The 434,624-nt window shown below is 50.9% G+C and overlaps 1 protein-coding gene across 2 annotated transcripts; it reads right to left on the bottom strand.

Moving 5' to 3' along the window:
• Window positions 1-36,978: 36,978 nt before the first annotated feature.
• Window positions 36,979-421,102, bottom strand: necab2 (N-terminal EF-hand calcium binding protein 2). 2 transcript variants are annotated; one of them, XM_072518658.1, is made up of 13 exons: window positions 420,820-421,100; window positions 419,811-419,835; window positions 342,333-342,441; window positions 285,938-285,963; window positions 214,035-214,132; window positions 153,177-153,313; window positions 145,848-145,966; window positions 142,785-142,864; window positions 110,795-110,851; window positions 48,718-48,830; window positions 46,658-46,735; window positions 44,847-44,938; window positions 36,979-39,619 (listed from the first exon to the last, which is right to left on the bottom strand). In XM_072518658.1, the coding sequence occupies exons 1-13, from the start codon at window positions 421,051-421,053 to the stop codon at window positions 39,591-39,593; spliced, it is 1,197 nt and encodes a 398-aa protein (XP_072374759.1). In that variant the 5' UTR covers window positions 421,054-421,100; the 3' UTR covers window positions 36,979-39,590. The 2 variants fall into 2 exon arrangements, with proteins under 2 accessions (XP_072374759.1, XP_072374760.1); XM_072518659.1 differs by lacking the exon at window positions 110,795-110,851 and having other exon boundaries at window positions 420,820-421,102.
• Window positions 421,103-434,624: the final 13,522 nt, after the last annotated feature.

Below are 434,624 nucleotides of genomic sequence, written 5' to 3'. Positions count from 1 at the left end.
GGAGATGAACTTAGAGCATGGATCGTACTTGGAACTACGATGTTGTGGCCGACGGAGACATGGATTTCACAGGGGCAGGAATGGTTGTTAGATGTTCAGGGATTTAGATGTTCTCAGAAGAATAGGGGGGGATATAAAAGAGGAGGGGGTCTGGCACTGATAATTAGGGGGTGCATCATAGCTACATAGCTTAGAAAAGGAGGTAGTTGAGGAGGGTTTGTCGACTGAGTCAGTATGGGTGGATGTCAGAAACAAGAAAGGAGAAGTCACTTTATTGGGAGTTTTCTATAGATCCCCAATAGCACCAGAGAGATGGAGGAACAGATTGGGTGGCAGATCTTGGAAAGGTGTAGAAGTAACAGAGTTGTTGTCATGGGTGACTTCAACTTCCCTAATATTGACTGGAACCTCCTTACTGCAAATGGTTTGGATGGTGCAGATTTTGTCAGGTGTGTACAGGAAGGTTTCCTGACTCAATATGTAGATAGGCCGACTAGGGGGGAGGCCATATTGGACTTGGTGCTTGGCAACGAACCAGGCCAGGTGTCAGATGTCTCGGTGGGAAAGCATTTCGGTGACAGTGACCACAACTTCTTGACCTTTATCATCGTCATGGAGAGGGATAGGAACAGACAGTATGGGAAGGTATTTAATTGGGGGAGGGGAAATCATACTGCTATTAGACAGGAGCTGAGGAGCATAAAGTGGGAACAATTGTTCTTGGGGAAGTGTACAACAGTAATATGGGGTTGTTTAAGGAGCACTTGCTGCGAGTGCTGGTTAGTTTTGTCCCACTGAGACAAGGAAGGAATGGTAAGGTGAAGGAGCCTTGGATGACAAGAGAAGTTGAGTTTCTAGTCAAGAGGAAGAAGGAAGCTTACGTAAGGTTGAGCAAGCAAGGATATGGCATGGCTCTAGAGGGTTACAAGGTAGCCAGGAAGGAACTCCAAAATGGACTTAGGGGAGCTAGAAGGGGGCATGAAAAAGCCCTGGTGGGAAGGATTAGGGAAAACCCCAAGGCGTTCTACACTTATGTGAGAAATAATAGGATGATCAGAGTGAGAGTAGGGCCTATCAGGGATAGCGGAGGGAACTTGTGCCTAGAGTTTGAGGACATAGGGGAGGCCCTAAATGAATATTTTGCTTCAGTATTCACTGGAGAGAGGGACCTTGTTACTCATGAGAACAGTGAGAACCAGTTTAATATACTCAAACAGATTGATATTAAGAAGGAGGATGTGCTGGAAATTTTGAAAAGCATCAGGATAGATAAGTCCCCTGGGCCTGATGGGATATACACAAGGTTACTACGGGAAGCGAGGGAGGAGATTGCTGCGCTGCGATGATCTTTGTGTCCTCACTCTCCACTGGAGTAGTACTATTGGGGGGAGGCGAATGTTGTTCCCCTGTTCAAGAAAGGGAATAGAGAAATCCCTGGGAATTACAGACCCATCAGTCTTACGTCTGTGGTGAGCAAAATATTGGAAAGGATTCTGAGAGATAGGATTTATGATTATTTAGAAAAACATAGTTTGATTAAAGATAGTCAGCATGGCTTTGTGAGGAGCAGGTCATGCCTCACAAGCCTCATTGAATTCTTTGAGGATGTGACGAAACACATTGATGAAGGTCGGGCAGTGGCTGTGGTGTATATGCATTTCAGTAAGACATTTGTTGAGTTTCCCCATGGTAGGCTCATTCAGAAAGTTAGGGGGCATGGAATACAGGGAAATTTGCCTGTCTGGATACAGAATTGGCTGGCCGAAAGAAGACAACGAGTGGTAGTGGATGGAAAGTATTCCACCTGGAGGTCGGTGACCAGTGGTGTCCCGCAGGGATCGGTTCTGGGACCTCTGCCTTTGTGGTTTTTCTAAATGACTTGGATGAGAAAGTGGAAGGGTGGGTTAGTAAGTTTGCCGAGGACACGAAGGTTGGGGGAGTTGCAGATAGTGTTGGGGTTTGTTGCAGATTACAACAGGACATTGACAGGATGCAGAGCTGGGCTGAGAAGTGGCAGGTGGAGTTCAACCTCGATAAATGTGAAGTGATTCATTTTGGAATTTGAATGCTGAATACAGGGTTAAAGGCAGGATTCTTGGAAGTGTGGAGGAACAGAGGGATCTTGGGGTCCACATACATAGATCCCTCAAAGTTGCCACCCAGGTTGATAGGGTTGTTAAGAAGGCGCATGGTGTGTTGGCTTTCATTAACAGAGGGATTGATTTTAAGAGCCGTGAGGTTTTGCTGCAGCTTTATAAAACCCTTGTTAGACCATACTTGGAATATTGTATCCAGTTCTGTTCGTCTCATTATAGGAAGGATGTGGATGTTTTGGAGAGGGTACAGAGGAGATTTACCAGGATGCTGCCTGGAATGGAGGGCATGTCTTATGAAGAAAGATTGAGGGAACTAGGGCTTTTCTCACTGGAGCGAAGAAGGCAGAGAGGTGATTTGATAGAGGAGTACAAGGTGATGAGAGGCATGGATAGAATGGATAGCCAGAGACTTTTCCCCAGGGTGGAAATGGCTGTCATGAGGGGACATCGTTTTAAGGTGATTGGAGGAAGGTATAGGGGAGATGTCAGATGTAAGTTCTTTACACAGAGAGTGGTGGGTGCGTGGAATGCACTGCCAGCAGAGGTGGTGGAATCTGAGTCATTAGGGACATTTAAGCGACTCTTGGACAGGCACATGGACAGCAGTAAATTGAAGGGGTATAGGTTAGGTTGACCTTAGATTAGGATAAGTGGTTGGCACAACATCGTGGGCCGAAGGGCCTGTACTGTGCTGTACTGTTCTATGTTCTATGTACCTTTAAGTCAAGCAAAGGAAGTGTGGAACTCAAAAGTTGCAAAATAGTACACTGTTCTCTCAAGAATTAGATTTTGAACAAAAGAACTCAGGCTTTATGGCACCTGAGAGAAGGAAGGACTTCAGTTTGATTGGTTGGGTGGTGGCCAATGGATTGGCCAAGGACCGTATTCTGCCCGGCAGTAAAAATTGATTGGGTCCTGCCAAAAGTCTTTCAGAGAAGCTGGAAGAAAGCTCCTGGACGCTGGTGGCCAATGGATTGGCCAAGGACCGTATTCTGCCCGGCAGTAGACATCGATTCGGTCCCGCCAGGGGTCTTTCAGAGAAGCCGGGAGAAAGCTCCTGGACGCAAAGTGCAGAAGTTGTGTGTTGTTCGCTCTCTCTTTCTTTCTCCCAAATGTTTCCTGCCTGCTGGTTCTGAATTTGCAGAGAAGTCTTGAGACCCTGATGAATCTACAGTCCAAACCATTACAAACTTTTTATTTCTTACTTTTAGAATTCTTTTACACCCCTCTTTCTCCTCTGCTTTTGCCTGTCTTGTGTATGTGTAGAGGGTGGGGCGGATTAATGAGGGGGAGGGTTAGAAATTAGATAATAGTCAACCAATTGTATTTGCTGCCTATTTAATTTTAGTTATTGTTATTAATAAAAGTTAATTGTGTTTAAATTTACAAACCTGTGACTGCAGTTATTGGGCAGCCAAAGACCAAAGACTTTGGGTATTTTTTAAATGAATTGTTAATTTTACTCCGGGTCAAGTGGGGCTGGAATTGACCGCACACTATCCCAGGGTACCGTAACAGTGTGTGCATGTATCTGTGAGTTATTGCATATCTATGTGCATATGTATGTGAGTACATGTGTATATGTGGGTGTGTATGCATGTGTACATCTGTGTGTGTGTATGCATATCTTGTGTGTATGTGTATGTCTTTGTATGTGTTTGTATGCATGCATGTGTGGGTGTGCCTGCATGTGTATGCATACCTGTGCGCATGTGTGTGTGTACATGCATGTGTGTGTGAATCTGTGTGTATATTTCTGTGTGTGTATGCATATCTGTGTATCTATGTGTGACGGAGCGAGGCGACTTCTTGCAAGCTGTGCCAGCATAGAACATTACAACGCAGTACAGGCCCTTCGGCCCTCGATTTTGCGCCGACCTGTGAAACCACTCTAAAGCCCATCTACACTATTCCCTTATCGTCCATATGTCTAGCCAATGACCATTTGAATGCCCTTAGTGTTGGCGAGTCCACTACTGTTGCAGGCAGGGCATTCCACACCCTTACTACTCTCTGAGTAAAGAACCTACCTCTGACATCTGTCTTATATCTATCTCCCCTCAATTTAAAGCTATGTCCCCTTGCACTAGACATCACCATCTGAGGAAAAAGGCTCTCACTGTCCACCCTATCTAATCCTCTGATCATCTTGTATGCCTCAATTAAGTCACCTCTTAACCTTCTTCTCTCTAACGAAAACAGCCTCAAGTCCCTCAGCATTTCCTCATAAGATCTTCCCTCCATACCAGGCAACATTCTGGTAAATCTCCTGTGCACCCTTTCCAATGCTTCCACATCCTTCCTATAATGCGGCGACCAGAATGGCACGCAATACTCCAAATGCGGCCGCACAAGAGTTTTGTACAGCTGCAACATGACCTCATGGCTCCGAAACTCAATCCCTCCACCAATAAAAGCTAACACATCGTACGCCTTCTTAACAACCCTCTCAACCTGGGTGGCAACTTTCAGGGATCTATGTACATGGACACCAAGATCTTTCTGCTCATCCACACTGCCAAGAATCTTACCATTAGCCCAGTACTCTGTCTTCCTGTTATTCCTTCCAAAATGAATCACCTCACACTTTTTTACATTAAACTCCATTTGCCACCTCTCAGCCCAGCACTGCAGCTGTCCCTATGTAACTTGTAACATTCTTCCGCACTGTCCACAACTCCACCGGCTTTAGTGTCATCTGAAAATTTACTCACCCATCCTTCTACGTCCTCCTCCAGGTCATTTATAAAAATGACAAACAGCAGTGGCCCCAAAACAGATCCTTGTGGTACACCACTAGTAATTGGACTCCAGTCTGAACATTTCCCATCAACCACCACCTTTTGTCTTCTTCTAGCTAGCCAATTTCAGATCCAAACTGCTAAATCACCCTGAATCCCATGCCTCTGTATTTTCTGCAGTAGCCTACCGTGGGGAACCTTATCAAATGCTTTACTGAAATCCATATACACCACATTAACTGCTTTACCCTCATCCACCTGTTTGGTCACCTACTCAAAGAACTCAATAAGGTTTGTGAGGCACGACGTACCCTTCACAAAACCGTGTTGACTATCTCTAATCAAATTATTCCTTTCCAGATGATTATACATCCAATCTCTTATAAACCTTTCCAAGATTTTGCCCACAACAGAAGCAAGGCTCACTGGTCTATAGTTACCGGGGTTGTCTCTACTCCCCTTCTTGAACAAGGGGACAACATTTGCTATCCTCCAGTCTTCTGGCACTATTCCTGTAGATAAAGATGACTTAAAGATCAAAGCCAAAGGCTCAGAAATCTCCTCCCTAGATTCCCAGAGAATCCTAGGATAAATCCCATCCAGCCCAGGGGACTTATCTATTTTCACACTTTCCAGAATTGCTAACACCTCCTCCTTATGAACCTCAAGCCCTTCTAGTCTAGTAGCCTGAATCTCAGTATTCTCCTCGACAAAATTGTCTTTTTCCTTTGTGAATACTGACGAAAAATATTCATTTAGCACCTCTCCTATCTCCTCAGACTCCAAGCACAACTTCCCACTACTGCCCTTGACTGGCCCTACTCTTACCCTAGTCATTCGTTTATTCCTGACATATCTATAGAAAGCTTTAGGGTTATCCTTGATCCTACCTGCCAAAGACTTCTCATGTCCCCTCCTGGCGCTTTTAGCTCTCTCTTTAGGTCCTTCCTAGCTAACTTGTAACTCTCAAGCGCCCTAACTGAACCTTCATGTCTCATCTTTACATAAGCCTCCTTCTTCCTCTTGACAAGTGTTTTGACTGCTTTAGTAAACCATGGTTCCTTTCCTCGACCACTTCCTCCCTGCCTGGCAGGTACATACTTATCAAGGACACGCAGTAGCTGTTCCTTGAACAAGCTCCACATTTCCATTGTGCCCATCCCCTGCAGTTTTCCTCTCCATCCGATGCATCCTGAGTCTTGCCTCATTGCATCATAATTGCCTTTCCCCCAGATATAACTCTTGCCCTGCGGTATAATCCTATCCCTTTCCATCACTAAAGTAAACGTAATGGAATTGTGGTCACTATCACCAAAGTGCTCATCTACCTCCAAATCTAACACCTGTCCTGGTTCACTACCCAGCACCAAATCCAATATGGCCTCGCCTCTCATTGGCCTATCTACATACTGTGTCAAGAAACCCTCCTGCACACATTGGACAAAAACAGATCCATCTAAAGTACTCGAACTATAACGTTTCCAGTCAATATTTGGAAAGTTAAAGTCCCTCATAACAACTACCCTGTTTCACAGATTTCATAGAATTTACAGTGCAGAAGGAGGCCATTCGGCCCATCGAGTCTGCACCGGCTCTTGGAAAGAGTACCCTACCCAAGCCCACACCATCCTATCCCCATAACCCAGTACCCCACTCAACCAACACTAAGGGCAATTTTGGACACTAAGGGCAACTTAGCATGGCCAATCTACCTAACCTGCACATCTTTGGACTGTGGGAGGAAACCGGAGCACCCGGAGGAAACCCACGCACACACGGGGAGAACGTGCAGACTCCGCACAGACAGTGACCCTGCCGGGAATCGAACCTGGGACCCTGGAGCTGTGAAGCAATTGCGCTAATCACTATGCTACCATGCTGCCCACAAAGCAGCACTGTTGCTTTCGCTCCTATCCGGAATCAACTTTGCAATCCTTTCCTCTACATCTCTGGAACTTTTCGGAGGCCTACAGAAAACCCCTAACAGGGTGACCTCTCCTTTCCTGTTTCTAACCTCAGCCTATACTACCTCAGTGGATGAGTCCTCATCAAGCGTGCCACCGTAATACTGTCCTTGACTAACAATGCCACCCCTCCCCCTCTTTTACCACCTTCCCTGAGCTTATTGAAATATCTAAACACCGGCACCTGCAACAACCATTCATTTCCCTGCTTTATCCATGTCTCCGAAATGGCCACAACATCGAAGTCCCAGGTACCAATCCATGCCGCAAGTTCACCCACCTTATTCCGGATGCTCCTGGCATTGAAGAAGACACACTTTAAACCACCTTCCTGCCTGCCGGTACACTCCTGCAACTTTGAAACCTTACTCATGACCTCACTACTCTCAACCTCCTGTACACTGGAGCTACAATTCAGGTTCCCAAGCCCCTGCTGAACTAGTTTAAACCCTCCCGAAGAGCATTAGCAAATTTTCCCCCCAGGATATTGGTACCCCTCTGGTCCAGGTGTCGGCCATCCTGTTTGTAGAGGTCCCACTGACCCCAGAATGAGCCCCAATTATCCAGAAATCTGAAACCCTCCCTCCTGCACCATCCCTGTAGCCACGTGTTCAACTCCTGTCTCTCCCGATTCCTCATCTCGCTATCACATGGCACGGGTAACAGCTCAGAGATAATAACTGTTTGTCCTAGATCTAAGTTTCCACCCTAGCTCCCTGAATTCCTGCCTTACATCCCTATCCCTTTTCTGCCTTGCTGAGCACACGGACGTATGCAAATTTCCCCAAAACAGCCAATCAGCAGCTCGGCTCTACTGCCCTCTGCTGGATGCTTGTCTTCACATACCCTCTAAATCTATCTTTTACTCTCGTTCTATGCTTCTAACTTTTTTTTCCATGCGGCCATCAGACGTTTGAATGGATCTACCTCGTATTAAGTTGATCTTTTCTCGACACCCTAGCTATGATTGTAACATTTCATTCTGCAGTCTCGCCTTCCTTCGTTATGTACGGTATGCCTTGACTGTTTCGCATGCAAGAAACAATACTTTTCACCATATACTAATGCATGTGACAATAATAAATCAAATCAAACTAAATCAAAGTATGAATGTGTGCATGCATGTGTGTGTGTATCTGCGTGTGTATGCATATCTGTGTGTGTTAGTGTGTATGCATGTCAGCATTTCTGTCACCCTCAATCTTTTATATTAAAGGGAATATTAGTCATGTCTATGCAACCTGACGCCCAGCTTTCATTCTGTTGAATCTGAGCTCTGATCCCTGTAGAGCCAACATAACCTTCCCGAGATGCAGTGTCCAAGACTGAACCCAGCTATTCAGACGTATTTCATATGACCAAAGCTTCCACCTCATTGCGTTCCAGCTCATGTGAGATAAAGACCAACATTCCATTCGCCAGTTATGATCCCTTTTTGTACCTGTCCACTAGTTTTTAATGATTTGTGTACTTGGATTGATAAATCTCCTTGCTCATTCGTTTATTTTAATTTCATTTTAATGACTCCAATGTGGATGAACTCCCCTTTCTCCGCAAAGAGCTTTATTTAGATCATGGAATTTACAGTGCAGAAGGAGGCCATTCGGCCCATCGAGTCTGCACCGGCTCTTGGAAAGAGCACCCTACCCAAGCCCACACCCCAGTAACCCCACCCAACACTAAGGGCAATTTTGTACACTAAGGACAATTTAGCGTGGCCAATTCATCTAACCTGCACATCTTTGGAATGTTGGAGGAAACCGGAGCACCCGAAGGAAATCCACGCACACACGGGGAGAACGTGCAGACTCCACACAGACAGTGACCCAAGCCGGGAATCGAACCTGGGACCCTGGAGCTGTGAAGCAATTGTGCTAACACTACCGTGCTGCAGTTAATCTCACCAAGGTCCCTTTGCACCTTCCTCCTCTCAACTGCACTGCTTTACTGTCCCTGTCATCTTCGTGTTAACAGCAAACGTGGATGAACAACTATTCATACCATCAAGTCATTAATAAATATGGTGAAAAGTTAAGGTTGAGCCACAGATTCTTGGGAAACGCCTCTTGTCACGTCCCCCCAATCTGTGTACTGTCTCCGAACCAATTCCCAGCGCTATTCAGAAGGCTACTTCCAAATCCACACCGATTTCGCTGATAATCGTTGAGTACAATTACATAGAACATAGAACGATACAGCGCAGTACAGGCCCTTCGGCCCACGATGTTGCACCGAAACAAAAGCCGTCTAACCTACACTATGCCATTATCATCCATATGCTTATCCAATAAACTTTTAAATGCCCTCAATGTTGGCATTATGTTCACTACTGTTGCAGGTAGGGAATTCCACGGCCTCACCACTCTTTGCGTAAAGAACCTACCTCTGACCTCTGTCCTATATCGATTACCCCTCAGTTTAAAGCTATGTCCCCTCGTGCCAGCCATTTCCATCCGCGGGAGAAGGCTCTCACTGTCCACCCTATCTAACCCCCTGATCATTTTGTATGCCTCTATTAAGTCTCCTCTTAACCTTCTTCTCTCCAACGAAAACAACCTCAAGTCCATCAGCCTTTCCTCATAAGATTTTCCCTCCATACCAGGCAACATCCTGGTAAATCTCCTCTGCACCCGCTCCAAAGCCTCCACGTCCTTCCTATAATGCGGTGACCAGAACTGTACGCAATACTCCAAATGCGGCCGTACCAGAGTTTTGTACAGCTGCAACATGACATCATGACTCCGGAACTCAATCCCTCTACCAATAAAGGCCAACACTCCGTAGGCCTTCTTCACAACCCTATCAACCTGGGTGGCAACTTTCAGGGATCTATGTACATGGACACCTAGATCCCTCTGCTCATCCACACTTCCAAGAACTTCACCATTAGCCAAATATTCCGCATTCCTGTTATTCCTTCCAAAGTGAATCACCTCACACTTCTCTACATTAAACTCCATTTGCCACCTCTCAGCCCAGCTCTGCAGCTTATCTATGTCCCTCTGTAACTTGCTACTTCCTTCCACACTGTCGACAACACCACCGACTTTAGTGTCGTCTGCAAATTTACTCACCCACCCTTCTGCGCCCTCCTCTAGGTCATTGATAAAAATGACAAACAGCAACGGCCCCAGAACAGATCCTTGTGGTACGCCACTCGTAACTGAACTCCATTCTGAACATTTCCCATCAACCACCACCCTCTGTCTTCTTTCAGCTAGCCAATTTCTGATCCACATCTCTAAATCACCCTCAATCCCCAGCCTCCGTATTTTCTGCAATAGCCTACCGTGGGGAACCTTATCAAACGCTTTACTGAAATCCATATACACCACATCAACTGCTCTACCCTCGTCTACCTGTTCAGTCACCTTCTCAAAGAACTCGATAAGGTTTGTGAGGCATGACCTACCCTTCACAAAGCCATGCTGACTATCCCTGATCATATTATTCCTATCTAGATGATTATAAATCTTGTCTCTTATAATCCCCTCCAAGACTTTACCCACTACAGACGTGAGGCTCACCGGTCTATAGTTGCCGGGGTTGTCTCTACTCCCCTTTTTGAACAAAGGGACCACATTTGCTATCCTCTGGCACTATTCCTGTAGCCAATGATGACATAACAATCAAAGCCAAAGGTCCAGCAATCTCTTCCCTGGCCTCCCAGAGAATCCTAGGATAAATCCCATCAGGCCCCGGGGACTTATCTATTTTCAGCCTGTCCAGAATTGCCAACACCTCTTCCCTACGTACCTCAATGCCATCTATTCTAATAGCCTGGGTCTCAGCATTCTCCTCCACAACATTATCTTTTTCCTGAGTGAATACTGACGAAAAATATTCATTTAGTATCTCGCCTATCTCTTCAGACTCCACACACAACTTCCCATCCCTGTCCTGGACTGGCCCTACTCTTACCCTAGTCATTCGCTTATTCCTGACATACCTATAGAAAGCTTTTGGGTTTTCCTTGATCCTACCTGCCAAATACTTCTCATGTCCCCTCCTTGCTCATCTTCGCTCTCTCTTTAGATCCTTCCTCGCTACCTTGTAACTATCCATCGCCCCAACTGAAACTTCACACCTCATCTTCACATAGGCCTCCTTCTTCCTCTTAACAAGAGATTCCACTTCTTTGGTAAACCACGGTTAGAATCATAGAATCATAGAAGTTTACAGCATGCAAACAGGCCCTTCGGCCCAACCAGTCCATGCCGCCCAGTTTTTTTACCATTAAGCTAGTCCCAATTGCCCGCACTTGGCCCATAACCCTCTATACCCATCTTACCCATGTAACCATCTAAATGCTTTTTAAAAGACACAATTGTACCCGCTTCTACTACTACCTCTGGCAGCCCATTCCAGACACTCACTACCCTCTGAGTGAAGAAATTGCCCCTCTGGGCCCTTCTGAATCTCTCCCCTCTCACCTTAAACCTATGCCCTCTAGTTTTAGACTCCCCTACCTTCGGGAAAAGATGTTGACTATCTACCTTATCTATGCCCCTCATTATTTTATAGACCTCTATAAGATCACCCCTAAGCCTCCTACGCTCCAGGGAAAAAAGTCCCAGTCTATCCAGCCTCTCCTTATAACTCAAACCATCAAGTCCCGGCAACATCCTAGTAAATCTTTTCTGCACTCTTTCTAGTTTAATAATATCCTTTCTATAATAGGGTGACCAGAACTGCACACAGTATTCCAAGTGTGGCCGTACCAATGTCTTGTACAACTTCAACAAGACGTCCCAACTCCTATATTCAATGTTCTGACCAATGAAACCAAGCATGCCGAATGCCTTCTTCACCACCCTGTCCACCTGCGACTCCACCTTCAAGGAGCTATGAACCTGTACTCCTAGATCTCTTTATTCTATAACTCTCCCCAACGCCATACCATTAACTGAGTAGGTCCTGGCCTGATTCGATCTGCCAAAATGCATCACCTCACATTTATCTAAATTAAACTCCATCTGCCATTCGTCGGCCCACTGGCCTAATTGATCAAGATCCCGTTGCAATCCTAGATAACCTTCTTCACTATCCACTATGCCACCAATCTTGGTGTCATCTGCAAACTTACTAACCATGCCTCCTAAATTCTCATCCAAATCATTAATATAAATCACAAATAACAGTGGACCCAGCACCGATCCCTGAGGCACACCACTGGTCACAGGCCTCCAGTTTGAAAAACAACCCTCTACCACCACCCTCTGCCTTCTGTCGTCCAGCCAATTTTGAATCCAATTGGCAACCTCACCCTGGATCCCGTGAGCTTTAACCTTCTGCAACAACCTACCATGCGGTACCTTGTCAAAGGCTTTGCTAAAGTCCATGTAGACAACGTCTACTGCACTACCCTCATCTACCTTCTTGGTCACTCCCTCAAAAAACTCAATCAAATTTGTGAGACATGATTTTCCACGCACAAAGCCATGCTGACTGCCCCGAATCAGTCCTTGCCTCTCTAAATGCTTGTAGATCCTGTCTCTCAGAATACCTTCTAGCAACTTACCTACTACAAACGTTAGGCTCACCGGTCTGTAGTTCCCAGGCTTTTCCCTGCTGCCCTTCTTAAACAAGGGCACAACATTCGCCACTCTCCAATCTTCAGGCACCTCACCTGTGGCTGCAGATGATTCAAATATCTCGGTTAGGGGACCCGCAATTTCCTCCCTAGCCTCCCACAACATCCTGGGATACATTTCATCAGGTCCCGGGGATTTATCTACCTTGATGCGCTTTAAGACTTCCAGCACCTCCTCCTCTGTAATATGCACACTTCTCAAGACATCACTATTTATTTCCCTTAGTTTCCTAACATCCATGCCTTTCTCCACCGTGAATACCGATGAGAAATATTCATTCAGGATCTCACCCAACTCTTGTGGCTCTGCACATAGATGCCCTTGTTGATCCTTAAGAGGCCCTACTCTGTCCCTAGTTACTCTTTTCCCCTTTATGTATCTGTAGAATCTCTTTGGATTCTCCCTTGCATTATTTGCCAAAGCAATTTCATGTCCCCTTTTTGCCCTCCTGATTTCCCTCTTAACTCTATTTCGACAATCTCTATACTCTTCAAGGGATCTACTTGATCCCAGTTGCTTATGTACGTCATATGCCTCCTTCTTCTTTTTGACCAGAGTCTCAATATCTCGAGTCATCCAGGGTTCCCTACTTCTACCAGCCTTGCCCTTCACTCTAAAGGGAATGTGCTTACCCTGCACCCTGGTTAACACATTTTTAAAAGCCTCCCATTTACCAGCCGTCCCTTTGTCTGCCAATAGTCTCCCCCAATCTACCTCTGCAAGTTCCTGTCTGATACCATCAAAATTGGCCTTGCCCCAATTAAGAATTTTAACTCTTGGGCCAGACCTATCATTCTCCATAGCTATCTTAAAACTAATGGAATTATGGTCACTTGTCCCAAAGTGATCCCTCACTAGCACTTCTATCACTTGCCCTTCCTTATTTCCCAAGACGAGGTCAAGTTTTGCCCCCTCTCTAGTCGGTCCATCCACATACTGAATGAGAAATTCCTCCTGAATACACTCAACAAATTTCCCTCCATCCAAGCCCCTAATGCTATGGCTGTCCCAGTCAATGTTGGGAAAATTAAAGTCCCCTACTACTACCACCCTATTATTCTTGCAGCTATCTGTAATCTCCTTACATATTTGCTCCTCAAATTTCGCGCTGACTATTTGGGGGCCTGTAGTACAGTCCTACCAAGGTGATCTCTCCCTTCTTATTTTTCAGTTCCACCCATATAGACTCAGTGGGCGAACCCTCGGATATATCCCCTCTAAGTACTGCCGTGATGTTCTCCCTAATCAAAAACGCCACTCCCCCTCCTCTCTTACCTCCTGTTCTATCCTTTCTATAGCATCTGTAGCCCGGAACATTGAGCTGCCAGTCCTGCCCCTCCCTTAGCCATGTTTCAGTCATAGCTATAATATCCCAGTCCCATGTGCCCGTCCATGCCCTGAGTTCATCCGCTTTGCCCGTCAGGCCCCTTGCATTGAAATAAATGCAGTTTAATGTAGCCCTTCCTTGCTCTCTGCCCTGCTTTCTCTGGTCATGCTTTACACACTCTCCCTTCCTGCCTTTTGTTTCTGTCCCCACTGACTTCTTACATCGGTTCCCATCCCCCTGGCACATTAGTTTAAACCCTCCCCAACTGCACTAGCAAACACCCCCCCCGAGAACATTGGTTCCGGTCCCACCCAGATGCAGACCGTCCGATTTGTACAGGTCCCACCTCCCCCAGAATCGGTCCCAATGTCCCAGGAATTTGAAACCCTCCCTCTTGCACCATCTCTCAAGCCACGTATTCATCCTAGCTATCCTGTCATTCCTACTCTGACTATCACGTGGCACTGGTAGCAATCCTGAGATTACTACCTTTGAGGTCCTACTTTTTAGTTTAACTCCTAACTCCCTAAATTCAGCTTGTAGGACCTCATCCCGTTTTTTACCTATATCGTTGGTGCCTATATGCACCACGACAGCTGGCTGTTCACCCTCCCCCTCCAGAATGCCCTGCAGCCGCTCCGAGACATCCTTGACCCTTGCACCAGGGAGGCAACATACCAACCTGGATTCTCGTTTGCGTCCGCAGAAACGCCTGTCTATTCCCCTTACGATTGAATCCCCTATCACTATAGCTCTGCCACTCTTTTTCCCGCCCTTCTGTGCAGCAGAGCCAGCCACGGTGCCATGAACCTGGCTGCTGCCACCTTCCCCTGGTGAGCCATCTCCCCCAACAGTTTCCAAAACGGTAAATCTGTTTTGGAGGGAAATGACCGCAGGGGATCCCTGCACTGCCTTCCTACTCTTCCTCTGTCTGTTGGTCACCCTTTCCCTATCTGCCTCAGTAATTTTAATCTGCGGTGTGACCAACTCACTGAATGTGCTTTCCACAACTTCCTCAGCATCGCGGATGCTCCAAAGTGAGTCCATCCGCAGCTCCAGAGCCGTCAAGCGGTCTAACAGGAGCTGCAGTTGGACACACTTCTTGCAGATGAAGGAGTCAGGGACACCAGAAGGGTCCCTGACTTGCCACATCTCACAAGAGGAGCATGACACGGGTCTGAGCTCTCCTGCCATGACTTAAACCTGAAGTTAAATTTGAACTACACTACACAACTAGGAGAAAGTCAAAGAGAGAGAAATCACTTACCAGTTACAAGCCAAACACTTACCTGCTGGCTGTGATGTAATTGCTCCAGAGACTCCCTCACAGGTCTGCTTCTCTGCACCTCCTTCAGGTGAGCACCAAATTCCCTTAACTAGTTAATTACTTTACTTAATTAACTTGATTTTTTTTTTTTTTTTGTCACTCACCTCTTAACCGAACTCAGCCTTACCCAAACTCAGATACACTCTGTTTGCCTTCAGCACTCTGTTTCTATAGGCACTTCAGCCACACCCTTTGTATCCTTCCTGATTTACAGTCAGCCAATAGGCCTGCTCCCAAAACTGATCTCTCTCCCAAACAGCTGACCTGCAAGGTAAGGAAGTTGTTAAGCAGTACTTACCTCACCCACAGCGCGCCCTTTTAAACTGTCCCCTCTGCCTCGCAGCTCCCGCGCTTTTTGAAACTCCCGCGCTGTTTCCAAGGTCCTGGCTCCCTCTCTCTCCCGAACAGCTGACCTGCAAGGTAAGGAAGTTGTTAGGCAGTACTTACCTCACCCACAGCGCGCCCTTTTAAACTGTCCCCTCTGCCTCGCAGCTCCCGCGCTTTTTGAAACTCCCGCGCTGTTTCCAAGGTCCTGGCTCCCTCTCTCTCCCGAACAGCTGACCTGCAAGGTAAGGAAGTTGTTAAGCAGTACTTACCTCACCCACAGCGCGCCCTTTTAAACTGTCCCCTCTGCCTCGCAGCTCCCGCGCTTTTTGAAACTCCCGCGCTGTTTCCAAGGTCCTGGCTCCCTCTCTCTCCCGAACAGCTGACCTGCAAGGTAAGGAAGTTGTTAGGCAGTACTTACCTCAACCACAGCGCGCCCTTTTAAACTGTCCCCTCTGCCTCGCAGCTCCCGCGCTTTTTGAAACTCCCGCGCTGTTTCCAAGGTCCTGGCTCCCTCTCTCTCCCGAACAGCTGACCTGCAAGGTAAGGAAGTTGTTAAGCAGTACTTACCTCACCCACAGCGCGCCCTTTTAAACTGTCCCCTCTGCCTCGCAGCTCCCGCGCTTTTTGAAACTCCCGCGCTGTTTCCAAGGTCCTGGCTCCCTCTCTCTCCCGAACAGCTGACCTGCAAGGTAAGGAAGTTGTTAGGCAGTACTTACCTCACCCACAGCGCGCCCTTTTAAACTGTCCCCTCTGCCTCGCAGCTCCCGCGCTTTTTGAAACTCCCGCGCTGTTTCCAAGGTCCTGGCTCCCTCTCTCTCCCGAACAGCTGACCTGCAAGGTAAGGAAGTTGTTAGGCAGTACTTACCTCAACCACAGCGCGCCCTTTTAAACTGTCCCCTCTGCCTCGCAGCTCCCGCGCTTTTTGAAACTCCCGCGCTGTTTCCAAGGTCCTGGCTCCCTCTCTCTCCCGAACAGCTGACCTGCAAGGTAAGGAAGTTGTTAAGCAGTACTTACCTCACCCACAGCGCGCCCTTTTAAACTGTCCCCTCTGCCTCGCAGCTCCCGCGCTTTTTGAAACTCCCGCGCTGTTTCCAAGGTCCTGGCTCCCTCTCTCTCCCGAACAGCTGACCTGCAAGGTAAGGAAGTTGTTAGGCAGTACTTACCTCACCCACAGCGCGCCCTTTTAAACTGTCCCCTCTGCCTCGCAGCTCCCGCGCTTTTTGAAACTCCCGCGCTGTTTCCAAGGTCCTGGCTCCCTCTCTCTCCCGAACAGCTGACCTGCAAGGTAAGGAAGTTGTTAGGCAGTACTTACCTCAACCACAGCGCGCCCTTTTAAACTGTCCCCTCTGCCTCGCAGCTCCCGCGCTTTTTGAAACTCCCGCGCTGTTTCCAAGGTCCTGGCTCCCTCTCTCTCCCGAACAGCTGACCTGCAAGGTAAGGAAGTTGTTAAGCAGTACTTACCTCACCCACAGCGCGCCCTTTTAAACTGTCCCCTCTGCCTCGCAGCTCCCGCGCTTTTTGAAACTCCCGCGCTGTTTCCAAGGTCCTGGCTCCCTCTCTCTCCCGAACAGCTGACCTGCAAGGTAAGGAAGTTGTTAGGCAGTTCCCTCGCTCTACGCCTTCCTCCCTGCCTGACCAGTACGTACTTATCAAGAACATGCAGTAGCTGTTCCTTGAACAAGCTCCACTTATCCAGTGTGCCCAACACTTGCAGCCTACTTCTCCAACCTATCCCCCCCAAGTCACGTCTAATGGCATCATAATTGCCCTTCCCCCAGCTATAACTCTTGCCCTGCGGTGTATACTTATCCCTTTCCATCACTAACGTAAACGTCACCGAATTGTGGTCACTGTCCCCAAAGTGCTCTCCTACCTCCAAATCTAACACCTGGCCTGGTTCATTACCCCAAACCAAATCCAACGTAGCCTCGCCTCTTGTTGGCCTGTCAACATATTGTTTCAGGAAACCCTCCTGCACACATTGTACAAAAAACGACCCATCTAATGTACTCGAACTATATCTTTTCCAGTCAATATTTGGAAAGTTAAAGTCTCCCATAATAACTACCCTGTTACTTTTGCTCTTATCCAGGATCATCCTCGCCATCCTTTCCTCTACATCCCTCGAACTATTTGGAGGCCTATAGAAAACTCCCAACAGGGTGACCTCTCCTTTCCTGTTTCTAACCTCAGCCCATACTATCTCGGAAGATGAGTCCCCATCTAGCATCCTCTCCGCCACCCTAATACTGCTCTTGACTAGCAGCGCCACACCTCCCCCTCTTTTGCCTCCTTCTCTGAGCTTACTAAAACACTAAACCCCGGAACCTGCAACATCCATTCCTGTTCCTGCTCTATCCATGTCTCCGAAATGGCCACAACATCGAAGTCCCAGGTACCAACCCATGCTGCCAGTTCCCCTACCTTATTTCGTATACTCCTGGCATTGAAGTAGACACACTTCAAACCGCCTACCTGAACACTGGCCCCCTCCTGCGACGTCAAATCTGTGCTCCTGATCTCTATACTCTCATTCTCCCGTACCCTAAAACTACAATCCAGGTTCCCATGCCCTTGCTGCATTAGTTTAAACCCCCCCAAAGAGCACTAACAAATCTCCCCCCCAGGATATTTGTGCCCCTCACGTTCAGATGTAGACCATCCTGTCTGTAGAGGTCCCACCTTCCCCAGAAAGAGCCCCAGTTATCCAGAAATCTGAATCCCTCCCGCCTGCACCACCCCTGTCGCCAGATTTTAGCAGATGTCTTCTGGAAGTCCATGCAAATATTCAGCAATGCAAACTGGATGCTAGCTTATTAGAAACTTCCTCAAACATTCCAATTACATTAATCAGATTTGACATATCCTCATCTGGGACTCAGCCCATTTCCCAGGTCCATTCAGATTCAGCATCAATAGGATTATTGAACTGCAGTAGATCCTTTAGCCCTTGAGCATGTTCCACCATTTCATGAGATCATGTCTGATCTGTGATCTCACTCCATATCTGCCTTTACATCAGATCCCTTAATATGATTAACTAACAAAATATTGATCATCCTCCCTCAGATTTAAACTTACCAATTGATTGAATATAAACTGGCACTTGTGGAAGTAAATGTGTGTGTAGAAGTGTTTCCTAATATAATTCCTGAAACGCCTTGGTCTACTTTTTTGACTCTGCTCCCACAACAATCCTTCCTAAAATGTGGTGCCTCAAACTGCTCACAATACTCCAGGTGTGGTCAAACCAGAACTTTGTATAGCTGAAGCATGATATCTGTTCTCTGGAACTCATTCCTCTTGGGATAAAAGCCAGCATTTCATTCATCTTTTTTGATTATTTTATGTATCTACTTTAAAAAACAATTAATTTATGGGATGTACGTGTCACTGGCTAGGCTAGGCCCAACACTAAATGCCCCAAGAGAGGGAGGTGGTGAGCTGACTTCTTGAACCACTGCAGTCCGTGAGGTGTAGGCACACCCACTGTGCTGTTAGGGAGGGAGTTCCAGGAGTTTGTCCCAGCGACAGTGAAGGAATGGCGATATATTTCCAAGTCAGGGTGGTGAGTGACATAGAGGGGAACCTCCAGGTGGTGGGGTTCCCAGGTGTCTGCGGCTCTTGTCCTTCTAAATGGCAGGGATCATTGGTTTGAAAGCTGCTGTCGCGGGAGCCTTGGTGAGTTCCTGCAGTGCATCTTGTAGATGGTACACACTGTTGCTACTGTGCGTCAATGGTGGAGAGAGTGAATGTTTGTGGAAGAGGTGCCAATCAAGTGGGCTGCTCTGGCCTGGGTGGTGTGGAGTTTCTTGAGTGTTGTTGGAGCTGCACTCATCCAGGCATGTGGAGAGTATTCCATTAAACTCCTGACTTGTGCCTTGTGGACAGGCTTTGGGGAGTCAGGAGGTGAGTTACTTGCCACAGGATTCCTAGCTCCTGACCTGCTCTTGTAGCCACAGTATTTATATGGATAGTCCCGTTCAGTTTCTGATCAATGGTAACTCCCAGGAAGCTAGTAGTGGGAGATTCAGCGGTGATTAAGCCATTGATTGTCAAGCGGAGAATGTTAGTTTCTCTCTTGTTGGAGATGGTCACTGCCTGGCACTTATATAGCTTGAATGATACTTTCCACTTGTCAACCAAAGCCCAGATATTGTCCAGACCATGCATTTGGATGTGGACCCATTCAGCGTCTGAGGAGTTGTTAATGGTGCTGTACATTCTGTAATCATAAGCGAACATCCCCACATCTGACCTTATGTTGGAAGGAACGTCATTGATGAAGCAACTGAAGTTGGTTGGTCATGAGGAACACCTGCAGTGATGTCCTGGAATTGTTCTGGCCTCTAGCCACCACAATCATCTTCTTTTGTGCCAGATTTGATTCCAACCAGCAGAGGGTTTCCCTCCTGATTCCCATAGACTCTTGTTTTGTTTGGGCTCCTTGATGTTGTACTCGGTCAAATGCTGCCTTGATGTCAAGGGTAGTCACTCTCAGTTCACCTCTGAAATTCTCTTTTGTCTATGTTTGAACCAACTTATTCATATTATAATGATTTATGTACCCGTACACCCAGGTCTTTTGAATCTCCACTGTTACTTGCGTTCACCACTTAGAAAGTACCCTGGGCCGTATTCTCTGCTTGCCGACTGCAATTTCGTAATCGAAGATCGGGCGGAGAATCCCTTTTTACGACCAAATCGGGGGTGGTGCCTGTTTTCGGATGCTCCATGTGGTAGTAGTCTGTGTCGAAGTATTACGGTACCTGGTAATGCTGGAACACCATTGGTAGATATTGTATGTTTCCTATTGGTCAAGCTGTTTGGCAGCTCCGCCCTGCAAGGCGGGGTATAAGAGACCGTGCTGTCCCAGCAGCCTTCTTTCTGTCCCTGAGCTGCTGGGGGAAACATCTAGCTTATTAAAGCCTTCAGTTGGACTACAACCTCGCTTTAGTGGCTATTGATCGTGCATCAATTTAATAAGCTAGATTTAAAAGGATGGAGCACCGAATCAAGTCGGAGTGACTACAACTCAGCCCTCACGCGGCGAACTCAGCGGCAACCTTCAAGCACTGGCTGGCGTGTTTTAAAGGATATCTCGGAATGGCCGAAAACACACCCATGGTAGAACAGAAATTGCAAGTCCTGCACTCGAGGGTGAGCCCGGAAATTTACACCCTCATCGAGGACGCGGACGACTTTGATGCAGCAATGGAGCTGCTAAAAGGACATTATATTCGCCCGGTAAACCAGGTCTACGCCCGACATCTGCTAGCAACGAGGCGACGAATCCCTGGGGAATAGATGGAAGAATTCTACCGTGCGCTCCTGGTGTTGGGGAGAAATTGCAGCTGCCCGCAAGTTTCGGCGAGCGACCACACAGAACTCTTGATCCGGGACTCTTTCGTGGCAGGTATGCTGTCCTCCCAAATCCACCAGCGATTGCTGGAAAAAGACACGCTAGGCCTCAAAGAGGCACGGGCCCTTGCATGCTCCCTGGATGTGGCCTCCCGAAACGCCTGCGCTTACGTCCCCGACCACGCAGCAGCTCCCTGGGCAGCGTGGAACCCCTCCGCATCCGACACCCGAGACATCCCCCATCCCCCCACAAGCTTGTGCTGCAAGGCGGCCTGGCAACCCCGTGGGGCCCCACTGCTACTTTTGCAGGCAGGCCAAACATCTCCGGCAGCGCTGCCCAGCCACCTGCAAGGGATGCAGTAAAAAGGGCCACTTCGTGGTGGCATGCCAGGCCTGTTTGGTTGCCGCGGTCTCCGGTAGCGAATGCGGACTGTCACCACAAACCCCTCCACGGTCCCCGTGTGGCCAGCGGGCACCACCATCTTCCTCTTCCAGGGCCACGTGCGGCCCCCGGGCGCCGCCATCTAGTCCCGCGGACGCCACGTTCGATGGATGAGCGGCGCCATTTTGTGCAACCCCAGCCATGTGCGACAAATGGGAGCCGCCATCTTGGATGGACGCCCAGCACCCCAGCTCGGCTGACCGCACACTGCCCGAAGAGAACAGTCAACTGCTGCGATTAGCCTCGGTGACCCTGGACCAGTCCTGGCCTTGAACACTCTCAACTGCTACAACAAAAGTACTAATCAACGGGCACGAGACGTCCTGCTTAATCGACTCTGGGAGCAAGGAGAGCTTCATACATCCCGACACGGTAAGGCGCTCTTCTCTCCTTGTCCACCCCGTTAATCAAAAAACCTCCCTGGCCTCCGGTTCCTACTCAGTAGAGATAAAGGGGTTTTGTGTAGCAAACCTCACGGTCCAGGGGAGTTTAAAAATTACCGACTCTACGTCCTTCCCCACCTCGGCGTGGCCACACTCCTAGGTTTAGACTTCCAGTGTAATCTCCAAAGTCTAACTTTCAAATTTGGTGGCCCTATACCCCCCCCTCACTGTCTGCGGCCTCGCGACCCTCAAGGTCGATCCGCCTTCCCTGTTTGCAAACTTCATCCCGGATTGCAAACCCGTCGACACCAGGAGCAGACGATACAGTTCTCAGGATCGGATCTTTATTATGTCAGAGGTTTAAAGGCTACTGAGGGAAGGAGTTATTGAAGCTAACAACAGTCCCTGGAGAGCTCAAGTGGTGGTGGTAAAGACCGGGGAGAAGCCTAGGATGGTCATCGACTACAGTCAGACCATCAACAGGTTTGCGCAGCTGGACACGTAGCCTCTCCCCCGAATTTCCGACCTGGTAAACAGGATCGCGCAATACAAGGTCTTCTTCATGGTAGATCTTAAGTCCGCCTACCACCTGCTCCCCATCTGCACTAGTGACCACAAATACACTGCCTTCGAGGCAGATGGGCGTCTCTACCACTTCTTAAGGGTTCCCTTCGGTGTCACTAACGGGGTCTCGGTCTTCCAGCGCGAGATGGACCGAATGGTTGACCGGTACGGTTTACGGGCTACATTCCCGTATCTCGATAATGTCACCATCTGCGGGCATGACCAGCAGCACAACGACACCAACCTCCAAAAATCCCTCCAGACCGCAAAGATCCTTAACCTTACGTATAACAAGGATAAATGCGTGTTTAGCACCGATCGCCTAGCCATCCTTGGCTACGTAGTGCGAAATGGAGTAAAAAGGTCCCGACCCTGAACGCATGCACTCCCTTATGGAGTTCCCCCTCCCTCACTGCTCCAAGGCCCTGAAGCGCTGCCTAGGGTTTTTCTCTTACTATACCCAGTGGGTCCCCAACGATGCGGACAAGGCCCGTCCCCTGATTCAATCAACAGTTTTTCCCCTGTCGATAGAGGCCCGCCAGGCCTTCAGCCGCATAAAAGCAGACATTGCAAAGGCCTTGATGCACGCCATCGACGAGTCCCTCCCCTTCCAGGTCGAGAGCGACGCGTCTGACATAGCTCTGGCGGTCACCCTCAACCAAGCGGGCAGACCCGTGGACTTCTTCTCACGTACCCTCCATGCTTCCGAAATCTGCCACTCCTCAGTTGAAAAGGAGGCCCAGGCCATAGTAGAAGCTGTGCGACATTGGAGGCATTACCTGGCCGGCAGGAGATTCACTCTCCTCACTGACCAATGGTCGGTTGCTTTCATGTTCGATAATGCACAGCGGGGCAAGATGAAAAACGATAAGATCTTGCGGTGGAGGATCGAACTCTCCACCTACAACTACGAGATCTTGTATCGGCTCGGGAAGCTAAATGAGCCTCCTGATGCCCTGTCCCGCGGCACATGTGCCAACGCACAAGTGGACCGCCTCCGAGCCCTCCACGAGGACCTCCGCCACCCGGAGGTCACTCGCTTTTTCCACTTTATCAAGACCCACAACCTGCCCTACTCCATCGAGGAGGTCAGGACTGCCACCACGGACTGCCAAATCTGCGCGGAGTGCAAACCGCACTTCTACCGGCCAGAGAAAGCGCACCTGATAAATGCTTCCCGTCCCTTTGAATGCAACACCGACCGGCAACACGTACTTACTGAACGTGATTGATGAGTACTCGCGGTTCCCATTCGCCATCTCCTGCCCCGACGTGACCGCAACCACCGTCATCAAGGCCCTCCAGAGCATCTTTGCGCTGTTCGGGTTCCACGCTTACATACACAGTGATAGGGGGTCCTCCTTTATGAGCGACGAACTGCATAAATTCCTGCTCAGTAAGGGCATTGCCTCAAGCAGGACGACCAGTTACAACCCACGGGGTAACGGACAGGTAGAGAGGGAGAACGGAACATCTGGAAGACCGTCCTACTGGCCCTACGGTTAATAGAACATAGAACATAGAAAAATACAGCACAGAACAGGCCCTTCGGCCCACGATGTTGTGCCAAACCTTTGTCCTAGATTTATCATAGATTATCATTGAATTTACAGTGCAGAAGGAGGCCATTCGGCCCTTTGAGTCTGCACCGGCTCTTGGAAAGAGCACCCTACCCAAACTCAACACTTCCACCCAATACCAAGGGCAATTTGGACATTAAGGGCAATTTATCATTGGCCAATTCACCTAACCCGCACATCTTTGGACTGTGGGAGGAAACCGGAGCACCCGGAGGAAACCCACGCAGACACGGGGAGGACGTGCAGACTCCGCACAGACAGTGACCCAAGCCGGAATCGAACCTGGGACCCTGGAACTGTGAAGCAATTGTGCTATCCACAATGCTACCGTGCTGCCCTTGAGAACAAATAAATCTACACTATCATTTTACTGTAACCCATGTAATCCAATAGCTGCTTGAAGGTCCCTAATGTTTCCGACTCAACTACTTCCACAGGCAGTGCATTCCATGCCCCCACTACTCTCTGGGCAAAGAACCTACCTCTGATATCCCTCCTATATCTTCCACCTATCACCTTAAATTTATGTCCCCTTGTAATGGTTTGTTCCACCCGGGGAAAAAGTCTCTGACTGTCTACTCTATCTATTCCCCTGATCATCTTATAAACCTCTATCGAATCGCCCCTCATCCTTCTCCGTTCTAATGAGAAAAGGCCTAGCACCCTCAACCTTTCCTCGTAAGACCTACTCTCCATTCCAGGCAACATCCTGGTAAATCTTCTTTGCACCTTTTCCAAAGCTTCCACATCCTTCCTAAAATGAGGCGACCAGAACTGTACACAGTACTCCAAATGTGGCCTTACCAAAGTTTTGTACAGCTGCATCATCACATCACGGCTCTTAAAAATTCAATCCCTCTGTTAATGAACGCGAGCACACCATAGGCCTTCTTCACAGCTCTATTCACTTGAGTGGCAACTTTCAAAGATGTATGAACATAGACCCCAAGATCTCTCTGCTCCTCCACATTGCCAAGAACTCTACCGTTAACCCTGTATTCCGCATTCATATTTGTCCTTCCAAAATGGACAACCTCACACTTTTCAGGGTTAAACTCCATCTGCCACTTCTCAGCCCAGCTCTGCATCCTATCTATGTTTCTTTGCAGCCGACAACAGCCCTCCTTACTATCCACAACTCCACCAATCTTCGTATCGTCTGCAAACTCCCTCATCCAAGTCATTAATGAAAATCACAAACAGCAGAGGACCCAGAACTGATCCCTGCGGTACGCCACTGGTAACTGGGATCCAGGCTGAATATTTGCCATCCACCACCACTCTCTGACTTCTATCGGTTAGCCAGTTCGTTATCCAACTGGCCAAATTTCCCACTATCCCATGCCTCCTTACTTTCTGCATAAGCCTACCATGGGGAACTTTATCAAATGCCTTACTAAAATCCATGTACACTACATCCACTGCTTTACCTTCATCCACATGCTTGGTCACCTCCTCAAAGAATTCAATAAGATTTGTAAGGCAATGCCTAGCCCTCACAAATCCGTGCTGACTATCCCTAATCAAGCAGTGTCTTTCCAGATGCTCAGAAATCCTATCCTTCAGTACCCTTTCCATTACTTTGCCTACCACCGAAGTAAGACTAACTGGCCTGTAATTCCCAGGGTTATCCTTAGTCCCTTTTTTGAACAGGGGCACGACATTCGCCACTCTCCAATCCCCTGGTACCACCCCTGTTGACAGTGAGGACGAAAAGATCATTGGCAACGGCTCTGCAATTTCATCTCTTGCTTCCCATAGAATCCTTGGATATATCCCGTCAGGCCCGGGGGACTTGTCTATCCTCAAGTTTTTCAAAATGCCCAACACATCTTCCTTCCTAACAAGTATTTCCTCGAGCTTACCAATCTGTTTCACACTGTCCTCTCCAACAATATCGCCCCTCTCATTTGTAAATACAGAAGAAAAGTACTCGTTCAAGACCTCTCCTATCTCTTCAGACTCAATACACAATCTCCCGCTACTGTCCTTGATCGGACCTACCCTTGCTCTAGTCATTCTCATATTTCTCACATATGTGTAAAAGGCCTTGGGGTTTTCCTTGATCCTACCCGCCAAAGATTGTTCATGCCCTCTCTTAGCTCTCCTAATCCCTTTCTTCAGTTCCCTCCTGGCTATCTTGTATCCCTCCAATGCCCTGTCTGAACCTTGTTTCCTCAGCCTTACATAAGTCACCTTTTTCCTCTTAACAAGACATTCAACCTCTCTTGTCAACCATGGTTCCCTCACTCGACCATCTCTTCCCGTCCTGACAGGGACATACATATCAAGGACACGTAGCACCTGTTCCTTGAACAAGTTCCACATTTCACTTGTGTCCTTCCCTGCCAGCCTATGTTCCCAACTTATGCACTTCAATTCTTGTCTGACAACATCGTATTTACCCTTCCCCCAATTGTAAACCTTGCCCTGTTGCACGTACCTATCCCTCTCCATTATTAAAGTGAAAGTCACAGAATTGTGGTCACTATCTCCAAAATGCTCCCCCACTAACAAATCTATCACTTGCCCTCGCTCATTACCCAGTACTAAATCCAATATTGCCCCTCCTCTGGTCGGACAATCTACATACTGTGTTAGAAAAGCTTCCTGGACACACTGCACAAACACCACCCCATCCAAACTATTTGATCTAAAGAGTTTCCACTCAATGTTTAGGATGTTAAAGTCGCCCATGACTACTACCCTATGACTTCTGCACCTTTCCAAAATCTGTTTCCCAATCTGTTCCTCCACATCTCTGCTACTATTGGGGGGCCTATAGAAAACTCCTAACAAGGTGACTGCTCCTTTCCTATTTCTGACTTCAACCCATACTACCTCAATAGGGTGATACTCCTCGAACTGCCTTTCTGCAGCTGTTATACTATCTCTAATTAATAATGCCACCCCCCCCCACCTCTTTTACCACCCTCCCTAATCTTATTGAAACATCTATAACCAGGGGCCTCCAACAACCATTTCTGCCCCTCTTCTATCCAAGTTTCCGTGATGGCCACCACATCGTAGTCCCAAGTACCGATCCATGCCTTAAGTTCACCCACCTTATTCCTGATGCTTCTTGCGTTGAAGTATACACACTTCAACCCATCTCCGTGCCTGCAAGTACTCTCCTTTGTCAGTGTTCCCTTCCCCACTGCCTCATTACACGCTTTGGCGTCCTGAATATCGGCTACCTTAGTTGCTGGACTACAAATCTGGTTCCCATTCCCCTGCCAAATTAGTTTAAACCCTCCCGAAGAGTACTAGAAAACCTCCCTCCCAGGATATTGGTGCCCCTCTGGTTCAGATGCAACCCGTCCTGCTTGTACAGGTCCCACCTTCCCCAGAATGCGCTCCAATTATCTAAATACCTGAAGCCCTCCCTCCTACACCATTCCTGCAGCCACGTGTTCAACTGCACTCTCTCCCTATTCCTAGCCTCGCTATCACGTGGCACCGGCAACAAACCAGAGATGACAACTCTGTCTGTCCTGGCTTTTAACTTCCAGCCTAACTCCCTGAACTTGTTTATTACCTCCACACCCCTTTTCCTACCTATGTCGTTGGTACCAATGTGCACCACGACTTCTGGCTGCTCCCCCTCCCCCTTAAGGATCCTGAAGACACGATCCGAGACATCCCTGGCCCTGGCACCCGGGAGGCAACATACCTTCTCGCTCGCGACCACAGAATCTCCTATCTATTCCCCTAACCATTGAATCTCCTACAACTATTGCTTTTCTATTCTCCCCCCTTCCCTTCTGAGCCCCAGAGCCAGACTCAGTGCCAGAGACCCGGCCGCTAGGGCCTTCCCCCCCGGTAGGTCATCCCCCCCAACAGCATCCAAAATGGTATACTTGTTTTGAAGGGGAACGGCCACGAGGGATCCCTGCACTTTCTGCCTGTTTGTTTTTTTCCCCCTGACTGTAACCCAGCTATTCTTGTCCTGTACCTTGGGTGTGGTTACCTCCTTGTAACTCTTCTCAATCACCCCCTCTGCCTCCCGGATGATCCGAAGTTCATCCAGCTTCAGCTCCAGTTCCCTAACACGGTCTTTGAGGAGCTGAAGTTGGGTGCACTTCCCGCAGGTATAGTCAGTGGGGACACCGGTGGTATCCCTCACCACCCACACATCCTACAGGAGGAGCATGTAACTGGCCTAGCCTCCATCCCCTCTTACCTGACAGAATATAGCTGCCCTGTGGACTAACTAGATCTCCGCCCTCCGACCCTGCTCCCAGTCAGCTACACTTTCTGTAATCTCCTGGCTCTCTTCGCACTCTTTGCGGAAATGTCGGAAACAAAATGAAAGGAGCACCTTACTCCCTCCTCACCTAACTCCCTCGGTCACCAAACTCTCACTATCGCACTCAAATGCACTAAATTCAGCACTCAGTGCAAACCTGAGGAATCTCCCAGTCTCCCACTGGCACGAAGTCCTCCCGGATGCACTCCACTCCATCCGGTCACTGCTTTGTACCCCGACCAACCAAACACCTCACGAACGTCTCCTAGTCTCCGCCAGGAAGTTCTCCTCTGGGACCTTGCTCCCGACCTGGCTGGCAGCTCCCCGACCCATCCTGCTCTGAAAACACGTGCGGGCGCACAAGTCAGACCTGTTGGTCAAGAGGGTCCATCTGCTCCACGCCAACTCCCAGTACGCCTACGTGGCGTACCCTGGCGACCGACAAGATACACTCTCCCTACGAGACCTGGCGCCCGCTGGATCCCCACGCACACCCCAGCCACCGGTTCCACCCTCCCTCCCACCGGTGCACCTGACAGGAGGTTTGGTGCTTCCGCCGGCCACCTCTAGGCCCCCCCACCCACCGACGCACCCCGCAGATGCTCCCTTCCCAGGTCAACCGTTTTCCCCACCAGCGCCGTCTAGGGGTGTTGAAGCTGCCACAGAGATCGAGGCCACGCTCCCGGAGTCACAGACGCCCGAGCCTCCACCGGCGTCACCACCAAAGCTTCGACAATCACAGAGGATGACCAGGGCCCCCGATCAACTGATTGCTTCATTTTAAAGTATATAGTTAATTGTGAATCTGTAAATAGTTACAAAACGCTGTACGGAGGTATTACGGTACCTCCATAACTATAATTTCTACCACGTTACCAGGTTGTAATATCAAGCCACCACCCCCGCCTAACCCTTTTTTAACAGGGGGTGAATGTGGTAGTAGTCTGTGTAGAGGTATTACGGTACCTGGTAATGCTGGAACACCATTGGTAGACATTGTATGTTTCCTATTGGTCAAGCTGTATGGTAGCTCCGCCCTGCAAGGCGGGGTAAAAGAGCCCGTGCCGCCCCAGCAGCCTTCTTTCTGCATCTGGGCTGCTGGGGGAAACATCTAGCTTATTAAAGCCTTCAGTTGGACTACAACCTCGCTTTAGTGGTCATTGATCGTGCATCACTCCGCCCCCTCCAAAACCACGTCACCGGGGAGTACGCCGCACACTGTTGGTATTGGCTCAGGACGTTACCTGAAGGCCCTCCCCCGATGCTCCTCCCCTAATGGACCGAGTTCATGACTGTCTCCAGCGCTGCCACAGTCGCTGGGGTAGCTATGCTGCTGGCCATGGGGGGGGGGGGGGGGGACTTTGGTGAGGGCTGGGGGGACTGGTGAGGAGTGGTCCGGGGGTGGTGAAGCAGCATCCAGGATGGCACTATCTGGCAGGTCGTGTCCGTGCGCGCCCGGCACCATGTTGTACGGCGCGACCGCTGCAGGTCATTGCCATGCGCATGGGCGGCCACGGACCTGGCCATTCTCCGACCGTTTTTGCCGCGGGAGCTGGGTGTTCTACCCGGTGTCACTGCTAGCCCCTCACCGGTTCCGGAATCGGTGAGGATTCGACTCCGATTTTGCCGTCGTAAAATGCCACAATTCCCACACTAGCGGCGGCACTTAGCCGCAGAATCGGAGAATCCAGCCCCCTGTCTCTACAGACTCAAAGTGAATCACCTCACATTTACTTATATTGAAAGAGAATTTCCACAGTTTTGCCTATTCATTTAATCAATTGTTGCATCCGTCTACATTGCTTGAAATTATGCTACCTAACTTTGTGCATTATCCTTTAAGTCATTAATAAACATGGTAAATAGTTGAGGGCCCAACACAGCTCCTTGTCTAATGAAAACATGCCACATGCTGCCAAATAAAGAATTATCGCATTTATCCCTATTCTCTGTCTCCTGCCATCCAACCAATTTTCTTACCCTTCTGAGGGCATTATTTTCTCTTTAATTCTTTTTTCTGTATGTTTCTGAACTTCTGACTGCACCGGCCAATCCATGTCTGCTCTATGTCTGTCTGTTAGGGTCTCAGCATCTCTAATGGGTCTATTGACCCAAAGACAGACATTCAAGTGCGTATTTGTTTTTCAGACTTCGACAAAAACAGGATACTCACAGGTGTTGGACCACTGGCTGTGTCATATAAATCCATCCCATCCTCATCGGCAATATAATGATGCACGCTGACTGACGTTTTAGAAACATGGAAGATATTTACCAATAAGAAAAACTGTACAGAAGTTGCCCCAGTCTTCTACATTACTTCTAGCTGTCTACTACATGCCTTCTGCCTAAGAGAGGACTCCATCCCTTGGGGTGATTACACACTCTCAGTCCCACCTGGTCCCCCAAGCCAGGTGACCCTCTTCTGCTGTGTTGCCCTTAAAGGGACAATCACCACAAATCATCAAACAGGCCAATTATTTACATTGGATTCCATGAGCTTTTTGCCCCTCATGAGGGACTTTATCAAGCACTGTCTGGAAGGCCATATAAATAATTCCCACAAACATTCCCCTGTCCTCTACTTAATTTACTGCTTCCAAAAATGTAATTAGATTTATCAAGCTGTCATTAACTATACACTCCTGTAATTTTCTAACATCAAATGTTAGACTAACTGGTTTATAAATTCCTGATTTCCTTTTTTCATCCTTTTCTCATCATTTTCTCTAGTGGAGTGACAAGTAACTCTCATCGAATATCTGCAGGCCCAAAGGAGGCCATTCGGCCCATCGGGTCTGCACTGACCCACTAAAAGAGCACCCTATCTAGCCCCATTCCCCCGCCCTATCTACATACTCCCGTAACTCCACCTAACCTGTGCATCCCTGGACACTGATGGGTAATTTAGAATGACCAATCCACCTAATCTGCACATGTTTGGACTGTGGGAGGAAACTGGAACACCTTTCCAATCTAACGGAATGCTCCCTGTATCGAGAAAAATGTTCATAATTAGAGTTAGGGTGTCGGCAATGTTCTCACCTGCTTCTTTTAAACCTATGGGATAATAACCATCTGGTCTTGGGTAATTATCACTCTTTGGCAATGTTATTTTCTCCACTACTTGAATATTGCCAAAAAAAGATATATGCTGTTGAAACTTTTCTCTTAGCACTCATCAGGACAATTCACAAGATTATCAATAGTAAAGCAAACAGCACTTTATATTGTATGAGAAGAGAGTGCTGATTAGTTGGCAAATGAATCCTTATTGGTAGAGGTTTTGCCACGGTGAATGCAGCAGGGAATTGGCACTATCTGGCAGGTCGTGCCAAGCTATTGTTCAAATCAAACAAGGTAATTCGACTCTGATTGGTCAAGGCATTGACATGGGGAATGAACCTTGTTGGTTCTGGAAGATTCTACTGCAGAAAACTCTCAAGAAAACACATTCAAGCAATTCATTGCATTTTTGACAAATGCCAGCCTGTTTATCCCAATCTGGTGAAAGTTAAATTCTCCCATTAATATCATTTCATTTAATTCATGCTGATCTAATCTTTGCATTTATACAATCTACCAGTTCACAGCTACTGCCAGGCAAACTATGAACTAGGTGAACTATGAACTACTCTCACTGCAGTTTCAAATCCCTTTCTCTTCCTTATCAAGTGATATTATCCTGGATTTCTCCGACCCCGGTACTTTCATTATCTTTCCTGTAGATACTATAACCGGGTGGATTTTGTTTCCAGTCCTGAGCAGCTTGCAACCATGTCTCAGGAATGGCTGTCCCCTAAACTTCTGTTTAGTTCAAAAAGACGCAACACATGGATCTAAACCTTCTGTTTGCAAAAGACAGGCCCTGAGTGAACAAATGTGGCTTCTAGCATGTGTGCTGTTTTCCATGTCAATGTCTCTACCAATCAAATTCCACATGACAACCAATCAGCACTCTTTTCTCATGCAGTATAAATTGTTGTTCCCTTAACTGTTGGTTATCTTGTCACCTGCCCTGATGAGTACAAGATGAAAAGCTTGAACAGCATGTCTCTTTTTTCAGCAATACATAAGTATTTCTTTATTAAATGGCTATTTATCAATTACTGTTATTTTGTTTGTGTTATTTTTGGTGAGTATTGTCCCTGACTCAATATTTGTTTCCTCAGAATATCTGGCATGTTGACCACTTGCTTCAATGTAAACACCGATATCAAGGTTCTACTTTTTCTGATTAAGCGTTATCGCTTACCTCATTAGTTGATTATGGGCTGTCTTTGTTGCTAAGCAGAGCTTTGTCCCATGGGGTCTAAACTGGTGTCTGTACAGTTGAACACCTCACATCAGTCTTCTGTCAATTTACCCATTTAAAAGATTGACCAAGTTTATTGTGGACAGTCTCTGTTTCATCACCAAATCTAGATTCCTAATAGCTGTTTTGTATTTCTACTTTTCACAAACTATGTTGAACACTGTCTTATATTGATTCTATTAGATAAATGTTCACAAACCCTCGAGCTAACCCCAGATCATTTTTTTACTAGATCTCATATAGCATGTTGGTTCTGGAAGATTCTGCTGCAGAAAACTCTCAAGAAAACACACTCAAAAAATTCACTGCATTTCTGACAAATGCCAGCGATTGATCCCAATCTAGATGAAAGTAATTTCAACAGGGTAATTCATGCCTCTTGGGTGTGTGGGTTGGGGAGAAGCCCTCCTTGAGCAACAGTGTACTTGATCAGGAGGTCATCCATCCCCAACTTCCTTAATCTGAGCCTGCAGAGAGGCAGATAGCATTCACAAGGAGGTATCGCTTAGTGGCCTGCAGCCCCTCCAAACCCATATCAGCGCGCCCTCTCACCGCATGTATACACCAGCCCGCCCCCTCACACCAATTCCCCCAGCTCGCCCCCTCACCCCACCTTCACATCACCCGCCCCTTAACCCATCCACACACCAGCCCACCCCCTCACATCAACCCCACACAAACTCGCCCTCTCACCCCATCCACATACCAGCCCATCCCCTCACACCAATCCCAAACCAGCCCGCCACCTCACACCAACTGCACACCAGCCCACCCCTTCGCCCACATCAGCTCCCCCCTCACCCCACTCCCGCATCAGCTTGCCCCCTGATCCCACTCCCGCAATAGCCTCCCCCTCACCTCACTCCTGCACCATCCAGCCGCCTCACCCCATCCCACTCGCACATCAGCTCGCCTTCTCACCCCACTCCCACATCATCCAGCTACCTTACCCCACCCCCATACCAACCCCCCCTTGCCCCATCCTCACACCAGCCCGCCCCTCAACTCATACCATCTCCAACCTGCCCCCTCACCCCACCCCCACACCAGCACATCCCACACCATTCGCCCCTCACCCTACTCTCACACCAGCTCGCCCTTTCAGCCCATCCCCACACCACCCCACTCCTCACCCTATCCTCATACCATCCCCACACCATCCCGTGCCTCAGCCCATTCCCACACCATCCTAGCCCTCGCTCCATCCCCACATTATCCCACCCCTCACCCCATTCCCAACCATCCTGTCCCTCACCCCACTCCCACACCATCCCACCCCTCGCATCATGTCACACCAGCTGATAGAATACCAGTGCAGACATTTTAAGCCTTAAGTGAGCATTAATTGACCTCAATTAGCCTCCAGGTGGGAACACCATCCTCTATCCCCCTTCCATGACATTTTGTTTTCATAAATATTTTTATTGAATTATCAAATATAAACAATAACATACATATTAACAAAGAAATACCCATATTATATGTTATATAAATACAGAATCAAAAAAAGTGATTAATGAATACAATGGATCAAGAAACCCTGATATCTAAACTAACCCCTTATAACTCAACCCCCCAACTCTCGAACGCGTCCAGGTATTTATGGAATGAAATTAACCTCGCCATCGACCCCCTAACAGTATACTTAATCTTTCCCAGAATCTAAGAAAGATATCATGTCTTCACTCATGTGGATGCTTTGGGTGGCGAGGGAGACCTTCAGTTGAGCAGTATTCTCCTGACAATGAAGGAGACGAAAGCAAGAACTTCCGCTTTCATTCCCCAATGGAATGACTGGAAATCCGAGACTCAAAATATTGCTACCAGTGGGCAAGATTCGACGGCTACCCTCCTAGCTCACTTGGCTGCACAGCTGGTTCGTGATACAGAGCAAGACCAGCAGCGCAGGTTCAATTCCCATATCGGTTGAGGTTATTTATGAAGGCTCCGCCTTCTCAACCTTTCCCCTCGCCTGAGGTGCAGTGATCCTCAGGTTAAATCACCACCAGTCCGCTCTCCTCCACAAAGCGGAAGGCCTGTGGTCATCTGAAGGATGGGTAGGAAACCCTCAAGCTCACTAAGAGATCAGAGCACCCTTTCACAATTGTGGCCCGATCACTGAGCTGGTCTGGCCAGTGGGTTCAGCTCCCCAGTGATGGTGAATATTTTAAGTGCGGGATTTACCGACCAATCCGCCGCACGTTTTTCGGCAGTGGAGGCAGCCCGCCAGTGAGATTTAACGATAACCGCCATTGTCACCGAGATTTCCAGATTTCCCGGTGACTGCACCCCTCGTCGCCGGGAAATCCATCTCATTGTGGACAGGATCACTTTCAGCAAATCTGCACATTGAAGCGAGACAGCTCATCTCACTTTAATGTGCAGACTTCCGAGTTACCCAAGGCGAGGGATCTATCTCTTTCGCTTGGGGAGACCTCCGGTGAGTGCGGTTCAGAAATGGGTACTAGACAAAACGGCACTAATGGGGGTCTCCCAGGGGTTTGTAGGCCCCCAGGTGCATGCCATCGGAGCAGGGTGGTACGCTGGCACCTCTGGTGTTAGCCTGGCACTGCGAGTGCCCAGAAACACGCAGCAACACTTCTTCTGGGACTTTGTTCTCATTTAGTTACATTATGCCCTAAGTGTGGTTAGATAGGGTGAGGAAATTGCTGACACCGTCTCAGGACACCCCAACAAGTCCAACCACCCAGCTTTTCGAGGAAAACATGGAAGTCACTGCATGCATAGCAAGATCCCACAAACAGCATGAAACAATGAGATAATCTGCTTTCTTAGCAAAGTTTCTTGAAGGAAAAATGTTGGCTGGAACAGCAAGAAGAAATGGCGTACCAGATTGGCTGACGGGCTCAGGTCTCTGTACTGTGACTTGAATGCACAACCTAAAGTTTGGATTTCACGAGCACAGCAATGATATCAATCAGAACGAAGGAGTCAGGAGAAGCAACTGGGTTTAATGTGTGTTTTATTCAGATAACTTCATGTACATAATAATGTATAATAATGAATTCAACACAGTCAGTAATGCAGCACAGGTTACCATATCCATCCTGTGTTAACAGTGAAAATCAATTCAGTTTCTAAATCTAGATATTAACAGCTGTGAGTTGCTATTCTAATTTTCTAACAAAAGTGAAACATTAGCAGCTGAACATTGGAGAGATTGGAGCTACGGAACTAAATGATGCACAGACTCAGCTAAATTAACACACTGAAGTAGCAGGCTGCCTGACAGTCGCCAAGCGGGAACACTGAAACCAACTAAAACATCCCTTTCCCCCACACACCTTTCACCCAACATACCCCTACTGTCTCCTCAACACTCCCCCACACACCCCTCCCCCACATTGGTCCCCCACACCCCTACCACACAACTCCCCACCACATCACCCACACCCCCACACACCACTCCCCCATCACACATACCCCTCCCCTACTCCCACACCACTCCCCCACCCCCATCACCCACACCCCCCTCCCCAGCACCATCACTCATCCCCCACCCCCATCACCCACACCCCTCCCCAACTACTCCCCCACACCACTCCCCCACTCCATCACCCACACCCCCCTCCCCAGCACCATCACTCATCCCCCACCCCCATCACCCACACCCCTCCCCAACTACTCCCCCACACCACTCCCCCACCCCATCACCCACACCCCCCTCCCCAGCACCATCACTCATCCCCCACTCCCATCACCCACACCCCTCCCCCACACTGGTCACCACACCGCTCCCCACACCACTCTCCACCACACCCCTCCCCACAACATCACTCACACCCATACGGTCTCCTCAACTCTCCCCACATACCCCTCCCCCACACTGATCCCACACACCCCTACCCACACAACTCCCCACCACATCACCCACACCCCTCGCCTACCTCCACACCCCTCCCCTACCCCCATCACCCACACCCCTCCCGAACTACTCCCCCACACCACTGCCCCACCCCATCACCCACCCACCCCTTCCCATCACCATCACTCATCCCCCACCCCCATCACCCACACCTCCCCTCCCGAATACCATCACCCATTACCCACCCCATTAACCATACCCGTCCACCACACCACTCCCACACCCCAAGCCCTTCCCCACTCCATCACTCGCACCCACCCCATCACCCATACCCCTCCCCACTACATTACCCCCTCTTCCCCACCCCCATCCCCTACCCCCTCCCTCACCCCTATCCCCAACCCTCCCTCACCCCCATTACCAACACTCCTTCCCCACACCCTGCCGCCCAAAACCCTACCCAACCCCCTCCCCAAACCCTATCCGCTACATCTGTTCCCCACATCCCTCCCCCACACCACTCTCCCACCACCACCCCACCCCCTATCACATTAGCCACACCCCTCCCTAACCCCAGCACCCACCCCTATCATCCATATCCCTCCCCCCATGCCTTCCCACACACCGCCCCACATCCTCGCCCGAGACCCTTCCACCCCATCTTCATCCTTGGCCCTCTTCCCTCCACACACCCCACCACCCACACACCCCTCCCCCACTTCCCCCACACACCCCTCCCCCACACACTCCTCCCTCATACACCATCCTGCACGCCCTTCCCCCCCCCCCCACACCCCTTCCCACACACACTCCCTCTCACCCACAGACCTCATCCTTGCACACCCCTGCTACCCCTACCCCCCCCCCCCCCCGACATATCCCTTTCTGCCCACACCCCTCCCGAGGACGGAATCCGCTTAGACCAAGGGGCTGACACAAAATGTGGGGAGATGTTGCTTTTCCAAATGGAGTTAGCAGTACTATTGTGCAACTAAAGGGCAGAGAACCCAACACGGCCCAAATCTGTGTTCTGATTGATGTGTGTAACTGTCACTTGCCATATTGCTGAGCCCTCACCTCACAGCAGCACAATCAAGGTTAAACAACAGCCTAGCTGGGATTTGGGGATATGGTCATGTGACATGTGTATTCTCTCCTCCTTTATCCTATTTCATGTTCTCTCTACAGCCCAAGTGCTTTTGGCCACGTCTCTGTTTATAGATTAGAGCAGAAGTGAGTGACAGTGATAGGGAAGGCAAATGGAGAGAGATACTGGAGGGACAGAGATACACTGGAGAGACATGAGGAGGAGAGATATGGTAGGAGTTATATGAGGGAAAGATACAAGGGAGTTATAAATGGGGGCAGAGATACGAGTGGGAGGGATAGGAAAGAGGGATACAGGGGGAAAGATACCGGGGAGAGATGCACGGGGAGGGTTATAGGGGAGAGATACAGGGACAGAGCTACAGAAGAGAGAGAAATAGGGGTGAGCTATATAGGAGTGAGATGGGTACAGATACAGGGGAGAAAAGTACATGGGGAGAGAGACAAGGGAAACAGAAATGTTGCTCACAGAGTTGTGAGCAACATACAAAGTGAAGACACAGGGAGCAGACATATTGGGAGAGATGTGGGAGGCAGAAATATGGGGGGAAAGATATGGGGAGAGATATTGGGGTAGAAATATAAGGGAGGGGCGGCAATGTGGTTAATACTGCTGTCTCAGGGCACCGAGGACCCGGGTTCGATCCCTGTCCGTGACATGTACATACTCCCCGTGTTTGCGCGAGTCTCATCCCCACAACCCAAAGAACTCACACAACCCAGGGTAGGTGGATTGGCCACTCTAAATTGCCTCTTAATTGGAAAAAACAGAATTGGGTACTCTGAATTTATTAAAAGAGAGAAATGGGGAGATGTATAGGCAGAGAGGAACAGGAGGGAGAGATGGGGAGAGAGTTACACGGTGAGAGATATGAGAGAGAAGATATGGGGGGAGAGATAGAGGGGAGGAATTGCAGAGATAGGGGGGTGAGGCACAGGAGGAGAGATAGAGCATGAGAGATACGGGGAATATGGTGGGGGTGGGGCAGACTGATATGGAAGGAGACGTATAGGAGGGAGAGATATACAGAGGGTGGGATACAGGAGGGACAAGTACTGGAAGATAATGAATGAATGGCTTAGATAGGGTGGATGTAGGGAAGTTGTTTCCATTAGCAGGGGAGACTAGGACCCGGGGGCACAGCATTAGAATAAAAGGGAGTCACTTTAGAACAGAGATGAGGAGAAATTTCTTCAGCCAGAGAGAGGTGGGTCTGTGGAATTCATTGCCACAGAGGGCGGTGGAGGCCGGGACGTTGAGTGTCTTTAAGACAGAAGTTGATAAATTCTTGATTTCTCGAGGAATGAAGGGCTATGGAGAGAGAGCGGGTAAATGGAGTTGAAATCAGCCATGATTGAATGGTGGAGTGGACTCGATGGGCCGAATGGCCTTACTTCCGCTCCTATGTCTTATGGTCTTATGGTAAGAGGTACTGGGGGTAGTACAGGGGGGAGAGAGTGAGAATTGGGTGTAGATTGGGAGGTGATGGGTGGGGGAGAGACAATGCTGAGATGCAGGAGGGACACATGAATGGTAAATGTGGGAGAAATAAAGTGGTAAATAAGGATGGGAACTCGAGAAGGGAGCTGCAGAAGCTTCTATTGAAGAAGCAAGTCTGCAGACGGAAATGTGCAGTTTTTGATGCTGACGAAGGAACCTCAGTTGTGTGATTACATCTTTGTGTTAAAGGCTCAGAAGTGAATCTGGCTGAATCTGGACATTGGCTGAACTTTCCAAACAATCAATCCCCACCATCGACCTCTTTCTGTGAATCTGAATATGCTCCCAGCCAGTGTTGTTCGTATTAGAGGGAGTGAAAGCAGGCGGGCGGAATGGTGGGCAAGGGGGAGCCGTGGGTGGGTGGGGTGTGTGGAATGTCCCTTCTTACCACCCCAAGAAAGTGAAAGAATAATAGAGGAAGAAGAGTATAGAGTGCCTCCACCCCATCACACCACACAGCGAAGCCAGGTCAGCTCCCAGCTATTCTGCAACCAGGTCATCTTCAGGCCGTAACTTGTTTGCGGTGAATAGGATTGAGAGGAATGTTGGTGGAGGGCCAGGTTTGTGTCAAGCTTTGGGGCCAAGTGGGTGATAATCTCCCAGCTCTCTGTTAAATAAAATAGGCTGTTGAATAAACTAGGATCTATCAGGCGTTTCCACCCTTTCTTTGGTTCAAGTTTATCAGATTCTCGCAGCTCTACTACTCCACTTCTCCTTAATAATTAACGTGCTTAAAATAGTCAACAAATATTCCTGGAAGTAACTGATTACAAAATACGCAAAGGGCTTTCTGTTTGTGGATACTGGCTTCTTGTGGGGAAGGGGCACTGCTTGTCCAATCAAACTCCGCAGCTCCTTCTTTCTATCTCGCCCCAAAGCCTCCAAATTATTTCCCATCCAAAGTACACCAGGCAGCTTCAGGAAGAAAGAAAGAATATCAATCAAGCTGGTTGCACTCCGCAGACAGGACTTCAGATCAGAAATGCTGCACCGCTATCAAGACCGGACCTATTGTGTTATTCATTTTTAAAAAATAAATTTAGAGTACCCAATTATTTTTTTCTCCAGTTAAAGGGCAATTTTAACGTGGCCAATCCACCTAACCTGCATACATCTTTGGGTTTTGGGGGTGAAACCCACGCAAACATGGGGAGAATGTGCAAACTCCACATGGACAGGGCCCGGATTCGAACCCGGGCACTCAGTGCCGCAGTCCCAGTGCTAACCATTGCACCACATGCCGCCCTCTATTGTGTCATTCATAAATATTACCAAACAGTGTTGACATCAGCTTAGCTCAATTGGCTGGATGGCTGGCTCGTATTGCAGAGTGAAGCCAACAGCGCATGTTCAATTCCTGTAAAGGCTGAAGTTAGTCATGAAGGCTCCACGTTCTCAACCTTGCCCCTTGCCTGAGGTGTGGTGATCCTCAGGTTAAATCATAGATTATCATAGAATTTGCAGTGCAGAAGGAGGCCATTCGGCCCATCGAGTCTGCACCGGCTCTTGGAAAGAGCACCCTACCCAAGGTCAACACCTCCACCCTATCCCCATAACCCAGTAAACCCACCCAACACTAAGGGCAATTTTGGACACTAAGGGCAACTTAGCATGGCCAATCCACCTAACCTGCATATCTTTGGACTGCGGGAGGAAACCGGAGCACCCGAAGGAAACCCACGCACACACGGGGAGGATGTGCAGACTCCGCACAGACAGTGACCCAAGCCGGAATCAAACCTGGGACCCTGAAGCTGTGAAGCAATTGTGCTATCCACAATGCTACCGTGCTGCCCCAAAATCACCACCAGTTAACTTTGTCCCTTAAAGGGGAAAGCAGCCTGTGGTTGTTTGGGACAATGGTGACTTTACTTTTACTTTATACAAATTAGAAACATTCCTGGGTCTGCCCCACTGTCTATGTAAGTTAGACAACCTCTCAGACATTGTGAAAGGTGCTATCATTAGTTTCAGTGGCCCTGACCTCCATAATGGGAAAAGATCAACCAGGATTCTCACACAGTGTACACTGATGCTTCCTGCAAGTGGAGTGCTTCTGCCTAGTTTCGTGGTTTGCCTGCCTGCACTTATTAGGTGTAAGCTACCAGCCATGTCATGCTCAAACAGGAGCAAGACGCGGCCGGTAGATACCGGGAGAAGTCTCACATAGGCTGCCCAGCAGCCAGTATGCTTCACGAGGTCTACCCAGCCCTCGCTCGATGGCGCAATCAGGGTCCCGCCCACAATGGACATAACCAAGTTACGTGCGCCTATGTACGTTTTAAACCTATTTAGGTGTACTCACCTGGGATCTACTGGCCTCCCGGTGTCTAACAGCCACCATAGGGAATCCCCAGCTGGACGCCATTCAGTACCACTCCATACAAACATGGACCAGGCAGGACGGGATGTGGGAAAGGGCCCTGGGTGGTGAGGAACATGCAAGGTGACCCCCTGGCACTTCCCCTGGAACGCAGGCATCTTGGCAATGTCAGGCAGTGACCCAGGCACTGCAAGGTTGCCTGGGTGGCACAGCAAAGCTGGCAGGAGCACTGCCTGGGTGCCAAGGTGGCACTGCCAAGTGTCGGGGCCTGAGGAGCACCTTGTCCATGAAAGGAGGTTGGGGGTGGTATGAAGGGTGGGGGGTGCAGGGTGTATATGAAGGGACTTCAGGAAGGTTGGAGGGATTAAGGGTGGGAGTCCTGGAAAGGGGAGGGGAGCCGAAAGGGGGCATGGGAAGGCCTGAAAAGGGGAGGACCTCAACAAGCCCATAGACGCGTGTCTTCACTTGGGGGGGGGGGGGGGGGTGAGGTCATGCCCATATGTGTGGGAAGTTACATTGCCCATGGGTGGGATGCTCACTTAGTGATCGGGGACCCATTCAAAATGGTGGCCCAACCTCTGTGGAGCTGGTCTGGCTAGCGAGTTCAGCTCCCCAGTGATGAAAATAATTGGGTTTGACTGGGGAGAAACTGCCCAGGGCTCAAAAGTATGGTTGGATAGCGATGGGGAATTCGGTGACAGAGCCAGAGGAAACTCCCAGCAAAACCCGCCACAAATGAAACTTCAAAATATTTCCGTTAGATCGTGCCCGTTGTCCATATTTCATTTATGCCGAATTTGTAATAGACACTAGTTAGAGCTCTGCTGGATACAGGGCGTGATTCTCTCAGCCCGGGGCCGGGAGAATCCCCGCGACTGGGCCATGCCGCCCTGAAGCCGGCACGCGATTCTCCGCAGGTTCTCGGCCCGGAATGGGCCGAGCGGCCGCAGTTAAAACACTGAGTCCCGCCGGTGCCACCCACACCTGCTCGCAGCCGGCAGGAACTCTGCGGGCAACGGTCGGGTGGCGACACAGTTCATGCCGGGATCAGCCGACCTGTAGGGTCGATCAGGTGACCTGTAGGGGCCAGAATTACTCCTGGCAGCGGCCGTTCACGCCGTTGTAAAATGCGACGGCGTTTCAAGCTGCTGTACCAGGCCCCTGTAGCGAGTGTGTCCACATACCGGCTAAGGTCAGAATATTTCAGGCTGCACCGGGGGACTAGTCAGGGGTGTCCCCTGTCCCTGTTACTGTTTGTCCTGGCAATTGCGCTCAGGACTTCGAGGGATTGGAGGGGGCTGGAGCGTGGAGGGGAGGAACACTGGGTCTCCCTCTTCGCGGATGACCTGCTGTTGTTTATTTCGGACCCGTTAGAGGGGATGGGGGAGGTCATGCGGATCCTTGGGGACTTTGGGAGGTTCTCGGGGTATAAGTTGAATGTGGGGAAGAGTGAGCAGCTGTTCGTGGTCCACGGTAGGGGCCAGGAGGAGAGACTGAGGGAGCTCCCGCTTAGGATAGTGGAGAGCAGCTTTCAGTACTTGGGGATACAGGTGGCCAGGAACTGGGATGCCCTGCACAGGCTCAACTTAATCCGGCTAGTGGAGCAGATGGAGGGAGTTTAAAAGGTGGGACATGCTCCCGCTTTCCCTGGCGGGACAGTACAGACTGTGAAGATGACGGTTCTCCCAGGTTCCTCTTTGCATTTCAGTGCCTCCCCATTTTCATCCCCAAGTCCTTCTTTAAGCGGGTGAATCGGATTGTTACGGGATTTGTGTGGGCGAATAAAACCCCGCGAGTCAAAAGGATATTCTTGGAGTGTAACCGGGGGGCGGTGGAGGGAGGACTGGCTCTGCCGAACTTCTGCAGTTATTACTGGGCGGCCAATGAGGCCATGATTAGGAAATGGATGATGGAGGAGGGGGCGGCGTGGGGGCGGCTGGTGGTGGCGTCGTGTAGAGGCACCAGCCTAGGGGCACTTGTCACGGCTCCGCTGCCGTTCTCGCCAGCGCAATACACCACAAGTCCGGTGATGACGGCGGCACTGAGGATCTGGGGGCAGTGGAGGAGACACAGGGGAGAGGAGGGGGCCTCTGTGTGGACCCCGATACAGAATAACCACAGATTTGCTCCGGGTAGGATGGATGGGGGGGTACCAAGGCTGGTACGGGGCAGGTATTAGGAGGATGGGGGACCTGTTTATAGACGGGGCTTTCCCCAGCATGCAGGTGCTGGAGGAGAAGTTTGGCTTGCCCCCGGGGAATGCGTTCAGGTACCTTCAGGTTCGGGACTTCCTTAGAAAACAGGTGGGGACATTCCTGCTGCTGCCCCCACATAGGATCCAGGATAGGGTGGTGTCTGGCGTCTGGGTCGGGGAGGGGAAGGTGTTGAACATTTATCAGGAGCTGAAGGAGGTAGAGGAAGCCTCAGTGGGGGAGTTGAAGAATAAGTGGGAGGAGGAGCTGGGCGAGGAGCTGGATGAGGGCCTGTGGGCTGATGCCCTGGGCAGGGTGAACTCTTCCTCATCATGTGCCAGGCTCGGCTTAATCCAGTTTAAGGTGGTGCATCGGGCGCATATAACGGCGGCAAGAATGAGTAGGTTTTTTGGGGTTGAGGACAGGTGCCCGAGGTGTGCAGGGAGTCCGGCGAATCATGCCCATATGTTTTGGGCATGCCCGGCGCTTAAAGGATTCTGGCAGGGGTTTGCAAGGGTGATGTCTAGGGTTTTGGACGCCCGGGTGAAGGCGAGTCCAACGGTAGCGATATTTGGTGTAGCGGAGGATCTGAGAGTGCAGGAAGCGAAAGAGGCCGAGGTACTGGCCTTTGCCTCCTTCGTAGCCCGGAGACGGATTTTGTTAATGTGGAGGGACTCGAAACCCCCGAGTGTGGAGACCTGGGTTAGCGATATGGCGGGGTTCCTCAGCCTGGAGCGAATAAAGTTCACCTTGAGAGGGTCGTTGATGGGGTTCTCCCAGCAGTGGCAACCTTTCCTTGACTTTCTAGGGGAGTAGTAAGTGTCAGCAGCAGCATCCTGGGGGAGAGGGGGTTGGGGTTCAGGTGGGGGGTACAGTTGATATAATGTGAGTTGGGCATGGAGACAAAACCCACCTTGTTCTGTTGAAAATTTTTTTTTTTTTTCTGTTTTGTAATTAGTTTTATTGTAAGTTTTGGGCAATGCTTATTGTTATTTCTTATTACCATCTGTATTTCTATTTTTGTTATGTAAAAACGCTAATTGGAAAAACTTTAATAAAACATTTTTTTTAAACGCGACGGCGTTTACGACGGAGTGGACACTCTGCCGCGGGATTGTGCACTGTTCTGGACACCAAACTCTAGAAAGGATGTGAATGCATTGGAGAGAGTTCAGAAGAGGTTTGCAAGAATGGTTCCAGGGCTGAGAAACTTGAGTTATGCGGATTGGACAGGTTGGGACTGTTCTCCTTGAAGAGAAGAAAGCTAAGAGGTGTTTTGATAGAGATCTTCAAAATCATGAGGAGGATGGACAGAGTAGATAGGGAGAAACTGTTCCTGCTTGTAAAAGGATCAAGAACGAGAGATTTAAAACGATTTGCAAAATGTGATGTAAGAAAAACAAATTTTGCACAGAACGTGGTGGCGGCCTAGAAATCTGGTGGAGATAAAAGACATTTAAGAGGTATTGTATAATAATTTGAACAGAAACAATGTGCAGGGGTACAGGGAAAAGGTAGGGGAGCGGCACTAAGTCATGATGTTCACCCCCCCCCCCCCCTCCTCACCCTCCCCCTCCCACTCGTATGACACATTTCTGCTCATGCCATGAATGGAGTTTCCCCATACCTGGTATAAACAATGTGGAGACAGTCTCAGGCTGGGTCAGTGTGTCCACTTTAACATGTTGAAAAGCTTTAGATCTTGCACTTTGAAGGTGGCTGGAGGGAAGAAAGAACTGGGTGTGAGAACAAAAGAAGCCAGATACAGCTGCTTTAAAAAGAGCTCTCATGGAGTGGACAAAGACTTCAATTCAGTCAATCGAGCAGCATATAAACTAAAATGGTCAGCACTGGAAATGGCCAGCACTGGAAATGGCCAGCACTGGAAATGGTCAGCACTGGAAATGGTCAGCACTGGAATTGAACAGTACCAGGAATGGTCAGCACTGGGGAATGGTCAACACTGGGGAATGGTCAACACTGGAAATAGCCAGCACTGGAAATGGCCAGCATTGGAATTGAATAGCACTGGGGAATGGTCAGCAATGGAAATGAGCAGCACTGGAAATGTACAACACTGGGATATGGCCAGCACTGGGAGTCAACGGCAATGGGAATAGTCACCATTGGGAATGAACAGCACTGAGAATGAACAGCACTGGGAATAAATGGCACTGGGGAATGGACAGCACTGAAGTGGTCAGCACTGAAAATGAACGGCACTGGGGAATGGTCAACACTGGGGAATAGTAAGCATTGGGAACAGTCAATACTGGGAATGAACAGCACTGGTAATGAACAACACTGGGGAATGGTCAGTATTGGGGAATAGTCAGTACTGGAAATGAACAGCACTGGAAATGAATAGCACTGGGGAATGGTCAGTACTGGGAATGGTCGGCACTGGCAATGGTCGGCACTGGCAATGGTCGGCACTGGGAATGAACGATATTGGAAACAAACAGCACTGGAAGCAAACAGCACTGGAAACAAACAGCACTGGAAACAAACAGCATTGGGAACCAACAGCACTGGAACAAACAGCACTGGAAACAAACAGCACTGGGAACAAACAGCACTGTGAACATACAGCACTGGGAACAAACAACACTGGGAACAAACAGCACTAGGAACCAACAGCACTGGAAACAAACAGCACTGGGAACCAACAGCACTGGGAACCAACAACACTGGAAACAAACAGCTCTGGAAACAAACAGCACTGGGAACCAACAGCACTGGAAACAAACAGCTCTGGGAACAAACAGCACTAGAAACAAACAGCACTGGGAATGAACGGCTCTGAGAATGAACGCCTCTGGGTATGAATGGCACTGGAATGGTCACCACTGAGAACAAACAACATTGCGAATGAACAGAACTGGGAACGAACAGCACGGGGAATGAACAAAACTGTCAGGGACAGGCAATGGTCATTATTGGGAATGATCTAGACAGGGAATGGTCTTGGGGAACAGTCAGTCCTGGGAATGGTCAGTACAGAGTACAGTATGAGTTTGCTGCTATTAGTTAACAATCAGGCTATTCTGATGAATACTTTTTCTGCATAGCCTGTGCTGACTTTTAGCATTCTGGTTTTTATTCCATAATGAGCCCATTATCACACAGGAGAGGTTGTGAATGACAGTGTGATGTAGGACGTTGTGTGTGAGTGAGGAATCTCACCAACACCTGTCTGTGCTCCATGACTGTGAGAGTGTGATTGCTGAGAATGATCAGAGCAGTGGGTGTGTGTAGAGAGCTCGGTGTGTGATTGGGCTGAGATACCCACGGTCCAAAAAAGCCTCCTCTTTCAACCAATATGAAACAGGAATGAAGATGCAGAATATTTGGATCTCTCAAATCCATTCGGAAATCCATTCAGAATTCGTAGATCAGGAGGACAAGTTCCCAGAATGTGAGCGACATATCACTTACCTCTTCCATTGTTCCTCACTCTCCCAAAACTCATACACAACGAAGGTCAGTCCATCTGGTAATCTCACGGCTGTAACACTGAGGAGGAGGGGAAAGATTAGAGAACATAATATCCAAATATCCACCTCACACCATTAAACACCCTCCGGCCAAACACAGAGAACTGGGAATGGTAGTCTTGGGAATGGTCAGGTTTGGGAATGGTCAGGTTTGGGAATGGTCAGCATTGGGAATGGTTAGTGTTGGGGATGGTCAGCATTGGGAATGATCAGTGTTGGGAATGATCAGTATTGGGAATGCTCAGTGTTGGGAATGGTTAGTATTGAGAATGGTCAGCATTGCGAACGGTTAGTGTTGGAAATGGTCAGCATTGGGAATGGTTAGTGTTAGGAATGGTAATTATTGGGAATGGTCAGTATTGGGAATGGTCAGTGTTAGTAATGGTCAGTGTTGGGAATGGTGAGTATTGGGAATCAGTATTGGGAATGGTTAATATTGGGAGTGGTCAGTACTTGGAACAGTGGGTGCATGGAATATTAAATATTAAGAATGGCAGGACTGGAAATAGTCACTATTAGGAATAATCAGTAAGGAGAATGGCGAGGGGATTTGAGTACTTGAAGAAGGAAGTCTTGCTGCAGTTATAATAATAATAATCTTTATTGTCACAAGTAGGCTTACATTAACACTGCAATGAAGTTACTGTGAAAAGCCCCTAGTCGCCACATTCTGGTACCTGTTTGGGTACACTGAGGGAGAATTCAGAATGTCCAATTCACCTAACAAGCACGTCTCGGAATTTGTGGGAGGAAACCGGAGCACCCTGAGGAAACCCACGCAGACACGAGGAGAATGAGCAGACTCCACACAGACAGTGATCCAAGCCAGGAATCGAACCTGGGACCCTGGAGCTGTGAAGCAACAGTGCTAACTACTGTGCTATGTTGTACAGAGCCTTGGTGAGACCGCACCTGCAGTATTATGCACAGTTTTGGTCACCTTATCTAAGGAAGATTACACTCGCCAAAGATGGATTGCAATGGAACTTCACCAAACTGTTTCCTGGGATGAAGGATTGTCTAATGAGGAGAGATAAAAGAGACTGGGTCTGGATTTTCTAGAGCTTTGAAGAATGAGAGGTGATCTCATTAAAACTTACAAAGTTCCTACAGGGCGGGACAGAATGGATGTGGGTAGGATGTTTCCCCTGCTGGATAATCTAAAACCAGGAGACACAGTCTCAGAATAAGGGCCAGGCCATTTAGGACTGAGATGAGAAGAAATTTCTTCACTCAGGGGGTGGGTGAATTTTTGGAATTCTCCATCCTAGAGGGATGTATAAGGTCTCAGACATTGAGCATGTTCAAGACAGAAATCAATAGATTTCCGGATACTAATGGCATCCAAGGATATGGGAATAGCAGCAAAAAGTGGCATTGAGGTTGATGGTCAGCCATGATCTAATTGAGTGGAGCAGCAGGCTTGATGGGTTGAATAGCCTAATTCTCTTCCTCTGTTCTTGTGGACCCTACTGGTGCAATGAATATTGAATATGGTCAATACAGGGAATAGTCCACAGGTCTTCTATCTGGGAGTGTGAGATTCTTCAGGGTGTTGGACAGCTCGAACTAAGAGAGGCAGACATCCTGTTGAATAATTTGGTACAATGATTTATGTATCTCCCTAAAATTTGTCTCTTAATTGAGTTCCCCTCTGATATCGCACCCAACACTTAGTCTAAGTGATCGAGCCAGGAGAGAAAGTGCTCATGGTTGTGAAACATCAGAGCAAGGCCCAAACCAGCAACCTTCCAGCAGGAGTTGATAGGTGGTGTTCGAAAGCATGTGCTCTTGACAGATGAGGCCCCAGGTGAAGGACAGGATCTGTGACTATCGGTATCCCGAATGGGCAACTGGTTCACCTCAAGTGAACAGCAGCTCCTCTCACACAAAATCAAACCGACTTCCCACAGTCCCTTCGGTTTACCTCACATCTTCCTTCTGCTGCTAGGGAAAGAGTCAACACTTCAACACGGATAAGCCTTAAATATTTGGACTCACTGGAAGCAGTCTTGTTGTACTGACACATCCTTCAGATATTGCTTCACGGAGCAGCCAAACTCTCCCAGCTGCTTCTGTCCGACGGTCATGTGTTGACGGACAAGGAAAAGATGCTGGAGAGAAAGAGCAGAAAAGTGGAACAAGGATGAGCCAGGGCTTTCGGCATTGATGGACCAAGACGAGCGAGAGAGGGAAGGAACAGGCGGGATGTTAGGGGGGTCAGCAGGGAGGAGAGGACCACCACCCGACTAAGGATTCATGACACAGACATTGATGGGAGACAGAGAACCTAGTGGCATGTTGTAACAACAACAATCTCTCACGCAATGTCAGCAAAACTAAAGAGTTGGTCATTGATTTCAAGAAGCGAAGTATCATACACATCCTTGTCTGGGTCATTGGGGCCGAGGTGATGGTTGACAGCTTCAAATTCCGAGGTGTGCACATCACCAACAACCTCTCCTGGCCCACCCACATCGATGCTACGACCAAGAAACAGAACATTTCCTATACTTCCTCAGGAAACTACGGAAATTCAGCATGATTACATTGATTAGAATCATCATACAATCATAAAACTTACAGTGTCGAAGGAGGCCATTAGGTCTGCACCAGCCCCTGGAAAGAGCACCCTACTTAAGCCCATGCCTCCACCCTACACCGTAACCCAGTAACCCCAACTAACCTTTGTTGGATACGAAGGCCGATTTAGCATGGCCAATCCATGAGTCGCGTTTGATAAGGTTCCCCACGGTAGGCTACTGCAGAAAATACGGAGGCATGGGATTCAGGGTGATTTAGCTGGAAGAAGACAAAGGGTGGTGGTTGATGGGAAATGTTCAGACTGGAGTCCAGTTACTAGTGGTGTACCACAAGGATCTGTTTTGGGGCCACTGCTGTTTGTCATTTTTATAAATGACCTGGAGGAGGGCGTAGAAGGATGGGTGAGTAAATTTGCAGATGACACTAAAGTTGGTGGAGTTGTGGACAGTGCGGAAGGATGTTACAAGTTATAGAGGGACATAGATAAGCTGCAGCGCTGGGCTGAGAGGTGGCAAATGGAGTTTAATGCAGAAAAGTGTGAGGTGATTCATTTTGGAAGGAATAACAGGAAGACAGAGTACTGGGCTAATGGTAAGATTCTTGGCAGTGTGGATGAGCAGAGAGATCTCGGTGTCCATGTACATAGATCCCTGAAAGTTGCCACCCAGGTTGAGAGGGTTGTTAAGAAGGCGTACGGTGTGTTAGCTTTTATTGGTAGAGGGATTGAGTTTCGGCGCCATGAGGTCATGTTGCAGCTGTACAAAACTCTGGTGTGGCCGCATTTGGAGTATTGCGTGCAATTCTGGTCACCACATTATAGGAAGGATGTGGAAGCATTGGAAAGGGTGCAGAGGAGATTTACCAGAATGTTGCCTGGTATGGAGGGAAGATCTTATGAGGAAAGGCTGAGGGACTTGAGGCTGTTTTCGTTAGAGAGAAGAAGGTTAAGAGGTGACTTAATTGAGGCATACAAGATTATCAGAGGATGGATAGGGTGGACAGTGAGAGTCTTTTTCCTTGGATGGAGATGTCTAGCACGAGGGCACATAGCTTTAAATTGAGGGGAGATAGATATAGGACAGATGTCAGAGGTAGGTTCTTTACTCAGAGAGTAGTAAGGGCGTGGAATGCCCCGCCTGCAACAGTAGTGGACTCGCCAACACTAAGGGCATTCAAATGGTCATTGGATAGACATATGGACGATAAGGGAATAGTGTAGACGGGCTTTAGAGTGGTTTCACAGGTCGGCGCAACATTGAGGGTCGAAGGGCCTGTACTGCATTGTAATGTTATATGTTCTATGTTCTAATCCACCTAACCTGCAATTCTTTGGACTGTGGGAGGAAACCGGAGCATCTGGAGGAAACCCACGCAGACACGGGGAGAATGTGCAGACTCCCCACAGACAATGACCCAGCGGGGAAATCGAACCTGGGACCTGGAGCTGTGAAGCAACTGTGCTACCCACTGTGCTACTGTGCTGCTCCGATTCTTATCAATTTTTACAGATGCACCACAGAAAGCATTCTATATAGTGGCATCACAGCCTGGAACGGCAACTGCCCATCCCAACACCACAAGAAACACAGCCCAGTCCATCACGCAAAACCACCGACCATCCTTTGACTCTGCCTGCATCTCTCGCTGTCTTGGGAAAGTGGGCAGCATAATCAAGGACCCCTCCCACCTGGGTTATTCTCTCTTCCAACTTATTCCATCGGGCGGGAGATACAAAAGTCTGAGAACACGCACGAACAGGTTCGAAAACAGCTTCTTCCTCATTGTTACCAGACTCCTGAATGACCCTCTTATGGACTGAACTGATCTTTTCACACATCTTCTCGACTGAGTAATACTACATTTTGTATGCCTGCACTTAAGTATTTACATTGCGTATTTATGCTTGTCCTATATTTTTTCATGTCTGGAACCATCTGGCTGGACTGTACACAGAACAATATTCCTCATAGTAACTCTGTGCACATTACAATAAATCAAATTCAATTTAATTTCAGAACAGGTGATAGGATAGTTCCCACCCCTGTCACCCAGTTGTCAATTCACTGGAGACTTTGATTGGAACCCTCAGTAACCATTCAGCAGTGAAACACTTCTCCTTCCTTTGAATTTTCTTGCAGGTCTCAGCTGAGAATTTTCTGCCCATCGTCCTCCCCCCCGCTTTGATGTTTGATGGACCGTGTAGTGGAGTTTTAATCCAGCACAAAAGCAAAATACGAAAGACGCTGGAAATCAGAAATAAAAGCAGAACATGCTGGAAATGTTCAGCAGGCCTGGCAGCCTGCACAGAGAGAGAAAGAGACTTAACATTTCACCTTGTTGACCTTTCATCAGAAATTGGAAACATTTGAAATGTAATAGGTTTTCAGCAATTTAATGGCAAAAAGAACAAAGGCTGTGATAGGGTGAAAGACAGGAGAGAGTAAATGTCAGACGGATGGACATTGCAAGGCCAAAGGGAATGGTAATGAGTCAAGTAATGAACCAAAATGATGTGTTGAAAGTATTCTAATCCAGAAAGCCAGCTGATGAAGGGTAGAACTGGAGCCAATCTTGACACATTTTAGTTTTAATTTACGGAGCACACATTACAAGCATACACTTCCTAGCCCTACCACAGTTTTAGTCTTCTACTATTTATAGGTCAAGTGAATCTTCAGTTTATGTTCACCACCTGCATACAATTAAACAAAATTAATATAGAATGAACAGATCCCCTCCTTGCTCTGGAATTAAAAATGAGTTAGTGTGCACAATCAAAATCTCAAAACAAATTAAATCCATATTCTGGACAAAACATTTTATTGTGAGACACTGCTTCTCATGGATCCCAAAGAGAGTCTTTGTACACATGTTTCTTTCTGCAAAATAATCAGTTGATGTCTTAGACCTATCCATTTAAGTTGAGCGATTTCCTACCTTTCCAGCATTTGTTTCAAGCCAGCAATCTTGAAATTCTGTCATCTTTTCCACTCAAACCATTCAGACAGATAATATGATCCCACGATGAATGATTATCTAAAAATATTAAATGGATCTACTATCTTCAGTGCAACCCTTGTACAGAATCTCACTTAAACCATTTGATAAATACAAGCCTAGATCCACTGCCAACTCAAGACCCAGTGTTTCAGCAGCCAGATTAATTTTAACAACCTTTTTCATTCTTTTAGCTTCCGAAGACGAAACACAATGGACAGGATACTCTGACCCCGGGCCGGGTCGGAGAATCGCCGGGGGGGGGGCGCCGATTCTCCGGTGACCAGAAAATCGGTGCGCCATTGGCGTCGGCGCAACGCTGGTTGGGGGCCGCTCCACGCGCCCCCGCCCCCCCCCCCCCGGCAATTCTCTGCTCGGGATGGCACGAGTAGCCGCTGAGATAGGCCGAGTCCCACTGGCGGCGTTCACATGTGGTCCTACCCGGCGGGACCTCGGCCTCCATCCTGGGGTGGGGGGAAGGGGGGCTCCGACCGTGGGCTGGCCCGCGATCGGGGCCTACCGATCAGCGGGCCAGCTTCTCCTGGTGGGGCCTCTTTTACTCCGCGCCGGGCCCCTGCAGCTCTACGCCATGTTGCGCCAGGGCTGGGTCGGAGAAGGCAACTGGCGCGCATGCACGAGTTTGTGCCGGTCACAGCGCACATGTGTGTTTGTGCCGGTCGCAACGCGCATGCGCAGACTCGCACGCCCGTTTGACGCCGGTATCGGCAGCTGGAACTGCGTGAGTCGCTCCAGTGCTGGCCCCTGTAGGGCGCAGGATCGCTGATCCTGGGGGCCTGTTGATGCCGTTGTAAAACGCGACAGGTCACATGAAGATGGAAACATAAGCATGTAGTTCTCCAGATTTTTCAAAATATATGTTTTACTTGGCACAAAACATTCTTGATGTTAGGCTTTATCACCTAAAAGCTCAGAGGCAGCAAACACATGGGAACACCATCTCTCTTCCGAGTTACACACCATCCTACGTTGGAAATATATCACCGTTCCTTCAGTGTCGCCGTATCAAAATCCTGAAACTCCCTCCCTAACAGCACTGTGGGTGTACCTACCCACCATTGACTGCATCAGTTCAAGAAGGTAGCTCACCACCACCTTCTCAAGGACAATGAACGATGGGCAACAAATTCTGGCCTAGCCAGTGATGCCCTCATTCCATGAAATGAGGAAATTTCATCATAGTATTTACCTGCAAAATATCAAAACTAACATCTGGGCCGTGATTCTCCCCTACCCAGCGGGGAGGGGGGTCCCGGTGGGGTGGAGTGGTGAGAACCACTCCAGCGTCGGGCCGCCCCAAAGGTGCGGATTTCTCCGCACCTTTAGGGGCCAAGCCCTCACCTTGAGGGGCTAGGCCCGCGACGGAGTGGTTGGCGCGCCGCCGGCCGGCGGGAAAGGGCTTTGGCGCCACGCCAGCCGGGGCCGAAAGGACTTCGCCGGCCGGCGGAAGTCCGCGCATGCGCGGGAGCGTCAGCGGTTGCTGACGTCATCCCCGCGCATGCACGGGGGGGGTGTCTCTTACGTGTCAGCCATGGTGAAGGCTGTGGCCGAGGCGGAGGGAAAAGAGTGCCCCCACGGCAAGGCCTGCTCGCGGATCGTTGGGCCACGATCGCGGGCCAGCCCATCGTGGTGGCACCACCCGGGGCCAGATCGCCCCGTGCCCCCCCCCCCCCAGGACCCCGGAGCCCGCCCGCGCTGCCTAGTCCTGCCGGTAAGAGAGGTGGTTTGATTCTCGCCGGCAGCACAGGCATTCCCGCAGCGAGACTTCGGCCCATCGTTGGCCGGAGAATCGCCGGGGGGGGGGGCCCGCCAACCGGCGCGCCGTGATTCCCATCCCCGCCGAATATCCGGTGCCAGAGCATTTGGCAACCGGCGGGGGCGGGATTCATGCCAGCCCCAGGCGATTCTCCCACCCGGCGGGGGGTCTGAGAATCCCACCCCTGGTCTCATCTAGGTTCCCATCCAACTAAATGACCCACCAAACTTCACAATTGTTCTGTCTTTCTTTAGATACAGCACCATCTTGCGGCAAAGAGCTAGTAAGCAGGGTGAGGGGAGCATGCACTGATTAGGGTTGTTGATCTAAAATTATCCCAGACCGACACATCTCGATGTCTAAACTAATATATTTCAAATCCCCACAAGTCTGACTCCTAATTTTAAATTCTGCTCCATTCCTATTGATAACACATTTCTCAAATTCCACCATATCACTGCTGTGAATGCGTCACAAGGTGGTTACGTTATAAGAACATAAGAACTAGGAGCAGGAGTAGGCCATCTGGCCCCTCGAGCCTGCTCCGCCATTCAATGAGATCATGGCTGATCTTTTGTGGACTCAGCTCCACTTTCCGGCCCGAACACCATAACCCTTAATCCCTTTATTCTTCAGAAAACTATCTTAAACTATCTTATTTTTATCTTAAAAACATTTAATGAAGGAGCCTCTACTGCTTCACTGGGCAAGGAATTCCATAGATTCACAACCCTTTGGGTGAAGAAGTTCCTCCTAAACTCAGTCCTAAATCTACTTCCCCTTATTTTGAGGCTATGCCCCCTAGTTCTGCTTTCACCCGCCAGTGGAAACAACCTGCCCGCATCTATCCTATCTATTCCCTTCATAATCTTATATGTTTCTATAAGATCCCCCCTCATCCTTCTAAATTCCAACGAGTACAGTCCCAGTCTACTCAACCTCTCCTCGTAATCCAACCCCTTCAGCTCTGGGATTAACCTAGTGAATCTCCTCTGCACACCCTCCAGTGCCAGTACGTCCTTTCTCAAGTAAGGAGACCAAAACTGAACACAATACTCCAGGTGTGGCCTCACTAACACCTTACACAATTGCAGCATAACCTCCCTAGTCTTAAACTCCATCCCTCTAGCAATGAAGGACAAAATTCCATTTGCCTTCTTAATCACCTGTTGCACCTGAAAACCAACTTTCTGCGACTCATGCACTAGCACACCCAGATCTCTCTGCACAGCAGCATGTTTTAATTTTTTATCATTTAAATAATAATCCCTTTTGCCGTTATTCTTACCAAAATGGATAACCTCACATTTGTCAACATTGTATTCCATCTGCCAGACCCTAGCCCATTCACTTAGCCTGTCCAAATCCCTCTGCAGACTTCCAGTATCCACTGCACTTTTTGCTTTACCACTTATCTTGGTGTCGTCTGCAAACTTGGACACATTGCCCTTGGTCCCCAACTCCAAATCATCTATGTAAATTGTGAACAGTTGTGGGCCCAACACTGATCCCTGAGGGACACCACTAGCTACTGATTGCCAACCAGAGAAACACCCATTAATCCCCACTCTTTGCTTTCTATTAATTAACCAATCCTCTATCCATGCTCCTACTTTCCCCTTAATGCCATGCATCTTTATCTTATGCAACAACCTTTTGTGTGGCACCTTGTCAAAGGCTTTCTGGAAATCCAGATATACCACATCCATTGGCTCCCCATTATCTACCGCACTGTTAATGTCCTCAAAACATTCCACTAAATTAGTTAGGCACGACCTGCCCTTTATGAACCCATGCTGCGTCTGTCCAATGGGACAATTTCCATCCAGATGCCTCGCTATTTCTTCCTTGATGATAGATTCCAGCATCTTCCCTACTACCGAAGTTAAGCTCACTGGCCTATAATTACCCACTTTCTGCCTACCTCCTTTTTTAAACAGTGGTGTCACGTTTGCTAATTTCCAATCCGCCGGGACCACCCCAGAGCCTAGTGAATTTTGGTAAATTATCACTAGTGCATTTGCAATTTCCCTAGCCATCTCTTTTAGCACTCTGGGATGCATTCCATCAGGGCCAGGAGACTTGTCTACCTTTAGCCCCATTAGCTTGCCCATCACTACCTCCTTGGTGATATCAATCCTCTCAAGGTCCTCACCTGTCATAGCCTCATTTCCATCAGTCACTGGCATGTTATTTGTGTCTTCCACTGTGAAGACCGACCCAAAAAACCTGTTCAGTTCCTCAGCCATTTCCTCATCTCCCATTATTAAATCTCCCTTCTCATCCTCTAAAGGACCAATATTTACCTTAGCCACTCTTTTTTGTTTTATGTATCTGTTGAAACTTTTACTGTCTGTTTTTATATTCTGAGCAAGTTTACTCTCATAATCTATCTTACTCTTCTTTATAGCTTTTTTAGTAGCTTTCTGTTGCCCCCTAAAGATTTCCCAGTCCTCCAGTCTCCCACTAATTTTTGCTACTTTGTATTTTGTTCGTATAAACCTTTGCTGAGCACTGTGAAAAATCGCTTGGAAGGTTCTCCACTGTTCCTCAACTGTTTCACCACAAAGTCTTTGCTCCCAGTCTACCTTAGCTAGCTCTTCTCTCATCCCATTGTAATCTCCTTTGTTTAAGCACAAAACACTAGTGTTTGATTTCACCTTCTCACCCTCCATAAATTCCACCACATTGTGATCGCTCCTTCCAAGGGGATCCCTAACTATGAGATCGTGAATCAATCCTGAGATCATTAGTCAATCCTGTCTCATTACACAGGACCAGATCTAGGACCGCTTGTTCCCTCGTAGGTTCCATTACTTAATGTTCTAGGAAACTATCGCGGATACATTCTATAAACTCCTCCTCAAGGCTGGGCAGCACGGTAGCCTTGTGGATAGCACAATTGCATCACAGCTCCAGGGTCCCAGGTTCGATTCCGGCTTGGGTCACTGTCTGTGCGGAGTCTGCACATCCTCCCCGTGTGTGCGTGGGTTTCCTCCGGGTGCTCCGGTTTCCTCCCACAGTCCAAAGATGTGCGGGTTAGGTGGATTGGCCATGATAAATTGCCCTTAGTGTCCACAATTGCCCTTAGTGTTGGGTGGGGTTACTGGGTTATGGGGATAGGGCGTAGGTGTTGACCTTGGGTAGGGTGCTCTTTCCAAGAGCCGGTGCAGACGCGATGGGCCGAATGGCCTCCTTCTGCACTGTAAATTCTATGAAAGGCTGCTTTGACCGACCTGGTTAAACCAATCAATATGTAGATTAAAATCCCCCATGATAACTGCTGTACGAGTTCTACATGCATCAGTTATTTCTTTGTTTATGGCCTGCCCCACCATAATGTTACTATTTGGTGGCCTCTAGACTACTCCCATCAGTGACTTTTTCGCCTTACTATTCCTGATTTCCACCCAAATGGATTCAACTTATCCTCCATAGTACCGGAGTCATCCCTTACTATTGCCTGGATGTCATCCTTAAATAACAGAGCTACACCACCTCCCTTACCATCCACTCTGTCCTTCCGAATAGTTTGATACCCTCGGATATTTAACTCCCATCCTTTAACCATGTTTCAGTAATGGCCACTAAATCATAGTCATTCACGATGATTTGCGCCATCAACTCATTTACCTTATTCCGAATACTACGAGCATTCAGGTAAAGTACACTTATGTTGGCTTTTTTACCTCTGTTCTGAATCTTAACACCTCGATTAGTAACCTCTCCTAAGTTATATTTCCTCTTAACGTTTCTCCTAATTTTCCTTGTCGTTGAACCCATATCTTGATGCAACAACCTGCCGCGTCGCTTACCATTAATGTTTTTACTTCCAGTTTTGTTCCTTTTAGTATTCCTGGTCCTATTCACTGAGCTCCCCTCAGTCACTGTACCTTGTACTGTCACCCTTTTTGATTTTTGACTATGGCTTCTCTGCCTTAGACTTTCCCCCTTACTGCCTTTTGTTTCTGTCCCTGTTTTACTACCTTCCAACTTCCTGCATCGGCTCCCATCCCCCTGCCACATTAGCAAACACCCCTCCTAGATCATCGGTTCCAGTCCTGCCCAGGTGCAGACCATCCGATTTGTACTGGTCCCATCTCCCCCAGAACCGGTTCCAATGCCCCAGGAATTTGAATCCCTCCCTCTTGCACCATCTCTCGAGCCACGCATTCATCCTATCTATCCTTGGGTTACAGGAAGATTTAATCACAAAATCGCAGAATAATACAGGGCAGGAGAGGAGTCTGCACCGACGCATGAAATACACCTGTCCTGCCTTCCTAATCCTATTTGCCAGCTTTTGGCCCATAGCCTTGAATGTTATGGCGTGTCAAGTGCTCATCCAGGTACTTGTTAAAGCATGTGAGGCAACCCGCCTGCACCAACCTCCCAAGAAGTGCGTTCCAGGCCGTCACCACCCTCTGGGTAAAAATGTTTTTCCTCAAGTCCCCCCTCCTGCCCCTCACCTTGAATTTGTGTCGCCTTGTAACTGACTCTTCAACTAAGGGGAACAGGAGCACTGGCAATAATTTACAAATCCTCTCTGGCCATAGGGGAGGAGCCGGAGGACTGGAGACTAGCCAATGTGGTTCCTGGCCACCGCACCTTTGATCGTTCCTGAGCCATCCTGAAAGACTCCAGGGAACTTTGCCAAAACCCCTTCTGGGTCATTTGGGTACATCTGACAGACTCTCTGCCAGTCCAGTTTTAGATGTCGCAGCCAGTCACAGCCCAGCAAACCTGGTCCACCCCCGCAAACCACTACCAGCGGCAGACTCGGCAATTGTTGTCCGTACGCCACCTGGACCATAGCGGTGCCCTTAATGGTCAACAGCTCCACAGTATATGTGACCAGCCGGGCATCGGTGTCATGGAGAGCCAGCGTTCGGAGGCCGGACTGGATTTTGTCAAATGTACAGCGGCTGACTATGGAGACCGCCACACTGGTGTCACCTGGATTGGGGCCACCCTTGGTGCAGTCATGCAGTGCAACTGGTGTTGGATTGGATTTGTTTATTGTCACGTGTACCGAGGTACAGTGAAAAGTATTTTTCTGTGAGAAGCTCAACAGATCATTAAGTACATGAAAAGAAAAGGGAATAAAAGAAAATACATAATAGGGCAACACAAGATACACAATGTAACTACATAAACACCGGCATCGGGTGAAGCATACAGCGGTATAGTGAGTTTTTTTTTAAAAATTGTTATTCTCCTCCATTTTCACATTTTCTCCCAAATATACACTCAACAATAAACAATAATCAGCAACAAATGTAATGTCAATCCCCATATCAACACCAATGATCCCATCCTCCCACCAAACCCCAGACATTAGCCCGCATGTTAACATAAACAAATGACAAAAAGGAATCAGGAATCATCCATACTCACCATGAACACATCCAGACCCTCTCCCCCCAACCCTCCCGGTGCCCCCCCCTCCCCTAGTGTTCGATGTGATCCAATTTTTGAAAGTGCATAATGAATAACGCCCATGAATTGTAGAATCCCTCCATCCTTCCCCTCAGTTCAAATTTGACCTTTTCAAGCGTCAAGAATTCCAGTAGGTCCCCCCGCCTCAATACCAGGCGGGGGGACAGGGTGGAGAGGTTGATCTCCACCTTAACAGGATCAGGGGTGTAGTGTTAATGAGGTCAATCTTTAAGAGGAGTCTGGTGACAGTGGGGAAGAAGCTGTTTTTGAGTCTGTCCGTGCGTGTTCTCAGACTTTTGTATCTCCTGCCCGATGGAAGTAGTTGGAAGAGTGAGTAGGCCGGGTGGGAGGGGTCTTTGATTATACTGCCCGCTTTCCCCAGGCAACGGGAGGTGCAGATGGAGTTAATGGATGGGTGGCAGGTTCGTGTGATGGACTGGGCGGTGTTCACGACTCTCTGAAGTTTCTTGTGGTCTTGGGCCAAGCAGTTGCCATACCAGGCTGTGATGCAGCCCGATAGGATGCTTTCTATGGTGCATCTGTAAAAGTTGGTAAGGGTTAATGTGGACATGCCGAATTTCCTTAGTTTCCTGAGGAAGTATAGACGCTGTTGTGCTTTCTTGGTGGTAGCGCCAACGTGGGTGGACCAGGACAGATTTTTGGAGATGTGCACCCCTAGGAATTTGAAACTGCTAACCATCTCCACCTCAGCCTTGTTGATGCTGACAGGGGTTTGTACAGTACTTTGCTTTCTGAAGTCAATGACCAGCTCTTTAGTTTTGCTGGCATTGAGGGACAGATTGTTGTCGCTGCACCACTCCACTAGGTTCTCTATCTCCCTCCCGTATTCTGACTCGTCATTATTCGAGATCCAGCCCACTATAGTCATATCATCAGCAAACTTGTAGATGGAGTTGGAACCAAATTTTGCCACACAGTCGTGTGTGTACAGGGAGTATAGTAGGGGGCTAAGTATGCAGTCTTGCAGGCCCTGGTATTGAGGACTATTGTGGAGGAGGTGTTGTTGTTTATTCTTACTGATTGTGGTCTATGGGTCAGAAAGTCGAGGATCCAGTTGCAGAGTGAGGAGCCAAGTCCTCGGTTTTGGAGCTTTGATCTGAGCTTGGCTGGGATTATGGTGTTGAAGGCGGAGCTGTAGTCAATAAATAGGAGTCAGATGTAGGAGTACTTGTTGTCGAGATGCTCTCGGGCGACTGTAGGGCCAGGGAGATGGCATCTGCTGTGGAAAGGTTACGGCGGTATGTGAATTGCAGTGGAACAAGGCATTCTGGGAGAATGGAGGTGATGCGCTTCATGACCAACCTCTCGAAGCACTTCATTATGACTGAAGTCAGGGCCACCGATCGGTAGTCATTGAGGCACGTTGCCTGGTTCTTCTTTGGCACCGGTATGATGATGGGCTTCTTGAAGCAGGTGGGGACCTCGGAGCGGAGTAGGGACAGGTTAAAGATGTCCACGAAAACATCTGATCGCTGGTCCGCGCAGGCTCTGAGTGCACGACCAGGGATCCTGTCCGGACCAATCGCCTTCTGAGGGTTCACTTTTAGAAAGGCCGATCTGGCTTTGGAAGCTGTGAAGGTGGGTATGGGTGTGTTATGGGCTCCTGGGGCACTCAACAGCGGATCGCTGGTCCCCTGCTTGAACCGATCATAGAATGCATTGAGTTCATCAGGGGGGGTGCGCTGCTGCTGGAGATACTGCTCGGCTTCGCTTTGTAGCCCGTTATGTTGTTTAGGCGTTGCCACAACTGCCGAGTCTGTATCGCTAGTTTGTGATTCTAGCTTGGTCCGATATTCTCTCTTGCCATCTCGGATGGCTTTGCAGAGGTCATACCTGGATTTCTTGGATAGGTCATGGTCACCTGACTTGAACGCCTCAGACCTGTCTTTCAGTAGGGAGTTAATCTCGAGATTGGTTTCCGGTTGGGGAACTTACGTATTGCTTTCTTCGGCACGCAGTCATCCACACATTTGCTGATGAAGTCTGAAGGTGGTGACATACTCATTTAAGTTGGTTGCTGAGTTCTTAAATATGTACCAGTCCACTGTCTCTAATAGGAGTCATCCAAATCCTCCACATAGTATGCCCGATCATGAGGGGGGTGGTTGAGTCAGGAGGGTCAGTGGGGGTTGGGGCCCTGGCTTCTGGCACCCCTTCGACTGCCTTTGACCGTCGGCTGCGAATCCCTGGTTGGAAGAGTCGTCTCACCTGCCATCAGGCGCTCTGGCGGTGCCCTCCGTGTCTGTGGCAAGCACCCAACTGCCCGGGTCCCATTCCTCAAGACTTTGGTAAGCCGCCTGGCACTCTTTCAGACGTCCCAGACTAAGGATCACCAAGCCTTGGAGCTCTTTCACCCACCGCTCCACACTCTCGTGGGAGTTGGCTATCTCTACAGCCTGCAGCAAGGTTAGATGAACTTTGGTCAAATGTTTTCACTGGATCTCCATGTCGAGGATGCCGCAAGCAAATCGGTCTCGCAGAGATTCATTCATGTAAGGTAGGCCCGAACTCATAGCTCTCGACAAGCTTTCGCAATCGCGCCAAAAAAATCACTGCTGGATTCCCCGTGGGCCTGGATGGTCGTACAAAATCAGAAACAGTGAACAATAATCAGGAGTTTTGGGTTCAAGTGCTCCCCAACCAAGGCCACCAATTTGGCGAAAGACGGCGAATCCATAGAATCATAGAATTTACAGTGCAAAAGGAGGCCATTCGGCCCATCAAGTCTGCACTGGCCATGGAAAGAGCACCCGACCCAAGCCCACACCTCCACCCTATCCCCACACCTCCATCCTATCCCCACACCTCCACCCTATCCCCATCACCCCCAACTAATCTTTCTTGGACACTAAGGGAATTTAGCGTGGCCAATCCACCTAACCTGCACATCTTTGAACTGTGGGAGGAAACCGGAGCACCCAGAGGAAACCCACACAGACACGGGGAGAACGTGCAGACTCCGCACAGACAGTGACCCAAGCCGGGAATCGAACCTGGGATCCTGGAGCTGTGAAACAATTGTGCTAACCACTGTGCTAACCCTAATCCAGTGCATCCAGGTGAGTGAGGCTCTTTATGATCGTGTAGGTCGTCCCACCGACAGCTGTCAGTCAGGCTGCAGTTTGCCACTCGTCTCCGACAATCACATACGTCCTGAAAATGTACTGCGTACGTTCGATATACTGGGTACAGTCATTGGTACTCACATTGAACAACTCCAACTTCCCAATATCCGGCATCTCAGCTGTTAGAATAGGTGCCTCTGGAGGCCTAAACAAGGGGATCCGGGCATGAAGTATGCAGTGCTTGCCACAACTCCAGTTTAACCTCATCGCCAATGTTGAACCCGACGGAATAGACACATGGCAACGAATGATTGGGTACAAACGAACACAGATTTTGTTCTTTCACAACTCTATTCTCCAATCCCCGTGGGATCTCCCTCCTCGATCTGCACCAAGGTCGGGGTTTATATACTCAAAGGCTCCCCCTGTTAAGAGGGAAACCCTGTCCCATTTACCGGGGAAGTTCGTATTCCGTGGAGGTCACAGAGAACCGGATAGTGCACACCCTGGGACTTCTGAGGGGGTCAGAACATAAGCAAAATTATGCGAGGCATTGATAGGTTAGATCATGAGAATCCTTTCCCCATGGAGAGGTGCCTGAGACCAGAGGGCATAGGTTTAAGGTGAGGAGTAAGTGGTTTAGAGGGGACCTGAGGAAACATTTTTTCACCCAGAGGGTGGTGGAGGCAGGCACTTTCACAACATTTCAGAAGCTTTTGGACAAGCACTTAAATCGCCACGGCAGAGTAGGCTATGAATCAAGTGCTGGTAAAATGAGATTAGTACAGGTTGGTAATCGACAGTTGGCATACACATCGTGGGCCGGCGGGCCTGTTACTGTGCTGCATGACTCCATGAACTTGAATAAAAGGTCCAAAGCTTCATTATTATTCAAGTGTCAGTTGTTCTTCTCACAAAAAACTTCTTATTTTACCTCTTGCAGGAAGCAATAACACCAAGGCCACACCTTGTTTGCTTATGGGGGTGTAACTCATGTCCACAAACGCCGACTCTGAGAACATCAGAGCGTAAACATGCACTGACAATTTATACTTGTTGCCTGCCATTTTCCACAATGGCTACTTTGGCTTTTTCAATCTGTTTTCTTCTGGTTAGCTTCAAAAGTTCAGCATTAGGCAGCCATTCAGGTTCCCTTTAAGCTGGGTGCTGGCATGGCCATACAATAGGTCATCAGATGCTGCACACTTAATTAATACCATTGCATCTATTCTGATGGTCAAATGAGGTTTATTGCGGACAGGTCCATGAGCAAAGAACTGATAAATGCCGTCAGGAAACAAATGAATGAGATCAAAGCCGAACATGATTAATTAGGCGGAATTAACACTTAAAATTCACTTGCGTTTGTTCAAGAAGCCTGGAGCTACCACTCAGCACGTGTCTGTCCTACTGCCCATCCCACTCCCCAACCTTCCCAATCAATGCCTATTCCACGCCCTGATCTTCCTGTTCACCACTTCCTTCCTCTGCCTCCCACACGTCACTTCCCTCCCTAACCCTGCTGCTCACTGCCACTCTCGCTTTCTCACTCGCTTTCTCCGCCTTGTTGTCTCGCTCCCGAGCTCACAGCGAGGGTTCAGGTGAGGGAAAAGACAAACAAGTGGAAGGCTGCGAGAGGTGGTGGTAGCAATTGGGGAGGAGGTGGTGTGTGGGAGGGTCGAGGAGGGAAGAGGTGAGTGGCAGTCAGTGAGAGAGGCGGTGAGTGGATGGGAGGTGGTGAGTGGGAGGGATAGCGAAGGGGGTGGTGAGTGGAAGGGTCAGGGAGGGAGGTGGTGATTGGGAGGGTCAAGGAGGGGGTTAGTGAGAAGGAGGGTCATGGAAGAGGTGGTGAGTGGGAGGGTCCGAGAGGAAAGAGGTGAGTGGCAGTCAGTGAGAGAGGTAGTGGGTGGATGGGAGGTGGTGAGTGAATGGGTTCGGGATTATGGGTAATGAGAAGGAGGGTCAGTGAGGGTGCTGGTGAATGGGATGGTCAGGGTTGGAGGTGGTGAATGGGATGGTCAGGGAGGGAGGTAGTGAGTGTGAGGATCAGGGTGGGGGTGGTGAATGGGAGAGTCAGGGAGGGAGGTGGTGAGTGGGAGGTGTGGTAGTCACCACTAGTAGTATATTACATGTATTACGGCACTGCCCGTATAGTAGAGGTACATGGGTAAACCCCTGCCTGCTGGCTCCGCCCAGTAGGCGGTGTATAAATGTGTGTGCTCGTCGGTGCTGCAGCCATTCTGGTTCCAGCTACAGGAGGCACCACATCTTGCACAATAAAGCCTCAATTATTCCACTACTCTCGTCTTTGTGGTAATTGATAGTGCATCAATTTATTGAACAAGATTTTTTAAACGATGGATCTCCGCATCAAGCATGATCGCCTGCAGCTGAGCCCTCAAGCAGCCACGCTACGTCCGCCTTTGACCACTGGCTAGCCTGCTTCGAAAGCTACCTCGGAACAGCCGCTGAGGAACCCTTGGACTCGCAAAACCTCCAAGTCCTCTATTCACGGGTGAGCCCTGACATTTTTCCTCTCATCCGGGATGCGCCCACCTACTCCGAAGCGATGGAGCTCCTGAAAGGACATTACGTTCGACTAGTCAATCAAGTATATCCCAGGCATCTCCTGGCCACGAGACAGCAACTCCCCGGGGAGCCTCTGGACGATTTCTGGCATGCCCTGCACATCCTAGGTAAGAACTGTGACTGCCAGTCAATTTTGGCAGTCCAGCACACCAAACTTTTAATTCGAGGCGCTTACGTTACGGGCATGAAGTCTGTGTACGTCCGCCAGCGGCTACTGGAAGGGGGTACGCTTGATCTTGCAGGAACTAGGCAGCTCGCTAATTCATTAGAAGTGGCCTCCCGTAACGTCCAGTCCTACGCCCCCGACCACACGGCACCCTCGTGGGCATCGTGGGCCCCACCAGCTGCCGACGCCAGCTCACCGCAAGCCTGTGCCGTGTGGCAGCCAGTCAACACTTAGGGGCCCAAGTGCTATTTTTGCGGGCAAAACAAACACCCCAGGCAGCACTACCCGGCGCAGAGGTGTGGGAAGAAGGGACACTTTGTTTCTGTTTGCCAGGCCCAGTCGGTCGTTGGGAAGAAGGGACACTTTGCTTCTGTTTGCCAGGCCCGGTCGGTCGCCGCTGTTTCCAGGCCCGGCGTTCCTACACCCCCCACGTGCGACCCAGGGGCACCGCCATTTTCCCCTTCGCAAGCCACGCATGACCCGTGGGCGCCACCATCTTCTTCACCACAAGCCACGTGCGACCCGTGGGCTCCGCCAGCTTTGACGCCGCCCACCATGTGTGCCATCTTTGGCGCCATTTTGGATGGCGCCTCAGGACCCCTGCTCATCTGGCCGTTCATCGCCTGCCGCTACCTCCATCACCGCCGACCAGCCCGGGACCACCCAGCATCTGCCGCAGCTCGCCTCTATCACCCTGGATCAGTCCCGGCCCCGCAACCTCACGGCCGCGACGATGACGGTGAAGATCGACCTGCCTTTTTGACTCTGGGAGCACAGAGAGCTTCAGCCACCCCACTACGGAAGTCCACCTCCGGGGTCTCGCTCCCAACATGGCTGACAGTTCCTGCACCCGTCCTCCTTGCGGACCCGTAAGTCGGACCTCATGGTCGAAAATGTCCACCTCCTACATGCAAACCCGCAGTCGCCTACGTGACACACCCCAACGGGTGCCAGGGCACAGTCTCCCTACAGGACCTGGCACCCACTGGATTCCCACCCACGACCCCCGACCTGACACCCCCCCCCCCGGTTGCCTCATTCATCTCTGCGCCACTCACCCTCCCTCCAGCGAACCTCACCGTCGCCCCCGCCCCAGGAGGATCCGTCCTCCCACTGGTTCCACTCAGGGGTGACGAAGACGAGGACAACCCGCTCCCGGAGTCACAGGTGACCAAGTCGGTGCCCACATCACCTCCAGGACTGAGGCGATCGCAGAGGAGGGTCAAGGTCCCCGACAGACTTAACTTGTAATGTTTTTCACCACCCCCACCGGACTCGTTTTTAACAGGGGGTGAATGTGGTAGTCACGACGAGTAATATATTACATGTATTATGGCACTGCCCATATAGTAGAGATACATGGATAAATCCCTGCCTGCTGGCTCCGCCCAGTAGGCGGTGTATAAATGTGTGTGCTCGCCGGTGCTGCAGCCATTCTGGTGGCAGCTACAGGAGGCACAATATCTTTGCTCAATAAAGCCTCGATTATTCCACTACTCTCATCTTTGTGGTAATTGATAGTGCATCAGGAGGGTCAGGGAGGCAGATGGTGAGTGGGAGGGTCAGGGAGGGAGGTGGTGAGTGGGAGGGTCAGAGTGGAAGGTGGTGAGTGGGAGGGTCAGAGAGGGAGGTGGTGAGTGGAAGAGTGGTGAATGGGAGGGAGATGGTGAGTGGGAGGGTCAGGGAGGGGGTGCTTTGTGGGAGGGTCAGGGAGGAGGTGGTGAGTGGGAGGGTCAGAGAGGGAGGTGGTGAGTGGGAGGGTGGTGAATGGGAGGGAGATGGTGAGTGGGAGGGTCAGGGAGGGAGTGCTGTGTGGGAGGGTCAGGGAGGCGGGTGGTGAGTGGGAGGGTAAGGAAGGGAGATGGTGAGTGGGAGGGTCAGGGTGGGGGGTGGTGAATGGGAGGGTCAGGGAGGGAGGTGGTGAGTGGGAGGGTCAGGGAGTGGGGTGGTGAGTGGGAGGGTGGTGAATGGGAGGGAGATGGTGAGTGGGAGGGTCAGGGAGGGAGTGCTGTGTGGGAGGGTCAGGGAGGAGGTGGTGAGTGGAAGGGTCAGAGAGGGGGGTGGTGAATGGGAGGGTCAGGGAGGGGGTGGTGAGTGGGAGGGTCAGGGAGGCGGGTGGTGAGTGGGAGGGTAAGGAAGGGAGATGGTGAGTGGGAGGGTCAGGGTGGGGGGGTGGTGAATGGGAGGGTCAGGGAGGGAGGTGGTGAGTGGGAGGGTCAGAGAGTGGGGTGGTGAGTGGGAGGGTCAAGGAGGGGGGTGGTGAGTGGGAGGGGCAGAGAGGGGGGTGGTGAGTGGGAGGGTCAGGGAGGGGGGTTGAATGGGAGGGTCAGGGAGGGGGGGGTGAGTGGGAGGGTCAGGGAGGGGGGTGGTGAGTGGGAGGGGCAGAGAGGGGGGTGGTGAGTGGGAGGGGCAGAGAGGGGGATGGTGAGTGGGAGGGTCAGGGAGGGGGGGTGGTGAGTGGGAGGGTCGGGGAGGGGGCTGTTGAGTGGGAGGGTCAGGGGGGGAGGTGGTGAATGGGAGGGTCAGGGAGGGGGGTGGTGAGTGGGAGGGTCAGGGAGTGGGGTGGTGAGTGGGAGGGTCAGGGAGGGGGGGTGGTGAGTGGGAGGGTAAGGGAGGGAGATGGTGAGTGGGAGGGTCAGGGAGGGGGGTGGTGAGTGGGAGGGTCAGGGTGGGGGGTGGTGAATGGGAGGGTCGGGGGGGTGAGTGGGAGTGTCAGGGAGTGGGGTGGTGAGTGGGAGGGTCAGGGAGTGGGGTGGTGAGTGGGAGGGTCAGGGAGGGAGGTGGTGAGTGGGAGGGTCAGGGTGGGGGGTGGTGAATGGGAGGGTCAGGGAGGGAGATGGTGAGTGGAAGGGTCAGGGAGGGGGGTGGTGAGTGGGAGGGTAAGGGAGGGAGATGGTGAGTGGGAGGGTCAGGGAGGGGGGTGGTGAGTGGGAGGGTCAGGGTGTGGGGTGGTGAATGGGAGGGTCGGGGGGGTGAGTGGGAGTGTCAGGGAGTGGGGTGGTGAGTGGGAGGGTCAGGGAGTGGGGTGGTGAGTGGGAGGGTCAGGGAGGCAGATGGTGAGTGGGAGGGTCAGGGAGGGAGGTGGTGAGTGGGAGGGTCAGGGTGGGGGGTGGTGAATGGGAGGGTCAGGGAGGGAGATGGTGAGTGGAAGGGTCAGGGAGGGGGGTGGTGAGTGGGAGGGTCACGGTGGGGGGTGGTGAATGGGAGGGTCAGGGAGGGGGGTGGTGAGTGGGAGGGTCAGGGAAGGGGCGTGGTGAGTGGGAGGGTAAGGGAGGGAGATGGTGAGTGGGAGGGTCAGGGAGGGGGGTGGTGAGTGGGAGGGTCAGGGTGGGGGGTGGTGAATGGGAGGGTCGGGGGGGTGAGTGGGAGTGTCAGGGAGTGGGGTGGTGAGTGGGAGGGTCAGGGAGTGGGGTGGTGAGTGGGAGGGTCAGGGAGGGGGGTGGTGAATGGGAGGGTCAGGGAGGGGGGTGGTGAGTGGGAGGGGCAGAGAGGGGGGTGGTGAGTGGGAGGGTCAGGGAGGGGGGTGGTGAGTGGGAGGGTCAGGGAGGGGGGTGAGTGGGAGGGTCAGGGAGGGGGGTGGTGAATGGGAGGGTCAGGGAGGGGGGTGGTGAGTGGGAGGGTCGGGGAGGTTGGTGGTGAGTGGGAGGGTCAGGGAGGAGGTGGTGAGTGGGAGGGTCAGGGAGGAGGTGGGGGGTGGTGAGTGGGAGGGTCGGGGAGGTTAGTGGTGAGTGGGAGGGTCAGGGAGTGGGGTGGTGAGTGGGAGGGTCAGGGAGGGGGGGTGGTGAGTGGGAGGGTAAGGGAGGGAGATGGTGAGTGGGAGGGTCAGGGAGGGGGGTGGTGAGTGGGAGGGGCAGAGAGGGGGGTGGTGAGTGGGAGGGTCAGGGAGGAGGTGGTGAGTGGGAGGGTCAGGGAGGGGGATGGTGAGTGGGAGGGTCAGGGAGGGGGGGTGAGTGGGAGGGTCAGGGAGGATGGTGGTGAATGGGAGGGTCAGGGAGGGGGTGGTGAGTGGGAGGGTCGGGGAGGTTGGTGGTGAGTGGGAGGGTCAGGGAGGAGGTGGGGGGTGGTGAGTGGGAGGGTCGGGAAGGTTGGTGGTGAGTAGGAGGGTCAGGGAGGTTGGTGGTGAGTGGGAGGGTCAGGGAGGAGGTGGTGAGTGGAAGGGTCAGGGAGGAGGTGGTGAGTGGAAGGGTCGGGGAGGTTGGTGGTGAGTAGGAGGGTCGGGGAGGTTGGTGGTGAGTAGGAGGGTCAGGGAGGAGGTGGTGAGTGGAAGGGTCAGGGAGGAGGTGGTGAGTGGAAGGGTCAGGGAGGAGGTGGTGAGTGGGAGGGTCAGGGAGGTTGGTGGTGAGTGGGAGGGGCAGGGAGGGGGACAGTGAATGGTAGGGAGATTGTGAGTGGGAGGGTCGGGGAGGGTGGTGGTGAGTGGGAGGGTCAGGGAGGTTGGTGGTGAGTGGGTCAGGGAGGGGGGATGTTGAGTCGGAGGGTCAGGGAGGAGGTGGTGAGAGGGAGGGTCAGGGAGGGTGGTGGTGAGTGGGAGGGTCAGGGAGGTTGGTGGTGAGTGGGTCAGGGAGGGGGGATGTTGAGTCGGAGGGTCAGGGAGGAGGTGGTGAGAGGGAGGGTCAGGGAGGGTGGTGGTGAGTGGGAGGGTCAGGGAGGTTGGTGGTGAGTGGGAGGGGCAGGGAGGGTGGTGGTGAGTGGGAGGGATAGGGAGGGGGGTGGTGAGTGCGAGGGTCAGGGAGGGAGGTGGTGAGTGAAACCCCACCGGTCAGCTGCCGGGACGGAGGGTCCCACTGCCAGTGGAGGGGGAACCGCACCAGAAGAAAGTCGCGGAGGGACGTTGAATCCCACCTAATAAATCCAAGGACATTTCTTCGGAGTTTGTGAAAAGTTTTTAATTCTTCACTCAGGACTATAAATAGTAATGTAAAGGTTCTTGTAAGGGTCTGCATGGCACATTTTAAACTGTGCATACTTTCAAATACTCACTCTCCAATTCACTTTTCTATTCATTTGTAGAATGCATAGAATCCCGACAGTGCAGAAGGAAGCCAGTCGGCCCATTGTGTCTGCACTGGATGTCTGAAAGAGCATTCTACCTAAGCCCACACCCCCACCCTATCCCTATGACCCTGCACATTGATCCTGGCCAATACACCTAACCTGGATATCCTTGCACTGTGGGAGGAAACCGGAGCACCCGGAGGAAATCCACGCAGACACAGGGGGAGACAGCTTATTTGAAGAATGGTGAACTAGTTTATTATTTCATAAATCATAGATTTTTAATCTGAAAAAGCTGTAGGTGAAATAAATGTCACTAATTCCCAAAAATGACCTCAATAGATATTTCCCTGTCCTCAGACCCCATCCTCTCCTCACCATAACACTCTCTTCCCCAGCTTCCAGACGCAGTTTCCTCCTTCAATACCCACTTCATTTATAGAGACACCAGAGTGCGATTCAGTGGACTCAAGTTAAAGTCCGGTTTTGGGTGCGTTGGCGATATCGCGGCCTGTATTTAACGGCAGGCCACTACAGGACCCAGAAAGTGTAGAAATTAAAATGAAATGAAAAATGAAATGAAAATGGAATGAAATCGCTTATTGTCACAAGTAGGCTTCAAATGAAGTTACTGTGAAAGAAGATTTTAGTTTAGACGGGCAGCATGGTCGGCACGGGCTTAGAGGGCCGAAGGGCCTGTTCTTGTGCTGTACTTTTCTTTGTTCTTTGTTCTTTGGCAGTTAGTGCTAAAAATGAGGCCCCACATGAATCTTGCCGTTCCTGGCTCCCCTGCTGTCTGATTCGCCCAACCCGCGCCTCAGCTTCTCGCCACGAACAAGGGAGAGCTGTTTTTAAACGCTCCCTCACCACTCACTCCCAGTCAACACATAAGCATGGCAGCGTTCAGACCTGCTCCTTGCTTTGGCGATGCCTGCCTGACCAGGCTTTTCGACACTGGGTGAGAGATGGGCCATACTGTTCCCTCAAGGGGTTCGGAGGACCAGCAGCAGGGTGAGCAATGCCATCTGGGAGGCAGTGGCAGCAGCTGTCACTGTGGGCAGCATGACAAGTAGGACCACCATCCAATGACGGAAGACCAACAACCTCCAATGAGCTGCAACCACCTCTCTCCTGGCATTAGTTCCACCTGCCAGGCCTCACATTCTCAAGGCCCCCCTCCTACCCCCAAACAAGTGCTTGTTCCTCAGAACCCCCTGACACCCACCAGCACAACCCCTTCATGTAAAGGTGCGGTGCCCACACATGTCTCCTGCTATAGACGGGGGGGGTCAGGCAGGGACCCATCAAACGTGCAACTCACAAAACCCTCTCTTTGTCCTGCAAGAGAGGATAGCGCATCATAAACGGGAAAGAACCAAGATGGGGGGGGGAATCCCAGAGATTCGAGTCCTCACCCACTATGAAGAACGGGCCCTGGAAATCACGGCGTTGCCCGAGGAGAGAGCAGTCACTGCCTGCTCTGCATCGCAGAAGTGAGGATCCACCTTCACCCAGATGACCTGTCCCAAGTCAGTTGTTCCTGTCAGACAAAATGATCCTTCCCTCTCACTGACCACATGTCCTTTGTCTCGCAGGATCACCATTGATGAGGCTGGATCATCCAGAGTCGTCCTCCCCAATGCCATCAAAGAGACCACTTCAGAGGAGAGCTCCAAGCAGACCACCACCGAGGCATCACAGCTATTATCCGAACCACCCACCTGCGCAGAGACACACACCTCGGAGGGCAACATTTGTGGTCAGGCTTCTGGAGCACAATCTGGTGAACACAGTTGCTGATGCACATCAGGTGGAGGCAGGAACATCCAAGGGACATAGCAGTCGGAGATCTCAGGACACAGCTGGGTCCTAGCCAGATGCCAAGCCTCAGGACAACGTTCTCCCAGGGCTGATGCAGATGATAGAACACACTGCAGAGCATGGTCCAGTCACCATGGAGGGTGTTGACACCATGGTGTCAATGAGGGGCCTCCTGGCCTGACAGTGGCAGATAAATCACGATCTCTGGACTTCATTCAATGGAGTTCCCCAGGGTTCTACAGGCGCCGCCAGGGAGGAGGGAATGCTGGAGGCCAACCTGGGGCCTGCCACCAAGGAAACTTGGCAGTCTCCATTTCTTGCGAATCCCTCCTCCTGACACATCTCAAGGGCAGCGGGCAGAACAGGGTGGAACAGTGACGTCAGTAAGTCAGCTGGGGGCCCCCAGCTCCAGGCTCCCTAGAGGACGTCTGCCAAGGGCATCAAAGGCACAGGGCATGGAAAGCAGCAGACTGCCTCCACCTCTGATGTGCATCTTGGGGACACACCTGGACATTGTAGCCATCTGGGATGGCCACCTCCCGATTACAAAATGGACACTTTGCAAAGATTGCAGGGAAAATGGACAATACTGAGAAAGCAAACAGGGTGTATCTGTTGATTGGAGCCGTAGCTCCCAGACAACCATTACCATACTAATGGGACATCTCCGGGGACAAAGAGTAACATTTAAGTAAACGATATCAAGGCAGACACCCCGGCACCAGAGGAGACCAGAACAAAGCAGGCCAACGGCCACCTAGGACACGCCCAGCAATCAGGGCACCCACCCCCTATTGGAGGAAATCGATAGGAACGATTGGGAAACGGCCCAATTAATTGGGGCCAAGATCAAGGCCCGCCTAAAAGCGTGTGGGCACTGCACCTTTACATGAAGGTGTTGTGCTGGGTATAAGAAGGATCCCCCAGGAGATAATCGCTCTCTTATGGCTCCGGCTCTCACCAAGGAGAGACCTGCCCAACAGCAACATCAGAACAAGTAAGTCCAAGGTCAACGCACGCTACGAGAAAGATGCTCTTAGCTGTTATTCCATACCAGTTCGACCCCGGCAGCCTCAGAACCGAACAACGGCCATTGTTCCTCTGACTGAGTGGGCGCCCGAAGGTAAGTATAGGCTTAAGCAGTAGTGATAGCTTAGTTTGTAGAGTTTTATGCATGAGTATATTTGACTGTGTGTGTAAATAAATGAGCATTGAGTTTGAACTTATTAACTGGTGTATCGAGTCTTTGATCAGTGTTCGACTTTGAACCTTGTGGCGGTATCGCAAGATACCTGGCGACTCTAGAGCAAAACGTAATTAGAATTAAGGAAAGCGACCATATTAGCGTCCATCTTCAGAGCCAAATTAAGAGAAATACAATCAGCAACATTTACTGGTGACTCTGGTGGGACAATTCGTTCAGGCTCATCCGGAATGATGAGATGGACCCCAATTCACCCCAAGCAGCTTCAGCCAAACTACTCCAGTCAAGAGTATGGCAGCCGGGAGAAGATGATGACATAGAGTCTGACTCCCACCAAACAAATCCCTTTGCGACTCTGTTCACTCCTGAGCAATGAGGTGTCCAGATGATTGAAAAAAGGAACCAATGAAGAGATACGGTGTCCTTTCTGATTGAACCTGCACCATGTTTGTTCTATGTTTGTTCGTTTAATGTACATTTGTTGTTTGTAAATTTGAAAGTTTTTCATGGCCCCACGCCATCACCCTTTTGACTCCCAATGATTGTTAATGGAACAAGTTTGGCCCCAGACAACTGTTCAGAGGAACTAGTTTGTTGACAGTCACCACTCATAGCTACTCTCCTGATTCGATCACTAGAGCCCCCCATGACGACCACATTCTTACCCGTTCTTGTCGGTCGCTCAGGCAGTGGAGAAACGGCACTGTTCCCCGCCCTGCCTGAGGACCCCCCTCTGGTCAGCTATGCTCGGGTAGAGCAGAAATGGCACTGATCACCGTCCTACCTGGGGATTCCACCCATTTCTTACCCGCAGCCCATTTTGGCACTTTCAGTTCGAAATTCTTTTGTTTGTTTTTGGCGACCCTTAGGTTGCTTCCGTATGCTATTTACATCCTCAAACACTAGGATGGTAGATCGCACAGGCTGCGAGACAGCTCGCACTATGTCAGTATTTTTCTCAGATGTCTTGTCCCAAAAATTTGGTTTAAAAATAAAAATGAGGGAGTCACAGATGGTGACCAACCATAATGGGTAATTGGCAACAAAGGACAGTCAGTCAGGCATACGAGATCTTAAGCAAGATAATAACAGATATTATGCTTGTGTCCATTGAACTCCGGAACCTCAGGAACCCCAGAGAAAGAAAAAGAAGAAGACAGAAAGACGGAAAGATGAAGACAACCTTCATGTTCACCTGGATCTTAGCGGGATCCCTTCAGTTGCGCGCGGACGCTACCCCCCTGACCCCTACCACACAGGCTGTGAATGATTCCCACCCCTGCACACACAGAACCCCGATATAGTTAGTCCTAAAACAGTTAACGATACCCCGACCTGGTGTGATAAGTTTATCACCTGGTATTCACAATCCTGCATAGTAGAAACCCTCTTAGTACTGGCGATACTTTGTAGTGTCGTGCAGACACTTAGAATCAGAAAATGGCGAAGGAGAGCCTATCACTCTCGCACCCCGGTATACACGTTTAGGTCCCCTATTTTGGGACTTCACCAAACTCCCGAATCCCTTGACATGAATTAAAGTGCATCCGCTTCTCTTTATGTGTGTTTTGTTCAATAAAGAAATGTATACCTCTGTGCCTGACTGCTAGGGCAGAGAAACTTGTGTCGCTGCTATTTTGTACATTTAAAGTGTTGTAGATTATTTTTGAGTGTTTGAGTGAGGATAGTTTATTGAGGATAGATAGAGGTTCCAGTTTTTTATTTTGTAATGCATGCCTGAATGTCATAGCGCCCTGTAGAGTTTTATACTGATGTATGTAAGTAAAATGATTTTAGGTAAAGAATTGCGTTTCATAGGATAGGGCAGTGTAGAGCCCATGAACTGCTTATGGGTGTCCCGCTTGGTCAGAGAACAAAGACAACGCAGTAATGTGATCCTTCATGCTTCGCGTTGAGGATCACAAGGAGGGTGTGTAGCCATTTGGGATGGCCACCTCCCAATTACAAAATGGACACTTTGCAGAGATTGCAGGGAGAATGGACAATACTGAGAAAGCAAGCAGGTGCAGGGTTTGTCTGTTGATTGGAGCCGTAGCTCCCAGACAAGACCAATACTGCAAAACCATTACCATACTAATGAGTCATCCCCGAGGACAAAGAGTAACATTTAAGTAAACGATACCAAGGCAGACACCTCGGCGCCAGAGGAGACCAGAACAAAGCAGGCCAACGGCCACCTAGGACACGCTCAGCAATCAGGGCACCCACCCCTCTATTGGAGGAAATCATTAGGAACGATTGTGAAACGGCCCAATTAATTGGGGCCAAGTTCAAGACCCACCCAAAAGCGCGCAAAGCCCCTTTTGGGTATAAGAAGGATCCCCCAGAGGAGGATTGTTCTCTTGTGGCTCCGGCTCTCACCAAGGAGAGACCTGACCAACAGCACCATCAGGACAAGTAAGTCCAAGGTCAACGCACGCTACGAGACAGACGCTCTTAGCTGTTATTCCGTACCAGTTCGACCCCAGCACCCTCAGAACCGAACAACGACCATTGTTCCTCTGACTGAGTGGGTGCCCGAAGCTAAGTGTAGGCTTCAGCAGTAGTGATAGTTTAGTTGGTAGAGTTTTATGCATGAGTATATTTGACTGTGTGTGTAGATAAATGAGCATTGAGTTTGAACTGACTAACTGGTGTATCGAGTCTTTGATCAGTATTCGGTTTTGAACCTTGTGGCGGTATCGAAAGATACCTGCCGACTCTAGAGCAAAACGTAATTAGAATTAAGATGGCGACCATATTGGCCGCCAACTTCAGAGCCAAATTAAGAGAAACACAATTAGCAACAACATAGCACTAACAATGGAAGATCAAGAAGAGCATTGGGTGGGCGGGATCATTATCTGCAGCCTGGGGAAATGGAAATCTATGTTCACTATTAAAACATGCCACACCTCATTTGTGAGATCTCTGTCATCTTACTCTTCACAACGGGCCTGACCACACTCCCCCAGGCACAGTGGTCCAAGATCAAAAGCCCCCATGCAGACTCCGTTAAGAGGATGGGTGTGGGCACGCTGTCAGCAGAAAGACAGGTGTCAGGCGTTGGCATAAACTGAGGAGCACCAGAGCTAACCTCACAGTAAGTTCTCTCTCCTGATTTGGATACTGACCCACTGACGATGTCGATACAGGCCCATCACCCTGGAGTGATGTTACACAGACCCTGGGAGAAAGGGTGGTCAGGGAGGGGGTGGTGCGATGGTGGGGAAGGGGGATAAATTGGGGGGTAGGGAATGAGAGGGGAGGGAGGGAACTAGAGGGGGGGGGGGTTGTGCTGATGGACGCAGCCTCGCCCTAGGAGAATCTGATGATGAGGGCCTCCCTGGTCCCCCTCGCATGTCGGACCCTTGCTGTCACTCTTCTGGCTCCTCCTCGGTCTCCTCCTCCAGCCCCTCCTGGACTGCCTCATCCTTCCCCTCAGACGAGGCTGCATGGTCCTCCACCTCCTGCTCCAGCATGTCACTCCACTGCTGTGTCAGGTTGTGGAGGGCACAGTAGACCACCATAAAGTGGGAGACCCTCTGGGGGGTGCACTGTGGGGCACCAGCAGAGCGGTCCAGGCATTGGAACCGCATCATGAACAGCCCATTGCACCGCTCAACGAGAGCACGGTGGCAACATGGGCTTCATTGTATTGGGTCTCTGCCTCAGTCTCAAACCTCGGCACTGGCATCATCGGCCATGACCTCAGCAGGTTTCCCTTGACCCCCATGAGCTAACCCGTCATCCTGGGGTGGTCCTCGAAGACACCGCGATCTCCGAATGCCCAGGATGTAGCTGTCTTGCATGCTCCCAGGTTAGCGGGCACACGTGCATGATACGGAGGCGATGGCCACACACAATCTGAACATTCAGGGAGTGAAACACCTTCCTGCTCATATAGGGCACTCCCTGATGCCCCCGTGCTTGCAGGGTGACATGCATGCCATCGATCGTCTCCTGGACTTGGGTATTCCGGCAAATTATGCAGCCTGGGCATCTTGGTGGGCCTGGTCCAGCTCCAAGGTGATATAGTTTGATGCCCGGGCAGACAGAGCATCCGTCACTTCCTAGATACAGTTGTGGGCTGCAGATTGGGATATGCCACACAGGTCCCCGCTCGAGCCCTAGAATGACCCGGTGGCATTAAAGTCTGTGGCTGCAGTGACATTCACGGCCAATGGGAGCAGGTGTCCTCCTTTTCCACGTGGCACAGGTGCTGCACTATCTCTCTGCTGAGACTCAGTCTCAAGTAGTCCGCTTGATTGGATGGTCATCCACCACCTTAAACATTCATTCCCTCCACCACCGATGCACAGTGGCATCAGTCCGTACCATCTACAACTTGAACTCACCAAGGTCCTTTACAACATTTTCCAAACCGACAATCTTTGCCAGCTAGAAGGACAAGAGCAGCAGATACCTGGGAACACTACCACCTGCCGTTTACCATCCAGGTTGCTCACCACATGGATTGCAGCAGTTCAAGAAGGCAGCCCACCTCCACCTTCTCAAGGGAAACTAGGGATGGGTAATAAACGCTGGCCTCGCCAGTGACACACACACCCCATGAATTTATATATTTTTTAACCATTTAAAATATAGAGCTACAGAGTAAGAGAGTGAGGCGGTGAGAAGGAGAGAGGGGGATGGATGTATTGAGGTCATGTCACTGGGCTAGTAATCCAGAGGGTCAAACTAATGCTCTGGGGACATAGGTTCAAATCCCACCACAGCAGCTGGTCGAATTTAAATTTGATTAATAAATCTGGAATTGAAAAGCTAGCCTCAGTAATTGTGACCATAAGAACTATCATCGGTTGTCTGAAAAACCCATCTGGTTCATGACTGTCCTTTAGGGAAGGAAATCTGCTGTCCTTACACGGTCTGGCCTACATGAATGGGGCTGATTTAGCACAGTGGGCTAAACAGCTGGCTTGTAATGCAGAACAAGGCCAGCAGCTGTATTAAATTCTTGAACTGCTGCAATCCATGTGGTGTAGGTACACTCACTATGCTGTTAGGAAGGGAGTTCCAGGATTTTGACCCAGTGACAATGAAGGAACGGTGATATATTTGCAAGGCAGGATGGTGAGCAACCTGGATGGTAAACGGCAGGTGGTAGTGTTCCCAGGTATCTGCTGCTCTTGTCCTTCTAGCTGGCAAAGATTGTCGGTTTGGAAAATGTTGTAAAGGACCTTGGTGAGTCCAATTCCTGTACCAGCCTCCCTGAACAGGCGCTGGAATGTGGCGACTAGAGGCTTTTCGCAGTAACTTCATTGAAGCCTACTTGTGACAATAAACAATTATTATTATTACATGTGACGCCAGAACAGCAGCAACATGTGACACTTTTTTTTACAAACAATTTTAATGAGGTATTTTTGGCATTAAACACCGACTCCCATCTCTCCAAGACCCGCCTCTTTAACCCCCTATTCTACGCTACCCAAGCCCCCCCGCCCCCCGCTGACGATAATTCTCCGCAAAGAAGTCAATGAATGGTTGCCACCTCCAGGCGAACCCTCACAAAGACCCTCTCAAGGCGAACTGAATCTTCTCTAGGCCGAGAAAGCTCACCAAGTCAGTTAACCAGGTCTCCGACTTAGGTGACTTTGAGTCCCTCCAAGTTAATAATATCCGTCTCCAGGCTACCAGGGAGGCAAAGGCCAGAACATCTGCCTCTTTCTCCTTCTGCACTCCCGAATCTTCTGACACCCCAAAATTAGCCACCTCTGGACTCATTGCCACCCTTGTTTTCAATACTCTGGACATGACGTCCGCAAACCCCTGCCAATATCCCCTAAGTTTTGGACATGCCCAGAACATGTGGACATGGTTAGCTGGTCCTCCCGCGCATTTTACACACATGTCCTCTACTCCAAAGAATCTACTCATCCGGGCCACTGTCATGTGGGCCCGATGGACCACCTTGAATTGGATCAAGCTGAGCCTTGCGCATGTAGTGGTCGCGTTGACCCTGCTCAACCCGTCCACCCATAAGCCATCCTCCATCTCACCCCCAAACTCCTCCTCCCACTTAAGCCTCAGCTCCTCGGTCTGCGTCTCCTCCGCCCCCATAAGTTCTTTATAAATGTCCGAGACACTCCCCTCTCCCGCCCATCCCCTAGATACTACCCTATCTTGGATCCCCCTCAGTGGCAGGAGTGGGAAGGATGATACGTGCCTGCGCAGAAAGTCCCGCACCTGCAAATATCTGAATTGATTCCCTCTTACCAAACCAAACTTCTCCTCCAGCACCCTCAAGCTAGGGAAGCTCCCTTCCAGGAACAGGTCCCCCATCCTCTCAATTCCCGCCCTTCGCCATACTCGAAACCCCCCATCCAAGCTCCCCGGAGCAAACCAGTGGTTGTCGCATATTGGGGACCAAGTCGATGCTCCCACTGCTCTAACGTACCTCCTCCACTGACCCCAGATCCTCAAGGTCGCCGCCACCATGGGGCTGGTGGAGTATCTCGCTGGTGGGAATGGCAGAGGTGCTGTTATCAGCCCCCAAGCTGGTGCCCCTGCATGAAGCTGCCTCCATCCACTCCCAAACTGACCCTGCCCCCACCACCCATTTCCTAATCATAGCAATGTTGGCTGCCCAGTAGTAATTACTGAAATTTGGCAGGGCAAGCCCCCCTCCCCCCGATTCCTCTTGAGCATCACCTTCTTCACTCGCGGGGACTTACCTGCCCAGACAAAGCCCAGAATGATTTTGTTAACCCTCTTAAAAAAGGACCGCGAGATGAAAGTTGGGAGGCATTAGAATACAAATAAAAATCTCGGTAGGATCGTCATCTTAACCGTCTGCACCCTCCCAGCCAGCGACAGCGGTAGCGCATCCCATCTCCAAAACCCGCCCCTCAGCTGCTCAGCCAACCGGGACAAGTTCAACTTGTGTAACCGGCCCCAGTCGTGCACCACCTGTATCGCTAAGTACCTAAAATTGTCCCCCACTAACCTAAACGGTAACTCCCCCAGCCAATCCTCCTGTCCCCTTACCTGGACTACAAACATCTTGCTCTGTGACAATATTCAGTTTATATCCCGAAAACCGGCCAAATTCCCCTAAAGTCGCCATGGTTTCACCCATCCCTGCCCCTGGATCTGCTACATATAAGAGCAGGTTGTCCGCGTACAGCGAGACCCTATGCTCCCCACCGCCCCCCCCGAACCATCCCTTTCCAGCCCCTTGAAGCTCTCAGAGCAATCGTCAGTGGCTCTATAGCCAATGCAAACAGCAGTGGGGAGAGGGGGCATCCCTGTCTTGTCACCCGGTACAGTCTAAAATAGTCCGAGGTCGGCCTATTCGTCCTTACACTAGCCTCCGGGGCCTGGTACCACAGCCTAACCCAGTCGATAAAGCCACTACCGAACCAAAATCGTCCCAAAACCTCCCATAAATAGTCCCATTCCACCCGGTCGAACGCCTTCTCCGCATCCATGGCCACAACTACCTCAACCTTCCTACTCTCCGGGGGCACCATAATCACGTTGAGCAGCCTTCTTATATTGGCCACCAATTGCCTGCCCTTGACAAAGTCCTCCATAATCACCTCCGGCACACAATCTTCAATCCTGGAGCCCAAAACCTTGGCCAGCAGCTTGGCGTCCACATTAAGCAGTGAGATCGGCCTATATGACCCGCATAGTTCCGGGTTCTTGTCCCGCTTCAATATTAACGAAATAGTGGCCTGTGACATCGTCGGGGGCAGCACCCTTCAATCCCTCGCCTCATTAAAAACCTTGAACAGCACCGCCCTAATATCCCCGAGAGTCTCTTGTAAAATTCCACCGGGTACCCGTCCGGCCCGACTGCATTGCCTTCAAGCCCTCCCCTATTTCATCGGCCCTAATCAGGGCCTCCAGCCCATCCACCAGCTCCCTGTCCACCCTTGGAAAGGTCAGTCCGTCCAAAAAGTGTCTCATCCCCTCGGACCCGTGGGGGTTTCCGAGCGATAGAGTCTACTGTAAAAGTCCCTAAACGCCGTTTTTAGCCCCGCCGAGTCCCCTACCAAATTCCCATCCCCATCAACCACTCCTCTCTATTTCCCTGGCCGCCTCCCTCTTCCTAAGCTGCTGTGCCAACATTCTGCTGGCCTTCTCCCCATGTTCGTAAAACACACCCATCGCCTTTCAAAGCTGCTCCACTGTCTTGCCTGTAGACAACACCCTGAACTCAGCCTGCAGCCTCCGATGTTCCCTTAAAAGCTCTACCCCCGGGGTCGCCGCATACCTCCTATCTATCTGTAGGATCTCCTTAACCAGCCGGTTCGTCTCTGCCCTATCCGTCCTGTCCCTATGAGCCCGGATAGAAATCAGCTCCCCTCTCACCACTGCTTTCAGCGCCTCCCAGACCACCGCTGCTGAGACTTCCCCCATGTTGTTGACCTGCAGGTAGTTCTACATGCGCTTCCTCAGCCTCTTGCACACTGCCTTGTCCGCCAACAAGCCCCCGTCCAATCTCCATCGCGGGCGCTGGAAGCTCTCCGCACCAACCTGCAGTTCCACCCAGTGTGGGGCATGATCCAAAATAGTGAATGTCGAGTACCCCGTGTCCACCAACCCCGCCAACAAATCCCTGCTCAAAATGAAAAAAAATCAATCCGGGAATAAACCTTATGCACATGCGAATAAAAAGAAAATTCCCTCCCCGTCGGCTGCCTAAACCTCCATGGGTCGACCCCCCCATCTGCTCCATGAACCCTAACAGCTCCTTTGCCATTGCTGGCACCTCCCTGTTTTTGAACACGACCGGTCCAGCCGGGGTCGATGACCAATCCCCTCCCATCACCAGCTTATGCGAGTCCAGATCAGGTATCTTCCCCAGTACCCTCTTTATGAAGTCTACATCGTCCCAGTTTGGCGCGAACACGTTAACCAAGACTACCTTCCTCCCCTCCAGCTTGCCACTCACCATGACATAAAGGCCCCCCCCGTATACAGCCCACCTGAAATTGCACCCGCTATTGATTAAAATCGCCACACCTGTAGTCTTGGTGTCCAGTCCCGAAGGAAAGACCTGACTGACCCAGCCCTTCCTGAGCCTAACTTGATCCACCACTTTCAGGTGTGTCTCCTGCAACATCACCACGTCCGCCTTCAGAACCCTCAGATGCGCGAACACCCATGCCCTCTTGACCGGCCCATTCAACTCTAACATTCCAGATGATCAGCCTAGTTGGGGGGCACCGCACCCCCCCCCCCCCCCCCCCCCCGCTGATCAGCCATCCCCTTTCCTGGGCCCGCCTCCAGCCCATGTGCTGCGCCTCCATCGGCCCACCTCCTGACAGCCCCCACCCCGACCTCCTCTCTGTCCCGAAACCTAAATCCCTCCCTTGTCAGCAGAATAACCCCCCCCTAGCAACACCACTCCGTAACTTAACCCCTGCCACATATTGAACATATACATCCCCTCCCCGCCCCCACTGTGCTTCCGTTGACCAGCTCACCCAGCTAGCCTGGTGGCCCTCGCCTCCAGCGCCAAGAAGTCTCCCACCTATTGTTCCCTACTCTCCCCCCCCCCCCCAGCGAAACCACTTCCCTCATCAAACCAACCCCAGACAATCTGCCAAGTACCGTAGGAGACAACCCAAAACGAAAAGCCCACAAAGAACGTCCCCCCAAATAGTGCAAAACAAAGTAATAAAAAATAAAAAGCCCCCGCCAGCCACCCCACCAAAACACCGAAAGCCCATAGAACCGAATAACTTTTACTTCCCCCACCTTCACTCAAACTTAAAAGCAGAAGAAAAACAACCTTCAAAACATATAAACATCACTCAGAAAAGTTACAACTTAAAACCAAAAAGTTCTCAGTTCAGCACCAGCCCCTTCTTCTTGGCAAAGTCCATCCTTTCTTTGGGCGACTCAAAATAATAGTGCTGGTCCTCGTGCGTAACCCAAAGACGCGCCGGGTATAGCAGCCCAAATTTCACCTTCTTATACAGGATCACGTTCACTTGATTAAAGCCTGCCCTCCTTCTGGCCACCTCCACACGCAGGTCCTGATTGACACACAAAATGCTGTTGTCCTATTTGCAGCTCCGCGAACGCTTGGCCCACTGGAGAACACACTCCTTGTCCAAAAATCTATTGAACCGGACCACCATCGCCCATGGGGGGTCCCCCGGCAGCAGCTTTCTCACGTTCGCCCTGTACGCCCTGTCCACCTCCAACGGTCAGGGAAAAGCCCCCTCCCCCAGAAGCTTCTGAAACATACTCCCCACAAACGTGCCAGCATCAGCCCCCTCAGGGAGACCAACAATTCTCAAGTTCTGCTGGCGAGTTCTGTTCTCGAGATCCTCCACCTTCTCCAGCAGCCTCTTTTGCTGATCCTTCAGCATCCCCACCTCCAGCTCGACCATTGTTTGGTACTCCTCCTGGTCCGCCAGCGCCTTCCCCAGCTTCTGAATCGTCCGATCCTGGGCATCCAGCCTGCGCTCCAGCCGATCGACCGACTCCTTTATCGGGTCAAGACAGTCCCGTTTCTGTCTGGCAAAGCTCTCTTGGATGACCTGCATCAGCTCCTCAGTCGATGGCTGGGCCGTCGCAGCAGGGATCCGGACATCAGCCATGTTGTCTTCAGCCACAGCCTCCACCCAGCCCTTGCTTATCTTTTTATTTCTTCCTTTTCAGTCCCTTGGGGTTCTCCGTTCCATCCACCAATGTGTGGATCCAGAGCCAAATCATCTACGCCTTCAAAGCCAAAACTCAAAACCACAAAAAAGTTGGTGAGAAAGGTCCAAAAGTCCAGCCAGAGCACGAGACACCAAGTATGCGACTTACTCCCTATGAGAGATGAGCAGTTCGTGTTGTTTTCACGTGAATAACTCTGGCTCACTAATAAGATGTCAACAATAGTGCTTGATGGGAAATAAGATGTCAAGTGGAGTTTTGTGTAAGCTGCAGTGCTAAAGCTTTTGTAACTGTGTACGTGACTGACCTTCGGGGATGAACAGAACTTACAATAACAAGATGCAGGTGGAGATGGGGGCCTCATTCTAAATCATTTTAGCTGACGGTTCAAGGATGTACCAGGAACTCACAGAAATCACTGCCAGCCGAAGCAAAGCGGAAGCCAAAATGAACATAACAAGTCCAAATAAGGAATCACTGATAAGGAAACTGCCAGCAAGGCAGAGAGTGTTTCTCAGAGATTGTATATCAGAAATAATGCTGTGTTGATTTGGTGTGTCTGCTAATGTTGACAGGCGGCACCCGTTCTTGCAAGATCGATTTTTGAACACTTCTTCAGAATTTGGCTAAGTGTAAATTATTATCAAGTGAGCGGTGTTTCTCACACTCCCTCACAGCCACCACCGGAAGTCCAGCAACATTTGACTCTTAACTTCCCCTCCGGAATGGTCTCGCGCGTCACTCAGTTCAAGCGCAATTAGGGATGAGCAACAAAATACTGGCCTTGTTCGCAACATCTCATGAATGGTGGTGGTGGTGGTGGTGGTGGGGGGGGGGGGGTGGGGGGGGGGGGGGGGGGGGAGTGAGACAGAGAAAGGGAACATGAGGACAAGAGAGAGAGAGAATGAGAGAGTGAGAGAGGAGAATGAGGCAGGGAGTCGGAGGCAGAAAGTCTGTGAGAGAAAAGCAAAATAAAGAGATGAAAAGTGATTTCTTTTTCTTCTGTGAGAGTCACATTTAAATAGCAATCTGAGGTGTGTGAGCACAGTCTGTTAGTCCAAATCACATTACCATCCCGGTATTTACTGGGCTAAATCTGACAGAGTTTAACTGTGAGCAGAGATATGTTAAACACTGTGCGAGCAGAGTGTGAAACTCAGTCAGTGTGGGAGACTAGCACTGACAGCTCATCAGCTCCAAGTAAATTGCACGGCTTCTCCGCTTACTAACTGCTAATTAGATCAACCAAACACTAACAATCTGTCAAACACAAAGAGCCACATTCAATTAAAAACCTGATGCATAGGCCCAGAGCCAACATTATTAACATCGCTGTGATACAAGAACCTGCCTAGAAAAGCCTTGACTGCAGGGGTACAGGCACTGAAGTATTTAAAGCAATGAAGGGACCAGATTGTATCAGTGTGATCAGATATGTCAGGGGAGGCCAGGAGCCATTTGCATTGGATATTGAGCATGGAACCTGGCTCGATGTCAGGAGCTGTTTGTTTACACAGGCTGTTATTGTTTCAGACAAGTTGGCAACCCATGTGGTGAGTGAAGATTCACTGCGGTGGTTCAAAAAGTAGCTGGCTGGACAAATTCCTTGTTGTGGGTGACATACACCGAACAGTGTAGAAGAGAAGGAAATCCCATTTGAAAGAATTATCCCATTAGTCCCACTGCGCTGCTGTCTCCTCATAAACCCTGCAAATCATAGAATTTACAGTGCAGAAGGAGGCCATTGGACCCATCGAGTCTGCACCGGCTCTTGGAAAGAGCACCCTTACCCAAGCCAACACCTCCACCCTATCCCCGTAACCCCACTCAACCTTTTTGGCAACTAAGGGCAATTTATCATGGCCAATGCACCTAACCTGCACATCTTTGGACTGTGGGAGAAAACCGGAGCACCCGGAGGAAACCCACGCAGACACGGGGAGAACGTGCAGACTCCGCACTGACAGTGACTCAAATCAAACCTGGAATCAAACCTGGACCCTGGAGCTGTGAAGCAACTGTGCTAACCACTGTGCTACCCTACTGCCCAAAATCTATCCTTTGCTACAAGGCTTTTTTCAGTAGCTCTCAGTAACAGGATCAGAGGCTTGTAAGGTTGAACTAAACATTAGTTTATTGGTCTCACGTAACTGTATACATATGTACAAAGTGTCGCCCAAACTTGGGAGCTAACTCCATGTTGACTTCTACTAGAATCTCTCCTTACTCAGCATCCCTGCTATCGTGTGACTCTCTACACCATAGTGTGGGCATTACTGTTCTCCAATTCCACAGTAGCCCTTGCCAGGCCCAACACCCACATCCTTTTCAAAAATTGATCCAATTCACTTTTGAAAATTGCGACCGAATCTGTTTCCTATATCCTTTCATGCAGCACCCTCCAGATTCTCACACATCACTGAGTAAAACGGGGGCGCAGACTCGATGGGCCGAAGAGCCTTTTTTGCACTGTATTTTTCTGTGATTCTGTGAAAACAACTCTTCTCCTCTTATCCCTGCTTTAAATCTGTGTCTGCTGGTCAGAGGCTGCAGTGGGGGGGGCGGCCGAGAGATCCGGGTGGCATTTAAAAATGGAGGCAAGTGCGGCCTCAGCAGGGCGTTCCTCGCATAGGCCCCAGTAACAAAGTCCCATTTAATAGCGGGGTCGTTCAGTGTTGCAAGCTCCGAGAAACAACCCACTAGCCGTGCCAAAACGGGACTCTATATTTTTGTTAAATTGCACCCCTAGTTTTCAAGGAATGTGATAAAGAAGGTCAGATAGGCGTAGATGTTTACAAAGGGAATTCCATAGCTTTAGACCAAGACAGCCAACCATGCAGTCCTCAGGATAGGCTAAGAGGGATAAACTAGGTAAGTGAGGGCTAAGAGCGTGGTGAGCGAGATAAGTGAGGTGTAAGAGAGGGGTGAGCGAGGTAAGTGAGGGCTAAGAGAGAAGTGAGCAAGGATAATAAGGGCTAAGAGAGGAATAAGCAAGGTAAGTGAAGGATAAGCGAGATAAATGAGAGATAAGGAAGGAGTAAGCATGGTAACTGAGGGGTATGCGAAGTGAGTAAGGGCTAAAAGTGGGGTAAGTGAGGTAAGTGAGGGGTATGCACAGTAAGTAAGGGTGAAGAGAGGAGTAAGAGAGGTAAATGTGGGGTAAGTGAAATAAGTGGGGGCTAAGAGAGGAGCAAGCGAGGTAAGTGAGGGCTAAAAGAACATAGAACATAGAACATAGAACAATACAGCGCAGTACAGGCCCTTCGGCCCACGATGTTGCACCGAAACAAAAGCCATCTAACCTACACTATGCCATTATCATCCATATGTTTATCCAATAAACTTTTAAATGCCCTCAATGTTGGCGAGTTCACTACTGTAGCAGGTAGGGCATTCCACGGCCTCACTACTCTTTGCGTAAAGAACCTACCTCTGACCTCTGTCCTATATCTATTACCCCTCAGTTTAAAGTTATGTCCCCTCGTGCCAGCCATATCCATCCGCGGGAGAAGGCTCTCACTGTCCACCCTATCCAACCCCCTGATCATTTTGTATGCCTCTATTAAGTCTCCTCTTAACCTTCTTCTCTCCAACGAAAACAACCTCAAGTCCATCAGCCTTTCCTCATAAGATTTTCCCTCCATACCAGGCAACATCCTGGTAAATCTCCTCTGCACCCGCTCCAAAGCCTCCACGTCCTTCCTATAATGCGGTGACCAGAACTGTACGCAATACTCCAAATGCGGCCGGACCAGAGTTCTGTACAGCTGCAACATGACCTCCCGACTCCGGAACTCAATCCCTCTACCAATAAAGGCCAACACTCCATAGGCCTTCTTCACAACCCTATCAACCTGGGTGGCAACTTTCAGGGATCTATGTACATGGACACCTAGATCCCTCTGCTCAGCCACACTTTCAAGAACTTTACCATTAGCCAAATATTCCGCATTCCTGTTATTCCTTCCAAAGTGAATCACCTCACACTTCTCTACATTAAACTCCATTTGCCACCTCTCAGCCCAGCTCTGCAGCTTATCTATATCCCTCTGTAACCTGCTACATCCTTCCACACTATCGACAACACCACCGACTTTAGTATCATCTGCAAATTTACTCACCCACCCTTCTGTGCCTTCCTCTAGGTCATTGATAAAAATGACAAACAGCAACGGCCCCAGAACAGATCCTTGTGGTACTCCACTTGTGACTGTACTCCATTCTGAACATTTCCCATCAACCACCACCCTCTGTCTTCTTTCAGCTAGCCAATTTCTGATCCACATCTCTAAATCACCCTTAATCCCCAGCCTCCGTATTTTTTGCAATAGCCTACCGTGGGGAACCTTATCAAACGCTTTGCTGAAATCCATATACACCACATCAACTGCTCTACCCTCGTCTACCTGTTCAGTCACCTTCTCAAAGAACTCAATAAGGTTTGTGAGGCATGACCTACCCTTCACAAAGCCATGCTGACTATCCCTGATCATATCATTCCTATCTAGATGATTATAAATCTTGTCCCTTATAATCCCCTCCAAGACTTTACCCACTACAGACGTGAGGCTCACCGGTCTATAGTTGCCGGGGTTGTCTCTGCTCCCCTTTTTGAACAAAGGGACCACATTTGCTGTCCTCCAGTCCTCTGGTACTATTCCTGTAGCCAATGATGACATAAAAATCAAAGCCAAAGGTCCAGCAATCTCTTCCCTGGCCTCCCATAGAATCCTAGGATAAATCCCATCAGGTCCCGGGGACTTATCTATTTTCAGCCTGTCCAGAATTGCCAACACCTCTTCCCTACGTACCTCAATGCCATCTATTCTATTAGCCTGGGGCTCAGCATTCTCCTCCACAACATTATCTTTTTCCTGAGTGAATACTGACGAAAAATATTCATTTAGTATCTCGCCTATCTCTTCAGACTCCACACACAATTTCCCATCCCTGTCCTTGACTGGTCCTACTCTTTCCCTAGTCATTCGCTTATTCCTGACATACCTATAGAAAGCTTTTGGGTTTTCCTTGATCCTTCCTGCCAAATACTTCTCATGTCCCCTCCTTGCTCGTCTTAGCTCTCTCTTTAGATCCTTCCTCGCTACCTTGTAACTATCCATCGCCCCAACCGAAACTTCACACTTCATCTTCACATAGGCCTCCTTCTTCCTCTTAACAAGAGATTCCACTTCCCTGGTAAACCACGGTTCCCTCACTCGACGCCTTCCTCCCTGTCTGACCGGTACATACTTATCAAGAACACGCAGTAGCTGATCCTTGAACAAGCCCCACTTATCCAGTGTGCCCAACACTTGCAGCCTACTTCTCCACCTTATGCCCCCCAAGTCACGTCTAATGGCATCATAATTGCCCTTCCCCCAGCTATAACTCTTGCCCTGCGGTGTATACTTATCCCTTTCCATCATTAACGTAAAGAGAGGTAGGTGTGGGTTAAGAGAGTGCTAAGAGAAGGGTAAGCGAGGTAAGTGAGTGTTAAGAGGGGTAAGCGATGTAAGTGAGGGTTAAGAGAGGGGCAAGTGAGGTAAGTAAGGGCTAAGAGGAGTAAGTGAGATGAGCGAAGGGTAAGCGAGGTAAGTGAGTGCTAAGAGAGAGGTAAGCGAGGTCAGTGAGGGCTAAGATGGAGTAAGCGATGTAAGAGAGGAATAAACAAGGTAAATGAGGCATAAGAGAGGAGTAAGTGAGGGCTAAGAGAGGGGTAAGCGGAGTAAGTGAGGGGTAAGCCAGGTAAGTGAGAGCTAAATGAGAGGTAAGTGAGGGCTAAGAGAGGAGTAAGCAAGGGATGTGAGGGATAAAAGAGATGTAGGTGAGGGCTAGGGAGTGCTAGGAGAGGGGTAAGCAATGTAAGTGAGGGTTAAGAGGGGTAAGTGAGGGCTAAGGGAGAGGTAAGTGAGGTAAATGAGTGCGAAGAGAGGGGTAAGTGAGGCAAATAAGGGCTAAGAGGGGTAAGCAAGATTAAGTGAGGGCTATGAGAGGGGTAGGCGAGGTCAGTGAGTGCGAAGAGAGGGGTAAGTGAGGCAAATAAGGGCTAAGAGGGGTAAGCAAGATTAAGTGAGGGCTATGAGAGGGGTAGGCGAGGTCAGTGACGACTACAAGGGAGTAAGAAGGTAAGAGAAGAGCAAATGAGGCATAAGTGAGGGCTATGAGAGGGGCAAGTGAGGTAAATCAGGGCTAAGAGGAGTATGTAAGGTAAACGAGGGCTAACAGGGGTAAGTGAGGGCTAAGAGAGGGGTAAATGAGGTAAGCAAGGACTATGAGAGGAGTAAGCGAGATAAATCAGGGCTAAGGTGGAGTAGGCGAGGTAGGTGATGGATAAGAAAGGGGTAAGTGAGGTAGGTGAGGGCTAAGAGAGGGGTAAGCGAGGTCAGTGAGGGCTAAGATAGAGTAAGTGAGGTAAGAGAGAGATAAGTGTGGTAAGTGAGGGGTAAGTGAAGTAAGTGAAGGCTAAAAGAGGGCTATTAGAGGGGTAAATGAGATAAATGAGGGCTAAGAGAGGATAAGTGAGGTAAATGAGGGCTAAGTGAGGTATCAGTGAGATAAGTAAGGGATAAAAGGGGTAAGCGAGTTAAGTGAAGGCTAAGAGAAGGGTAAGCAAGATCAGTGAAGGCTAAGATGGAGTAAGTGAGGCAAGAAAGGAGTAAACGAGGTAAATGAGGCATAAGAGAAGCTAGGTAAGTGAGGGATAAGCGAGGTAAGTCAGGGTTAAGAGAGAGAGTATGCGAGGTGCGTGAGGGGCAAGAGGGGAGTAAATGAGGTAACTGAAGGGTAAGTGAGGGGTAACCGATGTAAGTGGGGGCTAAGAGAGGAGTAAGTAAGGTAAATGAGCGGTAAGAGAGGGGTGAGTGAGGACTTACCGGTAAGTGTGAGGTGATACACTTGGGCAGGATAAAGAAGGCAAGGGAACAGCACGGCCCTGCGAAGCACCGAGGATCAGAGGGCCCATTGTGTGCATGTAGACTGGTCCCTTAAGGTATCAAGGCAGCTGGATAGTGTGGTTAAGAAGGCATATTAGCCAAGGCATAGAGTTTAAGAGCAGGGAGATTAAGAGCTGGAACTGTATAAAATGTTGGTTAGGCCACAATTAGAGTATTGTGTGCAGTTCTGGTATCCACATTATAGAAGGATGTGATAGCTCTGGAAAGGGTGCAGAGGAAATTTACCAGGATGTTGCCTGGGCTGGAGAGATTTAGTTATGAAGAGAGATTGGCTAGACTGACATTGTTTTCCGCAGAGGAGACTGAGGGGGGACATGATTGAGATGTATAAAATTATGAGGGACATAGATAGAGTAGACAGGAAGAAACTTTTCCCACTTGTGGGGGGATACATGACTAGAGGGCATAGATTTAAGCTAAGGGGCATGAGGGTTAGAGGATATGTGAGGAAAAACCTTTTCACCTAGAGGGTGTTGGGAGTGTGGAACACGCTGTCTGAAAGGGTGGTGGAGGCAAAGACTCTCAGTATTTAGATGTGCACTTGCAATCCCAGGGCATACAAGGCTGTGGGCCAAGTTCTGGAAAAAGGGTTTACGTGGTTGTTTTTTGTCCAGCACAGACATGATGGGCCGAAGGGCCTTTTTTGTGCTATAGCCGTCTATGGTTATGACTAAAAGAAGGATAAGTGAGGGGATACAGTGGACACCTTTACTCAACTTACTGAGTCATCACCGCTATAAAAGCTGAAGTATATAATGTGTGTTTTATCTGCTGAATGCACCAAATCTTCACACAGACATTGAGCGGGACTTTCCTCTTCCTCCGCAGTGTGTTCCAGCGGAGGGCAGTTCATCATTGGTTGGCTGCGGGGTCTTCTGGTTTCCCGTTGAATGCACCCCTTGCCGCTGCAGGGTGCGCCGTCGGCGAGACCAGACAATACCGCCAGAGTGAACAGCTAGAAAACTCCGCCTTTGGAAGCTCGATTCAGTGCTGCTAAGCAGCGAGGGTAATGGATTCTTCCATTAGTGTCAGAGTGTTCAGGCTGCACCTTGGGCTGAGTTCTCGTAAAGTAAATGACAATCAATTACAATTGTCTCAAGCCAGGACAGTTGGTAGGATTTCGCAAGCCCAGGCCAGATGGTGGGAGATGAATGTAATGCGGCATGAATCCAAGGTCCCGGTTGAGGCCGTATTCATGTGTGCGGAACTTGGCTATAAGCTTCTGCTCGGCGATTCTGTGTTGTTGCACGTCCTGAAGGCTGCCTTGGAGAACGCTTACCCGGAGATCAGAGGCTGAAGTGTTCCCCGACTGGAAGGGAACGTTCCTGCCTGGTGATTGTTGCGCGATGTCCGTTCATCTGCTGTCGCAGGGTCTGCGTGGTCTCGCCAATGTACCACGCTTCGGGACATCCTTTCCTGCAGCGTACGAGGTAGACAACGCTGGCCAAGTCGCACAAGCATGTACCGCGTACCTGGTGGTTGGTGTTCTCACGTGTAATGGTGGTATCCATGTCGATGCAAAATCCTACCACCTGTCCTGGCTTGAGACAATTCACACCTCTTTAACCTGGGGTTACCCCTATCTCTGGATCTGTAAAGACTTAATTACCTGCAAATGCTCACATTCCAAGCATTGTCTTGCATCTTTGAATTTGTCTAGGTATGTTTCTGGAACATACCTCTTCATTCACCTGAGGAAGGAGCAGTGCTCCGAAAGTTAGTGTTTGAAACAAACCTGTTGGACATTAACCTGGTGTTGTCAGACTTCTTACTGTGGAAATAAGGAGGAAGACAATACCAGATAAATGAGGCAGTAAAGAGCTGAAAAAAAAGACATTGCATTTATATAGCAGCATTCATAGTCTCACGAGGCCCCAGTGATTTTGCCTTGAATGTAAGCTAATCTCTGTCCTAATGAATGGAAACACAGCAGCCAACTTGTGCACAGCAAGCTCCCACAGACTGCAGTATGATGATCAGCCGATGACCCATTTCAGGGATATTAATTGAGGTGATAGATATTGGTCAAGAACTCACGGGATAACACCACTCCTCTTCAGAATGATATTGCTGACTGAAAGAGGAGAAGGGTCTTGGCTGAATATCTCATATGGAAGAGCAGCCCTTTGACAGTGCAGTGCTCTCTCAACTGCAATGCATGCAAGAGCCTCGATTATGTGCTCAGGGTTCCTTGAGCGGGACTCAAACCCACAACCCACTATCCCTGAACCAAGAACGCACTGACTGAGTCACGACACCCACTAATGACTGAATGATGCCAGACTTGGATTTTTAAATCCCATAACAGTCCAAAGATGTGCAGATTAGGTGGATTGGCCATGGCTAAATTGCCTCTTGGTGTCCATAGGTTAGCTGGGGTTATGGGGATAGGGCAGGGAGTGGGCCTGGGTGTGATGCTCTTTCAGAGGGTTGGTGCAGGTTCAATGGGCCAAATGGTCTCCTGTACTGTAGGGATTCTGTGAACATACAGGACAAAAGGATGGTATGTTGCCTCCCTGGTGCTAGGGTCAAGGATGTCTCGGAGCAGGTACAGGACATTTTGGAGGGGGAGGGTGAACAGCCAGTGGTCGTGGTACACATTGGTACAAACGACAAAGGTAAAAAAAAGGGGCGAGGTCCTAAAAGCAGAATACAGGAAACTAGGAAGGAATTTAAGAAATCGGACCTCGAAGGTAGTGATCTCAGGATTACTACCGGTGCCACGTGCTAGTCAGAGTCGGAATGACAGGATACATAGTCTGAATACGTGGCTGAAGGGATGGTGTCAGGGGCAGGGTCTCAGATTCCTAGGGCATTGGGACCGGTTCAGGGGGAGGTGAGACCTGTACAAACTGGACGGGTTCCACCTGGGCAGGACTGGAACTGATGTCCTAGTGGGGCTATTTGCTAGAGCGGTTGGGGAGTGTTTAAACTAATGTGGCAGGGGGATGGGAAACAATGCAGGAAGTCAGAAGGTAGTAAAACAAGGGCAGGAACAAAAGGCAGTAAGGGGGAAAGTGTAAGGCAGAGAAGCCATAGTCAAAAATCAAAAAGGGCGACAGGACAAGGTACATGACTGAGAGGAGCTCAGTGAATAGGCCCAGTAATATTAAAAGGAAAAAAACGGGAAGTAAAAACATAAATGGAAAGAGACGCGGCAGGTTGTTACGTGAAGATATGGGTTCAACGACAAGGAAAATTAGGAGAAACGTTAAGAGGAAAAATAACTTAGGAGATATTACTGATCAAGGAGTTAAGATTCAAAAGAGAGGTATAAAAGCCAACATAAGTGTACTTTACCTGAATGCTCGTAGTATTCGGAATAAGGTAAATGAGTTGATGGCGCAAATCATGGTGAATGACTATGATTTAGTGGCCATTACTGAAACATGGTTAAATGATGGTCAGGACTGAGAGTTATATATCCAAGGGTATCAAACTATTCGGAAGGACAGTGTGGATGGTAAAGGAGGTGGTGTAGCTCTGTTATCTAAGGATGACATCCGGGCAACAGTAAGGGATGCCATCGGTGCTATGGAGGATAAGGTTGAATCCATTTGGGTGGAAATCAGGGACAGTAAGGCAAAAAAGTCACTGACAGGAGTAGTCTATAGGCCACCAAATAGTACCATTATGGTGGGGCAGGCAATAAACAAAGAAATAACTGATGCATGTAGAACTCGTACAGCAGTTATCATGGGGGATTTTAATCTACATGTCGATTGGTTTAACCAGGTCGGTCAAAGCAGCCTTGAGGAGGGGTTTATAGAATGTATCCGCGATAGTTTCCTAGAACAGTAAGTAATGGAACCTACGAGGGAACAAGCGGTCCTAGATCTGGTCCTGTGTAATGAGATAGGATTGACTAATGATCTCATAATTAGGGATCCTCTCGGAAGGAGCGATTATAATATGGTGGAATTTAAAATACAGATGGAGAGTGAGAAGGTGAAATCAAACACTAGTGTTTTGTGCTTAAACAAAGGAGATTACAATGGGATGAGAGAAGAGCTAGCTAAGGTAGGCTGGGAGCAAAGACTTTATGGTGAAACAGTTGAGGAACAGTGGAGAACCTTCCAAGCGATTTTTCACAGTGCTCAGCAAAGGTTTATACCAACAAAAAGGAAGGATGATAGAAAGAGGGACAATCGACCGTGGGTATCGAAGGAAATAAGGGAGAGTAACAAATTGAAGGAAAACGCACACAAAGTGTCAACGATTAGTAGGAGACTAGAGGATTGGGAAATCTTTAGGGGCAACAGAAAGCTACTAAAAAAGCTATAAAGAAGAGTAAAATAGATTCTGAGAGTAAACTTGCTCAGATTATAAAAACAGACAGTAAAAGTTTCTACAAATATATAAAATAAAAAAGAGTGGCTAAGGTAAATATTGGTCCTTCAGAGGATGAGAAGGGAGATTTAATAATGGGAGATGAGGAAATGGCTGAGGAACTGAACCGGTTTTTTGGGTCGGTCTTCATAGAATTTACAGTGCAGAAGGAGGCCATTCGGCCCATCGAGTCTGCACCGGCTCTTGGAAAGAGCACCCTACTCAAACCCACACTTCCACCCTATCCCCATAACCCAGTAACCCTACCCAACACTAAGGGTAATTTTGGACACTAAGGGCAACTTAACATGGTCAATCCACCTAACCTGCACATCTTTGGACTGTGGGAGGAATCCGGAACACCCGGAGGAAACCCACGCACACACGGGGAGAACGTGCAGACTCCGCACAGACAGTGACCTAAGCCGGGAATCGAACCTGGGACCCTGGAGCTGTGAAGCAATTGTGCTAACCACTATGCTACCGTGCTTTCCTGTCTTCACAGTGGAAGACACAAAAAACATGCCAGTGACTGATGGAAATGAGGCTACGACAGCTGAGGACCATGAGATGATTATTATCACTAAGGAAGTAGTGATGGGCAAGCTAATGGGGCTAAAGGTAGACAAGTCTCCTGGACCCGATGGAATGCATCCCAGAGTGCTTTAAGAGATGGCTAGGGAAATTCCAAATGCACTATTGATAAATTACCAAAATTCACTAGACTCTGGGGTGGTCCTGGTGGATTGGAAATTAGCAAATGTGATACCACTGTTTAAAAAAGGAGGTAGGCCGAAAGCGGGTAATTATATGCCAGTTAGCTTAACTTCGGTAGTAGGGAAGATGCTGGAATCTATCATCAAGGAAGAAATAGCGAGGCATCAGGATGGATATTGTCCCATTGGGCAGACGCAGCATGGGTTCATAAAGGGCAGGTCGTGCCTAACTAATTTAGTGGAATCTTTTGAGGGCATTACCAGTGTGGTAGATAATGGGGAGCCAATGGATGTGGTATATCTGGATTTCCAGAAAGCTTTTGACAAGGTGCCACACAAAAGATTGCTGCATAAGATAAAGATGCATGGCATTAAGGGTAAATCAGTAGCATGGATAGAGGATTGGTTAATTAACAGAAAGCAAAAAGTGGGGATTAATGGGTGTTTCTCTGGTTGGCAATCAGTAGCTAGTGGTGTCCCTCAGGGTTCAGTGTGGGGCCCACAATTGTTCACAATTTACATAGATCATTTGGACTTGGGGACCAAGTGCAATATGTCCAAGTGTACAGACGACACTAAGATGAGTGGTGAAGCAAAAAGTGCAGAGGATACCGGAAGTCTGCAGAGGGATTTGGATAGGTTAAGTGAATGGGCTAGGGTCTGGCAGATGGAATACAATGTTGGCAAATGTGAGGTTATCCATTTTGGTAGGAATAGTAGCTAAAGAGGATTATTATTTAAATGATAAAATATTAAAACATGCCGCTGTGCAGAGAGGCCTGGGTGTGCTAGTGCATGAATCGCAAAAAGTTGGTTTACAGGTGCAACAGGTGATTAAGAAGGCGAATGGGAGACTGTACCTAGAGCGCAGTGGGGGGGGGGGCTGGCGCTGCCGAACTATTGCATCTACTATTGGGCGGCTAACATAGCCATGATTAGGAAATGGATATTGGGGGAGGGGTCGACGTGGGAGTGGTTAGAGACGGCCTCATGCAAAGGTACCAGCCTAGGGGCACTTGTAACGGCACCACTGCCGTTCTCGCCGGCCCGCTACTCCTCCAGTCCGGTGGTGGTGGCAGCATTAAAGATCTGGGGTCAGTGGAGAAGACACAGGGGGGTGGAGGGAGCCTCAGTTTGGACCCCGATACGCAACAATCACAGATTTGTCCCGGGCAAGATAGATGGAGGGTTTCAAAGCAGGGATAGCAGGCATTAAAAGGATGGGGGACCTGTTCGTAGACGGGGCCTTTCCCAGCCTGAAAGCGCTTGAAGAGAAATTCAGTTTGCCCCCTGGAAACGCTTTCAGATACCTTCGTAGACGGGGCCTTTCTCAAAAAACAGGTGGTGTCATTTCCACTGCTACCCCCACGCAGGATACAGGATAGGGTGGTCTCCGGCACCTGGGTAGGGGAGGGGAAGGTGTCAGACATCTACCAGGAACTTCAGGAGGCGGAGGAAGCCCCAGTGGAGGAACCTAAGGGCAAATGGGAGGAGGAGCTAGGCGGGGAGCTGGATGCGGGCCTGTGGGCGGATGCCCTAAACAGGGTCAATTCCTCTTCTTCATGTGCCAGGCTTAACTTAATCCAGTTTAAGGTGGTCCACCGGGCACACACGACGGCAACCAGGATGAGCAAGTTCTTTGGGGTTGAGGATAAATGTGCGAGGTGTGCGGGAAGCCCTGCAGATCATGTCCATATGTTCTGGGCATGCCCGGCTCTTAAGCGATTCTGGCAGGGATTTGCTAAGGCAATGTCCAAGATCTTGGCCACGTGGGTGGTGCCGAGTCCAGAGATAGCGATCTTTGGTGTGTCTGACGATCCGGGAGTTCAGGAAGCGAAAGTGGCCGACCTATTGGCCTTTGCCTCCCTGGCAGCCCGGAGATCCTTATAATGTGGAGGGATTCGAAGCCCCCGAGTGTAGAGACCTGGATTGGTGACATGGCTGGGTTTCTCAGTCTCGAGAAAATAAAGTTTGCCTTGAGAGGGTCCATGACGGGTTTCTCTCGGTGGCAGCCGTTCCTCGACTTTCTAGGACAGCAGTAAAGGTCAGCAGCAACATCCCGGGGGGAGGGGGGGGGGGGGCGGAATTGTTCCGTAATATTGTTCTTTTCTCTGTATATATGCTTAACATTTATTTTTTTATGTTAAATGTTGCAAACGGTCATGCAAAAATTATGTTTTGATAAAAATATTTTTTTTTAAAAGAAGGCAAATGGAATTTTGTCCTTCATTGCAAGAGGGATGGAGTTTAAGACTAGGGAGGTTATGCTGCAATTTTATAAGGTGTTAGTGAGGCCACACCTGGAGTATTGTGTTCAGTTTTGGTCTCCTTACTTGAGAAAGGACGTACTGGCACTGGAGGGTGTGCAGGGGAGATTCACGAGGTTGATCCCAGAGCTGAAGGGGTTGGATTACGAGGAGAGGTTGAGTAGACTGGGACTGTACTCGTTGGAATTTAGAAAGATGCGGGGGGATCTTATAGGAACGTATAAAATTATGAAGGGAATAGATAGGATAGATGCGGGCAGGTTGTTTCCACTGGCGGGTGAAAGCAGAACTAGGGGGCATAGCCTCAAAATAAGGGGAAGTAGATTTAGGACTGAGTTTAGGAGGAATTTCTTCACCCAAAGGGTTGTGAATCTATGGAATTCCTTGCCCAGTGAAGCAGTAGAGGCTCCTTCATTAAATGTTTTTAAGATAAAGATAGATAGTTTTCTGAAGAATAAAGGGATTAAGGGTTATGGTGTTCGGGCCGGAAAGTGGAGCTGAGTCCAAAAAAGATCAACCCTGATCTCATTGAATGGTGGAGCAGGCTCGATGGGCCAGATGGCCTACTCCTGCTCCTAGTTCTTATGTTCTTATGTATTAGTTCATGTATATGCGCCAAATTGGGACGATGTGGAGTTTATAAGGAGGATGCTGGGAAAGATACCGGACCTGGACTCGCACAGGTTGGTCATGGGAGGGGATTTCAATACAGTTATGGACCCTGGCTTAGACCGGTCAAGCTCGAAAACGGACAGGGTGCCAGCAATGGCAAAGGAACTAAGTGGGTTCATGGAGCTGATGGCGGGGGGGGGGGGTGGGGGCCTGGATCCATGGAGAATTGGGCAGCTGAGAGTGAAGGAGTTCTCCTTCTACTCACACGTGCATAAAGTGTACTCCCGGATTGATTTCTTTATTTTGAGCAGGGCCTTTCTGGCTGGGGTGCTGGACACGCGGTATTCGGCGATTACAATCTCAGCCCATGCTCCGCGCTGGGTTGACCTGCAGGTTCGCAAAGACGTTAACCAGCGCCCGCAATGGAGGTTGGATGTGGGATTTTTGGCAGATGAAGGGGTGTGCGAGCGATTGAGGAAATGCATTCAGAGCGACCTGCAGGTCAATGACACGGGGGAAATTTCAGCAGCGGTGGTTTGGGAAGCACCGAAGGCGGTGGTAAGGTGGGAGCTGATCTCGATCCGGGCTCATAGGGAGAAGATTGACAGGGCAGAGACGGACCGACTGGGAAAGGAGATATTACAGATTGATAGGAGGTATGCGGAGGCCCCAGAGACAGGGCTTCTGAGGGAACGGCGGAGGTTGCAGGCGGAGTTTAACTTGCTGACCACAGGGAGGGCGGTGGAGCAGCTGAGAAAGGCGAGGGGGGGCGATTTACGAACATGGAGACAAGGCCAGCAGAATGCTTGCACAGCAGCTTAGGAAGAGGGAGGCAGCTAGGAAGATAGGGAAAGTAAAGGACGGTGAGGGGAACCTGGTTGGTGATTTGGTAGGGGTGAATAAGGCGTTTAGGGATTTCTATAGCAGGCTGTACAGGTCGGAACCCCCTACAGGGTACCCAGTGGAGTTTTATAAAACGTTCTCGGGGATATTGGGGCCAGTGCTGATGAGGATGTTCAATGAGGCAAGGGAGAGAGGGGTGCTGCCCCCGACGATGTCACAGGCAATGATTTTGCTGATTCTTAAGCGGGACAAGAACCCGGAGCTGTGTGGGTCCTACAGGACAATCTCCCTGTTGAATGTGGATGCCAAGTTGCTGGCCAAAATCTTGTCCTTCAGGATTGAGGATTGTGCCCCGGACGTTGTTGGGGAGGACCAGACGGGGTTTGTTAAGGGTAGGCAGTTGGTGGTCAATGTAAGAAGGCTGTTAAATGTGATCATGATACCCCCGGAAGGTAGGGAGGTGGGGGTAGTGATCGCAATGGATGCAGAAAAGGCTTTTGATCGGGTAGCATGGGATTATCTGTGGGAGGTACTGGGATGGTTCAGATTCGGGCGGGGCTTTATTGACTGGGTCAGGTGACTGTATCAGGCTCCTGTGGCAAGTGTACGGACGAACAGGACAATTTTGGACTATTTTAGACTGCACCGGGGGACGAAGCAGGGATGCCCCCTCTCCCCACTGTTGTTTGCGTTAGCTATAGAGCCGTTGGCAATTGCTCTGAGAGCTTCAAGGGGCTGGAAGGGGCTGGTCCGGGGGGGGGGGCGGGGGGGTGGAGCACAGGGGACAGGAGGGGCGACTGGGAGAGCTGCCGTTTAGGTCAGTAGAGGGTTGTTTTAGGTACCTGGGCATCCACGTGGCGCGGGAATGGGACCGGCTGCATAAATTGAATCTGGCCCGGCTAGTGGACCAAATGAAGGACGGTTTCCGGAGATGGGGCACGCTGCCATTGTTTCTGGCCGGAAGGGTGCAAACGGTGAAAATGACGGTCCTCCCAAGATTCCTATTTGTATTTCAGTGTCTCCCCATCTTTATTCCGCGGCCCTTTTTTAGGCGGGTAAACAGAGTGATCACAGGCTTCGTCTGGGCGGGCAAGACCCCACGGGTATGGAAGGTAATGCTTGAGCGGAGTCGGGGAGAGGGCGGGCTGGCGCTGCCAGATTTTAGCGACTGTTACTGGGCGGCTAATATAGCCATGATCAGGAAGTGGGTGGTGGGCATGGGGGGGGGGGTTTCGGCATGGGCGCGCATGGAGGCGGCTTCTTGTAAGGGCACCAGTCTGGGGGCGTTGGCCACTGCGCCTCTGCTGCTCCTGCCGGCACGGTACTCCACCAGCCCCGTGCTGGTGGCGGCCCTGAGAGTTTGGGGCCAGTGGAGGCGGCATGTGGGAGCAGTGGGAGCATCGGTCTGGGCCCCAATTTGTGATAATCACCGGTTTGCCCCGGGGGATATGGATGGGGGGTTCCAGTTATGGCGGAGAGCGGGGATTAAGAGGATGGGGAATGTGTTCATAGAGGGAAGCCTTCTGAGTATGAGGGTGTTGGAGGAAACGTTGGGGCTGGCCAAGGGAAACGAATTCAGGCATCTGCAGGTGCGAGACGTCCTTCATAAACAGGTGGCAACCTTCCCGCTCCTACCGCTGAGGGGGATTCAGGACAGGGTAATTTCCAGAGGGTGGGTACGTCAGGGGAGCGTCTCGGACATCTATAAGGAGCTAATGGGGTCGGAGGAGACGCAGACTGAGGAGCTGAAGAGCAAGTGGGAGGAGGAGCTGGGAGGTGAGCTAGAGGATGGTTTATGGGCAGACACGTTGAGTAGAGTCAACACGTCCGCCACATGTGCCAGGCTCAGCCTGTTACAATTTAAGGTTGTTCACCGGGCTCACATGATAGTGGCCCGGATGAGCAGATTCTTTGCGGTGGAGGACAGGTGCACAAAATGCGTGGGAGGACCAGCGAACCATGTCCACATGTTTTGGGCATGTCGAAAGCTTAGGGGATTTTGGCAGGGGTTTGCAGACGTCATGTCCACGGTGTTAAAAACAAGAGTGGCGCTGAGTCCAGAGGTGGCAATTTTCGGGGTGTTGGAAGATCCGGGAATCCAGGAGGAGAAAGAGGCAGACGTTGTGGCCTTTGCTTCCCTGGTAGCCCGGAGACGGATACTATTGGCATGGAGGGACTCAAAGCCCCCGAAGCTGGAGGCCTGGCTATCGGACATGGCTAGCTTTCTCTGTATGTTCGCCTTGAGAGGTTCACTGTTAGGGTTCACCCGGAGGTGGCAACCGTTCGTCGACTTCTTTGCGGGAAATTAATCATCAGCAGACGGCGGGGGGGTGGGGCGGGGGGGGGGAGGGGGAGTAGTTTAGGTTAGAGTAGGGGGTTAATAAGGGGGGGACCTGTACGAAAGGTAAACGGCTTTTGCACTATGTTTATGGTTTCATGTATTTTGTTTATTTTGTTGTTGTTACTCTACCAAAAATACCTCAATAAAATGTTTATTAAAAAAAATATTGAATATACAAGTCTAACAACACTTCACTGCTTTCCAATTTGATCTCTGGGCCGACAGATGGAGCAGAAGTTCTTTCATCCCAGCGGGAAACAGCCGGATCCCTGCAAGGCATCAGATGCTCCCTGTTCCCTAAGTCTCTCCACAGATGTTGCTGTTCCTGCCACACACCCTGTGTCAAATAGCGGACACAGACCAGGCTGCAGTGAGACCTGTGTCACAGAGAGGCTGCATCCTCCTGTACAACGTAAAAGTCCGAAAACCAACAGACTGCTTCCTGCCTTGGCAGCTCAAAGCCTTCCCTCAACCAGTAACATGCAGCGTAAACCTAAGAACTGCGTAGAATCCATAGAATCACTATGGTGCAGAAGGAGGTCATTCAGCCCATCGGATTTGCACCGACCCTCCGACCGAGCACTCTTTCTCCTTGGTTTCTGTGGCCATTAGCACCCGGTTTCCTTGGGTTTCTGTGGCTATGACTCATCTTTCAATCTCACTCCACAGTATAAATATTTCCCACTTTCTCTGTCTGTTAGCTTTGACAAAGAGTCACTGGACTCGAAACGTTAGTTCTTTTCTCTCCCTGCAGATGCTGCCAGACCTGCTGAGATTTTCCAGCATTTTCTCTTTTGTTTCAGATTCCAGCATCCGCAGTAATTTGTTTTTATCCTACCCAGACCCACTCCGCCACCCTATCCGGTACCCCCGCACATTGATAATGACCAATCCACCTAACCTGCACATCTTTGGACTGTGGGAAGAAACAGCAGCACCTGGAGGAAACCCACGCAGACGCAGGGAGAACGTGCAGACTCCGCACAGACAGGCAGCCAAGGCCAGAATCAAACCCGAGTACCTGGTAATGTGACATAGCAGAGCAATTCACTGTGCCACCAAGCTAATCCTTTAATAAACTGAGTGTCACAGATATATAGAAAATAGGAAAAGGAGGAGGCCATTTAGTCCTTTTCTGCCTGCTTCACCATTCATTATGATCATGGCTGATCGTCCAACTCAATAGCCTAATCTCAATTTTCCTTCATATCCTGTGATCCCCTTCACCTAAAGTGCTACATCTAACTGCTTCTTGAAATGCTTTGGCAATGTTTTGGCCTCAACTATTTCCTGTGACAACAAATTCCACAGGCTTGCTATTCTCTGGGTGAAAACATTTCTTGTCATTTCTGTCCTAAATGTTCTACCCCGTATCCTCAGACTGTGACTCCTAGTTCTGGACACACCCACCATCAAGAATATCCTTCCTGCATCTACCCTGTCTAGTCCTGTTAGAATTTTATGGGTTTCTATGAGCTCCTCCCTCATTCTTCTGAACTCCTGCGAATACAATCCTAACCAATTCAATCTCTCCTCATACGTCCCGCCATCTCAGGCTGGTAGACCTTCGCTGCACTCCCTCTAGAGCAAGAGCATCCTTCCTCAGATAAGGAGACCAAAACTACACACAATATTCCAGGTGTGGCCTCACCAAGGCCCTGTATAATTGCAGCAAGACATCCCTGCTCCAGTCCTCGAGTCCTCTTGCTATGAAGGCCAACACACCATTTGCCTTTTTTACTGCCTGCTGTTGCATGCTTATTTTCAATGACTGGTGTACGAGGACACCCAGGTCTCATTGCACATTCCCCTTTCCTAATTTATGGCCATTCAGATAATAGTCTGCTTTCTCATTTTTGCTACCAAAGTGGATAACCTCGCAATTATCCAAATTCATTTGCCCACTCACTCAACTTGTCCAAATCACAGCAAAGGATCTCTGCATCCACCTCACAGCTCACCCTTCCTCCCCAATTTGGTGTCATCTGTAAATTTGGAGATATTAAATTTTGTTCCCTCATCTAAATCATTAATATATATTGTGAATAGCTGGGGTCCTAGCACCGATCCCTGCAGTAACCCACCAGTACTGCCTGGCAATTTGAAAAGACCTGTTAATTCCTACTCTTTGTTTCCTGTCTGCCAACCAGTTTTCTATCCATCTCAATACACACCCCTAATCCCATGTGCTTTAATTTTTCACACTAATCTCTTATGCGGGACTTTGTCAAGACTTCTAAAAGTCCAAATATACCACATCCACTGGCTCCCCCTGCAAGTTTTCCGGGCAACTCAGGCTTTTCTATGAGCTGGGAGAGGATTGAAATCAAGGAACTGTGAAAGTTGGCCATGTTTGGTTGCAAAACCTGACCAAATCTCCCAGTAGGCTCAGCATGCCAGTGGGTGTGTGTGTGTGTGAGAAACCCCAGCCTTTGAATGGATAAACTGCAAGATGCCAGATAGCCACTGATTAGTTCAACCAACAGAACAATGGAGTGAATGATGTCACCAGACTCAACCAGCAGGAGGTCAGAGCACAGAAACTGGACTTCAATACAGGTGATAATGGCCCTGGGCCCAACCAGCAGGAGGTCAGAGCACAGAAACTGGACTTCAATACAGGTGCTAACGGCCTTATCTCAGGGCGAGATATCCATTACCATGATGGGGAAGTAAGTTCAGAATCTCCGGAGAAACAAGGAACGGCTGTTAAGAAGTCCTTTTATCTTGCAGATAAAGAGATAGTGGCTTTTGTCATAGGAACTTTGCCTGTTGGAGAGTGGGCGGAGACTGCGGGAGCTTTGAAATCATATTATAAAGTAAGGGGCAGGACAGGCATTGGGAGGTTCAATCAAGTGGTTCCAGTGACTCAAGTTCAGCAGTTCAGCTAAGTAACTCAAGGTCAGTTGAGCTAACAGTCCAGTTCAAAATGCTCCTGATTCTACTACGCTCCTGCCGTTTTTGTGTCTACAGTCTGCTGAGAAATTGGACCCTTTAAACTTTGAGTACCTCAAGCAGCTTGCGAAGTTTCCCGAGAGATTCATAGGTGTTGAGGCTTTGGGACAGGGGGCTTGTTTTGTGTGTTCTTTTACTCCAGTACCATTGTTAAAGTGTGTAACAATAAGATTTTACGTTGTGTCCGTTATAGCAATTTCTTGATAGACATAGTTTTGGTAGAGTTTAAGGTTTTTATTGTATTTTCTTCTGTTTAGTGATCTTGACCTGGGTTTTTCAATAAACCTCGATTTGTTTGTAATTGGAGTCCGTTTCAATTCTTCAAGCTCTCACCAGCGATCTCTGACCAAGTCACATTTAAAATACTCTTCACCCTAATTCCGGGGTCGAGAACCTAGGGTAATCTTGGAAATATTCGAACCCGTTCACTCAGGACAGGCTGCTGGTTAGGTAATAAACAGCAGTGTCCTATTCTCTCTCTTGGGAAAGCTACTCCAGCGAAGTAGGAACCGGGTGGGTGTTTCACCACCCGCAAGAGAGAGAATCACCTGGGCATTGGTGGGGGTCTAGATATCTGTGCAATATAAGTTTCAGGCTTCCGGTTAGGGATAAACGGCAGGCTTGATTCAGTGCTCTCTCCCGCGGAGGTGTCCCAGTGCGGCATCCCCTGGTCTCTGAAGTTTCAGTGCCAGCTGGAGAGAGACACACACAGATATACAAACCCCAGATATCAGCCCAGTAGTGGAGTAAAGTGTGGAATAGCCTCAATTTCTTTTTGAGAATGTGCAGAAAAATTGACAGAAATCTTTGGATCCTTTGACAGAAATCTTTGGATCCTCACTGTCTTCAGGTGATGTCTTGGGGGACTGGAGAATAGCCAATGTTGTTCCTTTGTTTAAGAAGGGTAGCAAGGATAATCCAGGGAACTACAGGCTGGTGAGCCTTACGTCAGTGGTAGGGAAATTACTGGAGAGAATTCTTCGAGACAAGATCTGCTCCCATTTGGAAGCAAATAGACATTTTAGCGAGAGGCAGCGTGGTTTTGTGAAGGGGAGGTCGTGTTTCACTAACTTGATAGAGTTTTTTGAGGAGGTCACAAAGATGATTGATGCAGGTAGGGCAGTGGATGTTGTTTATAGAGACTTCAGTAAGGCCTTTGACAAGGTCTCTCATGGCAGACTGGTACAAAAGGTGAAGTCACACGGGATCAGGGATGAGCTGGCAAGATGGATACAGAACTGGCTCGGTCATAGAAGGCAGAGAGTAGCAATGGAAGGGTGCTTTTCTGATTGGAGGGCTGTGACTAGTGGTATTCCGCAGGGATCAGTGCTGGGACCTTTGCTTTTCGTAGTATATATAAATGATTTGGAGGAAAATGTAACTGGTCTGATTAGTAAGTTTGCAGATGACACAAAGGTTGGTGGAATTGCGGATAGCGATGAGGACTGTCAGAGGATACAGCAGGATTTAGATCTTTTAGAGATTTGGGCGGAGAGATGGCAGATGGCGCTTAATCCGGACAAATGTGAGGTAATGCATTTTGGAAGGTCTAATGCAGGTAGGGAATATACAGTGAATGGTTGAACCCAAAAGACAGTCAGAGAGATCTAGGTGTACAGGTCACTGAAAGGGGCAACACAGGTGGAGAAGGCAGTCAAGAAGGCATACGGCATGCTTGCCTTCATTGGCCGGGACATTGGAGTATAAAAATTGGCTAGTCATGTTGCAGCTGTATAGAACCTTAGTTAGGCCACAGATGGAGTATAGTGTTCAATTCTGGTCGCCACACTACCAGAAGGATGTGGAGACTTTAGAGAGGGTGCAGAAGACATTTACCAGGATGTTGCCTGGTATGGAGGGCAGTAGCTATGAGGAGATGTAGAATAAACTCGGTTTGTTCTCAACTGAGTGACAGAGGTTGAGGGGCGACCTGATAGAGGTCTACAAAATTATGAGGGGCATAGACAGAGTGGATAGCCAGAGGCTTTTTCCCAGGGTAGAGGGGTCAATTACTTGGGGGCACAGGTTTTTGGTGTGAGGGGCAAGGTTTAGAGGAGATGTACGAGGCAAGTCTTTTACAGAGGGTAGTGGGTGCCTGGAACTCGCTGCTGGAGGAGGTGGTGGAAGCAGGGACGATAGTGACGTTTAAGGGGCATCTTGACAAATACATGAATAGGATGGGAATAGAGGGATACGGACCCCGGAGGTGCAGAAGATTTTAGTTTTGTCGGGCAGCATGGTCGGCACAAGCTTGCAGGGCCAAAGGGCCTGTTCCTGTGCTGTACTTTTCTTTGTTCTTTGTTCTTTGTGCGGGCGATCTGCTTGACCCCTTTCATTTTTAATGTGCGCTAGGCACAGAGGATAATTGAAAGGGACCGACGTGTGCATTGGGAGCTTTTAAGTTGCTGTCACTTGACATATTTTTGCACAGTTGCACCTCTCCTGTGTCTCAGGTGATGCATCACAGTGCTGGCTGAACCCAAACCTCAGCTGACATCCCGGGACAGTGACCGGGAATCGGATCTCAGGATAGAAACATAGAAAACAGGAGCAGGACGGGGCCATTCGTTATGACCATGTATGATCATCCAATTCAATCGTCTAAAAGCATGGATTTGCTGTCCCAGTATCTCTGGATGGAGGAGGTGGGTGGGGGGGGGGGGGGGTGGGGGGGGGGGTGAAATCAGTGCGTGTGAAGATTGTGTGGACAGGCTGTGGAGCAGAGTTCAAAAGGAGCCCAATGCTCATTGTTAAGGTTTTGGGGAAATGTGGCTCAGCAGGACTCAATGTTTTCATGGTTATGGGAGAGGTGAGGTTTGAGGCACGGGGATGCGATGATGGCTGGAGGAGAGGATACATCGTTTTCTTATGATAAATCAGACTTTACAGAAAATGTTAATGCAATGTAACACATTTACAATCCCAGGTTTCAGAATCTTATTTCACCCTATTCCTTTCACACAGAGGCAATGCCGATCCTATCCTCTAGATGTTGTAATCGTGGCTGGGATGCAGTACTAAATCTCAACAGTTTCACTCATTCCCAACACACACTTTGCTTCTTACAATTTTCGGAATTTTCCAATCATTACGGTAGGAATGCTCGTGCTCAGAAATCAGAGAATCTCAAAGTTTTTAAGCATTCAGTATCAATATTAAACACATTGAATTCTAAATACAACATTGGTTCGAGACAGAGTAAAGCTCCCTCTACACTGCCCCCATCAAACACTCCCAAGACAAATTCAGCCCAGGGTTAGATACAGAGTAAACATCCCTCTACACTGTCCCCTTCAAACACTCCCAAGACAGATAAGATACAGCACAGGGTTAGACACAGAGTAGAGCTCCCTCTACACTGTCCATATCAAACACTCCCAGGACAGGTACAGCACAGGGTTAGACACAGAGTAGAGCTCCCTCTACACTGTCAACACCAAACACTCCCAGGACAGGTACAGCACGGGGTTCGATACACAGTAAAGCTCCCTCTACACTGTCAACACCAAACACTCCCAGGACAGATGCAGCAAAGATGAGGCATCCAATGCACTGCCAAATGTAGCACTCAATACACTCGACGGTGCATCATTTAACATGCCACTTAGTTCAGTAGACATTGCATCATTCAATATATTCCTCAATAGACTACCCAATGTACTCACCAAAACATTTCCATACAACCCCTCTAATGCCCAGTTCATGCCCTAGTCCACACTTCTCATCTGCGCAAGATATGTTCCAGAAACACAGTGGGACAGAATCCTACTTGGATCCAAAATAAGAAACAGAAAATGCTGGAAAATCTCAGCAGGCCTGGCAGGATCTGTGGAGAAACAGAATGAATGTTCCCAGTCCAATACAATTCTTGCTTATAACTGTGTTGTGTTAGTCACCCTGGGGTAACACCGACTGCAACTGGATGCAGTTGTACTGGAAAGCAGACACCAAACTTAGATGTTGGTTCAATACGATTTATTGAACTTCTGTAACAGTGCACACAGCTTGCTGTGGGTTGACACTACTACTCTAAGTGTGCTAACCATAACTAACTAGACCAGACTAGCTCTGAGCCACATGTAGAAGGTGCTAACTGATATATACACCCTGACTGTCTCTACAGTTGTCACCAGAGGAAAGAGGCAGAGTGCTGATGCCCCGTGTGTCTTTTAGTGGGAAACCACCCTCTAGTGTTCTGTCTGGTGATTGGTTGTGTTCTGTCGTGTGTGTTGATTGGCTGTACTGTGTGTCTGTCACTACCTGTCTGTATCTCATTATGTACATGAGTGCATACCATGACACACACCTCTCATGTGCGCAAGATATGGTCCAGAAACAAAATGGGACAGAATCCTACGTGGATCCGAAATAAGAAACAGAAAGTGCGGGAAAATCTCAGCAGGCCTGGCAGGATCTCTGGACAAACAGAGTGAATGTTCCCACTCCAATATAATTCTTGCTCATAACTGAAGGAAGTGAAAATGTGACAGATTTTATACAGTTCAAAGAAGGGGAAGGAAGATTGAAGCAAACTGAAGGTTTGGGAATAGGGTAGAGAACAGGTGAAATTAAATAACATAAATGCCATGGCACAAAAGGCAAGGAGACTGGTAAGGATTGCAGTAAATAAACAAAGCATTAGTCCAGAGTGAGTGTGAGTGGCTGAATAATGAACTGCTCTGCTAGAAAGCAAAAAACATAAAAACATGATACGGACTGGAACTTGGCAACAAAAATTAAAATGGAGGACAGAGTTCAAGGTCCGAAACTTTTGAGGTCCAGAAGGCTGTAAACTATCTAATCAGAAGACAAAGTGCTGTTCCTGAAGCTTGCATTGAGCACTACTAGGCCGAGGCTGTGAAAGGCAGCTGGAGAATGAAAATGACAAACGACTTGAAGGTCAGGATCGTGCTTCAAGAGTGAGCGGTCAAGCCATCTCTGTTTGTTCCCACTCAGATCTGTTTTATTGGCCCATAGCCTTTTATAATCCATGCATATTGAAGATCCTAAACACACATGATCTTAGAGTGGCCACGTACCTCAGTATGTAGCACCAATCACCTCATCGTTGCTCATAGAATTCAACAGGATAGAAAGCACGCTGATCATTTACATTTAAAATAGACTGTGTCAAACTACCCACCCTGTGTTTGAATCAGAGGGAGTGAGTGCCGAGCTGAGTCAGATCTTGTCAACCCTGCTCACACTTTCCACTTTGGGCCATGTCACAGGGATCAGGATCAGGAACAAAGCCTGCTGTCTCTGCTCCTTGTGTTATTCCAGAATGCCGAAACTGATTCTAGTGCTGAATCAATGGCCTGGCTGAGGAATTTTTTCACTCAGAGGTGGTGAACCTTTAGAACTCTTTATCCCAGGGTGTTGTGGAAGCTCAGTCATAGAGCATGTTCAAGGCAGGAATCGATGCAAAGATGTCCAGGCAAGCACCGGTGCCATGACCCAGGGAATTGGGGAGCAGTGGCCAGCAGGAACAGGGCTACTCAACCAGAACCAGACAAGCAGTCTCTCGATCAGAGACTAAGGACATTAAAGGATACGGGGATAGCACAGGGAGAGTTGGGCTGAGGTAGGTGACCAGCCATGATCAAACTGAATAGAGGAGCCAGCTTGATGGGCTGAATGGTCGACTCCTGCCCATATGTTCTACGTTCCAGTTCTACGTTCCAGTTGCCCCCCTTCCCCTTTCCGGGTTAACCACCCGCTGTGAAATAGCCATTCCTTCCTCCCACCCCCAGAGGCTGATGGGAGAGCAAGGAATGCTGGGAGGGCGGTGTGTACTCACCGAACAGGTCAAGTTCTCATTGTCCATCACCTTCTTCTGCAGATCCAGCCACATCGTCTGAAAGTAGAGACACAGGAGTCAGAGGGAGCAGCATGGGAGAGCTTGTCAATGCGCTCCACCCCTCTCACCCCATGCCCAGCCCCCGAGCAGGCAGAATTTCACAGCCAATGTTTAGTCCATGACTTAGTTCCGCTGGCAATAACATGGGGAAAAGAAGCATCATTACTGCAACAGTTCAATGGATCAAATGTCCAAATGTTGTTGCGAACCACAGTCATTGAGGGTTCTGGACAGATCAGTGACTAAAACTGGATCACCTCAATGTCAATGTGGAGTGTGTTGTTGAATAGTTTAAACACAGTCTGCTGGCTGACACCCCCACCCACCCCAATCCCATCGCTCCCCCAACATCTGCTCCTTGAAACTCTCACGTATGGCTCAGTGGCAGAACCCTCACCTGTTAATCCAAAGATTGTATTGCAAGATCCACTCCAAAAACGGCAACACAAAACCAAATCCAGGTTGATGCTCCAGTATCACACCATCAAAGATGTAACCCTTCTGTGAAATGTTAAACTGAGGCGCTGGGCTGGATTTTCCAGTCATTTCCGCCGGCAGGCACAGGTGGACTTACAATGAAACACACAGGGTGGGATTCTCCGAAATGGAAGCAGAGCGAAACGGCCCCTATCCCGACCGATTCAGGGCCCGATAATGGGCTAGGAGCGGCGATGCGTCATTTACGCGCGCCAGGCCTTGGCGCCGCGTAAAGGCGGCGCCGCATACATGACGTGGCCGGCGCCGCATAACTGGCCTCACCCGCACATGCATGGTTGCCGTCCTCTCCGAGTCCGCCCCGCAGGAAGATGTCTGACGGATCTTGCGGGGCTGCGGAAGAAAGGAGGTCCTCCTTCAGAGAAGCCGGCCTGACGATCGGTGGGCACCGATCGCGGGCCAGAGCCCATTTGAGGCCCCCCCGGTGCAGGATCCCCCCTCGCCCCCCCACAGGCCGCCCCCCCCCCACAGTGTTCCCGCGCTGTTTCCGCCGGCAGCGACCAGATGCGGACGGCGCCGGGGGGAACCCGCCGTTTTGGGCAGGTCGCTCGGCCCATCCGGGCCGGAGAATCGTGGGGGTACCGGTGAATCGCCATTTTGGCTGTCTCGGGCGATTCATTGTACCGCGCCGCGCAAAACGCGATTGTGCCGATCTGGCCGCTTCCGTGAATCACGGGAGGGCGTCGGACCGGCGTCGCGGGAAAATTTGGCGACCCAGGCGATTTTCCCAACCGGCGCGGGAGCGGAGAATCGCGCCCACAGTGCTGCAGCACGTGGCCCTGGCCAATGGGGGACGGACGGCATACTGAGAGGTGGCTGTGTGTGCCCCCAAAAGTGTATGTCTGCCTCTGCTGTGAAGCAAGGCGAGGTGCGGCACTGGCCTTGGTCATCGAGCGGAGCAACAGGGCAACTCTCAACACAAGGCCAGATTTGAGGCGGGTGGGCAACCAATCAAAAAGAACAGAAACCACCAGACCAGGTAGTCAGCAGACAGGCAGCCGGCCAGGAACGCACGCGGTCGTTGAGGGACAAGGCTTGAGGGTCAAGGTTGGACACCCAAACGAGAGCCGACAGGTGAGCAGAGCAACAGTCGGGAGGTACGAAAAAGCCCAGGCAAGCGCCAGTGCCATGACCCAGAGAATTGGGGAGCAGCGGAGAGCAGGAGCAGGGCTACGCAAGCAGAACCAGTGGCCAGACAAGCAGCAGGGCTGAGAGTGTGAGGGTTGGGCTGGATAGCAAACGGAATGGGCGGCGAGGATGAGACTTAGGGTTTCTGTGCCTTGCATTATGTGAGCTGAGGGTGGGCTGGGTCAGGCGGGCATTGCCATCATTTGGGGTGGGCTTTGACATCATTGTGGGTGGAATTCAGCGTCATTAGGGCAGGGCCCACAAAAAAGGGAGAGCGTGCGGCCCCCTAGAAGTGTATGTCCGTGTCTGCCAGCAGGATCGTCCGATCCCACTGATGGTGGCGCCCCGCCATTGGTTTCCCAGTGTTGGAGGGTGCAAACAACAGGAAACCCTGTTGACAGCAGCAGGACCAGAAGATTCTGTTATAGAACAAAGAACAAAGAAAAATTACAGCACAGGAACAGGCCCTTCGGCCCTCCAAGTCGAAGATTTATAAGAACATAAGAACTAGGAGCAGGAGTAGGCCATCTGGCTCCTCGAGCCTGCTCCACCATTCAGTGAGATCATGGCTGATCTTTTTTGGACTCAGCTCCACTTTCTGGCCTGAACACCATAACCCTTAATCCCTTTATTCTTCAAAAAACTATCTATCTTTATCTTAAAAACATTTAATGAAGGAGCCTTAACTGCTTCACTGGGCAAGGAATTCCATAGATTCACAACCCTTTGGGTGAAGAAGTTCCTCCTAAACTCAGTCCTAAATCTACTTCCCCTTATTTTGACACCATACCCTCTAGTTCTGCTTTCACCCGCCAGTGGAAACAACCTGCCCGCATCTATCCTATCTATTCCCTTCATAATTTTATACGTTTCTATAAGATCCCCCGCATCCTTCTAAATTCCAATGAATACAGTCCCAATCTACTCAACCTCTCCTCATAATCCAACCCCTTCAGCTCTGGGATTAACCTTGTGAATTTCCTCTGCACACCCTCCAGCGCCAGTATGTCCTTTCTCAGGTAAGGAGACCAAAACTGAACACAATACTCCAGGTGTGGCCTCACTAACACCTTATACAATTGCAGCATAACCTCCCTAGTCTTAAACTCCATCCCTCTGGCAATGAAGGACAAAATTCCATTTGCCTTCTTAATCACCTGTTGCACCTGTAAACCAACTTTTTGCGTCTCATGCACGAGCACACCCAGGTCTCTCTGCACAGCGACATGTTTTAATATTTTATCATTCAAATAATAACCCCTTTTGCTGTTATTCCTACCAAAATGGATAACCTCACATTTGTCAACATTGTATTCCATCTGCCAGTTCCGAGCCCATTCACTTAACCAATCCAAATCCCTCTGCAGACTTCCAGTATCCTCTGCACTTTTTGCTTTACCACTCATCTTAGTGTCGTCTGCAAACTTGGACACATTACCCTTGGTCCCCAACTCCAAATCATCTATGTAAATTGTGAACAATTGTGGGCCCAACACTGAACCCTGAGGGACACCACTAGCTACTGATTGCCAACCAGAGAAACACCCATTAATCCCCACTCTTTGCTTTCTATTAATTAACCAATCCTCTATCCATGCTACTACTTTACCCTTAATGCAATGCATCTTTATCTTATGCAGCAATCTTTTGTGTGGCACCTTGTCAAAAGCTTTCTGGAAATCCAGATATACCACATCCATTGCCTCCCGCATTGGTAATGCCCTCAAACAATTCCACTAAATTAGTTAGACACAACCTGCCCTTTATGAACCCATGCTGCGTCTGCCCAATGGGACAATTTCCATCCAGGTGCCTCGCTATTTCTTCCTTGATGATAGATTTCAGCATCTTCCCTACTACCGAAGTTCAGCTAACTGGCCTATAATTACCCGCTTTCTGCCTACCTCCTTTTTTTCAGATGTTCTGACTTACTTACCTGGATAGTCACCCAGGAAATGTTGCACAGAAAATTCTAGTGCATCTCTAGGATAACTGTACAACACAACCCCATTTACTCACACTGAAACCCCCAACTCCCCTCCCAAGTTGATCAATCTCCCCAACCCAACCAACACCCCCCCCCAGCTCCCCCAACTACCCCCCCCCCCTGCCTCCCCCCCCGACCCAACCCAACCCCACCATCTGACTCTCCCTGACCATCCGATTCCTCCATGACCTGAATAGCCCCCGATCCAATCTAATTAAACCCTGACCTGACACCCTGCCCCACCCTAATCACACCCAAACCCACCCAGTCACCCCCCTGCCACCTTACCTGCCTGACCTACCTCACCACCTCACCCACATATCAAGCCACCAAGCTAGCACCCTACCCACCTACTCAGTTACCCATCTGCCACATAACCCACCTACAAACATCACCCACCTATCCACCTCACCCACTTGCCATCCTCTCCACCTTCCACCCTACACACCTGGCACCATATCCACATAGAACCCTACCTCTTTATTCCCTCCAACCCCTTACGCACTTACCTTATCTCTGTGGCTTTTTAAAGAAACATTGGTACATTTAAACTCTTTACTTACCAGAACACGACAGCTAGCAATGTAAAAAGCTTGACGATCTAGTGCTATGAAGAAGTAGCTCCAGTTCAGGTATGCTCCGCATTCCTGGAGAGGTCGGGATTGGAAAACCCGACCAGAAATGTGGAGCTCTTGTGTGTCAGAGAAAAGCAAGAGTGGAGTGGAAATCCAATGGCGATTCCGATCACAAAAAAAAGGGTACCATTTTAAAAGGAATGCAGGGGCAGAGAGTGTATGATGTATAACTCACTGATGGTAGCTGGGAAGCCGAGAAAGCTGTTACACAATACATGCTGGATCCTTGCAAAATAATACAGTACAATAGTAAGGGAGTTATGCTAAACATTAACATATCACTGGTTAGACCCAAGCTGGATTCTGGTGTCCAATTCCAGGCACGACACTTTCAGAAGAATGGCAAAGTCTGAAGGAGGCTGCTGAGGAGATTTACAAAAATGGTTCCAATGGGCGGCACGGTGGCACAGTGGTTAGCACTTCTGCCTCACAGCGGCAGGGGCCCAGCTTCAATTCCAGCCTTGGGTGACTGTCTGTGTGGGGTTTGCACTTTCTCTCCATGTCCGGATGGGTTTCCTCTGGGTGTGCCAGTTTCTTGCTCCAAAGATGCACAGGCTAGGTGGAGTGGCCATTTAATTGCCCTTTAATGTCCAAAAATGTGCACATTAGGTGGGGTTTGTGTAATAGGGTAGGGGAGGGGTCTAGGTAGCATGCTCTTTCAGAGGGTTGGTGCAGACTCAATGGACTGAATGGCCTCCTTCTGCACTGCAATGGTTCTGTGATACTTCTATGATGAGGGACGTCAGTTAATGTTGAGAGACTGGAGAAGCTGGGATTTCCCTCTCCTGCAGGGAAAGTTAAAGGAGATTTAATGGAGATGTTCAGAATTGGAAATACTTTCAATTGAGTAAATAAAGAGCAAGACTTTGCTCTGGGAAGAGGGCAGTTACCAGAGGGCAAAGATTTAAGCTTGGCAAAAATAAAGGACAGAATGGTGGGTTGGGGGGGTTGGCAATGCTAATTTTTTATGCAGTGAGTTGTTATGATCTTGAATATACAGCAGTGGAAACAGATAACAAATTGCCCGTCGAGGGGCAATTCTTTGCAAAACTGAAAATAAAAAATTTGGAGAGCTTTGGGCAAAGAGCACAGGATTGGAACTAATGGAATTCATTAAAGAGCCAGGACAATAGGCCTAATGGCCGCCAAGCAGTGCTGTATGATTCGATAATCTTCTGATTATTATTCTTGCTTCGCACTGTTGGAGAAAGTACACAAGTATACTGTACTTTCAAACAACATTATGAAAGAAAGGGAGGTCAGAACAAAGACACCAGTCATCAAGCCTTAAGAGAGGGAATGGGTGTAACAAAAAAAATTAGCTGTTTCCGTAGCAGCAAATAACAGTTTAATAACAACCAACTTTTTGGTTTTGAGGGTGACTGAATTGGAAGAATTCAATGGAGATGTCACTGAAGATTTCACCCCAAGTCTCCAAAAGTTGAAGAGTCAATCATTTGAAGCTTTGAATTGTGTTCCCGATGTATGGCCACAATTTGATGGGAATGAAACAGAGTCCCAGTTCAAACCCATTTGCCGGTTGTTGCTCGGCACTCGCAACGCCGCTTTCCAAAGGGATTTGGTTTCATTTTGGGGCCTCAACGGGGAATTCCCCACCGAAGCTGCACTTAGTCCCATTTCCTGCTCTGAGGAGCACTCTGATCTCAAGGCGCCCTAAAACAACCCCTGGAAACCCCCATGGCCCAACTCACCTATAAGGGGGTCATCTAACCCCCCCACACCCCACCTAACAAGGGCAGGGCACACCCAGGCTCCATCTTTGACATGGGCAAAATTCCACCTGGACATTTTGGCAGTGCCAACCTGGCACCCTGGCAGTGCCCTTGCCAGCCTGGCCGTGCCTTCTCAGCACCCTGGCAGTGCCACCTGGATGCCAGGCTGGCAGTGCCAAGGTGGCATCAGGGGCGTCAGGGTTCCACGCTTCCCAGAGTCCAGCCACCCAGGGCTGCCGATCCCCTGGGTGACCCCCCTAAGTGCCGGTATCCCTGTTATCTGTTTGTGGAGACCAGTGTTAACCGGCGCTGGCTCGGGTTCTCTGAGACACCAGGGTTAGATCCTGTGCCCTGGGTAACTCTGGTGAATGCATATCAAAGTGCTGCCTTACTGCGGCAGATCTTGACGTCTGGCAAGATCCCGTGAGATCTTACGAGGCATGGCGAGCCAGGTAAGTCCACGAGAGACCACTCGCTCGATCTACAGGTTGCAGTATGGCCCAGTTCAGGGACGGCTGTAAGATTTCTCCCAAAATCTTTACAACTGTGCTGTTTTACCAATGAAGACAATTCTTTAGAAATCTTTTTATCAGACTCAGCTAATATTTACCTCATAACAAACGAGTGGAGAGAATTGAAGACAAACCACAAATAATTGCATGTCACCATAATCCCTCCCCTTACTGCAGATTCTGTACAAACACTTCAGCATTTTGTAAGATTCATAGCAATGCAGATGCCTTAGAGATCTTCCTGGTGTCCAAGTGGATAAATGCACCACCTGGGAAGTAATTAAACCAGCGCCAGCACCAAGTCCCAGTTTGTGCTGGACTTGGGTGATCTTGATGAAGTTGGCAGACAAGGCATGACAGCACCTCTAGACTGGGGAAAGGAAACTCCCTTCTCTCAAGACATACTGTAACCCAGCTTGTCGGAGTTGATTTTTAAAAATCTTATAACATTACTGCCATTTTAAATTCGAGAAAAACAATTCACTCCAGCTAGTAGCTTGGATCCAATAGCAATTAGATCATAATGAGAGTCACAATGAACAATCATGAATAATTAGAATTTCTATTCGGGTTCTCCCACTTCCACTTGAAAATGAGGAGATCTGCCGGGTTACACATTTCTCTAGTTTTGGCAGGTGATCAGAGACCCCCTGGAAATTCCTAGTACTCCCCTTTTGAGACGGCATGTCCTTGTGGCACTTGAGGGTTTGGGACATGTTCCTTTCAAATAGCACACGGGACTGCCAGTGAATCTGTTAACTTCCACGTTAATGTTCCCGTAACAGCCTCCCCGAACAGGTGCTGGAATGTGGTGACTATGGGCTTTTCACAGTAACTTCATTTGAAGCCTACTTGTGACAATAAGCGATTTTCATTTCATTTCATTTTCATTTTTCATTCCATTTAATGAACATGTTACTTTTTTGGCGATTAATGTTAACACATTAATCACAGATGTTGCTCAAAATTATATCAGGCATCAAGCATCTGCCTTCGTTCTAAACTTATATTAAATACCGCTCAGAAATAATGGAGAATCAAGGGACTATTCTAAACAAGGAACTGTAAGAAGTTAATATCAGTTTAAAAAAAGGCCTAAGAAATGAATGGGACTGAATGTTGATAAGTCTCTAAGACCTGATGATCTACATCCCAGAGAGTTGATAGAGATGATAGTAGAAATAGTAGATGAATGGTGGTCATTTTTAAAGGTTCTACAGACTCTGGAATGGTTCCTGCAGATCTGAAGATGGCAAATGTGGCCCACTATTTAAGAAAGGAGGGAGAATGAAAACAGGGAACTACAGACCTGTTGGCCTGATATCAGTCGTGGGGAAAATGCTAGAATCTATAATAAAGGATGTGACAACAGACCAGTTTGAAAATAACAGTAGGATTGTGCACAGTCAGCATGGATATAAAAAAAAGGGAAATCATGTTTTCCAAACTTGCTAGAGTTTCTAAGGATGTAACTAACACATAGGTAGATAAGAGGATACTTATGGATGGGGCATATTTTGATTTTCAGAAGCCAAAAAGCTTTTGATGAACTTCCACACAAGAGGTCAGTGAGAAAAATTAGAGCACATGGGATTGGGGGAATATAGTGACAGGCATTGAGAAGTGGTTAATAGCCAGAATCCAGTGAGTAGGAATAAATGGGTCATTTTCAGGTTGGTAAACTTTGAATAGTGGGGTACAGCAAGGATCAGTGCTTAGACCTAAGTTATTCACAATCTGTATCAGTGATTTGGATGTTGGGATGAAAGATAATTTTGCAAGTTTGCACATGACACAAAAGTGGGTGGAAGTGTGAATTGTGAGGAGGATGCAAAGATGCTTTAAGGGGAGTTGGAGAGGCTAAGTGAGCAGACAGGATCTTGCTAGTTGGAATACATTGGGGAGAAATGTGACGCTACCCACTTTGGTTGGAAAAACAGAAATACAATTATTTCTTAAATAGTGAGAGGTTGGGAAGTATTCAACTTCAGTGGACTTGGGTGTCCTTGTTCATGAGTCCTGAAAGCTGGCATGCCGGTGCAGCAAGCAATTAAGAAGAAAAATGGTATGTTGGCCTTTATTACAAGAGAATTTGCGACTCGGAGCAAAGATGTCTTACTGCAATTACACAGAGCCCTGGTAAGACTGTCCCTGCAATGTGTGCAGTTTTGCTCTCCTTATCTAGGGAAAGATACACTTGCTGCATAGATGGAGTACACGAAAGGTTCACAAAACTAATTCCTGGGATGGACAGATTGTTCTATGAGGAAAGATTAAGTAGACTGGGGCTTTATGCACTGGAGTTTAGAAGAATGAGAGGTGATCGTATTCAAATGTACAAAATTCTTCCGGTGTAGGGTAGATGTAGTCAGGGTGGCATGGGGGTGGGGAGGGGTGGGGGTTCTAGAACCAGGGACCAGAATCTCAGAATAAGGGGCTGGCCATTTAGGACTGAGATAAGGAGGAATTTCTTTATTCAGAGGGTAGGTGAATCTTTGACATCTCTAGGCCAGAGGGCTGTGGAAGCTCAGTCATTGAGTGTGTCCAAGACATAACAGTTTTGGGGACAGTGCAGGAAAATAATGTTGCAGTAGAAGATCAGCCATCATCTCATTGAATGACGGAGCGGGCTCAAAGTCCTGAATGGCCTACTCCTATTTCTTATGTTCCTATGTTTCAGTCTGCTCCTTGGGTTTGTGCCCGTCCTCCTAGTGGGAGGGAAGCGTAAGTACAGTCACAAAAAATAGATAAGGGAGGCCTTTCAGCGAACTTAAAACTAAGTCGGGTGCATTTAACAGGATGTTTCTCTGCGGCTGCAATGCCAAGAAACACTGAGAGACACCCTGCTATTTTTTTGGTCTCGGGGAGTTCCTTTCTGCCGAGGCTGCACTGAGAGTGATTTCCTGCTGTCGAGCTGATCTCACTTTATGAACCCTATGAAAAGCTTCTACAGGCCACTGGCACTCCCCACTCTCAAGTGGCAAGGCCCTCCCCAGGCCAACCTTTGGCAGCCAACATGCCATGTAAGCACCTTGGTACTGCCATCCTGACACTATGGCACTGTCCCTGGCACCACATCCTGGACACCCTTGCACTGCCAGGGTCCCAGGCTGGCAATGCCAAAGTGCCCAGCTTTTAGGGGGAGTCCCAGGATACAATCTTGCCCTATCCCCAACCATCCTACGGTTTCCAGTGGCCTGAGAGACCCACCCGAGGTGCCGTTATGCCTGATCCAGGTTTCTGTGGACCAGCACTAAACAGTGCCCTGGCGAGGTCTCCCAGGCACGGCCGGTGAGTTCAGGGCGCCGGGTAAATCCAGCATCTGGGTATTTAAATGAAACATTAGGCTAATTTAAATATGCAGATCTGGACCTCGTCCAGTGAGCGCGAGATCCAGATCAGACCAGGTGCAGCAAGTGACTCGTGATCGGTCCGGCTCCTAGCGTGAAGCCCGATTTGGGTCTCTCAAACAATTCACCCATTGTGCCCGGCTCTGCGTCGGGTGCAACATGGCCGCTGATTCACGCCCAAAGTCGCTGGCCAATGGAGCTGAATGAGTCATGGTGGTAAAGGGTGAATGAAGTGATCAGGGAGAAAGAAGCCAGGTTATGTTATACGAGGCAAAGAGGGGCAAAAGAGCTATCCTGAAGTAAAGGCAACAGAGCTAAAAAGCTGGAATAAAAATACAAATCTTGTTAACATGGGCCAATATTCAAAAGAAGGTAAACGACAAGATTAAAAACAAATTAAATTAAAGTATTCTGGAGTGAGGCAGCGAGTACAAAGGGTGTGTGAATGTGGTGTTTGTTTATTTTTAAAACTGTCTGATGGTTAGTTGAACGGAAAGTTGATTAATTATATTTAATAGCAAACCGACATCAGAGGAATATTTTTCACAATAAGTTGTTCAGCTTCTGTTTTTATATAATTCTATGTTTTAATAATAGCATCAGCAATAAAACAAACTGGAAAGAGATTGATGTGTTAATTGTACAAATTAACTATGTAATTAAAACCAAGATTAACTGATATTAAAATTTTTAATTGTGATATTAATGACAATTATTTATTTTCAGTGGTTTGACAGCTGTAATCCACACAGCAGGTGGCTTAGCTTGGCTGAGACTATGTTGCTCACTTAGGTAGGAGTCCAGCCCAGCCAGTAACTTTGATTATTGGATTGGTAGGTCAAAGAGGCCCATCACATGGGAAATTCATAGAGAGGAAGAGGGCTCTCATCCAATCACAGTAGGCTGGTTTTAACCTCGGCCAGGTCAGGTTCAGATGAAGTGTACTGACGCAATGAGATGTACAATTGGACGTGGTTTACAAACGGTTCATCAACCCAAGCCAGCCCCATTCCCATCGGGTTTGTTAGATAGGATTTGGGACCTGGGTGTTTGCAGGGAGAAGGGTACCTGGGTTGCAAAGCCTGAACCTGCTTATGTTTGAAGGTCGCATCCAGAGGAGCAAATCTCTCTTAGAGCCCATACACAACACTGAATGACAAAATTGCATTTCTGAAGCGTTTTCCATTGGATTACAGGGATAGGATGGAAGTGAGGGCTTAAATGGGTCGGTGCAGACTTGATGGGCCAAATGGCCTCCTTCTGCACAGTATGTTCTATGTTCTATGTATTACATCAGGGTGTCTTGAGATCATCGCACCCAATGAAGTATTTTTGAAGCATAGTCATCGGTGTGTGGTAGAAAATGGGACAGCCAATTCTGACAAAGGAAGATCGTACAAACATGAAAATGATGATTGTAGTATAAGGACCTGGTACATGAGGGTTAATGTGGGACTGGGTACAATACCATCCTCACAGTGATGTAAGAGGTGCAAGAGCCAGACCCAAAGGTCAGTGTGGTATTGAGCAGAGGTGTGTAAAGACCTAAACATGGAGATAGCTCCTAACCTGAACTGTACATGCGTAAAGTTGTGATGAATATAAGAAACTATTATATAAACATATGGAGATAAGTTTTATATCTGCTGCAATAATATCAAAAGCATGGGTTAAGGAAGCTGTAATTAAGGTGTTGTAAGAGTGAGGTAATCATTCATTCCAACCACTGACCAGATTACAGATAAGGGGCTAATAAGAACATAAGAACATAAGAATTAGGAACAGGCGTAGGCCATCCGGCCCCTCGAGCCTGCTCCGCCATTTAATAAGATCATGGTTGATCTTTGTGGACTCAGCTCCACTCTCCGGCCCGTACACCATATCCCCGAATCCCTTTATTCTTTAGAAAGGCATCTATCTTTTTCTTAAAAATGTTGAAAGAAGGAGCCTCAACTGCTTCACTGGGCAAGGAATTCCAGAGATTCACAACCCTTTGGGTGAAGAAGTTCCTCCTACACTCCGTCCTAAATCTACCTCCCCTTATTTTGATGCTATGCCCCCTAGTTCTGCTTTCCCCGACCAGTGGAAACAACCTGCCCGCATCTATCCTATCTATTCCCTTCATAATTTTATATGTCTCAATAAGATCCCCCCACGTCCTTCTAAACTCCAATGAGTACAGTCCCAGTCTACTCAACGTCTCGTCATAATCTAATCCCCTCAACTCTGGGATCAACCTAGTGAATCTCCTCTGCACTCCCTCCAGTGCCAATACGTCCTTTCTCAGGTAAGGAGACCAAAACTGAACACAATACTCCAGTTGCGGCCTCACCAACACCTTATACAATTGCAGCATAACCTCACTAGTCTTGAACTCCATCCCTCTAGCAATGAAAGACAATGAAAGACTAATGGAACATTATTACTATTTTGGAAGGTTTGCTGGGGTATTCCCTAGCTCAACAGGTCATGGGACATCTTAGTGGCAATGTAATTAATGGGAGGAGCCAGGTCTGTCTGTAATTTGCAATTTCGTCAAGTGTTATTACGTTGAGCAGAGGTCTCTGACAAGACAGAATTGTACTGGATCTGTTCTGGAAAGAGCCGCTCTCCAAAAGTCTCTACACAGAGGACAGCAAGCAAACTTTATTAACTTTATTTACAACTGATATTTGAACTGTATTGGGGTTTTTAAAAATAAATTTAGAGTACCCAATTCATTTTTTCCAATTAAGGGGCAATTTAGCATGACCAATTCACCTAGCCTGCACATCTTTGGGTTGTGGGGGCGAAACCCATGCAAACTCCACACAGACAGTGACCCAGAGCCGGGATCGAACCTGGGACCTCGCCGCCTTGAGACAGCAGTGCTACTCACTGCGCCACCGTGCTGCCCATGAACTGTATTGGGGTTGCTTGGTTGGAATATTTACAGTGAAGGTACAGGGCATAAGTTAAAGTTTTACCTTTTATTTTAAGAACTGTTTAACTGTGAATTGTAGAGCTATTTCTGTGATGTTAATGTGGTTAATCTGTGTTAGAAATAGTGTTTGATTTAACCTAAAAGATCCCCATTTGTCAGTGGAATCAAATTGAAAATTGTTCGGGTTTCCAGTCCAATGTCATAACAGAAACATGGGTTTGGTACCCTAACACAGTTAACCTATTGAAGAGAATGAACACCTCTAAGCGACAATACGATCTGTAACCAATACCTTCCCAACAATAATGACTGGATCATCATGTGTTCAAGATGGTTGGTTGGGGGATATGTATTGACCACGGTAGCACAGTAGTTAGCGCTGTTACCTCACAGTGCCAGGGACCCTGGTTCAATTCCCGGCTTGCATCACTGTCTGTGTGGAGTCTACACGTTCTCCCTATGTCCGCATGGGATTCCTCCAGGTGCTCTGGTTTCTTCCCACAAGTCCCGAAAGACATGCTTGTTAGGTGAATTGGATATTCTGAATTCTCCCTCAATATACCGGAACAGGCGCCGGAGTGTGGCGACTAGACTTCATCGCAGTGTAAATGTAAGCCTACTTGCGACACTGGTAGTCGGTATTAGGGGTATTACGGTACCTAGGTTGAGGCTGTAAGATCATTGGTGTGGGAGGTACCCGAGACAGGAAGATCATTGGTGAAGCCTGCCTGCTGGTTCCGCCCAGTAAGGTGGAGTTTAAGAGTCTGTGTCTCCCTAGCAGCTGCATTCTGTGCCTGCGCTGCTGGGAGAAACATCTAGTCCAATAAAGCCTTCAATTGTCTCCCAATCTCGCTTCTGGAGTCATTGATCGAGCATCAATTTATTGGACTAGATTTTAAAGAATGGAGCTCTGCATCAAGCCGGAGAGTCAGCAACTCAGCTCACATGCGGCAAACCTTCAAACACTGGCTGGCATGCTTCAACGGGCACCTCAGGATGGCCACGACTGCACCCACGGAGGACCAGAAGATGCAAGTTCTCCACTCAAATGTGAGTCCAGAGATCTACACCCTCATCGAGATGCGGATGATTTTGAGGCCGCGATGGCCCTGTTGAAAGGACACTACATTCGCCCAGCAAATCAGGTTTACGCCCGACATCTGCTAGCGACAAGGCGACAAATCCTGGTGGAATCGCTGGATGAATTCTACCGCGCGCTCCTGGTACTAGGAAGGAACTGTGACTGCCCGCAAGTTTCAGCCAGCGACCACACAGAACCTTTAATCGGGGACGCATTCGTTGTAGGTATGCTGTCCTCCCAAATCTGTCAGCGGCTGCTGGAGAAAGAGACACTAGGCCTCAAGGAGGCACGGGCCCTTGCTAGCTCCCTGGATGTGACCGCCCGAAACGCCCGTGCGTACGTCCCGGACCGCGCGGCAGCCCCTTGGGCAATGAGGAACCCACCTGCGGCCGACCCCGATGCATCCCCCATCCCCGCACAGGCTTGTGCCGCGCGGCTACCAGGAAACCCCGGGGGGCCCCGCTGTAAATTTTGCGGGCAAGCCAAGCACCCCCGGCAGCGCTGCCGGGCCCGCTCCTCCACCTGCAAAGGTTGTGGCAAAAAGGGCCATTGTGTGGTGATATGCTAGGCCCGGGCGGTTGCCGCTGTCTCCGGGAGCGAACCGGGGCCGCCACCACAACTCTCTCCACGGGCCACGTGCGGGCCGCGGGCACCGCCATCTTCATTTTCCCGGGCCCTGGGCGCCGCCATCTTGTTCCCCAGGGATCACGTGCGATGCATGGGCACCACCATCTTGCCCACCCCCAGCTATGTGCAACCCGTGGGTGCCGCCATCTTGGCTGGAGTCTCAGGACCCCGATTCGGATGACCACACACCGCCCGAGGAAAATATTCAACTTTTACCACGACTCGCCTCGGTGACCCTGGACCAGTCTCGGCCCCGAACGCTCTCGACCGCGACGACGACCGTGCTCATCAACGGGCGCAAAACATTCTGCCTGATCGACTCTGGGAGCAGAGAGCTTCTTACACCCCAACATGGTAAGGCGCTGTTCTCTTCCCATCCACCCAGTTAATCAAAAAATCTCCCTGGCCTCCGGGTCTCACCCTGTAGAGATCAAGGGGTTCTGCATCGCGAACCTCACGGTCCAGGGAAGAGAATTAAAACATTTCCGACTCTACGTCCTCCCTCACCTCGGCACTGCCACGCTCCTTGGATTGGACTTCCAATGCAACCTCCAGAGCTTAACCTTAAAATTTGGCGGCCCGATACCTCCCCTCACTGTCTTCAGCCTCACGATCCTCAAGGTCGACCCGCCTTCCATTTTTGCGAACCTCACCACGGATTGCAAACCCGTTGCCACCAGGAGCAGACGGTACAGTGCCCAGGACTGGACCTTCATTAGGTCGGAAGTCCAGCGGCTACTGAAGGACGATATTATCGAGGCTAGCAACAGCCCCTGGAAAGCTCAAGTAGTGGTTGTAAAGATCGGGGATAAGCACAGGATGGTCATCGATTATAGTCAGGCCATCAACAGGTAGACGCAGCTCAACGCGCACCCTCTCCCCCGCATATCTGATTTGGCAATCAGATCGCACAATACAAGGTCTTTTCCACGGTGGACCTCAAATACACCTACCACCAGCTCCCCCTCCGCCCAGGCAACCATAAGTACACTGCATTCGAAGCAGATGGGCGGCTCTACCACTTCCTAAGGGTTCCCTTCAGTGTCACAAATGGAGTCTCGGTCTTCCAACGGGAGATGGGCCGAACGGTTGACTGGTACGGTTTGCGGGTCACGTTTGCGTACCTCGACAACGTCACCATCTGCGGCCACGACCAGCAGGACCATGACACCAACCTCCTCAAATTCCTCCATACCGCAAAAACCCTCAACTTAACCTACAACAAGGACAAATGCGTGTTCAGCACCGACCGTCGAGCCATCCTCGGCTACGTAGTGCATGATGGCGTCATAGGCCCAGATCCCGAACGCATTCGCTCCCTCCGAGTTTCCCCTCCCCCACTGCTCCAAGGCCCTGAAACGCTGCCTGGGATTTTTTTCATATTACGCCCAGTGGGTCCCCAATTATGCAGACAAGGCCCGCCCACTAATCCAATCCTCGGTTTTCCCCCTGTCGGTAAAGGCCAGCCAGGCCTTCAGCCGCATAAAGGCGGACATTGCAAAGGCCACGATGCACACAATCGATGAATCCCTTCCCTTCCAAGTCGAGAGCGACGCGTCCGACGTAGCTCTGGTGGCCATCCTCAACCAAGCGGGCAGGCCCGTGGACTTCTTCTCACGCACCCTCCATGCTTCAGAAATCCGTCATTTCTCCGTTGAAAAGGAAGCCCAGGCCATAGTAGAAGCTGTGCGGCACTGGAGGCATTACCTGGCCGGCAGGAGATTCACTCTCCTCACTGACCAACGGTCGGTAGCTTTCATGTTCGATAATGCACAACGGGGCAAGATAAAGAATGATAAGATCTTACGGTGGAGGATCGAGCTCTCCACCTACAACTATGAGGTCTTGTATCGTCCCGGGAAGCTAAACGAGCCTCCTGATGCCCTATCCCGCGCAAACGCACAAGTGGACCGACTCTGGGCCCTCCATGAGGACCTCTGACACCCGGGGGTCACTCGATTCTTCCATTTTATCAAGACCCGCAACCTGCCCTACTCCATCGAGGAGGTCAGGACAGTCACCAGGGACTGCCAAATCTGCACGGAGTGCAAACCGCACTTCTACAGGCCAGAGAAAGCGCACCTGATAAAGGCTTCCCGTCCCTTTGAACGCCTCAGTATGGACTTGGGCCCCTCCCCTCCACCGACCACAACACGTACTTCCTGAACGTGATTGACGAGTACTCCCGCTTCCCATTTGCCATCCCCTGCCCCGACATGACCGCAGCCACTGTCATAAAATCCCTCCACAGTATCTTTACCCTGTTCGGTTTCACCGCCTACATACACAGCGATAGGGGTCCTCCTTCATGAGCGACGAACTGCGTCAATTCCTGCTCAGCACGGGCATCGCCTCGAGCAGGATGACCAGTTATAACCCCCGGGGAAATGGACAGGTAGAGAGGGAGAACGGAACAGTCTGGAAGACCGTCCTACTGGCCCTACGGACCAGGAATCTCCCAGTCTCCCACTGGCAGGAGGTCCTTCCCGATGCACTCCACTCCATCCGATCACTGCTGTGTACCACGACAAACGAAACATCTCATGAACATCTCCTCATCTTCCCTAGGAGGTCCTCATCCAGGACCTCGCTCCCAGCCTGGCTGGCAGCTCCTGGACCCATTCTGCTCCGCAAACATGTGCGGGCGCACAAGTCGGACCCATTGGTAGAGAGGGTCCACCTCCTTCACGCTAACTCTCAGTACGCCTGGCACCAGCTGGATCCCCACCCACAGCCCCCCCACCAACCCCACCCTCCCTCCCACCAGCGCACCCCACGGCTACCCCCTTCCTAGGTGGATCGGTTCTTCCACTGGTCCCACCCAGGGGTGATGAAGCTACCGAAGAAGCTGAAGTCACACTCCCGGAGTCACGGATGCCCGAGCTGGCGCCTGCATCACCGCCGAAACTGCGACGATCACAGAGGACGACCAGGGCCCCCGATCGACTAATTGTTTCATTCTGATATGTACATGTAAAATGAATACTGTAAATAGTTGTAATATGTAATAAGGCAAAACACTGTACCACCGACGGGTACCACCATAACCTCTACCACTGTATGACGTGAGACCACCACCCCCGCCGGACTCTTTTTTTAACAGGGGTGAATGTGATAGTGGTTATTAGGGGTATTACGGTACCTAGGTTGAGGCTGTAAGATCATTTGTGTGGGAGGTACCCGAGACAGGAAGATCATTGGTGAAGCCTGCCTGCTGGTTCCGCCCAGTAAGGCGGAGTATAAGAGCCTGTGTCTCCCTAGCAGCTGCATTCTGTGCCTGCGCTGCTGGGGGAAACATCTAGTCCAATAAAGCCTTCAATTGTCATCCAATCTCGCTTCTGGAGTCATTGATCGAGCATCAGACACTAGTAAAGATTATTTTAATTATTAGAAATCTGCCTTTCTTTAAAACATTTCAATGAGACCTTTTGTGTCTCTGTGAGGGAACAGACAGGTTAACATGCCACCAGATAGTTGTTTGTTTATAGTTGTTCACAGGGTAGGGAATAGGAAACTTGGTAACAGTCAGTGTAAACTTTAGTGTTAATCGTATGCAAATAAACTACCCACAAGGTGGAAGGCGGTGCATTGTCTCCGCAGGGCACATTTCTGAAAAATCCAACATGCATCATTAGTTATATTTTAGTAGTAAGTGCCCAGGAAAGAGTGTCTGTTCCAGTCCCTGCACCATGTTGCCATCCAATCGAATACTGAGCAAGGAGAGGTGCATCCCCTTTACTGAGGTACATGAGGTCCACTCCTGGGTGTTATCAGTGAATTTGGACAGTGCAAAAACTCAAATATTGTCAGGGATTTCTGATGTGTGCGCGACATTAGAGCTCGGCATGGCTGTGTGATGTTCCCTCCAATTGGATAGACTACCATATCTCACTCTCCATATTCACACAGAGCAATGATGATGCGGGGGACCGTATCGGAGCAGATAAATTGCAATTAAACGGTCAAACTGAGTGGACGTTGTGCACACAAGGAGTTAATGGTTATGGCGTTTGATGAATGTTACTATCTGCCCCAGGGATAGTTCAGAGAGCAATCACTGACTTAAAAAATGAAATGTATTTTTCAAACGGCAGTGATTCAGATTCCACCAGATAGTTTCACGTCATTAAATATGGGGCACATCAGAAAAGGCTCGATTCCATTTCTTTGATGATTTTCAATGTTAAACATTATGAAATTCCTCAGATCATGAGTGGTACCTGATAACTGCAAGCTCTTCCTTTTCAATTCCTTAACCACCTCAGTATTTTGAAGTCACATGCCTTAAGTTTTATGGCAAACCTTGTCAAATGTCTTGTGAAAGTCAATGCATATTATTATAACCCCCACGAGACCCACGGGGATCACCCAATTGAACTCTTGTGGGGTTTGTGGAGTACGAGCTCCCTTGCTGAGGGGAGGAGGACCAACAGCACGTTTGTTAATTGCCCAAAATAGAAGCTAACCCAGGAAAGAGCCGGCATCAGGATGGTCCTGGTTGGGACTTGGACTGTTTTTTGTTATTTGATATCCTAGCGTGAGTCGGAAAGAAACTACTTTTTACTCTCCATTTTGGGACTCCTCATTGACTACAATGCATGTAAATTCGATCACTTATGCCCGCATGCTGAGATATCCTGAAACATTTCATTCACAGCACACAAGGTGAGTGGCCTTTCCCAATGATGAGTCTTCCTGATTAACCCAGACTCTTCCGAGAGTTCACTTATTTCATCTAGCATTAGGGTCTGTAGACCATTAGGTACATCTGGGACCTAAGATTTTCCAGCATGCCCTTGCTCATGTTTAGCCAGTATAGTGGAGTTCTTTGAAGGAGTGACATGTGCAGTAGATAATGGGAAGCCTGTGAATGTACAGTAATCAGATTTCCAGAAGGTATTTGATAAAGTGCCACAAGAAAGGTTATTGCGGAAAATAAAAGCTCATGGATTGAAGATTGGCTGGCTGGCAGAAAACAGGGAGTGTGCATAAATGGGTCTTTTTCTGATTGGCAGGATATGATGAGTGGCGCCCTGCAGGAGTCTGTTCTCGGGTGTCAACTTTGTACAATTTATATCAAAGACATCAATGAGGGGAGCGAAGGCATGGTAGCTAAATTTGTAGATGACACAAAGATAGGCAGGAATGTACGTTGTGAAAAAAACATGAGGGTGTTTCAGATGGATATAGATATGTTAAATGAGTGGGCAAAAATCTGGCAGATGGAGTATAATGTGGAAAAAGTACTTAAATTGAGAATGACTGTAGAATTAGTACTGTTCTATGTTCTATTTGATCTTAGATTAGGATAAATGGTCGGCACAACATCATGGGCTGAAGGGCCTGTACTGTGCTGTACTGTTCTATGTTCTATGTTCTAATTCTGAGGCGCAGAAGAGTCTAGGTGTTCTAGTGCACAAGTCGCAAAAGGCTACAATGCAGGTCCAGCAAGTGATCAAGAAGGTAAATGGAATGCTCTCCTTCATTACAACGGGAATTGAAAATAAAAATAAGGATGTTATGTTTCAGTTAAACAGGGCATTAGTGAGACCACATCTCAAATATTGTGTGCAGTTTTGATCTCCTTATCTAAGCAACGATGTAGACATGTTAGAGGTGGTTCAGAGGAGATTTACTGGATTGATACCAGGAATGAGGGGTTGTCTTATGAGGAAAGGATCGACACACAGGGCTTGTTTCCTCTGGTGTTTAGAAGAATGAGGGGAGACATGATTGAGGTATATAATGGAAAATATGGGTGGGATTTACTGGCTGTTCACACCGGCAGGAAATTCAGGTCCCACGCTGGCGCACGGATTTCCCAGCGATGAGGGGTGCTGTCAACAGGAAATCCCGTTGACAATGGCGGGACCGGTAGATCAAGCTGGCAGGCCACCTCCCTACCGAAAAACAGGTCGGTAAATCCCACCCTTTGTTTTCTCTTGTGGGTGAATCCAGAACTAGGGGGCATTGTTTTAAATTAGAACAGAGATGAGGAGACGGTTTCTCTCAGAGGGTTGTGCAACGTTGGAACCCTGCCTCAGGAGGCAGGAGAAGCGGGATCACTGAATATTTTTAAGGCTGAGGTGGATAGATTCTTATTCAGCAAGAGAATCAAAGGGTATCAGGGGTGGATGGGAATATTCGAAACACAAACAGATCAGTCTTGATCCCAATGTGAAGTTGGCTTGACGGGCCAAATGGCCTACCCTGCTCCTGTTCCATATGTTTGCATGCTCACGTTCCAAAACAAGACCAAATTTTTATTACATCCCATCATTGAGACGATTCCTCCCAAAAACCTTTGGACAAATCAGATGAATACATCCTGCTGCCTCCTCTCCACGGCCCAAACCCTTTGCTCCCACAGCACTCTGGGATGTACCATCTGGTGCCTGCGGTGATTTCTCTTCCAATTTGGATAATATAATATAATAATCTTTATTGTCACAAGTAGGCCTACATTGACACTGCAATGAGGTTACTGTGGAAAGCCCCTAGTCGCCACATTCCAGCACCTGTTCGGGCACAGAGGGAGAATTCAGAATGTCTAAATCACCTAACAGCACGTCTTTCATGGGCAGCACAGTGGCACAGCGGTAGCACTGCAGTCTCACGGTTCGATCCCGGCTCTGGGTCACTGCGTGAAGTTTGCACATTCTCCCCATGTTTGCGTGGGTTTCGCCCCCACAACCCAAAGATGTGCAGGCTAGGTGGATTGAACACGCTAAATTTCCCCTTAATTGGAAAAAATGAATTGGGTACTCTAAATTTATATATTTTTAAAAAGCACGTCTTTCGGGACTTGTGGGAGGAAATCGGAACACCCGGAGGAAACCCATGCAGACACGGGGAGAACGTGCAGACTCCGCACAGACGGTGTCCCAAGTGCGAATCGAAACTGGGAACCTTGCGCTGTGAAGCAACAGTGCTAACCACTGTGCTACCATGCTGCCCATAATATTTCTCATGAACCCAGGTCACCAAAGACTTTGGCACGGCCAGTGAAATTGCTGTGGGAATTGCAAAAGAAATTAGTTCTGGATGATCTTCTGAGCATAGAGGTGAAGTTATCAGTAGAATCATATGAGGATTTAACTCTTATCTCTAGCCTGTGCTTTCCCTGTCCAGGAGTGTTTGATGGGGATAGTATGGAGGGAGGTTTACTCTGTACCTAAACCTGCGCTGCATCTGTTCTGGGAGTGTTTGATAGGGGGACGCTATAGAGGGACGCAGAATCGCCGAGCAGAAACTTATAGCCAAGTTCCGCACACATGAGTGCGGCCTCAACCGGGACCTAGGATTCATGTCGCATTATATTCACCCACCCACCATCTGGCCTGGGCTTGCAAAATCCTACCAACTGTCCTGGCCTGAGACAATTGTCACCTCTTTAACCTGGGGTTACCCTGGGCGTCATTCTCCGACCCCCCGCCGGGTCGGAGAATGGCCGTTGGCCGCCGTGAATCCCGCCCCCGCCGAAGTCTCCGAAGGGAGAAAAGTCGGCGGGGCGTTAATGGCGCCGCTGCCGTGGAGAATGTCACGGGCCTGCGCAAGGCAGCCGATTTTCGGCCTGCCGATATTCTCCCTTCCGGATGGGCCGAAGTCCCGTCGACGTGATGACCGTTCACGTCGACGTCAATCAAACCTCCTTTTCATCGGCGTGACCCGGTGCTCCAGGCTCACGCCGACCAGCGAGGAGGTGAGTGACGGCCTGGGGGGTTGGCTCTGGGCAGGAAATGGCGTGGCCGCAGACTGATTGCCTGAGGAGAGGTGTGTCTCGGCTTGTGTGTGTGTGCGGCGGGGGGGGGGGGGGGGGGGGGGGGGGGTGTGGTTAGAGTAGGCTGGGCTCCGGGGGAGTGCCGGGAGGGGGTCCGTGTCGGGGTGGAGGTTGGGGAGGGGGTCCGTGCCGGGGTGGAGGTTGGGGAGTGGGTCCGTGCCGGGGTGGAGGTTGGGGAGGGGGTCCGTGCCGGGGTGGAGGTTGGGGGTTGTGGAGGGGGTCCGTGCCGGGGTGGAGGTTGGGGGGGGGGAGTCCGTGCTGGGGTGGAGGTTGGGGGTTGGGGAGGGGTTCCGTGCCGGGGTGGAGGTTGGGGGTTGGGGAGGGGGTCCGTGCCGGGGTGGAGGTTGGGGAGGGGGTCCGTGCCGGGGTGGAGGTTGGGGGTTGTGGAGGGGGTCCGTGCCGGGGTGGAGGTTGGGGGGGGGGGGTCCGTGCTGGGATGGAGGTTGGGGGTTGGGGAGGGGTTCCGTGCCGGGGTGGAGGTTGGGGGTTGGGGAGGGGGTCCGTGCCGGGGTGGAGGTTGGGGGTTGTGGAGGGGGGTCCGTGCCGGGGTGGAGGTTGGGGGTTGTGGAGGGGGTCCGTGCCGGGGTGGAGGTTGGGGGGGGGGGGTCCGTGCTGGGGTGGAGGTTGGGGGTTGGGGAGGGGTTCCGTGCCGGGGTGGAGGTTGGGGGGGGGGTTCCGTGCCGGGGTGGAGGTTGGGGTGGTCCGTGCTGGGGTGGAGGTTGGGGGTTGGGGAGGGGGTCCGTGCCGGGGTGGAGGTTGGGGGTTGTGGAGGGGGTCCGTGCCGGGGTGGAGGTTGGGGGTTGGGGAGGGGGTCCGTGCCGGGGTGGAGGTTGGGGGTTGGGGAGGGGGTCCGTGCCGGGGTGGAGGTTGTGGGTTGGGGAGGGGGTCCGTGCCGGGGTGGAGGTTGGGGGGGGGGGGGGTCCGTGCTGGGGTGGAGGTTGGGGGTTGGGGAGGGGTTCCGTGCCGGGGTGGAGGTTGGGGGGGGGGTTCCGTGCCGGGGTGGAGGTTGGGGGGGGTCCATGCTGGGGTGGAGGTTGGGGGTTGGGGAGGGGGTCCGTGCCGGGGTGGAGGTTGGGGGTTGTGGAGGGGGTCCGTGCCGGGGTGGAGGTTGGGGGTTGGGGAGGGGGTCCGTGCCGGGGTGGAGGTTGGGGAGGGGGTCCGTGCCGGGGTGGAGGTTGGGGAGGGGGTCCGTGCCGGGGTGGAGGTTGGGGGTTGTGGAGGGGGTCCGTGCCGGGGTGGAGGTTGGGGGGGGGGGTCCGTGCTGGGGTGGAGGTTGGGGAGGGGTTCCGTGCCGGGGTGGAGGTTGGGGGGGGTCCGTGCTGGGGTGGAGGTTGGGGGTTGGGGAGGGGGTCCGTGCCGGGGTGGAGGTTGGGGGTTGTGGAGGGGGTCCGTGCCGGGGTGGAGGTTGGGGGGGGGGGTCCGTGCTGGGGTGGAGGTTGGGGCGGGGGGGGGTCCGTGCCGGGGTGGGTGATGGGAGGGCAAATGAGTTGGTCCACCAGGCCAGGTGCCAGCCTCCAACAGTTGGACCCATGCGGTCCATGCCACCTGGCTGGGGGGAGGAGGGGATATGGGCAATGATGACATGTCGTCGTTCCCCTCCCCCCCACCAGGTCGTCATGTTTTCAGATCATCCAGCGATGTTGGCCGCCGTGGTGGCAGCCGCTCATGTCTATGTTGCCCTGGATGAGGAGGAGGAGGAGGAGGAGGAGGAGGAGGAGCGTGCCAGAGAGGCGGCGCAGGCTGCCGCAGAGGGGCAGGCGGCAGCCGCCCAGGCTGGAGGGACACCTGACCGACAGGACGAGGAGGGGGAGGAGGACGTCGCAGCGCCACGGCAACGGAGGCACCCGAGGGCGCCCCGTGTGTACCGGCCCCGGCAGTCATACCAGGACCTCACGGACCGGGAATGCAGGAGGAGACTCCGGATGAGCCGGGAAACCGTGGCACACATCTGCCACCTGCTGGCACACCTGTCACCGCGTGGCACTGGCGGGGGACACCCTCTCCCCGTGTCCGTCAAGGTTACGGTGGCCCTGAACTTTTATGCAACGGGGTCATTCCAGGCACCGAGTGGGGACCTGTCCGGCATATCGCAGACATCGGTGCATCGGTGCATCCGGGCAGTGACAGATGCCCTTTATGCCATGGCGCACCGCTACATCCGCTTCCCCGTGGACCGGGCCAGCCAAGATGCCCGGGCCGTGGGCTTCTCTGCCATTGCCGGGTTCCCCATGGTCCAGGGCGCGATCGATGGGATGCACGTCGCCGTGCGGCCCACCTGCAGATAACAGGGCCGTGTTCACTAATAGGAAGGGGACCTATTCGATGAACGTACAGGTGGTCTGCGACCACCGCATGATGATCCTGCACGTCTGCGCCCGTTACCCAGGCAGTGTACACGACTCATTCGTGTTGTCGCGGTCATCCATCCCCGGCATGTACGAGGGACGCCATCCCCGGCTGAGGGGCTGGTTGCTGGGCGACAGGGGCTACCCATTGCGATCGTGGCTGATGACGCCTATACGGAGGCCACGCAATGAGGCGGAGAACCGCTACAATGCTGCCCATGTAGCGACAAGGGGAGTGATCGAGAGGTGCTTTGGCGTGCTGAAGATGCGTTTCAGGTGCCTGGACCTCTCTGGGGGCGCCCTCCCAGTATCGGTCAGATAGGGTCGGCCGCATCATTGTGGTGTGCTGCGTCCTGCACAACATAGCCCAGCAGAGGGGCGATGTGCCGCAGGCAGAGGAGGGCGGAGTGGAGGAGCAGCAGGAAGAGGCCCAGTCCTCCCCAGATGAGGGGGATGGGGGCAATGGTCAGGGCAGACGGGGTAGACACAGACGGGTGGGCTGTCCACCGTTACCGGCTGGCCCAGCGGGCACGGGACAGACTGATAGACGCCCGCTTCACTGACTAGATGGGCGTGGGAATCGGGTAGCATGGCCACAGACCGCACACCATGACAACAGCCGACCACCCACACCCCCCACCCATCCATCCACCCAGCACCATCACCCCCCTCCCCAACCCCACACACCCCACCCGCATGCACACCACCCCCCCACTCCCAATTGCCGATCCACCGGCGGCACAACGGGCCGGGCTCACCCAGTTGCGGGTGGACGCGTGTCTATCGCAGGCCATGGAGAATGATGACAGCCCGCCTCCGATGAGCTCCTGGCTCTACATCGTTGGACTATGTCTGACCCATGGCCACAGTACCACCATCCACCCGGACCATCCCTGCATGCGGCTGTGACACTGCAGCGCACGGTCCCGTCCTCTGCCCGGGGGATGTTGATGGCGGCCCAGGGGGAAGGGGGCAGACTCACCTGGGGCTGAGGTAAGACCACCCCTCACACACACACTTGCGCTCAACGTACATGACACCCCCGCACACTTTGGACAGAGCACAAAGGCAGCTTCGGTAGGTGTAACATTGACTTTAATAACCAAAGGAGTTCATGCACGTGCCCTAGCGGCTAAAACTCATCTGTGCCCTGCACCCGTGCCAACTTACTCAGTGTCTAATTGTTTGGCCTTACGGGCCCTTTGACTACATCTACGTGGTTCCCCAGACGGTACAGCAGAACTGGAGGTGGACTCCTGTGATTCCTGCCCTCTGACACTGGATCCCTTTGGCGGCCGTTTCCTGGGGCGTCCTGGCCTAGATGGGCCAGGCTGCGGCCCGGGCGACTGGGATGGCGAGCTGCCAGCCTGTCCTGCCCGTTGCCCACCCGATGCACCTGGGACGGAAGGGGGGGAGTCCGAGGTGTCGCGGTGTACCGGGACCTCCCCTACAGAGGGAGCCGGGACGGACCACACCACCTCCTCCTCCCTCGGGGTGCCCGATGGCCCCCAGGCCTCTACATGGGTGGGGGATGCGAACGGACTGGCCATCCGACGCGCCCCCGACATCTGGCGCTGCCAGTCCTGGAGGCCCGTGCTGGTATCGACAGGGGTCTGCAGGTTTGCAGCCATGGAGACCAGGGGGTTGTCGAACCCTGTCTGCGACAGTGCGACGCCAGCTCGCACATGGCCACTGGCGCCGATGCCCTCAGCGATGGCCTGCTGAGACTGGGCCATGGCCTGCAGAGACTGGGCCATGGCCTGCAGAGACTGGGCTATGGCCTGCTGAGACTGGGCCATGGCCTGCTGAGACTGGGCTATGGCGTTGAGCGCCTCTGCCATCTGGCGCTGGCACTGGCTCATGGCCTCCTGTGAGAGGGCAGCCATTTCCTGGGCCACAGACGCCGCCTGCACGGAAGGCCCCAGGCCTCGCAAACCGTTCCCCATGTCTGACACCGTCGCACCCATTGCCTCCACCGCGGACGCCACCCGTGCGGTGTCAGCCTGGGTGGCACGCATGACCGGGACCACTCCCAGCTCCTGGACGCGGGTGGACTCCTCCACCTGCGACCGCAGCCGCCGCAAGCCACCCGTCACCCTATTCGCTCGTCTCCGTGTCGGTGGTTGCATCGGATCTATGTGTGGGTGTGGTAACTGCAGGAACCCGGGATCCATCTGGGCGGCAGATGTTCGCTTGGCCTGGGCTGCCCTCCGACCGCCCGGTCCCCTCTGCTGCTCCTACCTCCACCTGTTGTACCGGGACGGCTGTGTTGTGCGCACCAGTGAGTGTACCAGACGCCTCATCACTAAAGTGCCCAACCGTGGTGAGTGTTTCTGCGATGGTGGAGGGTGTTGGGGGACAGCAGTGGCGTTGTGTCGTGCTCTTCGTCCCACTCTGAGTCCATGGCACTTTGGGGTGGGGGTTCGTCTCCACCCATCCACTCTGAGTCACTGTCCGGTATTTCGTCTTCCCGGGTAGGGGTGTCCTGGGTAGTGCTGTCCCGGGTAGTGCTGTCCCGGGTAGGGGTGTCCTGGGTAGTGGTGTCCCGGGTAGGGGTGTCCTGGATAGTGGTGTCCTGGGTAGTGGTGTCCTGGCTCGGATGTGACGGGGGCCTGTGGCTGCCCCCCTCATCGCTGGGTGGTCGCTCCCGCACGTGACGGGGGTGTCGTCTCCCTGTTGCTCCAGGTCTCTCCGTCTCCCGTGGTCTCCGAGGGGCATCCTGCGGGCGTCGCATGCTGGAGGGTTCGGGTCTCTCCGTCTCCCGTGGTCTCCGAGGGGCATCCTGCGGGCGTCGCATGCTGGAGGGTTCGGGTCTCTCCGTCTCCCGTGGTCTCCGAGGGGCATCCTGCGGGCGTCGCATGCTGGAGGGTTCGGGTCTCTCCGTCTCCCGTGGTTTCCGAGGGGCATCCTGCGGGCGTCGCATGCTGGAGGGTTCGGGTCTCTCCGTCTCCCGTGGTCTCCGAGGGGCATCCTGCGGGCGTCGCATGCTGGAGGGTGCGGGTCTCTCCGTCTCCCGTGGTCTCCGAGGGGCATCCTGCGGGCGTCGCATGCTGGAGGGTGCGGGTCTCTCCGTCTCCCGTGGTCTCCGAGGGGCATCCTGCGGGCGGTCTGCATCTGCGGGGATGGGTGCCTGGACGTTTGGTCCTGCGATACACAATGAAGCATGCATGGTTAGACATCAGGCAGTGATCAGGTGATACGGGAGAGGGGGGATATAGGGGAGGGGGGATATGGGGACGGGCTGTTGGTGGCTCACTTGCTCGTGGGGCCCCGACCTCTGCATCAGCAACCTCCCGGTCGTCAGGTCCGCCAGCCAGTTCCAGGGCCCTTTCCTCGTGTACGGTCAGTGGCCTCTCATCAGCGGGGCCTCCTCCAGTCCTCACATGCTCCCTATTGTTGTGTGCGTGCTTCTCCTGGGGGGGGGGGGGTGGTGGCAGGGGTAAAAGGCAACAGTGTTAGGCAGGTATATGAATGCACGCCATCGGTTGCGCGTGCATTGCAGAGGTTAAGGTTAGGGCTGGATTCACTTGGGGATATGGGGGATATGGGGGAGGGGGGGATATGGGGGAGGGGGGATATGGGGGATATGGGGGAGGGGGGATATGGGGGATATGGGGGAGGGGGGATATGGGGGAGGGGGGATATGGGGGATATGGGGGAGGGGGGAATATGGGGGATATGTGGGAGGGGGGGATATGGGGGAGGGGGGATATGGGGGAGGGGGGATATGGGGGATATGGGGGAGGGGGGATATGGGGGAGGGGGGATATGGGGAATATGGGGGAGGGTGGATATGGGGGATATGGGGGAGGGGGATATGGGGGAGGGGGGATATGGGGGAGGGGGGATATGGGGGAGGGGGGATATGGGGGATATGGGGGAGGGGGGATATGTGGGAGGGGGGATATGGGGGAGGGGGGATATGGGGAGGGGGGGATATGGGGGATATGGGGGATATGGGGGAGGGGGGAATATGGGGGATATGGGGAGGGGGGATATGGGGGAGGGGGGGATATGGGGGAGGGGGGATATGGGGGATATGGGGGAGGGGGGATATGGGGGATATGGGGGAGGGGGGATATGTGGGATGGGGGGATATGGGGGAGGGGGGGATATGGGGGAGGGGGGATATGGGGGATATGGGGGAGGGGGGAATATGGGGGATATGGGGGAGGGGGGATATTGGGGATATGGGGGAGGGGGGGGATATGGGGGAGGGGGGATATGGGGGATATGGGGGAGGGGGGTATGGGGGAGGGGGGGATATGGGGGAGGGGGGATATGGGGGAGGGGGGATATGGGGGATATGGGGGATATGGGGGAGGGGGGGATATGGGGGAGGGGGGGATATGGGGGAGGGGGGGATTTGGGGGAGAGGGGATATGGGGGATATGGGGGACGCTCACCCTGCCTGCTCTGACGAGGTCGTTCACCTTCTTGTGGCACTGGGTGCCTGTCCGTGGTGTCAGGGCCACAGCGGTGACGGCCTCTGCCACCTCCCTCCACAGACGCCGGCTGTGGCGTGGGGCAACTCTGCGGCCGTGCCCGGGATACAGGGCGTCCCTCCTCTGCTCCACCGCATCCAGGAGCGCCTCCACATCGCGTGACTCGAACCTCGGGGCTGAGCGACGGCCAGCCATCAAGTCGGGTGTTGCGGTCGGCTGTTCCGGTCGGGTGGGGGGAGCTGCGCGGCCTTATGAGCCGTCACGCCGTGCAGCGCGTATGACGCTGCACGGCGTGAACCACTGCGCAAGCGCGGATCCCGTTACGTCGCTGCTAGCCCATTTCGGGCCGCAGACTATCGGCCCATTTTTATGACGTGACGCAAGTGGGATTTGCGCCGTTTTTTGCGCCGATCGGCGGAGTTTCCGCCGATAACGGAGAATTTCGCCCCCTATCTCTGGATCTGTAAAGATTTAATTAACTGCAAATGCTCGCATTCTAAGCATTGTCTTGCAACTTTGAATTTGTCTATAGATATGTTTCTGGAAAAACTCTTCATTCACCTGAGGAAGGAGCAGTGCTCCGAAAGCTAGTGTTTGATACAAACCTGTTGGACTTTAACCTGGTGTTGCAAGACTCCTTACGGTGCTCACCCCAGTCCAACGCCGGCATCTCCACATCATGGCTACCATCGACACCTGATTACATATACCTTTTGAAGTATAGGGCACGATTCAGCAGATTTCAAACAAAGTCCGCTGTCGGGAGCATTTAGCGGGATGTTTCTCGGTGGCTGCAGTGCCGAGACATTCCCCGCTATTCAAAGGCATTTTGCCTCTTTCTTTGGTCTTGGGCGTTTCTCTCCGCGAAGGCTAATGCTCGCCAGCAAGAAAGTCTGTCTGCAGACTGGGTGCCCCGATATTTCCACGCCCCCCCCCACTTTACTGACCCTCCCTCACTTCCACAACGTCGAGGAAGCCCCTGGGAAACCCCCCTGTATTTCCCTCCAAGTGGTAAGGCCTCCCCCAAGCCTGAATGCAGTGCCAACCTGTTACTCAGGCACCATGGCAGTGAAAGCCTGCCACTCTGGCAGTGCCAAGGAGCCAGGGTATCACCTGTCCCCGACTGCCCGGAGGTCTTCAATGGCTCGCGAGACCTCCCTGATGCTGTTACACCTTGTCCACTTTTGTGTGGACCAGTACTAATTGGTGCCCTGGCGAGGTCTCCCAGGCGTAGCCTTTGCGTTTTGGATGCTGGGTGAATCCAGCATCCGGATATTTAAATGAGCCATTAGTCTAATGAGGGTGTGATTAGATCACGGCGAGTCAGTGCGAGCATGGAGCCCGATTTGGGACTCTCGTGTGATCCACCCATTACACCCCGTCGCACCCATAGGCTCTATTGTATTGCAGTCTATGATGTAGCCTATTTGTGCACAGTAAGATCCCACTAACACTGATAAACTAAATGAACAGATAACCTGGGTTTTTTTCAGTGTTGGTTGAAAGATAAATATTTGGCCTCACTATCGGAGAGAACTCGGAGGCTCCTTCCAAATAGAGCAAACAGTGGGATCTTTTGCAACCACCTGTGAGGGCAGACTGGGCCTCGGTATAAAAGGGAAGACCATTAGTTTCCTATCCATTCTGCTGGCAATTCAGTGAAAGAAAGCGGGAATTCAACAGCTGTAGCCCCCCAACCCTTGGAAAGCCTGTCCCTGGAAATTGGTGTTTCCTGTGGTTTGAACAGAGTGAGTGAGTAATTGTGTGTGTGGTGAACCACATTCTCTATTGAGTTTGATGGTGCCCCAACCTCTACAGGTTGAGCATCACTTATCCGAATTCTGAAAACCGAAAAATTCCGAAATCTGCACTATTTGTTTGAACGCCAATGTGACATCATGAATGGGAAATCTCACAAGGCTCTGGGAAGGTTCTTGGGCGATGTGCAAGTCACAACACGCCACATGTGCGCAGGACCCAATACGCCTCACATGCGTAGGTTCCAACACGCCACACATGCGCAGTTCCCAACGCGCGCCACACATGTGCAGTCCCCAATGTGCGCAGTTCTCAATACGCGCCGCAGATGATCATTATATTCAAAAAATTGAAAAATTCGAAAACCCGATACACATTCGGCCCCAAGCATTTCTGATCAGGGATGCGCAGCCTGTAGTGATATCAGGAAATGAGGGGCCACATTTATTTCTGGGCACATCTTTACCTGAATACAACTTGGAAGTGTTTTTGATTAAAAGTAAGCTCCACTGCTCCCTCAGACTTTCCATGCCCGCTCTTCAAATAGAAAGATCCCAACACTGCAATGAGCATGATTTGAAAGACGAAAGCAAAGTCTCACATTTAGATAGCGCCTGTCACAAGCAACAATGCTCAGTGATGCTCATACACTTACAAAGCATTTTATAGCTAATAAAACGCTTTTATAGAACAATAGAACATTACAGCGCAGTACAGGCTCTCGATGTTGCGCCGACCTGTGAAACCAATCTAAAACCCATCTACACTATTCCATTATCTCTTTTGAAGAGTAGTCACTGCTGTAATGTGGGTGGGCATCAGCTAATTTGTGCACAGCAATCTCACACAAACAATAATCCGCACAGATAATTTTAGGGATGAGTATTGGCCAAGACACTGGGGAATACTCCCTGCTCCTCAAACTAATACCATGGGATTTTCTTCATCCAGCTCAGACAGCAGACAGGACCTTGGGTTTATCATCTCATTCCAGAGTGAGACTTTAACTTTCGATCCAGGCATGAGGGTGTTACTGACAGAGTCATAGACATTCCCACAAGGCCCAGCATCAATGATGCCAGGTGGTGTAGATCAGAATAGACACCAGGATCTTAGTTCGCTGCTCCTTACCTTATTCTCCAGGCGGCCAATCAATTCAGCCAATCTGTTGATCTGCGATTCAAGCCCTTCTTCCCTGTTGGCAGGTAGAGCTGAAGGGGAACACACACATACACACAATACACAAGTCATGGTTACAAATAGACCTAAACCACACACAAAGTAGCTGCACTACATCCTCAGTGGAGAATGCAGCACCTGATATCATATGGCCCTGCTTCTCTGATTGAATTCCTCATTTGTACCAGGTTAACTGGCTTTTCTATTTAAACCTGTGTTGTCCCTGCCCTGGAAGTGTTTGATAGGACCACACAGATACAGTGGATTTGGATTTTGTTTATTGTCATGTGTACCAAGGTACAGTGAAAAGTATTTTTCTATGAGCAGCTCAACAAATCATTAAGTACATGAAAATAAAATAAAATAAAGGAAATACATAATAGGGCAAGACAAGGTACATAATGTAACTACACAAACACCGCCATCGGGTGAAGCAGACAGGGGCGTAGTGTTAATCAGGTCAGTCCATAGTGTAAAGCTTCCTCCACACTGTCCCCATCGAACACTCCCAAGAAAAGTACAGCACGAGGTTAGATACAGAGTAAAGCTCCCTCTACACTGTCCCCATCAAACACTCCCAGGACAGGTACAGCACAGGGTTAGGTACAGAGTAAAGCTCCCTCTACACTGTTCCCATCTAACACTCCCAGGACAGGTACAGCACGGGGTTAGATACAGAGTAAAGCTCCCTCTACACTGTCCCTATCAGTCGCTCCTAGGGTGGGCACAGTTGGGTTCGAGCCCTGATTAACGTCTGCAATACAATGTTTCCAAATCGGCAGTTTAGTAAGTTTGTTATTTGGTGTCATACTGAGCCACACAGACCAATATCCCACAAGGTCCAAAATACTTATCCTCATGTTTAAATCTTCCCATGACCTCACCCTGTTCTAGTTTTAGAATCCTCCAAAAACTCTGCTTTCCTCCAGCCCTAGTATCTTGTACACCCCCAAGTTGCTTCACTCCTTATTTGGTGTCTGTGGCAATGTATAAAGGTACATTGCTGATATGAGATGATACTATCATCAGTAGGTGGTGTTAATTATAATATCTCATAAAGGAATATTACATTCAAGAGAAAGTAATCACCCATCATTGTGATGAAATGACAACTCGAATCATTATCAAAGACTAGCACTTAATAAATATCGGCAGCCCACATTATTGACCCTCCTCCACCTTCATATCACAATCTAACAATGAGTATGGTGAAACCCTATTTAAAAACATATCTGAGTCAGAGATTGTGTGGTATGAAATATTACTACATACAAAATATCAGAGTGTTCCACTGATTTAAATATATCAAGATTATAAGTGTCATCACTAAACAATTATGCCTTCTGAATCTGATGCCTATAAAATCCTCTTCCCCCTCCTCACAGACCTACCAATATTCTGCAGACAGAAAACACATCAATCCATCCCACTAACCATAATCACACTTTGTTAAACCTGGGATTCATGTCGCATTATATTCATCCCCCACCATCTGGCCTGCGAAATCCTACCAACTGTCCTGGCTTGGTACAATTCACACCTCTTTAACCTGGGGTTACCCCATCTCTGGATCTGTAAAGATTTAATCGCACAGGACTAAATCGCTGGCTTTGAAAGCAGACCAGGCCAGCAGCACGGTTCAATTCCCGTACCAGCCTCCCCGAACAGGCGCCGGAATGTGGCGACTAGGGGCTTTTCACAGTAACTTCATTTGAAGCCTACTTGTGACAATAAGCGATTTTCATTTCATTTCATTTTTCACCTGCTAATGCTCGCATTTCAAGCATTGTCTGGCATCTTTGAATCTGTCTATATATATATGTTTCTGGAACATACCTCTTCATTCACCTGAGGAAGGAGCAGCTCTCCGAAAGCGAGTGACATCGAAACAAACCTGTTGGACTTTAACCTGGTGTTGTAAGACTTCTTACTGTGCTCACCCCAGTCCAACACCGGCATCTCCACATCTTCGTTAAATGCAATCACATCAATTCTCGCTTTAATTTAAAGTCCAGGTAGATTCATCCTACTCTGAATTATAAATATATTAAGTTTGTCAACTGTAACATTTTGAAGTTGATGGCCATTTATCAAGGAAGGCAGGGTAACGCATTAGCACTGCTGCCTCACAGTGCCAGGGACCTGGGTTCAATTGTGGCCTGGGTGACTGTGAGGAGTTTGCACGTTCTCCTAGTGTCTGCATAGGGTTCCTTCAGGTGCTCCAGATCCCTCCCACAGTCCAAAGATGTGCAAGGTAGGTGGATTGACCATAAATAATGAATGGGGTTATGGGGATAGGGCAGGGCCTGGGTGAGGTGGTCTTTCAGAAGGTCGGTGCAGACTCGATGGGTCGAATAGCCTCCTTCTGCACTGTAGGGACTCTGTGTTGTTTAAATTCAATGGGAAGTGTGTTTTGATTTCAAGTGAACCCTGCCTCTACTCCTGAAGATGCTGACTCTCACTGGAGTACAGTTCCTTGGGGCATGGAGTTCAAATCACAGGTATGTGTGTCAATGTGTCGACAGCAGGGGGGCAGCACAATGGTTAGCACTGCAGCCTCACAGAACTGGGGACCCGGGTTCAATTCCGACCTTGGGTGACAGTCTGTGTGGAATTAGCATATTCCCACATTGTCTGCTTGGTTTCCTACAGATCCTCCGGTTTCCTCTCACAGTCCAATGATGTGCAGGTTAGGTGGATTGGCCATGCCAAAATTGTACCATTCGTGTGCAAAGATATGCAGATTAGGTGGGGTTATGGGAATAAGGCACATGGATGGGCTTAGCTGTGGTGCACTTTCAGAGGGTCGGGGGAGCCTCGATGGGCTGAATGATCTCCTTCTGTACTGTAGGGATTCTATGGACAGTACACAAAGAGTATTGGTAGCTCCAACACACAGTCGTCCTAATCGTGGTGACGCACGTGGCCCAGGAACTGTAAACTAATCTCTTCCTGGGTAACTTACACTTACCTGAGTGACTGTAACCCATACCCAGCCTGCTGACACACACATACCTAAATCGGTTTTCAGCTTTTTATCCCTTGCTGTCATTCTGTTGTTGGTTAAGTTGCATGAGGCTTGCTGGTTGTACCAACTCTCCACCACTCCATGGCTGGTCTTGCTGTCATAGAACCTGTTACAATGGAGATGGCGTCACTCCATTTATCAAAACTGGTCAACATTCACGTTACTCTCGGACTCTCCCTGATTTCTCATCATGACTCATTTCCCAATCACCGGAAATTACCTGCGGAGACCCAGAAATCAATCCCAGTGGAACGACGCTGTGCTTAAATTTCCAGCTGAAAATTTCCTGCCTCGGAATATGCGAGCATTTCATTCTCATGTGAAAGTTCAAAGTTTTATAGGTTAATGGAACCTGGGAGAAGAGGTTTTCTGGGGCGAGATTCTCCGACCCCCCGCCGGGTCGGAGAATCGCCGGGGGCTGGCGTGAATCCCGCCCCCGCCGGTTGCCGAAGTCTCCGGCACCGGATATTCGGCCGGGGCGGGAATCGCGCCGCGCCGGTTGGTGGGCTCCCCTGCTCGATTCTCCGGCCCGGATGGGCCAAAGTCCCGCAGCTAAAATGCCTGTCCCGCCGGTGTAAATTAAACCACCTACCTTACCGGCGGGACAAGGCGGCGCGGGCGGTCTCCGGGGTCCTGGGGAGGGTGTGGGCGATCTGGTCCCGGGGGTGCCCCCACGGTGGCCTGGCCCGTGATCGGGGCCCACCGATCCGCAGGCGGGCCTGTGCCATGGGGGCACTCTTTCCCTTCCGCCTCCGCCACGGTCTCCACCATGGCGGAGGCGGAAGAGACTCCCTCTACTGCGCATGCGCGGGAATGCCGTCAGCGGCCGCTGACGCTCCCGCGCATGCGCCGCCCGGAGATTTCATTTCCACGCCAGCTGGCGGGGGTACCAAAGGCCTTTTCCGCCAGCTGGCGGGGCGGAAATTCATCCGGCGCCGACCTAGCCCCTCAATGTTGGGGCTCGGCCCCCAAAGATGCGGAGCATTCCGCACCTTTGGGGCGGCGCGATGCCCGTCTGATTTGCGCCGTTTTGGGCGCCAGTCGGCGGACATCGCGCCGTTTCCAGAGAATTCCGCCCCTGGTCTTTATTTTTATATATTTTGCTCCCTTTATTGAAAAATAAGAGTTGGATTTTCAGGGCCCGATTTGTGCCGATACAGAGGAGGGGAAATCAGAAGATTGGATGAGTGCAGCCTACACAGTTTGCTCTCACTCCCTTCTGCCCCCAGTTTTCAACCTGGCTGCATTTTCTGTGCGGCCCGACAAGGCCAATCTCCCTTTTCAATGACAGAGTCTGAGAACTCATGCAATTGAACCCCAGTCAAGCTCTCAATGCCCTGGCGCCAAAGGCAGCGATCACTCTAATCGATCAAAGTTTCAAGAAGCTCCTAGAAATTCCCAAAGCGGGAATGGTGCAGGGAAGGAAGACAAGTCGAATTCCTGGCTATGGCTGGATCGCGAGGGCAGTCGACATCATCTGAACAATGGATAAGAGGCATTGGAAGAGGACACAACAGGAGACCAGATCATGGACCAGCAGAAAATCTAGTCGCTGGAGAAAGGGTCACAGGAATTCCAGGAGATGGGAAGTTGTTGAAGTTGAGAAGGCAGAGACAGTGTGTCACCCTCCATTTGCAGCCAGAAAAGATGTGGTTGGAGGTACAAGATGTTGCTGACTTGCTGCTTTCCCTAGTTCGAGTTCAGCTATAACAAGATCGAGTGCAGAATCAGCGTCATTCAACAGATTTTTTTTTTTTTAAGTTGAACTTTCAGGATTGCTCATAATTTGAAGCCTTCAGGGATCTTCTCACCTTGAATACTCCAGCCTAAAGGTCTGGAATTTCCTGCTTTTCAGCTCAGATTTACTCTGTCCCATGTCAGTGTGGACATAAATGTACTCTTTATTAATAGTCAGGTTGATACAGCAGACTATTATCAGTAATAATAAAAATAAAAGGGAATCACAGTGGTTAGCTCTGCTGCCTCACAGTGCCAGGGACGCAGGTTCGACCCTGACCTTGGGTGACTGTCTGTGTCGAGTTTGCATATTCTCCCGGTGTCTTTATAGGTTTCCTCCGAGTGCTCCTGTTTCCTCCCACGGTGCAAAGATCTGCAGGTGGATTGGCCATGCTAACTTGCCGCTTAATGTTCAAAGGCTAGATGGGTTTACGGGGAGAGGGCCTCGATGGAGTGTTGTTTCAGAGGATCGGTGCAGACTCGATGGGCTGAATGGCCTCCTTCTGCACTCCTTCTATGTTCTATGGTCAGTAACTTCATTCAGTGCAGGAGACTAGCTGTTGGCCGATCCTCCTGTTAGAGGAAAGAAGCTAGTAATATTGCTGAGGGGAGAGGGATTGACCCCAATGAAGGTCCTCCCTGTTTCTGAAAGTAACAAAATGAAAATGGAGATCAAAACTGGGACCTACATATTCAGGATTCTGTAACTTTTTGTGAGGACAGGTAGGAAGGAAAGGATGGTGGAGTAGCATTGTTAATATGAGATGTAATAGGTACGAAAGCAAGAAATGATTTTGGATCGGAAGATGTAGAAGCCATATGGGTGGAGGTAAGAAATAATAAGGGCTATTTTGGATCTGCTAATGTGTAATGAGGCAGGTTTAATAAACAATCTCAGGCTCAAAGATCCCCTAGGACACAGAGATCTTAACATGGTAGAATTTAGCATTCTGTTTGAGAATGAGAAACTTGGGTCAAAAACAATTATGCTAAACTTAAATGAGGGTAATGACGAAGGAATGAGGACCCAGAGTTGGCTTGAGTGAACTGGGAAAGGTGTTCAGCAAGAAAGACGCTTAATCAGCAATGGCAGAGGTTTATGAAAATAGTGTGTGATTCACAACAAAGATTGATCCCAGTGAGGAAGACGGATTCTAGGAAGGGGATAAATCAGTCATGGTTAATCAAGGAAGTTAAGGATAGTATTAAATTGAAATTAAAAATAAACAGTGTGGCAAAGATTAGTGTTAAACCAGAGGATTGGGAAAGTTTAAAAAAACAACAAAAGCTGACCAAAAATAAATAAAGAGGGAGACGATAAACTATGAGGGTAAACTAGCACGTAATATAAAAATGGACATTAAGAGCTTCTTTAAATAAATAAAAAGGAAGAGAGAGGCCAAAGTGAACAATGGCCCCTTAGAGAATGAGACTGGGGAAATAACAATGGGGAGCCAGGAAATAACAGAAGAGTTAAATAAATACTTTGTATCAATTTTCATAGTAGAAGACACCAAAAGCATTCTAAAAATACTAAATAACCATGGGACAAAAGTATGGGGGAGGAAATAAATATATTAACTATCACAAGAGTAAAAGCACTAAGAAACTAATACGATTAAAGGCTGCCAAGTCCTCTAGACCTGATGAAATTAAATTAAATGATTGGGTTGCATCCTGGGATATTAAGGAAGTCGTTACAGACATAGCCGATGTAGTAATCTTCCAAGATACTTTAAATTCTGGAAAGGCCCAAAAGGTTGAAAAGTTGGCAATGGAGCAACCTTATTCAAAAAGGGAGGGAGACAAAAAACAGATAACTATAGGCCAGGTAAATTGACATCTGTCATTGGAAAATGTTGTCCATTATAAATGATGCAATAGCAGAGCATTTAGAAATGGGCAGTATAATCAAGCAGAGTCGGCTGGCTTCAGAAAAGGAAAATTGTGCCTGCCAAATGTATTATAATTCTTTGAGGTGGTAACAAGCAAAATAGATAAAGGGGAAAGCAGTAGATGTAATATATTTGGATTTCCCAGAAAACCTTTCGATAAAACACCACACAAAAGATTGCTAATAAGATAAGAGCCCAGGTGTTGGGAGTAGTATATCAGCATGAATAGAAGATTGGCTAACTTACAGAAGCCAGCGAGTTGGGATAAGAGGGGCATTTATGGTGTGGCAACCTGTAAATAGCGGAGTGCCACAGGGATCAGTGTTGAGGCCTCAAGTATCCACAATATATATTAATGACTTGGACGAGGAAAGTGAATGCACTATTGCCAAGTTTGCGGATTACACAAAAATGTGCGGGAAGGCATGTGGTGAGAATGACACAAAGAGTCTCCAGAGTGATGTAGCCAGGTTAAATGAGTGGGGAAAAAACCTGGCAGATGGAATATAATGTAGGGAATGTGAAGTGATGCACTTTGGTAGAAAGAATATAGGAGCTGAATATTATTTAAATGGAGAAAGACAGCAGAAAACTGCAGCATAGAGGAATCTGGTGGTCCTCGTGCATAAATCACAAAAGCTGGCAAGCAAGATCAGCAGGTAATTGGGAAGGCAAATGAAATGTTAGCCATTATTTCATAGGGAATAGGTATAAAAATCGGGAGGTCCTGCTAAAACTATACAAGGCAATGTATACAACTGTGAACATTTCTGGTCCCCTTATCTAAGGAAAGATATGCTGGCATTGGAGGCAGTCCAGATAAGGTTCACTAGGTTGATCCCAGGTAAGGAGGGATTTTCTTATGAGGAGAGGTTGAGTAATAGTAATAATAATTTTTATTATTGTCACAAGTAGGCTTACATTAACACTGCAATGAAGTTACTGTAAAAGTCCCCTAGTCGCCACACTCCGGCGCCTGTTCGGGTACACAGAGGGAGAATTCAAAATGTCCAATTCACCTAACTAGCGCGTCTTTCGGGACTTGTGGGAGGAAACCAGAGCACCCAGAGGAAACCCACACAGACACAGGGAGAACGTGCAGACTCACACAAACAGTGACCCAATCAGGAATCGAATCCGGGACCCTGGCACTGTGAAGCAACAGTGCTAACAACTGTGATACCGTGCTACCCTAAACAACTGGCTGACCACACAAATGAAATTGTGACCATGGCAGGATTTGAACCCAAGCTTCCATAGAGACTGAAGCCTAAATCTAGCACCACTAGGTCACACTACCACAGTGTAGATTGTTCATGTACTCATTGGAGTTTAGAACAAGAGGCGTCCTTATTGAGACATCTTGCATTCTCAGAGGGCTTGACAGGGTAGATATTGTTTCCACTGTTGGAAAGACTCAGACCAGACGGCATGACCGCAGAATAAGGGATCACCCATTTAAGACAGGGATGAGGAGGAATTTCTTCTCTCAGAGGGTAGTGAATCTGTGGAATTCTTTACTGCAGAGAACTGTGGAGGCTGGGTTTTTAAATATATCAAGGCTGAGATAGACAGATTTTTCATCATATGAGGATCAAAGGTTATGGTGAATAGGGCGGGTGATGTAAACGGCAAATCGGGTGTCCGAAGAGTTCATAAGAAAGATGTTTATTCATCTCAGGGGTCTTCCTTTCTGAGACAGACGCTAACCTGTTATACTAGTGTTGGTTAACTCTTAGTCCAATCGGCACTAGGCAACAATCATCCTCAGCTGGATAAGTACCATGCGGCTTATAACAACAGGAAAGTGGAGTTGAGGATTATCAGATTAGTCGTGACTTTATTGAATGGTGGATCAGACCCGATGGGCCGAATGGCCTCTTCTGCCCCTGCAACTTATTGTCTCATAGAGGACATTAGACCTATCTTGCAGCCTGGATGAATGAATAGTGACTGACAGACATCGGAGCTTCTGTGTCCTTCGTGTTCAAACCTGGTTACTGCCAAGAGGGAGGGAATACAGATTCCCTGTATTCCCTTCAGCTGCTTACTGCTGCTTACTATTGCTAACATCCCAAAATGGTGGGCTGTGAAGGAATGATATCCTGCTGCGAATTGGTTCATTTATGCCCATCTTTCCTAACGCTAGCTGCAGGTCCAAGGTGACTGGTGCCCCTGCTATCTCAAGCAAGAGGCCTCTCCTTACATTTGAGCCTAAGCTGTGAGTCATATGGGTTTACCAATGGTGGGGTGCATCACAATTGACCCATTTGTGGGCAGAAGTGATTTTTAAATAGCATCCAGCTAACACCAGCTGTCAATCACACACTAGGCACAATCCCAGTTTATTCTGGTCTTGACCAACTCACTCCCACACAACGTGTCGCCGTTGTACATGAGGCCACCTGGCAACAAAGCTCCATGGAACGGCAAGCTATTCAGCTTCTTAATTGCTGCTGATTGTTTTTCAAAATCCTTCCCACTCTTGCAGAACAAAGGAAGAGTCGTGAATTCCCATGCCTGAGCCAAGAGAAGGAACAAACAATCTATCTTCACGACCAAATATCCATGTGAAGCAGCAGTCTGATAAATCAAGAGTGAAATCTGCACTGAACTACCTGGCTGTTGCTGAGCAACAAACATCCACAAACCCGCCCCCCCCCCCCCCCCCCCCGATCCAGAATGTTGTGAATAATAATGAAGATTGCTTGTACAAGATTGTTATTTGCTTTGCCCACTCCTGTTCACATATTCATGAATTGTCATCTAGAAATAATTTACATTAATTAGGGCTCAGGAGAAGTTAAAAAATACCGCAGGAAAAAAAAACTATTTATACGAGAACATTTGGAACAAGAATAGGCCATTCAACCCCTCCAGCCTGTCCAGTCATTCAGTTGGATCATGGCTGAAATGTACCCCAATCCTGCCGTTGCTCCTTAATTCCAATTGCAATCCTCTTCCCTCACCTAGCCGTGCACTAAGACAGACTTTTGTTTGTCTCTATAGTTAGCCATTCCCAGAACAGGTCAGCTTATAACTCAAAGGGGTGCAATTCCACATGAAGCGTGGCTGACCAGGAGTGTCCCCCGCTCTTACCACCAGCCATTGGAAGGATTTGCAGGTTGACACAAAGCCTGTTTGACCGTGTTATGAATGCACCTTCCTTGGCCATCAAGTCCTGGGGTGGGACTTGAATCCATAGCTTGTGGCTCAGAGGCAGGGATGCTACCCACTGCGCAACATGGGTATGCCCATGCCTAACCCATATCCATCAGCCCCAAGGCCCATAGTGCAGGCTCAGTGGCTAAGATGCAGGGAGTGGGAGAGAAGTTAAGGTAAAAGAAGAACAGTAATGTTTTGATATGTAGATTGAGAGCCCCTGAGAGTTGTGCAGCTAGATTATAATTTTGGCCGCCAAATGCGAGAGCAGGAAGGAAAACTCTTGCGTGAATGACACAGCTGGTTGACATTTGGCCAGTAGGTAGTTTAAAAAATCACTTACCCACCCCCACCCCGGAGCCACCAAATCCAGTCAACCATGATTTTGCACTACAATTCTGGTCAGGCAACAAGGGCACCCACCTCAAGCCAGAGGGGATTTTTACATAGGCATGCTGGGACACGCTAACTGATATTATAACGCAGGTGAATAGATTTATAATTCAGAAGGAATCGACCTACCCTGTCTGAGTGGTCTGATCATCTATGGCATCAACTGCACTTTCCACAGAGGTCAGCAGGGACTGAATCTGGCTGGCTGTCTCCTTCAACAGGAATCGAGTTACAAACTGGTCCAGCTTTGTCCCACTCTCATACACCTGATGAGCAAAAGGGATTAAGGTCAATCAAAACTCGTTAAAGGCACACAGTGAGAAAGAAGCTGAAGTTCAGGATCTCCTTTCTGTTTTCATTTTTGTAATATTTATTAATTAATTCTCAATTAGATCATTCTTAAATTTCATTCGAAGCATCACTTGTGGAACTTCATCAAATACCTTCCGAAGGTTCAGGTAATTCTACCCAGTTAGACTCTATGGGTGCACATCTCCGGAAAGATTTCTAACTGATAGCGAGCGGGTATTGCTGCGAGCTTCCTGAAACTTGGCCCGGCGAGGCCTGGAAGCTATTCAATGTTTATTGGTCCACTTAACGAGGCCCCACGGGCTTGATGCCGCAATTGAAGGCTCGCCAGCCGATTCGCCGGGACAGCGCTCACCAGCCCCCTGCTAACAAGATCGAGCAGCACGTAAACAGTACATGCACAGCCAACCCCACTCTGCTCACGGCGATGGCACCAAGAATACAAGCCCCAAGGTTTGGAGATGCAGACCTGGTCAAACTCCTGGATGCGGTGGAGACCAGGAGGGATGTCCAGTTCCCCCAAAGGTCCTGGAGGGTGGCAGTGGCCGTCAGCTCGGGAAATGTGACCAGGAGGATGGCCTCCAGTGCCGAAAGAACGTCAATGACCTGTACCGGCAGCACGGGTGAGTTGACACCAATGTCAGCCCCCACGCCCCCAAGACCTTTCTGCCCCCATACAAGCATCCAATCCTACATGCAGCCCCCACCACACCCTTCACCCCCTCCCAATTCTTCCTTCACCAGCCTCCCAACCACTGTGAATCACGCGTGCGGCTGACGATGGACTGTCAGTGTCTCTGCAGGAGAAGCTCTCCCACAATCGCCTGGAGTGGGCCAGATTGGCAGAGGGGTGTCAGACATAAGGGGCGTCATTCTCCGCCGGCGGGAGTCTCCGTTCTGCCGGCACCGGGGGGTTTCCCAATGGCGTGGGGCTGCCCCACAATGGGAAACCCCATTGACCGGTTGGTGTTATGGAGACTCCCACCGGCCGGTCGACGCAGAAATGTGGCGGGGCGGGTAGGAGAATTTCGCCCCAGAATCCTCATGACCCTCGTGGAATGGGCCCTGGAAATGATGGGGTGGCCGAGGGCAGAGCGGTCACCAATGTGGAGGTTGACGCACTCCGCAGTGGTGAGGATTCACAAGGCTCCACCCGGAGGACCTGTCAAACGTGAGTCGTTATTGCCAAACTGACTGACCCATCCCCCCCCAGTGACCACATGTCCATTCTCCCGCAGGTCCCCCAGCTGACAGTGCCGGCCCATCAGGGGTGGCCTCCTCCCTTGCCTCCCATGAGACCACCTCAGAGGAGAGCATAACAGCTGTCATCCCCACCGCCCGCCAGCGAAGAGACACCCACCTCGGTGGGCAATGTTAATGGTCAGGCTTCTGGGGCACAATCTGGTGAGCACAACACAATTGCTGATGTACATCAGGTGGAGGCAGTAACGACCAGGTGAGACAGCAGTCGGAGGTCAGCTGGATCCCAGGACCCAGCTGGGTCCCAGCCAGATGCTGAGCCCATGGAACATGCGATACCGAAGCTGATGGAAATGATAGAGAGCGGCCGGGACATTCAGACGGAGAGGTTAGCAACACCCCAGCAGGCCCATAGCCGATTGGAGGAGTCCCAGGGTCTATGGGTACAGGAGAGGTAGCTGGCAATGCGTGGCACCGAGGCCAACACTGCTCGGGTGGTGAACGCAGTGGAGAGCGTGGGGCATGTTGTCAGCAGCAAAAGTGAAGGTGTGCAAGGCGTCGCGCAGTCGGTAACGGCCACGGCTTAGGGTCTTGGTAGGCTGTCTGACTCACTGGGGGATATGACTCAATATCAGACAGACCTCGATGCGATTCAATGGGACCTGTCCCGCTCTCAGATGGGAATGGCCGAGGCGCTGCGGAGCTTGTTCCACTCGCAGGTGGGCATTGCCGAGGTGCTGCAGAGAATGCCCAGTCACCGAGGAGCTCGAACCAGCTGCCCCTCCGTCCCGAGGTGAACCCCAGGGCAACATGGGACACTGAGCGGGAGGAGAGGGCGCTGTGTGCCAACACCCGTCTCATGGAGTGGGGATGGTGGCCACCAGCTCCCCTGAGTTCCACTCTTCTGATTAGGCTGCATCTCACAGCCAGCACACGGGACAGGGCGGCACGGCTGTGCATGTGGCGCTGACAAGTGAGCCGGGGCCCTCCGGCCACAGAGCCCCTCGAGTACACCCGCCAGGGGCATCGAAGGCCATGAGACGTGGTAAGCAGCTGGCTGTCTCCAACTCTGATGTGCATCCTGGAGACACACCTAGACGTAGAGGTAGTGCAAGGAAGGTAAAAGCGCGTTGAGGATCACTGAGGGTACGGGGGGAGGGTATGGTAGGTAGGGGTGAGGTGGGGGGCGAGCAGGTTGGAGGGAGAGTGGGGTGACACCATCGGGTGAGTGGGGCATTGTTGGACACTTCTGACACATTAGAAATCCTTCACCACAACTAGTGTGACACCTCTGTCACTTTCTTCCACAATGCGGGCAAGCCCAGTGCCCTTGGGCTCTTTGTCTGTGACTAGAGATGGCTACTCACCTCGGCTTCCGCAGAAGCCCTTCCACCAGGTTCATGGTTTGAAAAAGGAGTATTAATCGGCGCCAGCATGAGCACTTGCTGGGGAGGCCGCTGAATGACAGGAGGCCGTTGGATATGGGTCGCTCCCGTTAATTGTATGACTACGGCGGGATCCCGATTTTGCCTACAGGAGCTGGCCAGTTGTATCGCACATGGTTTGGCGCCTGGCATCCTCTCCTGCTTTTCACTGGCCTCGGTTCACTCGAGTGAGAGCGCAACTAGGCCGGAGAATAGCGCCCAGTATTAGTTTGAGCTCCAGTAGATTGGTGAGGTGCAACCTGCAACTCGGAAATGTGTACTGGCTACTCATTATGACACGTGTGCTTGGCAAGAAATCTAAATATTAATGACATCCCATCTATTTATTGATTAATTTCCATGCTCTGAGTTTAGCTTTGTGGATATGTAATTCTAGACTATCTCCTCTTTGAATAACATTTCCCACAGCAGGCATTCTGCTTCTGAAACAGACGAAGCTAAAAACTATCACAGAATCTATTTAATATCGACTCTGACACCTTCTCTGCCCATTATTTATAATGAATCAATATTGGCAACGACATGAGTTGTGATTTAGTCCAACATAACCCGATACAACAGTAATGAATGGAAAAGGGTTTGATCCAATACAATTCTATTCAGTGAGTATGAGAAGCAGTTTGATCCATTATGCATGGCAGTGAATGGGAAGGAGTTACTCTGTTAGGCTGTTAGATAATCGGTGTGAAATTGTTTCTTTAAAAATCTCTCCCATGTTCCCTTCCTCAACTGCAGCAAATCACAGAATTGTTACAGTGCAGAAGGAGGCCATTCGGCCCATCGTGTCTGCACCGACACCGACTCTCCAAACGAGCATCATGCCATAGTGCCATTCCTCTGCCTTTTCCGTATATCCGCGCACAATATGGGTGGCATGGTAGCACAGTGGTTAGCACTGTTGCTTCACATCGCCAGGGTCCCAGGTTCGATTCCTGCTTGGCTCACTGCCTGTGCAGAGTCTGCACGTTTTCCCTGTGTCTGCGTGGGTTTCCTCCGGGTGCTCCGGTTTCCTCCCAAAAGTCCCGAAAGATGTGCTTATTCGGTGAATTGGACATTCTGAATTGTCCCCCTGTGTACCCGAACAGGCGCCGGAGTGTGGCGGCGAGGGGATTTTCACAGTAACTTCATTTCAGCGTATTGCCAGCAACATCATCGGGGTTGCTGCCCTGGTGCTCAGGGAGTGGGGGAACCCAACCCCGAGGGGGCCAGCCTCGTTTGGGGTGGGCTGCCATTGGTTAGGAAGAGTTGCCCATGGGTTGGGTCTCTCAGTGCAGCAGAACTGCAATTCCACCCCTGGATCATGTACCGTCGTTATGAGTGTAGTGTGTCGTGTTTCTTCTCTTTTACTGTCTCTGTCCTTGTCTATGATTGGTTGTCGTGTTGTGTGTGTGCTGATTTGTCTGTTGGTGTGTCTATCATGATGTGTGTGTTTGAATATCATGACAATGAGGGCAACCCCATCCCCTGCCTGTCTGCCCCACCGATCACCCATAACTCCCTCCTGACCATGGAGGCCTCTGATCGTGCGGCTGAAGGCTGTTGCTAATCGGGAATTGGCAGTCATAGTTAAATGAGCACCTCCCAGCTCCCAAGTAGATTCCGTTGAACAGGTGTGCTGTGTAGCATGAGAAAGTTATTGCCCAGCATCCAATCAAACCGTGATGTCTGGACGCTGTGCCTGAACACTGCAAGAACAACACCACGGATGCAGCGGCCAACATCCGATCACTCAGGGGCTGGGCCCCAGCACTGGGGATAGTTCCGCCACCAGAGGGTGGGCCTGGGTTGGTGGGGTTGCTGGACGACATCCAGGACCGACTTCCATTCAATTCCCAGGGGGGTACAGGGGCAGGGGATTTGTGGTCAGTCCGAATTGTGGAAGAAAGTGCCAGAGGCATCATATCTCTCAGTGTTTTTTTAATGAAGTACATATGTATCACCAACTGTCCCTGGTCCCCGATAGTGCCGCCCCACCTTCCCCAATCCCTTTCCCCCCACTAAACCCACCCTCCCCATTCCCCGCTACCCCCAGTGCCCTCTCAGTGATCCTCCAAGTGCTTAGTCTTCCGTGCTATACCGCTGTGTCTAGGTGTGTCCCCAGGGTACACATCAGAGTGCAGGCAGCTTGCTGCCTAGTGTGTCCCATGGCCTTCGATGCCCCTGGTGGGCGTCCTCTGGGGTCACTGAGGCGGGAGGGCCCTGGCACTTGTTGGCAGCACATGCCCCGCCATGCTACTCTGTTCCGGGTGCGGACTCCGAGCCGTGCCGTTGTCAGGGGGGCGGTGAATCAGGGGAGGTGGTGGCCGCTGTCTCCACTCTGTAGGATGGCTCCGGATTGGCACCTAGCACCCCTTCTCCTGGTCGGTGCCATAGGGCCCTTGGGCTAACCTCGGGTCGGAGGGGAGCTGGATCGAACCCGGGTCCTCAGTGCCGTAGGCGGCAGTAAGCACCTATCTATTCCATTCTAATTTTCCAGCATATGGTCCGCAGCCTTGTATGCTCTGGCAATTTAAGCACTCATCTAGATACTTCTTAAATGCTGTGAGGGTTCTGAAGGGCAGAACAGTGGCGGAGTGGTTAGCACTGCTGTCCTATGACACCGAGGACCCTGGTTCAATCCCGGCCTTGGATCACTGTCCATGTGGCATTTATACATTCTCGCCATGTCTGCGTGGGTCCCACCGCCAAAGATGTGCAGGGTAGGTGGCTTGGCCACGCTAAATTGGGCCTTAATTGGGAAAGAAAAATATAATGTGAGAACATAAGAACATAAGAACTAAGAGCAGGAGTAGGCCATCTGGCCCCTCGAGCCTGCTCCGCCAACCAATGAGGTCATGGCTGATCTTTTGTGGACTCAGCTCCAATTTCCCGCCCAAACATCATAACCCTTTATTCCTTTATTCTTCAAAAAACTATTTATCTTTATCTTGAAAACATTTAATGAAGGAGCCTCAACTGCGACACTGGGCAGGGAATTCCATAGATTCACAACTCTTTGGGTGAAGAAGTTTCTCCTAAGCTAAGTCCTAAATCTACTTCCCCTTATTTTGAGCCTATGCCCCCGAGTTCTGCTTTCACCCGCCAGTGGAAACAACCTGCCTGCACCTATCCTATCTATTCCCTTCTTAACTTTATATGTTTCTATAAGATCCCCCCGCATCCTTCTAAATTCCAACAAGTACAGTCCCAGTCTATATAAGGTTCCCCATGGTCGGCTCATGAAGAAAGTAAGGAGTTGTGGGATAGAGGGAAATTTGGCCAATTGGATAAGTAACTGGCTATCATAGAGAAGACAGAGGGTGGTGGTGGATGGAAAATTTTCAGACTGGAGACCAGTTACCAGCAGTGTACTACAGGGATCAGTGCTGGGTCCTCTGCTATTTGTGATTTTTATCAATGACTTGGAGGAGGGGGCTGAAGGGTGGGTCAGTAAATTTGCTGATGACACCAAGATTGGTGGAGTAGTGGATGAGGTGGAGGGCTGTTGTAGACTGCAAAGAAACATTGATAGGATGCAGAGCTGGGCCGAAAAATGGCAGATGGAGTTTAACCCTGATAAGTGCGAGGTGATTCATTTTGGTAGGACAAATCTGAATGCGGATTACAGGGTCAATGGCAGGGTTCTGAAGAATGTGGAGGAACAGAGAGATCTTGGGGTTCATGTCCACAGATCTCTGAAGGTTGCCACTCAAGTGGATAGAGCCGTGAAGAAGGCCTGTAGTGTGTTAGCGTTTATTAACAGGAGGCTTGAGTTTAAGAGCCGTGGGGTTATGCGGCAACTGGACAGGACCCTGGTGAGACCACATTTGGAGTATTGTCTGCAGTTCTGGTCACCTCATTAGAGGAAGGATGTGGAAGCATTGGAAAGGGTGCAAAGGAGATTTATCAGGATGCTGCCTGGATTGGAGGGTAGGTCTTATGAGGAAAGGTTGAGGGAGCAAGGGCTTTTCTCATTGGAGCGAAGGAGGATGAGAGGTGACTTAATGGAGGTTTATAAGATGATGAGGGGGATAGACAGAGTGGATGTTCAGAGACTATTTCCTTGGGTGGATGTAGCTGTTTCAAGGGGGCATAACTATAAAGTTTGGGGTGGGAGATATAGAAGGGATTTCCGCGGTAGGTTCTTTACTCAGAGATTGTTTAGGGTGTGGAGTGGACTGCATGCTGTAATAGTGGAGTCGGACACTTTAGGAACTTTCAAACGGTTATTGGATAGGCACATGGAGCACACCAGAATGACAGGGAGTGGGATAGCTTGATCTTGGTTTCGGACAAAGCTCGGCACAACATCGAGGGCCAAAGGGCCTGTTCTGTGCTGTACTGTTCTATGTTCTACACAACCTCTGCTCGTAATCCAACCCCCTCAACTCTGGGATTAACCTAGTGAAACTCCTCTGCACACCCTCCAGCGCAGGTATGTTCTTTCTCAGGTAAGGAGACCAAAACTGAACACAATACTCCAGGTGTGGCCTCACTAACACCTTATACAATTGCAGCATAACCTTCCTAGTCTTAAACTCCATTCCTTTCGCAATGAAGGACAAAACTCCACTCGCCTTCTTAATCACCTGTTGCGCCTGTAAACCACTTTTTTGCAACTCATGCACTGGGACACCCAGGTCCCTCTGCACAACAGCATGTTTTAAGATTTTATCATTTAAATAATTGTTATCACCTGCCTGCTTACCATTGGCTGGGGACTCATGACAATCCCACAATTCTGTGGGAGTATGAGCTTCCCCAATGATGGGGGCGGAGAAATCATTAGCAGACTCCCTGTATAAATAAAGCTGGCCAGTTTGGAACCAGCAGGAAGCAGTGAGCAGCAAGCGAAGTTATAGAACATAGAACATAGAACAATACAGCGCAGTACAGGCCCTTCGGCCCACGATGTTGCACCGAAACAAAAGCCATCTAACCTACACTATGCCATTATCATCCATATGTTTATCCAATAAACTTTTAAATGCCCTCAATGTTGGCGAGTTCACTACTGTAGCAGGTAGGGCATTCCACGGCCTCACTACTCTTTGCGTAAAGAACCTACCTCTGTCCTATATCTATTACCCCTCAGTTTAAAGCTATGTCCCCTCGTGCCAGCCATTTCCATCCGCGGGAGAAGGCTCTCACTGTCCACCCTATCCAACCCCCTGATCATTTTGTATGCCTCTATAAAGTCTCCTCTTAACCTTCTTTTCTCCAACGAAAACAACCTCAAGTCCATCAGCCTTTCCTCATAAGATTTTCCCTCCATACCAGGCAACATCCTGGTAAATCTCCTCTGCACCCGCTCCAAAGCCTCCACGTCCTTCCTATAATGCGGTGATCAGAACTGTACGCAATACTCCAAATGCGGCCGTACCAGAGTTCTGTACAGCTGCAACATGACCTCCCGACTCCGGAACTCAATCCCTCTACCAATAAAGGCCAACACTCCATAGGCCTTCTTCACAACCCTATCAACCTGGGTGGCAACTTTCAGGGATCTATGTACATGGACACCTCGATCCCTCTACTCATCCGCACTTTCAAGAACTTTACCATTCGCCAAATATTCCGCATTCCTGTTATTCCTTCCAAAGTGAATCACCTCACACTTCTCTACATTAAACTCCATTTGCCACCTCTCAGCCCAGCTCTGCAGCTTATCTATATCCCTCTGTAACCTGCTACATCCTTCCACACTATCGACAACACCACCGACTTTAGTATCGTCTGCAAATTTACTCACCCACCCTTCTGCGCCTTCCTCTAGGTCATTGATAAAAATGACAAACAGCAACGGCCCCAGAACAGATCCTTGTGGTACTCCACTTGTGACTGTACTCCATTCTGAACATTTCCCATCAACCACCACCCTCTCTCTGTCTTCTTTCAGCCAGCCAATTTCTGATCCACATCTCTAAATCACCCTCAATTCCCAGCCTCCGTATTTTCTGCAATAGCCTACCGTGGGGAACCTTATCAAACGCTTTACTGAAATCCATATACGCCACATCAACTGCTCTACCCTCGTCTACCTGTTCAGTCACCTTCTCAAAGAACTCGATAAGGTTTGTGAGGCATGACCTACCCTTCACAAAGCCATGCTGACTATCCCTGATCATATTATTCCTATCTAGATGATTATAAATCTTGTCTCTTATAATCCCCTCCAAGACTTTACCCACTACAGACGTGAGGCTAACCGGTCTATAGTTGCCGGGGTTGTCTCTGCTCCCCTTTTTGAACAAAGGGACCACATTTGCTGTCCTCCAGTCCTCTGGCACTATTCCTGTAGCCAATGATGACATAAAAATCAAAGCCAAAGGTCCAGCAATCTCTTCCCTGGCCTCCCAGAGAATCCTAGGATAAATCCCATCAGGTCCCGGGGACTTATCTATTTTCAGCCTGTCCAAAATTGCCAACACCTCTTCCCTACGTACCTCAATGCCATCTATTCTATTAGCCTGGGGCTCAGCATTCTCCTCCACAACATTATCTTTTTCCTGAGTGAATACTGACGAAAAATATTCATTTAGTCTCTCGCCTATCTCTTCAGACTCCACACACAATTTCCCATCCCTGTCCTTGACTGGTCCTACTCTTTCCCTAGTCATTCGCTTATTCCTGACATACCTATAGAAAGCTTTTGGGTTTTCCTTGATCCTTCCTGCCAAATACTTCTCATGTCCCCTCCTTGCTCGTCTTAGCTCTCTCTTTAGATCCTTCCTCGCTACCTTGTAACTCTCCATCGCCCCAACCGAAACTTAACACCTCATCTTCACATAGGCCTCCTTCTTCCTCTTAACAAGAGATTCCACTTCCTTGGTAAACCACGGTTCCCTCGCTCGACGCCTTCCTCCCTGCCTGACCGGTACATACTTATCAAGAACACGCAGTAGCTGATCCTTGAACAAGCCCCACTTATCCAGTGTGCCCAACACTTGCAGCCTACTTGTTGTTGCTGCTGCTGTTGTATATATATGTTACTGGAAATAAATGTTATTTCTTTGTATCCTTAAAACTCGTGCTGGATTCTTCGTGGCCCTCACAAAACTGGCGACGAGGGTTATAGTGAATAGCTGCCTACACTGCGGAAGCCACCTCCCTGGATTCTTGTTGGATACAGGTTGCAAGTTGTTTTCTATTACACCATGCCTCTGTACGGACGTTTGGAAAGCTGGAACCAGTACGCACAACGCATGTGTTACTATTTCCGGGCAAACAATATCACCGAAAACGAGCGCCAGGTGGTCATATTGCTCACCGCCTGCAGCCCGTATACGTTTGGGGTGATTAGTAGCCTTACATACCCAGCTGCGCCGGACACCACAACGTTTGATGAACTTGTGAACTTAGTGGGGCAACATTTTGACCCAACCCCGTCCACGATAGTCCAACGTTACCGATTTAATACCGCTGAGAGGACCCCAGGAGAATCCCTTGCCGACTTTCTATCCAGGCTACGCAGGATTGCGGAGTACTGTGACTATGGTGAGACCTTGTCAGAAATGTTACGCGACCGTTTGGTTTGCGATATCAACAATGCGGCCACCCAAAGAAAGTTGTTAGCTGAGCCAACATTGACTTTTCAACAGGCCATTCAAATAGTATTGTCCGAGAGAGCACAGAACAAGAAGTGCAGGAGCTACAGGGAATGGAGGTGCATGCCTTGGGGCGCAACCCCTTCCATCCGAACATGTCCCCCCGCACTCCTGCGGTACCTTGGGCGAGGCAACGTCCGGATCGACACCAATGGCCGTCGGACATTCCTCCCCGAAGGGAGCCTTCTCCAGAACCAATGGATGAGGAGCCATGTCCATGTCAGACTTGTAGGCGCCGACCCCATTGCGGACGCCGGTCCTGGGGGCGCCAGTGGCGCCGTCGTTCTGACCGAAACTGGGACCAGCCCAGGGGCCGTACCTTCCATGTGGATGAACCTGCGGCGACTACTCCTGAGGACGTGGAGACGGAGGATGACTGCCTGCAGCTGCATTGTGTGGCAGCTCCCCGTGTGGCCCCCATTAAGGTGACAGTACAGGTCAATAGTCACACACTTGAGATGGAGTTGGACATTGGCGCAGGGGTCTCCGTGATCGCCCAGAGGACATTCGATCGCATTAAGCAGGGTATACAGACCCTTACATTAACCGACACACAGGCCAGGTTGGCCACCTACACGGGGGAACCATTGGACATTGCAGGAACTACGATGACCCCTGTTGTTTATGGACGCCAGGAGGGGTGTTTCCCACTTATCGTGGTGCGCGGCCATGGGCCCAGCCTGTTGGGTCGGGACTGGTTGTGCCATTTGCACTTGCAGTGGCAGCACATCCTCCAAACAGTTTCTGGAGGGTTGACAGAAGTGCTAGGACGATACCCAGATGTATTCAAGCCCGGTTTGGGAAAATAAAAGGTGCTGTAGCCTGTATCCGAGTTGAACTAGGAGCCACGCCGCGCTATTTCCGGGCGCGCCCGGTGCCTTACGCCTTGCTCGAGAAGGTAGAAGGGGAGCTCACTCATTTGGAGACTTTAGGTATTATCAGGCCCGTCCGTTTTGCTGACTGGGCAGCACCAATTGTACCTGTAATGAAGCCAGATGCCACAGTTCGCTTGTGCGGCGACTATAAACTTACAGTGAATACGGCTTCCCGACTCGACTGATAACCAATGCCTCGCATAGAGGATCTCTACGCGAAGCTTGCAGGCGGACTCTTGTTCACAAAATTAGGTATGAGTCACGCCTACCTTCAGTTGGAGCTGGACCCTGCCTCCCGACCATATATAACAATACACACCGTGGCCTGTATGAATATACACGTTTGCCCTTTGGAGTATCCTCTGCCTGCTCTATTTTTCAACGCGTTATGGAGGGCATTTTGAGAGGTTTACCGCGTGTCGCTGTCTACTTAGATGATGTTTTGATCACAGGGACATCGGAGCAGGAACATTTGGAAAATCTGGAGGCTGTCCTTCGACGCTTTTCAGAGGCTGGAGTCCGTTTACGTCGCACAAAGTGCGTCTTTCAGGTGAAGGAAGTAGTCTACCTAGGTTATCGGGTGGACCGCGAAGGTTTGCACCCCGTCGCAGAGAAGGTGCGCGCGATTCAACAGGCCCCCGCCCCGACTGACACTTCGCTTCTTCGTTCTTTTCTCGGCCTCGTAAACTATTACGGGAAGTTCCTCCCCAATCTGGCAACTATGCTGGCCCCGTTTCACCTTCTGCGAAAGAAAAATCACACCTGGGTTTGGGGTCAGCCGCAAGAAACCGCTTTCCGGCGGGTAAAACAACAATTGTCGTTGTCTGGGTTACTAACCCACTATGATCCTGGGAGCCTTTGCTCGTCACATGTGATGCATCCCCGTATGCAATTGGGGCCGTCCTCTCCCTCAAGATGGAGAACGGGGCCGAGTGGCCGATAGCTTTCGCCTCCCGCACATTGGCTGCAGCGGAAAAAAAGTACGCGCAGATCGTGAAATGGGCATGGCAGTGGTCTTTGCGGTGAAATGTTTTCACCAGTACGTGTATGGCCGCCACTTCACTATCGAGACTGATCATAAGCCTCTGCTGGGACTTTTCAGAGAGGATAAGCCAATACCGCCCATTGCTTCTGCACGGATCCAGCGCTGGGCTTTGTTGCTCGCTGCATACGAGTATTCTCTGGAGCACAAACCAGGAACGCAGATAGCGAATGCCGACGCACTGAGCTGATTGCCTTTATCGACCGGCCCCATGTCAACCCCCACGACCGGTGAGGTGGTTGCAACCCTAAATTTTATGGACACCTTGCCTGTCACGGCATCACAGATCCGTGAGTGGACCCAGACGGAGCCAGTCCTGTCAAAGGTTCGGCACATAGTCCTGTATGGTGGGGAGCATAGACAGCTCCCAGGCGAGTTGCGGGCATTTTCCTCCAAGCTGTCAGAATTCAGCGTGGATGACGGCATCCTCTTGTGGGGGACGCATGTGATTGTCCCGGAAAAAGGCCAGGAGCTGATACTAGGGGACTTGCACAATGGGCATCCAGGTGTGACCAAAATGAAAATGTTGGCCCGGAGTTATGTCTGGTGGCCAGGCCTCGACACCGACATTGAGAAGGTGGCCCAAAACTGCTCCATTTGCCAGGAGCATCAGAAGCTTCCGCCGGCCGCGCCCCTACATCACTGGGAATGGCCAGGGCGGCCTTGGGTGCGCTTGCATGCAGATTTCGCCGGCCCTTTTCAAGGATCCATGTTCCTTCTATTAATCGACGCCCAGTCTAAATGGCTGGAGGTGCATAAGTTGCTAGGCACAATGTCTTGCGCAACAATTGAGAAGATGCGTTTGTCTTTTAGTACGCATGGTGCTGGTCACGGATAACGGCACTCCATTCACAAGTGAGGAGTTTGCGAGGTTTATGAAGATGAATGGCGTACGCCATATCCGCACTGCCCCTTACCACCCAGCTTCAAATGGGTTGGCAGAGCGCGCAGTGCAGACATTCAAACGAGGCCTGAAGAAGCAGTCTCCCGGGTCAATGGACACGAGACTGGCTCGTTCTTTGTTTTCGCATAGGGCCACCCCCCATGCGGTGACTGGGGTAGCTCCCGCAGAACTCCTAATGGGCTGGAGACTTTGCACCCGCCTTAGTATGGTTTTCCTGGACATTGGCGTAAATGTACGCCGCACACAAGAACGGCAGGGACATGGTTTTTCTCGGCATTGGCCGATTCGGCAGTTTGCGCCCGGTGACCCAGTGTTCGTTCGGAATTTTGCTGGTGGTGCCCAGTGGGTCCCTGGCGTAATCTTTCGCCAAACGGGCCCTATATCTTACTAGGTGCAAGCCCAGGGTCGTCTCCAGCGCAAACATGTAGACCACGTTCGATCCAGAAGACTATCCCTTCCAAAGGTTCCCCGCCCCCGGAGCTCATTTCCACAGCCACAGAGACCAGAGACAATGGAAAGTCGTCCTCACAATCTTCCTCTGGTGCCTCACTCAAAGCCTGCGCAGGTCGTTACAGAACCGCGTGGAGATAGAGACGCCGAGATGACGGAGGCAGCAGACTCTGACTCTGAGATGGAGACACAGGATGTATCAGAGGGGGAATCCTCTGGCCCACGGGCCGTGGATGTACAACCGTTGCGCCGTTCATCACGGAAGCACTGGTCTCCATCTCGTTACACGTGGCCCGATCCAGCGCCTTGTGCAAATGGTGTCCGACCTGTGGCAAAACGAGTCCGACGCCCTCCTTCGTCAGGGTCTTCGGTGGATTCCTTGGACTTTGGGGGAGTAATGTTATAGCCTGGCTGCTTACCATTGGCTGGGGGCTAATGACAATCCCACAATCCTGTGGGAGTATGAGCTTCCCTCATGAGGGGGGCGGAAAAATCATTAGCAGACTCTCTGTATAAATAAAGCTGGCCAGTTTGGAACCAGCAGGAAGGAGTGAGCAGCAAGCGAAGTTGCTTCAGCTGTTGTGTATATATGTGGAGATGCCGGCGTTGGACTGGGGTGAGCACAGTAAGAAGTTTTACAACACCAGGGTAAAATCCAACGGGTTTGTTTCGATATCACTAGCTTTCGGAGCGCTGCTCCTTCCTCAGGTGAATGACTTTAACCTGGTGTTGTAAGACTTCTTAATGTATATATATGTAATGGTTAATAAATGTTATTTCTTTGTATCCTTAAAACTCGTGCTGGATTCTTTGTGGCCCTCACAAAAATAATAATCCCTTTTGCTGTTATTCCGACCAAAATGGATAACCTCATATTTGTCAACATTGTATTCCATCTGCCAGACCCTAGCCCATTCACTTAACCTATCCAAATCCCTCTGCAGACTTCCTGTATCCTCTGTACTTTTTGCTTTACTACTCATCTTAGTGTTGTCTGCAAACTTGGACCCATTGCATTTGGTCCCCAACTCCAAATCATCTGTGTAAATTGTGAACAATTGTGGGCCCAACACTGATCCCCGAGGGACACCACTAGCTACTGATTGTCAACCAGAGAAACACCCATTAATTCCCACTCTTTGCTTTCTATTAATTAACCAATCCTCTATCCATGCTACTACTTTATCCTTAACACCATGCATCTTTATCTTATGCAGACACCTTGTCAAAAGCTTTCTGGAAATCCAGATATACCACATCCATTGGCTCCCCATATGGGGCGGGTTCCAGAAACACATATATAGACAAAGTCAATGATGCATTCAAAGTATTGTCTGGCATCATTCACTTTGTCTGTATAATTCACCTGAGGAAGGAGCTATGCTCCGAAAGCTAGTGATTAGAAACAAACCTTACAACCTGGTGTTGTAAGACTTCTTACTTGATCAATCAATTCTAGGCTCTTGTATATCTCTGGTTTTCAGCACTCTGCCATTGATGGTCATACCGTGAGCTGTCTGGGTGGTAAGCACTCAAATTCCCTCCCAAACCTCTGTTCCTCACACCGCTCTCCCCTGCTTTAAGACTCACCATAAACCCTCCCTCTTTGACCAGGTTTTGGTCACCTGTTTGACTATCTTCCAATGTGGCTCAGTGTCAACTTCTGTTTGATAATCCTTCCTGATATTTTACAATGGTGTAGGTGTGGTAGTCACCACTAACTCTGTATTAGATGTAGTACGGTAAGACTCCTGTCCTAGAGGCACATGGGTAAATCCCAGCCTGCTGGCTCCCCCAGTAGGCGGCATATAAATGTGTGTGCTCGCCAGTGCTGCTCCTATTCTGCTAGTTGCTACAGGAGGCCACACATCTTTGCTCAACAAAGCCACGATTATTCACTACTCTCGTCTTTGTAGTAATTGATAGTGCATCAATTTATTGAGCAAAGATTTTTAAATGATGCAACTTCGCATCAAGCCTGATCGCGTACAGCTGAGCCCTCAAGCAGCCAACACCACATCCGCTTTTGACCACTGGCTAGCCTGCTTCGAAAGCTACCTCTGAACATCCGCTGAAGAACCCTCGGACGCACAGAAGCTCCAGGTCCTTTATTCACGGGCGAGCCCTGACATTTTTCCTCTCATCCGAGATGCGGCCACTTGCTCTGAAGCAATGGAGCTCCTGAAAGGACATTACATTCGGCCGGTCAACAACTATACGCCAGGCACCTCCTGTCCACGAGACAGCAGCTCCGGGAGTCCCTAGACAATTTCTGGCGTGCCCTGCACATCCTGGCGAGGAACTGTGACTGCCAGGCAGTTTCGGCAGTCGAGCATCCAGAACTTTTAATCAGAGACGCTTTTGTTATGGGCATGGGGTCGGCGTACAACCGCCAGCGCCTATTGGAGGGGGGTACGCTTGATCTTGCGGGAACCAGGCAGCTCACAAACTCATTAACAGTGGCCTCCAGTAACATCCAGTCGTACGTCCCCAACCGCATGGCACCTTCATGGGCATCGTGGCCCCCACCAGCTACCGACCCCAGCCCACCGCAAGCCTGAGACGCGCAGCAGCCAGCCAATCCCGGGGGGCCCAAATGCTACTTCTGCAGGCAAAACAAACACCCGCGGCAGCGTTGCCCGGAGCGGAGCGCAACCTGCAACGGCTGCGGAAAGAAGGGACATTTTGCTGCTGTGTGCCAGGCCCGGTTGGTCACCGCTGTTTCCAGGCCCAGCGTTCCTACAACCTCCATGTGAGGCCCGTGGGCGCCGCCATCTTTTCTCCGCAGGCCACGTGAGGCACGTGGGCGCTGCCATCTTCTTCTCTGCAGGCCACGTGCGTCCTGTGGGCGGCGCCACCTTTAATGCTGCCCGCCATGTGCGCCCCATGGGCGCCGCCATCTTCAGCGCCATTTTGGACAGCGCCTTCGGACCCCTGCCCGTCGGGAAGCTCGTCTGGCCGCTCATCACCTGCCACCACCGTTGACCAGCCCGGGGCCTCCCAGCATCAGCCGCAGCTCACCTCGATTACCCTCGACCAGTCCCGGCCCCACAACCTCGCAACCGCGACGACAACGCTGAAAATCGATGGGCACAAGACTTCCTGCCTTTTTGACTTCGGGAGCGCGGAAAGCTTCATCCACCCCACTACGGTAAGGTGCTGCTCCCTCGCGGTACACCCCGTTACCCAGAAAATCTCCCTGGCCTCCGGATCCCATTCCATGGAAATCCAGGGGTACTGCATCGGGACCCTCACCGTCCAGGGTGTCGAGTTTAGCAACTTCCGGCTCTACATCCTTCCCCACCTCTGCACTGCCCTGTTACTCGGCCTGGACTTCCAGTGCCACCTCCAAAGCTTAACTTTAAAATTCGGCGGATCCCTACGCCCCCTCACTATATGCGGCCTCACGACCCTTAAGGTCGATCCACCTTCCTTGTTTGCAAACCTCACCCCGGATTGCAAACCCGTCGCCACCAGGAACAGACGGTACAGTGCCCAGGACAGGACCTTCATCAGGTCGGAGGTCCAGCGGCTTCTGCGGGAAGGCATCATTGAGGCCAGCAACAGCCCCTGGAGAGCACAAGTGGTAGTAGTAAAGACTGGGGAGAAACACAGATGGTCATTGACTACAGCCAGACCATCAATAGGTACACGCAGCTCGACGCGTACCCCCTCCCACACATATCTGATATGGTCAATCAGATTGCACAGTACCGGGTCTTTTCCACAGGGGACGTGAAGTCCGCCTAGCTCCAGCTCCCCATCCACAAGGAGGACTGCCAGTACACTACGTTCGAAGCAGATGGCCGCCTCTCTCACTTCCTTAGGGTTGCCTTCGGCGTCACTGATACTAATCAATCCAGTCAAAACGGTAGTTAACAAGAACTGTGGTTTCAATCAGCGAGAATGTGCCCCCCAGTAGCTCCTCCCGCACTGAGAGGCTGTCCCGGATCGATTGGTTATATACCTTCTCAGAGGGGCGGAGCCACAGGCAGAGCCAACAACAACATCAACACAATAACAGTAACAGTCAGTAAAGACAATAATATATACAACAGCCATACGTGGCTCACCACATTCACCCCGTTTAAAAAAAAGTCGGGCGGGGGTGAAGTGGACTCACAGGTTCGGTCTCACAGGAGGGTGTACTGTCCGCTGTGAACGTCGCAGTGTAGGCGCTGGCATCGAGACCTTTGACCCCGGGAGCATGTCGTCCTCACAACAAGGTCCCAGACAGGGTGACGGCGCTGGGGCGGTGCTAATGGACCCCGGATGAGTTGATGGGGTAGATGGGGAGGTGGAAGGAAGCGGTGAGGTGATGTTGTGCGCAGGGGTACCCGCGGGGGCCAGGTCCCTGAGGGAGACTGTGTCCTGCCGCCCGTCGCGGTGTGTCACGTATGCATACTGAGGGTTTACATGGAGGAGGCGAACCCTCTCGACCAAGGCTTTATGGCTCCTCATGTGCTTCTGGAGGAGTACCGGCCCAGGGGCCATGAGCCAGGTCAGAAGCGAGACCCCGGAGATCGACGTCCTAGGAAAGACGGTCGTGAGGGGTCTCGTTAGTGGCAGTACACAATAGTGACCGGATGGAGTGGAGCATGTCAGGGAGGACTTCCTGCCAGCGGGCGACTGGGAGACTTCTAGACCATAGGGCCAGAAGGACGGCCTTCCAGACCGTAGCATTCTCCCTCTCCACCTGCCCGTTTCCCCTGGGGTAGCAGGTAGTCCTGCTCGAGGCGATGCCCTTACTGAGCAGGTATTGACGCAGCTCATCACTCATGAATGAGGATCCCCAATCGCTGTGAATATAAGTGGTGAAACCGAAAAGGGTGAAGAAGCTGCGCAGGGCCTTGATGACTGTGGCAGAGTGGTCAACTCCGCTGCGTGGTGTTGAACATGAAGGCAACCAAACGTTGGTCTGTGAGGCGAGTAAATCTCCTGCCGGCCAAGTAATGCCTCCAGTGCCGCACAGCTTCCACAATGGCTTGCACCTCCTTTTCAACAGAGGAGTGTCGAATTTCGGAGGCATGGAGGGTACGGGAAAAAAAGGCAACAGGCCGCCGTGCCTGGTTAAGAGTGGCTGCCAGGGCAAAGTCAGACGCATCGCTTTCCACCTGGAACGGGATAGATTTGTCCACGGCGTGCATTGTGGCCTTGGCAATTTTGGATCTGATACGGTTGAAGGCCAGGCGGGCCTCAGCCATCAGGGGAAAAGTGGTGGACTTAATGAGTGGGCGGGCATTGTCCGCGTAGTTGGGGACCCACTGGGCACAGTAGGAGAAGAACCCCAAGCACCTTTTCAGGGCCTTGGGGCAGTGGGAAAGGGAGAGTTGCAGGAGGGGGCGCATGCATTCAGGGTCAGGCCCTAAGACTCCGTTTTCCACGACATAGCCGAGGATGGCTAGCCGGGTTGTGAGAAAACGCATTTCTCCTTATATGTCAAATTAAGGAGTCGGGCGGTGCGGAGACATTTTTGAAGGTTGGCGTCGTGGTCCTGCAGGTCATGGCCGCAGATGGTAACATTATCCAAGTACGGAATGTGGCCCACAGCCCGTACTGGTCGACCATTCGGTCCATCGTTCGTTGGAAGACCAAAATCCCGTTGGTGACGCCGAAGGGGACCCTGAGGAAATGGAAGAGACGGCCATCGGCCTCGAAGGCAGTGTATGGGCTGTCCTCCCGCCGGATAGGGAGCTGGTGGTCCGCGGACTTCAAGTCCACCGTAGAGAAGACTCGATACTGCGCAATCTGATTGACCATATCAGATATGCGCGAGAGGGAGTACGCATCGAGCTGCATGTACCGGTTGATCGTCTGACTGTAGTCAATGACCATCCGGTGTTTCTCCCCGATCCTGACGACCACCACTTGTGCTATCCAGGGGCTATTACTGGCCTCAATGATCCTTTCCCTCAGGAGTTGCTGGACCTCTGACCTGATGAAGGCTTTGTCATGAGCACTGTACCTATGTACAGTATTAGTATGTATTAGGGGTAGTACGGTACCTGTGAAGCCGAGAGGCTATTGGCAGACAGGCACCGGGTCCTGGTTGGATCTGCCGCCTGCTGGCTCCGCCCAGAAAGGCGGAGAAAAGAGCCCGGGTTCTCCCAGCAGCCGCATTCTGTAACTGAGCTGCTGGGGAACAAGTCTTGCTTAATAAAGCCTCGATTGACTTCATCACTTCTCGACTTGAGTGAGTAATTGTTGCGCTACAATTTATTAAGCAAGACTTGTTCCCCAGCAGACTTTAAAAAACTATGGAACTCCGGATCGCCCCAATGTGTCTGCGAATCAGCCCCCATGCAGCGAACTCGGCGGCCGTGTTTAAACACTGGATAGCATGCTTCGAAGGTTACCTTCGAACGGCCCCTGGCCGGACCACGGAAGATCAGAAAATGCAGGCCCTGCATTCCAGGGTGAGCCCGGAGACCTACACGCTCATCGAAGACGCGGAGGATTTCCCGACGGCGCTCACCATGCTGAAAGGAGTCTACATTCGGCCCATAAACCAGGTGTACGCACGCCACCAACTCACGACGAGACGGCAAATCCCCGGAGAATCGCTAGACGAGTTCTACAGCGCACTGTTGATATTGGGAAGGAACTGCAACTGCCCATCGGTGAGCAAAAACGAGCACACGGAGCTCCTAATCAGGGATGCTTTTGTGGCAGGTATGACTTCTTCTCAAATTCGCCAAAGACTTTTAGAGAGAGACTCGTTAGGACTCGCAGAGGCACGGGCCCTTACGGCCTCCCTCGACGTGGCCTCACAAAATGCCCGCGCCTACGGCCCCGACCGTGCGGCAGCCCCTTGGGCTCCATGGACCCCCGTTGCGACCGACTCCCCGGCATCCCATCCCCCCCCGCAAGCCTGCACGGCTAGAGCACCAGACCATCCCGGTGGGCCCCGCTGCTATTTTTGCGGGCAGGCGAAACACCCCCGGCAGCGCTGCCCGGCCCGCTCAGCTATTTGTAAGAGCTGCGGCAAAAAGGGGCATTACTCAGCGGTGTGCCAGTCCCGGGGGGTCGCCGCAATCTCCGGGGGAGAACGGGGACAGCAGACTCAACCCCCCCAACGATCCATGTGCGGCCCGCGGGCGCCACCATTTTGGGTCCCGGACACCACGCGGGGAGGATGGGCGCCGTCATCTTGTGACCCCCCCCCCGGCCACGTGCAATCCATGGGGGCGGCCATTTTGTCCGCCCCCGACCGCGTGCGATCCATGGACGCCGCCATCTTGGCTGATAGCCAAGGACCCCAGCATAGACGGCTCCAGGGGGTCTGAAGAAAGCGCCGCGATGCAACAACCACGAATGGCTTCGGGGACCCTGGACCAATCGCGGCCCCGGACGCTCCAAACGGCAACAACAACGGTGCTGGTCAACGGGTATGAGACGTCATGCCTGACCGACTCTGGGAGCACGGAAAGTTTTATCCACCCGGATACGGTAAGACGCTGTTTTCTTTCCATTCGTCCGAGCACCCAAAAGATTTTCCTGGCAGCGGGATCCCATTCCGTAGAGATCAAAGGTTCTGCATCGCGAACCTAACGGTGCAAGGGAGGGAGTTTACGAATTATAGGCTTTATGTCCTTCCCCAACTCTGCGCTCCCACTCTCTTAGGGTTAGATTTCCAGTGTAACCTCCAGAGCCTAACGTTCCAATTCAGCGGCCCAATACCCCCACTTACTAGCTGCAGCCTCGCGACCCTAAAGGTTGAACTGCCTTCCTTGTTTGCGAACCTCACCCCGGATTGCAAACCCGTCGCCGCTAGGAGCAGACGATACAGTGCCCAGGATTGGACGTTTATCCGGTCTGAAGTCCAGCGGCTGCTGAAGGAAGGCATAATCCAGGCCAGCAATAGTCCCTGGAGAGCCCAGGTGGTAGTTGTGAAGACCGGGGAGAAGCAGAGGATGGTCGTAGACTATAGTCAGACCATCAATAGGGACACGTAGCTCGATGCGTACCCTCTCCCCCGCATATCTGACATGGTGTCAATCGGATTGCACAGTACAAAGTCTTTTCCACCGTGGACCTCAAGTCCGCATACCACCAGCTCCCCATCCGCCCGAGTGACCGCAAGTACGCGGCCTTCGAGGCAGACGGGCGGCTCTACCATTTTTTAAGGGTCCCATTTTGCGTCACGAATGGAGTCTCGGTCTTCCAACGGGAGGTGGGCCGAATAGTTGACCAGCACGGTTTGCGGGCCACGTTCCCATACCTCGACAATGTAACCATCTGTGGCCATGACCAGCAGGACCACGACGCCAACCTCCGTAAATTCCTCCAGACCGCTAACGCGTACGTAGTGCGTAATGGAGTGATAGGCCCCGACCCTGAACGCATGCGCCCCCTTATGGAATTTCCCCTCCCCCACTGCTCCAAAGCCCTGAAACGCTGCCTAGGCTTATTCTCGTACTACGCCCAGTGGGTTCCCCAGTACGCAGGCAAGGCCCGCCCGTTAATCCAGTCCACTACCTTCCCCCTGTCGACAGAGGCCGGCCAGGCCTTCAGCCGCATCAAAGCGGATATCGCAAAGGCCACGATGGACGCAATCGACGAGTCCCTCCCCTTCCAAGTCGACAGCGACGCATCCGATGTAGCTCTGGCGGCCACTCTCAACCAAGCAGGCAGACCCGTGGCCTTTTTCTCCCGGACCCTCCACGCCTCAGAAATCCGCCACTCCTCAGTGGAAAAGGAAGCCCAAGCCATAGTGGAAGCTGTGCGACATTGGAGGCATTACCTGGCCGGCAGGAGATTCACTCTCCTCACTGACCAACGGTCGGTAGTCTTTATGTTCGATAATGCACAGCGGGGCAAAATCAAGGATGACAAGATCTTGAGGTGGAGGATGGAGCTCTCCACCTATAACTATGAGATCTTGTATCGTCCCGGAAAGCTGAACGCGCCGTCCGATGCCCTATCCCACGGCACATGTGCCAACGCACAAGTAGACCGCTTCCAAGCCCCCAAGCCCTCCACGAGGACCTCTGCCGCCCGGGGGGGCACTCGATTCGACCATTTTGGAACCTCCCCTACTCTGTTGAGGAGGTCCGTCCAGCCACCAGGAACTGCCAAATCTGCGCAGAGTGCAAACCGCACTTTCAGGACAGATAGAGCGCACCTGATAAAGGCTTCCCGTCCCTTTGAACGCCTCAGTTTGGATTTCAAAGGCCCCCTCCCCTCCACCGACCGCAACGCATACTTCCTAAACGTGGTGGACGAGTATTCCTGTTTCCCCTTCGCCATCCCCTGCCCCGACATGACAGCGGCCACAGTCATTAAAGCCCTCGGCACCATCTTTACACTGGTCGGTTTCTCCGCGTACATCCATAGCGACAAGGGGTCCTCCTTCATGAGCGACGAACTGCGTCAGTTCCTGCTCAGCAAGGGCATTGCCTCGAGCAGGATGACCAGTTACAACTCCCGGGGGAACGGTCAGGTAGAGAGGGAGAACGGTACGGTCTGGAAGACCGTCCTACTGGCCCTACGGTCCAGAAATCTCCCAGTCTCCCGTTGGCAGCAAGTCCTCCCGGATGCCCTCCACTCCATCCGGTCGCTGCTGTGTACCACCACTAATCAAATGCCTCACGAGCGCCTCCTTGTCTTCCCTAGGAAGTCCTCCTCTGGAACGTCGCTGCCGACCTGGCTGGCAGCCCCAGGACCCATCTTGCTCCGAAAGCATGTGCGGGCGCACAAATCGGACTGTTGGTCGAGAGGGTTTACCTTCTCCACGCATACCCTCAGTACGCCTACGTGGCATACCCTGACGGCCGACAGGACACGGTCTCCCTGCGGGACCTGGCGCCCGCCGGAAACACACACACACCCCCAACACCAATCACCCCCTCCCTCCCACCGGTGCACCCCATGACCGCTCCCTTCTCGGGTGGATCGGTCCTCCTCCCGTGCCCGCCCAGGAGTAAAGAAACAGGGACGAACAGCGCAATGCTCCCAGAGACGACAGTGCCTGAGCCAGCACCTGCACCACCATCGGGGCTGAGGCGATCGACAAGGACGGCCAGGGCACCCACTCGGCTCGTGAAATCCGCGTGACAAAATCTGTAAATAATTCTGACAAAACCTGTACATAGTTAACTGTTGGGCTAAATGCATAGCCACTGTACGAAAATAGTTCCAGGACCAGCCTTGTAAACCCCTACCACCATGCGACCCACCACCCCGCCAGGTTCTTTTTTAACAAGGGGTGAATGTGGTGGTATGTATTAGGGTTAGTATGGTACCTGTGAAGCTGAGAGGCGATTGGCAGACAGGCACCGGGTCCTGGTTAGATCTGCCGCCTGCTGGCTCCGCCCAGAAAGGGGGAGAAGAAGAGCCCGGGTTCTCCCAGCAGCCGCATTCTGTAACTGAACTGCTGGGGAACAAGTCTTGCTTAATAAAGCGTCGATTGACTTCATCATTTCTCCACTTGAGTGAGTAATTGTTGCGCTACAGTACCGTCTGCTCCGGGTGGCGACGGGCTTACAGTCTGGGATGAGGTTCGAGAAGAGCGAGGGAGCGGCGATCTTCAGGGTCGCGAGGCTACAGACGGTGAGAGGGGGCAGGGGTCCCCCGAACTTCAGGGTTAGACTACGGAGGTTGCACTGAAAGTCTAAACCCAGTAGGAGAGGGGCGCAGAGATGGGGGAGGAAGTAGAGTTTGAAATTGGCGTATTCGACGCCCTGTACCGCCAGGTTGGCGGTGCAGCACCCCTGGATCTGCATGGAGTGTGATCCAGAAGCTAGGGATATGACTTGTGAGACGGGGAGAACCCGGAGGGATCAGCGTCTTACCATGTCCGGGTGGACGAAGCTATCCGTGCTCCTGGAGTCGAAGAGGCAGGACGTCTCCTGCCCGTTGAGGCTGATGACCATCATCGAGCTTTGAAGATGGCAAGGCCGGGAATGGTCAAGTTGAATGGAGTTGAGTTGATGAGTGTCGTTCTGGTCGCAAAACGGCGGCGTCGACAAAGTCTGACAAAATGGCTGCCCCCATGGATTACACATGGCGTTCGACATTGATGGCGTCAGACAAGATGGCTACCCCCACGGATTGCACACGGCGAGTGATGCGTCAGCAGAGGGCGCTCCGGGCAGGCACGATGCCACGCTGCGGCGTCTGTGAGCCTCAGACTGGGCTTGACTGGCTTTTGGTTTTTGATTTTGATTTTTAGGCTTAGCTAGGCATACTTTAGCGTAGTGCCCCTTCTTGCCACATTCGTTACACGTGGAGTTGCGAGCCGGGCAACGTGCCTGGGCTGCTGGCCCTGACCGCAGAAGTAACAGCATGGTCCTCCGGAGCTGGATGGCTGCCGCGCGGCGCAGGAATGAGGCACGCCTGGGTCGGGTGATAGCTGCGCCTCCGACGTCCCCGAGGATGCCGCGTGGTCGGATGGGAAGGCATCCAGGCTCTGGATGGCCACTTCTAGCGAGGTAGCCAGCTTCACAGTCTCCTCGAGGTCAAGGGTCCCCTTTTCTAGAAGCTGCTGCCGGATGTAGCTGGACCGGACACCTGCCACAGAGGTGTCCTGGACCATCAGCTCCGCGTGCTCGACCGCTGTGACAGTCCTGCAGTTACAATTGCGGACGAGTACTCTCAGTTCACGTAGGTATTCAGCCAGTGACTCACCCTGGCGCTGACGCCGCGTGGTCAGGAGGTGTCAAGCGAGTACCTCGTTCACCGGCCTCACGTACTGTCGTTTGAGCAGCTCCACTGCCTCTGTGTATGAGGCCACGTCTCTGATGAGCTGGAAAATCCTGTGGCTCACCCGGGCGTTGAGGAGACGCTGTTTAATTTCCGGGGAGACCTCGGCAGCGAAGGAGCTGAGGTAGGCCTCAAAGCAATTGAACCAATGCTCAAATATTGCCGTAGTCTCCGACGCCTGCGGGTCAAGATCGAGGCGTCTGGTTTTAAAACTGCTTCCATGTTAAAAAAAATTCTAGCTGATTAAATTGAGACCAATCAATCCAGTCAAAACGGTAGTTAACAGGACCTGTGGTTTTAATCAGCTAGAATGTGCCCACCAGTAGCTTCTCCCTCACTGAGAGGCTGTCCTGGATCGATGGGTTATATACCTTCTCAGAGGGGCGGAGCCACATGCGGAGCCAACAGCAACATCAACACAACAACAGTAACAGTCAGTAAGTACAATAATATATACAACAGCCGTACGTGGCTCACCACAGTCACTAACGGGGTCTCTGTCTTCCAACGTGAGATGGACCGAATGGTTGGCCGGTACGGACTGCGGGCCACCTTCCCGTATGTAGACAACATCACCATCTGCGGCCACGACCAGCTGGACCACGACGCTAACCTTTGCACATTTCTCCACACCGCCAAACTCCTTAATCTCACGTACAATAAGGAGAAGTGCGTGTTCCGCATCAACCGCTTAGCCATCCTTGGCTATGTTGTGGAAAATGGAGTTCGAGGACCCGACCCCGCCCGCATGCGCCCCCTCATAGAACTCCCCCTCGCCCACTGCCCCAAGGCCCTGAAACGATGCCTGGGGTTCTTCACCTATTATGCCCAGTGGGTCCCTAACTATGCGGACAAGGCCCGCGCACTCATTCAGTCCACAGATGGGTCCCTCCCCTTTCAGGTCGAGAGCGATGCATCGGACGTAGCTCTGGCCGCCACCCTCAACCAGGCAGGCAGGCCCGTGGCATTCTTTTCCCGCACCCTCCATGCCTCAGAAATTCGGCACTCCTCTGTCGAAAAGGAGGCCCAAGGCATTGTGGAAGCTGTGCGGCATTGGAGGCCTCGCCGGCAGGAGATTCACTCTCCTCACTGACCAACGGTCGGTTGCCTTCATGTTTGTGGTGGTATGTATTAGGGGTAATACGGTACACCACGTGTCGACAGGCTATTGGTGGAGGGATGCCAGGTCCTGATAGGATCTGCCACCTACTGGACTCCACCCAGAAATGCCGGTATAAGAACCCAGTTTTTCCCTCCATTTCCCTCAGCAGCTGCATTCTGTAGCCACGCTGCTGGGGATAAAGTTCTGCTTAATAAAGCCTTCAATTGACATTACCTCAACCTGCCTCGCGTCATATTGACGGTGCTACAATGTTCAATAATACACAGCGGGGCAAGATCAAAAACGATAAGATCTTGAGGTGGAGGATCGAGCTCTCCACTTATAATTACGAGATTTTGCTTCGCCCCGGGAAGCTCAACGCGGCCCCCGATGCCCTATCCCGAGGTACATGTGCCAGCGCACAAGTGGACTGACTCCGGGCTCTACGCAATGGCCTCTATCACCCTGGGGTCACCTGGTTCTTCCACTTCATCAAAGCCCGCAACCTGCCCAACTCAATTCAGGACTGTCACCAGAGACTGCCAGGTCTGCGCGGAGTGCAAACCGCACTTCTACCAGCCAGATCGAATGCACCTAGTGAAGGCCTCCCGCCCCTTTGAGCGCCTCAGCATGGACTTCAAAGGGCCCCTCCCCTTCACCGACTGAAACACGTTCTTTCTCAACGTGGTCGACGAGTACTCCCGGTTTCCCTTCGCCATCCCGTGCCCCGAAATGACTTCTGCCACAGTTATTAAAGCACTCCACAGCATCTTCACCCTGTTCGGTTTCCCCGCTTACGTCCACAGCGATCGGGGATCCTCCGTTATGAGCGATGAGCTGCGTCAGTTCCTGCTCAGCAAGGGCATTGCCTCGAGCAGGACGACCAGCTACAACCCCCGGGGAAACGGGCAGGTGGAGAGGGAGAAGGGGACGGTCTGGAAGGCCGTCCTGCTAGCCCTACGGTTTAAGAATCTCCCGGTCTCCTGCAGGCACTCTACTCCATCCGATCGCTCCTCTGCACTGCAACTAACGAAACCCCCCGTGAACATCTTTTCGCCTTCCCCAGGAAGTCCACCTCCGGGGTCTCGCTCCCAACATGGCTGGCAGCTTCTGGACCCGTCCTCCTTCGCAAACACGTATAGAATTTACAGTGCAAAAGGAGGCCATTCGGCCCGTCGAGTCTGCACCGGCTCTTGGAAAGAGCACCCTACCCAAGGTCAACACCCTCACCCTATCCCCATATCCCAGTAACCCCACCCAACACTAAGGGCAATTTTGGACACTAAGGGCAATTTAACATGGCCAATCCACCTAACCTGCACATCTTTGGACTGTGGGAGGAAACCAGAGCACCCAGAGGAAACCCACGCACACACGGGGAGGATGTGCAGACTCCGCACAGACAGTGACCCAAGCCGGAATCGAACCTGGGACCCTGGAGCTGTGAAGCAATTGTGCTATCCACAATGCTACAGTGCTGCCCTCTGGGTATGGACTCATAAGGCGGACCGGTTGGTCGAAAGAGTCCAACTACTGCACGCGAACCCGCAGTATGCCTACGTGGCGCTCCCCGACGGGCGCCAGGACACAGTCTCCCTCCGGGACCTGGCACCTGCTGGATCCCCATCCACGGCCCACCACCTGACACTCCCCCCTCCAGTCGCCCCTGCGCCACTCCCCCTCCCCCCAGCACTCCTCCCTGCAGCCCCCGCCCCAGGAGGATCTGTCCTCCCACTGGTTCCACTCAGGGGCAATGAAGACGAGGACAACACGCTCGCGGAGTCACAGGTGACCGAGTCGGTGCCCGCATCACCACCAGGACCAAGGCGATCACAGCGGAGGATCAAGATCCCCGACAGACTGAACTTGTAAATTTTTGCACCACTCCCACAGGGGGTGAATGTGGTAGTCACCACTAACTGTATTAGATGTATACTAGATGTAGTATGGTAAGACTCCTATACTAGAGGTACATGGGTAAATCCTGGCCTGCTGGCTCTGCCCAGTAGGCGGCGTAGAAATGTATGTGCTCGCCGGTGCTGCTCCCATTCTGGTAGCAGCTACAGGAGGCCACAAATCTTTGCTCAATAAAGCCTCGATGATTCACTACTCTTGTCTTTGTAGTAATTTACAGTGAATCAGTAGGTTGCATAGAAACACACTGTTATAACCTCAATGGAGGTCCTGGGATCAAGACCTTACGGTTTCTGATGACCACCCTGCATTATGAACTTCCCCTTTAAGGGGCCAGGGCTTCCCCTTCACAAGGAGAACTCCAACCTGTATAAAACCCCGGCCTAGGTGCAGGTTTGGGAAGGAGACCATTAGGGGAGTGGAGGAGGTTTGGGTTTGTATTGCAATAAACCTTGTTCATTTCGTCTATGCATCCTTCTTACCGCAGATTCAACACACAGAATAGTTAGAACTGAATAACAGTAGAGAATATATGGGCCTCCATAATGGGACTGAATGGGAAGAGGTTTGTTCCATTGGAATTTTGTACAATGACATGAATGAAAACTATTATGTCCTCATATTGGATTACGAGGTATAAAACTGGGTTCATTGTAATGGGGCCAGAGTTGGTCCTTTGCGATTTTGTCACCTAGTCTGTCTTCACACTTATGCTAAAGGTGACCTCGGTGTGAGACAGACTAACAGGGATGATCATTCTGCATTCTCAATGGATTTTGCTCAGCTTGGCGATGTTCAGTTTCAATTTGTGTAAAGCCTTTACCTCGACAACTGAGTAAACTAAACCCAGCTTGATAGCTTCATTACTAATTATTACATTGTTAATTATCACATCAGAGGTAAGCACACAGGGAGATTTTCTTTACTTAACACTTACAGCAAGATGGAATTACACTGGGGATTTGGGGAATTAATCAGGGGAAATCATTTGGATTTCAATGTGAGGGACTGAAGGGACAATACAACAGGAAACTGGTTTATGGCTGAGATCAGGAAGGGAGGGAATGAGAAAAAAGTAAAGCAGGAAGAAAGGTAAGGTGGGATGGAAGAAGAGAGGGAGGCGGGAAGAGGGAAACGAGAAAGGAAGTGAGGGAGGACGAGAGAGAGGAAGGGAGAGAGGGTAGGATGGATGAAGGGAGGGAGGAAGGAAGAAAGAGGGGGGGGTGGGATGGATGAAGGGAGTGAGGAAGGAAGGGAAGTTAGGAGGGAGTGAGGGAAAGTTAGAGGGAGGAAAGGAGGATAAATGCTGCTCACAAACCCAGGACATCCCAAAGCGATTCACAGCTAATCAAATACTTGCAAAGTGTATCGCTGTTTTAGTGCAAGAAATACCGGTCAATTTGATACTCTTTGGGCCATTATTCTCCGTTAACGGCGCGATGTCCGCCGACCGGCCAAAAACGGCGCAAATCAGTCCGGCATCGCGCCACCCCAAAGGTGCGGAATCCTCCGCATCTTGACCGACCGAGCCCTAACCTTGAGGGGCTAGGCCCGCGCCGGACTGATTTCCGCCCCGCCAGCTGGCGGGAAAGGCCTTTGGTGTCCCGCCAGCTGGCGCGAAAATGACATTGCCGGGCGGCGCACGCGCGGGAACGTCAGCGGCCGCTCACGACATCCCCGCGCATGCGCAGTGGAGGGGGTCTCTTCTGCCTCCGCCATGGTGGAGACCGTGACGAAGGCGGAAGGAAAAGAGTGCCCCCACGGCACAGGCCCGCCCGCAGATCGGTGGGCCCCGCGGGCCAGATCGCCCTGTGCCCCCCCCCAGGATCCCGGAGCCCGCCCGCGCCGCCTTGTCCCGCCGGTAAGAGAGGTGGTTTAATCCACGCCGGCGGACAGTCATTCTAGCAGCGGGACTTCGGCCCATTCGGGCCGGAGAATCGCTGGGGGGGGCCGCCAACCGGCGCGGCGCTATTCCCGCACCCGTCGAATCTCCGGTGCCAGAGAATACGGCAACCGGCGGGGGCGGGATTCACGCTAGCCCCCGGAGATTCTCCGACCCGGCGGGGGGTCGGAGAATCTCGCCCTTTGGGTGGGATTCTTCGTTTCTGAGACTAAATGTTGACGCCGGGACAGAATTCGTGGACATTCATGACAACAAACCTACGCCGAACCTGGATTGTTTCAGCACTGTGGAGGGGCACCACGGAGAACACAATCGATTCCAATGAAAACGGTGCGGGATTCGCCGGATCCGTGATTGACACTTGGGAGGCTGACAAACTGCAGCCGCACATACACATTACAATCCCCCCCCCCACACACTCATCCCAACCAACAAGATGGCACTGGTTGTGCTGGAGTGCGCCCATACAGTTAATGGGTTGGCTGGGGCCAGAGAGCAACTAGGCGGTGGCCTGGGGGGAAACGCATACGACCTATGGCCCTAAGTTCACAGAGGGCAGTCAGCGGCGTGCGTAGCTGCATGGCTGCCTTGCCGGTTGCGGCAATGGTGTTCTGTGCCCTTCCACACCAATCCCACAGCTCACCTGCTGGCCATCCCCCGCTACTCCCCCCGGCTCTGGCAGAAGCCCCCTGGCTAGCGGCACAACTGTCAGAAAACTATGGCGATGTTGGACACTTTCCCTACCCCCTCTCTCTCCCTCAGCAGCCGCGGCACCAGTTTCACGATTTGTAAACGTACAAGTGAATCTCGCCTTTGGGAACTCGGCACATTAGAGACGGAGCATCAGGGAGGTCCCGGAGAATACCGGGTCGGGCCTGCTAATGACATGCAAATAGTATGTGCATTCCGCATCGCATTGACGTCGCTGTCGAAATGACGGACAATTACGATTTGGCGTCAAATCGGCAGCAGCTGCGATTTTGGCGTCAGACCCTATTCTCTGCTCAATTGCATTTCTCGATTTCAGCATTAGGCAACAGAGAATTCCCACCCTTTGTTTTTCAGTGAAGGTGACCTTTATGACGACCACAAAGGCCACGGGGGAACATTGGTTGATCTCCCAATTGAGGCTGGCCCAATAAGAATCATTCAGCGGGAGTTTAAAACCCGCAGCCCAGACCTGGACCGGCATTTCTGATGGTCCCTGGGCTAGATTGCAAGCACTGCACACCACGGCAGTGATTCTTTTTGCTGTTTAAATAAACAAGAGTTTTGTATGAAGCGCGACTTGGCGTAGTTATGACATTGGCGACGAGGAGTAAAAAGGAAATTCCCAGCAGCCTTCATGGTGAAACAAACACTCGCAGTAAGCAATAATGAAAATGCCTCTTTTCAGTAAAGTCAGGCCTTACGATATTAATCGAGAAGACTGGGCCCAATATGCAGAGTGCAAGCGCTGTTTCTTCCTGGCAAACAACATAGTGGGGAATGAGAGGCAGAAGATAATTCTACTGACAGATTGTAGGGCCCTGATATTTGATAAAAAGCCTGACTTTCCCAGATTCCCCTTACTCAAATGTTTTTGATGACTCATAGGCCTCGTGTGAAACCACTATGACTCGAAGACTTCAATCATCCTCCAGAGGTACTGTCTCAATAGAGCAGGGAGGACCCCGGGGGGAATTCATCACTGAATTCCTCAGCAGGCTCTGGAAACTGGTGGAATACTGTGAATCCAGCCCATCTCTGACCAAGATGCTGCCTGGTCGATTGTTGTGCGGTATAAACAATGTCACAGCTCAAAAGAAGTGGCAGAGCCTGAAAAAAGGCTATAGAGATAGCCCTATCCCTGGAGAACGTAGCGAAAGGGGCTCAGAAACTACAAGGGACACCAAACAGCAGTGTCCTCTTGTTTGGGGGAGAGGCCTTGTATAAGAAAGTCCATTCTTTAGGTGAAGACACCTATGTGAATTGCCCATGGCTTGATTGGAACTCCACAGAGCTCCCTGGCAGTAAAGGAAACCTCATGACAGCCTGAAATATACCAGGGAACCCTCTCCAGAGGTATGTGTCAGCTAAGAGACTACTGTAAACACTGCAGAAGGGCACAACCAAGGCAAGGCTGCTGGAATCGCTATTATCCAGGTCAAGACTGCTTGGACCATGCAGGTATACCCACTTCCAGATGAAAGAGATGATGGAATTGAACTGTAGCGTCACGACTAATATTGCCCCAATAATGATAAGGCTGCTCATGAATGGCCATCCGTTAGAGATGGTGGTTGACACAGGGCTGCCATCTCCATCAATGGAGAACAGACATTTGATCGTCTACAGACTGGCATCCTACCTCTGAGTCTAGAAGACACTAGGACTAAATTACAGAAAGTAGGAGCTGAGCTTGGGCATCTGGAAAGCCTAGGGATAATAAGACCCGTGCAATTCACAGAATGGATAGCATCTGTTGTACCCATTGTCAAACCCAACAAATCAGTCTGCCTTTACGGGATTATAAATTCAGGTCTAGAATTGGCTCTGCCACTTCTTTTGAGCCATGACATTGTTTATGCCGCACAACAATCTACCGAGTTTCAAAATTAGGCAGTTACCCCATGTCACATGTAGAGAACCTACGTGCCAAAAACTGACAGAAGGGCCAGTCTAGACATGAGCCATGCCTACCCCCAACTCAAACTGAATGAACCCTCCCATAAATATGTCACAATTAACACACCTAAGGACCTGTACAAGTATACCTGCCTGCCCTTCGGGGTCTTGTCGGTGCGTGCCATATTTCAGCAAGACATGGAGAATAAACTCCAAGGGTTACGCAAGGTGGTGGACTATCTGGATGGCATTCTGATTACAGGAACTATTGAACAGGAGTACCTAGTGAACCTATACAAGGTCCTCTGGCACTTTTCAAAAGCAGGAGCAAAACTTAAAGAGAAAAGTGCATTTTCCAATTGAGTGAAGGAACCTATCTAGGCTACAGAGTGGACAAAAAAGGCCTACACTCCATACAGGACAAGGTCAAAACCGCACCTATCCCCCGAAACGCCATGGAATTGAAACCCTTCCTGGGACTAGTCAATTATTATGGTAAATTCATCTCGAACTTGGTTTCCTTGTTGTCATCATTGCATCTATTATTGAGGAAACACCAGAAATGATCCTGAGAGGTGCCACAAGAAGAGGCCTTTGAAAGGGTCAAACAGCAGCAATTATCGTCTGATTTATTGGCCCATTACGATTCCAAGAAGAAGCTCTTAATGACGTGTGGTGTCTCTCCTTATAGAGTCGGGGTGGTCCTACACGTCCAGGACTCTTCCGATGCAGAGCGGTGCTACTCGCAAATCGAGAAGGAAGGTTTGGTGGTTATTTTTTGTATAAAGAGGGCAGCACGGTGGTGCAGTGGTTAGCATTGCTGCCTCACGGCGTTGAGGTCCTGGCTCTGGGGCACTGTCCGTGTGTGGTTTGCACATTCTCTCCGCGTTTGCGTGGGTTTCGCCCCCACAACCCAAAGATGTGCAGGGTATGTTGATTGGTCACGCTAAAATTGCCCCTTAATTGGGAAAAATGAATTGGATACACTAAATTTATACAAAATAAATAAATTTAGAGTGCCCAATTCTTTATATAAAAAAATATATATTTGGCATAAAGAAAATTCACCAGCACATCCTTGTGATAGAGACAGACCACAAGCCCTTTTTAAAGAAGATATGGCAATCCCTCCGATTGCCTCTGCCCGGATACAGCATTGGGCCTTGTTACTAGCAGCCAATGAATATTCCTCAGAGAATCGTTCCGGAACGCGAACAGCTAATGCTGATTATTTGAGCCGTCACCCGCTGCCCACAAGTCTAGCTCACTTGCATGCATTAGAAGAGGTCACAAGGCCTTGAATTTCTCAGAAACCCTCCTGGTATTGGCAAAGCAAATCAAGGCCTGGACACACTTTATCAAAGCTAAAACATGATCCTGAATGGCAGGATCCGAGGAAAACCCTCTGATGGCATGAAAACATACTCAGTGTCGAGGACGGTATAATCCTGCAGAGATCCCAGCTAGTTGTTCCCTGCCAGGGTGGCATCCAATCCTAATGCAATTGCATTAACAGCCACCCTGGGGTTTCCAAAATGAAGATGCTCGCCAGGAGCTATGTTTGGTGGCCCTGGCTCAACACAGACATCACAGATCTGGTTAAACAATGTAAACTAATGGCAGGAAAACCAGAAACTCTCACCCTTTGGCCTCCCTACACCCATGGGGGTGACCAGGCAGGCCATGGTGCATGTAGATGCATGTAGACTTCGCCGGGTCTTTCTTGGGGCCTATATGCCTGATCTTGACGGGTGCGCATTCCAAGTGGGTAGAGGCACATTGCACGGCCTCCACGACCTTCCACACCACAATTGAGAAACTTCAACAATGTAGCCCATGGCATACCGGAGGTCTTAGACTCCATAAATGGCACAGCCTTCACTGGTGGGGGTGATTCAGGCCTTCATGATATCAAATAGCATCAAACACATTCGGAAGGCATCATATCACCCATCGTTCAGCGGCACAGTGAGCAGTGCAGACCTTCAAGAATGGTATGAATAAGCAGTCAGCCACTTCTATAGGTTGGCACTGTTTTATTTGATTACAGGACCACTCTTCATACCACAACAGGAGTTGCCTCGGCAGAACTATTGATGGGCTGATTGCTTCACACTAGGTTGAGTTTGTTATTTCCAAACTTTTTAAAAATAAATTTAGAGTATCCAATTCATTTTCTTACAATTAAGGGACAATTTAGCATAGCCAATTCATCCACCCTGCACATCTTTTTAGATTGTGGGGGCAAGACCCACACAGACATGGGAAGAATATGCAAATTCTACACAGACAGTAACCTGTGCCCAGGATCGAACCCGGGTCCTTGGCGCCATGAGGCAGCAGTGCTAATCATTGCATGACCGTGCTGCCCCCAGTTATTTCCAAAATTGGCAGGGAGTGTAGAGTCCCAACAGAAAAATCAGAAAATAAATCACAATGTCATAAGATCTGAGAAAGTGTTTAAGACGGGTGACCCAGTCTATGTACAGAATTCCAGAGATGGTTCCAGTTGGGTCCCTGGCGTCAGAGTAGAAAATAACGGGGCCTGTATCCTGCAAGGTCAAGGACGAATTCTTTGAGGAGGTAACGAAGTGTGTAGATAAAGGTAGAGCAGTTGATGTCGTATACATGGATTTTAGTAAAGCGTTTGATAAGGTCCCCCATGGTCGGCTCATGAAAAAAGTAAGGAGGCGTGGGATAGAGGGAAATTTGGCCAAATGGATAAGTAACTGGCTATCACATAGAAGACAGAGGGTGGTGGTGGATGGAAAATTTTCAGACTGGAGACCAGTTATCAGCGGTGTACCACAGAGATCAGTGCTGGGTCCTCTGCTATTTGTGATTTTTATCAATGACTTGGAGGAGGGGGCTGAAGGGTGGGTCAGTAAATTTGCTGATGACACCAAGATTGGTGGAGTAGTGGATGAGGTGGAGGGCTGTTGTAGACTGCAAAGAGACATTGATAGGATGCAGAGCTGGGACGAAAAATGGCAGATGGAGTTTAATCCTGATAAGCGCGAGGTGATTCATTTTGGTAGAAAAAACTTGAATGTGGATTACAGGGTCAACGGCAGGATTCTGAGGAATGTGGAGGAACAGAGAGATCTTGGGGTTCATGTCCACAGATCTCTGAAGGTTGCCACTCAAGTGGGTAGAGCTGTGAAGAAGGCCTACAGTGTGTTAGCGTTTATTAACAGGGGGCTTGAGTTTAAGAGCCGCGGGGTTATGCTACAACTATACATGACCCTGGTGAGACCACATTTGGAGTATTGTGTGCAGTTCTGGTCACCTCATTATAGGAAGGATGTGGAAGCATTGGAAAGGGTGCAAAGGAGATTTACCAGGATGCTGCTTGGTTTGCAGGATAGGTCTTATGAGGAAAGGTTGAGGGAGCTAGGGCTTTTCTCTTTGGAGCAGAGGAGGATGAGAGGCGACTTAATAAAGGTTTATAAGATAATGAGGGGGATAGATAGAGTGGACGTTCAGAGACTATTTCCTCGGGTGGATGTAGCTGTTTCAAGGGGGCATAACTATAAGATGCAGGGTGGGAGATATAGGAGGGATGTCCGAGGTAGGTTCTTTACTCAGACAGTGGTTAGGGTGTGGAATGGACTGCCTGCTGTGTTAGTGGAGTTGGATACTTTAGGAACTTTCAAGCGGTTATTGGATAGGCACATGGAGCACACCAGAATGACAGGGAGTGGGATAGCTTGATCTTGGTTTCGTACAATGCTTGGCAAAACATCGAGGGCCGAAGGGCCTCTTCTGTGCTGTAGTGTTCTATGTTCTAAGACAAAGCTTTGAGGAAGCACCTGGACCATCTCAGAAGTAGTTGAAGCCTCGTCTCCTACTCCAGTGGTGGTCTTCGCTTGAGCATGGCTGCCCGTAGAATGTCCATATCCCCCAATGGTGAGGACTCTGGTTCTGACATGGAGATCGAGGAATCGGGTGTTCCCCCGATAGCCAATGCTGAAGTAGACCCCATGTCGTTGACCCTGAGGCGCTCCCTGCAGAAGTGAAGATTGTCGATCCATTTCACACCTCCCAATCCGGCTCCATCTACTACAGACCCGAGACCGATTACGAAGAGGTGCAAGAGGTCTCTTCATCATGGAAGCAGCATCGAGAGTGAAACTGATTTGAGGTGGGAGGGATGTTATGACGACCACAAAGGGCACCAGGGATCATCGATTGATCTCCCAATGGGGTTCGTGGAATGAGTTCCCCAATTGAGTGGGTGGAGGCTCATCCGATAGGAACCATTCAGCAGGAGTTTAAAACCCATAGCCCAGACCTGGACCGGCGTTCCTAATGGTCCCAGGCTAGGAATCAAGCGCTGTACATCACGGCAGAAATTCTTTTTGTTGTTGGATTAAAGAAGTCTTTTGATTGCCTTGATGACGTGATTACAGTACTGAATGATAAGAATTGGTGGGCAGCACGGTAGCAGGGTGTCTAGCACAGTTGCTTCACAGCTCCAGGGTCCCAGGTTCGATTCCCAGCTTGGGTCACTGTCTGCGCGGAGTCTGCACGTTTTCCCCGTGTCTGCGTGGGTTTCCTCCGGGTGCTCCGGTTTCCTCCCACAGTCCAAAGATGTGCAGGCTTGGTGGATTGGCCATGTTAAATTGCACTTAGGTTAGGTGGGGTTACTGGTTTGCGGGGATAGGGTGGAGGTGAGGGCTTAAGTGGGGTGCTCTTTCCAAGAGCCGGTGCAGACCCGATGGGCCAAATGACCTCCTTCTGCACTGTAAATTCTATGATCTATGACATTGGGGAGAACTCCCCTGCTATTTGAAAGTTACCATGTGATCTATTATGCCCACCTGAGGAGGCAAGAGTTTAACATCTCATCTGGAAAGCAACAAGGGATCACTCTCCTCGTACTGCTGATCACCAAAGGTGGCTCAATTGTACCAGTACAGACTGATTCCTGATGGGTACATTTGCCAGACTAGTAGTGTGGTGCTAGAATGAACAGAGGGGAAAAACCTATTTTACCTTAATTCAACTTAGTTGATTGAAGTATGACAGGGAACGAGCCTTACTATAATTTTACAGGCAAAGTTACACTTGGAGTACTGGATGCAGTTTTCATCTCCTTATTATAGGAAGGACACACTTGCCCTAGAGAGACTGCAGAAGCTCAGCAGACTGATTCCTGGGGGATGGGGACTGATTGTCCTCTTAAGGGGAGATTGATAACTCCTGAAGTTTCGAAGAATCTAATTGAAACATCTGAAATCCTTAAGGGGTTTGACAGGATATGGACTGAGAGATTGTTTTGCCTCCTGGCTGGGGAATCTTGAACACAGTCTCAGAATAAAGAGTAGGCCAATTCTGACTGAGCTGAGGAAGAATTTTTCATTCCAAGGTTGCGATTCTTTGGAGTTCTCTACCCTATTGTCATGGGGATGCTCAGTCATTGAATATATTTAAGAAAGATACTGATAGATTTTTGGGTACGAAAGGAATTAAAGGGATTTGGGGTCAGTCCAATTTGAAGAATAATAGGCCAGCCGTTTTCTTGTTGAATGGGAGAGAAAGGCTCAATGGCCTACATCTGCTCCTATTGCTCACCAATCTACCTTTTGGAAATCATCTATCCACACAGTAATGGCAGAGTGAGCACTGCACAGCCCTCATGGAGACAAAGTCTCATCTTCAAACTGATAGCAGCCGCAATCACGTTATGTGACATGATGACTGTGCTAAATGGGATAGATGCAGAACAAATCATGCAAAACGGGGTCCAAAAAACATTGTGCATCAGCAACAGCAGAATTATATGCAACCGCAATATGTAACTTCCTGGCCTGGCACATGCCAAACCCTTCATCAACATTGAGCCGGGGAATCAAACATAGTTCAGTGAGGTGTGCAGAAGAGCATTCCAGGAGCAGCACCAGGCATACTGAATAAAAACCAAGTGCCTATCTGGGGCTACTTGCTTGATAAGCGGCAGTAGCTGCACACAATCAACAGAGCCAAGTCATTCCATAACCGTGGGATCTGCAGTCCTGCCGCATCCAGTCGTGAATGATGACGTACTATTAAAACAACCAATTGGAGTAGGAGATTCAACAAATGTTCTCATCTGGAATGATGGGTTAGCACAGCGTAACAGTGTGAAACACATGTCTGAAGCATTTGCAACCATCTTCAGTGGAAGCGTTGAGTCAATGATCCATCTCAGCCACCTTCTGAGCTTCGCAATATCGCAGATGCCAGTCTTCAGCCAATTCAGTTCACTTTAGAAACAGTTGAACGCACGGAATACAGAAAGCCTATGATATCGACAACCTGCTGAAGACATGAATAAGCTGTGTCCCAAGTGTAACTGTTCCAGTACAGCTACAATACCGGCATCTTTCCAGCAATGTGGAAAATTGTCCAGTCCACAAACAGCAGAAGACATCCAAGCCAGCCAATTACTGCTCTATCAGTGTACTCTCAAAATCATCAACAGATGGAAAGTGTCATTAACAGTGCTGTCAAGTGGCACTTCCACAGTAAATCCTGCTCACCGACGCTCAGTTTGGGTTCCACCAAGGTTGTTCATGGGAAATAATTGCAATTCCCAATCCCCATCATGAATGGGGTTCAATGGGTTACCCACACTTGGCGGCATAGGGTAGATGCACACTGATCCATTCAGTGTAGCGCACATGCAACCTTGGACATTGTGATGAACGGTTACTGCCTTATCATCATGTAAGGTGGTGTCCCCTTTAAGACCAGGCTTGGAACCCTGGGGACTCCGCCTCTGGCTCCACCCATCTGGGAGCCATACATAAAGCCTGCCTCATGGTCTGTATAGCAGTCAGCTCTCGTCCAAATCTGTAGCATAGTTATTAGCCTAATAAAGCCTTCTTTACAGTTTAATCTCTAAGCATCATTATTGAGGGTACCTCAATTTATTAGGCTAAACTAGATTCAGGATGGACGCAGGCCTAAAACCAGAGAAGCTCAATCTGGAAGCACGAACGCCGGAGGCAAAGGAAATTTTTTAATACTGGCTGCTGTGCTTCGAGGCCTACCTGGACTCCGCAGAGACTCCCATCCTGGGGCCACGCAAGCTGCGTCTACTCCACGCCCGGGTGAGTCACAGAATCTCCGCCACGCTCGAAAAGGCGACGAGTTATGAGGAAGCGATTGAGTTGCTCCGCAAGCGATTTGTCAAACCCGTCAATGAGGTGCACGCCCAGCATCTGCTCTCTACCTGCCGGCAGCGCTCGGGGGAATCGCTCGACGAGTTTGTTGAGAAACTCACCGCGCTGGCCAGGGACTGTGACCATCAGGATGTGACAGGGGAAGTCCATATGAACCTGCACATCAGAGATTCTTTCGTGTCCAGCATCCGCTCGACCTACATCCGGCAGCGACTGCTCGAAAACGGGGCAAAAGACCTCCAGGAGACGCTAACGCTCGCCTCCTCGCTGGAGGTGGCCCGACATAACTTGGGTACGTACCCCGCGGACTCTGCCAGCCCCCCTCGGACTTCCTCAGACTCGCCCGTAGTACAGGCCTGCGCCACGCGGCGACCCGCTCACCATGGGGGCACACCTTGCTTCTTCTGCGGGCAGGGCCAGCACCCACGCCCACGCTGCCCAGCCCGCTCCACGATCTGCAGCGACTGCGGGAAGAAAGGTCACTTTGCGAGGGTCTGCCTGGCCAGACCCAGGGGCCAGAAAAACAAAGAACAGCCGGCCCGAAAATCAGGCTCTCAGGCCCGTAGGACTCGCAATGCTGCTGCGCACCGACCCGACACGTCCTCTTCTGACGCGTCATCAGCCTCGTGCGAATCATGGGAGCGGCCATCTGGTCGGCGGCCATCTTCTCGACCCGACACGTGCGACCAACGGCAGCGGCCATTTTACGACTCCGACTACTGGGTGCGATCACCCTCGATCAAACTTGGCCAAAACACCTGCAGAACTCCATGATGCAGGTCCAGGTCAACGGGCACGACACTGCATGCCTCTTCGACGCCGGGAGCACGGAGAGCTTTATCCACCCTGAAACGGTAAGGCGCTGCTCCCTACGCACCCATCCCACATCCCAAACCATAGCCCTCGCATCTGGGTCCCACTCGGTACAAATCATGGGGTACTGTATTGCGGATCTCTCAATCCAGGGTGCCAAATACACCCGTTTCAAATTTTATATCCTCCCTCACCTCTGTGCCCCCCTGCTGCTCGGACTGGATTTCCAGTGCAGCCACCGAAGCCTGACACTGAAGTTCGGCGGACCCTTGCCCCCCCTCACGGTGTGCTGCCTTGCGACACTGAAAGTCGCACCCCTCTCGCTATTCGCTAACCTCACTCCCGACTGTAAGCCCGTTGCCACCAGGAGCCGGCGCTACAGTGCCCAAGATATGGCTTTTATCAAGTCAGAGGTCCAGCGTTTACTGGGAGAGGGGGTCATCGAGGCTAGCAACAGCCCTTGGAGAGCGCAAGTGGTGGTAGTCCGGTCCGGGGAGAAGAAACGGATGGTCGTGGATTATAGCCAGACCATAAACCGATTCACGCAGCTTGATGCGTACCCCCATCCTCGCATCGCGGAAATGGTAAATCGGATCGCCCAATACCGAGTCTTTTCCACGGTCGACCTCAAATCTGCTGACCACCAGCCGACCAAAAGACCGCCTCTATACTGCCTTTGAAGCAGCCGGCCGGCTCTTCCACTTCCTCAGGGTCCCCTTTGGTGTCACAAATGGGGTCTCCGTCTTTCAAAGGGCGATGGACCAAATGGTGGGCCAGTACGGTTTGCGGGCTACATACCCGTACTTGGACAATGTCACCATCTGCGGCCATGATCAGCAGGACCATGACGCTAACCTCAAAAAGTTCCTCCAGACCGCCCGAGCCCTTAACCTGACCTATAACGAGGGCAAATGCGTTTTCCACACCACCCGGCTGGCCATCCTCGGCTATGTCGTGGAAGACGGGGTCCTAGGTCCCGACCCCGACCGCATGCGGGGAGTTAAGGAACTCCCTCTCCCCCGCAGCCTCAAGGCCCTCAAACGGTGCTTGGGGCTTTTCTCCTATTACGCCCAGTGGGTCCCCAAGTATGCGGACAAAGCCCGCCCACTCCTAAAGACCACCACTTTTCCCCTCTCGGCTGAGGCTCAATTGGCCTTCAACCGCATCAAGGCCGACATCATCAAGGCCGCCATGCACGCGGTGGACGAAACCATCCCTTTCCAGGTAGAGAGCGATGCATCAGACATTGCCCTGGCTGCTACCCTAAATCAAGGAGGCAGACCAGTAGTGTTCTTCTCCTGAACCCTCACCGCCTCCGAGATTCGACACTCTGCAGTCGAAAAGGAGGCACAAGCCATTGTGGAGGCTGTGCGGTGCTGGAGACACTACCTCGCCGGTAGGAGGTTTACCCTCGTCACCGACCAACAGTCGGTCGCCTATATGTTCGATAACACGCAACGGGGCAAAATAAAAAACGATAAAATTTTGAGGTGGAGGATCGAACTCTCCACCTCCTCGTACGATATCAAGTATCGTCCAGGGGAGCTCAACGAGCCCCCAGATGCCCTGTCCCGCGGCACATGCGCCAACGCGCAGGAGGACCGTCTGCAAGCCATCCACAATGACCTCTGCCACCCGGGGGTTACCCGGCTCGTCCATTTCATCAAGTCCCGCAACCTACCTTACTCAACCAAGGAGGTCAAGGCCATGGTCAGGGCCTGCCAGGTCTGTGCGGAGTGCAAACCGCACTTCTATCGGCCAGACAAGGTTCGGCTCGTGAAGGCCTCGGGCCCCTTTGAGCGACTGAGCGTGGACTTCAAGGGGCCCCTCCCGTCCACCAACCGTTATGCCTATTTCCTCACCGTGATCGATGAGTTCTCCCGTTTCCCATTCGCCATTCCCTGCACCGACATGACCTCAGCCACGGTGATTAAGGCACTGCACAGCATCTTCACCCTGTTCGGTTTCCCTGCTTATATCCACAGCGACCGGGGTACATCGTTCATGAGCGATGAACTGCGTCAGTATCTGCTCAGCAAAGGCATCGCCTCGAGCAGAACGACCAGCTATAACCCACGGGGAAACGGGCAGGTGGAGAGGGAGAACGCGACCGTGTGGAAGGCTGTCCTTCTGGCCCTGCGGTCGAGAAATCTCCCAACCACCCGCTGGCAGGAGGTCCTACCCGATGCCCTACACTCCATTAGGTCACTCCTCTGCACGGCCACAAATGTGACCCCTCATGAGCGATTGTTTCTCTTCCCCAGGAAGTCTACCTCCGGGGTCTCGCTTCCACCTTGGCTGACGGCTCCGGGACCTGTTCTTCTCCGGAGGCACGCGAGGAGCCATAAAACGGACCCCCGAGTTGAAAAGGTCCGATTGCTCCACGCCAACCCCAGTTACGCCTACGTGGAGTACTCCGACGGCAGGCAAGATACGGTTTCCCTCCGGGATCTGGCGCCCGCTGGATCCTCCACCACAGACGCCCCTTCCCGTGCCGCTCCCCTGCAGGACCCGTCGCCCCCTACAACACACCCCCTTCCGGCCCTACCACCTGTTGGTGAGCTCCTACCGTGCGCCCCCCCTTGCGCCCCCTTTACACACCCCACCGGCGCCGGCTCCGCTACCCCCGGCCCTGCCTAGTTCCTCTGCCCCGACCCGGACCGAAGCTCCGACCGCCGTGCTCCCGGATGTGCCGGGACGTCCGTGCCCGCCGCACCACCGCCCGAACTGAGGAGATCGAGGAGGACGATCCGGCCGCCGAGACAGATGGACCTATGATGGCACTTCACCCCAGCCGGACTCCTTTTTAAACAGGGGGTGAATGTGATGAACGGTTACTGCCTTATCATCATGTAAGGTGATGTCCCCTTTAAGACCAGGCTTGGAACCCTGGGGACTCCGCCTCTGGCTCCGCCCATCTGGGAGCCATACATAAAGGCCTGCCTCATGGTCTGTATAGCAGTCAGCTCTCGTCCAAATCTGTAGCATAGTTATTAGCCTAATAAAGCCTTCTTTACAGTTTAATCTCTAAGCATCATTATTGAGGGTACCTCAGACATCTAAGAGCATCACTGACCGTGGGGCTGTACGGGGCAACGGGGGGTGGGCAATAAAACAGAAACACCCACATCCCATAAATTAATTTTCAAAACATTTTTTAAAAGGGTCAATCGGCTCCTGACAACATTACAATCTCAGTCCAAACATGGACAAGAGAGCTGAACTCCAGTGATGACATCAAGGTCACATTTGACTGAGTGTGGCATCAAGCAGCCATATTAGAATTGAGTTAATTTGAATCAGAGGGAAAGCAGTCCACCATTTTAGATTTAGATCTATGGTTATGTGTACCGAGGTACAGTGAAACGTACTGTTCTGTGTACAGTTCAGACAGATCGTTCCATACATGGAAAACATAGGACATATGATAAATACACGATGTAAATACATAGACATAGATATCAGGTGAAGCATACAGAGTGTAGTACTACTCAGTAGAGAAGATGCAGAGAGATATCTGTTCAGTCCATAAGAGGGCCATTCAGGAGTCTGGTAACAGCGGGGAAGATGATTTTGCTTTCTTGGCCGTAGCGTTGACATGGTTAGACCAGGACAGATTGTTGGTGATGAGTACACCAACCACCTCGGCACCAGTGATGCAGACAGGGGTGTGTATGAAACCTTGCTTCCTGAAGTCAATGACCAGCTTCTTAGTTTTTCTGGCATTGAGGGAGAGATTGTTGCCGTTACAACACACCGCTAGTTTCTCTATCTCCCTCCTGTACTCCAACTCATCATTGTTTGAGATCCGACCCACTATGGTCGTGTCATCAGCATACTTGTAGCTGAAGTTGGAGCCGCATTCTGCCACACAGTCGTCTGTGTATAGGGAGTATAGTAGGGAGCTAAGTACGCAGCCTTGCAGGGCCCCGGTGTTGAGGACTATCGTGGAGGAGGTGTCATTATTTATTCTTATTGATTGTGGTCTGTGTGCTAGGAAGTTGAGGATCTCGTTGTAGAGGAAAGAGCCAAGTCCTAGGTTTTGGAGTTTGGATATGAGCTTGGCTGGGTTATGGTGTTGAAGGTAGAGCTGTAGTTAATGAATAGGAGTCTGACGTAAGAGTCCTTGTTGTCGAGATGCTCCAGGGATGAGTGTAGGGCCAGGGAGATAGCGACTGCCGTGGACCAGTTGTGGCAGTATGCAAATTGCAGTGGATCAAGGCAATGTTGGAGGTTGGAGTTGATGTGTCTCATGACCAACTTCTCGAAGCAGTTCATAATGATAGATGTCAAGGCCACCGGACGGTAGACATTAAGGCAGGTTTTTGTTTCCTCTTTGGCACCGGTATGATAGTGGTCGTCTTGAAGCAGGTGGGAACCTCGGATCGGAGTAGGGAGAGGTTGAAGATATCCGCAAACACACCCGCCAGCTAGTCTACGCAGGATCTGGGTGCACGACCAGGGACTCCATCAGGACCCATTGCTTTCTGTGGGTTTACTTTCAAAAAGGCCGATTTGACTTCTGAGGCTGTGACGGTAGGTCTGGGTGTATCCAAGGCTGTTGGGGCAGTTGGCAACGGTTTGTTTGCTTCCTGCTCAAAACAAGCATAGAATGCATTGAGTTCATCTGGGAGGGGTGAGCTGCTGCCGGAGATTCTACTTGGCTTTGCTTTGTAGCCTGTTATATTGCTTAAGCCTTGCCACAACTGACGAGAGTTTGTGTTGTTAGTCTGTGACTCTAGCTTAGTCTGGTATTGTCTCTTGGTGTCCCTGATAGCTTTGCAGATGTCGTAGCTAGATTGCTTGTGTAGGTCAGGGTCATCCGTCTTGAACGCCTCAGACCTGGACTTCAGTAGAGAGTGGGTCTCCAGATTAAACCATGGTTGGGGAACGAAACTGCTGCTGATGAAGAGTAGCATTTATAGCCATCCGTAAATGTCCTTGAGAAGTGTGGTGGTGAGCTGCCATTGTGAACCACTGACGTCTGTAGAGTGGGAGCTCCAGGACATCACTGCAGGAGTTCCTCAGGATAGTGTCCTAGACCTAACCATATTCAGCTGCTTCATCAATGACCTTCCTTCCATCATAAGGTCAGAGTGGGGATGTTCTCTGATGATTGCACAATGTTCAACACCATTCGTGACTCCTCAGAGTCCATGTCCAAATGCAACAAGACTTAAACAATGTCCAGGCTTGGGCTAACATTTGCACTACACAAGTGCAAGGCATGACCATCTCCAACAGGGGTCCATCATCCCTTAACAGTCAATTGCATTACCATCGTGGAATCACCCACTGTCATCATCCTGGGAAATACCATTGACCAGAAACTGGACTGGTCTAGCCATATAAGTACTCTGGCTACCAGAGCAGGTCAGAGGATGGGAATTCTGCGGTGGGTAACTCACATGCTGACACTTAAGGCCTGGATTTTTGCAGAGCCATGACAAATCTGGAGGGCTTTGGAAATAATTGGTGGGATCCGATTCATGGGTAGCGAGCCCACATCCAGTACTCGTAATCTCTCCGGCTCTATTTTGAGGACAGACAAATTGTTCCTATGCCCTCCCACCACCCTCAGCAATTTTCAATGTGTTTGGCCGGCTTATCGAGGGCTCAGAATTCACAAGCTCTTAAAGCTTGGACCAAAGTCTGGATTTGTGAATCTTTTGAAAGGTAAGTTAAAAACCTGTTACCCATTCCTTCATAACATCATTCTTCCTTCAAACCCCCCATCCATAAAACCTCCAAGCCCACTCATCCAGTGTGCACAATGGAATGAATGAGCCATTTAATAACTACGGTAAGTCTTAAAATGCTCATGAAAAGAAAAACAGCCGTCAATAATGAAGCCACCTGGCAAATGTATCAACAGGGTCTGTTGCAGAAATCAAAATATTGTCCTAATCTTGCTTTGCAAGGTATGCCCACTTTGTTTTCTGAGGAATTGCTAATGGAGCAATCACCAGCAAACATCCCGACTTCTGACTTTATAATGGAGGGAAGGTCATTCATGAAAGAACTGAAGATGGTTGGGCTTCAGACACTGCCCTGAGGAACTTCTGTTACTGGGACTGAGATGATTGACCCCCAACAACCAGTCATCTCCCTTTGTGCTAAGTATGACTCATATCTTCCCAGGCCCACCTATGATGGCGACTTGGCCCACCCAAGTGGTGGATCAAAGAAAGATTCCTGGTCACTATCAGTTCCTCTATCCCCTCCCCAAGTCAACAAGCAGCCTGCCGCCCCGTCTACACCCCCCCCCCCCCCACTGCTAACCTAGATCCATCGAGCCTAACCTAACTGGCCCAACAAGTCGCAGCCCCATCACTCACTTGATTTTCGTTAATTAGCCTACTTCCTAGCGCTAGATCACTCCCTCCCCCCAGGTCCCACCTAATCCTTAACCACCGCCTCCACTCCTACCCCAAGCTCATCCCTTCCCCCTGGTCCCATCCCAATCCATATTTAAACAAGCTCAGGGAAGAAACACCCCATAACCCCACCATCCCAACATACTAAACCCATCAGAAGAGTAAACATGAAACAGAGCAGAGGAAACAACCCCTATCTAACCATCTCTACCATTACCCCAACCCAGCTCGTATCAACATAAACCTGAACAGTACAACCCCAACCACCCTGCAGCTAATCCGCATCCTTCAAACCGTGTCCAGTCTATGATCTCTGATGAAGTCCTCAGTCTGCTCTGGAGTTTAGAAATAAAAGTCCTTTGAGTCAAACGCAACTCACAGCTTTGCAGGGTACACCACCCCAAACCTCATTCCTCGATTGTACAAGACCGTCTTCACCTTATTGAAAGCTGCCCGACACCTCAATTCCAACCTTGGGTGACTGTGTAAAGTATGCACTCTTTTCAGTGTCTGCGTATGTTTCCTCCGAGTGCTCCGGTTTCCTCCCACAGTCCAAAGATGTGCGGGTTAGGTGGATTGGCCATGCTAAATTGCCCTTAAGTGTCCAAATGTCAGGTTATGGGATTGGGAGAGAATGGGGTCTAGGTGGGCTGTTCTTTCAGAGGGTCAGTGCAGACTTAATGGGCCGAATGGCCTCCTTCTGCCTGTTGGGATTCTATTCTATTATCGAAAAGCAGCAGGTTTTAGAGGATGAGTTGAAAGCCAGGTGGGACAAGGAGCTGGGATCCATTTTAGAGGAGGAGTTGTGGAGTGAGTCCCTCTGCAGGGTAAATGCTACATCATCCTGCACGAGGCTAAGCTTAAGACAACTAAAAGTGTGTTTTAGCTCACACCTCACCATGGCCAGAATGAGTTGCTTTTTTGAGTGGGTCAAGGATACGTGTGAGCAGTGCTCGAAAGGACCTGCTCACCATACAGACATGTTCTGGTCCTGACCCAAATTGATGGGCTATTGGAGGTTCTTTTTCCGCACCATATCGGCAATCCTGAATATTGACAGAGCCCTGCCCGTTAGTCACTATATTTGGAGTGTTGGACCAACCAGAGCTGAGGACGGGAGTGGGGGGCGGATGCTTTGGCATTCGCATCGCTGGTAGCACGGTGACGCCACCCAATGTCGAAGCATGGCTGGGTGATTTAATGGAATTCTTGTACCTTTAGACGGTCAAGTTCACGATAAGGGGGTTGATTGACGGGTTCTATCACAGATGGTGGCCATTCATTTTGCACTTTAAAGAGTTGCTCATTGTTAGCTGTTAGTGGATGGGTACGGAAGAGGGGGGTCAGTGAGGGGTGATTATTCTGGGCTGTATTATGGTCATTGGGGTTCATGTTACTATTGTTGTTTGTTCTTTCTGATATATGTGTTGGTATTGTTGTATTGTGTAATTCTTTTCTCCTTCAAAAAAATGTTAAATGTTCAATAAAAATATTGTTTAAAATTCAAAACAAAAAGAGAACAGCAACAATACTTCCCTTCCCCCTGGTCCCATCCCAATCCATGGTGCTCCATTACCTCTTCACTGCCCTGCTTGCCATCTCTTTATTAATCATTTCCCATTCTACTTTCTGTCAGCCAACTTACTTTCAGCAGAAGAACTTCATCAAAGGCATCACTTGATCCCCTCTTGGAGATGTTGCTACTTCAAACAAGTCAGGAGGTCATCAGGCATTATTGTCCTCAGAATTTTTCATGACTCTGGCTGTGATTCAGTGATTGCACTGTTATTTCTTGAAACAGCAGATTGTGGGTTCCAGTCTCACACGTGGAAGCCAGGCTGACTCTCCAGTGTAGTACTGAGTGAGCATTGCATTGTCAGAGCTACTGGCTCCGACAGATTAAACCAAGTTCACCCTCGTAGGTTGAAATCAATGATTCCACGGTGCCATCTGTAGAGACCCCAGTGTCCTGTTTGTGGGATCCTGCTGTGCACAAACATGCTGCTATATAAACTATATAACTGCAAGACTTTCCATTTTGACTAATATTTATTTGATAATTCAGACACAGACATTCCTTTGCTGCATTTCAGCCAGCTCCGAATGATCGACACTCACTCAAATCTCCTCCTGTTTAGTGCAGGGGACCCCCTTGATCTGAAATGAGACTTCTGACCTTCCTCAGGCATCATTTCCACATAGGAAATACTCAGAAATTGGTAACTTGGGGAGAATGTCGAAGTTCGAGTAGGTTCTTATCCATCAGCCATTCATATCATCCTTCCTGGATATCTGCCAAAGGAACTTTTCTTTAAAAGCAACCACTCGATTATTATAGAATGATAGAATTTACAGTGCAGAAGGAGGCCATTCGACCCATCGAGTCAGCACCTGCCCTTGGATGGAGCACCCCACTTAAGCCCACATTTCGAACCTATTCCCGTTACCCAGTAACCTACCTAACCTTTTTGGACACTAAGGGCAATTTAGCATAGCAAATCCACCTAACCTGCACACCTTTGGACTGTGGGAGGAAACCTGAGCACCTGGAGGAAATCCACGGGGAGAACGTACAGACTCCAGACAGACAGTGACCCAAGCCGGGAAGCGAACCTGGGACCCTGGAGCTGTGAAGCAACTAAGTTAACCACTGTGCTACCGTGCTGCCCAAAATCATTCCTCCCACAGTCCAAAGATGTGCAGGTTAGGTGAATTGGCCATGATCAATGCGTTTGGTTACGGGGACAGGGTGGGGGTGTGGGCCTAGGTAGGGTGTTCTTTCAGAGGGTCGGTGCAGACTATATGGGCTGAATGACTCCTTCTGCTCTGTTGGGATTATATGGACATTTCTCACCACCCCTTCTCTATACAAATTTTCCAAAGGTAATATTCGGCAGGGAGAGGGTTACTTATTGTGTAAAGATGTGGGGCGGGATTCTCCGACCTCCCGGCGGGTCGGAGAATCGCTGCGGCACCGCGCGAAATGCGTGATACCTCTCCTTCGCCGGATCGCCATTCTCCGATGCATGCCAAAACGGGCGCACGCTCATGGCACCCAGCTGCACGGAGGATCGCCAAAAACGGCCGTAGCGGCGATTCTCCAATGGAGCTGGGATTCTCCGGGCCGAAGTCCCGACGCCGGCAGCGTTCTAACATGCTATAAAACGACAACCAGTGCTGGCTGACGCTGCGGGAGGAGGTGGGTGACGGCGTGAAGCGGCCCCCGGGCGGGGTTTGGGGATGGTTGACGGCATTGGGGGTGGGGAGCCCGGGAGGGGGAGCGGCACGGCCATGTCTGCAGGCAGTGTGGGGGAGGCTGCCGGGTGTGGGGGCTGGGTGGTCCCACACATCCGCTGCAGCGGGTGGGGGGTGGGGCCGCATATCCGGTGGGTGGAGGGCTGGTCCCACACACCCGCTGCCGGGGGTAGGGGGGGCACATATCCGGGGGTGAGGGGGATGGTCCCACACATCCCCTGCCGGGGGTGGGATGGTGAAGGAGCGGTGGGGGCGACAAAGGCTGCAGGCGGCCATGGCCCGACATGGCAAGGTGGATCCAACGGCCAGACCCCATGACGGCGGACACACAGCTGTCCACCCAACCTGTTTGCTGTCGCGGCACAGGCGTCCTGGCCGTCCTGACATGTGCCAGACCCCCCACCAAACTGGCGGCACCCACCAGCGGGTAGGTCCAGGGCGGCGCACACGGCAGCCCCCCCGGTGAGGGCAGTGCCAGACGGTGGCCCTGGCAGGGGGAATGGCCGACAGGTCTCAGGGCACCGAGGGGGCAGGGGTGGTGCGCGTGCTGACAACCGGGCTGGCCATGTAGCCCATGGTGCCTGGTTGTGGAAGGGGGTACACCAATTCTAAAACCCTGTCTACCCGCACCCCGTACAGATCGTACAATGTTTAGCCATCTCCGAGCGTTGTTGGCTGCTGTGGTGGAACTGCTGCCCTGCATGAGGCCCAGTGGGAGCTGGAGCACGGGCGTGACAGGGAGGTGGCGGAGCCTGTTGTAGAGCAGCGGGCTGCAGTGGGGCACGTGCAAGCTGCCCAGGTGGCAGGGCCACACGCCCGAGAGGTGCAGGAGGAGCACCACACTGTGCGGGAGCCACAGCACGAGGATAACGAGGAGGAGGGTGTGCCACGGCCACGGAGGCGTCCGATGCGACAACGTGTGTACCGGCCCGCATATCCTTCATGGACCTCCTGGACAGGTCGTGCAGGAGGAGACTCCGGGTGACCGTCGCCCACATCTGGCACCTGATGACACACCTGGCACCATGTGGGACCTGGGGTGGACATGCCCTCCCGGTGGCCGTCAAGGTGACGGTCGCCCTCAACATCTTCGCGACGGGATTGTTCCAGTCGCCGAGTGGGGACCTGTCCGGCATCTCCCAGCCATTGGTGCACAGGTGCATCCGGGCCGTCTCCGACGCCCTGTACGCCATCGCAGACCGGTACATACAGTTCCCTGTGGACCGCGACAACCAGCATGCCCGCGCAGAAGGTTTCACCGCTGTTGCCCGGATACCAATGGTGCAGGGGGCAATGGATGGAGTGCACATCGCCATGCGGAGGAGGACGGCCTGGATGAGGGGAACTCTTCTCCAGAAGAGGGGGATGGCGAGGGTGAAGCAGGTACACAGGACATGGGGGGTGGATGACGCCTATATGGAGCCTCCTGTTGCAGGAGGCTGCCCTGTGCCGCCGGTTGGGCCAGCAGGCACGGGTGTCGCTGGTAGCTGCACATTTCAGCGACCACAGTGGGGGTCAGTAGTCATTGGCATGGGCACAGACAGCAGAGTTCGGCGCCTCCCTCACCACCAACCACCCTCACCTCCCCCACCACCACATCACCCTCACCTTCCCCACCACCACATCACCCACGTGCATGCCACCCCTTCATGACTCATTCACCTGCGGCACAACGGGATGGGGGCACACGGTTGATGGTGTAAGCGGGTCTGGTACAAGGCATGGAGGATGACAGCCCGCCCTGCGATGGGCTCCGAGCCATACATCGTTCGACAATGTCTGACTCATGGCCACATCAAGACCCTCAACCTGGGTGGACCCTGCACGCGGCCCAAACACTGCATTCCATGGCCCTGTCGCATGGCTGGGGGCAGGTTGGCATGGGAGAACTGTGTGGGGTGTTGCGCATGGCCGCACGTCACACACACTGGAGCTCACCTTCTATTGCAACATCCCTCACACACACTGGCACACAGGCCCCACTCCACCCCCGCATGCATCGGACAGAGCACAGAGGCAGCTCACATAGGTGTGGATTGTGTTTTATAACAGACGTTCTGTACATGTGCCCTAGCCCATTTAGCTATTCTGTGCCCTGCACCCATGCCAACTTACTCATCAATGTCTACCTTTCTGGCCTTAGGGGCCCTATGACTGCATCTCGGTGTTCCCCCAGACGGTACAGCACAACTGGAGGTGGACGCCTGCGATTCCTGCACTGTGACTAGGGTCCCCTTTGGCGGCCATTTCCTGGGGCGGCCCGGCCTGGATGGGCCAGGCTGCACCTCGGGCAATTGGGATGGCATGGTGCCACCCTGTTCTGCCCTCTGCCCACCAGGTGCACCAGGGACGGTAGGGTGGGGGAGTCCGAGATGGTGTGGGGTTCCGGCACCCCCTCTGCATAGGGAGCCGGAATGGGCCACAGCACCTCCTCCTCCCTCAGGGTGCCCAGTGGCCACCAGAGCTCTCCATGGGATGGGTGTGTGAGCGGATCCAGCACCCGGGCACCACCATCACCTGGCACTGCCAGTCCTGGAGGCCCGCGCTGGTATCGACCATGTTCTGGACGTTCGCAGCCATGGAGCTCAGGGAGTTCGCCATCCCTGTCTGGCTCTGTACAACGCCGTCTATCATCTGGGCAATGGCGCTGATGCTCTCAGCGATGGCCTGCTGGGACTGGGCCATGGCCTGCTGAGACCGCGCCAGGTTGTTGAGCGCCTCTGCGATGTTCAGCTGGCTCTGGCTCATGGCTGCCTGTGAGACGGCAGCCCTGTCCTGGGCCGCAGAAGCCTCACAACTAAATTGGCCAACCGAGGTGAGAGTATCTGTGGTGGTGGAGGGTGCAGGGGACAGCTGTGACGCAACCTCAGTGTCTTCATCAGACCTGCGGTCGGGGGTCCCCTGGAGTGCCATGTCCTGTATGTCCATCCCCTCCGTGGTTGTGTCGTGTCGTGTTCTTTCATATCTGTCTGTGCCCTATGTGCTAGTGTCCTGTGTCGTCATGTCACGCCTGTCTGTCCCCTGTGTGCTAATGTCCTGTGTCGTCGTGTCGTGTCTGTCTGTTCCCTGTGTGCTGGTGTCCTGTGTCATCGTGTCGTCGCTGGACTGGGCCGGAGGGCTGTTGTTGGAGCTGCCCTCCCCACCGCTGCTAGAGTCCCTGTGGGCTGGCCACCCAGGCACTGGCCGGGGGCGGTGTCTGCCAGATGCTCCGGGTCGGTCACCGCGTGGCCCTGTGACACACAATACACCATCATGGTTAGGCAGGTGGAGGGGGTTGGGTCGCGGTATGGGGTGAGGGGGGAGTGCTGAGGGGAAAGGGCTGAGGGGAAAGAAAATAGAACATAGAACATACAGTGCAGAAGGAGGCCATTCGGCCCATCGTGTCTGCAGCAACCCACTTAAGCCCTCACTTCCCCCCTATCCCCATAACCCAATAACCCCTCCTAATCTTTTTGGCCACTATGGGCAATTTATCATGGCCAATCCACCTAACCTGCACGTCTTTGGACTGTGAGAGGAAAGCGGAGCACCCGGAGGAAACCCACGCAGTCACGGGGAGAACATGCAGACTCTGCACTGATGTGATGCAGCGGGGTATCGAACCTGGGACCTTGGCGCTGTGAAGCCACAGTGCTAGCCACTTGTGCTACCGTGCTGCCGTAAGAGCTGAGGGGAGAGTGCTGAGGGGAAAGGGCTGAGGGGAGAGTGCTGAGGGGAGAGTGCTGAGGGGAGAGTGCTGAGGGGAGAGTGATGAGCGGAGAGTGCTGAGGGGAGAGGGCTGAGGGGAAAGGGCTGAGGGGAAAGGGCTGAGGGGAGAGTGCTGAGGGGAGAGTGCTGAGGGGAGAGTGCTGAGGGGAGAGTGCTGGGGGGAGAGGGCTGGGGAGAGAGGGCTGAGGGGAAAGGGCTGAGGGGAGAGGGCTGAGGGGAGAGGGCTGAGGGGAGAGTGCTGAGGGGAGAGTGCTGAGGGGAAAGGGCTGGGGGGAGAGGGCTGGGGAGAGAGGGCTGAGGGGGAAGGGTTGAGGGGAGAGTGCTGAGGGGAAAGGTACACTTGGTGGTGTGCCCCCGATCTCGGCATGGGCAATCTCCCGGTCCTCGGGCACACCAGCTATGTCTAGTGCCCTCTGCTCGTGCACGGTGAGGGGCCACAAGTCAGGTTGACTCCTTCCAGATCGGGACGCTATCGTTAGTTATGGGCGCTGTTCTCCTGGGGGGGGGGGGGAAATGACAGCATTGTTAGGCGGTCCGATGCTTGCGGTTGGATCTATGTTGGCATTGGTGCACAAGGCACACAGCCAACGCGGCTTGCATGGGTGGTTGCAGCCATGCGGGTCACGGCTGTGGTTGTACCGTCCCCCTGGGGTGGGGGCGGGGGTGGTGCCAGGGGCTGATTGCTGAGTACTCACCCTGGCTGCCTTCAGTTGGTCGTTGAGCTTTTTGCGACACTGTTTGCCAGTCCTGGGTGTCAACGCGATGGCACTGACATCCGCACCCACCTCCCTCCACAGATACCGGGCCATGTTGGGTGGGACCCTCTGGCCGGGTCCAGGGTACAGACACTCCCTCCTCTCCTCGACGGCATCCAGGTCGTGGTCGGTGAACCGGGGCGTTGCTCGGTGTGGCGCCATGCTGCTCCATCGGCGGCCTGTGCGTTCGCGTCACCTTATATGCGACGCAGTGCCACGTTGATTGCGTGTCGCCGCGTCTCCGATGCTGCTCTGTGGCTGCGCCGTCGCCACGCCCCTGCTAGCCCCTTTGTACGGCGCAGAATGGTGTCCCGGGACAGGTGCCGACGGCGGAGTGAAACACTCCCATTTTCATGCCGGCACCGACAGTCTGCCTTCGGAGCAAAGAATTGTGCCCGTGGAGTTGAAAATCTGGGCGGGATCCTCTCAGCCCGGGGCTGGGCCGGAGAAACCTGTGACCGGCGCAAATCGCGCCACGCCGCCCCGACTCCGCAGAGTGGAGAATCGGAGTCACTGGCGCCGGCGTGGTTGGCGCAGCGCCGGTCGGGGGCCGCTCTACGGGGCCGGCCCACCGGTTCTCGGCCTTCGTAAAAACGCTGCATCCCGCCGGCGCCATCCACACTTGCTCTCAGCCGGCGAGAACTCACCGTTGAAGAGTTGGGGGGCGGTTAGTGGGGGGGGGGAGGGGCGAGTCCGACCCCGGGGGGGTCTTCGATGTGGCCTAACCCGTGATCGAGGCCCACTGATCGGCGGGCCGGCCTCTCTGGCTGGGGGCCTCATTTCATCCTCGCCGGCCCCTGCAGTCCTGCGTCATGTTGCGTCGGGGCCGGCGCGTTGAAGGAAGCCACTACGCATGAGAGCGTTGGCGCCAGTGCCACTGCGCATGCGTGGATACCGCGGTGCCCAGTTCACGCCGGGATCAGCAGCTTTCCGACGGCGTCAACACTTAGGCTCAGGATCACAGAATCCCGCCCTCTATTCATCGTATGTTAAAAGATTGGTGCCTATAGCTTCCCTTCCTCCTCCTCTCTTCCACACGCTAGCTGCTCTTGGGAAATTTCTCGCGCACTAAAAGGTTTCAATGATTCCTCGGCAGATTTTTGTTTCAAACAGAACATCTGTCGTAATGAATGGGCTGTTTCAGCTTGAAATGCTGTGGCCACACAGATGCTAATATGAATCAAATGATTGAAAGCTGAGTTGACTGTGTTTGTTATTTGCGACAGTCCCTCAATGCAAGTAATCAAATCTGACAGTATTATGTGAAGGAAGCAACTTACATGTGAACAAAAAGAATATTTAAATGCAGAGAGCCCGACCTCCATCACAGGCCGAGCGACAGCTCACGGAATCAGAAAGGCTGTCCCATTAATCGATCTGTCACAGGAGATTGGTTTTTGTTCCTCTCCACCCCTTCCCTGAAGGTTTGACTCTTGCCAGGGCACAGCTCCAGGTGCACTGTATATCCTCCACCACCATCCCCAACAGCAATTCTTCATGTCACTGAAGAGATCCATAGAATCCTGACAGTGAAAGAGGCCTTTCGGTCCATAAGGTCTGCACCAACTCTCTGAAAGAGCACTCTACCTGCCCTATCCACATAACCCCACCTATCCTGTACATCTTTGGACACTAAGGGGCAATTTAGCATGGCCTTAACCTGCACCTCTTTGGACAGTGGGAGGGAACCGGAGCATCCAGAAGAAACCCACACATGGGGAGAACATGCAAGCTCCACACAGACAGCACCCAAGGCCAGAATTGAACCCAGATTCCTGGCGCTGTGAGGCAGCAGTGCTAACCACTGTGCCGCAGGCTATTGAGCCATTGGGGGAATCGGAGTAGAGTCCTCTCCTGCCTTCCCTCCCCCGAGTAAAGAATCAATGAATGACAATCAGGATCAGAAATCCCAGCTGAATCTAGTTCCTAGTCAAGGGATATTAAGAGTTGGGGTGGCACATTAAATGCTGCTCAGATGAAGCTTGCAGACTGATCTTGGACACTGACACCTTCCAATTGACGATGAGTTCACTGTCACCATGAGGCAAACAGCAGCAGCATCACAGAAATGTCACCATCACATCCAGGTTCTCCTCCAAGTCATGCACCATCCCAAAATACATCACCGGCCCTCATCGATGCTGGGTCCTGGAATTCTGAACAGCATTTTCTACATGGATTGCAATGATTCAAAAAGGAGCCACCTTGTTATGCACAATAAAAGCTGTTTTTTCTTTTATGTAAATGAAGCCCTGTGCTTCGTTGGCTGTTTTTAGGCCCTTTTAACCTGGGTCACTCCTGTCTCTGATTTGATGTGTTTGTACATGTTGATGCCCTCTCCTCCTCTACCCCATTTAACTCTCAATTTTGGAAATAAAATTAGTGTGCATAGGATTGGGGGAAATATACTGGTATGGATTTAGAATTGGTTAACAGACAGAAAGCAGAGAGTAGGAATAAATGGATCATTCTCAGGATGGCAGGCTGTTACTAGTGGAGTACAGCAAGGGTCAGTGCTAGGGCCCGAGCTGTTCACAAACAAACTAAATGATTTGGATGTGCCAATGGCAGAAAACTGGGTGGGAATGTAACAAAATCAGAAAATACTGGACAATCTCAGCAGGTCTGATGGCATCTGTGGAGAGAGAAAGGTGGTCATGTTTCGTGTCTGGATGACCCTTTGTAAGGGGTTGTCTGGGAATGTCGGGGGGTGGGGTACCCTTGTCTGATGTCAGGTAGGGCTGGAGTCGGGACAGGTTGCTGGGGAGGTGAATGGTTGGGGAGCTGATGTGAGCAGTTCTATATGGAGCTTGGTCTGGGCGTTTAAACAGTTACTCTGGAGTTAGAAATGTTTTTTTCCCATCTAACTCTTTCAGAGTAACTATCAGGATAATACTGGCAGAACCATCCGAAGTTAACGATTTCAATTCCTTCTGTCAATGGTGAGCCTTTCTGGACAATTGCCAGGAAAACCTTTAACCTGGGAACTTCAGAGAGGGGATCCCCAGTGCATCAGTGGGATAACCCCCCAAAATGTGATGCTGGGGCCAGGAAATCATCTCAGGTAAGGGGCAGGCCATTTAAGACTGAGGCGAGGAGGAATTTTTTCACCCAGATGGTGGCGAATCTTTGCAATTCTCCACCTGGAATCACAAATCCAAAATACCCAAATGCTCCACTTGGCAGCCCAATTTAATCTGGGGTCCTTCCACACTTCAAGTGCACTGACAGGACCTACAGTCGCTCAGTGAAATGTTAATCGTTAATAGTTGCATTTTCAATGTGGAGAAAGAAGGATGAATAACTGACTGCACCTCAGGAAGTGCTAAAGCCCGTTCCAGACGGGAAATACTTCTGAAGTGTTCTGTATAGGGGACACAGTGATAATTTTGCTTCCCACAGACAGCAACATTATAATGAGAATAAAATATGTTGTAATGATATTATGTGAGGGATAAATGTTGGCTTGGATATTGAGAAGGACCCCCTGCTCTTCTTCAAAATATTGCCATGAGAGGGCAGGGGGGACTCAATTAATGTCTAGTCTGAAAGACGGATAATAAGGTCCAAATAATATTATAGGTGCGGTGCCCCTTTAAGGGAGGGCAGTGAGGCGCTGTATTCAGGTCAACTCAGAATTAGCTGGGGGGCACTGGGATTAATTTACTCAGTGGTGCCCATTTATAAAATTGTGAGTGATTAACTTGTTCTAATGAATTTACTTTCTCTCTGGTATCTTATTAACACATTAATCAGATGCTGAATATGATGGCGGGAACTAAAATTGAATGAGTACCCCTTCAGGGTATCCTTGTCCTGGAAATGATGACATATGAACATCATTGTTCTTTTTCTGATTTCCCCATAACCCAAGCTCACAGTGTGAATGAAATATCCTACGTCAAACACACTCACCTTCACTCAGCACTACTCAATCACTCAACCCAACCGCCCTCGCTCAGCAGCTCTCCTGCCAATGCCCAGGTCTACTCTAATTATAAGTTACAACGAAGGCTCAGGGATTCAGCAATCGAGCAAGTTCAAGTTCCTTTTGCTTGGCCTCGCTCTAATTGGCAAGGCATTCAGACATTAATCAGCGGAGCGCACGCAAGAAACCTTGCCAGCATTTGAAGTCATCCGTTGTTCCCGGGGGATTTATCTTCTTTTCCTCGGCAGCTGATTAATGCGCAGATTCTGAGCTGAGGCTTGTGCATGTTCACTGACATTAACACAGAACAACGAGGAAGGCAGACTGAGAGACTGAGCCTCATCATTAACCCATCCATCTCCCATTGCAGTTCGTCACTAAACTGCTGCAGATCTTACTCTCGGCTCTCATTTTTGGGATAAATTAGGATGTCTCCAATGCATCCCAGTGGAGTTAAGCTGAATTATTGTCTAGCAACCAGCAAAAGGCTCTTTAGCAGGGAGCATTCACCCTCCCAGCCACCATGGGAGGCTGAAATGGCAATCTCCTCCCTGGCACCAGTGCCCTCCCATCCTGTCCACACAAGGATGGCGACAAGAAGAGAAATCACAGCTGCCAGCGATGCACTTGGGGAGTCTGATCATCTGCTCCCACCCACCCCCGTCCACTCCAACCAATAAAACGTTGTGGAGACTGGGTGTGCAATGCAGACAGTCAATACCAGCCTCTTGGGAAGACAAATTTCTATTTGAGAGTCGGCTCTCTCTGTGGGTTCCAGTGTACAGTTGAAACACTCGGCTTTACTGAGACACCAGCGGCGCTTCAATAGGAATGATAATTTTTCAGGCATAAATTAAGGTATATTCAAAACATCAAAATACGACAGGGTAAGGACCTGATTAGCTGGCATCAGATAAACTCTTTGGTTAAACTGAGAATGTGTATTATTGATCAATCTCTGGCTCTATCTGATGACAGGTTTATAGCATTTTTTTGAGTAAAAAAGTCACATCGGCCATCAGCCTTTCAGAAAGACAATACTGAGACAGGCAGTCACTTCCATAAATTAACTTTAAAGTCACATCTTTGAAAACCCAAGCAGAAAGCCCCATTGCGCTTCAGGACACAAGTGTGGCCAAGCTGCTTGGTTCAGAGAGACCCCCATATCCAAGAGTACTACCTACAGTTTCCAGGCGATTGAGTCAGAATGACTACATGAGCTACACAGTGTGAGGTCTGAAGACAAGAACTACATTAAACAAGAGAGAGAAAGAGAATGAGAACGAGTGAGAGAGAGAGGGAACGAGAGAGAGAGAGAGAACCAGAGTGAGTGAGAATTACTGAGCGAGAGAGGTAATGAGAGTGAAAACAAGAGAGAATGAGAAAGAGTGTGAGAGAGAGATCAGAGAGAGGAAACAAGAGAGAGCATGAATGAGAGAGAGAACGAGAGAGAGAGAAAATGAGAAAGAGGATAAGAGAGAGACAACAAGAGAGAGAGAAAACTAGAGAGAACAAGAAAGGGAGGGAATGAGAAGGAAAGTGAGAGAACGAGCGAGAAAGAACAAGAACAGAAAGAACAGAGTGAGAAAACAAGAGAAAAGCCAGCATCTCCACCCTAAATACCCAGACTGGGATTTGCCAGACCCACCGAGGGAGAGGCGTTGTGCCAGCCAAAAATCCAGTGACTTTTGGCGGAATTGGATGGTCCCTATGGTGGGCGGGACCAGAACACCCCCCCCCCCCCCCTCACCCCACACCCCTGTTTAATTTCTCATTTTTCTGGGGGGGTCTGGTTCAATCAGGAGGAGGTGGTCCAGACTGATGGCCGTGTTCTCAAATGTGTTATAGCAAGACTAGATTATAAATTCAATCACACACTGATCATCTGGCATCTCAGGTATGGGACCATTCTCCTGTAAGAGAACCCCTCTGGGAGTCTCACCTTCTTGGTGTAGTCCATAGCTTTCAGAATCGAAAGGTTCAAGGTCTCCAAGCAGGCAAGAACATCCTCATAATCTCCCATGTGAGAGGCAAAGTAATCTGGAGAGAGGGAAAACAGAACAAGAGTTAGTATTGATCTGATCTTCAGTCCAGTAATGAAAATAGCTCTGACCACCCCCCCACTTTAACCTCCCCGCCACCCCACCACCTCCCCCCCACAGTCCACTCCCCGATCAGACCTTCAGACGGAGAGAGTTCTTGGGCTGGATTCTCCGTTGCGCCGGCAGCACACCCACGCCCGGGAATTTCCCGACGGCGTGGGGCTGCCCACAATGGGAAATCCTGATTGGTCGGCTGGTGAGACAGAGAATCCCGTCGCCGGCAGTGGCGCGCCACACAGAAAAACTAGTGTGGCGGGGTGAAGAATCCAGCCCCTTATATTCTTCACCATTCCTAAAGGAGGCTGACTCCCATTGGGACACACTTCCACCAATGCCAACCCCCATGACACATCATCCATAGGATCACAACTATGGCAGTCTGGGAAATGAGAGATTTGACAATGTGGAATTCTAGGCTGGGAATCTCCGCCTCTTCACGATGGTGGAATTCTCCAGTCGCGCTGCAATGAATGGGAGTTTTGGCAGAGCCCCAAAATCCCCGTACATGTGGGAAGCGATAGCGGGACACACAGGGGGCGGGATTCTCCACTCCCACGCCGAAGTGGCCGCGCCGTCGTGAACGCCGTCGAGGTTCACGACGGCGCGGAACGGCCCCGGTCCCGACCGATTCAGGCCCTGACAATGGGCCAGTATCGGGGCCGCGTCATCTACCGACGCCAGGCCTTGTCGCCCGCGTAAAAGCGGCGCCGCATAGATGACGCGGCCGGCGCAGCATAACGGACGTCATCCGCGCATGCGCGGGTTGGCCAGCGCCAACCCGCGCATGCGTGGTTGCCGTCCTCTCTACGCCCGCCCCGCAAGAAGATGGCGGACGGATCTTGCGGGGCGGCGGAAGGAAGGAGGTCCTCCTTCAGAGAGGACGGCCCAACGATCGGTGGGCACCGATCGCGGGCCACCCCACATTCCAGGTAAAGCCCGGTGCAGGTTCCCCCCTCGCCCCCCCACAGGCCGCCCCCCCCAGCGTTCACGCACCGCCCACGACTGCAGCGACCAGGTGTGGACGGCGCCGGGGGGAACCCGCCGTTTTGGCCTGGCCGCTCGGCCCATCCGGGCCTCAGAATAGCGGGGGTGCCGGAGAATCCCCATTTTGGGTGTCTCCGGCGATTCTCCGGCCTGTGGCCCGCGAAACTCGACCGGGCCGTTCCCGCCGCTTGGGAGAATCGCGGGAGGGTGTCGGACCGGCGTCCCCGGAAATTTTGGCAGCCCAGGCGATTCTCCCAACCGGCGTGGGAGTGGAGAATCGCGCCCAGGGAACGGCGAATCCTGGCTCAGATCTCTGTTTTTCTCTCTCCACAGACGCCACTAGGCCGACTGAAACTTTCCAGAATTTTCTGTCTGTATGCTCACATGGGTAACTGGAGCCAGAAATCTCAATTTAATCTACCTCGATCCAACTCTCGACCATTGCCACTCCATGGGCGAAATTCTCCGTTAAAGGCGCAAAGTCCGCCGATCGGCGCAAAAAACGGCGCAAATCCGACTTGCGTCACGTCGGAAAAATGGGTCGAAAGTCTCTGGCCCGAAATGGGCTAGCAGCGACGTAACGGGATCCGCGCTTGCACACGTGGTTCACGCCGTGCAGCGTCATACGCGCCGCACGGCGTGACGGCTCATAAGGCCGTGGTGCTCCCCCCCACCCGACCAGAACACCCGACCGGAACACCCGACTGGATGGTTGGCCGCCGCTCAGCCCCGAGGTTCGAGTCACGGGATGTGGAGGCGCTCCTGGACGCAGTGGAGCAGAGGAGGGACGCCCTGTATCCCTGGCATGGCCGCAGACTTGCCCCACGCCACAGCCGGTGTCTGTGGAGGGAAGTGGCAGAGGCCGTCACCGCTGCGGCCCTGACACCACGGACAGGCACCCAGTGCCACAAGAAGGTGAACGACCTCGTCAGAGCAGGCAGGGTGAGCCTCCCCCATATCCCCTCTCCCCCATATCCCCCTCCCCATATCCCCCATATACCCCCTCCCCCATATCCCCCCTCCCCATATCCCCCTCCCCCATATCGCCCCCTCCCACATATCCCCCATATTCCCCCATATCCCCCCTCCCCCATATCCGCCCTCCCCATATCCCCATATCCCCCCTCCCCCATGTCCCCCATATCCCCCCTCCCGCATATCCCCCACCCCATATCCCCCCTCCCCCATATCCCCATATCCCCCCTCCCCATATCCCCCTCCCCATATCCCCCCTCCCCCATATCCCCCCTCCCCATATCCCCCCTCCCCCATATCCCCCCTCCCCCATATCCCCCATATCCCCCCTCCCCCATATCCCCCCTCCCCCATATCCCCCCTACCCCATATCCCCCCTCCCCCATATCCCCAAGTGAATCCAGCCCTAACCTTAACCTCTGCAATGCACACGCAACCGATGGCGTGCATTCATATACCTGCCTAACAGAGTTGCCTTTTACCCCTGCCACCACCGCCGGACAGGTCCCCACTCGGTGCCTGGAATGTTGTATAAAAGTTCAGGGCCACCGTAACCTTGACGGACACGGGGAGAGGGTGTCCCCCGCCAGTGCCACGCGGTGACAGGTGTGCCAGCAGGTGGCAGATGTGTGCCACGGTTTCCCACCTCATCCGGAGTCTCCTCCTGCATTCCCGGTCCGTGAGGCCCTGGTATGACTGCCGGGGCCGGTACACACGGGGCGCCCTCGGGTGCCTCCGTTGCCGTGGGGCCGCGACGTCCTCCTCCCCCTCCTCATCCTGTCGGTCAGGTGTCCCTACAGCCTGGGTGGCTGCCGCCTGTCCCTCTGCGGCAGCCTGCGCCGCCTCTCTGGCACGCTCCTCCTCCTCCTCACCCCACCAACCTCCTCCCCGGCACGGACCCCCCAACCTCCTCCCCGGCACGGACCCCTCATCCCCCTCCCCGGCACGGACCCCCCCCCAACCTCCTCCCCGGCATGGACCCCCCCCATCCTCCTCCCCGGCACGGACCCCCCATCCCCCTCCCCGGTACGGACCCCCCAACCTCCTCCCCGGCACGGACCCCCCATCCTCCTCCCCGGCACGGACCCCCCATCCTCCTCCCCGGCACGGACCCCCCAACCTTCTCCCCGGCACGGACCCCCCATCCCCCTCCCCGGCACGGACCCCCCCAACCTCCTCCCCGGCACGGACCCCCCATCCTCCTCCCCGGCACGGACCCCCCATCCCCCTCCCCGGCACGGACCCCCCCAACCTCCTCCCCGGCACGGACCCCCCAACCTCCTCCCCGGCACGGACCCCCCATCCCCCTCCCCGGCACGGACCCCCCCCCAACCTCATCCCCGGCACGGACCCCCCATCCTCCTCCCTGGCACGGACCCCCCATCCCCCTCCCCGGCACGGACCCCCCATCCCCCTCCCCGGCACGGACCTCCCAACCTCCTCCCCGGCACGGACCCCCCAACCTCCTCCCCGGCACGGACCCCCCCTCCCGGCACTCCCCCGGAGCCCAGCCCACTCTAACCACCCCCCCCGCCGCACACACATCCCGAGACACTCCTCTCCCCACACATTCAGACTGCGGCCACGCCATCGCCTGCCCAGAGCCAACCCCCCAGGCCGTCACTCACCTCCACGCTGGTCGGCGTGAACCTGGAGCACAGGGTCACACCGATGAAAAGGAGGTTTAATTTACGTTGACGTGAACGGTCATCACGTCGACGGGACTTCGGCCCATCCGGAAGGGAGAATATCGGCAGGCCGAAAATCGGCTGCCTTGCGCAGACCCGTGCCATTCTCCGACGGCAGCGGCGCCATTAACGCCCCGCCGACTTTTCTCCCTTCGGAGACTTCGGCAACCGGCGGGGGCGGGATTCACGGCGGCCAACGGCCATTCTCCGACCCTCTGGGGGGTCGGAGAATGACACCCCATGACAGGAATCAGCCAGAACACAGATTTAGGCTGGGAATTTTAATTCCAGACCCCATCCACCATGCACGAGCCAGATTTTGAAAGGCCAGTTCAGTTACTGGCAGGGAGTGGGCTCAGTTAATTTTGGTGGGTGGGCTCTGATAAGGAAGTGGGGGGGTAAGGGGGACTCAGCGACGAAGGGGGGCCTCAGCGGGTAAGGGGGGCCTCAGCGAGTAACGGGGACCTCAGAGAGTAAGGGGGGTCTCAGTGAGTAAGGTGGGGCCTCAGCGAGTAAGGGGGGTAGGGGCGGGCTTCAGCGAGTAACGGGGACCTCAGTGAGTAAGGGGGGGCCTCAGCAAGTAAGGTGGGGTGGGGGTGGGCCGCAGCAAGTAAGGGGGGGCCTCAGCGAGTAAGGGGGGGCCTCAGCGAGTAAGAGGGGCCTCAGCGAGTAAGGAGGTGTCAGTGAGAAAGGGAGGGATCAGGGAGTAAGCGAGGGATCGGGGAGTAAGGGGGCTCATTAAGGGGGGACAGTGAATAAGGGTGGTCAGTGAATAAGGGAGGTCAGTGAGTAAGGGGGCTCAGTGAGTAAGGAGGATCAGTGAATAAGAGATGTCAGTGAGTAAGGGACGGGTCAGGGAGTAAGGGGGGCTCAGTGAGTATGGAGGGATCAGTGAGTAAGGGGAGCTCAGTGAGTAAGGGGGCTCAGTGAGTAAGGGGGCTCAGTGAGTAAGGGGGCTCAGTGAGTAAGGGGGCTCAGCAAGTAAGGAGGTCTGTGAGTAAGAGGGGGCTCAGTGAGTAAGGGGGATCAGTGAGTAAGTGGGGGGCTCAGTGAGTAAGGTGGGGGCTCAGTGAGTAAAGGGGGCTCAGTGAGTAAGGGGGGCTCAGTGAGTAAGGGGGGCTCAGTGAGTAAGGTGGGGGCTCAGTGAGTAAGGGGGCTCAGTGAGTAAGGGGGCTCAGTGAGTAAAGGGGGCTCAGTGAGTAAGGGAGGCTGTGAGTAAGGGGGGCTCAGTGGGTAAGGGGGGGCTCAGTGAGTAAGGGGGCTCAGTGAGTGAAGGGGGCTGAGTTAGTAAAGGGAGCTCAGTCAGTAAGGGGGGCTCAGTGAGTAAGGGGGTTCAGTGAGTAAGGGGGGCTCAGTGAGTAAGGTGGGGGCTCAGTGAGTAAGGGGGCTCAGTAAGTAAGGGAGGCTCAGTGAGTAAGGGGGCCTCAGTGGGTAAGGGGGGGCTCAGTGAGTAAAGGGGGCTCAGTGAGTAAGGGAGGCTCAGTGAGTAAGGGGGCCTCAGTGGGTAAGGGGGGGCTCAGTGAGTAAAGGGGGCTGTGTTAGTAAAGGGAGCTCAGTCAGTAAGGGGGGCTCAGTGAGTAAGGGGGGGGTCAGTGAGTAAGTGGGGGGCTCAGTGAGTAAGGGGGGGCTCAGTGAGTAAGGGGGGGCTCAGTGAGTAAGGGGGGGCTCAGTGAGTAAGGGGGGGCTCTGTGAGTAAGGGGGCTCAGTGAGTAAGGGGGGCCTCAGTGAGTAACGGGGACCTCAGTGAGTAAGGGGGGCTCAGTGAGTAAGGGGGGCCTCAGCGAGTAACGGGGACCTCAGTGAGAAAGGGGGCTCAGTGAGTAATGGGCATCAGTGAATAAGAGATGTCAGTCAGTCAGGGGGATCAGTGAGAAAGGGGACTCAGTGAGTAAGGGGGGCTCAGTGAGTAAGGGAGAGTAGGAGGGGCGCAGCGAGTAAGGGGGGCCTCAGCGAGAAAGGGGGGCCTCAGTGAGGAAGGGGGCCCCAGCGTGTAAGGGGGTGCCTCAGCGAGTAAGAGGGGCCTCAGCGAGTAAGGGGGGGCCTCAGTGAATAACAGGAGCCTCAGTGAGTAAGGGGGTGGGGGTCTCAGCGAGTAAGCGGGGGTGGGGGAGGGCCTCAGCGAGTAAGGGGGGCCTCAATGAGTAAGGAGGTGTCAGTGAGAAAGGGAGGGATCAGGGAGTAAGGGAGGGATCGGGGAGTAAGGGGGCTCATTAAGGGGGGACAGTGAATAAGGGTGGTCAGTGAATAAGGGAGGTCAGTGAGTAAGGGGGCTCAGTGAGTAAGGGGGCTCTGTGAGTAAGGGGGCTCAGTGAGTAAGGGGGATCAGTGAATAAGAGATGTCAGTGAGTAAGGGGAGGTCAGGGAGTAAGAATTCAGTCAAGGAGTAAGGGAGGGGTCAGGGAGTAAGGGGGGCTCAGTGAGTATGGAGGGATCAGTAAGGGGAGCTCAGTGAGTAAGGGGGCTCAGTGAGTAAGGGGGCTCAGTGAGTAAGGGGGCTCAGTGAGTAAGGGGGCTCAGCAAGTAAGGAGGTCTGTGAGTAAGAGGGGGCTCAGTGAGTAAGGGGGGTCAGTGAGTAAGTGGGGGGCTCAGTGAGTAAGGTGGGGGCTCAGTGAGTAAAGGGGGCTCAGTGAGTAAGGGGGGCTCAGTGAGTAAGGGGGGCTCAGTGAGTAAGGTGGGGGCTCAGTGAGTAAGGGGGCTCAGTGAGTAAGGGGGCTCAGTGAGTAAGGGGGCTCAGTGAGTAAGGGGGCTCAGTGAGTTAGGGAGGCTCAGTGAGTAAGGGGGGCTCAGTGGGTAAGGGGGGGCTCAGTGAGTAAGGGGGCTCAGTGAGTAAAGGGGGCTGAGTTAGTAAAGGGAGCTCAGTCAGTAAGGGGGGCTCAGTGAGTAAGGGGGTTCAGTGAGTAAGGGGGGCTCAGTGAGTAAGGTGGAGGCTCAGTGAGTAATGGGGCTCAGTGAGTAAGGGGGCTCAGTGAGTAAAGGGGGCTCAGTGAGTAAGGGAGGCTCAGTGAGTAAGGGGGCCTCAGTGGGTAAGGCGGGGCTCAGTGAGTAAAGGGGGCTGTGTTAGTAAAGGGAGCTCAGTCAGTAAGGGGGGCTCAGTGAGTAAGGGGGGGGGGTCAGTGAGTAAGTGGGGGGCTCAGTGAGTAAGGTGGGGGCTCAGTGAGTAAAGGGGGCTCAGTGAGTAAGGGGGGCTCAGTGAGTAAGGGGGGCTCAGTGAGTAAGGTGGGGGCTCAGTGAGTAAGGGGGCTCTGTGAGTAAGGGGGCTCAGTGAGTAAGGGGGATCAGTGAATAAGAGATGTCAGTGAGTAAGGGGAGGTCAGGGAGTAAGAATTCAGTCAAGGAGTAAGGGAGGGGTCAGGGAGTAAGGGGGGCTCAGTGAGTAAGGTGGGGGCTCAGTGAGTAAGGGGGCTCAGTGAGTAAAGGGGGCTCAGTGAGTTAGGGAGGCTCAGTGAGTAAGGGGGGCTCAGTGGGTAAGGGGGGGCTCAGTGAGTAAGGGGGCTCAGTGAGTAAAGGGGGCTGAGTCAGTAAGGGGGGCTCAGTGAGTAAGGGGGTTCAGTGAGTAAGGGGGGCTCAGTGAGTAAGGTGGGGGCTCAGTGAGTAAGGGGGCTCAGTAAGTAAGGGAGGCTCAGTGAGTAAGGGGGCCTCAGTGGGTAAGGGGGGGCTCAGTGAGTAAAGGGGGCTCAGTGAGTAAGGGAGGCTCAGTGAGTAAGGGGGCCTCAGTGGGTAAGGGGGGGCTCAGTGAGTAAAGGGGGCTGTGTTAGTAAAGGGAGCTCAGTCAGTAAGGGGGGCTCAGTGAGTAAGGGGGGGGTCAGTGAGTAAGTGGGGGGCTCAGTGAGTAAGGGGGGGCTCAGTGAGTAAGGGGGGGCTCAGTGAGTAAGGGGGGGCTCAGTGAGTAAGGGGGGGCTCTGTGAGTAAGGGGGCTCAGTGAGTAAGGGGGGCCTCAGTGAGTAACGGGGACCTCAGTGAGTAAGGGGGGCTCAGTGAGTAAGGGGGGCCTCAGCGAGTAACGGGGACCTCAGTGAGAAAGGGGGCTCAGTGAGTAATGGGCATCAGTGAATAAGAGATGTCAGTCAGTCAGGGGGATCAGTGAGAAAGGGGACTCAGTGAGTAAGGGGGGCTCAGTGAGTAAGGGAGAGTAGGAGGGGCGCAGCGAGTAAGGGGGGCCTCAGCGAGAAAGGGGGGCCTCAGTGAGGAAGGGGGCCCCAGCGTGTAAGGGGGTGCCTCAGCGAGTAAGAGGGGCCTCAGCGAGTAAGGGGGGGCCTCAGTGAATAACAGGAGCCTCAGTGAGTAAGGGGGTGGGGGTCTCAGCGAGTAAGCGGGGGTGGGGGAGGGCCTCAGCGAGTAAGGGGGGCCTCAATGAGTAAGGAGGTGTCAGTGAGAAAGGGAGGGATCAGGGAGTAAGGGAGGGATCGGGGAGTAAGGGGGCTCATTAAGGGGGGACAGTGAATAAGGGTGGTCAGTGAATAAGGGAGGTCAGTGAGTAAGGGGGCTCAGTGAGTAAGGGGGCTCTGTGAGTAAGGGGGCTCAGTGAGTAAGGGGGATCAGTGAATAAGAGATGTCAGTGAGTAAGGGGAGGTCAGGGAGTAAGAATTCAGTCAAGGAGTAAGGGAGGGGTCAGGGAGTAAGGGGGGCTCAGTGAGTATGGAGGGATCAGTAAGGGGAGCTCAGTGAGTAAGGGGGCTCAGTGAGTAAGGGGGCTCAGTGAGTAAGGGGGCTCAGTGAGTAAGGGGGCTCAGCAAGTAAGGAGGTCTGTGAGTAAGAGGGGGCTCAGTGAGTAAGGGGGGTCAGTGAGTAAGTGGGGGGCTCAGTGAGTAAGGTGGGGGCTCAGTGAGTAAAGGGGGCTCAGTGAGTAAGGGGGGCTCAGTGAGTAAGGGGGGCTCAGTGAGTAAGGTGGGGGCTCAGTGAGTAAGGGGGCTCAGTGAGTAAGGGGGCTCAGTGAGTAAGGGGGCTCAGTGAGTAAGGGGGCTCAGTGAGTTAGGGAGGCTCAGTGAGTAAGGGGGGCTCAGTGGGTAAGGGGGGGCTCAGTGAGTAAGGGGGCTCAGTGAGTAAAGGGGGCTGAGTTAGTAAAGGGAGCTCAGTCAGTAAGGGGGGCTCAGTGAGTAAGGGGGTTCAGTGAGTAAGGGGGGCTCAGTGAGTAAGGTGGAGGCTCAGTGAGTAATGGGGCTCAGTGAGTAAGGGGGCTCAGTGAGTAAAGGGGGCTCAGTGAGTAAGGGAGGCTCAGTGAGTAAGGGGGCCTCAGTGGGTAAGGCGGGGCTCAGTGAGTAAAGGGGGCTGTGTTAGTAAAGGGAGCTCAGTCAGTAAGGGGGGCTCAGTGAGTAAGGGGGGGGGGGTCAGTGAGTAAGTGGGGGGCTCAGTGAGTAAGGTGGGGGCTCAGTGAGTAAAGGGGGCTCAGTGAGTAAGGGGGGCTCAGTGAGTAAGGGGGGCTCAGTGAGTAAGGTGGGGGCTCAGTGAGTAAGGGGGCTCTGTGAGTAAGGGGGCTCAGTGAGTAAGGGGGATCAGTGAATAAGAGATGTCAGTGAGTAAGGGGAGGTCAGGGAGTAAGAATTCAGTCAAGGAGTAAGGGAGGGGTCAGGGAGTAAGGGGGGCTCAGTGAGTAAGGTGGGGGCTCAGTGAGTAAGGGGGCTCAGTGAGTAAAGGGGGCTCAGTGAGTTAGGGAGGCTCAGTGAGTAAGGGGGGCTCAGTGGGTAAGGGGGGGCTCAGTGAGTAAGGGGGCTCAGTGAGTAAAGGGGGCTGAGTTAGTAAAGGGAGCTCAGTCAGTAAGGGGGTTCAGTGAGTAAGGGGGGCTCAGTGAGTTAGGTGGGGGCTCAGTGAGTAAGGGGGCTCAGTGAGTAAGGGGGCTCAGTGAGTAAAGGGGGCTCAGTGAGTAAGGGAGGCTCAGTGAGTAAGGGGGCCTCAGTGGGTAAGGCGGGGCTCAGTGAGTAAAGGGGGCTGTGTTAGTAAAGGGAGCTCAGTCAGTAAGGGGGGCTCAGTGAGTAAGGGGGGGGTCAGTGAGTAAGTGGGGGGCTCAGTGAGTAAGGGGGGGCTCTGTGAGTAAGGGGGCTCAGTGAGTAAGGCGGGCCTCAGTGAGTAACGGGGACCTCAGTGAGTAAGGGGGGCTCAGTGAGTAAGGGGGGCCTCAGCGAGTAACGGGGACCTCAGTGAGAAAGGGGGCTCAGTGAGTAATGGGCATCAGTGAATAAGAGATGTCAGTCAGTCAGGGGGATCAGTGAGAAAGGGGGGTCAGTGAGTAAGGGGGGGTCAGGGAGTAAGGGGGCTCAATGAGTAAGGGGGCTCAGTGAGTAAGGGGAGTCAGGGAGTACGGAGGGTTAATGAGTAAGGGGGGTCAGTCAGTAAGGGAGGCCAGTGAGTAAGCGGGGTCAGAGGGGTCAGTGAGTAAGGAGGGTTAGTGAGTGAGGGGGGGGGGGTCAGGGGGGGGGGGGGTCAGGGAGCACGGGGGGGTCAGAGAGTAAGGGTGTCAGTGAGTAAGGAGATGGTCAGGGAGTAAGGGATCAGTCAAGGTGGAAGGGAGGAGTCAGGCAGTAAGGGGGGCTCAGTGAGTAAGGGGGGCTCAGTGAGTAAGGCAGGTTCAGTTAGTAAGGGGGCTCAGTGAGTAAGGGGGGTCAGTGAGTAAGGGGGTTCAGTGAGTAAGGGGTTCAGTGAGTCTGGGGGTTCAGTGAGTAAAGGGGGCTCAGTGAGTAAGGGGGTTCAGAGAGTAAGGGGGTTCAGTGAGTAAGGGGGTTCAGTGAGTAAAGGGGGCTCAGTGAGTAAAGGGGGCTCAGTGAGTAGGGTGGGATCAGTGAGTAAGGGGGTTCAGAGAGTAAGGGGGTTCAGTGAGTAAGGGGGGCCTCAGCGAGTAACGGGGACCTCAGTGAGAAAGGGGGCTCAGTGAGTAATGGGCATCAGTGAATAAGAGATGTCAGTCAGTCAGGGGGATCAGTGAGAAAGGGGGGTCAGTGAGTAAGGGGGGGTCAGGGAGTAAGGGGGATCAATGAGTAAGGGGGCTCAGTGAGTAAGGGGAGTCAGGGAGTACGGAGGGTTAATGAGTAAGGGGGGTCAGTCAGTAAGGGAGGCCAGTGAGTAAGCGGGGTCAGAGGGGTCAGTGAGTAAGGAGGGTTAGTGAGTGAGGGGGGGGGTCAGGGGGGGGGGGTCAGGGAGCACGGGGGGGTCAGAGAGTAAGGGTGTCAGTGAGTAAGGAGATGGTCAGGGAGTAAGGGATCAGTCAAGGTGGAAGGGAGGAGTCAGGCAGTAAGGGGGGCCCAGTGAGTAAGGGGGGCTCAGTGAGTAAGGCAGGTTCAGTTAGTAAGGGGGCTCAGTGAGTAAGGGGGGTCAGTGAGTAAGGGGGTTCAGTGAGTAAGGGGTTCAGTGAGTCTGGGGGTTCAGTGAGTAAAGGGGGCTCAGTGAGTAAGGGGGTTCAGAGAGTAAGGGGGTTCAGTGAGTAAGGGGGTTCAGTGAGTAAAGGGGGCTCAGTGAGTAAAGGGGGCTCAGTGAGTAGGGTGGGATCAGTGAGTAAGGGGGTTCAGAGAGTAAGGGGGTTCAGTGAGTAAGTGGGGTCAGTGAGTAAAGGGGGCTCAGTGAGTAAGGGGGTTCAGAGAGTAAGGGGGTTCAGGGAGTAAGGGGGGTCAGTGAGTTAGGGGGTTCAGAGAGTAAGAGGGTTCAGTGAGTAAGGGGGTTCAGTGAGTTAGGGGGTTCAGTGAGTAAGGGGCTCGTGAGTAAGGGGGTTCAGTGAGTAAGGGGTGTCTGTGAGTTAGGGGGTTCAGTGAGTAAGGGGTTCAGTGAGTAAGGGGGCTCAGTGAGTAAGGGGGCCTCAGTGAGCAAGAGTGTCTCAGTGAGTAAGGGGGGACTCAGTAAGTAAGGGGAGCTCAGTGAGTCAGGGGCTCAGTCAGTACGGAGGGCTCAGTGAGTAAGGGGTGGCTCAGTGAGTAAGGGGGGCTCAGTAAGTAAGGTGGGCTCAGTGTGTAACGGGGGCTCAGTGAGAAATGGGGCTCAGTGAGTAAGGGGGCTCAGTGAGTATGGGGGCTCAGTGAGTAAAGGGGGCTCAGTTAGTAAGGGGGGCTCAGTGAGTAAGGGGGGGCTCAGTGAGTAAGAGGGCTCAGTGAGTAAAGGGGGTTCAGTTAGTAAGGGGGGCTCAGTGAGTAAAGGGGGCTCAATGAGTAAGGGGGCTCAGTGAGTAAGGGAGGTCAGTGAGTAAAGGGGGCTCAGTGAGTAAGGGGGCTCAGTGAGTAAGGGGGCTCAGTGAGTAAGGGGGGTCAGTGGGTAAGAAGGGTCAGAGAGTAAGGGTTGCTCAGTGAGTAAGGGGTGCTCAGTGAGTAAAGGGGGTCAGTGAGTAATGGGGGTCAGTGAGTAAGGGGGATCAGTGAGTAAGGGGGGCTCAGTGAGTAAGGGAGTGTAGGAGGGGCGCAGCGAGTACGGGGGGCCTCAGCGAGAAAGGGGGGCCTCAGTGAGGAAGGGGGCCCCAGCGAGTAAGGGGGGGCCTCAGCGAGTAAGGGTGGCCTCAGCGAGTAAGGGGGGCCTCAGCGAGTAAGGGGGGCCTCAGCGAGTAAGGGGGGGCCTCAGCGGGAAACGGGTACCTCAGTGAGTAAGGGGGGGTCTCAGCGAGTAAGGGGTGCAACAGCGAGTGAGGGGGGGTGGGGGGCCGCAGCGAGTAACCAGGGACTCAGCGAGTAAGTGGGGGGGCCTCAGCGATTAAGGGGTCTCATTAAGGGGGGTCAGTGAGTAAGGGGAGGTCAGGGAGTAAGAATTCAGTCAAGGAGTAAGGGAGGGGTCAGGGAGTGAGGGGGGCTCAGTGAGTATGGAGGGATCAGTGAGTAAGGGGAGCTCAGTGAGTAAGGGGGCTCAGTGAGTAAGGGGGCTCAGTGAGTAAGGGGGCTCAGTGAGTAAGGGGGCTCAGCAAGTAAGGAGGTCTGTGAGTAAGAGGGGGCTCAGTGAGTAAGGGGGGTCAGTGAGTAAGTGGGGGGCTCAGTGAGTAAGGTGGGGGCTCAGTGAGTAAAGGGGGCTCAGTGAGTAAGGTGGGGGCTCAGTGAGTAAGGGGGCTCAGTGAGTAAGGGGGCTCAGTGAGTAAAGGGGGCTCAGTGAGTAAGGGAGGCTCAGTGAGTAAGGGGGGCTCAGTGAGTAAGGGGGGCTCAGTGGGTAAGGGGGGGCTCAGTGAGTAAGGGGGCTCAGTGAGTAAAGGGGGCTGAGTTAGTAAAGGGAGCTCAGTCAGTAAGGGGGGCTCAGTGAGTAAGGGGGTTCAGTGTGTAAGGGGGGCTCAGTGAGTAAGGTGGGGGCTCAGTGAGTAAGGGGGCTCAGTGAGTAAGGGGGCTCAGTGAGTAAAGGGGGCTCAGTGAGTAAGGGAGGTTCAGTGAGTAAGGGGGCCTCAGTGGGTAAGGGTGGGCTCATTGAGTAAAGGGGGCTGTGTTAGTAAAGGGAGCTCAGTCAGTAAGGGGGGCTCAGTGAGTAAGGGGGGGGTCAGTGAGTAAGTGGGGGGCTCAGTGAGTAAGGGGGGGTTCAGTGAGTAAGGGGGGGGCTCAGTGAGTAAGGGGGGGTCAGGGAGTAAGGGGGATCAATGAGTAAGGGGGCTCAGTGAGTAAGGGGAGTCAGGGAGTACAGAGGGTTAATGAGTAAGGGGGGTCAGTCAGTAAGGGAGGCCAGTGAGTAAGCGGGGTCAGAGGGGTCAGTGAGTAAGGAGGGTTAGTGAGTAAGGGGGGGAGGGTCGGGGGGGGGGGGGTCAGGGAGCACGGGGGGTCAGAGAGTAAGGGTGTCAGTGAGTAAGGAGATGGTCAGGGAGTAAGGGATCAGTCAAGGAGGAAGGGAGGAGTCAGGCAGTAAGGGGGGCTCAGTGAGTAAGGGGGGCTCAGTGAGTAAGGCAGGTTCAGTTAGTAAGGGGGCTCAGTGAGTAAGGGGGTCAGTGAGTAAGGGGGTTCAATGAGTAAGGGGTTCAGTGAGTCAGGGGGTTCAGTGAGTAAAGGGGGCTCAGTAAGTAAGGGGGTTCAGAGAGTAAGGGGGTTCAGTGAGTAAGGGGGTTCAGTGAGTAAAGGGGGGGTCAGTGAGTAAGGGGGTTCAGAGAGTAAGGGGGTTCAGAGAGTAAGGGGGTTCAGTGAGTAAGTGGGGTCAGTGAGTAAAGGGGGCTCAGTGAGTAAGGGGGTTCAGAGAGTAAGGGGGTTCAGGGAGTAAGGGGGGTCAGTGAGTTAGGGGGTTCAGAGAGTAAGAGGGTTCAGTGAGTAAGGGGGGTCAGTGAGTTATGGGGTTCAGTGAGTAAGGGGCTCACTGAGTAAGGGGGCTCAGTGAGTAAGGGGGGTCAGTGAGTAAGGGGGTTCAGTGAGTAAGGGGTTCAGTGAGTCAGGGGGTTCAGTGAGTAAAGGGGGCTCAGTGAGTAAGGGGGTTCAGAGAGTAAGGGGGTTCAGTGAGTAAGGGGGTTCAGTGAGTAAAGGGGGATCAGTGAGTAAGGGGGTTCAGAGAGTAAGGGGGTTCAGAGAGTAAGGGGGTTCAGTGAGTAAGTGTTGTCAGTGAGTAAAGGGGGCTCAGTGAGTAAGGGGGTTCAGAGAGTAAGGGGGTTCAGGGAGTAAGGGGGGGTCAGTGAGTTAGGGGGTTCAGAGAGTAAGAGGGTTCAGTGAGTAAGGGGGGTCAGTGAGTTAGGGGGTTCAGTGAGTAAGGGGCTCACTGAGTAAGGGGGTTCAGTGAGTAAGGGGTGTCTGTGAGTTAGGGGGTTCAGTTAGTAAGGGGTTCAGTGAGTAAGGGGGCTCAGTGAGTAAGGGGGACTCAGTGAGCAAGGGAGTCTCAGTGAGTAAGGGGGGACTCAGTAAGTAAGGGGAGCTCAGTGAGTAAGGGGCTCAGTCAATATGGAGGGCTCAGTGAGTAAGGGGTGGCTCAGTGAGTAAGGGGGGCTCAGTGAGTAAGGTGGGCTCAGTGAGTAACGGGGGCTCAGTGAGAAATGGGGCTCAGTGAGTAAGGGGGCTCAGTGAGTAAGGGGGCTCAGTGAGTAAAGGGGGCTCAGTTAGTAAGGGGGGCTCAGTGAGTAAGGGGGGGCTCAGTGAGTAAGGGGGCTCAGTGAGTAAAGGGGGCTCAGTTAGTAAGGGGGGCTCAGTGAGTAAAGGGGGCTCAATGAGTAAGGGGGCTCAGTGAGTAAGGGAGGTCAGTGAGTAAGGGGGCTCAGTGAGTAAGGGGGCTCAGTGAGTAAGGGGGGTCAGTGGGTAAGAAGGGTCAGAGAGTAAGGGTTGCTCAGTGAGTAAGGGGAGCTCAGTGAGTAAAGGGGGTCAGTGAGTAATGGGGGTCAGTGAGTAAGGGGGATCAGTGAGTAAGGGGGGCCCAGTGAGTAAGGGAGAGTAGGAGGGGTGCAGCGAGTAAGGGGGGCCTCAGCGAGAAAGGGGGGCCTCAGTGAGGAAGGGGGTCCCAGCGAGTAAGGGGGGGCCTCAGCGAGTAAGGGTGGCCTCAGCGAGTAAGGGGGGCCTCAGCGAGTAAGGGGGGCCTCAGCGGGAAACGGGTACATCAGTGAGTAAGGGGGGTCTCAGCGAGTAAGGGGTGCAACAGCGAGTAAGGGGGGGTGGGGGCCGCAGCGAGTAACCAGGGACTCAGCGAGTAAGTGGGGGGGCCTCAGCGATTAAGGGGTCTCATTAAGGGGGGTCAGTGAGTAAGGGGAGGTCAGGGAGTAAGAATTCAGTCAAGGAGTAAGGGAGGGGTCAGGGAGTAAGGGGGGCTCAGTGAGTATGGAGGGATCAGTGAGTAAGGGGAGCTCAGTGAGTAAGGGGGCTCAGTGAGTAAGGGGGCTCAGTGAGTAAGAGGGCTCAGTGAGTAAGGGGGGGCTCAGCAAGTAAGGAGGTCTGTGAGTAAGTGGGGGGCTCAGTGAGTAAGGTGGGGGCTCAGTGAGTAAAGGGGGCTCAGTGAGTAAGGGGGGCTCAGTGAGTAAGGGGGCTCAGTGAGTAAGGTGGGGGCTCAGTGAGTAAGGGGGCTCAGTGAGTAAGGGGGCTCAGTGAGTAAAGGGGGCTCAGTGAGTAAGGGAGGCTCAGTGAGTAAGGGGGGCTCAGTGGGTAAGGGGGGGCTCAGTGAGTAAGGGGGCTCAGTGAGTAAAGGGGGCTGAGTTAGTAAAGGGAGCTCAGTCAGTAAGGGGGGCTCAGTGAGTAAGGGGGTTCAGTGAGTAAGGGGGGCTCAGTGAGTAAGGGGGCTCAGTGAGTAAGGGGGCTCAGTGAGTAAAGGGGGCTCAGTGAGTAAGGGAGGCTCAGTGAGTAAGGGGGCCTCAGTGGGTAAGGGGGGGCTCAGTGAGTAAAGGGGGCTGTGTTAGGAAAGGGAGCTCAGTCAGTAAGGGGGGCTCAGTGAGTAAGGGGGGGGTCAGTGAGTAAGTGGGGGGCTCAGTGAGTAAGGGGGGGCTCAGTGAGTAATGGGGGGCGCTCAGTGAGTAAGGGGGGGCTCTGTGAGTAAGGGGGCTCAGTGAGTAAGGGGGGCCTCAGTGAGTAAGGGGCCTCAGTGAGTAAAGGGGGCTCAGTGAGTAAGGGGGGCCTCAGCGAGTAACGGGGACCTCAGTGAGTAAGGGGGGCTCAGTGTGTAAGGAGGGCCTCAGCGAGTAACGGGGACCTCAGTGAGAAAGGGGGCTCAGTGAGTAAGGGGGCTCAGTGAGTAAGGGGCCTCAGTGAGTAAAGGGGGCTCAGTGAGTAAGGGGGGCCTCAGCGATTAACGGGGACCTCAGTGAGTAAGGGGGGCTCAGTGAGTAAGGAGGGCCTCAGCGAGTAACGGGGACCTCAGTGAGTAAGGGGGCTCAGTGAGTAAGGGGCATCAGTGAATAAGAGATGTCAGTCAGTCAGGGGGATCAGTGAGAAAGGGGGGGTCAGTGAGTAAGGGGGGGTCAGGGAGTAAGGGGGATCAATGAGTAAGGGGGCTCAGTGAGTAAGGGGAGTCAGGGAGTACGGAGGGTTAGTGAGTAAGGGGGTCAGTCAGAAAGGGAGGCCAGTGAGTAAGCGGGGTCAGAGGGGTCAGTGAGTAAGGAGGGTTAGTGAGTAAGGGGGGGGGGGGTCAGGGAGCACGGGGGGTCAGAGAGTAAGGGTGTCAGTGAGTAAGGAGATGGTCAGGGAGTAAGGGATCAGTCAAGGAGAAAGGGAGGAGTCAGGCAGTAAGGGGGGCTCAGTGAGTAAGGGGGGCTCAGTGAGTAAGGCAGGTTCTGTTAGTAAGGGGGCTCAGTGAGTAAGGGGGGTCAGTGAGTAAGGGGGTTCAGTGAGTATGGGGTTCAGTGAGTCAGGGGGTTCAGTGAGTAAAGGGGGCTCAGTGAGTAAGGGGGTTCAGAGAGTAAGGGGGTTCAGTGAGTAAGGGGGTTCAGTGAGTCAGGGGGTTCAGTGAGTAACGGGGGCTCAGTGAGGAAGGGGGGATCAGTGAGTGAGGGCATTCAGAGAGTAAGGGGGTTCAGTGAGTAAGGGGGGTCAGTGAGTAAAGTTGGCTCAGTGAGTAAGGGGGTTCAGAGAGTAAGGGGGTTCAGGGAGTAAGGGGGGTCAGTGAGTTAGGGGGTTCAGAGAGTAAGAGGGTTCAGTGAGTAAGGGGGGTCAGTGAGTTAGGGGGTTCAGTGAGTAAGGGGTTCAGTGAGTAAGGGGGTTCAGTGAGTAAGGGGTGTCTGTGAGTTAGGGGGTTCAGTGAGTAAGGGGTTCAGTGAGTAAGGGGGCTCAGTGAGTAAGGGGGACTCAGTGAGCAAGGGAGTCTCAGTGAGTAAGGGGGGACTCAGTAAGTAAGGGGAGCTCAGTGAGTAAGGGGCTCAGTCAGTATGGAGGGCTCAGTGAGTAAGGGGTGGCTCAGTGAGTAAGGGGGGCTCAGTGAGTAAGGGGGGCTCAGTGAGTAAGGGGGGCTCAGTGAGAAATGGGGCTCAGTGAGTAAGGGGGCTCAGTGAGTAAGGGGGCTCAGTGAGTAAAGGGGGCTCAGTTAGTAAGGGGGGCTCAGTGAGTAAGGGGGGGCTCAGTGAGTAAGGGGGCTCAGTGAGTAAAGGGGGCTCAGTTAGTAAGGGGGGCTCAGTGAGTAAAGGGGGCTTAATGAGTAAGGGGGCTCAGTGAGTAAGGGAGGTCAGTGAGTAAAGGGGGCTCAGTGAGTAAGGGGGCTCAGTGAGTAAGGGGGCTCAGTGAGTAAGGGGGGTCAGTGGGTAAGAAGGGTCAGAGAGTAAGGGTTGCTCAGTGAGTAAGGGGTGCTCAGTGAGCAAAGGGGGTCAGTGAGTAATGGGGGTCAGTGAGTAAGGGGGATCAGTGAGTAAGGGGGGCTCAGTGAATAAGGGAGAGTAGGAGGGGCGCAGCGAGTAAGGGGGGCCTCAGCGAGAAAGGGGGGCCTCAGTGAGGAAGGGGGCCCCAGCAAGTAAGGGGGGGCCTCAGCGAGTAAGGGTGGCCTCAGCGAGTAAGCGGGGCCTCAGCGAGTAAGGGGGGGCCTCAGCGGGAAACGGGTACCTCAGTGAGTAAGGGGGGGGTCTCAGCGAGTAAGGGGTGCAACAGCGAGTAAGGGGGGGTGGGGGGCCGCAGCGAGTAACCAGGGACTCAGCGAGTAAGTGGGGGGGGGCCTCAGCGATTAAGGGGTCTCATTAAGGGGGGTCAGTGAGTAAGGGGGGGCAGTGAATAAGGTAGATCAGTGAAGAAGGGGGGTCACTGAGTAAGAGGGCTCGGTGGGGGGGTCAGTGAGTAAGTAGGGTCAGTGAGTAAGGGGGCTCAGTGAGAAAGGGGGCTCAGTGAGTAAGGGGCATCAATGAGTAAGGGGAGTCAGTGAGTAAGGGGGGTCAGTGAGTAAGGGGGGTCAGTGAGTAAGGGGGACTCAGTGAGTAAGGGGGGTCAGTGAGTAAGGGGGGTCAGTGAGTAAGGGGGGTCAGTGAGTAAGGGGGAGTCAGTGAGTAAGGGGGCTCAGTGAGAAAGGGGGGTCAGTGAGTAAGGGGGCTCAGTGAGTAAGGGGCATCAATGAGTAAGGGGAGTCAGTGAGTAAGGGGGGTCAGTGAGTAAGGGGGCTCAGTGAGTAAGGGGCATCAATGGGTAAGGGGAGTCAGTGAGTAAGGGGAGTCAGTGAATAAGGGGGATCAGTGAGTAAGGGGAGTCAGTGAGTAAAGGGGGTCAGTGAGTAAGGGGGGTCAGTGAGTAAGGGGAGTCAGTAAGTAAGGGGGGTCAGTGAGTAAGTGGGCTCAGTGAGAAAGGGGGGTCAGTGAGTAAGGGGGAGTCAGTGAGTAAGGGGAGTCAGTGAGTAAGGGGTGTCAGTGAGTAAGGGGGACTCAGGGAGTAAGGGGAGTCAGTGAGTAAGGGGCATCAGTGAGAAAGGGGAGTCAGTGAGTAAGGGGGGTCAGTAAGTAAGTGGGCTCAGTGAGAAAGGGGGCTCAGTGAGAAAGTGGGCTCAGTGAGAAAGGGGCAGCAGTGAGAAAGGGGAGTCAGTGAGTAAGGGGGTCAGTGAGTAAGGGGGCTCAGTGAGAAAGGGGGCTCAGTGAGAAAGGGGGCTCAGTGAGAAAGTGGGCTCAGTGAGTCAGGGGCATCAGTGAATAAGAGATGTCAGTCAGTCAGGGGGATCAGTGTGGAAGGGGATCATTAAGTAAGGGGGGGTTATCTGAGTAAGGGGGGTCAGTGAATAAGAGATGTCAGTCAGTCAGGGGGATCAGTGAGAAAGGGGGGTCAGTGAGTAAGGGGGGTCAGGGAGTAAGGGTTCATGCAAGGAGTAAAGGGGGGCTCAGTGAGTAAGGGGGGCTCAGTGAAGAAGGGGGCTCAGTGAGTAAGGGGGTTCAGTGAGTAAGGGGGTTCAGTGAGTAAGGGGGGTCAGTGAGGTAGGGGGCTCAGTGAGTAAGGGGGGCTCAGTGAAGAAGAGGGGCTCAGTGTGTATGGGGGTTCAGTTAGTAAGGGGGTTCTGTGAGTAAGGGGGGTCAGTGAATTAGGGGGCTCAGCGAGTAAGGGGGGGGCTCAGTGAGTAAGGGGGCTCAGTGAGTAAAGGGGGCTCAGTTAGTAAAGGGGGCTCAGTCAGCAAGGGGGACTCAGTCAATCAGGGGGGCTCAGTGACTATGGGGGTTCCGTGAGTAAGGTGGGCTCAGTGAGTAAGGGGGGTTCAGTGAGAAATGGGGCTCAGTGAGTAAGGGGGGCTCAGTGAGTAAGGGGGGCTCAGTGAGTAAAGGGGTCTCAGTTAGTAAGGGGGGCTCAGTGAGTAAGGGGGCTCAGTGAGTAAGGGGGCTCAGTTAGTAAAGGGGGTCAGTGAGTAATGGGGGTCAGTGAGTAAGGGGGATCAGTGAGTAAGGGGGGCTCAGTGAGTAAGGGAGAGTAGGAGGGGCGCAGCGAGTAAGGGGGGCCTCAGCGAGAAAGGGGGGCCTCAGCGAGGAAGGGGGCCCCAGCGAGTAAGGGGGGCCTCAGCGAGTAAGGGGGGCCTCAGCGAGTAAGGGGGGCCTCAGCGAGTGAGGGGGGGCCTCAGCGGGAAACGGGTACATCAGTGAGTATGGGGGGGGGTCTCAGCGAGTAAGGGGTGCATCAGCGAGGAAGGGGTGGTGGGGGTCCGCAGCGAGTAACCGGGGCCTCAGAGAGTAAGATGGTGGGCCTCAGCGAGTAAGGGGCGGCCTCAGCGAGTAACCGGGGACTCAGCGAGTAAGTGGGGGGCCTCAGCGATTAAGGGGGCTCATTAAGGGGGGTCAGTGAATAAGGGGGGGCAGTGAATAAGGTAGATCAGTGAAGAAGGGGGGTCAGTGAGTAAGGGGGGTCGGTGAGTAAGGGGGGTCAGTGAGTAAGGGAGGTCAGTGAGTAAGAGGGCTCAGTGGGGGGTCAGTGAGTAAGTAGGGTTAGTGAGTAAGGGGGCTCAGTGAGAAAGGGGGCTCAGTGACTAAGGGGCATCAATGAGTAAGGGGAGTCAGTGAGTAAGTGGGGTCAGTGAGTAAGGGGGGTCAGTGAGTAAGGGGGACTCAGTGAGTAAGGGGCATCAGTGAGAAAGGGGAGTCAGTGAGTGAGGGGCATCAGTAAGAAAGGGGAGTCAGTGAGTAAGGGGGGGTCAGTGAGTAAGGGGCATCAGTGAATAAGAGATGTCAGTCAGTCAGGGGGATCAGTGAGTAAGGGGGTTCAGTGAGTAAGGGGGGTCAGTGAGTTAGGGGGCTCAGTGAGTAAGGGGGGGCTCAGTGAAGAAGGGGGGCTCAGTGAGTAAGGGGGTTCAGTGAGAAAGGGGGTTCAGTGAGTAAGGGGGGTCAGTGAGTTAGGGGGCTCAGTGAGAAAGGGGGGGGCTCAGTGAGTAAGGGGGCCTCAGTGAGAAATGGGGCTCAGTGAGTAAGGGGGGGCTCAGTGAGTAAGGGGGCTCGGTGAGTAAGGGGTGCTCAGTGAGCAAGGGGGCTCAGTGAGTAAGAGGGTTCAGTGAGAAAGGGGGGCTCGATCTGTAAGGGGGGCTCAGTGAGTAAGGGGGCTCAGTGAGTATGGGGCTCAGTTAGTAAAGGGGGCTCAGTCAGTAAGGGGGGCTCAGTCAATCAGGGGGGCTCAGTGAGTATGGGGGCTCCGTGAGTAAGTTGGGCTCAGTGAGTAAGGGGGGCTCAGTGAGTAAGGGGGGCTCAGTGAGTAAGAGGGGTCAGTGAGTAAGAGGGGTCAGTGAGTAAGGGGGCTCAGTGAGTAAGAGGGGTTCTATGAGTAAGGGATAGTGGGAGGGGTGCAGCGAATAAGGTGGGCCTCAGCGAAAAAGGGGGCTCAGTGAGAAAGGGGCATCAGTGAGATGTCAGTCAGTCAGGGGGATCAGTGAGGAAGGGGATCATTAAGTAAGGGGGGGTTACATGAGTAAGGGGGGTCAGTGAATAAGATGTCAGTCAGTCAGGGGGATCAGTGAGAAAGGGTGGTCAGTGAGTAAGGGGGGTCAGGGAACAAGGGTACATGCAAGGAGTAAAGGGGGGCTCAGTGAGTAAGGGGGGCTCAGTGAAGAAGGGGGGCTCAGTGAGTAAGGGGGTTCAGTGAGAAAGAGGGCTCAGTGAGTAAGGGGGGTCAGTGAGTTAGGGGGCTCAGTGAGTTAGGGGTATCAGTGAGTAAGGGGGTCTCAGTGAGTAAGCGGGGGGGGGGCTGAGTGAGGAAGGGGGGCTCAGTAAGTAAGGGGGGCTCAGTGAGTAAGGGGCTCAGTCAGTATGGAGGGCTCAATGAGTAAGGGGAGCTCAGTGAGTAAGGGGGGCTCAGTGAGTAAGGGGGCTCAGTGAGTAAGGGGGCTCAGTGAGAAAGGGGGCTCAGTGAGTCAGGGGCATCAGTGAATAAGAGTTGTCAGTCAGTCAGGCGGATCAGTGAGGAAAGGGGGTCAGTGAGTAACGGGGGGTCAAGGAGTAAGGGGGGCTCAGTGAATAAGGGGGGCTCAGTGAGTAAGGGGGCTCAGTGAGTAAGGAGAGTCAGGGAGTACGGAGGGTTAGTGAGTAAGGGGGGTCAGTGAGTAAGGGAGGTCAGTGAATAAGTGGGGTCAGGGGGGTCAGTGAGTATGGGAGGGTCAGGGAGTAAGGAAGTTCAGAGAGTGAGGGGGTTCAGAGAGTAAGGGTGTTAGCGAGTAAGGAGATGGTCAGGGAGTAAGGTATCAGTCAAGGAGGAAGGGAGGAGTCAGGCAATAAGGGGGCCTCAGTGAGTAAGGGGCGGCTCAATGAGTGAGAGGTCTCAGTGAGTAAGGGGGCTCAGTGAGTAAGGGGGGCTCAGTGAGTAAAGGGGGGCTCAGTGAGTAAGGGGGTTCAGTGAGTAAGGGGGGGCTCAGTGAGTAAGGGGGCTCAGTGAGTAAGGGGGTTCAGTGAGTAAGGGGGTTCAGTGAGTAAGGGAGGTCAGTGAGTAAGGGGGTCAGGGGGGGTCAGTGAATAAGGGGGGCTCAGTGAGTAAGGGGCATCAGTGAGTAAGGGCAGTCAGTGAGTAAGGGGGATCAGTGAGTAAGGGGGCTCAGTGAGTAAGGGGGCTCTGTGAGTAAGGGCGCTCAGTGAGAAAGGGGCATCAGTGAGAAAGGGGCATCAGTGAGAAAGGGGAGTCAGTGAGTAAGGGGGGGCTATATGAGTAAGGGGGGGTCAGTGAATAAGAGGTGTCAGTCAGTCAGTGGGATCAGTGAGAAAGGGGGTCAGTGAGTAAGGGGGGCTCAGTGAATAAGGGGGCTCAGTGAGTAAGGGGGGTCAGTGAGTAAGGGGGTTCAGTGAGTCAGGGGGTTCAGTCAGTAAGGGGGGTCAGTGAGTAAGGGGGTTCAGTGAGTAAGGGGGGTCAGTGAATAAGAGATGTCAGTCAGGGGGATCAGTGAGTAAGGGTTGGGCTCAGTGAGTTAGAGGGACTCAGTGAGTAAGGGGGCTCAGTGAGAAAGGGGCATCAGTGAGAAAGGGGAGTCAGCGAGTAAGGGGAGTCAGGGGGGTCAGTGAGTTAGGAGGGTTAGTGAGTAAGGGGGGTCAGGGAGTAAGGGGGGTTATTCATCAATGAATTCATCAATGATTATTCATCAATGAATAAGAGATGTCAGTCAGTCAGGGGGTTCAGTGAGGAAGGGGATCATTGAGTAAGGGTGGGCGATATGAGGAAGGGGGGTCAGTGAATAAGAGATGTCTGTCAGTCAGGGGGATCAGTGAGAAGGGGGGTCAGTGAGTAAGGGGGTGTCAGGGACTAAGGGTTCATGCATGGAGTAAAGGGGGGCTCAGTGAGTAAGGGGGGCTCAGTGAATAAGGGGTGCTCAGTGAGTAAGGGGGCTCAGTGAGTAAGGGGAGTCAGGGAGTACGGAGGGTTAGTGAGTAAGGGGGGTCAGTGAGTAATGAGGCCAGTGAATAAGTGGGGTCAGGGGGGTCAGTGAGTAAGGGGGGATCAGTGAGTAAGGGGGATCAGTGAGTAAGGGGGGCTCAGTGGGTAAGGGGAGGCTCTGTCAGTAAGGGGGCTCAGTGAGTAAGGGGGTCTCAGTGAGTAAGGGGGCTCAGTGAGTAAGGGTGGCTCAGTGAGTAAGGGGGTCTCAGTGAGTAAGGGGGCTCAGTGAGTAAGGGGGGTCAGTGACTAAGGGGGCTCAGTGAGTAAGGGGGGTCAGTGACTAAGGGGGATCAGTGAGAAAGGGGGGTCAGTGAGTAAGGGGGATCTGTGAGTAAGGGGACTCAGTGAGTAAGGGGGATCAGTGAGTAAGAAGGATCAGTGAGTAAGGGGAGTTAGTGAATAAGGGGGATCAGTGAGTAAGGGGGCTCAGTGAGTAAGGGGGGCTCAGTGAGTAAGGGGGGCTCAGTGAGTAAGGGGGATCAGTGAGTCAGGGGGCTCAGTGAGTAAGGGGAGTCAGTGAATAAGGGGGATCAGTGAGTAAGGGGAGTCAGTGAATAAGGGGGATCAGTGAGTAATGGGGCTCCGTGAGTAATGGGGCTCAGTGAATAAGGGGTATCAGTGAGTAAGGGGGGTGGGCTCAGTGAGTAAGGGGGGTTCAGTGAGTAAGGGGGCTCAGTGAGTAAAGGGGGGCTCAGTGAGTAAGGGGGGCTCAGTGAGTAAGGGGTGCTCAGTGAGTAAGGGGGGCTCAGTCAGTAAGGCGGGCTCAGTGAGTAAGGGGGGTCTCAGCGGGTAACGGGGGCCTCAGCGAGTAACGGGGGGCGGTCTCAGCCAGTAAGAGGGGACTCAAGGAGTAAGAAGGGATCAGTGAGTAAGGGAGGGTCAGTTAGTAAGAGGATGGGCAGGGAGTAAGGGAGGGATAAGGGAGGGATCAGGAAGTAAGGGGACATCAGTGAGTAAGGGGGCTCATTAAAGGGGGTCATTGAATCAGGGGGGTCAGTGAATCAGCGGGGCCAGTGAATAAGGGGGGTCAGTGAGTAAGGAGATGGTCAGGGCCTAAAAAGGGTCAGTGAGTAAGGGGGGTCAGGGAGTAAGGAGGGGTCAGGGAGTAAAGGGGGTCAGGGAGTAAGGGGGTCAGGGGGGGTCAGTGAGTAAGGAGGGTTAGTGAGTAAGGGGGGTCAGTGAGTAAGGAGGGTTAGTGAGTAAGGAGGGTTAGTGAGTAAGGGGGGTTAGTGAGTAAGGGAGGTCTGTGAGTAAGGGAGATCAGTGAGGAAGGGGGGGTCAGTGGGTAACGGGGTGGTTAGGGAGTTAAAGGGGTCTCAGTGTGTAAGGGGGGCTCAGTGAGTAAAGGGGTGGTCATGGAGTAAAGGGGAGCGCAGCGAGTAAGTGGGGGGCCTCAGCGAGTAAGAGGGGCCTCAGCGAGTAAGGGGGGCCTCAACGAGTAAAGGGAGGCCTCAGCGAGTAAGGGGGGCCTCAACGAGTAAGGGGGGGATTCAGCGTGTATGGGGGGTCTCAGCGAGTAAGGGGGGTGGGGCCGCATCGAGTAAGGGGGCCTCAGCGAGTAAGGGGGGGCCTCAGCAAGGAAAGGGGCCTCAGCGAGTAAGGGGGGGCCTCAGCGTGTGTGGGGGGGGTCTCAGCGAGTAAGGGGGGGGTGGGGCCACAGCGAGTAACGGGGGCCTCAGCGAGTAAGGGGGGGCCTTAGCGAGGAAAGGGGCCTCAGTGAGTAAGGGGGGCTCAATGAGTAAGGGGGCTCATTAAGGGAGGTCAGTGAATATGGGGGGGTCAGGAAGTAAGGGGGTCAGTGAATAAGGGGGGTCAGTGAGCCAGGGGGATCAGTGAGTAAGGGGAGTCAGTGAGTAAGGGGGATCAGTGAGTAAGGGGAGTCAGTGAGTAAGGGGGACTATATAAGAAAGGGGGTCAGTGAATAAGATATGTCAGTGAGTCAGGTAGATCAGTGAGAAAAGGGGGTTCAGTGAGTAAGGGGGGCTCAATGAGTAAGGGGGCTCATTAAGGGAGGTTAGTGAATATGGGGGGGTCAGGAAGTAAGGGGGTCAGTGAATAAGGGGGGTCAGTGAGCCAGGGGGATCAGTGAGTAAGGGGAGTCAGTGAGTAAGGGGGATCAGTGAGTAAGGGGAGTCAGTGAGTAAGGGGGACTATATAAGAAAGGGGGTCAGTGAATAAGATATGTCAGTGAGTCAGGTAGATCAGTGAGAAAAGGGGGTTCAGTGAGTAAGGGGGGCTCAATGAGTAAGGGGGGCTCAGTAAGTAAGGGGATGATCAGTGAGTAAGGGGGGCTCAGTTAGTAAGGGGGACTCAGTGAGTAAGGGGGGCTCAGTGAGTAAGGGGGCTCAGTGAGTAAGGAGGTCAGTCAGTAAGGGGGCTCAGTGTGTAAGGGGGGCTCAGTGAGTAAGGGGGCTCAGCGAGTAAGGGGGCTCAGTGAGGAAGGCGGGTCAGTGAGTAAGGGGGCTCAGTGAGTCAGGAGGTCAGTGAGTAAGGGGGGCTCAGTGAGTAAGGGGATGATCAGTGAGTAAGGGGAGGCCTCAGCGAGTAAGGGGGGCCTCAACAAGTAAGGGGGAGGGCCTCAGCGTGTATGGGGGGTCTCAGCGAGTAAGGGGGGGGTGGGGCCGCATCGAGTAACGGGGGCCTCAGCGAGTAAGGGGGGGCCTCAGCAAGGAAAGGGGCCTCAGCGAGTAAGGGGGGCCTCAACGAGTAAGGGGGGGGCCTCAGCGTGTGTGGGGGGGTCTCAGCGAGTAAGGGGGGGGTGGGGCCGCAGCGCGTAACGGGGGCCTCAGCGAGTAAGGGGGGCCTCAACGAGTAAGGGGGGGGCCTCAGCGTATGTGGGGGGGTCTCAGTGAGTAAGGGGGGCTCAGTGAGTAAGGGGGACTCAGTGAGTAAGGGGGCTCAGTGAGGAAGGGGGACTCAGTGAGTAAGGGGGACTCAGTGAGTAAGGGGGCTCAGTGAGTAAGGGGGGCTCAGTGAGTAAGGGGGGCTCAGTGACTAAGGGGGACTCAGTGAGTAAGGGGGCTCAGTGAGTAAGGGGGACTCAGTGAGTAAGGGGGACTCAGTGAGTAAGGGGGCTCAGTGAGTAAGGGGGGCTCAGTGAGTAAGGGGGGCTCAGTGACTTAGGGGGATTCAATGAGTAAGGGGGACTCAGTGAGTAAGGGGGGCTCAGTGAGTAAGGGGGACTCAGTGAGTAAGGGGGGTTAGTGAGTAAGGGAGGTCTGTGAGTAAGGGGGATCAGTGAGGAAGGGGGGTCAGTGGGTAACGGGGTGGTCAGGGAGTAAAGGGGGTCTCAGTGAGTAAGGGGGGCTCAGTGAGTAAAGGGGTGGTCATGGAGTAAAGGGGAGCGCAGCGAGTAAGTGGGGGGCCTCAGCGAGTAAGAGGGGCCTCAGTGAGTAAGGGGGGCCTCAACGAATAAGGGGAGGCCTCAGCGAGTAAGGGGGGCCTCAACGAGTAAGGGGGGGCCTCAGCGTGTATGGGGGGTCTCAGCGAGTAAGGGGGGGTGGGGCCTCATCGAGTAACGGGGGCCTCAGCGAGTAAGAGTGGGCCTCAGCAAGGAAAGGGGCCTCAGCGAGTAAGGGGGGCCTCAACGAGTAAGGGGGGGCCTCAGCGTGTGTGGGGGGGGGGTCTCAGCGAGTAAGGGGGGGTCGGGCCGCAGCAAGTAACGGGGGCCTCAGCGAGTAAGGGGGCTCATTAAGGGAGGTCAGTGAATATGGGGAGGTCAGGGAGTAAGGGGGTCAGTGAATAAGGGGGGTCAGTGAGCCAGGGGGGTCAGTGAGTAAGGGAGCGGTCAGTGAGTAAGGGGGATCAGTGAGTAAGGGGAGTCAGTGAGTAAGGGGGACTATATAAGAAAGGGGGTCAGTGAATAAGATATGTCAGTGAGTCAGGGGGATCAGTGAGAAAAGGGGGTTCAGTGATAAAGGGGGGCTCAATGAGTAAGGGGGGCTCAGTAAGTAAGGGGATGATCAGTGAGTAAGGGGGGCTCAGTGAGGAGGGGAGCTCAGTGAGTAAGGGGGCTCAGTTAGTAAGGGGGACTCAGCGAGTAAGGGGGGCTCAGTGACTAAGGGGGATCAGTGAGTAAGGGGGGTCAGTGAGTAAGGGGGATCAGTGAGTAAGGGGAGTTAGTGAATAAGGGGGATCAGTGAGTAAGGGGGCTCAGTGAGTAAGGGGGGCTCAGTGAGAAAGGGGGGCTCAGTGAGTAAGGGGGATCAGTGAGTAAGGGGGCTTAGTGAGGAAGGGGAGTCAGTGAGTAAGGGGGATCAGTGAGTAATGGGGCTCCGTGAGTAATGGGGCTCAGTGAATAAGGGGTATCAGTGAGTAAGGTGGGTGGGCTCAGTGAGTAAGGGGGGTTCAGTGAGTAAGGGGGCTCAGTGAGTAAAGGGGGGCTCAGTGCATAAGGGGGGTCTCAGTGAGTAAGGGGGATTCACTGAGTAAGGGGGACTCAGTGAGTAAGGGGGCTCAGTGAGAAAGGGGGGCTTAGTGAGTAAGGGGGCTGTGTGAGAGAGGGGGGGCTCAGTGAGTAAGGGGGGCTCAGTGAGTAAGGGGTGCTCAGTGAGTAAGGGGGGCTCAGTGAGTAAGGGGGGCTCAGTGAGTAAGGGGGGTCTCAGCAGGTAACGGGGGCCTCAGCGAGTAACGGGGGGGGGTCTCAGCCAGTAAGAGGGGACTCAAGGAGTAAGAAGGGATCAGTGAGTAAGGAGGGTCAGTTAGTAAGAGGGTGGGCAGGGAGTAAGGGAGGGATAAGGGAGGGATCAGGAAGTAAGGGAACATCAGTGGATAAGGGGGCTCATTAAGTGGGGTCATTGAATCAGGGGGGTCAGTGAATCAGCGTAGCCAGTGAATAAGGGGGGTCAGTGAGTAAGGAGATGGTCAGGGCCTAAAAAGGGTCAGTGAGTAAGGGGGGTCAGGGAGTAAGGGGGGTCAGGGAGTACGGGGGGTCAGGGAGTAAGGGGGGTCAGGGGGGTCAGTGAGTAAGGAGGGTTAGTGAGTAAGGGGGGTCAGTGAGTAAGGGAGGTCTGTGAGTAAGGGGGATCAGTGAGGAAGGGGGGTCAGTGGGTAACGGGGTGGTCAGGGAGTAAAGGGGGTCTCAGTGAGTAAGGGGGGCTCAGTGAGTAAGGGGGACTCAGTGAGTAAGGGGGACTCAGTGAGTAAGGGGGGTTAGTGAGTAAGGGAGGTCTGTGAGTAAGGGGGATCAGTGAGGAAGGGGGGTCAGTGGGTAACGGGGTGGTCAGGGAGTAAAGGGGGTCTCAGTGAGTAAGGGGGGCTCAGTGAGTAAAGGGGTGGTCATGGAGTAAAGGGGAGCGCAGCGGGTAAGTGGGGGGCCTCAGCGAGTAAGAGGGGCCTCAGCGAGTAAGGGGGGCCTCAACGAGTAAGGGGAGGCCTCAGCGAGTAAGGGGGGCCTCAACGAGTAAGGGGGGGGCCTCAGCGTGTATGGGGGGTCTCAGCGAGTAAGGGGGGGGTGGGGCCGCATCGAGTAACGGGGGCCTCAGCGAGTAAGGGTGGGCCTCAGCAAGGAAAGGGGCCTCAGCGAGTAAGGGGGGCCTCAACGAGTAAGGGGGGGGCCTCAGCGTGTGTGGGGGGGGTCTCAGCGAGTAAGGGGGGGGTGGGGCCGCAGCGAGTAACGGGGGCCTCAGCGAGTAAGGGGGGGCCTTAGCGAGGAAAGGGGCCTCAGCGAGTAAGGGGGGCCTCAATGAGTAAGGGGGCTCATTAAGGGAGGTCAGTGAATATGGGGGGGTCAGGGAGTAAGGGGGTCAGTGAATAAGGGGGGTCAGTGAGCCAGGGGGGTCAGTGAGTAAGGGAGCGGTCAGTGAGTAAGGGGGATCAGTGAGTAAGGGGAGTCAGTGAGTAAGGGGGACTATATAAGAAAGGGAGTCAGTGAATAAGATATGTCAGTGAGTCAGGGGGATCAGTGAGAAAAGGGATTCAGTGAGTAAGGGGGGCTCAATGAGTAAGGGGGGCTCAATAAGTAAGGGGATGATCAGTGAGTAAGGGGGGCTCAGTGAGTAAGGGGAGCTCAGTGAGTAAGGGGGCTCAATTAGTAAGGGGGACTCAGCGAGTAAGGGGGGCTCAGTGAGTAAGGGGGCTCAGTGAGTAAGGAGGGCAGTCAGTAAGGGGGCTCAGTGTGTAAGGGGGGCTCAGTGAGTAAGGGAGCTCAGCGAGTAAGGGGGCACAGTGAGTAAGGCGGGTCAGTGAGTAAGGGGGCTCAGTGAGTAAGGAGGTCAGTGAGTAAGGGCGATCAGTGAGTAAGGGGGCTCAGTGAGTAAGGGGGATCAGTGAGTAAGGGGGATCAGTGAGAAAGGGGGCTCATTAAGGGAGGTCAGTGAATATGGGGGGGGTCAGGGAGTAAGGGGGTCAGTGAATAAGGGGGGTCAGTGAGTAGGGAGGTCAGTCAGTAAGGGGGCTCAGTGTGTAAGGGGGGCTCAGTGAGTAAGGGGGCTCAGCGAGTAAGGGGGCTCAGTGAGTAAGGGGATGATCAGTGAGTAAGGGGGGCTCAGTGAGTAAGGGGAGCTCAGTGAGTAAGGGGGCTCAGTTAGTAAGGGGGACTCAGTGAGTAAGGGGGGCTCAGTGAGTAAGGGGGCTCAGTGAGTAAGGAGGTCAGTCAGTAAGGGGGCTCAGTGTGTAAGGGGGGCTCAGTGTGTAAGGGGGCTCAGCGAGTAAGGGGGCTCAGTGAGTAAGACGGGTCAGTGAGTAAGGGGGCTCAGTGAGTAAGGAGGTCAGTGAGTAAGGGTGGCTCAGTGAGTAAGGGGATGATCAGTGAGTAAGGGGGGCTCAGTGAGTAAGGGGGACTCAGTGAGTAAGGGGGACTCAGTGAGTAAGGGGGACTCAGTGAGTATGGGGGACTCAGTGAGTAAGGGGGTTCAGTGAGTAAGGGGGGCTCAGTGAGTAAGGGGATGGTCAGGGAGTAAAGGGGGGCTCAGCGTGTAAGGGGGGCTCAGTGAGTCAGGGGGGCTCAGTGAGTAAGTGGAGATCAGTGAGTAAGGGGGGTTCAGTGAGTAAGGGGGGCTCAGTGAGTAAGGGGGGGCTCAGTGAGTAAGGTGGGCTCAGTGAGTAAGGGGCATCAATGAGTAAGGGGAGTCGGTGAGTAAGGGGGGTCAGTGAGTAAGGGGGGTCAATGAGTAAGGGGGGTCAGTGAGTAAGGGGGGTCAATGAGTAAGGGGTGTCAGTGAGTAAGGGGGACTCAGCGAGTAAGGGGAGTCAGTGAGTAAGGGGCATCAGTGAGAAAGGGGAGTCAGTGAGTAAGGGGGGTCAGTGAGTAAGGGGGGTCAGTGAGTAAGGGGGGTCAGTGAGTAAGGGGTGTCAGTGAGTAAGGGGGACACAGCGAGTAAGGGGAGTCAGTGAGTAAAGGGCATCAGTGAGAAAGGGGAGTCAGTGAGTAAGGGGGGTCAGTGAGTAAGTGGGCTCAGTGAGAAAGGGGGCTCAGTGAGAAAGTGGGCTCAGTGAGAAAGGGGCAGCAGTGAGAAAGGGGAGCCAGTGAGTAAGGGGGTCAGTGAGTAAGGGGGGTCAGTGAGTAAGGGGGCTCAGTGAGAAAGGGGGCTCAGTGAGAAAGTGGGCTCAGTGAGAAAGGGGCAACAGTGAGAAAGGGGAGTCAGTGAGTCAGGGGGTCAGTGAGTAAGGGGCTTCCGTGAATAAGAGATGTCAGACAGTCAGGGGGATCAGTGTGGAAGGGGGGCTCAGTGAGTAAGGGAGCTCAGCGAGTAAGGGGGCACAGTGAGTAAGGCGGGTCAGTGAGTAAGGGGGCTCAGTGAGTAAGGAGGTCAGTGAGTAAGGGCGATCAGTGAGTAAGGGGGCTCAGTGAGTAAGGGGGATCAGTGAGTAAGGGGGGCTCAGTGAGTAAGGGGGGCTCAGCGAGTAAGGGGGACTCAGTGAGTAAGGGGGCTCAGTGAGTAAGGGGGACTCAGTGAGTAAGGGGGACTCAGTGAGTCAGGGGTGCTCAGTGAGTAAGGGGGGCTCAGTGACTAAGGGGGGCTCAGTGAGTAAGGGGGACTCAGTGAGTAAGGGGGACTCAGTGAGTAAGGGGGACTCAGTGAGTAAGGGGGGTTAGTGATTAAGGGAAGTCTGTGAGTAAGGGGGATCAGTGAGGAAGGGGGGCCTCAACGAGTCAGGGGAGGCCTCAGCGAGTAAGGGGGGCCTCAACGAGTAAGGGGGGGGGCCTCAGCGTGTATGGGGGGTCTCAGCGAGTAAGGGGGGGGTGGGGCCGCATCGAGTAACGGGGGCCTCAGCGAGTAAGGGGGGGCCTCAGCAAGGAAAGGGGCCTCAGCGAGTAAGGGGGGCCCCAACGAGTAAGGGGGGGGCCTCAGCGTGTGTGGGGGGGGTCTCAGCGAGTAAGGGGGGGTGGGGCCGCAGCGAGTAACGGGGTCCTCAGAAAGTAAGGGGGGGCCTTAGCGAGGAAAGGGGCCTCAGCGAGTAAGGGGGGCCTCAATGAGCAAGGGGGCTCATTAAGGGAGGTCAGTGAATATGGGGGGGTCAGGGAGTAAGGGGGTCAGTGAATAAGGGGGGTCAGTGAGCCAAGGGGGTCAGTGAGTAAGGGAGCGGTCAGTGAGTAAGGGGTGCTCAGTGACGAAGGGGGGTCAGTGGGTAACGGGGTGGTCAGGGAGTAAAGGGGGTCTCAGTGAGTAAGGGGGGCTCAGTGAGTAAAGGGGTGGTCATGGAGTAAAGGGGAGCGCAGCGAGTAAGTGGGGGGCCTCAGCGAGTAAGAGGGGCCTCAGCGAGTAAGGGGGGCCTCAACGAGTAAGGGGGGGCCTCAGCGAGTAAGGGGGGCCTCAACGAGTAAGGGGGGGCCTCAGCGTGTATGGGGGGTCTCAGCGAGTAAGGGGGGGTGGGGCCGCAGCGAGTAACGCGGGCCTCAGCGAGTAAGGGGGGGCCTCAGCAAGGAAAGGGGCCTCAGCGAGTAAGGGGGGCCTCAACGAGTAAGGGGGGGCCTCAGCGTATGTGGGGGGGGTCTCAGCGTGTAAGGGGGGTGGGGCCGCAGCGAGTAACGGGGGCCTCAGCGAGTAAGGGGGGCCTTAGCGAGGAAAGGGGCCTCAGCGAGTTAGGGGGGCCTCAATGAGTAAGGGGGCTCATTAAGGGAGGTCAGTGAATATGGGGGGGGTCAGGGAGTAAGGGGGTCAGTGAATAAGGGGGGTCAGTGAGTAGGGAGGTCAGTCAGTAAGGGGGCTCAGTGTGTAAGGGGGGCTCAGTGAGTAAGGGGGCTCAGCGAGTAAGGGGGCTCAGTGAGTAAGGGGATGATCAGTGAGTAAGGGGGGCTCAGTGAGTAAGGGGAGCTCAGTGAGTAAGGGGGCTCAGTTAGTAAGGGGGACTCAGTGAGTAAGGGGGGCTCAGTGAGTAAGGGGGCTCAGTGAGTAAGGAGGTCAGTCAGTAAGGGGGCTCAGTGTGTAAGGGGGGCTCAGTGTGTAAGGGGGCTCAGCGAGTAAGGGGGCTCAGTGAGTCAGACGGGTCAGTGAGTAAGGGGGCTCAGTGAGTAAGGAGGTCAGTGAGTAAGGGGGGCTCAGTGAGTAAGGGGATGATCAGTGAGTAAGGGGGCTCAGTGAGTAAGGGGGACTCAGTGAGTAAGGGGGACTCAGTGAGTAAGGGGGACTCAGTGAGTATGGGGGACTCAGTGAGTAAGGGGGTTCAGTGAGTAAGGGGGGCTCAGTGACTAAGGGGGGGGACAGTGACTAAGGGGGGGCTCAGTGAGTAAGGGGAACTCAGTGAGTAAGGGGGGCTCAGTGAGTAAGGGGGGCTCAGTGAGTAAGGGGATGGTCAGGGAGTAAAGGGGGGCTCAGCGTGTAAGGGGGGCTCAGTGAGTCAGGGGGGCTCAGTGAGTAAGTGGAGATCAGTGAGTAAGGGGGGTTCAGTGAGTAAGGGGGGCTCAGTGAGTAAGGGGGAGCTCAGTGAGTAAGGTGGGCTCAGTGAGTAAGGGGCATCAATGAGTAAGGGGAGTCGGTGAGTAAGGGGGGTCAGTGAGTAAGGGGGGTCAATGAGTAAGGGGGGTCAGTGAGTAAGGGGGGTCAGTGAGTAAGGGGTGTCAGTGAGTAAGGGGGACTCAGCGAGTAAGGGGAGTCAGTGAGTAAGGGGCATCAGTGAGAAAGGGGAGTCAGTGAGTAAGGGGGGTCAGTGAGTAAGGGGGGTCAGTGAGTAAGGGGGGTCAGTGAGTAAGGGGTGTCAGTGAGTAAGGGGGACTCAGCGAGTAAGGGGGGTCAGTGAGTAAAGGGCATCAGTGAGAAAGGGGAGTCAGTGAGTAAGGGGGGTCAGTGAGTAAGTGGGCTCAGTGAGAAAGTGGGCTCAGTGAGAAAGTGGGCTCAGTGAGAAAGGGGCAGCAGTGAGAAAGGGGAGCCAGTGAGTAAGGGGGTCAGTGAGTAAGGGGGTCAGTGAGTAAGGGGGCTCAGTGAGAAAGGGGGCTCAGTGAGAAAGTGGGCTCAGTGAGAAAGGGGCAGCAGTGAGAAAGGGGAGTCAGTGAGTAAGGGGGTCAGTGAGTAAGGGGCATCAGTGAATAAGAGATGTCAGACAGTCAGGGGGATCAGTGTGGAAGGGGATCATTAAGTAAGGGGGGGTTATATGAGTAAGGGGGGTCAGTGAATAAGAGATGTCAGTCAGTCAGGGGGATCAGTGAGAAAGGGGGGTCAGTGAGTAAGGGGGGTCAGGGAGTAAGGGTTCATGCAAGGAGTAAAGGGGGCTCAGTGAGTAGGGGGGGGCTCAGTGAAGAAGGGGGGCTCAATGAGTATGGGGGTTCAGTGAGTAAGGGGGTTCAGTGAGTAAGGGGGGTCAGTGAGGTTGGTGGCTCAGTGAGTAAGGGGGGGCTCAGTGAAGAAGAGGGGCTCAGTGTGTATGGGGGTTCAGTGAGTAAGGGGGTTCAGTGAGTAAGGGGGGTCAGTGAATTAGGGGGCTCAGCGAGTAAGGGGGCTCAGTGAGTAAGACGGGTCAGTGAGTAAGGGGGCTCAGTGAGTAAGGAGGTCAGTGAGTAAGGGGGGCTCAGTGAGTAAGGGGATGATCAGTGAGTAAGGGGGCTCAGTGAGTAAGGGGGACTCAGTGAGTAAGGGGGACTCAGTGAGTAAGGGGGACTCAGTGAGTATGGGGGACTCAGTGAGTAAGGGGGTTCAGTGAGTAAGGGGGGCTCAGTGACTAAGGGGGGGGACAGTGACTAAGGGGGGGCTCAGTGAGTAAGGGGAACTCAGTGAGTAAGGGGGGCTCAGTGAGTAAGGGGGGCTCAGTGAGTAAGGGGATGGTCAGGGAGTAAAGGGGGGCTCAGCGTGTAAGGGGGGCTCAGTGAGTCAGGGGGGCTCAGTGAGTAAGTGGAGATCAGTGAGTAAGGGGGGTTCAGTGAGTAAGGGGGGCTCAGTGAGTAAGGGGGAGCTCAGTGAGTAAGGTGGGCTCAGTGAGTAAGGGGCATCAATGAGTAAGGGGAGTCGGTGAGTAAGGGGGGTCAGTGAGTAAGGGGGGTCAATGAGTAAGGGGGGTCAGTGAGTAAGGGGGGTCAGTGAGTAAGGGGTGTCAGTGAGTAAGGGGGACTCAGCGAGTAAGGGGAGTCAGTGAGTAAGGGGCATCAGTGAGAAAGGGGAGTCAGTGAGTAAGGGGGGTCAGTGAGTAAGGGGGGTCAGTGAGTAAGGGGGGTCAGTGAGTAAGGGGTGTCAGTGAGTAAGGGGGACTCAGCGAGTAAGGGGGGTCAGTGAGTAAAGGGCATCAGTGAGAAAGGGGAGTCAGTGAGTAAGGGGGGTCAGTGAGTAAGTGGGCTCAGTGAGAAAGTGGGCTCAGTGAGAAAGTGGGCTCAGTGAGAAAGGGGCAGCAGTGAGAAAGGGGAGCCAGTGAGTAAGGGGGTCAGTGAGTAAGGGGGTCAGTGAGTAAGGGGGCTCAGTGAGAAAGGGGGCTCAGTGAGAAAGTGGGCTCAGTGAGAAAGGGGCAGCAGTGAGAAAGGGGAGTCAGTGAGTAAGGGGGTCAGTGAGTAAGGGGCATCAGTGAATAAGAGATGTCAGACAGTCAGGGGGATCAGTGTGGAAGGGGATCATTAAGTAAGGGGGGGTTATATGAGTAAGGGGGGTCAGTGAATAAGAGATGTCAGTCAGTCAGGGGGATCAGTGAGAAAGGGGGGTCAGTGAGTAAGGGGGGTCAGGGAGTAAGGGTTCATGCAAGGAGTAAAGGGGGCTCAGTGAGTAGGGGGGGGCTCAGTGAAGAAGGGGGGCTCAATGAGTATGGGGGTTCAGTGAGTAAGGGGGTTCAGTGAGTAAGGGGGGTCAGTGAGGTTGGTGGCTCAGTGAGTAAGGGGGGGCTCAGTGAAGAAGAGGGGCTCAGTGTGTATGGGGGTTCAGTGAGTAAGGGGGTTCAGTGAGTAAGGGGGGTCAGTGAATTAGGGGGCTCAGCGAGTAAGGGGGCTCAGTGAGTAAGACGGGTCAGTGAGTAAGGGGGCTCAGTGAGTAAGGAGGTCAGTGAGTAAGGGGGGCTCAGTGAGTAAGGGGATGATCAGTGAGTAAGGGGGCTCAGTGAGTAAGGGGGACTCAGTGAGTAAGGGGGACTCAGTGAGTAAGGGGGACTCAGTGAGTATGGGGGACTCAGTGAGTAAGGGGGTTCAGTGAGTAAGGGGGGCTCAGTGACTAAGGGGGGGGACAGTGACTAAGGGGGGGCTCAGTGAGTAAGGGGAACTCAGTGAGTAAGGGGGGCTCAGTGAGTAAGGGGGGCTCAGTGAGTAAGGGGATGGTCAGGGAGTAAAGGGGGGCTCAGCGTGTAAGGGGGGCTCAGTGAGTCAGGGGGGCTCAGTGAGTAAGTGGAGATCAGTGAGTAAGGGGGGTTCAGTGAGTAAGGGGGGCTCAGTGAGTAAGGGGGAGCTCAGTGAGTAAGGTGGGCTCAGTGAGTAAGGGGCATCAATGAGTAAGGGGAGTCGGTGAGTAAGGGGGGTCAGTGAGTAAGGGGGGTCAATGAGTAAGGGGGGTCAGTGAGTAAGGGGGGTCAGTGAGTAAGGGGTGTCAGTGAGTAAGGGGGACTCAGCGAGTAAGGGGAGTCAGTGAGTAAGGGGCATCAGTGAGAAAGGGGAGTCAGTGAGTAAGGGGGGTCAGTGAGTAAGGGGGGTCAGTGAGTAAGGGGGGTCAGTGAGTAAGGGGTGTCAGTGAGTAAGGGGGACTCAGCGAGTAAGGGGAGTCAGTGAGTAAAGGGCATCAGTGAGAAAGGGGAGTCAGTGAGTAAGGGGGGTCAGTGAGTAAGTGGGCTCAGTGAGAAAGTGGGCTCAGTGAGAAAGTGGGCTCAGTGAGAAAGGGGCAGCAGTGAGAAAGGGGAGCCAGTGAGTAAGGGGGTCAGTGAGTAAGGGGGGTCAGTGAGTAAGGGGGCTCAGTGAGAAAGGGGGCTCAGTGAGAAAGTGGGCTCAGTGAGAAAGGGGCAGCAGTGAGAAAGGGGAGTCAGTGAGTAAGGGGGTCAGTGAGTAAGGGGCATCAGTGAATAAGAGATGTCAGACAGTCAGGGGGATCAGTGTGGAAGGGGATCATTAAGTAAGGGGGGGTTATATGAGTAAGGGGGGTCAGTGAATAAGAGATGTCAGTCAGTCAGGGGGATCAGTGAGAAAGGGGGGTCAGTGAGTAAGGGGGGTCAGGGAGTAAGGGTTCATGCAAGGAGTAAAGGGGGCTCAGTGAGTAGGGGGGGGGCTCAGTGAAGAAGGGGGGCTCAATGAGTATGGGGGTTCAGTGAGTAAGGGGGTTCAGTGAGTAAGGGGGGTCAGTGAGGTTGGTGGCTCAGTGAGTAAGGGGGGGCTCAGTGAAGAAGAGGGGCTCAGTGTGTATGGGGGTTCAGTGAGTAAGGGGGTTCAGTGAGTAAGGGGGGTCAGTGAATTAGGGGGCTCAGCGAGTAAGGGGGGGGCTCAGTGAGTAAGGGGGCTCAGTGAGTAAAGGGGGCTCAGTTAGTAAAGGGGGCTCAGTCAGCAAGGGGGACTCAGTCAATCGGGGGGCTCAGTGAGTATGGGGGTTCCGTGAGTAAGGTGGGCTCAGTGAGTAAGGGGGGCTCAGTGAGAAATGGGGCTCAGTGAGTAAGGGGGGCTCAGTGAGTAAGGGGGGCTCAGTGAGTAAAGGGGTCTCAGTTAGTAAGGGGGGCTCAGTGAGTAAGGGGGCTCAGTGAGTAAGGGGGCTCAGTGAGTAAGGGGTGCTCAGTGAGCAAGGGGGCTCAGTGAGTAAGGGGGTTCAGTGAGAAAGGGGGGCTCAGTCTGTAAGGGGGGCTCAGTGAGTAAGGGGGCTCAGAGAGTAAGGGGGCTCAGTGAGTCAGGGGGGTCAGTGAGTAAGAAGGGTCAGAGAGTAAGGGTTGCTCAGTGAGTAAGGGGTGCTCAGTGAGTAAGGGGGGTCAGTGAGTAATGGGGGGTCAGTGAGTAAGGGGGATCAGTGAGTAACGGGGGCTCAGTGAGTAAGGGAGAGTAGGAGGGGCGCAGCGAGTAATGGGGGCCTCAGCGAGAAAGGAGGGCCTCAGCGAGGAAGGGGGCCCCAGCGAGTAAGGGGGGCCTCAGCGATTAAGGGGGGCCTCAGCGAGTAAGGGGGCCCTCAGCGAGTAAGGGGGGGGCCTCAGCGGGAAACGGGTACCTCAGTGAGTAAGGGGGGGTCTCAGCGAGTAAGGGGTGCATCAGCGAGTAAGGGGGGGTGGGGTCCTCAGCGAGTAACCGGGGCCTCAGAGAGTAACAGGGTGGGCCTCAGCGATTAAGGGGGCTCATTAAGGGGGGTCAGTGAATAAGGGGGGGCAGTGAATAATGTAGATCAGTGAAGAAGGGCGGTCAGTGAGTAAGGGGGGTCGGTGAGTAAGGTGGGTCAGTGAGTAAGGGAGGTCAGTGAGTAAGAGGGCTCAGTGGGGGGTCAGTGAGTAAGTAGGGTTAGTGAGTAAGGGGGCTCAGTGAGAAATAGGGCTCAGTGAGTAAGGGGCATCAATGAGTAAGGGGAGTCAGAGAGTAAGGCGGGGTCAGTGAGTAAGGGGGCTCAGTGAGTAAGGGGGGCCAGTGAGTAAGGGGGGTCAGTGAGTAAGGGGGGGTCAGTGAGTAAGGGGGACTCAGTGAGTGAGGGGGATCAGTGAGAAAGGGGAGTCAGTGAGTAAAGGGGGGTCAGTGAGTAAGGGGAGACAGTGAGTAAGGGGGGGTCAGTGAGTAAGGGGGCTCAGTGAGTAAAGGGGGCTCAGTTAGTAAAGGGGTCTCAGTCAGCAAGGGGGGCTCAGTCAATCGGGGGGCTCAGTGAGTATGGGGGTTCCGTGAGTAAGGTGGGCTCAGTGAGTAAGGGGGGCTCAGTGAGAAATGGGGCTCAGTGAGTAAGGGGGGCTCAGTGAGTAAGGGGGGCTCAGTGAGTAAAGGGGTCTCAGTTAGTAAGGGGTGCTCAGTGAGCAAGGGGGCTCAGTGAGTAAGGGGGGCTCAGTGAGTAAGGGGTGCTCAGTGAGCAAGGGGGCTCAGTGAGTAAGGGGGTTCAGTGAGAAAGGGGGGCTCAGTCTGTAAGGGGGGCTCAGTGAGTAAGGGGGCTCAGAGAGTAAGGGGGCTCAGTGAGTCAGGGGGGTCAGTGAGTAAGAAGGGTCAGAGAGTAAGGGTTGCTCAGTGAGTAAGGGGTGCTCAGTGAGTAAGGGGGGTCAGTGAGTAATGGGGGGTCAGTGAGTAAGGGGGATCAGTGAGTAACGGGGGCTCAGTGAGTAAGGGAGAGTAGGAGGGGCGCAGCGAGTAAGGGGGGCCTCAGCGAGAAAGGAGGGCCTCAGCGAGGAAGGGGGCCCCAGCGAGTAAGGGGGGCCTCAGCGATTAAGGGGGGCCTCAGCGAGTAAGGGGGGCCTCAGCGAGTAAGGGGGGGGCCTCAGCGGGAAACGGGTACCTCAGTGAGTAAGGGGGGGTCTCAGCGAGTAAGGGGTGCATCAGCGAGTAAGGGGGGGTGGGGTCCGCAGCGAGTAACCGGGGCCTCAGAGAGTAACAGGGTGGGCCTCAGCGATTAAGGGGGCTCATTAAGGGGGGTCAGTGAATAAGGGGGGGCAGTGAATAATGTAGATCAGTGAAGAAGGGCGGTCAGTGAGTAAGGGGGGTCGGTGAGTAAGGTGGGTCAGTGAGTAAGGGAGGTCAGTGAGTAAGAGGGCTCAGTGGGGGGTCAGTGAGTAAGTAGGGTTAGTGAGTAAGGGGGCTCAGTGAGAAATAGGGCTCAGTGAGTAAGGGGCATCAATGAGTAAGGGGAGTCAGAGAGTAAGGCGGGGTCAGTGAGTAAGGGGGCTCAGTGAGTAAGGGGGGCCAGTGAGTAAGGGGGGTCAGTGAGTAAGGGGGGGTCAGTGAGTAAGGGGGACTCAGTGAGTAAGGGGGATCAGTGAGAAAGGGGAGTCAGTGAGTAAGGGGGGGTCAGTGAGTAAGGGGAGACAGTGAGTAAGGGGGGGTCAGTGAGTAAGGGGGCTCAGTGAGTAAAGGGGGCTCAGTTAGTAAAGGGGTCTCAGTCAGCAAGGGGGGCTCAGTCAATCGGGGGGCTCAGTGAGTATGGGGGTTCCGTGAGTAAGGTGGGCTCAGTGAGTAAGGGGGGCTCAGTGAGAAATGGGGCTCAGTGAGTAAGGGGGGCTCAGTGAGTAAGGGGGGCTCAGTGAGTAAAGGGGTCTCAGTTAGTAAGGGGTGCTCAGTGAGCAAGGGGGCTCAGTGAGTAAGGGGGGCTCAGTGAGTAAGGGGGGCTCAGTGAGTAAAGGGGTCTCAGTTAGTAAGGGGTGCTCAGTGTGCAAGGGGGCTCAGTGAGTAAGCGGGTTCAGTGAGAAAGGGGGGCTCAGTCTGTAAGGGGGGCTCAGTGAGTAAGGGGGCTCAGAGAGTAAGGGGTATCAGTGAGTCAGGGGGGTCAGTGAGTAAGAAGGGTCAGAGAGTAAGGGTTGCTCAGTGAGTAAGGGGTGCTCAGTGAGTAAGGGGGGTCAGTGAGTAATGGGGGGTCAGTGAGTAAGGGGGATCAGTGAGTAACGGGGGCTCAGTGAGTAATGGGGGTCAGTGAGTAAGGGGGATCAGTGAGTTAGGGTTGCTCAGTGAGTAAGGGGTGCTCAGTGAGTAAGGGGGGCTCAGTGAGCAAGGGGGCTCAGTGAGTAAGCGGGTTCAGTGAGAAAGGGGGGCTCAGTCTGTAAGGGGGGCTCAGTGAGTAAGGGGGCTCAGAGAGTAAGGGGTATCAGTGAGTCAGGGGGGTCAGTGAGTAAGAAGGGTCAGAGAGTAAGGGTTGCTCAGTGAGTAAGGGGTGCTCAGTGAGTAAGGGGGGTCAGTGAGTAATGGGGGGTCAGTGAGTAAGGGGGATCAGTGAGTGACGGGGGCTCAGTGAGTAATGGGGGTCAGTGAGTAAGGGGGATCAGTGAGTAAGGGTTGCTCAGTGAGTAAGGGGTGCTCAGTGAGTAAGGGGGGTCAGTGAGTAATGGGGGTCAGTGAGTAAGGGGGATCAGTGAGTAAGGGGGGCTCAGTGAGTAAGGGAGAGTAGGAGGGGCGCAGCGAGTATGGGGGGCCTCAGCGAGAAAGGAGGGCCTCAGCGAGGAAGGGGGACCCAGCGAGTAAGGGGGGCCTCAGCGATTAAGGGGGGCCTCAGCGAGTAAGGGGGGCCTCAGCGAGTAAGGGGGGGGCCTCAGCGGGAAACGGGTACCTCAGTGAGTAAGGGGGGGTCTCAGCGAGTAAGGGGTGCATCAGCGAGTAAGGGGGGGTGGGGTCCGCAGCGAGTAACCGGGGCCTCAAGAGTAACAGGGTGGGCCTCAGCGAGTAAGGGGCGGCCTCAGCGAGTAACCGGGGACTCAGCGAGTAAGTGGGGGGGCCTCAGCGATTAAGGGGGGTCAGTGAATAAGGGGGGGCAGTGAATAATGTAGATCAGTGAAGAAGGGGGGTCAGTGAGTAAGGGGGGTCGGTGAGTAATGTGGGTCAGTGAGTAAGGGAGGTCAGTAAGTAAGAGGGCTCAGTGGGGGGTCAGTGAGTAAGTAGGGTTAGTGAGTAAGGGGGCTCAGTGAGAAATAGGGCTCAGTGAGTAAGGGGCATCAATGAGTAAGGGGAGTCAGAGAGTAAGGGGGGGGTCAGTGAGTAAGGGGGCTCAGTGAGTAAAGGGTCCAGTGAGTAAGGGGGGTCAGTGAGTAAGGGCGGGTCAGTGAGTAAGGGGGACTCAGTGAGTAAGGGGCATCAGTGAGAAAGGGGAGTCAGTGAGTAAGGGGGGTCAGTGAGTAAGGGGGCTCAGTGAGTAAGGGGGGTCAGTGAGTAAGGGGAATCAGTGAGAAAGGGGAGTCAGTGAGTAAGGGGGGGTCAGTGAGTAAGGGGAGACAGTGAGTAAGGGGGGTCAGTGAGTAAGGGGGGTCAGTGAGTAAGGGGGACTCTGTGAGTAAGGGGGACTCTGTGAGAAAGGGGGGTCAGTGAGTAAGGGGGGTCAGTGAGTAAGTGGGCTCAGTGAGAAAGGGGCATCAGTGAGAAAGGGGAGTCAGTGAGTAAGGGGGGTCAGTGAGTAAGGGGAGTCAGTGAGTAAGGGGGACTCAGTGAGTAAGGGGCATCAGTGAGAAAGGGGAGTCAGTGAGTAAGGGGGGTCAGTGAGTAAGGGGGGTCAGTGAGTAAGGGGGCTCAGTGGGAAAGGGGGGTCAGTGAGTAAGGGGCATCAGTGAATAAGAGATGTCAGTCAGTCAGGGGGATCAGTGAGGAAGGGGATCTTTAAGTAAAGGGGGGTTATATGAGTAAGGGGGGTCAGTGAATAAGAGATGTCAGTCAGTCAGGGGGATCAGTGAGAAAGGGGGTTCAGTGAGTAAGGGGGGTCAGGGAGTAAGGGTTCATGCAAGGAGTAAAGGGGGGCTCAGTGAGTAAGGGGGGCTCAGTGAAGAAGGGGGGCTCAGTGAGTAAGGGGGTTCAGTGAGTAAGGGGGTTCAGTGAGTAAGGGGGGTCAGTGAGTTAGGGGGCTCAGTGATTAAGGGGGGGCTCAGTGAAGAAGGGGGGCTCAGTGAGTAAGGGGGTTCAGTGAGAAAGGGGGTTCAGTGAGTAAGGGGGGTCAGTGAGTTAGGGGGCCCAGTGAGTAAGGGGGGGCTCAGTGAATCAGGGGGTCAGTGAGTAAGGGGGTCAGTGAGTAAAGGGGGCTCAGTTAGGAAAGGGGGCTCAGTCAGTAAGGGGGGCTCAGTCAATCAGGGGGGCTCAGTGAGTAAGGGGGACTCAGTGAAAAATTGGGCTCAGTGGGTAAGGGGCGGCTCAGTGGGTAAGGGGGGCTCAGTGAGTAAGGGGGCTCAGTGAGTAAGGGGGCTCAGTGAGTAAGGGGTGCTCAGTGAGTAAAGGGTGCTCAGTGAGCAAGGGGGCTCAGTGAGTAAGGGGGTTCAGTGATAAAGGGGGGGCTCGGTCTGTAAGGGGGGCTCAGTGAGTAAGGGGGCTCAGTGAGTAAGGGGGCTCAGATAGTAAAGGGGGCTCAGTCAGTAAGGGGGGCTCAGTCAATCAGGGGGGCTCAGCGAGTATGGGGGCTCCGTGAGTAAGTTGGGCTCAGTGACTAAGGGGGGCTCAGTGAGTAAGGGGGGCTCAGTGAGTAAGAGGGGTCAGTGAGTAAGAGGGGTCAGTGAGTAAGGGGGCTCAGTGAGTAAGAGGGGTTCAGTGAGTAAGGGATAGTGGGAGGGGTGCAGCGAGTAAGGTGGGCCTCAGCGAAAAAGGGTACTCAGTGAGAAAGGGGGCTCAGTGAGAAAGGGGCAGCAGTGAGAAAGGGGAGTCAGTGAGTAAGGGGAGTCAGTGAGTAAGGGGCATCAGTGAATAAGAGATGTCAGTCAGTCAGGGGGATCAGTGAGGAAGGGGATCATTAAGTAAGGAGGGGTTACATGAGTAAGGGGGGTCAGTGAATAAGAGATGTCAGTCAGTCAGGGGGATCAGTGAGAAAGGGTGGTCAGTGAGTAAGGGGGGTTAGGGAGTAAGGGTTCATGCAAGGAGTAAAGGGGGGCTCAGTGAGTAGGGGGGGCTCAGTGAAGAAGGGGGGCTCAGTGAGCAAGGGGGGGCTCAGTGAAGAAGGGGGGCTCAGTGAGTAAGGGGGGGCTCAGTGAAGAAGGGGGGCTCAGTGAGTAAGGGTTCAGTGAGTAAGGGGGGTCAGTGAGTTAGGGGGCTCAGTGAGTAAGGGGTTCAGTGAGTAAGGGGGTTCAGTGAGTAAGGGGGGTCAGGGAGTTAGGGGGCTCAGTGAGTTAGGGGTGTCAGTGAGTAAGGGGGCTCAGTGAGTAAGAGGGGTTCAGTGAGTAAGGGATAGTGGGAGGGGTGCAGCGAGTAAGGTGGGCCTCAGCGAAAAAGGGTACTCAGTGAGAAAGGGGGGCTCAGTGAGTAAAGGGAGCTCAGTTAGTAAGGGAGGCTCAGTGAGTAAAGGGGCTCAGTGAGTATGGGGCCTCCGTGTGTAAGGTGGGCTCAGTGAGTAAGGGGGCTCAGTGAGTAAGGGGGTCAGTGAGTAAGGGGGCTCAGTGAATAAAGGGGGTTCAGTTAGTAAGAGGGGATTCAGTGAGTATGGTGGGCTCAGTGAGTAGGGGGGTCAGTGAGTAAAGGGGGTCAGTGAGTAAGGGGGGTCAGTGAGTAAGGGGGTCAGTGAGTAAGGGGGGTCAGTGAGTATGGGGGGTCAGTGAGTAAGGGGGTCAGTGAGTAAGGGGGGTCAGTAAGAAAGGGGGCTCAGTGAGAAAGGGGGCTCAGTGAGTAAGGGGGGGTCACGGAGTAAGGGTTCATGCAAGGAGTAAAGGGGGGCTCAGTGAGTAAGGGGGCTCAGTGAGTAAGGGGAGTCAGGGAGTATGGAGGGTTAGGTAGTAAGGGGGGTCAGAGAGTAAGGGAGGAGTCAGGCAGTAAGGGGGGCTTAGTGAGTAAGGGGGGCTCAATGAGTAAGGCAGGCTCAGTGAGTAAGGGGGTTCAGTGAGTAAGGGGAATCAGTGAGTAAGGGGCATCAGTGAGTAAGGGCAGTCAGTGAGTAAGGGCGATCAGTGAGTAAAGGGGGCTCAGTGAGTAAGGGGGATCAGTGAGTAAGGGGAGTCAGTGAGTGAGGGGGCTCTGTGAGTAACGGGGCTCAGTGAGTAAGGGGAGTCAGTGAGTAAGGGGGCTCTGTGAGTAACGGGGCTCAGTGAGTAAGGGGGCTCAGTGAGTAAGGGGGCTCTGTGAGAAAGGGGGGCTCAGTGAGTAAGGGGGCTCAGTGAGTAAGGGGGCACAGTGAGTAAAGGGGGCTCAGTTAGTAAAGGGGGCTCAGTGAGTAAGGGGAGCTCAGTGAGCAAGGGGGGCTCAGTGAGTAAGGGGGGGTCAGTGAGTAAGTGGGGGGCTCAGTGAGTTAGAGGGCTCAGTGAGTAATGGGGCTCAATGAGTAAGGGGGCTCAGCCAATAAGGGGGGATCAGTGAGTAAGGAGGGCTCAGTGTGTAATGGGGCTCAGTGAGTAAGGGGAGCTCAGTGAGTAAGGTAGGCTCAGTGAGTAAGGGGGGCTCAGTGAGTAAGGGGGGATCAGTGAGTAAGGGGGGCTCAGTGAGTAAGGGGGGATCAGTGAGTAAGGGGGGCTCAGTGAGTAAGGGGGGCTCAGTGAGTAAAGGGGGCTCAGTTAGTAAGGGGGGATCAATGGGTAAGGGGAGCTCAGTGACTAAGGGAGGCTCAGTGAGTAAGGGGAGCTCAGTGAGTAAGGGGGGCTCAGTGAGTAAGGGTGGATCAGTGAGTAAAGGGGGCTCAGTGAGTAAGGGGGGCTCAGTGAGTAAGGGGGGTTCAGTGAGTAAGGGGGGCTCAGTGAGTAAAGGGGGCTCAGTTAGTAAGGGGGGCTCAGTGATTAAGGGGGGCTCAGTGAGTAAGGGGGGCTCAGTGAGTAAGGGAGGCTCAGTGAGTAAGGGGGGATCAGTGAGTAAGGGGGGGTCAGTGAGTAAGGGGGTAAGGGGGGGTCAGTGTGTAAGTAGGGTTAGTGAGTAAGGCGGCTCAGTGAGAAAGGGGGGTCAGTGAGTAAGGGGCATCAGTGAATAAGAGATGTCAGTCAGTCAGGGGGATCAGTGAGGAAGGGGATCATTGAGTAAGGGGGGGATATATGAGTAAGGGGGGTCAGTGAATAAGAGATGTCAGTCAGTCAGGGGGATCAGTGAGAAAGGGGGGGTCAGGGAGTCAGGGTTCATGCAAGGAGTAAAGGGGGGCTCAGTGAGTAAGGGGGGGCTCAGTGAATAAGGGGGGCTCAGTGAGTAAGAGGGTTCAGTGAGTAAGGGGGCTCAGTGAGTAAGGGGGCTCAGTGAGTAAGGGGGGCTCAGTGAGTATGGCAGGCTCAGTGAGTAAGGGGTGCTCAGTGAGTAAGGGGGTTCAGTGAGTAAGGGGGTTCAGTGAGTAAGGGGTCAGTAAATAAGAGATGTCAGTCTGTCAGGGGGATCAGTGAGTAAAGGGGGCTCAGTGAGTATGGAGGGCTCAGTGAGTAAGGGGGGGCTCAGTGAGTACAAAGAACAAAGAACAAAGAAATGTACAGCACAGGAACAGGCCCTTCGGCCCTCCAAGCCCGTGCCGACCATACTGCCCGACTAAACTACAATCTTCTACACTTCCTGGGTAGAATGGGGTAATGGGGCTCAGTGAGTAAGGGGGCTCAGTGAGTAAGGGGGCTCTGTGAGAAAGGGGGCTCAGTGAGTCAGGGGCATCAGTGTATAAGAGATGTCAGTCAGTCAGGGGGATCAGTGAGGAAGGGGATCATTGAGTAAGGGTGGGCGATGTGAGGAAGGGGGGTCAGTGAGTAAGGGGGGGTCAGGGAGTAAGGGGGGGCTCAGTGAGTAAGGGGGTCTGATTGAGTAAGGGGGGCTCAGTGAGTATGGGGGGCTCAGTGAGCAAGGAGGCTCAGTGAGTAAGGGGGCTCAGTGAGTAAAGGGGGCTCAGTTAGTAAAGGGGGCTCAGTGAGTAAGGGGGCTCAGTGAGTAAAGGGGGGCTCAGTGAGTAAGGGGGGGTCAGTCAGTAAGGGGGGCTCATTGAGTAAGGGGGACACAGTGAGTAAGGGGGCTCAGTGAGTAAAGGGGGCTCAGTTAGTAAAGGGGGCTCAGTCAGTAAGGGGGGCTCAGTGAGTAAGGGGGCTCAGTGAGTAAGCTAGGCTCAGTGAGTAAGGGGGGCTCAGTGTGTAATGGGGCTCAGTGAGTAAGGGGGCTCAGTGAGTAAGGGGGGATCAGTGAGTAATGGGGCTCAGTGAGTAAGGGGGCTCAGTGAGTAAAGGGGGATCAGTTAGTAAGAGGGAGCTCAGTGAGTATGGAGGGCTCAGTGAGTAAGGGGGGCTCAGTGAGTAATGGGGCTCAGTGAGTAAGGGGGTCAGTGAGTAAGGGGGCTCACTGAGTAAGGGGGCTCTGTGTGAAAGGGGGCTCAGTGTGAAAGGGGCATCAGTGAGAAACGGGCATCAGTGAGAAAGGGGGCTCAGTGAATAAGGGGGGCTCAGTGAGTAAGGGGGCTCAGTGAGTAAGGGGAGTCAGGGAGTACGGAGGGTTAGTGAGTAAGGGGGGTCAGAGAGTAAGGGAGGTCAGTGAATAAGTGGGGTCAGGGGGTCAGTGAGTAAGGGAGGGTCAGGGAGTAAGGAAGGTCAGAGAGTAAGGGGGTTCAGAGAGTAAGGGTGTTAGCGAGTAAGGAGATGGTCAGGGAGTAAGGTATCAATCAAGGAGGAAGGGCGGAGTCAGGCAATAAGGGGGGTTCAGTGAGTAAGGGGGGCTCAGTGAGTGAGGCAGGCTCAGTGAGTAAGGGGGTTCAGTGAGTAAATGGGGTCAGTGAGTAAGGGGGTTCAGTGAGTAAGGGGGTTCAGTGAGTAAAGGGGGCTCAGTAATTAAGGGGTTCAGTGAGTAAGGGGGGTCAGTGAGTTAGGGGGCTCAGTGAGTAAGGGGTTCAGTGAGTAAGGGGGTTCAGGGAGTAAGGGGTGTCTGTGAGTAAGGGGTGCTCAGTGAGCAAGGGGGTCTAAGTGAGTAAGGGGGGGCTCAGTGAGTAAGGGGCGGCTCAATGAGTGAGAAGTCTCAGAGAGTAAGGGGGCTCAGTGAGTAAGGGGGGCTCAGTGAGTAAAGGGGGGCTCAGTGAGTAAGGGGGTTCAGTGAGCAAGGGGGGGCTCAGTGAGAAAGGGGGCTCAGTGAGTAAGGGGGGCTCAGTGAGTAAGGGAGTTCAGTGAGTAAGGGAGGTCAGTGAGTAAGGGGGTCAGTGAATAAGGGGGGCTCAGTGAGTAAGGGGCATCAGTGAGTAAGGGGGGCTCAGTGAGTAAAGGGGGGCTCAGTGAGTATGGAGGGCTCAGTGAGTAAGGGGGGCTCAGTGAGTAATGGGGCTCAGTGAGTCAGGGGGGCTCAGTGAGTAATGGGGCTCAGTGAGTAAGGGGGCTCAGTGAGTAAGGGGGCTCTGTGAGAAAGGGGGCTCAGTGTGAAAGGGGCATCAGTGAGAAAGGGGGCTCAGTGAGAAAGGGGGCTCAGTGAGTAAGGGGGCTCAGTGAGTCAAGGGCATCACTGAATAAGAGATGTCAGTCAGTCAAGGGGATCAGTGAGTAAGGGGGAGTCAAGGAGTAAGGGAGGCTCAGTGAATAAGGGGGGCTCAGTGAGTAAGGGGGCTCAGTGAGTAAGGGGAGTCAGGGAGTACGGAGGGTTAGTGAGTAAGGGGGGTCAGTGAGTAAGGGAGGTCAGTGAATAAGTGGGGTCAGTGAGTAAGGGAGGGTCAGGGAGTAAGGAAGGTCAGAGAGTAAGGGGGTTCAGAGAGTAAGGGTGTTAGCGAGTAAGGAGATGGTCAGGGAGTAAGGTATCAGTCAAGGAGGAAGGGAGGAGTCAGGCAATAAGGGGGGCTCAGTGAGTAAGGGGGGCTCGGTGAGTGAGGCAGGCTCAGTGAGTAAGGGGGTTCAGTGAGTAAATGGGGTCAGTGAGTAAGGGGGTTCAGTGAGTAAGGGGTTTCAGTGAGTAAAGGGGGCTCAGTAAGTAAGGGGGTTCAGTGAGTAAGGGGGTTCAGTGAGTAAAGGGGGATCAGTTAGTAAGAGGGAGCTCAGTGAGTATGGAGGGCTCAGTGAGTAAGGGGGGCTCAGTGAGTAATGGGGCTCAGTGAGTAAGGGGGGCTCAGTGAGTAATGGGGCTCAGTGAGTAAGGGGGTCAGTGAGTAAGGGGGCTCACTGAGTAAGGGGGCTCTGTGTGAAAGGGGGCTCAGTGTGAAAGGGGCATCAGTGAGAAAGGGGCATCAGTGAGAAAGGGGGCTCAGTGAATAAGGGGGGCTCAGTGAGTAAGGGGGCTCAGTGAGTAAGGGGAGTCAGGGAGTACAGAGGGTTAGTGAGTAAGGGGGGTCAGAGAGTAAGGGAGGTCAGTGAATAAGTGGGGTCAGGGGGGTCAGTGAGTAAGGGAGGGTCAGGGAGTAAGGAAGGTCAGAGAGTAAGGGGGTTCAGAGAGTAAGGGTGTTAGCGAGTAAGGAGATGGTCAGGGAGTAAGGTATCAATCAAGGAGGAAGGGCGGAGTCAGGCAATAAGGGGGGTTCAGTGAGTAAGGGGGGCTCAGTGAGTGAGGCAGGCTCAGTGAGTAAGGGGGTTCAGTGAGTAAATGGGGTCAGTGAGTAAGGGGGTTCAGTGAGTAAAGGGGGGGCTCAGTGAGTAAAGGGGGGCTCAGTGAGTAAGGGGGTTCAGTGAGTAAAGGGGGCTCAGTAAGTAAGGGGGTTCAGTGAGTAAGGGGGGTCAGTGAGTTAGGGGGCTCAGTGAGTAAGGGGTTCAGTGAGTAAGGGGGTTCAGGGAGTAAGGGGTGTCTGTGAGTAAGGGGTGCTCAGTGAGCAAGGGGGTCTAAGTGAGTAAGGGGGGGCTCAGTGAGTAAGGGGCGGCTCAATGAGTGAGAAGTCTCAGAGAGTAAGGGGGTTCAGTGAGTAAGGGGGGCTCAGTGAGTAAAGGGGGGCTCAGTGAGTAAGGGGGTTCAGTGAGTAAGGGGGGGCTCAGTGAGAAAGGGGGCTCAGTGAGTAAGGGGGGCTCAGTGAGTAAGGGGGTTCAGTGAGTAAGGGAGGTCAGTGAGTAAGGGGGTCAGTGAATAAGGGGGGCTCAGTGAGTAAGGGGCATCAGTGAGTAAGGGGGGCTCAGTGAGTAAAGGGGGGCTCAGTGAGTATGGAGGGCTCAGTGAGTAAGGGGGGCTCAGTGAGTAATGGGGCTCAGTGAGTCAGGGGGGCTCAGTGAGTAATGGGGCTCAGTGAGTAAGGGGGTCAGTGAGTAAGGGGGCTCAGTGAGTAAGGGGGCTCTGTGAGAAAGGGGGCTCAGTGTGAAAGGGGCATCAGTGAGAAAGGGGGCTCAGTGAGAAAGGGGGCTCAGTGAGTAAGGGGGCTCAGTGAGTCAAGGGCATCACTGAATAAGAGATGTCAGTCAGTCAAGGGGATCAGTGAGTAAGGGGGAGTCAAGGAGTAAGGGAGGCTCAGTGAATAAGGGGGGCTCAGTGAGTAAGGGGGCTCAGTGAGTAAGGGGAGTCAGGGAGTACGGAGGGTTAGTGAGTAAGGGGGGTCAGTGAGTAAGGGAGGTCAGTGAATAAGTGGGGTCAGTGAGTAAGGGAGGGTCAGGGAGTAAGGAAGGTCAGAGAGTAAGGGGGTTCAGAGAGTAAGGGTGTTAGCGAGTAAGGAGATGGTCAGGGAGTAAGGTATCAGTCAAGGAGGAAGGGAGGAGTCAGGCAATAAGGGGGGCTCAGTGAGTAAGGGGGGCTCGGTGAGTGAGGCAGGCTCAGTGAGTAAGGGGGTTCAGTGAGTAAATGGGGTCAGTGAGTAAGGGGGTTCAGTGAGTAAGGGGTTTCAGTGAGTAAAGGGGGCTCAGTAAGTAAGGGGGTTCAGTGAGTAAGGGGGCTCAGTGAGTAAAGGGGGATCAGTTAGTAAGAGGGAGCTCAGTGAGTATGGAGGGCTCAGTGAGTAAGGGGGGCTCAGTGAGTAATGGGGCTCAGTGAGTAAGGGGGGCTCAGTGAGTAATGGGGCTCAGTGAGTAAGGGGGTCAGTGAGTAAGGGGGCTCACTGAGTAAGGGGGCTCTGTGTGAAAGGGGGCTCAGTGTGAAAGGGGCATCAGTGAGAAAGGGGCATCAGTGAGAAAGGGGGCTCAGTGAATAAGGGGGGCTCAGTGAGTAAGGGGGCTCAATGAGTAAGGGGAGTCAGGGAGTACAGAGGGTTAGTGAGTAAGGGGGGTCAGAGAGTAAGGGAGGTCAGTGAATAAGTGGGGTCAGGGGGGTCAGTGAGTAAGGGAGGGTCAGGGAGTAAGGAAGGTCAGAGAGTAAGGGGGTTCAGAGAGTAAGGGTGTTAGCGAGTAAGGAGATGGTCAGGGAGTAAGGTATCAATCAAGGAGGAAGGGCGGAGTCAGGCAATAAGGGGGGTTCAGTGAGTAAGGGGGGCTCAGTGAGTGAGGCAGGCTCAGTGAGTAAGGGGGTTCAGTGAGTAAATGGGGTCAGTGAGTAAGGGGGTTCAGTGAGTAAAGGGGGGGCTCAGTGAGTAAAGGGGGGCTCAGTGAGTAAGGGGGTTCAGTGAGTAAAGGGGGCTCAGTAAGTAAGGGGGTTCAGTGAGTAAGGGGGGTCAGTGAGTTAGGGGGCTCAGTGAGTAAGGGGTTCAGTGAGTAAGGGGGTTCAGGGAGTAAGGGGTGTCTGTGAGTAAGGGGTGCTCAGTGAGCAAGGGGGTCTAAGTGAGTAAGGGGGGGCTCAGTGAGTAAGGGGCGGCTCAATGAGTGAGAAGTCTCAGAGAGTAAGGGGGCTCAGTGAGTAAGGGGGGCTCAGTGAGTAAAGGGGGGCTAAGTGAGTAAGGGGGTTCAGTGAGTAAGGGGGGGCTCAGTGAGAAAGGGGGCTCAGTGAGTAAGGGGGGCTCAGTGAGTAAGGGGGTTCAGTGAGTAAGGGAGGTCAGTGAGTAAGGGGGTCAGTGAATAAGGGGGGCTCAGTGAGTAAGGGGCATCAGTGAGTAAGGGGGGCTCAGTGAGTAAAGGGGGGCTCAGTGAGTATGGAGGGCTCAGTGAGTAAGGGGGGCTCAGTGAGTAATGGGGCTCAGTGAGTCAGGGGGGCTCAGTGAGTAATGGGGCTCAGTGAGTAAGGGGGTCAGTGAGTAAGGGGGCTCAGTGAGTAAGGGGGCTCTGTGAGAAAGGGGGCTCAGTGTGAAAGGGGCATCAGTGAGAAAGGGGGCTCAGTGAGAAAGGGGGCTCAGTGAGTAAGGGGGCTCAGTGAGTCAAGGGCATCACTGAATAAGAGATGTCAGTCAGTCAAGGGGATCAGTGAGTAAGGGGGAGTCAAGGAGTAAGGGAGGCTCAGTGAATAAGGGGGCTCAGTGAGTAAGGGGGCTCAGTGAGTAAGGGGAGTCAGGGAGTACGGAGGGTTAGTGAGTAAGGGGGGTCAGTGAGTAAGGGAGGTCAGTGAATAAGTGGGGTCAGTGAGTAAGGGAGGGTCAGGGAGTAAGGAAGGTCAGAGAGTAAGGGGGTTCAGAGAGTAAGGGTGTTAGCGAGTAAGGAGATGGTCAGGGAGTAAGGTATCAGTCAAGGAGGAAGGGAGGAGTCAGGCAATAAGGGGGGCTCAGTGAGTAAGGGGGGCTCGGTGAGTGAGGCAGGCTCAGTGAGTAAGGGGGTTCAGTGAGTAAATGGGGTCAGTGAGTAAGGGGGTTCAGTGAGTAAGGGGTTTCAGTGAGTAAAGGGGGCTCAGTAAGTAAGGGGGTTCAGTGAGTAAGGGGTTCAGTGAGTAAGGGGGTTCAGGGAGTAAGGGGTGTCTGTGAGTAAGGGGGTCTCAGTGAGTAAGGGGGGGCTCAGTGAGTAAGGGGCGGCTCAATGAGTGAGAAGTCTCAGTGAGTAAGGGGGCTCAGTGAGTAAGGGGGTTCAGTGAGTAAGGGGGGGCTCAGTGAGAAAGGGGGCTCAGTGAGTAAGGGGGGCTCAGTGAGTAAGGGGGTTCAGTGAGTAAGGGAGGTCAGTGAGTAAGGGGGTCAGTGAATAAGGGGGGCTCAGTGAGTAAGGGGCATCAGAGACTAAGGGCAGTCAGTGAGTAAGGGCGCTCAGTGAGAAAGGGGCATCAGTGAGAAAGGGGAGTCAGTGAGTAAGGTAGGTCAGTAAGAAAGGGGGCTCAGTGAGAAAGGGGGCTCAGTGAGTAAGGGGCATCAGTGAATAAGAGATGTCAGTCAGTCAGGGGGATCAGTGTGGAAGGGGATCATTGAGTAAGGTGGGGCTATATGAGTAAGGGGGGGTCAGTGAATAAGAGATGTCAGTCAGTCAGGGGGATCAGTGAGAAAGGGGGTCAGTGAGTAAGGGGGGGCTCAGTGAATAAGGGGGGCTCAGTGAGTAAGGGGGCTCAGCGAATAAGGGGAGTCAGGGAGTACGGAGGGCTAGTGAGTAAGGGGGGTCAGTGAGTAAGGGGGGTCAGTGAGTAAGTGGGGTCAGGGGGGTCAGGGGGGTCAGTGAGTTAGGAGGGTTAGTGAGCAAGGGGGGGTCAGGGAGTAAGGGGGGTCAGAGAGTAAGGGTGTCAGTGAGTAAGGAGATGGTCAGGGAGTAACATATCAGTCAAGGAGGAAGGGAGGAGTCAGGCAGTAAGGGGGGTCTCAGTGAGTAAGGGGGGCTCAGTGAGTAAGGGGGCTCAGCGAATAAGGGGAGTCAGGGAGTACGGAGGGCTAGTGAGTAAGGGGGGTCAGTGAGTAAGGGGGGTCAGTGAGTAAGTGGGGTCAGGGGGGTCAGTGAGTTAGGAGGTTTAGTGAGTAAGGGGGGGTGAGGGAGTAAGGGGGGTCAGAGAGTAAGGGTGTCAGTGAGTAAGGAGATGGTCAGGGAGTAACGTATCAGTCAAGGAGGAAGGGAGGAGTCAGGCAGTAAGGGGGGGCTCAGTGAGTAAGGGGGGCTCAGTGAGTAAGAGGGCTCAGTGAGTAAGGGGGCTCAGTGAGTAAGGGGGGGTCAGTGAGTAAGGGGGTTCAGTGAGTAAGAGGGTTCAGTCAGTAAGGGGGGTCAGTGAGTAAGGGGGTTCAGTGAGTAAGGGGGGTCAGTGAATAAGAGATGTCAATCAGGGGGATCAGTGAGTAAGGGGTGGGCTCAGTCAGTAAGAGGGACTCAGTGAGTAAGGGGGGCTCAGTGAGTAAGGGGGCTCAGTGAGAAAGGGGCATCAGTGAGAAAGGGGAGTCAGTGAGTAAGGGGGGTCAGTGAGTCAGGGGCATCAGTGAATAAGAGATGTCAGTCAGTCAGGGGGATCAGTGAGGAAGGGGATCATTGAGTAAGGGTGGGCGATATGAGGAAGGGGGGTCAGTGAATAAGAGATGTCTGTCAGTCAGGGGGATCAGTGAGAAAGGGGGATCAGTGAGTAAGGGGGTGTCAGGGACTAAGGGTTCATGCAAGGTGTAAAGGGGGGCTCAGTGAGTAAGGGGGGCTAAGTGAATAAGGGGTGCTCAGTGAGTAAGGGGGCTCAGTGAGTAAGGGGAGTCAGGGAGTACGGAGGGTTAGTGAGTAAGGGGGGTCAGTGAGTAAGGGAGGCCAGTGAATAAGTGGGGTCAGGGGGGGTCAGTGAGTAAGGGGGGATTAGTGAGTAAGGGGGATCAGTGAGTAAGGGGGGCTCAGTGGGTAAGGGGAGGCTCTGTCAGTAAGGGGGATCAGTCAGTAAGGGGGGCTCAGTGAGTAAGGGGGCTCAGTGAGTAAGGGGGTCTCAGTGAGAAAGGGGGCTCAGTGAGTAAGGGTGGCTCAGTGAGTAAGGGGGTCTCAGTGAGTAAGGGGGCTCAGTGAGTAAGGGGGCTCAGTGAGTAAGGGGGGTCAGTGAGTAAGGGGGATCAGTGAGTAAGGGGGGTCAGTGAGTAAGGGGAATCTGTGAGTAAGGGGGCTCAGTGAGTAAGGGGGATCAGTGAGTAAGGGGGGTCAGTGAGTAAGGGGATTTACTGACTAAGGGGGATCAGTGAGTCAGGGGGCTCAGTGAGTAAGGGTGGCTCAGTGAGTAAGGGGGTCTCAGTGAGTAAGGGGGCTCAGTGAGTAAGGGGGCTCAGTGAGTAAGGGGGGTCAGTGAGTAAGGGGGATCAGTGAGTAAGGGGAGTCAGTGAATAAGGGGGATCAGTGAGTAAGGGGGCTCAGTGAGTAAGGGGAGTCAGTGAATAAGGGGGATCAGTGAGTAAGGGGAGTCAGTGAGTAAGGGGGATCAGTGAGTAAGGGGAGTCAGTGAATAAGGGGGATCAGTGAGTAATGGGGCTCCGTTGGTAATGGGGCTCACTGAATAAGGGGGATCAGTGAGTAAGGTGGGTGGGCTCAGTGAGTAAGGGGGGTTCAGTGAGTAAGGGGGCTCAGTGAGTAAAGGGGGCTCAGTGCATAAGGGGGGTCTCAGTGAGTAAGGGGGATTCACTGAGTAAGGGGGACTCAGTGAGTAAGGGGGCTCAGTGAGAAAGGGGGGCTTAGTGAGTAAGGGGGCTGTGTGAGAGAGGGGGGGCTCAGTGAGTAAGGGGGGCTCAGTGAGTAAGGGGTGCTCAGTGAGTAAGGGGGGCTCAGTGAGTAAGGGGGGCTCAGTCAGTAAGGCGGGCTCAGTGAGTAAGGGGGGCTCAGCAAGTAACGGGGGATTGGGGGGGAGCACGACGAGTAAGGGGGTCTCAGCGAGTAAGCGGGGGCCTCAGCGAGGAAGGGGGTCCTCAGTGAGTAAGGGGGGTCTCAGCGGGTAACTGGGGCCACAGCGAGTAACGGGGGGGGGGTCTCAGCCAGTAAGGGGGGACTCAAGGAGTAAGTAGGGATCAGTGAGTAAGGGAGGGTCAGTTAGTAAGAGGATGGGCAGGGAGTAAGGGAGGGATCAGGGAGGGATCAGGAAGTAAGGGGACATCAGTGAGTAAGGGGGCTCATTAAGGGGGGTCATTGAATCGGGGGGGTCAGTGAATCAGCGGGGTCAGTGAATAAGGGGGGTCAGTGAGTAAGGAGATGGTCAGGGCCTAAAAAGGGTCAGTGAGTAATGGGGGTCAGGGAGTAAGGGGGGTCAGGGAGTAAGGGGGGTCAGGGAGGGTCAGTGAGTAAGGAGGGTTAGTGAGTAAGGGGGGTCAGTGAGTAAGGAGGGTTAGTGAGTAAGGAGGGTTAGTGAGTAAGGGGGGTTAGTGAGTAAGGGAGGTCTGTGAGTAAGGGGGATCAGTGAGGAAGGGGGGTCAGTGAGTAAGGGGGATCAGTGAGTAAGGGGGATCAGTGAGTAAGGGGGATCAGTGAGTAAGGGAGGCTCAGTGAGTAAGGGGGCTCAGTGAGTAAGGGGAGTCAGTGAATAAGGGGGATCAGTGAGTAAGGGGAGTCAGTGAGTAAGGGGGATCAGTGAGTAAGGGGATTCAGTGAATAAGGGGGATCAGTGAGTAATGGGGCTCAGTGAATAAGGGGGATCAGTGAGTAAGGTGGGTGGGCTCAGTGAGTAAGGGGGGTTCAGTGAGTAAGGGGGCTCAGTGAGTAAAGGGGGGCTCAGTGCATAAGGGGGGTCTCAGTGAGTAAGGGGGGCTCACTGAGTAAGGAGGACTCAGTGAGTAAGGGGGCTCAGTGAGAAAGGGGGGCTTAGTGAGTAAGGGGGCTGTGTGAGAGAGGGGGGCTCAGTGAGTAAGGGGGGCTCAGTGAGTAAGGGGTGCTCAGTGAGTAAGGGGGGCTCAGTGAGTAAGGGGGGCTCAGTCAGTAAGGCGGGCTCAGTGAGTAAGGGGGGCTCAGCGAGTAACGGGGGATTGGGGGGGGAGCACGACGAGTAAGGGAGTCTCAGCGAGTAAGCAGGGGCCTCAGCGAGGAAGGGGGTCCTCAGTGAGTAAGGGAGGTCTCAGCGGGTAACGGGGGCCTCAGCGAGTAACGGGGGGGGGTCTCAGCCAGTAAGGGGGGACTCAAGGAGTAAGTAGGGATCAGTGAGTAAGGGAGGGTCAGTTAGTAAGAGGATGGGCAGGGAGTGAGGGAGGGATCAGGGAGGGATCAGGAAGTAAGGGGACATCAGTGAGTAAGGGGGCTCATTAAGTGGGGTCATTGAATCAGGGGGGTCAGTGAATCAGCGGGGTCAGTGAATAAGGGGGGTCAATGATAAGGAGATGGTCAGGGCCTAAAAAGGGTCAGTGAGTAAGGGGGTCAGGGAGTAAGGGGGGTCAGGGAGTAAGGGGGGTCAGGGACTAAGGGGGGTCAGGGGGGGTCAGTGAGTAAGGAGGGTTAGTGAGTAAGGGGGGTCAGTGAGTAAGGAGGGTTAGTGAGTAAGGAGGGTTAGTGAGTAAGGGGGGTTAGTGAGTAAGGGAGGTCTGTGAGTAAGGGAGATCAGTGAGGAAGGGGGGTCAGTGGGTAACGGGGTGGTCAGGGAGTAAATGGGGTCTCAGTGAGTAAGGGGGGCTCAGTGAGTAAAGGGGTGGTCATGGAGTAAAGGGGAGCGCAGCGAGTAAGTGGGGGGCCTCAGCGAGTAAGAGGGGGGCCTCAGCAAGTAAGGGGGGCCTCAACGAGTAAGGGGGGGCCTCAGCGTGTATGGGGGGTCTCAGCGAGTAAGGGGGGGTGGGGCCGCAGCGAGTAACGGGGGCCTCAGCGAGTAAGGGGGGCCTCAACGAGTAAGGGGGGGCCTCAGCGAGTAAGGGGGGCCTCAACGAGTAAGGGGGGGCCTCAGCGAGTAAGGGGGGCCTCAACGAGTAAGGGGGGGGCCTCAGCGTGTGTGGGGGGGGTCTCAGCGAGTAAGGGGGGGTGGGGCCGCAGCGAGTAACGGGTGCCTCAGCGAGTAAGGGGGAGCCTTCGCGAGGAAAGGGGCCTCAGCGAGTAAGGGGGGCCTCAATGAGTAAGGGGGCTCATTAAGGGAGGTCAGTGAATATGGGGGGGTCAGGGAGTAAGGGGGTCAGTGAATAAGGGGGGTCAGTGACCAGGGGGGTCAGTGAGTAAGGGAGCGGTCAGTGAGTAAGGGGGATCAGTGAGTAAGGGGAGTCAGTGAGTAAGGGGGACTATATAAGAAAGGGGGTCAGTGAATAAGATATGTCAGTGAGTCAGGGGGATCAGTGAGAAAAGGAGTTTCAGTGAGTAAGGGGGGCTCAGTAAGTATGGGGATGATCATTGAGTAAGGGGGGCTCAGTGAGTAAGGGGAGCTCAGTGAGTAAGTGGGCTCAGCGAGTAAGAGGGCTCAGTGAGTAAGGCGGGTCAGTGAGTAAGGAGGTCAGTGAGTAAGGGGGGCTCAGTGTGTAAGGGGGGCTCAGTGAGTAAGGGGGCTCAGCGAGTAAGGGGGCTCAGTGAGTAAGGCGGGTCAGTGAGTAAGGGGGTTCAGTGAGTAAGGAGGTCAGTGAGTAAGGGGGGCTCAGTGAGTAAGGGGATGATCAGTGAGTAAGGGGGCTCAGTTAGTAAGGGGGACTCAGTGAGTAAGGGGGGCTCAGTGAGTAAGGGGGCTCAGTGAGTAAGGAGGTCAGTGAGTAAGGGGGGCTCAGTGAGTAAGGGGAGCTCAGTGAGTAAGGGTGCTCAGTTAGTAAGGGGTCTCAGTGAGTAAGGGGGGCTCAGTGAGTAAGGGGGCTCAGTGAGTAAGGAGGTCAGTGAGTAAGGGGGGCTCAGTGAGTAAGGGGATGATCAGTGAGTAAGGGGGGCTCAGTGAGTAAGGGGGGCTCAGTGAGTAAGGGGGGCTCAGCGAGTAAGGGGGACTCAGCGAGTAAGGGGAACTCAGTGAGTAAGGGGGACTCAGTGAGTAAGGGGGCTCAGTGAGTAAGGGGGACTCAGTGAGTAAGGGGGACTCAGTGAGTAAGGGGGCTCAGTGAGTAAGGGGGCTCAGTGAGTAAGGGGGGCTCAGTGACTAAGGGGGGGCTCAGTGAGTAAGGGGGACTCAGTGCGTAAGGGGGACTCAGTGAGTAAGGGGGCTCAGTGAGTAAGGGGGACTCAGTGAGTAAGGGGGCTCAGTGAGTAAGGGGGGCTCAGTGAGTAAGGGGATGGTCAGGGAGTAAAGGGGAGCTCAGCGTGTAAGGGGGGCTCAGTGAGTAAGGGGAGCTCAGTGAGTAAGGGGGGCTCAGTGAGTAAGGGGGGGCTCAGTGAGTAAGGGGAGCTCAGTGAGTAAGGGGGGCTCAGTGAGTAAGGGGGGGCTCAGTGAGTAAGGGGATGGTCAGGGAGGAAGGGAGTGGTCAGGGAGTAAGGGTGTGGTCGGTGCCTGAGGCGTGGGGCCAATGACTCAGGTTGGGCAGGAATCTGTGACCAAGGGGGGCTCAATGTACAACGGGCGAGGTCGATGATTCATGATTCAGAGAGCCTTATTATGATAGTTTAGTCCCTCAGCTTGTGCAGATACTAAGAATATCCAGTCCGAGCTCTGGTCTGTTCTGTGTAGCGTGACTGCTGTTTGTGTAGCACTATATTTACAGAGTGCGATGAGGTGTGCACTGCCGCTGTGATGTTAACAATAACCACTGGCTTCAGTGACATTTCACTGTCAGCTTTCATTTTGAAACTGTTAGGAAGAGGTGAGCGAGATTTGTAAACTTGTTCCAAAGCTTTAGTCTCATTTGGAGGACTGAACTGTTCTGATTTCTGTATTTATAATAAAAACATTGAGGTACTGTGAAGGAAGGCAATGCATTTAATAGAATGATACCCAAACTGGGAGGTTATACTGATTAAATGGCTGGGACTCTTTTCTCTCGAACAATGATGGCTGAGGGTTGACCTTTTCAGATTTTGTAACGATTTGGGAGTGTTGATATAAAGACGCTGTTTCCACTTGCAAACAAAAATAGACTATGGTCATAAATATAAAATGGTCACTAATAAATCCATTGGGAAGTTCAGGAGAAACCTCTTTAGCCAGCGAGTGGTAGGAATGTGGAATTTGCCATCACAAGGAATAACTGAAGCGAGTAACATGGATTCATTTGAGGGAAAGCTGGTAAGTGCATGATGAAGCAAGGTGAAAGAGATGGATGTGAATAGAGTTTGATGGATGAAGTAAGTTGAGACGATCATAAACACAGATGGGCTGTTTCCTCACTGTAAAAACACAAGACCAGCTCGACCACATGTCTAATGACCCAGGATACACTACTTATTATCCTGTGACTGCATCTGCAGTAAGTAATATGGTGCTATTCAATCACATGAGCAGGATGTGACAGAGACAATTTCTCAAATTATTCCGCAAAATGGATTTTTTCAAAAAAAGGACGACAGATTAAAATTTAAATCATGTAACTTTGAAACCTCACTACTGGCCATATGCCAACTCTCCAATTTAGCTGTTCCACTTCAATGTTCGAGGGTTGCAGGAAGAGAGAAAATGGTAAATGAGAGAGTAAGTGAGAAGAGGGAGCTCCCATCCCTGACAGGGCCAGCTATGAATACGAAGTTCACCTCCCGTTGCCTCTCTGACTGTTGATGAGGCCAGTTGTGGAAGCTCGCTGCCAAATTCATTAGTTCACCCAGCATGGGCTGGAGATTGAATGTGACACCTTGGGCGAAATTCTCCGTTATCAGCGGAAAGTCCGCCCATCAGCGCAAAAAACGGCGCAAATCCGACTTGCGTCACGTCGGAAAAATGGGTCGATAGTCTCCGGCCCGAAATGGGCTAGCAGCGACGTAACGGGATCCGCGCTTGCGCAGTGGTTCACGCCGTACAGCGTCATACGCGCCGCACGGCGTGACGGCTCATAAGGCCGCGCTGCTCCCCCCCACCCGACCGGAACACCCGACCGCAACACCCGACTGAATGGCTGTCCGCCGCTCAGCCCCGAGGTTCGAGTCACGCGATGTGGAGGCACTCCTGGACGCGGTGGAGCAGAGGAGGGACACCCTGTATCCCGGGCACGGCCGCAGAGTTGCCCCACGCCACAGCCGGCGTCTGTGGAGGGAAGTGGCAGAGGCTGTCACCGCTGTGGCCCTGACACCACGGACAGGCACCCAGTGCCACAAGAAGGTGAACAACCTCGTCAGAGCAGGCAGGGTGGGCCACCCCATATCCCCCCCTCCCCCATATCCCCCCTCCCCCATATCCCCCCTCCTCCATATCCCCCCCTCCCCCATATCCCCCCTCCCCCTCTGTGAGTAAGGGGGTTCAGTGAGTAAGGGGGTTGATGCGCTAAGCATCAAGAACCACAAAGACATGTGAGACTTTAACTCAGGCTTTAATATACTACATGGGAGGCTTACCCGACACAGACGACCCCAGACAGAAGGGAGCCTGTCCCAGAAGAGGTTCTTATACTGACTCCCGGGGGAGTGGCTAAGGCGGAGCTCTCCGTGGCCAGGTCGGGTTACCTACCAGTGACCGAACCTCTGCAGAGTTACAGTACAATACACAGTATTACAGGGCCACGTTACGCACAACTATTATATACTATGTACAATGGTAGGGAGGTACAGTGGTGTATCACCACATTCACCCCTTGTTTAGAAGGAAGTCCAGGGTGAAAATTTGGAGCAGTGAACAGAGTCCATCAGGAGGCTCCGTGTCGTCAAAGGTCGAGACGAACGATGGGTTTGGTCGATCTCTTTGAACGTCGGAGCTGCGGCGCTGAGGTAGTGTCCGGTGGTATCCGTGCGGTCGGTGGTGCTGGGTCGCGAGGCGGCATGACTTCCCCCACCGCTTCGGCTAGCTCGAGGCGAAACTGCGGGATGACAGCGGCTGGCACGGAGTAGTAACAGACCGAGGGATCGACGGGAGCAGAGAGGGAGTGGGGTGGAGGCTGCGGGGCGGGGGCGGCAGGGGCCCCAGAGGGGGCCAGGTCCTTGATGGAGACGGTCTCCTCACGCCCGTCGGGGTACGCTATGTACGCGTACTGTGGGTTGGCGTGGAGGAGATGGACTCTCTCCACCAGGGGCTCCGCCTTAGAGGTCCGCACGTGCTTGCGGAGCAGGACGTCTCCCGGGGACAGGAGCCAGGATGGAAGCGATGTCACGGATGCCGATCTCCTGGAGAAGAGAAACATCCGCTCATGAGGGGTAGCATTCGTTGCAGTACACAAAAGAGACCGGATGGAGTGGAGTGCGGCCGGGAGGGCCTCCTGCCAACGGGAGACTGGTAGGCCTTTGGACTTGAGGGCTAGCAGCACGGCCTTCCAAACAGTCGCGTTCTCCCTCTCCACCTGTCCGTTCCCCCGGGGGTTGTAGCTGGTCGTCCTGCTCGAGGCAACGCCCCTGGCGAGCAGGTACCGACGCAGCTCCTCGCTCATGAAGGAGGAGCCCCGGTCACTGTGAACATAATTGGGATAACCGAACAGCATGAAGAGGTCGTGCAACGCTTTGATGACGGTGGCGGAGGTCGTGTCGGGGCAGGGAATGGCGAAGGGGAACCGCGAGTACTCCTCGATGACGTTGAGGAAGTACGTGTTGCGGTTGTGGGTGGGGAGGGGCCCTTTGAAGTCAATGCTGAGACGTTCAAAGGGGCGGGTGGCCTTGATTAGGTGCGCCTTGTCTGGCTTGTAGAATTGCGGCTTGCACTCCGCACAGACTTGGCAGTCCCTAGTCATGGCCTTGACCTCCTCGACTGAGAAGGGTAGGTTGTGGCCCTTGATGTAGTGGTAGAGCCGCCTGACGCCCGGGTGACAGAGGTCATTATGTAGTGCCCGCAGCCGGTCATCCTGTGCGTTGGCACAAGTACTACGGGACAGGGTATCAGGAGGATCATTGAGCTTACCTGGCCGGTATAGGATAGTATAATTGTAGGTGGAGAGTTCGATCCTCCACCGTAATATCTTATCATTTTTGATTTTACCTCGTTGTTTGTTGTCGAACATGACGCAACTGATCGTTGGTCAGTAACGAGGGTAAATGGTTTTCCGGCCAGGTAGTGCCTCCAGTGCCGGATGGCTTCCACTATGGCTTGTGCCTCCTTCTCAACAGAGGAGTGGCTGATCTCGGGGCCTTGGAGTGTGCGGGAAAAGAAGGAGATGGGCCTGCCCGCCTGGTTGAGGGTGGCACCCAGGGCAAAGTCGGAGGCATCGCTCTCAACTTGGAATGGTGCAGACTCGTCTACCGCATGCATGGCGGCTCTGGCGATAGTGGTTTTTAGGAGGTGGAAGGCCTGGCAGGCCTCGGGCGGGAGGGGGAATGAGGGGGAACGGAGGAGGGGTCGGGCCTTGTCAGCGTACTCGGGCACCCACTGGGCATAGTAGGCAAAGAGTCCGAGGCATCGCCTCAGTTCTTTGGGGCAGGTGGGAATAGGGAGTTCGAGAAGGGGGCGCAGACGGTCGGGATCGGGGCCGAGGACACCGTTCTCCACCACGTGGTTGACCATGTCAGATATGCGGGGCAGGGGATACGCATCACGCAGCGTGTACCGGTTGATGGTCTGACTGTAGTCAATGACCATGCGGTGTTTCTAACCAGACTTGACTACCACCACTTGGGCTCGCCAGGGGCTGGTGCTGGGAGCAATGATATTTTCCGAGAGAAGGCGCTTAATCTCCGCTCGAATGAATTGGCGGTCCCCGAAACTGTAACGCCGACTTTTAGTAGCCACGGGCTTGCAGTCGGGGGTGAGATTAGCAAACAGTGAAGGGGGGGGGATCCTGAGCGTGGAGAGACTACAGGTGGGACCCGGGGGGGAATCAGGGAAGAACTGGGGGTTGGAGACCGTGAGGGGGGGGAGGGGGCCGTTAAAACGCAAGGTGAGGCTGCGCAGGTGGCATTGGAAGTCCAGGCCGAGGAGCGCGGGGGCGCAGAGGTGAGGGAGGACCATGAATTTGAAATCCTGGAACACCACGCCGTTCACTGAGAGGGTGACGACGCAGTAGCCCAAAACCTCAGCCGACTGGGAGTTGGAGGCCATGAAAATATGCCTGCGCGTGGGTAGTACCTTGAGGGAGCAGCGGCGCACGGTGTCTGGGTGCAGGAAGCTCTCCGTGCTGCCGCTGTCGAAGAGGCAGGTGACAGTGAAACAGTTTACCTGAACCTCCATGGTGGATCTGGCGAGCTGATGCGGTCGGTCCTGGTCGAGGACGATGGATGCAATGGTGGAGCTGTTGGAGAAGGGTGCCGGATCCGAGGAGCGGCCTGTGGGAGAAGGTGGCAGCGCCCAGGCGTCGTAGGCTGCTGCTGGAGGCCAGGTTGCTGTTGGTGGCTGCATCTCCTTTGTTTGCAGCATTTCGGTCCAGTGCGCAGGACCGGAAGTGACGATCGGCGGTGGACCGGAAGTGACATAATTCGGTGGCGGGGCGGACCCGGAAGCGACGATCGGCGACGGACCGGAAGCGACGATCGGCGACGGACCGGAAGCGACGATCGGCGACGGACCGGAAGCGAAGATCGGCGAACCGGAAGTGACGATCGGCGAACCGGAAGTGGCGATCGGCGAACCGGGAGTGAAGTGAGCCGGGCCGGGGATGATCAAAGATGGCGGCGCCCTTGCGTCGCACATGTTGAACAGCGAGCCGGGAACGGAGGACGGCAGCACCCCGGAGTAGCAGGCCGCGGCGTTGGACCCCGAGGCAGCAGTGGAGCGGCAGACGTTTGCAAAGTGGCCTTTCTTGCCACAGGCTGAACAGGTAGCATCTCTAGCAGGGCAGCGTTTCCTGGGGTGTTTTGCCTGGCCACAAAAGTAACACTGGGGCCCAGGCATTTTTACTGCTGGAGTGGCTGGGTGGGCCGTGACTTGCAGGGGTTGTTGCTGGGAGGTAGCGGCCACGTAGGGAGCGTGGACAGGAGCATAGGAAGTTCGTGCAGGCGTGTAGGACGCATTATTGTCGTAGGCTGCCTGTTGGGCCTCTGCCATAGTGACTGCCGTGTCCAGAGTCAGGGTAGTTTGTGCCAGAAGGAGTTGGCGAATTGGGACGGAAGCGATGCCAGCTACAAAGGCATCAAGCGCCAGGGCCTCAGTGTTCTGCTCAGCGGAGACTGCTGGCGCGTTGCAGGTGAGCGCGAGGGCACGGAGGTCCCGAACGAACATGGATAGGGGTTCACCCGGCTGCTGGTGCCGGGAGGCGAGGCGGTGGCGGGCGTAAATAGAATTAACAGTTCGTGCATACCGGCTTTTGAGCTTCACGATGGCCTCGGCATAGGTCGTTGTTCCCGTGATGAGGTCGAAAAGCACGTAGTCGAGCTGTGAGTACAGGAGATTGAGTCGGTCGGCGTCCGTTTTGGCGAAGGCGGAGGATGCTTCCAGGTAGGCCTCGAAACACCGGAGCCAGCAGTTGAAAAGGTGGTCCGCGCGTGGAGCGTGGGGGTCGAGCGAGAGCTTGTCGGGTTTCAGAGCAGCCTCCATTGTAACTGTAGTGTATTAAATTGATGCACTAAGCGTCAGGAACCACAAAGATATGTGAGACTTTAACTCAGGCTTTAATATACTACATGGGAGGCTTACCCGACACAGACGACCCCAGACAGAATGGGGCCTGTCCCAGAAGAGGTTCTTATACTGACTCCCGGGGGAGTGGCTAAGGCGGAGCTCTCCGTGGCCAGGTCGGGTTACCTACCAGTGACCGAACCTCTGCAGAGTTACAGTGCAATACACAGTATTACAGGGCCACGTTACGCACAACTATTATATACTATGTACAATGGTAGGGAGGTACAGTGGTGTATCACCACAGGGGTTCAGTCAGTAAGGGGGGTCAGTGAGTAAGGGGGTTCAGTGAGTAAGGGGGGTCAGTGAATAAGAGATGTCAGTCAGGGGGATCATTGAGTAAGGGGTGGGCTCAGTGAGTAAGAGGGACACAGTGAGTAAGGGGGCTCAGTGAGAAAGGGGCATCAGTGAGAAAGGGGAGTCAGTGAGTAAGCGGGGTCAGTGAGTCAGGGGCATCAGTGAATAAGAGATGTCAGTCAGTCAGGGGGATCAGTGAGGAAGGGGATCATTGAGTAAGGGTGGGCGATATGAGGAAGGGGGGTCAGTGAATAAGAGATGTCTGTCAGTCAGGGGGATCAGTGAGAAAGGGGGGTCAGTGAGTAAGGGGGTGTCAGGGACTAAGGGTTCATGCAAGGAGTAAAGGGGGGCTCAGTGAGTAAGGGGGCTCAGTGAGTAAGGGGAGTCAGGGAGTACGGAGGGTTAGGGAGTAAGGGGGGGTCAGTGAGTAAGGGAGGCCAGTGAATAAGTGGGGTCAGGGGGGTCAGTGAGTAAGGGGGGGATCAGTGAGTAAGGGGGATCAGTGAGTAAGGGGGGCTCAGTGGGTAAGGGGAGGCTCTGTCAGTAATGGGGATCAGTCAGTAAGGGGGGCTCAGTCAGTAAGGGGGCTCTGTCAGTAAGGGGGTCTCAGTGAGTAAGGGGGCTCAGTGAGTAAGGGGGCTCAGTGAGTAAGGGGGGTCAGTGAGTAAGGGGGATCAGTGAGTAAGGGGGGTCAGTGAGTAAGGGGGATCAGTGAGTAAGGGGGGTCAGTGAGTAAGGGGGATCTGTGAGTAAGGGGGCTCAGTGAGTAAGGGGGATCAGTGAGTAAGGGGGATCAGTGAGTAAGGGGGCTCAGTGAGTAAGGGGAGTTAGTGAATGAGGGGGATCAGTGAGTAAGGGGGCTCAGTGAGTAAGGGGAGTCAGTGAGTAAGGGGGATCAGTGAGTAAGGGGGAGTCAGTGAAGAAGGGGGATCAGTGAGTAAGGGGAGTCAGTGAGTAAGGGGGATCAGTGAGTAAGGGGAGTCAGTGAATAAGGGGGATCAGTGAGTAAGGGGAGTCAGTGAGTAAGGGGGATCAGTGAGTAAGGGGGATCAGTGAGTGGGGCTCATATCCCCCCTCCCCATATCCCCCCCCTCCCCCATATACCCCCCTCCCCCATATCCTCCCCTCCCCATAGCCCCCCTCCCCCATATCCCCCCTCCCCCATATCCCCCCCTCCCCCATATCCCCAAGTGAATCCAGCCCTAACCTTAACCTCTGCAATGCACGCGCAACCGATGGCGTGCATTCATATACCTGCCTAACAGTGTTGCCTTTTACCCCTGCCACCCCCACCCCCCCACAGGGAAGCGCGCACACAACAATAGGGAGCATGTGAGGACTGGAGGAGGCCCTGCTAATGAGAGGCCACTGACCGAACACCAGGAAAGGGCCCTGGAACTGGCTGGTGGACCTGAGGACCGGGAGGTTGCTGATGCAGAGGTCGGGGGCGTAGTAGCAAGTGAGCCACCGACAGCCCGTCCCCATATCCCCCCTCCCCTATATCCCCCTCCCCCGTATCACCTGATCACTGCCTGATGTCTAACCATGCATGCTTCATTGTGTATCGCAGGACCAAACGTCCAGGCACCCATCCCCGCAGATGCAGACCGCCCGCAGGATGCCCCTCGGAGGCCACGGGAGACGGAGAGACCCGGTCCCTCCGGCATGCGACGCCTGCAGGATGCCCCTCGGAGGCCACGGGAGATGGAGAGACCCGCACCCTCCAGCATGCGACGCCCGCAGGATGCCCCTCGGAGACCACGGGAGACGGAGAGACCCGGTCCCTCCGGCATGCGACGCCTGCAGGATGCCCCTCGGAGGCCACGGGAGACAGAGAGACCCGCACGCTCCAGCATGCGACACCCGCAGGATGCCCCTCGGAGACCACGGGAGACGGAGAGACCTGGAGCAACAGGGAGACGACACCCCCGTCACGTGCGGGAGTGACCACTCAGCGATGAGGGGGGCAGCCACAGGCCCCCGTCACATCCGAGCCAGGACACCACTACCCGGGACACCACTACCCAGGACACCACTACCCAGGACACCACTACCCGGGACACCACTACCCAGGACACCACTACCCAGGACACCACTACCCAGGACACCGCTACCCAGGACACCACTACCCGGGACACCACTACCCGGGACACCACTACCCGGGACACCACTACCCGGGACAGCACTACCCAGGAAGACGAAATACCGGACAGTGACTCAGAGTGGATGGGTGGAGACGAACCCCCACCCCAAAGTGCCATGAACTCAGAGTGGGACGAAGAGCACGACACAACGCCACTGCTGTCACCAACACCCTCCACCATCGCAGAAACACTCACCTCGGTTGGGCATTTTAGTGATGAGGCGTCTGGTACACGCACTGGTGCGCACAACACAGCCGTCCCGGTACAGCAGGTGGAGGTAGGAGCAGCAGAGGGGCCGGCCGGTCGGAGGGCAGCCCAGCCCAAGCGAACATCTGCCGCCCAGATGGATCCCGGGTTCCTGGAGTTACCACACCCACACATAGATCCGATGCAACCACCGACCCGGAGACAAGCGAAGAGGGTGACGGACGGCTTGCGGCGGCTGCGGTCGCAGGTGGAGGAGTCCACCCGCATCCAGGAGCTGGAAGTGGTGCCGGTCATGCGTGCCACCCAGGCCGACACCGCACGGGTGGCGTCCGCGGTGGAGGCAATGGGTGCGACGGTGTCAGACATGGGGAACGGTTTGCGAGGCCTGGGGCTTTCCGTGCAGGCGGCGTCTGTGGCCCAGGAAATGGCTGCCCTCTCACAGGAGGCCATGAGCCAGTGCCAGCGCCAGATGGCAGAGGCGCTCAACGCCATAGCCCAGTCTCAGCAGGCCATGGCCCAGTCTCAGCAGGCCATGGCCCAGTCTCTGCAGTCCATGGCCCAGTCTCAGCAGGCCATGGCCCAGTCTCTGCAGGCCATCGCTGAGGGCATCGGCGCCAGTGGCCATGTGCGAGCCGGCGTCGCACTGTCACAGACAGGGTTTGCCAACCCCCTGAGCTCCATGGCTGCAAACCTGCAGACCCCTGTCGATACCAGCACGGGCTTCCAGGACTGGCAGCGCCAGATGTCGGGGGGGCGTCGGATGGCCAGTCCGTTCGCATCCCCCACCAATGTAGAGGCCTGGGGGCCATCGGGCACCCCGAGGGAGGAGGAGGTGGTGTGGTCCGTCCCGGCTCCCTCTGTAGGGGAGGTCCCGGTACACCGCGACACCTCGGACTCCCCCCCCTTCCGTCCCAGGTGCATCGGGTGGGCAACGGGCAGGACAGGCTGGCAGCTCGCCATCCCAGTTGCCCGGGCCGCAGCCTGGCCCATCTAGGCCAGGACGCCCCAGGAAACGGCCGCCAAAGGGATCCAGTGTCAGAGGGCAGGAATCACAGGAGTCCACCTCCAGTTCTGCTGTACCGTCTGGGGAACCACGTAGACGTAGTCAAAGGGCCCGTAAGGCCAAACAATTAGACACTGAGTAAGTTGGCACGGTTGCAGGGCACAGATGAGTTTTAGGGGCTAGGGCACGTGCATGAACTCCTTTGGTTATTAAAGTCAATGTTACACCTACAGAAGCTGCCTTTGTGCTCTGTCCAAAGTGTGTGGGGGTGTCATGTACGTTGAGCACAAGTGTGTGTGTGAGGGGTGGTCTTACTTCAGCCCCAGGTGAGTCTGCCCCCTTCCCCCTGGGCCGCCATCAACATCCCCCGGGCAGAAGACGGGACCGTGCGCTGCAGTGTCACAGCCGCATGCAGGGATGGTCCGGGTGGATGGTGGTACTGTGACCATGGGTCAGACATAGTCCAACGATGTAGAGCCAGGAGCTCACCGCAGGGCGGGTTGTCATCATCCTCCATGGCCTGCGATAGACACGCGTCCACCCGCAACTGTGTGAGCCCGGCCCGTTGTGCCGCAGGTGGATCGGCAATGGGGGGGGGGGGGGGTGTTGTGCATGCGGGTGGGGTGGGTGGGGTTGGGGAGGGGGGTGAGGGTGCTGGGTGGGTGGATGGGTGGGGGGCGTGGGTGGTCGGCTGTTGCCATGGTGTGCTGTCTGTGGCCATACTACCCGATTCCCACGCCCATCTAGTCAGTGAAGCGGGCGTCTATCAGTCTGTCCCGTTGCCGCTGGGCCAGCCGGTAACGGTGGACAGCCACCCGCCTGTGTCTACCCCGTCTGCCCTGACCATTACCCCCATCCCCCTCATCTGGGGAGGACTGCGCCTCTTCCTGCTGCTCCTCCACTCCGCCCTCCTCTGTCTGCGGCACATCGCCCCTCTGTTGGGCTATGTTGTGCAGGACGCAGCACACCACAATGATGCGGCCGACCCTATCTGACCGATACTGGAGGGCGCCCCCAGAGAGGTCCAGGCACCTGAAACGCATCTTCAGCACGCCAAAGCACCTCTCTATCACTCCCCTTGTCGCTACATGGGCATCATTGTAGCGGTTCTCCGCCTCATTGCGTGGCCTCCGTATAGGCGTCATCAGCCACGATCGCCCAGCAACCAGCCCCTCAGCCGGGGATGGCGTCCCTCGTACATGCCGGGGATGGATGACCGCGACAACACGAATGAGTCATGTACACTGCCTGGGTGACGGGCGCAGCCGTGCAGGTTCATCGAATAGGTCCCCTTCCTATTAGTGAACACGGCCCTGTTATCTGCAGGTGGCCGCACGGCGACGTGCATCCCATCGATCGCGCCCTGGACCATGGGGAACCCGGCCACGGCAGAGAAGCCCACGGCCCGGGCACCTTGGCTGGCCCGGTCCACGGGGAAGCGGATGTAGCGGTGCGCCATGGCATATAGGGCATCTGTCACTGCCCGGATGCACCGGTGCACCGATGTCTGCGATATGCCGGACAGGTCCCCACTCGGTGCCTGGAATGACCCCGTTGCATAAAAGTTCAGGGCCACCGTAACCTTGACGGACACGGGGAGAGGGTGTCCCCCGCCAGTGCCACGCGGTGACAGGTGTGCCAGCAGCTGGCAGATGTGTGCCACGGTTTCCCGGCTCATCCGGAGTCTCCTCCTGCAGTCCCGGTCCGTGAGGTCCTGGTATGACTGCCTGGGCCGGTACACACGGGGCGCCCTCGGGTGCCTCCGTTTCCGTGGGGCCGCGACGTCCTCCTCCCCCTCCTCGTCCTGTCGGTCGGGTGTCCCTCCAGCCTGGGCGGCTGCCGCCTGCCCCTCTGCAGCAGCCTGCGCCGCCTCTCTGGCACGCTCCTCCTCCTCCTCCTCCTCCTCCTCCTCCTCATCCAGGGCAACATAGACATGAGCGGCTGCCGCCACGGCGGCCAGCATCGCTGGATGATCTGAAAACATGATGGCCTGGTGGGGGGAGGGGAACGACGACATGTCATCATTGCCCATATCCCCTCCTCCCCCCAGCCAGGTGGCATGGACCGCATGGGTCCAACTGTTGGAGGCTGGCACCTGGCCAGGTGGACCAACTCACTTGCCCTCCCATCCCCCTCCCCAGCAGGGACCCCCCCCCCCCCCAACCTCCACCCCGGCATGGACACCCCCCCCCCAACCTCCACCCCGGCACGGACACCCCCATCCCCCTCCCCGGCACGGACCCCCCCCCAACCTCCACCCCGGCACGGACCCCCCCCCCCCAACCTCCACCCCGGCACGGACACCCCCATCCCCCTCCCCGGCACAGACACCCCCCCAACCTCCACCCCGGCACGGACACCCCCCCCAACCTCCACCCCGGCACGGACCCCCCCCCAACCTCCACCCCGGCACGGGCACCCACATCCCCCTCCCCGGCACGGACACCTCCCCCAACCTCCACCCCGGCACGGACCCCCCCCCAACCTCCACCCCGGCACGGGCACCCACATCCCCCTCCCCGGCACGGACACCCCCCCAACCTCCACCCCGGCACGGACCCCCCCCCCCATCCCCCTCCCCGGCACGGACACCCCCCCAACCTCCACCCCGGCACGGACCCCCCCCCCCAACATCCACCCCGGCACGGACACCCCCATCCCCCTCCCCGGCACGGACCCCCCCCCAACCTCCACCCCGGCACGGACACCCCCCCCCAACCTCCACCCCGGCACGGACCCCCCCCCCCCCAACCTCCACCCCGGCACGGACACCCCCATCCTCCTCCCCGGCACGGACACCCCCATCCCCCTCCCCGGCACGGACCCCCCCCCCCCCCGACCTCCACCCCGGCACGGACACCCCCATCCCCCTCCCCGGCACGGACCCCCTCCCGGCACTCCCCCGGAGCCCAGCCTACTCTAACCACCCCCCCCCCCCGCTGCACACACACACACACAACCCGAGACACACCTCTCCCCACACATTCAGACTGCGGCCACGCCATCGCCTGCCCAGAGCCAACCCCCCAGGCCGTCACTCACCTCCACGCTGGTCGGCGTGAACCTGGAGCACAGGGTCACGCCGATGAAAAGGAGGTTTAATTTACGTCGACGTGAACGGTCATCACGTCGACAGGACTTCGGCCCATCCGGAAGGGAGAATATCGGCAGGCCGAAAATCGGCTGCCTTGCGCAGACCCGTGACATTCTCCGCGGCAGCAGCGCCAGTAACGCCCCGCCGACTTTTCTCCCATTCGGAGACTTCGGCAACTAGTGGGGGCGGGATTCACGGCGGCCAACGGCCATTCTCCGACCCACTGGGGGGTCGGAGAATGACGCCCCTTGTCTCACTCAGTACTGAGCAGAGTATTAATTGGTTACAATTCAGCCACGCAGTAAATGCGGTTGAAAGAAATGGCAGGGGTGGCATTCCTGCTCAGCGAGATTCGGCATATGTCATAAACCCAATGTGCAGCATTCCCTCGTTCAGCCTTCCGCAGGCGAGCATCTCCTTTTCCAATATATCACCCAGCCTCCTCTGGCCAAGGAGCATATGAAGGCAATTACTATGGAGCTGTGGCAATACCAGAATCACCAGGTGTCATGGATCCCCTCTGTTGAAACCATGTCGACAATGGAAGAAGACAACAAAAAAAAACAGGAGCAAGCAAATGGCTGGAAGGAGGAAGAGGGGCAAAGAAGAATGATGAACAAACTTGGCCTTTCCCTGTGGCAGCAACGGGGACAAATTCACATATATACAGCAGTAACAACATTGAACCCAGGCAATAAATTTCCACTGTTGGCAGACACTGGGAGTGACACTCAACAAAGATGTCCATCACCACACCAAGGCCTTTCAGAGCTGGTCATGCTGCTCACAAATCAGTGGAAGGGAAGGCAATTGTCCGACTTACCACACAGTTCCTTGGTGTCCACATGACTTCAGCGAACAGAAGAGGAGATAGAAGACAGACAGAAAAACAGACAGGAGAGAGAAAGGCACTTAATTACTCCAAGGAACGACAGACAGACAAATCAACTTTTAGCTCGATGCACAGAATATCACAATCTGATTTCAGACTCAAATACCAAAAGTGAAAGATTACAGTCAATCCTCGGCAGGCAATTTCTTTCCTAATTCCTACTCCTTCCCCCTTCATTCCCATTTGAATTCTGTCAGGTAAAGGGCAAAGTTTAAGCAGCTCACAAAACAGGGCAGAGTGGTAACGATTCCACAGCCATCCAGCTCGATGTATAAATATGTACAATGTCTTTCAAGTCGTTACCATAGTGACAGTGCTATTTTAAGCAATAGGTTACTGTACTGGAAGCAAACCTGATTTTCTGCAGAACATTGTCCTGGGTTTTAAAGAAGGACATCAGGAGTCTCTGAACCTGGCAGGCAGCATATTTATCACAGCTGTGAGAATGTGGAGGTGTACTGTCCTGTTTAAAGACTCGAGGTCTAAAACTCCATCATACTTGCATCCTGGTGTGACCCTGGGCAGGAGCACTGGACATTTGTCCACCGGATGCAGCCAGTGAGCTGATGGAATCCACCGTAGACATGAGGTTACGATCCCGGCTCACGATGAGACCGTGAAGAGAAGGGAAAAGCAATTGTTGACCGACAGTGGCCTGTGGATTTGGCAAGGAGCCGGGAGAGCACGCCTACTCCTTCTGGCTCCAGTACAGGATAAATAACAAAATAAAACCTTGCCTTTCAGAGGTGCCCTCCCTGGACCTCATCTGGCTGCCAAGTAGTCTCATGTCTGAATCAGAACTTTCTAGCCTCAAGTTCCATGACATTGTTTCAACACAGAAACTGGTGACACTCCCAGTGCAGTACTGAGGGAGCACGGAGCTGTTAGATACTCTGCCTCATGGTTGACATATTAAACCAAGATTTCCTTCTCAGCTGGAAGCAAAGTATCTCTTGGCACTAGAGATATTTTGTAGTTGAGCAAGTGGTGGTGTCCTAATGACCTGGCCAATAACTACCCCTCAATCAATAGCACTAAAACAGATAAATTGGGCATTATCACATTGCCCTTTCTGGGATTTTGCGATGCCCAGGTTGATTACAGTGACTGCACTTCACTGGGGCACCTTGACAAAGGAGCTAAATAAATGCAAGTCTTTCTTTCTTGGGGAAAGTCGTTCTGCAAGATGCTGAAGATTAAAACCGGATAAAAATTACAACTGATCCAAGTTCATTAGTTTCCTATTTGATTTCTTCAGTTCTAAATATCTGTATTGTTAAACAATTAATAAGTCAGGATATGCTGAGTATATATATGTATATATACAAACAGAGGCAGACTTACACTTTTGGGGGCCCTGCGCTCTCCCTCTTTGCAGGGGTCCCACATCATGCCCCATTCCCTGGTGATGTGGCGGCCTGTCCCCAATGGTGTTGAGCTCCACTCCAATGACATTGAGCCCTGCCCCCAATAACATCAACTCCCTCCCACAAGGGCATTTAGCCGCACCCACAATGACATCTCTGCTCACCTCTTGCTCGGGTGGCCAGGCCTCGAGCCTCAACGACCGTGTGTTTTCCTGGATGGCTGCCGCTGCTGACTATTTGGCCTGGCCTCTGCTTTCTCGCCACCCAGTCCGGTTGCTGCCCAGCCCAGTCTTCTTACTCTCATCCTTGCCTGGCTGGACTCTGGCTCTGGCTGAGTCACCCCGCTCCCGCTGGCCGCTGCTCTCCAATTCCCTGAGAAACAACGCTGCCGCTTGCCTGGCCATTTTCGCACCTCGTGACTGCTGCTCTGCTCAGCTCTCACTCAGGTGGCTGGGTTTCAAGGAATGTGTGTGCTGCTGGCTGGTTGCTGCTGGCCATCTGGCAGCCTTTGTTCTTTATGGTTGGTTGGTTGGTTGTCCCCCCCACCCTCCTTCATCAGTGCTGGCCTGGAGTCGCCCTGCTGCTTCGCTCAGCAGCAGATGGCATGCACCTCCTCCTCGCCTGGCTGTACGTTTCGCAGGCTCATACACCGACATTAAGTCAGCGATCTCACTTTTGCCTCAGCTGCCCACCAGACTGAATCCAAAGAACCATAGAATTTGCAGTGCAGAAGGAGGTCTTTCGGCCCATCGAGTCTGCACCGGCCCATGGAAAGCGCACCCTACCTAAGCCCATACCTCCACCCTATCCCCACACCTCCACCCTATCACCGTAACCCCACCTTTATTGGACACCAAGGGTAATTTAGCATAGCCAATCCACCTAACTTGCACATCTTTGGACTGTGGGAGGAAACCGGAGCATCTGGAGGAAACGCACGCAAACACGGGGAGAACGTCCAGACTCCGCACAGACAGTAACCCAAGCTGGGAATCGAACCTGGGACCCTGGAGCTGTGAAGCAACTGTGCTAACCACTGTGCTACCGTGCTGCCCAAATACCAGAAACCTGGCTGCTGCTTTGCATCTTTACTCAGTGAAAGTTCAGGAACATCACACCAATTCAGGAGATCCATGTCTGAATTGTTCTAAGTCTCCACCACCTCTCAGTGTCTGGCAAACTTTTCCAACTCGAAAGGGAAGTCAGCCAATCACAGCCTGATGTTCTGTGTTGCCTCTGATAGGCTCAAGAAATTCAAATGAGCCTATCAGCAACTTTAGAGCTATCAAAGCTCTGATTGGTGGCCCCATGGTGTCCCAACCAATTGGCTGGGGCCCTCTGCTGCAGCGCTATGTTTGTCAATGAAAGTCCACCTCTGTATACAAACAGAGAGAGAGAGCTGGAGAGCAATAAATCAGACTTACAGTCAGAAGAGGATTTCAGTTTGAATCTATGAATTCATAAATCCAACATAGAATCATAGAATTTACAGTGCAGAAGGAGGCCATTCGGCCATCGAGTCGGCACCGGCTCTTGGAAAGAGCACCCTACCCAACGTCAACACCTCCACAACCCAGTAACCCCACCCAACACTAAGGGCAATTTTGGACACTAAGGGCAATTTATCATGGCCAATCCACCTAACTTGCACATCTTTGGACTGTGGGAGGAAACTGGAGCACCCGGAGGAAACCCACGCTCACACGGGGAGGATGTGCAGACTCCGCACAGACAGTGACCCAAGCCGGGCATCGAACCTGGGACCCTGGAGCTGTGAAGCAATTGTGCTAACCACTATGCTACCGTGCTGCCCTTGTATATAAACTCACAGAGCAACTTCCGGGCTGACAATCAGCCTTATAGCTAAAATAGAGAGATTTCAATTCAGTGCTCAGTGACAGTGAGATTAAAATTTCAGAGATTTCAGAGAATTGTGCGATCAGAGAGAAAAACAGCACACTCATGAGGTACAGTCAGAGAACACGAGTGAGAGAGAAAAGAGGGAGACAGAATGGAGCAGGGTCAGGAGGTACAGACAGGGAAAGACTGGGAAGGGAATGAGGAAGGCTCCAGTCAGATTGGTATTGTCCTATCCCAGGACAGATACACCATGAGGTTAGATACCGAGTAAAGCTCCTTCCACACTGTCACCATCAAACACTCACAAGACAGGTACAGCACACGGTTAGATACAGTAAAGCTCCCTCCACACTGTCCCCATCAAACACTCCCAGGACAGGTACAGTACAGGGTTAGATACAGAGAAAAGCTCCACCCACACTGTTCCCATCTAACTCTCCCAGGACAGGTACAGCACAGGGTTAGAAACAGTAAAGCTCCCTCCCCACTATCCCCATCAAACACTCCCAGGACAGGTACAGCATGGGATTAGATACAGAGTAAAGCTCCCTCTACACTGTCCCCATCAAACACACACAGGACAGGTACAGCACAGGGTTAGATACAGAGTAAAGCTCCCTCTACACTGTCCCCATCAAACACTCCCAGGACAGGTACAGCACAGGATTAGAAACAGTAAAGCTCCCTCTACACTGTCCCCTTCAAACTCTCCCAGGACAGATATAACATGGGGTTAGATACAGAGTAAAGCTCCCTCTACACTGTCCCCATCAAACACTCCCAGGACAGGTACAGCACAAGATTAGAAACAGTAAAGCTCCCTCTACACTGTCCCCATCTAACACTCCCAGGACAGGCACAGCACGGGGTTAGATACAGTAAAAGTCCCTCTACACTGTCCCCATCACACATTCTTCATTCAGCACACAGTTTAATCCAAAGTAAAGTTCCCTCTGCACTGCCATGTTAACATGTCTCAACCAAACCCCCTTTTCAACTAATGGAGACGTTTGTAAAACCCTATGTTTCGAAATTATGTTAACCTTCATTCTGTAAATGTCTGCCATGTGGCACAATGTTGAACGCCCACTCATTCTTTGCAGAATAACCCGTCCGACGCAGAGTTTGAGCTGAAGTGGAATTCCAATGTGTATGCTCAGTGTGTTTATTGGTGTGACAAAGACAGTGAAGTTTGGGCTGTGTTCAGTTAGCTCGCAAGGTGCAGACTGGGCACAGAACATAAGCAGCTCGCAGCAGCTGCAGTCAGGTATAAAACATGAGAACTAATAGGATGTGGGTGGTGTGATTGTTGATTCGAACAGACATGCTTCAACATTGGTGGGAATTGGAGGCACTCACTGCTGTCTTCTTCAGCCAGCCCTGGACTCAGATGGTCTTGGCTCACGTATGTCAGGGGCGGGTGAAGTTCAGAGCCCTGAAATATGTTATTCTTCCTCAGTATCAGTGGGATCGTCTTCCCATCTGTTGGGCCTGGATTGGGAGCCAAGGTCCGAGAAGTAAGAGCCCTGACCACACAGACTATTGATCATGATGGATGGTAATATGTAACTGTCATGGAGACTGAGAGCAGGATGAGATGCCGTCTTTAATTCACTCAACACATTCAAAAGTGTTTCACCATGTTGTCATGATTGTAAAACATCAAACATTATGTGACGGTGGACAATTAGACAACTAACTGGGGCATGGGACTCACCAAACCCCTACCTCAATGAAAGTGAAGTCTAGCAGTATCAGTGTACATGATGTGTTTAAAGTGATTGCAATCTTCTTCAACCAGGCACGGACAATCCATCTCCTCCAAAGGTTGCCACAATCTCAAAAGTCAGTCAGTCAATTTGATTTACTCTACCAGATATCAAGGCAGGGCTGAACATGATGCAGAAAAGGCTATGTTACTGAAGACCTGTTGTCTCCAGTACAGATGTTCCAGTACAGCTACACGCTGCATGTACCCGACAATGAGGAAAATACACCCACGCTTGTCCTGTCTGTAAAAAAGACAAGACAAATATCAAGCCAAATACAGTCCAGCCAATAACTATCCAGTCAATCTATTCTCAAATGTCAGCAGAGTGACAGGAGGTATCATTGACAGTTCTATCAAGCTGCACTTACGCAGCAATAATTTACTCACCAATGCTCAGTTTGAATTCTGCCAGACCTCATTACAGCCTCGGTCAAAACATGCTGGTCCCCAGCATCAAAGATGTCAGTCTCAAGCCAATTTAATTCACTCCACATGATATCAATAAACAGCTGAAGGCACTGGATGCTGCAAAGGCTATGGACCCTGAGAAATTCCGGCAATAGTACTGAAGACTTGTGCTCCAGAACTTGCCATGCCCCTAGCTAAGCTGTTCCAGTCCAGCTACATCACTGGCATTTACCCGGCAATGTGGAAAATTGCCCAGGTGTGTACACAAGAAATAGGTCAAATCAAACCCGGCCAATTACCGCCCCATCAGTCTACTTTCCATCTTCGGTAAATTGATGGAAGGAGTCATGAACAGCACTATAAAGTGGCACTTACTTAGCAATAATCTGCTCACTAATGTTCAGTGTGGGTTCCGCAAGGGTCACTCAGCTCCTGATCCCATTGGTTCAGTCATGGGCAAAAGAGCTGAACTGCAGACGTGAGGTGAGAGTGACTGCCCTTAAAATTAAGGCAGCATTGGAGTAGCATCAAGGAGCCCCAACAAAACTGGTGTCAATGGGAATCCGGGGGGAAATTCTCCACTGGCTGGAGTCATACCTACCACAAAGAAAGATGATTGTGGTATATATTTATTTACATAGACTTTACAGTGCAGAAGGAGGCCATTCGGCCCATTGAGTCTGCACCGGCTCTTGGAAAGAGCACCCCATCCAAGGTCAACACCTCCACCCTATCCCCATAACCCAGTAACCCCACCCAACACCAAGGGCAATTTTGGACACTAAGGGCAATTTATCATGGTCAATCCACCTAACCTGCACACCTTTGGACTGTGGGAGGAAACTGGAGCACCTGGAGGAAACTCACGCACACACGGGAAGGATGTGCAGACTCCGCACAGACAGTGACCCAAGCCGGAATCGAACCTGGGACCCTGGAGCTGTGAAGCAATTGTGCTATCCACAATGCTAACGGCCTGCCCCTAGTTGGAGGTCAGTCATTTCAGTGCCCTCAGCATAATGACCTCGGCTCAACCACCTTCAGTTGCTTCATCGATAACCTTCCCTCCATCATAAGGTCAGAACAGGATGTTCACTGATAGTTGCGCAATGTTCAGCACCATTCATGACTCCTCAGATACTGAAGCAGTCCATGTTGAAAAGCAGTAAGAGCTGGACAACATTCAGGCTTGGGCTAATAAATAGCAAGTAACATTCATGCCACACAAGTTCCAGGCAATGACCATCTCCAACTAGAGAGAGTCTAACCTTGACATTCAATGGCATAACCATCACTGAATCCCCACGATCAACATCCTTGGAGTTTCCATTGACCAGAAACTGAACTGGACTAGCCATATCAATACTGAGGCTGCAAGAGCAGGTCAGAGGCTGGGAATTCTCGAGTGAGTAACTCACTTACTGACTTCCCAAAGCCTGTCCAGAATCTACAATGCACAAGTCAGGAGTGTGATGGAATACGCTCCGCATTTGCCTGGATGAGTGCAGCTCCAACAACACTCAAGAAGCTCTACACCATCCAAGACAAGTCAGCCCACCCATTCACCAGCTTAAACTTTCACACCCTCCACCAATGACAAATAGTAGCAGCCGTGTGCACCATCTACAAGATATGCTGCATCAACTCTTCAAGGCTCCTTCGACAGCACCTTCCAAATCCACAAACTGACATGTAGAAGGACAAGGGCAGTAAATACCTAGGAACAACGCCACCTGGAGGTTTTCCTCCAATCCCCTCAACATCCTGACTTGGAAATATATTGGCCATCCTTCACTGTCATGGGTTAAAATTCTGGTCCTCCCTCCCTACAGCACTGTGGGTGTACCTACACCATACGGACTGCAGCAGTACAAGATGGCAGTTCATCACCATAATTTCTTGCTTTTGCAAGTCACCCTCACATTGCAAGAATGAATTAACTAAATGCAGCAACACGAGGTCCCACAAAGAGCAAAGATCTGAAAGCTGTTTTAGCGTTGTTGACTGAGGGGTAAGTATTAGTTTGGAAACCAATAACTCACCTCATTGTTGAAATAGTTTGATGGGAACTATTGCATCCCCTGAGAGGGTGGAAGGTGAGGTTTAATGTCTCGCCTTCTCAGGTTTGCACCTGAAATATCACTTTAGAATGTGTGCTCCAGAGTGGGACTATAAAGACACAAACGTAGAATCATAGAACTCCTCGAATCAGAGAATCCCTCGGCCCATCGTGTCTGCACCGATTCTCTGAAAGAGCACCCTAACCGAGGCCCAATCTCCCACCCTATCCCTGCAACCGCACCGAGGGGCAATTTAGCATGGCCAATCCACCTAACCTGCACATCTTTGGACTGTAGGGCAAATTCCACAGTCACCCGAGATGAGAATCAAAGCCGGGTTCCTGGCGCTGTGAGGCAGCAGTGCTAACCACTGTGCCCCTGAGCAGGCAGGAGGATGGCCCACCCAGCCATGGTCTCAGGACCATCTACACAAAGGTATATTACTCCAATCACAGGCAATGCTCCACCTGAGCTGTCAATCACACACATTGCTACACCTCATGCATATGCTACACGTGAACTGTGAATCACACACAGTGCTGCACCTTAACTCACAATCACACACAGTGCTGCACCTCAACCATCTTCTACACCTCAGCTGTCAATCACACACACTGCTACACCTCAACCATCTGCTGCACCTGAGCTGTCAATCACACACACTGCTACACCTCAACCATCTGCTACACCTGAGCTGTCAATCACATACAGTGCTACACCTCAACCATCTGCTACATGTGAACTGTCAATCACACACATTGTTGCATCCAAACTGTCAATCACTCAGAGTGCTTCACGTTCAATCACAAACAATGCTACACCTGAATAGCCAATCACACACAGAGCTACAGTTGAACTATCAATCACACAGAGTGCCACATCTGAACTGTCTATCACACACAATGCTGCACCTTAACTCTCAATCACTACAGTGCTACAATGGAACTGTCAATCACGCACAATGCTACACTTGAACTCTCAATCACACACAGAGTTGCACCTGAACTGTCAATCAGCCACAATACTACACTTGTAACACCAATCACACACACTGCTGGACGTGAACAAAGAACAAAGAACAAAGCATAGCACAGGAACAGGCCCTTTGGCCCTCCAAGCCTGTGCCGACCATGCTGCCCGCCTAAACTAAAATCTTCTACACTTCCTGGGTCCATATCCCTCTATTCCCATCCTATTCATGTATTTGTCAAGATGCCCCTTAAATGTCACTATCGTCCCTGCTTCCACCACCTCCTCCAGCAGTGGGTTCCAGGCACCCACTACCCTCTGTGTACAAAACCTGCCGCGCACATCGCCTCTAAACCTTGCCCCTCGCATCTTAAACCTATGCCCCCAAGTAATTGACCCCTCTACCCTGGGAAAAAGCCTCTGACCATCCACTCTGCCTATGCCCCTCATAATTTTGTAGACCTCTGTCAGGTCACCCCTCAACCTCCGTCGTTCCAGTGAGAACAAACCGAGTTTATTCAACCGCTCCTCATATCTAATGCCCTCCATACCAGGCAACATCCTGGTAAATCTCTTCTGCACCCTCTCTAAAGCCTCCACATCCTTCTGGTAGTGTGGCGACCAGAATTGAACACTATACTCCAAGTGTGGCCGAACTAAGGTTCTATGCAGCTGCAACATGACTTGCCAATTCTTATACTCAATGCCCCGGACAATGAAGGCAAGCATGCCGTATGCCTTCTTGACTACCTTCTCCACCTGTGTTGCCCCTTTCAGTGACCTGTGGACCTGTACACCTAGATCTCTCTGACTGTCAATAGTCTTGAAGGTTCTACCATTCACTGTATATTCCCTACCTGCATAGACCTTCCAAAATGCATTACCTCACATTTGTCCGGATTAAACTCCATCTGCCATCTCTCCACCCAAGTGTCCAAACAATCTAAATCCTGCTGTATCCTCTGACAGTCCTCATCGCTATCCACAATTCCACCAACCTTTGTGTCGTCTGCAAACTTACTAATTAGACCAGTTACATTTTCCTGCAAATCATTCATATATACTACGAACAGCAAAGGTCCCAGCACTGATCCCTGCGGAACACCACTAGTCACAGCCCTCCAATCAGAAAAGCACCCTTGCATTGCTACTCTCTGCCTTCTATGACCTAGCCAGTTCTGTATCCATCTTGCCAGCTCACCCCTGATCCTGTGTGACTTCACCTTTTGTACCAGTCTGCCATGAGGGACCTTGTCAAAGGCCTTACTGAAGGCCATATAGACAATATCCATTGCCCCACCTGCATCAGTCATCTTTGTGAACTCTTCGAAAAACTCTAACAAGTTAGTGAGACACAACCTCCCCTTCACAAAACCATGCTGCCTCTCGCTAATACGTCCATTTGCTTCCAAATAGGAGTAGATCCTGTCTCGAAGAATTCTTTCCAGTAATTTCCCTACCACTGATGTAAGGCTCACAGGCCTGTAGTTCCCTGGATTATCCTTGCTACCCTTCTTAAACAAAGGAACAACATTGGCTATTCTCCAGTCCTCCGGGACATCACCTGAAGATTTCTGTCAAGGCCTCAGCAATTTCCTCTCTAGCCTCCTTCAGTATTCTGGGGTAGATCCCATCAGGCCCTGGGGAATTATCCACCGTAATATTTTTCAAGACGCCCAACACATTCTCTTTTTGGATCTCAATGTGATTCAGGCTATCCACACACCCTTCTCCAGGCTCAACATCCACCAATTCCTTCTCTTTGGTGAATACTGATGCAAAGTATTCATTTAGTACCTCGCCCATTTCCTCTGGCTCCACACATAGATTCCCTTGCCTATCCTTCAGTGGGCCAACCCTTTCCCAGGCTACCCTCTTGCTTTTTATGTACGTGTAAAAAGCCTTGGGATTTTCCTTAACCCTATTTGCCAATGACTTTTCGTGACCCCCTTTCGCCCTCCTGACTCCTTGCTTAAGTTCCTTCCTACTTTCCTTATATTCCATACAGGCTTTGTCTGTTCCCAGCCTTCTAGCCCTGACAAATGCCTCCTTTTTCTTTTTGACGAGGCCTACAATATCTCTCATTATCCAAGGTTCACAAAATTTGACATATTTCTCCTTCTTCCTCACAGGAACATGCCGGTCCTGAATTACTTTCAACTGACATTTGAAAGCCTCCCACATGTCAGATCTTGATTTACCCTTTAACATCCGTCCCCAATCTAGGTTCTTCAGTTCCCGTCTAATATTGTTATAATTAGCCTTCCCCCAATTTAGCACATTCACCCGAGGACCACTCTTATCCTTGTCCACCAGCACTTTAAAACTTACTGAATTGTGATCACTGTTCCCGAAATGCTCCCCTACTGAAACTTCTACCACCTGGCCGGGCTCATTCCCCATAACCAGGTCCAGTACCGCTCCTTCCCTAGTTGGACTGTCTACATATTGTTTTAAGAAGCCCCCCTGGATGCTACTTACAAACTCTGCCCCATCCAAGCCCCTAGCACTAAGTGAGTCCCAGTCAATATTGGGGAAGTTGAAGTCTCCCATCACAACAACCCTGTTGTTTTTACTCCTTTCCAAAATCTGTCTACCTACCTCCTCCTCTATCTCCCGCTGGCTGTTGGGAGGCCTGTAGTAAACCCCCAACATTGTGACTGCCCCCTTCTTATTCCTGTTTTCTCCACATAGAGCCTCACTGCCCTCTGAGGTGTCCTCCCATAGTACTGATGTGGAGATGCCGGCGTTGGACTGGGGTGAGCACAGTAAGAAGGATACCTCTTCATTCACCTGAGGAAGGAGCAGTGCTCCGAAAGCTAGTGTTTGAAACAAACCTGTTGGACTTTAACCTGGTGTTGTAAGACTTCTTACTACTCCCATAGTACAGCTGTGATATTCTCCCTAACTAGTAGCGCAACACCGCCACACCTTTTACATCCCCCTCTATCCTGCCAGTAACATCTAAATCCTGGAATGTTTAGCTGCCAATCCTGTCCTTCCCACAACCAGGTCTCTGTAATGGCCACAACATCATAGTTCCAAGTACTAATCCAAGCTCTAAATTCATCTGCCTTACCCGTAATACTTCTTGCATTAAAACATATGCACTTCAGGCCACCAGACCCGCTGTTTTCAGCAACATCTCCCTGTCTGCTCTTCCTCAGAGCCATAGTGGCCCTATTCCCTAGTTCTCCCTCAATGCTTTCACCTTCTGACCTATTGCTCCCGTGCCCACCCCCCTGCCATAATAGTTTAAACCCTCCCGTGTGACACTAGCAAACCTCGCGGCCAGTATATTTGTGCCTCTCCAGTTTAGATGCAACCCGTCCTTCTTATACAGGTCACACCTGCCCCGGAAGAGCTCCCAGTGGTCCAGATAACGGAAATCCTCCATCCTACACCAGCTGTTTAGCCACGTGTTTAGCTGCTCTATTTTCCTATTTCTAGCCTCACTGGCACGTGGCACAGGGAATAATCCCGAGATAACAACCCTAGAGGTCCTGTCTTTTAACTTTCTGCTTAGCTCCCTGAACTCCTGCTGCAGGACCTCATGCCCCTTCCTGCGTATGTCGTTAGTACCAATATGTACAACGACCTCTGCCTGTTTTCCCTCCCCCTTCAGGGTGCCCGCTACCCGTTCTGAGACATCCTGGACCCTGGCACCAGGGACGTAACATACCATCCCGAGTTTCTTTCATGTCCACAGTAGCGCCTATCTGTGCCCCTGACTATAGAGTCCCCTATGACTATTGCTCTTCTGCGCTTTGACCCTCCCTGCTGAACATCAGAGCCAGCCGTGGTGCCACTGTTCTGGCTGCTGCTGTTTTCCCCTGATAGGCTATCCCCCCCTGACAGTATCCAAAGGGGTATACATGTTCGAGAGGGGAACAACCACAGGGGATTCCTGCACTGACTGCCTGCCCTTTCTGGTGGTCACCCATTTCTCTGCCTGCACCTTGGGTGTGACCACATTTATATAACTGCTATCTATGATGCTTTGCGCCACCTGCATGCTCCTAAGTGCATCCAACTGCTGCTCCAACTGAACCATGCGGTCTGTGAGGAGCTCCAGTTGGGTGCACTTTCTGCAGGTGAAGCCATCCGGGAGGCTGGAAGCCTCCTGGACCTGCCACATCTCACAGTCAGAGCACTGTACCCCTCTAATTGACATTGTGTTAATTAATTAGTAAATTAAATTTAAATTTAAAAATTTTTTTTTACTGTTAACTATATGTTTCCTAGCACTAGATTTCTACTATAAATGTGAAAGCTAAATACAGTACTCTCCGATCTCTGGCTTAGATACCCCTCTAAATTATAATTAAGTAATAAGTAATTATGTTGAATTAGTTTAACAACGTTTAATTTTTGAATTTAGTGCAGATTCCCAACCAGCCAATCAGGTCACAGCTTTACTGTGATGTCACTTCAGGTTCCCCCCACACACAATTTGAAAAGGTAATAAAAATAAAAATCACTTACCTTCCCAGAATTCTCTCTGGTTCTCTCCCTGCAGATTAACAGTTACAGGCCAGAAGAAAAAGATCAAAACAGTAGGGAAAAAGCACCTTCTCCCACTCTGCACCGAATTATCTCACTGCACCAAATTAACAAGTTCCAATTCCCACACTAGACGTGTCTCACTCAGGCTGTGTCTCCTTGACCTGCGCAAAGCTGAACTGCCAATCACACAGTGCACTACACCTGAACTGTCAATTACAGGCAGTGCTACACCTGAACTGTCAATCATACACAGTGCTGCACTTCAACTGTCAATTACAGAGCGTGCTACATAACTGCTACATGTTAACTGTCAATACAGACAATGCTGCACCTGAGCTGTCAATTACAAAGAGTTCTACATCTGAACTGTCAAACACATACAATGCTGCAAGTGAATGTCAGTCACACACGGTGCTGCAACTGAACTCCAATCACACACAGTGTTGCATTTCAACTATCAATCACAGACAGTGCTACATAAGAAATGTCTGCTACACCTGATCAATCACATGAACTGCAACAACTGAACTGTCAATCACACAAACTACACCAACTGAACTGTCAATCGCATGAACTGCAACAACTGAACTGTCAATCACACAAACTACAACAACTGAATTCTCAATCACATGAACTGCAGCGACTGAACTGTCAATCACACAAACTACACCAACAGTTCTGTCAATCATAAAGTGCAACCACTAAACTGCCAATCACACAAATTACAGCAACTAAACTGGGAATCAGACTAAGCCCTAGAAGAGGAGCTGATATTTTACGTGAGGAAAACCGAGTTTTAAAGAACATTCTGATGGCAATTGAAGGCAAATATGCTGAATGAACAACTGCAGCCATTCGTAAGATCCCTCTTACTCGTATTTGCCATTTATGTGACATGTAAAGTTTATAATTGACTGTGATTTCATGTTTAAGTTATGTTGATCCTGGGTTTTAAATTATGGGTGGCTCGCGAAGTTAGTTTGCTTTGTTTGACTATTGCATATCAAAAATGCTCTGGCTGAGCCAGCAAAGCCCACATCCCCTGAATGAATTTTTAAAAATTAAAGTGTGAATTTATGGATTTATTATTTTAGCAAATCACCGAGATTTCAGGTTAACACTTGACGAAAATAAAAATAAAGTTGTTGTTCCTTGCCAAGATCGTAACCAAATTGGGAGCTCTTTGTGGGATTTTGAATCCACAAATAGATATGGATGCAGCCACTTGCTACAGTTAAAGCCAAGAGGATTTCACAGTGAATCTTGCTGTACCTATAGGGATGCAGAATGACTTTAGCAATTGCTGTGGCTTTTCTTGAGAGGGAAGATATCTCCCTGGGTGTGTTGCAATAATTACAAAGGTTACATTCACAGCATTAGGAGAAACGCTGAAGATAGAGTTAAAAACAGAGGCTAAAAAGCAGATTTGATTGGTCCTGTAGCACATGATTTGGTATTTGAAGGAAAGCCTACAAATACAGCACAGCTTGAGTTAGTTAGGATTCAGCTGCAAGTGAAACAGCTTGAAATGGAAAATAAAATTAAGCAGCTGGAATGAGAAGCAGAAAGATAAATGCAGAAGCTTGAAATTGAATTCGAGAAAGAGGCTTTAGCAAAGGAGGCCAGCGAACGGAAAACAGAGCTGCAAAGAGAGAAAAGAATCAGACAGGATGCATTGATGAAGAAATACCTCGGCCACATGGATAAAAAAGAGAAGCTGAGAGATCAGACGATGGCTCGAGTCCAACTCCGAGTTTTGATGGAACAAAGTATCTTCGTCTTGTGATTGAAATCACTGTGGGCCGAGTAAAAAATATATTTTGTCTCATTTGAGCTATAAATGGCTATAAAGCTAGACCACATGGGTCAGAATTTTATGCTTCACATTCAGTGGGTTCTGAAGCGATGTGTGGAGTGGGGTAACTTAAAATAACATGGAATAAATTCCCTGGGGGATCCTGCCCACACTGACCAGTGCTCAATTTTATATTGGAGAGGACGAAAGCCCACCCATGCCAAATTAAGGCCCTTCTTACGTGCTTTTTCCTGCCCAGCCTCAATGTTTACGCTTGCTTGGGCGCCCAATGATTGAAGGTGGGAAATCTGAAAAACTTTTCACCCTTTACCTCGGGCGGAATGCGGGGGCTTCTAATTGGGGCACCCTCCCCTCATGAATCAGAGAACACCGCCCCTCCCTCTCATCCCCACCCCCAGCCTAACCTCTCCCTCCAACAGTGAGATTGCCCCCTCACAAGCCCTCGGGTACCAGCTACCCTCCTCTCCCCGGGACATCTGGGGCGGGATTCTCTGATCCTGAGGCTGTATTGATGGCATCATAAACGCCGTCGCGTTTTACAACGGCGTCAACTAGCCCCCAGGAGCAGCAATACTGTGCCGCACTAGGGCCAGCATGGCACTGGAGCGCTTCACGTTACCGGCATCAGAACGGGCGCCGCGTGTCCGCGCATGCGCGCTACGGCTGGCGCGAACTCGCACATGCGCGCTACAGCCGGCGCGAACTCGCACATGCGCGCTAGTTGCCTTCTACACATAGCCCCTTTGCAACATGGCGGAGAGCTACAGGGGCTCGGCGCGGAGGAACAAAGGCCCCCATCAGGAGAAGCCCGCCCGCCGATTAGTAGGCCCCATCGCGGGCCAGGCCATTGTGGAGGCCCCCCCGGGGGTTGGATCCCCCCTCCCCCCAGCAGGCCGCCACCCCCCCGCAACATGAATGGCGAGGTCCCAGCGGGTAGGACCAGCGCCGCGCCGACCGCACCAGCACCAATGGCGCCGATTCTCCGGTGACCGGAGCATCGGCAGACCGGCGTCGGGGCGGTGTCGCGTGAATCACGCACCCCCCCCCCCCGCCCCCGGCGATTCTCCAACCCGGCCCGGGGTAGGAGAATCCCGCCCCTGGTGCTTGGCAGCACTGCGGTTCCCGGGGACTTATTCTCAGACACAACATTGCAATACTTCTTCTGGCCACTGCAGCGCTGTGTCTGGGTTTGCTGGAGAGCTGTTGGCCAATCAGATTGGCTGGCAATTCCATAAGGCAGGACTTCCTTCCAAATATTGGCAGAACTCCTGCCTCCTGTTACTCAAAACTGAAATGGCAGTGAGCTTGTACTCCCATCACTTGTCAATGGGATTTCCCATTAAAGCCACTCCACACCGCCGGGAAACCCACAGGCGGAGGGGGGGGGGTGTTGCATGTGGGGACAGAGAATCCCAATACCCGGAGAATTCTGGCCAACATGTCTCAAAGGCAGCCATGGGACAGTATATCACAGGTCTAAACCCACAGGAAAACTGGAAGAATTGAAAGTTTGTGAATTAAAAAGATTCTCCGTGTCCGAAGAAGGCAGAAATTATTCCAGTCAATAAAAATGACAGAATAGAAGTATAAAAGTGATGGTAAGAAACCAGTATGTTTGTATTGCCATTAGATAGGGCATGTTAAAACAAACTGTTGGAAGCTAAATGTTAAATCAGTGGCAATACTAGGGAGGATTAAGTAGTTGTCAGAAGGCCGGTCCATCATAAGAACCAGCTTCCCACCCAGTGACTCTGCCTCCGCAACAAAGAACAAAGAAAAGTACAGCACAGGAACAGGCCCTTCAGCCCTCCAAGCCTGTGCCGACCATGCTGCCCGACTAAACTACAATCTTCGACACTTCCTGGGTCCGTATCCCTCTACTCCCATCCGATTCATGTATTTGTCAAGATGCCCCTTAAATGTCACTATCGTCCCTGCTTCGAAGAGCAGCGCGAGGAGATGCGCAAGGAGATGCTGGCGCCTATGCTTTCGGCAATTGAAGGACTCGGGATCACCCAGAAGGCCCACGAGGTTAAGATCCAGGAGGTAGAGAAAAGAGTCAGCCAGAACGAGGACGAGCTCCTGGGCCTGGCGGTGAGAGTGGAGCAGCACGAGGCACTACGCAAGAGGTGGGCAGGAAGACTCGAAGACCTGGAGATCAGGTCCAGGAGAAAGAATCTGCGGATCCTGGGTCTCCCTGAAGGAGAGGATGGGGCTGATGCCGGGGCATACACGAGCACGCTGCTTGGGGCGATGATGGGCGCGGAGGCCCCTTCTAGGTCGCTGGAGTTGGACGGGGCACACCGGGTGCTGGCAAGGAAGCCCCAGGCAAATGAGCCGCCAAGGGCGATGGTGGTGAGGTTTCACCGGTTCACGGACAGAGAGTTGGTCCTGAAATGGGCCAAGAAGGAGCGGAGCAGTAAGTGGGACAATGCAGAGATCCGAATATACCCGGACTGGAGCACGGAGGTGGCAAAGCGGAGAGCGGGTTTCAACCGACCCAAAGCGGCGTTGTACCGGAAAGAAGTGAAATTCGGAATGCTGCAGCCAGCGCGACTGTGGGTCACATACAAGGGCCAACACTATTACTTTGAAATGCCTGAAGAGGCGTGGACCTTTACACAAACCGAAAAGTTGGACTCTAACTGAGGGTTTGTGAGGGTAGGGGGGATGTTTGAGGTTTGATGTGTGATGGTTGTTGTATATAGGGGGTCAATCACGCGCAGGAAATGGTATATGAGCTGGGGGAGAGAGACAAGGCCGCGACAGGAGCTGCGCCAGAGGGGGCGGAGTGGGCTGTGGAAAACGCGGGGTTTCTCCCGCGCGCGGGAAGAAAGGCGGGAAGGGGAACGAAGGAACGCATATTGATTGGGAGACTCCCACACGTGGAGGTCAATGGGACGGCGGGGGAAGCCGGGGTCAGCAGGTGTCAGCTGACTTATGGGGGTGACATGGGGGGAGCAAAAAAGCTAGACAGGGGTCTAGCGGGGGGGAGGGGAGGGGGGGAGGGGGGGGGAAAGGGTTGCTGCTGCACTGGCCGAAAAGGAACGGGACACAGAGGAGGTGGTCGAGGCGGGGGACTGGAGGGTGAGGGAGGCGTGGACACGGGACTGGCCCAGAAAAGGAGATGGCTAGTCGGCGGGGGTGGGGTGGGGGGGGGGGGGGGGGTGGGGGGGGGGAGGCGGCGGGGTGCGAACCCCTCCAGTCCGGCTGATAACATGGAACGTGAGGGGGCTGAATGGGCCGGTGAAGAGTGCTCGAGTGTCCGCGCACTTAAAGGGACTGAAGGCGGACGTGGCCATGCTCCAAGAGACTCACCTGAAGGTGGCGGACCAGGTCAGGTTAAGAAAGGGATGGGTAGGACAGGTATTCCACTCGGGACTGGACGTGTAGAATAGAGGGGTGGCAATATTAGTGGGAAAGCGGGTGTCATTTGCGGCCAAGACTATTGAGGTGGACAATGGAGGGCGCTATGAAATGGTGAGCGGTAGGCTGCAAGGGACGTGGGTGGTGTTGGTAAACGTATACGCCCCGAACTGGGATGATGCAGGATTCATGAAGCGCATGTTGGGGCGCATCCCGGACCTGGAGAAAGGAGGCCTGATAATGGGAGTGGACTTCAATACAGTGTCGGATCCAGCACTGGACCGCTCCAAATCAAGGACTGGAAAGAGGCCGGCGGCGGCCAAGGTACTTAGGGGGTTTATGGATCAGATGGGGGGAGTGGACCCATGGCGGTTTGCAAGGCCGCAGGCCAGGGAATTTTCTTTCTTTTCCCATGTACACAAAGCCTACTCCCGGATAGATTTCTTTGTTCTGGGTAGGACGCTCATCCTGAGGGTGGAGGGGACGGAGTATTCGGCTATAGCCGTTTCGGACCATGCCCCGCACTGGGTGGAGCTGGAGCTGGGAGAGGAGAGGGACCAATGCCTGCTGTGGCGGCTGGATGTGGGACTGCTGGCGGACGAGGTGGTGTGTGGGAAGGTGAGGGGGTGTATCGAAAGGTACTTGGAGGCCAATGACAACGGGGAGGTGCGGGTAGGGGTGGTATGGGAGGCGTTGAAGGCGGTGATCAGGGGAGAGCTAATCTCGATTAGGGCTCATAGGGAGAAGACAGAGGGCATGGAAAGGGAGAGGATAGTGGGGGAGATTTTGAGAGTGGACAGGAGATACGCAGAGGCCCTGGAGGAAAGATTACTTGGGGAAAGACGATGGCTCCAGACGGAGTTTGACCTGTTGACCACAGGAAAGGCGTAGACACAGTGGAGGAAAGCGCAGGGGGTGACCTGCGAGTGTGGGGAAAAGGCTAGTCGGATGCTGGCACACCAGCTCCGTAAAAGGATGGCAGCGAGGGAAATAGGGGGAGTCAATGATGGACGGGGAGCCATGGTTCGGAGTGTGACGAAGATAAAGAAGGTATTTAAGGCCTTCTATGAAGAGCTGTACAGATCCCAACCCCCAGCGGGGGAAGAGGGTCTGAGACGATTCCTAGACCAACTGAGATTCCCAAGGGTGGAGGAGCAAGAGGTGGCTGGTTTGGGGGCACCAATTGGGTTGGAGGAGCTGAGCAAGGGTTTAGGGAGCATGCAGGCGGGGAAGGCCCCGGGACCGGACGGGTTCCCGGTGGAGTTCTACAGGAAGTACGTAGACCTGTTAGCCCCGCTACTAGTGAGGACCTTTAATCAGGCAAGAGAGGAGGGGACCCTACCTCCGACAAGGTCGGAAGCGACAATTTCTTTGATCCTAAAGCGGGACAAGGATCCACTGCAATGTGGATCGTACAGGGCGATCGCGCTCCTTAATGTGGATGCAAAGTTGCTGGCAAAAGTGCTGGCCAAGAGGATCGAGGACTGTGTCCCGGGGGTGATTCACGAGGACCAGACAGGATTTGTAAAGGGTAGGCAGCTAAACACCAATGTGCAGCGTCTCTTAAACGTGATTATGATGCCATCGGTGGAGGGAGAGGCGGAGATAGTGGCAGCTATGGACGCGGAGAAGGCCTTTGACCGAGTAGAGTGGGAGTACCTCTGGGAGGTGCTGCGTAGGTTTGGGTTCGGGGGAGGGTTTATCAGTTGGGTTAAGCTCCTTTACAGAGCCCCGGTGGCGAGTGTAATGACGAACCGGCGGAGGTTCGTTGTACCGAGGGACGAGGCAGAGGTGCCCCCTGTCCCCCTTGTTGTTCGCATTGGCGATCGAACCATTGGCCATGTCATTGAGGGAGTCTAATAAATGGAAAGGGGTGGTCTGAGGGGGAGAAGAGCATCGGGTGTCGCTATATGCGGATGACCTGTTGGTGTACGTGGCGGATCCAATGGTGGAGGTCATGCAAACTCTGAGGGAGTTTGTGGAGTTTTCAGGTTATAAGCTCAATGTAGGGAAGAGTGAGCTCTTTGTAACACAGGTGGGGGACCAAGAAAGAGGGATAGGGGACCTACCGCTGAGGAGGGCAGAGGGGAGCTTTCGGTATCTGAGGATCCAGATAGCCAGGAGTTGGGGGGCCCTACATAAACTGAATCTGACGAGGTTGGTGGAGCAAATGGAGGAGGATTTCAAAAGATGGGACATGTTACCGCTCTCGCTGGCAGGTAGAGTGCAGTCGGTCAAAATGGTGGTCTTTCCGAGGTTTTTGTTTGTGTTTCAGTGCCTTCCCATCGTGATCACTAAGGCAATTTTTAAGAGAGTAGGTAGGAGTATTATGGGGTTTTTTTGTGTGCGAATAAGACCCCGAGGGTAAGGAGAGGGTTCCTGGAACGCAGTAGGGACCGAGGAGGGTTGGCGCTGCCAAACCTGGGGAGCTACTACTGGGCAGCAAATGTGTCGATGATCCGCAAGTGGGTTATGGAGGGAGAGGGGGGTGGCATGGAAGAGGATGGAGATGGCGTCCTGTAAAGGAACGAGCCTGGGGGCGTTGGTGACGGCACCGCTGCCACTCTCGCTGACAAAGTATACCACGAGCCCGGTGGTGGCGGCACGCTAAGGATCTGGGGCCAGTGGAGACGGCACAGGGGTGCAATGGGAGCACTGGTGTGGTCCCCGATCAGGGGTAACCATCGGTTTGTCCCAGGGAAGATGGACGGGGGGTTCCAGAGCTGGCATCGGGCGGGGATCAGAAGAATGGGGGACCTGTTCATCGACGGGACGTTTGTGAGCCTAGAGGAACTGGAGGAGAAGTTTGAGTTACCCCCGGGAAATGCCTTTAGATATATGCAGGTGAGGGCTTTTGTGAGGCGACAGGTGAGGGAATTCCCGTTGCTCCCGGCACTTGAAATTCAAGACAGAGTGATCTCGGGTGTATGGGTCGGGGAGGGCAAGGTGTCGGAAATACACCAGGAGATGAAAGAAGAAGGGGAAGCGCTGGTAGAAGAGTTGAAGGGTAAATAGGAAGAGGACCTGGGGGAGGAGATCGATGAAGGTCTGTGGGCGGATGCCCTAGGTAGGGTTAATTCCTCCTCCTCATGTGCCAGGCTCAGCCTGATACAATTTAAGGTGGTTCACAGAGCTCACCTGACAGGGGCGAGGTTGAGCAGGTTCTTTGGGGTAGAGGACAGATGTGGAAGGTGCTCAGGGAGCCCGGCGAACCATGTCCATATGTTTTGCTCATGCCCGGCACTGGGGGGTTTCTGGAGAGGAGTGGTGGGAGCAATCTCAGGTGGTGAAAGTCCGGGTCAAGCCAAGCTGGGGGCCAGCAATATTTGGAGTAGTGGCGGGCGTGCAGGAGGCGAAAGAGGCCGGCATTCTGGCAATGCGTCCCTAGTAGCCCGGCGAAGGATCTTGCTAATGTGGAAGGAGGCGAAGCCCCCCAGCGTGGAGGCCTGGATAAACGACATGGCTGGGTTCATAAAGCTGGAGAGGGTTAAGTTTGCCTTGAGAGGGTCTGCGCAGGGGTTCTACAGGCGGTGGCAACCGTTCCTAGACTATCTCGCGGAGCGTTAGAGGAAGATCGGTCAGCAGCAGCAACCTGGGGTGGGGGGGGCGGGGACGTCCTGGGAGGGAGGTGAGGGGGGGGGGGGGAAGGGGGGACTGCCTGGGAGGGTGGATGAGCAAGAGATAACATGAAGGGTTGGGGAAACTGGCACATATGGGAGACAGCCAGTGTACAAGGCCATGTAAATATATCATTTTGCCATGTATATATCTTGCTCTGCGCGATTTCTCGTTATTTTGTTACGGGGGGGGGGGGGGGTTATTGTTTGTAAGAGAGAAAAATTGTGTTAAAAAACTTTAATAAATAGATTTTTTTTCTAAAAAAATAATACATTTGCAAAGTGTATCCACAGAACCAGTTTGAATGATGGATGTTTCTTAGGATAGTTAAGGGAATTCTTCCATGTGTACTGATGAAGTGAGTCAGGTTACTAGAGGTTATAAATATTTTCTCTGAGGGCGATATATTCCCTTACTCCTCCAACAAAACAAGTAAAGAAATTAATATTTCAGGAGATGCTGGGACTGTTCAGTCTTTGATGGTGGTTGATGATATGATTTGTCTTACTGATGTTTTGATGAAAGAATATGTATTGATAGAAGGTATTCATGGGAGTTATATTTTTCAATTTGTATCATATTTATTATATTTATAATGTCATGTGAGAGTACCTTTAAGAAATACGTGTTTATGAAATGTACCTTTAAGAAATGGGTGTTTATTAGTGATGTCAGAGTGTGGGTGGAGCTGGGCTGTCTGTCAGCTTTTTACTTTTGTTTTAGGCTGTTTGCTACAGGGTGTGTTTTAGTTTTGTTTTCAGTGTTGGAGCTGAAGCCAGACAGAGCAGTTGTACTGTTGATCTCTCTGCCGTGAAAAGACTATCTCTTGATCATTTGATGAATTCAGAATTATAAATGTTCTCAGCAGTGAATGTAAACCTAATGTGCTTCTGTTAAAGGTGTTTCTTGGGTCATCTTGATGTTGTTTGGGAAGTAATTAAGGATTACTTAGTGTTGTATTCTTTGGGGGTTATATTTGAATTGATGGTTGCTAAGATGTTCACTGTATGTGTTAAAAAGATTCACTTGAGTTCATAGAATAAACATTGTTTTGCTTTAAAAAATACTTTTCCATTTCTGCTGCACCACGCCTGTAGAGTGGGCTGTGTGCTCCCCATACCACAATCTGTTAAAAGTTGTGGGTCAGATGAACTCCATGATACACTTTGGGGTTCTCTAAACCCTGGCCCATAACACATTGGGGACTTGAGGGGGATAAAAGTCTATCCATTGGATTGGCTTTGTGAACTTAAAGACAGTGAGGGGTGAGCATATTGTGGGTGCTTTGCAGGTGTGGTATTTTAGTTTAAGTAGGGAGTGTGTTGTGGACAATGGCTCTTTCAGAGGCTCTGAAGTTTTTGGGGGTGAAGACGGTCACACGGAGTACCTTACGGACAGAGACTAAAAGCAGACTGTACGATTTGGCAAAAACATTGCAGTTAACATTACCTGACAAAATGTGAAACGATGAGGTAATTATGGTGGTGGCTGAGCATTTAAAGTTGCCTGAGATACAGTTGTCTCATTGGAAATAGCAAAAACTTCAGTTGCCAATTTAACAAATGGAACATGAGAAAGAATTAAAGCAGCTTGAATACGAAAGAGAGAGAGAGGAAAAAGAGAGGGAAGAAAGGAAAACAGAAAGAATAGCCCTAGCAGAACAAAAAGAAAGAGAAAGGGAAATACAGATCAGGGAAAAAGAAAAAGAGAGAGAGTTTGAACTTCAGAAAATGGCCATGAAACATGACAGTCAGTTATAATTGGCAGATTTAAAGGAAAACGTACAGTTGGATGATAGTGATGAGGATAGTGAGAAAGAGCGTCATAGTCAAAGGCTTGGTGGGAATCTATTTAAATATGTCCAAGTATTGCCAAGGTTTGACGAGAAGGAGGTAGAAGCCTTTTTCATTACATTTTGGAAGGTAGCTAAACAAATGAAATGGCCACACGACATGTGAGTATTACTGATTCAAACAAAGCTGGTAGGTAGGGCTAGCGAAGTGTTTGCATCACTACCGGAGGAGGTACCTGGGACGTATGAGGAGGTGCATATGAACTAGTGCCTGAAGCCTACAGACAAAGGTTTAGAAATTTAAGGAAAGAATTTGGTCAAACATGTAAGGAGTTTGAACGGTTCAAACAGAGTAATTTTGATAGGTGGATAAGGGCTTTGAAAATAGACCAACCTATGAAGCTCTCAGAGAAATTATGCTTTTGGAGGAGTTTAAAAATTCAATTCCTGATGTAGTGAGAACTCATGTGGAAGAGCAGAGGGTGAAAACTGTGAGATTAGCAGCAGAAATGGCAGATGATTATGAATTAGTACATAAATCAAAGCTTGGTTTCCGATATCAGTTTCAGCCTGGGAGGGATAGAAACTGGGGACATGAGAAATACCCAAGTAAAGGTAAAGTGATCTGATGGGAGATAATAAGGAGAGTGTACCTCAGATTTAAAAGAAATCCAGGAGGGTGGAAAAGAAATGAAAAATGTCACTGTAATAAACTAGGCCATTTAAAGTCACAGTGTTGGTGGTTGAAGAAAAGCACTGGGAAGGCTGATGTGGTAAAACAGGATAAGACAGTGGGGTTTGTTAAAGTGGTAAAGGAAAGCCCAAGAGAAGCGGAGGAGGTGTAAAAGATTGTGCAGCCTGATCAAGAGGTGATTGATAAGAAGGTGCCAGATCTCTTTGAAGAATTTACTTGTGTGGGTAAAGTTTGCTCACGTGTATCAAGAGGAGTCAGTAAAAAAGTGACAATTTGAAGAGATACGGGAGCTAGTCAACCTTTAATGGTAAGAGATGAGGAGTTATGTAGTTTGGGAAGAATGTTGCCAGAAAAGGTGGTAATATGTGGAATTCAGGGTGAGAGGAGTAGTGTTCCATTGTATAAGATAAGGTAAGGTTGGAAAGTTCAGTGAAGAGTGGTGAAGTGGTAGTAGGAGTAATAGAGAAACTATCTTGTCCAGGAATACAGTTTATCTTGGGTAATGATACAGCTGGATCGCAGGTGGGAGTGATGCCTACTGTGGTTGATAAGCCAGTGGAAAATCAGACACCTGAAGTGTTGAAGGACGAATATCCTGGGATTTTTCCGGATTGTGTAGTAACAAGGTCGCAAAGTCACAGGTTAAGACAAGAGGAGAAATCAAAGAGTGAAGATGAAGTTGAAGTGCAATTGTCAGAAACGATATTTGATTAGATGGTTGAAAAAGAACAAGAACAGGTGGAGGATGAGGCGGATATTTTTAGTTCAGGAAAATTGGCGGAGTTACAACAAAAAGATATAGATATAAAACGGATGTATCAGAAAGCATACACGGAAGAGGAATCTGAGTGTGTACCAGAGCGATATTACCGTAAAAGTAATGTCTTGATGCGAAAATGGGGACCTTTACATATGCAGGCGGATGAAAATTGGGCAGAAGTTCATCAAGTAGTACTGCCGGTAGGGTATAGAAAGGAGGTGTTGCAAGTTGCACGTAAGGTACCAGTGGGAGGTCATTTGGGAATAAGGAAAACTCAAGCTAAAATCCAGAAACATTTATATTGGCCTGGACTACATAAAGATGTAGTTACATTTTGTCAATCATGTCACACATGTCAAGTGATAAGGAAACCTCAGGCAGTGATAAAACCAGTGCCCTTAATAGCCATTCCAGCATTTGAGGAACCTTTTACAAGGGTCCTAATTGATTTCCTAGGACCGCTTGCAAAAACGAAAAGTGGGAATCAATATCTTTTGACTATAATGGATGTGTCTACTAGGTTTCCAGAGGCCATTCCAGTACGTCATATTACAGCTAAAAAGATTGTGGCGGAGTTACTTAAATTCTTTACTAGATATGGACTACCCACAGAAATACAATCGGATCAAGGATCGAATTTTACCTCCAGGTTATTCAAAGACTTTATGGATAGCTAAGAAATAAAACAATTTAAATCAACTGCGTACTATCCAGAATCGGAGGGAGCGTTAGAAAGGTGGCATCAGACGTTAAAGACAATGTTGAGGGCTTATTGTCAAGATTATCCAGAGGGTTGGGATAAAGGAATTCCATTTGTACTGTTTGCAATTAGGGTTGCACCGAATGAGTCAACCAAATTCAGTCCTTTTGAATGAATTTTTGGTCATGAGGTAAGAGGACCACTTAAATTGATTAAGGAAATATTGGTGAGTGAGAAATCAGAAATTACATTATTGGATTACGTGTCAAATTTTAGGGAACGATTAAATAGACCAGGTGAATTGGCTAGACAACATTTAAAAGTTGCACAATATGTGATGAAACGGATAGCGGACAAGAAATCCAAAGTTCATAGTTTTGCCAATGGAGATAAAGTTTTAGTGTTGTTACCCATGGTAGGTGATCCTTTAAAAGCTAGGTTTTGTGGATCTTATCAGATTGAAAGGAAATTAAGTGAGGTGAATTATGTGGTAAAAACGCCAGATAGAAGGAAAACTCACCGAGTGTGTCATGTGAATATGCTTAAAAGGTACTTTAAAAGGGAAGGAGAGAAAAAGGAGGAGGTTTTAATGATTCTAACTCAAAGTGACAAACCAAATCCAGATGACTGTGAATTTGACATACCTCAAATTAAATTGGAAAACGAGGATTTCCTTAAATATTGGGATAAATTATTGAGTTACCTTCCAGAGGAAAAACGAACTGACCTGAACGAGTTATTGATATCACATGGGCAAGTTTGTAGAGTTAAATTGGGAAGTACTAAAATGGCGAGACAAGATGTAGATGTGGGAAATGCTGTTCCAATCAAACAACATCCATACAGACTTAACCCTTTAAAATTGGAACAGGTTAACAAAGAGATTGAGAGTATGCTTAAAAATGGCATAATTGGAGTGGGTTGCAGCCAATGGAGCTCATCCATAGTGAGGGTACCAAACCCAGACGGTACCCAACGGTTGTGTGTGGACTATAGAAAGGTTAATGCAGTTACAATAACGGACTCTTATCCTATCGCACGTTTGGAGGATTGCATTGAGAAAGTGGCACAATCTGCTTTTATTTCCAAACTGGATTTACTTAAAGGTTACTGGCAGGTACCTTTATCCGAAAGGGCGAAGGAGATTTCAGCTTTTGTGACTCCAGATGGTATATACCAATTCAAAGTTATGCCATTTGGCATGAAAAACGCACCAGCCACATTTCAACGGTTCACGAACAAAGTTGTTTCAGGATTACCCAATTGTGCGGTATACATCGACGGTCTGGTAATTTTCAGCCAGACATGGAACGAACATTTGAAACATCTGATGGAGTTATTTGATCGACTTCAGGAGGCGGGTTTGGTGATAAACCTAGCCAAATGTGAATTTGGAAAAGCCCAAGTCACTTTCCTTGGCCATACAATTGGACAGGGTCAAATGGTCACACAGGATGTGAAACCAACAGTTATTGAGGAGTTTCCGATACCCGCAAGACAAAGATAAATAATGCGATTTCTTGGCATGAGTGGATTTGATCGAACATTGGTGAAAAAGTTTTGTATTGTGGTTGTTCCACTGATGGACTTGCTGAAGAAACATCAAAAATTTCAGTGGACAGCGGACTTTCAACAGACATTTGATGGCCTGAAAGCTGTGATAACCAATGCTCTTGTGTTGGAGAATTACAAGGAACTCTGTGATCAGGTAGAACTAAAGTATTTGACTTGAAAGAGAAATGCCGAAGCGTAGAGAAATGGACGGATCGTGCAGGGACCTTCTTGTTCAAAAAGACTATCAATCGAGAAGGATTTCAGTTGGAGGAAGAAGAACGAAAAAAAATGGACTATATTATTATGCCTGTTTGCGTGTGTTGTTTTTTTTAAACGATAAAGTATATTTACTGTGTGCATTTCTTAAAGGATGGTGAAAAGGTGAAAAATTAAACCATCTTGAAGTTGATGGTTTATTTTTTTTTCTTGGGGGGCGGTGTCATGTGAGAGTACCTTTAAGAAATGGGTGTTTAAGAAATGTACCTTTAAGAAATGGGTGTTAATCAGTGATGTCAGAGTGTGGGTGGAGCTGGTCTGTCTGTCAGCTTTTTACTTTCGTTTTAGGCTGTTTGCTACAGGGTTTGTTTTAGTTTTGTTTTCAGTGTTGGAGCTGAAGCCAGACAGAGCAGTTGTACTGTTGATCTCTCTGCCGTGAAAAGACTATCTCTTGATCATTTGATGAATTCAGAATTATAAATGTTCTCAGCAGTGAATGTAAACCTAATGTGCTTCTGTTAAAGGTGTTTCTTGGGTCATCTTGATGTTGTTTGGGAAGTAATTAAGGATTACTTAGTGTTGTATTCTTTGGGGGTTATATTTGAATTGATGGTTGCTAAGATGTTCACTGTATGTGTTAAAAAGGTTCACTTGAGTTCATAGAATAAACATTGTTTTGCTTTAAAAAATACTTTTCCATTTCTGCTGTACCACACCTGTAGAGTGGGCCGTGTGCTCCCCATACCACAATCTAGTAAAAGTTGTGGGTCAGGTGAACTCCATGATACACTTTGGTGTTCTCTAAACCCTGGCCCATAACAATAAAATATGATATTTTGCATGTTAGTTTAAAGTTAATTTACAAAAGTGACTGAGTAAATAGAGCTGAGACTGTAGGAATGATTTCCACTTCCTCTACTCAAAGAATAGATTTATACTGGGTAACGATTTGGCAGGTTCAGCAGCATTGGCATCTCCAGGAGTTTCAAGAGAGCCAGTTGAAGTAAGGGAAACTGGGATTTTTCAGGAGGAACATTCGCAATTGTTGCTAGATTGTGTGGTAACAAGGGCTCAAGGCTCATAAGGGAAGGCAGGATTAGGCGGGCGATGATAGCAAAGTGATAATATCACCGGGCCAAGGATAATACCCAGGGGACACAGGTTCAAATCCCACCACAACTGGTGGAATTTAAATTCAATTAATAAATTGGGAACTGAAACCTAATTTCAGTAATGGTGGTCATTAAACTAGCACCAATTGTCATAAAAAAAACATCGGGTTCACTAATGTCCATTTCAAAAGGAAATATTCTACCCACTGGAGTTTAGAAGAATGAGAGACAACCTTATTGATACATATAGAATACTCATAGGGCTTGGCAGAGTAGATGGTGAGAGGTTGTTTCCTCTTGTTGAAGAGTCTAGGACCAGAGGGCATAATCTCCGAGTAAGAAGTTACCCATTTCAGACAGAGATGAGGAGGAACGTCTTCTCTCAGAAGGCAATGAATCTGTGGAATTCTTTACCGCAGAGGGCTGTAGAGGCTGAGTCAATCGACATGTTCAAGGCTGAGATTGCCAGATTTTTATTCAGTATGAGGAACAGGGGTTATGTGAATGAGGTTGAAAAGTGAGTTGAGGATTATCACATCCATTCATAGAACATAGAACATAGAAAATACAGCACAGAACAGGCCCTTCGGCCCACGATGTTGTACCGAACCTTTGTCCTAGATTAATCATAGATTATCATTGAATTTACAGTGCAGAAGGAGGCCATTCGGCCCTTTGAGTCTGCACTGGCTCTTGGAAAGTCATGATCTCATTGAATGGCGGGGCAGACTCGATGGGCCAAATGGCCTACTTCTGCTCCTGCATCTTATCGTCTGATGGTTTTATATACAGTCCTTACCTGGTCTGGCCTACACGTGATTCCAGACCTACAGCAAAGTGGGTGACTCTTAACTGTCCTCTGAAATGGCCAAACAAGCCACTTAGTTCAAGGGCAATTAGGGATGGGTAACAAATGTTGGTCTTGCCAGCGATGCACAGAACCCAAATTAAAAAGCGGAATCTATCGAGGTGGAGAACAGTTCAGGCGTTCAGCTAGGTGGACATTTTGTCTTGAATTTTATAGATGTTAAATGCCCTGTAAATAGTAAAGTTGAATAATAAGAACAGAACATCATAAGAACTAGGAGCAGGAGTAGGCCATCTGGTCCCTTGAGCCTGCTCCACCATTCAATAAGATCAATGCAGATCTTTTTGTGGACTCAGCTCCAGTTACCCACCTGCTCACCATATCCCTTAATTCCTTTACTGTTGAAGACTTCTGGTGGCGGCAATGAGTGAGCCGCACATTCGGGGGCTTTCACTCCGGCGGGATTTGAGGACCTGGTTCCCCGGTTTTGCGGGACTGCGGAGCGCTGGAAAGACGGCCACGGAGGTGCTGAGGAACGGGCAGTGCTGCATGGAACCGCGGGAGAGCAGAAAGCAGCGCAAATGGGAGAGGAAGGGACAAAGACAAGGTGCAGGGGAAGCTGACCCGGGAGCAAAGATGGTGGACCTGCGGACCTCGGACCCGGCGATCCAGCAGGTGCAGGAAAACATGCTGCAGGTGATGAAAAGCAGTTTTGAATCGTTGAAGCGGGATAACTTGGACCCACTTCAGAAAGCAGTGGATCAATTGAACCAGAGATTGGATGCCCAGGACGAAAAAGTTAAGGAGCTGGGGGAGGCGGTGGAGGAGTAGGCGGACGTGCAGGCGATTGCTGCGCTAGAAGTCGACGGGTGGAAGGAGAGACAGAGAAGACTGGTGGACAGAGTAGAGGAGCTCGAAAATAGACCCCGCAGACAAAATCTGAGGATCATCGGCCTCACGGAGGAATAACAGTGCCCTTCGCATTTACCAGGACCTAAGCCAGGAGGTGGCCAGGCGGCGAGCAGCCTTTAAACAAGTTAAGGAGGTGTTGTTCAAAAAGCACGTGAAGTTTGGTCTGCTCTTCCCGGCCCGTCTTTGGGTTACACATCAGGGCCAACACCACTACTTCTCCGAGCCCAAAGAAGCGATGGACTTTGTGAGGGATCAAGGGCTGGTCTCGAAAAAAGGTCCCACGGACGCAAGCTAGGGTCCGAGAATTACTGGTTGAAGGTGTCATGATATCCACATCAGCATATCATGGTGCAATCACACACACACTGATGGACAGGCAGTTGGACCAACCAGCACACACATAACATCGCAGCCAATCACCAGTGAGAGCACACGCACAATAAAACAGGGAACACCAGAGTTCCCGCTCATTCTACCAGGAGATAGCTCAGAGCACAGAGCTCACAGCGTGCCACTCAGACATAGACCATGTGCTGAGTGCCTCACTAAGATAGTGATAGGGCTGGGTCCACAGGTTAGCTGGTGAAGCACGTACCCAAGCCAGCAGTTAGTTGTTACCATAGTTATACCAATAAAAGAGAGTTGTACCATCCACAGCCGTGTTGGATCATTTGTGCATTAGAACACCCAACACGACATGATACCAGTAGTAGAAGCTAACCAGCGACTGTGAGACCTACCTGCACCCTTTCAGAAATCCGCCATCCTGTTCCATGGACACCATCAGCCCGCCGCAGCCGCTCGAAATCGCTGGAAATCTTGGCGTAAACTGGAAGCTGTTTAAACAGCGCTTCCAGCTCTTCCTAGAAGCCGCAGACAGGGAGAATGCATCAGACACCAGGAAGATCGCCCTCCTCCTCTCCACGGCGGGGCAACACGCCATCCACATCTATAACTCCCTGGCATTCGCGGAAGGCGAGGACAAAACAAAATATAAGACGGTGCTTCTGAAGTTCGAGGAACACTTCAGCGTGGAAGTCAATGAGAGCTTCGAGAGATACCTCTTCCAGCAGCGCCTGCAGGGTAAGGATGAGCCTTTCCAATCTTACTTGACACACCTCGGTATCCTCGCATAGTCCTGCGGATATGAGGCCACCTCTGACTCCATGATACGGGATCAGATAGTTTTTGGGGTCATCTCGGACACCCTATGCCAGCAGCTCCTTAAAATAAAGCGCCTCACCCTCGCGACTGCCATCGAGACCTGCGTCCTCTATGAGAACGCAACCAGCCAGTACTCCCAAATCCAGGCGGCCAAAACTTCACGGCAAGGGTCCTACGAGGCGGAGCGGGTCCAGTCGATCGAGTTGCTCCCGGCCCACGGCCCAGACGAAGGCGGCCATTTTGTGCATTTTCCGAGGCCTCCCGCGCTTGTACGAACCAAAAGACGGGTCGTTGACGCAGAAGCACAGGATGTGCAGGCATGCACTATGCAGGACCGCACTGCGCATGCGCAGTGGTGCAACGAACGCCATGATGTCACGACGTACGGCAACTGTGGCTCTGCCCACTTAAAGTGGCAATGTCCGGCCAAAGCACGACAATGCCTCCGCTGTGGCAGGATGGGCCACTATGCTGCCTGCTGTCGAGCAGCTCAACCTGCCAACTCCCAATAATTCCGCCAGCCTCGCAAGGACGTGCGGACGATTCAGCCCCCCTACACTGAGTCATATCCTGATAGTATGCAGACCAGCGATACCGAAGATAGGGAGCCCTTCCGCGTTGCGGTAACCCACAAGAACCGGATGTCCCCAAGTCAGAACCACCAGCCGCTGCCAGTGCACAGCATTGATCCGGGCGATGAGTGGTGTGCCACCCTTACGGTCAACCGATCACAGATCACATTTCGCCTGGACACTGGTGCCTCCGCCAATTTCCTCGCATGGTCAGCCTTCCAGACCTTGAAGGTTAAACCACCGATTCTCCCATCCCACTGTCAGCTGGTTGACTACAATGGAAACGTCATCCTGGCCACGGGGTCCTGCCAGCTCGATGTTACACACAACTCACACAAAGCACATTATCATTTGAAATCGTAGGATACTCGAAGGACTCTCTGTTAGGCGCACAGGCGTGCAAGATCCTCCACCTCGTTCAGCGGGTACACACTCTGTCTCCAGGAGGCACGTCCGATTTCCATGATGCAGACTTCAGGGCACAGCTCCACTCACGCCTCGCGCACAACCAGGAAGTTTTCGAGGGCATGGGCACACTGCCCTACACGTACAGAATACGGCTCAAACCGGACGCCACCCCGGTCATTCACGCACATCGTAGGGTCCCAGCACCACTCAAGGACCGCCTTAAGCAGCAGCTGCAGGACCTGCAGGACCAAGGAGTGCTTTCCCGGGTCACGGAGCCAACGCCATGGGTCAGCTCCATGGTGTGCGTCAAGAAGCCCTCCCACGAGCTCCGGATCTGTATCGACCCAAAAGATTTGAATCACAACATTATGAGGGAACACTACCCCATACAAAAACTAGAAGAAATCACGAGCGAAATGGATCGGGCAAAAATATTCACCAAGCTTGATGCCTCCAAGGGCTTTTGGCAGATTCAATTGGATCAGTCCAGCAGGAAGCTGTGCACTTTCAACACTCCATTTGGCAGATACTGCTATTATAGGATGCCATTTGGCATCATTTCGGCCTCCGAAGTGTTCCATCGCATCATAGAATAGATGATGGAGGGCATCGAAGGGGTACGCGTCTACGTAGACGACGTTATCATCTGGTCCACCACACCACTGGAGCACATCAGTCGTCTCCAGTGTGTCTTTGCATGGATACGGGATCAGGGCCTGCACCTCAACCGAGCCAAGTGCTCTTTTGACCAAACTGAGCTAAAGTTTATGGGGGACCACATCTCCCGGTCGGGTGTGCGGCCGGATGCCGACAAAGTGGCAGCCATCGCAGCCATGCAGCAGCCGTCAGACAAGAAGGCAGTGCTGCGCTTTCTCGGGGTGGTCAACTTCCTGGGGAAGTTCATTCCTAACCTTGCTTCGCACACGACTGCTCTTCGCCACCTGGTCAAAAAGACAACAGAATTCCAGTGACTGCCCGCACACCAGAATGAATGGGAGGAGCTCAAGGTCAAGCTCACCACCGCCCCGGTGCTGGCATATTTTGATATGACACGGCAAACAAAGATCTCAACTGACGCCAGCCAGTCCGGCATTGGGGCGGTACTCCTGCAACGGGAGGACACCGCATCATGGGCCCCGGTCGCCTATGCGTCGCGGGCCATGACCCCCACAGAACAGCACTATGCGCAGACTGAGAAGGAGTGCCTAGGCCTGTTGACTGGCATCGACAAGTTTCACGACTATGTATATGGTCTTCCGCAGTTCACCGTGGAGACCGACCATTGCCCCCTGGTCGGCATCATTCAGAAGGACCTCAACAATATGACCTCTCACCTCCAGTGCATTCTGCTCAAGCTCCAGAGGTACGACTTCCAACTTGTCTACACCCCGGGCAAGGATTTCATCATCGCAGATGCTCTGTCCAGGGCGGTCAACACACCGCCCGACTCGGAGGGGTTAGTTTGTCAGGTCGACGCACAAGTAGCCTTCACATCGGCCAATCTGCTGCCCACTGATGAACGCCTGGCCCACATTCGACGTGATACTGCGGCTGACCCCCTTCTACAGCGTGTGATGCGCCACATAACGGAAGGGTGGCTCAAGGGGCAGTGCCCACAATTTTACAATGTCCGGGACGACTTGGCCATCATTGATGGTGTCCTCTTGAAGTTGGACCGGATCGTGATCCCACACAGAATGCACCGGCTTGTCCTCGAACAACTGCACGAAGGCCATCTCGGAGATGAAAAGTGCAGGCGAAGGGCCCGAGAGGCTGTGTACTGGCTGGGCATCAGCGACGACATCGCCAACATGGTGCTCAACTGCCAAAGGTTTCAGCCGGCGCAACCCCCTGAGACACTTCAGCCCAATGAGCTGGTCACATCCCCCTGGGCGAAGGTGGGCGTGGACCTCTTTCATGACCTCGGCAGGGACTACATTATTCTGATTGACCACTTCTCAAGTTACCAGAGGTCATACGCCTGCACGACTTGACGTCATCAGCTGTCATCCGGGCCTGCAAAGAAACCTTTGCTCGCCATGGAATTCCGCTCACCGTCATGTCTGACAACGGGCCTTGCTTTGCGAGCCAAGAATGGTCTTCCTTTGCCACTTCATACAACTTCACACACGTGACGTCCAGTCCCTTGCATCCTCAGTCGAATGGCAAGGCGGAAAAGGGCGTCCACATTGTGAAGCAGCTCCTCTGCAAAGCTGCTGATGCCGGATCTGACTTCTGTTTAGTCCTGCTGGCCTATCGCTCGGCCCCACTGTCCACGGGCCTCTCGCCAGCCCAGCTGTTGATGGGTCGCACCCTCAGGACCACTGTGCCGTCCATTCATGTTCCTGACCTCGACCATGCTCCAGTATTGCGAAGGATGCAACAACAGCGTGCTCAGCAGAAGGTGGCACATGATGCTCGGGCGATTGATCTTCCTGGAGACAACATCCGCATACACCTACTGGAGGGTGGCTGGTCGACAACCACCACGTGACTCCCCGCTCATTCCTGGTTCGCATGCCTGATTGCTCCAATCACCACTTTAATCGGCGGGCCCTTCGTCTGGTTCCGCGCTCGCTACGAGATCATGCACCGGTGCCACGCCTTCCTGTTGTCCCTGATGTCGACTTTGTTGAGCTTCCTGCCATTCTGCCTCTTCCTCTCTTGCCCGTGGCCAGGCCCATTCCTGAGCCGGTGGATCCTGACCCACCCTTGAGGCGGTCAATCTGAATTCGTTGCCCACCTGAGAGACTTGACTTATGAGCCTGTTAGCGCATTGGACTCACTGAATTGTTTTACAGTACTGTTAACGAGTTTCTTTTCTTGTCGTTCATTGTTCCAGAAGTTTTCTCTCGTCATTTGCTGACTGCATTTGTTCTGTTATTGGTACAAGCTCGTTGTTCTGTTGCACCTGACACCTTCCTCTGTATATAGTTTAGCCTCATGTACATGTTGTAAATATTGCACACACATACTCAGATGCACTCAGTACACATTTCTATTTATTAGCATGTAGGCACATATCCTTTGTGAAAGGGGGGGATGTCATGATATCCACATCAGCATATCATGGTGCAATCACACACACACTGATGGACAGGCAGTTGGACAAACCAGCACACACATAACATCGCAGCCAATCACCAGTGAGAGCACATGCACTATAAAACAGGGAACACCACAGTTCCCGCTCATTCTACCAGGAGATAGCTCAGAGCACGAAGCTCACAGCGTGCCACTCAGACATAGACCATGTGCTGAGTGCCTCACTAAGATAGTGATAGGGCTGGGTCCACAGGTTAGCTGGTGAAGCACGTACCCAAGCCAGCAGTTAGTTGTTACCGTAGTTAAGACAATAAAAGGGAGTTGTACCATCCACAGCCGTGTTGGATCATTTGTGCATCAGAACACCCAACACAACAGAAGGTACGCTTCCTGTGACTGGACTGCAGGTTGACTGTTTACTGCTTTAAAGGTGCCTTGCGTATTTTTTTTGTGGGCAGTTTTTGCCTGTGGGGGATGTGAGGGGAGGGTATCCCCCCGGGAGGGTATCCCCCCGGGAGGGTATCCCCCCCCCCCCCCCCCCCCCCCCTCCCTCAAATGGTCTTTTTTCTTGTGTTGCGGTGTTATATATTTCTTTTTTTTTCTTATTGGTGCTCAGAAAGGGATGTGGGTTAACACTTTTCTGTGTACACAGCTGGTACTGTATTGTACCTGGAGCAGCCTCGTGTTGCTGTTTGATGTTTATATCTTGTTTGATCTTTCCCATCTTAGTGAGACTGCTCCAGTGGGTCGGAGTGGGGGACGGTGTGCTGGGGAGTGGGGAGATGAGGTCGGGGAAACAATGGGAGTGAGACAAGTGGGCGCCGGAGGGATGAGTCACTGGGCTAGCAGATTGGCTAGTCAAAGGAGTCAGGTGGGGGGGGGGGGGGGGGGGGGGAGAATACAGCCAGTGAATGTCAGGGGTGGGGTTATTGGGGGATGTTGCTACAGGGGGGGAGAGGGGGTGGAGTTATTTTGCTGACGTGGGAGGGGTCTGAAGTAGGTAATGGAAAGGAGGTCGGGGGTGGAGGCAGCCAAGAGGCGAGCCAGGAATGGCACGGCGCATGGGCCGGGGGCGGGCCCAAGAAAGGTTATGGCTGACCGGCAGGGGGGTGGGGTTGTGCCCCCCAACCAGGCTGATCACCTGGAATGTCAGGGGACTAAATGGGCCAGTTAAAAGGGCACGTGTGTTCGCGCATTTGCGGGCTCTAAAGGCGGACGTAATTATGTTGCAGAAGACGCATCTGAAAGTGACTGACCAGACTAGGCTAAGGAGGGGCTGGATCAGCCAGGTCTTCCACTTGGGCTTGGATTCTAAGTCCAGGGGGGTAGCAATTATGATCAATAAGCAGGTTCAATTTGAGCGGAGGGCGTAGTCGCAGACGGCGGGGGCAGATTCCTTATGGTAAGGGGCAAGCTGGAGGGGAGAAGAGTGGTGCTGGTGAACATATATGCGCCGAACTGGGACGACGTTGACTATCAGAAGAGTGCTGGGGAAGATCCCGGACCTAGACTCAAGTAAGTTGATAATGGGGGGGACGGGGACTTTAATACGGTCCTTGACCCGGAGCTGGACTGGGCATGTCCCAGAACGGGTAGACTCCCAGCAATGGCAAGGGAGCTGAAAGGGTTCATGGAGCAAATGGGGGCTGTGGACCCATGAAGAGCCAGACAGCCGATGGGAAGGGGCTACTCGTTTTATTCGCATGTTCATAAAGTATATTCTAGGATTGATTTTTTTATCTTGAGCAGGGACTGTGTGGGGGAGGTAAAGAATACGGAATACTCGGCAATTGCTATCTCGGACCATGCCCCGCACTGGGTAGACCTGTAGGTCAGGGGGGCGAATTACCAACGCCCGCAATGGAGGTTAGACGTAGGACTGCTGTCGGAGGAGGGGATATGTGAGAGACTTCGGAAGTGTATGCAAAATTACTTGCAGGTGAACGATATGGGGGAGGTTTCAGCAGCGACCCTATGGGTGGCGTTGTAGGCAGTAGTGAGGGGGGGAGCTGATCTCAATTCGGGCTCACAGGGTCGGGGCGGACAGAGCAGAAATGGACAGATTGGTTAGGGAAATTCACCGGATAGACGAGGAACATGAGGGGTCCCTGGGGGAGGACCTACTCAGGGAGAGACGGAGATTGCAGGCGGAACTAGGGGTGCTATCCACGAGTAGGGCCGTGGAACAACTTAGGAAGGCGAGTGGAGTGGTGTATGAGCATGGGGAGAAGGCCAGCAGATTGCTAGCGCAGCAACTCAGGAAGAGGGAGGCGGCCAGGGAAATAAGTAGAGTGGTTGATGGGGAGGGGAGCAGAGTAGAGGACCCGGCCAGACTGAATAAGGTATTTCGGGACTTCTTTAGTAAGCTGTACACTTCAGAACCCCCAGAAGAGCCGGAGGAGATGAAAAAGTTCCTGGATGGACTTACCTTCCCAAAAGTAGGCAAGGGACTAGTGGACGGGCTGGGGGCCCTGATTAGAACGGAGGAGGTATTGGGGGGCCTAAAGGCCATGCAGTCGGGGAAAGCCCCCGGATTGGATGGATACCCAGTCGAGTTTTACAAGAAGTTCTCGGAGATAGTGGGACCGGTCCTGACAAAGGTTTTTAATGAGGCAAGGGACAGAGGGACCCTGCCACCGACGATGTTGCAAGCCACCATCTCGCTGATACTAAAGCGGGACAAGGACCCGGAATCCTGCGGGTCATACAGGCCAATCTCCCTGATCAATGTGGATGCCAAGCTCCTGGCCAAGGTCCTGGCGATTAGAATTGAGGATTGCGTACCGGAGGTGATTGGGGACGACCAAACAGGGTTTGTGAAAGGCAGGCAGCTGACAGCTAACTTGAGAACATTGCTTAATTTGATTATGATGCCCCCGACGGGCAAGGAGGTGGAGGTAGTGGTGGCAATGGACGCTGAGAAGGCCTTCGACCGGGTGGAGTGGGGATATTTGTGGGAGGTGCTTGGACAGTTTGGGTTCGGGGAGGGTCTGGTTAATTGGGTCAGACTATTGTACCAGGCCCCAAAAGCTAGCGTTAGGACGAACAGGGTAATGTCAGATTATTTCAGACTACACCGCGGGACCAGACAGGGGTGCCCACTCTCCCCGTTGCTGTTTGCGCTGGCCATAGAGCCGTTGGCGATGGCGTTGAGAGCTGCAAAGGGGTGGAAGGGAATGACTAGGGGGGAGTGGAGCATAGGGTCTCTCTCTATGCGGACGACCTGCTCCTGTATGTGTCGGATCCACTTCCGGGATGGAAAATATACTGGAAACATTGAGGAAGTTCAGCCGGTTTTCAGGGTACAAATTAAATATGGCCATGAGTGAGATGTTTGTAGTGCAGGCAAGGGGCCAGGAGAATAGACTGAAGGAGCTGCCATTTAGGCTGGTTGGGGAAAGTTTCCGGTACTTGGGGATACAGGTGGCACGAGACTGAGGCAGGTTGCATAAGTTAAATTTGACTAGGGTGGTGGAACAAATGAAGAGGGAGTTTCGGAGATGGGATGCACTCCCGCTGTCACTGGCGGGGAGGGTGCAGATGGTAAAGGTGACAATCCTCCCTAGATTTCTGTTCATCTTCCAGTGCCTCCCAATCTTTATCCCATGGTCCTTCTTCAAAAGGACCGGCAAAATCATCATGAGCTTTGTCTGGGCGGGAAAATCCCCGCGGGGGAAGAAGGCGATGCTTGAAAGGAGCCGCAGCGAGGGGGGACTGGCATTGCCGAGTCTGATCAGCTACTACTGGGCGGCTAACATAGCCATGATAAGGAAGTGGATGGTGGGTACGGGGTCTATCTGGGAGCAGGTGGAGGCGGCTTCGTGCAGGGGCACCAGTTTGGCAGCCCTGGTCATGGTTCCCCTACCGCTGTTGCTGGCCAGGTACTCCACCAGCCCGGTAGTGGGGGCGGCCCTGCGGATATGGGGCCAGTGGAGGAGGCATGTGGGGGGGTGGGTGCGACTGTTTGGGCTCCAATATGTGATAACCATCGATTCGCCCCCGGGAACATGGATGGAGGGTTTCGAACATGGCGGCAGGCAGGGGTGGGGAGGGTGGGCGATATGTTCCTGGAGGGGAGCTTTGCGAGTTTGAGGGGCTTGGAGGAGAAAGCTGGGCTGGAAAGGGGAAATGACTTTAGGTACTTACAGATGTGGGACTTTGTACGCAGACAGGTCCCATCCTTCCCACGCCTCCCGCCAATAGGGATCCAGGACAGAATAGTCTCTAGAGGCGAAGGAGGAGAGGGTAGAGTCTCGGATATCTACAAGGTGCTCATGAAGGGGGAAGAGTCCCAGACGGAGGAACTGAAACTCAAATGGGAGGAGGAGCTCGGCGGGGAGATGGAGGACGGGCTGTGGGCAGAAGCTCTGAGTAGGGTAAATTCAACCGCAACATGTGCCAGGCTCGGCCTGATTCAATTTAAGGTCGTTCACCAGGCCCACATGACGGTAGCTCGGATGAGCAAATTCTTTGGGGTAGAGGACAAGTGCGCTAGATGTGCGGGAGGACCAGCGAACCATGTTCACATGTTTTGGGCATGTCCTAAGCTTAGGGGGTACTGGGAGGGATTTGCGGGGGTCATGTCCCGGGTGCTGAAAACAAGGGTGGTGATGAGACCAGAGGTGGCAATTTTTGGGGTTTCGGAAGACCCGGGAGTCCAGGGGGAGAAAGAGGCAGATGTTCTGGCCTTTGCTTCCCTAAAAGCCTGGCGGCGGATACTGCTGGCATGGAGGGACTCAGAACCCCCGAAGACCGAAGTATGGCTTTCGGACATGTCACGTTTTCTGGGTATGGAAAAAATTAAGTTCGCCTTGAGGGGATCTGTATTGGGGTTCGCCCGAAGGTGGCAACCATTCATCGACTTCTTCGCAGGAGAGTGAACGTCAGCAGGGGGGGGGGGGGGGGGGGGGGGGCGGAGATTTGGGTAGAGTAGGAGGGATAAATAGGCGGGTAGTTTCTAGGGGAGAGGAGTGGGCATGTGCATTATGGTTTGATTGAAGTAGTGGTTATATATTGATGGTTTTATATTGATGTTTGCACATTTCTGTTAGCTGTAACTGTTTACAATGCCAAAAAAATACCTCAATAAAATTGTTTGTTAAAAAAAAAAATTCCTTTACTGTTCAAAAATCTAGCTTTGCCGTAAAAACATTCAATGAGATAGCATCATCTGCTTCACTGGGCAGGGAATTCCATAGATTTTCAACCCTTTTGGTGAAGTATCTCCTCAACTCAGTCCTAAATCTGCTCCCCCTTATTTTGAGACTATGCCCTCTAGTTCTAGTTTCACCCACCAGTGGAAACAACCTCCCTGCTTCTATCGTAACTATTCCCTTCATAATTTTCTATGTTTCTATCAGATCCCCCCTCATTCTTCCAAATTCTAATGAGTATAGGCCCAGTCTACTCAGTCTCTCCTCATAATTCAATCCTCTCCACTCCAGAATCAACCTAGTGAATCTCCTCTGCACCCCCTCCAGTTCCAGTACATCCTTTGTCAAATAAGGAGACCAAAATATAGCTGTGAGCTTCCTGGATTGAAGCCTAACAACAGACCCTGGTTTGGGGGCATTAACTCACACAGCATATTCTGAGGAAGAATCAGAAATGATAGTTGAAAGTTATTACTGAAAAAATGATGTAGTGGAGGCCGCCTCAAAGAGTAATGGACAGTAGTCCACCAAATTGTTCCTTCTGGCTAGCACAGGGAAATTAGAAGAATTGCCCATGAGATTCCAATAGGAGATCATTTGCAAATGAAGAACACTCGGGCTCAAATAATGAAGCACTTTTATTGGCTAGAATGTCATAGAGGTGTGCCTGAATTCTGCAAGACATGTCTTGGGAAACCCCAAGCATTGATTAAATAAGCTGCACTGATCCCAATGCCCACTATTAATGAACCATTTAGTGAGGTTTGAGTGGATTGAGTGGGTCTCCTGCTCAAAACTAAAATGGAGTATCAATACCTTTGAACCATCATGGATTTGTCTACCTGATTCCCGGAGACAATACCCTTAAGAAAAAAATATTGAAATGGTCGTAATCAAAAGCTTCATTCAGTTTTCCACTGGGTATTGATTACCCAGAGGGGTTCAGATTCAGGGTCAAACTTCCCGTCACATTTATTTCTGGCGACTATGCATAGTTTAGGAGTAAAGCAGATGAAATAATCTGCATGGCACCCACGTTAAAAAGATCCTATCAAACCACAATTACTATCATCAGACCTTATTGCCTTCAATATCCCGAGATCTAGGACGGGGGATTTCATTTTTATTATTTATCATCAGACCTTAATGAGTAAACTGGCTTCAATTCCTTTGAGTTAGTTGATGGACATGAAGTAAATTTAAATTAATTAAATAGAAATTTCTGGTGCAGAAGAAAGAAATTACCTCCTTACGTTACGTGTCCAGGTTTTAAGAAGGACTGTAAAAAGCATGCGCAGTAGCTCAGGGCGATCTTAAGGTTCCTCAACAAGTAATGAAAAACTGAGTGGATAAGTCAGCTAAATTCCGAACTTGTAAACATGGGGATAAAGTACTGCCTCTGTAACCTTTACTTAGTGAAGCACAGAAGACTAGGTTTAGTGGACCTTATTATGTTGAAATGAGACTCAGTGAAGTAAAAACATCAATGAGTGTGTCATATAAATATTCTGAAATGGTATTACGAGGGGAAAACTAGTCAACCAGTGGATGCACTCCAGGTAGTAAAGAGAGAAAATGGTGATATACTTGAGGGTTCAAATAATGAGCCAGAGATTCAAAGTTCTCAGATTGAAAGCCCAGTAATAAAATTACCCAATATGGTGGGGTTGAAAAAGTTGGACAGATAATTACACCATCTTATTATTATTAAACTGGAAAGTGTGCAGAAAAGATTTACTAGGATGTTGCCGGGACTTGATGGTTTGAGTTATAAGGAGAGGCTGGATAGACTGGGACTTTTTTCCTTGGAGCGTAGGAGGCTTAGGGGTGATCTTATAGAGGTCTATAAAATAATGAGGGGCATAGATAAGGTAGATAGTCAACATCTTTTCCCAAAGGTAGGGGAGTCTAAAACTAGAGGGCATAGGTTTAAGGTCAGAGGGGAGAGATTCAGAAGGGCCCAGAGGGGCAATTTCTTCACTCAGAGGGTAGTGAGTGTCTGGAATGGGCTGCCAGAGGTAGTAGTAGAGGCGGGTACAATTGTGTCTTTTAAAAAACATTTAGATAGTTACATGGGTAAGATGGGTATAGAGGGTTATGGGCCAAGTGCGGGCAACTGGGACTAGCTTAATGGTAAAAACTGGGCGGCATGGACTGGTTGGGCCGAAGGGCCTGTTTCCATGCTGTAAACTTCTATGATTCTATGATCTCTCAGACATGTTTCGGATTGACATTATCAAGCTTCTTACAAAATATGATTCCGTCTGTCTAGATCAGGATTTTCAAAGTGCAGGCCATGGGTGGGTGTTGGGAGGGTGGTGGACCGATCAATCATGATTGTGGGAGAATCGTCCAATGGCCACTAATGGCATTTTTAATGAAAATGGCGGCTGCTACAAACTTTTAAATGTAAAGGAAATGAGGCTGTCTGCAGTTTTCCAGCCAGACGTGGCAGCAATGAGCAGGTCACGAGCCCTGCATGTACATTTGAACATGCTTTTGGTGTCAAATCATGGAGGAGAGCTTCTTCCATTTTCTAGCTGCTAGCAAGCAAGGCAAGATGACTGAATATGAATTGTTTTGTTACAAGTTAGAGACAGCCAGAGACACAAATAGGCAGAGTGCCTACTTGCCAGGATCTCCCAACTGAATCTGCTGGGGAGAGCTGTTGAGGAGAGTCCAGGGCAGGACTGAGCAGTGCTAGTGTTACCTCTGTACAAGTTACATTCGCACCACACAAGTGCCAGGTAATTACCATCTCCTACAAGAGAGGATCTAACCATTGCCCCTTGACACTCAATGGCATTACAATCGCTGAATCCCCCACAATCAACATCCAACATCTTCGGGAGGGTTTAAACTAGGTCAGCAACGGCTTGGGAACCTGAATTGTACCTACAGTATAGAGGAGGTTGAGAGTAGTGAGGTCATGAGTAAGGTTTCAAAGTTGCAGGAGTGTACCGGCAGGCAGGAAGGTGGTTTAAAGTGTATCTTCTTCAATGCCAGGAGCATCCAGAATAAGGTGGATGAACCTGCGGCATGGGTTGGTACCTGGGACTTCGATGTTGTGGCCATTTTGGAGACATGGATAGAGCAGGGACAGGAATGGTTTTTGCAGGTGCCGGGGTTTAGATATTTCAGTAAGCTCAGGGAAGGTGGTAAAAGAGGGGGAGGGGTGGCATTGTTAGTCAAGGACAATATTACGGTGGCAGAAAGGACGTTTGATGAGGACTCGTCTACTGAGGTAGTATGGACTGAGGTTAGAAACAGGAAAGGAGAGGTCACCCTGTTAGGGGTTTTCTATAGGCCTCCTAAAAGTTCCAGAGATGTAGAGGAAAGGATTGCAAAGATGATTCTGGATAGGAGTGAAAGCAACAGGGTAATTGTTATGGGGGACTTTAACTTTCCAAATATTGACTGGAAATGCTATAGTTCGAGTACTTTAGATGGGTCTGTTTTTGTCCAATGTGTGCAGGAGGGTTTCCTGACACAGTATGTAGATAGGCCAACGAGAGGCAAGGCCATATTGGATTTGGTAATGGGTAATGAACCAGGACAGGTGTTAGATTTGGAGGTAGGTGAGCACTTTGGTGATAGTGACCACAATTCGATTACGTTTATTTTAGTGATGGAAAGGGATAGGTATATACCGCAGGGCAAGTGTTTTATCTGGGGGAAAGGCAATTATGAAGCGATGAGGCAAGACTTAGGATGCATCGGATGGAGAGGAAAACTGCAGGGGATGGGCGCAATGGAAATGTGGTGCTTGTTCAAGGAACAGCTACTGCGTGTCCTTGATAAGTATGTACCTGTCAGGCAGGGAGGATGTGGTCGAGCAAGGGAACCGTGGTTTACTAAAGCAGTCAAAACACTTGTCAAGAGGAAGAACGAGGCTTATGTAAAGATGAGGCATGAAGGTTCAGTGAGGGCGCTCGAGAGTTACAAGTTAGATAGGAAGGACCTAAAGAGAGAGCTAAGAAGAGCCAGGAGGGGACATGAGAAGTCTTTGGCAGGTAGGATCAAGGATAACCCTAAAGCTTTCTATAGATATGCCAGGAATAAACAAATGACTAGGGTAAGAGTAGGGTCAGTCAAGGACAGTAGTGGGAAGTTGTGCTTGGAGTCTGAGGAGATAGGAGAGGTGCTAAATGAATATTTTTCGTCAGTATTCACACAGGAAAAAGACAATGTTGTCGAGGAGAATACTGATATTCAGGCTACTAGACTAGAAGGGCTTGAGGTTCATAAGGAGGAAGTGTTAGCAACTTTGGAAAGTGTGAAAATAGGTAAGTCCCCTGGGCCGGATGGAATATATCCTAGGATTCTCTGGGAAGCTAGGGAGGAGATTACTGAGCCTTTGGCTTTGATCTTTAAGTCATCATTGTCTACAGGAATAGTGCCAGAAGACTGGAGGATAGCAAATGTTGTCCCCTTGTTCAAGAAGGGGAGTAGAGACCACCCCAGTAACTATAGACCAGTGAGCCTTACTTCTGTTGTGGGCAAAATCTTGGAAAGGTTTATTAGAGGTAGGATGTATAATCATCTGGAAAGGAATAATTTGATTAGAGATAGTCAACATGGTTTTGTGAAGGGTAGGTCGTGCCTCGCAAACCTTATTGAGTTCTTTGAGAAGGTGATCAAACAGGTGGATGAGGGTAAAGCAGTTGATGTGGTGTTTATGGATTTCAGTAAAGCGTTTGATAAGTTCCCCATGGTAGGCTACTGCAGAAAATACGGAGGCATGGGATTCAGGGTGATTTAGCAGTTTGGATCAGAAATTGGCGAGCTGGAAGAAGACAAAGGGTGGTGGTTGATGGAAATGTTCAGACTGGAGTCCAGTTACTAGTGGTGTACCACAAGGATCTGTTTTGGGGCCACTGCTGTTTGTTATTTTTATTAATGATCTGGAGGAGGGCGTAGAAGGATGGATGAGTAAATTTGCAGATGACACTAAATTCGGTGGAGTTGTGGACAGTGTGGACGGATGTTACAAGTTACAGAGGGACATAGACAAGCTGCAGCACTGGGCTGAGAGGTGGCAAATGGAGTTTAATGCAGAGAGGTGTGAGGTGATTCATTTTGGAAGGAATAACAGGAAGACAGAGTACTGGGCTAATGGTAAGATTCTTGGTAGTGTGGCTGAGCAGAGAGATCTCGGTGACCATGTACAGAGATCCCTGAAAGCTGCCACCCAGGTTGAGAGGGTTGTTAAGAAGGCGTACGGTGTGTTAGCTTTTATTGGTAGAGGGATTGAGTTTCGGAGCCATGAAGTCATGTTGCAGCTGTACAAAACTCTGGTGCGGCCGCATTTGGAGTATTGCGTGCAATTCTGGTCGCCGCATTATAGGAAGGATGTGGAAGCATTGGAAAGGGTGCAGAGGAGATTTACCAGAATGTTGCCTGGTATGGAGGGAAGATCTTATGAGGAAAGGCTGAGGGATTTGAGGCTGTTTTCGTTAGAGAGAAGAAGTTAAGAGGTGACTTAATTGAGGCATACAAGATGATCAGAGGATTGGATAGGGTGGACAGTGAGAGCCTTCTTCCTCGGATGGTGATGTCTAACACGAGGGGACATAGCTTTAAATTGAGGGGAGATAGATATAAGACAGATGTCAGAGGTAGGTTCTTTACTCAGAGAGTAGTAAGGGCGTGGAATGCCCTGCCTGCAGCAGTAGTGGACTCGCCAACACTAAGGGCATTCAAATGGTCATTGGATAGACATGTGGACAATAAGGGAATAGTGTAGATGGGCTTCAGAGTAGTTTCATAGGTCGGAGCAACATCAAGGGCCGAAGGGCCTGTACTGCGCTGTAATGTTCTATGTTCTGAGGGGTTACCATTGATCAGAAACTGAACTGGACTAGCCACATTAATACTGTGGCTACCAGGGCAGGTCAAATGTTAGGAATCCTACAGCGAGTAACTCACCTCCTGACCCCCCCAAAGCCTGTTCACCATCTACAAGGCACAAGTGACGAGTGTAATGGAATACTTGCCACTTGCCTGGATGTGTGCAGCTTCAAGAACACTCAAAAAGCTTGACACCATCTAGGACAAAGCAGCCCACTTGATTTCTACCCCTTCCACGAACATTCAAACCCTCCACCACCGACAAACAGTGACAGCCATGTGAACCATCGACAAGATGCACTGCAGCAACTCTCCAAGGTTCCTGAGGCAGCACCTTCCAAACCCATGACTACTACCACCTAGAAGAAAAAGAGCAGCAGATACCTAGGAATCCCACCACCTGGAAGTTCCCATGCAAGTCACTCACCACCCCGAATTGGAAATATATCACTGTTCCTTCACTGTCGCTAGGCAAATTCCTGGAACTCCCACCCTAACAGCATAGTGGGTGTACCAACACCTGAAAGACTGCAGCGGTTCAAGAAGGCAACACACCACTGCCTTCTGAAGGGCAATTAGGGATGGGCAATAAATGCTGGCCTCACCAGCGACGCCCAATTCCCATAAGTGAATTTTTAAAAAACAGAGTTCCAGGATTCCTGGTTAACAGCCTACAAAGAAGAAACTTAACTTGGGAAATAAGAAGTAGAAAGATGATTTCTTGAAATCTGTTTTTGTCAGTTGTGCCAATGCAAATGAGGACGCAAAGCCCATGTGTGTTATATGCAGGGAAGTACTGGCAAATAGGAGATGTTTAAGATTTTGAAAGTGGTCGGTGAAAAATTCCTTTTGAGGTTGAGACCGCAGAGTTAGTAACTAACTTACAACTGACTCCAAATGAAAAGGCTATGCCGCTGTACCTGACCAGCATTAGCACATTAAAAACACACCAAAAGCCCATGACGCTTTTAGAATTCTGGAGTAGCATCTTCCAGGCGTATCCAGTGCTGAGTAAAATGCGCATTTTTTTGCTATTGTCCTTCATAATGACCTACATGTGCAAGGTTGATTTTCCAATCTCATAATAATGAAGATGGCACAAAGGAACTGGTTGAAATCTGCACCTGAAATGCAAAGTGCCCTGTCCTCCTGTGAACCTAATTGGAGTGAGATTGTGAGGACCAAGCAGGCTCCCCTTTTACATTAAAGATAAGCGAATGTGGTCTGTGTTGCGAAGGTCGGCCGGCATGGGTCCCGAAGATCAGCTGGTTGGCAAAAAGACGGTCCCAGGGAAAAAAGTTTGAAAAACACTGGATAGACCACGGTGAACTGCCTTTGCTTTACCTGAAGTCAGTGTACAAACTACTGCTCTCATCCAACAAAACCCTTCCTGACTCAATCCTTGAAATGTCAGATGAAATTTATACTGGCCAATGATAACAGTGAACTAAGTCAAAGTGGCTAGAGTTCTGCAGTTGTACTCTTAATAAAACCTGACAAATGACAAAGATTCGGCATTCATTCCAGGAAAGTTAATGATGCAATAAAAACAGATCCTTATGCATTGTCCCAATTTGGGGATTGCATTGAATGAGTTGAAAATTCAGACTTTTTGTAAGAGTCCTTCCTGTTTCTTCCTTTGTTCCCATTTCTTTTATTTTAATTTTATTATTTTTGTCTGTGGGCCCATAATCGGAATGTGCCTTGAAGCAGAAGAGTATTTGCCAGGACAGTGGGCACGATTTAACGGGACTGAAACAGAGTCCCGTTTCGGGCACCATTAGCAGGGAGATCCTGCTAGTTAACAGCACTTTGCTGTTTTTTGGCCTTGGCGGGGAATGCCCTTTTGAGGCTGCACTTACATCATTTCTTGCACTGATGAGCTCCTGATCTTTTGACCCCCCTCAGCCACCCCACCACGGACTCCAGAACCCTCTCTCCCTTCCCACCCCCACTGCCCCAGCTTACCGTTTACAGAGTCCTTAAGACCATACACTCACACTATCTCTTCGGGGCACGGCATCCCCGGACCCAATACCTGGCACCGACAACCTTGCACCTGGGCACTTTGGCACTGCCAGTCTGCACTATGGCAGTACCCCTGCCAGCCTGACAGTGTGACTCTGGCAACCTGGCAGTGGTAGGATGGCATTGCCAGGGTGCTCAGGTGTCAGCAGGAATGCGGGTTACCACTCTGCCCAGGGCACGACCATCCAGGTCATGGTTGGCTGCTGTTGGCTGCTGGTTGGCTGCTGTCTCTGTGAGTGTGCCATGAAGATCATTCCAATTGAAGGAAAAGAAAGTACCCAACTGAAGCCTAACTCTCAGAAAGAAACTCACTCGAAGACATCCATCTGAATCAGTGGGGCGGCACGGTGGCACAGTGGTTAGCACTGCTACATCACAGCGCCAGGGACCCAGGTTCAATTCCAGCCTTGGAGTCTGTTTGGAGTCTGCAAGTTCACTCGTGTCTGCATGCCTTTCCTCCGGTACACCGAATTTCCTCCCACAGTCCAAAGAGATGCAGGTTAGGTGGGTTGGCCATGCTAAATGGCCCTTAGTGACCAAAAAAGGTCTAGTCTAGGCTAGGTTAAGGGATTATTGGGATAGGGCAGGGGACTAAGATTGGGTGGAGTTCTCTTTCAGAGAGTCAGTGCAGACTCGATGGGCTAAATAGCCTCCTTCTGCACTGTAGGGATTTCATGATCAAAGGTCATTATCCTGTTATTTTAATATATTTTCTTTCCATCTCGACCACTTTTTTCCCTCTGTGTTGTTTGTCTGTGTGTGTGTAGAGAGTGGGACGAGTTAGAAAGAGGGCAGTTGTGAATTAAAGAACAAAGAACAATACAGCAGAGGAACAGGCCCTTTGGCTTCAAGCTTGTACCAGTCATGATACCACCCTTGGCCAAAACCCTCAGCACTTCCTAGTGCCAAAATATTAACAAAGAACTATACAGCACAGGAATCACATAGTGGATAGCCAGTTGTATTTGTTTGCCTCTTTAATTATAATTACTGTTGATAATAAACGGTTACTTTTGTTTAAATTTCACAAACCTGGTGACTGTGGTCAATTTAGATCAACCAAAGCCACAGGTATTAATATAAAATCTAATTTCACCTGTGTTGCAATTTGGGGTCAAGTGAGGTTGGAATTGACTGCGCATTAGCCTTGGGTGTCGTAACACTTTTTGTTGGAAGCAACAATTGATGAAAGGTTATAGGCAAGTTCTATGAATGATCAAACCAAAGACATCCCTGTTTTCATAACCCCAGACAGCCTATATCAATGTAAGATTATGCTGTTCGGAATGAAGAACGCACCAGCTACCTTTCAAGGATTGTTACACCAAGTAACTGCCGATTTATACAACTGGGCCTATTGATGATCAGTCTACAGTAACACTGGGGAAGAACATGTGGAATCCCTAAGTACACTATTTGATAGATGACATGACGCTGATTTGGTGATACATCTGGCAGAAAAGGAATTTTCCAAAAGCCAAAGTCCCCTATTTGGGACAAGTCGTTGAGTAAGGGAGGTGGTGGTGCAGTGGTATTATAATCACGGGACTAGTAATCCAGTGACCCAGGGTAAAGCATGGGGACCCGGAAATGAGTTCGAATCCCACCACGGCAGATAGTGAAATTGAATTCAATAAAAATCTGGAATTAAAAGCCTAATGATGACCATGAAACCATTGTCAATTGCCATAAAAACCCATCTGGTTCACTAAAATCTTTCGGGAAAGAAATCTGCTGTCCTTACCTGGTCTGGCCAACATGTGACAGCAATGTGGTTGACTCCTAAATGCTCTGAGGGAAGGTCAATAAATGCTGGCCTGGCCAGCGACGTCCATATCCCATGGACAAACAAAATAAAATTAAGATCAAGTATTTCCCAGAGAAGGTGAAATAAAAGCAATTATGGACTGTCCTGTATCCAAATCAAAATTGGAAATGCTCCTCAGAATGTGTGGGCTTTATAAGAAACTTGCCCCAAATTTTAGTACAATAGTCACTCCATTAAAAAACATATAAAAAGTCTTACTAGTTAACTGGACAGAGATTTGTCAGACTGCCTTTGAGATCTTAATGGCCAGATTAACTCAGAATTTCAAGAAACCATTCCAAATAGTTACTGATGCTACACGTAGGTGCAGGAGCGATCTTACTACGAGAAACGTTCTCTCTGAAGAAAACTGAATACATATTGACGAAAATGCACCCACAATTGAGGAGGAAACATCAAACCTTGTCTTAGCTGTTCAACAATTGTATGTATTTCAATTCATCAAGGTGAGATGAATTTTGCACTGATGATTTGCACTGATGATAATGCACTGGTATTTTTGGAAAAGTATCGGGTGAAGAAACTCTGGTTGTTTCTCTTCAGTTTAAAGGTTGAGCATGCTGCCGGGAAAATGAGCACTGGAGGTACCGATGCTTTGCCCAGGGTTTAAAGAGGTGTCATTGAGCAGGCAGACTTGGATTTATGCTAATTCTACAAGCCTGAATCCTGCTAATCCTAGGCCTTGCCACATTTAAAATAAATTGACAGAAATAAAAATGGGGTGGAAGTGGAGAAGTGAGTTCACAGTCTGAAGTTGTTAGAACTTAATGTAAAGTCCAAAAGATTGTAACGTGCCTAATCAGAAAATTCTAACTGACCCTCCCAGTTTATAAGGAAATGAAAACTCACACTGCAACTAAACCAAAACATCAGGGGAGGCTGAAGCTGTGAAAGATCAGTGGAAGCTAATGAGTCCAGTGGTGCAGTACAGGCAGGCAGAATAAGAAAGAGGCTGAACCTAAAAGCTGATAATAAGAACATACCTAACTGCTGCAACTGTTTTCAGTGCTTGAAGATAACATTGGTGGATCAACATAATCAATGTCAAGTTGAGGAGATATCTCAACTGTTCTGCAGATATGCGCCACTTTTGGTGAGGATCATGATTATGATCAAACTGACAGGGTCTCCCCACCAACTAGGGAGTGGGAGCCAAATGCATCTCCTGTATTCCGAACCCATCCATGAACAGAGAGACCCAAGCAGAGAGAAATAGAGAAAGAAAAAAACACTCAACCTCAAGGGAGTGTCAGAAGAAACCCAGTCCTCCCCAGGAAAACAAAATCTGCCTCAGACTGTCGCAGGATAAAGACATGGATTCTTAAATTCAATACTGAGGACTGAACTAACTCAACCCAACCACTCACCCCTTTTCTGGGGCAGCAAGGTAGCACAGTCGGTAGCACTGTTGCTTCACAGCTCCAGGGTCCCAGGTTCGATTCCCAGCTTGGGTCACTGTCTGTGTGGAGTCTGCACGTTCTCCCTGTATCTGCGTGGGTTTCCTCCAGGTGCTCCAGTTTCTTCCCACAAGTCCTGAAAGACGTGCTGTCAGGTGAATTGGATATTCTGAATTTTCCCTCTGTGTACCGAACAGGCACCGGAATGTGACGACTAGGGGCTTTTCACAGTAACTTCATTGCAGTGTTAATGTAAGCCGACTTGTGACAATAAAAGATTATTATTATTTTCCTCATTCTGACCCCCCTCATCATCTCCAATAACGAAAAGGAGTAAAACTGTGCACAAATCACATTCCTCAAAATCAACACACTATGATTATGTTGGATCAGGATTATCAATGTTACAGGCCATCACGCTCACATTTCACATCTCCCTGCAGGAAAAAAAACAACAACAAATCAACAACATGAACAATAGGGAGTGACGTACAGGATAAAGTCATCCTCCATGTTGCACGAGAAGTTGGAGGATAAGACAGGATCAACAAGCACTCCTCAGAATCTCCCAAGGATTTCAATGATCGAAGCACGACACAATGTTACTTCCACCATACTGTCTCTCGGCCAGGGGGGGAGCGATCCAGCATGTTCAGCCATTCCCAACCTCTCACGACAAGCAGCGAGTTAAGGACAACAAGGGGCCAGCGAGCGGTGGGCCAGACCGACCACCACCCTTGAAGACTGGATAGATCTGATGCACCCAATCTCCAAATCAGGATTACCAAAGCACGGTAGCCAATTTACAAACACAGTCGGGAACATGCCTCTCACTCCTTGCCAGGGACTGGGTTCAGGGGCACACTCTGCCCGGCTCCCCTCTCCTGAACCAAATAGGATGGGCGACACATCATGCAACAGGATTTAAACAACACGAAGGCGGGCCTTCACCAGCGAAATTGTTCTTCCAAGTACAAGAAACTTCTTGTGCACCTCGAGTGCCCTCATAAAATAGCTCACAATTCTTCAAAGTGAATGTTAATGGCCTGCACCACAGCGCTGAGATCATCAGTGAAGACAAATTTCTTTGATGGCGGGCATCATGCAGATGCACACAGCACCACCACAGTAACTGCCCGCTCAGTGCCAACTGCGCCACTGCAAACTGGCCCCCACCCCAGCCCACTCTGACCACTGCAAACAAATGAGGATATCAATATTTTATCTCGGCTCTTGCCCACAAAAAAAACTGGCACGATCATCTCAGGGCATAGAACAGGCTGTGTAACCCAGAAAAATACAAATATGAAGAGCGGCAGCTCACGGAAACACAGCCGCCCCCGCACTCACATCACATGACACATTCTCAATTTTTTAAAAAGTCACTGTTCTCCTCTGAGATCAAAAAATCTGTCAAACACACACAGATTTATATCTAAACTGTCAATCACACACAGTGATACACCTGAACTGTCAATCACACAGTGTTCCACATGATCTGTCAAAAACATACTGTTCCATATGTGAATTATCATTCACATACATTGCCACACATGAACCATCAATGGCCTACAGTATGACACCTGAACTGACAATCACACACAGTGCTACACCTGAACTGTCTATCACACTCAAAGCTACACCCGACTGTCAGTCACACTCAGAGCCATGTTTGGTCTTCATTCACAAACTGTCTAATTTAATACTGTAAATCAGGTAGTGTGTTGCACCCAAGACCTCAACGATATAGTTAAATGCACAGAGCTACAACTGAAATGTCAGTTGGACAATGGTTCTCCTAAACTGTCAATCACCTATCCAACTACACCTGAAACATTGTCAGTCCCATTCATTGTGCTCCACCCTCATCTAAAATCCTAAGAATTGGAGAGTGACTTACTGGGTAGCTGCTATCAACAATGCGATTATAAAGAGTTTCTGCAAATAATTTTCAGACATGAGCAGTGCACACAATGCAGAGAATATTCCTGGAAGAATGGTTTGATCTGCCCCCAATCTTTCAGAATTTTGCAATAATCACCACCTTCAGAATAGACCATGAAGAGCACAATACTTCCCAAGAGCAGACTTAATTAGATCCAGTTCTCCAATGCAGTCATGCTAATCTGTGTCACGCTTATTAATCAATATATTATATATAAAGGTTGAGAGAACAGACAAGCAATTGAACATCTGATGGAATTAGGTATGTGACCAGAAATGTTAAAAGTTTCAGAAACTTTTTCATTGGCTTCTCCAAGAATCACATAGCAGAGGAGGTCATTCAGCCCATCATATCTATTCTATCTCTTTGCAAAGACGAACCAATTAATCTCACAATTCTACTCTTCTCCAGAATGCTGCATTTATTTTTCCTTTTCAAGTATTTAACCATAGCCCTTTGCCAAGTTATTGAATTTGCTCATCCCAGCTGAATCAACACCAGGGTATTGAGCATTGCCTTAGTGTAATAGTTAACTGAGCAGATACCCACTTAAAATGGATGTCAGGGTCCATACATGCCACCTATTTGAGCATCCATTATACTAAATTGGTGATTGGCATGACATCTTGCCCAACTATTGAGAAGAGGCCCATGTTCAAATGTAGTTTCTTACTCTGGACAGTCCCATTGGGGTTGACCCATATGTCCCCCCAAAAATAAGCTGCAGCCAATTGTGTACCTCACTCCGATGTGTTTGCATCTTAAGGACAAAGGAGGAAAGTTATGCGCGGAGTCAGAGAAAATGGGTGAGATTCTTAACGAGTACTTTGCATCGGTATTCACCGAGGAGAGGGACATGACAGATGTTGAGGTTAGGGATAGATGTTTGATTACTCTAGGTCAAGTCGGCATAAGGAGGGAAGATGTGTTGGGTATTCTAAAAGGCATTAAGGTGGACAAGTCCCCAGGTCCAGATGGGATCTATCCAATTTACTAAGGGAAGTGAGAGAGGAAATAGCTGGGGCCTTAACAGATATCTTTGCAGCATCCTTGAACACGGGGGAGGTACCGGAGGACTGGAGAATTGCTAATGTTGTCCCCTTGTTTAAGAAGGGTAGCAGGGATAATCCAGGTAATTATAGGCCGGTGAGCTGACGTCAGTGGTAGGGAAGCTGCTGGAGAAGATACTGAGGGATAGGATCTATTCCCATTTGGAAGAAAATGGGCTTATCAGTGAGGGGCAACATGGTTTTGTGCAGGGAAGGTCATGTCTTACCAACTTAATAGAATTCTTTGAAGAAGTGACAAAGTTGATTGATGAGGGAAGGGCTGTAGATGTCATATACATGGACTTCAGTAAGGCATTTGACAAGGTTCCCCATGGTAGGCTGATGGAGAAAGTGAAGTCTCATGGAGTCCAGGATGTACTAGCTAGATGGATAAAGAACTGGCTGGGCAACAGGAGACAGAGAGTAGTAGTGGAAGGGAGTTTCTCAAAATGGAGAACTGTGACCAGTGGTGTTCCACAGGGATTCGTGCTGGGACCACTGTTGTTTGTGATGTATATAAATGATCTGAAGGAAAGTATAGGTGGTCTGATTAGCAAGTTTGCAGATGACACTAAGATTGGTGGAGTAGCAGATAGTGAAGGGGACTGTCAGAGAATACAGCAGAATATAGATAGATTGGAGAGTTGGGCGGAGAAATGGCAGATGGAGCTCGATCCGGGCAAATGCGAGGTGATGCATTTTGGAAGATCCAATTCAAGAGCGAACTATACGGTAAATGAAAAAGCCCTGGGGAAAATTGATGTACAGAGAGATCTGGGTGTTCAGGTCCGTTGTATCCTGAAGGTGGCTGCGCAGATCGATAGAGTGGTCAAGAAGGCATACGGCATGCTTTCCTTCATCAGAAGGGGTATTGAGTACAAGAGTTGGCAGGTCATGTTACAGTTGTATAAGACTTTGGTTCGGGCACATTTGGAATACTGTGTACAGTTCTGGTCGCCACATTACCAAAAGGATGTGGATGCTTTGGAGAAGGTGCAGAGGGGGTTCACCAGGATGTTTCCTGGAGGGCGCTAGCTATGAAGAAAGGTTGAGTAGATTAGGATTATTTCATTAGAAAGACGGAGGTTGAGGGGGGACCTCATTGAGGTCTACAAAATCATGAGGGGTATAGACAGGGTGGATAGCAAGAAGCTTTTTCCCAGAGTGGGGCACTCAATTACTAGGGGTCACGAGTTCAAGGTGAGAGGGGAAAAGTTTAAGGGAGATATGCGTGGAAAGTTCTTTACGCAGAGGGTGGTGGGTGCCTGGAACGCATTGCTGGCGGAGGTGGTAGAGGCGGGCACGATAGCGTCATTTAAGATGTATCTAGACAGATACATGAATGGGCAGAGAGCAGAGGGATACAGATCCTTAGAAAATAGGCGACAGTTTTAGATAGAGGATATGGATCGGCGCAGGCTTGGAGGGCTGAAGGGCCTGTTCCTGTGCTGTAAATTTTTCTTTGTTCTTTACTAGAGTGCCTAAAATACCTATCCTAAAACAGGGTGGGTCACAGCTTTACCCCTAAGGCCCAATAGTCCTCATGTCAAAAGGGCCTGAGAGGCAGAGTCAGATGCAGGAGGAAAGGACTGCCTTACTTGGTGTTGTCGGAGTCTATTGTGTGAAAGAGATTTTCCAGTTCTTCTTCATTGAGTGTCCCGTCAGAGAAAAAGGTCCGAAATTCATCCAAGGATAATTTACCATCGTCTGAAATAAAAAAAACATAAGGATCAGAAGCAAACAGCAACAACTATAAAAGAGTTTCAAATGACTGACACCATTTCGCATAGATTATTACTATACATAGTGAATATTTCGGGCCCCACTACAGATCCCTGAGGAACACTGTTTATCACATCTAATGAATCACGGCATATTATACAGAACTGGAATATTGCTGTAAAAAGATACAAACTGTCAAAGCTTTTCATCATCCACTCATCAAACCGGCTCGCAGGCAAGTATTCAATAGTCGCAGGGGAATAATGTATTACGCACCAATCAGAATCTACTTTTAAAAATGCTATCATGAGACGTGGGCTTTGCTGGCTGGACCAGCATTTATTGCCCATCTCCAACTGCTCTTGAGAGAGCATTTAAGAGTCAACCACATTGCTGTGTATTTGGAGTCACATGTCAGCCAGAGTAGATAAGGATGGCAGATTTCCTTCCCTGAAGGACATTGGGGAACCCAATGTTTTTTTGGGGACAATGGTTTCATGGTCGTTATTAGACTTTTAATTCCAGATTTTTATTGCATTCATATTTCACCATCTGGTGTGATGGGATTCGACCCTGGGTCCCCAGAACATTACCCTGGGTCACTGGATTGCTAGTCCTGTGACAATACCACTGCGCCACTGCCTCCTCTCACTCCATGACATGTCCCAAATAGGAGACTTTGGCTTTGGAAAACTCACTTTTTGCCAGATTTTTATCCAGTGACAATACCACTGCGCCAGCAACCCCACGTGCCCACCAATCAGCACTCTCTTCCCATAAAGTATAAATTGTAGTTCCACGTTACTGTTGGAAATTTCTTATGAGTTATCTTTTGAGTGCAAGATGAAAGCTTTGATTGTATGTCCCTTCTTTCAGCAGAATCAGGAAATGTTCCCTTTATTCCTTCTTTCTGTCACATATCAAACATCCATTTTGCACTCTGTGCCCTCCACTTTGTGCTGTCTCTCTTTGATCAAACAGATTTCCCAACTTAGTCACTTACATCACCAATTATAAATTCTGGCAACTTCCCCACCACAAACCTTAAATTGGAAGATTTGTGGGAGTTGGACACACAAGGACAGCAAGGTGATGCAGAGGTTAGCATTGCTGTCTCACAGCACCAGGGACCTGGGTTCAATTCCGGCCTCGGGTGACTGTCTGTGTGGAGTTTGCACTTTCTCCCAGTGTCTATATGGGTTTACTCTGGGTTCTCCGGTTTCCTCCCGTAGTCCAAAGATGTGCAGGTTAAGTGGATTGGCCATAGTAAATTGTCCCTTAGTACTCAAAGGTCAGATGGAGTTACGGGTTTATGGGGGGGAGTGGGCCTACGAGGGGTGCTTTTTCGGAAGGCCGGTGCAGACTCGATGTGCCGAGTGGTCTCCTTCTGCACTGTAAGGATTCTATGACAACCTGCTGTGTCAGCAGCACTACGCCACATGGGACAACAGAGCTGGCCTCAGTTTGCCCCTTCCTACATCGAACAGTTCCTATTGCTCTCAGATTGATGTCCCCTCTGTGAATCAGGTTCAAAGTTCAGACAGGCTTCAGCCAGCTGCAAAGATGCACAGCCCTCCCAATGGCTCATGGTCCAGGCTGATGTGCTTTCTGTGCTAACCCAGCAGGTGGAGACAGCATTGTGATAACATATGACCATGAAGAAAGGATCTGTTGTTGAGCAGCCTGCAATTCAAAATCCAGAATGGCAAGCACTCAGTGAAATGGGTTCCTCACTTGGTTGTATGAGCTGATTCCTCATCTGTCCATTGTAATGTCGAAGCTCTTCTGATTCACTGAAATAGGTGGTGAACAGACTGCTAGAGCTCTCAGAGTTATCAAGTACAAAGGGGCTCCTAGGCTCTTAGACCTTGTGATGGAGTCTGCGGTATAAAGTTTGCATTTCTTGAGACCAACCCGAACTGAAAAGGAAAACTGAGAAAGGGAACTGCACCTTGTAGGGAAATTAAAATGGAAACTAAGATTAGAAACTGAAACTGGCAGAAATATATAAAAGGACACAGAGCCATCAGTGCACAGTAGTTGATGATGATTCCAGTGGTGCAGTTCAAGCATACTGAAGTACACTGAGGCTAGATCTAGAATCTGAAAATAGGCAAATACACAGTTGTTGCAGTTGTTTCAGTTACATGAAGATAACATTCATGGATCTACACCATCCAGACTGCCGTAAGCAGAGTTGAAGAGATTCCGCAACCATGTGGCACATTTAATAAAGAACGTATTCATGGAACTCGGGTTGACTGCACTGGGGATCAGGCATCATGAGAAAGGTAAAATGTTTTTTTGTAAATTTAGAATATCCAATTCATTTTTTTTCCAATTAAGGGGCAATTTAGCGTGTTCAATCCACCTACCTTGCACATCTTTTGGGTTGTGGGGGCAAAGCCCACACAAGCACGGGGAGAATGTGCAAACTTCTCATGGACAGTGACCCAGAGCCGGGATTGAACCTGGGACCTCGGCGCCGTGAGGCAGCAGTGCTAACCCACTATGCCACCGTTCTGCCGAGAAAGGCAAAGTTTTAAAGGACTTTGTGAATGAGGTTGATGATGGATATCCTGAGTGGACTGTCAAATCCATTTATAAGACCTGTGTGAGTTGTATGTATCTGCTTTTTAAATTTGTAATTTATAAAATTCTAATTGACATTAATTTGTTCTTGGTTGTTGTTAATATTGATTTTCGGTTAATTTTACAATAACATTTTAAAAACTCAAACCTTATTCATCAGTTTATCCGCTGAGTTTGTTTGGGAAGATTTTCCATTGGGGCCATTTCAGAAGATTTTCTACTGGGGTTGCTTGGGACATTTTTCTGCTGGGATTGTTTGGGAAGGTTTTCTGCTGGGGTTGTTCTTCCGCTGGGATTGTTTGGGAAGGTTTTCTGCTCGGGTTGTTTGGGAAATATTTCTGTTGGGATTGTTTGGGAAGATTTTCCACTGGGGTTGTTTGGGAGATTTTTCTACTGGGGCTGTTTGGGACATTTTTTCACTGGGGTAGTTGGGAAGTTTTTCCTCAGTGCCATTTGGGAAGATTTTCCATTGGTACTGTTTGGAAAATGTTTCGTCTGGAGTTGTCTGGGAAGTTTTTCCATTGGAATAGTTTGGGAAGTTTTTCTCTGGAGTTGTTTGGTAAGTTTTTCCACTGGGATTGTTTGGGAGGTTTTTCCATTGGAGATGTTTGGGGAGCTTGATTCTTTCAAGTTATTTGTCTCCACAGGGATCAGAACAACTCTGGCAAACTTGACCCTGTGTCACACCAATCAGGGACATCTCCACATTCAATGAAATGGGTCGATCAAGATGTTATCTAAAGTCCTGCAGGGCTTGTACAGGGGAACATGCTGTAATAATGAAAATAAAACTTCAAGAAAATGGAGTAAAAGAGTGAAGAAATTAGAGTGAATTGGGACTTCTCCTATGGGATTTTAGTTGGCAGAATCACAGAATACTGCAGTGCAGAAATGGCCCTTCAGCCCATCGAATCGGCACCGACACATGAAAGACTCTGACCTGTCGACCCAATCCCACTTGCTAGCACTTGGCCGATAAGTTTTTCACAGTAACTTCATTGCAGTGTTAATGTAAGCCTACTTGTGACAATAAAGATTATTATTATAGCCTTGAATGTTATGGCATGCCAAGTACTCATCCAGGTACTTTTTAAAGGGTGTGAGTCATCCCACCTCTACCACCCTCCCAGGTAGTGCATTCCAGACTGCCACCACTCTCTGGGTAAAAATGTTTTTCCTCAAATCTCCCCTAAACCTCCTCCCCCTCACATTGAACTTGTGTCCCCTCGTAACTGACCCTTCACTAAGGGAACAGCTGCTCCCTATCCACCTTGTCTATGCCCCTCATAATCTTGTCCACCTCAATCAGGTCACCACTCCGTCTTCTCTGCTCCAGAGAAAACAACACAGCCTATTCATCCTATCTTTGTAACTTAAATGTTCCATCCCAGGCAACATTCTGGTGAATCTTCTCTGCACCCTTTCCAGTGCAATTACCTCCTTCCTATAATGTGGCGACCAGAATTGCACACAGTACTCCCAGTGTCCCTACCAAAGTTCTATATAGCTCCATCATTATCTCCCTGCTTTTGTAATCTATGCCCCGGTTAATAAAAGCGAGTGTCCCATATGCCTTTTTCACCACCTTATTAACCTGCCCTTCTGCCTTCAGAGATCTATGGATAAACACGCCATGGTCCCTTTGTTCTTCGGAACTTCCCAGTGTCAGACCTTTCACAGTATTCTTCTTTGTCAAATTACTCCTTCCAAAGCGTATCACCTCACTTTTCAGGGTTAAATTCCATCTGCCAATTATCCACCATGCCATCCTGTCTATATCTTCCTGTAACCCAAGACACTCAAGCTCACTGTTAATCATACAGCCAATCTTTGTGTCATCTGCAAACTTACTGAACCTCCCCTCCCACCCCCCAACCACCATATAGTCATCTATGTCATTTATATACATGACAAACAATAGGGGTCCAGCATGGATCCCTGCAGTACGCCACTGGTCACTGACTTCCAGACACTAAAGCAGCCGAATCTCATTACCCTCTGTCTCCTACCTCTAATAATGAATCCGCCTTATCAAATCACCCTGTATCCCATGTGCATTTGCCTTCTTAATAAGGATGGCATGGTAACACAGTGCTTAGCACTGTTTCTTCAGAGTGCCAGGGACCCGGGTTCGATTCCCGGCTTGGGTCACTGTCTTTACAGAGCCTGCACATTCTCCCTGTGTCTGCGTGGGTTCCTCCAGATGCTCCGGCTTTCTCCCACAAGTCCCGAAAAGACGTGCTGTTAGGTTAGTTGGACATTCTGAATTCTCCCATCTGAACAGGTGCCGTAGTGTGGCGACCAGGGGATTTTCACAGTAACATCATTTCAGTGTTAATGTAAGTCTACTTAAGGCACTGATAAAAATTATGATTACTCTCCAATGTGACAGTAGGCTAAACAGCTGGCTTGTAATGCAGAGCAAGGCAGCAGCGCGGGTTTAATTCCCGTACCGGCCTCCCCAAACCGGTGCCGGAATGTGGTGACAAGGGGCTTTTCACAGTAATTTCATTGACAATACTTGTGACAATAAGCAATTATTATTCTGATTGTTATGTGGGACCTTGTCAAAGGCTTTGCTGAAATCCATGTAAACTACATCAACTACACTACCCTCATCTATACACTTGGTTACATGCTCAGAAAATTCAATCAAATTTGTTGGGCATGACCTCCCACTGACAAAGCCATGCAGACTATCCCTGATCTAACCTTCTCTCCTTCAGAACCTTCTCCAGTAGGTTCTCAATCACTGACGTGAGACTCACTGGTCTGTATTTCCCTGGCTTGCCTCTACAACTTTCCTTAAATAGTGGGACATTAGCTGTTCTCCAGTTTTCTGGCACCTGCACATGGCCACAGAAGAATTAAAAATTTGGGTCAGAGCCACAGCAATCTCCTCCCTCGCCTCCCACAGCAGCCCGGGACACAAATCATCCAGACCTGGAGATTTGTCCACTTTGAAGCACCCCAATACCTCCAATACCTTGTCACTCCTTATGACAATTTGCTCAAAAATTTCACAATCTCTCTCCCCAAGGTTCATAACTGCCTCCTCATTCTCTTGGGTGAAGGAAGATGTGAAATATTCGTTCAACACCCTACCAATGTCCTCTGGCTCCGCCCACAGATTTCCCCCTTGGTCCTTAATGGGCCCCACTCCTTCCCTCGTTATCCTCTTCCCATTGATATACCTATCGAATATCTTGGGATTTTCTCAAGGCCAGGAGCCTGGGAAATCATTGCCTTGCAAATAACATTAGCAGCACTCAGTTTGAAATGTCCGGATTGAATTTGAGAAGATTGATTAGGATTATACTTAAAATCATTGATTTTGAATTGAGCGGCTTCAGTTGATTTTATTTGCAGAATGAGAACTTCCTTATCAAGAAGGTGATTGCCACAATGCATCCATATTCCTGCTTCCCATTACAGCAAGGTCTCAGGCTGCATTGAGACAATAAGAGACAATTCTCAATCCTGCATTTGCCACTCCTGTCAGGCAGGATTTCTGACTCTCTTGGGCCCACACCCATTCGAGTTCTGACAGAATGAGAGGTGACCTTAGTGAAACATAGAGGGGCTTGCTAATGTGGATACTGGGAGGATATTCCAGCTGGGGAGGGGGACTACGATTAGGGGACACAGTTTATGAATTAGAGGCTTACCGTTTAAGATGGAGATTAGAAGAATTTATTTCTCTCAGAGGATCATTAGTCTGGGAAATTCTCTTCCCCATAAAGCAGAGAAGGCTGGGTCATTTAATCTATTCAAGGCTCGATTACACAAGTTTTGATGGAGAGGGGAGTCGAGGGGGACAGATTGGAAGGTTGAGACCACAACCAGATCAGCTATGATCTTAGTGAATGGTGTAACATACCTGAAGGGCCGAATGGTCTACTTTTGATCCGAGCTCCCATGTTCCTCTCCACACTCACTCCACACTCAGCCTGGTCCCTTTCCTATGCAGCAAATCCCACCCTGCTTCCTCTGTCAGAAGTCGAGTGTGAAGGTAACCGAGGCATAGCTGCAAGTTTCAGCAGCAGATAGGCTGTGAGGCATGGAGACAGATGATATTTGCGGAGGTAGAAGGAGCTAGTGTTCGTGACGGATGGGAAATGTGGTTGGAAGCTTGGATCAGGCGCAAATAGGATGGCTGTTTCAAACCAAACACTGTACTGCAGACTACTTAATTGTGACTCAGGTCTAATCAAATGCTGCACTGTCATCTCTTGGCTAAGTTACTAACCTTTCAGGCGGATGTAAAAGATTCCAGGCCACTATTTTGGATAAGAGTAGAATCCTGACCAATACTTATCCCTCAACTGAAGATTAAACTGAAGAATATCTGGTCATAATCAGGCTATTCTTTGTGGGAGATTGCTGCTGCATTGCCTCATGGCAGCTGTGACCACATCTCAAAAGTACTTCATTGGCTGTAAAATGTTTGGGGATATCCTGAGGAACAGAAAGGTGCAATGACATTCTTTCTGTATTGAGGTGACTAGAACTGCACACAGTTACTCTAGTTGGTGTAGGACTGCAGTCACATAAAGGTTCAACCAGTTTTTCCCCTAAATCAAAATCAGTAAACGAGTTGGGTTTTTATGAAAATCCAACAAGCTTCGTGGTTATATTTTTGAATGCAGCTTTTCATTTCTAAATTAACTCTGAATGACTGGTCCAGTCACATACCAATGCGACCACTAGTGCCATATAATGGTCAGCATGTGCAAGGCATTCTGGGAAGGTAGCACTGGGATTAGCTGTGTATCTAAGAGCTCACATATTGAACACATGGTGACAGAAACTGTAACCGTGGAGGTGTGCACCTTTATTGGATGAAATGGCTAACAGGTCACTTGCTTCCAAGCCTCCACGAATCACATGTTAGAGTTAGCTGATTGGCGAATGATGGGGTGGAGGGGAGGGACATTTATCACATTCCTGCCCAATGGAAAAGATGTGCGGGTTAGGTGGATTGGCCATGCTAAATTGCCCATAGTGTCCAAAATTGCCCTTAGTGTTGGGTGGGGTTACTGGGTTATGGGTATAGGGTGGAGTTGTGGACCTTGGGTAGGGTGCTCTTTCCAAGAGCTGGTGCAAACTCGATGGGCCGAATGGCCTCCTTCTGCACTGTAAATTCTATGATCTATGATCTATGAATTACTCTTGGTTACCTGAAGATTTGCTTAATGTGTTATATATGTGGATTACTGGAGTTGTGTGCAATGTCTCTGTAGACGTGATTTGTGTGATTTCATCAGCTACTTCACAAGCTTTTGAGGAGTCCAGTACCAAACCTTGCATAGCGGTGACCTATTCAATAAACAACTGTTAATCTTGAATTAAACCCACATGCTACAGAAATACATTTCTTTTATACTATTAGTCTAAAAATTCAAAAGTTTACAAAAAGAAAACAGGCAACGAGGAATGGATCACAAGAAACAAAAAAAATGTTTTTCAAAAATCATTGAAGTAGAGCAGTTTCAACGGGTCAGTCGATTAATTGATTAACAAAAGATCAGAAATCACGAGCATGAGAACCGGTGAAGTTTTTGGACAAAGGTTCACTGGAAGAGCCCGTAACAATTGAAAGACACAGAGACCCAGGGGGCAGAGCACAAAAGATGACCCTAACTTGCATGAAAGTTAAAGTTGTTGCAAGTTAAAGCTGATGAAAGTTAAAGCTGCTACAAATTGGTAATCCATTCTAAATGTACCAGAAAATGGAGCAGAGGGCAGTAGAGCGGAGCTGCTGATTGACTGCTGCGGGGTAAATTTGCATACGTCCGTGCGCTCACCCTAACTTGAAGGTGTACCTGAGCAAGAGACCCTAGCTGTTCAAGTGAAGACAAGCATCCAGCAGAGGGCAGTAGAGCGCAGCTGCTGATTGGCTGTTGTGGGGGAAATTTGCATACATCCGTGTGCTCACCCTACCTTGAAGATGTACCTGAGCAAGAGACCCTAGCTGTTCAAGTGAAGACAAGCATCCAGCAGAGGGCAGTAGAGCGTAGCCTCTGATTGGCTGTTGCGGGGGAAATTTGCATACATCTGTGTGCTCACCCTAACTTGAAGGTGTACCTGAGCAAGAGACCCTAGCTGTTCAAGTGAAGACAAGCATCCAGCAGAGGGCAGTAGAGCGCAGCTGCTGATTGGCTGTTGCGGGGAAAATTTGCATACATACGTGTGCTCACCCTAACTTGAAGATGTACCTGAGCAAGAGACCCTAGCTGTTCAAGTGAAGACAAGCATCCAGCAGAGGGCAGTAGAGGGTTGCCTCTGATTGGCTGTTGCGGGGGAAATTTGCATATGTCCGTGTGCTCACCCTAACTTGAAGGTGTACCTGAGCAAGAGACCCCAGCTGTTCAAGTGAAGACAAGCATCCAGCAGAGGGCAGAAGAGCAGAGCTGCTGATTGGCTGTTGTGGGGGAAATTTGCATACGTCCGTGATCTCACCCTAACTTGAAGGTCTACCTGAGCAAGAGACCCTAGCTGTTCAAGTGAAGACAAGCATCCAGCAGAGGGCAGTAGAGCAGAGCTGCTGATTGACTGTTGCGGGCAAAATTTGCATACGTCCTTGTGCTCACCCTAACTTGAAGGTATGCCTGAGCAAGAGACCCCAGCAGTTCAAGTGAAGACAAGCATCCAGCAGAGGGCAGTAGAATGGAGCTGCTGATTGGCTGTTGCTGGGGAAATTTGCATACGTCCGTGTGCTCACCCTAACTTGAAGGTGTAACTGTGCGGGAAACCCTAGCTGTTCAAGTGAAGACAAGCATCCAGCAGAGGGCAGTAGAGCGGAGCTGCTGTTGCGGGGGAAATTTGCATATGTCCGTGTGCTCACCCTAACTTGAAGGTGGTTTGTGGAGGAGCTGTTGTCAAGTGACACTTATAGAAGCTTCAGGGATGTAGTTACTCCGAAGAATAAAGATAGATGGGTGATGGTGAGAGGGGCTGGGAGGAAGCAGTCAGTACAGGGATCCCCTGTGGTCTTTCCCCTTAGCAACAAGTATACCGCTTTGGATACTGTTGGGGGGGGGACTTACCGGGGGTAAGCCATGGGGTACAGGTCTCTGGCACAGAGTCTGTCCCTGTTGCTCAGAAGGGAAAGGGGGAGAGGAGTAGAGCATTAGTCATTGGAGACTCCATAGTTAGGGGGATAGATGGGAGATTCTGTGGTAACGAAAGAGACTCGCGGTTGGTGTGTTGCCTCCCAGGTGCCAGGGTGCGTGAGGTCTCGGATCGTGTTTTTGGGATCCTTAAGGGGGAGGGGTAGCAGCCCAAGTCGTGGTCCACATAGGTACCAACGACATAGGTAGGAAAAGGGATAGGGATGTAAGACAGGAATTCAGGGAGCTAGGGTGGAAACTTAGATCTAGGCCAAACAGAGTTATTATCTCTGGGTTGTTACCCATGCCACGTGATAGCGAGACGAGGAATAGGGAGAGAGAGGAGTTGAACACGTGGCTGCAGGGACGGTGCAGGAGGGAGGGTTTCAGATTTCTGGATTATTGGGGCTCATTCTGGGGTCGGTGGAACCTCTACAAACGGGCTGGTCTACACCTGGACCAGAGGGGTACCAATATCCTGGGGTGGAAATTTGCTAATGCTCTTCGGGAGGGTTTAAACTAGTTCAGCAGGGGCTTGGGAACCTGAATCCAGTATACAGGAGGTTGAGAGTAGTGAGGTCATGAGTAAGGTTTCAAAGTTGCAGGAGTGTACCAGCAGGCAGGAAGGTGGTTTAAAGTGTGTCTTCTTCAATGCCAGGAGCATCCGGAATAAGGTGGGTGAACTTGCGGCATGGGTTGGTACCTGGGACTTCGATGTTGTGGCCATTTCGGAGACATGGATAGAGCAGGGACAGGAATGGTTGTTGCAGGTGCCGGGGTTTAGATATTTCAGTAAGCTCAGGGAAGGTGGTAAAAGAGGGGGAGGGGTGGTATTGTTAGTCAAGAACAGTATTACGGTGGCAGAAAGGATGTTTGATGAGGACGCGTCTACTGAGGTAGTACGGGTTGAGGTTAGAAACAGGAAAGGAGAGGTCACCCTGTTAGGGGTTTTCTATAGGCCTCCTAAAAGTTCCAGAGATGTAGAGGAAAGGATTGCAAAGATGATTCTGGATAGGAATGAAAGCAACAGGATAGTTGTTATGGGGGACTTTAACTTTCCAAATATTGACTGGAAACGCTATAGTTCGAGTACTTTAGTTGGGTCTGCTTTTGTCCAATGTGGGCGGGAGGGCTTCCTGACACAGTATGTAGATACGCCCACGAGAGGCGAGGCCGTATTGGATTTGGTACTGGGTAATGAACCAGGACAGGTGTTAGATTTGGAGGTAGATGACCACTTTGGTGATAGTGACCACAATTCCATTACGTTTACTTTAGTGATGGAAAGGGATAGGTAAATACTGCAGGGCAAGAGTTATATCTGGGAGAAAGGTCATTATGATGCGATGAGGCAAGACTTAGGATGCATCGGATGGAGAGGAAAACTGCAGGGGATGGGCACAATGGAAATGTGGAGCTTGTTCAAGGAACACCTACTGCGTGTCCTTGATAAGTATGTACCTGTCAGGCAGGGAGGAAGTGGTCGAGCAAGGGAACCGTGGTTTACTAAAGCAGTCAAAACACTTGACAAGAGGAAGAAGGAGGCTTATGTAAAGATGAGACATGAAGGTTCAGTTAGAGCGCTCGAGAGTTACAAGTTAGCTAGGAAGGACCTAAAGAGAGAGCTAAGAAGGGCCAGGAGGGGACATGAGAAGTCTTTGGCAGGTAGGATCAAGGATAACCCTAAAGCTTTCTATAGATATGTCAGGAATAAACGAATGACTAGGGTAAGAGTAGGGCCAGTCAAGGACAGTAGTGGCAAGTTGTGCATGGAGTCCGAGGAGATAGGAGGTGCTAAATGAATATTTTCCATCAGTATTCACACAGGAAAAAGACAATGTTGTCGAGGAGAATACTGAGATTCAGGCTACTAGACTAGAAGGGCTTGAGGTTCATAAGGAGGAGGTGTTAGCAATTCTGGAAAGTGTTAAAATAGATAAGTCCCCTGGGCCGGATGGGATTTATCCTAGGATTCTCTGGGAAGCTAGGGAGGAGATTGCTGAGCCTTTGGCTTTGATCTTTAAGTCATCTTTGCCTCCAGGAATAGTGCCAGAAGACTGGAGGATAGCAAATGTTGTCCCCTTGTTCAAGAAGGGGAGTAGAGACAACCCCGGTAACTATAGACCAGTGAGCCTTACTTCTGTTGTGGTCAAAATCTTGGAAAGGTTTATAAGAGATAGGATGTATAATCATCTGGAAAGGAATAATTTGATTAGAGATGGTCAACAAGGTTTTGTGAAAGATAGGTTGTGCCTCACAAACCTTATTGAGTTCTTTGAGAAGGTGACCAAACAGGTGGATGAGGGTAAAGCAGTTGATGTGGTATATATGGATTTCAGTAAAGAGTTTGATAAGGTACCCCACGGTAGACTACTGCAGAAAATACGGAGGCATGGGATTCAGGGTGATTTAGCAGTTTGGATCAGAAATTGGCTAGCTGGAAGAAGACAAAGGGTGGTGGTTGATGGGAAATGTTCAGACTGAAGGCCAGTTACTAGTGGTGTACCACAAGGATCTGTTTTCGGGCCACTGCTGTTTGTCATTTTTATAAATTACCTGGAGGAGGGCGTAGAAGGATGGGTGAGTAAATTTGCAGATGACACTAAAGTCGGTGGAGTTGTGGACAACGCAGAAGGATGTTACAAGTTACAGAGGGACATAGATAAGCTGCAGCGCTGGGCAGAGAGGTGGCAAATGGAGTTTAATGCAGAAAAGTGTGAGGTGATTCATTTTGGAAGGAATAACAGGAAGACAGAGTACTGGGCTAATGGTAAGATTCTTGGCAATGTGGATGAGCAGAGAGATCTCGGTGTCCATGTACATAGATCCCTGAAAGTTGCCACCCAGGTTGAGAGGGTTGTTAAGAAGGCGTACGGTGTGTTAGCTTTTATTGGTAGAGGGATTGAGTTTCGGAGCCATGAGGTCATGTTGCAGCTGTACAAAACTCTGGTGCAGCCGCATTTAGAGTATTGCGTGCAATTCTGGTCGCTGCATTATAGGAAGGATGTGGAAGCATTGGAAAGGGTGCAGAGGAGATTTACCAGAATGTTGCCTGGTATGGAGGGAAGATCTTATGAGGAAAGGCTGAGGGACTTGAGGCTGTTTTCGTTAGAGAGAAGAAGGTTAAGAGGTGACTTATTTGAGGCATACAAGATGATCAGAGGATTGGATAGGGTGGACAGTGAGAGCCTTTTTCCTCAGATGGTGATGTCTAGCACGAGGGGACATAGCTTTAAATTGAGGGGAGATAGATATAAGTCAGATGTCAGAGGTAGGTTCTTTACTCAGAGAGTAGTAAGGGCGTGGAATGCCCTGCCTGCAACTGTAGTGGACTCGCCAACACTAAGGGCATTCAAATGCTCATTGGATAGACATATGGACGATAAGGGAATAGTGTAGATGGGCTTTTGAGTGGTTTCACAGGTTGGCGCAATATCAAGGGTTGAAGGGCCTGTACTGCGCTGTAATGTTCTATGTTCTAGAGCACTGAATTAAGTGAAGGGGGAGAGCATTCCGACAATATGAAAAGTTTGGCGCAGTGTGCTCTTCTGATGAAGTCTCAGAGAACTGGAATTCATATTCAGGGAGGTTCTATTATTACATTTTGGCCAACAAAATATTGGAAGAGATTAAGGTCCCTATATTCCTAAGTACAGCTGGAAGCAAAACTTCTAATTTGTTAAAAAGCTTCGTTCAGCCAGAGATTCCCGGAGATAAGACATATCAAGTACCGTTGAAAATATTAGATTTAAATAAAAGATTTTGATTTCATCAAAAGAATCAATTAGAAGGGGGAAATATTGTGCAGTCCGTTGCAACCCTCAACCATTTGCAGAGTTTTATGAATTTGGCGATTCATTGAATGACACAATTAAAGATCATTTCATGTGTGGTTTGAAAACTGAGGCCATTCAAAAAAGGTTATTAATGGAACAAAATCCAAGTCTGAAGACTACATTAGATATTGCTGCTTCAATGGAGCTTGCGACTAAGGAAACTTCTTAGCTCTGTGTGTCACGAACCACACAGATGTTATCTGCGAGGGTATCCCAACCTGGAGCACTGGTTTATGGGGATGTATAATTTATTTTTGGAATGGTGTGAGGAGTCAAATGAAACCCCAGTGAGAATAAGCAGTCCAGTCGTCATATAACAATTCTAAAAGACGATTTATTAAATGAAAGAAAAGACAAATATGCATGAACAGGATGACATTACTCAAGACAATTAAATATATGTGCCACTAAACATACACACTTGTGTAGAATGTACCCCTTGTTCCAAAATATATCTACAATCCATGAACCCACCACCAAACAGCATCCAAATTAAATAGATCTATACATTAAAACCAGATTATTGTTACCACACAATTACGGGGAGGATAATCAAGTATGGGAAATGTCTTATCCTGGTCTAGCAAAGATATTCAAACTGCCATTATAAAGGTTTTCTGCACTGCCTTGGCTCCAAGACCTAGAGGCGATTAAATATAAAACTTGGCCTCCAGGCAGCTAGCGGGAAACCGCCTTTTCTGATTCTGAGGCTGCTAGGTATCAACTGGCCTGTCTTGTTTCTGAGGATCCTGGAAATTATACCTTTATTTCCCTTTGATTCTGCCATCTTTGTATTTGACTGTCCTCCCCACCCCCTCAAATTCCTTGACTCTAGAAATGAGCATGCGTATATCTCATTGATCTCTCAATTGTCTAGGTAATCTGTTTCTACTAATAGGGGATTCACACCTGATCCTATCTGCTAATCTCATTTCTGGGAAAGACGTGTCCCATCCTGCCTTTTGTAGGCTGTCTACTGCTGTTGCTAGGCAGATTCCTACCTGTTACTGGGCATATTGCATCCTATTATGTCTTGTTAAATTGGTGTTACTGCTGTTACTCGGTAAATCCATGACAGGAGTGAGCACGAGGATTCGTAAGCTGGCTGACACCCAGAACATGTCTACCCAGCAACAGGCGTGTCATCGCTGTGCTAAAATGGGCCAATCACAGGCTGATTGCTGGAGTAAGGACAGCCAATGTTAAAATTGTGGCAGAACTGGCCATGCAGCAAGATCTTGTTGGAGTAAAATAACTTCTCCAGAGAACACTCAAAGGAAGACACAGAACTAATTTAAAGGAAAAAACAAATCAAAGTTGATGAAAAAAATTCATAACGTGGAAGAAAAGAATAACAACCACAATGAAATTAAAATAATTCATCCCAATGAAGAATTCAAGTTAAACGTGCTGTCAGCACAGGGTAAGTCGCACTATTTTTGGGTAGTCCCAAAGCTGAATGGGCAACTTATTAAAATGGAAGTCAATATGGGTCCTGCTGTCTCCCTAATTCCTGAGCCATTGATGAATGGAAACTTAACCACTTGGCTTTAAAACAAATAGGTGTAATCTTGAGGACCTGTACTGAAGAGATAGTGCCATTGAGAAGTTACGTCACAGTAAAGGCTGAGCTAAGTGGACAAACCACAGAGTTACCATACCATGTGGTGTGAGGAACGTTTTCCAGCTCTCTTTGACCATTCTTGGCTGGAAAGGATTAAATTGAAATGGAGAGCTGTCAACAACTTAGTTGATTCAATACCAGACTCACAGACCATAATGGGAAAATGCAGCAGTGTTTTTGAAGACACAGTGAGGTCTGTGAAAGGTGTACCAGTGTCCCTGAAATTAAGGAAAATAGCCAGCTGAAATGTCTCGAGGCTAGAGCTGTACCCTATGCAATACGTCCGAAGGTTGAGTCTGAACTACTGAGGCTTGTGGGAACAGGAGTCTTCAAACCCATCACTGCTAGTGTTTGGACAACCCCTATTTTACCTGTCATGAAGCAGGATGGTACAATCCGTATCCACAGAGATTTTAAGACAACAATTAATCTGGTACTATGTGCGTGTGGATCAGTACCCACTACCATTGATTGAAGATTTGTTTGCAGGGCTAGCAGGTGGACAGAGGTTCAACAAGATTGAACAATCGCAGTCTTACCTGTAAATGAATGTGGCAGCTGAATCTCAAAACCTGCTCACCATTTTCACTCACAATGGCCTATTCCGCGACAAGAGATTGCCTTTTGGAATAACGTCAGCACTAGCTTTATTTCAATGCTCAATGGACCATATCCTGAATGGCTTACAGGTGGTACCCAGTGTTACCTAGATGATATATTGATAACTGGTAGCAATGAACAAGAACACTTACACACTTAGCAGCCTCACTAAAATGACTTCAAACGCATGGGATTTGTGTCAGGAATGATAAATGTGATTTCTTCCAGACATCTATACAATATCCTGGCCACGTCATTGATAATAAGGATCTGCATAAAGCGCGCAAAAAATGAAAGCCATTGCGGAGGTTCCAAGACCAACGGACGTCACTCAACTTAGGTCATTCCTAGAGTTAATGAACTACTGTGGAAAATGTATCCAGAATCTGGCAACCCTATTGAAATCCTTACATGCATTATTGTGCGCAAAACAGGTATGGCAATGGGCACCAGGCACAGCAATGGGCACCAGAATGCGTAAAAGCATATCAATCTGCAAAAGAAACACTGAAGAAGTCAGAAAAGTTGGAATAATTTAACCCAAAGTTACCATTACAACATTCCTGTGATGCTTCACCGTATGGTATTGGAGCAGTGGTATCACCTATACCACCTTCAGGAAAAGAGAGACCAATAACATTTGCATCTTGTACGTTAACAAGTGCAGAATTTAACCACGCTCAGTTGGAGAAGGAGGCACTGAGTATTATATTTGGTGTACGGAAATTTCACCAAAACCTATATAGTCATCACTTCACATTATTGATTGGAGGCCCTGAACAGCTATTTTTGGGCTGTTCGTTGGCTGCAAGTGGACTCCAAGGATGGTCATTATTCTGTAGACACATTCCTACCAGATCAAATACCGTCAAACCGAAAATCATGCCATTGCGGATGCATTACCACACTTACCTTTACCATCTGGTCAAATACCACCTTTTCATGCAAATATTTTTTTACTGTTCACAGCTTGAGACTATTCCTGTGGCTGCAGCTCAAGTCCAAAGACATGCCAGAAATGATCCTGTGACGGGGCAGATACTGGAAATGGTATTAAAGGGGAGGATAGCAAGAAAATATCCTGAATTAAAACCGTACATTTCCAGGAAAATCGCATTAACAGCACAGGGCAGATATCTGTTGTGGGCAATGAGAGTAATTATTCCACCAAATTTACGACATAAGGTTTTGGAGTAATTACATGAAGGGCATCCAGGCATAGTGCAAATGAAGGAACTAGCACAAAATTACTTTTGGTGGCCAGGAATTGATGTCTAAATCGAAGGAAAAGCAGTACTGAGCCAAGCATGTGCTCAGGTAAGGAACTCACCACCACTGTCCCCATTGCATCTGTGGGAGTGGCCTAAAATGCCTGAGCAACATCTACATGTTGACTTTGTCGGTCCATTCAAAGGGGCACATGCTCTTTGCCTCTGTAAATGCACACTCATAGTGGCCTGAGGTGGTCCTAATGAAGTCAACCACTGCAGAACAAACCATTGAGAAACACGAGATCTTGTGAGATTTGGAAAACCAGAGGAGATTGTGAGCGATAATGGGCTACGGTTTACAGCCAAAGAGTTCAAAGATGATGTGTGGAGTTCAACATATAAAGTCAGCACTTTGCCACCCATCATGAATGGTTCAGCCGAAAGGTTTGTCTAGTCCTTAAAGCATGAACTGAAGGCTTCAAAAGACCACAGTTCACTACTTCACTGGTCCAATATCCTACATGGTCCAAACAACAAACAAACTCGTGTGGAGACGCCATGTGGAGCAATTATTGTCAACACGCGTTAGTGTGTCAGTGCCAGAACTACCTCAAGAGATAACAGTCTCCATTCCATCTAACTGTGTATCTTCTTGTTCATCTACATAAGAAGAGATTGCAACAGAAGCACCTTCTGCTACTAGTCTTCCCTTGGAAAAATAGACTATATTGCCTTCCACTGTGAGGGCATTTACTGGAGAACTTGAAAATACATCTAAGGTCGAGAATGACAAAGTCCTAAAATGCGCAGGCAACCAGCGAGAAATAGAGACACCCTGATTGTCTATCTTACTGACTGTGTTATTAAAATGTAATAATTTGATGCCAGTACTTGTATATTGCTGTAATTGACATTGTTATTACTGTAGTTATTAGTTATGTTGGACCTTTGAAGTAAAGGGGGAGCAATGTTATTTCTGTGGGTTATTATAGTTGTGTGTAGTGTCACTTTAAGAACGGAGTCATGTGACTTGCATTATGTCATCGGTTACCTCATGGACATTTGTGAAGTCTCATGCCAAACCTTGGACAATGACGACGTTTTGAAAAAACTTCTGTTGATCTTACATCAAACCAACGTGCTACAGCAATCCATTTTGTTTGTACTCTCAGTCTATACACACAACAGAACAAAGGCGGGTGTGTTCCTCGAGATGAGGGCTTAGATACGTGTGACAGCCCAATGGGATTTGATAAATCTGTAGGAGAAAGGTTTCCAGGGAAAGGGAGGAGTTCCGCAGTTTGAGAAACTCGGCATGATTCTCAGGCCTCGTTGCGCTCTTGCTCAAGCGGAACAAGGCTGGTGAATTGCGGGAGAGGGCAAAAACGAGAACCGCGCCAGGTGCCAAACAGTTTGCGATGGCACGCTCCCATAGGTAAAATCAGGATCTCGCCGTAGCATGGTGAGAAACCAATTATCACCACTTAAGCCCTATTTCCATACAATTAACGAGAGCCACCCCATATCTGTTATATTACTTGGGAGTAATATATGTTACTCATTTGCTATGCCAGGTTATACTTAACTTTGATGATGAACACTCAAAGTCTTCCAGTGATGACAAATTATTTATTGAGCAACAAACTACTATACTTGTGAGTTATTTTCTTTAATACTTTTACTAGTAGTCGAATGAACTAAGATTAAATTAAGTTAACAATGAATGTAATACCCCACACTCTGAGCTTGCTACATTTCTGTTCTCTAGCTACAACACACACAGAGAGAGCTTAAAACAGCTTGAACTTGCTTATATACTCCCTGTTAGTGTTGACCTCGAGTTACCATCTGACTGTACTGACTGCACATTAACCAATCATGTAGATACATATACAAAGATCACTACAATATCCAACGGCCTCCTGTCATTCAGCCGCCTCCCCAGCAAGTGGTCACGTTGGCGCCGATTAGTACTCCTTTTGAAAAACGTGAACCTGGCAGAAGGGCTTCTGTGGGGAGCCGAGGAGAAGAGTAGCCATCTTTGGTCACAAAGAGCCCGGCGCTGATATTGCTGCCCTTGTGCTCGGCGGGGGGGGGGGGGGGCTCGGCTGTGGGTGGAGGACCCTCCGCAGGGATGGGCCGCCATAGGAGGGGGAGGGGGAGATGCTGAGGGGGCAATCGGGGGCACAACCGCTTGCGGCAGCACCATGCCAACCCCTGGATCTTGTGTACCCATTCCTGGGACAACCCTGTTTCCTGCCTGTCTGGCCCACTGACCACCCATAACCCCCACCGACTGCTGAGGCCTCTGGCCATGCGGCTAAAGGCTATTGCTAATAGGGAATTGTTAATCGTGGTTAAGTGAGCACTTTCACACATCCCAAGTGGATGGGCGGGCCATGTATCATGTGCGAGTTATCGTCTAGCATCCCAATAACACTTTGATGCCTGGACACTGTGCCTGAACACTGCAAGAGGCAACACCACACACGCAGTAGCCACCATCCGAATACCCAGAGGATGGGACACAGCTTTGGGGACATGTCCACGGTCGGAGAGTGGGTGAGTGCCACGGGCAGGGGAAGATGCCTGGAGAGATGGGCCAAGGGTTTGGAGGTCAGCCCGCATTGCGAAGGAAAGTGACAGTCATCACACTGGTTGCACACAAGGGTGTTTAATATGTAATACAAGTCCCAACTTTCTCGATGGTGCCGTTGATGGGTCGTGTCCTCCACACCCGGCTGAGCTGGGTTGTCCCGGACCTTGCTGGGAAGGTCCGCTGTGGCTCAGATCGGTCCGAGGCAGATGCAGGCCACCACACATTATTGCGCTGTTTCGCCCCAGGTGTATATCCAACATTTTGGCGAAGAAGCCTCATGGGTCCCGGGCATCGAATTAGCCCAGTCTGGGGCCAGTTTCTTATATGGTGCAGGGACAAGGCCGGGAATCTAACTGGCACGTGGACTACCTCCACGGCCACACTCCCACGAGGTCGAACCCGATCCAGCATGTCCCAGCCCCGTGGGTTCCACTGCCCCTTGCTGCCACTGTAATCGCTTCTGCCTCCGCCACTGTCGCCCCCAGTTCCAGAACACGTTGGGATCTAGGATGCTGGATGACGAAATGTCCAACTTGGACTCCGATTCCAAAATGGAGGTTCAGAACCGGCGGAGGTCGCTGAGCAGATCTCTGACGCAGCGCCAGCCATGCCACCACACCTCGTCGTTCCACGCGGAAGCGCCGCTCCCCCATATGGTATACACTGCCAGGCCTAGTGCGGAAGACGCCCAAGCGCCTTCCCTGGACAAAATGGACAAGGGGTTACTCGCGCCAATCTGCCGACGTGGACGCCACTTCAGACTTTGGGGGGGGAAGGGTGTTATAACTTCCACGGAGGCCACGGGGTGTGTACCATTTGTTTCCCCATGGCCTCCACTGAATATGCACGTCCATGGAAACGGGGCCAGCTTTCCCTTTAACAAGAGGAGCCTTCACAGTGTGAATACACCAACCTGGGTGCAAGTCGGGGAGAGAGACCCTTCGGGGAGACATTTGTGTATTGTGAATAAAAGTGTATTGTTTGCATCCTACTTGCCATTGATGTTTATTCTCTCGGCATGGATACTTGTCACGATTACTGGAACTAGCTTTTCAATTCCATCTTATTGATTGATTTTAAATTCCACCAGCTGCCATGGGGGGATTGAACCCATGTCCAGGAACATTAGTCTGGATTATCCCTTAGTGTCCAAAGAGGTGCAAATTAGGTGGGATGATGGGGTTACGGGGATAGGGCGCGTGGTGGGCTTAGGTCGGGTGTTCTTTCAGAATCGGTGTGAAGCGATGGGCCGGATTGCCTCCTTCTGCACTGTCGGAATTCTATAGTTGTATGGTTCAATGATATTACCACTACGGCATTCTCTCCCCCATAATGAAACATAACTAAAGGACAGTTCCTTAAACCAGTCACGTATTCATAAACCTTTGGACAAGGTTTTCATGTGATCGGAGTCTTCAAGTTTGGAAAGTTTAGACTTTAGAATGTGGAATTCTGCATGCTGGACTGTGTAACAGGCACAATTATATCCTAAATATCCAGGGGAGGGTGTGGAAGGAGGGAAATTGGAAAACAGAATGACAGAACGTTTGCTTATTGGCATCCCAACATTTCACTGACTTTTCTGCATTTCATAAACATCTCATTATTGCATCAGGCCATGGTTCAGCTGTTAGCACTCCTGCCTCGGAATTAGAATCATAGATTCTTATCCCACTGCATTATAATAATCTAGGCTGACACTCCAGTGCAGGACTGATGGAGTGCTGCACTATCAGAAAAGGCATGTTTCGGAGGGGAAATTCAATCAAAGCCCTGTTTCAAAGAAGAGCAGGCGAAGGTCTCCCCAGTGACTTCCAATAATTGCCCCTTAACCAACATCACAAAGAACAGATAATCCGGTCACCATTACATTTCTGGTTGTTGCCACCTGATTTACAATGCTGCTGTGTTATCAATGATAGAATGGTGATTACACTTTAAAAGGACTTCATTGGTTCATTGGGACATTCTGCAGTTGCTATATAAATCCGAGTCTCTCTTCTTTCATCAGTGAAGACGACAAGTGTGCTGCCAGTACAAATCCCGGGCTAATTCTATAGACTTCATTCTGTACCCAGATTACTATAGATTTTTCATCCAAATGTCTTGCCCTCAGGCAATTTCCGGGACAGAAGTACTCATTAAAACTCATTTTTGAACGCAAATCTGCCAGGAGTGTTATAAATCAAGAAAATAATGTGGAACAATGAGGAGTGATATATACAAACTCTGTAAACCTTCACAGAACTTCCTGCACACTGAGATTATTCATCAAGTCAATCCACCAATCACCTCACATTTGACCCTTCTATTCTAACCTCATTTTTTTTACTGGTCCATGTTGTTGCTATTTCTGCGTATTATATATCGTCCAATATCTTTTACTCTTATAGTTATAGGTTCGGTACACATCAGGCCAGGATGAACCTATTCTATTCCATTTAGTGTTAAGTATGTCTCCAATTTGCTCTTTTTTATATTATAGATCATGGTTGGGTCCCCTCTCAATTACCACCAATTAATACTAGTGGGTCCTGGTCCTTCTTAGTCACTTGTCTGACACTGCAAACATTTTTAGATGCTTTCCAGAGCTGTGTGCAGAGTTCCTGGGCAGACTGACCTAAACACTGTTCAATCTATATAAATCCAAGTCTCTCTTCTTTCATCAGTGAAGACGACCGACAAGTGTGCTGTCAGTACAAATCCCGGGCTAGTCCTATCGTCTTCATTCTATACCAAGACTACTATATATTTTTCATTCAAGTTGCCCTCAGGCAGATTCCTGGCAATTTCCAGGACAGAAGTACTCATTAAAACTCATTTTTCAACATAAATCTGCCATGAGTGTTATAAATCGAGAAAATAATGTGGAACAATGAGGAGTGATAGGTACAAACTCTATAAACCTTCACAGAACTTCCTGCACACTGAGATTATTCATCAAGTCAATCCACCAATCACCTCACATCTGGGGCGTCATTCTCCGACCCCCCGCCGGGTTGGAGAATCGCCGGGGGCTGCCGTGAATCCCGCCCCTGCCGGTTGCCGAAGTCTCCGGTACCGGATATTCGGCGGGGGCGGGAATCGGGCCGCGCCGGTTGGCGGGCCCCCCCGCCGGATTCTCCGGCCCGGATGGGCCGAAGTCGCGCCGATAAATTGCCTGCCCCGCCGGCGTGGATTAAACCACCTTTTGAACGGCGGGACAAGGCGGCGTGGGCGGGCTCCGGGGTCCTGGGGGGGGCGCGGGGGGATCTGGCCCCGGGGGGTGCCCCCACGGTGGCCTGGCCCACGATCGGGGCCCACCGATCCGCGGGCGGGCCTGTGATGTGGGGGCACTCTTTCCCTTCCGCCTCCGCCACGGTCTCCACCATGGCGGAGACGGAAGAGACTCCCTCCACTGTGCATGCGTGGGAAACTGTCAGCGGCCGCTGACGCTCCCGCGCATGCGCTGCCCGGGGATGTCATTTCCGCGCCAGCTGGCGGGGCAACAAAGGCCGTTTCCGCCAGCTGGCGGGGCGGAAATTCCTCCGGCGTCGGCCTAGCCCCTCAATGTTGGGGCTCGGCCCCCAAAGATGCGGAGCATTACGCACCTTTGGGGTGGCGCGATGCCCATCTGATTGGCGCCGTTTTGGGCGCCAGTCGGCGGACATCGCACCGTTTCGGGAGTATTTCGCCCCTGACTCTTCTATTCTACTCGTCCATGTTTTTGCTATTTCTGTGCATTATATATCATCCAATTTCTTTTACTGCACAACAGATGCACAGCAGTCACCATAGCTTTGTCAAGGGAAGGTAATGTCTGACAAATTTAATTGAGTTATTTGACGAGGTGATACAGGCAGTGGATGAAGAAAGTGCCATGGATGTTGTATATTTGGACTTTCAGAAAGCATTTGTACAGTGTCACTTGGCAGGTTGGTTCGCAAATTTAAAATGTTTGGGATTGATGGGTCCTTAGCAGCATGGATTAGAAGTTGGCTGAGAGATAGGAAACAGAGGGTAGGTATAGATGGGAATTTCTCAGACTGGAAACAAGTTGAACATGGTGCTCTCCAGGGCTCAGTGTTGGGACCCTTGATTTTTCAGATGTTTATAAATAATTTAGAGGTGGGTGTTGAGGGCAACATCCCTAAATTTGCAGATGGTACTGAGCTAGGGAGAATAGTGAATTGTGAGGATGACACTGAGTGACTTCAGAGGGGCATTGACAAGTTAGCCAAATGGTCTTCAATACAGTAAAATGTTAGGTAATGCATTTTGGTACAAGAAACATGGGGAGACAATATGGGCTTAATGATACAACTTTGAGGGGAGAACAGGAGCAGAGGGACCTTGGGGTTCAAATGCAAAATTCTCTGAAGGTGGCCAGGCAAGTTGAAACAGTTGCTAAGAAGGCTTGTAGGATCCTTGGGTTCATAAATAGAGGCATAGAGTGTAAAAGCATGGAAGTGATACTACACCTCTACAAATCATTGGTCAGACCACATTTGGAGTTCAGTTTTGGGCACCTTATTTAAGGAAGGATGTTAAAGCTCTGGAGAGAGTGTAGAGGAGATTTACGAGAATGATACCAGGAATGAGGAATTTTAGATGCAAGGAAAGATTGGAGAAATTGGGCTTGTTCTCCTTGGAGCAGAGAGGATTACAGGTGACCTTACGGAGGTGTTCAAAATTATGAACACTTTTGGCAGGGGAAAGAAGGATATTCTGTTTCCACTAGTTGGTATGTCAGTGACTAGGAGTCACAATTTCAAGATGGTCAGCAAGAGAGCTCGGAGTGAGATGAGAAGTAACTTCTTTACTCAGACAGTTGTCTGGATTTGGAATGCGCTGCCTGGGAGAGTGGTGGAGGTGGATTCCATCGTAGGTTTCAAAAGAAAGCTGGATATATATTTGAACGTCATTCATTTGGAGGGATACCGAGGTAGGGCTGGAGAATGGGACAGTTGGGTAGCTCTTTTGGGAGCCGGTGCAGACACGATGTATCGAATGGCCTCCTTCTGTGCTGTAAATAACAAAATAACAAAAGCTCAACACAACAGTCCCCAATGTAATGTGGCAGACCTAGTTGTTATAGTGCCTGGTCTAGGTTCATACCCAGATGATGGAGCCTGGTAAAATAATGAGTGAGGTCAGCTCAGTATATAGCAGGGCATTAATATGGTCTAATGGTAATGTCACTGGACTATTAAACTAGAGGTCGAGGCTGATGCTCCGGGGAGATGGGTTCAAATCCCGGCAAGACAGTTAATAAATCTGGAATTGAAAGATGGTCTCAGTAATGGTTGTAAAAATCCTATCAGGTTCACAAATGTCCTTTAGGGATGGAAATCTGCCATCCTACCTGGTCTGGCCACAGCAATATGGTTGACTTACCAGCCCCCATTCAAGGACAATTAGGGATGGGCAACAAAATCATTGCTAATGATGAATGATGCCCACATCCCATGAAAATATAAATTCAAAAGATTTGTGCCGTGTACTCTGCTGATCTGAAGGCACTGAGTTTCCGCTACAGCCACGGGCCATCAGCAATGTTGTCTGTTACTGTAAGGACTTTTTCAGCCTCTCTCCAAAATACTTTGTCACCATCTGTTACATTCCCCATTTATTCCCTTCTAATGCATAATATCTTTTTGTTCATGTGCAAGTTGTTATTCTTCTATCGCCGACTGAGTCTTCCTTTTCAGTCAATTCTTCACCCCATCCCAACCTGTACCGAGGATACAACACTTATGTGGCAGCTATTGTCAGGAGTCCAAGTACAAGAAGTGACAGGAATTCGGGGTACAAGAGGTCACCAAGTGTCTGGGTTCACTGGGGTCTCTGGAATTCTGGGTCCAAGGTGCCATCAACTGTCCGAGTTCACAGGAGTGACTACGATTCTGGGTACAAGAGATCACTAGGTATCTGGGTTCATTGGAGTCACTGGCATTTTGAGTACAAGGGATCACCAGATGTCTGGTTTCACAGGGATTCTAGGTCCATGGGATCACCAGGAGTTTGTGTTCACAGGGTTCACAGGGATTCTGGGAACAAGAGGTCACCGGGTGTCTGGGTTCACAGGGATTCTGGGAACAAGAGGCCACTGGGTGTCTGGGTTCACAGGGATTCTGGGAACAAAAGGTCACTGGGTGTCTGCGTCACAGGGATTCTGGGTACAAGAGTCACCAGGTGTTTCAGTTCACGGGGGTCACAGCAAGTTTGGGTAGATGGGAACACCTGGATTCTGGACATCCCACAAAGTTGTTCGGATTTCTGTCAGAATTGTCAGCTTCCTCACACCCTCCATTGGGAAATTTGGCACCTCCGGACCATGAATTTCAAATGAAGGATTAGGAGCTCTTGGATGAAGGATAAGGGGTTTGTAGTTTCCCGATATGAAGTCGAGACTTTGAGAGAAGAGCTGCAATTGATATGCTATATCAATAATATTCTGTCTTTATAGTGATATAAAGATGCTAATTGTTCATAAGGGATTTTACAAACATGTTGGTGGTTCATTTCTTGATCCTATGCACATGGGAACATTAATACAGAGTCATGTGAAGAGAGATTGAACAGTTTAGGCCTATACTTACTACAGTTTAGAAGAATGAGGGGAGATCAAATTGAGCGATACAAGATGATAAAAGGTACAGATAAAGTAGACGTGGAGCAGGTGCTTCCTCTTGTGGGGCATTCTAGAACGAGAGGTCATAGTCTTAGGAAAAGGGGTAGCACGGTAGCACAGCGGGTAGCACTGTTGCTTCACAGCACCAGAGTCCCAGGTTTGATTCCCGGCTTGGGTCACTGTCTGTGCGGAGTCTGCACGTTCTCCCCGTACCTGTGTGGGTTTCCTCCGGGTGCTCCCGTTTCCTCCCACAAGTCCCGAAAGACATCCTGTTTGATGAATTGGACATTCTGAATTCTCCCTCTGTATACCCGAACAGGTGCTGGAATGTGGTGACTAGGGGCTTTTCACAGTAACTTCATTGCAGTGTTAATGTAAGCCTACTTGTGACAATAAAGATTATTTTTTAAAAAATGAATTGAAACAGAGTTGACGAGAAACTACCTCTCCCGAAGGGTTGTGAATCTGTGGAATTTGCTATCACAGAGTCCGGTGGATGCTGGGACAGAGAGTAAATTAAGGAGTTAGACAGATTTTTAATTGGTAATGGGTTGAAGGGTTATGTTTGGAGAACGGGCATGATGGTGGAGTTCAGACCTGGTTGAGATCAGCCATTATCGAATGGTGGAGCAGATTCGATGGGCCAAATGGCCGAACTCCACTCTTGTATCTTATGAACTTATAAAATTTGAAGACATCAGAGCTCTAGTGCTGTGTGTGCGTGTGGCCTCTTTTGCAGTAAAAGTGAAACCAAAACCAGATTGCATGACATACTTCCTTTTTAGTGATTCCATGCTGAAATCCTTTGAAGGTGAATTACAACAAATAACTCCAAGTTCAGTGAGAATTCTCCAGCACTTTCCACCCATTGATTTTTATTGGCCAATTGTGCCTGTCCCGAACCTCCAGCTGACTGATATTGAACTATTACGTTTACTTGCAGATCAAAACAAAACCTATTCTTAGGTTTACTCCACTCTAGCTGATGAGCAAAAGGGGAGCAGAGAGGAAGAGGGAGATGCTGAAAATTTTGGCAGATGCTCCAAACATGGTTGGAAATTGACTTGCCTCTAATTCCAGGGATTTAAATAACTTAGTGCAATAATTAATTTGGGTTTATTTTGAGTTTCAACTCCATTTCCAAACTCAAGCAATCTCAGCACTTCAGACAATGAAAGACAGGCTAACGTTTCTCTTGCATTTTCATAAGCTCACTTCATTCCGAAGCATTTTACAGCCAATCAACCACTGTTGAAATGTACTTGCTCTTGTCATATTACCAATGTGGCAGCCAATTTGCACTCAGCAGCCTCTCACAAACAACAAGGAGACAATCTGTTTGTATTTAATGTTGGTTTCAGAAATATGTCTTACTCAGGACACTGTGGAGATTTCCCCTGCCCTTCTTTGCATTGTTATGTCCACTTAAGGATGAAGATGGGGTTTCAATTTAATGTCTCACTGAAAGATAGCATTGCTGCCAGTGCAACACTCCCTTAGTCCTGGATTGGGATTTTCATCCTGGATTATGCGGTCAAGTCCTCTTCACCATCACCAACCATGCAATGTCCAGGCCAGCAACTCCTTCCTCTGTCTCACTTTGGCATTCAGTCTGCAGAGTAAAAGTCGTCATCCCACCTGTTTCTCAGCCGAGTGTCCATGATCCAACTCCCAGCCTGGGCTTTGAGTGTGGGGCCAGGAGAGAGGGCATTGGAGGGCATCTCTTCAAGAGATATTGCACACAAAATGATCAGGGGGTTGGATAGGGTGGACAGTGAGAGCCTTCTCCCGCGGATGGAAATGGCTGGCACGAGGGGACATAACTTTAAACTGAGGGGTAATAGATATAGGACAGAGGTCAGAGGTAGGTTCTTTACGCAAAGAGTAGTGAGGCCGTGGAATGCCCTACCTGCTACAGTAGTGAACTCGCCAACATTGAGGGCATTTAAAAGTTTATTGGATAAACATATGGATGATAATGGCATAGTGTAGGTTAGATGGCTTTTGTTTTGGTGCAACATCGTGGGCCGAAGGGCCTGTACTGCGCTGTATTGTTCTATGTTCTATGTTCTATCCACATGCTACCACTGGGCAGCAATTAGCCCTGCCAGCCCTGGCCACCTTTACCCCAAGTCCCAGTTCCATCACATCTTGTGCCCACTCGTAGAAGTTTCCATCAAAGATATAATTAGGTCTCAGCTATAATGCCTGACATGACTAAATTGACCGCCACTGCCTGCTCATAATGGAGGATCGCCCACGTGGAGTGAGGTACCCCAAAACCTGAAGGTGCCTTTGGAGCAGAAAGTGGGGGATGGCGGGGTCGGGGGTTCTTCCCGTGAGGTTGATACATTCTCCACCGCTCTCCTCTCCCTGGCGTTCTCACTGAAACAGGAACCTCAGGGGTGGTTGCCACGGTATCCTCACTCTTCCTTGATTGAAGCAGGAGAGAGTCAAGCAGTTTGCAAATGTGAAGAGCTGTCAGTCGCTTCAATCGCCGGCACAGCATGACTCCCCACCTGCCCAAACTGTGCATAATTAGTCTTTGAAATATACTGTCAATAAAACCCCCTGACGTCAGCTGTTACCATGCCGCCCAAGTTTAAAGAGAGGAGGCAAGGCCTTTGGCGACCTCCCTCAGCTAATTGCCATATTTTGTAGAAAATAAGCCCTGCTAAAATACAAGCTCATCTGTATTTGTATTGATGTTGTAAACACATCAACAACGATATTCATGAGCACAAAAGGATCAGAAGGCTTTCAGCACTTATACTACAGCAGCCCTTGGGTGTGTTTCTCTGTTCCACCAAAGGAGAATCGGGACAGTTTTGCGATGCCGCTAAGAGTGCCGGCGAGGCACAATTTATGGTATTGGAATGGGGCAGCATGCTGCCCACGTGCATCCCGCCAGAATCCCGAATCCCCACGCATCTAATTCACTGGGGTCTGGAATCCCATTGTGAGGCTGACAAGCTGGAGCAGCTTTTAAATGCTCAACACAGCCGACACTCTCATTGCAGCCAAGAGGATGACTGCTAAAGGCCGGCCACCAGGTTTCTGGATGCAAACATCCACAGGATGCTAGACACCGTTGAGGTGTGGAAGAACACCCTCTTCCCAGGGTGGGGCGGAGACAGCAGCCAGTGATCATGAACAAAGCCTGGGAGGAGGCTACGGGTGCTACAGCATCACCCAGAGGACCGGTATGCAATGCCGGAAAAAGATGAACCACCTCCTTCTGTGCCCCTGGCATCACCCTATCTCTGGCCACTGCCCTCAAACCCCTATAGTTTAGAAGGATGCGGGGGGGATCTTATTGAGACATATAAAATTATGAAGGGAATAGATAGGATAGATGCGGGCAGGTTGTTTCCACTGGTCGGGGAAAGCAGAACTAGGGGGCATAGCCTCAAAATAAGGGGAGGTAGATTTAGGACGGAGTGTTGGAGGAACTTCTTCACCCAAAGGGTTGTGAATCTCTGGAATTCCTTGCCCAGTGAAGCAGTTGAGGCTCCTTCTTTAAACGTTTTTAAGAAAAAGATAGATGCCTTTCTAAAGAATAAAGGGATTCGGGGATATGGTGTACGGGCCGAAGAGTGGAGCTGAGTCCACAAAGATCAGCCATGATCTCATTGAATGGCGGAGCAGGCTCGAGGGGCCAGATGGCCTACTCCTGTTCCTAGTTCTTATGTTCTTATATGCCAGTCGAGTCCAGCAAATCCCTCAGAACGCACCGTCCAGGGACCCTCAACATATGTCTTGCCCTCTTTGGCCAGATGCCTTGCCCACATATACCACCAGCTAGAAATCCCCCCCCCCCCGCCCCCACCACCATAAAACTGGAGCTCCAGCGTTTTACAATATCCTTTATGTGTCCCCAAGGACAAAGCATGCCATAATCGGAGGGAGCTTCAGAAGACGGGCAGGAGCATTCCCGAGATATGGGTCCACAGCCCTTTGAAGAATGGGTCATGTAACTCGCAAGGGAGGCCAAGGAGAGGGCAATGGCTGACATGGAGTTCCACATGTGTCAAGGACGTGAGAGTCCAATGCAACTTTATCCAGATGCCCTTAGAGCAAGTGAGTCTTTCATCTCCCACAGCCATGCCCTTCCCAAGATCTGACCCCATGTCCTCTGTCTTCCAGGATTCCCATCAGATGAGACTAGGCCATCTGGGATCACAGCACCCCCCTCCCCCTCCCCCCCCCCCCCCCCCCAGCTCCCCAATCTAGACCCTCAGAACATCCTGGAGCACGACTCTGGGGGAGACACCGGCTCCTTGGCACTGCTTTCTCCAGCACCGTCCATGAGGGCTAGAGAGTATCACCTTGGTGGGTCACGCTAGCGGTCAGGTTCTTGGGTCACCCTCTGGTGAACACCACACACATGCTTCAGCACATGAGGTGGAAGCAGGGACTCCCGAGGGAGCAGCCGGTTGGAGGGTAGCCAATCTCAGGGAACAGCTGCCCCCAAGACAGATGTTGCGCCCCTAGAAAAGATGCAATTTCAAATTTACGGGAGGGGATGTCAGCAACAATTCATTGCCTGCAGGTACAAGTGGAGGAGTCCACTCACCTTCAGGCACAGGGCACTCAGGCCAACACTGAAACAGTGGCGTCCACAGTGGAAGGCCTGGGGCAAGATGTCAGAGCAATATGTCAGGACACCCGAGGCTTCGGTCAGACTGTAATGTCCATGGCTGAGGGGCAGGACAGGAGAACCCCAGTCACAGGCGGACATGTCCCAGGTGCAGATGGACATTGCTGCGGTGCTCCAGAGCTTCTCCCACTCACAAAGAGTCAGGGTTGAGGGCAGTGACAGCATTGACCGGGCGCTGACTGACCTCAGCCAGTCACAGAGGGACATGACATCTCGGATACACCTTAGAGGTTTACAGCATGAAAACAGGACCTTCGGCCCAACTTGTCCATGCCGCCCAGTTTTTATCACTAAGCTATTTCCAATTGACCGCATTTGGCCCATATTCCTCGATACCCATCTTTCCCATATAACTGTCTAAATGCTTTTTAAAAAACAAGATTGTACCCACCTCTATGACTGCCTCTGGCAGCTCGTTCCAGACACTCACCACCCTCTGTGTGAAAAACTTGTCCCTCTAGATCCTTTTGTATCTCTCCCCTCTCACCTTAAACCTATGCCCTCTAGTTTTTGCCTCCCCTACCTTTGGGAAAAGATGTTGACTATCAACCTTATCTATGCCCCTCATTATTTTATAGACCTTTATCAGATCACCCCTAAGCCTCCTACTCTCCAGGGAAAAATGTCCCAGTCTATCCAGCCTCTCATAATTTAAACAATCAATCCCGGTAGCATCCTAATAGATCTTTTCTGCACTCTTTCTAGTTTAATAATATCCTTTCAATAATAGGGTGACCAAAACTGTACACATTATTCCAAATGTGGCCTTGTTAATGTCTTGTACAACTTCAGCAAGGCGTCCCAACTCCTTCAAATTTCTGACCAATGAAACCAAGCATGCCAAATGCCTTCTTTACCACTTTGTCCACCTGTGAGTCCACTTTCAAGGAGCTATGAACCTGTACTCCTTGATCTCTTTGTTCTACAACTATCCCCAACACACTACCATTAACTGAGTAGGTCCTGCCCTGATTCAATCTACCAAAATGCATCACCACACATTTATCTAAATTAAACGCCACCTGCCATTCATTTTGGCCCACTGGCCCAATTGATCGAGATCCCGTTGCAATCCTACATAACCTTCTTCATTGCCCACTATGCCACCAATCTTGGTGTCATCAGCAAACTTACTAATCTTGCCTCCTAAATTCTCATCCAAATCCTTTGCGTGGTGTAGCCAGTTAAAATGGCTAACTCCCGATTTAGAATGGCTAACCCCGATTAAAAATAGCGAACTGAAAAGGCCGATGGGAAAATCATCCAACAGGACTAAAACAAGCAGCTACAGGTAAACTGTGTATTCACCTCTGGGAAGGCCAGACAAGAATGATACCTGTAGCCATCAGCACAACAAAACACCAGCCATCTGAATACTAATGAGCAATCCCCGGGAACAATGTGCAACAATTTAGACACACAAAGCCAACCCAGACTCTTCGGCGCCAACAGGAGCCTACACAAAGGGAGGTGAACGATCACCCCAAGACCGCCCATTGATCAATGAATCGCTCCAGCATTGGAGAATATCGAACCAAGTGATTGGGACAAAGTCCAATCACTTGGAACCAGGTACAGGGTCTGCCCCGAAAGGCGGGAAGCCCCCTGGGGACTATAAGTATAGAGTCCAAGTTCAAATCGACCCTTCCACACCCTTCTGCTAGTCTTCTGCAACAGCCGCTCAAATCGTAAGTCTTATTTCAACGCTCGCTACGAGATAGGCTATCGATCTGTACTAGCTTCGAATCCCGCAGGCTCAGAACCCAAACAAAAGGCCATTCGTTTCCCTGACCTGGTGGGCCATTTCCAAAGTTAAGAAGTAGCTTAGACGTAGAATTTATGCATAAGCATTGATTACTGTATATAATAAATGTGCGTTGATTTAACTCTTACTAAGCGGTGCGTTGGATTATTGATCATTACTCGGACTTGAACCACGTGGCGGTATCAGAAAGATACCTGGCGACTCAAGAGCAAAGGTGATAGAACAGAGTAATTAAACTAAGGCTAAAGTTAGCAGCAACAGCGGATAATTGCGAGATTTTGCTCAGGTCCTCACTCAGCCCTGAAACAAGCCATAGGCATATAGATTGAGGGAAGCTATCAGCTGTTTGGCGACTGGGAGCAGGTGTCCTTTTCTAACTCTCGCTGTGTCAAGTGCGCCAGCATCTGGCACACTGTCTCCTTGGTATGGCAGCACACATAGTCCGGCAGCTCCTCGAAAGACAAGTGGCAAGGGTATAAATGTGACCTGATGTGGTGCTGCCTTTGCCCCTCCTCCTCAGCTTAATGGATGGCCAGCACTGTAGCCTCACCAGATGGCTGCTGCTGTTCTGGAGCAGGCTCTTGTTGTACAGGGTCTCCCCTGGACTGCCCCTAACAACATCATGCATCTGCAACGGCCAGGTAGATAGCTGGCATGGCAGGCTGAGTTCCAAATTCCATTTCTGTGCAAGGGGAGGGGACAGAGACTTCCCTTGACCATCCAAACCCCGCAAATTACATGGTCATCCTGAGCTTGACTGCGCAACTACCCTCATCATTCCCCCTCACCTAATCCCCCTCTCCTCACCTGGCCCCTTCTATATCATGTACTTGACACTGCATCATTCTCCCCATCAGTGACTGGCACCGGGTTCTTGATGGGGGTACAAACCTTCTATCCTCACCACCCATCCCTGCCAAAGAAGGTAACAGTGACAGCCACAATAGGTGTTAGCAATAGGCTCTGCGGCCCCTGTCCTGGTTCTCCCAGTGGGGCCTACTGTGGGTGTTCTCATTGATTGAGCCTTGTGCCTTCCCGGCAGAATGGTGGCAGCTGGTAGTGTGGTGGAGACGTTCATACTGTGCAGGCATGCGGCTCTATGCTAAGAGACTGCCATGGCACCCCGATCCTGAGGGAGACACCCAGAGTCCACACGCTTACCATCAAGTCGGTCCCACTAGTCTCAGACCTCCAAGCATACACTCCCCAGCAAACCTGAATAATTTAAAAGGTTTTCTTACCTCCTTGTTCCTCCTCAAAGCCACTGAAGCCAGGCCTTGTCTGTAAATACTCGCACCAAATCACGCCCGCCTGCCTCCCAGCTGTGAGGCGTGCAGCATTACGCGGGGTCCGAGGTTCAGGCCTCCAACCCATTAATCAGATTGAAATGTATACAAATCAGCGGATGGCATGTTTGCGCCGGCGCGGGATGGGTAACATAACTGGGGGAGTGTCTGCTGCCCGGCGCTGAACTAGGCTTTCGGTCCACGTGTCATTCTCTGCCCGCTCGGGGTTCCCGATCGTAGCAGCGGGATCGGAGAATCATAGAATCCCCACAGTGCAGAAGGGGCCATTCGGCCCATCGAGTCTGCACTGCTCCTTTGAAAAAGCAGTTTCGCTCACTCATCCACCCCATCCTATCCCCATAACCTAACCTGTACATTCCTGGACAGTAAGGGGCAATTTAACATGGACAATCCCCCTAACCCACACATCTTTGGACTGTGGGAGGAAACCGGAGCACCCAGAGGAAACCCACACAGAGAGGGGGAGAATGTTCAAACTGCAAACAGACAGCAACCCAAGGCCAGAATTTAACCCAGGTCCCTGGTGCTGTGAGGCAGCAGTGTTAACCACTGTGCCACTGGCCCTTGCCTCCCGGCTTCAGCAACAGTGTTCTTGTGAGTATAAAAATAATATTTATTTCACAATTTATTAAATACTTTAACAAACGAATCAAACTAGACTCCGTGAAGAATTATGTGTCTTGGTTTAATACCATACCAGAAAAAGCTGTCTCCATTTATAGACTGTGATGCACGACAATCAATTAGACTCAAAGACGAGGTTGTAACATAACTGAAGGCTTTTATAGACTAGATCTGTTCCCCAGCAGCTTCGGTATAGAAACTGAGGGCTGCTGTGACGGCACCTGTTCTTATACCCCGCATGTCAGGGCGGAGCCACATACCAAACAACCAATGGTAAGCTGCTAGGCTTACCCAATGGTCGACAGCCTCTCGGGTACTGCAATACCTGATACTACCATATTCACCTCCTGTTAAAAAAGAGTCCGGCAGGGGTGGTGGCTGTCATGATATTCAAACACACACATCATGATGGACACACCAACAGACAAATCAGAACACACAACACCACAACCAATCACACACAAAGACAGGAACCATATAAAAGCATGAACACGACACCTGGTGGACAGTAGGTCTGAGGAAAAGGACACGGACACGACCTGTTTCAACATCACAAACAGGGAATCCCCACGTGCAGAGTATTAAGACAAAACTGTACATAGAAAGTTTAAATAAAATAGCGTTGTACCATATACAACTGTGTTGGCTCATCTGTGTGTCAGAACGCCCCACACCACATGGTACAGGAGTGGATCGATACCTGCCAACTAACCTGCCATTCTGGACATGGACCGCACCGACAAACCGCAGCCGTTGCAAGTCGCGGGGAACCTTGGTACCAATTGGAAGCTCTTCAGGCAGCGATTTGACCTGTACATCCGAGCCAATGAGAAACAGAGTGTCTCGGATGAAACGAAGATTGCACTGCTCCTCTTCTACGCAGGGCAGCACGCCCTCGACGTCTTCAACTCACTGGTGTTCGAAGAAGGGGAAAACCAATCCAAGTATGACACGGTCATCCTCAAACTGGACCAGCACGTTAATGTTGAAGTGAATGAAAGTTTTGAAAGATACCTCTTTCAGCAACGCCTGCAAGGTAAGGAGGAGCTTTTTCAACCCTTTTTGACGCACCTCCGAATTCTAGCGCAGTCCTGCGGTTACGGCAGCACCACAGAGTCCATGATCAGGGACCAGATTGTTGTTGGCGTTGCCTCCAGTGGCCTACGCCAGCAGCTTCTTAAAATAAAAGGCCTCACCTTAGCGTCTGCTGTGGAAGCCTGTGTCCTCCACGAGAATGCAACCAGCCGTTTTGCCCGATTTCAGGCGTCCGAATTGGCACGGAGGGGGTCCCCTGCCGTCGAATCGGCAAGCCAGGTCGCCCACGACGCCGAACGCATCCAGGCCGTCGATTACTTCCCGGCCCGCGGCCCCGACGAGAGCGGCCGCTTCCCGCGCTTTTCGCGGTCTCCCGCGCTGGTGCGCGCCAAAAATAACGGCCACATCGAGGGACACACTGCGCAGGCGCGGCCACCGCAAGATCGCACTGCGCATGCGCAGTGACGCAACGAACGCCGTGACATCATGACGTGCGGCAATTGTGGAGCTGTACACTTAAAAGGGCAATGTCCTGCTAAAAACCGACAGTGCCTCAGATGTGGCAAGATGGGCCACTGTGCTGCCCACTGTCGTGCGGCTCAACCTATGGATCCTGCACATCCCCGACAATCTCGCAGACAAGTCAGGACCATCCAGCCCACGCATCAAGACTTCCAGTTAAGTGATGCAGATGACCAGGATGCCTTCCGCTTTTCCGTCATCGATGTCAACAAGGTCAATGCCATCAATCCAGCCGATGAGTGTTGTGCCACCCTGACGGTCAACCGATCGCGCGTCACCTTCCGTCTGGACACCGGCGCATCCGCCAACCTGATTGCATATTCTGAATTCCAGGCCATGAAGGTCAAACCACCCATCACGCCATCCCGGCTCAAGATGGTTGATTATAACGGGAACGTCATCCCGTCCATAGGATCTTGCCAGCTACAGATAACTCACAAGACGCACACAGTCACACTCCCCTTCGAAGTTGTCAGCTCATCAAAAGACTCGTTACTGGGCACACAGGCGTGTAAGGTCCTTCACCTGGTACAGCGCATTATGTCTCTCTCTCCAGATGAGATATCCGACTTCCCGGATGCTGAGTTCCACGCAAATTTCCATTCCCTCCTTGCTCACAACCAGGAGGTTTTTGAAGGCATGGGGACATTGCCATACACATACAAGATTCGACTCAAACCGGACGCCATCCCTGTCGTTCACGCACCTCGCAGGGTTCCTGCACCACTCAAAGACCGCCTCAAGTTGCAGCTGCAGGCTCTTCAGGACCAAGGGGTCCTATCCAGGGTCACGGAGCCCACGCCATGGGTCAGCTCCATGGTCTGTGTAAAGAAGCCCTCTGGCGAGCTCCGCATATGTATAGATCCTAAAGATCTGAATGACAACATCATGCGGGAACACTATCCCATCCCGAAATGAGAGGAACTCACCAGCGAGATGGCGCAAGCCAAAATATTTACCAAGTTGGATGCGTCCAAAGGATTTTGGCAGATCCAATTGGACCCGGCCAGCCGAAGACTATGCACGTTCAACACCCCTTTTGGCAGATTCTGCTACAACCGGATGCCATTCGGCATCATTTCAGCATCTGAAGTTTTCCACCGCATTATGGAGCAGATGATGGAAGGCATCGAAGGGGTACGTGTATATGTGGACGATATCATCATTTGGTCCACCACTCCGCAGGAACACATGTAGCGTCTACGACGCGTCTTCACCCGCATACGACAAAATGGCCTGCGTCTCAACCGCGCCAAGTGTGCCTTCGGCCAGACTGAGCTGAAATTCCTCGGGGACCACATCTCACGATATAGGGTCCGTCCCGATGCAGACAAAGTTAGCGCCATCACAGCCATGCCACGGCCGGCTGACAAGAAGGCTGTCCTAAGATTCTTGGGCATGGTCAACTTCCTTGGGAAGTTCATTCCCAACCCGGCTTCTCATACAACGAATATGCGCCATCTCGTAAAAAAATCAACAGAATTCCACTGGCAACAATTGCATCAGCTGGAATGGGAGGAGCTCAAGCACAAACTGGTCACGGCACCAGTGTTGGCGTTCTTTGACACGGCTCGCCCTACAAAGATCTCAACAGATGCCAGCCAATCTGGTATTGGAGCGGTACTCCTGCAAAAAGACAGCACGTCGTCATGGGCCCCGGTTGCATATGCCTCACGAGCCATGACCCCTACCGAACAGCGCTACGCGCAAATAGAAAAAGAATGCCTGGGCTTGGTAACTGGACTGGACAAGTTCCACGACTATGTGTATGGTCTTCCACGATTTACGGTTGAAACTGACCACCGCCTCCTGGTCAACATCATTAACAAAGACCTGAACGACATGACCCCTCGCCTCCAGCGCATCTTACTTAAACTCAGGAGGTATGATTTCGAACTGATCTACACTCCGGGGAAGGATCTCATCGTGGCGGACACGCTCTCCCGAGCAGTGAGCACACCACCAGATGCGGAGGGGTTCGTGCATCAAATTGAGGCACACGTGACTCTGACAGCAGCAAATCTGCCAGCTGATGACCCAAGTCTGGCCCACATACGCGCAGAGACGGCGACTGACCCCCTTCTACAGCGAGTGATGCGCCACATGGCGGAAGGGTGGCTCAAAGGGCAGTGCCCCCAGTTTTATAATGTGCGAGATGACCTTACCAACATAGACGGGGTCCTTATGAAATTAGACAGGATTGTTATTCCGCACAGCATGCGCCAGATGATTCTTAATCAACTACACGAAGGCCACTTGGGCATCGAAAAATGCAGACGAAGGGCCCGAGAGGCGGTATATTGGCCGGGTATTAATGAAGACATAGCCAACATGGTGCTCAATTGCACAACCTGTCAGAGGTTTCAGCCGGCGCAACCTCCAGAGACGCTTCTACCACACGAGTTGGTGACGTCCCTCTGGGCGAAGGTGGGTGTTGACCTATTTCACGCGCTCGGCAGAGATTACATCATTATTATAGATTACTTCTCAAACTACCCGGAAGTCATGCCTCTACATGATCTGACGTCGTCCGCAGTCATTGGGGCCTGCAAGGAAACATTTGCTCGCCATGGCATTCCAAGGACTGTCATGTCAGACAATGGACCCTGTTTCGCCAGCCGTGAATGGTCGTCCTTTGCCGCAGCATATGGTTTCACTCATGTGACATCCAGCCCTCTACATCCACAGTCGAATGGGAAGGCAGAGAAGGGCGTTCACATTGCCAAGCGGCTCCTGTGCAAGGCGGCTGCTGCCGGATCGGACGTTAACCTCGCCTTGCTGGCCTATCGATCAGCCCCGCTTTCCACGGGTCTCTCGCCAGCGCAGCTCCTAATGGGTCGCTCCCTCAGGACGACGGTACCATCCATCCTGGCACCAACAACGGACCATGAGATGGTTCTTCATAACATGCAAATGCAGCGTGATCACCAGAAAAGTCAGTACGACACACGAGCGGCGGACCTGCCCCCCCTGTCCTCCGGAGACAAAGTACGCGTCCATCAACCGTATGGTGGCTGGTCAGCACCGGCCGAAGTCCTCCGACGTGTGGCTCCCCGCTCGTTCCTGATTCGCATGCCGGATGGTTCAGTGCGTCGCCGCAATCGGCGCGCCCTTCGCTGACTTCCACACTCGCAGCCACACAGTACACACACGCCAGATCCTCAACAGGCTTCCGAGGATGACTTTGTGGAGCTGCCGCAGATCACGCCCTCTCCATCGCCACCCATGGCCACACTTGCACATCAGCCAGTGGTTCTTGACCCACCCTTGAGGCGGTCAACCCGAACTCGTCGCAAGCCCATTAGACTGGACTTATAACACCGTTCATATGTTCAAAAAGTTACACACTTCTGTATTATAACCTGTTGTTGTTTATCGTTCCAGATATCGTCTGACTGGACCACTATTCAAGTTTTTTTCTCGTTCGCATTCATGTTCTGTTATGGTACAACCTTGTTGATGTGACGCACCCGACATCGCCCCATGTAAATAGTTACGTCATATGCACATGCTGTACACAACACACACACACTCTTTATGATGGACACACCAACAGACAAATCAGAACACACAACACCACAACCAATCACACACAAAGACAGGAAACATATAAAAGCACGAACACGACACCTGGTGGACAGTAGGTCTGGGGACAAGGACACGGACACGACCTGTTTCAACATCACAAACAGGAAATCCCCACGTGCAGAGTATTAAGACAAAACCGTACATAGAAAGTTTAAATAAAATAGCGTTGTACCATATACAACTGTGTTGGCTCATCTGTGTGTCAGAACGCCCAACACTACAGTGGCCAGTGGTTACAATTGCATTGAACATGGTATGATCAGATATGGAGGTACCATGAGTATTTACAAGTGTGGAAGATATATACAGTCAGTGTTCATGTACAGTTACAGTTACAGTGTAGCAATCAGTCGGTCGGGTGGCCTGGTCATCCTCCTGGATCGTCTGAGCCTCTGTGGTGGTTCTGGTGGGGGTCCGGGCGTCTGCGACTCCGGGAGCGTGGCTTCATCATCCTTGGCAGCTTCGTCACCCCTAGACAGCGCTGGTGGGTTGACACGAGTGGGGGGGCGCCTGTAGGGGGCGTCGGTGGGTGGGATAGCCTAGGTAGGAGCAGCGGGAGGACCGACCCCCCCAGTGAGGTGTGGGGGGGAGGGAGTGGGGGTAATGGTTCGGTTGCGCGTGGGGTTCCGGCGGGTGCCAGGTCCCGGAGGAAGACTGTATCTTGCCAGCCGTCAGGGAATGCCACGTAGGCATACTGGAGGTTAGCGTGCAGCAGGTGGACCCTTTCGCCCAATGGGTCCGACTTGTGCGCCCGCACGTGCTTCCGAAGCAGGATGGGTCCGGGTGTCGCTAGCCAGGTTGGGAGCAAGGTCCCGGAGGAGGACTTCCTGGGGAAGACGAGGAGACGTTCATGAGGTGTCTGATTGGTAGTTGTACAGAGCAGCGACCGAATGGCGTGGAGGGTTTCCGGGAGGACTTCCTGCCAGCGGGAGATGGGGAGAGTCCTGGACCGCAGGGCCATAAGGACGGTCTTCCTCTCTACCTGCCCGGGGGTTGTAACTGGTCGTCCTGCTTGAGGCGATGCCCTTGCTGAGCAGGAATTGACGCAGTTCGTCGCTTATAATGGAGGACCCCCTATTACTGTGTTGTACGCGGGGAACCCGAACAGTGCAAAGATACCCTGGAGGGCCTTGATGACAGTGGTTGTGGTCATGTCGGGGCAGGGGATGGCGAACGGGAACCGGGAGTACTCGTCAATCACGTTCAGGAAATACGTGTTGCGGTCGGTGGAGGGGAGAGGGCCTTTGAAGTCCATACTGAGGCGCTCGAAGGGACGGGAAGCCTTTATCAGGTGCGCCCTCTCTGGCCGGTAGAAGTGCGGTTTGCACTCCGTGCAGATTTGGCAGTCCCTGGTGACTGTCCTGACCTCCTCGATGGAGTAGGGCAGGTTGCGGTCCTTAATGAAGTGGAAAAAGCGAGTGACCCCCGGCAGAGGTCCTCGTGGAGGGCTCGGAGGTGGTCCACTTGTGCGGTGGCACACGTGCCACGGGACAGCGCATCGGAAGGCTCGTTTAGCTTTCCAGGAAAGTACAAGATCTCCTAGTTGTAGGTGGAGAGTTCTATCCTCCACCGCAAGATCTTGTCGTTCTTTATCTTGCCCCGCTGTGCATTATCAAACATGAACGCCACCGACCGTTGGTTAGTGAGGAGAGTGAATCTCCTGCTGGCCAGGTAATGCCTCCAGTGTCGCACAGCTTCTACTATGGCTTGTGCCTCCTTTTCGACAGAGGAATGGCGAATTTCTGAAGCATGGAGGGTACGGGAGAAGAAGGCCACGGGTCTGCCTGCTTGGTTGAGGGTGGCGGCCAGAGCTACGTTGCACGCATCGCTCTCGACCTGGAAGGGGAGGGACTCGTCGATGGCGCGCATCGTGGCCTTTGCAATGTCTGCTTTGATGCGGCAGAAGGCCTGGCGGGCCTCCATCGACAGGGGGAAGGTTGTGGACTGGATTAGGGGTCGGGCTTTGTCTGCGTAGTTGGGGACCCACTGTGCGTAATAGCTGAAAAACCCGAGGCAGCGCTTCAGGGCCTTGGGGCAGTGAGGGAGGGGGAACTCCATAAGGGGGCGCATGCGTTCAGGGTCGGGGCCTATAACTCCATTTCGCACTACGTAGCCGAGAATGGTTAGGCGGTCGATGCTGAAGACGCATTTATCCTCATTGTACGTTAAGTTAAGGATTTTCACGGTCTGGAGAAATTTTCGGAGGTTGGTGTCATGGTCCTGCTGGTCATGGCCGCAGATGGTGACGTTATCAAGATACAGGAACGTTGCGCGTAAGCCGTACCGGTCAGCCATTCGGTCCACCTCGCGTTGGAAGACCGAGACCCCCATAGTGACACCAAAGGGAACCCTTAAAAATTGGTAGAGCAGCCCATCTGCTTCAAAGGCAGTATATTTGCGGTCACTAGTACGGAGGGGTAGCTGATGGTAAGCAGACTTGAGATCCACCGTGGAGAAGTCCTTGTATTGCTCGATCCTGTTTACCAGGTCGGATATGAGGGGGAGAGGGTACGCGTCCAGCTGCGTAAATCTGTTGATGGTCTGACTGTAGTCAATGACCATCCTGTTTCTCCCCGGTCTTTACCGCCACTACTTGAGCTCTCCAGGGACTGTTGCTACCTTCAATGACCCCTTCCCTCAGTAGCCTTTGGACCTCTGACCTGATGAAGGTCCAGTCCTGGGCACTGTACCGTCTGCTCGTGGTGGCGACGGGTTTGCAATCCGGGGTGAGGTTCGCAAACAGCGAAGGCAGGTCGGCCTTAAGGGTCGCGAGGCCGCAGACAGTAAGGGGGGCTATAGGGCCGCCGAATTTAAAAGTGAGGCTTTGCAAATTACATTGGAAGTCCAGCCCCAGGAGGGTAGCCGCGCAGAGGCCATAAAGGCGGAAATTGTTGAATTTCCTGCCTTGGACAGTGAGATTTGCTAGGCAGAACACCTTTATCTCCACTGAGAGTGACCCAGAGGCCAGGGAGATTCTTTGGTTTACAGGGTGGGTAACAAGTGAACAGCGCCTTACCGTGTCGGGGTGTATAAAGCTCTCCGTGCTCCCAGAGTCGATCAGGCAAGATGTCTCGTGGCCGTTGATGAAGATCGTCGTCGTTGCTGTTGCGAGTGTCCGAGGTCGATTTTGGTCCAGCGTCACCGAGGCCAGATGGAGCAGTTGTGGGTTGTGATCGGGCAGCATGTAGTCGGCTGTGCTGGGGGCCTGGGGCCCCATCCAAGATGCGCCTCCCATGGGTCGCACATGGTGGTCGGGGATGTACAAAATGGCGGCGGGGATGGATAAATGACGGCGCCCACCCGTCCAGCGTGGCGTCCGAGGGGCAAGATGGCCGCAGCCGTGGGTCGGGTGTGGCCCTCGGATAGAGGGGTGGCGGTGGGTGCTGGCCGCCTGGGGCCCGAAGGGAAGGTTGCTGTGGTGGTCCGGAGTCGTTGGAGACCACGGCCACAGCTCGTGCTTGGCAGACCCCCACAAAATGGCCCTTCTTGCCGCACCCTTTGCAGGTGGAGGTGCGGGCTGGGCAGCGCTGGTGGAGGTGCTTCGTCTGCCCACAGAAGAAGCAACGGGGCCAAACGGAGCTAGCGGGCCATCTTACAGCTCAGGCCTGCGGGGACACGGGAGAGGTCAGTGGGGCTGCCGCTGAGGGATGCCACGCAGCCCAGGGGGCCGCTGCGCGGTCGGGCGCATAGGACTGCACGTTTCTGGAGGCAACATCCATTGACCCTGCCAGGGCCCGCGCTTCTCTCAGTCCCAGGGTGTCCTTTTCTAAAAGTCTTTGTCGGATCTCTGAAGAGCTCATACATGCTACGAAGGCATCCTGGATTTGAAGTTCCGTGTGCTCGCTGCCCGAAACTTGCGACAGCCACAGTTTCTGCCCTGCAGCAGTAGCGCACGGTAGAAGTCCTCCAGGGATTCCCCGGGGCTTTGCCATCTAGTTGCAAGCAGGTGACGTGCGTAGACCTGGTTTACAGGGCGTATATAATGGCCCTTTAACAGTTCGATCGCATCATCATAGTCCTCCGCCTCCTCGATGTGGGTGAAGATTCCAGGGCTTACTCTCGAGTGCAGGAGATGCAGTTTCTGTTCTCCTGAGGGGGTGCCTCTGGCCCTCTCGAGGTAGCCTTTAAAACACGCCCGCCAGTGCTTAAAAATCGCAGCCAAGTTCTCCGCATGGGGGCTGAGTTGTAGACACTCCAGCTTGATTCGGACATCCATCCTTTCAGCTCAAGAGTAGTCTATTAAATTGATGCACGATCAATTTGTCTCAAAGACGAGGTTGTATCATAACTGAAGGCTTTAATAGACTAGATCTGTTCCCCAGCAGCTTCGGTACAGAAACTGAGGGCTGCTGGGATGGCACCTGTTCTTATACCCCACCAGTCAGGGCGGAGCCACATACCAAACAGCAAATGGTAAACTGCTAGGCTTACCCAATGGTCTACAGCCTCTCGGGTACTGCAATGCCTGATATTACCACAGACTGATACCTCCCTGAACCTTCTGGTTAACACCTGATGGTGTTCCTTTTCCTATCTTAACTGACCTGAATAACCTGGAGATCTGTACCTTGCTTTCTTTATAACTTACGAATTCTCTTTTTTCAATCACCCCCTCCATATCTCTGAAACCTCCTCCAGCTTCAGAACCCTTGTGAACCCTGTGTTCATCTTGCTCTGGCCGCTTCTTAATACCTCGCCGCATTCCCCCAAAACCGACGACCATGCCTTCAGCTGCTGAAGACCTGAAACTCTGGAATTCTCTCCATCATCCTGCTCAATTCAGCCGCTCCATAAAACCCACCACCTTGACAACATGTTTTATCACCTTTTCTTGAAACATAGGGACATAGATAGAACATAGAACATTACAGCGCAGTACAGGCCCTTCGGCCTCGATGTTGCCCCGACCTGTGAAACCACTCTAAAACCCATCTACACTATTCCCTTATCGTTCATATGTCTATCCAATTACCATTTGAATGCCCTTAGTGTTGGCGAGTCCACTACTGTTGCAGGTAGGGCATTCCATGCACTTACTACTCTCTGAGTAAAGAACCTACCTCTGACATCTGTCTTATATGTATCTCCCCTCAATTTAAAGCTATGTCCCCTCGTGCTAGACATCACCATCCGAGGAAAATGGCTCCCACTGTCCACCCTATCTAATCCTCTGATCATCTTGTATGCCTCAATTAAGTCACCTCTCAACCTTCCTCTCTCTAACGAAAACAGCCTCAAGTCCCTCAGCCTTTCCTCATAAGATCTTCCCTCCATACCAGGCAACATTCTGGTAAATCTCCTCTGCACCCTTTCCAATGCTTCCACATCCTTCCTATAATGCGGCGACCAGAATTGCAAACAATATTCCAAATGCGGCCGCACCAGAGTTTTGTACAGCGGCAACATGACCTCATAGCTCCGAAACTCAATCCCTCTACCAATAAAAGCTAACACACCGTACACCTTCTTAACAACCCTCTCAACCTGGGTGGCAACTTTCAGGGATCTATGTGCATGGACACCGAGATCTCTCTGCTCATCCACATTGCCAAGAATCTTACCATTAGCACAGTACTCTGTCTTCCTGTTATTCCTTCCAAAATGAATGACCTCACACTTTTCTGCATTAAACTCCATTTGCCACCTCTCAGCCCAGCGCTGCAGCTTATCTATGTCCCTCTGTAACTTGTAACATCCTTCCGCACTGTCCACAACTCCACCGACTTTAGTGTCATCTGCAAATTTACTCACCCATCCTTCTACGCCCTCCTCAAGGTCATTTATAAAAATGACAACCAGCAGTGGCCACAAAACAGATCCTTGTGGTACACCACTAGTAACTGGACTCCAGTCTGAACATTTCCCATCAGCCACCACCCTTTGTCTTCTTCCAGCTAGCCAATTTCTGATCCAAACTGCTAAATCACCCTGAATCCCATGCCTCCGTATTTTCTACAGTAGCCTACCGTGGGGAACCTTATCAAACGCTTTACTGAAATCCATATACACCACATCAACTGCTTTACCCACATCCACCTGCTTGGTCACCTTCTCAAAAAACTCAATAAGGTTTGTGAGGCATGACCTACCCTTCACAAAACCGTGTTGACTATCTCTAATCAAATTATTCATTTCCAGATGATTATACATCCTACCTCAAATAAACCTTTCCAATATTTTGCCCACAACAGAAGTAAGGCTCACTGGTCTATAGTTACCGGGGTTGTCTCTACTCCCCTTCTTGAACAAGGGGACAACATTTGCTATCCTCCAGTCTTCTGGCACTATTCCTGTAGACAAAGATGACTTAAAGGTCAAAGCCAAAGGATCAGCAATCTCCTCCCTAGCTTCCCAGAGAATCCTAGGCTAAATCCCATCCGGCCCAGGGGACTTATCTATTTTCACACTTTCCAGAATTGCTAACACCTCCTCCTTATGAACCTCAAGCCCATCTAGTCTAGTAGCCTGTATCTCAGTATTCTCCTCGACAATATTGTCTTTTTCCTGTGTGAATACTGACGGAAAATATTCATTTAGCACCTCTCCTATCTCCTCGGACTCCATGCACAACTTCCCACTACTGTCCTTGACTGGCCCTACTTTTACCCTAGTCATTCGTTTATTCCTGGCATATCTATAGAAAGCTTTAGGGTTATCCTTGATCCTACCTGCCAAAGACTTCTCATGTCCCCTCCTGGCTCTTCTTAGCTCTCTCTTTAGGTCCTTCCTAGCTAACTTGTAACTCTCAAGCGCCCTAACTGAACCTTCACGTCCCATCTGTACGTAAGCCTCCTTCTTCCTCTTGACAAGTGTTTCAACTGCTTTAATAAACCATGGTTCCCTCGCTCGACCACTTCCTCCCTGCCTGACAGGTACATATTTATCAAGGACATGCAGTAGCTGTTCTTTGAACAAGCTCCACATTTCCATTGTGCCCATCCCCTGCAGTTTTCCTCTCCATCCGATACATCCTCGGTCATGCCTCATCGCATCATAATTGCCTTTCCCCCAGATATAACTCTTGCCCTGCGATATATACCTATCCTTTCCATCATTAAAGTAAACGTAATCGAATTGTGGTCACTATCACCAAAGTGCTCACCTACCTCCAAATCTAACACCTGTCCTGGTTCATTACCCAGTACCATAGGAACAGGATTAGGCCTTTCAGCCCATTGAGCCTGCTCTGCCACTCAATTAGATAAAGGCTAATCATCTACCTCAATGCCACTTTCCCCACATTAACTGCATATCCCTTGATAGATTAATGTCCAGAAATCTAACGATTTCTGTCTTGAACATACTCTTGATTCGACCAGCCTCTGGGGTAGAGAATTCCAAAGATTCGCCACCCTTTGAGTGAAGAAATTCCTCCTCATCTCAGTTGTAAATGGCCTGCCCTTTATTCTGAGACGGTTTTAGACTCACCAGCCAGGGGGAAACATCCTACCCACATCCACCTTATCACGCCCTTCAAGAATTTCCAAGTTTAAATTAGGTCACTCCTTATTCTTCTCAACTCCAGAGAATCCAGGCCCAGTCTCCTCAATTTCTCACCATAGAACAATCCCGTCATCCCAGGGGTTAATCTGGTGAACCTCCATTGCACTCCCTCTCTGGTGAGTGTATCCTTCCTAAGATAAGAAGACCAAAACTATGCACAATACTCCAGGTGCGGTCTCGTTAAGGCTCTCGGTAACTGCAGCAGGGCATCTTTACTCTTGTACTTGATTCCCATCACGATGAAAGTCAACATACCATTTGCCTTCTGAATTGCTTGCTGAACCTGTATGCTAGCTTTTAGTGACTTGTGAATAAGGACAACCAGGTCCCTTTGGAAAGCTGGACTTCCCAACCTCCCACTATTTAAGAAATATTCTACATTTCTATTTTTCCTCTCATTTTCTAATGTCTCCTTCTTTGGCTTGGTATCATGTTTTGTCTGATAATCACTCCTATAAAGTGCCTTGGAATATATTAGGTTAAAGGTGCTATATAAATGCGGGTTATTGTTATTGACGTTCAGTGAGAGCAGTGGCTCACACTTTGATCTTCCTAGATGAATTTTGTATTGATCAGGTATATCAGCAGATGCTTAAAGAGACAAGTCAAAGGGCAGCATGGTGGCACAGTGGTTACCCCTGATGCCTCATGGTGCCGAGGTCCCAGGTTCGAATCCCAGTCCCGGGTTACTGTCCGTGTGGCGTTTGCACATTCTCCCCGTGTTTGCATGCGTTTCGGCCCCACAACCCAAAGATGTGAAGGCTAGGTGGATTGGACTCGCTAAATTGCCCCTTAATTGGAAAAAAATGAATTGGGTACTCTAAATTTATTTTTTAAAAAGACACAAGTCAAACACTTGGTGGTCTCCCTGAACTCATTGTTTTTTTCGAGAAAATAATCCCCAGTGAAAGGTTGCACCTCATATGCCCTCAACGTGACCACTTTATCTTGGTTTTAAATTGATTGGGTACAAATGTGCTCACATGAAGTTATTCCTTATGCTCTTGGAATCACTGTCAATGTTGATGAGTTCTCCTCTGTTCCAAAGACCTAGATCCTAGCTCGGGAAAACTTGGGGGCGATTCTCCGATATGGAGGCCAAGTGTTCGCGCCGTCGTGAACGCCGTCGCGTTTCACGACGGCGCGAACAGGGCCCGGGCACAGCCTATTCTGGCCCGCACAGGGGGCCAGCACGGCGCTGGAATAGTTCACACTGCTCCAGCGTCCTTACGCGGTGCCAAATGGGCGTCGCGCCAACCCACGCATGCGCAGTTGGGCCGCGCCATCCTGCGCATGCGTGGGGAACGTCTTACGCACGCCGGCCCCTCACCAACATGGGGCCGGTGTTCTGGGGCCGCGCGTGAAAGGAGGGAGGCCCGGGGGGGGGGGGGGGGGGGGGGGAGGCCAGCCCACTGATCGGTGGGCCCCGATCGCGGGCCATACCCCATCGGAGGCCACCCCGGTGAAGGAGCTCCCCTCCCTCCCCCACAGGCCGCCCCCGCCAGCGTTCCCGCAGAGTTCCTGCTGGCAGCGACCAGGGGTGGACGGCACCGGCGGGAACCTGTCATATCGTAGCGGCCGCTCGGCCCATCCAGCGGGAGAATCGCCGCTCGCCGGTTCTCCGAGCAGCCCGGTGCAAATCGCACGCCGCTGGTTTCCTGGGGGTGGGAGAATCGCGTGAGGGGGTCGGGAATGCGCAATTCACGTGGCGCCCCGGCGATTCTCCCAACCGGCGTGTGTGTGGGGGGGGGGGTGGGGGGGAGAATAGCGCCCTTGGTGTCTGCAAGATAGTTTCAACATTCGCTTTATCTCTAGATTCCTGACGTTCTGGCACAAAGGCAGGGATTTTCCGTCCCGGAGGAAAGTCAATGGACTTTCTTGCAGCGAGTCCCACCACGGCAGGACTGGAAAATCCTGGCCAAATTCATCTCCGTTTCCCGCTTTTCCATTATAAATGCTACTACGAACCTGAATCCCCTAACTTTTCTCTGCCAAATCCTCGGCTGCAAAGCTGCTGCATTGAAGTTTCTCTGGGTTGTTGTCTCTATTACCTTTACATTTCCCAGTACCTGTGCCTACACAACCCTACACAGCAGGAACTCACCGACTGTGAAGTGTTTTGGGATATGATATGATACTTATCAATCGGTACAGTTATTATTTCTCGAATGGACAGAAATACTTATGTCCTTTTGCGTACTCTGGTTAATTATCTATTGACTAAGTTATTGGATGTGTGGAGGCTTCGTGGCACAGAGTATTAGTGCCCATGGCCTCGGAGCCAGAAACTCTGGGTTTGTGTCCTGCCCAAGACCTGATGGCCAAAGCATGGCCAACTGGGTTGAGTTTTAAAAACCTATGAATCCATCCGATATGCCTATGACCGGAGGGGAGAGTCTCCTGATCAGCCATGTTTGATGTGAATGGCAATCATCATCTTATAGCCTCCAGTTACAGGCAAGCAATCTGTCCCAGGAAATTCTAGCTTTGGGTTGAGCTCTGTCTCCCATATATTGGGCGGCACAGTGGAACAGTGGTTAGCACTGCTAACTCACAGCGCCAGCGACACGGGTTCAATTCCAGCCTTGGATGGCTGTCTGTTTGGAGTTCGTACTTTCTCCCCATGTCTGGGGTTCCTGCCACAGTCCAAAGATGTGCAGGTTGGATGGATTGGCTCTGCTAAGAAGTTGTCCCTCAGTGTCCAAAGATGTGTAGGTTAGGAGGGGTTTCGGGGATAGGGTGGGGGAGTAAGATTAGGTCGCGGCTCTTTCAGAGGGTAGGTGCAGACTAGATGGGCTGAATGGCCTCCTTCTGCACTGTAATGATTCTACGATTATTCTACGATTCTATGATTATATGTCTCAGAAAGAGAATGAAGAAGCCATATTACTGGATTCAGATGTGTGAAGTCATAATCTAGAAAAAAATATTCAAATCTATTGGAGAAATGGATTTGATTTTTTTTTAAATTCTGGACATAAAAAGCTGTTCATTAATATAAATGAACATGAAGCTGTTGGATTGTTAGAAAAGCCTGAGTGGTTCAATAATGCACTTTGGGGAAAGAAGCTTGATGGATTTACTTGGTTCGATCTCTATTTGACTCCAATTGCACAGTTATGAAGTTCGCCCCGAACAGCCCCGAAATGTCATTCAGTCCTACCAACGAATGGGCAGGAGCAGTTCAGCCAGAAGGTCCATCCTACCTCCTCAGCGCATTTAGCAATGGGAAATAAATGTTGGCCTTGCCAAGAAATAGAGTGCACAGATTCCCTACAGTGCAGAAGGAGTTAATTTGGCCCATCGACTCTGCATGGACCCGCCAAAAGAGCACCCTATCTAGGCACAATCCCCGCCGCATCCCCGCAACCCCACTTAACCTGCACATCCCTTGACATTAAGGGCAATTTTAGCACGGCCAATCCACCTGACCTGCACATCTTTGGACTGTGGGAGGAACGGAGCACCTGGAGGAAACCCATGCAGATACGAGGAGAAAGTGCAAACTCCACACAGTCATCCAAAGGCAGAATAAAGCCCACATCCCTGCCACTGTGAGGCAGCAGTGCTAACCACTGTGCCACTGGGCCACATCCCAAGAATGAATGATTTTAAAGGTGAAGTCCTTGCTTGGTCTGTCATTTGTGTTTGCTGCACATTGCTGGGGCAGGCTTGTCCATTGGATGCTAAAAATGTGGGTCTGACCTCCTCATGCTGAAGATTACCCATTGGATGTGGGACTTTGCGGCTGCTTTTAACCCTTCTGGTCTAAGATTCTGCAAAGAGCACCCCCCCCCCGCCCCAACCACCCCCTCCCCTTCTGGACTTCTCCACTGAGCGTTTATTTCATTGGTTCAGGATGGCATAAACCTCACCTCACGCTGGTTAGCAACAGGGCGGGAGGGGAGGAGCCCAGGACGTGACAATGGCCTAAAGGTAGGCACGGATGTAAATCCAGCCAGATTCATGCTAAGCCTTGGTTGGGGGTGGCGGATGGGGTGGAATCTCACTTCTCCGTTCCCCACACCACGGTCCCCCTCCCCCCACCATTCCTACCCATTTCCTCCCGCATTCACCTTTTCCCTGCTGAAATGAGAAGAGACAAGTTCCATTTATCAACAGTCACTTCTTTACCTTCACTCAACATTACTGGCAGCCCTCAGGGTCATGATACTGATAAGGATGTGACAAATCTACTGTAATATAGAAAACATCTCTCCAACATTCACAGTTAAGTTCAACATTTCTCTGGAGATTCCCCTGTGGATTCTCTTGGCCTGCGTTACTCAGTTTATTTGTGCTGTAAATGCACTCCAAGACTTTATTGATCCATCACAGAACCTTCTTTAACCACATCTTTGAAATGAAATGCGCAGTGAAAGTGACACAAACACATCATATAGAAACAAACACACACTCAAATCCACTGTTATGTTCTGTGGCTAAACTCTTTCCACTCCTCATTGACAAGCTAGTTGAAATCACGGTGCCTTTGGCTACACTGATTCCGGCCAATGATATAATGGACTCTCACAGGGACAGAATTCCAAAGAGGAGTAAACTGGACCCAGCATCCATCAGATTTAGGAATACGGCACCCACACTTTCTGTGAAAAGGCCCTTCCTTATTTCTTAAATTCATTCAAAACTCTGCTGCCCATGTCCTAACTGGTTCCGATTCACCCATCACATTTGCATTCGCTCAAGCAATACCTTGATTTAAAAATTCTCATCCTCACGTTCATTAACCTTGTTCCCAGGAGGAGGAACCTCTCCTTAAATAGGCTCTTAAATTTCTATCCTAATGTCTTGTCCGTATGTGGCTCTGGATCAGAATTTCTCTTGATTTACACTCCAATGAGACATGTTTACTGCATTAAAGTGCGATTCTAATTCAAGTGATTATTATTAACTGCCTGGGCTATGGCAGCCTGTGTGATTCATTTAATCAATTCCTTTTTTCAATTGATTCATGTGCTCGAGTGTCCCTGACAAAGCCAACATTTGTTGCCAACTCTTTAATTGCCCTTGAGAAGTTGGTGCCTTTGTGAAGCTTTGCAGACCATGTGGTATAAATTCAGGTGATGATGTTCCCATGCTTCTGCTGCTGTTTGTCCTCAGAAGTACGCCCTTAAGAGATAGGTTACAGGTTTAGAACCTGCTATCAAATGAGCCTTGTTGCAGTGCATCTTGGAGACAGTTTGATTCAGGGCATGAATCGTCAGTATTATATCGTGACTAGATTCATCAGAAAGGCCTCAAACTCCTCTGTGGACACAGAGAGACAGTACGACTGGCTGCTGAGGGGGGTAGTCGGGGGCGAGGGGGGAATGATACGAATGCAGAACTTCATTTTTATTAATCTAAAGCCAACAGCTCTGATAAACCATCACAGGTGCAGAGACTAAACAGGGCTTTCTGTAATAAATAATAATGAAATAGATTAGCCCTGCTGTCTCATGGCGCCGAGGTCCCATGTTCGATCCCGGCTCTGGGTCACTGTCCGTGTGGAGTTTGCATATTGTCCACGTATTTGAGTGGGTTTCGCCCCCACAACCCAAAAGATATGCAGGCTAGGTGGATTGGCCACGCTAAATTGCCCCTGAATTAGAAAAAATGAATTGGTTACTCTAAATGTTTTTGTTTAAATTATTAAATAGATGAAGAGATCCAATTAAAGGAACACATAGAGTCACTCGGTAATGGAGAACTAATGTCCATTGAACAATAAACAGTAGGGTTGGTCAGCACAGACATAGGGGCAAAAGGAACAACATTGAAGCAATGTTGCAGCATCTATAAGGGTATGTTTTAACTGCATGAAATAGCAGCACGCTTATATATTCATCATCCTTGCGTGCTTACAAAGGCACTGCACCCTTTCAGAGCTCTCCCTAATCTTGTACAGGGTTAGCAGTCTGGAGAACAGAGCTTACAAATCCCCCTGGCTTTTGTGAATCTGACTGGCGTTGGCCTCATGAACACTATATATAATAGCTTCTATTAGAGCGTTTATCAATAAAGATGTTTCTCCAGCTCCTTCATCCACATCCTTACATCATAAGGAAAGGGTAGTGAGCACCTTAAATCCAACAAACATCACAAAGGGGGTTCTTGTTGCAACTCTTCAATGATACCCACTGCCCTCATTCACGGGGTCAATGATAACAACGCAGTCTTCAGAAATACAAAACGATCTTGTTTTGAAAGACAGAGCAATATAAATTCAAAATAATCCAGTGCAAGTTGTGAATGTGTTATTCATGCATCAGGACGTGTGCAGGGAAGACGAACCTGACTGATCCCGAGGGTGTGGGGGGGGGTTAAAGATGAGTAACTTTAAAACTATGAAGTCTGAAGCGAAGGAAGCTCATGAGAGATTTGACTGCAGCTTATAAATTATTAAATGATCAAAGATAACCTGACTGCAAAGTTCAGTGATGAAGGGGGAGGAGGCGCTGTGAGTGAATAGCAAATTCACAGTCGATGGATCAGTAAGGTTTCGCGATTGAATGAGTGAGAAATCTCTGAAATCAGCTGCTCAGCTGCAGAGTACAGATATTGGGCTTTGGAAGAGATGCTGTTGGAGGCAAGAGTTAAACTCTTTTTTTTCAATCGCCTAGACCTTAGCTACCCCGACCAAAACACCACTCCGGTGCTGCTGATAGAGAGAGAGAGCAAAGCAATTGCCAGGAGAGAGTGCAGTATTAAAATGTCCCTTCACATACAGACGAATAGGAATGGGAATTGACCCCTTCACACTACATGCACCACACTGGTGGGACAGGCAGCTGCAGGGAATGGTTCAGATAGGGGGGACTGCAGGTGACAAATTATGTGGTGGTGTAGAGCAAGGGTGGGAGTGGGGTGGGTAGAGACGGGTGGGATGGGGTTTTGTGGGTGAGAGTGGTGCGGTTTGGAAGGGGTTGGTTGAGTCTGCGGTGGGGTTGGTTGGGGGTGGGGAGATTGGGCTGGAGAGGTCGGGGGGGGGGGGGGGGAGTAGGGGAGGTTTGGAGTGGGGATGGGTGAGGGTGGGTCTTGGGGTGGTTGGGGGTGGGAATGGGGTTGATGCCAGGAGATTCTTTCCCAGTGACCTGATGGGGAATGCTGCTGCTCTAGATATTGTGGAGCTGCTTTGTACTGTAATTGAACTCAGTGGGCACGATTCTCTCAAAAGGGAACAAAGTCCCATAGCGATTCACGTTTAATAATGGGCCTGAATGGGGAACACGTAGCCAAGGCCGCATATATCTCCGTTTTATACAGTGGGAGCTCCGCTCACTGGAACTCCCCATTGTAATGGGAGATCGGGACGTCTTCCGATCTCCGAGGCCCCGAAGCAATCCCTGACCTGTTCCCCAGCTCGGACGCATTATGGGAGGGTCCCCGGGCTCCCCCGCACCCCGCTCAACACCCACACAGGGCAACCCTGGCCCAATCATGCGTGTGCAAAAAATGCCAGCTTGGCACCTTGGCAGTGTCAATCTGGCACCCAGGCAATGCCCATGCCAGCTGACAATGCCACCTTGTCAGTGCCAGGCTGGCATCCAGGTGGCAGCAGCAGTGCCAGGGCACCTCCTTGTCCAAGGGGCATGCAGCTGGGGGCCTCCAATCACCTGGGAGACCCCCAAGAGCGCCGTTCCGTCTGGTCCCCGTTTGTGGGGCCAATGCTAAACGGCGCTCGCCCAAGGTCTCTGAGGAGAAGGGGTTGAATCCCAGGTACCTCGCGAATCTGCAAATTTGACAATAAGTGATCCCACCCATTATGGGCGGGATTCACATCACGACGTCTCGCTAGATTGTGTTGGATCTCGTGTGACGTGGTGGGCCGGGTAGATCCTGGGAGTGGGGTCTCCCGGCTTTCATCGTCCACGATGCGCTGCAGTGAGCTGCGTGGCCGTTGGATCACGCCCAGTATCTGTGTCAACAGATAAACAAAATCTAATTAGATTTCTCCTGCTCTTCATCACTTCATCATACCCCACTCATCCCTTCCTGCCACCTCTCATCCCTTCCTGCCCCCTCTGACCCCTACCGCCCCTCTCACCCCTTCCTGCCCCCTCGCACCCCTTCCTGCCCTCCCCACCACTTCCTGCCCCCCTCACCCCTTCCTGCCCTCCCCACCACTTCCAGCCCCCTCTCACCCCTTCCTGGCCCCTTCCCCCCCTTTGTCCCCCCAACCTCTTCTTTCCCCCCTTTCACTCCTTCCTCCCCCCTCGCACCCCTTCCTGCCCCTTCCCTCTCCCTCTCCTCTCCCACCCCTTCCTGCCCCTCTTAACCTTCTCTATCCCCTCACACAGCCCCTGCCCACCCCACTCCTTCCTGCCTTCATACTGCTCCCTACAGCCCCCTCCCTTTCTTTCTGGCCCCCATCCCACCCCATTACATAACCCAGTTGGACTGAATGTTGTAAATGCGAAATGATGATTTTCCTCTCTTCCGATTCAAGGTGTTAACACTGGCAGTTCCCCGGGATTCCCCAGAGTGGGCCCCAGTTCCACAGAGACAGGCAATTGCCTGGGAATCCCTCCTGTATCGGGTGATTCCAGCTGTGAGTCACTGGTGTGAAGAGACTTGTTGATTTCTCACATTCCCGGAATGAGTGCTAAATAAAAGTTGCCTTCTCAATTGGTGGAATCCTCTGGAGAGTTATGATAATGGACACCCCCTGAAATACAGAGCTGCCCATGTCTTTACATCACTATATATTTTTCCTCATTACCATCCCTGAGTCTCCCATGGCACAGATCCCTTTGGCATGCCTTTCCCTCTCACTGTCAGGAGTGCGTTTGGCCTGAAAATGCTCTCCTTCGGATACATAAAAACACCGAGCGGGATTCTTTAGTCCCGCGGCAGAGTGTCCACGCCGTCGTAAACGCCGTCGCGTTTTACGACGGCATGTAGGGGCCGCTGCCAGGACTAATTCTGGCCCCTATAAGGGGCCAGCAAGGCGCTGGAGCGGTTCGCACCACTCCAGCTGCCAATCCTGGCGTGAACTGTGCGCCGCGGGATCCGTGCATGCGCAGTGGCCTCCTTCAACGTGCTGGCCCCGACGCAACATGGCGCAGGACTACAGGGGCCGGCGCGTAGGAAAGGAGGCCCCCAGCCAGAAAGGCCGGCCTGCCGATCAGTGGGCCCCGATCGCGGGCCAGGCCACATCGGAGACGCCCCCCGGGGTCAGACCCCCACCCCCACAGGCCGCCACCCGACCCATCAACGCCGAGGTCCCGCCGGCGCAGAGCAGATTAGAACGGCGGCGGCGGGACTCGTTTTTGTTCTGACGGCCACTCGGCCCATCTGGGTCGGAGAGCCAATGGCAGCGATTTTCCGTTTGGCGGAGAATCGTGTGCCGACCTCGGGGTGGCGTGGTCCGGTGGCAAGGATTCTCCGGCCTGGCCCAGGGCTGGGAGTATCCTGCCCACCATCTTCTCCCAGATGTGACTGTACCCCCTGCATGTCATCGAGAAGCTGAGAGAAGACGCAATTCTGCATGGTTCTTCCTGCGCCACACAAAGGCCGACTCACCAAAAAGAAGGCAATGAATGTGGTGTGTGCCTGAGTGGCAGCACAATGCCATATTTCTCCTGATCCCTCGAAGCCTGTCCACCGTCTGCAAGGCACAAGTCAGGAGTTTGATGGAATACTCCCCACTTGCCAGGATGAGTGCGGCTCCAACAACACTCAAGAAGCTCAACATCATCCAGGACATAGAGCATAGAACAGTACAGCACAGAACAGGCCCTTCGGCCCTCGATATTGTGCTGAGCTTTGTCTGAAACAAAGATCAAGCTATCCCACTCCCTGTCATTCTGGTGTGCTCCATGTGCCGATCCAATAACCGCTTGAAAGTTCCTAAAGTGTCCGACTCCACTATCACAGCAGGCAGTCCATTCCATACCCTAACCACTCTGAGTAAAGAACCTACCTCGGACATCCCTCCCATATCTCCCATCCAGAACCTTATAGTTATGCCCCCTTGTAACAGCTACATCCACCCAAAGAAATAGTCTCTGAACGTCCACTCTATCTATCCCCCTCATCATCTTTTATTAAGTCGCCTCCATTTCTCCTTCGCTTCAATGAGAAAAGCCCTAGCTCCCTCAACCTTTCCTCATAAGACCTACCCTCCAATCCAGGCAGCATCCTGGTAAATTTCCTTTGCACCCTTTCCAATGCTTCCACATCCTTCCTATAATGAGGTGACCAGAACTGCACACAATACTCCAAATGTGGTCTCACCAGGGTCATGTATAGTTGCAGCATAACCCCACGGCTCTTAAACTCAAGCCCCCTGTTAATAAACGCTAACACACTGTGGGCCTTCTTCACGGCTCCATCCACTTGAGTGGCAAAGCAGCCTGTTTGATCACGACTCTATGAACCACTTTAAACAGTCACCTCCTCCACCACCGATGTACAGTAGCAGTCGTGTGTACCATCTACAAGATCTATTGCAGGAACTCAGCAAGGCTCCTCAGGCAGCACCTTCCAAGATGGTGATCACTACCATCAAGAAGGACAAGAGCTGCAGATACCTGGGAACACCACCACCTGGAAGTTCCCCTTCAAGCCACACCATCCTGACTTGGAAATGTATCGCTGTTCCTTCACTGTTGCTGGGTCAAAATCCTGGAACTCTCTCCATAACTGCACTGAGGGTGTACCTACACCTCATGGACTGCAGTGGTTCAAGAAGGCAGCTCACAACCGCCTTCCCAAGGGCAAGTAGGGGTGGTCAATAAATGCTGGCCTAGCCAGCGAAGATCACATCCTGTCAAATAATCAAGAAAAAACTTAGCAACTGCACCAGGAGAGGCTGTGGTAGCATCATAAAAATAAGTGATTATTTACCTATCCCTCTGAGAAACATTCATCAAATGTTACTCAGCGGTAAACCCTGTTTTAATGCTTTTCTAAAAACATCTAGGAGAATTGTTATTCATAGGATCATAGAATAAGAATCCTTACAGAGCAGAAGAAGGCCATTTGGTTCATCGAGTCTGCACTGACCCTGTGAAAGTGCACCCTACCTAGGCCACTCCCCTACCCTATCCCCATATTAGGGCAGCACGGTAGCATTGTGGATAGCACAATTGCTTCACAGCTCCAGGATCCCAGGTTCGATTCCGGCTTGGGTCACTGTCTGCACATCCTCCCCGTGTCTGCGTGGGTTTCCGCCGGGTGCTCCAGTTTCCTCCCACAGTCCAAAGATGTGCAGGTTAGGTGGATTGGCCATGATAAATTGCCCTTAGTGTGGGAGGAAACTGGAGCACCCGGAGGAAACCCACGCAGCCACAGGAAGAACATGCAAACTCCACACAGACAGTCACCCAAGGACAGAATGGATTGAACCCGGGTCCCTGGTGCTGTGAGACAGCAGTGCTAACCACTGTGCCTGTGTCTGGATAAATAATTATTTAACAACCTGATTGTGATTTTCGCATCTAAATTGTTTTCAGATTGAAAGGGTTGGGCCTCACAGTTTCCAGCTGAGATCTGCCTCAGGGTGACCCTGAGGAATTGAGGAGTGACCAGATTGTCAGAAATTCCTGTTCCAAACTCTGTCGCCCTGCAGACAAAAGAGCTGAACTCCAAAGGTGAAGTGAGAGTAACTGCTCTTGACATCAAGGCAGCATTTGACCGTGTGTGGCACGAAGGAGCACTAGCTAAACTGGGGTTAATGAAAATCAGGGGGAAAACTACCCACAGGTCAGAGCCATACTTAACGAAAAGGAAGATGGTTGTTGTATTTGGAGATCAGTCACCTCAGCTCCATGACAGCACTGCAGGAAGTCCTCAGCGTAGTGTCTTAGGCCCAACCATCTTCAGCTGCTTCATGAATGATCTTCCTTCCATCATAAGGTCAGAAGTGGGTATGTTCATTGATGACTGCACAATGTCAGCTCCATTTGTGACTCCTCAGATAATGAAGCAGTCCATGTCTAAATGCAGCAAGATCTGGACAATATCCAGGCTTGTGATAACAAGTAGCAAGTTACATTTGTGCCTCACAAGTGCCAGGCGATGGCCATCTCCAACAAGAGAGAATCTATGCATCATTGGCATTACCATCACTGAACCCCCCGCCCCCCCCCCCCACGATTAACATCCTGGGGGTTACCATTGACCAAAAATTGAACTGGACAAACCATATTAATACTGTGGCTACAAGAGCAGGTCGGAGGCTGAGAATACTGCAGCGAGTAACTAACTTCCTGGTTCCCCAAAGCGTGTCCATAATCTACAAGACACCAGTCGGGAGTGTGATGGAATACTCTCCAATTGCCTGGATGAGTGCAGCTCCAACAACACTCAAGAAAGCTTGATATCATCCAGAACAAAGCAGCCCGCTCGATTGGCACTCCATCCACAAACCTCCCTATCCACAAACATTCACTCCCTCCTCCACTGACACATAGTGTCAGCCATGTGTCATCTACAAGATGCACAGCATCAACTCACTGATGCATGATCAATTACAATTAAAGACGAGGTAGTAACATAACTGAAGACTTTAATAGACTAGAACTGTTCCCCAGCAGCTTCGGTACAGAATGAGGGCTGCTGGGACGGCACCGGTTCTTATACCCCGCATGTCAGGGCGGAGCTACATACCAAACAGCCAATGGTAAACTCCGAGGTTTAACCAATGGTCTTCAGTCTCTGGGGTACTGAAATACCTGATAATACCACATTCACCCCCTGTTAAAAAAAGAGTCCGGCGGGGGTGGTGGCCAGTGGTTACAATTGCATCTAACATGGTATGATCAGATATAGAGGTACCGTGATACCTCCTTACAGAGTTGTCGAGAATATTTACAAGCGTGGAAGGTATATACAGTCAGTGTTAATTTACAGTGAAGCAATCAGTCGGTCGGGTGGCCTGGTCGTCCTCCTGGATCGTCTGGGCTTCGGTGGTGATTCTGGTGGGGGTTCGGGCGTCTGGAACTCCGGGAGCGTGGCTTCGGCCTCCATGGCAGCTTCATCACCCCTAGACGGCGCTGGTGGGGCAAACGGTAGACACGAGAGGGGGAGCGCCTGCAGAGGGTGTCGGTGGGTGGGAGGGCCTAGGCAGGAGCGGCGGGAGGACTGACCCTCTTGTGATGGTGCTGTGGAGGGGGGGGTGGGGGTAATGGTTCAGGTGCGCATGGGGTTCCGGCGGGCGGCAGGTCCCGAAGGGAGACTGTATCTTGCCGGCCATCAGGGAACGCCACGTAGGCATACTGGGGGTTAGCGTGCAGCAGGTTGACCCTCTCGACCAACGGGTCCGACTTGTGCGCTCGCACGTGCTTCCGAAGCAGGATGGGTCCGGATGTTGCTAGCCAGGTTGGGAGCGAGGTCCCGGACGAGGAATTCCTGGGTAAGACAAGGAGATGTTCATGAGGTGTCTGGTTGGTAGTCGTACAGAGCAGAGACCGGATGGCGTGGAGGGCATCCGGGAGGACTTCTTGCCAGCGGGAGACTGGGAGATTCCTGGATCGTAGGGCCAGTAGAACGGTCTTCCAGACCGTTACGTTCTCCCTCTCTACCTGCCCATTTCCCCGGGGGTTGTAACTGCTCGTCCTGCTTGAGGCAATGCCCCTGTTGAGCAGGAATTGACGCAGTTCGTCGCTCATAAAGGAGGACCCCCCGATCGCTATGTATGTACACAGGGAAACCGAACAGTGTAAAGGTACCCTGGAGGGCCTTGATGACGGTGGTTGCGGTCATGTTTGGGCAGGGGATGGCGAATGGGAACCGGGAGTACTCGTCAATCACATTCAGGAAATACGTGTTGCGGTCGGTGGAGGGGAGGGGGCCTTTGAAGTCCATGCTGAGGCGTTCAAAGGGAGCCTTTATCAGGTGCGCCCTGTCTGGCCGGTAGAAGTGCGGTTTGCACTCCACGCAGATTTGGCAGTCCCTGGTGACTGTCCTGACCTCCTCGATGGAGTAGGGCAGGTTGCGGGTCTTGATAAAATGAAAAAAACGAGTGACCCCCGGGTGGCAGAGGTCCTCGTGGAGGGCGCGGAGGCGGTCCACTTGTGCAGTGGCATATGTGCCGTGGGACAGGGCATCAGGAGGCTTGTTCAGCTTCCCAGGACAGTACAAGATCTCGCAGTTGTAGGTGGAGAGTTCTATCCTCCACCGCAAGATCTTGTCGTTTTTTATCTTGCCCCGCTGTGCATTATCGAACATGAATGCTACCGACCGTTGGTCAGTGAGGAGGGTGGATTCCCTGCCAGCCAGGTAATGCCTCCAATGTCACACAGCTTCTACTATGGCTTGTGCCTCTTTTTCGACCGAGGAATGGCGAATTTCGGAAGCATGGAGGGCACAGGAGAAGAAGGCCTCGGGTCTGCCCGCTTGGTTGAGGGTGGCGGCCAGAACAAAGTCGGACGCATCGCTCTCGACCTGGAAGGGGAGGGACTCGTCGATGGCGTGCATCGTGGCCTTTGCAATGTCTGCTTTGATGCGGCTGAAGGCCTGGCGGGCCTCCGTCGACAGGAGGAAGGTTGTGGACTGCATTCGGGGTCAGGCTTTGTCGGCGTAGTTAGGGACCCACTGGACGTAATAACTGAAAAACCCAGGGCAGCGCTTCAGGGCCTTGAGGCAGTGAGGGAGGGGGAACTCCATAAGGGGGCGCATGCATTCAGGGTCGGGGCCTATAAATCCATTTCGCACTACGTAGCCGAGGATGGCTAGGCGGTCGGTGCTAAATACGCATTTATCCTTATTATACGTTAAGGATTTTCGCAATATGGAGAAATCTTCGGAGATTGGTGTCGTGGTCCTGCTGATCATGGCCGCAGATGGTGACATTATCAAGATACGGGAACGTTGCGCGTAAGCCGCACTGGTCAACCATTCGGTCCATCTCGCGTTGGAAGACCGAGACCCCCATTAATGACACCAAAGGGAACCCTTAAAAATTGATAGACCCGCCCATCTGCTTCGAAGGCAGTATATTTGCGGTCACTAGTACGTCTCGTGGCCGTTGGTGAAGACCGTCGTTGTTGCTGTTGCGAGTGTCCGAGGTCGATTTTGGTCCAGAGTCACCGAGGCCAGATGACGTAGTTGCGGGTTTTGATCGGGCAGCGTGTAGTCGGCCGTGCTGGGGGCCTGAGGCCCCATCCGAGATGGCGTCTCCCATGGGTCGCACATGGTGGTCAGGGATGGACAAAATGGCGGCGGGGATGGACAAAATGGCGGTGCCCAACCGTCCAGCGTGGTGTCCGAGGGGCAAGATGGCCGCGGCCGTGGGTCGCATGTGGCCCTAGGATAGGGGGTGGTGGTGAGTGCTAGCCGCCTGGGGCCCGAAGGGAAGGTTGCCGTGCCGGTCCGGAGTCGCTGGAGACCGCGGCCACGGCTCGCGCCTGGCAGACCCCCACAAAATGGCCCTTCTTGCCGCACCCTTTGCAGGTGGAGGTGCGGGCCGGGCAATGCTGGCGGGGGTGCTTCGCCTGCCCGCAGAAGAAACAGCGGGGCCTGACGGAGTTAGCGGGCCATCTTACAGCGCAGGCCTGCGGGGACACGGGGAAGGTCTGTGGGGCTGCCGCTGCGGGATGCCACACAGTCCAGGGGGCTGCCGCGCGGTCGGGCGCATAGGACTGCGCATTTCTGGAGGCAACATCCATGGACCATGCCAGGGCCTGTGCCTCTCTAAGTCCCATGGTGTCTTTTTCTAAGAGTCTTTGCCGTCCAGTTGCAAGCAGGTGACATGCGTAAACCTGGTTTACAAAGTCCTTTAAACAGTTCGATCGCAGCATCGAAGTCCTCCGCTCCCTCGATGAGGGTGTAGATCCCAGGGCTTACCCTTGAGTGCAGGAGATGCAGTTTCTGTTCTCCTGAGGGGGTGCCTCCGGCCGTCTCGAGGTGGCCTTTAAAGCACGCCAGCCAGTGCTTAAATATCGTCGCCGAGTTCTCCTCGTGGGGGCTGAGTTGTAGACACTCTGGCTTGATTCGGAGATCCATCCTTTCAGCTTAAGTGTAGTCTGTTAAATTGATGCGCGATCAATTACAATTAAAGACGAGGTAGTAACACAATTGAAAACTTTAATAGGCTAGAACTGTTCCCCAGCAGCTTTGGTACAGAATGAGGGCTGCTGGGATGGCACCGGTTCTTATACCCCGCCTGTCAGGGCGGAGCTACATACCAAACTGCCAATGGTAAACTCCTAGGTTTAACCAATGGCCTTCAGCCTCTCGGGTACTGCAATACCTGATAATACCACACTCACTAAGGCTCCTTCAACAGCATTTTCCAAAGTCACGACCCAGAGATGGGAAAGTGACAATTTAGGGCTGTCAACCCTCCAGGATTGGCCTGGAATCTCCAGGAAATGAAAATCAATCTCCCAGGATACAGCTGTGTGCATCCCTGGAGAAAAATCATCGAGGTATGAAAAAATTTCTTTCTTTGTCATTTGCTTTGAACATTTCTCTTTACTAGATCCAAAAATAGTAAAATAGAGATAAAGATTGTTTGGCTAATGATTAAACATCAACCAATTGGGTAATAAGTCTTTTTGCTTTCCGGTTGGTTTCGGAAGGCCGTACTTCTCAAGGATGGATGTGTTGGCTGATTAATTGCTGAAGTGTGAGGGAAAATCATAAGGAAAATATTTAATCACAATTAGCAATCCTAACTTTGAGCCAAGGTTGGGACTGATGAAGCTTTTTACAGCAATGGCTGTCCGAATTTCATATTTACCGAACTTGACGATGATTTCCTTTCAACGCGGATGTCGTCAGGCAAGGGTGAGATCCAGATCATGCCGGGAGGAGCGAGTCGGGTGACTTGTGATCGACCCAGCCCTTATTTTCACTTTGAGACAGTAGTAAACCTGTTCTCAGCACAGCTTTTGTCTCTTTTCTTTCCCCATCACCATTTCTTTTGGCCCGATCATTCAATCTCTCCTGTATCACAAACATCACTTTTGGCCAGACCCACCCTTTGCTCACAACCAATCTCTAACTTATCTGAGTCATGGTGAAACATTGACCGAGTTTCTCTCTCTGTAGACATTGCCAGATTTGTCAAATATTTCCAGCATTTTCCATTTTCTTTAAAGAATAGGTGGTCTAGTTCCAGAAAACACAGGGTCTGAGCAAAGCATAAGGGTGGCTGGGGAATGATCGACTGTGTAAATGTTAAACACAAGATCTCTCTGCGGTTTAAAGCGTGAGAAACATTGTTTAGTCCATGGTGTTTTTATTTTCATTGCTACAGTAAAGGTCATAAAAATTAAAATAATGTGGTGTAATCATTTCAGTCAACCATTGGAAGATCGCAATTAATTTAAAAGCTTATTGGTCTCATCAGGGACTGGGACACAAGAAACATATACCCCAGTCAGACCGTGATTGTGTGGAACCTGTACCCCAGTGACAGTCAGTGTGTGTGGAGCCCGTACGTCAGTGAGAGTCAGTGTGTGTGGAACCAGTACCCCAGTGAGAGTCAGTGTGTGTGGAACCAGTACCCCAGTGAGTCAGTGAGTGTGGAGCCCGTACCCCAGTGAGAGTCAGTGTGTGTGGGGCCCATACCCCAGTGAGAGTCAGTGTGTGTGGAACCAGTACCCCAGTGAGTCAGTGTGTGTGGAGCCCGTACCCCAGTGAGAGTCAGTGTGTGTGGGGCCCATACCCCAGTGAGAGTCAGTGTGTGTGGAACCAGTACCCCAGTGAGTCAGTGAGTGTGGAGCCCGTACCCCAGTGAGAGTCAGTGTGTGTGGGGCCCATACCCCAGTGAGAGTCAGTGTGTGTGGAACCTGTACCCCAGTGAGAGTCAGTGTGTGTGGGGCCCATACCCCAGTGAGAGTCAGTGTGTGTGGAACCAGTACCCCAGTGAGTCAGTGAGTGTGGAGCCCGTACCCCAGTGAGAGTCAGTGTGTGTGGGGCCCATACCCCAGTGAGAGTCAGTGTGTGTGGAACCTGTACCCCAGTGAGAGTCAGTGTGTGTGGAACCCCAGTGAGAGTCAGTGAGTGTGGAGCCCGTACCCCAGTGAGAGTCAGTGTGTGTGGGGCCCATACCCCAGTGAGAGTCAGTGTGTGTGGGGCCCGTACCCCAGTGAGAGTCAGTGTGTGTGGGGCCCATACCCCAGAGAGAGTCAGTGTGTGTGGGGCCCATACCCCAGTGAGAGTCAGTGTGTGTGGAACCCCAGTGAGAATCAGTGTGTGTGGAGCCCGTATCCCAGAGAGAGTCAATGTGTGTGGGACCCGTACCCCAGTGAGAGTCAGTGTGTGTGGAACCCTAGTGAGAATCAGTGTGTGTGGAGCACGTACCCCAGTGAGAGTCAGTTTGTGTGGGGCCCGTACCCCAGTGAGAGTCAGTGTGTGTGGGACCCGTACCCCAGTGAGAGTCAGTTTGTGTGGGGCCCGTACCCCAGTGAGAGTCAGTGTGTGTGGGAGCCGTACCCCAGTGAGAGTCAGTTTGTGTGGGGCCCGTACCCCAGTGAGAGTCAGTGTGTGTGGGGCCCATAACCCAGTGAGAGTCAGTGTGTGTGGAACCTGTACCCCAGTGAGAGTCAGTGTGTGTGGAACCCATACCCAGTGAGGGTCAGTGTGTGTGGGGCCCCAGTGAGGGTCAGTGTGTGTGGGGCCCCAGTGAGAGTCAGTGTGTGTGGAACCCGTACCCCAGTGAGAATCAGTGGGCGTCATTCTCCGACCCCCCGCCGGGTCGGAGAATGGCCGTTGGCCGCCGTGAATCCCGCCCCCGCCCCCGCCGAAGTCTCCGCTCCCGGAGATTGGGCGGGGGCGGGAATCTGGCCGCGCCGGTTGGCGGGACCCCCCGCTGGATTCTCCGGCCCGGATGGGCCGAAGTCCCGCCCAGGAATTGCCTGTCCCGCCGGCGTAAATCAAACCTGGTATTTACCGGCGGGACCAGGCGGCGTGGGCGGGCTCCGGGGTCCTGGGGGGGGGGCGCGGGGCGATCTGACCCCGGGGGGTGCCCCCACGGTGGCCTGGCCCGCGATCGGGGCCCACCGATCCGCGGGCGGGCCTGTGCCGTGGGGGCACTCTTTCCCTTCCGCCTCCGCCACGGCCTCCACCATGGCGGAGGCGGAAGTGACTCTCCCCACTGCGCATGCGCGGGAAACTGACAGCGGCCGCTGACGCTCCCGCGCATGCGCTGGGAAACTGACAGCGGCCGCTGACGCTCCCGCGCATGCGCCGCATTTCCGCGCCAGCTGGCGGGGCAACAAACGCCATTTCCGCCAGCTGGCGGGGCGGAAATCCCTCCGGCGTCGGCCTAGCCCCTCAATGTTGGGGCTAGGCCGCCAAAGATGCGGAGACTTCCGCACCTTTTTGCCGGCGCGATGCCCGTCTGATTTGCGCCGGCTTTGGCGCCAGTCGGCGGGCATCCCGCCGTTGGGGGAGAATTTCGCCCAGTGCGTGTGGAGCCCGTACCCCAGTGAGAGTCAGTTTGTGTGGGGCCCGTACCCTAGTGAGAGTCAGTGTGTGTGGAGCCCGTACACCAGTGAGAGTCAGTTTGTGTGGGGCCCGTACCCCAGTGAGAGTCAGTGTCTGTGGAGCCCGTACCCCCGTGAGAGTCAGTGGGTTGGATTCTCCGTTTTTGGGACTATGTCCCCACGCAGTCATAAAAACTCATTGAATTGTAGAATTTACAGTGCAGTAGGAAGCCATTCGGCCCATCAAGTCTGCACCAGGTCTTGAAAAGAGCACCCTACTCAAGCCCACACCTCCACCCTATCTCCGCAACCCAGTAACTCCACGTAACCTTTTTTGGACACTAAGGGTAATTTATCATGGCCAATCCACCTAACCTGCACATCTTTGGCCTGTGGGAGGAAACCGGAGCAGCCGGAGGAAACTCACGCAGACACAGGGAGAACGTGCAGACTCCACACAGACAATGACCCAAGCACGCAATCGAATCTGAGACCTTGGAGCTGTGAAGCAACTGTGCTAACCACTATGCTACCGTGCTGCCCAAAAGCATTCAATACGAGATATTCTTTTTATAATTTCAGGGTACTCAATTCATTTTTTCCAATTAAGGAGCAAAACTGTCGCCATTCATGACAGAAAAACTAGCATTAAAGGGCCACATATTCCTAGCCCTGCAGGGGACTAGGAGTGAACCGTCGAGAAGCTCGCAGCTTTTGCTGCAGATACGGGCCCCTGTACTTCCCGGTCAGAGGCTGTGCATGCGCACGGCGGCGGCCTCCAGTAGCTGGGCCGTGCTCCATGACGGACTGTGACCGCGGAGCCGGACCCTCCAAATAGTGCCCCTGATCGGCCGCGCGCCCGACCCGGACTGCCCGCCCAAAATTAGTCCGGAATCGGAATCCCTGTCAGCCGATCGGCCATCCCCCAACCATGGCGGCCGCGGGCCATGCTAGTATCCCGACCAGCAGGACCACATTAGATCCACGGCGTCGGGACTTCGGCCGGTCGGGGGCGGAGAATGGCGGGGCGCGCCTCCAGCAATGGCCGCAGGTGATACGCGAGAATCGGGGAACCGGCGCCGGTTCTGATTTTGTGCGCCAAAATGGATTCTCCGCCATAGCGCCGGCCACGATTTCGCCGCTGGAGTGCAGAGAATCCAGCCTCACATGCTTGAACCATACCCCATATCCCACTGAGAGGCAGTGGGCTGAATTCCCCTCCGTCATGATTCTCCGTTTTGTCGGCAGCCGGAGGTTTCCAACGGCATGGGGCTGCCCCACAATGGGAAACCCCATTGACCAGCCGGCGAAACGGAAAATCCCGAGGGTGTGCCGCAGCAGAAATCTGGTGCGGCGGGACGAAGAAACCCGCCCAGTGTGCGTGAACCGATATCCCAATCAACGCGACTGTGTGTGGACCGTACCCCCGTGAGCGTCAGTGTGTGTGGAACCCGCACCCCAATGAGAGTCAATGTCTGTGTGATCCGTATCACAGTGGGAATCAGTGTGTATGGAACCCGCACTCCAGAGAGAATGTGTGAACCCCTACCCTAGTGAAAGCAACTGTGAGTGTAGAACCCGTGCACAATGAGAGCCAATGTGTGTGGGACCCGCACCTCAGTGAATCATATTTAATGGAACCCGTTTTCAATACAGTTTGGTGGGAGGTATGTCCCAGAGGAAAACAACAGCATCAGCCAGAGCAGTGACACCACGGCTGGGTCTGTTGTTCATTGGCGGGGGGCAAAGCGCAGAAGAGCAGTTGTTATAGGGGACTTTATAGACAGGGGAATAGATAGACGCTTCTGTGGACATGAAAGAGACTCCAGAATGATATGTTGCCTCCTTGGTGCCAAGGTCAAGGATGTCTCTGAGCGTGCCCGGGACATTCAGAAGGGGAGGGTGAACAACCAGAGGTTGTGGAACACATTGGTACAAATGACATGGGCAGGAAGAGTGACAAGGTCCTGCAGCAGGATTTCCAGGTAGTTAGGTAGTAAGTGAAAAAACGGGAACTCCAGCGTGCCATGTGCCAGTGAGGCAGGAATAAGATGGTAGTATAGCTAAACAGCTGGTGTAGGAGGGAGCTTTTCAGATATCTGGACCATTGGGATCTCTTCCGGGACAGGTGGGGCCTGTACAAGAAGGACGGGTTGCATCTAAACTGGAGGGGCACCAATATCCTGACTGGGAGGTTTGCGAGTGTCATTTGGGAGGATTGAAACTACTTTGGCAGGGGGGTGGGAGCCGTGAACAATAGTCAGCAGGTGGAAGTAACTGAGGGGGAATGAGTGAATAGGGCCAGTAATACTAAGAGAAAGAGCAGGCAGGGAGATATTGCTGAATACAGCGGGACTGTCTGCTGGTCTGGAGTGCATTTGTTTCAACATGTGATGGATAACAGGTAAGGCAGATAAACCTAGAGATTGGTTAGTACTTGGAACTATGATTTTGTTGCTATTACAGAGATTGGTTGAGGGAGGGACAGGATTGGCAGCTAAACATTCCAGGATTTAGATGCTTCAGGCAGGGGAGTGAGGGACGTAAAATGGGTGGGGGAGTTGCACGACTGGTGAAGGAGAATATCACAGCTGTACTGTGGGAGGACACCTCAGTGGGCTAATTCAGCGAGGGAATCTGGGTAGAGCTCAGGAATAGGAAGGGTACAATCACAATGTTGATTTTGGAAAGATGTTGTTGTGGTGGATGATTTTAACTTCCCCAATATTGGGCAGCATGGTGGCACAGTGGCTAGCACTGCTGCCTCACAGCGTCAGGGACCCGGGTTCAATTCCGGCCTTAGGTGACTGTGTGGAGTTTGCACATTCTCCCTTGTATGGGTTTCCTCCTGCTCCGGTTTCCTCTCACAGTCCAAAGATGTGTAGGTTAGGTGGAGTGGCCATGCTAAGTTGTCCCTTAGTGCCCGCAGGTTGGGTGGGGTACGGAGGCAGGGCATTGGGCTTAGGTGGGGTGGTCTTTCAAAGGGTTGGTGCAAATTGAATGGGCCACATGGACTCCTACTGCTTATGATTTTATGATTCTATGTTTGACTGGGACTCACTTAATGCTAGAGGCTTGGGTGAGGCAGAACTTGTAAGGAGCATCCAGAAGGGTTTCTTGAAACAATATGCAACTAGGGAAGGGGCCATACTGGACCTGGTTTGGGGGAATGAGCCCGGCCAGGTGGTTGAAGATTCAGTAGGGGAGCATTTCTGGAAGAGTGACCATAATTCTGTCAGTTTTAAGGTACTCATGGATAAGGTTAAGAGTAGTCCTCGGTTGAAGGTGTGAATTGGAGAAAGGATAATCACACCAATATTTGGCAGGAACTGAAGAATTTAGATTGGGGGGTGCTGTTTGAGAGTAAATCAACATCTTACATGTGGGAGTCTTTCAAGTTGATTAGAATTCAGGATTGGCATGTTCCTGTGACGATGAAGGATAAGTATGGCAAGTATTGGGGGGAATCTTAGATAATGAGGGATACTGTGAGCCTAGTCAAAAAGAAAAAGCAAGCATTTGTATGGGCTACAATGCTGAGAACAGGCAAAGCCCTTGAAGAATATAAAGAAAGTAGAAGGAACTTAAGCAAGGAGTCATGTGTGCTAAAAGGGGTCATAAAAAGTCCGAGGCAAACAGGATTAAGGAGATTTCCAAGACATTTTATACTTATGTAAAGAGCAAGAGGGTAGCCAGGGAAAGATTAGCCCACTCAAGGCCAGAGGAGGGAATATGGGTAAAGTACTAAATGAGTACTAAATGTTGTCCCTTTGTTCAAGAAGGGGAGTAGAGACACCCCCGGTAACTATAGACCAGTGAGCCTTACTTCTGTTGTGGGCAAAGTCTTGGAAAGGATTATAAGAGATAGGATTTATAATCATCTAGAAAGGAATAATTTGATTAGGGATAGTCAACACGGTTTTGTGAAGGTTAGGTTGTGCCTCACAAACCTTATTGAGTTCTTTGAGAAGGTGACCAAACAGGTGGACGAGGGTAAAGCAGTTGATGTGGTGTATATGGATTTCAGCAAAGCATTTGATAAGGTTCCCCACGGTAGGCTATTGCAGAAAATACAGAGGCATGGGATTGAGGGTGATTTAGCGGTTTGGATCAAAAATTGGCTAGCTGTAAGAAGACAGAGGGTGGTGGTTGATGGGAAATGTTCAGCCTGGAGTTCAGTTACTAGTGGTGTACCACAAGGATCTGTTTTGGGGCCACTGCTGTTTGTTATTTTTATAAATGACCTGGAGGAGGGTAGAAGGATGGGTGAGTAAATTTGCGGATGACACTAAAATCGGTGGAGTTGTCGACAGTGCGAAAGGACGTTGCAAGTTACAGAGGGACATAGATAAGCTGCAGAGCTGGGCTGAGAAGTGGCAAATAAAGTTTAATGCTGAGCAGTGTGAGGTGATTCATTTTGGAAGGAGTAACAGGAATACAGAGTACTGGGCTAATGGTAAGATTCTTGGTAGTGTGGATGAGCCGAGAGTTCTCGGTGTCCATGTACATAGATCCCTGAAAGTTGCCACCCAGGTTGGTAGGGTTGTTTGAAGGTGTACGGTGTGTTAGCTTTTATTGGTAGAGGGATTGAGTCTCGGAGCCATGAGGTCATGTTGCAGCTGTACAAAACTCTGGTGCAGCCGCATTTGGAGTATTGCATGCAGTTCTGGTCGCCGCATTCCAGGAAGGATGTGGAAGCATTGGAAAGGGTGCAGAGGAGATTTACCACGATGTTGCCTGATATGGAGGAAAGATCTTATGAGGAAAGGCTGAGGGACTTGAGGCTGTTTTCGTTAGAGAAAAGGTTAAGAGGTGACTTAATAGAGGCATACAAGATGATCAGAGGATTAGATAGGGTGGACAGTGAGAGCCTTTTTCCTCAGATGGCGATGGCTAGCATGAGGGGACATAGCTTTAAATTGAAGGGAGATAGATATAGGACAGATGTCAGAGGTAGGTTATTTACTCAGAGAGTAGTAGGGGCATAGAATGCCCTGCCTGCAATAGTAATGGACTCGCCAACATTAAGGGCATTTAAATGGTCATTGGATAAACATATGGATGATAATGGAATAGCGTAGATGGGCTTTAGATTGGTTTCACAGGTCGGCGCAACATCGAGGGCCGAAGGGCCTGTACTGCGATGTGATGTTCTATTGTTCTATTATTCACCAAAGAGAAGGACTTGGGGAATGGTGAGTCCAGGGAAGGGTGTGTAGATAGCCTGGGTCATATTGATATCAAAAAGGAGGAGGTGTTCGGCATCTTAAACAGCATTAAAATAGATAACTCCACAAGGCTTGATGGAACCTACCCCAGAATACTGAGGGAAGCAAGGGAGGCAATTTTTCGGGCCTTGACACAAATCTTTGTACCCTCATTGGCTCCAGAAGACTGGAGAATAGTCAATGTTGTTCCTTTATTTAAGAAGGGTAGCAGGGATAATCCAGGAAATTATAGGCCAGTTCGGAGTCTAACATCAGTGGTAAGGGAATTATTGGAGAAGATTCTAAGGGACAGGATTTACTCACATTTAGAAACAAATGGACTTATTAACGAGAGACTGCCTGGTTTTTTGAACTGGAAGTCCTGTCTCACTAACTTGATCGGGTATTTTGAGGAAGTGACTAAGATTATTGATGGAGGAAGGGCAGTGGAAGTTGTTTACATGGACTTCAGTAAAGCCTTTGACAAGGTCTCTCATGGTAGTTTGGTACAAACAGTGAGGTCACACAGGATCAGAGGTGAGCTGGCAAGATGGATACAGAACTGGCTTGGTCATAGAAGACAGAGGGGAGTGGTGGAAGGGTGCTTTTCTGAATGGCAGGCTGTGACTAGTGGTGCTCCACAGAGATCAGTGCTGAGATCTTTGTTTTTCATAGTATATATAAATGATTTGGAGGAAAAGGCAGTTGATCTGATTAGTAAGTTTTTGGATGACACAGGATTAATGGAGTTGTGGAAAGTGAGGAGAATTGTCAGAGGATACAGATCAGTTGGAGACTTGAGTGGAGAAATGGAAGATTGACTTTATTTTGGACAAATGTGAGGTAATGCATTTTGGATGGTTTAATACAGTGGGAATTATATAATAAATGTCAAAACCCTTAGGAGTATTGACATGCAGAGAAATCTGGACGTACAGGTCCACAAATCACTGAAAGACGAAAAACAAGTGGATAAGGTAGTCAAGAAGGCATACGGCATGCTTGCCTTCATTGGTCGGGACATTGAGTACAAAAATTGGCAAGTCATGTTGCAGCTGCACAAAACGTTCGTTAGGCCACATTTGGAACATTGCATGCAATTTGGGTCACCACACTACTGGAAGAATGTGGATGCGTTGGAGAGAGTACAGAAGAGTATTGTCTGGTCTGGATATTGTCTGGTCTGGAGGGTATTAGCTATGAGGAGAGGTTGGAAAAACATGGATTGTTTTCATTGGAATGACAAAGGTTGCGGGGTGACCTGGTAGAGGTTTACAAAATTATGAGTGGCAAGGACAGAGTAGATAGTCAGGCGCTTTTTCCCAGGATGGAAAAGTCAATTACTAGGGGACATAGATTTAAGGTGTGAGGTGGAAAGTTGAGAGGAGATGTGCGAGGGAGGTTTTTTGCAGAGGGCGGTGAGTGCCTGCAACTCGTTGCCGGAGGAAATGGCAGAAGCAGATAGGATAGCGACGTTTAAAAGGAATCTTGACGAATATATGAACAGGATGGGAATAGAGGGATACGGACCCTGGAAATGCAAAATGTTTTCGTTTGGACTGGCACCATGATCAGCGCAGGCTTGGAGGGCCAAAGAGCCTGTTCCTGTCCTGCATTGTTCTTTGTTCTTGTCAAGCCAGAAAGAGATGGGGCCCATTGAACCTGTCCCCTCCTGAGTTGTCTCCTCAGACAGAAATCAGAACAAAACAACATTTTCAGGAGCCAGAGCGGTTATGATTCTGGCCCAGGTTTAAATCAGATAAACGGTTGCAGGACACAATCTGAACAAAGCTCTTCAATATTTCTGTGTAAACCTATTAACCTCTGACAGGAATAAAAAATACCCTCATTCATCATGAAGGAAGAGGAAAAGGCCATTCAGCCCATAAGTTCTTCATTTAAACCATGTCTGATGCCCAGCTGAACCTTATTAACACCTCCGGTTCCTCAACTCTTCAGCTAATAATGTTTGTCCTCTTGAGTACCAGTAGCATGCAAGTGAATCACTGCTGCATTTTTTGCATAGATAATATAACTGCAGGAGAGATGCGATTCTCAGGAATGAGCACAATGCTGCAGACTGGGTTCTAACCAAAGCTGTGTTATATCTGAAACACATCTTGCACTCTTTTTAATTGCAGCCTGCTTGTAATGAAGACAAGAATTCCAGAGCAACCAGGTTTTCCATCAAAATTCTACGGAATCCATTTCAATATTTTAAATACCTCATTTAGCTTTCCCCTCAATTTTTAAATTCCAATTAGATACAAGTTAACTTTTTACAACCTGTTCTTGAAATTTAACCCTTTAGTCCACAGTATGTTCAAATTGGTATAACTTCAATATGGATCAACACTCACTATTTTCAAGATTCAATCGATGGATCAACACTCACTATTTTCAAGATTCAATCAATGGAACACATCTCACTATTTTCAAGATTCAATCTATGGATCAACACTCACTATTATCAATATTCAATCAATGGAACAAATCTCACTATTTTCAAGATTCAATCGATGGATCAACACTCACTATTATCAATATTCCATAATATGGATCAATACTCATTATTTTCAATATTCCCCAAACATGGATCAACACTCACTATTTTCAACATTCAATCTCTGGATCAACACTCAATACTTTACGAGGGAGGAAGTGCTAGGTGTGTTAAAAAGCATTAAGGTGGACAAATCCGCAGGGTCAGATGCCATCTATCACAGATTGATGAGGGAGATAAGAGATGAAATCGCTGGGCCTTTAACAGAAAGCCTTGTTTCCTCATTGGCCATATGGCATGCTTACCTTCATCGGACAGGGCATCGAGTATAAAAGTTCGCAAATTATGTTACAGTTGGTTAGACCACATTTGGAACACTGTGTCTAATTGTGGTCACCACACTACCAGAAGGACGTGGAGGCTTTGGAGAGGGTACAGAAAAGGTTTTCCAGAATGTTGCCTGGTGTGGAGGGTATTAGCTATGAGGAGAGATTGAATAAACTGGGATTGTTCTCCCTAGAAAGATGGAGGCTGAGGGGCGACCTGATAGAAGTTTATAAAACTTTAAGGGGTATCTTTTTCCCAGGACGGTAATGATAATTACAAAGGGGCACAAGTTCAATGTGAGGTGGTGTAGGTTCAGCAGAGAGGTGCGCGGGAAGTTTGTTACACAGAGGGTGGTGGTGGCCTGGAATGCACTGCCAAGTGAGGTGGTTTAGGCAGATACGTTAGTGATCTTTAAGACTTATCTGGATAGGCACATGAACAGGTGGGGTAAAGAAGGGTACAGGTGGTTGGTCTAGATAGGACATGTGATTAGCACAGGCTTGGAGGGCCAAAGGGCCTGTTCCTGTGCTATACTGTTCTTTGTTCTTTGTGTTCCACAAAATGGAAAACACACATTATTTTCAATATTCTCCAAACATGGATCAAAACTCATTTTTTTAAATATTCAACTGATGGATCAACACTCAGTATTTTCAGTATTCAATCCATGGATCAACACTCACTATTTTCAATATTCAACCAATGGATCAAAACTCACTATTTCACAATTCAATCTATTGATCAACACTCACTATTTTCAATGTTCCACAATATGGATCAACACTCACTATTTTCACTATTCAATCTATCGATCATAACTCACTATTTTCACCATTTAATCTATTGATCACAACCCACTATTTTCACCATTCAATCTATAGATCAACACACACTATTTTCACTGTTCAATCGATGGACCATAACTCACTATTTTCACTATTCAATCTATGGATCATAACTCACTATTCTCAATATTCAATCTATGGATCAACATGTACTATTTTCACTATTCAATCCATGGATCATAACTTATGGTTTTCACTATCCAATCTATGGATCAACACTCACTATTTTCACTATTCAATCTTTGGATCAACACTCACTATTTTCAATATTCAATCTATGGATCAACACTCACTATTTTCACTATTCAATCTATGGATCATAACTCACTAATTTCACTGTTCAATCTATGGATCAACAATCACTATTTTCACTATTCCATCTATGGATAAACACTCACTATTTTCACTATGCTGATACCTTTGCTCTTTGTAATATGTATAAATGATTTGGAGGAAAATGCAACTGGTCTGATTAGTATATTTGCCGATGATACAAGGGTTGGTGGAGTTGCGGATAGTGACGAGGACTGTCAGAGGATACAGCAGGATATAGACCAGTTGGAGACTTGGACGAAGAGATGGCAGATGGGTTTTATCTGGACAAATGTGAGGTAATGCATTTTGGGAGGTCTAATACATGTGGGAAATAAAGAGTAAATGGCAGAACCCTTAAGGGTAATGACAGGCAGACAGATCTGGGTGTACATGTCCACAGGTCACTGAAAGTGGCAATGCAGGTGGAGAAGGTATTCAAGAAGGCAGACGGCATGCTTGCCTTCATCGGTCAGGGCATTGAATATAAAAATTGGCAAGTCATGCTGAAATTGTATAGAACTTTACTAGGCCACTTGGAATAAGTGTTCAATTCTGGTCACCAAACTACCAGAAGGATATGGAGCCTTTTGTGGGTTCAGAAGCGATTTACCAGTATGTTGCCTGGTATGGAGGGCATAAACTTGGTTTGTTCTCACTGAAACAACGGAATTTGAGGGGCGACCTGATCAAAGTCTACAAGATTATGAGGGGCATGGATCGAGAGGATAGTCAACTTTTTCCCAGGGTGGAAGAGTCAATTATTAGGTGAAATTGGTTTAAGGTGTGAGGGGCAAAGTTTAGATGAGATGTTCGAGGGACATTTTTATACACAGAGGATAGTGGGTGCCTGGAACTTGTTGCCAGAGGAGATGGTGGAAGCAGGAACGATAGTGATGTTTAATGGGCATCTTGACAAATACATGAATGGGATGGGAAAGAGGGATACGGACTCCGGAAGTATAAGATGTTTTAGTGAAACAGGCAGCATGGTCGGCACAGACTTGGAGGGCTGAACTGTGCTGTACTGTTCGTTGTTCTTTGTTCTTAATCTATGGATCAAGCTCACTATTTGCAATATTCAATCGATGGATCGACACCGACTATTTTCAATATTTAATTTAGGGATCAAACTCACTCTTGTCAATATTCAATTTATGGATCAACACTCACTATTTTCAATATTTAATGTTGTTTCTGTGTATAAAATGGGTAGCAAGGATAATCCAGGAAATTACAGGCCGATGAGCCTTACATCAGTGGCAGTGAAATTATTGGAGAGGATTCTTCGAGACAGGATTTATTCATATTTGGAGATAAATGGACGTATTAGCAAGAGGCAGCATGGTCTTGTGAAGGGGAGGTCATGTCTCACTAACTTGATTGAGTTTTTCGAGGAAGTGACAAAGATGTTTTAGGTTAGACGGGCGGCATGGTCGGCGCAAGCTTGGAGGGCCGAATGACCTATTCCTGTACTGTACCTTTCTTTGTTCTTTGTTCTTAATCCACCGATCAACACTATTTTCAATATTCCCCAATATAGTCAACAAATCATTTTCAATATTCAATCTATGAATTAACACTCACCATTTTTATCCGCTCTTCTGAATATCTAGAGAGTTGAGAAAACAGATTTTTTTAAATGTTAGTTTCTTCCATAGAATAGTCATGGCAGAAATTCTAACAGAAATTACCCACACCAGTGTCCCCAAACTTAATCCCGTGTTCAATGTTATGACAATCTAGTCTGGAGAAAGTCAAAGCGACAGAAACATCCACACAAACACACGCTTCCTTGTCACAATTTCACGTTTCCATCGGTACTTTGATCCAACTTTGGGCAGCGTCCACATTGATGTCATCGCTGCCAACTGTCCCCCTCGCTCTATTCCCTCTGTCTGCCCCCCTCCTCACTCTCGGCTTCTGTTCTCTCTCTCTCTATTCCCCTTTGTCAGTCTCCTTCCTCTGTCTTCCTCGGCCTCGCTCTCCCTCCCTGTTCTCTCTGTTCTCCCTCTGTTTCTCTCTCCCTCTGGTTCCTTCCCTTCTTCTCTCTTGTCTCTGCTCCTCTCTTCCTCTCTCTGTTCCCCCCTCTGATTCCCTCCTCTCTCGGTCTGTTTCTCTCCCTCTACCCTCACGGCTTTCCTATGTTTCCCTCTTATGTTTCCTTCCCCCTCTCCCTCACTCTGCCTCGTCCTCTTTTCTCCCTCTCTGTCTCTCTCCATCCCTCTCAGTTCTCTGTCCATACGTTCTATGTGTTTCTCTTAACGCCCAGCCGCTCTGTAGTTGATGGATCAATTTGCAGTTCCCCATGTTATTCCAGTGACAGGTAAGTGTGTCTCCAGACTGAGTCAGCCGGGTTGGACCGCAGTGGGGAGACAAGCGGGGCAACTCAGCTGGGAAAGTTCGCCTCTGCCTCTTGTTTGAAGAGAATCTCTTTGACAGGGATGCTGCCGGAGGCCATTAGCAAAACACATCGCCAATGAAAGTGAAAGCCCGAAGTTGAATGCTGGTGTCCAGGCTAGGCTGGTGACTCTCACTAACTCCAGCAGATTGGGACACAGGAGACAGACAGTGACAAAGAGGGAGCTCCACTCACATCCAGGATGACTGAGATCCCTTTCCTGGTCTCATGAATGACCTGTTCCTTGCACGCTGCCTCCCCTTTCTGGGATTCCTTCTCCCCGAACTTCTTGTCGCTCATCTTGGTGAAGACCCAGCGCAGGACCCCGTCCAGCCCCCGGATACCGCGCTGGTGTGCCGGCTGCTTGTCGCGGGTGCTGCCGAGGTGTTGGACGCTGTCCCTGCAGTAGCGAGCTGCCTGATCACACATCCTGCAGACCCCCCTCCTCCTCGTCCCCACCCCGGCACCAGCAACACCACACGCCTCCCCTCCCCGTCACCGCTCACGCACTTCCACAGAAGAGGATGGAGAGGCTGAAGGGAGGGGTGGAGAAGACAGGAGGAACGGGAGAGAGAGAGAGAAAGAGGGAGGCAGGCAAACATTGAGAAAGGGAGAGATACAGCGGAAGGCAGACAACTAGATAGATAGAGAGAGAGTGAGGACTAAGAGACAGACAGGGGTGATTGAGACACGCAAGGAGGAGAGAAAGAATTGAGAGCCTCTCCGTTTCTCCACTCCTCCACCCCTCACCCCTGCCTGTCCTCAAACTGGGGGTTTCTGCTATCAGCTGCCCCATCGATGTAGGTACCTCCCCACAGGCACCATTCTCAACAGGCAGCTATAGACTGATTGTAAACAGTGAATAAACTTTGTGAATCTATTTATATATAAATGTTTCACTGTGAACGTAATTGTGTGTGACTGTATATGTGTCTGCATGAGTGTCTGTATATGTGTCTGTGTGTCTGCATGAGTGTGTCTGTGTGCGTGTCTGCATTAGCGTGTGTGTCTGTGTATGACTATATCTGGATGAGTGTGTGTGACAGTGTGTCTGCATGAGTATGTGTGTCTGTACGGCTGTATATCTGCATGAGTGTGTGTGACAGTGCATGAGTGTGTGTCCACATGAATGTGTGTGTGTGTGACTGCATGAGTGTTTGACTGCGTCTGCATGAGTGTGTGTGTGTGTCTGCATTAAGTTGTGTGTCTGTGTATCTGCATGAGTGTGCCACAGAGTGTGTGTCTTCATGAGTGTGTCTGTGACTGCATGAGTATAAGTGTCTATGTGTGACTGTATATCTGCATGAGCATGTGTATGACAGTGTGTGTCCGCATGAGTGTGTCTGTCTGCCTGTGTGTCCACATGAATCTGTTGCTGTCTGTGTGCCTGTGTGTGTGTGTGTGACTGTGTCGGCATGAGTATGTGCCTGTGTGTGACTGTCTATCTGCATGAGTGTGTATGAGCCAGTGTGTCTGCATGAGTGTGTCTGTCTGTGTGTCCACATGAATGTGTTGCTGTCTGTGTGTGACTGTGTGTTTGCATGAGTGTGTGTGTGACTGTATGTGTGTGTCTGCATGAGTATGTGTGTCTATGTGTGACTGTGTGAGTGTTTGTGACTGTGTGTCTGCATGAGTGTGTGTGCCTGTGTGTGTTTGCGTTTGTCTACATTGTGAGACTTGTTACAATCCCCATAGAGCCTGTTGGCTTTTGAACGTAAGTTCAAACTTTTATGGTAACAAATGACTAAAAGCAGGATTGATGAGACACTACTTTTTTTTTGTAATCAATTTATTTTTTAAACTACAGAGAGAAAAATTGCCCTAGTATACTTGGCACACATCACACTCTCCTCAGAATTACAGTACTTATAGCAAACAGTTTCTCCCATCTTTTAATGTGTTCTTGTATTCCCATTTTGCTGAGTAGTAACTTTGGTTACCAGCAGGAAAGCCTATACCTATGATTATTCTCCCGCCCCGGCCAAGTCACAACATATCTCCTGGAATCTTTAGATGGCTGCAAGATGCCTCTCTTTAGCTAGAAACGGTCGCCCTCTCGGATATAGCTAGGAACCTCACAAAGTTAATCAGCCTTTACTTTCTGCTGACCACAAAGAACTGTTGTTTTTCTGAGATAAACATTGATTTGTGGAGAAGCCTATAACCTGATCTCAAAGTGACATTCTCTGCTTTCTTCAATGTGAAACACATCAGCCTTACATTCAAGTAAAAATGTTTATTAGTTATCTTTGGCTGCAAATCACTGTCATCTTCAAAGTAAATGGACAGTATACAGGACAACTGTTCACAACCCAGTACCTTCAATGCCTTTCTGGGATTTTGGGAGACTCCAAGCTTACTCATTGTAAATTCTGAGACTGCTGCCATTGTCTCCAAAATTAAATAGCTTACATCTTCTCAGTAAAATAATCTAAACCTTCCTGTGATTTTTAACAATGAAACCATCCAGATCTATAGTCAGACAGACACCAAAACGGGTCACATGGCCCCGTTCGTTTCTCCTAAATTTAAAGCTACAGTCCCAAGATGTAACAAACATAGCTTAAAAATCGAGAAAATAATTGTGCGCCTGCCTCTGTGTGTAAGTGTCTATGTTTGTATGAAAGTCTGTGTGACTCTGACTGTTTGTGACAGTCTGTATGTATAGCCACATCTGTGTGACTGTTTGTGTGACTGTGGCCAAAATTCTCCGGTTGTTGCGGTTCAATTTTCCCACCGGCAGTGCACCCCACCAACAGGTTTTGCGGCGGTGTGGGGTGGTTACAATGGGAAATCCCATTGACAATCGAAGGGAAGATAGAATTCTTCCACCAGCCTACAGCGCGACTGAGAAACATGCGGCTGCAGGACCAGAGACTTCCTCCCAGTGTTTGTGTGTCATGTCTGTTTGACAGTGTGTGTTTGTCAGTGTCTGTTTGACAGTGTCTGTTTAACAGTGTCTATGTAGCTGTCTCTGTGATGGTTTGTGTGGCTGTTTGTGTGGTGTGTGACTGTGTGAGGGTCTGTGTGATCGTGTAGTACATTTGTGCCTGTGTATGTAACTCTGTGTTTGTATTTGGTTGTGAGACACTGCCTCTGTGACTATTAACAAAGAAAACAGTAGCAGGAATCAGCATGCATTTATAGAACATAGAACATAGAACATAGAAAATACAGCACAGAACAGGCCCTTCGGCCCACGATGTTGTGCCGAACCTTTGTCCTAGATTAATCATAGATTATCATTGAATTTACAGTGCAGAAGGAGGCCATTCGGCCCTTTGAGTCTGCACCGGCTCTTGGAAAGAGCACCCTACCCAAACTAAACACCTCCACCCAACACCAAGAGCAATTTGGACATTAAGGGCAATTTATCATTGGCCAATTCACCTAACCCGCACATCTTTGGACTGTGGGAGGAAACCGGAGCACCCGGAGGAAACCCACGCAGACACGGGGAGGACGTGCAGACTCCGCACAGACAGTGACCCAAGCCGGAATCGAACCTGGGACCCTGGAGCTGTGAAGCAATTGTGCTATCCACAATGCTACCGTGCTGCCCTTGAGAACAAATAAATCTACACTATATCATTTTACCGTAATCCATGTACCTATCCAATAGCTGCTTGAAGGTCCCTAATGTTTCCGACTCAACTACTTCCACAGGCAGTGCGTTCCATGCCCCCACTACTCGCTGGGTAAAGAACCTACCTCTGATATCCCTCCTATATCTTCCACCTTTCACCTTAAATTTATGTCCCCTTGTAATGGTTTGTTCCACACGGGGAAAAAGTCTCTGACTGTCTACTCTATCTATTCCCCTAATCATCTTATAAACCTCTATCAAGTCGCCCCTCATCCTTCTCCGTTCCAATGAGAAAAGGCCTAGCACCCTCAACCTTTCCTCGTAAGACCTACTCTCCATTCCAGGCAACATCCCGGTAAATCTTCTTTGCACCTTTTCCAAAGCTTCCACATCCTTCCTAAAATGAGGCGACCAAAACTGTACACAATACTCCAAATGTGACATTTATGAAGGGGAAATCATTCTTGACAAATCTATTGGAATTCTTTGAAGATGGGACTAGTGTAACCATCTAGGATGGCCACTTACAACCAGGAACAGAGAAGCTGGCAAAGCATCGCGGGTAAAATGGACAAAGCATGATTGTTTTCATTGGAGTTCAAAAGAATGAGGGGGGGGGGGAATCTCATAGAGACTTATAAAATTCTATCAGGACTAGATAGGGTGGATGAAGGGAGGATATTCCCGATGGTGGGTGTGTCCAGAACCAGGGGGTCACAAGACAGAGGATTTGGGGTAGATCATTTAGGACAGAGCTGAGGAGGCATTTTCCCAAAGAGTGGTGAGCCTGTGGAATTCATTACCACAAGAGGTAACTGAGGTTAAGACATTGGGCGGCACAATAGCACAGTGGTTAGCACGGTTGCTTCACAGCTCCAGGGTCCCAGGTATGATTCCTGCTTGGGTCACTTTCTGTGTGGAGTCTGCACCTTCTCCCCGTGTCTGCGTGGGTTTCCTCCGGGTACTCCGGTTTCCTCCCACAGTCCAAAGACGTGCAGGTTAGGGGGATTGATGATGCTCAATTGCCCTTCATATCCAAAAGGTTGGGTGGGGTTGCTAGGTTACGGGGATGGGGTGGAGGTGTGGGCTTGAGTAGGTGCTCTTTCCAAGGGGCGATGCAGACTCGATGGGCTGGATGGCCTCCTTCTGCGCTGTAAATTCTATGATTCTTTGATCAAATACATTCAAGAGACAGCTAGATGTGGCACTTGAGGCGAATGGGATCAAGGGTTATGGGGTAAAGCAGGATTAAGCTATTGAGGTGGATGATCAACCATGATCGTGATGAATGCAGGTTTGAAGGGCCGAATGACCTCCTCCTGCTCCTATCTTCGATGTTTCTATGTTTGCGTCTGTCTGTGTGCGTGAGTGTGAGTCTGTGTACTTGTGAGTCTGTGTGTCTGTGTGACTGAGTGTGTGAATATGTTTTTTTGTGTATGTTTCTATGCGTGTTTGTGTGTGTGTCTTTCTGTGTATTTGTTTGTCTGTGTGCCTCTCTTTCTTTGTGTCTGTGTGTTTGCATGGGTGTCAGTGTGCGCGGTTGTCTGTGTCTGAATGTTTGTATTGTGTGTCTAGCTGTGTGTGTGTGCTTCTGTGTTTATGCATGTCTGTGATTATGGCATGTCGTTATGTGAGTGTGTTTCTGTATGTCTGTGCATGCGTTTGTGTGTGTGTGTGCCTGTGCACCTGTGTCCATGTGTGTGCATGTGTCTGTTTTTGTATTTGTGTGCCTGTGCGCATGTGTGTGCATATGTGTGCACGTCTGTGTGCGCTTGTGTGTGTAAAAACACCACAATGCCTGTTATCCAGCTGAGCATGTTACTTTTTCTCAATTCTGAGGCCCTGAGAGCACAGCCAGCCCTCTGGGACCCAGGCTGAGTTTGATCTCTCTGAGCCACAGGGAGAGTAGCTAATTATATCTCTGGCCAAGTCAGTGATTGAGTGCTGAGGGAGGATGGAGCCTGGACCTTCTTGATGAGTGTATTTCATTCTGTGGTTGGTCCTCAGATGGGATTCACTATGCTGCAGATATTGCTGCAATAAGCTGCTGCAAAGCAGGAAGGGGCAACAGGGCAATTGTTCAGTGATTTTGCTGCAATGACTGGAGGGGAGATACTTATCACGGACAGCAATAGAAGTGAGGGATATCAGATCAGTTACCTGTTATACACAGCACCTACTATTCAATCCCAGTCAGTGGAGCTGCATATCATTGATATCTGAACTGACTCCATTTTTTTCATCCACCTGCCCAGAAGGTTCAATTCCTGGCTTGGATCACTGTCTGTGCGGAGTCTGCACGCTCTCCCTGTGTCTGCATGGGTTTCCTCCTGGTGCTCCGGATTTCTCCAACAAGTCCTGAAAGATGTGCTGTTAGGTAATTTGGACATTCTGAATTCTCCCTCTGTGTACCTGAACAGGCGGCAGAATGTGGCGACTAGGGCATTTTCACAGTAATGTCATTGCAGTGTTAATGTAAACCTACTTGCGACAATAAAGATTATTATTATAATAGATAAATTCCTACCTCAACCCCTAAAACTGAAATCGCCCCTAACATCTGCAATAATTAGCCCAATAATCACCTCAGTAATTTCCCCAATACTCAGCTCAATGGCAGCACGGTAGCACAGTGGTTAGCACTATGGCTTCACAGCACCAGGGTCCCAGGTTCAATTCCAGGTTTGGGTCACTGTCTGTGCAGAGTCTGCACGTTCTCCCCGTGTCTGCATGGGTTTCCTCCGGGTGCTCCAGTTTCCTCCTACAAGTCCCGAAAGACATGCTATGAGGTAATTTGGACATTCTGAATTCTCCCTCTGTGTACTCGAACAGGCGCCGGAATGTGGCGACCAGGGGCTTTTCACAGTAACTTCATTGCAGTGTTAATTTAAATCTAGTTGTGACAATAAAGATTATTATTATTACTCACCTGAATAATCATTTCAATAATCACCCAAATAATCACCCCAATAATCACCCAAATATTCACCTCAATAATTCATATAAAAAGAATCTCCATAAACACCCCAATATCTCCAACAAAAATCACCTCAATAATGATCACAATAATCACCTCAAAAACAACCTCAAACTCACCCCAATAATCACATCCATAGTAACCCGAATAATCACCTCAATAACAATCTCAATAATCACCCAAATAACCACACAAATAACCACCCCATTAATCATCCCAATAATCACTCCAAGAATCACCCTTAAAGTCACCCCAATAACCACTCCAATAACCACCGCAATAATCACCCCAATAATCACTCCAAGAATCACCTTAAAGTCACCCCAGTAACCACTCCAATAACCACTCCAATAACCACCCCAATAATCATCACAATAATCACTCCAATAATCAACCCAATAATCACCCCAATAATCACCCCAATAATCACCCCAATAATCACCCCAATAATCACCCCAATAATCACACCATAATCACCCCAATAATCACCCCAATAATCAAATAATCACCCCAATAACCACCCCAATAATCATCACAATAATCACTCCAATAATCACCCCAATAATCACCCCAATAATCACTCCAATAATCACCCCAATAATCACCCCAATAATCGCTCCAATAATCACTCCAATAATCACCCCAATAATCATCAAATAATCACCTTAATAATGACCCCAATAATCCCCCAATACTCACCTCAATAATCATTTCAATAATCACCCAATAATCACTCTTATAATCACACCAAATATAACCCCATTAATTACAATAATCACATCAGTAATCATCTCGATAATCATCGAAATAATCACCCTAATAATCTTCTCAATAATCACCTCAACAATCCATCCAAAAATAACCTTAATAAACTCCCTAATACCTACCACAATAATCACCTCAATAATCATCACAATAGTCACCTCAAAAACAACCTCAAACGTACCCCAATAATCACCTCAATACTCACCCAAATTGTCACCGTAATAGTCATCTAAATCATCACTCCCATAATCACTTCAATAATTGCCCCAATAATCATCCGAACAATCACCTCAATAATCACCCCAGCAATCACCTCAATAATTACCTCAATAATCACCCCAGTAATCATCCTCATAATCATCCTAATAACCTTTCAATATTCACTTCAATCATCATCCCCACAATCACTTCAATAAACACCCCAATAATCACCCCAATATTCACCCCTATACTCAACACAATACTCAACCAAATAATAACCCCTATAATCTCCACACTAATCAGATCCGTAATCACCCCAATAATCACCCCATTAATCACTTCAATGATCACCCAATAATGAACTCATTAATCAGCCCATCAAACACTCCAATAATCACCTCAATAATCACCAAAATAACCGCCACAATATTCATGCCAATAATTAGCCCAATACTAATTCTAATACTCACCCAAATAATCACCCCAATAATAATCCCAATAATCACCCCAATAAGCATTCCAAGAATAATCCCAATAATCTCCATACAATTCACTCAGTAATCACCCCAATAATCACCCCAGGTCAATGCAATAATCACCCCAATAGTCCCCCTTTAATCACTCTAATAATCACCCCAATAATCATCAGAATAATCACAATAATAATCACCCAAATAATCAACTCAGTAATTACCTCAATAATCAACTCAATAATCACCCCAATAATCACCTGAATAATTAACTCAATAATTGCCCCAATAATCATCATAATAATCATTCCTAATAATCAATGAACAGTCACCATAATAATCAGTTAATTAATCATCTCAATAATCAACTCAACAATCATGTCAATAATCAACTCAATAATCACCTGAATAATCTCCACAATATTCACCTCAGTAATCATTCCAACAGTCACCCCAATCAGCACTTCAATAAGCAACTTAATATCCACCCCATTAATCACATCAATAATCACTCCAATTGTCACCCCAATAATCATTTCAGGACACACAGAAATAGTCACATCAACAATCACTAGAATAATCAAGACACTAATCACCCCAATAGTCTCCCTTCAATTACCCTAATAATCACCTCAATAATCATCCCATAAAACACCTAATTAGCACCCCAAAATACCTAATTATCACCCAATAATCACCCGAATAATCACATCATTATTCTTCTCTCTGCTCCAGAATCATTTCAATAATCACCCCAATAATTACCTCAATATTCACCCCAATAATCACCTCAATAATCCACCCAAAAATACCTCAATAAACGTCCTGATATTTACCCCAATAATGACATCAATAATCATCACAATAATCACCTCAAACACAGCCCATTAATCGCTTCAATAATCACATGAACAATCATCTTAAAAGTCACCTCAATAATCACTCCATCAATGACTTAAATAATCACTTCAATAATTTGTCCAAAGATCACCCCAGTAATCACCCCAATAATCAACCCAATAATAACCCCAATAATTTCCACAATCATCACCTCAGTAATCACCCCAATAATCACCAGAATAATCACAATGAACAACTTAATAATCACCTCAGTAGGCACTTCAATAATCACCCCAATACTTATCCCAATAATTACTTCAATAATCACTCTAATAATCATTCAATAATCATCCCAATAATCACTTCAAGTATCACATAAATAATCATATCAATAATCACCGTATAAATCACCCAAAGTCACTTCACCAATCACCCCAATCATCACCCCAATCATCACCCTAATAATTACTCCAATAATCAGCCCGATAATCACACCAATAATCACACCATAATCAGTTCAATAATCACCTCAATAATCACCTCATTAATCACCCCAAAGATCACCCCAATAAATAGACCAATAATTAAACCAATAATCACCTCAATAATAATCTCAATGATCACCCCAATATTCACCCCAATAAATAGCTCAATAATCACCTCACTAATCACTCCAATGATCACCCCAATAAATAACTCAATAATCACCTAAATAATCAGCCAATAATTCACCCCAGTGATCACTTTAATAACTACTCTAATGATCGCCTCAATAACCACCCCAATAATCACCACCATAAATAGCTCAATAATCACCTCAATAACCATCCAATTATCACCACATTAATTACCCCAATCATTACTCCAATATTAACCCAAATTATGACCTCACTAATCACCCTAATAGCCAACTCAGTAATTACCCAAATACTAACCTCAATAATCACTCCATAATAAACTCAATATTCAGCCCAATAATCACCTCAAGAATCACCCCAATAATCAACTTGATAATAGATTAGAGGTTATAGAATTCCTGCAGTGCAGAAGGAGGCTATTCAGCCCTTCAGGCCTGCACCAACCTCTTAAACTGCACCCCCCTGAGGCCAACTCCCTGGCCATATCTCAGTAGCCTCACCTTTGGACACTAAGGGGGAACTTAGCATGGCCAATCCATTTAACTTGCACATCTTTGGACTGTGGGAGGAAACTGGAGCATGCAGAAGAAACCCACACAGACAAGGGGAGAGTATGCAAACTCCACACAGTCACCCAAGGTTGGAATTGAACCAGGTCCCTGGCATTGTGAGGCAGCAGTGCTGACTACCATGCCACCCCGAACTTCAATAATCACCTCAATAATCACCCCAATACTCACCTCAATAATCAACCCAATAATCACCTGAAGTATCGCCCCAATAAACATCCTAACAATTACCCCAATAATCAGCTTAATAGTCAACCCAATAATCACCAGAACAATCTCCAGAATAAGCACTCAATAATCACCCTATTAACCAACTCGATAATCACTCAAAAATCACCACAATAATCAACTTGATAATCACCTCAATATCACCCCAATACACGGTTCAAAAATCACCCCAATAATCACCCCAATAACTATCTCAATAATCACCCCAATAATCAATCCAGTAATTACATCAATAATCACCCCAATAATCACCTCAATAATCACCACAATAATCACCTCAATAATCACTCCAATAATCACTTTTATAGTTACCTCAATAATCATCTCAACAATCCGTCCAATAATTCCATCAGTAATTACTGCTAAAATCACCCAAATAATCATATCAATAATCACCCAACTGTCACCTCAATAACGATCCCAATATATACTCCAATAATCAATTCATGAGCACATGAATAATGCCTCCATAATCATCCCCATAATCATTATAATAATCACCTCAACAATCTTACTAATAATCACCCAATAACGGTTCCAGACCCACAGTAAAGTGGTCGACACTTATCTGCCCTCCAAAATGGCCTGGCAATTTAAGGACCTTGCCAGTGACGCCCACATACCATGAGCAAATGAAGAAATCACCACGACAATCACCCAGGTAACCACTACAATTATCACTTCAATAATCCCGCAATAATTACCGCAATAATCACCCTAATAATCACTCAATAATCACCTCAATAATTCCCTCAAAATCACAACAATGGTGATAATAATAATCACCCCTATAAAAACCACAAAAAGCATCCAAATTGTCATGTAATCATCACCCCAATAATCACGTTAACAATCACCGCAATAAACATTTCAATAATCACCCAATAATCACCCCAAGAATCATTTCAATAATCTGCCCAATAATCATCACAAGAAGCAATAAGCAACTCAATAATCACCTCAACAATGAATCAAAAATCACCCCAATAATCACTTCAACAATCCCTTCAATAATCCCCTCCGTAATCAAACAGTAATCACTCCAAAAAATCACCCGGACAATCATGCCAATAATCACTGCAACATTCACTACAATAATCACTGAGTGTCATGGCAGGTCATTTCTGAGTCAACCAGATAGCTGTGGATCTGGAGTCGCATATATGCCAGACCAACTGAGGATGGCAGCTTTGCTTCCCTGAACCAGATGGGTTTTAACATCAGTCGACAATGGTTTCATGGTCATCATTAGACTTTTAATTCTGATTTTTATTCAATCCAAATTCCTTCTGCTGTGGTGGAATTTGAACCCTGCTCCCCAGAGTATGACTGTGAATTACTAGTCCAGTGATTATACCAATATGACATTCCCTCCCCGAAATAGACTTCAATAATGACCTCAATAACAATCCCAATATTCAACCAATAATCACCCCAATTATTATGCCTGCAATCACCTCTATAATCACCCCAATATTCACCTCAGAAATCAACTCATTAATCATCCCAAAATGACCTCAATAATGTCCCAGCAATGACATCAATAATCATCTCAATAGTCTCTGCAATAATTATCTCAAAATCACCCCAGTAATCTCAATAACCTCCTGATATTTTCCCCAATTTTCACTCCAATGACCCAATATTTATCTCAATGATCACTTAAGGAATCACCCCAATTTTCAGTCCAACAATGGCCCAATAATCATTCTGCTAGTCAATGCAACAAGAAAAAGAAAGTTACCATAATCCCCGAGGATCATATTCCTCTTTTGAGAGACAGCTGACTGGTGGTGATTTAACCTGAGGGGGGTCTCACGGTGGCACAGTGGTTAGCACTGCTGCCTCACGGAGCCAAGGACCCGGGTTCAATCCTGGCCCCAGGTCACTGTCCGTGTGGAGTTTGCACATTCTCCCCATGTCTGCATGGGTCCCACCCCCACAACGCAAAAAGATGGCCACTTTAAATTCCCCCTTAATTGGGAAAAATAATTTATTTTTAAAAAACAACCTGAGGGTCACTACACGTCAAGCAAGGAGCAATATTTTCCTCAATAATCACCTTAATAAGCAACCCCCTATAATTAGCTAAATAATCACCTCAATAAGACACTACAGAGAGTCATGAACACAGCCCAGTCCATCATGTGAGCACCCCTCCCATCTATTGACTCTGTCTACATCTCCCGCTGACTTGGGAAAGCAGGTAACATAATCAAAGACGACTCCCACCCGGGTTATTCTCTCTTCTAACTTCTTCCATCGGGCAGGAAAAGTCTGAGAACACGCACTTACAGGTTCAAAAACAGCTTCTTCCCCACTGTTACCAGACTCCTGAATGACCCTCTTACAGACTGAACTTTTTTTTATTCGTTCACGGGACATGGGCGTCACAGGCTGTGCCACCATTTATTACCCAACCCTAATAGCCCTTGAGGGAGCAGTTAAGAGTCAACCACATTGCTGTGGGTCTGGAGTTACATGTAGACCAGACCAGGTAAGAACTGATCTCTTCACACATCTTCTCTACTGAGTAGTACTACACTCTTTATGCTCACCCGATGCCTGTGCCTATGTATTTACATTGTGTATTTATATATGTCCTGTGTTTTCTCATGCATCGAAAGATCTGTCTGGACTGAACGCGGAACAATACTTTTCACTATACCTTGGTACACGTGACAATAAATCAAACCCGGTCAAACCAAATCACCTCTACAATCACCCAATAATCTCCTCAATAATCATCCTATTAATCACTCCAATAATCCCATCAATAGTCACCCTAATAATCACCCCATTACTCAAATTAATCATCACCCCAATACTGGCCTCAATAATCAGCCCATCAAATTAATCATCACCCCATTAATCCTTTCACTAATCACCACAGAAATCACCTCAATAACCATCTTAATCTCCCAATAAACACATTAATAACTCCCATATTAATCAAATCAATAATCATGCCAAACTTTCCAATAACCTCCCTAAATAATCCTGCAATGGTGGGCGGCAGGGTGGCGCAGTGGATAGCACTGCTGCCTCATGGCACTGAGGTCCCAGGTTCGATCCCGGCTCTGGGTCACTGTCCGTGTGGAGTTTGCACATTCTCCCCGTGTCTGCGTGGGTTGCACCCCCACAACCCAAAGGGGCTAAATTGCCCCTTAATTGGAAAAAAAGAATTGGATACTTTAAATTCATATCAAAAAATAAAAAAATAATCCTGCAATAGTTACCCAATAATCACCCAAATAGTCAATCCAGTAATCACCTCAAAATCACCCCAATTAACATCACTAAAATCTCCCCGAGAATAACCTTGATAATCACTTAATAATGATCTCAATATTAACTCCCTGTAGCGCAACAATTACTCACTCAAGTCGAGAAGTGATGAAGTCAATCGAGGCTTTATTAAGCAAGACGTGTTCGCCAGCAGCTCAGTTACAGAATGCGGCTGCTGGGAGAACTTGGGCTCTTATACTCCGCCTTTCTTGGCGGAGCCAGCAGGCGGCAGATCCAACCAGGACCCGGGACCTGTCAGCCAATAGCCTCTCGGCTTCACAGGTACTGTACTACCCCTAATACATAGGCGGGTTGGTGGTTCGCATGGTGGTAGGGGTTTACAAGGCTGGTCCTGGAACTAATTTCATACAGTGGCTATGCATTTAACCCATTTAATAACTCCCATATTAATCAAATCAATAATCATGCCAAACTCTC

The sequence above is a fragment of the Scyliorhinus torazame genome, chromosome 10 (genome assembly GCF_047496885.1).
Source record: "Scyliorhinus torazame isolate Kashiwa2021f chromosome 10, sScyTor2.1, whole genome shotgun sequence".
NCBI lineage: Eukaryota > Metazoa > Chordata > Chondrichthyes > Carcharhiniformes > Scyliorhinidae > Scyliorhinus > Scyliorhinus torazame.
Note: the sequence above shows the minus strand (reverse complement) of the source record. Positions and strands in the feature narration are given on the sequence as shown.

What these genes read in the sequence shown, in the direction of transcription:
- necab2 (XM_072518658.1), bottom strand. Translation starts at nt 421,053, where the DNA reads ATGTGTGATCAGGCAGCTCGCTACTGCAGGGACAGCGTCCAACACCTC. An exon ending in GATCAGACCACTCAGACAGG is followed by an intron (nt 145,967 to 153,176) that starts GTAGGTCGATTC and finishes CCATTGTAACAG; the next exon opens with GTTCTATGACAGCAAGACCA. An exon ending in GTACAACAAGACTGCTTCCA is followed by an intron (nt 46,736 to 48,717) that starts GTGAGTCCAAAT and finishes CCTCCTCCTCAG; the next exon opens with TGTTACAGCCGTGAGATTAC.